The sequence below is a fragment of the Camelus dromedarius genome, chromosome 25, assembly GCF_036321535.1.
Source record: "Camelus dromedarius isolate mCamDro1 chromosome 25, mCamDro1.pat, whole genome shotgun sequence".
In the NCBI taxonomy this organism is placed as follows: Eukaryota; Metazoa; Chordata; class Mammalia; order Artiodactyla; family Camelidae; genus Camelus; species Camelus dromedarius.
The window spans coordinates 18,667,874-19,244,589 of NC_087460.1; the positions used below are offsets into that span (position 1 = coordinate 18,667,874).

The 576,716-nt window shown below is 40.7% G+C and overlaps 3 protein-coding genes and 2 non-coding genes across 9 annotated transcripts; 3 read left to right on the forward strand and 2 right to left on the reverse strand.

The window, feature by feature from the left end:
• Nucleotides 1-3,769: 3,769 nt before the first annotated feature.
• On the forward strand, nt 3,770-126,937 carry FAR2 (fatty acyl-CoA reductase 2). Of its 2 annotated transcripts, none has more exons than XM_031443864.2 (12): nt 3,770-3,951; nt 85,529-85,757; nt 99,264-99,439; nt 102,390-102,569; nt 112,179-112,356; nt 113,748-113,792; nt 115,618-115,736; nt 116,616-116,683; nt 118,802-118,973; nt 121,513-121,642; nt 124,225-124,352; nt 125,278-126,937. In XM_031443864.2, exons 2-12 carry the CDS (start codon nt 85,569-85,571, stop codon nt 125,438-125,440), a joined length of 1,548 nt encoding a protein of 515 aa, XP_031299724.1. In that variant the 5' UTR covers nt 3,770-3,951; nt 85,529-85,568; the 3' UTR covers nt 125,441-126,937. The 2 variants fall into 2 exon arrangements, with proteins under 2 accessions (XP_031299724.1, XP_010995910.1); XM_010997608.3 differs by lacking the exon at nt 3,770-3,951 and adding an exon at nt 4,231-4,589.
• Nucleotides 126,938-131,678: 4,741 nt separating this feature from the next.
• ERGIC2 (ERGIC and golgi 2) lies at nt 131,679-161,607 on the reverse strand. The gene is made up of 14 exons (XM_010997609.3): nt 161,494-161,607; nt 156,484-156,626; nt 154,786-154,894; nt 152,851-152,897; nt 151,542-151,612; nt 145,673-145,713; nt 142,818-142,919; nt 141,393-141,488; nt 139,472-139,527; nt 138,327-138,425; nt 135,268-135,365; nt 133,519-133,681; nt 132,360-132,442; nt 131,679-132,198 (listed from the first exon to the last, which is right to left on the reverse strand). Exons 2-14 carry the CDS (start codon nt 156,587-156,589, stop codon nt 132,136-132,138), a joined length of 1,134 nt encoding a protein of 377 aa, XP_010995911.1. The 5' UTR covers nt 156,590-156,626; nt 161,494-161,607; the 3' UTR covers nt 131,679-132,135.
• Nucleotides 161,608-219,900: 58,293 nt separating this feature from the next.
• TMTC1 (transmembrane O-mannosyltransferase targeting cadherins 1) lies at nt 219,901-458,930 on the reverse strand. Of its 4 annotated transcripts, none has more exons than XM_031443862.2 (20): nt 458,614-458,930; nt 438,395-438,572; nt 429,815-429,888; nt 427,192-427,368; nt 422,988-423,182; nt 351,154-351,235; nt 348,936-349,039; nt 336,824-337,013; nt 313,698-313,819; nt 298,922-299,089; nt 288,312-288,425; nt 272,659-272,802; nt 254,921-255,029; nt 238,972-239,074; nt 236,773-236,908; nt 235,822-235,966; nt 234,536-234,673; nt 233,058-233,180; nt 230,453-230,530; nt 219,901-225,828 (listed from the first exon to the last, which is right to left on the reverse strand). In XM_031443862.2, the coding sequence occupies exons 1-20, from the start codon at nt 458,913-458,915 to the stop codon at nt 225,688-225,690; spliced, it is 2,823 nt and encodes a 940-aa protein (XP_031299722.2). In that variant the 5' UTR covers nt 458,916-458,930; the 3' UTR covers nt 219,901-225,687. The 4 variants fall into 4 exon arrangements, with proteins under 4 accessions (XP_031299722.2, XP_064335233.1, XP_064335234.1 ...); XM_064479163.1 differs by having other exon boundaries at nt 422,913-423,182; XM_064479164.1 differs by lacking the exon at nt 422,988-423,182.
• Nucleotides 236,187-236,265, forward strand: TRNAP-AGG (transfer RNA proline (anticodon AGG)). The gene has a single exon. It is a non-coding gene; the product is annotated as a tRNA-Pro (tRNA).
• On the forward strand, nt 251,762-251,867 carry LOC116150416 (U6 spliceosomal RNA). Its single transcript, XR_004134176.1, has one exon. It is a non-coding gene; the product is annotated as a U6 spliceosomal RNA (small nuclear RNA).
• Nucleotides 458,931-576,716: the final 117,786 nt, after the last annotated feature.

Below are 576,716 nucleotides of genomic sequence, written 5' to 3' on the forward strand. Positions count from 1 at the left end.
AGAGAAGTTATACAACTTTTTTATCTCCATAGGGGAAAAGAAGACAAGGGAAAAAGTCTGTAAAAAATCCATATCTCGCTGCCTCATAAAATGGCCAGATAATGAAAAACACTTTTTCTTATGCCACAGAGACTCCTCAAGGGAGCAGGAGACACTCTGCTGCTGCTGCTGCTGCTGCTACTTACCATCGAAGTAAGTGGCCAAGATAAGCAGGATCCTGCGATTGGATGGTTGAGTTTAGATGCTCTGGATAATCCCGTCCCTCTGAAGGGGCAGGACTGTGCCTACGATAGGTTTCACTCTTGTGATGTTATGTGATGCAAATGAAGGCGCCAAATCATTTGATTTTGAGTTAATCCTAACTGGCCCTCACACAGTTGGGTTGTACTCAGAGACTTGAAGAGAGAAAGAAAGAGTTCCTTCTGCTGACTTTAAAGAAGCAAACACGCATGCTGTGAGAGTGCAGGTGGTCAGGACTGGAGGATGGGCTGTAGGAGCTGGAAGGAAACGCTAGCTGAGAGTAAGAATATGAGGCCTTCATTCCTACAGTTGCAAGGAACTAAATCCTGTTAAGAACCAACGAAGTTCAGAAGACCCTGAGCCACAGATGAGATCGAAGCCTGGGCTGACGGTGTGATTTCAGCCTTGTGAGACCCTGAGCAAAGAACCCAGTTATGTCATGTCCAGATGACTTACCTACAGAACTTTGATGATAATAAATAGGTATTGTTTTAAAACACTAAGATTAGAGTCACTGGTTATGCAGCAACAGAAAACTAATACAGTGACCTTAGACAAGACGTAAAGTCCAGTCCTCATCACTATAAAGTAAGAGGGTGGGCCCAGAGGACTAGCTTTCCAGTTCTAGAACACTATATTTTTATGATTCTCCTGTACATCAGAGTCAAACCTCTTTGTTTCCATGATAACTCTCAGTCAACAGAACTAGAGTTTATTTCAGGCACACTGGGCAATGACAACTCTCTTTTGGAACACTGGGCTTATTCACAATCTCCAAATTTAGGGTGTCATTAGAATGATCTGACATATCATATTATTTTAGGTCTTGCGTATTTTATAGGTATTTTGCATTTTAAATAAAAACCTCCAGGCAGATTGACAGAGAAACTTTTACTTTATATGGTCGAATAAAATGGTAAAAGTCATTGAGCAGGAGCGAAGGAGAGAAGACTTTGAAAGGAAAGGTCAGTTACTGTAATAATCTATTTTTCAGCATTGACCATGAGCAACCATGGCTTTAAGATACAACCCCAGAGATGGTCTCTAATCACACCAGCATGGAGCTGAATTTGGTTTTTTTCTTTCTTTTTATTGAAGTACAGTCAATTACAATGTATCAATTTCCACTACACAGCACAATGTCCCATCTTGCATATACATACATATATTCATTTTCATATTTTTTTCTTTAAAGGTTATTACATGATATTGAGCATAGTTCCCTGTGCTAAACAAAAGAAACTTTTTTTCAGGAGGACACAGAACAATAGAACCCCTTTCCCAGGCTCAGAACCCTTTGCAGATTTAGCAGCATTTGCACGTATTGGAGAGTTTAATTTGCAAGATGATAAAACCGTTAGCAAGTCTTCTGCCCATCCCATCAAAAGTGGATGAGCATTTTGAGATTTCTTGAAATGGTCTTGAACTATATCTCTCTTTTAAGAAAAAATTTAAAAAGTAAATACATAGAATTCTACCTCCGACAAATTACCGGCGTTGTCTTCCTCAGGTGGCTGTAATAAATTACTGGGTGGCTTACATGACAGGACTTGATTCTCTCACAGTCCTGGAGGCTGAAAGTCTGAACTCAAGGTGTGTGCGGGCCATGCCCCTGTCCTTTGGAGGCCCTAGGGCAGAATCCTTCTCCTTCTCTAGCTTCTGGTGGCCGTCTGCTTTCCTCGGCTTTCTTGGGTTTTTTGCCATATCGTTCCACTCTCTGTCTTGTCTTCAAATTGCTCTGCCCAGTATGTACATGTCTCACATCTCCCTCTGTCTTTCTCTTATAAAGGCACTTGCCACTGGATTAAGGGCCCAACTGGATAATCCAGGAAGATCTCCCCTGAAGATCTTTAACCTCACTGCACATACAGAAACCCTCTTACCCAAATCAGGTAACATTCATAGGTTCCAGGGATTTGCACCAGGACATTTTTGGGGAGCCACCATTCAACCCACTACACTGCCTCTTTTTTTGCTATTATATGTTCATGGGTTGATTTGTGCCTTTCATCACCCCAACCCCCCAAATTCACATGTTGAAGTATCTCAGAATGTGACCTTATTGGGAAATCGGGTTGTTGCAGAGGTAATAAGTTCAGATGAGGCCATTAGGGTGAGCGCCAGGCCAGTATGATAGGCGTCCTTATAAAGGGGGACCTTTGGACACAGATACACACACACACACACACACACACACACACACACGCACCATGTGAAGATGGAAGGTAATGATCAGGGGTAAACTTCTAGAAACCAAGAAAAGCCAAAAAATTGCCAGCAAACCACTGGAAGCTAGGTAGGGGGCATAAAACAGATTGTCCCTTGCAGCCTTCAGAAGAACCCTGGCAACACTTTGATCTGGAACTTCTGGCCTCCAGAACTACGAGATAATAAATTTCTGTTTAAGCTACCCAGTCTGTGTACTTTGATAAGGCAGTCCTGGCAAACAAACCCATTTTCAATATATAAATATCACTTTAAATGGTGCAAATAAAATTGTGATTTTGTAACCTATCATAATGTTGCATTGTATTTATCAATATTCTACTGAAAGCATTTTTTTAATTGTCTAGCTTATAAACAATGATGTAATAAACCCGTAACTTTGTCCATATGTCATTTCCCTTTTTGTGAATTATTTTCTTTGGATACATTCTAAGAAATGGGAATTCTATATCAGAAGATTCAGAACAATTGAAAAACGTGAGTGACTAAATATTTTAAGCCCTGTTGCCAGTTATTTTCCAAAGAGTTGTAACAACTTACCTTCTGTCTGCTGTGTAATGGGTGATTTCAACAGTTTCTCACCACACTGGACAGTATCATTTCAAGTGCTGTCATACGCGTTTTGAGAACACATACTCTCCAGTGCCGGGAGGGGTAATGAAGAGTGTATTTATTGGGTCCTAACTCTTTCTGTCTCTCTTGCTTTCAGGCAGTCACCAGAGAAAATTAGCCACAGTATCTTCAGGCTATATTTTGCTTAATACATTTAATTGAAGAGAGTGCAACAGATGAGAATTCAAGATGGGTGTGGACTTTTTTTTAAATGCAAGAAATTGTTCTTATTAACTCCAATCTCCACGAATTAAATTTTATTTATTTATTTGTATATCGATTGTTGTGATAAGGAGAACAAAGAGCAATATTCTTTTTTGACTTGTCTTAACATAGCATTTTTATGGGGAATTTACCGTCTACCTGTCCAAGGAATTAAGGTTGGGCGTTGGCCGTTTTTCAGCACTTCCTGGCTGAGGACTGTGCCAGCGCCACTCAAGTGACTGTCTGTCCCTCTGCAAGTCTTCCCTGAGGACAGATCCAGTTAATCCATTTAAAATGTAACAGTGACCAAAGCAATTCCGCCCCACCCCTACCCCCACCCCAAGCTACCAGGCTTATAAGCAAAATGTCTTAAAAAAAAAAAAAAGAAAGAAAAAGAAAAATCTGGAGAAGCGCTGCTGAGCAAAGCTGGCCGGCTGCTGTGTTTGCAGCCGCATCTCTGATCTTCTCTAGCCTCCTGTCCACCTATCCACTCCCACCTGCCCCCGACGCAGACAGAGCCGGATTTCTGCCCTCACCCCCTGGGCATGAATAAACGGCGCCTCCAGCCCCTCCTGGATTTTCAAAAGGACACTGCGCCGGTCGGTCATTGCGGGGCGCCTCCGCAGAGCCTGGAGCAGACACAGGAGCGTCCCTCCCCCTGGGTGCGCGGTACGGACGAGCTGAGCAAATTCGCGTTTTGGCTGCCTTTTCTGCTAGACTGGGTGGGGAATGGTGTGCCCTCCAGGCGTTCAGATTAGAACCTTTGACCCTCTGTGTCTCCCGAGCCCCCCTCCCACCGTCTCTCTCTCCCTCCTGTCTGTCTCTGTCTCTGTCCCTTCCTCGCCTCTCTCCCTCGCTCTTGCAAGGTGTGGGAGCGCTCCTTTTCCAGACCATAGCGGGGCGCCTTTCCAGCTCCCTGTCCCCTCACCCACCGATTTGAAAAAAAAAAAAAAAAAAAGCCCAACCCGGGAGTGACAGCGAGTGGATCTGCCGGGCGCTGAATGAATGGAAGCTGCGGGGCGGGCCTGCGCGCACGGCCGCCCTGCCCACGATGCGGTCGCCCCGCGGCCTGTAGGGCCGTCGCCTCCTGCGCCCCAGGCCGAGGCCGCGGCGGCCACGGCAAGATCGGAGGGAGGGTGGTTTCCTCCCGCCCCGCACCCAGTCTCCGAGCCGGATATACAGAGTGTCGCGTTTGGGAGCCGAAAGACCGGAGCAGCTTCCCGGAGGCAGGAGCGCTTCCCGGAGCCTCGGGAAGGGCCGGCATCGCGAGGACCACTAGTTGAGCCCGCCCCGCGCCGGAGGAGCAGGTACTGCGGGGTCGCAGCCCCGCCGCGAGGCCGAGGAGCCGGCCGGGGGCGCCGGGAGGCAGGGCTCGGCGGGGTCGCGGGCGGGGAGGGACCAGGAGAGGCGGCCCCGCGGGGCCCCGGGAAGGGCGGGCGCCGGGCGGGGGAGGACCGGCATTTCCCGCGGCTCCGCCTGGGGCTGCCCCCCGGGGCACCGGCGGGCGCGCTGGGGCGGGAAGGGCCCGCTCTGGGAAGGGCCCGACCCGGTTCACGTGGGGGCCGCGCCGCGGGCCCGATCGGGAGGGGCGCCGCCCGCCCGGGTGTCGCGGAGGCCTCCTCGCCCCCGCGCCCCCCGCCCCGGGGTGGGGGCTGTTTCTGGAGAGCGCGGGGCCACGTGGGGCGCGGCAGCCGCGCTCCCTGCGCGCAGGACTGGCGGGGTCCGCGCTCCCCGGCCCCCGGAGCGCGGCCTCGTCGCCCCTAGTCCCCCACCTCGCACCCCGGGATGCGCACCCCCGGACACTCCCACTCGGGGTCTCGCCGAGGACCCAGGCTGAAAGGGGCTGGGGCGGCTCGGGCGAGGTCTGTCCCCGCTGGAAGTTTTCCCCGTCTTCCCGCGGGGCCTGGGCATCGTGGAGGAAGCTGGGGAGCGGGTACCAGAAGATTCCAGGTGGAGTAGACGGCTTGCCCGAAGGCTGCAGGCACCCCTGGGGAGGAAGACTACCCGCGGGGCAAATTCCCTTCAGTTGAAAGAATTAATGATCAACTTCCTCCCAGAAACCACTGGAGAGCATCCCACTTGCCAGCCTCCTACCCTTTCACCTTGCGGGATGGATAGGATTATGAAGACGTATTCTTCCGATGGATGGGTTACCTGGTGTGAGCAACCAAGGTTCTCTCTGGATCTGCAAGAGCTTTGGCGGCTGGTTGAGTCCTGTAGGGTGCCCCCCCTGCACACACACATTGTGCCGTGAGCGGGGACAAGAGTGGGGACGGCAGAGTGACCAGGGACCCCGAATGAATCGTGCTTTTCTACTTTTTGGAGGTTGCATCAAGAGAAGTTTGACACTCTGTGCACGTGGAAATCTGAGCATTACCCTGTGGTTTCAATTATCCATCTCCCTGTCTCCTCCTTTATGTGAGTCGGAGATTTGGGCAAAGAGCATATTTTGTCTAAAGGGGCAGAGAGACTAAATAACATTTTAAGGCAGCCGCTCAAACTGCGGGAGCAGGCTTTTCAGCCAAATCCACGTTCAGGAATACTAGTGCGTGAGACTTCTAGGAGATCACCATGGGGTTTTAGGAGATGACCATGAGGCTTCGCTCCAGTGAAGATGCAGCATTCCATCGGTAGTATTTCTCAGGATGCAGAGCTTTGGATTTTACTCTTTTCCTGTTTCTGAGGGCGTCTCTTCTACACCTGCTTTACTAACAAATTCCTACCTTACACCTATTTCTGAGGGTTGGCTATTTTTATAATCATCTATTAATTTGATATAAATCACAATACATTGGGAAATCTTACAGTGATAGTTTCTCCTTTATATAAAACAGGGACTGTGACATCTACTTATAGAAGAGGGAGAAGCTTCCTTTAAGGGGGTGAAAATAAACAAAATAGCTCATATCTGGGTTTTGTGAAGAGGTTTGTGAAGAGCGTGGTCCTCTTAAACAGCTTACTCTTTGCTTCTTTATCTTCTAAAGATGCATACATGAGTGTCTTTCTTTCTGGCAACATCTGGGCAGCCTGAAGAATTCTTTGTTTCTGCATTAATTCTTGTGTATCCAGGAAAACTCATGCATTTACAAACGCAGTCTCCTGAAGGGACATGCATGTTGGCACCGGTCTGACACCGGTTGGTCTCTGTAAGAACATTTATTTCTCTTGAAGAGGCATCCTTCATGCTTTATTTTGTTAACAGGCCACTTTAAGGATCTGGTAAAAGCTATGGAATAGGATCGACAGACTTAGACACATTCACACAGCATTCTGCCTACAATTTCAGGAGCTCACAGCCTCCTTGGTACCCAAGCACCCAAATGCTGAGTGACCAGAGACCTCAGGCAGGGCCAGCTCACGGGGCCCTGTAGTCAGAAGGGCCTCTTGCTGGGCTTAATAGTCTGTTGTCACTGTCAGCTATCTAAGTAATTTTCAAAAAGGGTCTTCAGATTTTCATCTTACAGTAGACCCTACAAATTCCATAGCCAGCCCAGAGCCCAGGTTCACAGCCCTGTTTCATCACTTCCTGAATATAACATTGTCTCAGCAATCTACACTTCAGGTGGGTTCTCTGAGACATCAACTGAAAGTTAGCTGCTGCACACTTGTCGTTAAAGTCCCTCTATGCCCAGTTTCCTCACTGATAAAATAATGATAATGGACAATATCTACTATTCTGTTCATCTTAAAAGGCTGTTGTAAAGACACATAGGTAAAAAGAGCTAAGAACTGTAAAACTGTCAACCTGCCTAGAAGAGTTTCATACGAACAAAGATGATATCTTTACAGGCGTAACCTCTCCACTCCGTGTTTCAGAAGTAGCTTGAGGAAGGTTGGTTAAGTACATTAAAGGGGTTGCAGAACCTTGATAATCCTTATATTTTCATGGGAGAAAAAATAAAACAAAAATTAGCTAAGGTTTTTAGTATTTTCAAAGCGGAATTGATGGAACTTGGTGATAGATTGGCTGTGAAGGGCAGCTGAGGAAAGAAGATAAGAATAAATGCCTTCAGCAGACATAGCTGCATGTTTGTAATCCAAAACAATGGGTGCCCGATGCATAGGATTTAAAGTTGCCACGGGAGAGTTGAGAAATGATGTGAAAACTGATAACGTGCTATTTACAAACTGTACGTGCACTTCATAATTTTTGAAGAGGTTACCACCACCACAAATCTGACTCCTGTTTTTGTGACTTGAGCACATGGATGGAATATTGGGTAATCTCCTGAAATGACAAAAACCGCCAAAAGTCTGGTCCTCACCAAAGTGATTGCTCTGCATCACGACTCCCTCCCCTGCTTAAAAACCTCTCCATTCTTCCACCTCGTCTATATCCGTGTTTCCCAAAATGTCATCTGTGGATCATTAATTTCTTGGGATGTTAATAACAATTAAGTGAAGATGAAAAAGCTTCTCTGATCACTTAAGTTTGAGAAACACTTAACCTAGTTAAGCAGTTTTATGGTGGAAATCCTCAGAGGCTTTAATAATGCCCATTAAGGGTCATCAAGAAAGAAGAGAGATTCTGCGCCACGTTTCCTAAACTTAACTTGACCTTGAAATGCTTTTTTTGGCAGAACATCTAACAGAGCCAGCACTCAGCCTAACACGCTTTGGGAAATGCTGCCCTATATTAATAGGTTATACCTTTTAACATCCACAGCTCTCTATTAACTGTCGGCTTCTCTCATCTCTTCCATGCTACTTAGTTGGAAGAAAGCAGAAGACCGGAACTGAACTGACTCTGTTAATAAGCTCTAAGTGGATGATTAAAACAATTCTGCCATGTGGATAAGAGATAGATATTCACAAGCAAGATGTGCAGTCTGACCAAAAACAATTTTTTTTTCCTCCAAAATTTCTATTTCTGCTTTCCTGGCGAGGCTATGCAAGACCTCTTGGAGGTACGTTCTGTCAAGTCTAGACGTACCCGTGAGGGGGCTGAAGCAGAAACAGGGGAAGCTTTCACAGGGCCTCTCGTGTTCCACGGTAGATCTGGGGCTTACTTGATGTTTTGTGATATGTCCCGTGCAGGGCAATGCAAGGTGAAGACATAGGGCGTCTGTAGGAACAATGATTTTGCAACACACCTCGTATGTCTTTCCTGGGCCCCAGTACATTTGCATGGTGTGGGTGGGCTGGAGACAGAAATGCAATTTATGACCAAAGAGTAAGCAACAGAGCAGAACAGAAGCTCAGTTCACACGGCTCCGGGCTCTGGCCATGACTTCAGCCCCTCAGTGTGCCAGTTCAGTTCAGCAAACCACCGTCTGAGGGCCAAATCTGGCTCCTGCCTATCTGCGGATCTCTCTTGAACAAAGAATGGTGTTTATACTTTTCTAAGTGGTTGAGGGGGAAAAAAATCATAAGAAGAAGAATATTCTGTGGCACATGAAAATTCTATGAAATTCAAATTTCAGAATCCATAAATAAAGTGTTGTTGGACATCAGCCGGCATGGAGCACCTGTTCACGTCTGTGGCTGCTCTGGTGCTCCACACACGGTGGAGTTGTGATGTGCCCTCTGGCCCTTCACATGAAATGTTTGCCAGCCCCTGCTCTAGGCTTTTAAACTCACTGGCCATAGCTAATGGTAATAGATTTGTTTTAGAGCTCAGGGGGTAGTCTCAGTTCAGGCTGCTGTAACCACGTACCATAGACTGGGTGGCTTATAAACAACACAGATTTATTTCTTACAGTTCTGGAGGCTGGAAGTCCAAGGTGAAGGTTTACTAGCAGATTTGGTATCTGGTGAGACCCACTTCCCGGTTCTCAGATGGTCTTCCCATCATAACTTCACGTGGTGGAAGGAGCATGAATCCCATTCAGAAGGCTCTCCCCTCATGACCTAATCACTTTCCAGAGCTCCCACCTCCAAACACCATCACACTGGAGACTAGATTTCAACATATAAATATTGGAAGGACTCAGACATTCAGTCTGCTTCCAGGGTAGAAATGCAGATAGGTCTTCAGACCTGACTGTCGTTGGAGTCACGACAATGCCATTCACTGTCGATGACTAATGTAGCTAGTGTTGCACACTAATGTCAGGGGCAGAAGGTTGTCTGGAAGGTGAGAGCTTTTGAAAGTTACTCAAACATTTGAGCTCATATACAAAGGATGATAAACATACCCAGGGCCCAAGAGGTAGGCAGGATAATTAACCTGTTGAAGTCTGCTACCTCTAAGCATGGATTTCCTTCGAGTAGGTCACCTCTGATATTTATTTCAATAACGAAGCAAATCTACCTTTTATTAATGCATCCTTTTGGCGAAGAGTGATGATTAAAGGGTGCCATCTTAAGGTTGGGGTGACAAAGACCCTTTTCATCATCCCCACCCCACGCCTATTGAATCGGGATTTTGGGCACGAGAGTGCTCGACAACGTCACACACAGCCGGCCCAGCACAGGTGCAGACGTGAGGACAGCTGGTCCAGGTGCTTCCACGGGACTTAGAACCAGAAAACAGGATAAGGAGCCTTGTGCTTAGAACTCAGCTGCTGTCACAGAATCTTTCCAGAGCACGCTCTTCTCTGGGAATCAAGCAGTATGAGATATGGGGCTTCCAAGCCACGTTGGACTGGAAATCAGGGGACTTCCCATGGCTAATTCCAAGAACTGCCTTTAAAAGAAGAATTGGTTTCAGGTGAGATTCTCACTCAATAGCCATTTTTCCATTTTATTCAACATCTGTATCGAAGCAAATATATATGTGTGTGTGTGTTTGTGTGTATATGTACTTCTTTGTGTAACAAGCAATGTGACTAGTGAAAAAATTCATCTCCCTTTACTCGGCAGACACTAAGAATAGCATATGTTTACTGTTTTAATCATGGTTTATTTTAAAAGTCCTAAATAATTTTGTATCTTTAACCTTTGCGGTCCAGCAAAAGCACCTTCAGGCTGCTGTTGACAACAGATGTTCCCTATGGCTTTGGGACAGGCTATTACCGTGTTTTGAATGCACTTAACTTCCCAGGCTCCTCCCGAGACGCCCCCGAATGTTGAAGCGCACACTTGAGGGGCGGGCATGAGGGGAGGGAAGCTCTCCCTTGCCAACCTGTGTAGAAAAGGCAAACGCTCATCCACCCGCCTCAGCTGGGAGGGTCAGTAGCACTGGCTCGTGCATAACAGGATGCCCACAGGAGGCGGGCATATTATTTCCTCAGCCAAGAAATGAGAAAAGGCCCTTGTGAAAATGCTCCACATTTTAGATCCCTTTAGAAAAATGGTGCTTTATTTATCTCAGGCCAGTGAGAGGACACATTCCACAAAAGTCAGCACGAACTCTAGCTATTCTCGAGGGCAGGGTAGTTGGAAATCAGTCTGGTCCCAACATAGTTGAAAGCACTTCGTCACTTCCAGCAGAGTTAGATCTGTCAGTGCACAGCACTGCCAAGACCCTGGAGAATTCTGCCCAGAACTGGGAAAACGGAACCAAAGAAGCTCTGTCTAACAGCTCAGTGTATGTGCACATAGAAAGGATTTTTTATTATTATTTCCAACAAAGGACACTTAAAACTAAAAGGTGTGGCGTAGTGGCAGCAGAGTTTTATCCAGCAATGAAAGCATCTTTAGGGTGGATTGTATGCATCTAATAAAAATAGAGCTGTTTGTCTAGAACGTCAGAGAAATTGCCCGCTTAATTGCACATGAAACATAAATGCAAATAAGATACCCTGATATTCCTAAAATATCCCTGAAATCAATTCTGTGTCAGTCCGTGTGTTTTTATTTCTATTATGCTGTTAACTGTTGTCAAGTTCTGAACTGACTCATTTCCATCGTGTTTTGTGTACTCAGGATCTTTAGGATGTATCTGCCCCGAAGATAAACATCTGATCTGAAGGATAGACACTTACCCTCTTACCAAAAAGCTTTGAGAGCATGAAGGTCCACTTACAAAGCTATTCTCAAAGCTATTCTCAAAGTCTTTGATGGTTTGAAAGAGTTAATGTCTCTCACCCAAACGAGCAGTTCCTCCTTCCTCGGCAGCCTGTACTTGTCAAGATTCTCTCCTTAGAATTGTGACATTGCTTCTTCATTCTTTTCCTCTTACTATTTTGGTCCAATCCTGCCTGAAGCAATGGTTATGCAAGCGCCACCAAGTGCATTGCTGATCACAGGATTGCACTTTAGGTAAATTTAGGTCTCAGTTTCTTTTAGGACAGAGTGAAACTTTCTCAAATTAGGCATCCCTGCGCTTTTAGATATACTACAGGTGAGCACACACCACAGCATCTTACCTGCTGTACGTAGTGATGACTGCAGATAGCTTTGCGGTGACTGTGTTCACATTCTGAATTGTCGAATATCTGAGTACCTTATCTATATTTGATCTAATTCCCTCATTTTATAGAAAAGAAAAAGCTAGTAGCAAAGACATAAAGTGACTTGTCACACATCTTTATAATGGCTAAGTATAGGATAGTATCCAAATCTTAGGACTGCAAATCCTATGACCATTCATTCCATCCATCCATCCATCCATCCATTCTGTTAACTGAGCGTCTACCATGTATCAGACTGTGTGTTTAGCACTGCAAATGTAGTGGCGAGCAAGGTCTAGTACCTGCCCTTAAGTTTTAGTGCCCCGTGTTCATTGAGCAATTTTTAATCAGCTAAAACTTTGGAGTTTGTGAAATCTTTCAGCAAAGATCCTCGGTGTAAAAATATAAGATACTCATATATATATTTTTTAACTGAAATATAGTCAGCTTTTAATGTGTCTATTTCTGGTGTACAGCATAGTATTTCAGGCATACATATACATACATATATTTGTTTTTGTATTCTTTTTTATTAGAGATTACTACAAGATACTGAATATAGTTCCCTGTGCTGTACAGAAGAAACCTGTTTATCTATTTTATATATAGTAGTTAGTATTTGCAAATCTCCAACCCCCAATTTATCCCTTCCCACCTGCTTTCCCCTTTGGTAACCAGAAGGTTGTTTACTATGTCTGTGAGTCTGTTTCTGTTTTGTAAATAAGTTCGTTTGTCTTTTTTTTTTTTTTAAGATTCCATATATGAGTAATATCATATGATATTTTTCTTTCTCTTTCTGGCTTACGTCACTTAGAATGATGATCTCCAGGTCCATCCATGTTGCTGCAAATGGCATTATTTCTTTTTTATGGCTGAGTAGTATTCTACTGTATAAATATACCACTTCTTCTTTATCTAGTCATCTATCGATGGACATTTAGGTTGTTTCCATATCTTGGATATTGTATATAGTGCTGCTATGAACATTAGGGTGCATGTATCTTTTTGAATTAGAGTTCCCTCCAGATATATGCCCAGGAGTGGGATTGCTGGGTCATATGGTAACTCTATGTTCAGTCTTTTGAGGAATCTCCATACTGTTTTCCACAGTGGCTGCACCAAACTGCATTCCCACCAGCAGTGTAGGAGGGTTCCCTTTTCTCTGCAGCTTCTCCAGCATTTGTCATTTGTGGACTTTTGAATGATGGCCATTCTGACTGGTGTGAGGTGATGATACCTCATTGTGGTTTTGATTTGCATTTCTCTGATAGTGATATTGAGCATTTTTTCATGTGCCTGTTGGTCATTTGTATGTCTTCACTTGAGAATTTCTTGTTTAGGTCTTCTGCTCATTTTTAGATTGGGTTGCTTTTTTTAGTTATTAAGTTGTATGAGCTGTTTATGTATTCTGGAAATTAAGCCCTTGCGAGTCACATCATTTGCAAATATTTTCTCCCATTCTGTAGGTTGTCATTTTGTTTTGCTTATGATTTCCTTTGCTTTGCAAAAAGCTTATGAGTTTAATTAGGTCCCATTTGTTTATTTTTGCTTTTATTTCTTTTGGGTCAACTGCCCTGGGAGAACATTGCTAAGATTTATGTCATAAAATGTTTTGCTCTGTTTTCTTCTAGGAGGTTTATAGTGTCTTATCTTATATTTAAGTTTTTAAGTCATTTTGAGTTTATTTTTGTATATGGTGAGGTGTCCTAACTTCATTGATTTACATGTGGCTAAAATACTCATATATTTTTATTTCCCATTCTTCCCCTTCCTTCCTAACCAGCCCCAGGCAATGATTTAGCTTCCTGACACCAAGAAGGATGGATAGGAAATGGAGTTAAAAGGAATTAACGTCCACAGGGAAGATCATGAAAATCCTTCCCAAGGAAACAGTGTTCTCCTTTATTCACCACAAGAATAATTAGCCTGTGCCATTCTCCTTTTAGTAACTCACTCTTTCCCCAGACCTGTCTGTGGACTGGATTCAACCTTCAGACTTCCTCCTTTCGTTTTTGCCCTTAAAGATGGACACACAATTTCTTGGTGTTTTAAGTAATTAATTGCTAATCATTGTAGAAAAAAAAAAGGGAGGGGAAGAGCTAAAACCACCAATGTGGGAGTGGGAAAGTTACAGAGTTTCCAGAACGATACCTTTGAGTCTTGGCATAGGGCCATTAGTTAATTGCTGACTAACTGTGTGATAAGTGGAAACCCCATCGTCATCATCAGCCATCCATCTTTATTTCTACAAGCGAGATCAAAAACCAATCCTCTGTTTTAAAAATCCTCACCTGTACTCTTAAACCTGGATGAGTATGTGTAATTGTCTGGTGGGAGGATTTATAGATTTCAGCAGATTCTCAAAGAGGTCAGGACCAAAACAAGATGGGGAACCACTGCTTTAGAAACAATTGAGTGACCTTTTAACCTCCTTGAAGACCTCTGGACCCAGGAAAGATCCCTTCTAAGAATTCCCCACAGGGACCATAGAACTGTTTGGGATACCTAGGTTTTCCGATCTGTCTTCAGTGTGTCACATGACTCAGCACATCACATTGCTGCAAAACAGAGAAAGGATCTTATCATTACCCTGCCTAAACCCTTCCCCATCTTCCCCCTCCCTAGAGCAGCCTTGCTGAGTGTGTGAGATGCTAGTTAAAGTAGGTATTTTTGGATGGTTTCCCTAGTGCAAAAGAGCCTTTACCATCACCCTCCCTTCCTGCATGTCAGAAATCTGGATACTGGAAAAATCAAGGTGTCAGCACAGTTGTGGTTCCTTCCCAGGGCTGTAAGGGAAGCACCTGCCCTAGGCTTCTGTCGTAGATGGTCACCTTCCGCCTGTGTCTTTACATACCTTCCCTCTATGCATGTCCGTGTGTTCAAATTTCCTCTTTTATAAGGACACTTAGTCTTACTGGATTAGGGGCCCTACACCAGTATGGCTTCATCTTTTTTTTTTTAATTTCTCATTGTTTCCTTTTTTTTCTAACTGAAGTATAGTTGATTTACAATGTTGCGTTAGTTTCTGGTGTATAGCACAGGGATTCAGATATATATATATATATATATATATATATTTATACGTATTCTTTTTCATGTTCTTTTTCATTATAGGTGATTACCAGTTATTGAATATAGTTCCCTGTGCTACACTGTAGGACCTTGTTGTTTATCTATTATGTATATAATAGCTTGTATCTGCTGATCCCAAACTCAGTTTATGCTTCCCGCCCTTTCCCCTTTGGTAACCATAAGTTTGTTTCCTATATCTGTGAGTCTGTTTCTGTTTTGCAGATAAGTTTGTTTGTGTCATTTTTTTAGATTTCACATGTAAATGATATCATATTTATCTTTCTCTGTCTGACTTACTTCACTTGGTATAATAATCTCTAGGTCCATCCATGTTGCTGCAAATGGCATTATTTCATTATTTTTTATAGCTGAGTAGTATTCCATTGTGTGTGTATATGTATGTATATGTGTGTGTATGTGTGTATATATATATACACACAGCATCTTCTTTATAGAATCATCTGTTGATGGACATTTAGGTTGCTTCCATGTCTTGGCTATTATAAATAATGCTGCTATGAATATTGGGGTATGTGTGTCTTTTCAAGTTGGAGTTTTCTATGGATATATGCCCAGGAGTGGGATTCGTTTTTTTAAGGAATCTCCATACTGTTTTCCACAGGGGCTGCACCAATTTACATTCCCACTGATAGTGCAGGAGGGTTCCCTTTTTTCCACACCCTCTCCAGCATTTATCATTTGTGGACTTTCGAATGATGGCCATTCTGTCTGGTGTGAGATGATACCTCATTGTAGTTGTGATTTGCATTTCTCTGATAATTAGTGATATTTAACATCTTTTGATGTGCCTATTGGCCATTTGTATGTCTACTTTGGAGAAATGTCTATTCAGGTCTTCCGCCCATTTTTGGGTTGAGTTGTTTCTTGGTTTTTCTGAGTTGCATGAACTGTTTGTATATTCTAGAAGGTAAGCACTTGTCAGTTGCATCGTTTGGAAACATTTTCTTCCAGTCTTTTCATTGTTTATGGTTTCCTTTGCTGTGCAAATCTTATAAGTTTAATTAGGTCCCACTTGTTTATTTTTGTTTTTATTTCTATTGTTTGGTAGGCTCATATTTCCCTGATAAATGACAAGGAGAGTACCATTTGGGGTATTGGCCATTTGAATATCTTTTCTTGAGAAGTGCCCAAGTCTTTTCCCATTTGTCTATTGGGTTGTCTATTTTTTTCATAATGATTTGTTTATAAACTTTACATATTATGGATACAACTCCCTTATTGGATATATGTGTTTTGAATGTCTTCTCCCAAACTGTGGCTTGCCTTTTTATGCTCCTAACTTTTTCTTTTGATGAACATAAATTCATAATTTTAATGGAGTCCAATTTGTTAATATTATTCTTTTACAGTTAATGCTTTTTTGCCTACTTGCAGACCATTGAGATGTTCTCATACAAAAACTAGATTATTTGGCCTTTCGTACTAAAATCTGCCATCCATCTGTACTTAGTTTTTTACATGATGTGGAAAAGAAAAAATAAATTTCCATCTGGATGTCCAGTTGACCATTTATTAGGATTCTGTATATGATTTCAAATCAAAGGACACAGTAGCAGTCTGGATACCTCAGTCAGAACTAACGCATTTAGAACATATGTCCCCGTAATGACTTTTGAAACCCACTGTGACTAGGAACATTCTAGAGCCCTCAGTATTAGGTGTTAGGAAGTGTTAATACTTAATTAACCTTCTTGTATGATCCTAATTTCTGATCTAATGGATTAAGTGAAATAAAATAAAATTATTTTATTTTATCATATAAATATTTTATTGTACAAAATAATTTATTTTATTTCACACTCTAAAGTCAAAGTATAAAATTTAAAACAAATTTGGGCCCCAGGTATAGTGACTACAGATGAAGAAAATTGCTGTCTTAATAGTGTGATGAGTTCATGACTGAACATTTGGGGAAAAACAATCAAAAGGCTTATCTTTGGTTATTAAGGAAGAAAAGTGAAGGGTTTACCAATCTCCGTGGAACTTACTAAACGTCTCACTGGTTTCCCCAACGCAGTTCAAGATGGAATAAGGAGAAATTGAAGGCAGAAAGATTTAGGGGGGCCCTTCATTCTTTCATGCATTCAGTCAACAAACATTTTACTGATTACTGTCAAGTATTGTGTCCAGTCTTGTGAATATAAAGAGTAGTAAAACACTGAGATGTTTGTAATCCAGTGGACGAAACAGGTAAGTTGCCAATTCCGTATAAGGCGATGCTGGACGGGGACTCTGAGAGTTTGGCAGATACGACTTCCAGCAGATTGAGGGGAGAATTGGGAACTGCTTCCCAAAGGAATTAAGTCTGAGCTTTGCCCGGCAAAGGGCAAGGCAGGACAAAGGGCATACGGAGGGGTGACCGGGGGCAAGGCCTCTGGCGCTGGCCTATAAACTGTGTGACCTGACGTACATCACTTTAATTTTTCAGGGCATGAGTTTCGTATTTGTGAAATGGGGCTTATAATAGTAAATCTCATAGAGTCATGCTGATTCATTAGTTAATACACGGAAACCATGGGGTGATGGGCACAGTGCGTTGAGCTACTGTCACGTGCAAGGGTAAGAGAGCAACAGTCGGTCCGGAGGCTGGGGAGAAACTCAGAGGCATTAGGTGAGCACGCTGGTCCAGTGTGAGAAGGGCAGCCTGGAACTCAGGGGTGCGGACCCTCGTCCTGTTTCTGCTTCCTGCTTGCCCAGGGACTGTCTGCATCAGCAAAATGACAAGCTGATCCTTCAAGCCCCTTCCAGCACTCATGCCTCCTGACTCTGCCGCTCCTGCTGACAGAGACTTCATAAAGATCATTTGGAGTGTGATGGTGAAGAAATAAAGGAAGAAAGGAAATTCTGTTCGGAGATTTCCAGCTGAGTGAGTGGGAGAGCGCTGATTCATTGCGAAAGAAATAGACAAGTCGTGAGGAGACTGGTGTTTAGAGCCTGGGAATGACACGTCACAGGGTCATGGATAGAGCTTTTAGGTTGGAAGAAGCCATTCCTGCCATTTTAATTCAGTGTGGTAGAAAGGCACGCTGTGGTTAGATTTCAGTGGTTGACAATGATCCTGGAAAAAGCATCTCAATTTCTGGGGCCCAGACTTGACACTTCCAAGAAAGTTACTGAAGTGTGCCCCGCATCTAAATGGCACCATCTGTCAAATGCAGACAGAACGTAGGGGGAACCAGGCACAGGGGCCGTGGGCAGGGCGGACCGTTGAATGTTGGCAACTTCACATGGTAGCACATAGTGATAGACGCTTTCTCAGGGGTTGTCCTGGGAAAGAAATGAGTTCACATTTCCCTCAATCTAAGGACAGTGGTCGATGTGTAATAAGGTGCCATAAAAGTGTTTCCCTTCTAACAACCTATTAGGCTTGTTCAGAATTTATTGCACCAAGTTTAACGTGGCGGGAACAAGCAGGCATTGCAAACTGTCCCTGTTTACGTGCCTTCCATCTTTCCATTTCGGCAGGCATGACGCCTCGGTTAGGGGACTTAGTCTGCCAGGGGACATTGTGTTCCCCTCCCGTGTGACTCCCGCTGCCTTGGTTTTTTGCTTGTTTCCAGTACTTTCATCTAAGTAGGTATTGGTTTCTTCTCCAAAGGGAAACTGAAGATCAAAGTTGCTTGGTCGACACTAGCTTCCTCTTCCTCTTCTTTTATCCTCAGACCATGCCCACCCTCCCCAGCAGCCCTTGGCACCCGCATAGTTTATGTCTTCTCAGAGTGTGATGCGGGCACTGGACGTCCAGCATCTGAGGCCTCCCAGCATGACAGACCTCAGGCTGCAAAGGAGCAGGGACATCTAAGAGCCGTCCTGGGTGGAAGCCCAGAAGAGGAGGGAGCTGAGGGGACGAGGGAGGGAGCCCCAGCCAGTCCTCAGACACGGGACAGAGGCAGGAGCCACGCCCTGACTGCATGGCTTTTGACAAGCAGCAGTGTGTTTGTATGATAAGGAGTCAGTTGTGCACGAACCGAGACAGAGATGCTAGAGAAGTAGCAAAAAGAAGAGAAAAACTTTCTTTGTGAAAAGAAAGAGACAAGCATGTCTTTCTTGAGTCAAAGCAGTACTAACTACACATCCTCACAAAGCTGTTTACTGGTCCCTGCCCCGTGTCACCCACACGTTAACCATAATTCACACTCTTGGATGGAGACGTGTCCTCGTTTATGACCCATCTTTTTCCTTTCTTTTTGGTGTGTTTCGAAGAACAGAAATTCTGACTATTAATGTTGGCGAATTCCCCAAACGTTTTCTCTTTGTACTGAGATTTCTGTGTCTTGTTGAAAGAGATCCTCCCCAATCTGCTTTGCTCTTTAAGTAATTAGTTTGTGAACCTCTTCTTCTGTTAGTCTGTGGTTTCAGGTTCCAGGCTGCAATGGTCTATTTCCTCTGTTGGTGTCAACACAATGACACAGTTCACACAAAGGAAGGAAATACTTCAACGATGAGATGCAGGGTAATAAATCATGGCTAATTAAAATCACCCTAATTATTTACTGAATGTTTAACAAGTCAAGGTACTGTGCTCGGCACAGTACAAAACCTATACCCTGCCAATCCTGGGGACGGTGACATATCTTGCAGATGAGGAAACTGAGAGGAAAAAAGCTAAAAATACAGTCACTTGGCAAACGTTAACAAAAAACTATACTCATTAGTGAAGCATAGCTTCAGTTAAGACAGACACTTCTAACTCAAAACTCTATTTTGAGAGTCAGTCTAAAAAGCCTGTGGTATTGAAACACGCCCATGGTTTGGGTATAGTAGATACATTTGTATTGAGAATCGCATCCCATTTTCCTGAAAATCAATGAAAAAGGGTTCTATATTCCTTTTTGATGGACACTGTCTCAGGAACTGAATTGTGAGTTTGTCTTTGCTACCAGGAGACAGTCTGGAAAATAACTGTATCAACAGGTAAATATATGAAGCTTTGGAGAGAAAACTGACTGCTGAGGGTAGAGTCTCCTTGCAGATTCAGTGCCTTTGAGCTCCTGGAGTTCTAATGTTCTGATCTGCAGCTAACAAAAGTATGGAGCAGAGTCACCAGGTGCATGTGTGACCCAGATGTGATTAAATAAGGAAAGCAGGAAGCAAGTGAATACCTGGGGAAAAGCTTTTCCTCCCATTCCCTACGGGAGTTAGAAGACTTCACTTTCTTTTATCAAAAAAAAAAAAAAAATGGCCTTAGCCAAATCACTCACTGCCTCTGTTCTTACAGTTTTTTTTTTTAACTAAAGTTTATTACAAGATAATGAATATAGTTCTCTGTTCTATACAGAAGCAATTGTTCTTTTTTTAATTAAGGTATAGTCAGTTTGCAATGCTGTGTCAGTTTCTGGTGCACAGCACCATGCTTCAGTCATACATGAATATACATATATTCATTTTCATATTCTTTTTCACCGTGAGCTACTACAAGATATTGAATATATTTCCCTGTGCTATACAGTATAAACTTGTTTATCTATTTTATATATACCTGTCAGTATCTGCAAATCTCAAACTCTCAGTTTACCCCTTCCCACCCCTCTCCACCCTGGCAACCACAAGTCTGTATTCTATGTCTGTGAGTCTGTTTCTGTTTTATATATAAGTTCATTTGCCTTTTTTTTTAGATTCCACATATGAGTGATAGCATATGGTATTTTTCTTTCTCGTTCTGGCTTACTTCACTTAGAATGACATTCTCCAGGAGCATCCATGTTGCTGCAAATGGCGTTATGTTGTCATTTTATGGCTGAGTAGTATTCCATTGTATAAATACACCACATCTTTATCCAGTCATCTGTCCATGGACATTTAGGTTGTTTCCATGTCTTAGCTATTGTAAATAGTGCTGCTATGAACATTGCGGTGCAGGTGTCTTTTTGAATTAGAGTTCCTTCTGGATATATGCCCAGGAGTTGTATTGCTGGTCATATGGTTCTGTCCTTCAGTTTTCACATCTAAAGATAATAATATATACTCCTTACCTCCCAGGATTGTTGTGAGAAAATACTGAAATGTGCACATGAAATGCTTTAAGAATTGTTAAGATGAAATGCAAGATGTTGCAAGAGTTGCTAATGTTAACATTAAGTGGTATTGATAGCATATAAGACTTACGATTTTGTATGTGTGTGTATATTCCAGTATCCATGTCTGTATATAATTTTGTACACAAATGATAATTAATTCCATATAAATTATGTCTTGCAGTCCTTGGAAGACTTTTATATCCATTAATTCACATGAGCCTCCCCTGTGAGGTGGGCCAGTGTTAGGTTACCTTCCCATGCTGCTCGCGCACATCTCTGTTTCCTCCTTTGCAATTTCTGCAACTTCTGCCAGTCCTTGTCGCTGTTACCTTTCACCTCCAGATCATTCTCTGATAGCTGCTGTCAAATACGTAACTTGCATATGTCCATTCCTTTCCAGCTTCTGAGCATAGCCTAAAATTCAACATCCAGGTGGAGGAGCAGACAGCACCCTGTGCCCTTGACCCCACATCTTCATCAGCTTTCGTTTCAAGCACCCAAGTGCCCTGTTTTTAGAAACTGACTCCCATGGCTTTGACATTGCTCCAGACCACTATCTCTGGAATCTGTAAATCTAACAGTTCACACGCAGACAGTGACATCCTTGACTTCTCTCTCTCTCATCTTATTCCTCCCACCAAAGCTGCCGTTCCAGTTTGGCAGGACCTCCAGTCATTTGCCTCTTCTCCGACAACCCACAACACACACCCGCACGCATACACACTCCCCACCAAATGCACACTTTCTCATAGTCCATGAGCTGCCTCCTGGTCGTACGTCCTTCTCTGAGCACTTACGTCCACTACTTAACTCCTTTACCTATTTCCTCTACCCCCTGCCTTTTCCATTTGTTTCCCCTTAAATCCACTGTTCATACCCCCAAATCTGGGTCTTGCCAACAACCCACTTTTCCTGCTCCAACCGCAGGCGCTCAGGTGCTACTGGAGGAAACCAGGCAAGTGTCTGTATGAAGCAGGGGAGGCACAAAGCCTTCTTTAACCTCCACGGGTGCTCTGCTGCTCCAGCTTCTTTACTGGTTTCTGGTCCGTTTTCTTTCCCATCGAGACCTGTGGTCATGAGTAGTTATCTCCTTCCAGAAGCACCTTCCTTTACTTGCAGCCCTTTAATTGACAAAATACGATCTGGCCTTATACTCCTTAGAGAAAAAGTAAGTAACCGAAGATCTATCTCAGGTCCTGCTCCAACCTACAAATTTATCCACCTCCCCACTCACCTTTAGCTCTTTTCCTCCTTGTCTGAGGATGAAATGACTTCCTGTGTCCAGTGCTGGTCCCTCTATCTTCTCTACTAATTTTAGACCCTCTGAGCTTCTCGAGAACCTCATTTCCACTTATTTTCACTGCACTCTCTCTTCCTTTTCTAATTCCTCTCAGACTTTTTTTTTTTGAGTCATTTGATAGATTTTATGTTTTTAGAGCAGTTTCAGGTTCACAGCAGAATTGAGCAGAATATGCAGAGAATTCGCACACAGCCCTCCCCACCCACACATATGCACTCCCCTACCCTCAGCATCCCTCATCCGTGTGGCATTTTTGGTACAATTGATGAACCAACACGGACACAAAATTATCAACCGAAGTCCGTAGTTTACATTAGGGTTCACTCTTGATGTTGTACATTCTGTGGGCTTTGACAAATGCATAATGACATGTAGCTACCACTATAGTGTCCTACAGAATAATTTCATTGCCCTAAAAGTCCCTTGTGCTCCATCTGTTCATCCCTCCCTCCCTCTCCCTGAACCCCTACTCAGACTCTTCTTAGGCTCAGACATCCCATTTCATCAACAAATGAACTTCCGCGGCCGGTCCATTGCTTCGCATCCTCCCCTTCTCCCACTGCTGCCCATCTCCCTACTGCACTTTTCCTTCTGTGGTCGAACTTCTCCCAGAGGAAATTTACACCAGCTGTCCTAATTCAGTAATCTGCCCAGAGCTGTCGTACAAATACTGCCACCAAAAACAGTTCATGAGTTATTCCGACGTGCTTTATTCAGTCACTTTCCCCTTCCATGCTGACAGTTTACCTTGCTGAGTAAGAACGTTGGCTTGGAATGAGTACGTGAACATGGCTGCTGTTTCCACCCACGGCTAGAAATGGCATCGCAGCACTGACTGTGAAATAAGATAGTGATGCGAATTACGGGGGGAAAAGTTCCCCCAAGGTCAGTTACTGATACGAGATTCTTCGAGAAACGGTGCTTCAAAAATGAAACGTAGAGTCAAAATAAATGTGCATATGCTCAAGGATGAAACGTGTTTTACACTCAGGATCCCAGGAAGTGCCAGCGGCTGAGTTCTCGACGTGTCAGTCAAAAGTAAGCACAGACGTCAGGGGAAGCCTCGTCTTTATAGTTTATCCTGGCCTGACATCAGAGGCCAGCTGAGAGCTGCTGAGCTTCGGTTCTTCCTCCATCAAAGGAGAGAACGCAATGAGATGAACCCTGGCCTCCACGGACAGAAATGACTGAGATTCACGGCACCACGAGGGGACGTGGGGGACCTTTGACTGTCAGCAAGTGTCAGGTTACATGGATGCTCTTCCTGGCCAGCTCATTTCTGGGGGTGGAGAATGGCATGTTTGCTGATGGGCGAGGACGCCCCCAAGGGATGCTGATGTAATACATGTGGAGATGCTGCAAATCCCATTTCTAAAGACATGAAAGAAATGAATCGAAAGTAATTCAAACCATCAATAAGAATAGTAATAATTTAGTATTTTCATCTTACAAAAATGCTAGCGTGAACGTTGAAAACTAAAACAAAATACCAAAATTTAATATCATGGTGACCTCAGTTTAGGAAACTTTAAAGGATAGAAAATTTAAACCTTGCACTCCTTTAGTTTTTTAAAACTGTGTCCATGTGCTTAAAAGCAGTAAAAATAGATCTCTTTTCGTGATCTTCATTATCAGATTTACAGACTCGCAGACATAGAACACAAACTTGTGGTTTGCCGGGCGGGAGGGGGTGGGAAGGGACAGACGGGGAGTTCGAAATCTGTAGATACTGACAGGTATATATAGACTAGATAAACAAGATTATACTGTGTAGCACAGGGGAAATGTATACAAGATCTTGTGGTAGCTCATGGTGAAAAAGTATGCGACAATGAATATATGCATGTTCGTGCATGACTGAAAAATTGTGCTCTACACTGGAAATTGACACAGCATTGTAAACTGACTATAACTCAATAAAAATAAAATTTAAAAAAAATTAATTTTAAGCTCCCCAGATTGCTGTTTCCCCATATGAAAATCTCAGGAAAATGCTCAGCAACTTTATTAAAGTGAACGTTTAATTCCTGATACATAAAAGCTATTTGTTTGTCAACAGTTGCAAAAGGCAATCATTGCTATTAAATCCAGGGGTACCTTTGTTTCTCTTAGGTGGCTGGCTGACTGTGGTGTGCATCAGATCACGGCCACCGGCCTGCCACTAAGCTCCTTGATACCCAGTAATCGGAATTCCAACCAAGTTCGGAGGAGAAGAGCAAGATCAGAAAGGTGGTTTGCCAGTGGCAAAGATGACATTTTGAACATGTTTATTTAGTTTACATCATTTTCTTTAATGTAGGAGAAAGAAAGAGTAATTTCAGGAGGGAAAAAAAAAACCCCTATTTTTATTTCAAGAAAATGAAGTCTAGATGAAGCAGTTGGAAGGTCATCTCGAGAGAAATTAAATAAGAACTATAGCTAAAATGATCACTTTCATATTAATTGTGATAATTGAACATCTGAAATGTATAGCTGGTTATCACAAAGCTGAGGAAATGATGCTACAAATACAGGTATATATAAAATACAGGTCTGTTGCCCTAATTCAGTGTGTAATCACATAGGCTGTTTGATTCTGCCTTTGCCACTCTGTGTTCACGTGGGCTTTTCCCTAAGGCAACGCCATAGAAAATGGCAGAAGGGGGACTTTATGTAACTCAGCTGAATACTTTTTCCGAGAAAAAGCAGTCGGTTTGGCTGTGGAGGAGGCAGAAGCTGCAGCGTGTTCTTTAACACATTACCAGTGAATGTTTTGTGGCCATGCCGGCCTCCTCTCCATCATCGACTTGGTACACAGCGCTTACCTCACAGAGTGAAGCAACGGTCAGTCTTATCTAGAGTGAAGGGCTCCGGTGTACGGGTGAGGCATCAGTGGATGGAGTCAGAGCGTTCAGAGATGACGTTTGAGTGCCTTCATTGGACCCCCAGACATTCAGACGCTTGACTTACATCTCAGCAGTCTTCTTTTTCTTTTTTGACTTTTTTCAATGAGGGGAGGTAATTAGGTTTATTTATTTATTTAAATGGAAGTACTGGGGATTGAACCCAGGGCCTCATGCATGCTAGGCATGCACTCTACCACTGAGCTATACCCTCCCCTTATCTCATCAGTCTTATCTCAGTCTTTTGCGCAGTTGGATCTGGGGTAACAGTAACAATACAGGTGGAGACGTGCTGCACGAATTCCAAGTAATCTGCAGAGCAAATAACAGAGTGAGCTGTGGCTGTGGTCTTGATTAGAGATTCTTAAGGGAGGTTCTTTTCTGCTTCTGGCTATTTATGGTTTTATTGGAACATCTTATTGCACAAATGCTTCTGTGGGAAAACATGGATGGGAGGATGATGCCACTGAGAACTCGGCCAGGGAACCCTTTAACCATCCCGGTGGCATCTCTCCAGACAAAAACTGGAATATAACCAGATTTTCTGTGGCTAATCTAGGAAACGCTATCCTAGGGTTTTCTCCTACACTCAGATAAGTAATAAAATATTGGCAAATAATAAAAATGACTGAATTGAAAAAAAAACCATTGAAATGGTATTATGCTGACACAGTAGCTGAACTGTAACCAAATTCACACGTTCATCGACCCCAGAGCTAGACAAAAAAACCTCAAGAGGGCATTCGCTCTGGGCTCTAGAAGGTTTTATCCCCGCTTCATAACTGTGTCCCAGGATATCCCAAAGAACACTTGTAATCATTAACTTTATAATTAAATAGCAATTGTAACATAATTCAGAAAAAATTCAGCAGTCATATTTCTGTCCAGAAAGCCAATTGCCTTTATGAACAACAGCCATGCAAGAAAAAAAAAAAAGAAGAAAGAAGAAAGAAAAGTTGAGTTTTTCCATACTGCTGATATTAAAGAGATGGATGGCAATAGAAAAACAGTGGCTAATGTACATTTTGCCTCCAAAATTTCAAATGCAGTCAGTGACATCTCTGAGACTCATTGCTCAGAGTCTCTTATATGGATGCTCAACTAGTGGTTTTTAGTCAGTGTAATATTAATGGCCCTTAGAAACAGTGGTCTAAATGGATGCCTGTCTGTCATAATAATTACAACAATAAAAATAACTATTAAAAGAATTCTCAATAACATTGATTTCCATTACTGCCCCGCTTTTATGTTTTTAAAACTTACATTAAGTGATAAATTTTTTTTAACGTATCCCTGTAAAGTAAGTGTTTTTCTTAGGATAAAATGCCAGGGGAGCTTTGTTTTTCTAGCATGGTGAGGCCTGGGTTCTTTGATTTTGCTTTTGGGAATATAAGATATAAAAAAACTAGAGAAACTCTACTCTGGAAACTTACTGAAAAGGTATCTTTCTTTGCTGACAATGTATGGCTTGACCCCATCTGTCTCCTCTACTGCAATGACCTGTCATCTGAATCAATCAGTCTGTTGTAAACTACATTTGCTTCAGGCAGATACGGAGGTTTGTAGCAGGGAGCAGAGTTCATGGGAATGAAATGGGCCATTTTCCAAGTAAAATTTAAAACTTTGCTATGACTATTGCCAAGAAGAGAAAAGTGGGTGATGGAAAAAAATCGAAGTAGGTGGGCTAAGAAGTGTTAATATTAAAGATGTTTGTGTTTATCTCACATTTGCAATGGAAAATTCTCTTTGAGAGGAATTTGGGGCCTGTTGAGTAGTTTACAAGATCAGTCAAGAAAAACTAAACTCAGCCCCTTCAGAAGAACCAGACAGCAAAGACTTCCTTCAGAGGCTCAGTATTACCAGTGAAAAGGGCTGAGAGGTGCAGCTAATCTAAAGGCAAATCACTGTTGGTGAATTAATGTGATGCTAATGTGAAGCTGAAGATATTACTTTTCTTGATCAAAAAGAAAAAAAAAAAGGATATCACTTCCCAGTGCACATTTATTATAGCCTAAATGTTTCGCAGGGCAATCATGAGTAATGATCATGTTAAGAAGGCTTCTCTGTGACAGCCCAGGACCACCAACTCTAGACTAGATCGTAAAGACATTCAAGCCTGTTCAGAATGCCTCCGAGTTCTTATTTCCTTCCAGACGGGTTTCCAATGCCCTCTGGGTCAGGTGCCCCAAACTGCCTCTCCCAGTGAAGTCCTTAACCTCACATCCTTGATCTTGAGGAAATTCCTCCATCTGTATTTACCCATTCACTCCTGGTCCTACCAAATTAGTTTCTTTAACTAACTGGAGAGAAGCTGTGACCATCCGATGTGGGGACCACTTCCAGAGCACACAGGTGCCATTTCACCAGCATCTTCATTGTCTTCTGATAGTATTTCCAGGTCCCCAGGAGGACTAGGAGGGAGATACTTGGTGTGGGTAATGTTTCCTCTCTTCAAACCACGTGTGTTTTCCTAAGGTTATATGTATTACCCGATGAGTTTATCTATCTGTCCATCTGTCATCCATCTGTAAAAACCACTTACAAAATACAAAGAGCTGGAAATCTCTGGATTTCTCGTGCCTTAATCCTTCTGTCTGCAGAAAGGAATCACCTTGTGATGTATCTTCTACCTTTTCCTCATGGGAATGGGAAGGCATCTCCTTTTGTTGTCTTTTCTAAGCATATGTATTTTACATGATCAAAGTTAGATCTAGTTTTATTACCCTTAAATGTTCATTAATTCCTGTGTACTTATCTATAAAGTATGTCATTGCGTGTTTTCACTTGTCTCCATGACTGGTGTTTATACTGCCATCATGCTTAACATTTTTCAACCTTATCACATAACAATTGGCAAACATAGAGGGGTGGACTTTTATATTAGTTTTCCTGAAGGTGATGCACAAGCTAACCCACTTAAAGATTGAATTTTCCACAGTTAACAGCAATCACATTTTATTTGAAATGTGCCTTTTGCGGTGTAGCACATTTTCATGTTTCTCCAGAAGCCAGAAAGAAGAAGTAGGATTTTCACCCAGGAAACCCTCTAATTAGCATTTTACCTCGGTGGTTAATAGCACTCCAACTTAATTTATTATTTTCACTTATCAAGCACAAACATGTAGCATTCGTGTATTAAGTGGCTGTTTTAATTCCAAATGAAAGTTTCCTGAAACCCCTCAGATTTCCAGATTCTGGACCATATCATTATTTTATTAGAAAACCACAAAAAGAAACACACTGAAGACTATCTTAACTGCAAATATCGACACAAATTTGGAACTTTATAAAGGTGAGGGTTGTGTGCCATTGTGAATACGTTAAGGCCACTGAATGGTACACATTAAAAGTGATTCACTTGATGTTATGTGAATTTTACCTCAATAAAAAAAAAATCAACACAAAGAAAGTCTTTGAGAGGCTCATCTCACCCCTTTATAAAAGAACCTTACATAACTCTACTGGGAGCAGTGTCTATCCAGGCCACAGAAATCCTTTTGAACCTGCAGTTCTGGGAGAGATTAGGTCAGGCTTTAAATAAAGAAGGTGTAGGTAAGTTAAATTGTCACTGAATTCTTAAATACCACTTAAGTGTCCAAGAACTGTACTTTGTCCGTATCATTTGTTCTCACTGTAATAAATTGTGTGGCCTGACTCCCAGTATCCATTGTAAAGGTTGATCTGTTGTCTTTGTTCGTAAAGGTCCCTGGAGAGGAAGTTCTGTGTTTTGTTTTTTGGTTTTTTGGCTGATTGTTAATTTATCTAATCAGTACCCAGTTGATAGATACTTGGATTGTTTCCAGTGTTTCACTATTACAAAAAAGTTGAAATTAATAACATTGTACATATTTTATTTTATATGTGTTCAGGTATATTGGTAAACACCCAGAAGTTGGATTACAGGTTCCTTGGAAAATGTATTTTTTATTTCAGTAGATATTGTCAAATAGCCCTTCATCCGGATAGTATCAATTTGCATTTCCACTGGGAATGTGTAAGAGTGTCTTAATTTCCCTCAACCTTGGGTGGCTTTTTCTAATGTTTCCCTCTGACCCTCAGCGTTTGTGATGGTCACTGAAATCTTGCCTTAAGCTTTTAAAATTCATCTCTTTTAAATTCTCAACTGGGAACAGATAGCAACTGATCTGACTCCAGCAGACAGCACTTTAGAAACTTCCGTTTTGTTGCTGGTCTTCATTCTCCAAATTCCACAAACTTTTCTTCAGAGTTTTCTTTTTTTAAACAAATTTTAAACCATCTCTATTATTCACTTCTTGACTCTTTTCAGTATTTCCATTTAATACATCAGTTCATAGGTTCCAAACTAGATAATAATCTTTACCCAGATGTATGATGGAAAATGAGTTTTTCTTCCAGTATGCGACCCTTGTTCTCTCGACACATAATAATACCATCCAAACACTGTTGATGCAATGAATTAAAATGTGCATTCACATCCGTTCCTCATTTGTTCTCTGCCCTTTGCTCTTCACTTATAATAGTGATACTAATAATGTGTTACTGTGTTATATTCTGCATAAGGATTTGGTCTGAATTCAAAATCCTTAGTTATCACTGATGGCTCTTGTCTCCCTGAAATGTTTTTAATTCTATGTGTGTTTGCTGTTACAGTTCACTTTGGATACTTCATTCCGGCTCTCCTAACTCTTTTTGAATTCTAATGCTATTTCCAAAATATCCATTGACCTGAGTCCTAGCTAGGAAAGATGGTCCTCCAAGGTCTTACTCAGATGGAAATGGGTGTGTCGTTGTCTGTGCAGGGCTGTGAGCAATACTGGAAAGTAACAGAACAAAGCAGTGGGGTGGGCAACACAGGACGTAGATGAGGACAATTCAGGTGGTTTGCAAGCCAGGGGCCTCACCAGGGACGTGGTTGACAAAGAGACCGACCGTATGAAGAAACACGAGTAGAGAGTGAAAGTCAAGTACAGTTATTGCAACTCCCTCACTACTTGGGAGGAAAAACTCGGAGGCCTGGTGCCTTCATTTGCCGTTGCTGCCATAACAAAACCCCACAGACTGAATGGTGTAAATGATAGACATTTATTTTCTCAGTTCTGGAGGGTACGAGTCCAAGGTCAAGGTGTAGGCAGGTATGGTTTCTTCGGGGGCCTCTCCCCTTGGCTTGCAGATGGCTGCCTTCTAGCTGCCCTTACACGGTCTTTCCTCTGCGTGCACATCCCCGGTGTCTCTGTGTGTCCAAATGTCTTCCTCTTATAGGGACATGACAGATTAGACTCCAGCATGCTCATTTTATCTTCATCACCTCTGAAAGCTCCTGTCTCCAAATGCAACACAATTTCCAGTGTTTCCCTGAGAAATTAAGGCCCATTTGCATGTAGTGATTTAATATCACTTCTTACTGGATGCTTTCCCTTCCCAGATTCACATCCCAGCTCCTCAGGTGTTCCCTGCACCTCCCCAAACTTCCACTCAAATCCTTTTCTCAGGGTCAACTTCTGTGGGAACCCAAATTAGGACAGACACAAGGGGAGAGACATTAGAGCGCTGTAGAGTGACACAAGGCTGTGAGCCCAGCACCAGATGACTGGAATTCAAGTTCTGGCCTCATACCTTGGCCCTCCTGTCATCAGATTTTCAATCTCCTGATACTTCAGTTTTCCTCTTCTGTAAAATGGAGCAGATAACAGTGTCTGCTTTTTAGGAGGGCTCTTTCTGTTCCTCCATTAGGAAATGAATTAGGACTATCACCAAGCTATTTTTAAATATTATTATTACCCCCACAGTAACACATAATTCTCTGCCCTCAAAGAATTCTACTTAATTTGGACAATCAAATTTCAGGCTATGAATTCTTATACTGCATAAGGCAGCAGATGGTTAAAGTTTCATGTGAATGACCATCATAGCCACTACTGAAAATATTAAATAACACCAGAAACTAACTCAATCAAGAAAGCTATCCTGACCACAGGATCCACATCCTTCACTGGTATCTATTATTCATTTGTTATGAGGAGAGAAAGTTTGTATAAGACAGTGTTCCTGCCATCAGAGCTTACGATCCTGCTTGGAGCACAAGACATGTTACACGAATGAATGAAATTAAAAGCAGCAGGTGCTGAGTGCTAGGATGCTAGGTAAATAAACTTTATACAAACTTAGAAAACAATACAGAGTAAACACTAAGGATGGTTGTGTGTTCAGCCCTCAAGTAGGCTGTCATTAGACACAAGGTTGATATCATAATAAAAAATAATCTTCATAAAACCAAGACAAAATTATAAATCCAGCACCGAAAAGGATCTTATGAGCAGTCTCCTAGCCAATTGGTTTGCAACAGGCATGTCACCCCCACCTCACCCTGGAGGCATTTGGAAGCGTGAGAAGGAAGGTGTGGGCTGTCATGACTACAGATGGCAAAGCATTAGTGGGTGGGACCTAGACATGCTAGACGCACTGCAGGATGGGGGACACACTGCCCAACAGCCTAAAAAGAACTCTCCGGCCCCCATCCAACCCACCAACCTCCCAACCTTCCAACCTTCCCACCCTCTGTTACATAAGGAAAACTGATACTCATGCAGGATGCGAGAGTCCCCACACTCTCTGGGGTTTAAATCCGTATGGCAGACGATGCTATCCAGTACGAATATTGTTGAGCCACGTGTCATTTTAAATTTGCTAATAGTCACATGGAAATATTTTAAAACCAGTGAAATTAATTGAATAATATATTTTATTTAACCCAGAATATACAGAATATTATCATTTCAACATGTAATCAATATACAGTCATTAATAAGATATTTTATGGGTTTTTTCTGTACTAAGTCTTCCAAATCTGTTACCTGTGTATACTTAGCAGCACGTCATTGGCCATATTTCAGGTGAACGTAGGCACCTGGAGCTAGTGGCTCGCATACTGTGGCTCTAGGAGATTCTGTGTGTTTTTCCAAACCATCCTTGTCTTTCTTTACAAGACGCGTGTCATAAGCAACGGAGTCAATGACCTCGGTGACTCCACTTACTATTGCTGCCATTGTATCACAGAAGGAAATGAGATCCGTCTGACCAAATGTGTTTTTCAGAAAGCCAAAGCCATGGTGGTTATTCTTTTGTACCTTCTGAATTGATTTCTGGATGAGTCAGATTTTTTTTTTTAAGTTTGAAGCTAAATCGACCATTTTATTATTCCAGGCTTCACTTTTTTTTTTCTGAAAAATATGCAATCTTTTTGCCATTTCCCCTAATTGCTTTCATTATTCAGGATAGTACCTGAACACGAATTTCCTGGTTCTTGTCAGAATTTTATATAACTTGGTTCTTCTTATGGTTCTATTTTTTTAAATAGTAATTTGCCTATATTTCCCTTGCTGAAATTTCCATAAATATTCCCACGTTTATTCCAGCTAATACAACTATTTCATACCCATTTTTTTATCAGATCAATTTTGCATGTCACTAAATTCCTTCTGGCATTCTTACATGCTGTATTGAATATAACTCTTTTGTTCATTCTTCCTCATTTCTCTAGAACTGGTTATTAAGTGATAAACATTTTCCTTGGGGTATTGTATAATTATTTTTCATAAATATTTTATTTCTGCTTGGTCAATATTTTATTGTTAGTAAAAATACCCCTGAAGTAAGATATAAATATAGTTTTTTAATATTTGGATTTCAATCCAGGACATTTGAACTTTAAGCCTTTAAATGTAGCAAGACATAGGTTTTAAAATGTGTCACACTTAGATTATGAAAAAGAGGCAATCATATCAACTTTTCTGAAAAATTTTAAGGGATGATTTGTCTACATTTTAGTTGGAATTTGGTAACTTTATACCCTGAAAGTGGACATTTCTAGTCCACGCATATTTTTTTGTCCATTTCTCCTCAATCAAAATATAGAGAGAGTTGTATATTTCAGGCCACGGATCTATATGTCTGCTTTTATTTAAGCTTTTTGGTTGAATTTTCCAGATTGAACTATTTTAAGCTTTGTCTACCCAATGGTCTCAGTCACTACCATTCCGTGCACCTGCCATCGCGGCGTGAACACAGCCATGGTCAGTATGTAAAGGTATCACCTGCCTGACCTCAGCCTGTTTTTGTGCCACTGGGCTGTAGTTTTTTGGCCCTTGTTTTAGATATTCTAGGATCACTCACTTTATTTTTACTGTATGAACTGGCTATTCGATCTCCCATCGTGATTCTGGGGTAATGCTGAGTTGTTACACTAAGCTTTGAGTACAAAAAAGATGTTACCAAGTCCAGACTTGTTCTGCTCACCACACAACAGGTGTTGGGGCAAGGAATAACGACTTTATTCAGAAAGCCGGCAGACCAAGAAGATGGAGGACTAATGTCCTGGAGAACCATCTTCCCTAAGTCAGAATCAGGTTCCTTTCATACTAAAAAGGAGGAGGGGGTGTGGTTGGTTTTTGCAAACTTCTTGGTGTTGGAATCCTTTGTTCTTGCATCTGTCCACATGGGTCATGTCATAGTGTTCCTGTAAAACCTCTAACAAAACAAATGTTATTTTCTATTCTGCAACTTTTTATCTTTATATGAATGGAAAAGTGTAATACCCTTAAAGATCAGAGCCTTGAGAATGGGCTACCCTGTATATTTCAGGCTATAGACAACATTCTTTTACAATATGTGTGGAACCAGCATGAGGAAGCCCAGGAAACAGAGCACAGGGTTAGAGCCAAAGGAACAGATCTAATATGGAGTCAGGTTTGTTCTTCCCTATTACAAAGGCAGGTTCAGAGGCCACTAATTCTCATCTGACCATGAAATGATCCTTCTTGTCTTTCTTTTCCTGCTATGTGTATAATAAAAATCACTTATACCTCTGCTTTTGAAACAAAATTACTCCAATGTTTACATCATTGTTTTATTTTAATAGTTTCCATAAAACCACACCCTCAGCTTTGGGTCCATCACTTCCTGGCTTTTGGCAGTTAATTTTTACAGATTTCTCACTTTGAGTTCATTTGCTGCATGGTGGACACTCCAGAATTTTTTGACTTAACACCGTAAGAGCCTTCCAAAGAAGATTTATTATAAATGTCTCCCTATAAATGTGTAAGGATGAACTTATAATGCCATAGGCGTAAATGGACAATTGCAAAGTAAATGTGGCTGAAGCCATCACCACTGAAACAGGCCCAGAGCTGCCGCAGAAATGCTTTCTCTAGCTGCGGATACTGTGGGTCGTTACCCTCGAAGTGTGAAGTAGCCGAGTTACAATTGCTATGGGGACAGTAACTGAAACTGGACCTTTGATGCATTTATGTTTTCAACTTGAACGTTGTTATTAACAAGCTTTTGCATTTACCTTTTGTTTGTAAGTGGCTTTCTTTTAGGCTTTCAAGGGGATTAACTTTAAAAGGTCCTTTTGGGAGGGAACAAGCAGAAAGCTTGATTCTGTGCAGAATCTCATTCACTCCTAGGATCAGAGTTTACCTCTATAGAATCAGCGTGGCAATGCTTTTGTTTTTTTTTTTAATTGGAGTTCAGTCAATTACAATGTGTCAATTTCCGGTGTACAGCACAGTGACCCAGTCATGCATGTATACATATATTCATTTTCATATACTTTTTCATTAAAGGTTATTACAAGATACAGAACCTTGTTCCCTGTCCTATACAGAAGAAGTTTATTTTTTATCTATTTTTATGTATAGTAGTTAATATTTGCAAATCTTGAACTCCCAAATTTATCCCTTCCCACCCCCTTTCCCATCCTGTTACCACAAGATTGTTTATTATGTCTGCGAGTCTGTTTCTGTTTTTGTTTTTTGGTTTTTGTTTGTTTGTTTGTTTTTTGAGGATAGGCAATGAATTCCCATTTAGAGACCACTCCTTTAAAATAAATAGTGGACGCTTATTGATCGGAAAGTCAGTCACCTGGCAATTTCTGTTGGTTGATTAGAACTTTGACTGCACAGCTTCTAAGCAGGTCGATTTCCTGTGGCTTGTCTGAAATCAAGAGAAGTAAAGCAACGGCCACTGAGTAGCCATGAGTGAGAAATTCCCATCGTTAATTCTCTCACCTCCTCCATTACCTCAAATTCAAAAGTGGGCAAGTCAGCACACCCCCATAATTCCTGCCATTGCTTCATTATTGCACCTCTACAAATTAAATCAATTAAGCTATCCTTTATGATGATGGAAATTTGAGTATTCTGAGTAAATGTGAACCATCAGGCACGTGATGCCCCTCTAAGGCTTCTGGGTGCCAGAACCCAAAAGGACTTGCAGAGACTAACTGGGAAATGAAAGCAGTTGACATCAATGAAGCACCTCCTGTGCTGGGCGTGACAATGGACGCTTTATGTGTGTATTAAATCTCACCCAATCCTCACAGCGCTCTCCATGGGCCAGATGAGGTTAACGAAACTTCCCCAGCCACAGTGAGTAATTAGTGAGGTCACTATTTGAACCTAGTCCTGGATAGCTCCCAGAATCCCAGGATTCTTTAAAGACATCTATGCTTTTGCAGATTTCTAGTTCAGCAAATAATATTTGTTACATTTGTGTCAGATCGCTCCTCCAGGTTTCCATTAAACGTTGCATGTGTGCATGAAATAACAAACTCAACGTCCAAATTTACTTGAGGAGTGAGGTCCATTTATTGAGCATCAGATTTTATAACAGTGAAGCATAAGGGTCTGGTCAAAATGAAAAAAAAAATGAACGTGGAAATGTAAAGCAAGAGAGAGTTGAAATAAAGGCTTTGGTTCTTTAAGTGGCACTGTTCCCATTTGTACACATTCCTATAGGTTAGTGTGTGTACTGCAGATACCAAGAGGTTTTTTTTTTTTTTTAATAACAAAGGGGCTCAAATTCTGCTATTTCTAGTTATACAACTTTTCAATTTTATACTATTTTTAGTAGATACAGCAGGAAGTCAAAATCTGGCAGTACATTGCCTTTTAAAACACAGTCAATGTAATAGAGGCAGATTATTCTGGGTTGTAATACAAAGTTTAGCACATCTCGGCTCTTGCCTGCTCCATTTAACTACTGCCCCCTGCAGGCATTCAACTTTCCCTCCCACAAAACAGAACTGTTCCTTCAAATGAGGTGTGTAATATTTCTTAAAGGAATAAAATTGTGTTTCCATATGATAAGTAAAAGCCAAAAAAAAAAAGTGTGTTGTAGTGGTCCATTGGTGGAGTACCAAATTCTAAAGACTTATTTTCAATTTCTCAGTTTCTGGAATCGATTCATGGTGTCATGTTAACACTGATTAGATTCAATGGAATGGATTCCCAGTACATGAATTCACGAGAAATTGTTGTATGAACTAGAGTCCCAATTTATTAAGTTTCTATTGGATGAAGATTTCTTTTAAGGTACTAAGATTATTACGTCCTCATGCAAGGGACCATCCTTCCAGTATCTTGGTGACTGGGTATTATGGCCAGTCCACAAGGTTGGGATGGATTCCCACCCAAAATTTTTTTCAGATTTCAAAACTGATCATCACACACACACACACACACACACATACACAACACACCCCAAGAAGATATGAAAAGATTTATTATTCTTATAATGAAGCTTTCTGGGAAGAGCAGGACAGACCTCTCAAGCTGATCTGAAGTGTCTCGAAAGAACTGAGAAAGGAAGAAAGGTAACGGGCTTTGAGTTGTTATGGTGGTTAGGGGCTGGGACTGGAGCGACGGTTTTGGTGCATGATATGCACATGCACCTTGGCTTTCTTATCAGCCTGCCCAGATGTGAGACAGGAAGGGAAGAGGGAGGGGGAAGACATGAAAGATGGCTGTAGTCGAACACCAAACAATGGAGTCAGACTATTACATTGGGTCCTCAGGTTTGTAAGAAAAAGATTGTTTAGTTAACGTGGAATTCGTGCAACATGCAGTGAATACTTTTGAAATGTTTCCTACAAAATTTGGTAGTAAAGTCTGAGCAGAATCCTGTCTCACAATAGCATAAGCTCCCCTGGCTTTCAGAACATCAGGTTTTTATGTCTTTATCTTGTGATCACTTTTGGGGGGGGGAGAAATCTACAAATTCTTGCTCTTTACTTCTGCTCATGAGATTTTTTTCCCTGAAAACATTCTTTGATGTTAGAGGATTGGGTAAGTTTTCTGACTCAGTCTCTTGATTTTTAGCCTGAGAAGCAACATATCTTTTTTGGTGATTTCTTCAGATTAGTAACTCTCATCTGTTGTGGATATAATTAAACTATTTTAACTCATAGTGTTCTAAGGAAATTGTACTATTCATCTACAACCATTTTATGTTTTTTTTTTTCTAAACTAGATGGCAGTGCATCTTGCTTCTATTGTTTACAAAGTCTTATCTTTCATTCAGAACAATGACCTTATTCATCCATATCATCATTTAAAAGGAAAATAATATGGATATGTGGAATATTGGTCACAGCAGAGAAAATTCCTATAAAAGGACCATTTTGGGGTGTTTTTTTAACATTTTTTATTGATTTATAGTCATTTTACAATGTTGTGTCAAATCCCAGTGTAGAGCACAATTTTTCAGTTATACATGAACATATATATATTCATTGTCACATTTTTTTCTCTGTGAGTTACCATAAGATCTTGTATGTATTTCTCTGTGCTATGCAGTATAATCTTGTTTATCTGTTCTACAATTTTGAAGACTGGGATTTTAAAAGGACCGTTTAATGCATGAAGAATTCAGTAGTGAAGTTGAGATCAATTCTGAATGACTGTGGCCAACTGTTCTGTGTCTCTGTTGAAGAGAGATCAAAAGAATATATTCAAAGAGAAATAGAGAAGATTCAGGATACACTTGAGAAACATCTGCAAAAATGAGGATGATTTAGAGAAAACCCTCTTTGAACTTACTTACAAAACAGAGACAGATTCACAGACACAGGAAACAAACTTATGGTTACAGGGGAGGGGGAAGAGGCGGGAGGGATAAATTGGAAGTTTGGGATTTGTAGATACTAACTACTGTACATAAAATAGGTAACCAACAAGGTCCTCCTGTAGAGCACAGGGAACTATATTCAATACCTTGTAATGACCTACAATGAAAAAGAATGTGAAAAGGAATAAATATATATGTATAAATGAATCACTATGCTGTACACCAAAAATTAACACAACCCTGTAAATCAACTATACTTCACTTTAAGAAGTCAGAAACCATAAAATAGTTTATTTTTAAATGTGCTTAGAAGAAGAACAAAGTAATTTCTGTGCCTGCAATAGTCAGTGGTTCCTGATCTGCTCGGAGTCACCAATCTATGGAAGGATTGATGAACATGTGCGGTGGAGAGAAAATTCATGTGAAGCAACACTTGCACTTGACCTAAATGTGCATTGAGTTATTCAATACCAACTTTATACTGCATGGCGGATTAAAAAATCATTCCAAAGGGCAAGAACTTGTTTCATAAGCTACTTGGTCTTTTCTAGAGCAGTGTCTTCTTATTGGCTGGCTGTGTTAATTTAGTTTCCAATTTGTCTCTGAACCTGGCTTTGTGTTTTGTTATTCAACTATTACCCCATTTTGGGAACTGAAATATAAGATGCCCAATCTTGTATTTCCATGACTGTATTGAAGATAATAAGGACTCATAACCAGGTTTACAAGGATCAGGTGGACCAACCTCTGACTGAGTGGTTGCTATGTACCAGAAATAACACAAAGCACTAGCTCACTTAATCCCTCACAACTATATGATATGGGTATTAACCTGATGTCACTGATGTGTAAAATGAGGCTCAGAAGGTTTAATAATTTGCCGATGTATTTATTAGGTGCCTGGAGAGGAGAGGCTGTGGAGTTTTTAAAGAATTTTGGTGTAGAATATAACTTGTTGAATTTCTATAAATAATTTATCTGCGACAAAGATAGTTTACCCAGCTAAACCACAAAACCATCAACTCAGGTTACCCAGATTACATTTTATTAATAAAACAAGTAAAAACTAGTTTATCCATCTTCACACAGAACTGCAGGTGAAGCTGAAAAACAAGGCCTATTTTTAAAACAAAATGCATCAAATGTAAGGGTTTGGGGTTTATTGTCTAACTCACTAGGGTTGTCATATTTCTTCCTGTGCAAAGTCTGGATGTTAAAGCTTTGACATTCATACAGAATCATCGTTAATAATCCTGTTTATTTAAAAAATATTCATTTGCAAACACTTACAGTGGGTGACAGACTCCGTTATCTCAGGACCACATCCTGAATGTCTGATTCTCTAGAGGAAGATACAAATGAAACAAGACATGGTCTCAGTAAACTTTTAAGGCTAAAATTTGTTCAAATTAACTGCATTTTAAAATGTCTGTGTTTGAACCTATGAAATGCAGTCTCCAGCCTTATGGTTTAATTATACCCTAAACTAATGGTATGGAGAGTTGACCTCTAAAACTCTATGGTGTCCACTTAAGAAATGATATATTCCAGCATATGACTCTGTTAGTGACGGCATTTAAAGAAACAGATAAATCTCAGGTATTTGAATTCAAAACAAAATAAAATCTCAGAATTAATGCAAGACCATTTTTATAAGCGAAGAACTCATCTCCCTTGTTTGTACACATACAAAGTGACTGATATGGCTTAACGGTGACATTAAACGTGCTTCAGGTAAATGTGACATTGCTGCCTCTTTATAGCTGTGAACATCCGTGTACCTTCAAAATAACAAGCTTTTCTCTAAGACAAAAAAAGAATAGAGAGGAAAAAAGTACACTTGGAGAGTTTCCTTTTATGCTTGCTGTTTTGAAATTGCTCCGTGTAAAGGCAATTTGTATTCTCTCCCATTATTCTTTTATATTAAAATATCACAGCACCTTTTCTTTCCATTTTATCACCAATAGCCATGGCTTTGTCATAGAGCACAAAGGCTTTGAGTATTAATGCTTTGATGTAATTTGTCCCCTTTTGAAGATTAAAAAAAAGAAGCATAAACATGTTAAGTGTCTCTGAAACAATGATACAATCAACTCTGCACTTCCACCCACACGGTGAGAAAAAGCAGAATGATTTTGAAATCTAAAGATAAAGATAACGTCTTGTGTCACAGACACTGTTTTCTCTCCTGCCCTCCCTCCTCATGCTCCTCACCTTTCCTGATCTTTCAGAAGAATCTGAAGTTCATAATTTCTTCCCCTTCCTTTCTCTTTAACCTGTGCATTCACCCGTCTATTTGCCAAACATTTATTCTGAGTAGCAGGTGCTAGAGGTAGAAAGATGAAGTCATATGCCTGTTCTCAAGGTCTAAAGGGAAAGGCAGAGTTGGAAACTCTGGGAATGTCCCCTGGCAAATGCCACTGGAGATCTAGGAAGGGCCACCGACCCAGGCTGCAGGGCTGAGCTGCACTTGTTAAGAAAGCCAAATGTAACGTGTGTGACCAAAGGGTAGGGGCATGTGAGGCGAGGTAGAAGTTGGAAAAAGCATACAGGGACTGGCTCACCTATAATGCCTTGTTATACATCGTGCATTGGGAATTCAGACCTTATCATGAATCGCATTAACAAGATACAAAAATTGAAAAAGCTTCAGAGAGTAACATAATAATATTTGCAAAGATCCCAGTGGAAGCTGCGTGGAGGCAGCATGGACCAGACTGACAGCAAAGATGGCAGGCGATCAGAGGGGACCATTGAGGGATCCCAAGCATCTGTACGAAGGATGCAGCAGGGACATACATGCAGGGAAGAGGTTAACTGAGGCAGAATCTCCAGGGTTCATAGATCGATGCTACGTGGGGAGTGAGTGAGACAGAGCTAATTCTCACGTTCTGGCTTGCGCTACCAGGTGGTTGTTGGTAGTGTTAATCGGCACTGAAGATCAATTCATCATGTCGTGTTTTGGGTGCCACTCAAACTTCTGAGTAGAACTGTGTAAAATCCAATTAGATATGAGTCTAGGGCTTGGGAGGGAAATCTGGCTGTGGATGATGTAATGACGAGAGCCCTACTGGGGGTGGTTGAAGCTGGGTGTATGAATGAGCTCATCAGTATCTAAAAATGAAAACAATGAAGGGCCTAGTGTGGTGCCCAAGTGAAGCGCTGCTTTCCTGGGGGCCAGACTGAGAAGCTGCTAGGCCATACGGTGCCTTTGTGGGAATGAGAGGACACCTGCACTGCCATCAGGCACAACATCGTCCTGATGAATTTACAAAGGTTTGATGTCTACCGTGTGAATGGCTCCCCACCGAGCTGAGCACAGCCTCCCCTGATCATGTCTAGCGGCCAGAAGTGAAAAACCATATGATCCAGCAATCCCACTCCTGGGCTTATATCCGGAGGGAACTCCAATTCGAAAAGACACCTGCACCCCAGTGTTCACAGCCGCACTATTTACAGTAGCCGAGACTTGGAAACAATGTAAATGTCCATCAACAGATGACTGGATAAAGAAGCTGTGGTATTTATATAATAGAGTACTACCCAGCGATAAAAAATAGTAAAATAATGCCCTTTGCAGCAACATGGATGCACATGGAGATCATCATTCTAAGTGAAGTAAGCCAGAAGGAGAAAGAAAAATACCATGATATCACTTATGTGGAATCTAAAAAAAAAAGAAAAAAGAGGACATTAATGAATTCATCTACAAAACAAACAGACTTGCAGACATAGTAAACAATCTTATGGTTACCAGGTGAAACGGAGTGGGAAGAGATAACTTTGGGACTTTGAGATTTGCAAATGTCAAGCACTATATATAAAAATAGATTTTAAAAAACAAATTTCTTCTGTAGAGCACAGGGAACTATATTCAATATCTTGCAATCACCTTTAGTGAAAACGAATATGAAGATGAACATATGTATGTGTATGCATGACCGGGACATTGTGCTGCACACCAGAAACTGACACATTGTAACTGACTACATTTCAATTAAAAAAAAAAACCAGCTGGGAAGAAGACCGAGAGGCAGCTTCCAGGCAGATAGGAAGAAATCAAGTCCTGAGGTGCAAACAGCAAGAACACAGTTTCAAGGCAGAAGGACTGGCAACAGCACCCACCAGCTGTGACTCAGAAGTCAGGGAAATGTGGTCTGAAATTTTGGGTAAGAGCTGGTGGAGGTTAGCGAGGGCGGCCTCGGGGGCGTGGCTGGCTCTGCATTCTTCTCCGCCTGCTTTTGGATGTTCCCGCCCTCCTGCCTCTTGCAGGTGCTTTGACCCCTGCCCTGCTTCCACCCGCGCCCCCGCGTGGACACCCCACACATTGTCTTCCTGTCTTCACGCTTTCACTTTTGCTTTGAGAGCTGTCTCTCCTCCTCCTTTGGACCTTGATACATTTTCTTTTTCTTTTCTTTCTTTATTCTTTTTCTCCTTCCTTTTACCTTTCACAACCGCTGTCACCTCCACCTGCCCCAGCACACTCAGTTTCCCTTCAGGGCTTCAAAAAGCAGTATCAGCTTCAGTCGCAATTCTCATCGACATCTTCTGCCCTTGAATGTACTCGTGAGCAGAAAGGTGTACTTGAATACAGATGCCTTCTGAACAAAGGATAAAAGGGGTCTTCCTCATATTCACTATCATCTTTTTGGATAAAAAAACTTATCATCAGCCAGATTTTATTTTGTCTCTTTTCCTTTTTTAAAAAAAAAGTTTAAACAGTTTACAGTGTTGTGTCAATTTCTGGTGCACAGCAAAACGTTTCCGTCATACATATACATACGTATATTCCTCTTCATACTCTTTTTTATTGTCGGTTACTACAAGATATTGAATGTAGCTCTCTGCGCCATACAGTAGACACTTGTTGTTTCTCTGTTTTATATATAGTAGTGTGTATCTGCAAATCTCGAACTCCCAATTTATCCCTAGATAGTCATACCAAACCATCTGGCCTCTTAAAGTCAAATGAGATTTCTGCCTGCTTCATCCATATATAGGCTGGAGTGAGGGGCGTAAGCAGAAGTCAGGGAGTAAACTCATCAAGAAAAGAAGTCCACTTTCTAATGTCTGGCACAGGAATATTTAAGATGAATTGGTGAGTCATAAGTTACATGTATAATGATATCATTCATTTTTTTAAAATTGTAAATACTCACTTTGATATACCTCGGTCAGTTTGGAGCTCATTATTTCACTGGAACTGCATTGTCCAACATATCAGCCACTAGCCACACCTGGATATTTAAAATTAAAATTTAATTATTTATTAAAATTTAACTATTTATTCATTTAGTTCATTATGCTGTACACTTTAAACGTATTTAGTGCTGTATGTCAATTGTGTCTCAATAAAACAGAAAAGAAATAATTAATTAATTAAAAATAAATTAATTAAATTAAAATTTAGTTAATTAAAATTAAATTAAAAATGCAGTTCCCCAGTCACATTAACCACATCTTAAGTGCACAATAGCCACCCATGGCCAGTGGCTACCATATTAGGCAGCGTAGGTAAAGAACACATTTTTCATCATGGAAAGTTCTATGAGCACTGCTCTAGAATAGACTTGATTGTTTCTGTCAGTTCTCAAGTTTTGGTGATGACTATGAAAAAATAAGCGAGCCCCTCAGCAATAATACACCATTTATACTGTACTACATAGAAGATTTGGGGTTTCTTTGTGGTTTATTTGATATAATAATTTAAGAAAATAATTTGAGAAGGGGCACTTAATTTCCAATCAGCATCGTTAGTGTTTCAAATGTTTTATATTCACCATCTTAATTATCTCCAGTGAGCCTGTGTTAGCATCATCATTTCACAAATGATGGAAATAAGTTAAGAGAGGGCAAGTGGTGGAACCACAGTCCGCACTCAGGTCTGTCAGGTCCAAAGTTTACGATCGATGCTTCTAAAAATCACCACGTGGTTACATTTTCTTTTCTCCGAGTAAAATAAGGGTGGGCAGTGCGGTGTACTCAGAAGATCCTGGCAGAACCTTCTAGACCCTTCAGGAAACTATTTGTATTCACAAGTGAACATTTACTTATTTATCTGATGAATATGTAACATACTCATACTCTTTTAAGAACTTGAGAGTTTCGTTTATTTTCTTACCATCAGAAAACAAGTCCTGGTAGGAGCTGTCAGGAGCATTTAGCTGAGAGTGACCCCAGATCCATTCTAGGTGCGTCTTCATGGAAGAACCGAGAAGCACCAAAGAAATAAGTCTCCGTAATATGTTTCCAGAAGATGGATGCTCTTTTGCTTAAATTATGCATTAGATGCTAAGAATTCATGGAGACAAGATAATAAAAATGATTTTGTAATTCATTGTAAAGATAACTTTTCAAGAAAGAATGGAGACTTGATATTTAGTATTCTACAGAGAAGAGAAACACTTAACAAAATTTAATTTTGCGCAAGTTTTGGTTTAAAGCTGTGATCTCTGGTTTGTGCGACATTCTAACAAGCCAGAAATCTGCTCTTTAAATCACAGAAAAGTACATGAAAATATAGTAACTTTCCCACGCTGGGGCAATTGTCTTGCCTTTGTTATTTTTGCAGGAAAGCAATTTATGCTACATGTCTACCTTCCTTTACAAACAATTATGACCTAGGTGAGAAGTTTCCTTGGTTCTTAGGTTCCCATAGGAGAATCACCCAAGAGTGATGCTCCTCCTATGAACCCCATTCAGTGGGGAGGGTCTACATACTCATACTTGGGCCCCAAGAACATCTGTTAAGTCATGGCAATTGTATTAGCTTTATATGACCATCCATCTCCCATCCAGTTCCTATGGTATTGTTTTACCTTCATGAAAACTGTGGGTGTCAGTGCAGGAGTAAGTGTTGTAATTAGGTGGGGCTTTGATCGCCAGCACCTTACAAATTTCAGAAGATTCTGGGTTAGATAGGAAATATGTGAGAGGTCAACTATAATCTTTCAGTAGGATCAAAAGCAGTAAGGCCCAGCATGATTCCGTAATCAGTGACTTGACAAACAGCACAGTCAACTCACAGCAACTTGTTTCTTGGGCAGAGCAGCAAATGAGAAACAGATCTGCGTGTAAAAAAAAAAAAAGAAATGAATTTGTTCTCCACATGAAAGCAGATCTTTCACTTTTTTACCTAGTTTTTTTTCCCCCCCTTAAATATCTCCTCTTAGCCAGGACTAGGCTGGCACTGGAAAGACAATAAAGACATAGCCCCTGCCCTCATGAACCTGATAGTCTAATGGGATATCTGAAAAAAGTACATACGAAATGAAACAATTAAAAATTGTCATAAGTTTTATGAGGGACATTTACATGAATCTGAGAGGAGGAAAAATAAGACTCATTTACCATATATAGGTTATTCCAGAGGGCTTTTCTTAGCTTGTGGCATTTAATCTGACACCTAAAGGGTAAAGCAGGAACTAGCTTGGGGAAGTTTGTTCTCCACAGAAGGAGCAGCTTGTGCAAAGGCCCTGAGGTGACACTGCACAGCTACACAGCTGCCACAGGCTTTTACAAGGTCTTTTTTTCTCAACAGAATCACACCGATGATGCCTTTATAGTATTATAATAATTATAAATGTTTGTTCTATTGTTGCCTTCATGGATTAATTTGAGGCTCTCCATTGAATTATAGTTCTACAGTGAAACCTACCATCTGGAAGTATTCATTCTCTCAGGCTGTGACACTTACCCCATGTGTCTGTGATTGGGTGCGTTAGGAAAAGTTTATGCATTTTACTACCTTCAGGAAGTGTTGTTTGCTGGTCCCCTGCTAGACCTGAATCATGACACATATTTTCAGGGGTAGTGGACCAAGATCTGTCCCATAGGAATTAAAATTTATTTTTCTGGCCTCAGCAAAAGACAGGCCTGGTAATTTTCAGTATATTGATGAGTCATACAAACCTCATACAACCCTCTTACTCTACCTATTCTGCTGATCTGAAGGCAAACAAACAAACAAACAAACAAACCACTACTTCATAGTGTTTGTTGAATGACTAAATGAGAAAAAAAATGAATGAAATGTGGATACTAAAATCAATGCCATCTTTTAAACTCTTGCTATTTTGGTGGGCAGTTAGTGAAAGAACAGACAAATGGTCCGAAAGCTACAGAGCAGGCACAAAAGTAAATAAATAAAAGAGCTTAATGAAATGGAGAAAAAGCCCCGTATTATTCTTTAGATCTGAATGATATGATGGTCCTGGCCAAACGCAAAGGGTCTCACGCAGAAGGGAGAACACAAAGCCTGAGAGTCTCAGAGACCCATGAAATTCTCAGACATCCCGGCCTTTAGGGAACAGCGCCTTCACCGCGTAGCTGGACGTTAAAGGAGGCTGCAAGCGGAGAGTTGGGGTCCAGAGCTTACTGGCTTCTATTTTCATTTTTTTTAAACCTGTATTTTATTTTTTCTGACTTGTATCTACCAAATGCCCATTATGAAAAGCTTATTTCAAAAAAAAAATCAATTCCTTTTGCCTTTTTTTTTTTTTTTTTTTGGTAGGGGGAAGGTAATTGGGTTTATTTGTTAATTAAAAAAAAATTTTTTTACATGGAGGTACTGGGGATTGAACCCAGGACCTTGTGCATGCTAAGCACATGCTCCACCACTGAGCTACAAGCCCCTCCCCACCTTTTGCCTTGATTGGTGCCTAGGAATGGTGTCTTAATGATGGCATCTCCTGGAATGCAGTTTCTTAAACGGTGCATTCTTTAAATTTGCTCTTTGGTTCTTGGCATCACTGGGAAGTGTGGCCCATGAACGCACATTCTCACCCAGTGAGAACAGTCCAGCATCACCTGTTTGCCTGAATGTTTCCCAAGACCTGAGTGAGAATCACCAAAGGATCCAGAAGTCCTCACCCTTGCGCAGAACTGGCCCAAGGTGCTTTCTTTCATCGCATTTTGAGTCCTGGATCCCAGTGACTTTTCGAGCTTACCTGAACTCTTTCTGATTGTTGCAATGTTCCTGCAAAGTCGGATACTCAGAGAGCCAGACATTATATTCAAACAGTGACAACCAGGTTTACCTAACACAGATTCTTGCCTCATCAGAACTAAGACTGATGAAGAAACTGTGCTGAATTTCCTAAACCCTGGTTTGTATTCAAATTGGCACGAGGGCTCGGACCCCGGGAGCTGCACCGCACGGCACTGCGGGGTACACAGCTCTCCCACAAAGCTCGTCTTTGGCAGCATGGATTAAATAATGGTTTGGCTTTGCTTCAGTGCCTTTGACCCCTTTCTGGCGATCCACCTGTTTATTGACCCCTTTCTAAATGGAAAGCACCATGGGGTTCAGCTCTCATTGTTTCCACCGCTAATTGGGGGATTAAGACACACAGACCTTTAAGGAAGGAAAAAAAAAAAACCAGTGAAAGTGCTAAATAAGAATAAAAGAAGATCACAACATGAAATGACATAAGGCAACGCATCGTTAGGGGCAAAGGACTGAAACTGTTACTGCAGTGGGGTTGGTAGACGGGGAAGACATGCCTGGAATCCCAGAGAAGCCCGAGCAGGTGTCATGGGTGAAGTAGAATTTGATCCGGGTCTCAAATAGGCCAGTGGTTCTCAGTCTTTCCTGGACGTGAGGGCCACATGGGGAGGTTCTAAAGACAGCCCAGGAAAATACCCAGGATATGCATAAAAGAGGAGGAAGGGTGCCTTGGGAAGAAAAGACATTTCAAGAAACAAAGCTTGTTTGGTTGTGGTAAAAAGTTAGTGGAGGTGAAGAAAAAGAAGGTAGAAAAATTAGGTTTCATCCCATTTTTCAAGAGCCTTGGGTGCCAGGCCGAGGAATTTTAGAAACATACTTGGCTCAGGACTGTGAGTATATTTAACCACAACACCTGACTTTTACAGCTGGAGAAAGATGTTAGAACTCCTGTGTATCACATAACTCCTCACCTCCCACTTCCACTCCCTGCTTGGCTTAAGTTGGACAGAAATTAAGCGTAGATACGTGCTAATCTTTCACCAGTTTCTCGTTCTCTTGGATATAGGATACCAGCTGTTACTGTGGGGATGTGCTGATTCAAACAGAAGTACAGGTTTTCTTCTAGGAAGTTTATAGTGCCTGGTCTTACGTTTAACTCTTTAAGCCATTTTGAGTTTGTTTTTGTGTATGGTGTGATGGGGTATTCTAACTTCATTGATTTACGTGGGGCTGTCCAGCTTTCCCAACACTGCTTGCTAAAGAGACTGTCTTTTCTGTATTGTATACTCTTGCCTCCTTTGTCAAAGATTAATTGACCGTACTGTGTGGGTTTATTTCTGGCAAACATTCACTGACATAAATCTTAGCAACTTTCTCCTGGTCTACCCAGGCAACAGAAATAAAAGCAAAAATAAACAAATGGGACCTAATTAAACTTACAAGTTTTTGCATAGCAAAGGCAACTATAAACAAAACAAAACGCGGCCTACGGAATGGAAAAAAATATTTGCAAATAATGTGACTGACAAGGGCTTAATTTCAAGAATATACAAACAGCTCCTACAACTTAATAACAAAAAAACAAACAGCCCCATCCAAAAATGGGCAGAAGGCCTAAACAAGTAATTCTCCAATGAAGACATACAAATGGCCAACAGGCACATGATAAAATGCTCAGGATTGCTAATTATCAGAGAAATGCAAATGAGAACTACAATGAGGTATCACCTTACACCAGTCAGAACGGCCATCATTCAAAAACACCACAAATGACAAATGCTAGAGAGACTGTGGAGAAAAGGGAACCCTCCTGCACTGCTGGTGGGAATGTAGTTTGGTGCAGTCACTGTGGAAAACAGTATGGAAGTTCCTTTAAAAACTAAAAATAGACTTACCATATGATTCAGCAATCCCACTCCTGGGCATATATCCAGAGGGAACTCTAATTCAGAAAGACACATGCACTCCAATGTTCATAGCAGCACTATTTACAATAGTCAAGACTTGGAAGAAACCTAAATGTCCATAGACAGATTACTGGATAAAGAAGTTGTGGTATGCATATACAATGGAATACTACTCGGCCGTAAAAAAAAAAATAAAATAATGTCACTTGCTGCAACATGGATGGACCTGGAGATCATCACTCTAAGTGAAATAAGCCAGAAAGAGAAAGAAAAATACCATATGATATCACTTATATGTAGAATCTAAAAAAATAAAATAAAAGACACAAGTGAAGTTATTTACAGCACAGAAACAAACTCACAGACACAGAAAATAAACTTTGGTTACCAAAAGGGAAAGCAGGAAGGAGGGCAGGAAGGGATAAATTAGGATTGGGGGATTAATATATACACACTATTATATATAAAATAGATAAACAACAAGGTCTTACTGTATAGGACAGGGAGCTGTAATCAATATTTTACAATAACCATAATGGAAAAGAATCTGACAAAGAACATATTACCTCTCTATATAAAATTGAATCACTTTGCTGTACACCAGAAACAAATTTCAATATTGTAAGTCAACTATGCTCCAATAAAAAAAATTTTTTTAAAGATTCTTTGCACATAAAAAAAATCTGTTGGATCTTAAGATAAATTTTTCACCACTGCATGAATTTAGAAACATGAACGCAGCACATTAACCATAAATCTCTGATTATTCACGTAACTTAAAAGACTAATTTAAGTACGTTTGCGTTTTAGCATTAAAGATAATTGCCTTACAACTGACAAGAATCTTCTTATTTCCTGGATGAATAAGAGCTTTGAGCAGGTTTACAACCGGATGTAGGGAGAACACACACACACAGACACACACAGACACACACACACACAGAGACACACACACACACACACACACACACACACACACACATTGAAAGCAACTGAAGTCCACTTCCTGTGCTGCTTCCTCTTAACTGGAGTTTAAAGTTGGTAGGCGCTTGCGGTGACCTGCTCTGGATGCTTCGATTTCTGCCGTCTAGTCTCACTCGTCAGCTCATCACCGAATAGCCACAGGCTACCGGGCAGTCTTTTGCCCAAACCTCAGTGACGTGGGGATGTGAGCCCTGCTCCCTGGTCCCCTGAAACGGGAGAAATAGGCCCTATCAGTCAAAACGCATTTCCTCTGATTTTTTTTCAGACTTTCTTGACAGGATGTGGCATTTGACCCTAGAGTATCACTGTTATTTTTTCTCCTCTGCATTTACAATTCTTCTGTCCAATTTTCCTTAAAGTTTTTGTTAATTTTGTAAGAAGAGATGCAGTTGTCAGGTACTCAGGGAGGAGGAAGCATTTATGAAGAACTCTGGTCTTGGGGGAGGTGCTGGAGAGAAGCAGCAAAGACGAGCCTTGCTTGGCCATGGCAGCTCTGAACACACAGTCATAAAATCTGAGCCATTTAGAGAATAAATGAATCCTGCAGTGAGAGGTCCTTTAAATAGCTGCAGCGCGTGGTCCGAAAGGGAAGTGAGCATGCGCACTGGAGTGCTGAGCTGAAACATGGGGCGGGGCTCGTGAGTGAGATTTAATTTCCAAGCAGCGGGAGAGAAATGAGCAAACTCTTGGGAGAGCGTTAGGATGGCAAAATGTAACTTTGGTGCGACAAAATAAAAACGAATGAGGGAACAGCAGTCGGCTCTAGATGGATGAGTCTAGAGAAGACACGCAAAAGACTCTATAGAAGAGAACAAATCTAGCTAGAAGACAAGCTAAGAGGCGGTTGCAAAAATTCAGGCAGGAGGTAATTCGCACCTGAACAAAGGTCAAAGCCCTGCACAGGGAAATGGAGATCCAAGAGGAATTTCATTGGAAAAGCCCGAAGATCATATAATGCTTCAAATTTAAAAGGAATTTTAGAGATCATGTCGCTTGATAAATAACAAAATGATTTCCTCTGGTGTCAGTGTTTACAGCAAAGATTTTTATCTTCAGCAATGCTTTCTTTTTTAATATACTTTTTCATTAAATGTTATTACAAGATATTGAATATAGTTCCCTGTGCTATACAGAAGAGTTTTGGGGGTTTAATCTATTTTTTGTTACTTTTTTATTAATAGACTATTTTTTTAGAGCAGTTTCAGGTTCACAGCAGAATTGAGCAGAAAATACAGAGAGTTGACACATAGCCCTCCCCACCCACACGTATATACTCTCCTACCCTCAACATCCCTCATCCATGTGACATATTTGGTACAATCGACAAATCAACATGGATACATTATTATCAACCAAAGTTTAGTTTGCATTAGAGTTCTCTTGATGTTGTACATTCTATGGGCTTTGACAAACGCATAATGACATGTAGCCACCACTATAGTATCATACAGAATAATTTCATTGCCCTAAAAATCCCTTGTGCTCCATCTATTCATCCCACCCTCCCTCCCTCTCCCCAAACCCTTAGAAACCACGATCTTTTTATTGTTTCTGTAGCTGTGCCTTTTCCAAGATGTCATTTGGTCAGAATCGTACAGTTTGTAGCCTTTTCAGACTGGCTTCTTTCATTTAGTAATATGTCTTTTAAGTTTCTTCCATGTCTTTCATGGCTTGATAGCTCGTTTCTTTGTTTTTTTTTACTGCACATATATTTTAAAATTTACATATATGTACTGTTTGTTGTTTCTAAGGATGTTTAGAGCTTTAGCTTTTTAAACTTACATAGTTATCAAAGGAATAAAGCCAACCACAAAATAAGAATTAATTCAACAAGATACATACAGCTTGCTACTTATAATTTCCAAGATATGGAAATGCACATCAATCGTGGAGTAGATAATGAAGATACAGCTCATATGTATGGAATGGAATACAATTCACCCAAAGCCAAGCTCCTTCCACCACTTCAGGCCAATGGTGCACACAGTCAGGCAGAGCTTAGGCTGCGGGTGGCCCTCTCTGCCTTTGACGATGGTTTGGCCTTATTAGTTACATAAATAAAGCGTGGTAGAGTCAGAGTACATTGGCTGTGGAAACGAGAATGGCTGACTCTTCCACAGCTGCTTAGGCTTTTAATTAAATCTTCATTTTGTTGCCAGTTTGGCAGAGTGCTATGCTGGCTAACCCAAATTTGGATTTCTAAAATTTTGCTCTTGTAAAAGTGTAGGGAAAGTCATCCCCTACTTTTTCATCTCTGTTGCTTCTGCATGTACTTCTGTCCACATATGGAGCAGACTGGTCTTCATGGGTTTAATCTTTAGATCGAGGTCACTTCTTCCCATGGGTATTCATACATAACCCAGGTAAAAGGTTAGATAAGCTCCCCCCAGCCCCCTTTTTAAGACTTTTACAAAGTGCATGCATGTCTGTGTATTTGACTGATAACAACTCTGTTGTGTATGTCACAGCAAGATTAGGACAGCTACACATTGAGAAAATCATATTCAGAGCAATTAAGTGACATTGCCAGTGAGTGGCTGGCCCAGAAAGAGAAGCCAGTAGTCATCCCATCGTAAACAAGTGATTTTTTAATTTAACCAGGTCATGGTGAATCACTAGAGAACCAAAACCCGCATTATTTCTCTAACCATAGCTCTAGAAAATTACATTGCAAGAGATGGTGGTGTGTGAGTGTTATGAGTTGAACAATGTCCCCTCTCCAAAGTTCATACGCTGGAGTCCTAACAGTGTCTCAGACCATGACCATACTTGGAAATAAAGTCATTGCAGATATAGGCAGGTAAGACGAAGTCCTACTGAAGAAAGGCAGTCCCATAATCCAGTATGACTGGTGTCCTTATAAAATGAGGGAAATGTGGACCCAGAGACACACAGAGAGGAAACCATGTGAAGACTGGACCTACCTTGTCAGAATCCAAGAAACTACCAGAAGCCAGGAGAGAGGCCTGAATCGGATCCTTCTCTACCAACTCGGGGGGAGCATGGGCTTGTCAACACCGTGATGTTGGACTTTTGGCCCCCAGAACTGTGAGACAATACATTTCTGTCATTCCAAGCTACCCAGCTTGCAGTACTTTGTTACAGGAATCCTAGGAAGCTAATACAGTGAGGAATAGAACAATGAGTGTGCAGCAAGATAATATAAACTGTATTATAATGTGAATAAAGTATGTATTTTTAATAAGCAAACTTAAGGTCTTTCTCTGAATATTAATGCTGATTAAGATCATCCAGAAAATAAATCTTTTGCTAGAATCAAAGGCTTTGAAAAGGTAAAGAAACTCAATGTTGTCTTGGTATTTTCTAACTTGCATCATAGATTAATAGACATTCACGTTTGGAAGACATAATAAGGTAAGGGAGCTGAGCCATCCACTGGATAATTGAGTATCTTCAACAAGGTACCAGCAAGGTGGTTCTTAAGCCTTGGCTTGGATACATTTATGCCAACTCCTGAGGCAACCCACTTTGTCTTTAGCAGCTCTGATGATTAAAATGTGATTTCCTGTATTAAACTGAACTGTATCTATTTATAGCTTTCACCCATTTATTATAGTTCAATTTCTTAAAGCAAGAAAGAACACATTTAATTCCCTTTATACATGTCAGTCCTTTCGGTGTTTCACAGCTGTCATGTCCCTCCTAAGTCCTTTGTCCTCTCAACTAGCCCTTGAGTTCTTTTAACTATTACTCCTATGATGTAGTCTATGGTCAGCTCCATGCAGTGTATTCTAGATTATCTTGTCTCTTTTAGAGTGGAACATCCAAATCTTGGTTAATAGTGCAGATTAGAATAAAATTAAATATGCTATTATTCTAAATACTACCCTTCAGTAAATGTAACTTAAGATTAAATTGACTTTGGAGGGCAACACAATGTTAAGTAATATTGCACTAAAATTAACTAAACTTTCATAATCTTTTTTTTTTTTCCACTAGATAAACAGTATGATGCTAAGCTCTGGCTTAATCATCAAATACCATAAGTGGCCTGGCACTTAATAGTATCTGACAAGTCAGCTAATGAATGAATGAATCAATGAATGAACATATACAAGTACCAAACCATGCATTTCCTCTTAAACTTGCACTGGTTTTTGTTTTTGTTTTTGTTTTTGTTTGTTTGAAGGATTTTTGGGGTTTTTTTCTTTGTTTGTTTTTAATTCCAAGAAGAAAACTTTGCTTAGTGTTCTTTGTTTTGTTAAAGTCATCCAGAAAATTAATACCTTCTAGCCAATAGAGAATCCTACCATTCATCACGTATCTTCCAGACAGAAAAGATCGTCCTTGTGTTCACGTATTCTTTCTTCTGCACACTCAAATAGCACTGAGGAAAAGAGTCATTTTAAGACTTCGTTTACATCTGTCCTTCAGCTAAGACTTGCACTTTATTCCAGAAAAGGATGTAAATCCTCTGCCTTCTCCATCTGTAAACAGTACTAAACTATGTTGTGTATGTGTGTGTGCATTTAGTTGATTGTGTATACGTATTTACAGATGACTACATGATCTGGATTTTAACACGAATAAGAAGTGCTGGTAGTTATAGTTACAACATAGTGACTTATAAGATCAGTTTTGTTCCCCTATGGATGTAACAACCCCAAGCTGTAACTTTATATAAAGGAAGAAAGAGTGTAAATTGCATTCTATTTCCATTTTCCCAATGAATTATTCAGTCTTATAAAATAACTGAGTCTATCTCTTGTGCTAGATTTTCCTATACATTAAATGACAAAAATTCTTCTCTTTGATTTGCAGAGATGTTAAAGGGCTGATGAGGTATATTTATGAAGTATTAGATGAATTAAAGGAAGACTAACTGACAGCATCTTGATGGAGACATGAATACTCTGTATACCAAGAAAAATCAATATTTCAGATGTTTTTAAAAATAGTTTTTCACAGGAAATATTTTGAATAGCTTGAATTCTGTATTTTACATGCATTGGCTCTTTTAGTTGCTTTATTGTCAAATTAATTTAATTATAGTCATTTTATGATGAAATGTTTCATGCTAGTTTTTTTTTTTCTTTTTAAGTGAAACATGAATAAATATTCAGTTTTATATTTAAATGTCAATCAAAAATTCTAAAAGAGATGGTCCAGAAGGTTTTATTTTAGTGGCATATAATGAAATCAAATTAATCAGCTAAGGGGTACAGCTCATATAATGATAATAAACATTGTTTCAAGGTGTCTACATTTTGCCTTTGTTAGAAGAGCTACTAAACTTTACTGGTTAAAGAAAAATGCTGGTGTGATTTTTTTGTTGTTTTTAAATCTCCTTATGGAAAATTCAGACTTTGCATCAGGATATGACATTCTCTATAAATCACTCAAAGGACAGAAATGAAAAGTGACACATATATATCCATTTGGTGGCTACCTATTACTGCAACGTAAGGTGTATTTGGCTGTGTATTTCGGAATAATATGGGACTCCCTGCCCCAAACTATTTAACATGGTGCTTGTGGCCATGTGTTATTTTCAGGTAAAGTCAATTTCAAATATTCAATTTCATTATTTCTGTAAGTATGTTTTTATTTTATGAACCAGAATACAGGTCAGATATATATTTTCACTTAATGTGTTGGCCTTTTTTCATACTATTAATTATGCCCAGCCTTTTTTTCCCCCAGTTTTTCCAGTTATTTTAAGAAATAACTGACATATGTCACTGTATTAATTTAAGGCATAAAGCATGATGGTTTGATTTACACATATTGTGAAATGATTATCACAGTAGGTATTGCTAACATTCATCTTCTCATACAGATACATAAAAAGAAAAGAAAAAAGAAAAGAATAAAGGGAAAAAATTTTCTCCTTGTGATGAGAACTCTTAGGGTTTACTTTTTTAACAGCTTTCCTTTGTATCATATACCAGAGTTAGCTATAGTCATTATGGTGTACACTATGTCCCTAGTCCTTAATTATCTTGTAACTGGAAGTTTGTATCTTTTGACTACCTTCCTCCAAAGCCTCTCCCCACAACCCACCATGACTGGTAACCATAAGTCTGATCTCTTTTTCTGTGAGTTTGATTTTTTTACATTATTACTATTCCACACGTAAGTGAGGTCATACGGTATTTGTCTTTCTCTTTCTGACATACTTCACTTTAGCATAATGCCCTCAAGGTCCATCCAAGTTGTTGCACTGGCAAAATTTCGTTATTTTTTATGGCTGAATAATATTCCAATATATGTGTGTTCCACAATTTCTTTATCCATTCATCTGTCAATAGACACAGATTGTTTCCATGTCCTGGCTCTTGTAAATAATGCTGCTCTGAAGATGGGGGTGCAGTTATCTCTTCAAGTTAGTGTTTTCATTACCTTTGAATGTATTCCCAGAAGTGGAACTGCTGGGCATATGGTAGTTCTATTTTTATTTCTGAGACTCCTCTATACTGTTTTTCATAGTCCAGCCACTTCTTAACTAACTTCATAGTATTTCATCACATACTTAAACTAATTTCTTTACTCCTCTATTGTCAGATTTTTTTTTTTTACAGTTTTTCCTCCTATAATAAGCAATGCAGTGATAAGCAAGGACAACATTTTCTTAGCGGAAATAGAAAATTATAGAGCATGGGACCAGCCTTCATGTGTCTTGGGAAATGGAGAAAGAATAAAAAGCCTGAGTGATAATGAGGGAAGCCTTAGAGATATAATGAAAACAAAGTGGGCACCAGAAAGGGAGGGAAAATGTTAGAGATATAACTTACCTGCCATGACAAGCCCAGAACCATACTTCTATTTGCTACAAGGTACCGTTACGCTGATAGAAACCTGGAGTACTTATCAACAAGATTCCACTTGATCTAAGTAGAAAATGCATTTTAACTACAAATCTGTGGTTCATATATCCTCTGTTTGTATTAGTGATATTTGATTAACTGCTTTTTAACAATAGAGTAGTTAGAAATTCCCAAAGTATGTTTAGAAATCTTACTCTATTTATTGAAAATGCATACTCATCAAGATACTGCCAATAAAAATATATGACTCTGAACTTGAATCAATATAAGGCAAAGACTAAAAATCAGGTTTCTACTTCTACCTCTGCCCTAAAAACAAAACAAATGCATTTTCGTGAGGGGGAAAAACAATCACTTCAAACTCTAGTGCCTGATTTCCAGTCTTTCCCCCTGTACCCTACCTATTCCATTTACCTCTGATCCCCATTGTGTTTGTTAGTTCCTCACTATGACTGTGGCTTCTACTCCTAGTTTTGATTTTACTTCTCTGACTGCTCTTTCTCTGGCCCATTTTTTTGTCTTTTATATGTAGAATTACTCAGGTGCTATCTTCTCTTAAGTCTTCTTTACTGTCACTTGCAAAATTATCTGTTTATACTCTATTTAATACATAGATGATGCCCAGATGTGTGTCCAACCTTCATCTATTTTTCAGACCCCCAAGAAGGATGAATTTTTTAAAAACGACACCTAGAAAATTGCTGTAAAACAAAAATAAAGAGAAAAATGTTCCAAAGTAGTCGGGAGGGGGAAAAGTTATGTTCAGGAAAACCACAGAAAGAATAATTACTGACTCTTCAGAAGCAATGAATTTATATCCAATATAGGTACTACTGTTACCTACCTCATAGGGCTAATATAAGGATTAAATGGCTTAACACTATAAATCACTTCAAACAGTATCTGGCACATAGTATATTCTAAAGAAGTGCTTTTAATGCCTCCTTCACTGCTGGTGGGAATGTAGTTTGATGCAGCCATTATGGAAAATATTATGAAGAGTCCTTAAAAAACTGAAAATAGACTTCCCTATGATCTAGCAATCCCACTCCTGAGCACATATCCAGAGGAAATTCTAATTTAAAAAGACACACGTACCCCAATGTTCATAGCAACACTATATACAATAGCCAAGACATGGAAACAACCTAAATGTCCATCAACAGATGATTGGATAAAGAACATGTGGTATATTTACACAATGGAATACTACTCAGCCATAAAAAAGAATAAAACAATGCCATTTGCAGCAACATGGTTGGACCTGGAGATCATCGTAGTAAGTGAAGTGAGCCAGAAAGAGAAAGAAAAATACCATATGATATCACTCATATGTGGAATCTAAAAAAGGACACAAATGAACTTACAAAACAGAAACAGACTCACCGACATAGAAAACAAACTTACAATTACCAGGAGGAAAGGGGGTGGGGAGGGGTAACTTGGGAGTCTGGGGTTTGTAGATAATAACTACTGCATATAAAATAGATAAACAACAAGGTCATACTTTACAGAACAGGAAACTATATTCAATATCTTATAATAGCCTATAATGAATATGAAAAGGAATAAATATATATGTATGTATGACTGAATCACTATGCTGTGTACAAGAGATTAACACAACATTGTAAATTGACTATACTTCAGTAAAAAAAATATGACAATTGGGATTGTAAATTACTAACTACAGTCTCTCTTGGAAAAAACTCGCCTGAAGTAAATGGAACACCACCAAACACTATAACTTATGCAACATTTACTTTCTTCTTCATACTTTTCTATAATCATGAACTACTAATATTATTAAAACAGGATAATTTTGAGAGAAGATGTGTTCCACAAAATCAGGGGCTTTGTGTAGCTCACCGCACACTGCAGCACCCAGAACAGAAACCACATTGTCTATAAATTATCTCACACCAAGGATATGAGAAAAAAAATTTTTTTAATAGTTTATAATATATACACTTCAGCTATGTAGACAGGAAGGAAAAAGAGGGCAAATAAGTTTAGATCAACTTAAATCCTTAAAAGTTGAAATTGGGTTATTTGCATAAATATGAGTAATTCTGCAAATCCTTAACTCTGTTAGTGCAGATAGCAGCCCTTTCATTTTCAAAAGACCCCAGGGAGGCATGTAATAGCATTATTTGTTTCCCTGTCTCTTAGATGCTTTAGTGTTTCTTAGAATTGAGATGCAGAAAACTTATTTTCCCCTTTGGGGGTTGAAAAAATGAATGAAAAGAGAAGCATTCAAGCCAGATTTAGAAACCCAGAAGTCTGAAATGTTTAGGACCCAATTTTTTACTATGGAGCTTACTACTCATTACAAATCAAGAGAGTTTCAGAGCAAGAGGGGTGCTTAGAGATCACCGTCGCTGCACATTGCAGACCAGCCGACTGAGCTCAGTGAGGTTATGGTGCTAATTAGAAACAGAGCTGGGGCTAGAACCCAGGGCTTTTCTCTGACATCCAAGGTGAGTTTTAAATGGACTCTAGCCTTGGCAGTTTTTCTTTAAAGGCTTCCCTCACTCTCTCCCTTTCTCTATTAGATTTTCCTTGCTATGGATGTCAGATACAGAGTTAGATCAAGAGCAGTATTCGTTGGGGGAATCCAGTGGAAAGCTTAGTCCCGTTTCTTCCCATAAATTGAAAGCAACAGGAATCCTTTGGGTAAATTTCTTTGAGCATGTAGGAAAGATTTTTTAATTTGCAGTAACCCTAAAGGGAAGTAGAGTCTGTTCTCATAACTGAGTTGCTATATTTCTCTATGTAATGAGTGACTTTGACATTAGTGTAGAGACATCTACAACTTGAACTTGAACTCAAGGACATTTTACTATTTCTAAGTACTTCCTTCAGGAAAATGGTGATTTACTTCCTTAAAAAAGTTTAAAAATTCTTTATGACTTGTGTAAGTGCACATTTTTTTCTCCACGCATCAATATTTCCTCTCTTTAACCTCTTTCCTCTCTCCTAATTAAGATTTCTGGAGACAGACTGATATATTTTTGAAAACTAAATGACTTTTCAATTAGAAAAATGTGACTATCCTAAGCACTTTTACTTCTCTTCAAAATATATTTGAGCTGAGCTGAAATGTAACCACTCTAAAGACACCATCTATTTGTTTATTTTTTGGCTTTCCAATTTATCAAGTTGTTTTAGACACTGTTTCTTCTGCATGGTCTACCTTATGGCCAATTTTCTCCCTGTCTAGCCCTGCAGTCAAGCACTGTGCTCTACACCTAAGAAGGATCTGTCATTATTATTCTATCAATGTTTAGAAAATGGGTTTGTTTTAGGATCAACATGAGTAGTAACCTTTTATTTTAAATGGGGGGGGGGGGTACCTAGAGATGATACCCAGGAGAGTACTTTAAGTTTTCTCTGTTTTCATTTATGATCCACCTCTGTTCACCTTCATCACTCAACTGTCAAAAGAAAAATCTGTCTCTGAGCATCACAGATTCTTTTAATCTATTTGAACTTTACCCCATATGAAGAGACCTCATCAACATTCAACCACAGTGATATTCCATTGTTTCCGTTGTTAAAGCGAAATTACCTTGACACTTGTTAAAAATGGAAAGGATGACTTTATTCAAAACGATGGCAAAATAAGGCAGAGAGGTTGAAGCCAACTCCAGGTACAAACAGGGGCAAGTGGGACCTCATAGCGGGGGGAAAGGATGACAGAAGAGATGGCAAGTTACTAAGAGGCGCTTGTTTGGATATTAAGGTGGAGGAAGATGAGCTTGAATGGGTATCACAAGTGGGGACGATTCTCTTAAAATTAACTGGCTTAGCAGGATTTTTTTTTTTTTTTTTTTTTTTGCTGCAACTGGGTTCAGCAAGTCAAGCCCGGTCAGGAAGAGAGTCTTTGTCACCAGGACCTTTCTAAATTTGGTTTTACCCACTCCTAATGCCCAGTTTAGAATCCTGGAAGGACCGCCCTAGCTCTCTTACAACTCTGGGAAACAAGCCCCGTTATCACTCATAATGCTGTCGCAGATGATAGTAGCGCCACCAGTGTCTTCCTCCGCACAAAATCTGTTCGTAGACCTGCACGCACAGTGACAGCTTGTTCAAAGGGAACCCAGGAAATCTGATCAACCCCAGAGGATGAGAATATTTATAATATTTGTATTTTGCTGTTTGCCAGGCACTATCCTGGATCATTTACAAAAACATAGTCCCATAAATCCTCACTGGATCACCTTACATCCTCTGGGGTAAGTACCATTATTCTTTTCCCAGGATTACAGGCAGAGAAACTGAAGCACATAGACGTTACAAAACTTGTCCAGAGTTACCGAATCAAACCATGTCAGGGCTGTGATCGGGAGCTAAGCAACGTGGCTTTTGAGATGGCGCTCTCATGCGCTGCGCACTCCTGCTTCTGTACAGCCTCGTTTCCTCCCTTTCCCCAAACACAGAACTGGGAGCTGGGTGAAGGGGCAGCGGAAGGCTATATTTTTTGTGGAAGTTGTGTATTTTGGTGCATTCTTCACACTCAGAACCCTTTCCCTCTGCCACCTAGTTCACTGCTTCATACGGCAAGTCACCAGTAATTTCTTGTTGTTGAATAAAGGATGGTTGAATACACTGCTAGGTCATGTTTAGTTCCCGATCACCGATGAGATAACCAAATTATGTTTCTCAAACTCTGGCGAGTCAAGGGCTGCCTGGCAACATTTAGGACGAGAAGGCAATGTCTGTATTGCACAATAGACAGGTGATTGCCGTTGTCCACGGGAGGGCAGCCCACGGGGCCTTCCAGTGTCATCTTGGGATGGGCTGGACCTCAGGCACCTGTATGTAGTCATGCAATAAATCTTCCTTCCTGAGATTTTTAGATCTCCCCTGATGACAGGCTGCTGGTTCGTGGGATGCTGCGGGAGCCCCTCCCATTGCTTTTTAGGGCTGATTTAAATTCTTCTGCCACACTTCCCACTCGGCTCTTTATTCATACCTTCTTGTCCCAGAGAAACCTGAAGCCAGAGAAGTAAGACAAAAAGGTAAGGGAAAAACAAGAAATGAACAAAGCCCCAGAGGTTCCTAAAGTAATTAGTGGGAGTGACAAGCTAAATGAGTCCTGGGGTGAGAGACTGGTCTGTTTATTTCATTTTTACTTTTCCGTGATCTCCAACAGAGCTCATCAAAACTCATTTATCCTAAGAAATCAATGGCTGATCTCCTGTGAGGTAGAATCAATAAATCTACCATGTTCCACCTGGGTTCAAAATGAGTACTTGGTTCACCCTGGGCTGTGAAGCACAAGCCAAAGAATTGCGGTGACTTTTTTTAATGTTCGAATGAAGAAAATTGACTTTTCACTGTGACTGCGTGAGTGAAATGCTGGATTTTTGTGGAGGCAGGGAACAGGTGGGGTCGGGTGGGGTGGGGCTGGTTGTTGTCGGTCTCTGAAATTCAATTCTGCCCTCAGAATGTGCATGACCAAGTGTCACTTTGGCACATCTGGTGCCAGTTTAGCATCTAAGGGTTTTCATATGGGATTCAAACATAGATTGCAGCAGGAGGGGGCTTCCCTGGAGAGAACTCCAGGGGAGAATATGGTTGTTTCAGGTGCGTTTGATCTTTTTATTGAATTTGCCTGGGAAAATCAATTAAAAGACAGAATTTAATTTTCATGCTCAGAGCAGAGGCTATTCATTTCAGCTCATGCCTGACAACAGATTTGTGTGTGTGTGTTTTCATTAAATAAGCAATTCCAAGTGTTCAAAAGGCTGATTCTCTCTTGGGCATGGGGGGAATTTGAATGGGGACTTCATTCTACCAACATTTCACTAACTTCTCTGCTTCACCTGGCTTCTCTATGAGACATGTTCAAATCGTATACATACCAAAGTAATGATTTAACTATTAGAGACTAAAGCAGTGTTTGAAAAAAGATATTAATAGTGTATTTAAATTGCAAAGTGGAATTAGTATGATTGTAGAGACTAAGGGTCACCAACTGAACGCTTGATTGCCTCCTGTTCTTTGTTTGAAGCAACGGGATATAAAAGTAATGTTAGTTAACAAGTCGTTATGTAAATAAAAAGTTTCGGGCAAGTTGCCCTCTCAGAGACTCAGTTTTCTCCGCAGTCATAATCATGCCCGCCTCAAAGGATTGTGGTAAGATGTGAAACCCTTACCAGAAGGCTTGGCACAGAAAGTCTTGGCTGTTTTAATTGTTGTTTTTGTTCAAGTTTACGGCCGTAGGACAGCTCCAGTACATTACGCTTTGAAACAATTAGCATCAATTTTTATCCAATGGGAAACTGGATGGAGGGGCCCTTGGAAGGCTGTATAATAGCAGTGTCTGTGGGAACTCACACAGGACTCTGGCCTCTCTGGCCACCCAGTAAGACTAGAGGCAAAATGCTGACGTGGAGATTGTAAGCTAAACAGTGAGAATTAAGGAAGGCGATCACACTCTCGCTGGAGTGGAGCCTCCCACCACAGCCGTGCTCAATAGCCATCACATCAGTGCACCTCCAGGTACCTCAAGCCCTCACCGGAGTCAGCTCCAAAAATGATTACAGCCTCCTTCATCCCCAAACAGAATAACACGTGGAGGTGAAGATGCGCACTCTTTATGCTGGAGAATACTTAGCCACAAGCCCCTTCCTGGTGTCATGCTGAAGGAAACAGACTCTGGAGACAAGCCCTGGGCTCCACTGCCTGTCCTTTTTCTGCTCTAGGACTTTCACAGGTTACTTAAGCTCCATGGGCTGAGAGTCCTTGTTTGTCATCTCATGGAGTTATTGCAAGGATTATATGAAGAAACAATTGCATGTCACATGGGACATTGTCTGTTGCACAGTAAGTCAATAAATGTTAGTGATCTATTTATTTCCTTGCTTGGATGATCTTTGCACTGAGAAGTGTTAAAAGATAAACTAAGGCACGTTAAAACTTTTAAGAGTTTGAGCAAAAATCAATTTGATTCTGCTTATATCATTTATTATACAACTGTAAAGGAATTTTGAATGTATTTGAAGACGAGTTTGGCAGAGACAACTAGCAAAGATTGGTTCCTTCTTCCCCAGCAAGAGATTTATAATTGGGCACTTGGGAATTGGAGACTGCATTTCCCAGCCACCTTTGCAACTGGGTGAAGTCATGTAACTAAGTTTGCACCAATGGAATGTGATCAGAAGTGATGCTTGCTACTTATGTGCCTAGGCATTAAGATATTGTGCATGAAATCCTCCAGACTCTCTCCTCCCTGCAAGCTGGAATGCAAATGTGCCTGTGATTTAGTATCACGCAGGCAGGGCAAGACAATGCCCTAGGGAAAGGGTCATAAAACTAAAGAGCTGCCTGTTTTAATAAATAAAACTTTATTGGGACATTAAAAAAAAATCAATTAGAATCAGGCAGCACCGAAGTGTAAGTGATTAGAAGCCCTCACTGACTGGAGATGGGGAAAGTCTTTGATACAGAAGAGGCAGAAGCAAAGCCTGGAAATTATTTGATTTTTGGCTGTAGCTTAAGCAGCTGCATTATTTGAGAAAGACTTGTTGGCTGTTTGTGATTGGTTGTCTGAGGTTTTGGGGGTTTTTTGGTTTTTTTTTTTTTTAATTTTGAGGCATTGCAGGGTAAATTTTCGGTGTGCTTATGCAGGCTACTAAGCCATTAAAGCCACCTCTGTCTAAATGACCTCCTTGTTTAGTTTAACAGATACAGATATCATCCTGGTTTTATTAGATAGTCTCCTCCATGAGTTAAGTTGACTCAGAGTAAAGGAATTGGGAGAAAGAAGAATTAGATGTCCTGCTTCCAGAATCCACAGTCAAGCTTGTGAAGTTGCACCATTTATTAATTTAATAGCATAGGATCTGAGAATTGTCTCCAAGCTTTAAGCTGTTGCTCTTCTTACTTCTACTAGTGGGGGTTCGAAAAGTACTGGGAGAAGATCCTTGTTCCTGAACTATCTCTAAGGAGATAATTAGCAAAATTTCATATGCCAAGTTTGCTCTGGAAAAAGGTTTAAACTTGTTCAAACTGTTTTGGGGACTCAAACCTGTTTCTGATGGTTTCTTCTGAAATGAAATGCTAACCCATCCAAAATCATGTAGATTTAGAATTGTGGATAGACACATTTCCTGCCCATCTTGTCAGAGTTTGGATATGTATCTAATTTTCACACTTTTTCCATTCTGCTGTCGGAGAAGAGGTTCTTGCCTCACATAGGAAAGAATTCAAGAGCAAGACGTAGTAAAGTGAAAGCAAGTTTATTTAGAGAGACACACACACCATAGACAGAGTTGGGTTCATCCCACTCAGAAGGGAGAGTGGCTTAGGACATACAAATTCCATAGGCAGAATGTGGGCCATCTCAGAAGGTGAGAGGGAGAGAGACCAAGAGATGTGAGTGTTTAGTTTAATGTAAAAGCAGATACACACTCTATAGAGTGCGGGCATCTCAGAAGGCAAGAGAGAGAGTAACCATGAGGTCACGGAGTTGTTAATTTTACGGGCTCAGTAATTGCACATGCTAACAGGTAGGAGGATTATTCCAACTTCTTTGGGGAAGGGGCAGGGATTGCCAAGAATCAGGCCCCGCCCACTTTGGGACAGCCTAAGAGCTGTCATGGTGCCTGTGGGTGGGCCACGAGGCTCAAGGTCTACTGGAAGTCAAATCATCTGCCATCTTGGTTCTAACTAGTTTGTTCTGTCCTGAACTGCTGAGTCATTTCTTCAATGGTTGTGCCCTGCCCTCTTCCCTCCTGTCTCAATTCCACCTTGAAATCATTTTAGTACTAGACCCACTCTGGTTTGGAGCCAGTGTGTTATCTCTAAATTCCTCTAAACAGGTGTTTTGAATAATGATACAGAGCACTACTAAATTATTTTAGAGAAAAATGCCATCTGGGAAGATGGTAAAGATAACCTAGCAGAGAGCTATACAAAAGCATGATGAGGTGGTTTATTTGCAAGAATATAGAAGATACTTAATTTTGTTTTGACAACTTACCTTACTTACAGCTTTTCAAGATACAATTAGAAAATAAAATTTAAAGCAAACATCACTTTCTCCCTTCATAAGGAGATTATTTTTTCTATGTTGGTAAGCAACGTGATATCTCTTAAGAGATTGGAGATGCCCGGATTTCTGCAGAGCATTCTATGTGCTGTAATTGTTATAAATTCTATTTATAACATGTTTATAGTATGTATAATATAAAATGATTTTGGGTGTTTGTTAACAGATTTGGCCTCTTGGTTGCTGAGAGTTTTAAGGCATTTCGACTGGCAATATTAAAAATAAGTTATTAGGAAATTTTATGAGAAGAGGATCTGAAGAAAATAGAAACGTTATAATGAACATCTCTGAAATAAAACATTGTCAGTATAAATGGATAATGGTTTCTCTATTATCTCCAATACAGTGGTTTCTTATTATCTATTTAACTCCTGACAATTAACATGAATTCATCTTTCTCAGGGCTAATGAACAATGAATGGGTGATTTTAAGTTATAAGTTAGAAGCAGTAGAAATCCTTTCATAATTTTCTTCTCTATTGAGCAGATACCGTATGTATTTATAGCATTTGCCCCCAAGGCTTTCTGCACTGTCCTTTTTACCACTTCACCTTTTACTCAGAGATATTACAACCAATATATTACAACTGATTGTCTCCAGGCAGTTTTATCTGGGCAGGTAGCCTTATTAAGCAATTGATTTTTCAAAAACAGTATGAAATAAGAAATTTTAGTGTCGGCCAAGGAAATACATCTGAAAAAGCAGCATTCTCTTGACTCCAGGAAAAAAAAAAATGTCTTTTCTTAAGAATTTTTATGTTCCATTTAGTTTCCCAGGGCAATTAACAACTGTCTTGTTCTAGACTTAACAGTAGCATAGAATAATAGCCACGGACTACACATATTCCATTGGTATACTTCGCTAAGGTCAATAAAATTGGTCTTCAGTTTGTTTTCTTTTACAGAGTGGGTTTTTCAAACCTCATTACCTTTGCTAACCTAATCTGCATTCTCCTCAGCAAAATATTATAAAAGTTCTACATTTCACACTTCGATATTGGTTGTTTTGTTTCCAAATAAAATTAAAAAATAGGATTTTAAAATATTGGGGTGATGTCTCTTTTTTTTCTTCTAAGAGTGACACCCTCTCTTTTAGGATTACATTTACTTTGAAGGTTTAAATTTTAAACAGGTTATTATTTTAAAGTATTGGACTATCAAAAAAAAAGTTATTTGAGAAACTTGCTATAAAATTGATTATTTTTGTAGTGATTCATTCCAATTTCTTTCCATCATATTCTGGCCAAAAATCTTACTCTTCTCTGAAGTGTGGCTATCCCTGACTCCTGACTGATATCTGCAGTATCTTAGGGTGAAACTCATAAAGGAATGTCTTTATCTTGAGCAGAAGGAAAACACAGAGAGCATTATAAGGTTTTGGGGTTTTTTTCTTCATTTGCAGAAACTCAGCAACGTTCTTTCCGTACTTACTCAGTTTGGACATTCTTTGCAGGTCAACAATGGTTGTTTTAAAAAACATTTCCACCCATAATAGACTCTTACGCTAAAGCCTGCCTTCCCCGTGGAGTATGGCGTGCTGACCTTCCCTTTGTGGCTCACTTGTTGTGTGACAGTTGATACATCTTGGAGTTGTAGTTTTTCATTCTTCTAATTCTTCTGTTTTTTTAGTCTTCTAATATTCTGTTTTTTATTCTCTTAATTCTTCTGTTTTTAATTCTTCTAATAATGAGAAAGAGAATACAGTGTGAGATTCCTAAGAGGTCTCTGGTATATTTAAACAGTCTTATGAAAAACTCAGGTGTGATGCTTGGGAATCTGACTTTTAAACAAGTTCCACAGGTGGTCCAGATGGCCATCACTCTTCCAGCAATCTTACTTTAAATTCATGAGGTACCTGCTGACAGTTCATCTCTCAATGTAAAGAAAATACAATGAAAAGTAAAGTCGTCCTGAGCACCAAGAAGAAATTGGCTGGTGAAGCAAAGGTGTCAGAAGCTTTTAAAGAAAATATCCTATCCATTCCTTCCTTGATTCATTCATTCAAGATCTTTATTGAGTGCCTGTCAAGAGCTGGGCTCTGCACTAAGTTCCGAGGATACAGTGTTGAGCAGAAGCAGAGAGCATTTCTGCCCTCGGGAAGTTTAACATCTAGTAGGGGGAGTGATTTTAATCCATACATCATACAGATAAGTGTAAAATTACAACTATGATAAGTGCCAACAGGGAAAGGTTCATGGAAAGAACAAATTACAGATTAGACTGACTATGGAAGATCAGGGAAGTCTTCTCAGTGCAAGTGGGAATTGAAATGACATCTGAAGGATGAGCAGCCATTGGAGAAGTTTAAGCAGAGCAGTGATAGACCTGACTTGCCTTCCAGAAGGATCACGCAAGCTCATCTGTAGAGGATAGACTGTTAGTAGAATCAGGGTAAGGGCAGCAGGAACTACTGGGAGGTTCTTGTGTTAATGGTTTGAACCAGTTGGGTGCAAACAAAGGTGGTGAGAAGTGGTTAGAACCGGAATATCCTCTGTAGTTAGTAGGGCCATTGGGATTTGCTGAAGATTGGATATAGAGTGTGAGCAAAAAGACAGTCAAGGATGGCCTCAGCATCTTTGCACTGAGCAGCACAAAGAGTTGAGTTTTTACTGACTGAGATGGGGACGATTATGAGAGGAGCAGGTTGGTAAGATGCTTCAGGAGCTTGTTTTGAGGCATGTTAATTTAGGGGGCGCTCTTAGACCGTGCCAGGTCCTCTGGTGGGTGGGGCCTGCTGTTTGTAACTGACAGAAGACAGTGTGTCTGAGTGTGAAGGTCAGGGACATGTTGTCCCGTGTGCTGGAGAGGCAGGCTGAGGCCAACCCACGTCAGACCTTGAGGTTCACCTTGGAGATTTCAGCCTCAATCCTAAAAGCAATGGGAAGACATGGGGTATTTGGAGACATTGAAGGTATCAGGTTTTTATTTCCAAATGAACTGGCTGCAGTGTGGCAAAGAGTTGGAGTTGGAGATTGATGTGGGTAAGAGGATTGATATGAGTAAGAATGGATGCAGGAAAACTTACTGGTAAACACAATAGTCCCACAAAGATGTTGTGGTGGCTTTGGTTGTGTGGTGGTGGTAGACGTGGAAAGGCAGGCAACTGGACAGATTCAGAAGGCACCTGTCAGGACTGGGTAATGGGTGCATATGGAGGTGAGAGAGAAGAGTGTCACCCTATTCCACGGTCAGGACTGTGTTCAGCATTCTCTGAACTCCTAAATATTGTACGTCCAAATATTTTTTTGTAGGTCATGTCATCTGATTATTACTCTGCCTAGTTCACTGCTGTCCATCAACATCTTGTTTGTTCCTCAGTGCTCCTTCACAGCTTCGGCATCTGAGTCACCATCTTCCTCATCACTTCAAATTCTGCCACATCAGTGGAGATGACCTAATGAATACACCCAGTGCTCCTTGGCCTGATCAGTTCCAGTGGTCTTCAGGTTAACTCCTCATTGATAACCATCCCCATGACCACACCATGGACCTTGTCACCTAGAGCTGCTTCAACTCTGGAATCCTGAATTCCAAAATCTCACTCTCTGACAATAATCTGTCATTGAAAAGTTGGAGCCTTCGGTGTTATCATCACTATGCTTATTTCTTGACCTCGGTGAATGCTCTGATTCCCTCCATTTTCTCCCAATCTATCAGGTCTTCCTCCCCAGGCTTCATTTCCATCCCTAATCAGACTAGACTGTGTAATTTTTAACCATTCTCCTAAAGCATTTTCTTAAACCATACACTCAATTCTCTTGCTACCTTCCCTACTTTACCTCCCAAACCCAAATCCTGGAAGAACTCTAATGTCCAGCTTCTTTGCACCTGTTCGTGCAGCTGTGGAAAATTGCACATGTGTGCAGATTGATGCTAATTATTTCCTAATTTTGGCTAGACCCTTATTCTTATTCTCAGCAATACCTCTGCCTGTCCCGGTCATTGCCTCAAAATTCTTACAACAGCTCCTGCAGTTCTTCACCATCCTCTGTAAAGCCCTCCAGCCCATGGTTTTCCATGCCATTTTCAGCTTGTGACTTCCTCTTTCAAAAGAAAGCAGAAGCCTTAAGAAACGAATTCTGTCAATTTATCCCTTCGGGAGGATTCCTGAAATGCATTTATCAGCATTTACACCAAATTAGTACAAGTCTCTCCTCCTGCCAGAGGTTATCTGCATTTCTCTCTTCTCTTTTGGGGATTTCTCTGTCAATGTTCTATAGTATTTAGGCAGTAAGAGAGATGTTTACAGAGAAGCTGGGTTAGATTAATAGACTAGAACGAAAATACAGATCCTGAGTCAGGATGAAAGAATAAACAGTCGGAATTTTTAAAGTGCAAAGTAGAAGGTCTCATCATACTGTCACTGCAGTGCATGAGGGGAATGCAATTTTAGCAGCTTTATGTGTTGTGGAAATGCACCTTTACCCATTTCTCAGTATTTTTCCACAATTCATCCACTTGGAAATGGACTGTTACTGAGTCACTTCCTCTAGTAAGCCCTGAAGTATGTGGTCAGACAAGAGTATGCACACTGAGGAGCCCAGCAATGGTAAGGGAATAAATCTGTAGTCAATACACTGCTACTAACGGTTGAGCTTTTTCTCTTGGAATAAACCAGGAAGCCATGCCAGAGCCCTTGACTACACGGTACCCTTGCTGAGTGTGCCCTGGCCTGGGTACCAGTCAGTTCCTTCAGCACGACTGCCATCTGCAATGCACCGAGCAGCACGCTATCCCAGGGGCTGTGTCCAGAGCTGGGAGGAAGATGTGGTGGGCCACAGGAGCAAATAAGCCAAGAGTTATATTTTTTGTCAGGAGGCAAAGTGCTGCTAGTCAAATACCATGATGCTTCTCCAGTAATGTCAGTGACTTCTAGGGTGAGTGAGAAAAAAAAAAAAAAGGGCAATCTCCCCTTGTGGAATCAGTCAGCTGACTGGGAGACATGGCTAGTAGACCAGATGTCTTTTGCTATTAACGCTTTAATTGCAGACAGAATCACCCTTAACCTTTTGAAGTACCAAATTATGTCAAAATTTGAACCAAAAAAAGACAACCAGGGCATAATTAAGAAAAAGAGGGATGTTGGCTCCTTTGATAACTTTGGCCCTTAGTTTCTCGTTTGGGAAACAACAAATCAAAGATGCCCAAGCTATTGAAACAGGAAAACCAGAGCAACAGAATCTCAGCCGCATTAAACTGCTGATACATTGTTGTCTTTAGCTTTAACTAAGCTAGTCTGAGCTAGTTAGATTGGTCATGATGGAGTGAATATATTTCTAATACTTGCTAATGATTACCCCAATGTAAAATATGAAGAAACTCTTTTTCCTACCTTATTTTAATGCATTTGTGTAATAAGTTAAAGATAAGGACTTCCAGGCTCATCAATTTCTTGCAGCTTGGAAATACCTTAAAAAGTTCTAAACCAAAACTGGAAAGTATTATTAAATTCATCGTGAGCTGAGTGCAAAAATGGTTGGTATAAGGCTCTCAAATAATAGTTTAGTCCAGCAGTTCTCAAAATGTGGTCTGCAGACCTCTGGGGTCTCAGAGATACTTTCAGGGATCCACAGGGTTATTAAACATTTTAAGTAATCACTTGCCTTTTTTACTGTGTTAATGTTTGCAGTAATGAAAGTACAAATGCAGTGGGCGTAAAGCTCCCTCTTCACTTAATTAAGGGCCTTAATTAGCCCATTAAATCCTTTATTGCCATACGAGGTAACATCATCCCGGGAGTGAAGACCATCACCCGTTGCCTTATTCTATGGGCTAAAAGCAGATGACAAGTCCTGGGTGCATTCTCAAGGAGAGAGGATTATAAAGGGTGTGGGTCATTGGGGGTCATTTAGGATTCTGCCTACCATGGTGATAGAAACAAATAGACTTTACTGGAAGTAAGTGAGGTAGCCACACGAAGCAGTGGCTGAAAAGCCAGCCTTGGAAGCCCTTTTCCGTTTCCAAACAGCCATCAAAGGCTTGCTTTTTATGCCAAGAAGACAAACATTAATTGACTAGATTATCTGGTCGACATGGTCAACATGCCACCCCCAGATGAATCAACTCCATATTTTTTTTTAAATGTTGTATCCGTTCACTCAAACTTAAGAACCCTGCCCCTTGGCCACGTGGGGCTGAGTGTCTTGAGAGACAGCCCCACAAAGACAACCTACAGTGGAGACAGAGGTGCTGCCCCAAAAGAGGTTTTGAAGAGTAGAAGGAAAAGGGGATGCTGGGAGGGCAAAACACAAATGTCCACCAAAGCCATCATAATCAAAGATATTGTAACTTTTCAAAGAACAAAGGCAGAGAAATATTATCCTCCAAAAATATATACTTATGATAAAAAACTTGACAAATATTTTATACTTATGAGCTCAGCTTTTGAAATTCCTTCTGAATTTTTATTTATTTATTGAAGTACAGTCAACTACAATGTGTCAATCTCTGGTGTACAGCACAATGTCCCAGTCATGCATATATGTACATATGTTCATTTTCATATTTTTTCACTAAAGGTTATTCCAAGATATTAAACATAGTTCCCTGTGCTATACAGAAGAAACTTCTTCTGAATTTTATATATTCCCATGGACTTGTTTTTTTTTTAATGACACAAAGTATTTTTAATGTTATATTTTGAAAACATCATTCATTTTTTTTTTCCATGAAAGAGGGACAGATAGTTTTTTGTGGTTTTAAACATAAGGATTATTTAGGAATTATTTGCTCACTATATTAGTTCTTTTCAAACAGCGACTATCCGGTCAACTGGATCTTACTTCCAATATTACTTTGATCCTATATGTGAGATGGTATCTTCTGCCCCTGTTTTCTAGCCAGCATCTCTTCCATCGTTCCAAGAACATCCAAAATTGCTTTTCCTCTATCAAGACAAATGTTCGTATTTCTCTAACTTCAGCTTCGAACCAGGGCACCTCCCAGAATTCACCTTTACCACCACTTATACAAAGTAAACGTTCAGGTATTTTTACCCCAAGTGTCTGGCTGGAGTCACTCCTTTAATATGCAAATAACATAAGTTAGCCTCCCATCCTGGGCATTCTGGGAAATTTCCAGGGACTCCTGGCAGCCTTCTCTTGTGCCGATTACCTCTCATTCTGAATCCCTGCTTCCCCTGGATTCCTCATCCCTCTGCTGACTTGTTGATCACCTGTTGGGACTGCTCTGTCCAGAGCACTTCTGACGTCTCCCTTTACCAAGAGTACCGCTAACGTGAACCTATAGCAGACACTTCCTAAAGGCTTGGGGTAACACAGGGAGATGACAGCACAAAATGGGAATTTTTTAAAAATTTGACTTCCCTGCCTCATTATCCACAGCACAGATTTTTCTTTACATTCCTTCTTCCTCAGAGAGCACACACCATTGCACTCAGGCCCTCTCTGTCCCCTCTCACATTCTCTCTCTCTCTTTAGAGATACATTTCCTGACACGTACAGGGGTGAGATGTGATGGTTCTCATGACTGCACACGCCCAGCCTTCCCTGAACAAAAAGAAATGACCCCGATAACAGAATTTCTGCCTTTCTCCTAGCTCTGAACTACATTTCTCGTTGTACAATGTCATCGCTTCACATTTTATTAGCATTTTTTTTTCTTTACAAACTTTTATTGAGAAGAGACTGTATCTGTTACAAACGCTTCCCAGAACATCTGGGCAAACACCAATCCCAGATACAATTTTGTGGTGAGAGGAAGGGGGGAGATGACATCATTGAAAAGGATAATTAAACTGTGTAATTATTCACAGAGAGAAAGGTATACATTTTTTTTAAAGTGCTAGAATTTGCATTGCATTTTTAAAGGCCAGATTTGAAAATACCATTCTGAATTTGTCCTAAAGAAAGGTTAAGCTAAGCATGTGCTACTTAGATAAGAGGTATGTATCTGTGTGTAACACGTATAATGTATGGATATTTATGTATGTATGTTAACATGTGCTCAGATGCTTTTCTCCACTTCTCTGTCTTTTTTTGTCCTTAAGTAGTACTGTGACTTTTTTCTTTATATTTGACAGACACCTAAAAATACTTTCTCAAGAAAATAAAGGAAGGATTTCTGTAAAATCTTAGATTTATTTTACCTACATATTCTGCAAAGTGTGTTTTCTCTTTTGGGATATATTTTTACTCAGATTCCTTTCCTTTTCTTCAAGGAAAAAAAAAGTTTGTTCTCCCCTTCCTCTTGTCTCTCCAGTTCAATCTTTTTATTTTATTTTATTTTATTTTATTTCACATACTGAGGGCTTTTGTGCAGACTGCATTGCAATCCTGACAATGCTTCCACTAATATATTCTGAGCTACTTTTCTCAAAGAAGCATGAAATTAAAAATCCTTCCTTTCTTTCCCATGTGAATAATTGAAATAAAAAGCAAACGGTTGACTTTTTCTTGCTGCCATTTCCAACAGCGGGATTTGTGTTGCTCATTGTCTGTCCTGCCTTTCATTCATGAGGAGGTACCTCTGGTTCTCCAGGGAGGGGCTGATTCCTGGGAGAATTGCTGATGCCCCAGAGCATGCATCTGAGTGGTGAGGAAACCCCCCTTCCTCTCTCTCTCTCTCCTTTTTTTTAATTGAAGTATTGTCAGTTACAATCTGTCCATTTCTGGAGTACAGCATAATGGCCCAGTCATGCATATATATAATATAATATAATATAATATAATATAATATAATATAATATAATATCCTCATTTTCATTAAACATTATTACAAGATATTGAATATAAGTTCCCTGTGTTATACAGAAGAAATGTTGTTTTTTATCTATTTTTATACATAGTGGTTAACCTTTGCAAATCTCAAACTCCCAAATTTATCAGCGAGTGGAAGTGTCACTTTCACAGTGACAGTGAAAGAGAGCTGAGCCTGAATGCTGAGCATGGCCTTCGCCTCTGGGTATATTTTTGTACATCCGTTTCAATACAACACCTTTCATGTAACACACACAAAAAAAAAATCACACGGGTTTTGACACAAAACTTCAGGATTTCTGTGGACCTAGAGAGAGAAGTTCATGTGAGTTTTGAAGCCTTTCCCTTGGCACCTCTCCTTCATTTAGAACTGGAGGACCCAGATGACAAAGTGCAGTAACTAAATCAAAAAAACCTTTAAATGTTCTTTAAGATTTTGTTATCCTTAACCAACTCCCTTTTTTGACCTCTGAATATTATTATGCTAGTAAGTTTAGCCAGCCCTCTAAATTACTGAATATACACAGGCTGAAAATCTGCATCGTGGAGCCAGCATCTTATTTTTAAATGCTGGTAAAGTTACATAGAAGCCCACATTCAGTAAATGAAGTGCCCTGACTCAGTCATTGGTTGCAGCAGACTTGGGTAGCAATGTGGTCCCCTGAATCAGAGACAAACACAGAGAACCCTTCCCCTACGAACAGATCAAGTCTCTTCACCTGTGGGGCTCTAGACCTGTTCGTACATTCAAGTCGCAGTAAAGAAAAAATCTTATCTTTATTTATCTATGTTTAATGAAGGTACCAGGGATTGAACCCTGGACCTTGCTCATGCTAAGCATGTGCTGCACCGCAGAGCTATGCCCTCCCGTCCCTGGAGCCACTTCCTGTTAAGGAAAGATAAAAGTCCTCCCAAAGTCCAAATTAGGCTTCGCAGAGAACAGTGGAGGAAGAGCCTTTTCGTCTTTTCCACATTTGGGTGATGGGCTAACTCTGGGGAGGTAATGAGGTTTATTTATTTTTTAGTGGAGGGACTGGGGATTGAAGCCAGGACCTCCTGCATGCTGCACTCCACCACTGATTGAGTAACTTGATTGAACTGAATGGCCAGGTTTGAACCCAGCCACTTGTGTGGCCTCCTTCAGAAGTTTATCTCTGTCAATTCCCTTATCTGGAAAAGGATTGTAACAGTTCTGGCGAGATAAGTAAGACCAACCAAATGAGGATAAACAAGGACTATTTATTTGGCACGGGGAGCCCACGGCAAGGGAAGTCAGCCAGCCACTGGCACGTGCGTTTTGGCACAGACGCAGAAGCAGGCAAGCTCTATAGTGGGAAAGGGAAGGCTTCAGGTGCGCCCTGCCTGGGGGCTTTTAGTGGGGGTGGGAACCGTGGGCAGGCGAACTAGAATCGGGACATTCCGTGTGACTGGTGAGTGGTACATATTTGGCTTCCTCTGGTCAGTGCTAAGTTGGAAGACGGGACAAAAATTAGAGAAGCTGGAGTTGTTAACCAAGTCCTGGCTGTTTGGGGACAACTGTTACAGAAGGTGCTGCTTATCTTCCTACTTTGTCCCTCCAGGTAGCAATTTGATTTCCTGAAAATTTGATTTCTAGCCGGCTGCCTTCGCGGGTGGTTTATTACAGATAAGGAGTTGGGCCCCACGGGCAGGTTATCGCAGGCTGTGAGCCAGGGTTCCACTTCCACAGACACTCTGGCCATGGCCCAGCAGGACCTTTAGCCTCTCAGTTGCACCCGGGAATAGCGTTTGTCACAGTGCTGTCATGCAGCGGGTGGATGTGGGGGAAGCCAGACGATGCTGGTGTCACTAGGTCCTTCTCTGTGGAATGATGTCAGACTTGGAATGTTATATCACTTGTAGGCAAAACACCTGGACTCACCTTGGAGGGGGCCTGAATTGTACAATTCCCATTTATTTCATTTCTAGGAACTGTCCAAGCCCCAAAGAAACTCCAGGATCCTATTGGTCTCTAAATTCATCCTGAGTTTTGGGTGTCTTCTAGGGGTATCACTGATCTTAAAGCCACTGGCTGTGGTTAAAGCTTCTACTGTAAAAACTCTCACACGATGAGAGACAAAGCACCTAATCCTGAACAGGTGGGTGTCCTGTTCATCCTTGTATCCCCAGCATCCTACACAATGCCTGGCACACCGTATGCATGTCATCAGCAGTTGAATAAATGAATGTGTTTCCGTACTTAGATCAAGTAGCTGTTGTAAAGATAGTAGGTGTCGCCGTGTCTGCTATTTGCTATGTAATTTAGGTATTCCTGTATGTTCTTTTCTTTACCAGAGCTTCTAAACTCTGATTGAGTTAAAAAAAAATCAAATGTTTGATCACATAATTGATAAAGATAGACAAAATCAATAGTGACCATTTCGGTCACTCTCTTCCCCCAAAATGCTGAATTCTGGAAAGTGCCAGTGAACACGTTAAATGGACTTTTTAAAGCCCTCTTCATTGAGCAGGAAAGAAAGATGACTTGAGGTAGCTTCCTATTAGCGTCCATGTGAAATGGTGCCTAATTTGAACTCCAGTGCTAAACTGATACAAATGATTTCACAGAAATACGTTCCAAGCCAGGTAGCTCACACAGCCACCCAGGGACTGCGCGTCTCAACGTGATAGGCAGAGTGTCTTGCATTTTGTGTGGCGGAGCCGGAGGCCAGGGTTTCAGAGACAAGAACCTGGCTTAGCATCCAACCATGACTCGTGCGCACTTCCTCCTCCACACATCCGTTCATCCATCAATTTGTTCATTTATTCATCACTTAAATAACACTGACTGAGCATGTAGAGCTTAGCAGGCAGTGGAGATAAACAGAGAAGCCACTGTCCCTGCCCTCGCAGAGCTCAAGGGTGTGAAATGAAATCAATAATGAGCACAAATGCAGCAGAGACAAGATCTGACAGAATGTATTCATTCACTTACAATATCTGGAGCACAACATAAGGACTAAGCCCTCTGCCCTTCAAGAACTCCAACTCTCGTACAGCAGAAAACTCACGTGCACAGATATTCGAGAGAATGTGGTTAGTGAGTAAGAGAAAAGCCAGAATGCCCTTGCACTCTTTCCAACACCCATCCCTTCCATTCTGACCTCATTGACCCAACGGTAGAGTGCGCTAGGTTTTGTCCAAAGCTTTTTTGAAATGAAAGCTTCTCAGTAAAATTGTTCCGATTTTACAAATGAGGAAATAGCAATGGTGAAGTCTAAAAGTCACTTGCTTAAAAATCATGGCTGGTAAATAGCAAAGCTAAAATTCAAACCCAGACCTCCCCCACTTAGGCATTAGTACACCTCTAGTTATATTAATATTTTTCATGCATTGTCAGTGGACAGCCTCATCCAGTTCTACTGAATCAGAAGGGGATGAAGGGTGGAGAGAATGCGGCCAATCTGCAGTTTGAACAAGGAAACACCCCAGATGGATCTGATGTCCTCTACAGCGTGAGACCCACTGCTGCTTTGTCCCGGCTGAGTTCCTCCCTATCTCTCACCTGGACCACTGAAACAGACTCCGTTCTGTTGTGTTTCCCCTCCATTCTCAGCCCCTCCTGTTGATTATCAGGCCCTTGTTCAAAATCTTCAGTCCCTGCAAAGACCTAACTCTTCATTTGGGCATTGAAGTTTCTACCATCTGCTGTCATGTATTCTTTTGGCCAAGGATGCCTTGACATCTTTTTAGGAATTATCTCCTACAGCCATGCTAGTGTGCACTTAGAACACACATCAGACTTTCTCATATCCCTCTGCTTTACCGTCATCCCTACCTTAGATACCTTCTGAATTTCTGCTTCTCCCGTCATACTCCTTCTTCAAAAACCAGTTTCACAGTACAGGGGTGATTTACTCTTCCCCCTCAAAAGAAGTAAACACTCCTTCCTGTAGTCACCTTAATGTTTAATACTGTTGGATATGAAAAAATACATATTATTTTATATTATATATTGTATTTTTTAGATAGTATATTTATGCCAGACTTTGCCTTTTACCATCATGGTACATGGATCCTTTTCCTGATTGTGAGACAGGAGGGGAGGGGGCAGGACAAAGCCATTAAAAGAATGTCACAGCACTTGAGGACAGGTTAACTGGTTAGAACCAACTAAGTCCAAGATGGCGGAAGCTTGACTTCCAGTAGACTCTGAGCTTCTTTCTATGCTCACTGTAATATATGAGGATGCTAAATGGCACACCCACAGGAGCCGGGACAGTTCTGAGGCTGACTATAAAAGGTCAAAAAGTAGGCAGTGGCCCAATTCCTTAAAATCCCAGCCCTTACCCCAAAATAGCTGAAATAACCCATTGTTAGCATATGAAATTACCAAGCCCACAAGAACTAACAACCCTGCACCCCAGGGCCGCTTGCCTTTTGAGAGGCCCTGCATTCTGCCTATGAAATGTGTAAGTCCTAAGCCGCCTCTGTTGCCTTCTGAGATGGCCCACATCGCAGTGTCCCTCAGTAAACTTTCTTTCCCTTTACTATGACTTACTCTTGAATTCTTTCCTGCATGAAGCCAAGGACCCTCACTTGGAGGGGCACGAGCACCATCCCATGCTGATTGATATTTGACTGACCTCGAAGCAATAATTATGGTACCATGCCTTTTGATAGCACTTTGCCATTTAGCAAGACTGCATATTAATTATCCACACCTAACAGGGTGTAGCATGCAGTAGGCACTTAATACACCTATTTAATCAATTAATGATAAAGTGAGGGGTTTCGGTCATATCTTTTTTTTTCATTTCCATTAAATTTAGAGGCTTTGTTTTGTTTTGTTTTGTTTTTTTGAAGACTTACAAATGAACTAAAGCAGAAGCAAACTAGGAAGAATGTGTGGAGGTTTATTGCTAAATTTTGTTTTCTTAAGCCAGCCTGGACTATTCCTCCCCAGCTGGGACTATTTCCAAATTGGTTTCTCTTGACCATGGGGCATCGCTAATTCAATTAGGGAGACCTGCACCCAGCACCCCTGGGGGGTTAATATTCCTCCATCAAGAACTTAAAAGTTCTCCCAGAAAAACTTTATATAACAAACTCACAGTGAAAGGTACCCAAGTTCATTGCTGAATTGCCTAATTTGGAATATACTCAGGAAAGTACCGCAATAAAACAAGTTCTCGGGGGAAAACTTTTTTTCCCCCTAAGTAACTGAGAAACAGGTATGTGACTTATACAAAGCTTGTTAAGGCTTGGATTGATGAGATCTCTGTAGTTCATCATAAAAGACCTGTCCATATTTTCATAAAATGTGAAAACCCAGAACCAATAGCCTACTCTGTGCTGCAAAGATGGGAAAACGGGACAGACACCTTTGCTTCATTACAAAGGCTTACTCTGGAATTGGAAAGGTTGATGCGAATTATTGTCAAGAGTTATTTTACCCACTTATCCAAAATTGTGCATGTCTCTGTTCATGAGTTTGTGTGCACTTCGATCTGTTCAGGCTGCTGTAAGGATGTACCACGGACTGGGTGGCTCAAGCAGTAGACATTTATTTCTCACAGTTCTGGAGGCCAGAAGTCCATGATCAAGGTGCCAGTAAACTCAGCTTCTGATACGAGCTCTCTTCTTAGCTTGCAGACAGCTGCCTTCTCATTGTGTCCCTACATGGCCTTTCCTCGGTGCCTTTTGGAGTTCTGTTCCCTGTGTCTCCTCCTCTTCTTACTGGGACACCGGTCCTATTGGATTAGGGCCTCACCCTTACCTCATTTAACCTCAAATACCTTTCAAATGCTTTATCTCTTCATAGCATCACATGGGGTCACGGCTTCAGCACAGGAATTTGGAGGGGACACAACTCAGTCCAGAACATTGTATAATGTCCATTGTACCACACTTTTAAAAATAATGTAAATACATCCAAAACTAAGGAAGTTTGTTCTGCAAATGTCTTTATGTTTCTAGCACCCACAGAAAAACAAGAGACTATAAAAATACCAGCTTATATTACCTTCTAATAACTTCTTTTTTTAAGTATTTATTATTAAATGACCTTTTAAATCATGGAAGGGGGAATGGCAGACAGGAAGCAAAACTCTCTACCTTTCATGCCATCGCACTGTTATGCAATCACTGCCATTTATCTCATCCCCCTGCAGTCTTTCCAGGAGATTTGTGGTGGACATGATGATTTTACAAGTTTGTCTTCTTTTCTTCATTGAATTTTATTTTCTAAGTATATTTTCTTAATTCAGCACACTTATTGAAAGAATTTCAGTGTTCAATTTTGATGGAGCAGAACAACTTTCATTTACTGAGTTTTACAAAATAGTATTGATCCCTTTTCAATAGACCAGCCCCTATTATTGTGCCCACTGCCGATGAAAACCCCACTTGTCCACATGAGCTATCTCTCAACATTCTAAGTGAAGTAAGCCAGAAAGAGAAAGAAAAATACCATATGAGATCACTCATATGTGGAATCTTAAAAAAAAAAAATGAAGACAAATGAACTTAAATATAAAACAGAAACAGACTCACAGACATAGAATACAGACGTGCGGTTGCCAGCAGAGAGGAGGATGGGAACGGACAGACTGGGAGTTCGAAATCTGCAGATACTGACAGGCATATATAGAATAGATAAACAAGATTATACTGTGTACCACAGGGAAATATATACAGGATCTTGTGGTAGCTCACAGTGAAAAAGAATGTGGCAATGAATATACGTATGTTCATGTATGACTGAAAAATTGTGCTCTACACTGGAAATTGACACAACATTGTAAACTGACTAAAACTCAATAAAATAAAATTTTTAAAAAAGGCAACAGAATTGCTGATAGGTGAGATTGATTTGATTGTCTGCAGAATTATTAATATTCAGCAACCAATACTAAATTTCTTTTTCTCAGCTGATCTCATGCTGGTCTGATTGCCATTCTTTTTTAAATTTTCCCATATGGGTATTTTTTTCCCATTGACGTACAGTCAGTTACAATGTGTCCATTTCTGGTGTGCAGCACAGTGTCCTATACAGGTTTAGATGATGAAACTGAAAGGCTCAATCTATATGAAAAGTGGGGTTAATAGTCTAATTCATAGCAAAGAGACTGAAAGAAATTTGGTTAAATAAAACATGGGGAATCTCTGTCTGGAGAAATCTCCCTTCATCTCCACTTTGAATTCCATCAAGATTTGCACATATGTAATTTGCATGGGTAAACGTAATTAGTTAGGAATGATCCAATAAAGGTAAAATAGGATGTGGAAGTGAAGGGTATTTGTACTTAGCTTCACAAGCAGAAATTTAAGCTCTGAATCTTGACTTTTTAATAGGATGGGCTGGATATGATAAAATGAGAGTTTAATAAGGTCCTAAAACAGTGGTTCTCTGAAGAGGGAGGCGATTTTTCCCCAAGATCACGTTTAGCAAAGTCTAGAGACATTTTGGGTTGTCAGACCTGGTTGGGGGAAGAGAGAGATCTTATTGCTGTCTAGAGAGTGGGGGCCAGGGTGCTGTTAAACAGCCCCCACGACAGATACATCCATCCCAAACTGTTAATAATGCAAGACCAAGAAACCCGGACAAGAATAAGAGTCCAGAGAGGCAGAGCACCTCGTTTCTTTTAAAAAATATTTTTCTCTAAAGGACTATGGAATATGGATTGTCTCCTTTAAATGTTTGAATCTTAATTTTTTTTTAATTTTCCAGAAGAAACACTCAAAGAATAAGTAAAGTTCCCATATGCTTAAACCTAGGGGGAAAAAATGCCTAACTTAGCACAATTGTTAGGATTCAATATTTTAACACTTGTTCTAGAAATGAGAACAGCCTCATATTGCTGGCAAAAGGAGAGTAAAAACTCTCTGTTTCTACTCCTGAGCATGGAATACTGGTGATCGGAAGGAGGAAAAATGCTCCCGGATAGAAAGGAGGAATCTAAGTCTCATAAGGCCTGTTTATTACTAGTCCCAGGGCCTGGCATGTATAGACATTCATGAAAAATACATTGGCTGACTCTCACAAGTCCCACCTTTTTTTCACTCAGGCATCAGAGATTCTGCATTATACAGGAGGGTTCAGAGATTGTCAGAATGATTTCAGCTTCTCACAAACCACATCGTGAGCATGAGGGACAGGACACTGTCCTTTGCTGTCTGCACCAGTAATCTGAGAAGATGTGAAAGGCAGGCCGTGCTTCAGCAAGCTGCTCTGAACAGGTTCCTCCTTCTAGAGTTGCATCTCCTCCATGACCGAGTGTGAAATTATTTCAGTTTTTAAAACAATTTAGTTTTAGTGACTTGTATTAAGGGTTAACAATGCCTAGACTTTACAAAGCTGTAACACATGAAATTGGGTTCCGAGGGCCACCTTTTGTGTAGGAGTTTCTGGGTCCAGGAACCAACCGCATCTTGAGAGTGGATGCAAGAATTCGAGGAAACCTCTCTGCTGCTGCTTTGACCTGAGGATTAGGAATTCTCTTAGACATGTTTGAGAATCACTTGCCTTGATTTGAGTCCTGGCCACAACTCCCCTACCACCTGCTCTTAAAATCCATTGGTGAGTTCTAGGACATACTGGTTTATGGGTTTTTTTATTTTTTTATTTTTTATTGAAGTATAGTCAGTTACAACGTGTCAGCTTCGGATGCACAGCACAACGTCCCAGCCATATATGCTGGTTTATGTTTTGTTTCCCTCTGAGAGCATTCCGCACACCCTGCTGTGGCTTTTGCTGTGTCGGAGGAGTACTTGGACTTCTGGACAGAGCAGGCACATTCCATTCTCTGGGGACACATCAAGCTTTCCTTTGTCCCACAAGAAATAGGCTCTTTAGAGATATGTAACCTGTTCTAAATTTTTCATCACATGTTGCAAAACTGTCTGGACCAAAACTTCTTAACGGCACGTTTACATTTCTAGAAAATCCGACTCCACTAAAACATTGGACATCTTCAGAAAAAGACGTTGGGAAGTTACCCTTTCCAGACTCAGCTTCCCTTCTGTATTTTCCTGCCAACCACACCCACTTATGGTTAATACTATATTAAAGGAGTAGGTTCCAAAATATTTTATTTATAAAGGAATTGGCAAGATTTATCATCAAGCGGAGTTGCATTTGGGAGAAACACTTTATTTGGCTGGATGACTGTGTTATAAATCATCTCCTGCTTCCAAAAGAAGGTGTATAAAAATGCATGAAACAGAACATTTAAATACCAAAAGGAAAATCCAGAAACTGTTAAGATGAAAAATGTGGAGGGGGAGGATATAGTTCAGTGGTCAAGTGTGTGCTTAGCATGCACGAGGTCCTGGGTTCAATCCCCAGTACCCCGTTAAAAATAAACAAATGAAAATAAACCTAATTGCCTCCTTCCCCCCCACCCAAAAAAATAAAAATTTAAAAAAATTTAAATATGAAGGAACTTTTAATTAAAAAAAAAGAAAAATGTGGAACCAGTGATTATACTGATGGCCAATACTATAGGTAAATTATATTTTTAAGGGTTTTACATGTATTCACACGCATAATTCTTACACAGTGCTGTTAAGTGGATACTTTAGTTAACATCGCTTTACTGATGAACACATTGCAGCAGGAAGAGCATAGTTTGCCTGAGATCAGGTCCCCAATAAATGGCAGGACTGGGATTTGATTTCAGACAGTCTTGCTTAGAAACCTGTGTACCCAACCAGGATAACCATACTGCCTTCCAAACCGGGTGACACCACTTTTCCGGGCTTCAAGATAGGCGAGGCAAAAATATTCAACACGTTTCCCATGTGCTAAATTTTTGAGAAAAAATTCATCGGCTAGATTCTAAGATGAGCAACGTTATGTAACATGACAAAAAATATCTTTCATTGCTCTTTGACACAAGGTCCTAATGTGTCCTTCAAAATACTTTTTCTCACATCAACACTTAATAAAAGGGGCTTAAATAGGAACTCAGTTAATATCGCTCATGTGACTTGAAACCCACGCTTCCTAAAGTGAATGGCATTGATGATGGGGTGTGATTTTTGTCATTGATCCCTGCTGTGTTTTTCTTTGTAAGAGTCTATAATTAACTTGTCTATGTATTTACTTATCTTTGTATCACTGGCCTCCTCTGCTAGAGTGACAGCAAGGAGCCGTTTGCCTTACTCAACTGTTTATGTTCAGAATTTAGCATAGAGTCTGGCGTGGCAGGTGCACAAAAGTATTTGCTGAGTAAACCCATGAATGAATGAACCCTCCAAAGGCAAGCAGTTCTGCCCAAGAACATAGACTCAAGATGCTCAAAGTATAAATTATGACTTCCATTTATAAATTAGAAATTATAACTAATTTAGACATTCTGACTGTGAAAAGTCATTGCTCATTCAGGAGTCACTGGAGTTGACTGGAGTTAAAGCCACTACTTTCCATCAACAATCTTGAGCCCAGATGTAAAGACAAAAAACTTCATGTTGCATTTCTACAGCATCTGCTGCTTTTTCTTGGAAGCCACAGCATCGAAGTGCTGCCTGTGGCTTCCCACTACAGGTTTGCCCCTGGAAACGGGGACCATAAAAGCACTAGATGGCACCTGGTACTACGTCCAGGCTTACCGAAGCCTGTGATCTGCGGCCTCACTTGTCCAGCCTTCCCTGCCTTTTGCCTCTGGTAATGTTTCAACCTCACGAGCCAGCCACGTATGAAGGAAGGGATGGCACTCTCAACCCGTCTTCAGCTCAAGGAAGAGAAAGACACTGATTCAGAAGTGGCTGGCTAGGCCAGGGCCAGTTAGTTCAAGTGAAACCAAGTTATTTGCTCCAGTAATTTCTGTAAATAAAACTGCAGCTGAAATACTAATTACATCATCGTTTTAAAATTTGAGAGCTGTTCGAAGCTTTGATTTCACAGGTTTGGGCTCGTGTCATTTACCTTCTCATAACAGTGCGTTCTTTTCGCTTCCCCCATACAGCATCCTACACCACACCTCCGGCCTTTGCTTTGGCTCTTTGGGATCACCCTTACCCCAAAGCTTACCTTTTTTCAAGTTTTGCTGCCTACAGAGGCCTTCCTGAAATTCCCAGTTTCTGCTCTGCATCCCCTCCTCCATGTTTCCTTTGCCTTAGCATCACCATATTATACTTAATAGTCTCTAGATGTCTGTCTCCTCCATGAGACTGCAAGCAGTTCCTTGAGAGCAGGAACCACGTCTCACATTTCTTGCCCACTGTTCCTGGCATAAAGTCTGGCATGTAGAGTGAGCTCAATAAATACTGATTGAAATGAATTGTCTTGCCAATAAACCACGATGCCATCCCTCCGTCTGACCTTTCTCTGCATTCAAAACTCCTGGAGATTCCAGAAACCATTGAATATGAATGCATTTTAGAACTTCTGAGAACGTAATCTCTTGTTATTTCTCCTTCTTTTTAGGAACCTCTTCCCGGAGCTGTAAAAGACAAAAGGAGGAATCATGTCCATGATCTCAGCTTTCTACAACGGCAAGTCCATTCTCATTACTGGGGCCACAGGCTTCCTGGGCAAAGTGATGATGGAGAAGCTGCTTCGCACCAGCCCTGACCTGAAAGTCATTTACATCCTTGTGAGGCCCAAGGCTGGCCAGACACTGCAGCAGAGGGTCTTCCAGATCCTCAACAGCAAGGTACGCTCTATGGGAAGAGCCTGAGTGCAGGCGACACGCCACAGTGCTCCCATATGGCCCTAGGCTGCAGGTGGGGGCCAGGATATCTAGACAGATAGAGGAGAAGAGACAGAATGAGAGAGCAACCGCCTGCTCGCAGAAATCTGTAGTGTTTTCCCAAAAGAGGGGAATGAGAGCTTAGGTTCCGTCCAGGGCAGGTGAGCAGAGAATCTATATTCTGGAAATTAATGAGTAAGAGTCAAAATGCTAAAATTCCCACAGTGGACTCTTCAGGCTTGAAATCTATCACAGGTTCATCCAAACTCTTCCCTAAGAGGGGTGGGGGGGTATATGCTTAGCGTGCTCGAGGTCCTGGAAAAATCCCCAATACCACCATTAAAATAAATAAATAAACAGAAACCTAATTATCTCCCCCCAAAATTAAAAAAAAATCCCCCAACACTTCCTTAATTTTCTTCTATATTTAGGGTAGTTTTCCTCCAAATTTTTGGATAGCCTATTACATATTATATTATGTCATATCACCTTAGACAGATCTGGCAGATCTAAGTAGCCACGCAATACATCCAGTTGTCTATACTCTCCCACGTTACGTACTTTATCTATGGTAACTGGATATTTCTATTATCCCATTACGTTTCTTCTTTTTTTTTTTTTGCTTTTATTTTTATTTTTTTAGATACATTTATTTATTTATTAACTTTTTTTATTGAGTTATAGTCATTTTACAATGTTGTGTCAAATTTATCCCATTATATTTCCATTAGCCCATAATGTCGTCGTCTTTTTTTATTGAAGCATCATCAGTTACAATGTGTCCATTTCTGGTGTACAGCGTAATGTCCCAGTCATGCATATATATATATATATATTCGTTTTCATATTCTTTATCATTAAAGGTTTTTACAAGATATTGAATATCCCATAATGTCTTCTAAGGGAGAAACATTGAAAATGAAACATTATATGTGTGAATGAGCATTGGGGTACCACACCCTCTCACTCCCACCCACCAAATATGCATATCCTCTCATGTCTTAATTCATCAATTCCAAGGCAATATAGTCTTTGGTCTCACTTTATTCCTCTTAAGCTCCAGCTTGCAATGTTTAAAGTAGAAACAACAATGACCTCCCAGGATTGCCATGGGAATTAAGTTTAAAATGTACATGTCTGGTTTATAGTCCCCTTGTGGGATATACAAGATCACATAAGGTTGGCAAAAGGAAGATTTAAATAAGGCTTTTTTTTACAAAGTCTCCTTTCCAGGGTTTAGGAATGCTAACATCTAATGGAAGTGGGTATCTGATAGCTTGGCACATTATAGACTGGTTGATCCTGGCATCAGGATGAGATTTTGGTTATAAATCATCAGCAAGAGAATCACAAAAGCCTCTCCCGTATCTCATGGGCTAACTCAGCAGTGGGACACATAATACTAGCCAACAGTTACTGGTACTTAGTACATGACAGACACTATTTAAAGGGTTTTTCATGCCTTCCCTCATTGATTTTTGCAACAACACCGTGAAGTAAGAATTATTAATATCCAAATCTTACAGATGGGAAAAATGAGACCAGAAGCATTAGCTTCCCAAAGGTCACCCACCTAGTAAATGGCAGACTGTCAGACCCCACCCACCTCCCTAGTCTGGTTCCAAGGCAGGTGTGCTTATCTGTACCCTCTACTGTCTGCTTTGTAACTAATGGTTCTTAAGGGGAAAAAAAAAAAAGGCTAATGTGGGATAAAACCAAAATCTAGAAGAAACTGTCAGATCCCTCTTCAAGCCGCTTTGTGCAGTTATGCATCCCAAATGGGCTTGTTTACGTCACATAGCAGACATGCCTCTAGTCACAGGTCTCTGTTCACAGTCCCTCTTACGCCCTTCGGTGCTTCCACCGCCCCCTTTTTGAGTCATGGCTAGCAGGCTGTCGGGGTCTGTCTCACTGTTGTTCCTTCTATGGACTCCTCTTGCTCTCTTCACTGGCAGCGGTTCCCCTGCTTCTTCACCTTGCTTGTGTCCCTCTGGCTCTGTGATTTAGGAGTGTCAGTTACCTACTGTGGTCTTGAAGGGCTGCTCTTTTGTTTGGCTCATTTGTTTTTATTTAAAGTGGGGGCGTTCCTGTGGAGGCTGTGCGTCTGATAGTTTTGTTGTGAGGGCTGTTCTTAGCGTGGATGGTTGCCACATCTTCCTTCCATGTGTGTTGGCTGGTATCCCTTTGACTGGGGGTGTGGCTGATGTTGTGGTTGGTGTCATCAGAGCCTGCCCTGATGGTTGTTGAGTGGGGCCTCCTTTTTTGTTCTGTGCTTGTCACAGCCTTGACAGGGGCCGGGTCTGCTCCCCTGTTGCTGGAATAGAGGCTTCTAGACCCACTTCTGAGCTATGGTGTGTGGTGGGCAGGGCTGGGAAGGAGAGTCGCTGAGTGTACCTCCACTGGTGTCCGCTGGGAAGTGCCCTCTGCGGTGCTGTCTGTCACTTGTTAGGTGGGCTTACAAAGTACTTTTTGTTGACACTGCCTTCGCCCCCGCCTTAGCTGTGGGAATGTCAACCACCTGCTCTGGTGTGCCCCGGGTTCTGGGCCCCAGGGCGCACGAGCGCAGATCTGCCGAAGTCAGGCGTTAGGACCCAGCGCAGCGGCCCCACCGCTCTTCTCGGGAGAACACACGACCGTGGATGGCGCCAGCCGCGAGGGCAAGGCTGCGGTGCACCCACCACCCGCAGCGGTGCTTTGTAATGGGGGTCCCGGGCTGTTCTGTTGCTCACCCCCGCTCCCCCAGAGCTCACACCACCCTCCAGTCCCCCGAGGCTGCCTCTCGGCAGTGGGCCCCAGCCCTCTCCCCGGGCTCATCGCCGATCTCCAGCAGCCAGTCCGGGCTTGTCCCGGCCGGCTCGCACCTAGGGCTGGGGGTCGCAGGGACCCTCCGTGCCAGTTTCCCTCAGTTCCGTCTGCCAGGCAGCTGCCACTTTCTCCTCCGAGCTCGGAGGCTCCGCTTCTGTCTCCACCGACCCCCTGGCTGGAGAGGGGGCGTCCCAGCATGAAGGGGCCTTTCTTCCTTTGCCACTCCCTACCCGCAGGACGCGTCCCACGCTGATTTTTTCTTTCTTTCTTTCTTTCTTTCTTTCTTTCTTTCTTTCTTTCTTTCTTTCTTTCTTTCTTTCTTTCTTTCTTTCTTTCTTTCTTTCTTTCTTTCTTTCTTCCTTCCTTCCTTCCTTCCTTCCTTCCTTCCTTCCTTCCTTTCTTTCTTTCTTTCTTTCTTTCTTTCTTTCTTTCTTTCTTTCTTTCTTTCTTTCTTTCTTTCTTTCTTTCTTTCTTTCTTTTTCTCTTACTGGATTTTGTGAGAATCCTTCTATATTTTGAAGCAAGAGACACTCTGCCAGAGTGCAGTAGGTGTTCTGTGCGATTCAGTGGGTTTGCAGATGTAATTCTTGGTGGGTTTGAGGGCAAGGGCGAACTATGAGTCCTTCTACTTGACCATCTTGGCTCCCCCTCCCACCGCACTTTATTTTGACGTAGAATGATTTAAATGCAGCCACACCTTATTCCTAAGTAGGGTCTGGTAACGCTTTTAAGCAGTGCTTGTCTCCAGTGGGTACTTAACCCACTGTAAGTAATCCAGTAATTCTTAAAGCTGGATTCATGGCATCAGTATAGGAGGCTTGGAAACTTTAAACCATAATAAATAAAAATGTGACCAGTTTGCCTTTGAATCCTACTGTGTCCCCAGGAAGTGTGGTCAAGGGAACATCCGTTCTGTCCATCAGAATTCATTCCTCTGCTCTGTTCCTTTCCTTTCATGGTGTGGATGGCTACCACCTCTCTCTTCCTGTTTCCATGCCTTCAGAGGGAGACAACTAAATGGGAAATGCTTTGGAAAGAAGGTTATTTTTAATCCTTTGGCCACAGAGAACTGGGATTCAAGAATCAGAAGAGAGAGGATCAGTTTCGTTGCATATGGCTAAGATCCTGAAGTATTTCCAGAGCCCCTAAAGGAAGGCAGTGACAGAGGGAAGGTGTCTGAATTAATGGCAGATTCCTGAGGACTTCTCACAAAGTAAGATGGCACTCTAGGAAAACAACCAGAGACACACACGTTGTACAAACATGCTTGCTGTAGTGGTATTTATAGCAGCAAAAACCAGAACCAATCCAGATGTGCCACAGCAGGGGAATGAGTCAGTGTTCAATGATACAAACAAGTGTTGGACTGTTATGCAGGCGTTAACATTCATATTTTATAAAATATTTAATAGCAAGCATGAAAAGATACTTAAAATATAGTCATTACAAAAAAAAAAAAGATGCAAAATCAGACCTAGTATAATCTCAAGTAATGGCCCTGAATAAAAGCTGATGGGACCTTGGATTAATTTTGTTTTTTGACACTTCCAAGTGTTCAACTTATAATTATAAGTGAGGATGTTTACTTTTATGGTAAGGAAAGAGAAGCACCGGCTTCCACAGTGAAAAATAAGACAGTAATCTTTTTCCAGAAGGGTCTTCTAAATGCAGTTACAATGAAGATGTTTTCTTTCTATCGTGGGGAGAAAAAAAACCTCCACTTTTTAAAACAGTGAATCAGTAAGGCAGCAAACCGTCATGAATTTCCAAAATTATGTCATCAGATGTAAGTTCTGTTGGTTTTTCGTTCTGAAACTTTATCAAAATTTAATAGTTTGAGTTCTGTTTTATTAGAAATATGATTCTAAGTGTTTAACATTGTTTTTTAAGAAGATCTCCTAGTTTCTTTCAAAACTCTGAGAAGCCTCTAAGGAAAATAATCCAAATTTGCCTGTGCTGACATGTGAATGTGCTCACCACTGACCCACCCGCCAGTGCCCAAGAGCCCCAAGCTGCCTGCTTAGTCTCTTACCAAAAATGTGCTCATGTACGTATGAACCAACCAGCTTTCCAGAGAGCAAAAACAGTTGGGGATAAAGAAACTGGTATTTTACCTATTTTCCCATCTAGACTATGGCTTTGCTTAACAAGATATGGTTCTGCCCCCCTGTAACCAATAATTAGCTGCAATTAAATCATTCAGTTGTTGCAAATGAATCATTCAGCTGTGACGCTCAAAGCATTTTGAGGTTCTTTAGTGCCTCAAAGATGTGTTCCTTTTTACAACAATCATGTCCCATGTATACCCATTCAGAATCTTAAGTTGGTCATCACCTACTCTGAATAAATAACTCTTTAAGAAAACACCAAGAAGACAATGTCTATACCTGAAAATTAAAACCCCAAGTAGTTGACATTATATGAAGAGTGAGGTAGTTAGTGAAGAGTGAGTTCAGAATCTTAAAAAAAAATATTTCATTGAGAGAACACTGGAACTGGCTAGGCTTTTCCTATGAAGCTGCAGTAACGAGTCAGGAAAGGCAGAATTTACAGCAAGGTTGTGCTGGGTTTGGTATGCACCATCTGAGACCAGGCAAACTTCAAGGTTTCCAAGGAGGAGCTATCCTGTATGAAGTCAGCGGGAAGTGGCTTTATAAACAAAGGCGGCACTTGGCAGGTTGCACTGGATATTTCAAGTCAATTTCTCTGGAAAAAAAAATGTGACTTACTCAATAAGCCATCCGTTGCCCTTCAGCTAATCAGTTTTGAAATACCCTGGAGAGCACTGGGGGATGGGTTGCGCAGGGTCAGACTCGGGGCCCTCGGTTCACAGAACTGATTTAGGGTCAAGACAACAGAAGAGCGTAACATTTGGTGAAATAGCTTATTGAATCCTTTTGCGAAACTACTACAGTTTGGTAGTTTTTTAGAGGAAAAACAATGCATTTAAACAAATTAACCTCGAACCAAATAACACCTGCAAAGAACAGGCCGACACTCTGACATTGCTGAGTATTAAGAAGCACCCAACAGAAATGTTAGTCTCATTCTATGTAAAGGTTCCTTGTTAATTTTCATAGACTCTTTTATAAGGAAGAAAAGCATTTTCATGCTTGGTTCAGGCTACCCAGTGTAAAAGCTGCTTGTTCCCAACTTCCAAAACAATGAATCTGTGGTTGATTTTAATGACTCTGTTATATCTCTGTATAAGGCAAAGGCAGTTGGAAACAGATGCTTGCATTTTGCTTTCCCAAAGTCAGTTATGTCCCTTTACTATTTTTTATTTTTCCTAAGAAACGTGATCCCACAAAAAGCAAGAGGTTTCTATAAAGTGGGGACAACTGGAGGGAATATCGATGCGCCAGAAATTTAGGTTTCCCATGATTAACAAACACACACTTTTGAAAGAGTGTTAACTGGTCCTGAGTTTGACAGCTACTCAGATTAGTTGAATCACGTTAAGCCTCTGCCCTATGGGCCATTTCCTTTCTTTCAAGGGAAAAAGCCTTTTAAAATTGATTTTGTCCTGGGGATATACTGAAGGTTCTGGAAACAGAAGCAATTTATTTGTCAGCCTCTTATTTTCTTTTACAATACCAGCCACTAGTGAGTTCACTCACTGGCATGAGTTCAAGTATCTGACTGACTTCTTTCCTTCTTTTTAAATTTCTTTCAATCATGTCAAGTCTTTTTTTTTTAAAGCTTCACCTTGCCTGTACTGATTTCACTCAGGAAGTCACCAGTCCTCAGGACTCAATGTGACTTTGGAATAGATTCAGTTTTCAGACGTATCTGAATCACATGGTATATTCAGAAACCTTGGGATAGACAGGATTTCAAAATTGTAGAATGAACAAGATTACACTGTGTAGCACAGGGAAATATACACAAGATCTTATGGTAGCTCACAGAGAAAAAAATGTGACAATGAATATATATATGTTCATGTATAACTGAAAAATTGTGCTGTACACTGGAATTTGACACAACATTGTAAAATGATTATAAATCAATAAAAAATGTTAAAAAAAAAAAAAAAGAAACCTTGGGGTGACCCAACCCATATACACACACACACACACACACACACACACACACACACACACACGCACAGCAATCTGATTAGCAGCTTTTGAAAATGGAGTATTGCCATGAAAACAGAAAGGAAGTTTTCCTGTTATTAGAAACCTACTAGTTGGCAGCCACTAGCCACATCTAACTTTTATGACCCTATTTAATCTCACAAAACTCTGCAGTATGACTTATTGCTACTTTGCAGATGAGAAATTAATCCAAGAAAGCTGTCACCTATCCAAGGAAGTACCAAGGAGGTGACAAAGCAGAATTTAAATGCAGTTCTCTTATCTCTAAAGCCCGTGTTGAAACTGACACAACATTGTAAACTGACTATAACTCAATAAAGTAATTTTTTTTTTAAAAATTGAAATAAAATAAAGCCCATGTCTTCCCAACAGCATTGCGTTGCCACCCTTAGGAAATTGCCTCCTCTAACCAGGTGCTTATTCTCAAAGATCTCTGTGAAACTGGCCTTTGGCATGGGAACAAAGCACTGACAAGATGATGAACTGAACATTTATTTCTCAATAAAACTGGAAGAAAGAAAAGCAGAAAAAAATAATAGCAGACTATGTGCTGAATTATTAGTTCTCTGAGATTGTTGCTGGTGGATGTAACCAGTGTTCCAGGTTCTTGCCCCATCCCAGAAAGAATTCAGAAACAAGATGTAGAGGTTTAAAAAGTAAAGTGAGGATCTATTAAAGGATGGACGGTACACTCTCAAGGGGAGAGCGGGCAGGCTCAGGTGGGCGGCTGCCCTGAGTTTCTTTGTTTCTTCGGCAAGTTGGTTACACAGGGTGTAGAAATGAATGGGTGGAATATTCATTTGGGAGGGAAGGGTCTGGGGTCATATTTCCTGATTTTCATCCCAACTCCACCTTCCCAAAGGGAGGAGGGATTTTTGTCCTTATTTAGTCTGGATCAGAAGTGTCATGGCTTCAGTGCATGACGGGTACTTCTGATCTGCAAGGCTAATTTTATTGAAATGAGGGCATAATGAGCAAAAGGTTACATTCGGACACTGGAGATTCCTGCCTTTTCTCACCTTTCTTTGTTGGCCTCTGGGCCACTCATCACCCCCAAAGGTGTGACCACTTATCAGCCCAGAGATTCCTGCTTTTTTTCCTCTGCCTGGGGACCCCTGGTGCTTACATGATGTAGGGTTTCCTACATTTGGCCCATGGCCCTCCTTTCTGCCCAATTTCTGCCGTTTGGTCTGTCCCTCTCTCTCTGCTCATATCTAGCTCTCTGCCTGCTCAAACAAAATCACAGAATGAGATAGTTCTTTGACATTTGAGATAAATATGCAAATGAAGACACTGGGGCCTCAGGATGTGAGTAACTTGCTCCTATCACACGGCTAATAAATGGTAGAGCTAGGTTTGAAATCCTGGCCGTCCTGACTCCAGAGAGCCGGAGATCTTCCCGGTGCACCAATGTCCTCACCTTCAGTTTGTATCTGACTCACTAGAGAGCTTAGTACGGATGCCTAAGCTTCAACTCAGGACTGAGTCAGAATCTCCAGGGTCAGAACATCTGGGCTTTGGGTTTTTTTGTTTTTTTAAACAACTTCCCAAGCAACCCTACTATATGCCAAAGTTTGACAACCACAGTACTGCACCGTTACTGCCTATGGTCCCACAGAAGTGATCCTCACTAAAGCAGTAAAAACATCTAGGTTCATCCTTTCTATCTTATGGAAGTTATTAGTGAAATAGCAAAATCCTAACATTTTGTGAATTTTTGTGAATCCATTAGGTGCCATAGTTTTTTGCCTTAATTTAAATGCACTTGTTTAATTGTTCTCAGCTTAGATTGTATCCTTTCTTAATAAGTCTTTCTTGTTCAAGAGCTAACTTGCAGGATCCACAGATTTGCTGTTACTCGGCACTCTTAACATTTGATGAATGTTGCAGGCTCTCTTTTTTCACTGCGACACCAGATATGCCACAGCAATTGTCCTTTTGTTTAAGGGACCTAAATTTTTTTTTCACAAAATAAAAATATTAAGCAAATTTTGGTGCTTTATTGGGGCTAAATAATATGTTTGAACAGAGGGATTCAGTAAACTGAATAAAGATCAAAGACTCTCATGATTAGAACAGATATGATCACCTTCACAGTCTGTAGGAGGCAGTGACGGGACCTTCTGGATGCCTCTCATCATCCAGTCATGTGGGTGCGGGTGGATAGCAAGTGAGGTCATGTGGGTAACAAGCTGATTGTAGAAGTCCAAGTTCAGAGCCTCTCCTTTGTTTCAAAAACATTATATAAATATCATGCTCCCACCCCTTGCCTAATTCTTGCCTCTAATAAAGACACATCTTAGTCTCTGGCCACAGAAGACATACCCAAGGAGTTTATTGGATCCCCAAAGTTTCTTTTTCTGGTTTCCTTATTCTGTGAGCTTTCTTACTTAGGATCAAAGATTCTCCCTTGCTTCTGGGCTATAAGTAACTATTGCCATATATAGAATTGTGTCCATATTTAAGAACAAATTGAGATAGAGAGAAATACTTGCCTGTGTATTGTCAAATCAGTAGAAGACTCGTAAACCTTCCAAGAAAAATTAATTGCTTTGTTATCAGTTTGAAATGCTTAGATCACCTCCCAGCAGTTTGTCTTTCGGTGACCACAGAACACGGTTTCCTAAAATGGAAAACCAGCAGTCCCTCTGCTTGAGTGTTCAAGAAATGGCGAGTCGTTATTCAAAAATTAGTCTCCTAGTCCTAAGCCATTAAAAATTAGGAGATATACATGAAGAAGTATGATAAACTCTTAGAATCTGAAATAATTATATTAACTTTATTGGTGGACCTTCAACGAAATGTTTGAAACTATGTTTTTTTTAACTCATTTTTATTCTACCTGTTTTTTTCTTACCTTTAATTGATGTCTCATATTAGCAAAAACAAAACAAAACAAAAAACTTTCTGGTACCTATTGAGGATTCATTTGCATCATTTCATCTGGCCTTTAGTCTTATCTTTATTACAGAAGAAAAGGGTCCGCTCTGAGTCTTTCCAGTTCCCCTTGGCAGTTAAGATAGAGGACCCAAGGGAACACGTTGTGTCTTCTTTTAGCGTGAGTTACCTGTGTCTCTTATCCCACCAAAACAAGAGAGCTGGTTGCCAAACAATTCCAGGAAACAAGCTCCCACTAATAGCTCTATGACTGTTCTTACAATACCTAGTTTCAGTTTAACAAGCAAAGCTTGGGTCATTTCAATGAACTGGGTGTTGTCATGAATAAAGAGGTAAACAAGAACCAAGGAGTTTACAAACCAGAGAGGGAAATTTAAGTGCAGAATTTTAAAATGGCCATGAATTTTCAGAGTCAGTGTTGCTCTACGTGTGGGACCTGGACCATCAGACCTGTCTGGGGAGATGGTTAAAAAATATTACTCTTGGGTTGCATACCAGATTTACTGAGTCAGGATCTCTGAGGGTGGAGTGAGAACATCATTTCCAATTGGTCCCTAGATTTTTCTTATGCCTACACAGTTTGAAAACCACTGATGTCTTGGAACTCTCCTGGGCAGTTACAGAGGGAAATAAGTCATACACAATTGTCCATCAATTATTCGTGTGAACAGTCCAACTAGAGAAGTTCTCCTTTTGGGATGAGTTAAAATCAACTTTGGAACTTGATGTGAAATGCAACTCCCTGGGCATGCCCCAGTAATTCCTTCCTTGGTGAGTCTGGCATGAGGTCAAGGGATACGCATTTTAATATGCATCCTGGTGATTCCAATGCAATCCACTTGATGACACTTTGAAAAGCACTGACCTGCTCCCTGGCAGTTGGCTGCAATCTCTATCACTCTGTTTAGGATGTGGTAATATTTAAAGAGTATTATTTTGTAAGACACGACAGCCGTATGCTAAGATTCCAGGCAAGGTAAGTCGTGTTATTAGGCACGGCTAATATAGGAAAATGGGGCCCTTCATTGGCACTGTGGTTCGCACTGATGCAGCCAGCTCACTGATTTATTTTTGCTGATTGTAATCAATACCATCCAGGTCAGAAAACTTAAACTTTTTAAAAAATGTACTCTATTTCAGATAGGCCCTCTCATTTGAAAATACAAATCAATAAATAGAATGTAGATTGGGGCATTATCTCCTGAAATACAAATTATCTCCAAAAATAGTGATGCTGTAATTAGAGCATCTTGGTGCTGTTCAGCACTGCTAGGGGGTCTGAAAGCACAATGTGATATAACTATATCCTCTGCCTTTTAAAATCATAAAAACCAAAGGCAAACGAAAATCTGTGTATGGTGGTTTACCTCATATGTGAGGAAGGGTGGACACTGAAGTCATCTTCCTCTTCTTTCTCTCACGTAGCCAGAAGTCATCACAAGCCAGAGTCACAGGCTTCACAGAACTCTGAACAAATTTCTTATGTGTAAAATCTATCATGTAGGTTCAAAAAAAAAGCCTTCTACAAATTCAACTGTTAAAAGTAGGGGGAGGATAATTGTGTAAGTTTTACACAAATGTATCCAAAAATATCCAACTCATGTTTACTGTACAGTTAACATGAAATACAAAGGGAAACATTTGACTGTGAAAGCAAATGTCTCACATGCTTACACTCCATCCTGATTGAAGAGGTTTTAAATGTCTTTCTGGAAGAACCAGAATGACCTTTGCTGAGAATGTCCCTCAGATTCTTTATCAACCTTATGTCCATCCCTGATGTCAAAAAAGTATTGAGGATAGACCCAACTTTTGGATTATTTTCAGAATTATGGTAACACCCTACTAAAAAGGCTGACTTTACAGTGCAAGAAAATGGTAGTGTGGACACAGAACTCTATCATATCATCTTGCCAGGTCAGTACATGGATTTGATTTCCTTCCCTGGTCACCTTCATTAAACTCCCAGGATGGCCTCTGAACATGGTCTTGCCTGATACAAACAAGACATGATTCTCTGACTACCTGAGATCAACTGATTACCCAACAGAAAATCCTGGGGGGATCTCTAAGAGAAAGGAGAAGCCTGTTATTAAGGATCAAGGAATAGATGAAAACAGTCATTTGGGATCAAAGGGGAGAAGATTGGCTGTGGCTGTATTATTATTAAAACCTAATTATTAAAATCTAAGCAGACTAATTTTCTCTGCTTTTAATTTTTCTAAACATTTAGCCTTACTTTTCTTTTCCTCACTGTTAACATACCATCCCAGTACTGCTGTAAAATTTTATTTTATGAAAGTTGTTTGGAATCAAGATCATTTCATTAAAATCGTTATTTTCTGGGAAGATGGAAAACGCCAATTTAATCTGAGAGCATCTGCATGGAGGGGAAAACTCGAGACTCTGTTCCATCTGAATAATCATAATGAAAGTTAAAACTGCCAGTGCTCTCTCCTTGTCCCCTTATAAATAAATTAGAATACTTAAAAATCAATGAAAATCTCATTAAAAAGTAAGTGAGCTCATTCTCTTGCTAGGCAGTAACTTCCACTTACATGAGAATGAGATTATGTAAAATTTTTGTTTACCCATCACAAAGTTGCTTAAGTTGTTATTTCCTAATTGTGTTTGTGCTGCTAAAGACATCTTGTTAATCTGGACCAGCTAACCAGGTTGTTTTGAACGTGTGCTCGTAGGACCACCTTCATCAAGGCTGGTAATTTCGCTGGGAATTTGTAAAGGTTGTGTGAAGGCTGGTGATTTTGCTCTGAAAACAACATTTCCCAGCCAGAAATGGAAAGAGTCAGCACATATAAACACAAAGCTGCCTTGGAAGAGAGGTTGGGGCAGGATGTGGTTGACATACCATTACTCCTTCACCGCAGGAAAAGTTCTAGATACACCCCTTGCTGGTTATTGGAAATGACTTTTTCAAATGTTTATCAAATTAAGAGGAGCAGGGATTAAATTAAGCTGACTTTGAATGGCATAAAATAAAGCAAATGGCTCTTGAGTCGACACCTTTTTTGAGTCATAGTATTCTAACTATTACCGAGTCCAAACTCACTCTGCTTGCCTCATGACAGGCAATAAATTGGGAGACGAGGTGTTGAGGCAAGGAATAATGACTTTATTTGGAAAGCCAGCAGAGAAGATGAGAGACTAGTGTCCTAGAGAACTATGCTCCCCGAGTCAGAATTCAGGCCTCTTTTATACTAAAAAGAGGAGGGCGTGTGGTTGGTTGGTGCAAACTTCTTGGTGTCAGAATCCTTTGTTCTTGTAGCTGTCCATGTAGGTCAGGTCCTGAAGTTCCTGGGAACCTCAACAAGACAACTGTTATTTTCTCTTCTGCAACTTTTTATCTTTATATGAATGGGAAAGTGTTATATTGTTAAAGGTCAGAGCCTTGAGGATGGGCTCTCCTGTATATTTCAGGCTCTAGGCAACATTCTTTTACAAAATGTGTGGAACCAGCATGACTAGGGCCAGGAAACAGAGCACAGGATTAGAGCCAAAGAAGAGATCTAATATGGGGTCAGATTTGTTCTTCCCTATTATACAATTCAAACCAATTTTTGAGAATTATAATGAAACAAGTCAGTGAAATCAAGAACAATGTGGTGGTGATGACGATCTTTGATGATTTATACTTCTGTCTTAGCTGTTTGAAAAAGTCAAAGAAGTTTGTCCAAAAGTGCATGAGAAGATCAGAGCTATTTCTGCAGATCTCAATCAGCATGACTTGGCCATCAGCAAGGAGGACATGCAGGAGCTTCTTTCCCATACAAACATCATCTTCCACTGCGCTGCTACTGTGCGCTTTGACGACCACCTGAGGTACGTTCCCATTTCCCTCTCATGACTCATCATCATACATCTGTATGTGCATACATGTGTGTGTACGTTTCTTTATGGTTTCTGCTTAAAAAAGAGATGTTCTCAATGAAAAAATATATATATAAAGGGGTAAAAATTCTCCAAAATCTTACCATCCAGAGAAACCATTTAAGATTGTGAAGGACATCCATGTCAACTTTTCTTTATGCAGCCATAATAAAATAGATTTATGTTCAGTTTTACCAAAGACTGGCATCATATTGAGAATGGTGCTTTGTAGCCTGCTCAATTATATTTTGGATAGCTTCCATTGTCAGTTGATATTCCGTTATAATTTGTAATGACTACATGACATTCCATGGTACATGTATATAATATATTCAACCAGTTCTGTACTGATGGACATTTTTTGGATTATTTTAATTTTTCATTATTATAAACAACTCTGCAATGAACATCTCTGTGCATACATTTTTTAAAAAATACTTTGAGGGGCTTTCCTTTGGGTAAATTCCCAGAAGTGGAATTGTTAGACACATATCAGATGTGTCCAGGTTATGAACAGATTCTGTTTTGGCAAATAATGCTAAATTGCTTTCCCAGTAGGTGGTGTTAATTTACACTGTCCCTGTGCATATAAATGCTCATTTCTGACACCCACAACAGTACCGTGTTATAATTCTTTAATTCTTTTTATCATTGTCATTATGATCATGGAAACAGCATTGCATTATTTTGATTTCTATTTCTTTGATAATCAGGAAGGTTGAAGATGTCTTATTCTTTTGTGAATTGCTTATTCACGTTCTTCATCTATTTTCCTCTTGAACTATTTTTTTCCTGTCAGTTTTAAAACTTTTTGGAAGATTTTGCCTATAACTCATTGTCTTTTATCAGGCTCAAAGTACTTTAGCAACTTACCATTTGCCCTCAACTCTGTTTTTATTATCTTTGCAGTTTTTCACAGTTTCTTCTAGTATTTTTATTGTTTCATTTTTATGTTTAAATATTTGACCCATTTAAAATTTATTTAGCTATAAAGAGGAATAATCAGGAAAATTATGTTTAAAAAAAAGAGTGATACAGGTGTGAATGCAGAGTACTTCTTTTATTACCAACAGATGGTTATTTCTTAACAACATCTATTAAATGATTTATTTTCACTTCTTATTTGAAAGGAAGCTCTTATAATAAACTCCCTTTTTGAACTCTTTATTCCATCAATTAAATTTTCTCTCCAGTGCCACATATTTTAGTTACTGTGTTTCTTATTTGATTAGGCAAGTATACACATATCATTCTCTTTTTATAGAATTTTCTTGGCTATTCTGACCTCTTGATCAAACTTAGAATAAATTCACCAAGTTTCTTAAAGGGTTGGGAATTTGAGATTACCTTGAATATATAGATTGATTTAAAATTTAACATATTTAAAACATTGGTTCTTCCTATCCAAGAACAATATGTCTCTATGTAGGTTTTCTGTTATGACCCTTAATAAAGTTTTATCATTTTCTTTAGATAGAGTCTATTCATTTATTATTATTATTTTTTAATTGAGGTATAGTCAGTTTACAATGTTGTGTCAACTTCTGGTGTACAGCACTATGCTTCAGTCATACATGAATATACATATATTCATTTTCATATTCTTTTTCACTAAAAGCTACAAAATATTGAATATAGTTCAATGTGCTCTACAGTATAAACTTGTTTATCTATTTTATATATACCAGTCAGTATCTGCAAATCTCAAACTCCCAGTTTATCCCTTCCCACCTCCCTCCCCACTGGCAACCACAAGTCTGTTTTCTGTATTCATTTATAATTAGTTCGATATATCTTTTAAGTGTTCTCTTTTGAATATGTGCTTTTCTTCCATTGTGGTCTCTAATTTTTGTTCCTATAGAGGAAAGCAGGTGCTTTTTTTTTTTTATGTAACTTATAAATGGACAACTTACCGAATCATGTTATTGTCCATCATGTTTTTTTTTTTAGCTTCTTCTGTTTGGTCTCCAGGCATACAATTATATAATGACAATGGTTTTTATGTTTGTCTTTTCAATGTTTGTATCTATTATTTAATTTCATTTTCCTCTCTAATCACAAGGCTGGAACTTGAGAGCAATGGTAAGTAGGACTAGTGATCGGAGGCATTCTTCCTTGCCCTGACTTTAAAAGCACTGCTCCAAACTTTTCACCATGAAGCATGATGCAGGCTAGCAAATTGAAATACATATTTTTAAATCATTTTATTTGTCTTTAGGTGAATTTTCAAAACTCAAATTAGATACGGATATTGAATGTCATTTTTAAACTTTTCGAAATATATTTGGATGATTGTATGTTTCTCTCCTTTTGAGTTAAATTAATAGGTTCCCTGACATTACATGAAACATGTATTTCTAGAATGAACTACTTCATTGTCATCGCATGTCATATTTACATCGCTTTGTATTTAAATTAGCTAAAATTTGGGATCTTGAAATCAATTTTTATGCCTGACCTGTACCTTTGCAATAGAAACGTATTTTCTCATTCTGTGTCCACTGTTGCTCTCCTCCAGTTTATTTGGATTTTCCAACTTGAGTTAGATGCTTAATTTGTATATTTTTATTCTTTCAATGGCTGCTTAAGAAGCCCTTTTAAAAATTCAGAGGATTGTGATTTTTTTTTTCTCCTTCCAGTTAATTTAGAACTACATACCCTCTAAATGCAGTATGTGCAACACTTCAATGAATAGGATTTGTGTGCACGGAGTCCATCATCCACGTATAACATAGTCCATGTTATCACATCACTGTGGAGCCATGACTCCTGCTTTTCTCCCTGGTCCATCAATGCAGCCACAGAAATCAGGTGGAGATGCCAGTTACTGGAGCGAGTGCAGCCCCAGCGAGGTGGGACGTGAGTCGCCTCACTGTATTTCCTTCTGCTTAATCTTCTCCAGACATGCCGTGCAGCTCAACGTCACCGCTACCCAGCAGCTCTTGTCCATAGCCAGTCAGATGCCCAAGCTGGAAGCCTTCATACACATCTCCACTGCCTTTGCAAACTGTAACCTGAAGCACATTGATGAAGTCATCTATCCATGTGCTGTGGAGCCAAAAAAAATCATCGATTCCATGGAGTAAGTTGGGGAGTCAAAGAGGCAGGGGGTGGGCGAGAAGATAGTTGTTCTTTTTTGGTTCTTTTCAGCCATTCATTTATAAAGTAACAGAGTGAGACACCCTTGGAACAAAATGTTTCAAAGAGCTTCTAGCTTTAGCTCCCTGTTTGTGTCCTATATATGTCCAAGCCCTATATTTCCTTCCCTCCCCTGTGCGGAATACAGTGCCTGGTGCTGGGGCAGGCCGGGGTAGAAGCGCTGTATTAAGTAGTTTAGGATTGAATGAGGTCCTTAAGGATGCTTTCCGTGGAAGTGATTTCTCACTTCTCAATGAACTCAGCATCGCTACTTGATACGGGAAATAAATTATGTAGCATAAACGTTCAGAAGGAAGGTTTTGGAGTCAGACTGGCCAAGGTTCTGCAACTTACTGGCTGTGTGACCTTGAGCAAGTTGTTTGGCCTCTCTGAGCCTTAGTTCCTTCATTTGTAAAGTGGGGCTGATATTAGTGCCCATCCTTAGAGTCGCGGTGATGAAGTGAGTTGTATAAAGCAATTCTTGCAGCGCCAGGGAGTGTTTAATAGCAATAAATCAAAAGGTTAATAAAGAAGAACTAACAGAGAGGAGGAATTCCCCCCAAATCTGGCAGAAGGCATCAGTCTCTTGATCTGCTCAGCTGAGAGGCGCTTTCTTTACTGTCCTGCTAGGCTTAGCAATTTCCTCTTCTTGCCAATGGGAACGACTTTCCTCTTAGGACATGGTCCTGGTCTCAGAAGAAGTGTGTCTCTCTGCTCTCCCTCTTTGTTCTTCTGTTCCATTTACCAAGTTTATTTTAAAGACTCTGCATAGGAAGTATTCTAGCAGAAAAAAATAGAGTCTTTCACAGTGAATTTGTCAGATTTTAATTTCTTATAATACTCTATTTCTGTTTAAGATATACTCTTTGAAATGAAGCTTTGGCTAAATCAAGAGTTTTATTCCCTTCAGGGCAATCTTTTTACCTCACCCAGCTCTGAGAATAGATCTTTGGACCTGTCATTTAAAAATATCCAGGACAAAGAAAAATGAAAGTCATCTAAAGGAACTGGAGGTTGCTTAACATTGCTAATAAACACTGATTGGCTTAACTGGTGCAAAGGAACCTTCCAGAGTCTAGACTTTGTCAGGATAGTTGGAGAAAAGAGACTCTGATGCCAAAGTCAGAACAGGAAAGTCGGTCTAAAGCCTCGGTGAGTTTTCAGGAGGGAACTGATGTGTTTGCCATTTAGCCACCCTCTTACAGTATTGTCTCTTGGTAAATGTGTTTCCAGATGGGACAGCCCAGGAAAGGAGCAGACCCCCTTTGATTCCAGACCCTGCCTCTGGGATCCCAGACACTCACCCCAGTCTTGACCTCCTCACCCTGGCAGACCGTAGCACGACTGCAGGAGGGGAGGAGCCTCAGGGTTCCCCAGAGAGAAGTGGCAGGAGACGGGGATTCAGTTCACCCGGAGTAAGAGGCTTCTTCAGAGATTCTGTGCCATCTCCTCCCTCCCAGTTGGTGTCCAGACACTCAGAACCCCCAGATTTCAGAAAACGATAAGCCCACCTTCCAGAGAGGAGCTGATCTACGGTCAGGCATTCAGCACTTCCCCACTCCCCGCCGGTAAAGGCAGGCCATGGCTCCGTGATGGACAACCCAGCTGTAACTGACACTTGTGCCAGATGTCTGCCTGTCGTGTACTGTTCCCCAAAGAGGACAATTATTTAAAAACAGAGCCAAACAGAACTAGGGATAAAATTATATTTTGTCTCAACAGAATACATTTTGAATGCCGTTAAGGAACTGAGGTGTTTCTTAAAACAGGGAAAGTGTCATTATCACAATTTATTTACTCAAAATTTTCTGCCTGGGACCACCCGTCAGCCTCATGCCTCTCATCCTCCCCTTATATTTGCGCTGCAGTCACACGGAAGTACTTACTCCGCTCTCTCATACGTCTCCGCCTTTGCTTATGGTGGTTCTGTTTCTAGAGACTGTTTCCACCTCTGATTCCCTGGTGAGCTCCTACCTAGACATCAAAGCCCTCCCCTGGAAGCCCTCGGGCTCCCAGAGACCCCCGGGCTCATCTTCGTCATTGTGCTCAGCCCAGGTGATTCTAGACGTCTGGTTGTTTATCTACATCCTCCAGTGGGGAATAAGCTTCCCAGAGGAGCAGAATGTCTCTTGTTCCTTCTTGCTTCCCAGTGCCAGCACATAGTAGGGCTAAAGGTTTGCTGAATGAACAAAAAGTTTTTGATGGAACTGGATGATCATTGGTCATACTCCTCTGGCTGGGATTTTTATTGTTTTGTTTTGTTTTGTTTTTTTCTTTATTTAGGCAAAGCAAGAATAGATGACAGAATTCCACAGCAAGCTGATGCTGGGATGTGAAGCCTTATGTATAAGATACCAAAATGCCCACATCCTATCCCTGTTTCAGCTTGCTCTTTTCTTCTTCTTAAACTTCGAAGAAAACTTAGATGTTAAGTTTGCAATAATGCCTTGAGTAAATCCCAGCAGCCCTTCCTCAGCCAGGTCATCATTTATGACTTTTGCAACAACTCCTGTGTCAGGTGGAATTTTCTGAAGTTTTAGAATGACAGCATTCAAGTTATTCTGAACAGTTAACTCACCTAAATCCAGGTTTTAAGAAAATATTCTTCTCTGATTTCTTCTCTATTTTGTAATTGGCCTGTGGTTAAAATAAAATAACTTTCCAAGCTTTTAAGGTTTCTAGTTCCCTTGGAAAGTTTTCTTAACAGTCACCCATGTTAAGTTTTCTTAAGAGTCACCCACTCTAGCCACTGTCACTGTCCTTTGTACTGCAGTGGTCCTCTTTTTTTTTTTTTTTTTTAAAGGAACCGGAAGTTAGACAACCAGATCTTGAGGCTGTGTGCTGGCTTTGTGATCTCAAGAAAATCAGCTATGAAAAAGTAATGGATGTATTCATTAGCTAGATGGGGGAAATCCTTCCACAACGCATATGTGTATCAGATCATCACCGTATGCACTTTAAATATCTTGCCATTTTGTTTCTCAATTATACCTCAGTAAAGATGAAGAAAATCACTCATGAAAAAGGCCAGTGAACATTTCTTTTTCCAGAAAGCCAGTTTAATAGATACTCCAGCTCTGGAAAATAAAAGAGGATTTGCACTTTTTTTTGCCAGGAACTTCCCCAGTTGCACAGGCCCAGGTGATCCTGCTCAGTGTCGTTAACAAAGGGAACAGGGCCCAGGAACCAAAGTCAACACCTGCCCCCAGCTGCATCCTTCTCAGCCCACCCGGGTTCTGTGCATCCCACAGCCCACCCCCTCCCCTCCTCCAGCCCGTGTCCGCAAACCTAGAAGCACCCTGGTCCTGAACCATTCCCCAAAGATAAATTGTCTTAGTGCAAAAACTTTAGCGTGTTAGCATAAACACATTTTCATAATAACTTAAATCAGGGGTTCGTGCTTTTAACTGGTGTGACAAGTGTGCCCGTGAGTCAGTGTTAAGCAACTGACCCTCCTGCCTCTCACCCCTTCACTCATCTTCTGCCCCTCGGACCAACCCAGACATTTTATCGTGTCACCATGTCACCGCTCTTTCTCTCTGCCTTCATGCTTCTAGCTGCTACGTACTCGATATTTACCTTTAGAAACTCCTGTGTGTAAATGGATCAGGGGTGGCCGGTAAATTCCAGTTTTCCAGAGTGACAGCTCAAGTAGAATACTTATTTTTTAAAAATGTGTGTAGCTGACCAGCAATGGTAGATGCTGGCCAAGGGGACCCCTCTCAGGGGAGCCAGTGTAGAAGAAAAAGCTTCTGCACCTGTATAAAAACCGGAAATAACCAGAGTTAGGAAGTAGAGAAACAGAACCATAAACACTACTGCTTTACTTAGCATGCTGAAACCGATCTAGTAAATATGCGTTAAGAAGGGAAGGACGAGAATGACTCATCGCTGAGCAATCACTGAGCAGAGACACTGTCACAGACCTCGAATTCCTTAAATAACATTCTAGGGTGGATACTATTATCGCTACTGTACTGACAAAGGAACAGAAGCTCAAAAAGGCTGAGTAACTCTTCAGAAGCCTCTCAGCTAGTAAAGTCACACAGACAGTTTTTCCTCCATGGCCACGTCATTCTGGCCATGTGGTTAGAGACACACACTTGACAGTGTCAGAGATTAAATGGTGCTTTCTTAAGACAGAAATTGTGCTGCCAAGGAGCTCACCATCGGATGCAAATAGGACAGGGTAGGGTTATCTATGGGAGGTGGTGGAGGAAAGGGGACACACGGCGTCTGATGGAGCTGGAGGAGGCGGAGGGGCTCAGTTAAGGCAGGTGTGGGAGATAGACTTGGAAGAATGCGCACAGTAGGTCAGACGGGGACACACACTAGGCAGAGCTGGGGGAGGAGGGAACCCCGGGGCATGTTTGGGATGCAGCTGTAAGTCCCTTTTGGCAGCAGATCGGTTACATACAGGGAAGCTATTAGACCTTAAGCTGGCAGGCTTGGCTGGGGCCATGCTGTGGCCGTTTTGAGCACCATGCAGAGGACTGTGTTTAATTCTGTAGGCAGTGGGGATCCATTGAAGGAGGGCTGTGTGTTTGTGTATGTGTGTGTGGTTTGGGTTGTTTGTTTCATTTTAATCAAGCAAAGGCTTTGATGAAAGTGGACTTTAGCAGATTATTAAGTAAACTTTCTAGTGGGCAAAAGATATGACGGTCCAGGTGCCATGTTGAAATTTCAAGGTTAGAACTGAAGTGACTGAACACTGCAATAGGATACGGTTATTGACGTTTTCTTCCATGATAGATATTATGTCCACCAGGGCCAGGACAAGAACAAAGCCAGTGTTTGTGAAATCGGATCTGCTCAGAGAGACACTGTTTTATTCATGATTAAGAAACTGGTTCGGCACGTGTGGGAACAGTAGGTAGATGGGAAATCTCCGTACCTTATACTCATTTTGGCTGTGAACCTAAAACCGCTCTAAAAAATAAAGCCTATTAAAAAACAGTTCACATCTTCATATATTTTAAATTAATGAAGTCACATTTAATAATTTAATGGAGTTTAAATTTTTTTAGAAAAGAAAGTGGACTTCAGGAACATTAATATGGTCATGGCGGGGAGGTGGGTAGGTTAGCCAGAGGCATGGAGACCCGGCTACCCGAGGGGGAGAGGTGAGGAGGGCTGGACCTTCAGAGCGACGACAGGTGTACAAAACATCTGTATGTTTGGGGAGAGAAAAACCAACAGAATGGACGAGGCTACTGCGCTGCTTGTGGACCTGCAAGTAACTTACCAGCTATCAGATTAGAACGTGCGTAATTGTCACGGCTCACATTTCTAGAACCAGGGAGTTCATTCCATTTAAATTTCAGTTTTATTAAAAATTTTACTCCAAGAAGCAATGCCTTTGGGGAAGCCAATCCCAATTTATTCAAGTCTTAATGACTTAACTTTGTGGAGTGGAGTGATTTTTAAATTAGTGATTTCCCAACTTGACTGACCATACAAATCACCGGGGCTTATTTAAAAATCCAGATTATCAGACCATCCCCTAAAAGACTGATTCAGTGGCTGAACAGGCAAGTTTGGGAAATGGTGCCTTAAGGTGACTTGTCATTGAACAGCTTTCATTTGAAAGGGGGTTCATGCATATTCCAGTTATCAGCTTCCCACTGCCCTTACTTTTTGTTGTCTTGCAATTCCTGGATGCTTGAATGGAGTAAAACTTCCTGATAGATTTGTACCTGTTAAAAAAAAGTCAGACTTTAAGCTACTTGGCCACCAGAAGAAGACACAGCTGGTCTTCTTTGTGAAAAAGAGAAGGTGTTTCTTGATCAGACGCTGGTTGCAGTCAGTCGTGGCAGGTGAGCTGCGGGTGAGAGTGTGAGAAGCCGGAAAGACGAAAGCACGGCCCCGACAGTGGCCCTTCGGGAAATCCAAGAAGCGGTCAAATGTCAGAAAGTAGGTTTGCCTTCGTGCTGAAGAACATGTTGTTAACACTAAGGGTGTCTCTAGTCCAGGGGAAAAGAAGAAGCTAATTTTAGTGTTTGTGCTTTTATTGTCAGGATGGTATAGCATTAAGATGGCATCCAAGGAGCAGACAAAAAGTTGAAAATCCTGTGTACTTTTAATATGATCAGACTTTAATGCAAATCAGAGTAGGGTTAAATTGTTTCTTAAACAAACTGAATAATTTTATGGGTTTCTTTCAGTTTGGGCATTTTTGGCAGGTGGGGGAGGTAACTGGGTTTGTTTATTTATTTCACAGCGGTACTGGGGATTGAACCCAGGACCTTGTGTGTGCTAAGCATGCGCTCTACCACTGAGCTATACCCTCCCCTTGAAACTGAATAGTTTCAACATTGTCAGGCCACGGGGGCCAGAATAGGTGCTCAGCAAAAATCTGCAGGAAGTACAGAAGCCAAGTCACCACAAGCATTAGGCTCTGATACATGCTTCTCCCCAGTAGAAGGTTCAAATTTACTTTGAAGCCACTTACATTTATTCTCCAGCCATCTCTGCCAAATTGAAGTTGGTCAGCATGTCGCCTTCTAGCTTCTCAGCACTTTTCGCCACTGTCACCTGACACTTTACCCTCCCTTCTCTGCAAAGACGTCCCCTTTCTGATTTCCCCCGTCTCCTTACAACCCCACTGCCTTCTGAGTTCACCCATTGTCCATCTCAGCTTCCCAAACCCCACAGAACATATACTGGCCAATCAAGGCCATCTAATGGGTGAGCACACGTTTACTGCATAAGGTAGTGGGGCTCGTGGAGGCAGGAAGGCGATTGGACACAGAGATCAAAAACATAATCCCTGCTTTCCTGGGCTCATTGTAAAGTGGGGAGACAGACACACGAGCAAGAACATACTGCATGAGTGATATGGTGATGGCTGCAAATAATCAAGGAAATCACGATAATCCAGACAAGAGGAGTGTGAACGTTAGTCAGCATGAGGCAGGTGTCCAGCACTGACTCCCCAGAAAGTTCTTCCCGCTGTTCCGCTAGGCTTGCCCTGCTTCTTGCGTAAGAAAATTCGGAGGGAAAAAAAATATATATTTCTCTTGCTGTTTCATTCAACAAACACATAAATTATGGAATTATTAATGCTATGAGGAGGTGGATTACATTAGTTTCAAATGAAAAAGATGGAAATATTGAGGAGATTGTGCGCGCGTGTGTGTGTGTGTATATGAGACACAGACACGGTTTTCTAAAATCTTCAATCATGTTTTGCTTCTTTGGCAGCTACTGAAGTCGAAGCTTAGAATTTGGAACCTGTGGGTTCAGACCTCTCCTTGGGTACCCTGGGGAGCATTTGCTTAATTTCAGAAATGTACTTTGCCTTCTCTTGTGTCTGGTTTTTTACCATGCTAACTCATTTACTATTTTGAAAACAAACAGAAGCAGCAGATCAAACTTTGGTGAAGAAGAGCATGAACTGATCTTAGGTCCTGAAAAGGGCATCATGTAGCCAATGGGCGTGTTTATTTGTTACACTAATCTCTTTGCGCCCAGGAGGTAGCTGGATGAGATGTGGTCTGTTTGACTGTATTTGAAAAGGTATTTTAAAACCAGCTGTTACCTATGTAGTCATACGCTCCTTGGTGGTTCTACTAAAAATAAGCATGCCAGATTTGTTGGCTCATTTTGTTTCATCAAACAGTTTTAAGTGTAGTTGTGAACATTCCTATTTGTCCTCGTGGTAACCTGAGCATTTACAACAGATTTAATTATTACCATTTTTCACAAGTGAAAGTGGAGGAAACGAGACAATAATACAGACGGGGCTACGAACAGTGGAGGCAGGCCCTCTGTCTACACAACGCTACAATTTCTTTTGCTTCGTGTTCTTGGAATCCTATGAAACCAGTCTTTTCTGAGACAAGCTAATTCTCCAAACTTTGTGAAGCTTCCAGGTGTCACCCGTTCCGTGAACACCAGCATCAGTGACAGCAGGTGGCACCAGCTGTGTGCCATACAATTCGAGGGCATTGCTAGGTTCTGATGCTTCCTTAAAGTTTTCTTTACAGCCTTATTAAAAGTAGGCTGTATTTCTTCTGATCGGATTTTTGTAACCTGTATGGTTTTGCAGGTGAAAAAAAAATGGCCTGAGGTCCGTTTTCCCACTGCTGACCCACAAATAGGATGAAGTAAAGAACACCTGTATTACCTCGCACTCTCTCCCAACCCTCAAGTGACCACATCATTGAAATATCATCTGTTTTTCTAAGTATTTAGAGTTGTTTTTAATTCTAGGAACTTCTCAGCTTTTCCCTTTTCCATGTAAGTCAGAAAGCATTTGAGAATCTAGAAGACACTTCCACACTAGTGCAGCAAACATAATAGGCAGTGTTCATGTTCCACCCCAACTTCTAATGAGAGTTATTCTGATTGAGAGTTGTGTTTCTGAGTAAGTTTTGGCATTAAGCACATCTCGGAGTCACAACAGTTTGTCATGGGAGCAAATCAAAAACCGCTAAGAGGATTTTTCTGCAATCAAAATAGTATGATCGTGCTCAGTGCGATAAAAAAAATAGGAACAAATGTACCAAATACGTGGATTATAAAAATCACACTGACCCATTCAGGAAGCCTAATTTTTCAAAACTGTTTTATATCAAAAGTTCAACCAAATAGATCTACCAGCTAAGAGAAACATTAAATATTAAATCAACAGTAATTTGATTGCTCTCTTAGAGAAGGGCAGAAAGACTTTGGGGTTATCAACATGGTTCTGACATCTTTAAAAAAAAAAAAAAAGTTAGTCTGGTGCCATGGTAACTCAGTTACCTGTGACACAGCTCTTCTGGTAAGTAGAGGTGCTCAGTAATCACTCTACTAAATCTGCTTCAGGGTACCGTGTTCGCTCCACCTGACAGACTAGCCATAGTTATGAGAGCACTTCAGAACTCACTGGAACTCTCTGGAAGTCATCACCAAGTTGTTAGCTTAGACTCCAAACAGACCTTCAAAATACGGTTCATAGATTTGTTTTAGCAACAGACGGTCAGTCTGCAAAACGTAGTTGCTTTTCTTTGTTGAGGCATTGAATAGAATTTTAAAAATTCAAAGAGTAAGGTTTCGAGATTGATGCCGTAGGTTTTAACTGGACGACCCTGCATGGGTGGGGCCCCCGCGCAGCACCCCGGACACGAGCGCCTCTCAGCGCCACGCCCACCGCCCCTGCCACACTGCCGGGCGCACGCCTGGCGCCAAACTCGTCAATAACTAGTTCTGAATAGATGCGTTCAGGGAATCCCTGCGGACCCACTGGAGAGGAAACAGCTGAAGATGCAGGTTGATTATATGTCATAAAATAGCAGACGGCCTTTCTGTTGAATTTATCTAGGCAAGAGGCCGCAGGATTGACTAGGGAGGCTGGTCTTAGCGGTGGAGAGCAAAGATCTCATCTGTCATGTGTGCCTTGGCAAGGTACACCCCCCGCCCCGAGCCTTGGTGTCCAGTGGCAGTTCTGGATTCTGGAACTCAAGCCAGAAAGTGGAAGCCGTGTTGGGTTATTGGTGTCTCACGGTTTCTTTCTGGTCTGTTGTGTAACACACGCTGCTAGAATTCTTTTCCACTCTGATGCCTTCAGGTGGCTAGACGACGCTATTATTGACGAGATCACACCCAAGCTGATTGGGGACCGGCCCAACACCTACACCTACACCAAGGCCTTGGGAGAGATGGTGCTGCAGCAGGAGGGCGGGAACCTCAACATCGCCATCATCAGACCCTCCATCGTGGGAGCCACCTGGCAGGAGCCATTCCCAGTAAGCCCGCTCACCTGGATTCACGCTTTGCTCCCAAGCCATCGTCCTTCCAGCCCCACTACTCCCCGGGGTCCTTTTTCTCTTCTGTTCAGTATGTGTGGCCGAATGCAGCAAATCAAACATGAACCCATTATATTAGGACAACATTTTCACATGTGGTTCAGGATTTATTCAGTGCGGGGCTCCTCCAGGAGTTACCCTGACCGTCCTAGAGTGGCGTGGAAATCTTAAATTAGCTCATTAACTCTGGTCTCAAACTTCCCAAAGGAAATAGTTTTATGTCTTGGCCTCCCTACTATAGTTCAAATATACTGGAACGTTCTTAATGGCCAAATTGGGTTGTGTTACAACTGCCGAGTAAACAGGAGGACACAGACAGTCCTCCGTTTAGGAATGATCATTTTTCCCTCTGTATACAGCGGTGTCTTTTTGAAAGTCCTTTGAATTATACCATCTTCTTTAAAGCAATTCTGTGAAGATTTCAGGCCAGATGAATTTGAGCTCCGTTAGTTACTGACAGGCAGCCTTTGAGTTGTCTCGTCTGTGACACTGGGCTAATTGCACCCACCGTGGAGGGTCGATCAGAGGAGACTGTGTATGAGATGTGGGTATGCGGTGCCCGGTCCCTGGTTAAAGGCTCTTCAAATTTCTCTCCCATTTCACACACACATTTTGACTTACAGTGATAAAGAAACAGACATAATAAGGTCAACTGACTTGTTTATGGCTTAGGACACAAACTCAAAAAGACAGTTTTCTCTAGCTGCTCCTAAATAGAATCCTTCCTCTAACATGTAAGCAAGTTAATACAGATGTATAGATGGGTGGGTAGACGAAAGAAAGAAGAAGGAAGGGGAAGAAAGAAAAAAGGAAGGGAGGGAGGGAGGGAGGACGAAAAAGAAAGACAGAGAAAGAAAGGAAGAAAGAGAAAAGAAAGAGAGAGAGAAAGAATGGATGCTATGACTCTGACAATTTTGCAGAAATGGACGTTTCCCACATACTGTGTTTGAAATGTTCCCCTGGGAGTTAAGAGCAGGCCTGGGTGAGGAAAATGATGATTGCTAAACTGGTTAGCAGAATATGATATTAAGACAAGATCCAATTTAGCCCCGAAGATGTCATAAACAACTTGCAACCATCCCTGATTCCTGCTATGAAAAAGAAAAATGCTGGCAGAATTTTAACTCTTGTGCAAAGTGCAGAAAATATCCAGTGCTTTGTCACTGGTCTTTGCGATCTTAGAAATACTGGACCAGACAGTTTTATCGGATAGGGTCTGTGTGCTCTTGTTTGAAGTTTATTAAGAGTAGCCTACAGATGTTCCTAAGTCATTATGATTTTTCTGACATGTGGAACCAATAGAGATCTTTACTCCTTTCCTTTTTTTTTAGGGTTGGATTGATAGCATCAATGGACCTACTGGGCTCATTGTCGCGGTAGGTACACTGGCGTGGAAACAATTCCTCGGAATTTAGTGGAGGGCTAATAACAAAATGCGGGTGTTAGCTTCGCTGATGCAAAAACCGTGCTACTTTACTAACTACAATTGATGCAACTTATTTCAATTTTGCTGATTGGAAAGCAGAGGCAGGACGAAATTATCTTAGTTGCTTATGGGTATTATTTTCAGGAAAACAGAAGAACTGTGATATCATCAATTACTACCTAGGCGTTTTGTTTTTGGAAAGTCTTTTGAGCATCCAGGACCATGGCTGTATTTCCCCTCAGTTAACACAAGATGGGGCTGTTTGCTCCTTTTCGCCCTTTAAACGATAGCTTGAATGAGTGCAGCACGTTAGGGATGCAATCAAACTCGTATCTGCAAAGATGATTAAATTTCTGAACATGTGGATAGAAATTATATAAATACATAAAATATGTCAATAACTAGTTCTTAACAGATGCGAGAGAAGAGAACTACCAATTTGAACAAATTTTTCAGATATAAAAGCGGATGAGTCTAGGAAACACTTCAACAATAATCCGCTCACAGACCAGGAGGAACATCAGTCATTCCCCTGGGTCAGCAGCCCTCTGTGTGTGTTTCCCTGCGGTGGAGACCGATCCAGTGAGCGGCGGTGCTTTGCAGTTCACACTGAAGCATTTTAAGGCCAGACCCACATCTGTACGCTTTAGGACGATGAGCAAGAGTTCAATTCTTTAAATGAGTTTAAATCTTATTAGGAATCTTATGTTTCAGACTCTGCCTCTGTTCTCAGAACTGGATCCAACGTGAACTAAAATACAAATATAAGATAGTGAATTATGATTACTCATCAAAGACAGCGACAAGGGACCCCTGCTTTCTTTTATTTCTAGCAGTCCCTCTCTGTTCCTCACCTGCCTTCAATTCTTGCTGCTTAGTTGGGTGGGGTGAATATTTGGTAACTTAGAACATAACTATTTTAACATGATCCCAGAGTGAGTTTTATTACATTGTTTGCAAAGCTGCGTATTTATTCAAATGTTCTAAAATTTTCCAAACTGGTTTCTTGTGTCCAAAGGAAGAGAATCAGTTACAAGAAAACAGAAATTAGGAACATCAGAAAGTGCTAATTACTGAGAATTGACGTTGGAAACATGCAGGGTATAAATAATTACTTCATAACGTTAATAAACAGGACTTTTCATTTATTAACTGACTTATTTATTGACACGACATTTATTAACATGAATAATTCCCAATTCTTACATCTATATAATATCAGTGATCTATAACGTAAACAAAGATACTGAACAAAAAGTAAATAATGGTGGCTTTTCCCCCAAGTAATAAAAAAGTTTTCGCTAAATAGGAGAATTTTATTCACTTAAAAAAATGTTTCTTAAACTTTTAGTGTCTTGTAAGTTAGAATGCACTAGCAGAAAACAACATCATTTAAGAAATGGTAAATTAATGGGAAATTTGGGAAATGTTAATTCTTAAAATGTCCTATGAATTAATTTTTAAGATGTGAGAACCTATTCTTGGTGTGTATTAATTCACTAAATACATTAAACCTCTCATAAATTGGAGGGATTTCACTCCCAAAAGGAACCTGAGGCCCACTATGGTCCAGGGAAATGCTGGCACTCGAGATGAACTTGACGGTGGAGACTGGATAGGGGCTGAGAGCAGTCAGCCCCAGCGCAGTAACCTAGTAAGCAGGGCATCAGCGTTAGCTGCTCTTACTAACAGCATTAGTATTACCTGCCTGATACGTACTTTCCCCCTGTTACTTACGATCTGGTTCAGTATTTCATGGCCTGTTTCCTTTGCAGGCTGGGAAGGGGTTTCTTCGGTCCATAAGAGCAACTCCGATGGCTGTGGCAGATTTAATTCCAGTCGATCTCGTCATCAACCTCACCTTGGCTGTAGGATGGTACACGGCAGTTCACAGGTTTGGATGCTTAAGCTGGTTTTCGAAGATTGAATGATGAGGATGGCGAATATGTTAGGCACCTTTCCAAAATACAGACATTTTATTGTAGAAGACCCCAAATGTGGGAGGGTGCCTGTTTCAGCATCTCACATAGTCCCAGATACGCACTGAGTGGTCTTAGAAATAACACTTAGTACTTGGTTGATCATAAAATAATAAATTCTTTAAAGCATTTAACCACAAAATTCTTGATAACTGAAAAGCACTTTTTTCTATTCAGTAATCTAAAATGCAGCGTCCTTTTTTAAGGCAAATGAGGTAAAAGTGGGATGAAGCAACAGCATTTTTTTTTAACTCCTCAGTTCCTAATAAATAGTAAAAGTTCAGATCTCTGTGTTGGGGGTGGGGTGGGCTATTTTCTAGCACAAAGGGAAAATAATAAATTGTTTGTATATTTGGCTTTGTTAGTAAAAAGTAAGCAGAATTAATTTTTTCTTATTTGAAGTGAGACATTTAGACGTCTTCCAACTCAGCAGGGTTCAACTCGGATTTAGGAGAAAACATGGCCTATGCATTTGCCCCATAAAGTTGTCAAGAAGTTAGAAATTCAATCTGCTTTCTCATCGTCATGCTCCCTCCCTTTGCTCCATCAATACGTCAACCTGTTTGAGATCTTGTCCCCATACGCGTGCTCACACACACACCTGCACTTCTCCCGGTCGTCTTCCATTTTGATTATTAACCCAAGGAAGGAACCAAAGATGGAAGCATTGCATAGGTTGCCTAAGTCATAGGGATTCTTGGGGGAATAAAAAACAACCTTGTTTAAATGTTCTTCTCCCTCATCTGTATTTCATTAGCTCTCCATTTTGCTGAATTTATCTAACTATTTTCTAGACCTAAGTCAACGCTCATCTACCACTGTACGTCTGGAAACCTCAATCCCTGCCACTGGGGCAAAATGGGTAAGAGCTGCCTGCGGGATGGAGGGGCGTGCCTCCTAGGTCTGCCCGCTCGCGGTGAGCACCTGCCATGGGGGAAGTGGGACAGGTGTGTCGTGGAGCTCAGAGTCTAATGGGGGCAGAGGCAAAACACAGGTAATGAGACAAAACTCATTGCAAATGGTGAGTGTGTAAGAGTTAACTAGAATGTGCTGTGGTAAGTGAAAGAGAGGGGCCAGTGGGAAAATCTGCACGATTGTAAGCAATAGGAAGCCACTGGCTGAGAGATCTAAAAAATAAATAAAGCCCAGTGAAAGTCAGCAATTATGAGCAACGTCAGTGATAAAACACCCCCCCTGCTAAGCAACTGCTCTCAGGCAGACAAGCCCGCACCACCAGCTGCATGGCTGGGAATGTGAAATGATCAGTGGCCGAGCAGACTTAGAAGTGTCCAGTATTAGCTCATGTCATTGCATTGGTGATCATCTTTATTACCTGATGCAGTTAGCCACAAGTGTAACCTTGAAAGTATCTGGTTGAACTGAAGTAATTAATCCTGCATATAATAGAAAATTAGCTAACCAGACTTGTACTCTCCTTTGTTAATTTCAAAGTTGATTTTTTTTTTTTCTTTGTGAACATCTGAAGCTTTTAGATCATCGAGTTGTTCTTTGGCTATTATACGCTGAAAAAAAATCAAATTTGCTTAGTGTGTTAGAATCTGCTTTCCAAGTCAGAGCATTTTGCTGTTTTGCTCTGTTTGCAAAGTTACTACTTCAGTAAAAGTGAAATTATCTACTATCATCAGAGTCCCTTAGATCATATATCCAGTTATTTAGGTCATATAGCTAAATAATTCTAAGAATATTTGGAACCAAAAAGAAATCTCCTCTACCTCAATAACAAAATTAAGATAGCACTCATTAAAAGATGTGTTAATAGAAGCAAACAAGGACTTTTAAACTCTTAAATAAAGAGATCCTTTATGTAAATTCCATTTCTGAGATTCAAAATGGTCTTCTTCATGCTGAAAATATTCTACTACCTGTTTTATGGAATTATATACAATATCATAGTTGAAAGTTGTCTAGCATGCTTGCTTCAGTTTACATCTGAAGCCTGGAGAGAGTGCACCCTCCATTCAGCTCATAGGGGAAGCTGGATGGAGCTGCTGTCGAAGCAGAAGACAGGTGTCCTGAAGGTGCAGGGACCACCCCACTAGGGGTTCCTGAAGGTAAATATGACTCCATCCAGAAGGAAAAGACCCAATGAACGGGTGTTTCCTGAGAACCTTTTCTGTACAGGGTATACACTGTTCATACAGTTCCCAGGTAATTTTTAAGGAGGACAGTGATCATATTACGGTGATAACTGAAATCTTCATCATAATGGAATAATGAACTTAAGCATATTCTTTGTGAATTCTACATAAAGTAAAACCAAACTTGAATTCAAATGAATAGTTTGAAAAGAAGTATTGAATTAACAAATGTACATGAAAACCTTTAAACTAGGTTTTGTATAAGTAATGATATAAAAAGAAAAAAGATTTTAAAAAAAACAAAAAACTCTGGAGACAAGAGTAAGCAGTGGAGTCTGACATCCTCCCAGAGCAGGAGAAATAACACAGAAGTGAAGGACTGTGGTATTTAAAGTGTGTGACCTACAACCAAGGAATCCTGCTTTTATATTCTTTTACTTAAATATTTTCAAAAGTTTAAGTAAAATGTTCATTGTTCTGCAAGTAATGATCCAACCAAGGAAATAAGGCCTCCCCTAGGCTGTGTTCTGGGCTCTCAGAACAGACTAGATAACCTTGAAACTGAATGATGGATATTATTTTCTGAACAACACTTCACTGTATTGACTAAACCTATTTCTCCAAGAAGTCATTTTAGAGTAAAGGTTTCAGGAGAGGGACCCTATTCACATCATTTGATTTTGTAAGTGACCACTTGCACAGTAGAAAAATCTTAATATTGTTCTTGGAAATTGATTCTTGACTCTACACAGCAAATCCTCATTACTTATTGTTTTGACCCATTGCAAACGCCATCCACCAGAGTGGGTTTATATGCTCCTAGACTTAGGACTCTGAGGTTTTTTTTTTACCGCTCCCCCCACCCCCTCTCCCCTTCCCAGGATTCCAAGTCTTGGCAACCTTTGAAAAAATTCCATTTGAGAAAGCTTTTAGGAGGCCAAATGCTGACTTCACAACCAACAACATCACGACCCATTACTGGAATGCGGTCAGCCACCGGGTCCCAGCCATCATCTATGACGTCTATCTGCGGCTCACGGGAAGGAAGCCCAGGTGAGAAGCTGGGACAAGACTTTTAAGAGTGTCTCTGCATGGAAGTTGAGGGCCCCAGTCCTTAGCCCTCCCATCAGCTGGGGACCAAAGGTGACAACTGAATCCTATATATATATATGGCAACCAAAGCAGTGAGAAGCCCCAAAGGACCTTAAAACTCCATTGTCATAATAAAGGAAGTTAAACATTAAGAAACTTGCTTGATGAAAGTCAGCAAGTATTCATCCGCCTAAAAAGAAAAACACCTGAGATTCTGTGTCCGGCGGTTTCTAAATTGTTAGGTAATCTTCAAATGCATGACAGCGGTCACAGCCTCACTTACGCACACATGGGGTGACGCACGGTGACCACACTTTCATTCTCACAACAACCCAAGGAGGGCAGTCTCATCGGCCCAGTTATGCAGATGAGGAAACAGAAGCTGAGGGAAGAATTTTAAGTCGCCTCAGAGGAAGTGACGGAGAAAAGGTTTGGAGAAACAGGAACTAGATGTACTGCCACCTGGAGATGAGTGAGGAGGTCCGAGGGAACGAGGTGGAGGGAAGGTGTGCTGGTGAGGCGGCTCTGGATAGAGGGTAAAGTTCAGTAAGTTGTAAAGAGGAACACGGGAGGAAGGAGCCTGACAGAAATCTTAATGTATTTTGTTTGTTAAGAAATTAGATTGTCGTGTTTGTGGGGAATGGGTAGTTTTGCTTCATGGTAGGAAATTTAAGAATAATCTTTATGGTAGAAAATACTCGAATCCTTCTGGACCCTTTCCTTCCCCAAGTGTGTCTGTGTGTAATCTATGCATTTACAACCATCTATGGAAGTATGTATAGTTTTGCTTTGAGGCGTGTGTGCGTGTGTGTGTGTGTGTGTATGTATAAATCAATCCTACATATGTTCTAACTTTTTCACTTATGTTCCATGAGCATCTAAGTCATTCTGCTAGCCCTGTCTTTTTCCCCCGTTACAATGAGGCAACGAGTATCAGTGCACATGCTTTTTTCTAGTATGTGCCACTAGATCTGGGGAGGATGCTGAGGGGTGGGGTTGCTGGACTGGAAGGTACGTGGGTTTTGTGACCGCCACCAGGTTACCCTAAAGGACGGCTCTGTCAGTTTGCACTACCACAACAGCGTGTGAGAGTGCATGTCTGTTTTTCCCTCACCCTCATTAATACTTGGCAAAAACCAATCTTTTGCACTGTCGGACTGATGACAAGGAGTGGCAGCTCTTCGTCACTCTGTGTCCCATCCCCTTGGGTGCTGGAGGGGCTGGGCTTTCGTGGGCTTATTGGACGTTCAGGTTTTTTCTGCTGTGAGTTGCCTGCTTCTATTTCTCATCTATTTTTCTATTGGGTTGTACTTACTAATTTATGGAAACATGTGTCTGTAAATATATATAGTTCACATATTTTCTCCAAGTCAGTTTCTTATCTTGTAGCTTTGATTATGAAGCTTTTTTAATACAAGGGAAGCTACATATAATGGAGGTCGTAAGTGCATGGAGTTTGGAGTCAGACTTACAGATGTAAATCCTGGCGTTACCGATTTAGCCATGTGAGCCCTGGACGACTTAATCTCTCTAAGTCCTAACTTGTAATCATACCTATTTTATAGGGTTTTACATAAGAATATAATAATCACTATTATTACTAAAAAAGGTTTAAAATTTTACGTGATAAAATTGCATACAATAATTTGTTTTCTAAATTGTTGTAAAGTTGGGGAGTTTATACAGCAGAGTCCTGACCATGGGATTAGAAAATGTGGTCCATGTTAAGGAATGGGACACTGGGTGAGATTATAAAAGCAGAGGCCTTTTGAGGTCTGTCAAAATTGGATTGGAATTTTGACTTTGATCCTTAACTACAACATCACGGCCACTTAATCTTTCTTAGGTTTACTTTACCGATTCATAAAAATGCAGATAAATACCTAACAGGGATGTTGTGAGAACTAGTGCAGATAATATTTTTAAAAGCACCAACACTGTGCCTAACTGTGTAGATTATCAACAAAGGAGTTCTTTTCCCTCTAAATCTGCGCTGCAGTTAACAGCTGTTTTTGGTTGACCAGATGCTAACACAGTCACCACTTCTGTCCAAAAGTTATACACTGAGACCACAAATCAATCCATTTCAAAGGAAAAATTCCAAGCACATGCAATGAAGAAGAGAAATGAGCTTTCTTACTGTCCACCTCAGAATTCAGAGAATGAACAGTATGTCTTTAAGGGGTTGGCTATCTGGCTCGGCTTTTTAAACGTTTACAACTCTTGAGAAAGAGCTGGTAGGAAAGAGAAGGAGACGTTTGGTGGTATTAAAATGCCTGAAGGCACAGGTTCATCTACAGTCATCCCCTTCCCTTCATTCAATAGTTAGCATGGAAAGAAAGAAAAAAAAAAAAAGAGTTTAATGAGGGATTGGGAGAAAAAGGGGAGAAATAATCTTTATATGTTTTCAAAGACAACTTGTCCTTTATCTGGATAGAGCTGCGGGGAAGCGGCCATCTGTGGTGCACTGACATTTGCTCCTGTCTGATCTTTGCCTCAGGATGACCAAGGTCATGAATCGGCTTTTAAGAACCCTGTCTATGCTTGAGTATTTCATCAACCGGAGTTGGGAGTGGAGCACGTACAACACGGAGATGCTGATGTCCGAGCTGAGTCCTGAAGACCAGAGGGTGCGTCAGCCCTGCCTTACCCACGGGAAACCCTTACTCACCCAGAGTTACAACTGTCTGACCTAGAAAGCTGATGAGTAAAGGAAGTTTGCATACACATCTTTTTTCTTTTCTCTTTTTTGGCTAAGAAAATCCGGGATAGTTAAGAGCTCTAGGTTCCTCACCGCTGCTCTGCCGTCCTGTTTCACAGACTTCGTTTTAATCCTTTGTTCACCTTCGGCAGCTGTTACCTTTTCGACAAACCCTCACTACCTCTCTCTTTCCCCTAACCTCCAAAGCATGTATGACTTCAGTGAAAAATAGTAATTTTATTGCTCAGAAACTCTCTCATCCACTGTTGGAAATCGTTCTGCATCTCCAAAGCTACACACAGTTCCTTCTTCCGTTTTTAAAGCTAACCTCCGTGCCCCTGCGTTCCGGCCCAGCTGAGCCCTCCCTCCAGCAGCCGTGCCCTCTCCAACATTTTCAGCCTTCATCCTTATGATGATTTCTCTGGAACAGTGAAGATTTTTATTTCTCAAGCCAGGACTCCACCTGAATTGCTTGGTGTATCAGTGCCTTTTGTTTCTGTATATTAACCTTCCTCACAGGCACAAACGTCAAGTCTGGAATTCCTACGTGTTCTAAAATTCACAAATACAGAAACCTGTATTTTGTACGTGTCCCTAGCTGTGTTTCCTCGGGTCATCTGTTCCCTGAGTATATCCTCAGTTTTCAGTTAAGCTTTAAAAGTTTTCATTCTCTTGGTTGACACTTCCCACTAAAATTTTTTAAAAGAAAGAAAAATTTCTTGGTTTATTATGTACTTGCCAGCAAATAGAAGAAACCAAGTCATACTGAGAAGTAAATGTCAGATGGCTAGCTGGCCTCACCTGCTTGTTCCAACATTCCAGCCTCATAAAGCATGATTCAAATCCAAGTCCCAGAATTACTTCCCGCTGTGGAGCCAAAGGGTTATTTGCAGTCAGACGCCGTAAATGTTCTGTTAAATACACCAGTTGAGATTTAGTGATATTGTAACCGAAATCATTGCTGACCACCTCTAAACTTGACATGAAATAGAGCTGTTTTCAGAAATGTTTACATGCCTTGTATAGACAAAATTCTTCTAAGCACCTGTGTTTGAAATTCATGGATAATGATCAAACTAGCTTATTTAAAAAAAAACTCTCAAGTTATTATAAATTATTTTTTTAATTAGCTTCAAATTTTATGTAGGCTTATCTTTATTGCATTTTCTTCATGGAATTTACCTAAATAATTCAAAAGGTAAAAGCTTAGAGTTCCGTTTTTGACACTTTACAAGTACTTTAACCTAAAGTAACTAAACATTTTGTGAAAAAAAAAAAAAAAGATTCAAAGCTGTAGTGGTTTAACATATGCTTTCAAAATATATTAGCAAAGGTAATAGTCCTGAATACTTGGGTGTAATTGCTCAACTCTGGTGTGGCTCAGAATTCAGTTGAGATATGCAATATGGAATGAGGATTCCAAACTAGGGCTTCATTGAAATCTAACTTATAAATGTGAAATAGCATAAAAAGAAAAGCCTCTGTTTATATAGATGAATAAGTAACATTTAGTGATACTGTGGAAAATAAACATATCCAAACAAAGCAATACATAATTACTTTTGGAAAGCAATTCAGCTTTTGGACAAGCCTATGAATCTCTCTGGAACTTGTTAATCTCATCTACTTTCTTTGTTAGTAATCTAATTTATTTCACAAAGATTTGAGATAACTTGCAATAAATATATGTTATAAAAGAACAAAACAGAAATAACACATCAAACCAGGGGAAATATGTATTAAAACATGAAATCAAGAATAAGAATTAAAAAAAACAGAATATTTATTTGTAGTCTACAGGATCCCACCAAGTCACGGCAGGTAAGCAGATTCGTTCTTAAGATTTTTGGTGGCAAAGCAAAAAAGAAATAGAGTTTCATGGCATTCTTTAAGAGGAGAAAATATACAATTGTCCTAAAAGAAGCAAAGCTTTTCTTACCACTCTAAATGTTCCTTAAGGGCTTCGTTAAGTGGTACACGAAGAGACATAATGGATAACATCTCTAAAGAAAATACAGAATATAAAATCTGCTAAATTAGTCCTTAAGGCTTTGTTTCTCAAAGTTTACCTTAATAAGCATAATGAAGTAGTGACATTGCAGGGAAAAGTGCTAGGTTAAGGAGACAACACTGAAATTTAATGAAAAGGTAAAGATATATAATCTGTTTTGGTCCCTAACACTATTTTATCATTAGAAAAAATAATTAAGCCTCATATACTTGAAACGAAATTAGCTTTCACCAAACTAACACCAGTTCCTTTAAATTTCCAAGACTTCCTAAAGGTCAAATGTTTGTGCTTGATCCACGTTTAAACATTCTGATGTAAGTGGTAATCCAAATTGTCACTGCCTTTAAAATAACAGCTCAGATAATCTCCTCTGAAGGGGTGCAACCTAAATCTTCCAAACTGAGCATCACTCATTTATGTAAAAGAAATGTCATCAAATGGACGAAGTGATTGTCAGGCAGTGCGGTTCTGATAGTCTATACCCTCTCCTTGCCTTTCAGGTATTCAACTTCGATGTGCGCCAGCTGAACTGGTTGGAATACATTGAAAATTACGTTTTAGGAGTTAAGAAGTACTTACTGAAAGAGGATATGGCTGGGATCCCAGAAGCAAGGCAACACTTAAAAAGGTAAGTATATCAGTTAGCATATAATATATCAGTTAGCATTTATCGAGCACTTATGATGTGTATCTGATTCTATACCACATGTTAAATTTGAGTGGGGAGGGGAGGAATTAATATTTTTTGAGCCTTTATACTATGTCCTGTAATACACTGTTTTCATTTAGACTTCACCACACCCCTATGAGGCAGGTATTATTTTTGTTACCCCATTTTTATCAAAGAGCTATTTAGGTTCAAAGAAGGTGAGAGGCAGGTCACACATGCTAAGTACAGGAGCCAGATTTGGACCCAACTTTCTCCGTTTCTTTTACTACATCCTGTCGTAATGTGATCTAGAGACAGAAAACCCAACAGGCAGGAAACCTGATTGAACTATTTAACACGGGCAAATCAGTTAACCACTCTTTAAGTCCTTCAGCTGCCTGAAATCTTTCAATAATTAATCCCTAAGGGACAAAGAATTATAGCAGTCTGGGATAATTCTGGTAGAAGCAAAGGGGTTTTAAAGCAGAGATGATAAGGATGGAAAAGTAAATTGCAGAGAGAGAGAGGAACTTTGAATAGTAAGCTAAGAACTTCAGAACTTACCCTCCAGTGAACAAGAACCAGGGAAGACTTGTTATATACAGTAATATGATCAAAGTGTATTTAAGAAAGATTATGTTAGCTGTGTTTATAAGACAGGTTAAAGCAGAGAGGGATGAGAAAGAAACTAGTCAGGGGAATGTTGTAGAAATACGATTATTCAGAAGGAATGTGGTGGAAATGAAAAAATATTAAAATCAAAAGGCCATCAGGCTGTGCCACATACCCTGCGAGCACTTAACTGTTTGCTGGTCACAGCCAGAAAAAGATACATTTATGCTTCAAATAACATAGTTGCGTGTTTGGTACTATTTTGACTTTGGTTGTACATGTCTGTTCCCAGGCTCCGAAATATTCACTACCTCTTTAATACTGCCCTCTTTCTCATCGCCTGGCGCCTTCTCATTGCAAGATCTCAGGTGGCTCGGAATGTGTGGTTCTTCATCGTGAGCTTCTGTTACAAACTCCTCTCCTACTTTAGGGCATCCAGCAGACTCAAGGTGTAAGAACATTTGGCAACCTCCTTTTATACGGAACTTCACAGATACCTCCAAAACAGCAACTATGATTCTCAAGATTAGGAAGTAACAAATATGCCCAAACTCATTACCTGTCGAATGTGCTGTCACGTATTCATCCTTATTTCTTAACTACATATTTTTATTTCAGTGAGAGAAGGAAAGTCATATCCTAGTCTATAATCATACATGTTTTAGGGAAAAAAATTGTTTCCAGATTGTTTACTAACACTATTCTATGCCCTCGAACATAAAACACCGAAGTTCACCCATCTTCCTATATTTGGCTTTCTTCTCCATGTAAGAAGAAATTTCAGCTCAACAAACATGGCAGAACACATGGTAGAAACTGAAATATGCTCAAGAAAAGCAGTTCTAACCTTGGAACCATTCTAGTGCATCCAGTCTAAAGGTTTAAAATCAAGATAAGTAGAGGATGGAAGATCACAGCAAGCTCACGGATGCTGTAAGAGAAGCAGTTCTCCCCCGAAGTGCCTGCTTCCTTTTTGTGTTTTACCGTGGAGTTCTGGTTGAAGGCCGGGGGCATTTGAAAAGAGGGCTCACATTTAGCCTCTCCCTTAGCTATACCCGCCTCCCAGACATAAAAAGAACCAAGAGGTGTCACGGTGTCAATAATCATGGATCGAGTGAGGGCTCAAGCATATTTCACTGGGACTCAGTTTATTATGCTTTTAAACAAAAACGAATCTCGTAATTTTGACTTTGACAACTATTATTTCTAAGCCTTCTGAATCACCAATTTTCCTGAATCTTCTTAAGAGTTTCCCTCTTGTTCATTAAAGTCTCCAAATCCCTTATACTTAAGCTCATACTGCTCAGGCCTCAGTGAGTGACTCATGCGAGAGCAAGGTCCTGGGCTAGGAGCATATAAAAACCCAGTCTCTTGACCTCTGCCACCGAGGAAAGCAAGATGTCCAATGTATTTTAAGTGCCGGCCTTAGTCTCCCCGCATAGTGGGGAGACCGCTGTTTCACCAGGACTTGCCAGTGTCTCGAGCGCTCCAGCTGCAGGATGCTGCCCGTACGACGCGCCGCAGGAGAGGGCAGACTTCGTTCAGTGACTCTAAGCTTAGAGAGTAGGTGCTGTTTGCTTAAAAATATCTTACGCAAAATGCAAATGAATTAGTAAAAACTATTCTCAAATTCCTATGTTAGTAGCTGTTTAGCCCAACGGTCCTCATATTTGAGAGATCACTGCGTATTGATTTACAGCATTTCATGTTAAAAATATGGAATACGATTCAAATAGAATTATCTGGGGCCTAAGCAACTAAAAGTAATTACTAGAAAACTACACAAGCATAAAACGTTAACAATGGCCGTTACATTTACGCTCACTCTCTGGGATAACTGATTAATGCTGAGAAAGGCACATGAAGGCAGCGGAAGCATGCAGGGCTGCGCGGGCAGCTCTGGCCCAGTGCTGAGATTTTTCTGAATCCATAGAGGGTGTTTGGGGTTGGGGGGGGGGCTCTTCTGGGCAGTGTCTTTCTCGATCTCATCTAAGTTCTGGGAACTCCTTTCCAGGGCAGACAACCTAGCTCTGAAGCAAAGCACCTGGTGGGCTTCAGTTTGAGATGTCTGTGCAACACTTCTGAGTTACATTGATTAAGAGACAAACTGTAGATAGGATAAAAATGAAATCAAGATATACTTCAATGGCATTGGATAAAGCATAATAGTTCTAAGAATTGACTATCTTTTGATTATTGTATGTTTCACCAATTCAATAAATTTCACTGATCAAGGATTCACATTCTGACTTTTGATTAAATGAAAATCTGAATTAAAAAGTGGTTTCCTCTCTTCTAGCATTATCCCTTTAACTGCTGACCACTGCAGCAGATCGCCTTCCTCCCTAGAATATGGTACAATCTAAGGAAACCACCGGACGAATATACACACATTAACACAATGCTTCATTCTTCCTGACACCATTGACAGGCTGAAGCTCGCTCTGCCTGAGCCATTGGAGAAATGACACAAAGTTCTGGTGATGATTAAGCAGTAAAAGTAGGCATCTGCATGAAAGAAAATCCCTAGTTATTTTATATCAAGCCCAATTATCAGTTGAGTGCCTAATATATATAACCCAATGAGAAAGAACCTTCTACTTTTAGGGGGAAGGGGATAGTAAGTACAAAGAAAAGGTGTATTTAAAAAGTTTCGGTAATCCCTATATTTCTCACTGACAAGATAACCTGATACAGTAAAAAAAAAAAAAAAAAAAAAATCACAGAGTTGAAGATAGCCACCACCTGAGGCAATTAATACTAGAAAAAGTTGAGATGGAGAAGCACACAAATCAGAAAAAAATCTTACAATTTTATACTAACCTAACATCATCACCTCCAGTTAACACCTCGTTTAAGTAACTGACTTAGAATCTCAGGGTAAATAGACTGATCTGAGAAGGGACTAATAGGGTGTTATCTCACAGAGACCGTAACAATCAGAGTGGGTCAGCCTAAAGTTTCCAAAAATATCAATCATATTCAAAGTTCACATGAATCATATGCAAATTTCCACAGCTACCTATGTTCTGGGAATTAAGCAGATGCCTACAGTAAAAAGTAATGATGGTTCCATGTGCCCACATAGAGGAATGGGAAAATGCTCGATGCCTGGATTACCTTTTTAAAAATAGAACAAAACCAGAAATTGCTGGTTTTAAGATGTAACTGGCTTGAGAGACAGGAGCGCCCTGTGAGGTGTAGATACAACCACGGCAAAGGACACTTAACTGCAACTCAGTTTTAACAGCTATGAACAGCTCTTCTGACACACAGATAAACAATTTAGGTGTGTCCTACCTTATTTGAATGATCAGTTCCAACTTGAAACTGTAAATGAGTTGGAGAGACGTGAGGTTGGGCAACTTTCGCCAATTCTAGAAAAACACCTTAAAGAAATGAAAGGTATGTATAACACCAGAAATCACCAAACTGATTTGCCTAGCTGCTGGAAAACAAAATAGAATTCACAAAATACTTATTACATGATTACATGCTGTGTTGCTGAGGGGCTGCTTTAGTAGGTAGCTTTTATTAATGCATCCTTTCCCCCACATCTTCTCACTCTGAGTTTTACCTTAAAATTATTACCCAAATAGCAGAAATGAGTTACGATGTTTGCAAGTTTGTTAATCCAATTTCTTTTGATAAACATCCAATACAGCTTGGAGTTGCTAAAACAAAACTACTTAAATGTTTTGCTGATTATAATCTTATATTCAGTTGTTTATACAGGTTTATAAACTTGAGTCAACTGCTCAATTTTCATCACTCATTCATTCTTAACATGAAAAATATAAAATAAACCCAATCTCATAATTAAGCTCCATATGAAGCACATGGAAATGTAACAGTGATTAAGATTGCTGTAGTTTTCCTAAGAGGAAAAAGGAGCCTAAATAGGAGGAACTGAGGCTCATTTGGGGGTACATGACCGTAAAAGGACAAAGAAATTGTTGTATAATTGATTTTATTTAGAGTCCAAATGTTCAAAGTTGAGACACTAAATGAGTCTTTTGTGTTTTTTCTCTTAAAACAAACAAAAAACTACAAGAAAACCAAAAACTTCAAGGCAGTTTGTTTCCAACTGATTTCATCACTAAAATATTTCAAAAGGAGGGTGGAAACTATAATAAAGAAATAGTGCTTGGATATGAATCCAGGCTTCACACCATAAGGTGGTGACAAACGGTGACCTACTGGGTAGGGTGCTAAGGGTAACTCTTTGGCTTGAAGGTCTGCTAGAGCTCCAAACAGAAGCGGGAGAACTTAAGTACTAGGTTAAAGGGTATGATGACATTTTAAAGGTCCTAAGGCTCAGGTTTAAGTAATTTTTAAACAATCAAAAATATGCATCTTGAACTTAAGTTTAAGATTCAAAGTTTTAAATTCTGAAGCAAAGGAACTGCATGTAAATTTACTTTTTCATACATGAATTACTAACCCAAGACATAAAAAAGATAATGCATAATATATCTCTACTTATACCATTAAAAAAATTAGATCTTAGTCATTCCTTTATGAATTCCAAAGTTAAGTTTGTATTCAAGATTGTAAACTTTGCATTATTAAGTTATTTATTATAAAAATTCAGTGCTTTCTATCATAAAATGTATATGAGGAAAGTGTAATATTAATCATCCAAGTTGAGAATTAGAAATAATTTTGTCATTCTAATACTGAGTTAAGCTTTTCCCAAGAGGTAGTATGAAGTGTACAAATGCTGCAGCAGAGAATTATGCACCAAAACATTTCATCTCTTTTATAGGTCAATGTGTGCAAGTGCAATTTTAAAAAACCCAGTTCACATAATTGAGATCCCAACTTCTAAAATATTCAGGCTGGCATATGTACATACAGATATTATGAATGCCTTAACATGAAAAGGACTGAGTAATAAAGTTGGGTGTCCCACTGGAGGCACCCCCCAGGCACAAACCAAGGCTGCACACTAGATAGGTCTGTACAGTGTTCTCTACAAAGGAAAAGAAACACTCAAAAACTCCTAGTAAATCCTAATACACGAGTACACATCATCATCCATCATACAAAGGGCTAGTCAGAATCTCAACGTTCTGATTGCCGAAAATCTGACCCTGACTACTCGAGTAGTTTCAGGCGGAAACCCTTCTTATTTTAAAATGGAAATCAATGGCAAAGTAGGATTTTGCTTCAGAGAAGTTCCTTTTATAATCAGTTTTAATGGGGCAGATTAATTCCATAAAAATTTTAATATATTTGGAAAACATGGAAACAATTAAAAATTACACATAAGTACCAAAATAATTTTTAAATCCTTCTTAAAGATACTTAACTGTTATAACCCTAGTTAAAAAATAAATAATTCTAAATCAACATTGTTTTTCCTATTAAAAAAAACTGAAACTTGATTGAACTTTCTGACAAGCAGATTTACAGAGCCAACATTCAGTCTAAAATAGCTAAAATTCTAATTCTGTCTAGTTAAAATTCCTTTTCCTAGTCTAACTTCATTAAAAATGACATCTGAAGAAAAGAAATCAGAAATACAGAGAAGGCTTATTCATTAGTTGGAATTTTCTAGATTCAAAAATCTTTCAAAGCATGTTAATGGCTGTTAATGATAAACTGTTTGTTTTAAACAATGATGTTTCTGTTACTATCTGTGAAATACCATTCTACCTAAGCTTTACTGAAAAATAGTTTTATCGGTATTTCTTCTCTCCATTGCATTGTCTGCCCAGACTATTTTCAAGAAAACATTTTTTTTTTAACCTTTTAAAAGAAATCAATTTGAAAAACTCTAACTTGTGAGGTCTTATTCTCTAAAATCCATCATTTTTAATCCAGTCTTTTAGTTTTGGCCTTGTCACTTCCCTGGAATTTTGTTTTCCATTTCCCTGAATGATTTAAGCCATGAGGACTGCTTGATGAATCTTCTACTATCAGTAACTATTACAGAAGGAAGAGTAATGTTGGCACACGTATCCCAAACTTGGTCATAACGGCACCTGGGGGATATACCCCTCTCATTATTTTTAACCTTTTACAGTATGGAAACTTAAAAGCAACCCTTAAATAGTAAGAAAGCTAGACTAACACATTCTAATACAGAATCAACCACATTCAGCACAATCTGAATGCAAATACTTCTTTCATAATACAGTTTTACAGTTTAACGGACATTATTTAATATGATAATCTCAGATCTGACATTATCCTGTTTTAAATATTTGCCTCACGCTTCTATTTAAAGTTACCCCATTGCCCACTCACAACACAAAGTACTTTTCCTCTTAATATTTTACAAATTGATCATTTTCATCATTAGTGGATCTTTTTATCACTCACCCCCTGCTCCCAAAGTGTACCAGTAAGAATCAGATTAAGAAACTTAGCATCTTTCTAAAAAATGTGCTTGCTTCTCCCTGTGTAAGTGCCCACCATACAATTTGTGAATGACACCTGTTTACCTATTACAGCATCTGCGTATCTGCCCCCCCGTAAGAATCCCCCTTAGTCTTTCACAGTCCTGCCTGGAACAATCAGAAAAGTCAATAGCCAGAGAGTTTCAAGAAAAGCAGTTACCGTCTTAAAACCAAACGATTGGAATAAATGGTCCTGGCATTATGGCTTAACAGTAATATGGCTATAACACAGGGACCCCTCCCTCTTTTCCTTTATTAACAATGTGACTAGTTTTAAAGTCTAGACTAGTTTTCCATATGTTTTACATATTTTTATTCTGACATCGTATCTTTTAAAAACAAAGAGATGCAAACATTTGCACTTATCAATGCCTTTTTCTGCAGATGTGGTTTGACTTCTTTCCTTCAGGCTCTTTGTCATCAAGAAGCGAGGTCTGATTTCAGCACTGCCCACCTGCTATGACAGTGTCAGACGGGGGCCATCTTCGAAGCAATACTCCAGTTGGGCTTATTCAGTGATTAGATTAGCTGCATAATTTCTTCTAGGACATTTGTAACAGACACAACATATATAGGATTTCAGTTTGGGTTTGTTTTTCTTGTTTTTCTTTTTTTTTTTTTCTAGGTGTGATTCCTGTTTCTCAGTCATATTTTTTTTTCTTTGAATATATTGCACAATATTTTATTATTAAAAAAGGTTTCATGTCTCAGGCAAAAAGTTCTTCTCCTTCACTTGGGAGGTGCTAATGTGTATTGTTTTCTAAAAGAGGTAAGTGGTTGTCTGTGTGGCCGTCTTCAAAGGGGACCTAGGGAGGGGAAAAAGACCGAAGCATTAGTTTTACTTACACTATTTCCCCTAGACACAGCACTTTATTTTGGGCAATTTCTTTCTGGGCACCGAGAGCTACTGTTTAGAGTTAAGGATATTATGACTTAGAGATCAGCACATTTATACGATACCACTTACAGAATTGACGGGTTTGTAAGCTCCAAGTCTGAAACGACAGTAAATTATTTCAACTATAAATTTTCCAATTCCATGTAACATGCCTGTAATAAAAAAATAAGTTTAGAGTTTTTAATTAAATTCTGCTTTAATGAAATTACTTCCTAAGTTAATTATTCCTAAATTTGTACGTAAAAATAAAAAACTCAACTAATGATGTTGGAACAGACTGAGGAAACAGAGCAGTTTGCCTTATTCACTTCCACAGTTAAAAACATCACGACAGTTGAATTTTAAAATAGATTTCTTTTCAAAATCACAAGGCCACATCATTCGTGACCTTGACAAAGCAATCTTTACAAAGGTGCTTAATACATCTTATACTCACACAATTTTGAAAAATAAATAATATTAGCACCACAAATTTAAATGACCTTGAACAAAGCAGTGACAAAAACTTTCATAAGAAAAGCTATTCATTGCTTTAAAAAACATAACAAAGTATATAAACTAAGTAGTTTCAAGTAATACTGAATAGGAGTTAGGATAAAGAAGGAACTGTTTTCTTTTTTTATCTATTGCACTTAACTTTCAGATTTTCAAGATTATAATTCTGCAAGTTACCTCTGAGAATCCCATAATCTTAAGGCAAAAAGGCCAAAAATCATAAAAATATTGACTGAAAAATTTGGTTTCACATATTGCATAGTTCAACATACCGTAAGATAAAATTTTACATGCCATACAGTTAAAAATATCTTAAATGAAAAAGAAAACTTACATTTCAAAGTCTACTGTTTCTAGGCATTTTCTCATCTAATCCTACAACATACTTGCAAGTTAGATATTATTATTCCCATTTTTATAGAGAGAAAATAATTTCAGAAAACGTAGGTGACCTACACATGGCTACCACCATGTAACTGCACTTGGGCTCAATTCCAGGATCTCTCTAGCACACTAAGTAATCTCCCTAAATCATGAGTGCAGTGAACTTACTTACATTTAATGCTTCATCAACGTAATTTTTGAGGTTTGGAATTACATCTTAAAGAAAAAATTCTTTAAATATCAAAACACGAGAATGTGTATATTGCTTGCCCCTTTTACGTAAAAGCATCTTGATTTTAGTGCTAGCAACACTTTTAGAAATTAGACCAAAAAAGGAATGAATCCTAACCTGTTGTTGAAAAGATTCCTCCAACAATACCACAGAGTCTTACAAAAAACTGCCAGAATGGCATGTGCTCCTCGGTGACTGTCACCATAAGAGAACTGAGATCATATTTCATAAAAATCCCAGACACTCCATGGCTGCCTGCAGCATGGTTAATGACGCGTTCCTAAAGGCAGACAAAGAGATGGGGAAAGACGGCAGAAAAGAAAAACAGCAGCCCCGTCAGCAGGTGCACACAGTCCATACGAAGCCCCACACCTCCTGTGTGAGGGGGTACCCACATCTCCTCAGCAATTGTCCCACTGGACCAGGCTCTCCAGAGATAAGCAAATTATTCTGCACTCATTGTGTGCTTAGCTTTTAAAGCAATCAAAAGAACAGGCTCAATCTCTCCTATTTTCTCTACAAGGTTTCTACTGAGCTCAAGAATTTACAACTATATGGCACATTTTTCATTGACCAAGTAATAAAAACATGTTCCTATTTTGATATACTTTTTGTAATATTTCTTTGCCAAGAATTTACAAAATAATAATATTTACTTCCAGTCATTTAAATGATCAGACTATAAAATAAGTAATTTTACTTTCTGTGTTCATTTTAAACTATATGAGATACCATACAGGAATAAAATAGAATGCATTAATTTGAAAGATATAAATATTTGAGCTACTGGTTCAGTTTTTAAAGGAAATTTTTCTCTTGAAAGGAGTGTAACTAAAATTATAAACCTACCACAGTGTGCACACTGAGTGAGAAAGCACTACTGCATTCCATCCTGTTTACACTTCAAAAATCAAGTTTGAAACTTCCTAATAAATTTCTATTATAGCTTGAAATAACTATGCTCCCACAGCGCTTTGCTGTGACTTTGATGTCAGGCCCTACCTGGTTTTCCTAAGCGACAACTGAGCTGCAAGCTGCACTTTAAAACAATTTCACGTGGGCATTACAAAATCACTTTGTCTATTAGCACAACAGTGCCTTAATTGCATTGATCAGTGCATTGATCAAGTTTTCCAATAAAGTGACTTCATCTTAAAGTTCTGAAATGTCCAATATCACGTCAAAATTATAAACATATTGTCGCCACCTATATGAGTGGGTGCTGTTTCAGGGATCAGGGTGTCTACATAATGAAAGACTCACAATGACTCACTTTTGGTCCAGGACCAGTGAAGGTCAGCCTCATCCTTGTCATCATCCACTTTACCAACTCCAGTTATGCCCTTTTTTTTTTTTTTAAAGCGAAAGACAACTATTGTAGTTGCCCTATCAGCACAAACACACCCTGCAAAGGTCAAATGCTCTGGTATTATATATTTTTTACATTTACTTTTGTTATTTAAAATATATCCTGGACATAATTTCTCTCTCTTTTTTAAAGTTGCATGCTCCTCCATTGTGTGGATGCACCACTTGGGGTGTTTCTAGTCTTCTGCTATTACAAATAACACAGCGAATAGCCTCCTACACACACCATTTTTCCTTTCCCACGGGATCTTTGGATTCAACTTCCAGAAGTGGGGATTGCTGGGTCAAAAGGTAAATGTATTATCATTTACCCATGGGGATAATATCACCCATCACTGATATTTTATTGGCTTAAAATAAAACAGCAATGCATTTCAAAACTCCACAAATTTTAAATGGGGGAGGGCACTAACTGCAACTCTCCAACCTAATTTTGTAGCAGGACCATAATATAAAATGCTTTTTAAAAACTCATCTCACTGGTTGGATTCAACTTACCCTTTCTGTCACAGAAAACTGGTGGGTGTCTGCTGAAATTTTATACGTATTTAGTCTTGTTGGCACAACTGTAATAAAATACTGGAACATCTGGTTGTCTGGAATAAAAACAAAGTATAGTTTTTTCCATCAATCCAGTAGCAATGAAAGTACTTCCAAATATTATATCCCCCTTCTATTAAATACAACTAATCTGAAACTTAATGCTACTTAGGACTTAATGGCTAACAAAAAAAAATATTGTAAAAGAATCGATGAAAGCAGTATATTCACACTTGGTAAAATAAGTTCTTAGTAAGCATAAACTAGCCACACACACACACACACATACGTCTATTAAAAGATGTCAAAAAAGATGAGCTAGTGAATTAGATACCTTCTACAATCCTTTTATCAAATATGGAAAATAAAAGTAGCTTTTCTTTACAGCACAGAAACTAATAAAAATAAAGTTACAGTAGTATAACCACCACAAGACACATTTTCAGTTTCTACTAATATCTTAAATAAATCAAAATTAGGGGGAGGGTACAGCTCAAGTGGTAGAGCACCTGCTTAGAATGCATGAGGTCCTGGGTTCAATCTCCAGTAGTTCCTCTAAAAATAAATAAACCTAGTTACCTCCCCCCACCAAAATAAAATAATTAAATAATACAGTAATAAATAAAACATTAAAAAAGTTTTTTTTAATTGAATTGGCCATTGGATATACAAACCAAAATGTAGCCTTTGGATAAACACAAGGACTCGATACCACAGCAAGAATGTAACTAAAGAAACTATTCAGTGATGGCCTGGGGTTAGTATGAATCAAAAGGATCATAATTATATAGTCACTAGGCATTTCTAGGTTTAATACAAGTTATAAATACCATTATATCATTATTAATTAATTTTAAACAATTCACATAATATAAAACATGTTAATTCTCTAGGGCTATATTCTAGAAAATTTAGAATTAGGTCTATCTACCTATAGTTTCAGCTCGGTAAGTAAATACACTCTCAATACGTTTGACCTGAAAACAGACACAGTTCATATCACGTGGTAATGATTGTCTATGAAAACTTTGTACATGAATAAAATGCATCAGTCTCAAATGTATGGCTTGATACATTCTGACAAATGTTTTTACCCATATGATCACCACCACAATCAAAACATAAAATATTTTCATCATCTCAAAACGTTCCTTTGAACCCTTTTGCAGTAAATGCCCTCAATCTCTGGCCCTAGGATGAGCACTAATCTACCTTGCATTGTTCTAGACCAGTTTTGTCTATAATTTCATATAAATGGAGATGTACAGTATCTACTTTCGTGGGTCTAGCTTCTTTTGCTCAGCATGAATGAATTTTTTCCCCATCAATTCACTTTCTCTGTCTCTTATCTCAGTAATCCAGAACAGGACAGGGAAGGGTAAAACTGAAGACAGGAAGGAGAGGTAAGGGTAATGGTGTCTTCAACACTAATGTTAACTAAGTTTCTAACCAAATAAAGAAAGCCATTCACCGTTTCAACTTCACCATTTCCAATTTTACCTACTGCTTGTACCACTATAACTTTCAAAAACATGAATGTTTTTGGCCAGTTCTTCTATTATTAATTTCAACTTAAATCCTACATATTATCACAGATAATATTAGAGCGAAAGGGTGTCAGTTTTGTCCACCAATAATAAATGGCTTATCGATTGTGAACAGTCCTCAGTTTCATCCTTTGAGTTGTTCTTTGATATAAAGTGAACTGCTCAATGTGTGCTTATTTTTGAGGTGTTTTACAAATAACTTTATTATGCCATAAACAAAAATAGCAAGCTGAAAGCACTAGGAAAAAAGATGTTCAAGTATTAAGTATTTATGAAAAAAAGATGAAACTGAGAGTGGTAAGGCAATAACCAATCCTGTTGTACACACGGGGGAGATAATTAGACCTGAGGGAAAAAATGAAAGACAAAGGAAGTCTTGCCACACGAGGAATGAAGTGCCAATGCAATGCACAGTAACCAACGAGGGTCAAAGAAACGTGACAGGAAAAATTGGAAACCTTTTCAGCTACACCAGAGAACACCTGAAGAGCTGTCTGATCACGTAAAGGCCAGGCAGAGGGGGAAGTGCTGCTGCACGAGATTTTGTTGCAAGACACAAATTGTTCCATAGTTTACAGGTCTGTCCAGATCTGCACAGCATTAAAGATGCCACTGCTAAGTAAGTAATCCCCTCAAAACTCCCACGTCATGGAGGGGTAGTTTCTCAGCTCAACAGATTTGTAATTAATTGTTTTCCTTCTTGAAAAAGAGGCCCAGTAGAACATACATCAGGAAGAAGGGTATACTTGCTCTAAAGCTTTGAATAACCTGCTGACACTCATCTCGTGGCATTTTATAAAGTACCTTTAAACGCCTCTTAGTCTTTCTGAACTTAGGAGCAAGTAAACTTAAAGAGTCTTTGGAAAATTATTCTGTTCATACTTAGAACTGCTTTTTTTAAATAAAAATGTATAGTTCATTTCAGCATCTTGAAACAAAGTATTAACCAAAATGCTTTTCAATGAACATCTCATGTACTATTTAATGTATTTTGCTGTAGAAATGATCATATACTTAAAGACAAGATTATACCAAATAAAGCTTGTAACTCTCAGAATGCTTCCACTCACACACTTCCCGATTTGGTGCAGCGCTGAATGTGGAAAAGCAGTCACGCCCTCCTAGCACCTCGGCCTTTCACACACTCAGAGCTCTTACAGCCTATGCCTTTGCCTGCTTACTTCTGACAAATTTCTTATTCTGTTCCATTGTTCATTTTTTCACATTTATAATTTATCCACTACTAGGGCAAATTCTCTCCACGCACATCTCCACTTAGAGATTCCACCATTTAAACCACTTAAAGATTTATCTGTTTTTCCATTACAAGGTGGTTAGGAAGAGCATTATTTAAAATATATTAATATTAATGTATTATTAATAATTATTAATTATTAATAAATTTCATATTATATTAATATGAAAGCTATAAAGCCTACATGCAAATTCCAATAGTAATCAACTACTTACGATCTAATGCAATTTTTTCAGTTCCATCTAAAGGATTAATAATTCCTGGAACAGGCTCTCCAAAAGACAAATGATCTATTCTGTGAGAAAAGTTGTAAGCTAAGAGGCAAAAAATAAAACCAATTAAGTAGAGAAATTGCATTAGTCAAAACTACAAGTTACAGGTTAGTTCACATTCTTACCTTTCTCAAATGAAAATATCTAAAATCTGCTGGTATAACAATACAGTATTTAAAATCACATTATTTTTGAGAAACATGCCTATAAACATGTCAATTAAATGCATATGGGTATGTAAGTAAAATGCTAATCCCAAATTTCATAATTACATACAAATTAACATCTAAGAAATCCTGATAATATCTAATTTATATATATGTTATATACATTTTTATGTGTTATATAATTATGTAATTTTGTTATAATTACACAAGTTACATAATTTATGTTATATATATTTCTTATTATATACATATTTCTTATTATTATAAGATATATATATAAAATAAGATATAATACATTTATATCTACATATATAATAAGAAATCCTGATTACATCTAACCCCAATAACCAAAAAAATAAGTCTTTCCTGATCAAAATCATCAAATAGAAACAGGATTGTGCTGTTAGAAGAACTGGGATGATGTCCATGAAACTGATCAGACATATTCTTGATACACACCATTACTAAATGTGACCAAACTTATTTTTTATGGAATTTATTACTTGTTTCTGTTCTCTAAAGCAGACTTTAAAAACTCAGTTTTATGGTGATCATCACACAAAAGTAACCTGAATACTTTATGTATGTGTGTATAAATGTCCACATTTAAATTGATAAACTTCAAACATATACTCTTCATTATCTGTAAAAATTAGCAGAAATGTGTACAAAGTGGAGTACACCAAGGCTCTCCTCTCTAACCTCAGCACTTCTGAGCTGTGACTGAGTAGAAATGCAGGCAGCTTACAGGCAAGAGAAAATGGACTGGAGTCAATAAATCCAACCACTTATTTTCCCCTTTAGATATCTTCTTTCAAAACAGCTCACTCCCAAGCCCTACCTTGCACCCACACTAAAAATTTAAAATTACACTTCTTCAGCAAGGACATATTCATGGAAAAAATTTCAGAAACTGCTTACAGTCATGGTTGACAAGTGCTGCCAAGTGTGCATGACCTCGGGGATGTGGAATTGCCCTGAAAGGAGGAAAAAATGGATTAAACAAAAAACATTTAACTATATAACTAATTAAAATCAGAAAGGGAATCTTTTCTAAGTTTTACATAATTTTCTTAATATAAAATAATATAACAACATACTTGGCCTATGATTTAAGTAGGTAAGTCTACTCATCTTGGTAATGCAATAAACTGGAGGTTGGCAAATGTTTTCTGTAAAGAGCCAGACAGTAAATATTTTAGGTTTTGTGGGCCAAGATGCAAAACCGAAGATATTATGTAGTTACATAATAAGAGAGAAAGCAAATTTTCACAAACACATTAATGAAATTCAAAATGTAATAGTAAAACTTGAGTACTTTTTTGAATACAGATATTTTTGCTGGGAGACAGCACTTTGCTAAATTGGAGTTGAGGTGTCCTATTTTCAAAGTCCCAGAGACGATAAGGATAAGATACAAACCAAATGCTTTTCCATTTGGTCTCTCTTATTGATGGTATGAGTTATCATATAAAGAGATAAGTGCAATTAGGAACAAAGGCCAAAATACAGAAGTTCACACAGTATTTGTCAGTTTCTCTCTTTCAGTTAGTAAGGATATTGTTTGTATCCCAAGGTGCAATAAAATCTTCTAAGTTTCTTTGAGCCAACTATTACTTGCTGACTGATACCAAGAAATTCTAAGGTTCCCATCTACAGGTTCGGGAGGGAGAGAATGGGTCCTGGCAACAATAACAAAGTAACAAAACACAAATGTTAAGAAGAGTAGGACAACAAAGACAAAGCAAATGCTTGAACTGATCGCTGTCAGCACTGACATAATTTTGCACAGAAGCCTAATGCTGTCTCTCTATATTTTTTTAAATCTCCAGCCATTCTCTTTCCTGCTTTATGGCCTTTCCCTCAGCCTGGGTGCCATTCTCCCCCTTATACGAAAATTCCTAATCATCCACTAGTGTTCAAAGGTTTTCCTCAATAAAGCCTCCACTGACTTGCAGAGTAGGTCAGGTACCCTGTTACACAGTTTCTTATCAGCCATAGTTTTCCTTTATAGCTTCAACGCAACTGTAATTAAATAATGATGGGTGTAGTTCACTGTTTAAAGTTCAGATTCTCTCATGGAATGTCAGCAAAAACCCTTTCTCTTTCCTTTCTCTTCTTTTCACTGTTTCACCTTTAGTATATAGCATGGTATTTGCACAAAACAAGTACTCAAAGAAAGGCTTTTATAATGAAGGATTGTTCAGCTCTGCAACTCCAGCTGGAAGGAAAGGAGGGAGGGAGAGAAGCAGAGAAAGAGGGAAGAGACAACCGGGGAATCTGTTTATCCATTCAGAAATTCACCAAGGGTTTATGTTATGACAGTTTCTGTGCTGGGTTCTGCTCATGAAGGCAGGCGGTCTGAAATTTTTTCTTAACTTTTAACTTTCTCCCAGACACTAATTTCTAATTACATCAAAATATCTGTCTCCAGTTAGTTAGGGATTACAGTTTGATGAGGATCACCAACAGGAAAAATGAAACAGAAGCCTAATACTCCCCAACAAAATGAACACATTAATAAAATGTCTAGATAAGAACATGCCGGCTACTCCAACTTAGCAAGTTGACGGTTTTAATTCACAGTTACCTACAGCTCATACACTTTAACATACAAAATGTGACATGACTGTTCCTCTTTTGTTTTGAAGTTGTCATTTTTAAAGTTAGCAGTCTTCTCTACCCTGAGGTTGAAGGCTGAAACGTCAATCTAAAGACACCAAGAACACGTTTTAAGCAGCCCTTTGGTGGTGGGTTCTATAACATCTGGTTAGCAAAGAATTTACTTTTCACCAAACTGCCAACCTGTCTAAAGTATTTTCAGTAAGTGAAAAGAACATACTTGCCCACAGTTATGTGAAAATTCCCTGCTACTTTATTGACATATAGGTGACCGTGAATTCTGCACGCATCGGGCGGCTGTGATGAGTCATCTTCCCTGTTACAAGATAACGTCAGGATTACTTACAGCACATTCAATCGTCCCCATTTTGTGGTGAGAGAATTTTGCAGACAGGGAAAAAAAATCCCTAAAGATCAATTTTTAGGTAATATTCTAAATGTCAAAAGTAGAATAGCAGTTTTTTGAAGTCTATACATTTATTTTAAAAAAATCTATAAAATAGAAAAAATTAAATAATTATTATATAAATACTATATTTTATTTACACAAATCTAAAATTCTATGGTTCTTCAAATTTAACCAGAGGACTAAGTCTAAGGAGAGAAGAAAAATTAAAAGTAAATAACTATTAGCCCAACAAAGACATACTTCCATCATCTACCTCTGGCACTTTAAGGACAGGAAGGGATGGGAAAAAGAATGAGGTAAGGGAAGGGCATGCCATAATTTCAAATAGACAATGACATTTCCTTCCTAAACAAATGTAAAAATTCTGTGTAGTTTTAAACTTAAGTAATTATTTCCAAGATTATAGCATTTCCAAATATCAGCTCTTCAAATCTATAAAAGAGAAAAAACAGAAATAAAAATATAAAATCCCTAACCAAAGTTTATACACCTTCCTAATGATAAATATAATTAATTTATTCTTTTTTCATCTTTGTTTAAACTGCAGTATAGTTATTGTATAATATTACATACATTACAGGTGTACAATACAGTGATTCACAAGTTTTAAAGACCATAATCAATGTATAGTTATTGTAAAATATTGACTATATTCTCGTGTTGTATAATATATCCTTGTAGCTTTTTAAATTTTTTCAAATTTATTTTATTTTTTTACTTTGTAGCTTATTTAATACCTAATAGTTCATACCTCTTATTCCCTACCTCTATACTGCCCCCACTTCTTAGTTTTGATTTTTTTTTTCTGGCCTGAGGATTTTTTTTTTTTTCAAGTACAGTTGATTTGCGATGTTGCGTTAGTTTCTGGTGTACAGCATAGTGATTCAGTTATATGTATACATATATATATATTCTTTTTCACATTCTTTTTCATTATAGATTGTTATACATTACTGAACACAGTTCCCTGTGCTTAAAACCTAGTATAGTTTTATATGAAGGTACAGCATACACACATAAAAGAGAAAAATTAAGTGAAAATGTAGTAATACGATTTACGATAATCCAGATTAATATTACAGGCTATAAATTTAAGAGGAAAAAAAGACATCTTCATCATACAGAATGATTACATTTTCTCTAAGAAATGTGAGGTCCAGAGAATTAAACCAATACTAAAATTATGTCAAAGTAAGTTCTTAGTAAATAGTTGCATATTTAAAACACACGTCTCACCTTGGTGGAAGTGCTGTTGACGCACTTTTAAAAGCACTTTTAAATATCACATCTTGAAGTGAATGCTCTTCTTGCAGTCTACTCTGAATCAGCTGAAGCATCCTAAATAGAAAACAAGTAATAGTTTAGAAACAGTGAGACACACAGAGAAAGCCAGCACCATTTTAAAAATAACAGTGGGTAGCTGACTTAGCTAAGCCATACATTTATTATTACAGAACTTTATTCCAAAATAAAGTACTAAGTTTTCTTTCATCATTTCCTTGAAAGCAGGAAAAATGAGGCAGTGTGGCTAGAGGTCTAACAGCTAGGCTCCTTAAGCCTGTCTGATTCCACCAGCATTGGACATGCAACCAGGGTTGTCAAGAAGCAGCTTCTGCCCACCTGAGTATCTAGATTCATCATGCATGCATGCAGCAGTTACAAAATTCTTTATTTTTGTCAGACACTGGATAAAGTGTTACAGATACAGAATGAGACAAATAAGGGGCCACATGATATATTTGCTGGACTTAAAGTAGGAGATTACGCACCACCCACTAAGAACACTAGAAAGACAGGCCTATTTAAAACAAGTCATGTGCTCGCTTCAGCAGCTCATATACTAACATAATAAGTCATTTTTATACTGTGAATTTAGTAGAAATAAAAAGCAGTAATCACAAAGGCTTTGTCATGGTTTGAGATTTACTACTACAGGAAAGAGACGAATTGGAATCCTAAATATTTTAAGAAGTAGAACAATTGAAAGAAAATTTAAATATCTTTTAGCAAATTCCATAGGTAAAGAACATTCTGGTCTGCACATTATTCAGGTTGACAGGCCTGAGGCATTTCTAGTCCATTCAAGAATATTTGTTTAAAAGTAGAACATGATAATCTAGGAAGCTTCAAGAAGCCAGATCCCATCTTCAGATTTATATGTACAAAGATTTAAAATCTTTACATCTAATGCTGGCAGAAATCAAAAGCTTCATATTTTCGTGTGTATTTCCAGAGTTCAACTTTCAGTGCTGGGCAGTGGGAGAAGAGGTTGACGACACCAAAGTGTGTGTGTGTGTGTGTGTAACCTCTGCCTCAAATATACCAATAAATATCCAAGCTTATGTTCCATATATGAAAGTATGTAAAAACCACTATGATGGAAAAAGAGCTATCATTTTAATAGTAAAAACACAATCTCCTCTCGCACTTGTTACTCGTCTTGAACACTGACTAACATTCCAGATGAAAGAAGACTTCTCACTTTAATATTTCTGGCTTAAAGTAATGTATTCCATCCCTGGATGGGTGCCCACTAAAGGCTCAGAGACACCTAATATTCAGTTCTTTTGATCAACTACATTTACTTCAGCTTTAATTTTAAAATCTCCCCAAATGATGAAAGTGGAAATTGAAAGAGAAAAGCCTTTGAAATGTACTTATGGACTAGGGAGAAAAAAAAAAAAAAGGGGGAAAAAAATTTTTGTAATAATCTTTAAGTCAGGTAATGTCTATTTAAACATAAGACACAGCCTAGAAACCAAAGAGGAAGAAAACAGTGGGAGTGGGGTAACCATTTATAACAAAGAACTGACTTCTTTAATATACAAAGGATTCTTTTAAGTTATTAAGAAAAAACCCAACCACCAAGCAAAACAGGCACGCAGCATGAGCAAGCACCTTCACACACGAAAATACAAACAGAAAAAAAAAAATCTGCAGATACTCAATTGATTCGTAAAGAATGCTAACTAAAACAAGTGCAAATTAAATTGGCAAAAATAAAAAAAAAGTCTGGTTATACCTATTATTGGTGAGGCTGTATAGAAACAAGTATTCTCATATAGTTTTGGAGTATAAATGAAACTATTTTGGGAAGATATTTCACATTATCTATCAAAACAATTTTTCCAGTTTTCCTGAGATATAATTGGCATATAACATTGTACAAGGTTAAGGTATAGAACATATGATTTGATTGATGTATATAGTGTGCAATGATTGCCACAGTAAGTTCAGTTAACAACCACCGCCTCACAGTTAGACTTTTTTTCCTTGTGATGAGGACTTATCAAAATATTAAATATCCTCTAAAAGAGAAATTCCATTTCTAGAAACCATATATATATATATATATATATATACACACACACACACATATACATTCACACAAGTACATAAGGAATATATATATATTCACATAAGGAATTAGGTTCAAGAATTTTCACTGAGATTGTTTTTCATATTAGAATCCTACCAGCAATCTAAATGCCCACTGAGAAGGATCAATTAACCACATTATAGTTTCCCATAAAGTGCAGCACCATATGTACTTAAGAGGAAAAATTTCAAAATATAAGGTTAGGTTGGAACAAGCAAGTTATAAAACAAACGTATGGGATGATCCCCCCTGTATTAGGAAAAAAACAATACTGGCTAATACGGAAACCTACTGAAGATTATATACGAACAGAACACCTCTGGAAGGCTACACAAGAAATTTAACTCTGGTTATTACCACTAGTCAGTGGCACTAGGTTTAGAGAATGATGAGGAAGCTTTTACTTTTATTTTATATCCTTATATTCAAATTTGGTCATATGTTGCTTTTAAACTTTTTAAATAGTAATACAATTTTAAATGAAAACTAAAATGTATGTGATTTAAAGTACATTAGAGAAAAGATTATAGGACTTCCCTAAGATCTGATAAAATTTTTGAAAATGTAAAAATTATACACTATATTCTGCTGATACTTCATCCAAAGAAATGCCTGGAGAAATATGTCAATCTATGAAGGATTCACACTAGACAGAATTGACAAAGTGTGATCTAGATTTCATGCGGACTACAATACTTTGTTTACTCATTACCTTTGCCATTCTTTTTGCTGTGGTGAAAGATCAAATATTGCCTGAAATAAAGAAAAACATAATCACTAGCACTGTCGATTTCTTTTGGCTTTTATATCATCATTTTTAAAAATTTTCTTTGAGCAAGGAACAAATTTACAGTGCCATTAGAAACAAGCATTCAAAATTCACATTTCACCTTCCATAAGTCAAACTAAAAATTTAAATGAATGATATTTTTACTCAAAAGTAATATAAAAAATTTTTACTAATTGCAAATATTTTCCTGTTACCATTATCAACATTTATAGGGATAGACACAATGCAATCTAGTATACGTGCAAAATGGCATTTAAATGATGCCAGCACGAAACTAAAGTATTTATTTAAAAAAGAAATGAAAAGACATACGGCATAATATTCAAGCATCCAAAGCCCATATTCTTACCTGGAAAATATCATGATAAAACCAACAATGTTTGAAATAAGCTAAACAATGTCACTGTAATACCCAAATGTATTATTCAAGAAAAAAATTATTCAAAAGAATTTACCTAGGCACTATGTTCATCAACCTGCTTTACAGAATCAGAGGGAAGTACACAAGCTTCCCACGGCTTGTGGCAATATCCACAATTTAATTTTGTAGCAAAAAGTCCACTTTGACTTTTAAAAAGGCAATTCATAACAAAGCATATTGATTCTACTGTTTACCTTACCCCTATTATTAATGATGCCTCCATAACCATGCTGTAACCCACCACTGTCCCTGCAAATCCTTGCTCTTTAACCCCTCATTTCATCAAACGGTTCTACCTCTGTGTCTTTTTATTCCTTCCTTTCCTGTAATGGTGCCCCTAATGTCTGTCTAAACTCTGTGCAGCATTTGCTCCAGGGTAAATTGCTCCCATCTTTCTGATTACAATGAAATTACTCTGATTACTCGTCCTGCTGAATTTGTCTATATCATGCTTCCCAACTTTTTTCACATCACAGAACACAAAGAAAGTGCTAATGTCTATAAAACACACCATGCCAAACAGATGGGGCAAGTGCAACTGCTCCCCAGTTACCTTTTGAATAAAACTGTTGACAGTAGGGACTACATGATTCTTCCTTTGATTTCCCGAAACTACTTGATACAGCGCTTACCAGAGGGTGAAGGAACCACTGGTGGCTTACTTTGTGCGAGGTACTATGCCACTTAATCCATTCTCTCACTTAACCTTCATAACGACTTTGTGAGTTTGTCATTATTCTTTACTTTTTGTATATAAGGAAGGATTGCTAAAGGTTAAAAGTTTTTTTCAAAATCGCTGATAGTAAGGGTCAATATATAAACCCAGCTCTGTCAGAGTCCTCACTTTCCCATCCTTAAAAGTAGTTCTTTTCTTTAAATAAAGAAATAATAATGAAATATAATAGCAAATTGTAAAATAGTAAATATCATAGCATATCGTGTGATCATGGTTTGGGAACTAGTAAAGTTATTATAGTTATGTTTTTAATATTCAGACTGCATATTAAAATAATAAGTTAAAAATTCAAATAATTTTACATTAATAATAATTCTGATATTTGAATGTAAATTAGGACAAGGAAATGAATATTTACCAAAAACATTAAACATTAAAAAATTACTGACAAAAAGTATCAGATATTTTTAAGTTCCAAACTTTCTGACTAAGACATGACTTTTAGTTATACGACAGTTAAATTAAAATAAAACTGCCCTTTTCCACAAATGATTGAAACAGATGGCAGCAACTGTTTACAATGGAATAACCAACGATCTTGTCACAATTACATAATTCTAACATTCATCAGTGCCTAATACCTGCAAGGCATTACGCTTTACATTTCCTGAACTATAAAGAAGAAAAAACAAATCTAATGCTTCTCAGGAGCTTAAAAATCTAGCTAGAGAGACAAGCTATCCAGAAAAAATACATATTAAAAAAAAATCAGAGACTTAATAAATATGAAGAAAAGCAAGTGAGAGTGACAGACATCCAGAATATGGACAGAATGCTTGATAAACAGCATAAGTAACTTTTACAGGATAAGTTCAAGATGATTATCTCCTCTATTTCTCACAATGTCCAAAGAAACAGAAAAACGAGGACACAAACTGTATCATGATTTTAAATCATTTTCAATTAGCATCCACATGCTGGAAATTTTCAAGAACTTGTGCAAGACAGCATACAAGGGAGACTAAATTGAGAGGAGCCCAGCACAGCTTATATCATGGAACAGAAAAGTCCACGTAAGGAGCAAGTAAATCCCCGATTCAGAGTAACAGAGGAAACAGGTGATAAATGAGAACAGGACCCTCAAGGAAGAGTCTCCACCCTAAGAACACTTTCAGGAGTTCACTCAAGCGCCAGAGGCCACATCCCTCGGGGCGTTCCACAGCAGTGTCATTCCCAGCTTATATGTAGCCTGGACTAAATTCTAAATTAAGCAAAAATACTGCCACAACTGGCTGCTAATAAGAACAGCCACACCGGCTAAAGAAGAAAGGAATTACCCTGGCTAAATTTAACCTGTCAAAACAAATGCAGAAAAGGAAATTTGGGGTGCACTAGTGAACCACTCTGCCATCCTGAACCTAATGGGACTTCCTCCTTTCTTTTCAAAAGTATCTGAAGCTCTAATTTTACTTAGAAGAAACATAGTATATCTAAACAATATATCTTTCTTAGGTCTGAAAAAAAAAAAAAGAAAGAAGGGAGGAGGAGGCTGGGAACTGACATAACTCAACAGTCCATTTCAAGTCTCGATCACTTAATTGGCCATTTATTTCCCCGTCCTAAAGATGAACAAGAAAATACTATTAACAAAATGAAAAGACAACCTACAGAAAGGGAGAAAATATTTCCAAGTGATCTGACTGACAAGGGATGAATTTCCAAAATATACAAACATCTCATACAACTCAATATTAAAAAAAAAAAAAAAAACCACAAGCAACCCAGTCAAAATGGGCAGAAGCCCTAAACAGACATCTCTCCAAAGAAGACATCCGGATGGTCAACAGGCACATGAAAAGATGCTCAACATCGCAAATTGTTAGAGAAATGCAAATCAAAACTACAATGAGGTATCACCTCACACCAGTCAGAATGGCCATCACTCAAAAGTCCACAAACGATAAAAAGCTGGAGAGGGTGTGGAGAAAAAGGAACCCTCCTACACTGTTGGTGGGAATGTAAATTGGTGCAGCCACTATGGAAGACAGTATGGAGGTTCCTTAAAAAACTGAAAATAAACTTACCATATGATCTGGCAACCCCACTCCTGGGCATATTTTGAGAGAGAAACGTAATTTGAAAAGAAACATGTACCCCAGTGTTCACAGCAGCACTATTTACAATAGTCAAGATATGAAAACAGCCTAATTGTCCGACAGATGACTGGACAAAGAAGATGTGGTGTGTCTATATACACATACACAGAATGGACTACTACTCAGCCATACACAAGAATAAAATAAAATAACGCCATTTGCAGCAACATGGATGGACCTGGAGATCATCATTCTAAGTGAAGTGAGCCAGAAAAAGAAAGAAATGTGCCATATGATATCACTTATATGTGGAATCTAAAAAAAAAAAAAAAAAAAAAAAAGACACAAATGAAATTGTTTACATAATGAAACAGATTCACAGACATAGAGAACAAACTGATGGTTAGCAGGGAGTAAATGGGGGGCAGGGGAAGGGATAAATTGGGAGTTCAAAAATTGCACCTTTTGCGGAGTGATGGAAATGTTAGGTACCTTGATTGTGGTGGTGGTTTCACAGGTGTGTACATCTATCAAAATCCATCAAATTGTACAGCTGAAATATGTGTAGTTTACAGAAATCATACCACAATAAAGTTGTTTAAAAAAATTTTTTAAGAAAATAAATAGATGATAAAAAGATTCACTAATTTGAAAAAAGTGGTCAATCTAAGGTATGAAGGCTAACTTTATGATACCATTCCTAAAAATAAGAAGAAAAGTGAAGTTTTTTTACTTCTCAATGAGATTTAGTATCATGAAGACAGCAAAAAATGAGTGATCTGCAGTATATTAGAAATGGAAAATATAATCACTGAATTTTAAAGCATAATGAAGGCATTGAAAAAGAAAAGATTGATCCTGCTGGGTCAATGTAATTTCCCAGAACTCAGAGGAGAAGCTCAAAATGTGCATCTAATGCAAGAATTGATAAAGACATTAAGAACCACTCCATGAATCATGATAAACCACTATCATGATAAAAAATTTTTAAAAGCAGAGGTAAAAGCATTGCTCTTAACATCATTAAGGCAAAGAAATAAGCAAAAAAGGCTAAAAAGTTCAGATCATTAATACCACTAAGAACCAAAAACAACTAAAGAGGACCCACACTTAGATATATAGGATAAACGTTTGCAATTCAAAAGCAAAAGAAAAAAAGCCTGTGAGTAGACACATGTCACCTACAAAGGAAAAAAATTATGCCAGAAAGCAATAAAGGAATGTCACAAAGTTTTGAGTCCAAAACACCATAAATCAAGAATTCTATCCCCAGCCAACCTTACATGTATTAAGAACAGAACGGCACAGGCTGTCTGTCATGAACTATGACCTGCAAGTTCTGCTGATAAAAAGGTCACAAAAAGTCTTTCACAAAATGACAAACAGAAACAAAGAAAAAAAAGAATGGCAGAAAATAAAAGCAATGAAACATAAAGTTGAATAATTATTCTTAAAATAGTAATGACATGTAATGCAAATGTTAAAGTGTCTAATAACAGTCTAGATCTAAATTTCCAGATAATAATTTAGTATGCAATAACATGGTACCTGAATTTGTAAGTTACCTAACCGCATGACAACACTACTGTGATATCACTTTTCTGAGTGGGACTCCAGGAATTAAGAAGTGGAGAGGTTCAGAGTGGCAAGGACAAGTTACTTTTTCTTTAGATATTTCTATTTAAAAAGTATGCATCAAAAGACACAAATATATTTTGTTGCTGTAAGCTAAATATAATTTGGTAATCAAAACTGACCTAACAAATTCCTTTATTTCTCTCTACACATTCAGTTACCTCCTCCATCACCTTTAGTCTGCACCTCGCAACTTTGTTTAAAGAGGGTTCTCAAGTGTTACACAAAACAACTCAAGAATGCATGGGTAAACAGAAGCACAATGCCAGCAGGGCACGGGCAACTCTAAGTGGCTGGGAGTTCCATGCTTTGTTCTCTAAATCTTCTTTAGGACTAGGTTCTGATCATGTCCTATTATCACCTGCCCCTGTAATGTGATGGTGTTAATTGATAAATCAATTTTTCACACACAACTTGTGCTATGAAAACAGTAAGAGAAGGTCAGTATTTCACTAGCTCTGGGAAGTGGAGGTGTGGAAGAGAGTGGAAGAGAGAAAGAAGTAAAAGCATGTGAAATTTCCCCTCTTAGATATTGATAGTCATTCTTAATCACAAGAGAAATAGACCTCAAACATTTTGAAAAACTTCTATTTGGTAAAAGTAAAATACAAATAGGACACAGAATCCCCAAATCATTAGAAGAAGAAAATTTCATCACTATAGCATCTATATAAAAAAGGAAATTGTTAGGAAGAATTAAAACAACATATAAACCAAGTATAAGGTTATAAAGGCTTATGCAGAATGTTAACAGTGGTTATCTCAAGGCTTTGGTATTAGACAGAACTTTTTTCTCCCCCCTAAATGTTTGCAAAGAATATGAATTATTTTTGAATTAAGTAATTTTCTAAAAAAAAAACAAAACAACTAGCTGAGACAAAATTAAAAGCAAATACCAAAACTGTCTTCAAAAGAACAATTCCTCAAAGATACTACGAAAAGGAACACATGAATCAAACTTACTGGCTCATAAACTAGACCATCTGCAGACGCAACCATTGTTTCTGCTAAATCCAATACATCAGCTCCCACATCTGCATAAAAAAACAGAAGCTTTATCTTCTATTTTCAGAGCCAAACTGTATCTGATATAAACCAACAAATTAAGATGACCAGCAAAAAACTCACAAATATGTACAATCACTTTCCTATACTGCTTATTTGTTTGAAAGTTAAAACAGTAGCATTATATAGATTTGGTAGAGAATAATCCAAAAATTAGTACTGCTTTTTCTACTTCTTACTCAATAAAAAAGAGGACTCAGAATCTCTTGGTAAAAGCATAGACTTTACTGAAGAACTTCGCAAAAATTGACAAGAACCTAATCACAAGTACTAAATGGCTGCTGACCAAAATATTAATTACCAGAATTATTTTTAGAGATTAAAAGAAATCTTAAGGCAAAGCTACTGATGACTTAAAAAGTCAACAAGCTGGAAAAATTTATTTTGAAAAGGCTAAATGAAATTTCAATGGTATTCAAACATCTAAAATAAGGCAAAATACAATACATTCAGTATTAACACAAACTCATAGTTTAGATACAAAGTATTTTTCTCTTAAAACCACAAACCTAAGGAAAAATAAATAGAATGGGAGAAGAGATTTAAGGTTGTTTTTAGATGAAATCTCTTAAAAACTAATTTCCTTAATTGGATAAAACAATTTCATGCTTTAAAAAATTTTGCCTAATTTATTGAATTCTCGGTCTCTACTTTTCAAGCAGAAATTTAAGATACAATTTAAGATGAAAAGGCATCGTCATTTCTGAAAGCAATACTGATTCAAACATGATCTATCTGGCATCTTAACATTCTTCCACTTGTACCAGTATAACCAAGTGAAGCCAGTGAAGCAAACAGGAAAGGTTAACATCACTATTGCCTTAAAAGATTGTCTCTGTATTTTAATATGCAAAAGTAAAAGGGTAGTAAATGAAACAGGGTATGTTTGTGGAATGTGAGTATAAAAATTGGTACTCCAAATTAAAAAGTAGTTAAGGATATACCTAAACTAGAACGATTTATAAAAATTTCCTCCAATTTTCCTTTAATTATACTAATGTGAAAGTTAAATCTCTTTAAGGATAAGAAATTTAAAGAATATAAGCTGGGGAGAAAACCAACTTGCATTCTTAAATAACACTACAATAGTATTTTAAGATATCATAAAGGAAAAATAAAGTTAAAACAACCAGTGATTTTTAATTTTACTAGCAATTATTTAAGCCATAACCTATATATGCATCCATCAAGTGAAAGATGTACTTACACTGACACTTCATGGCAACAGTAATATCTATATTGATTCTCAATTTGCTAAAAGACAAAAAAGAAACATTAGTACCTACCAATTAACAAAACATGAGAAATATAAATCAATTGATCTACGAAAAACCTGGACTTCATACAGAATAAAATGTTAAGCAGAACTTGGATAACATTTCATATGGCCAAAACATAGCACTTTAAAGGTAAAAATTCTCTTTTGTAACTATTCCAAAAAGCCTTTCTGATTATACAAGTTTCTACAGTATTCTTTAATTTAATGTTAAATCTATAATTAATAATGCCAAGCAACTCAAAAAAACTTAATCTCTGTCTATATAAACCTTATATACACTATTCAATTAAAGAATGTAAAACTCTCAAAATCAAGAGTTAGGAATTGAAAGTTTTTCTCCCCTATTTATCAAATATCATACATCAGGCATTATGCCTAATATCCTATAAATACTATCATCTTTATCCTTTATCATGGACCTACAAAGCAGATAGCTTCAGTTCTGCAGATAAACCAGTGGTGTTGACGGCACTGTAAATGCCTGGCTTAAGACCACATAACCCCTGAAGTGGCATACTGGAAACTAGGTCTGTGTGACTCAAGATGAATGTAACCATATTACCAGAAAAAAAAAAAAAAAAGTGATTTTTAAAATGGCCTTTTTAAAAGGTTCAACTAATGCCTTATTTTCAAATGATTAGTTCAAGTCAAATTAATTTTCAAAAATCAGAATTAAGCACCATGAAGAACAGAATGAGTACAATCATTATCAGTCCTGGCCTGTGCTTCCTATCAAAACTTTTTTTTCACTCTAACAATTTTCATCTGGTTTCAGTAGGGAGTATAGAGTTTTAGAGCTTCATGGAGTCCTAAAGTTGTCTAGAATTCAAACTGCACTCCAAACAACCCTGAGGTTTTGGCTCAAAAGATGCTATGAGAATGAGGCCAAATAGACAGGCTTTTGGGATTCGTACACTTATGTGGTGAACAACATGGGACTTCATTAGGAAAGAATAAAAAATGTTTCGCTGGTACTTAAAAAAAAAGGGGGGGGGGGAGAAAGAAAAACAATGAATTCCTTAAAAACTAATGGCATCAAGAATAACACTGATGTTATAGATGAAGAAACTGAGGCCCAAAAGAAGTCAGTTGTATGACTTGCCCAAGGTTATGCAGCAACTTTTACAAATGTTGACTGATTTAATTCACATTGACCCGATGAGGAAAGTACTATAATTATTAACCTCACTTTACAGAAAAGGAAACTGAAGCGCATGCAAATGCAGACTGAGTAAGTTCCCTCAAGTCACACACCTAGTGAACGGCAGAGCCTAGCGAACGGCAGAGCCTAGTGAACGGCAGAGCTGGGATTGAAATTGAGAAGTGACTGTTTTCCACTATCTCGTGCAATCTTAGTATTATAAACCTGTTATCTACAATCAATTAAAAATCCATAAAATCCAAATAAATTAAAGTATATTTTGTCTCCTAATTAAGATACTAATATGTTCAAAGGTTTTAAAGTGATGTTGTTTACCTAAAAATTTAGATATGATTTACAAAAATCAAGTTATAAGTATGTAAATTTTAGATATTACAAAATCTAAAGAGTAAAGAGTTTGAAAATATTACACAATTTCCACCATTTCAACATCTAAAGAAAAACATGTTCTCCTAACCTTTTAAAACGTATTGAATCAGATTGAACATTTAAGCATATTCAGAAAATCTCTCTTTTAGGGTTTAACCAGTATTCAAATGATTCTAAAATGTTTCACTAATGCATAAAAATTAATGAGAATTTTTCAGGACTATTCCTTCTGAATTAAAATAAACCAAGTATAAAAGGTTAGACTTTTTTTTTAAGATATGCTATCTTTAGAATAATTCAAGTCTAAAGGCATTATTAAAAAAAATCATTACCTAGAAAAATCCTTGTCTACTTCATATTCATACTTCATCCATGTATCTTGATATACTGAAAATTCCATTATAGTTAATAAAGCCATAGTGGTAAATGCTATTAGAGAAACTGAGAAACCAACAGAAAAGAAAGAATTAAAACAAATTTTAAAACAACAGGAAATTATTTTAAGTGAGATTAAATGCCCTAATATGAGTGCCATGTGAATTAATACTGTAAAAGGTTTTTCTCAAGACACTCATTATAATTTTTCTAAAACAGCTCAAAAATGAAGATTTAATGAGCACAAACATGAACATAATCATTTGCAATATTGAGAAAGCATTTTATTTCTTCAATATTAATGATATCTCTCACTAAATAGATTTGCTAAAATTTTACAAAGACACAAAACTTTTACCTTCTTATATACAGCAGGGTCACAGACATGATAAATGATGAAAGCTTTAGTTTCACAATGCAAATTTGCTAATCCCCTCGTAATTAAAAATGTATCCATGCCTGTAGGCCAATTAAAAAAACAAATACAAGAAAAAACTAGCCTGACTTCTTAGATTGTGAGAAGTCGCAACAATCTGGGTGCCAGAAACTCAGCATCCCTAAATCTCTAGTGAAACTCTGCCTACTTTGAAATCTCCTAAATATTTCACTTCATTCATGAAAGCAAGTAAAAAATCTGACAGAAACGAAGAGACCATAAACTATGATGAAATCTACTTAGAGTGGACTGCGCAACAGAACTGGTGCTATTTTCATTAATAAACTTAATCACAGGGGATTAGAAATAGCAAGCAGTTTATTATACAGTTTATCAGATGGAATGTCAACCTTATGCGAAATATGTTACTTTATCATCTCTTCATGGGGAAAGAAGTAATAGTAAATACTGTGATAATTGCATGTCTTTCTTATATATTTCATTACTTATTTATTTTATTTAACAAATACTTCTATCTGTACCAGGTACTGCTCTAAGCATTTTATTAACTTATTTAATCGCGACTGCAACTCTGCTACATAAATACTGATATCATTCCCATTTTGTGGAAGAAGAAACTAAAGCACAGGCAGACTGAGTAACTTCCTCAAGGTCAAGTCGTTAGGAAGGGGCAGAGGTGGAATAAATATATCAGACAGTCTGATTCCAAAGTCGAAGCTCTTAGCTATTACCCCATGCTGCCTCTCTTCAGTAATGTGAAATTTTAACATTTTTATTATGATGTCTAAATTGATTTATTCTTAACCAACATGGACTGCGCCAGTTTCAACACCATTAAGTAACTTCCATTCTATTTATATATATAATAATCTTGTTAATATAATGGTACATAACTTAACAGCACCAAAGCAGTAAAATGAGGTTAATTTGTTCAGCAATGTTGGGTGTTTTTTTTTTTGTTTTTATCCTTTTTTTTTTTTTTTCTTATTGAGTTACAGTCATTTTACAATGTTGTGTGTTCAGCCATGTTTTAATAAATGCTATTAAATGCACAGACTGCACTGGATTGGATGCCAAAGAGAATATATATAAGAATAAAATTAAGGCAAAAAGTGTGATTTAAGGACAGACCAGCCACACAGTTACTGCACAGCTCACGGACGAGCGCTTCCCCGGGGCTACGTTTCCGTGTGTTGTTGATGGCTATCACGCAGAAGCTGTGCTTACTGAAGGCGTTCTGACTGGAACTGATGCTCACCTGTACCCCCGCTGGCTGAGGTCTCGACATAGCTGTCAGGAACCTTCGGAAAGGCGTCCAACTCTCTCACCAAACTTAAGGTTTTTTTCCGGTTCAGTCGCCTCATCTTCAGGAAAACCCCCCTCTTCTTTCATATAGTCATGCTGAGGAATAAAGACCAAGTAAGTGAAGCCTCTAAAAAGAGTAAAAGGTTTCTTTTACTTTTAGGTAACTCACAAATGTCCTTGGGACAACTTAACATCCTCATTCCTCTCTGAGAGAAAAAAAAAAAAAGCTAACACTTAACCACACCTCTCCTTTCTGCCCTCCCATCCTGACAAAAAGTCCTAATGCAAGGCAATTTACACACACAAACACATTAAGTAGCCAAAAAAAAAGTGAAAAAAAATTCAATCACATTTGTAATGCTTAAATATACAAATTAAAATAAGAAACAGTTTTTCTCCTATTAAATCAACAAAGCACATAAAAATAATACATCCCCTGTATTCCCGTTAATGGATGAAAATGGAGGTAAGACAGGCGTGTTTGTACACCGCTGCAAGAATATCAATGTTCACCACCCCTCCGCTGACTTAGTCCTTAAGGGAGCCCTTCATGACTTCAGCACCTGGATGGTTCATTACACGTCTCCTCTTCCCCGTTCCATCACCAGCCTTCGGCACTCACGATCCTGTGACACTCCCTCCCTGGCATCACGCACAGTGACACCACTGTCACCACGCAAGTGTAACAGACTTCTCCTCCATGACCTCCATCGTAACTTCAGACAAAGCCACACACGAACAAGGCCATGTTTTGGCTCCTCTTAATGTTCAAAACTGCTCCACCTCTAAAATCCAAAGCACTAATTTTCCCCTCTGAGCAGAACCAGTTACCCTCCAGCTCTTTCATTTCCTGACTGGGGAGAATCTGCTCTTCATTTGCCCTGAATTCCTCCTGTTATCACTTCCACTGCTCCCATTCCCACTCTGTTTGCCTCTCCATCTAGCTCGCTCAGCCGTTTTCAAAACTACATTTAGAAAGACCCTAGATCAGTGGTTTCCAGAATCACAGAACTGCCATTCTGTTCCAGAATTTTGTAGTCTGTACCTAAATGAAAAATACAATATAGAAATTCTTTAAGTGAAATTTATTCAGTTTAAAAAGCTCTCCTTTACTCTGAGATTATTTTTTGTGTCAAATTTTTTTTTCTTTCATGAAATGGTAAGCAAGTTTTTTGTTTGTTTTATTTTTAGATGTCCTTCTTTGGTAAAATTAAAAACTGAAATTCTACATGAGTCCTTAAATCCAGCCCCTTTTCCTGATTTTTTTCTATACATATTTTTGTCCTGGTCTACAAAATCTAAACATTTAGGTGCCATCGCACCAGATTCCTTTGCCCACAGGTTGGTGCTGCTTTTCATAGCTGGACAATCTCCAGGACCATATCTTCAATTTCTCTCCTACACTGTTATGTACAGTAAAAAATAAGACAAACTCCAGGAAGTCATCACTGACAACTGAGACTAAGACAATGCTTTGAACAACTACATAAGAAGTAAGAAAACACCTTTCCTGCTGGAACGCGGACACACATTATCAACATTCAATCTAAGTAATGCCATGCAGCCAACAGTCCATTTGCATCCATGTGAAAATAATGAGGCTATTGGATGCTTTGCCAAAATTAAAATACAGAATTCGTGACACTTTCACAGACTGCTCAGTTAAGTTTAATTACTTCTCCAAACAAAAATGGAGACACAATTTTTCTCCTATTGCCTACCTTTTTATGAGCTAACTTCTGTTTTTAATATATATTTGACAATATGAGAAATCCTTAATTGATTAATACATATGGCCATTGTTGTGGGTTGAACGGTGTATCTTCCAACAGGATACATTTAAGTCCTATCTCCTGGTATCTGTGAATGGGCCTTATGTGGAAATATTTGGGTGTTGAAAGATGTAATTAGTTAAGATGAGATCATCCTGGATTAGGGTGGCCCAAAGTCCAATGACTGGTGCTCCTATAAGAAGAATGGACACCCAGACACACAGGAGAGAGTGCCACATGAAGACAGAGATTAGAGTGATGTACCTACAAGCCAAGGAGTGCCAAGGATTGTCCCGGTGCTAAACGCGGGAAGGAAGGATTATTTCCTAGATCTGTCAGAGGGAGCACGGCCCTGCCCTTGTGTTGATTCCAGTCTGGGAGCCTCCAGAAATGTAACGCAAGGACTTTTCTTTTTCTTTTTTTTTAAGCATTCAGGTTATGGTAGTTTGTTGTGCAGCCCTATGCAACTAAAACAAGCCATTAATAAGAAATGGGAAAGGAGATGGAACAAATATTATCCAGACCATCACCAAACTTCAGAAACCAAAAGCAAAACTATGACAGAGCTGTAATTTTAAACATGATTATACTGCATTAGAATAACTTATAATAAAGTTTTTATGAAAGATTACTTAGTTTCATTCTACAAATGCTTAAAAAAAGTACTTAAATTTTTTACTTTAAAACTTTTTACGACAGTTAAATTTTTACTTTAGATTATGTTTTTAAAACTTTTTACACTAACAAATTCAAACAAATCTAATAATCTTCCAAGTGATGTAAAAAAAGGTTTACTTGGAAGGCAGATAAGATGGTACAAATGTGAGTTTTGTGATCAGAAAAACTTGGGGTACTATCGAGGCACTTATCAAGTGTGTGACAAATTTGAAAAGATCCTCAGTGTCTCAAATTTTTCTATTATAATTTTATTTTAAAAGGAGGGAGGGGGACATAATGGTTACCTCACAGTTTTCAATCAAGATAAAGATGAGTCATTTGATAAACGTCTGTTTATCTGCTCTAATTCTTAAAAGAAACTCAAAGATTTGTACGGTACTTGAGATTTACGCTGAAGTCTTTGAGGGAGGTGGGGGAGTACCTGAAATTAGTTAATAACACCAGGAATAGACTGAGGATTATACAAATTGATAGAATAAAAGCTAAGAGAAGAGACTGCAAACTGATGACAACACAACAATTTGGAAGTACCTAGTAGCAAGATGAAGCAAGGACAAATATCTTCCTCCTCAAAGAACGGCTTGACTATAGTAGCTACTCAATAAAAGCGTACAAAATCGAAGTAAAGAGGTATAAGCAAGGTGTGAGGGAAAAGGACACATGGAACATATTTACAACATAATTAATGTCCTCAAAAGCAAGGAGAATAGGTGAACAAGAGACTGAGGGCAGTAGGGCTGACCTAGGCTGCAATAAGACTGCATGGAGTAGTGGAAAGGAGGAATTTGTACCTTAGTAATTAAGAGAGAGTAACAGCTTGACAAAGCAATTGGAAGATGGAGTTCAGGGACATATTAACTTATAGAATGAAGAGTGTTTAATCAATTTTGAGACCAGAAAGAAATTACTTTTTAAAGTGTCTTCTTCAATCTATATTTTGACTAAGAAGGCAACATTTTGTGAGTAAATACAGAAGTTAGAAAGCAAAAAAAATTTAAATAACAAAAACACTTAACGAATGTAACTGTATGTCAGGCATTGTTCTAAGTACTTTGTATGTTTTAGTTCATTTGATCATCACCACCCACCTTATGAGTTAGGTATTATTATTTCCATTTCTTAGGCAAGGAAACTAAGGCACAAAGAGATTAATTTACCCATCATGACATTAAGAGGCAGAATCAGAATAAAAATTGGAAACTTGTTGAACAGGATTTGTAGCAGGCACAGACTGCATAAAATATAACTTCTATTAAAAATAAGTTTCACTATTTCTTCCAACTAAATCACTAACCCTCGAAGAAAATAAATGTATCTTTTTTCTAATTCTTTTTTTATGTTCTTCCAGATTAGTACTGATTTCCTTTGAGACTTTCTAGCTTAATATAGTTTTACGATTTGTACCCTCAAGCAGTTTTAACATTCGGTGTGTACTGAAGTTTATCATCAAAAAGAAAGAAATTCCGCCCTTCATCCTCTCCCCAAGAAAACCAGGGAATTTCTTTTTGTCCGTGTTTTTCCTCTAAGAGAGCTGGAAGAATTGCATCAATTTGGAGACATCAATTAATGAACTGAGTAAACAAGCATACGTCCTGAATTCTTCAATGAATAAACCTGATTCACCTCTTTCCAATGACAGTATACTCGAGTACAAAGTATCAGGCTAGACAATTACTTGAAATACTTAAGTACAACTTTAAACAAATGGATAAATCCCGACTTTAACTGTATCTTTATCTGTTTCTGAAAGCCAGTCTTGAAACATTTTAACAGATATTATGTAACTTTGCGTTAAATCCTAACTATAAAAGTTACTTGAATGTGTTTTCTCGAACAATGACCTACACAGATACCCACGGCTTTGTGGGTTTCTGCCACCAGTTGACACGTTACCTTACGAGGGCTGCTTAACCCTGGAGGGTTTCTGAAAAGTAGTGCCACTCGAACCTGTCTCTTCTATAGCATCTCGCCCTGCCCTGCCCCTTTCTCAATTTCCCAAGCGGCGTGCGGACCTCTCGAGGCGAGGCCAAGACCTCGGTCTTTCTTAGAAAGAGTGCAACTTGCTGCGAAGAATTTGGTATCTGTCTGAAAGGCGGGTTGGGAGCCAGGCACCGGGAAGCCCGGGACACGACCCGGCTGGCCCGTGATCACAACGCGGGACCCCTCGTGTGCGGACAGGAGGAGCCACGGGGGCAGCGGGCGCCGGGACTAGCGATGGGCCGGGGCCCGCAGCTACCAGGGTGGCGCCTGAACTCCTTCCAGTTGCAAGGCGCGCAGACACACTGGACCGGGGAAGGGGAGCTTCCCGGCGCAGCGCTGCCCAGGGTCCTGCCAGCACCGCCCCCGGGGAGGCAGGGACAGCGGCTCCCGGGCCGGCCCGCTCCCCGGTGCGGAGGAATTAAGACAGCAAGCCAACCCCACAACGGGCCCTCAGCCCCTAGTACCACCTTCACGCCCTGAACAGCCCTGGGACGACCGAGGGAACAGCGCCCGGCGGGGTTTCGGCATTTTACCTTGTGTTACGGTCCCAGCCGACCGCCATGTTTCACAGAAGCCCGGGTCGCCCGGGCTCCCGTTTACCCGGAAATATCGCGAGAACCAAGGCAACTACCACTGCTGAAAACGTCAGAAAGGAAGTGTGGAGTTCTCGCGATATTCCTTTCGCTGACAAAGCGCTTTGTGAGGCAACAGGCGTGGTCAAAAATCAAAGGGGCGTGGCTGAACCGAACCCAGGTTTAAACCTAGTTCAGTTGTGATCACGTGACCTATGAGGCGTTAACTTCTCCGGGAAGGGATGTGTTACCGACTCTCAGGGACCACAGAACGAATCTCAACCCTTCTTACGGTACTTCGTTACTAATAAGAGACGTGGGCGCAGGAATTATCATTTGCAATCTTAATCCGTATCATTCTTCCAAACTCTGCACTGAGTTTTGTGCCTTCTCTGTTTTTGCCTCCTTGTTTACTTCTGTCAAGAACATTTAAATTTTTCTTTCCAGACATTGGTAACGCTTTTAATTATTTAAAAAAATTTTTTTTTCTTATCTTCCAGATAGTAAACTCCTTAAGAAAGCACACCTGTCTTCCTCACCCTTATATCGCCAGGACCCTACTATGCCCTCAAATATTTGTTGAGAAAGAAAATTAGTACTTCGTTCACCTTTTCCCAACACTTCATATAACAAGAGGTAACAGAGGGAACTTTGGAAAGAAAGAGCTCAAGAGCAAGCCCACGTGTCACCAGATTTTCCAGTCAAACATTGAGATTTTAACTGTATGATTTATTGACCAGAAAAGTCTTCCAAAGGCACAATAATTACTAATTCTTTAAAGATAAGGACCTTCCCCACCCCCACCCCCAGTAAGCACTATTTTAAGTGCTTTACTTGCCTTATCTGATTTAATCCTTCCAACTGTGTAAGATAACAACATTATCTATAATTAAGGAAATTGAATCAAGAGGCAGTTAAATGATTTACCCAATCAGATAGCTGGGAGGGGCAGAGAAATCCTGACCACAAGACTAAACGGCCTTCCAAAGGAGCAGGTCGTAGTTTTGTTTAGTGAATTAACATTCATGAAAGTATGAAATTTCACTAAATTTAAACTATCCTAGAATATAAAGGTAGATAAAGAGTTTCCAGTGGTGCAATTTTATTTCCATTCTTTCATGTCAGAGTTAGTCCAAAAACTTTAAACCAACTCTAAATTGATTTAAAGTTTCTACCTACCTCCTTCACATATTTAAGGAGAAGCATAGTTTAATGGTTAAGATCCTAGGCGCTGGAGCTAGGATTTCTTGGGTTAAAATTCTAGTTCAACCACTTGCTAGCATGTGACCTTGGACCCATTATTTCATCTCTTTTGTCTTCTTTTCCTCATCTATAAAATGGCATGAAAATATCTCAGAGATTGTTATGAGGACTACGTGAGTTAATGTATATCTGAAATGCTTCTTTATCTTGGCCACAAAGGTACCATGAGCCCTTCCCTTGTTGTGGGTCTGATGTTGTATGAGCTCTTGCATGGCTGGGAGCTGGTTGTTGTTCACTTAGTTGCACCGGATCCCTGGTCTCCAGAGTGGTCCACTTTCAGGGTAGCAACTATCCCATATGAGCTGGATTTCCTAGTATACCAAAACTGACTAATTGGATCCTGCTTATTTAAATAACAGCTCACCATCTTCCAAGCTCCTAAATGAAGACTAAATTCATTTCCTCCTGAGGATTGAAACCTTGCTTAACTTTAAAGCAGGGCAAGTACCTAATCCTATGTTATTGGTGGTGTTATATCTAGAAAACAATTTGCTTCCAAAACAAAAAAAATCCATTGAATGAATTACTGCAACTGTGGGTAATGATTAGTCAAATCCATTTCACCTGTCTTCACAAATCAAAGTCATGTTAAGACTTGTATGGTTTCAAGTAGCACATAGCTGAAACAATAAGATGTTTGCCAGAGTTATTTTCCAGGAACTTGGAGTCAGTTGTGTATAGTTGGAGCTGAGCTGGTTAAGACTGGATGGGACCACCAACCCTTTAACTGGGCATGTGGAGTGCCTGCTTGGTGACCTATTGAACGTTCAGAGGCTTAGTTATGCCTGTGCAGAACCGCAATTACCTCACCTTTTTCCGATCACCTTTCTCCAGGCTCCCCCACTCCCACCCCTCAGACCACCCTGCTTCTTTATCCCATAAATACCCAGAACCCCTTGCCTTGCCTTCAGGGAGGTGGATTTGAAATTTGTCCTCCAGTCTCCCTGCTTTGCTGCCTTGACTAAACCCTGTCTTTGCTGCAAACCATGGCATCTCAGCATTTTGGCTTGCTGTGTGTCAGGTAAAACAAACCTGGTTTGGCAACACTGCCTGCAGGAGAGAAGCAGGAGGTAGGTTTTAGTTTGGGAATTAACTGTATTTTGTACAGATAATCAAAAGGTGTTTTCATGCTGTTTTTTTTTTTCTTCTCTACAGTTTGAGTAAAAGTTTTAGCAAGTGAGCAACTAACTCAAGATAAGTAAATTAATACTTTTGCTATATGAATGCCCCAGAAACACCTCAAATTTAATATACTCCAAGTGGATTTGATACCCCCAAATCTATTTCTTCTCCACTGTGTCTAGGAGAAGTAAACAGCACCACCAGCCTCAAATTCAATCAGGTTAGAGTCCCTTTGTGTCTCAGCAGCTACCAGTCCCAATGGCCAAACCATTTCTTTCATTAAGACAATTTCCAGTTTCATGCTGTACACTGGGTGTTCCTTTTCATTCTCTTAAACTACATGTGATTGTCAATGTTATATTCAAATTTTGTATTTACATTTTCAAACATTGTGCTTTCCACTCTTAAATCATTTTTTTTCATATGCCAAATTGGGACTTAAAAATCTTACATCATTTTTTTCACATGCCAACTTTAGATTTTGTACATCAGCTAATGGATACTTTTTTAAGTCTTTGCACACGGGGGCTATCTGCCATCTAATGCCCTCTCTCTCGGTAGAGTTACCACTAGTATCTGTAAAGCATTGTTTGTGCAATATTTCAATATGATGAATAAAGTATCAAAGGGACCACAGATCAGTCAACTGAACCTGTGACCTGGCCATTCTCGTAACAAATATTCACTGGGTGCCTTCTATGTGACAAGTGTTTACTAAGTATGGAATATGACCTAATGACAAGGCAGACGACCTTGCCCTCAGGGAATCTATACTACATCGGGGTAGACAGGCTCCAAACAAGTAAACCCCAAAACAAATATAAGGCTGTGATTGGTGCCATTTGTCTTAATAGTTATTAATAAAATACACTATTAACATAATCATTATTGACATACTGGTTATCTTAATAGTTACTAACAATGTAGACATTTTCAATATGTTTCACTATAGTCTCCAATAAATTTCAACCAAAAGCATTCAGCTGAAAAACGTATTTCAAACAATATTGTTCTCTACATTCATCACAGCATTTGAATCTGATGTTTTAATTTTTGTTGCCTTATATTCTTTCATCAATAGTCTCCATCCGTCTTTGCATCATAGATGTATTGTTTCATCTATTTGATTAGCATTTTTATACACTCAATATTTTAAAATAAATTGTAGCTCTTTTTACATTTCTTAAAACTTTTCAACTCTCTCCCAATTTCATGCTAACAGGGGGGTGAAATTGTTTATATAAGTGCCTGAGACATAATAAATACCTTAATGTAGTATATTAAGTTAAAAAGTGACAGCATATTAACTCACATGCTGTAGTCAAATTTTTATTTCAATATGACATAAATATGACATAAATAGATGCTCAGAAATGTTTACAAGTCTTATCACTTGTCAAACTCAGATGCCTTCAGAGATCAGGCAGACAGCATGCCTGTCTCATCCAAAAGCTTTCAAATTCAGACTTCTTTAAAACACAGTGCTGGCCTCTCAAGACACAAGTGTGGCCTCCCAGACCAACCAGCTGATACCCCCTGTAACAGTCACTACCTAATACTCACCTATGAATGTAAACATTTGTAAATTCATAAGCCCAGGAGAAACTTAGAGCAGAATATCTAAGCTCAAGGACACGTAGTACGTGTGTCACTTCATACCTGTGTGATTTTTATGTACATGACAAACTATCACAATTTCAAGGGGAAAAAGTAGATGATATGAGAGGAAAAAAAGCGTCAACTTTCAACTGAACCCAGAAAAAGGTATTTTTCCATTTTCTGATATGATTATCTAACAAACATTGGTGTTGAGCAAAAAAAGGTCAAATAATGTCACCCCATATGTGATATGTCCTTACAGGTGATTTTTCATATCATGTAAAAAATAGATAAGCAGCTAAATATATAAATAACACATGGTCAGAGTTCAGATGCTTTGACTAAAACCTATGAATAAATATATCCCTTACTATTACTGTTCAGCAGGACCTAACAACTCTTACATATTAACTTGTTTTTCTAAGTAAAGGATAGTTGAGCCAACAATAGTGAGGTCCCCCTCCTCTCTGGGTGTTAGAAGGAAAGAAACCGGTCAGACCTAAGTGCTCCCCCCTCCCCTGTCCTCCACACTTTCTCCTGATCCAGGCTTTGAGGGAGTAAATTTGGTCAGAAGTTGATTTTCCTCTAATGGAGGGTAGTTAGGCTGAGGGAACCTCATTAAAGATCCAGGTTCTTGACACGATTGAGGCTGCTCCTTTGGCATCACATCCACCCTGTAAGTGCGATGCTGTGTAGCACATCGATGCCCTTCGGCACTGCCATAGTCACAGAGATGGGGATTGCTGGGTCCAAGTTAGGAGAAGCCATTAACATCATGTCTATTCTAAGCCAAGTCCCCCCATAGGAACCCAGTAGCGTCTTCCACTTGGAGGCAAAAGGTGGAAAAATGAGGTTGAGGATTTAGTACTATTTCTTTTTTTATCTGTTTTGTCTGAGCAAATAGGCTCAATCCAGTTAAACTATATGATTGTCAGGCAAAACTTGAGAAGACTTAATTGTTATAAAATCTAAAAGGTGCTAGCAGAGGCCATAAAGGACATCTTCCCCCTTGCTCTCTCTTGGATCATCCTTTGGGAAAATGCAGCTGTTCTGAGCACCTTCAAGAAGCCCAATGGAGAGGCCCACATGGCAAACATCTGTATTGCTATAAATTTCCCTCTTAGCACTGCCTTCATTGTGCCCCATAAATTTTGTGTGGTCGTGTTTTCATTTTCATTTGTCTCAAGGTATTTTTTAATTTCCACTTTGATTTCATCATTGACCCACTGGTTTTTTAATAGCGTGTTGTTTGATCTCCATGCTTTCCTTTTTTTCTCCTTTGTTTCTCTGTAGTTGATTTCTAGTTTCATGGCATTGTGGTCAGTAAAGATGCTTGAGATAACTTCTACCTTCTTAAAATTGTTGAGGCTTCTTTTGTGCCCAAGTACATGATCAATCCTAGAAAATGTTCCATGTGCACTTGAAAAGAATATATATCCTTTTGGTAGGGGGGAGGGTGTAATGCTCTGAAAATATCCACCAAATCTAATTTTTCTATTGTATCATTTAATTTCTCTGTTGCCTTATTTTCTGCCTGGAAGATCTGTCTGGTGATGTTAATGTGGTGTTAAAATCTCCAACAGTGATTGTATTCCCATCAATTTCCCCCTTTATCTCTGTTAGTAATTGTTTATGTACTTAGGTGCTCCTATATTGGGTGTATATATATTAACAAGTGTAATATCCTCATCTTGTATTACTCCTTTAATAATTATAAAATGTCCTTCTTTATCTTTCTTTATGGCCTTTGTTTTAAAGTCTATTTTGTCTGAAATCAGTATTACTACACATGCTTTTTTGGCTTTTCCATTTGCATGGAATATCCTTTCCCATCCTTTCTCTCTCAATCTATATGTGTCCTTCTCCCTAAAGTGGGTCTCTTGTGTGCAGCATATTGAAGGTTCTTGCTTTATTATCCAGTCTGCCACTCTATGTCTTTTGACTGGAGCATGTCATCCATTAACATTTACAGTAATTAATGATAGACGTGTGTTTATTGCCATTTTGAACTTATCTTTGCAGTTGATTTGGTATTTCCTCTTTGTTCCTTTCTTCTTCCTTTTGTGTTTTGATAATTTTCCTTTGTATTATCTTGGATTTTATTGAGTTTTTGCGACTCCCTTGTAAGTTTTTGTCTTGTGGTTACCCTTCACGTGGTGAACATCTTTTTGCTTTAAATATTCCTGGCGAGAAGTGTACAGCCCCTCAGATTCTTGCCCCATTCTGTGAGACCTGTGTTTCTCTGGATACTTAGGTCGCTTTCTCGTCCCCAGTGCTCTTAAGCTTCACAGTGACATCTGTGATCTGGGTCCCTCTTCACTGTTGTGCTGGGCATCCAGTGGCTCCTTTCCACTTGGCAACTCATGCCCTTTGGTTCTAGGAAGTTTTCTTGTTTTGTGTTCTTGATTAATTTATCCACTTCCTTTTTCTCTGTTTTCTCATTCTGAAACTCCTATCACTGTTATGAGGTGTGCTGGACTATTAAAAATGATGATCAGAGGAACTGGGAAATGGACAGCAGTGAAGTAAAGAATTTTTTACTTTATACAACCACAGTATCATTTTTTAATTAGTACTATTTCTTTTGCATTCATTTCTTGAAAAGGCAGCTAAAGTAAAATTAAAAGCAATGCATAATAATTAGGGATGTGGGAGAGACTTCTGGTTGCCATGTAAATACCTTTCTCTCCTTCTTTAGTACCAGAATCCTGGACAATAAACCCGAGTGAAGAACTACCTTCCCAGGGTTGGCAGACAGGGTGGCCAGATATGGAAGTAAAAGTCATTGAGTAGGGCTTTTATGAGAGCCATTTGTCACCTTTTCTCCATGCCCTCCCTCTTGTTCCATCTTGGAATGTGAGTGTGATGGCCTGAGCCCTGCAGCAATTTTATGACTTGATTGAACTGAAACACTGAGTATAGTGGAGGAGGAAGACAGGGCAAGCCTCAGGCTCTCTTAACTCTGTAGAGCTGCCTACCAGCTGCCTGACTTCATTTAGATAAAAGAATAAAATCCTAATTCCTTCAAGCTCTCATACTAAAATCTTTTTAACCAGCAGCTGGCAAGTAATTCCTAATGGATTCAAGGAAATTTATGCTAATTTTAAGCTCTTTGAAAACAGACCCTCACTATTACATATAAGTCTTATTTTTACCTCTGTTCATGTTATTTTCATTCTCATATTCAAGTGAATGAAGCCAGCCCAATTCCAATGTCTCCATGCTTTTAGCTCCCCAGTCCAAACTCCACACTCCTGCCTGCATTATCTTCTGAAAACATCCATCAGCCATGTGCTCTGGCACTTAAGGTCTGTAATCAGAAAAAGTTGAAAAAATAGTGACATCAGGGAATGCAAGTGACAGTGACAATTTGTGCTTTCTAGGCAAAGGGAACTGCTGAAAAAGCAAGGGTTTAATGCTGCGAGTGAATGTGGAACTCCAATTGCCTGGGCAGAAGGACAGATTCTACTCTGAGGAGTTAGTGTTATTAAAAAGGACTTTAAGTATATTTATATTGTGTAGTATGTGATATACACAGAAGGATATGTATGTTATGGAGCAAGATAATAAACATCTATAAAACCACCATCCAACTTAACTAGAAAATTACTTATATCACCGAGACGACCTGTGTGCGTTCCTCCATCCTATCCCGCTACATCCCCACCGCTCTGAATGCTGGGTTTTCACTCTCTCGTATTTTTTCAAACATAAGGAAGTCTAAACAACAGAGTTTCATTCTGCTTGTTTCTGAGCTTGATATGGGACCTGATCTTCTGAAATTTGCTTCTTAAACTCAGCAGTGCTTCTGAGATTATCCTAAAAGAGCCTGTGGACTGTCTGATGTATTTTGCTGCTGTGTGATTGTCCTGCACTTTGATTATCCATGCTTCTGTAGTGGGCAGTGGGAGTTCCAGCTTTGGCTGATATTAACGTTTCTATAAATGGCCTTGTACACGTTCAGAGGTCATGGTTGCCTCACTTTCCTAGGACACTGTTCTCAAACCAAATATATATATACATATCCCCCCCAGGTCCCAGATGTTTATATTTAACTTGCAGCCATGGTTGAAGGCAACGCTGTAGGACATCTGTCTAGAGGTGGGGTTGCTGACTTAGAGGACACTGGCATCTTCAGTTTCATCCCGTATTGTCTGAGTTGCACCCCACCCCCCAGCAGTGAGGTGACTTACCCTCGCTCCACATTCTCATTATCTGTTTATATTGTCACGCTCTGCATTTTGCCAGTTTGGAGACCGTGAAATGGTGCTCTTTCTTGCTTTTATGTTCCTGCTACTGGCCAGTTTGTTTATCTCTGCAGCAGCACCGCCCTGTCTTAATCACTGTAACTTTAATTGCCACTGGTACCATTCTCCCACTCTATTCTGCCCCTTTACGAGTTTCTTAGATATTTTGGCCCCACCAGTTGTTTGTGTTGCTTGACACTGTTTGACAGTTTAGTTAAATTTTTTTTTCTCCATCTCTGTGGGGAATAGAAAAGTGAAATTGATAATGCTACTGATAATAAAGTTGAGACCAAGATGAAATCAGGTAAGTACCCAAAGCTGTTATCTTTGGTGAGAATTTGGTGAGAAACTCATTAGGCTTAAGTTGTTGACTGTTTATTAAATTGACAAAGAATCTGCATGAAAGGAGGGAACTCACATTATCAAAAACCATATGAAAAAGACAGGATGGAGGGTTAGAGGAAATGAAGTTAATGTAATTTGTGGCCTAAGAATGAACCAAAAAATGTTCCAGTGATCCAAATGACAGGAGAGAGTCAGAGCATGTGGAGTTGTTGAGTGGGAAAATAGCTTGATAAAAATTTCTTTAACATGAGATGTTGGTGCATAAAACAGAAAACAAAAATCAAGTCAACTAATACTTGAGCTTTAAAACTCAGCTCAAATATTACTTCTGCAAAACCTCCATCCTCCCTGCAGAAGTGCTGGTTGTCCGCTCCCAGGCTGCCAGCTCCCGTAGCTTGCTGAATGGTAGGTGTCTTTGTAAACCGTTCTTCTCCACTAGAATGAGATTCTAAAGATGAGGGAGACGTCCTCTCTCAAGGCACCTCTACTCGCCACACAGCAGGTGCTCAAGGACATTTTAAATTACATACATGAATGAAAACTTACGTTATGGGGTCTCTAATTTCTTTAAACTTGGCTATGTAACCCTTAGGTACTATATCAGTTTGCACAACTGATTGCAGTCTCACCCACATAGAGCTTGACCTTGAGATGAAAGAAAGAAGAGAATTCATGGGAAGAAGAAAAAGGCAAAGAAAGAAATAAAATGTACGTCCCTCCTGAGTTAAGCCGGCTTTCGGCTAGAGGAAGAGCAAGTAAAACAGTCTAACACAGTCCTATTCAATAAGAAAAGGTTAAATACAGAAGAATTTAAAAATTACTGCCAACTGATGCTGAAAACAGAGCACAGAATAGTCTCTGATCCTTGTAAGAAAATGAGGCAGCTTCCTGAGATGGTACCTGGGACCCTAACCCCATGTCCTTTGCTGACGGAGCCCTAAAAGCATCACCACCAGGTCACCATCCCAGGAGGTCAGAGATGGTGCCAGCACCGAAATGAACCACCTGCAGATCATGCCGTGAAGAAAAAGCCCCAGACAGGCCTGACACTGTAACACAGTCCACCTTCAACCCCCTTTAATGTTTGAAAAGATGAGAGAAATTCAACAAGAGGCAAAATAAAAATGGTGCAAAACAAATTAACATGCGAAGTGGAGAGTCCTTATTATGCATCTCGTCTTTCAATTTAGTGAGTCTCCATCAGGGACTGTAACTGAAATCAATGGAAGCAGTTTAGACCAATATCCACGTAAGAGGTTTTGAATAAATACCGGGATATTTATAAGCTTCCCCTTTGCAGCATTTGCAAACGAGAAGAGAGACAGAAAGAGAAAGAGAGAGCAGTGGGGACCAGGGGATGAGAGAAAGGGAGATCAGAGAAAGAAAGAAAATAATATTCTTTGCTTAGTTCTTTATGAGTTGCTCTTTGATTAGGTTACATTGTGCTTACATAAAAAGTTAAATTATCTTCCATTTTTGAATGCTGTAATCCGGGAAGCCAAATGATAAATTTTGGTGAAAAATAAGAAAAAAAATAGAAGCCTCAAGCTCTTACTCTGCGTACATATGTCTGTGATGGGCTTCGGCACTAAGTCTTCCCGCTCCGGGCTTTCCTTCGTTCCTTACTTCCTATTTGGCTACAGCTTAGAGAGATGAGGGCATTGGGCAGCTGAGGTTCAGATCAATGTTTTGTAAACAATTGAAATATCCTAAAAGTTTATCTAAAAATTAAAAAGTCAAGTGATCAGCCTGATAGATTAATTTCTTAAATGTCCATGACTCACTGAAATTGTGAAACTTACAGGGACCCTTCGTGTCTAACTGTGCTCAGGACACTGTTGTGTGTGTGAGTAAAATTGAGTTAAACAGACTGAGTAACATTTCTCTTCATACCTTCCAATGTTTACTAAATAAGAAAACATAGTAACAAATGCATATGATGGTGTTCAGATCTGACATAAACCTGGTACCCTAGATACAAATTCAATGACAATTTCAGATGGTAAGTTCCCAGGAGGCGTGAACCCACATTAATTTTCTGTGACCGATGTTTAATATTGAACGTGTCTACACACCAAACCCAAACCTTTCAGTGACAAAGGTTGGGGGAAATGACCTTGAGTTTTCAGCAATGACAAGACATATTTTTCAGGGAGACTGTTATGTATTTCCTTTCCCACTTACGAACACAATTCCACCATGCTGCTTTTTTTAATAATCATGCTTCTCCTCCAGTCACAGATGTGATCCAGTCTCTGGAGGCAGGAATTCTGGTGAAGACAGTTGGTGCTGTGGGATGGCACTTACTGCTGCCGGAGCTCATGATACCGTGAGCCTGTACTGCCTGTCCTGGGTGCACTGCAGTGGCCCCCCGGAATCTCCCTGCAACCAGCAAAGAGAGCAGCTCGTTCTCCTGGCTGCATGATTCCCAACTGACACTAACCCCAACCAGACGGTGGTCGGATTGTGCCCAAGTCCCTCTCTCATCTCTGATACCTGCTCACAACAACCTAGGAAACCAGGGCCACTGAGGTCACTGGCTGATGTTCCAGATCTCTGAATCACATCAAAATCTTTATTTTTCAAAGCGAAGGCTGAGAGATACCTTTAGTATAAATTCATTTTATGCTGACAACAGTCTGCGCCATGCAGAAGGTTCCAAGCATCTAATAAATCTAAAGAACGAAATGATGGTTTTGAGTTACATGAAAGCATCTTTATAGTTTCAGTGCTGCTGGAAGTAGGTACTTTGAGCCACTGAATTCAGCCATGAAGTCGTATCATGAGAAATCACTATTTTTTGTAGGTCAAAAACAGTTGAAAATCATTGTTTCACATAGTTCAACCTAACAAATGAGTGATTCCTTTTGAGAACTGAGTCTACTCAAATATCGAATTTGCAATCATAGCATATAAACTTAGCAATGTACTTACCCCCTCTCACTTTTCGTTTTAAAAATACCATACACTGACACCTCTTTATGGTCAGCAAGCTCCCATTCATGAGACACACTGAGAAGGAAACTCCTCAATGCAGTCCTTAGTTACCACACACGAGGGTGATCCTGCAGCTCCCCCAAAATATTGGCGTTTGTAATAGCCAGTCCCCAGTAGCTTCGACAGGATGTACCACTGATCAGTGGCACCTCTGCCTGATGCAGTTTTAAAAAAGTCATCTTCTAGTAGAAAAGGAATAAAAACATAGGAAAATGCTATCCCAGGATAAAACAAAAATAGCCCCATAGAGAGACAGACTCCAGGGGTTAAATCCCACCCATGCTCCCCTCTCAGCACTGTGGTGATGCTGTTAGATGATTTGTAAAAACCTAATATTATTACTCCACAGTGGCTTATACAACAGAAACAACAAAAAATACTTTATATGGGTTCTTTTGTCTTTAGCACAGTCCTCAGAAGATTGAAAAATAGTATCACTTTCTAAAAAAAGTTTACACTCAAGTCGGTTGTTGATAAAGCCAACAATATAATTCATTATTTTTACATGTTAAGTCTGTACTTTACTCCATTGATTTCATGGTGTTCTCATTCCTGCTAAACAGACTTTCTGTCTGGAAGTTGACAACTGAAATTGAATTCTCACTTACTCTTTAGTTTGTTGGATATTTGTAACTTGTTAACTCAGTTGCAGAATAGCGTGGAGGTGAGATCAGAGTCATGGATTTTATCTTTACATGGACGAGTTATTTTCACATAACCTTTCCATCCATTTACCTTTTCTACCAGCCTATGATTTCAGAAAGATGCCTCGCGGCTTTGGGAGTCAATTCATATATCTTCAAGTATGGGTTTTCATTATAGCAACATCTATATAATTGTGACAACAATCGTGTGTGTGAGTGTGTGCACTCACAGTGCAGCTGGGGAGTAAAGATGTGTGAGACCCACAGACATTTATTAGGTAATAAAATCACCAGCTATCCTCCAACACAAGATTTCACAAGTATTAATAAGCTAGAATCAACGAGCCTGTATTCACAAATATGACGTCCTGAAACCCAAGCAGTCTCCTTTGGATCCACTTTCATAATGGATATTTCCACTCTCATGATGGACTGGGAGTTCAAAATTTGTAGATGCTGACAGGTATATATAGAATAGATAAACAAGATTATACTGCATAGCACAGGGAAATATATGAAGATCTTGTGGTGGTTCATGGTGAAAAAGTATGCGACAATGAATATACATATGTTCATGTATAAATGAAAAATTGTGCTCTACACTGGAAACTGACACAACATTGTAAATTGACTGTAACTCAATAAAATAAAATTTTAAAAAATTATGGAACAATTGACAATGAATAAACAGTATACTCAGACTTCATATATATTTGTTTGGATTCTAACCTTAGAAGAGGTAGTAAATATATTCACTGTCTGGTTTCAGTTATTCTCCATCCAGCAGTCATACATTTGGAAAGTAAATTTATCATCTTTCCCTGGCAAACAGATTGGAGATGCCAACTCTCCTAACTAAAAGGATGAAAAAGAAAAAGGCAAACAGCAGGTAGTCTGTAGGATTCGTGCTACCATTATCCACATTTTTTGGTCTTCAGTGATGGCTCCAGAAATATCTCCTCTGATCTGACAGTACCCTTTCTAACCCTGTAACTTAGTAAGTCTCCCAGACAATTCCATCTATCAATTACTCAGAAGGGATCATCCCAATGTACATGCTACCACCTCGCTCCAGGTTATTTCCACTTTCTCTAGGGAAAACAGAAACACCCATCCTGACACTGCGATGTCAGGCACCTGGCTTCTCATCCAGAACCATTTTTTTTTTAAATGAAGCTGCCTTTTTTGTCCATTTGCCTTCAGGACATCATCTTGTTAAATCTGAGATGAGAATGGAGACGGATATAATTACCTCCTTTTCTCAACTCTATTACCTGAGAATGGGGAAAAAACACATGTGTATCAATTTAAACTTTTAAAGTATTTTACAGCTAATAAGTATTTTTATTTCTAATTCTATCTTTACAGGTGTATTATAAAATATATCGATACATCATACATTTAAATATTCTCATTTTTATCACCAAAATTTGTGTATATATAAATATTGTGGGTTTGTTTGTGTGTATATAGCTACACACACACACACACACACACACACACACACACACACACTGAATGCAGGCTGCTGTGTTTGTTTTCCCATTTTCCCATGCTGTTTTATTTCACTTTCATCCAGACTTTCACATACTTAAATGCTTCAGCATATCTGCTATCCTAGACCATTTATTTTAATGATTCATTCCTTATTTTTACTGTTATCTCTTAGTAAAATTACATAAAACTCTTTGTAACTTGTCTATTCTTTCCCTGCTCATCTCCCCACATATGTGCCAGCTGTTACCAAATCTCCTGTTATGCTGCCTTCACAGATAATCATTGCTCTGTCATAGCTCCTGCCTGATTTCCTTGAGCTAAAACGTTTTCCCTTGACCAACATAATTTTAAATCAGCCGTTTTTCTTATTCTGATATCCTTCATTTAATAAGTTAGGATCATATCATTTATATCATTGCATAAAGACCTACTACATTATTCTTTTCAACAGTACACAGTATTCAGATAATTTATTAAATCCTATCAGCAAACATTTAGACTTCTAATTTTTTTTCCTTTATAAGTTGCATCTAGTGTCCCAGATCACACATTTGGGCATTTGGGCCAGTATTCCTGGAAAATAGAGTTGCTGACCACAAGGTACACACTTTAAAAATTGACAAATATTGCCACATTATCTCATTTAGTGGGGGATGGGGAGGTACAGAGAGATGTACTGACTTGTAATCTACGCCCAGCTGCGTTTATGACTCAGAAATATGTCAAAAATTTTGAAAATAGTTATGCCCTAAATCTAGCATTTCTACTTCTAAGAAATTTACCTTACAGCACCACAGACATGGAAAAATGTATACGTAAGGATAGTCGATCCAACATTATTTAAATAAAAAAAGGAAATGACCTATTTTTATACGAATTGTGGGAAAGCTACCATGTAGCCATTAAGATTATATTTTAAAAGAATCTTTTAAAAGAATAGACAATTTCATTTATATAACGCTCTTGAATTGACAAAATTATAGAAACAATAAATAGATTTGCAGTTGACAGTGGGTGGGGAGGGTGGAGTGGGGAGAAGGGAGATGGGTGTGGCTTTAAAGGACAACAGTATGGATCCTTGTGATAGAAATGTCCTGTGTCTTGGCTGTATCGATGTCAAATCCTGCATGATGTTAGCCTTCGTAAAAACCAGGTAAAAAGTACTTTGATGTCACTATATTATTTCCTACGACTGCATGTGAATCTACAATGATCTCAGTATAAAAAGCTTAACTAAAAATGAATTTCAAAAGCAGGATAAGGAGGGGAAAAAATGCTGATATCAGATCTCTGCTTCTGAGATTATAATCAATTGATCCAAAACCGGCTACATTTTTTGATTGTTTGGTTTTATTTTTAAAGCAACTCAAAGGATGGTAAAGCAGAGGCAAAGTTAAGAAGCACTGTTTCACACGCTTTCGCTGCCTCTTGTCATAAAAGCGTAACAAGCAAGCGGGAGACTGAACCACGATTAGGGGTTTGTAGGCTGGATACACTGTAAAGACATAGAAAAGGAGGTGAGGCTTAGACAGAGAGGCAGGAGAGAGCTGGGAGCGCAGAAAAATTGGCCCAGAGTCCTGCGATGCCGTGGAAAGGCATGGGTGTGAGAGGGGGGACAAACTACAGGCTTTAATTTCAGTTCTCCCAAGGCACCTTCCTACCGACTCCTCCCCTGTGCTCAGTAGGTACATGGGCTACTGCCATTCCTTTTCTACAAATGACAAAACTGAGAAGTTACATAACCCACCCAAGATCACATGGTTACTTTGTGACAGAGCCAGGAGGAACAATCCCTTACTTTCACATGGCTTTGGCTTAAGTAAACATTTAGAAAACAAAACAAAACAAGATTTTAGTAAGTTGTGAAGAAAACTGAAAATCTGATGGTCAAACCCCTGTTTGTTCTAAGTATTTGGGATAACCTCATAGAACAGAGTCTCAGAAGAATATATAGGATCATATTTTTTTAAAAGCATAGTTCTTTGAAATCTTCTCTAGAGTTCCATCAATTAAATACACACAAAAGTAAAATGTTTATGCAGATACTTCAGCTTTTACAGAAAGTATCTTAGAATATAAGAAAATTTTAAAATAATTATTTAACTTCAAAAAATAATTATTTGACTTCATTTCTAAGCAAGAGGAAGATAAAAAATGATGTGGCAATCATTCAAAATATGGAAGAGTTCTCCATACTGACCTGGTTCAACAGGTTTTTCCAGATTCAGCAAGGGTAGATTATTATTAGGAGGGAAGTGTGTGAAGCCGGGGTGAGTGGACACAGCTTTCACTGGCATCAAATCACTGTTTCCTCTATTCTAGAGGTAACTCCTTCCTCTTACCAGGTTGTCTGCAACAGTTCTTGTCATAAGAAAAGGAAGTGGGGAAGTAGATACCACTTTTAATGATTCCATACTTTTTCAGAATTACTAAAAATATATTCTTCAATATTTCTAATCCACATTAAAACCTTTATTATCTCCAATTTTTAGAAAATGGGAATTTCTCATTAATTCAATCCTTGAGAAAAAAATGTTAAAGTATCTACTTTCTTGCCTTCATAACATCAAATGAAACGATTTAGTATTTCTTTGACAATTATGATTCACGATGCTTCAAGGTAATGAGTCTACATATTATAATGATACTCTACATTATATGATGTACTCATGTAATGGACACTGAAACTATTCTGAATGTTATGGTTACTCTACTCCTTAATAGAATGTTTTTGTCAAAGAAATGTCTAGGAACTACACACATCATATCTGGCATGTGCAGCGAAAATGCAGAATCCCAGCCATAACTCATCAAATCAAAATTCAGAGTTAAGATTCTAAGATTCCATTTATAGTGAACTCCCCAGGTAATTCTGAGCACTTGAAAGTCTGAAAACTGCCTTCATAAGAATGCCTTCTTGTGATTTATCTATATCAAAAGTACGAGTTTGAGGCCAGTAAAAAAAAAAGAAAGAAAGAAAAAGAAAATGAATTTTTGGTTCCTACTCACTGCATTATTTGAGCAGATGCCTTTAGTATAAAACCAATTTTAGAGACATTGAAAACATCATGTCTACTCATGTAGCCATGGGACATTGTGCAACAATGTCAACTGTCTCACTGCCCCAGGGAGATAATATTAAAAACGTCACTAAGACTTCTCTGAGGAAGGAGGTTTCGGATAGCTCTGTATCACACTGAGACCAAGATTCAGACAAAATCAAAGGAAAAAATGTCTTTTAAAGGATATTCTTTAAAATTCTTTGGGAGTGGGTATGATCATTACACAGTCAGTAGGGGAGAGCCAGGAGGAAAGGAATCCACGTTTGAGCAACCCTGGGGCTCTAGACGCTGTGTTAAGAGACTGGCGCGAAAATGTTGAGACATCATTACCTCCATCTTATGGATAGAGTGGGGGCGGGTGTTGTTAGTTACTTATTAACTAAATTACACCTAAAAGCAAGAAACCACTTTTAAAATTAAAAGCTATTAATAGTAAATGCATTAGTGAAGCATAGAAAGTTTCATCAACTTAATGTGTTCATTTATTTGCAAGATGGGGACTGTAACAGTGGGAGCTAATGCTTAATGTTTCTTGTGATGTGGGGAGAGCAGAAGGAGGGCACCCACCGTGGGCCCTCAGACAGCTCCTTGTCCCCCGCCACCCCCCACTCAGACACATTCCTGAAGTTACCGTGAGCCGCCGTCAGGACCCTCCGTCTCCCAATCAGAGCATCTCCACAGTAACGCTGTCCTTGGTGCTGCAGACTGACCAGCCAGGGCCACGACACCGCAGGGGTGGCCCGGCCACCGACCATCAGGGCACCCAAGCTCGGCAGAAACACGTTTGTATCTCTCTCAGACCCTTCCCGAAGAAATGGGTCCACAACTGGAATTCCACACTTGTCTTGGGTTGGCCGTCTCCCGGTCTTGTTTTCTACTGTTATCTCTTAGAAAAGGAGCAACAAAACATTAGGTAGCAATGCTTACGAAAGTCTATTAAAATCTCAGAATGGACGTGCTCATTTCTTTGTAGGTTCAAAACTAGGATTCTTAACAAGAGATGAGACTCTTCTTCCATTGCTTCTAAATGAGCAAAAATCAATAAAGTTAACTAGAGCATTCATATACGCATGTTTTAGACAAATCAGAACACAAATTGATTTTTTTAAAAAGAGATAAAAATGTGGCGCTTACATCATGACATTACTGGAGATTTTTCTTTCCAAGGCATTATTTGTGCTATCTCAGTATAATATATCTAGACATATCAAAATACTTTATGTATATGTATTTAAAATATTATATATATATATAAAAAGCAAGAGGAAAAGTTTTAGCAATGTGTTTACTCCATTCTCAAATTTAAAAAGAAATTAACCAGGAAAAAAAATGAGACTTATTTAAGCATTTCTTCAAATAAGAAGAAAACCGAGCTTCTCCATAGCCATACAATTTGGAAATGATAACATATGCTCATTTGCTAAATTCTTCACTTGAGTCTCCTTTTTTACACCCGAAATCTATTTAAAACAAAAAGTTTCTAGCATAGTGGATTTTCATTTGTTTATTCAACACTTATATCAAAACTCATTTCTACTTTCTCTTCAGACATACATAAAACATAGGTTACCTCTTCCTTTTACCTCCATATGCCAAAAAATATGCAAACTCTTCAAAATTTTAAGACTGTCCTAGATCTTAGGGGGAAAAAACCCACAAAAGTTATTTACTCAAACACGTTTGTAGTGCATTAAGGTTTACCGTATTACTGCATGCTTTTTATTGCATTTGTAATGTGGTAACTCAGACTTTGGGGCTGTTTGCCCACATATATAACAGTAATATTTTATTAGTATTCAATTTACTTTAAAAATACTTCTGAAAAAAGAAATGAGGCTATGTATTTTTACTCTGAAAATAAAGGGTTACTTTAGAGACATAGCAAATAGAAAGGCAAAAGCAATGGACACAGAAGATGGGTCAGATTACTGAACATCCCTTTAAAAATTAAAAATCACACCTATAGGATGGTGTGGTTCATTAGTCTACAGCTCAAATCAGGGACTCTTAGAAAGCCCATTCATTCCGCTGTCCAAAATAGTGACATCAAAAAGAACTTGGTGTTCACGTTGATTATTTGAATTCTTCCTACAATTACACTCCAGTCAAGAGACTCCCCTAATAACAGATTCATTAGGTTTTTTTCAGTCTTAAGTACAACTAACGAAATTCTAGCTGAAAAGTAGATGGCATAAGTAGAAAAAAAAATCATTACATTTGCTTCTGTTTTATGCAGAGAAGTCAATGTTCAGCTAACATACTCCTTATGAGGGCTCTTCATGGAGTTGGAGAGGTGGTTACTTAACAAAAAAGACATGTTAACAGAGACATGGAAACACACTGAACTCTACCCTCGTTTTAGCTTGAATGGCCCCATTGGATCTTTTAAATAGCAACTAACTTGTAGGTTTACCACTATTTCTTAAATAAAAGTCACACACACACAGACACATACACACCCTGATTAACTTTATTACCACACGTGATTCATCTGGACTACCAAAGACTCATGCCTCAGGGAACAGTCTGGAATGAAGTTACCCTGTTTTTAGTATTGAAGCAAGGTGACTACCATAAACCCTAAACCAATGGCCCCCAGGTTCTGTTTTAAGGCATATGTGGTACCTGCTTCAATAAATATTTTTAAACAAGTACTTACCATTGATAGGCAATTGGGTCCCAATATAGCTTTTCTGTGATTGCTTCTGAATCATATCTTCCAAAAATAAGTTTAAAACCTTTCTCCCACAGACTCGTCAGTCTTAAAAAAAGGAAATCTGGGGGGGGGGGGTGGCAGCGGGGATGGGTAGGAGACAGAGAAAAACATAGAGGCTAGAGGATTTCCAAGGTTATGTGTCAGTGAAGCAGCATAGCTCAGCCCTTACGGGCAGAGATTCTATGCCAAACTGCTGGTTGGGACTAATTCAGCCATTTATTAACTATGTGGCCCTGTGCAAGTTATTTAACCTCTCACTCTGGCTCAATTTCCTCATCTGTACAATGGGGATTTTAAAAAATACATGACATTACATGAATTGGTATTTATGAAATATTGTAAGTGCTTGTTAAATAAACAGAAAACCTCAGAAAGATTTTACAGCAAATTAGTGGACAGATGGTTTTTGAACACTTGGAGAAGGAAGCAGTGGTCACGAGCAACCAGCATGGGAACCTTAGCATGCCATATTCAATTAACCTAACTTAATTTTTGGAGAGATCTAATTAGATGGTGGCTAGGGGGAATGAGATAAACTTAATGCATCTTGATTTCAGTGAAGCACTTACTAAAGAACCTTATGATGTCCCTGTGAACAGATATAAATTGTAAGTGGATAATTACATGGCTAGGGAGTTTCACAGCTGATTAAACAACCATACAATGTTAACCTGAAGGGAAGGTCTTAATAGTATGGAAATGGTTCTATCCTTGGTTCTGCCAAGTACAGTATTTCCAATAATGCCTTAAATAGAAATCCAGATAACACACTTATGCAATGTGTAGGTTTAAGATGCATAGCTGGATGAGAAGTAAGGGACCAGGTTAAATACAGAACCTTAGAGATAACTAGTTCAATCTTTCATCAAACACCGAGCTTCTTCTAAAATAACCCTGGATGTATGATGCCTGGCTTTGAAGGTACTGGACATGGAACTTGTGAGCATTTTCTCTTTCTGAACAGTTCTAATAGCTAGACCTTTCTGCCTCATATTGAATCAGATGCATGAGTGTAATGACAGCCACGTGGTTAGTCCAGTGGCCAAGAATATAAGTGTTTGGACCAGAGTGCTTGGGTTTGAATCCCCCTTTCTCTACTTATCAGTTATGTCACTGGGGGCAAGTTTCCCCATATTTTTGTGACTTGGTTTCCTCATATTTAAAATGAAGGTAATGTAACCTACCTCTGTATGATTAAGATCAAGAATTACAGACTATGAATAATGAATAACACTCAATAGTTATAATAATAATTATTATGGTAACTATGGTAAACACTCAATAATTTAAACATTATTAGGCAGAAGAAGTTTCATACATGGCCTGGGAGCTTCTGTAAATATTTGAAAAAAAGAATTATGATCCTTCTGTCTTCTTTCTTCTCCAAGGTAAACATGCCCAGGTGTCCCACCCTTCAGCATCCTGGTCATTATGTTCTATGGATGTGTTCCAGTTTGTTAATATTCCTTAGAAGTGTTACTTGACCAAGAATGATATTTAGTAGCTAGTATGGCAGAGGCAACAACCAGAGCTTGGACACTGACCGTCAAGATCTGTGAGACTGAGCCAGGGAACACCAGCCAGCTCAGTGCCGACCCTAAATTTCACCAGACAAGGAAGCTTATTTCTTTTACCTTGACATTCTTTACCAACACTGCTCTGAAATTTTGCAATCACTTGATACTTCTAAGATTTTGACTTCAAACATCCCACTTTCTAAATCACTACTTCCTATCTATCCTAATCTGTAGCATTTCCTTGCTATAATTGTTTGATCTCTCCATGTCCTTCTAGCCATTAATCCTAGAAATTTTCTCCACCCATCGCCCTCTAAGAAAGTGAGAGATTTTGCTATAAAGGGAAGCAGAGAAATGGGGCCACAGCTAGATTTCTTGTTCTATTTTGTTTTGAATGACAGGTGACACTAGAATACGTTTGAAACTGATGAAAATGATAGAGACTGATGGTGTCAGAGAAAAGGTAACTTAAGTAGATTTAAGAGGAGCTGATAACTCTCAAATTTACATCTTAAGCCCAAACTTCAAGAGTTCTGCTTCTAGCTACCTACCAACTCAACCTAGATGTACGACAGCACTAAACATTTAACATGGGTCACACAGATCTCTCCCCACAGGTCGACTTCTCCCTCCAGTATTTGCCATCCCTGTAAATGTCACCACCTCCAAAAACCTCATACCATAGACTTAGGAGCCATCTTTTATCTGCAGAGTTAATTCCACATTCAGTCCATCAGGAAGGCTTATCAATGCCACCTCCAGGTCTGTCCACGTCACCTGCACTCCCTTGTTCCAAGGCAACATTATCTGTTATCTGAAACTGTACTAATAGAACATTCTGCAAAGATGGCGAGTTCAATATGAGTGATGCCCAGTATGGTGATAACTCACTACATGTAGCAATGGAGTACTTGAAATATGACTAACACTCCATTTTATTTCATTCTAACTAATTTAAATTTAAATAACAACATGGATTAGACAGTGTAGGCCTAGATTAACGCAGTGACCTCATAACTCACCCTGTCACCCTAATATCCACCCCCAGTATGGCAGCCATAGCAGCACTCAAATTACTCCCTTGTCAAAAACCTTTAGGGACCTCCCACTGGACTGGAATAGAATCCAAACTCATTACCATAACCTGAGCTGCACAGCTGGGCAAAGTCCCCATCTTCCTCCACCTCACCTCATTCCAGTCTGTCCTCACTCCATCTCTAGCCACTCTGACCTCTGACAGTCACCCAGGTTACCAAGCTCTTCCCACATTCAAAACCATCTTCTCACTTATTTTTCTCATCAAGTATTTACTAAGTGTTAGGTCATGCTCTGGACACTGGGGATGCAGCCAGGAATAAGAGGCTAAGGGCTGCTCCCAGGAGACCTTCATCCCATAAAGGAAGATAAGGTAACATTTGAACAGACACCTGCATGAACTGAGACAGTGCACCTTGAAGCCACCTTGGAGCAGAAGCGAGAATATGCTTGGTTAGTTAGAGGAAGAAGAAAGAAGCCAGTGTGCCTGGTTTGGGAGGAAGGAGAGGGCCGACGGGAGGAGATAAGGTTGGGCAGGTACTAGACAACTTTGCCCCTGCCATTCTTACCTTGCCTGGCTGCTTCCTTTCCATTCTTTGGATCTCCCTTCAAAGAGGCCTTCCGTGACCATCTTAACTAAAGCAGCTGTCTACCCATAATTATTCCATACTCTGAAATTTATTTCCTTCCAATTTCATTGATAATCAGTCATTATTTAATTATTATTTATTGTTAAATACTTTCTTTTTCTTATTTATTATCTATCTTCCCAAGAGAAGTTGGCAATGGTCATTTCTAAATTGTTCACCATTGTGTCTCCAAGGTACCAAACACATTAAGAAATACTCAATCATAGATGAATTTAACCTGTTAACTAATTTACTAGTTACTGATGTTTTACCTTCTTAGGGTAAATGGAAGAACGAAGACCAGATGAGCCTTTATTTTCCTCATTTATTTTCATTAAAATATTGTAAAAGCATTGCCATGAAAACAGCTTGGAAGCTGTATGCCACTCCATTTACATTGACATAAAAATTGAAAAACAAGCTAAAAACTGGTGAAATCTACTTAGGTGAACAAAAAGATTTAGTAAGAAGGGATAACTAAGACGCTATAGATAATGTGGTTCCATAAATGGGACAGCCCTTCTTACTGGCTGGGAGACTAGAAATGGGGCCCAGTGTTCAGTAACTCAAAAATGCTTATAGAAATTGCACATTTCATTGACCTAAAATTACATAGGTATATAAAACTACATGAAATAAAACTGTATAATCTAGCGCTATTGGTAGTTTCCCCTCTCTTTTACATAGAATTATGTAAGCTAATTCTAGAAATATGAGTTGCCTCATTTGTAACCTTTTGACACCCATGAAATTTTTGATTAATGAGAACTTTTCAAGGGGAATTATGTTGCCAGGTTGAAGAATACTAAAGAGTGAGAAAGGAAAAAAGCAGCCCTGACCGTCCAGAAGCTGGTCTGATGCTTACAGCTAGACCATGTTCTCCGGTTGAACATAAACACTCTCACGGGACATCAACATCAGAGAGGACACTTTGACTCTGAGATGAGACACAGACAAGGTCTTCTGTAGCCAGCAAAATACCAAACATCAACCTCTCTTGGCTAAAGTGAGGGCTTGCGATTTCTTTACCAATTATAGTCTGATCCAGACTCTACTCATCCATACTCAGGCCTCCCTATGACTGAGGTCCCCAGTCATAAAATTGCCCCACTTCCTGACCACTTCCTGCAAGCATCCTAGAGCAAAGTCCACTTCCTTAGACCTTCTCTGAAATTACCCGACCAAAACCCAAATCCTGTAATAGGCTCTTTCTGCCGCTCTCTTAATACCCCATGCTTTTCCACTACGTGTGTTTTCCCTCTCTGCAATGAGTAAAAATTCCAGCTTGTTCAACTACAGATGTGCCAAGGATATCCCGTTGCAAGGCATTCATGAGAGCTCGGGTTGCAGGCTCTGATGCTATAGACACGTCAAATTAATCTCACGGAGAACTAATAAGCTTGGAATTTCGTGCCCCCTCCACCTCCACACTCCAACTGCTTAAAAATCCTTGGCAGGAACTGAACTCACTGATGAGAAAAAGTTTAGGTAACTTTGGAATTTGGAATGCACGTTGGTGAATTTACTGGTGCAATAAATCCTAGACTATCACAGGAGTGGTCAAGGTCCCTGGAAAGAGACAGCATCAAAATTCTCCTCTTGCCTTTTGTGAAAGGTGGACTGTAATGGTGTCCTGACTGGCAGAACTGGTTGGAGACTGGAGAAGGTGATACAATCTTGAGCTACAAAATCAGTGGGAAAGTTTCCCTCTATGAGTCAGTCTCAGCGAAGGATATTACCTAACATGCAAGCATGGCAGACACCAGGTGGTCAATAAATCTCCAAAGGTCATTCAAGCTAATTGGCCTTTTCCTCTTTATAATTTACCTTGGGTCTAAAGAGAGCCACCTTTACCGTGAGATTGAAATGTGAGTAAACGAATTTTTGCAAAGTTACCTTAAAATGCAGTATAGGAAATAAAACCTCTTAATACACATGACCTGCTGAGAAAAACAAATTAGTGGGCTCCCCAGTGGTAAAATGAGACAGGAATCACTGGAATAGAATCAGTAAGAGATGGGATAACAGGTCAGGATCCAATGAGTGTGGTCTCATGCTCATCCCACTGTGTTCAATGATACGCCAGGATCCTGATGAGGGATCTGATGGAAAATCACTGACAACAAATGATATTGTTCCCAAGGCACATGCATGATTACATAAATGCTTATATAAATGCTACTCAATGTAGGACATTTAAGAAAGTTCCGTTTACCGAGTACTCTTGATTGCTGATTTGGTCCATCATAAATATCGAAGTAATCCCACTCACAGTGCCAAGAGTCTTTAATCATTGCCTTTATTTTACCTCCTGACGTAGAATAAAAAGTCCAAGTGCAATTCAGCACGTTAGAGCAAATGTTAGGGTAACTGGGGGATGTGATTTCAACAGAACTAAATGGAATCAAACCCAGTACTGAATATCCTTGAGGCAAAAAGAAAAAAAAATTATTTGACACAATAATCAAGGAGCTGTTACTTCCTTTTTTTTTTTTTTTTTTGATGGACAAGTAAATCTTTTTTTTTTTTGAAGTGTGCAACTCAGTAATTTTTAGTATATTCAAAGGTTGTGTAACCATCACCACAATCTAACTTTAGAACATTTTCATCGCTCATAAACGAAATCCCGTACTTACTAGCATTAACGCCTCAATTCCCTCTTTGCCCTCTTTACTAAGCAACTGCTAATGCACTTTCTGTCTCTATCAATATTCCCATCCTGGACATTTCACAGAAATGAAATCATACAATATGTGATTCTGTGACTGGCTTTTTTGACTCACTGTAGTATTTTTTCTTTTTTTTCCCCCAGTTTTACTAGGTAGAATTATTACAGTCCGACTGCACATACACATTATATTGCATGTAAATACACATATACAGTATACCGCATATTTTTTTAGTTTTCATATACGTACTAATTATTATTTCTAAGAACAGATTAGATCTTTAGCTTTTTAAGCTTACATAGTTATCAAAGGAATAAAGCCAACTGCAAAATAAGAATCAACAGAATGTGGTGATCCAGTCATAAATGACAGTCAGATGTGCTTACACGTATTCAAGAAATCAAAATAATAATTAGTTCATTTGTGAAGGAGCTAAGTTACTTCTTAAACCTGGTTTTAATGTCTACAAGCAGGTCATTAAAACCTAAACTGTACTGTGTTCTATTAAGTTCTATCACCGTTTTGTTGCTCCCATGGTCCCTTATGTATACTGACATAGGGCTTAAATGACTTTGTTTTGAAAAGCTGACCCCTTCCCACAGGAAGACAGACTAAAGTCCTTTGACTTAACTCACAAACTGTGAACCACTAAGTCATCCATATCTACATTTCAACGTAGTTTTGTTGCTCATTTTTAACACACAGTTTTATTGAACAGTCACAATCATGAGAAATAGATGTTATCACCTCCCGTCTAGAGATGAGTCAACCAATACTTGACATTTAGCAGATGTGCCTTGAGACTTTTAGGACTTCCCTAAATTTGCAAATACTGCAGTCATATTTCACTTCCCCCACAAATGCAGTAAAAGATGATTTCAGTGTCATGATATGAGTAGAGAACAGGGCAAGCAGGTTGCAATGTAGGTCTGGGTACTCATTAGACTACATCTCTGAGTAAGTAACACACTCCTAAAGTTCAGCCTCACATCGTGTACAATCCATATGACAGTCATTTATTTGGTAGAGAAATTTGAATCACCCTCAGACAGTGGAAACCAGGATACTAAGGTTCACAAGGGCCAGGGGCTCCCATACCAGAAAGAGAATTGAGAAATTCAGTGACATTTTGGGCTTACTCCAAATGCTCTAGGTACTACCCCACCTAAAATTAACGCCACTCAAAACTTGATTTACTTCATCAATAATCTTATCAATTTAGTTTCACTATACAATGGCCCAGCCAAAAAAAAAAAAAGAAAGAGAAATATATGTATAATATATATAACATATATAATGTATAATATAATATATGTATAATAAAATTTATATATGCAATTAATTGTAAATATAATCCAAAAGACATAAAATATATGAAAAGAATGCCAATGAATAATAGAATTAAAATAGCTAAGGGGATTACTATAAACAAAACAGATGCATTTCTCACCCATTAATCAGATAAAGCACTACCTTCTTACCGTCTACTCCCTAATCTGCCCCAGCTCTCCACTGCCCCGAACGAATGGTTGACACTAAGGAAATTAATACAAGTTCATATTTCACTGTAACACAAATAGAATAAGGACAGAACACTTGAAAGGTTTTGATGGAAGCCAGAGTATACTTCTTACTAGACACTTTTCAGCAGAAAGGATATTCTTCACTCTGCTTCCACAATATCAGGTAACTAACGCCAAGCCAGTGGATTCCTTACCTCTTTTACTGTCTCACCTTTATCATTAACGTTAATGTTTCCTCTCATGGAATCTAGATTCAGGGAATATTCAAGGCCAAGATATCCAATTTAATACTTTATATTTCTTTATTCTTTTGCCTAAGCAATACATGCACATTGTAGAAAATTTCAAAAATACAGAGTTCAAAGAAGAAAATTAAAAGTCTGCTGTAGCCCCATCCTATAAGTAACCAATACTAATATTTTAAATATATCCTGCCTTTTCCTATGCTGTAGTATATACATTTTCTTAAATTGTATTTCACTTTATACCATTGTAACCTTTTCCCCTCACTAATTTATTGTGACTATTTTTCCTTACTACGAAATATTGCACATATATTTTCATGGTTTTATTTCTTACTCGTATAGATACAATTTCTACTGATGTATTGTAATCTGGAAGCTCAAGAATATGACTAATGAGTCAGCTCTTTAACAAACCTCACACATGGGGTCAACCTATGACATTTCTGCTGTCACTGGGAAAATTTCTGCACCAGAGGTTTTCTATGTTTATCTGAAAAAAGAAATTGAATACATGTAAGAACAGTCTGCTGAGCTGGCTCCTACCCAATCTTTAGCTCTAAGCCAAAGGGATTTCCATAAGCAAAACAGATGCATTTCTTACCCATTTATTAGATAAGGAGCTACCTCCATACTCTCTACTCACTAATCTACCCCAGCTAGAATATCTTTTCCTTTACAACAAATTATTGAGCATCAACTATTTACTAGGCATGGTTGTAGGTTTTGGAGGTAACAGCAGTGGGCACGCTTGGTGTGGCCGAGGAACAAGAAGGCTGGCATGGCTGGTGTGGAGACGGCACTGGGGAAAATGGTAGGAGAAGTAGTCACGGAGGTAGCCAAGAGCCAGATCATGTAAAATCTTGTGGGCCACTGCAAAGACTTGTGCTGAGAGTGAGTTGGGAAAACATTGAAAGATTATAAGCAGAGAATGAACATGATCTGAATTATTCCTTTAAAAATAATTATTCTGGCTGTTACGAGTAAAACGGACTAAAAGGAAAGCTTGTATTAGGTTGTTATGGTGTAACTGTTGGGAAGTAGTTGAATTCTAGATCCGTTTTGCTGAAAGGCCCAGATACTAATTAAATACGGTGAGAGAGATGAGAAGAAAAGTCAAGGATGACCAAGATAATGGCTTGAGCAGTTGATCAGTAAAATGTCGTTGCTGTCTACTGAGATGGGAAGATCAGTGGAGACAGGGGTAGGAAACCAGGGTTGAGTTTTGGTCATATAAAGTTTGTGATGCTTACTGGATATCCAAGTTGAGAAGGAGGCAATTGGATGTCCAGGGCTGGAGTTCAAAACAAAAGTTGGGACTGGAAATATACTTTGGGAGTTATCTGTGTATAGATAGTATTTACACCTAGGGGTTGGGTAAGAGCTCTTAAGAGTAAGTAGAGGTTAAGAAGAAAAGAAAGTCAAGGGCTGACTGGGTCCTGGGACACCTCAACCTTTGGTGGTAGAGAAAATGAGGGGCAACCAGCTGGGAGACTCTGAAGGAGACCAGTGAAGAGAACCAAGAAACAGTGGTTTCCAGGAGGACGTGACAAACAAGATCCCAGAAGGAGGAAGAGCTCAGCTCTGCCAAACGCAGCTATTAGGACTGAGAAGTGACTACTGCATCTGGGCTTGTGGCGGCCATTGGCAGCTTTGGCAAAAACCATGTCTGGGGAGAAAGAAAGCTTTATGGGGAGTGGATTCAAGGAAAAAAAACGAGAGGGCAAAAGGGGAGACAGTGAGTAGAAATACATAATATGCAGTTTGACTATAAAAGAAAGAAATTAAAATTTTCCTTGAATTCCATCCCCATCCTTTACCAAACTAAGATCCCTCTTTCAAAACTTAATCCAGTTGTTTTTCACTCTATCTTTCTATATGGTTATTTGATTTGTAGACTGAAAGAGAAATGCACAACATAAAAGCTGTGAGTTTCAGTTTTATTCAGGATCTTACTGGGGACCACAGTCCAGGAGACGGCTGCTCAGTAGCTCTGAGGAAAATGTTCCAAAGAGGTCTTGGAGAAGCTAGTTTACAGGTGATTTTGGCAACAGAATATGTGCAATCAAGCATACATCTTGGTAAAAGATTAGTGCTACTCACAAAGAACAGATATCCCAAGTTAATGATTTTACTGAGTTTCAATGTAGGGGAAGATGCAAGAATCTGGGTTCATTAAAATTCTTCCTTGGGGTATACATCTAACTACCAAAGGGACCTGCTTGTCCAAAGCACAGAGCATCCTGATATGGCCTCGATTTGCTCTGTCTGAAGCATGCAGCGCACTGTCGTTCCGCCACTGCAGCAGGTTAATCCTGGCGGCAATGCTGTCTGTCCTTCCTTGTTTGTGATTATTGACTGTGTCCCCACTAGACTGTAAACTCTTCTAGGGCAGAGACCATCCTGTTCATTGCTGAATCTTCAGTGCTTTAAACATGGTCTGGCATAAGTTGAAAACCATTTGTTGATAGAACGATTAAAGCCTTAAATATGGGGTGTTACTCTATTTTGCTTCTATTAGCCCCTCAATGTCTACTTTGACTTACATAATTTGAACTCGATGCAAGTCTTCATTATCTCCATCCAGCAGTTCTCACGTTATCAGACAAGATGAAGTAAAATATTTTAATAGAAACACCTCTCCATCTGTATTTCAATTTACATTTTTAATAAGTATGAACTGACTCATCTCAAGGACTTAGAGCAATTCTAATAACTCTTCAGAATTAAGCAAATTGCAAACGTTTTCTCCATGATAGCCAATTTCCATAATTTGCATTAGTTCTCAATTATCATAATGCTACCAGTTCCTTCGCCCAAACTACAGGAACGTTGGGCAAAGTCTATTTTTCAATAGTCTGCTTACAACTAATGTATATGAGCTATCCATCAAACAAGTTAAAAAAAGAATTAGTTGCTCCTGATAGTCATACAGTAAGGAAACTATAAAGCAGAAAGACTACTAGCAACTTTTAGCCTAGGGATAAAAATTTTCTACTGTATCATTATAATATTACACGTATACAGAAAATAAGACAAAATTCTTAGGTGCTATAAGAAAAAAAAATGAAAAATCTGATCAATCTTATGTTTTATAGACGTTTAGCTTGAGGCTTCCACAAATGAAAGAAGTCACAACTTTAAATACTCTTCATCTTCTCTAACGCTGCCAAAAGAAATAAAGAATTCTAATCCATTTATTTGATTTCATATTTCCTAATAAAGCACAATCAAACAAAAACAGGAGCATAAACAAATATGAAAAAAGGTAACAGACTGACCAGAAATATGAAAAGAGTATCTCGAATAAAATTCTTCCACGGCCAAACTGACATTGTATGTGAAAACCAACATCATAAGAGGACTATGAGATTTTAATGAAGGCGAACCTCCTTCACATCGTTTTCCTAGCCGAAAAAAAAAAAAAAATCTTGCTATTCATCAAACCAAAGGTTATTGAGCAAAGAGGAAAAAATCCTATTTTTAATATAAATTTATACTGCATTGACTCCCAATAATATAAAAATGGAAAATTAAGCAAAATAAAACCCAATTAGAACAGATTCCTAAGTGTAAGCAGTTCTAAGGAAGTGGTTCCAAACCATCTAAGGACCCTACCCAGTTCTTACGATGTCTGAAATAACTTAGGTAGATCTGTTTAAAGCTATATATTACAAAAGAAGGTAACATGCTCTAGCAAGGTCATCAGGGAACTAAAAAAATGTTTTTGTCATCAAATTGAATAACCAAATACCAGGAGTATAGTTGAGGCTTAGCTACATACACCCTTTATTTATCCACAGCAGAGCCAAATGAGTAAAAGGCCGGTTATAGTAACTGGCATGGACGTCAAAACCACTAGCTGGTCTAAATGAAATTGTTTTGGATAGTCCTAGAGGTCTCCTGTGACTAGAATCCTAGTGTTAATTAGTAATGGTTTCACTCAACCTCCCATTTACCCGTGGGTTTCTAAAACATCCACCAGAAGATGATAGAGACCAGTCTTCAACGATGCTCTCTCTCCTGAGGCCAACTGCTGACAGCCAGACTGCTGTCATGAAGTTCTCCATAACTGCTACCCCAAGAACCTAGTTCAACTTCTAGAACAAAACATATTTCTTTCATCTTTTGCTTTTTATAGTTTTCTTTTAAGAGCAGAATGTTGAATCATTTACTGGAGAAATTTCGGAGAATTTAAGAAATAATTACTCATAATTGTGCAATCTAGAAATAGCCACATAAACATATTGGTTTATTTCCCTTTAGACCCTTATTTCAGTCATATGTAGCACTTTTTAAAAAAAAATTAAATTATACTATGTAATTTTTCAACCCAATCTTCTCGCTTAATAGTACCTGTAGGATTTTTCTGTCTTATAAAAAAGTTAGGTGAAAATATTTTATTTCGTGGCTGCATGACATTTTATATTATGGATTTACTATAGTTTTCTTAACCAATTTCCTACTTGGGTCCTTTTCTGGACCATTATCATAAATAACGCTTGCTGAATGAATAGCTTGTATATAAATGTAAAGTATATTTTTATAAGTATGGCTAAAAGTAGAAACATTGAATAAAAGGTGATAGATTTATACCCTTTGAAAAGCGTATATACCTCAACAACCACGTGAAAATGCCTGTTACACTGCATTTTACTTACTAAGTCTAATCATTCTTCAAAATATTTTTGTCAAGTAAGTAGGTAAAATTTTTTCTCACTTTTGTTTTAAAGAGGCTATGTATTTTTTCTCATATGTATTTATTTGTCTATAAATTGCTCCCTCAGATCACTCGCCCACTTTTTCTATTAAGGTATATCTAGGAAAATTCTGAATTATGTTTTTAAATTAACTGGTTAAACTCTTAAATATAGTACTGTTTACATTTTTTTTATATTAGGGAACCTCTTAATTCTAAAAGAATACACCTGTGTTTTACAATCGTTGCCAGAGTTAATTACTATAAGGTTGATGATTCAAGTCTGCTTTCTACGACAAACCATTTCTGAGGTTAACTGGTCATACACAGTATTTTCTGAAACAAATATTCTAACAAAGGTAATTTGCTATAACGCACATAGTTTCAAGTATGTTCATGGTTTCAAGTCAACAATCCTAGGAAATACTAAGTTTTTCACTATTTTAGGAAAACTGCCCTTTTTAGTAAACAGATGGTCAGAGGATCAACTTCACTGTGACAAAATAAGAGGAAATTCAATTTAGATTGAGCAGTAACTGATGTGTAAATATCCATTAACCTTTCCTATTTATCAAAAGAAGCTAAGGGTTAAGCCAGTACATTTTGCTCTCAGAATCACTTGAGTCAATAGTCTGTAATTCTTTTGGAAAGTGAACAAACAAATCAAAAGCTTTGGGGACCCCAGTTTTAACTTGAAATTGACTCAAAGGTAAGTCAAAGATATTTGGGCCTATACATTTTTTTTTTAACAGATTTGAGTTTTTCTAATACTGATTTGTAAACATCCCCTATGTTAATTATCTTAAACCTTTCTAAGAGTTGTCAAAAATCCTGTTTGTTGTTTCTGTTGAAAACTTTTTAGGTATATTTGAATTTATTGATAATTTCCTGTTGTCATCAATTGCTTTTACATGAGAAGGTCCTTTTCCATTCATAGTTAAGATAATTGCCTATTTTTTTTTAACATATATATATAAGCGTATTTGATTATATTAAAAATATTCATTCAATGATCTATTGACCTCAAAAATTGAGTTAACCCCTTGAGGCTGTGAGTCTTATTTGCAAAAATTGAAATAGAGTCATAAAAGTTTCTTCTTTTGGAAGGAGATAGGAAATAGTACATATGTTCTAAGAACTAATTGTGAGAACAACAAATAAATAGTTCATTAACATTATAAATTATAACTGACATAGCAAATGTACTCTTTCTCCCTTTTTCTTTATTTCTTTGTTTTTCCAAACTTTGCATACTCCGACACCCCACTGATGGAGAGGCCAAAGGGAAACAGTCTAATCATTTCTTCTAAGTCACACAATTCTAAGAATAGGAATTAAAATGCATATTTCTAATTTCTAACTCCTTTCCTGTGAATATTATTTTATCTAATTAATATTATACTCTCAGTTTTCCTGTGTTAACATTTGTCCAAGACTGCCTTATTCATCCTTTATTGCTAATATTTCTGGGCAAGTTTAATCTAGGTCTGGCTCAAGAAAGTAGCATATAGTTGGGTTTCATTTTAATTTAATCAGAGTGTTAGGTTAATCTCAATTACAAATATAAAAAAATATTAAGAGTAAGGCTATTTCAATATGCATGAGAAGAGACTAATTAATGTCATCCATAATTCACACTGAATATAAAACCATCTAAGAATATTTTATCTAAGAAAATCAAAGTAGATAAACAAGTTTCCTCTATCCAGCACAGAGAATTGTATTCAATATCTTGTAGTGACCTATAATGAAAAGAATATGAAAAGGAATATATATGTATACGTATGACTGAAACTTTATGCTGTACACCAGAAACTGACACAACTTTGTAAGCTGGCTATACGTCAATTAAAAAATTAAAATTAAAAATGGAAAAGAAAATCAATATCTTAGTTCTTCATGGGAAATCAGTTACCTATTAATTTTCTGCCTGATCTAAATCCATTGTAAACCCGCAGCTGACCTTGACAGGCCAAGGGCACTGGTTTCATCTGGACGTTGATCATATCAAGGCAAATGATGCGGTTTAAGGGGGCTAATAATCTCCAGTGGCAGCTGTGGCACAGATGAAAGAGAGTCAGAAACATTTCCAAATAGCACATATTGTTACTTGTTTTGTTCAGAAGTCAATGCATCACTCAGTGAGTCACTGTTACTGACTCCACCTGCTTCCTCGGTGCTTAGGTGACATAAAGACTTCTGCTTTAAACTACAACAACCGAAAATTCTCTATCATACTTCATTTGTCAAAAGTTTTAACTAAGATTGCCCATTATGGTGAAGGGTTGTCTATTCAGAATTAGCAATCTGTAAGAGTTAAAGAAGTATTCTTGTCTGAATTTGCTGCAAACTCCCCTAAAGGAGATAAATGTACTTAGGATTGATATAAATCTTTGCTATTCATTTCTCACTTTGAATTTGCTCTAATGTTTAACTCAGGAAAAGCCCTCTTTCCATTGTGGCATTTTAAGGACCATTTATTGAGTCCCTGTCATGTGCCAGAAGGTTTTCTATACATTATTTCAATCCCCAAAACTTTTTGGTAGAGATTTGACTTTCCAGTTTACCTAGCTAGCAGTTTCTTTTGTTGGGAAAGTACAATTTATCAACAGGAATCATCTTACTTTCAGTTTTCTTATATTAACAGCATCAAATCAGGGATCATCTCAAAGACTATTCTTTAAGGAAAGGAGGTGGAAAACGATGCCTTAAGCAAAAAACAAAAACAAAAACAAAAAAACACATGTTGCTGCTTGTCTAGTGATCAAGCGTTCACAAACTTCTTTCATAGCAAACCTTCCTCCCTCACCTCGTGGTGGTTCTGTGAAAAGATCCTGGGATTTATATGATTCCTGAAGGTTTGGTCAGACTGACATCCTCGCAAGTGGCTGCATGCTCTTGGTTTGAACTCTGAATAAATTTGATAGTTTTACTGCCTAGAAATAAAGAGGGAACAGGAATGAGAGCAAAGCTAATTTTAAGAGGCTTGTTGTATGCCTTTCCAGAGCAGAGCTGTCAGCCTTCCTCTCTAATTGTTTTAGAAAAAAGTTAACAGGAGGTGGTTAGTTTCACTGAAAAGTCTCTATCTGAAACAGTCAAAAGAGACAGAAAACCAGTCCCTTTCTCAGAACTGTCTTTAGCAAAGCCTGGGGTCCATGGAAGATAATGTGTTATAACTACAGATAATGCAGATTCCCTGCATAATTCCATCTGGAAGCAGCATTCTTAATATAGGTCTTTAGGAGAAGTTTTTATATGATATGCATGCTTTTCTTGATTACTCATTTAACTTTGCTCCAGCTCTATCTCTGTAATGCTTTTCAGTGCCAAAGAGAGAAAACCAGCTTTTGGTTTCCTATGCTCATCATGAGTCAAAAAGCCTTACTAATTACACGTTCTAAAATGCAATCTAGCAACTCTGGACTGCACAGAGTTTACATTATAATGCTAGCATCGAATATTTGTTTAATTTTCAAAATTCATTCTACCCTTTTATTGTCATTATTATATAACTATAAAGAATACTCTGATAGAGAATAAATTGTCCAGAGCTAATCAGCCAGCTAAGATTTAGAACCCCAATTCTTCAGTCCACAAAAATTTTGGCTACAGAAAAGGCTCACTGTGGTGTAGAATCACAATCACAATCAAAAATCTTATCCTGCAATCAGTGTATCTCACTTCTTTTTTTTTTCATGGAGGTGCTGGGGATTGAACTTAGGACCTCGTGCATGCTAGGCAGGCACTCTACCCCTGAACTATACCTCCCCTGCAATCAACATATCTCAGCCATGTCCATAAATCACAATCCTGAGTGATTTATAAGTCAATCAAGTTATTCACTGAATAGTTTTTCTCTTGGACCTGTCCAATCTCACATCACTTAAATAGATTTTTCTTTCAAACGTAAACTCATTCCCTACAGAAATGTACTTTCTTACAAAATGATGTATTTGTTTTGAAATATCCCTGAAAGGAAAACATTGATTTTTTACTTTATAAGTTTATTAAATGACCAAACATACCTTGGACTCTAAAGACAATGTGATTTATGCCAAAAACACCTTGAGGGAATGAAATGCCACCCTCACCAGTGGTCCAGAGCTCATGAACATCATTGGGTAAAGCCTTCTTCCACATGACTCACCTAGGTTAAAACAAATCAAATCTGACAAAAAATAAGAACATTTTTTAAACAGTGTCTCTAGTTGAAGCACAGCAATTACTTAAACCCATGTTTAGAATTATATTATAGCCATAATTCTAAAATGATTCAGAGGGCTGATTAAGAAGGTTGTGAGTTATTCTGAGAATTAAACTCACCTTCTATTAAGAAGAATTCAGCCAGAAGGAGAGAGAAATACCATATGATATCATTTATATGTGGAATCTAAATAAAAAAAAAAAGACACTCAAACTTATTTGCAAAACAGAAACAGATTCTCAGACATAGAGAACAAACTTGTGGTTACTGGTGGGGAGGGGACGGAAAGGGATAAATTGGGAGTTAGAGATTTGCACATACTAACTGATATATATAAAACAGATAAACAACAAGTTCATACTGTACAGCACAGGGAACTATATTCAATATTTTGTAGTAACTTATGGTGAAAAAGAATATGAAAATGAATATATGTATGTCCATGTATGACTGAAGCATTGTGCTGTGCACCAGAAATGGACACAACATTGTAGACTGGCTATACTTCAATAAAAATGTATATATACAATAAAAAAAGAATTCAGTATCAGTCTGTAACGTTTATTTAAAGGTCACCTGCTCAGAAAGACTTTTGCTGGTTACACTGCCTATAACTGTAGGGCATCTGCACCCAGATACTTCCTCATCCCCTCCCACCTCATTTTCCCTCAGCCCTCCTGTCTAACACACTTTGTACTTCATCATATTAGGTGTCCTCTCCCCACTAGAATATGAGGTTGGTGAGGGCGGGGATTTCTTGGTCCATTTTGTTCACTACTGGATGCTCACAACCAAGGAGGGTCAGTGGCTAGCCCATCAGTAGGTGCCCCACATCTGTCTGTAGGGAGGGAGGAAGGGAGAAAATGATACACAAGAAGGAAAAAACATTAGTTGGCAGAACATGTCAGTGGGAACGATGCTGAAAGACTATTTGAAGGGTGAGCGAACATTTATTTGTCGCACATTGAGATGAACGCAGCTCTTGAATGGTTGCTGGCTCCCGCAGGGAAAAACATAGCATTTTACAGTGTAGAAGAATACTGTCAAACCGGAATAAAAGGTAACGTTTCTATCCGACTCTTGTAGTTCCACCAGCTATCATCTGAAGGACAGAGCAATTCCATAAGTTTCAAGCTGGCAATTTCAAATCAAAGAAATGCTAGGTTGGAAAATGACAGGGGTTCCCCAGGAAATTCACAACAAAGTCATGGTTTTCAATAGATAACACTGATAAAAGCAAATTTCCCCAGAAATTACTTATTTTTATATGAGAACCTGGCATATGATAAAAATAGTGCTCTAAATTAGAGAGAAAATCATTTTTTTAAAAAAAGAAGCAGGCATAAGGCTACTTTACCATGTGAGAAAATACACATCAGCAGGATTAAGTTTTGTTTTTAATAAAAAAATTTCTGATCTCAGAATGAGAAATTAATTTTTAAAAATAAAAGCTATGAGAGGATATATATGATCGATGATTAAAGGTGTATATAAATAGACCTAAACCAATACATTGAAAAATGTTTACATCAACATGTAACACACAAAATTCAAAGGCAAATGAGCCCATGAATAAGTACTTGTACTTACAACAAAGGAAAAGTTGTTATTTATATATTTCTTATAAACAAATAAAAAGAATAATATTCAAACTTTAAAATCGATAGTAATGACAAGAAATAAATAGTGCAAATAGCTAACTAATATGTGAAAAAAATTATCCCATTAATGATAAAAAAGTAAAAGTGCCTATGGAACTGCCATGTTAGGTCATGGGCATGATGAAAATAGGCTGTTATGTGTTCTTTTTCTATTGAAGTAGAGTCAGTTACAACGTGTCAATCTCTGGTGTGCAGCACAATGACTCGGTCCTGCATATACATACATATATTCATTTTCATATTTTTTTTCATTAAAGGTTATTATAAGATATTGAACATAGTTCCCTGTGCTATACAGAAGATCCTTTTTAAAAATCTATTTTTATATATAGTGGCTAACATTTGTAAATCTCAAACTCCCAAATTTATCCCTTCCCACCCCCTTTCTCCAGTAACCACAAGACTGTTTTCTATGTCTGCAAGTCTCTTTCTGTTTTGTAGATGAGCTTCTAGTGTCCTTTTCTTTTTTTAGATTCCACATATAAGCGATATCACATGGCATTTTTCTCTCTCTTTCTGGCTTACTTCACTTAGAACGATGATCTCCAGGTCCATCCATGTTGCTGCAAATGGCATTATTTTATTCTTGTTTATGGCTGAGTAGTATTCCATTGTATAAATATATCACAACTACTTTATCCAGTCATCTGTCGATGGACATTTAGGTTGTTTCCATGTCTTGGCTGTTGTAAATAGTGCTGCTGTGAACACTGGGGTGCATGGATCTTTTCCTAATTCTGCCTTTTTGAAAGAATATGTTTTGCTTTATTTTAAAATTCAACAGCCTCCCCCTGCCTCAACCTCCTGCCTGATGTTTAACCAGCTTAACCCTTCCTCTATCATATATGTATTTCTGGCATTCTGGCATGTTTCCAGTATGTTTGAAGAAGTTGGGTTTTCTCATCTCTTTTTTTTTTTTCTGAATATACATACGGACAAACAAAACCACTCAACCTTCAATATGTGTTTTGTAGATTCAAAATTTGAAAATATGAAATGTGCCTAGAAAAATAGCATGCCTGTTACATGACTCAACCTTGGGTGGTATTATTACTAAGTCAAACTGTCCCTTTGATCATAAGCCGGCTGTGCAGAAAAGGCCCCCAGCACAATGGACACAAGCCCACCAGGATTACTGGACATCCTCTCACTGTGGCTTTCTTCATAGATAATCAGAACTGAATCTTGACACTTGTGAGACCCAGGGAATGACAGATACAACATTAAATTTTGCCATACTGCTTGGTGAAACTCTGAACACCCAAGCACATTCCAGTTTTCCTCTATAATCCAGTGGGTATCTTGGAGGTGAAAAAAAAAAACCTTCTGCATTCTAGCTCTATGTCAGAGTAACAGCCTACAATTCAGAACACACAGACACCAGGGACCAAATAAATAAGGCAAAGAAAAATGAGGGTCTGTTATATACTTGAATAATTTAGGCTTGAAAAAAAGAAAATTAAAACTTAATTACTCTAAGTTACAAGTGCTTGGGTAAAATAATCATTCCCTTTGACGTGTCCTATCATTCGGTACCAACGCAAACCCAATATAGAATTCTTCAGGCAATTATGGACATTTTGCGACACAGGAAGAGCCTGTCTAATTTATCCTTTATCATCAGTGCATATCACAGGGCCTAGCATATGGTAAATATTCAATAAACAAATGGTACCTACTATTTAAAAATCATTCAGTGCCTACTGAGAACTAGGCATTCTGAAAAAGAGTGTGAACAAATTAGGTGGTAATGGGGCCACAAAGGAAATACATATTAAAAGGAGATAAATACTCACAGAGAAAGGTGGAAAAGGAAGGCAGCTATTTGCGCACACGTGCATGTAACGCATATGCAGCTTCAGTCATATTTGAGCTCAGACATGAACACTTAAATGGAGCTGGATTTTCAAAAGCCTAAAGGGACAGCATTTCCTATCCCACTGACATCTGGGCTAAGATCCTGTATTAGGCAAGGATGTGGCAAGTTGGGAGGTCAGAAAGCAATCAACATGTCTTAAATATAGTGAGCGGGAGGAGAGAAATATGAAATCAATTGGAAAAGTCAGCAAGAGCAGGACACACATCACTCCGTGAAGACAGAGATCACTTCGTAAGTCACAGAACTTGGAATTTTTTACAAATCTAAAATTTGCTATGAGGAAAGAACCACGGGATTCTACACTGAAACTCCCTTGTCTTTGCGCTCCAGCTTTCTTGTCTTCACCTTCCTGGATGAGAAATTCCACCAGCAGATCGGGTACCTCTGAGGATACACAGGAGGGTAAAAATCAATTACCTGATGGAAAATATCAGAGTCCATTTTATCAAAGCAAGCTTCTGAAGTCACCCTTTCAGGAAGCCGGTATCCTTTGTAAAAGAAAGCTAGCCACACTCATTAGTCAGAATCTCAACCCCTATCTCCCTTTCCTCGTATCAGCTGTAAATCTGGTCACGCTGCCGCCAAAGTGACAGTTGGATGTAGCTGAAATAAGACTCGGAGCCCGCTGAGAATACAGTATTTGGGTCACTTCTGATAGGGACCTAATTCCCTCCCCAGTTCTTCGCTTTCTTGATAGATCAAAGTCTTCCCTTACTGTCAGATGCTGTTAAACAGGACACAGACGGCACAGCCATCTGTAACCATCCCTCAAAAGGAGCATGAACACATTAACTCAGAGTACTTTTCCGTGTGATTTATATAATGTATATATATAACACTTATGTCCTCCGGCAGACAGCGTGAGTGCCCTTCTCATACTCTGCAGACCTCCCAGTCCACCTCCCAGCTCTGTGCCCCCTCCTGTCTGCCCTGGGGCAGGCTGGAAAGTGGGAAGTGCTCCCTGTAGCCTTCCAGCTATGACTTTGGGGAAGTTCCGTCACCCCTTGGAGGAGATAAGTATCCTGGGGGAGGCGGGGAGGGATGGTGTGCCCGCGTGTGTGTTTTGCATCACTGCCAGAGTTTCGCTGTAGCAATCAGCTCAGTCCCTCCCTGTGGAAGCTGGCTTAGTAGCACACCCTTGATTGGCTGCCTTCCCTTCCCCAGACCACCTCCTCACATTCCTACCAGTGATGTCTGCTCTATCTAAGCAGACACCTGAATCCCCTTCTCAGGGTCTACTTCCAAAGAGTGCAAATTTTGATATGCAACATGAAAACAGAATTTGAGCAGTGCTTGGCACCATGAAAGGATTTGAGTACAATAAATTTATATTCATTGTTAAAAGTGGACCTCCTTCCTTCTCTCATGTGTTTACATGGAAGGACTTCTACCCAGATTAAAGCCCAGTTTTCTCCCCATAGATGTGACATCCATTGGTTTATGTCTCTTGATTGGATGTGGGGTAGGGGGAACGACCAAAAAGCTGCAAAAACGCAGGATTCACTCTTTCTTCCCTCTCCACTCTGGAACAATCAAATGATATACCAATTTTATGGAAACCCTTTTTGGTTGTGTATCTCTGAGTCACATTTCTCCACTGGCTTTGCGGATTCTAAAGCTGGTGTTTTACAATTCTTTTGCCCAAATCCTATCTCTTTCTTAGTGCATTCTGAACTTGCCAACAGCGTGCCTCCCCAGCTGCCACGTGACCACATCTGAACCACTCTGGTCCTCTATGATGGCACTGAAATTAAACGACTGTTCTGTGATTTGTTTTCCATTGCATGGAAAAACCATCTTTTCCAAAGTTCTCATTTTCTCATGATGATTTTATTTTAATCTGTGGAGTAAAATCGGCGATGAGTCTACAGGATGAGTCATAATTTAAAACAATAAAACTCTTTAAGTCAGAAGTAGGATACACTAATTCAGAATCCTTATTTGCTCGTTCCCCTTCTCCCAAAGCCTTAAGTATATCTGAACACATCTTCCCACGTGCAGGCCAGTTTAGTGGTGTTGCCCTCTCCAGCCTTTTCATGGGCTCCTCTATGTTCCCACTTGCTCTCTGGCTGACTCAGTGGCTGCTTCTGCCCATTATCTGCCATCTCAGCAAGTTTCGATTAAGTAATTCGCTCTTCCTACTGTCCTCTGGCCTTCGTGTAGGGGTGTGGTGTGATCTGCACACACGGGTCAAGATGGTTGTCTGTGGTTTGCAGAGTGGCTTCCTCCTGTCTAAGGAGACTCTCCAGCAGATGACAACTGTCTACATTCCTCGGCAAAATCGGAATCTTCTCACCTGCCTGAAATCCCTCCTGCCAGGCGCTGCAAAGCCAGGACAGATCACCTTCTCTGTGATCCCTCCCGGGTGGGCAGGATAGTAAGTGCGTCCCCAGGCCTCTCTTTCTAACACGGGCACTTGAATCTGCTGTCATCGACTTGCTAGGCCACCACCTGAGGAACAGATGCAGAAAGCGAGCTTGCTAATGAGATAAGCAACGAGTGATGCTAAGGAAATATACGGTAGGTTCAGACTTGCTCTGCACCAACGTAATTAGCCATCACCTGGCTCTGTCCGAGCTGTTGAGTCAGCTGACGTTGAATCCGAACCCAGCATCTTGTACAGGACATCGTCATTTCCAGAAATGACGTTAAGAAATTCAGTCAAGTTAAGAAAGTCCATTGGAAGGAGAACAAGACCAGAAACACTTTTTTCCTAGCTTAATTCTGATTTAAATTTTAGTGTTTCACATATCGCTAAAAAAAGAATTTGGCAAGAGAAATTTGGTAAGATATGAATTGGTATTATAAATATATGTGATTATATATTTATACACATACAGTTGACCCTTGAACAGCACGGGTTTAAACTGCACTGGTCCACTTACACTTGGACATTTTTCAATAGTAAATACTACAGTGCTACACGGTTCATGGTTGGATAAACCCACAGATGTGAGACCACAGATATGGAGGGCCAACCATGAATGAACACTTGAATTAACCCCCTCTGCCGTTGTTCAAAGGTCAATGGTAAATATTTTATCTCAGTATGTATAATATGTATTATAAATGCATGACTGCAATATGTTTATATGATTTCCTACTATAAACGAAAATCATATTTCTCTTTTTCCTTTATTATCACTGAGGCTTAATCTCAACTCTAATTGAAGACTACACAGATGATGGACACTAAAGAATTTCTTCTCCTATTTGCCCCTAAGGCAATATTAACATATATTCTGCATGACTTACTGTATCACTTTAGATTTATTACTAATTTAAAAAAAGAGAAGTTTAGCATTTTATTGCCCTATACTTTTTTGGAAAAAATTTAATAATTACATTTACGTAGTACTTTAATATTTATATTATTAGCTTGAAGTAAAAGCTTTATACTCACAACAACACTGTGAGGTGGAACTAAAAATAGACACACCATATGATCCAGCAATCCCACTCCTGGGCATATATCCAGAGGGACCTCTAATTTGAAAAGATACATGCACCTCAATGTTCATAGCAGCACTATATACAATAGCCAAGACATGGAAGCAACTTAAATGCCCACTGACAGATGACTGGATAAAGAAATTGTGGTATAGTTATACAATGGAATACTACTCAGCCATAAAAAAGAATAAAATAATGCTATTTGCAGCAACATGGATGAACCTGGAGATCATCATTCTAAGTGAAGTAAGCCAGAAAGAGAAAGAAAAATACCATATGATATCACTCATATGTGAATTTAAAGAAAAAAGAAGACACTAGTGAACTCATCTACAAAACAGAAACAGACTCAGAGACACAGTAAACAATCTTATAGTCACTGGGAGAAAGAGGGTAGGAGAGGATAAATCTGGGAGTTTGAGATTTGTAAATATTAACTATGATATATAAAATTAGATAAAAAAATTTCTTCTGTATAGCATCGGGAGCTATATTCAATATATTATAATAGCCTTCAGTGAAAAATAATATGAAAATGAATATATGTATGTATATGTATAACTGAAACGTTATGTTGTACACCAGAAATTGACATATTGTAACTGACTATAATTCAGTTAAAAAACAAACAAGCCAACATTGTGAGGTGGGCTGTCACACTCACATGAAAAAGCCAGAGCTCTGAAAATTTTATCTCACAGCACCTATGGGATGGAATTAGGGACCTAGCCTAGGTCCAACTCGAAATCTTATGTCTTTTTAATGTAGTAATATAATACATAAATAATTTAATATATTTGAAATCTTCTCTTCAAGCAAGGGTCATTCCCGTCAGTGCTGCTTATGACCATGTCTCAAAACTGAGAACTCATCTTCTCTCTGAGGTTGAAAGACTGAAGTTCCCCTTTATAAGACTGTAACTACCTCTTGGTTGTCTGGGGGTCACGGAGTTGGTGAAGGTTGAAGAACAGGCATGTTTACTCTAGGACTTTGAAGCCAGTCAGTCAATAAAAATGTACTGAGTCTATGCTAGGTAGACATTGACCCCTGCGGGTAGAGCAGTACATTAGGTAGAGTGCTGCCCTCAAGAGGCTCCCAGTCTACCGGGTGAGATGGAGAAAATGATGACATCAAATATGTCAAGTCCGTTTCTGTGCAATGAGGTGATAAAACCGGGTACTGCAGAGACGGGAGGAAGGACAGACAGCCCTGCTGCAAGGAAGGGTCTGAGAAGATGCCAGCTGAGAACAACACGAAGCGGAGGGGATGTGGGAAGACTGGAATGCGAGTGCTGGGTGGTGGGGCAAGGAAACAAAGTGCAGAGCTGCACAGAGAAAGAAGACAGAGTGCCTGGAGGTGAGCCAGCAAGGGCACAAAGGAAGAAATGAGGCTGGAGAGCGGCGGGGAGGCCCCGCGTAGTGCTTTCAGCCCCGGGCTAGGAGTTCAGATTTCATCCTGTGTGGAATAGGAAGCCACTCGAGGATTATCAGCTGAGCCACGTTGATTATAAATCCCAGTTTTAATATTGACTGGCCATGGACTCTTACGCAAACTGTTTAAATTTCAGAGTCATCACCTCCTCATTTGCAAAACGGGAGGATAAAACCTCCTCCTGTGTTGGCTGTGAGGATTTTAGAAGAGAACGATTTGGCTGCAGGAAGATGAGAACATGAACACTGTACACAAGGACAAATTCTCCTCTCCGTCAACTTCACAGACTTTAAATGACACAAACAGATGGAAAATATAAAAGAAACAGATCTGATAGAACGAAAAGAAGCAAAACATAACCATCAACTCATTCAGATCTTTGAGTATTTTACTATGGGTTTCAGAACTCCGCCATCCAGGCCAGGGGTCAGCAAGCCCCAGCCAGCAGGCCAACTCCATGCCAGCCCCTCCCGCCAGCCCCCAACCCGGTCCCTGAGCCTATTCATTACAACCCATGCATGGTCCGAGCATTTTTAAATGGTTGAAAAGAAAATCCAAAAAAATATATATTTTTTGTGACACAAGATTATGATATAAAATTTAAATTTCATGGTGAAGTTCTGTTGAAACACAGCCACATCCATTCTGTAACATACTGTCTCTGGCTGCTTTGAGCTACCATGGAATATTTGAATAACTATGACAGAAACCATATGGCTTGTAAGGCCTAAAAAACTTACAGCTGGCTCTTTAAAGATCTAACCTGCCTATGATTAAGCCACCCTGATGGAAAAATATGAAATAACTCATTCTCTAATTTGATGAGCTATGACAGCTGAATAGCACTTGGTCCCTATCTTTCAGAAGCAAGAAGGGCTAAAGCAGACACTGTTTGGTATCAGTTTCACGACGTATTCTCAAAACTGTCACCCTCAGGGATGCTTATGCAAAAGGAAAATGCTGACCTTCACTAATGCTTCCCCATCCAGCCGCAGCACGGATCTCAGAGGGAAACAGGATCTGTGTCCAGTGGGAGACACACTGTCCTCACCACTGAGCTGAACTCCAGAGCAGAGCTCAAGTTGTACTGGGGAGACGTCAGACTTGTAGCTCAGTCTGTCCAAGTCCTCATGCACCGCCATGTGTTTTGCCCTTCTCACCTGTATCATTGGCCAGCAACGGAATTACAAGGCAAAGTCAATGAGTCAAATGACTTCCTTGCATACTGGTCCTTAATCTCAAATCTCTACATGTCCACACATCCACAATGAAGATGACTTTGTACTAAATTTAAAAAGACAATCTCTGACCCAGGAATCCCGCTCCTGGGCTTATACTCAGAAGGAACCCTACTTCAGGATGACACCTGCACCCCAATGTTCATAGCAGCACTATTTACAGTAGCCAAGACATGGAAACAGCCTAAATGTCCATCAACAGATGACTGGATAAAGAAGATGTGGTATATGTATACAATGGAATACTACTCAGCCATAAAAACCAACAACATAACGCCATTTGCAGCAACATGGATGCCTCTGGAGAATGTCATTCTAAGTGAGGTAAGCCAGAAAGAGAAAGAAAAATACCATATGAGATCGCTCATATGTGGAATCTAAAAAACAAAAACAAAAACAAAAAACAAAAACAAAAAAACAAAGCATAAATACAAAACAGAAATAGACTCATAGACATAGAATATAAACTTGTGGTTGCCAAGGGAGCAGAGGGTGGGAAGGGATAGATGGGATTTCAAAATTGTAGAATAGATAAACAAGATTATACTGTACAGCACAGGGAAATATACACAGGATCTTATGGTAGCTCACAGAGAAAAAATGTGACAATGAATATATATATGTTCATGTATAACTGAAAAATCGTGCTCTACACTGGAATTTGACACAACATTGTAAAATGATTATAAATCAATAAAAAATGTTAAAAAATGATTACAAATCAATAAAAAATATTAAAAAATAAAAAAAAATAAAAAGACAATCTCCATTCATAATTTGCAGGAGTCCATGAATCACTTTCTGAGGGACTGGTGGTCCTGGAGAAAGCAGACCGTGTGGACCTGTGTGCATGGACCTGAATTTGCACTTCCTGATTCACCTCACCTGATTCTCAGATTAAAATGTGACCTCAAATTGTATCTTTAAATGTTGGTATAAATGACAAGTATAAAGGGGCACTAGGAGATTAATACCTAATTACACATTTTAGCTGAATGTATTCCCCGGCACGTGACGACTTGAGAGCACAGGGAGAATGACCTCTAAAGCATCTCTCACCTGCTTGGTTGATTCCTTCGGGATTCAGTCATGGTCTCCCACAACAATGGTCCAGAAGAGCGGATTATTTTTCCTGGAGAAAGAAGAACAACAAATGTTCAACATAAAAACACATTTTCCACCATTTGGTCTAACCCCATCTGGCCCTACCAACAGGCACTGTTCAGTTCGGCCAGGGGCCACCCACGACCCTGTCTGGTGCTTCTGTGTAACCAGGGAAGTCACACCATCTCCTGATCTAACCAAGGATGATTTTCCAGTTGAGTACCTTGCTCCCTTCGTTAGGCCATAAAATGTCTTTGGAGTCCTTATCAAGTATCACCAAAAGCTATTTTTAAGTTGAGAAGAAAAAAAGGAAAATTAGAGTTTATTTAAATTTCCTAGTGATATTAGGAATACATGGGGGAAAAGTTACATTCATAATGATGTAGCTTCAGGTCTATATTTTACTGCTGAAAGTAACCAAACTTTATATTACAGGAATATACCTCAAACTATCATCCTTTATCAAATAACCAGAATTGTTGAAACAGAGGTTAAAAAGAATTTATCAGTCCAAAAAGTAGGTGAGATTCACCTCTGGTGTTAGAGATCAGAGCACTGATTACCTTCAGAGGGGTGATGACTGGGAGAGGCACAAGGGGACTGCTGGGTGTTGGCAATATTTTGTGTCTTGATCTGGGTGCTGGTTACGTGGATGTTCACTTTGTGTAAATTCCCCTGTGTCTAATTTGCACGTTTGCCATATTTCAAAAAGATGTCTAAAAACTGAATCCATAGCCATTAATTTGTCACATCAACAGCTCCAGCTGAAAAAATACCTGCGGAAAGAGTCCCTCAGTTGCTGTCACTTCAGCGTGGAGATTAATTCTTTCATTTTTCAAAACTGTTTCTTCAGTAAAAGTAAACTTAGTGAAATTATTTTTCCATACACTTGATTCAAAGGAGAAGTTTTTTAATACATGTAGGCATCTTCTCTGTAATCATATCCACACTCATTTCAAACTGCATGATGAGTCTGACTTATTCATGCATTTCAGTATGCCTTTATTAAGGGAGCTAACTCAGGTAAAGTGCCTGGAGTATCTTACAGATGGTAATGACTCCATAAAGGCACCCATTATCATTGCTATTATCCGCCACGTACTCTAATGGAAGGATTCAACTTTATTTTCAAAGTCACCCTCTTAATCATTACTTGGTAGTAAAGAAACTTAATTCTGAAAGCTGTTACCAAGGCTGTTGCCCCAGAATCACACCCCTGCCCCTCCCCTGAATGGAAACCAACTGCTCTTATTTGAGTTTCAGGAGACAGCAGCAAAGAGAAAAACCAGAACTGCTTAGAGCCGACCAGGTCCAAGATGGCTGAAGACTTGCCTTCCTGTAGACCTAGAGCCTCACTATACGCTCACGGCAATATCTTAGCATGCTAGATACACACCCACCAGCGCCATGACAGTGGATAGTTGCCATGACAACAACCTGGAAAGCCCTTACAGGGACTGAAAATGAGTGTTGATCAGTTCTGGGTCCAAGCCATACCCTTGTTCTCAGATAAGTCACGAACATTCCTCCCATTCTTTCCAACTCCCTCCCTTTTACCTCCACCCTCCCATATATATGGTGTCTCTACCCAAACTGGGTTGAGAATTTGATTTGTGAACTTAGTTCCCACTTCTCCATTCTTTGGTCATTCAGTAAGTGCTGTTCCAGTCTCAGCATGAGGTTCATTATTGGCTGCTTGAATCCAAGCAGAAAAAGAACCTCCCTGGCAGGGACAAGGGGTCTTGGCTTCGGCTGGGACTCCCAGCATGGTGTCCAGGCAACCAATTCAGTAACAAAGTCATTCTACTCTTTTACATAGAGAATAATGTCCACAATGCAAAGAAACAATAAACATCATGGTCAAGTTGATAATGTAGCTCAAAATTTCTAGTGAAGAAATTGTACACAGTCATCAAATCTCCCTTTGTGTGGTAGAGAACACTGTAAGAAGCATATGGCAATGCAACATACATTATATAAGATTTTTCCCATAGTGGGGATAGTAGCTGACGATATCAACTGATTAATTTCTCTAGCCTTTCTTCCCACTTACGCATAACCAAATTTAATTTTTTATGCCCTTATGGTCTTATCCCCAACCCAACAATAGGACATGCATCACTTACTGCTATGGGAAAGGAAAGAACCACTGCGAAATTATAGAAAGTGGCTGAAATTGAAAAAAACTGCTGATTTAGGTTTGAGACGGAAAGATTCCAATGTATAACTGCCAAGTGAGTTCAGTCCCCTAAAATAAGTTAAAAATCCCACACAAGCATGAAGACCAGTGAGGAGTCAGCAAAAGGAGAACACACCAGGTTTTCTCTAAGTACAGAACAACATCCCCCAGGAAATTCTCGGACCCCACACCAGACTTAAAGAATCAGAAACCCCCCAGGCGATTCCGGTGTACGCTAAGGTATGAGAACTAGCACTGAGGGCAGCCAGCGCCGGGGAAGGTAACATATGGGTACAATGTTGCTGTCAGTTGTCTTTATTGTCTTTGGAGCAGCACCCAAAATTGTCAGCCAGCCTCGCACCTGGTGACCGTCAGCAAAATGATGTCTATCTCAGTTCCCAGATCTTGCACATTTCCCCCAGTGGCTTGTCCCACGTGGCAAACGTATGCATGTTTCCCTAATACTCTCTTCCGTAAACTCTCTCTTCTAAACCTACAAAACCACATAGTGTTTCCTTTAATTCATCCCATGCTCCTGCTTCAATAATTATATTTCGTTTTAACCTCTCCCATCCAATCTCACATGTCCAAAGTCTGCTCAGCTCTCAGGGACCAACTTCAAGTCCAGCTCTCCACAGACCTTCCCAGACACCTGACAAAAACAGCAGCTACCTTTTCTGAACCACCACAGCACATACCCTATTCCATGTCATTTCCTCCTCGGTGGCACATCTTTTATTTATTCACCTCACCAAGCTGCAAGAGACTGCTTTTACTTTATATTATGTCCAGTGTTTGGTATGATATCTCGTTTAATGATTGGGTTAAAGTATGATTATTAGGTAAAAAGCTCATTTAGTCAATATATGTTATAACCCTCAGCATAATAGCTTGACTAAAGCATTCTGTCAAATACTTGTGAAGAGATACTTGTCCTAATCATTGGAGGGTCCCTGCCAGCTCTAAAGACCCTCTGTTATCTGTAATACTTAATATTTCCGTTAATGGAAATGTTATCACTTATGCTTTTATATAGCTCACAAGAGCTTTTCAATAAAAGAAATTAAATGCCATGAAATTATCTATTGTCAGGAGAAAAAATAACATTATAAGACAATGTGAAGTTCAGTGCGTTCAGTTTAATATGTATAAATAAATATACATCAAAATGTTAGCAGCATTTACCTCTAGGTGGTAAGGCTTACATTTTCTTCCATTTGCCCACTCTTTACCAAATTTGACAAACACATACCTGCTTTTGTGATAAAAAAGGAAAAAAAAAACTGATATGGCCTTGAAAGGAAGTTTCTGGCAATTGTGAGACCAATTTTATTCAATATTGTTATCAAATTTGAGAAAGGAATAGATAAACCTCAGGAAATATGCTGGTCCTTGCTTCCACTCTTCCCACACATACCCTTGGCCCCTTCAAGGATGGCACAATTTGTAAGAAGAAATAATTTTCTTATGGGCAGAAATCTAATTTCAGAGCCTTGTGCACCTCTTTGGTTGTTTGAATATTCTAAAACGACAGATGAAAATAAATGTAACATACTTACCAATAAGCACTCCGTTGCTTGATTGTAAAGATACATAGTCATGGTCCCATTCAGCTTGATTTTCTATGGCTAAGCTTGTAAATTTTATTAGGATAATTTTATTTTCTGGTACCATTATTTTCCAGATACATAAGCTGCAAAGGAGAAAGTAGAGAAAATATAATAAACAGCAGAGTCAAGTGTGACCAAGAAGATTTACTATCTAAGCTTCAGCTCTTAACACAATAATAAGAATTTATAGGATATTAGAAGACAGACAACAAAGGAAATTATTTATGTGAGAATAATTGGTTTATGCTCAAATCGCTATCATTTATCCAGCAAGTAAAGGAATATTAATTAGTAGACTGGCCAGAAACCACCCTTTCATTTAGTTATAAAATGCTAGAATTTTGATCTAAAAATTTAAGAAGACTGAGAGTCATCTCTAAGTTATCAGTTTAGTTGAAAGTTCATAATATTTAACCAGAAGTTGAATTATGGATTAACCATGCCTCATCTGTTAACCCAAATCAGCCACATCCTCCAAGGCCAGCCTAAGTTACAGTCCCTGTGGTTTCCATGCTACCCAACTCCCAGTAAAGTCAGCTGTGACTTTTACTAACATCTTTAGAAACATGTCACAATATTTTGAAAGTAGTTTACATAATTTAACTCATAATCCTTTCCCTTAATTTTCCTACATGAATTCATATTTATGCCCAAGAAAAGAAAGCCCAGTGGGCTGTGCATCCTTGGTGTCCTCCATGTCTCACACTCACCTGAGTGCAAAGCAGTCTTCCCTGGAATCTAACATGGCAGAGCAAACTTCTTTCTAAAACTTAGTATCTTTTTTTTTAACCTTTTTTTATTGAGTTATAGTCATTTTACAATGTTGTGTCAATTTCCAGTGTAGACCACAATTTTTCAGTTATATGTGAACACACATATATTCATTGTCACATTTTTTTCTGTGAGTTACCATAAGATCTTGTGTATATTTCCCTGTGCTATACAGTATAATCTTGTGTATCTATTCTACATATGCCTGTCAGTATCTACAAATTTTGAACTCCCAGTCTGTCCCTTCCCACACGCCACCCCCTTGGCAACCACAAGTTTATATTCTATGTCTATGAGTCTATTTCTGATTTGTATTTATGTTTGTTTGTTTGTTTTTTTCGATTCCACATATGAGCGATCTCATATGGTATTTTTCTTTCTCTTTCTGGCTTACTTCACTTAGAATGACATTCTCCAGGAACATCCATGTTGTTGCAAAGGCATTATGTTGTCAGTTTTTATGGCTGAATAGTATTCCATCGTATAAATATACCACAGCTTCTTTATCTAGTCAAATTTTGATGGACATTTAGGCTGTCTCCATGTCTTGGCTATTGTAAATAGTGCTGCTATGAACATTGGGGTGCAGGTGTCTTTTTGAAGTAGGGTTCCTTCTGGATATATGCCCAGGAGCAGGATTCCTTCCTGGGTCCTATGGTAAGTCTATTCCTAGTCTTTTGAGGAATCTCCACACTGTTTTCCACAGTGGCTGCACCAAACTGAATTCCCACCAGTAGTGTAGGAAGGTTCCCCTTTCTCCACAGCCTCTCCAGCATTTGTCATTTGTGGACTTTTGAATGATGGCTATTCTGACTGGTATGAGGTGATACCTCATTGTAGTTTTGATTTGCGTTTCTCTGATAATTAGTGATACTGAGCATTTTTTCATGTGCTTATTGACCATTTGTATTTCTTTCTTGGAGAATTGCTTGTTTAAGTCTTCTGCCCAATTTTGGATTGGGTTGTTTGTTTTTTCTTATTAAGTCATATGAGCTGCATATATATTCTGGAGATCAAGCCTTTGTTGGTTTCATCGTTGGCAAAAATTTTCTCCCATTCGGTAGGTTGTCGTTTTGTTTTACTTATGGTTTCCTTTGCTGTGCAAAAGCTTGTAAGTTTAATTAGATCCCATTTGTTTATTCTTGCTTTTATTTCTATTGCTTGGGTAGACTGCCCTAGGAAAACATTTCTGAGATGTATGTCAGATACTGTTTTGCCTATATTTTCTTCTAGGAGGTTTATTGTATCTTGTCTTATATTTAAGTCTTTGACCCATTTTGAGTTTATTTTTGTATATGGTGTAAGGGAGTGTACTAGCTTCACTGATTTACATGCTGCTGTCCAGTTTTCCCGACACCTAAAAATCAGTATCTTTATCAACAACCTTAGACCTGTTAAGAGCCCCACTGCCCTCCAAGCAATAACGTCTCAGGATGGTAGGAGTTGGCCAACGCTTTTATGTCCAGGGTCCAAAACCAAATGGCAGTCATTCTTCTTAATACCTCCGCCTTAACCAGACTCTCCTTGCTTTCCTATTTTTTATTCAAGTCCATCATCCTGAACTACATGTAAAACTAGGCTGCTCAAAATATTATTAAAACCACTTTTAAGCATTTCAATTTAAAAAGCTATAACCTGCCCCAAATATTATGACACTCGCATTTCTAAGCGCAGAGCACTCCATTTCCATCCTCCTCCTTGGGACTCGTTACAGCCCTCTGAGGTAGGCAAGAGAGAAGTTACTCCTCCTTCTCCTAATAAGAAAACTGGCCTTGATATTAAGAGACTCGTCATATCTCATATGTAACAGGAAATACAGCGTAGGCTTTATGATTTCAAAGGCTACTGCTTTCTCCTATTTTCATATTATTCTCTGCCTCAAAATCTTTAATTCAAAGATGGAAAGTAGATTTCAAGTCACATGCCAACCTTGGTTTGCTGTTAGTGATCGCTGCATTAAGAGGATTCTGAGATCTAGTCAAACTGAGTCAGAGAAGGGTCCCAGAATTAATCATTGATTTATTCAATCAAATAGCTATTGAATATTTATTATATGCCAGGCACTGTTCTAGGCTCTAAAAGATGTAATGTCTCCCGTAGAAGGAGACCACCTGAATGCCATGTATCTGCCTTTTCTGAGCGTCCGGTTACCACCTACCAGAATAAAGACAACCCTGAAGGGACTGTGTAATTCCCTGCTCCTGCCTCACATTGTCTCTTTGTTCCTTACCACTGGCTAATTAACTCCATTGGGAATTTATCAGATCTTTCCATCATTCGAGTATGCTCAGCATGCTGGCGTCACTAAGTAGGCAAATTGTCACCATACCTTTTACACTTCTAACATACATGTCTTTTCCACGTTTGAACATTCTGGAATCAGAAGGATCTTACCATGGAATCTTACAATTCTGTTAGACCTGGATTGGAAGAGTTTTTCCAGAGAGGGCTCATGATAGCTTTGGCCAGTCATCTGAGGGTATTATCAACTGCATTCTGCTTAATTTTTCTGCTTGAGGTTTTGGACTATATTGGTGGTGGAAATTTTAGACTATACACATGCACGAGTATTAGTCTGTAATTCAAATTCTCAGGGATGATTTGTACCCATCCCTACACCCAGGGCCAAGGATGAGGCATGTAACTTTCCACATGGGCAGGCTTATGCCTTGTTCAGCCTTACGCTGAAGGGTTGGCCTTTGTTGTCCCACTTTTGTATGAAGATCTCCTAACCTTGGGTATTTTTGTTTTCTTCATTGGTGATAGTAAAGTTTAGTTGACTTCTAACTTTAGTCCCTCCAAGCTATTTAACTAAATCTTAACTATTTAATCTCAACTTCATTCTCCAAATATGAAGCAACTGAAATCTTATAATTACTAACACAGCATCTAGTGTAAACTCCTTCAAATTGCCTCTAGACTACCTTAACATTTTCTGTCCCAGAAAAGGAATTATTCTTCCTTCTTCCCAAAACTAAAAGTTCTTTATCTGTTGTGTTCTTGCGAAACTTCCTTGACCTATGTACGTATTTCTCTTGACTAATGACTCTCTCTCTTCTGTCCTTATGAACAGTTAAGCCCATCCTTCCAAAAAACAAACAAAAACGCATGTTTCTCTTGATCCTAGTGCCCTGTTACCCAAATCCTCTGTCCCGTCTTCCTCTTTCTCTTCACTACTCACCTGCCCTCCTCATCTCAAACAACACAGGTCAAAACCCCTCAACACAATCATAAGTCTCTCTTAAAACCCCAATTTTCAACTTGTTAGCAACTCCTGTGGCTCCCCTGGTAGACTTTCAGATAAACCAAGATGATTTCTTCCTCCTCTCAAGTCTCCTTTGGAACAAATACATTCCTAGTTCCCTCCATCTTATCTCCCGAGATGCTGTTTTGAGTTTCTCTTTATCTTGATCACTGTCCTTCAGGTAACTTCCAGCCTATTTGTCCCCCTCTAAAGGCTGTACCTAGAGACCTCCTGCCTGCACCCGAGCCCAGGACTCTAAGGAAACAGGACTCTCTCACTCCTGTTCTGGATGCTGTTCTTCTAAAAGTTTAAGCAAAGATGCTGAAGGCTTCACTGGTATATTATTACTAGGTTGACTCACAGAAAGTCGTCTTAGACTTTTAACAACAGAACTTTTAACAAGCCTTTTAAGTATGAGCTGCAATTAAGCTACATCATTTCCATCCTAAACTTATAATGAATAGTGACATTTATTTTACATTTATTTCATAAATTATAATCTCACCACCATTTTGGCTTCCCATTGCCCACGGCATAAAATCTAAGCTTCTTCACATGGAATTCAAGGTCGTCTATAATGAAAGGTTTTTCATCTTTATTGTCACTGTTACCCCAGTTCGTATTCACATTATTTTCCAGCTGCAGTGGGATACACATTGCCTGAACAGCCCTGAGATTCTCCACCTCCCTGACATTCCTTATACACAGTTCCCTCTGCCCGGCACGATGCAGGGAAAACAGAGTCACTCAGGCCCCCTCCCCGGGTGTCCCGCGCCCAGTGACTCAGCCCGTTACCCCGCATGTGCAGTACCCACGTGTGTTATTCAAGCATGACTTGCACCGCGCAAGCGCACTGGTTAGCTCCCATCATAGTTGGCTAGATGCCGGCTTTGTTTGCCTTGATATATAAGGCGGATGGGATTTTTTTTGCCACCACCTCCATTGTCTCCTGTGCACTCCTCTGCAGTAAAGGCATGTCAGGTACCCAGGGCTCCGACTGTTCTTTGTTCTGCCTGAATCCCGAGGGGACCTGCCAGGCCTTGCAATATACATGACCTGTAGGAATGTCTTCTGTACATTAGAGCTTCAGAAGACCTCATGAGCTATAGAATCATAGCTGTACCTCAATGTCTAGTTTCAATACCCCTCCTTCACTAAAGCGCTCCTACCCCCGCCCCCAACACAGTATACACACCCCACAAAGCCCTGCAGTGGGAATCAGTTCCTTCACTGTCAGCAGCACCAACACGCCTGGCTAGTGTGGAGTATAAAGCTTATCCCGTCTTGTTTTACAGTAGAGTTATTTTGTCCAGCTCTGGAAGTTTGCGCATTTTGAGTCCCTTCATCCATTTTGCCTCCGCCCCACCTCCCACCTCTGGCAAACACCAATGTGTCTTTATATCTATACACTTTCTTTTTTAATTCCCCATATAAGTGAGATCATTCAGTATTTGCCTTTCTTTGTCTGACTTCTTTCATTGAGCATAATGCCCTCAAGGTCTGTGCTACCCATGTGCTCACAAATGACAAGATGTCATTCTTTTTTTTTTTTTTATGATTGGAGAGTATTCATAATGCTCTTTACCTGAGTTCTTCAGATTGAACAATTATCCAATATTCTCAAATCATGAGTCCTACTGAAGTTGTTAAATTTATAGGATGTGAAACCAGTATGGTGTTTCCCATCTCTAACTAGGATTTCCTGGGTTATACTAAAACACCTTTGTACGATGGTACTGTAGTAAAAGCAAAAAAACATTAGCAGTGACTTGGCAAATCTCTATCATATATTCAGAAATTTAAGACTCCAGTGTCATTTTTTAATTGCTGGATGCTAAAAGAATGGGCAACTAGGGAATGAGAAGCTTAGGAAGATGACATCAAGGAAGTGTTATTTGAGTAAATTACTTGTCACATTCTGCTATCCATTTGCCTGTGGAATTAACGATTATTGCCTGATTTCACTGACATTTAAAAACATTGTAAACTGACTAAATTTCAATAAAAATACACACACACACACACACACACACACAAAGAGTGGAGAGGGGGAGGGTTTCAAGCTTGGGTGTCTAGGAGACACCAGGAGGGGCTTGGTAAGTAAGCCACTCTTCTCTGAAAATGACGCGCTACATCTGAGTGCCTGAGGACCCCTCCAGGTAGTGGCTGCCTGACTTACGGCCCTCACCACCCTCGTCTCCGAGTTTCACCTCCTCCGTAGTGATCTCACAAGGATTACCATAACCGTCCTTGGCCCCAGGGGCACACAACTCTCCAATAAAAGCCCAAACTGGCCATATAGACCCAAACTCCTCCTTCTTCTTGGCAAGAGGGAGAAGATTAAAACCACTACAAAGTCATCACAAAATAAGACAGAAGGGAAGGAAAAAACGAACATGCGCTGTGCAAGCATGGTGGGACCCACAATATTCAAGTTCATGGCTAACCAGAGCATGTCCCCTCGCAGTCTTGTGTACGTGGTACACCCACAGCTTTGTAGGGTCTTCAGTCCTTTGTTTCACACCCAGAAGTCTCCATGGGGTTGGGCACTGGCTCGTTTCCTGTTACAGCACAGCTCCCTTTATTTCCAGAGTTCAAACCCACAGCCGCAAGCGAGACCTGGTTCTTCTATACAGAGGATGGGTCCCTTCTAGGGACCTAACAAAATAATGCCTTTCCGTTAAATAGAAAAAGTGCCATTCAATACGAATTACGTACATCACAACAGCCAGGTCATTCATTTTAGATTGAAATTTGCAAGTGTAAGTTGAGTTTGTGGTGATGTTGAAGGGTCCAAATGGAAGTATTCTCTCATAAAAAACAAAACAAGAATTAATCACAGCACTTTAGAAAAGGAAAGGCTGTCAAGGAGAGCAAGTTGGATTATCCCACATTGGATTGGAAAAATCTGCCTTGAATTTGAACATATCCTCGTTAAGGTGGCGTAATAATGATCTGGTACTGGCGGCCTTCCAGGACTCTTGATGGAAGCCCCAACTCTAGGAATAGTTGTAAAATTTAAGGAGACTAACCCATGAGCAATGAACAAGTCATGGGTAAATAATGTTTTGTTTAAAAAATAAGTTTCTCCATCCCTGCTAAACCACTGGTCTGAACTCTAGAACCCTCTCCAAAGTCCCACAAGGTCTAAGAACCAGCAGTAAGGTGATTTTTGGGGAACTTAGAAGCAGCAATTTCATTTGAATATTTGTTGCGGAGACAGCTGCCACTAGGATGCCAGAGGACGTGAAGGATGTACATAGAAGGATGGGTGAAGACAATTTATTCCAGTAGTGTGGCCGTGAAGGATGTAGAGATGTGGTAGCAACTAGAGATGAAAAGGACTAAAGGAAGGTTTTCTTTTTTTCAAATGATCTGGATGGTGGCTCCCTGTATCTGTGTTTTAAAATAAGAGAATTGACAAGAGCCAGCAAAAGGCATAAGTGAAAGATGAAAAAGAAAGACGTTAAGGAATGGAATAACGGTGTGCTACCAGAAGCAAAATCCAGGGCCCAGGACTCTCTTCCATTGTAGCAACAGGAGCGAGGGGAGAATTGGGGGCAGGTTAAGTTTGTAGACAGAGTGCAGGATATTGAGGGAGGACTTGTTGGGTATGAAAAAGAGCAGACAGAGCACACAGAACAATGCAATGAATGAATGAGGGAATGAATGAATGAGGAAAGGAAGAAAAGGCGGTCTTTTTTATTTGTAAAGCAAGCACCTCCTGGTGACATGGATTTTGGTGGGTACCCATCACGGAGCCCTTGAGAGACTGAAACAAGACATACTTATTTTCATCATATTTTATATAAAATAGACATTTACATAAATTTTATTTTGGAAAGACCTGGGCAAAGGGTACATAATCAGACTGAAATGGGAGAAATACTTTATGGGAGATAAGAGTTCGAACTGGCACAGCAAAAGGAACAAAAACGTACATTTAGATACAATTGATCATAGTAAAGTGTTATGAACAAAGACCACGAGGCAAGAATTTCGTCTGAAAAAAAGGAGGCCTGGGCGAGTCACAACAAGTCAAAGGATCTCCACATTATAAGAGCAAGCCATGGCTTCTACAGATATTTGAATTCCTTAGGAGGAAGTTAAAAAAAATTTTTTTTCCCCAGAAGCGTAATGAAATCACTAATTTTATGTGTCCAGACTGCAAAGTAAGTGGTTACCTCTGGCATAGTCAAGCATTCGGGCAGCTCAGTCACTTTTAGGGTTGTTTGTGTACGTGTTTTGTCTTAAGGAGTTCTAAAACAAAGGGCAACACTTATCAGTTTTGTCTTCAGAAGCAGAGGGCTTTCTGTTTGGACACAGGAGACTCACGGAGCTCCGCAGAGCTAACCAGTCCTTTAATGGTTAAACGTGATGGAGACATTTGATAACTTGTCCGGAGTGAGGCGGCTCCTCGTGGCAGAACAGGGCTAGAACCCAGATCTCCTGATTCTTGGACTGGTTCGCCCCCTCCTATGGGCCAGCAAGACAACCCCAAAAGGACATTATGCACACTGGAAACTTCCAAAGGGGATACAAATATGCATGTGCACCACCGAGAATGGGATAAATCTCCCGGATTTCTGGACATACACACATCTTTTCAGTTTGGGGTATAAATGTTGATCTAAACTTAGAAACTGACAATGACCAGATCTTGTGGTGGGTGCTAATTTTACATGTTGCATGCCCTGAAGGTTTTAATTGCAAGGATCCTTTGGTGATAAAAGTGGAACATTTTTATATGAGCCAATTGATAGATGTTGATTCTGTTGTGACATTTGATTTTACTGCTATTAACCACAGCTTTGATTGAAGTTATTTTATTTCTTTGATTGAAGTTTTCTTTTCTTTAAATTATATGGCTACTAAAAAACAAAAATAAGGAAGGAAGTGCTATTTTTGGAGGAACTGTTCAACATACTCCACATCAAAAACTTCGAGAAAAATAAAAAAGTTATAATATTTCCCCATATTATTTTTGGCATTCTAATTTTTTTATCTTAATTACAACCTGAATACAGGATTCGTTGGGTATTTACTCTTTTAAAAATATTTTATTTATGTATTATTATATTATTGTATTGTTTTATTTTGGTGGGGTGGGGGGAGGTAATTAGGTTTATTTTTATTGGAGGAGGTGCTGGGGATTGAACCCAGGACCTCATGCATGCTGAGCTATACCCTCCCCCTCTTTTAAGGTGTCAAAAGATGTCATTTAGATTAAGTTTTGCTGCTATTGAGAGATACTAACATACAATTTAATCAAAGTAAACATGATCTGGAAATCAGAATAAAAATTAAAATAAACAAAACATAACTACATTTGCTTTGACTGTGTTACTAATATCCTATAGATTTATTGCTCTAAGCTGCAAATCCATCACAAGTCTTAGCAAAAGTGCTTTTTAACTGGTTCTAGTAAGTACAATTAAGGAATAATAACCAAAGCTGAAATGTGTGACCCAAAGAAAGAGACACACAGGTGTAGGCATAAACTCTATGTCATGGACCCTTTATGTGAGTTACAAAAATTAGTTTTATACACTGGGTACCTCGTCTGGTCCATGCAAATGGCAAGGCAATTCCTCCCTATCTGAGAACCAAGAATTCTATAAATATAAAGTCAAATTACAGTCCAATTGCCATAAATGCAGAACCACCTCACCCAACCCACCTGTTTGTCAATCTTAGCATGGCAGCCTCAACCAACAACTGTGCCATGAGTCATTCTTTAGAATTCTTTGGCTCATTTTAGTCTACATTTAAAAGTTAATATTGCAAAAGATCATACATGTTGACTTTTATAAAAGTCACAAATTCTTCTTAAAAGGTTTTAGCCTGCAGTGGTTCTCCAGCCTAGCTGCATGTTAGAACCATCACCCGGGTGGCCGGGTCCGAGGATTTTCAAAGGTGTGCAGGCTATCCTAAAGCCCGTCTAGGGGCAGAGAGAACCTGTGTGTGAGAGAAGAGATCTCAGCTAGTAGCTGAACGTGGCTCTTCAATCTGAGGAGCCTGGAAGGTTTCACAGAGACAAGAAGAAACCCACATTTGCTTTTTATCCCCCCTCCAATGACAGTTTTTAAGGTTACTTGGAATGGAATGGTTTGGATTTTCCCATTTACTCTTGCTGAAAAGCAGTTGCACAGCAGTATTTGCATAACCGCTGCAAAACCCAGCATCCGACGAGGTACCACGTGTTAGCGCGTCGGACCCTTCCTGCTGGGGGCAGCGAGGAACTGTGCGGAGCTGGAATCCAAGCACTGGCAATCCTCTTTGCTTTGTGACAGGCTTCAAAATAAACAGACCCAAAAGAATAGGTCTCAAGATCCCCTAAGATAAAATTTCTTTTCCTCCAGGGTATTTGAATCTTTGGTTTAGTTCACTTTTGCTACATCACTGAACCATGTTTCATGTATACTGTTAACAGACTGAAAACATCTGAATCACTTAAAAAATCCTGAATAATTCCTAAGGTTGAAATAAGCTTGTGAAGCCATTCTCATGGCTCCTAGGTCGAAGGACGGTGAGAGGACTGTCACTTATGGTGAATGTGAAGGCAGGGAGAACCGGTTCTAGGCAGGACAGTAGGACAGGTTAGACAGACAAGCAGTAGGTGGGGAATATCCGTGCGCAGGGAACTCTAAATGTAGCTGAGACAACATAGCAAATGCTGCTCGGAGTAACAGTCACAAATGAAAGTGATCATCAGCTCAAGGGTTCAGCCAGACTGAAGCAATGCCTGTCTCGTCCTCAGCCACCTTCCCACCTATCCAGGATCCAGTGCAAAATGGAATCGCAGGACCCCTTGTTCAAAAATTATGAAGAATTTCAAGCAGAACATTCAAACATAAGGTGCTTCTGAGTGCAGAACTCTGAGAGTCTGCATGAAAGCTCGCCCCTCAATCCCATCGCAGGGAGGGGCCACCGACTCATGTGCCAAGTGCGCTTTTGTTAAGGGGACCTGGCGGCATCTCCGTGGCTAGCCAGGGCACTCCGTTTTTGTTTTGATAAGGATGAATCCCCCATATTTCATGTTACAAGAACAAATAAAAACAGTTATAAAATACACTTAACATCTTTGAAAAATAATATGTGATTTATTTTCTTATAGGCACCATTCGACTAGGAAAACTACTTCATTGGTCACATCTCAGTGAGGGTATTAACTCAGACGAAAATATCTGATTGATCCAACAAACAGTGCTCGCTTTTAATGTTCAAAGAGATGCCAGTGTGTGCAGACAGAATGAGACAGAGTGACAGAGGGAGAGAGACAGAGAAACACCAAAAGAAGGCAGAAGTCTCCTGAAGGCCATGTGACGCTTCTCTCAGACAGTTTTAGGCTGTTAACAGCCATCTCGCATTTATTCCAACAAAGGTACTCTTACAGCTTTAGCAGCACTTCAATTAAGGCATTGTTTTCAAAATCGGGGGCTCAATCTTTCCCATTAACTTTCTAAGCATGCGTTTTCATTACAGATTATTCTAGAAAATTGTAATTCAAGTCCTTAGATCCTGCTTTTAGCTAGTGCTTCACATTTTCCTACTGGAAGGGGGGGATAGTCATTTTATAATAAACACTGCGGTACATTTCTTGACCTTAGGACTATAGAAGTGTCATTTGGGAGGGGGAGAAAAAGATTTTAAATAAAATTTTGGATAAATTTCTGACAGATTACATTAAAAGACCATTAGAAACAGATCATAGTGGTAAGATATACATTATTGGATTACTGACGCTCACAAACTGATGTAGGCTAATGCAAATTCTGTAATCCTCTGCATTTAAAATATTCCTGGCATCATCCATGTCCAAGGAAGGTTTTCTTCCTTTTATCTAGATTTACCTGGACAAAAAAATAAAGAGAGAGGCAGTGCTTTCTGATACCGAGGTTGAAAAGAAGCAGAAGGTTTTTTGCTTTGGCCTGAGCGTCACATACGCTTTAGGCTACATTTATAGGACAACTGACTTAACAGCACTGCCCGCAGTGGGTTGTGTTTTTTTTTTTTAAGTTTATGATGAAAACCAAATTAGGATCATGTGTTCCAATTTCTTCGATTCCAAAATATATTCTCGTCCCAACACTGAAGCTGGTTCCTAATTTCTTCAGGTTTTGCAAGTGAATAATCGATCCACGTTTTTTGAGGGGCTGTTAAAACTGAACTTTGTGATTTAGCTTTAAAATTGTTGTGTCATCAGTTGTGAATGCTGCTATTAAAAACCACTATGTACAGACGGAAAAAAAATGTGTGTATATATTAAATATTTTATAAGTTAGGAAATAAATAACACTAAGACAAATGTCAAATTGTAAGTTCAACTTTGCCAACCCTATCTTTTAAATATAAATATGTATCTTTTAAAATTATGAATTTAGACTTTTCCCCTAGATTTGTTGAGCATTCTCCATGAAATCTCCAAAATTACAGATACAGAACCAAGAATTCTGGGTTCTGTCACTCATGTTCGAAGCACAGAATTCTCATTAAGCCCAGACAGACAGATCAATAGAGCTTCCTTTCCATCTATTTAAAGTCTATGAAGATTTCTGTAATATACTATAAAGATTCCTTAATGGTTAAATATATTTTCAAAAAATAATCATCTCAGGACGTCTGAATGTTAAGATAATAAAGTAGAACATTTCTCTCAATTAATATCTTTAATATTTCTCACGTAGAATATACTATTTTTTTCTCCACCAAAATAACAATATATTTGGAAGCGGAAACATTTATGATTTTAAAAGCACTTATGAAATCTTAGAGCAGAACCACCACTCTGGTAATACTTGTAATAAAATTAAAATAATTTAAAACATTTCCATAAAGAATTAGGGGTACCAAGATCCTTGATTGCCCCCTTGGAATAAAAAGACCCATATACAATTCCAGAAGCTTCCTTTTTGATATATGAAGCAGTGGGAAAACAGCTCATTTCAGGGTGGAAGTTAATTTACTTCTCAATAGGGCTCTAGTGATGTCCTCAGAAGGATATTAGATAAAGCTCACTTAGCAATAGCCCTTTTCCCCCATATATTCCAGAAGATTTTACAAAAACTACGTGGTACTCATTTTTGGTTCTGGAGAATTAAATGAGCTCCCTCTTGGTACAATTTCCCAAATGGTTTATTCTAGAGGATTCATCCTCTTTGAAAGAGCTCATCTCATAAAGAAGAGAAGCTCTGACTTTGTAGCATTTCAAGCCCCTATTTCTGGGACGGAAATGTCTACGCTAAGCAACAGAATTAGACTTCCGGGTCGGAAAAGCAGGCAAACGTATGAAAGGAAATCTGGAATTAAAGGAAACAAAAACATCTGTAAAAGGTGCAGTCTGCCAGCCTTCCCTCTCAGGCCGCCCAGCCCAGGCTCGCTCTTTTTGTCTTTCATGGAAATGCAAGTCCCCAGCGCAGGGTTACCAGCAGGTGTCCCCAGACGTGCCCCCCTGAGCTCCGAGTGAGAGGCACGCTTCAGTGGTTGTCCCCCAAGGATGTGAAAGCCGAGGCTTCCGTCCCTTCCTCCTCTTCCAAAGGCACCGGCACTGTCCCTCGAGACTGTGTCAAATGCTGCTACGTTTGGTCCTTTTCTCGAACTTCTTGAAGCCTTTTTTCTAGCCGATCCAATTTGGCGAGGTTCTCCTGTAGCAGTTTGCTGTCTGGAACCAGCTGTAAGGCTGTCTCATAATAAGCTCTTGCAGACACATAGTTTCCCTGCCGAAAAAAAGAAAGAGAAGAATTATGTTCTGATCCAACAGAATGTTCTCTTGGAGAATGGGGAGACTAAAAAACAGAACTTCCGGCCCATTTTAACATTACTACCCTCACAAGGAGACCCTGTCTGTGCGTGTAATTTTATCCTCATCAGTTGGTGCTTTTGGAGAATCCATTTGTTTTAAGTACCAGACCAGATGGAGCATGTGAAGGATAAGAGTTATACCATACGGTTAAATGGCAGAAAAACAGATTTTTCAATTCTGCTAATATACGGTATGAAGCAATCATTCCAGAGTGTTCTCCCAGGGTTATTCCTTTGTAGTTAAGTGGAGCCATGGCAGTGGAAATTCATATTGAGAGGGAGGGGGAGGGGGTAGGATGGGGGGAGAGGGGTGTGTGTGTGTGTGTATGTGTGTGTGAGATATTTTTGAAATTGCAAGAGTAATGATTAAAAAGTAAATAGTTTAGTACAATAGCCAAGACATGGAAGCAACATAAATGTCTATCGACAGATGACTGGATAAAGAAGATGTGATTTTATGCACAGTGGAATATTACTCAGCCATAAAAAAGAATAAAATAAAGCCATCTGCAGCAACATGGATGATCTTGGAGATCATTATACTAAGCAAAGTAAGCCAGAAAGAGAAAGACAATACCATATGTTATCACTCACATGTGGAATCAAAAAAAAATGACACAAATGAACTTAATGACAAAACAGAAACCGACTCACAGACATAGAAAACAAACTTATGGTTGCCAGGGTTGGGGCAGGTGGAGATATAAAGTGGGAGTCCGGGATTTGTAGATACACACTACTATATATAAAATAGATCAACAACAGGGTCCTACTGTATAGCACAGGGAACTATATTCAATACCTTGTAATAGCCTAGAATGAAAAAAATATGAAAAGGAATACATATATGTATAACTGAATCACTATGCTGTATACCAGAAATTAACACAACATTATAAACTGACTATACTTCAATAAAAAGAGTAAATAGTTGAGTAATCCACTATACTTACATAGTGGTAGGAAGCATTTCAATCTTGAGCTTAAAACATAAAAGTAACTTTTGCCTAACACAGGCTTTAATGCAAACGTAAGTTTTTATAAAATGAAAAGAGTTGATAATAAATAATACGGAGTCAAATTTATCTGATACTCCAGGTGTGTGACAATATGTGTCTGCTGGATACTCTGAAGGCAGCAGGGAATGTATGTCACTCTGGACCTGCTAAGGACACCTGTCTCCACACTGTTGGCCGCCATCTGGTCTGTTCAATGTCTCCCAAACTGGCAACAATGTGTGCCTGGTCCCAGAGAGTCAGAATTCTTAACTTTTTCCAGCCTCTTTTCTGCCACTAAACATGTTCCTTCCCTATGGTCTACCCTCTTTCAGACCTCTGTCCAGAGAAGGAAGCTCGTTAGAGATCTCTCCATTCCAAAAAAAGATGAACTTCATTCTACTTTATTCTCCGTTACAGCTCCACGTGGATGAACGTTAGTCATTCTCTGAATTTTCAGCACAATTTAAAACAGTATCCCTAGGAGTGAAAGTGCTCTGTAGCAACAGCAACTGATATTTATCAAAAGCTTAACTCTCTTCCAAGCGAACTGACACGTGCCAAGACCTCGGGCACCACCGGATGTGCAGAGCGCACTCAATCTGATGGTCACTATCATTATTAAAAGACTGTTTAGGCTCCGTGTAAAATCTGTTTCTTACAGCATTCACTTGTCATTATTTGGAAAAGGAGAGTGAAATGGCAGGAGAGAACGTTGTACGCTGGGAATCCAGGCTTCAGCACGTGCACAAATGAAAATACTTCTGATTATTAACAGTGTTTCTGGTAAGAGGCTGAACAGAACTCTGGACAAATGAGAACCTGGATTTAGCAATGTTACTGCTTTTCTCTTCTGTCTTCCCACAAATTGCTCTTTTCTTGATGAAACTGGAAGCCTTATTTTTTTAAAAAAATATTTCTACCTGTTAATCCAGTGTCCCCAATTTCTAGATGCTAGATAGAGAATTTGAATTATCCAGTTTGTAGCAATGTGCTAGCTCCTATGACAGCACTGGTCCTATGTGGCTATTTACATTTAATTGTAATTCAGAATTCAGGTGCTCAGTTGCACCAACCACATTTCAAGTGCTCAATAGCCCCATGGAGCCAGTGTCTACGACCTTGGACAGAACAGACACAGAACATTTCCATCACGGCAGAAAGTTCTATCGGCCAGTTCCATTCTAGAAAAATGCATGAACGTCACAGGGCAGTATTGAAAACAGTACTAGGTGATATGGCTCAGGCGATGCAATTCTTTGATTATTAAGAATGTATTGCAGCTTTTTTTGGTCCAGCCATTGCATTTTATGTAAAACTTCATGAAAAAATAGTATCTTTTATCACCAAGTACTATGAGCAAGGGACACTCTCTTCTCCCCTCTCTTTATCTCCTTGCAAAGCCTTATCCCAACTCTCAACCTTCCCCGAGCCCTGAGCCCTTCCTGCACTTCACCCAGGCTCAGGCAAGGAGTGGGGTCTGGGAACGGGGTAACACCGCTTGATGCGCCCACATCCTGGCAATGCAAAAGACGCAGGAAGTGAACGGTTGCTCTAGAAGACCTCAGGATGCTATTCCTGCAGCCTAATGGTGACATCCAACTGACCACATCCAAGCCGTGCGCCTGGTCTATGTATGTTTATATCGGATTGCATCCTATGAATCTACTGATATTAGACATTTAAAAATTGCAAACAAGGCAATTTTATACTGTTCAACCTAACCCACCATGTCCACTGAGATGAAAAGAAGATAAACTCATTTTTAACCAGCATGCGTGTTACATTTTAGAGCAATACACTCAATAGATCCTTCCTCCATCTCCAGACACGTTTTCAGGGGAACACCTCTAAATCCAAGGCAATGAGTCCCCTTGTTAATCTGAAAAAGCAACATAAATCTACTGTTGTCTCTTTATTTCCAGAGCCTGTGGGATGAGTGTATTTATGGCATTTCTCTATTTAACAGTTGAACCCACTGCTTTAAATGCATGTGCACTCCATCTAAAAACATACTGAGTATATTATTTGAAAATATAACATATATTAAATTATTATGTTACTGCTTTTAAAAATAAGTTCATTCTATGTTTTCCGACTAGATACTGCTGGACACCGTGGGATGTCATTAAGATCAGAGCTCAGGCCAGAGATCTGGCCTTGACTGGATTCACCATCTCTGTTCCTCTGTTAGATCCAGGCTCATAGCTGCAGAGCAACTATCCCATTCTCCCCTCCCATCTATATAGTCATAGGTCACCTTTTCATTTTGTTGTGTTTCTGAGAGTGACCAGTTTCCACTTAATCGTAAACCCTATTAAGCCTTTGTTTAAGACCTAATCAGTACCTTGCTATTTCGTCACGGTAAAGGCTGATAGAAGCTAGAAAAAAAGTTACCTAAACAAGATCCTTTGAAAATGTGTCAGATCGCGGCATTTCTCCACTCAAAGTCCTCCAAGGACCCCAACCTATTTGGCATGAAAACCAAAAACCTTACCATCCCCTTCAAGGCCCTGCATCATCTGGCCATGGGACCTCTCTGACCCGGCTTCTTTCATTTATTTTCCCTTGCCTCCTCCCTTGTCTTTAAATACACCAGCCCGGTCATACCTCAGGGCCTTTGCACATGCACTTTCCCTATTCTGCCACATGGCTTGCTCCCTTCAGGTCTCTGCTGAAATCACATTTTTTCATCAAGGCCTTCCCTAACCACCTCAATTTAAAATTTTGGCCCTTACCCCTGGCACTCCCTATCTTGTTTCTCTCTTTCATTCTTCATAACACTTATCACCATCCGATACATTGCATGTGAATGTAGGCATGTGTGTATGTATGTGTTTATTTATTTATTGCCTGTTTTCGCCTCCTAGAATGTTAGCTCCATGGGGACGGGAATTTTTGTCTTATGTGTTCACTGCTGTATTCCCTGTACCTAGAAGAGGACCTGGTATGTAAGATGCTCTCTACACATGCCTGTCAAACAAATGGATGGATGAATGAATGACAGTGCATCTTTGTCATTACAGACAACAGCCCCCCAAAGGGCAACTTTCAATTACTCACTCAAAGGTAGCTTTTCCTTTCGAAAACAAACATGCACACACAACCGTGTTTTTCAGTAAAATATTAGGGACTAAAAGATACATTAGATGTAAGAAACAGGAACACTTTATCTTAACAGTGAGTTAAGCTGCAGGAAAACGAGCTACATTAGTGAATCCCTCACAAGACTCTGGTTCCCATAAGCAGATTTCCTCTGCTCCGTGATGATACTTAAGTACATGTGACTTTCTTTATGATAAAGAGAATCATGGAATCTAATTTATACAGATTTATTTTGAAAATGGCTTCACGACATTCACTATCTAAATAACACAAAATGAATATAAACTGTGCTGATTTCACTTCTGAACACCTCTGTTTCGGGTATTCAGGTAAGTCAGAGAGGGAATTCACAGCAGATGCTCAGTCTTTTAAGGGAGAAAAAGGCAGAGAGAAAAGGAAGGGGAGAATGAGCGCACACAGACGCGGATTCTTTTCTTACCTTGATGTGCTGAATCCCACCCATGTTCATCCAGGCCTGGGCTTGATCTGGGTTGAGTTCCACGGCCGCTCTGTAGCTCTAGACATACAAGAAATAGCTTCAGAAATTTCAAGTATCTCGGGAAACGAGAACCCATCTTTCACGCTACAGGATTGCGAAGACCATGCTCTTCGTATGTGAAAATTTCAACGGTGAACCAGCCCCTTCTAGTTCACAGGTGTTCCCTTCATGTCTATGATTTTTCAGAGTCCATGATTCTAAAGTGGAGGAACCTGAAGCGTGTAATTTCCCTGCAGAGCTAACCTCTGGGCTTCAAGAGACTGAGATGCCTGCCGGGAATCCACGTGGTTTCTATCAGAGCGCAGCGTTTCTCGCTGGCCTTGACCTGCAAGAAAATGGTGCTTTTCGATCTTTTTCGCTATAAATGGAGTTTGGAAGAAGAAAATGTTATAATCCTAGAATCCTAGCATAGTTTCCTACGCAGCTGAACCCTCTCAGGACACGACCGATCTGGTTATGCAGCTCACGCCTGAGTCCTTGGAACGACCGATGCTCAGCGTCTCCTTAAGGCCATCTCCTTTCATGGGAGACAGTGCTGGTCATTAGAAAGCCTTTCTTTTTCTCCTGTCTTATGAAAGGGCTTCACGTGTTTGAAGGGAGTTACCTATTTCTCAAATACTTTTTGTCTGAATAACGTATTCCATTAAACGTAACATCTGTGAGGCACATTTTTAATATTTTGCACCTTGCTTTGCAGCAGAGGCATGCTCACCGCTGAGTCTTGACTTGAGGAGTGGTTGCCACCTTCAGTAGAACTAAAGGCCAAGAGTATTGCCTTCAGTGACAAAGCTGGGGATCTGTGTGTACATTCTCACGTTCCTTGCTGTTTTTATCAGCAAGAATCCCCCTGAGCAGATCCACGAAGTAACTAGAATCTGCCCATCCCTCCTCAACTTCAGTTTTAGGAGAAAGAATCAAATGTTAAGAAACTGAATTCTTAAAAAGCTGCTAAAGTAAACTGAAGGGTCTGTCTCGTGGATTAATTTTTATCCACAGAGATGGGATGTCGTATGGAAGTCAAGAGCCCGGATTCAAATCATGCCCTGCCTCTCACCCTCTATGTGACCTTACGTGAGACACATAACCTCTGAGTTTCAGTTTATTCAACTGTAAAATGGAGACCATGCCTTTCTTACATGATTGTGTGAAGGTTAAATTACTTAATACATGTGAATCATACGCAAAAATGCGAACATATTACAGCTGCGACCAGCCAATGGCTCTGTTCCTACTTCTCACAAATCCAGCTACACTATAATGATTATTTGAGTCATTGGTCAAGCCACTAGAAAATACTTTTCTTTTTAAAATAATACATAAGATCAGATAGAGATGCCATATAAATATTCATAATTAAATATTAATTAATCATTAAACAGTCATGTTAACAAATACCTTAAGAATGACAGTATTGAAGGTGTTTACAAGGCAGAGAAAAATGCACAATTTTTGCTTCAAATATGCCACCATTTCTGTTTTAAGCATTCACATTCAATAATTTTTCCAAATATCTTTACATGTGTTTTCCAATAATATTTTAAAAGCCTTTTACTATTTATTTTCAAAAATAGCTATATCCTCTGAAATTTTACTTTTTCTCATGATATATTCCACACAATTTTATGCCTTCATTAATTCCAACTTGTGGCTTTACCCAGGAAAATGGATAGTATTTCTGTAACATTTCTATCTATGTTTGTAAATCTTTTTTATTTCAAATTGTGTTAAGTCAATTGTATTCCAAAGCTGTACACATGGAACACCTGTAGGAGGCAGCATACTATGTTTTAGAACACAGAAGGAAGCAGACCCTTTCCACGAGGAGAAGTCCAATTGAATAAGAGTGCTGAGCTGCCTCTGTGCACGTGCACAGAGGAGGGGGGGGAAGGTGGGGTGGGAGAAGAGCAGGGAGGTGGGGAGGGGAGAGGGAAGGAGGAGTGAGGGGAAGGGGGAGGGAGGGGACAGAGAGACACAATACAATGTAACATATGACACTTTCAAATGACTGGTAGAGACAGTGTTTTAGGAGTTATGAGGAAACAAGGTCACTGGGAGAAAGGAGGGTCCAGAAGGCTTCCTAAGGCAGGAGGACCAGGACACAGACCTGTGGCGGTGGATGGGTGGGAATCTGCAGAGGGTGGAGGGGGCGAGGTGGGGACAATGTTCCAGGATGTGTGGGATGCCGAAGCACCAGTCCAGCTGAAACAGGGTTACTGACGGTAAACAGAGAGACAAAAAGAAAGAGTGGGGAGGAAAGAGAGACAGAGGGAAGCTGGTTTGAGGACAAAATGTGGAAAGCTTCAAACATCAAGTTCAAGGTGATAATTCAGACAATAATGCAGAGATATTGTGGGACTCCTAATAGTCAAAACCCAGAGGCTCCATTATAAAAAAAATAAACTTACAACATCATGTCACTAATCAGAAAATTCACCCCACAAACGCGCCAATGATCGTAGGCTTTAATGTATATGCTTCATGAAAGACGGAGGGAGCAGTCATTTTAATCCAAGAACTTAATAATCCTTTTATGAAGTGTTTATACCTCAAAAGCTTTGTCAAGAAGGTTCTGCTCTCTGAGTTGGTTTCCTTTTGTGAAAAAAAGTTCCGATATAACTTTGGGGTCCTTTGGTTTCAGCTTGAGAGCCTTGTCTATAGCATCAAGGGCCTGTGTGGGTTGGAAATTGAGACAGAATGAACGGAGATTACACAAAGAAAAACTAACATAAGAGATGAAATGCATACTTTTTGTTCTTACGTATTAACTCGTGTGGTGACTGACAATCAAAACACATTCTTCATTCCTTCTCTTTAACATTCTCACTGGGAAATAACGTAGCCCTGCCAAAGTAATGGATCTACTGCCCAGGCTTCCTATTTATGTTAGTGACAATGAAATATTCCTGATCGTTGTACAGGAAAGTCACGTGATGCCACTGAAACAAGATCTGGGGTCGGAGATGTTTGGCCCTGACCATGTGTCCATCTGGACCACTCCTCTTAGGCCCCCGGTGCCCAGCACACACTGCCCCACCCCCTGCAGCCAGAGGTCCCTTCAAAGCACAAATCTGACAATGTTGCTTTTCTCCTGAAAACAGCAAAGCTTCTTCCAGGATAAGGAACAAAACCCTTGCCCTGGTCCCAAGCCTTGGGGTGGAGTCCCCAGTAAGCTCTGTGGCCACGTCTCCCACGTGCACCCTGCTCCCTCACACCCATCCCTCAGATGGGCCATTCGATGTTGACACAGGGCTTTTGCACGTGCTTTTTCTTGCCTGGAACGCTATTCACTGCCCCCTTTTGCTTAATACCTATTTGTCACGCAGCCCTCTCCTTCACATCACTCTGCAGGGAGCCTGCCCACCCAGACCGCTCAGGTCCCCTGATCATATGCTCGTTGGGCGCCACGCTGCTCTTTGTGACATCACTGGGCACAGCTATAATTCCACATTGGTTTTGTGATGACTTGTTTAATCTCTGTCTCCGCTTTGACTGTAAACCCCACAAGGACAAGGGCAGTGATTTTTTTTTGTTTTCTTCCATGACAGTTTATCCCCATTGCCCACCAGAGTGTCTGGCCTATAGCAGGCATTCAATAAATATTTTGTTGAATCAGTTCGTGAATTAACTGGTTACGTGACCTTTAAAATGGAGAGAAATAGTACATTTGCAACGCAGGGCCACTGACCTGCCTTACAGGGTTGTTATAAGGATTCCATAAAATATATTTGAAGGAGCACAGAAAATGGTGAAGCATACAGATGTTAGTCTTTATAGAGTTAGCTGGAAACAGATGGAGATAATAAAACATGAAATCTTCAGATCAAAGATGAGCCAAGAAAATACCACTTCCAGGGGACATCTGAGGAATCGAGCAGGTATGTGTGAAAAGCGCCCAGAAGGTACGCTACGCCACCTGACGACGTCCAAGACCGCTCAGCCCCGTGAGTGTGCAGATGGAGCGTCACTCAGGTGCACCCTGTTTTCTACCCGTGAATCCAAACAACTCGGACCCGAGTCCCCTACCTTCTCGTGCAGCTCCTGTTTGCTGTAGATGGCTGACAGCAGGCGATAGCATTCCAGGCACCCCGTCTCCTCTGACACGATGTGATTGGTCATTTTTTCAGCTTCTTTTGTCTGACCCATCACAGCCAAAACCTGAGCCTGCAAAAGCACACCGACCTTGGCTTAGAGGACACTTGGTTATGATTGTATCAGATCAAGCATTCAGGCTCCATTCCCGACAAAGGTGCCTAGCGTCTGTGCATGACTCACAGAGGGGGCTGACTCACCACAGTTTGTGGGCTTTCGTTTTTTGTTGTTTGCTTCTTTCTTTATTTAGGTGTGTGCATGCATTTGTGTATGAATGGCAGGACCATCCAATCTATCCAACGAAATGACTTGTGCCTTTTTTTTTTTATTATTGAAATACATAGTCAGTTACAATGTGTCAATTTCTGGTGTACAGAGTAATGTTTCAGTCATACATATCCACACAGATCCACTTCATATACTTTCTCATTATAGGTTACTACAAGATATTGAACACAGTTCCCTGTGTTACACAGAAGAAATCTGTCTTTTTCTCTATTTTTACATCATAGTTAATATTAGCAACTCTCAAGACGTGTGCCTTTTTTAAAAAGCTGACAAAGTATGTCAAAAGAGAAAAGTTTTCCTATGGTTTCAGCAGAACACTGTGTTTATAACAAGAGAATGAGTTTGTTTTACTGAAAACCAAAGGAAAGGGAAGAGTAATGATCCAAAACAATTGAAATAAAAAATATCGTTGATTTTAATTTTCCTGAATTTGGTAACTGTACTGTGGCTGTGTTAGAGAATGTCCTTGTTCTTAGGAACTATTTGCTGAAGTGTAGGAATAAAAGGTATGGAGATCTATAACCTTCACATGGCTCAGGAAAAAACAGGCATTAATAATATATATACATATATATATATATATGTACACACACACACACACGCCTATATGTACACATACACATACATACACGAGAGGGTGATAAATGCATCAAAGTGCTAAAAATTGATCACTCTGGGTGAAAGGGTATACGGGAGTTACTTTAAATTCCTGCAAATTTTTGTAAGTTTGAAATGATTTCAAAACAAAAGCTTCAAAGCATGTTTAGTGCACATGCCTTTGGTGAGTGGCTGTAATACTGGTTACAGGAATATTCCTTAAATGGATAAAGAATGGTTCTAGTTCCAGTTCCAAGGTTTCCTGTGTCGAGCCCCCTGCATCTCATGCTCTGCGTCTGTTCCCTGCTCCACTTCCTTCCTTTTGTCCCACTCACCAGTGCCAGGCGGAGTTCCCTCTGGGAAGGCTGGAGCGCTGTGGCTTCCCGGTAAACCTGCAAAGCTTCTTCGTATCTGCCGGTGTTGTAATACAGCGCCCCCAGAGGGGCCAGTATCTCAGCTCTGCGGGCCACCTGCAGGGCACTGAATTTCGAGAAAACAAATTGACACTTTTCATCAAACAGCTACATTTCCAAAGGCTGAAACTTAGACTTAGGGACCACTGCCCATGGTTTGAGACTCTGCTCCCACATGGTCTTTGTATTTTGTATCAAGAAGAATGTTAAAAAAAAAAAAAAAAGAGAGAGAGAGAGAGCGCGCAAGATCATGGTGCCAACCTCTGACAATAAGAATGTCTCTAGTGGGGGAAGAGCGTGTAGCTCAAGTGGTAGAGCACATGCTTAGGGTGCATGAGGTCCTGGGTTCAATCCCCAGCACCTCCTCTAAAAATAAACAAACCTAATTACCTCCCCCCTGGCCAAAATCAAATAATCAAATAATACAGTAATAAATAAACTTTTAAAAAGAACGCCTCTAGTGACCTCCAATGTAGAAACCGAGCCCCAAAGTTCTTTTCCATTAACGTTGCTAGGACTGTTTTGATGTGTACACAGTCTTTCATCTACATCCATGTTTGAAATGGCTATTTGTGGCTTGGATTGCAGTCCATCACTTCAGAAAACAATGGACTAAGTAAAATGGGAATTAAACTCCGACCTTGATTTAGCACCATGGTCTAACCAGCAGGCAAAGAAAGTCATTAACTGGGATACTGTTTATTCCCAAAGCACCATGCGTTGTGCTGTCCTCTTTGGAGATGAGCGTCTGTATTACCTGCATTGGCAAACGTTGCCGGTATTCTGAGAACATGTGTTCCAATGAACTACAAATTTGATGGGCAACAGCAGAGGTCTCTGAGTTGCTCACAAAGTGAAGAGAAGGAACTTTACCGTTTGTACCATTCTTCAGCCTCACTGTTGTCTCCCAGCGACCTGCAGAGTCTCCCCAGGTTCACCATGGCCACGTGGTGACTGGGGCTCAGCCTGATGGCCTGTTGGTAATGGGCCACTGCCTTCTCTGGGGCGCCTGCAACCAACGGTGGGTAAGAGCGGAACATGCTTTAATTATAAAATACAGACTCATTTCTCTTCTGATGTTCACCATTCTCTTTACAGTCATACCACCAATTATTCAGTTTGTAAATTAGCTCACATGTTGGCTTCTTTTCCTTGTCACTGTTTAAACTTTGGACCATTTTCACTATTCATTTTCACTTCTGAAGATATTAGTAACAAAAAAGCAATAAAAACTAAAGCCTGTTTCTTTTATTAAATGTATTATTTTAGTCAAAGTGTTTTTTCTGGCCATTGCTCTAGCTAATTTGATGTTTTGAGATGATCAGAGATTATATATATAAATATTGTTGCTTCTCACAGAAAAGATGGAATGGGCTATTATAGAAAGAAAACCGTTCCGAAGCAATTTCTAAGGGTCCGTCACAATTACTCTGCTGCAGTATAGTGACTGAGGCACTGCTTTAAACAAGCAGGGACCTGCTGTATCTTGAAAATCTCTTTTTAAGTCATACATTTTTGTTTAGATGGTATTTATCTAACAGGATTTAAAAACTAGTAACAATGCCACCTCGCATTTGTCCAGTGCACTGTATATTTTGAAACACTTTAATTAAACGCTCTCACATGAGTTTTGCAGGCACTTCTGGTACTATTAACTGCCTTTTGATAGCGCATAGCTGCCTCTTGGGATTTAAGAGATATTAAAAAAGACATTATCACTCTACGGATACAGGTACTAAAGTGCAAAGACATTAAGAAACTTGATAAAAGTCACAGGGCAGGTGAGAGTAAAAGCCTGAACTAGAATCAAGCCTCTCCAGTAGGATAACGTTCCCCAAAGAAGCTTCCTACTGTAGGTGGCTGAGCTGTGGGACAGTCTGAGATTCTCCAGGGAACGGGATGTTTATTACCTGCACAAACATTTTCTCAAGACTGCCTGCTTCGAATGCAGGTTTGACTAGGAGGGGCCAAAAGAGACTCCATGTATGTAGAAGGTCTATGAGTCACTGGCGACGGGGAGAACTTCACCAGAGTGAAAACACAAATACACTGGGAGTGGGGGGAAGCTGTGGTCAGTGAGATTCTTGGGGTTGGGGGTGGAAGTGGGATGGTTTGTTGCTGAAGCATAAGGAAGAGGGCTAGACCAGGCAGGCCAGCAGGTCTCTTCTGGTTTTTCAAGCTTTGTATCTAATTTATGATTATGCTGCGAATGAGCCAGCAGGTGGCGCTCTGAAACAGTTTCCATGCAAAAATCAGGGACGTTGCCTAAGGGAATCAAGATGTAAAAGTATGTTCTATAAAACAGAAGAGCTTCGAATATCCTAGAAAATTAAACCCCCTTCGAGCATTTCATATTGACAAAAGTCAGCAAAACTGAACTTCAGTGCAGGGCAGGCAGTCTAACAGTCGGTGAGAACAAATTGGTGTTTTTGTGTTAAATTCACATATCCCTTCATTCTTTGTAAGTATTCATCATATGCCAACGGTATGTGGGGCCAAATCATAAAGAACACAGAACCACTACCCAGTAAAGTTTTACATTAAATAAGATGAAGTAAGTGTATTTTATACAGCATCTGTCCTGTAGGAGTCCCCTCCAGCCGTTACAACAGTGCAGGTTCTGTGGTAGGTATCACACAAGGAACCACGAAACAATTCTGGAGAAATTTTAAAATCAGCTGTAGAACAGTATTTACCATCTGCCAGTAAATAGATCCAGAGGCAGGTTCTGCATTGTTGCAGAGAACAGTTTGCATCACAGATTTATAAACGTGCCCAAAGGCTATATTCAAAGACGCCTGCTAGTCATTAAGTGGTCAAGGCCACACCACCTGCCCCCCGGGGAGTTTTCCTTAGGGATATGATTACAAGACCTGGGCAGACTTTACTGAACTGAGCTTAAAGGTTTAGAGAAAGGACAACCCCAACAAGCAATGTGACCGTCAACGGTGTGGGCTGCCGGCCAAGCCCAGTGAGTTCTGCTTCTGGGGTGCTGTTTAGGTGGCTGCCATCTAGCTTGATAGACAGTAATATCTAATCTCAGCAGAATGGGTTCCCTCCAAGCTCACTCACCCGTGTCAACTAGGAAAACCCCATAGTTGTTGTGTAGGTCTGAGCTATCGGGACAGTTCTTTATTCCAGCCTGGTATATCTCCTCAGCTTCCTTAAATCTCTCCTTTAAAAGAGAACAAAGAAAAATACATCAGAAAAAAATTTTTAAAAAATCAACAGTCAACTGAACAACAGAAATGGGAAAAGCAGAAAATGATTTACTGAGCATCTTGCCAAGCACATGGCACCAAGATCAAACACTAGGTACTTTGAATTAAAATTAATGCCAACTGCTCGCCTACGTATGATTCATACCTGTGTTTAGTTCCTTCAGGGCAAACTAACTGATGTTTACCAAGAAGGGATGCCTGGGGGGAATCTGTCCTGTTGTTGGAAAAAGCCTCCGAATGGCTCTCTGAATGGGATGCCCACCACTCCAGTAAGTCTCTGGATGAAAACAGGTGATCCGTTTATAAAGGAAAGTCTTCCGAGGTGGCGAGCTCACTGGAGGGTGGGGAGGCCTGGGCTACGGCCTTACAGCTGCATTTGCATAACCAGCACTCTTGCCTGCTGGGCGTGGTCCATCTGGGGAGGTGTTCTGCAGGAAGTGGGAGGGGAGATTGATGCCGACTATACAAGGGCTTTGCCTTATCCTGTCTATACTTGGGGTATTTCTACAGCCCCCCTGTTTGCTACTTCCCTTATCAACCTGTGCCTTCCATCCCTGAGCTCTTCTCTCCAACAGGAATGTGTGTCCCTCAAAGGCACGTGGCCCACACCAACCCCATCAACTGCCGCAGCTTCAGAGGATCGCTTCCTAATTGCTTTGGTCTTCTACGCTGAAGATCCACGTGAACACACTTTAATAATTCTGAGTTAGCTGTTAGGCACATTTTCCACAACCACTTGAGAATGTCATGTCATGCTTTCTTTTACACTATAGATGGTAAAGCCTAATTAATGAAGCAAAGCTGTAACAGAGAAGAACAGATCTGACTCCGTATTAGATCCATTCCTTTGGCTTTAACCCTGTGCCCGGTTTTCTAGGCTGAGTCTTGCTGGCTCTGCGCCTTTTGTAAAAGAGTGTTGCCTTTAGCCTGAAATAGACAGGAGAGCCTGTTCTCAAGGCTCTGACCTTTAAGGATATTAACACTTTTGCGCTTAAATAAAGATAACAAGTTGCAGAATAGAAAATAACATTTGTTTTGTTGGAGGTTTTACAGGGGCACCATGATGTGACCCATTTGGACAGCTGCAAGAATAAAGGATTCCTACACCAAGAAGTTTGCAACAACAACCACACTCCCTCCCCTTTTTAATAGAAAAGGAGCCTGAATTCTGACTGGAGCAGGATGGTTCTCCAGGACATTAGTCCCCCATCTTCTCAGTCTGCTGGCTTTCCAAATAAAGTTGCTATTCTTTGCCCCAGCACCGCATCTCCCTGTTTATTGGCCTGTCGTGCGGCGAGCAGAATGAGTTAGAATTCGGTAACGAAGCCACCCAGGTCCTAACAATTACTCACAAGTAAACCATCTCCTAGTTTCCTGGCGCTGCCGTGAAGGTCAGGTGCAAGGCAATGATTCAGCATGAAGCACAGAACAGCTTTTCCTTTAATGTGCTCTGAACGTGGACATTTTCCATAACTGTATCAGAAGTCACCACTACTAAATATTCAACCAGACACATGACAAGAAAATGAACAGCATCATTATTCTCAGACATGACACCTTAAGCTTGTGAATAAAAATATTCTGCGTGCTGGGCAGTAAGTCGAAGCCTAAATCTGCTTTGACCCAGAAAGATGAAGACACTTGGCATTCTCTGGAATGAGCAATGCCATCTCTTCGAACCCACACATTTAAATACTATTTGGGGGACAAAGTGTGGTTTGAATTTGTCAAATTTCCCTTATTTGAATTACAAAACCACAGTCCAGCAAAAATGGAGATCTGGGTTTCTAATAACATGTGTTTTCTCATTGCCAAGCTTAACGAATTGTCAAACTCAAGAGCTAAAGACAAAAAAATCTCAAAATATCTTTCAATCTATCGAAGAGAAGAAAAGCTTTATAAAAATCTCACCCACTGAAGGTCTAGGAAATTGGTGAGTGTGTGTGTGCACGTATAAATGGAGACAGGCCAGACACAAATTACAAAACTCCAATCAAATGAGCAGTTAGAGAATACTATGGGGCACTTACCCATTTGCCATTCATTCAGCATGCGTTTCTGCAACGGCACACTGAGCAAGAACTGGGCTGACAGTGCTTGGTCACATGGATTGGGTTCTCAACTCCACCATTTACTGTCCCTGTGACCTTACTTCCCCTCTATGTCCCCAGGTGTAGAACAGGGACAGTGCCTATGTCAGAGGGTTGTTGTGAGGATGGAATGCATTAGAACACTTAGTATAATGCTTAGCAGATAGTCAGCAATGGGTCACATCAGCCTCTACCCTTATTACTGCTACTAGGAATAGTATTTCCTGAGCCCCTTTAGAAACAAAGATGGTATTAGCGTCAAACACTAACCCTGGTCAGGTGGTAACACAAGAAACTCAAGAGTTTCAGGAATTGATTACCTAGTCTGGGCTTAGCCAGGGTCTTTTTTCTCTGGTTGCTCTACTAAAATATTAAATGTTTATTAACCTCCATATCAGAAGGTGGTTAAGAAAAATTAAAAGGAAGAACATTCAAGTTAGCTGTGTTTTTTTTTTTTTTCATGTATAGGGTTAATTAAAGAGATTTGATGGGAAAGAAATTTGAAACTTGACTAAAATGCCGCTTGGACAGGCTTGTGGCCGCAGTAGCACGGCCAGGGCATCGGAGCTCCGGAGCTTACCTGTTTCATACACCACTCACATCGAGCTGTATTCCTCAGTTCATTTGTCTTTGAGCTCCTTGAATTGAGGCATTTTGTTTTATTCATCCCCTTGATTTGGCACCTGTCACCCAGAGGTACCCGCTAGTAGGGCCACCCACGTGCCAAGGACATGGTGGAGACAGAAGAGTGGATGAGACAATCCTGCCCCTGCCCCTCGACAACTGAGCGGGTTTCAGACAAGAAGGGGACACTGTAATGACAGTGTCATGGGAGAAGCACAAGGTACCTGGGAGGCAACCACGAGTGACGCCCAGATTGTGTTTGGATAGACAGATTCTCTACACCTGTCGCGATCCAAACGCCCAGGAACGCTGCTGCACACTGACTCCAGCAGCTGCGAATATGAAGACGTGCTTGAAAAAAATCTATGGCTACGTGAGATCTTAAAGACATCCTTATAACTAAACTGTGGGAGGGCTGAAAGTGTCTTTCCTGAAAGGAACAAAACTGATGTCCTCGCATTCCAACTTGCCAAAGTCAAATACAACGGTTTTCAAGCGCAGTTATTATTGTCTCTGATTTAATCTGACCTTCCCCCCACCCCCATTCTTGCTGCTCCACCTTTTTCATCTGAAACTGCTCTTGTATTTGGGTCTCTACTAGAAGTGCAATTCTCAAAGTCCAAAGAAGTAATGGGATTTAAAAGACCATCCACGTCAAGGGCGAGTAACCACATCCCCGTGCCCTCGGTAACCCCAAGGGCAGTCTCGAGACTCTGGCTCCATGAAAAATGCTTTCAATATCTGTCTTTCCTTTTCACTTGACTGTACATTTCAGAGAATGATTAACTCCACTTATTGAAAAGCAAAAGGAAACCATCACTGCGAGAGAAAAACACCTTCTCGGTGTTTACTTAAAATAAATTTCGCCTTCTCTGGAAGGCAATGCATTTACCTTAAAGAGGAGGATTCTTTCTCCCTCATGTTCGATTTCATTTACCTCCTCTGGCTAGACTTCCCGACCTAAGCTGATCATCCCCAGTCTCTACTGACTTGTGAGAGCCGGAGGAAATGAATACCAGCTATTGATAAGGCAACTTTAATGAAAAATGCCTGTGACCCAGAGAATGGCTCTGACAAACGACACTGTCACGAGAGCCCCCAACCCAACGGCTGCCTCAGCATGAAATCAGCCTTCAGGGCAGTGGAGAAAAATGGGTAGCATGCAGCCCCGGGCTCCTCTCCAAGGCTCAGAAGCATTTTCAGTGGGGTGGAAATAAGACAGGCCTTGAGGGAGAGAGAAAACGCAGTCAACATCTCCCCATTTTACATACTGCAATTACCGGCATGGCAGGCTTTTTCCCTCAAGGAACGGAAAGTGAAAAGCAGGTCTTCTGAAAAAGAACCTTTGACTGTAATTGACTCTCTCCAGGTGATACGCTTAGAAAAGATTTCTCATGGTTCAAGTTGCAGGAGGACAAAGGGACATGGACCTAGTGTAGCAATCCTCAGACTTCTCGGTTTTAGGGCACTTTCGCACTCTAGAAGTTACCCCAGAGAGCTTTGTTGATTTCATTTATTTTAATTAAATTGGAGGGACTGGGGATTGAACCCAGGACCTTGTGCATGCTAAGCACGTGCTCTGCCACTGAGCTGCACCTGCCCCCCGACCCATCCCACGAGCTTTGTTTATGCAGGCTACATCTATCAATATTTACAACGGGAAAGAAGCTAGGGAACTTCTATTAAATAAATGAATATTTATTATTTATTTAATAATAAATGGAAACAGAACACATTTATAGGAAAAATAACTATATTTTCCAAAGCAAAAAAAAAAAAAAACAAAACAGTGAAAATAGTGGTGTTATTTTCCACTTTTCTAAGCCTTTTAAATGTCTGGCTTGATAGAAGACAGCTGGGTTCTCATATTTACTTTTGTACTAATCTGTTTCTAAATTTTTTGTTCATTTCCTTTGAAGAGCACTTACAATGTGTCAGTGTCTGGTGTACAGCATAACGTCCCAGTCATGCATATGCATACGTATGTTCATTTTCATATTCTTTTTCACTAAAGGTTGTTACAAGATATTGAATATAGTTCCCTGTGCTATACAGAAGAAACTTGTTTTTTAAATCTATTTTTATATATGGTGGCTAACATTTGAAATCTCAAACTCCCAAATTTTGTTTCTGTATGCTTTTTAGTTGAAGTACACCAAGAAAACCTGGTCTCACACAGGCATTTAGTTGGAAAGGGGAGAAGATTTTAATAATTTATTCTCATGATTGTGAAGTACATCATATAGCCTCTAAAGAGAGTGAGATTAAAAAAATCTAATTACTCATTATTATTATAAAAACTGCACAGCTCATCTTGGATCTCAGGGGTCCCAGTCAACCCTCTGTGAACAGCTGGCTTAATGAGTGGCTTGTAACCACAGGCACTGAGCATATGGGGGTGAAGGGTGTGGTGTTCCAAACCAGGGACAGACCCATGGAGACGAGGGTGGACGTGCCAGTGCTCTGACGTCACGGCCACGCATCTGAACTGCTTTCTAGAAGTACTTCCACTCTGGCCAATGATAAGAGCACACAGTCATAAGATATCTCCCCATCAGCCAAATGACTTTACTTACTATCGCCAACCTGGGACGTGTAGGACCACTCGGTGTTTAGACTCATGTCAATGACTGCTCTAAGAAACTTCAAGACACAGCAGCTCGAAACATAAGCAGAGATGCCTGCATTCTCACCCTCTCCTTGGCTTTTACTTTCTTTGCAAAACAGTTCTTCCCCCATCAGTCAGCGACATGGACGTTTATGAGAAGCGTGCTGCCAATATTTGATGTCTAATTCTCTTCCTCATTCGACTGAAATGAATCAATTAACTTGGCATTCCTCCTCACCAAGGACATGTTCGGTATTTCTAATCCTGAATTTTCTCATCACCCAGCAGACTGTGGTCAATATCACCCTGTGACAACTTCAGTAACTAAGAGAGAATCACTTCAAACAGGAAATGCCAAGAATCATAAAATAAAAGCTAAAGAGAAAGGATGACAGGTGTAAGCGACCACGGGTGTGTAACACTGTCAGGAGACCAGGAGAGGAGGGGGAGGGGCTACATTTGCATAGAATTGTAGCTTTCTCCACCTCCAGAATTCTCCCTTGCCACGTCGTCCTCATTCTCTGCCCTTCCAGGCACACGGCTTCACACTGTTCCCTACTCCACAGCCCTCACACAGTCTAGCTCCTCTAGCCAGAAAGCTCTCCTAATCATGTTTACCGTGTCGATATCTACAAATTCTTCAGGTATCAGATTAAGTATCACTCTGTGGCCCCCATTTCCCATACCCCCCTTCCCACGTTAGGTTAGGTCCTGATAACATCCCCACTGGCACTTTCTCTTTGCACACTTGTCACACTTGTAGATACTGGGGAGAGGAGGGTCATTCTTTGCTTAGGGGTAGCCTTCCCTTCAAGATGCTAAGCTCCATGAGTTAAGGCTCCATATTTTGCTATTTCAACAATTTCTAATCCTTGGTCTTACCTAAGTGCTCGATAAATATGTGCTGAAGAATTAAATCAGTAAGTTACTGAGGTCGGGTTCAGTTCAAGGTAACCTGACCACCACGCAGTGGTACATACGTGGCTGAAATCTATCCAAAAGATGGCGTTTGTCAAAGGAGAGAAACTGACCTCTTCTACTCTTGGATCTGTGCTTCTAACTCATTTTATTGTTCCAATTTTCTTCTCATTCTTGTATCAGGTGAAGTCATATCCCACAATGCATAAAAGAAAAATATTTTATTTAAGTGTTATCAAATTAATTAACTGAGTTTTTCAAAAGGCTGTAAACCTGGGGCTAGCAATAACTCACAGTGGGTCAGACTCATAATGTTAACTCTATTTCCTTTACGGCTAGTGTAACGTGAGCTATGTAAACTACAGCAACTGTGGGCTGCTTAAAAATGATGGCGGGCTTGTAAATGTTTACAATCCTATCTGTGAAGCTGGAGTGCAGCCAGTTCTGCATGCTCACGGGGAGCCAGGGACCACCTAGACTTCGAATCAAAGAGTTCATTTTCTGATCTGTTTTCTTGACTTCGTGCTGCAGGAGGCACCAAGGGGCATCTTTCTTCTGGATCCTTTTATGTATCTAATTCCTATGACAGCTCATCTTCCTGGGTTTCCTCTGCCACTTTTCTAAGCCCTCTCCAACCTGGCCCCTTGTCCACCCAACCTCACTAACCACGGTCCATCACCACCGTCCCATCACGGGACCCCAGTGCCATGCAACGACAGAGCAGTGGGGGAGGGGTCAAGCTCCCAGGTCCTGACACCAGTTATCTGTATGACTTTGAGCAGCACTTAATTCTGTGCACCTCACATTTTTATCTACAAAGCAAGAAGGTGAAAAATTCATGAAGGTTCCCCCCCCCACACACTACTAGCCATTTTCCCCTCAGAGAAATTACCTACTTGTAATATGGATTCATTTATTTCAAGTCCTAAAACTCTTTCCAGCCCTGAACTCTCTCACTGCCATCTGTCCACATGCTATTTCCATTTAAATGCTCCACTCACATTCAAGACGTGAAGGCTGCACACTGCTGGTGGCAGAGCATACTGGTACCATTCTTTTAGAAAGCAACTCACCGATATATCTCAAAAGCCATGAAATAGGCTGATATTCTTTGCTATGGGAATTCTCCTTCTAGGAATCTATCGTTAGGAAGTGATTCAAAATACTGTTTTAAAAAAGCCAAAGATGGAAAAGTTCACTGCCCTCCTCAAAAGAGCCCAAATGACCAACAGTTGGGATATTATTATGTAAATTATAATTCATCATTTGCATAAAGCAGTAAGTAGCTATTAAAATGGTATTTATGAAGGCCATTTAGCATCATGAAAATTTGTATAATATTATATTTAACTTAATGGCAAGTAAAAAGAACAGGATATCAACTATATGTGAATGTTAAGCATGAAAACAGAAAACATTAGCTAGAAAAGATATCTGTACCCCCATGTTCACTGCAGCATTATTTGCAAAAGCCAAGACATGGAAACAACCTAAGTGTCCACTGATGAATGAATGAATAAAACGTGATATACACATATGCAAACATACACACACAAACACTCACACACAGAGTGGAGTATTATGCAGCCATTAAAAATGAAATCTTGCCATTTGCAACAACACAGATGGACCTTAAAGAGGTTATGCTAAGTGAAATAAGTCAGACAGGGGAAGACAAATACTGTATGATCTCACTTAAATCCACCCCCACCTTCGCCAAAAAACAAAAACAAAAACAAAAAACACCAAGATCATAGAGACAGAGAATACACTGACCAAGACAGTGGGTAGGGGGTGAGTAAAATCTGTGAAGGGGATCAAAAGATACAAACTTTCAGGTATAAGATAAATAAGTCTGGGGATGTTTTGTGTAGCACGGTGACTATAGGTAATAATATTGCATTTCATATGAGTGTAAATCTTAGAAGTTCTCATCATAAGAATTATAGCTCTGTATGGTGTTGGACTTATTGTGATAGTCATTCTGCAGTATATACAAATATCAAATCCTTATGTTGTATGCCTGAAACCAAGATAATGTTATATGTCAATTATACCTCAATTAAAAAAATTAAGTATATTAAAAAGACCTCAGGATATTTTTTAAAAAATGGTAACACTTGTTGTTTCCAGATATGATGGGTAAAAGACATATTTTATTTTCTTTTTTTAATTTTTCCATTCTCTCCATTATATGTTCATATTACTTGTGTAACTGAGAAGAAACGTCGCAGCTGATTTCGCTTCCTCTCGTCCTAAAATCTTTCCTCTCTTTCAGTCCTCACGTGCAGACAGTTCTTAAGTGCAGGAGGCCTCTTCTTCCACAGAAGAGTCTATCCATCCCACGCTGTCTGCCCGAAACAAGGCTCTCGACCACTCATGCCCCGAATGCATTTAGAAGCTTCCTCCAAAATACTCCCCGTATTTCCACAAGATTTTCTTCCTCACATGTTTTAAAACTCTTTCCCCAGACGCTTACCTTTGTCTCCCATTTTCTATCAATTTCAAACTTGTGCTCCACCGTGGCCCTCCATAGTCTCCACCAGGTAATGTGTTTTCGATTTATTGACCCACTTTTCAAATGTTCCCTTCTCCAATCCTCTACTGTGTCCAAACAGATTTACTTGCTACCTTCAAGTTGCAGCAGAGCAAGGAGCACAGTATTTGTTGCAGGCGAAGTCTAGCTAGGAAGGGTTACGACACTCCTGGTTTTACTGGTGGTGAGGCAGAGACATGCGCAGTCAGCAGTGCGCTGGCAGCAGGGGCAGGGCCGGTCGAACGGACCTTGCTTCCTTGTTTTGATAGACTCACAACCTTAGATCCGGGGAAGGATCTCAGCAGGTGTCTGACAAAGTGTCTCAGAACACCCTTGTAGACAAGACTGGGAGAGGTAAGTTAGATGATAATATAATTCACTCAGTTAATCAAAAGTTAAATAACTGTATGTAGAATCTTGGGTAAAATGGAGGCCAACCTCAAGAAAGATTCTGTAGTCACAATGCAGAGCTTCCCACCCGCGACTGTCCTTGCAACTTGAACATCAAAACATAAAGTAACTAGAAGCTATTCATATTCATCTGCCAATTGAAATATCTAGGAAAGGAAGCTGATACAACGAATGGTAGAAAAAAAGACTAAGAAATCTTAGAACACTTGAAATTTCAGGCTGATATAAAGAAGCTGAAATTAAACACAAAGATGAATCCTTTTTACCCAGGTTTATAAAACTTGCCTGCAAACTGGGTGAGACCTGGATGAAACAGCATTCACATTTTTTTAGGGATTTCGATCTGAGCCGAAGTGTCACGTGGATGCTAAGCAGGGAAAATCATTCATTTAAGGGTGTCATGTAATCGAAACACAGAGTCTCAAGCCAGGGAAGTATTTCTGTTCTACCTGAAGTTACTGAACTGCAATTCAAGAAGCCAGTTCCATTGGGAGCCATATTCTGTCATAGCCTATGAAAGCACATGACCAGAAGGAACGTACTTGGAAACCAGGGTAAATGAGAAGCAAGTTGAAGGAAACAAGTTTAGCGTAGAAAAGAGGTGTTTAGAAGAGTAACAAGAGAGTTGTGCTCAGACACTGTGCTCTAAAAGCTCTCTGTTGGGCCCGGTCCAGCGAGAGCGAATGACTGGACTGTTGATTTCAGCTCAGAATAGGAAAGCGTTTCCTAACGGTAGACTGGCCCACGACCACAGCAAGTGTGGGCCGTGCACAGATGGTGGCACTGGAAGATGACCCGCCAAGTGGACGGAGGGTTTCACAAGTATATTACAGACTAACCAAGGTTTGCAAACATTGCCTTCATACACTCGGGGTGTTTGAAATTCTGGAAAGCTGTTAAATAAGGTTGTGCCACCAAGAAATAAATTCATTTGATACTGAAGGATGTGAAGCTAGCTGGGTTTTTCTCTGACAGTCTCTCTGTGCCTTTCTTGTGCACTGGAAGCATTCTTTTATTAAAGAATTCAAAATGTTGAAAGTCAAAAGGGAAAGCGATCCTGAATGATGCCCAACAGCTGCATTCTCTCTCAGTGGTTAAAATCAATGCCCAAAGGGGCAGAAGAAAGAACCTTTCCTCTTTCAATTACATTCTTAGATTTCATAGTGTTTTCCATTAAAATATAGTCGAAAGACTGGCAAAAGTTGTGACCTTTGTATGTAGGAAAAGGTCACGGTTGTAGTCATCACTTGTTTTTCTTAAAAAGCGTTCATAACTTTGACTATGCGGCATGCGATAACTTTACATCAATTTGCCATTGTGTTTCTCAAAAATTAAATTTATCGTGTCATTGACTTTAAATAAGGCATCTGATATATCTTAAACTGGGGAAAAGTATACATGTGGCCCTTTTGAATCACATAGACTACATGTTTTATGGACATATATGTCTATAAAATTTGTTAATAGCAATAGAATGGACTACATAATAAATTTCAATCATCAAACATCTCCGACATTTAAAAAGAGTAACTTTTCATGAACTTGAAGTTCATCAATTTACAAAAGGAATACAATTTAAAATTTTTGGATTTTTATTAGGGTAAATTGCTTTTCATAATCTTAACATGTTAACACTTTATTTACATAGAAACGATAATTAAAGTGGAGTCAAGTTATTCATGAAAATATTCATTAGCGCTTGGTGTTAAAGAAGATAGTTTTAGATACTCTTAAAATGCTAGAGTCGTAAGATACAGTAAAGAGTGTTTAGAATATTTATCAATTTTCAGATTTGGAAACTGAGGCCCAGAGAGGCAAAGCACTCCTTACTCTAGTCTGTGCGGCTGGTTACTGTGAAGTAGGGTCTAGAACCAGGCTGCCCCATTCGTCGTCAGATGCCTTTAACAGCACAGCGGAAGGGAACTGATTCCCAAGGTAAATCACGTCCAGAGATGCTGTGCGAATGCCCGCCCACTTTACTTAGTGAAGTTCCCCTAAGGCCCTAGGGAAGGAGTAGACACGACAAAGACAACACAGCTTTTCTAAAGAAATAAACTTGAACAATTGTTTAAATAATAGTTCAGGATATTAATTCAAGAAATAAAAATATATCATTAGTTTGTGAGTTGATGTGTGTTCCCCCAAACGCCATAGGAGCTCCAAGGAAATCTAACACACTGTGAGATGGAGGGGGTAGATGCAAGGTGGGGGAGGAGGTGGAACCTGAACTGAATCTTGGAAAATGGGAAGGATTTAGAATGAGAGGAAGAAAAGGCAGCATTACAGGAAGACGGAACGGCGTGAACGCCTGCAGAGAGCTCCCCCAAAGCAACGCGCTGTGTCAAAACTGGGGTTGGGTAGGTGACACTGTCAATTACCTCCAGGCTAATTTTCATCAAGAAGAGCAATTAAATGCTTATTATCTGTCCCAGCAAGCTGTGAAAAAAAGACATGATTGGGAACTCTTTTTGTTTGTTTGGAAGTCTAACTTTCTTTTTTCTTTTTTTTTAATTGAAGTATAGTCAGTTACAATGTGTCAATTTCTGGTGTACAGCGTAATGATCCAGTCATGCATATATACATACACACACACACACACCCATATATACACATATATATATAACTTTTTAAAAAATTTATGGATGTATTTTTTTTAATTTTTTTATTTTGGCAGGGGGGTAGATATATATAAAACTCTTAATGCAATTCTGTATTTATTTATTTCCTTACTTATATCTTATTATTCCAGAGAGAAACTGAGGCAGCTTTCAAAAATATAGAACATAGATGGGGGAGGGCATAGCTCAGTGGTAGAGCGTGTGCTTAGCATGCATGAAGTCCTGGATTCAATCCCCAGCACCTCCATTTAAAGTAAATAAATAAACCTAATTATCTCCCCTCCAGAAAAAAAAATACAGAACATAATATGGAATAAAATCAATAATGAGGGAAAATTAATCACTAAGGAGGGAAAGCAGCACACACAGAAAAACAGACTATCTTGTCCGGGTGGTTTTTAGTCGGAGGTGGGGCCAAGGGGGACGGAACTGAGTTGACTTTTTTTTTTTAGCATTTGTAAGACTTTTCAATGCATTAGGTTAAAATGAAGCAAAAAAAAAAAAAAGTGTTATTCAGGAGAAGCCTTGCCATTTTAACACCGAGACATGAGAGAAATTTCTCCCTTGAGTCCTCCTACAGAAGCCACTGAAGGATGCAGTAGGTCTTGGCCTCACCCCTCCCCTGACCCTGTGGTCAGAAGGAGTAATTTCCCAGAGCTGTTCCTCACGCTGTCCCTCAGCGTCAGACAAGGACATCACACGGAGGCACAGTTCAGTTACGAAACAGCGTGGCTCACAGGCCCAGCCCTACTTTAAACATAAGAGTGAAATCTAGGACAGGTACTGGATTGGAGGGACTACACATTCTTCAGGTCACAGTGATTCACTTATTCACTCTGTACTTCAATCAACATAAATAAATAAATTGGAATCATAAAGAGAAGATTAGCCTGGCCCCTGCACAAGGATGACATGCAAATTTGTGAAGCATTCCATATTTTTAAACAATTTAAGTGTCCTTAAGCAGAAGAGTAGATAAAGATGTGCTATACACACACACACACACACACAATGAGATATTACTCAGCCATAAAAAATGAAATTCTGCCATTTGCAACAATATGGGTGGATCTGGAAGGTATTATGCTTAGTGAAATAAGCCAGAGAAAGACAAATACTCTATGTTATCACTTTTATGTGGAATTTAAAAAATAAAGGAAAGGAATGCATATAATAAAACAGAAACAGACTCACAGAGATAGAGAACAAACTGGTGGTTACCAGCGGGGAGAGGGAAGTGGGAAGGAGAAGACAGGGGTAGGGGATTAAGAAGTACAAACTACTATGTATACAATTGGTAAGCAATAAGGATATATTGTATGGCACAGAGAAATATAGCCATTATTTTGCAATAACTTTAAATGAAGCATAATCTATAAAAGTATTGAATCACTAAGTTATACACCTGTAATTAATATTGTAAATCAATTATATTTGAATTAAAAAATTTTTTTCCAATAAAAAATTGATTGATTGCATACACCGTGACAGACATGGAGAAAAGGCCATGAGTAAAACAGGCAGCTATTCTCATGGAGACTGGCTCATGGAAATAGTCTAGTGGTGGGAGAAAGATCCCAGATAGATACATGTATGTTAGATGGTGATAAATACTGTGGGAAGGAATAAGCTGGGCAAGATGACAGAGAACATGGTGGGCAGTTGGAGGTAGCTATTCCGAAAGGGTGATCACAGTCCACCCTCCGATATGGAAATATTTGGGCAGAAACCAGCATGATATGTGGAAGGGAACTCTAAGGTGTCTGGGAGAACAGTGTTCCAGGTGAGGGCACAGTAAGTGCAAAGGCCCTGAGACACAAGCATGTGTCATTTGTCTGAGTAGCTGCAAGACATCCAGCCAGGCAGAGGCTGGGAGAGGGTCTTCTTATGAAAATGAAGGAGCCAGGATGAGATAAGAAAAGGGAATAATGATGGAATCAATCTTTTCTTCAGAAATCTCCCATTGTGTCTGCTTCAATGCAAGCCAAACACAACCATCATCATTTTAGCTTAAACACTGTGCTGAAACATGCATTAAAATCACCCACTCCAGTGGGGAGGGTACGGCTCAGTGGTAGAGGGCATGCCTAGTATGCACGAGGTCCTGGGTTCAATCTCCAGTACTGCCATTAAAAATAAATAAACATATAAACTGAGTTACACCCCTCAAAAATTTTAAATAAAATCTTCTCTTAAAAGAAAAAATCACCCACTACAGAATGTAAATTGGTGCAGCCACTAAGGGAAACAGTACGGAGGCATCTCAAAAAACTAAAAATAGAAGTACCATGTGACCCAGCAATTCCATTCCTGGGTATAATATGCAAAAATAAACCCCCAAAAAACACTATTTGGAAAAGATACATGCACCCCAGTGTTTATAGCAGCATTACTTACAATAGCCAAGATATGAAAGCAATCTAAGTGTCCGTCAACAGATGAATGGATAAAGAAGATATGGTATATATACATATAGTGGAATATTACTTGGCCATAAAAAGGAAAATTTGCCTTTTGCAGCAATATGGATAAACTTGGAGGGTGTTATGCTAAGTGAATTAAGTCAGACAGAGAAAGAAAAATACCGTATCATATTACATATTTGTGTAATCTGAAAAATACAACAAACTAAGGAATATAATAAAACAGAAGCAGACTGACAGATATTGAGAACAAATTAGTAGGGAGGAGGAAAGGGGAGGGGGTTGGAGGTACACACTATGAGGTATCAACTAAGCTACAAGGATATATTGTACAACACAGAGAATATATCCAGTGTTTTATAATAGCTATAAATAGAGTGTGGTTAACTCTTAGATGAGATTTTCAAAGACAATTTTGCACATAACTTACAAAGGCAAATCTCTTTTCCCAGGCCAGAGCATGTGGCATGGGGCAAATTAGGGGGTGCAGAAAGAAGCAGTTTTAAAGCAGTTGTAAGAAGTGAAAAACCTGCCTGAAACTGATGTGAGAAAATAAATATCTGTTTAAACATGGAAAAAAAACTGAATAACTATACTGTATACCTGTAACTTATATAATATTGCACAGCAATTATCAATTAAAAAAATAAACACCCACCACAGACATGAGCTTTTGTCTAAAGCCCACCCATACTCTGTGAAGACTATCAGAGCAAGACAACCAGGCTTAACATTTCTGACACTTAAATACCCATAGAATGTCCTGATTTTGTTTCCTGGTAAAACCTCCAAAGTTTTTCAAATGCAAATTGCACTCCAATGTACCTGACGCGCAGCATCCAATCATTCATTACTTTGAGCCAGTGCTGCAGAGCATCTTTCAATGGTGTTGAGTTTGAGTTCGACTTTAAAGCCAATCCGGCAATCGTGTGATAGCAGAATCTACAGTCTATCGAGGGCACTTTTGTGTGTCAACAAAACTGTATCATCAATTTAGAGAAGATAGCTTCTGTTTTCCCCAGAGCAGGGGGCATGCTTCTCGGACACTGAAAAGTGGGATCAGATCATTCAGACACAGCGAAAAGCAGGAGGGGACTCAAAATACCCTACTGTTTAACGAGAAATGTTCTCTCTTAGGAGCCTGTCCTACAAGACTCTGTGATCTTCTAACAGGCATTAAGACATGAGGTCTATAAGATAGCTGGTAATTGGTTCCATATTGAGTTCAGAGATCTCAGTCCATCAGTAATTCCCCAGAAATATATGATAAGTAAATAGAAATAAAACCAGCAAATATCATGAATTGTTCTTGACAGATTTTTGACCCAAAGTGATAGGGAATGTATCAATGCCCTACAATTGACCATTCTATCTAAACGCCACCTACAGACACAGAACACACTACAGTGAGAAAGCTGGTTTGGTAATTTCTGTCAAGAAAACTGACATAGAGATTAGTTGTGCAATATGAACTCACAAATTAAATGATCAGTACAAAAATCTGTGTAATTTAATTTATACATTCAACAGCAAAATTAAAAAAAAAAAGTGAAACTGAACATAAACAATTACCTGCTCTGCCAATAATGAAGCTAAACTTGAATACGCATCTGCAAACTCGGGACCATATTTAATGGAATCCTTCAGTAAGGTGATCGCCTCTTCCTTTTTCTCCTGAGACCTAGAGATGGTAAGAGGGGAAAAAAAAGAACATCTTTTAATAAAACTTGATTTAAACCCTCTGATGAGACTTTAAAATCTCATTTCTTTCAGCAAAGATTAACTGATTCACTCTGGATTTTACTGCAAATGAATTGAACTCGACTTTCTCAAGGTGCTAACAAGTTTCTGTCTCTGAATTCTCCCTGGAAACAGACATTAAGCTGGAAATGATACTGATTTTCCTACCTTCCGTTTCCTGCTGTGCACTTTTTGAAAGTGTACAACCTTTGTTACCAGAAAGTTTGACCTTCAGGGGGAGCGGTTTTGGGTGCATGACCTGAGTGGCAGAGGATGGTTTCAGCTCCCAGAGAACCTGGGGGCTGGGCTCCTAACGAGGGCTGAGCCACCTACCAGAGACAAGCCAGCCCAAGCTGCCCACGCCAATCTTTGTTTTCATACCTAAGAGAGAGACACCTTTTATACATAATTTGTGAAATTAGAAGGTACTGTGACTGTTGGCTGGCCAAGAACGGTCCGCTATTTTATTGTCATGTTTTTACTGAAAATCGGGGCTGGTGGTCTTCATGTTAGTCTTCTCCCAGCGGTTACAGCTTTGATTCAAAGAGGACTCAAGACCCAAAAGTTATCACCATTATTCTGGGTGGAAGTTCTCTTTCTGTAAGCCGCTTGGGGAAACACTGAGTCATTAGCCTGATGTCAATATCTCTGAAGCCAAAAATACACACTGGCCATGATCAGCTTTGCCACCAATACAATTTCACAAACACTGACCACCTGCTAAATGCTAGACATTGTAATTGGCAAAAGAAGTGGAATGAAAAGCAGAACCCCTGGAATTACAGAGGGCACTCAGCCTAAGGGTCCCCAACTTTACCGGTTGCCCCTACTGAATTGTGTGCCCATGTTTTCACTATGCAGGGTCAACAGTAACACTGTAAAAAGATTCTCAGGTAGCTTGTACACACACTGAGGTTCCAGCAGCGCTGCTGCATGACTTATCAAAGGCAGCCAAGAGTAGCTCCTGCTACAAAACCCCTACGTAGGGCTTCAGTCTCTGTAGGATGAAGATTTATAGGGGAAAACGAGTAACTGACCCCACAAGTCTGACTTCCAAGAGCTAGAAGCAGCATGTTGCAAGGCAGTGTTACCCAGGAGACAGTCTCAGACCTTGGGGAAAAGATCATGTTTGCGGCATAGACATTGCATTTACTACTATTCAACTTAGCAAATATGCAAACATCATTGTGTATTATGTGTTAGAGCTATTTCCCAAGGGAGGCGGCTGTCCGGGCTATCCTCTCCTTATTGGGGTCTAGCGAACTCCTACTTGGGTCCTCCTGTGGTGCCCAGTCCCACCCTGGATATCAAGGTGTGACACCCGTGTCCCTAAGTGGACACTCTTTGGGATGTGGCTTCAAAGTTGTATGGTTATAAGAAATTTGCATCACAGAAATTTGCTGCTTTCTTGTTGACTCATTCATTTGGTTGACAAACATTTAAAGAGCTTCTGTAAGACTCTATGGGGGTCCACTATGTTTACAAACTCTTGGGTTTCTATTCTAAAATATACATCTAAGTAATTCTTCCATGGGCACATGTTTTTAAATGAAAACTTGTTTTTTAACCCTGGGAATTTGACTATTGATTTCATGAACTCAGAACTCTTCCTCCAAGGATTCTGTAACATTAATTTGGAAACTTTCCCAAAATCCAAAGGAAGATGCGGACTTAGGAAATAAAGGCAGAAAATTAAGTCCCTCGGGACATAATTTAGCTTGGCTATGCTTCAAAAATCAGCAGAGAAAAAGCCACAACAATTTGATGGTTAAAGATTTAACGATTTTCATTTGTTATGACTCACATCAGTCAGAACGACAACTTAACCTTTCGTATATGAACTCGGTGAGATTAATCACCACTTACTTCAGCCTATGAATCTAAATATTGGAGGTCGTCCATTAATATTCACGTGACACAATGGAAAAGCTAGCATCAAATTTATTCGCAGGGAACTCGAATCCTTTATGAAAGCATGTTCCTCTACCACGCCTCTACTGACCGATACACTTTTAGAAAGACATCCCATCATGTAATTTCATGTGGTGTGTAAGTATTACAAGATGCAAAGACTGAGGCAGGTGAGAATTCCCTCTTGGTTCTGTACTCCTGGGTGACTCTGCTTTTCCCTGGGAGCCTTTGGAAGTCATTAGACACCAGCAGGGGTCAGACACATGCCACCTTAACAGAGATTTTAAAATGTTTTTTTTTAAGAAAGCCCAAGAAATGGCCAAGTGGTAATTTTGTTGCTGTTGTTTATGGTTCTAAAAGGGAGATGAACAGTAGGGAAGATATATTTCCTCTGTCATCTCCTCTTTTGCTCACCCTTTGGTAGGAGTTAATGAAATAGGTGTGGTTTTGACATAATAACTTATAGCAAATAACTACCTGAATGGAACCTTCCTTGGTCATTTAGTAACACAATGCCCACATGAGAACTGAGGTTCATTTCAACCTGTTTCTGAATTCAGTAGCATGCTTTTCGTATCTACATCGTGGCCCAAGTTTCTTCACTAATTATCCCGTATTAAAAAGCAGAGGCAATATGCCTACCATTCTATTGGATTACTATACCCGGATCGCATCTGACTCAGCTTTGCTTGACAAGACCTTAGTTCAACCCTGTTTCTAGTTCCCTCTTTCTTCTCCTTCTACTATACATAGACAAGTAAAAGACATCCTTTCCAGAGCATTGCTTTCAACACACTTTCTTATATAAAAATCGTCATGAATGCCCTATTGCCTACAGATAGACTCTTAGTTTAAAACCCTTTACAATATGGTTCTGACCAATGTTCCAAGCATACCCAGGTACCCACCAGTCCAGCCAGACTGAGTGCCTTTTGGCATCTATTCTATGGAACCTAAGATATCACCTACCTCACTGTCTCTCTACCCTCTCTGTATGTTAAGATCACTTGGGGGTGCTTCTGAAAAGGCCTTAGAGTTCTGAAGTTGGGCTTCTTAACAAGGAAGCGCTCCGCAGGAATACGCCCACCAACCTGATGTGAGGATTAGGGATACAACCAACCTCCTTGGTTTATACTAGTGGAAACTGAGACGCAGGGGCCTCAGAGATTTGCCCTGGTCCCATGCAAAGAGGAAGCCTGCCTTCCAGGTCCTGCGCCCCTCAGCCTGGCATTCCCACCAAGCCATTTCCCAGACGGCTCTTCCCTGCCTCCCCACTCGGCCTCTGGGAGGCCTTCCCTGACTCGCCCAGCTCAGCACGGCCCCATTACCAGCACTCCTAAACACGTAACATAATCAGAAACCGTAGAGATGCCACCTTTCCTAAGTTTGGGGGCTGCTTTTTGAGTCCCTACTAAGAAGAAAGATGTAGGGGAATGGCTGTTAGAAGCCCTGTTCTGGCCTCCAAGGGTGCAGCTGCCCTGTGTTCCCCAGCTCCACAGTCTGAAGGGTAACTGGGCTGGACTGACTCTGTTTCCCCAGGGCCCTGGCCCAGCACCAGAAGGAGCCCCACTTCTGCCTCCAGCGGAGGGTGCGAGTCTGCCTGCCGGTGACCACGCCACACAGGCAAGGTTTAAAAGCTTCATATTTCACAGTGGCTGTTTGCTGACCACTTACTCTGTGCTAAAGACAGAGTCAGTGAATCCTTGGCATTATTTAATTCCCAATAAGCATTACGAATGACGCATAATTATCTACGTTTTAAAGATGGAGAAAACACTACTTGCAACCACCATCCCAGTAAAAAATCAAAAACGGAGATTTGGAGAGCTCACGTGGTTTGCCCCCAGCACACAGCTGCCGTAACACCGGGATTCAAATTTGGAACTTCAAAGTTAGCGCATTCCGTCAATGGGCCACAGCTGGCGTTTCTGCACCTGCCCTGTGAAACGTTACTCCCTCTGTCTGTGACCATCACTTGGTGGTAAGCTCCTTCATGGGCGGGGACCCACGTCTTATTAATCTTACTTCTTTTACCCTACAGACTAGCACAGTGATCTGCACAACAGAAGTTCAATAATTGCTAAGTTATTTTTAAAAACCATGGTTTTACTATTTTTCTTCATTCCTAGACCTTTGTCAATCTCCTTAAATAAGTTTTATAATCTCCTTAAATATGCTTTTTTTAAAAGAACAGAGGAGAATGATATAATTATCCATTTTTATCTTTTTCTACAGCTCTTTAAATATTACAGAAGTGATCCTAGGGAGAGAGAGGCAACCTCTCTAAGCCTTAGAGTCATGAGAAAGTTACAAGCGTAGGTCTCATTTATTGAGCATTTCTTATTTACCAGGCACGGCTAAGCAGTTTCTTTACCTTAACTCTGCACAGTAGCTAAAAGCATCCAGAATCCAGAGTGACTGGATCTGACTCTGCTGTTCACTAGCTGTGTTCCTTGGGGACATTACCTGACCTCCCTGTGTCTCTGGCACACAGTAGGTATGTTTTGGTTCATTAGCTCATTTAAGGTTTCTAAAATCACCCATTAAAACCTACAGCCCCTCCCCTTTAAAAATTAATTTCTAAAATCAAGGAGAATGTGGTGTTTTGGAAATTCCTTCCAAAGTAACGTACTTCCACGTGTCAAACTATTCGTCAGAAACTGAAGGTAGACATTTCAGTGATTCCTCCTGTGTCTAGTCTGATACCATAATGGGCTTTTAGAGTAATAATCAGCATTAAATACACAAATGAATAGCATTGCACTACATGTAAAATAACAGGAACAGAGGCCAAACCCCTGGAAACCTGAGTCTAAGGCAAGGTTGAGGGGACCTAAATGCAGACAGACAGCTCAACAACCACTCAGCTGACGTTGGAGCCGCACACAGGAGAGGGTCTTCATTCTGTAGGAGTGATCGCTGAAGGTGAATATTTAAGCAAGAAAGAATCGGGAGCAATTTTGAGCCGCTTTTATCAGCCAAGCCAGGAAATCTTCTTAGAAAACAAAGCTTTAAGCAGTTATTTCCATGTGAAAAGGAATAACAAGAGAGGCAGAAAATTTCAGACAGACATTACCAAATTCTTAATGATGGGAATTAGCCAGGCGCTCTGACAGTGCAGATCACCCCTGGGCCAGCATTAGACAGTATTCAAACCTCCTAATGCACCCATTTTGGCTCTAGAATCGGCACTTGAGGGAAATCGGATGCCTATTATCAGTGCCAGCCCCATCTATGTGGGAATACTCTGTCCGCCGTTTAGACGGAATTGACAAGTCAATTCAAAAGCGGGTAAGTCTGAAGACAACATTTTCCTCTGAATCCACCAAGCACGTTATACAGGTAGCCACGCCCACAGGTGGTTTTTCTGAATTCCATACAGAAAGTTTGAAGTAAGGATCTCACAACCGGTGAACAAATGGACCAAATGAAACCTCGGTGCATCCCCCGTCCCATCAGGCAGGGGCACGCCTCGTCACAGACAGGATCACCGAATCCTCCGGAAACGCATGTCACCCTAAGGACACTGAGAACAGTCAGAGCTTCTGTTAAGGGTTCAGCTGGCACTGATGGGAGCCCCGGGTGGGTGGGAGAAGCAGGGAGTAAAATTGCTCCCGGTTATACGAAGGAAAAATATTGGCAGTCATATCAGTCAACAAAGGATGCTGCAGCCATCAAGTCATCAGCCGTTACTGCCACCCCAGCAGTGAGTGGGGGGAACTCAGGATGCAGACAAGCAGGCAGCCCGGCCTCTGCCGCCACCCCCAGTGGTGCCTCCTGAGGGGACTCAGGATGGGAAAGAACAGGACACTGGCCCTAGAGAGCCAGGTGCACATCAAAGGAATGATTTCAATGAGCCCAGGCCTTTGCACCTTCCCCTACAACAAAAGTGTTTAATTCCTTAACCTGAGATACCCGGTTTTCTTTAACTAACAGTAACCTTTTGATGTTCTGACTACCTTTGCTGTAAAAACTCCTACATATCCTGGCTCCTCCGGTGCCTCGTTGGAGCCATCTGAGGGGCTGTCATCCCGGGCTCGAGTCCTCAGAAATGGCCACCAATAAAACCTAACTCTCACCTTGTAGGCTGTGCATTTCACTTCTGTGGACAGTGAGGTATGTTAATTGCCTCTGCATCTTCTGAGTGGCTTCATCTGCCAAAGAGTCATCAGCTGATGATGGATAAGCCTTCATGACCTAAAACATCTTGTTCTCAAATCTGAGTGTTTAAGAATCCTTCAGTGTTTGGTCACATGTAGGATCCAGACCTCACAAGGCTGAGCAGGTCTGGGGTAGGGCCCAGGAATCATTGTTCTGAATAAGCCCCTATAGTAACAGGTGATTCTGTCGAGGGTGGTCTTCAGCCTATGCTTTTAGAAACTCTGCCCTGGTTACTGTGTGGGGTTTGCCTGCTCTATTGGTCCTGGTATGAGGCTAAATGTAAAAGGAAGGGGAAAAGAGACTTTCTGGGACAATCGGGGCCAAAGAGAAAGGTCACAGTAGCTGGTTGATTTGCCTGGATGAGCGATACTCTGGATGCCAGGTGACGCAGGGAGGCTGGAAAGGGGAGGTGCATGGATGGGGGACACTGTAGTTGGAAGAGGCAGTTTTCTCTCTCGTAGAAGCTCTGTTGCAAAATGTCCTCTATTGTGCATCCAAGTCTTAGCTCCCGTGTCATCCACATAGGCTTCATAACAGAAATAAACAACTCCTAACATTCTGCGAGCAAAACTCCACTCCCTTAAGTCTCTCCCAGGAATTTCCAAAATTCCTGAGAAGGGGTTCCTGGGACCAATAACATCATCCTCACTGGTTTCATAAGAGAAACATTAAGTAGAAATTAGATCTTGTTCATAATGTGTGAATTTTGCCGTTAAACGTTTGCAGTTTCACAGGGAATTCTCCCTTTGGTTAGACAGCAGTGGGACTGTTTCTCTTGCGCGTTAAGTAACAGCATTTACATCATCTCACAGTCCTGGCTCGATCTCAGCGACGGATACTTAGCACATCTTCTTTTAGTAATTAAGGATCTGTTAAGTTTGTCAGTTTAGAAAACTTTTTGGATTCCGGTGTAAAGTCTCGTGACACATTCATTTAAACTGAAAGCAGATGCTTGCTTTGAGAAAGTATTGACATTTTGCGAGAATTTAGGAAATGCAGTAACAGAAATAAATGGATCTGGCAATGCCTTTGGCAGCAGTAAAATTTCCTATTAACCACGGCGTGAACTTGGAGAGCCGGGCAGCTCTCTTAACTACCATTCCTTTGCTGTTGTTGGATTCAGAAATGACCTCTCACAAAGGGAAAAGATTGTGATGTTTGGGGGGGCGATGGGGGTGGGAGGTGCTGATAGACCGATATCAGCTCTTGTGAAAAACTGAACTGTAAATGTTGCTGTGAAAGTCTCTAAGACAACCCTGTCAGAGCGCACGTTTTCTCTGTGGCTCTAGAAAACTGTCTTTCCTAGTAGAAGGGAAAGAAGAAAATTGGATCCGACTCTGTGCAGCCTCTTTTATGTGCAAGTTTACTGGCAAGAGAAATCTAGTTTATGGGGGCTTCCTTTGTTTTTCTGCTTGACCCTTTATGGAAGCCACATAAGAGATCTGTCCAGAGGACAGACTCATACATGCGGTGGTAAAGGATGGAATTTGTTTTCAATTCAAAACTGAGACAGGAGGGGAAGGGGCAGGGCACAACCATTAAAAGAATGGCAGAGCGATCAGCACCAAGATGGCGGAAGATTCAACCCCCCCCAGACCTTGAGCTTCAATGTCCCACTGTAACACGACAGCTAAGTGACACTCCCACGGGTGCCATGACAGTTTCAAGGCTTATCGTAAAATGTCAAAACGTGGGCGATGACCCACTTTCTGGGGATCTCAGCCCCTTCCCCAAAGTAGCTGGAATAATCCACATTCTGCCCATGGGACGTGTATCTCCTAGACTGCGGCCTTTCTCTGGCCTTCTGAGACCGCCTGCACTCTGTCTACGGAGGGTCTATCTCCCTGAATAAATCTACCTTCACTCTGCCACCACTCACTCTTGAATTCTTTCCTGCGTGAAGCCAAGGACCCTCATGTGGCAGGGCAAGTCCCAGGGACCTGGCCAAGACCTGGGATACGGCCATCCCCTTTTGCCCCGTTTTCCTGTATGAAAGCCATACTCACTATAGTCAGAATTATGAGAGCAGAGCACCTGCAGTTACCACCTCTCCTGGCAGTGGGTTTGCAGAACCAGGGTCAGGTCACTGCAGCCTCTCTGGGAGCAGTCGGGGCGTCCGCCCTGCATTGAGTCCCCTCCTTCTCTTTTGATCCTTTGGCTCTTGAGGTCTTTATCTGCTCAATGAGGTACTGCCTTGAACCCCAGAAGCAGGACGCTTGCCCCATGATCTTTGCTCCTGCGTGTAGCACCCAGTTCTGCACCCCAAGTGCATAGAGGTGGGCTGGGGGGGTGGGGTGGGAAATGGTCTCAAGCCAACATCTCTTCAAAGCACACAAAATATTTATGCTAAGCTCTTCCATGATTTGAAGGCAAGCATAGAAATGATGTCCCCGGGTTGGGACCTGGAAGAGAAGGCTGCTGACAATAGCCTGGTTTAGCCAAGATTCATTTGCCCCATAGATAAAGGGTCATTTTGATGATACCATTGAATGCACATCCCTGGTTTTAGGCTCAGACAAACTGCTGTCCCAGTCCTGGCTCTGCCCTTTCCAGCTGTATGACTTGGGTTAGATGGTCCCCCTCCAGGAGCCTCAGTGGCTGAATCTGTGAACTGGGCACATTAATCTCTACCTGGTTCCCTAAAATGAGACAATGCATGCAAGAAGAAACTTCCAATGACTACCTGCATTGCCAGGATTCTTTTAATTGAACTGTACCTTTTTTAAGTGATAAGTCAAGAGTTGTTCCAAGTCATCCCCTAGCACAGAAGCTTAAAGGGACTAGATAACAAATGAGGCCAGAAAGATTATGAGAGGTAAAGGAGTGAGAAAATGATTTTCAGGACAGAGGAGACCACTGCAAACTTCTATCCCTGACAAAGCAGTCTGGCCTGTTTACTTATCCTCTCAGAAGTATTTATGCAAGGAAAGAAAATGATGACCTTCCAAAGCTGTCAAGAGAACAGAAACAAAACCAGGCGTTCTAGAAGCTTGCTTCCTGGGCAAAACTGTCTTCTGGCCTCAGGAATGTTTACTGCAGCCATCACAGCACAAGAAAGGATTGAAAAAAGGGACCCTTCCTTCTTCCTCGTAAACCACATAATGGATTTAAAACAACCCACACATGCTCAATTTATTAGTAATCACAGCATGACTGAGAAGAACTTTGGTGGGGGAGAGATACTTAGAAAAATATTTTAATGATTAGCAATCTGTTTATATGCAAATAACTCCCAAATCTTGAGGAAGAAGGTAAACATTCTCATCATTTCCCAGATAATTCAGTTTTGCGCAGACATGGAATATAAGATGATAAAATGCAAAAAAAATGATATTTTGATTTCTTCTTTTTTTTTTTTTGGTCTTTTTGTTTGTTTTAGGGGGTATGGAATTAGGTTTATTTACTTTATTATTATTTTTTTAACGGAGGTGCCGGCGATTGAACTCAGGACCTCGTGCATGCTAAGAAACAGTACTGTGGATGAACGCGAAGAGCGGTCACTTTACAACCTTTGGGATAGTCTCTGAAATGTCGTTTGCATGGTTCCATCTCCCATACAGTGACAAGGGGTGGGTTTGGCTGGGTGTCTGGGTCTGCACCATGTCGGGGAGCAGAAGAAGATGCGGAAGGAAGTGGCAAGATTATGGGACGTCCTGAATGTTCACACATTTGTGATGGATTATCAGTGAATTTCTCAGGTGCTCCTCAATTTACAGGGAGGGTGGCAGAAGAGAAGATGTTGGGAATGGAAAGGAAAAGGTGACAAATGTGTTGTAATACAAGAAGCTAAACAAACAACTTCAAAAAAAGCAGCAGGTGGGCAACAGGGGCACAGCCCTCACCGCAGAGAAATCAAGGGAAGTAGGGGCGAGAGAACCTTTGGAATTCCCAGCTGCTGTTCAGCGAGCAGCCCCAGCAGGGGTGAATGAACAGGGGGGAGGGGGCAGGGGGGAGAAGTGCCAAATGCTAACCGGTCCTCCTGCCAATTGTGCAGAGAAAGGAAGGAGCAAGGAGAAGCACTTGAGGGAGTGGCTGAACTGAGATGTTCCCCAGGGGAACTGGGGGCCTCGTGCTGAAGTTTCTGGAATGGGAAGAGTCTGAAGACCTTAGAGAGAGCCCATGATGATGGGCGGGGGGAGGGGGAGAAAGGGAATCCAGAACACATGCGGATTTGACATTGAAGACTACTAATAGTGAAAATATAGAAAAAGACTGACAACACCAGATGTCAGTGAGGATGCTAAGCAAATGGACCTCTCCCCAACACGGATGGCGTGAAAAGTGGTACAGTTACTCTGGAGAACTGTTTATTTGTCAGTTCTTAGGACATGAAAGATATATCTACCCACAATTCTCTTCCCAGACATTTACCCAAGAGAAATAAACACACAAGGACTGGGACATGAATAGTCACAGCATGAGTATTCACAGTAACTCAGACCTGTAAACAAACCAAGTATCTGCCCGCAGGAAAACGTCTAAACAAATGACAGCACATGTATACAACGGAAAACTATTCGGCAATTAAAAACACATGTGATGTGTAACAACTCGGATAAGACTCAAAAAATCAAGCTAAGGGGAAAAACATCCAGATGCCAAAAAGTACGTATTAAACGTGTACCTTTCTGGGCAGTTTTGTGACAGGCTAAACCTAGTTTGTGGTGAAAAAAATTAGAACGGTGATTGCCTCGGGAGGGAGAAACTTACTGGAAAGACATGAGGGATCTTCTGGGGGTGACAGCAGTGTTCTATATGTTATCTTGGGAGTAATTAAAAGAGTATATAAAATTGTCAAAACTCATTGTACTGAACATTAAAGACTGTATTTTCTGCGTACTAGTTATGCCTCGATTTTAAAAAAACACACGTAAACACGGGTGTGACTAGTGGGCTTATTAAGCAGGGAAGACAGTTCTTCCCGCCCTGGGAGAGCAAAGTGTGCGTCTACAAACACGGGGGGAACGTTACGGTAGGAAGAAGGGAGGCTGAAAACATTCACTTGAATCACTTGACTATTCTTAGTAAAACTAAAGGTGTGTGCGCCTTCTGGGTGTGTGCACCAGCACCGAGAAGCAGAACAAAGAATACATATATTAGGAAAACAGGAAATTTTGGGGAGATATTATAAGACCATGAGGGATGAATTTCTAACAGCTGGAACCCCTGATCCTCTTTTTTTCCAGAATGCTGTCTTCAGGGGTGGTAAGGGTCCCATTCAACTCAGATGTATATGTTCTTACCTCCAATACCTGGTGAGTATACTGGATGAGGGTCTAGGACATACCAACAGAGGTGGAATCTGAGTCTTGGAGTGGGAGTGGTGCAGTAAAAATAATATCAGATTACATATAAAAATAAAATTAGATATTACAGTGGTTCGCAGTCTCCCAATACTCAACCCCATCTAATACATCTTATACTTGAGTATTTAATTGGGGGAGAAGGTGATTAGGAAAAAATGCTTAAAATAGCTCCTAGGGTGGGGAAGGGGTGATAATGAAAAAAGTTGAGAATTGTTGGTCTGGAGAAAGCAAATGGTAGGCACTGGGGGTACCCTGAGTTGGGGTAAATGGCAGTCAGGGTGTGAGTCTAAGCTGATGTTACACATGTTAATAAAATAGAACAGCTACATTAGAGATGCGATTATAAATTATAAACATAAAAGTCAGAGAGAACAGATGCCAACAGTGGTCAAGCGCAGGGCCGCCAGGAGTGAGGGAGTGCATGGAGAAAAACACCTGTCATGGAAGAAAGACGTGGCGATGTTCAGTCTTACAAGAAGAGACTCGTGAGCGCAAAGAAGAGCCAGGAGGTGGCAGGCTGTTATCCCACGACCCCTTCAAAGGGGCAGGAGGAGTGACAGAGAAGGGGAAGGGAAGGGTGGGAAGAAATAATACATTAAAGCCAAAGAGGAACGTTTCAGAGTTCAGGCACCACAGAATGAAAAAGGTGTGCGTAATTAAAAAGCCCACGGAGTGGCTGTGTCTGTGAATGGCCAACACAGAGCAAAAATGGCAGGCTCTGGAGTGAAGGCAGCAGAGGACCCAGCTGATGGATGTAACTGGATGGATTCACTAAAGGAGGCGGCACAGGCTGGTGAGCAAGGCAAAGTCATTGCCCTGATGCTGGAGTCCCTGAGGACGATGGGAGGATGTACAAACGCCTGTGACACGGCCGTGATGAGGATGGGGATGGTGTCCAGGAGCTGCTGGACTGGGCTTCAAAAGAGCTAGAGGCAGAGAGCTGGAGAGAGACAGGTGTGAGCTGCCTGAAGACGAGAGGGGAGAAACTGCCATGGGGTTAGACTCCAGACAAGGAAGGCTGGAGGTAACCTAGCGGGATGGGTCACAGTGGAGGTGGGGACGGGGAGCAGGCTCTCACCCCAAGGACGACGCACAACCTGCCCCCAGGAAGCTGACCTCTACTGCTGTGGGAAGGACCTCAACAAGTTTTCCTTTACCCAATGGACCGGCATTTTGGATTCTCTGGGGTTTCAGGTAAAAGGCAGACTGGGGAGAACTACTATCTGAGCGTATGAACTTCCTTTTTGTGAAATAAAAGGTGATGTGGCAAGTGCCAAATCTATAAGAAAATGTATCCAAAGTGTTTAAATTTATTTCAAAGCTAACGGTTACCTTCCTTTCCTCATCCTTTTATTCTTTAGAAATTCCATTTTCTAAAGGATCAGACTAAAGAAAATCAAATGTACACTGTTCTCAAATTCATCTTCTACATAATTCAATTATTGGACGTCCTTTTTCACTTTCTTCTGAGTTTTGATGATAAGAGTTACTGTTGACACCCATATAACACCCACATCCTATTAGGTGAACGGAAGGCAGTTTTGGCAACAGGAGAGACAGTGTGATTCTTTGAGAGGTTCGTTTCATATGCTGCTTCAGTAACGAGCATGAGAAACCATCTCACCCAGGCAGTCACCGGAGGATTTTCCCCTGCCCTGAATTAAAGGATTCTATTATGTTCTCTGGAGCCATCAGGGATTGCGCTCTTTTCATCCATAAAGTGTTTATGCTAATCTTGCCTATTTTCTTTCACATTTTAGGTTCCACGCAGAGCCAACAGTAATTAATATAAATTAAGAATGCTGGTGTGGAAAGCTGTTCCTTATCAATCTGTCACACTGCACAGAATGATAGGAGATTAGCTTCATTGGCCAGTGAAATGGTTGTGAAAGAGGTCAGATATATTTGGATGACAGTCAGGGGACTGTGCTGCTGTCAACAGGTCAAAAGCTGTCTGTCACACGACTCCAAGAATTCAGATGCAGTTTGTCCTCAGTGCTCAAAGATTTCTGGAACGCTCTGACAGAATCACATTGTATTTAGATGTGATTTAGAGCTTCTGTCCTGGACAAAGACTCATATATCTCTCAAAGTCAAGGTCATTAATAAAGGTCTGTGCTGTCCAACATGGCAGCTGTAACCACACGTGGCCACTGAGTACCTGAAATATGACCAGTCCGAGGTGTGCTGTTTGTGCAAAACATATACTGGATTTCAAAGATTAATTGAATGTATATACAAATTGAATTGAATGTATATATTCAAAAAGAATGTATACTATCCTGTAATATTTTTACATGTTCAGTTCACAGAGAACGATAATTCAATTTCTTGGAATAACAGAATGGAAAAAAAATCTGAAAAGATTATGTGTATACATATGTATGTGTCTAACTGAATCACTTTGCTGTACACCTGAAACTAACATTGCAAATCAACTACACTTTAATAAAAATTTTTTTAAAGAAAATTAAAAATAAAATTAATTTTGACTGTATTAATTACATGTTAAATAAGAATATCTTGGATATATTGGGATTAAATAAAATATATTACTGAAATTAATTTCACCCTTTTATGTTTTAAAATACGGCTACTTGAAAAATTTAAATTATAGATTCTGGCTTTCATTACATTTCTGCGGGGCAGGGCTGCTCTGGGCTGTATCTGAAGTTCTGAGGTGAGGCACAAGGAGGCAGTAAAGTGTGGTGATTAAGGGCAAGGGCCCCTGGTCAGAAAATTTGAGGTTCAATTCCCACAACTTCCATTTCCTCACAAAGGGACCTTGGCACCGAACTTATCTTCTCCAAATCTTAGTTTTCTCACTGATAAAACAGGACTAGCGATGGTGCCTTCCACTCAGGGATGATTAAATCTCAACTGCTCTTGTCTAAGGAGATAACTTGCGTTCTTAGAATGAGCATGAGGTTCTAGGTGACAAAAAAGGACACACTTTCTAAAAGTTAGCTGCCATATGAGAAATAGATTGAGTATAAATCTTAAATAGTAAAGTGGATCAAATAAAACATACTTAAAATATTCTTATCCTCTTTCTGCCTTTGACCCATTTCTACTGAGCAGCAGAAATACCAGAAGGAAAACTCCGAGTTATCTCAATGTGGATTAGCTCTGCTGTTTTCTGGGTCACCTCTCTCTGCTACGAAAAGACATCATGTAAACCAACTTTACTGTTTCCCTGTGAGAGACAGGAAGGTCCTTCCTCCCCAAAGGCAATCACATGCCACTGAGGAGCTAAACATTAAGTAATGTTTGAACTGGAGAGCTGTTTGGGCAGAATGGGTGATGGACGGTGAATAGGACAGGCCGGGCACTCAATCCTAGGTCAGCCACAGCCTGAGCCAAGGTCACATGAAATCTCCAAGCCTTGGTCTTCTCATCTGCAAAATGGGGATGAGAGTGATAATGAATGCCTCTCACAAAAGCTTATTTTAAAGAATATATTAAATGATGGATATAAAAATCCCTTATCTGTAAACCGGAAAATATTACGTACATATTAGCTACTGTCATGACTTCATTCTACTGGATCGTAAGACTAATCTTCACAGATGGAGCCACTTGGTTCTGGTGTAATGTGAACAAGCAGAAGGTAAAAAGGGTGACTTTGTACACCGTCCTTAACCTCTCAGGACTTGGCCCTCTGGGAGAGCTTTATTTATTTAAAAAAAAAAAGATACTCAGAAAACTATAAAGTCCTATACAAATGCAAAGCATTGTTGGCTTGGATAATCATAAAGAGTTGATTTTACTGAAAAAGAGAGAAAAATCTTAGCTGAGTATCTGGGAGTCCCTCCGACTTCTCTGGAGCCATCAGGCACTTGTGCACTTTTCATCCATAAAGCATTTATGCTAATCTTGTCTATTTTCTTTCACATTTTAGGTTCCACGCAGAGCCAACAGTAATTAATATAAATTAAGAATGCTGGCGTAGAAAGCTGTTCCTTATCAATCCGTCACACTGCACAGAATGATAGGAGATTAGCTCTAATGGCCAGTGAAATGGTTATGAAAGAGGTCAAAACTAGTCATCACTATGCTCCAAAAAACATTTCCTTGTCCTCTTTAACTCACAGACACTAACTCATGATAACAGGCAGTGGCAATAATATGTGAACTGAAGAAAGGAAGGTTGGACTGCGCATCTCTCGCTCAGGTCTGGGCAAGATGAAATTGAAAAGAACCTCTGCCATCACTTCCCAGTAGAGCCACGCTCAGCACAGTGCGATCACCACAACTGCAGGATATCATTCTTAACTAGAGCTGTCGTTTTCATATTCAGGACATCAAAGCTGGCTTCTTTGTCAAAAAAAAAAAAAAAATTACTCATCAGCATTATTCTTGAAATCAGTACTCTATAATCCAGGTATCCCAAAAGACAGTGGTTAAGATTTATGTAGCCACTAAGTTACTTGGGCTGTAAGTTGGACATACACAGATGCAACAACGATTTTTACAAATGAGTCCTTGGAACGTCACATAAATAAGTAAGAGCTCATAAAAATAGTAGAGTAAGATCAAAGCATCCTATTGGCCTGTCAACCGTCACCTACATTAGCTAGAATTGATTTTCCCCAACGTCTATGATTTGTTATGATTTTTTTAAAGGAACTTACTGGTACTAAAGTGGCTTTTCTGTCACGGTGTGTACTCCTTCATTCTCAGTTGTATTTTCATCATTCTCATTTTGTGTCAAATTTTAACGATAAATTATCTAGTTTGAAAAATTAAGTTCATTTCCCATTTTGGCTGATTGATACTTTTATTTCTTTCATTTTAATTGTACTTTCTTTGTATTTTTTTATTTTTGTGTAATATTCCCTTGATTTTGTATTCCAGCATATGGATGAAACCATTCCTTTTTTTTTTTTAAGTATAGTCAGTTACAACGTGTCGATTTCTGGTGTACAGCATAATGTTTCCTGGGTACAGCCATTCTTAAATAAGACTTCAGATCCCAGGATTGGCGCCTATCACTTTATACGATGTTACATTATTCTGTGGTTACTTTACAACAGTGCTTCTGTTCAAATAGGATGAAATAACAACGTGCGTCAGCACGCACCCTGGGAAAAAGGACGAGTATCTATACGCCTGCGTAAAATTCAAGTAAAGAGGACGGTGAAGATGCACCCCACGGAGAGGCTGAGGCAATGAAGCCAGACCCGTTAGGGAGAGGATAAAAGAACAAAGCAAACCATTTAGCCCTAAGGCACCAAATGAACGATCCAGAAGTTCAGAGTCACGGAAACCAATTCCGTTAAGCGTGTGGACTGTCAGTCACCTAACACGCACAGATAAGTACATCACTGCTCTCTGATTCTAAACATTTGCACCTTTTTATCCCCACTTCTGTTGTTTTCAACCTGTTTTCTCAAGTGTAGAAAGTTACATTCCACAGCCACCACCACTTCCACTATGATTATCGCCACTGCTACCATTACATGCACCGTCACCAACGTGCCTAGGCTTTATGTTAACAAAAACATAAGATGCGGAAGTACCCCTTTGTCTTCAAGGACACTAACTTGCACTATCAACCTTTTCCCAGGGCCGTGAGGGAAGAGCAAACACCACTGATTACGGCTGGGAGGGCTTCCTATGAGCAAGAGCTAAACCATGACTAATTCCAAGCAAGCCTCGCTTGGATTCTTACCGACAGCACAAACTGGGCACTGCCTTTGGGCTGCGCTTTCAGAGCGCACTGCTTTTCCTAGACCGGTACTACTTTCCAAGGAATATTCATGAAATACTTGGGAAATGCCTACTAAAAATGATGGACTTTGGGAAATGCTGTATTCCGCGGTCCCTTCTTGAATATTTACAGGGCATTTAGCATGTTAAAGACTCTTGCAATAAAGGAAATATCTTTCTTAACTCAGCATTTCCTAAGTTTATTTGACCATGTAACCCATCCCTGCTCCCTCCCCTCTGCAGACAACCTAGGGACATCTCCCAGGACGAACACTTCCAGAGAGACGCAGTGGGAAATACTCTTTTTGACTGATAAAGGGTAGAATTTATTCAGATGAATACTACATGCTTCCAAAGCCTGAAAACCCTAACTAGGCTGCCCAGGAAGAGGGGACAACAGCACGAGCAAATAAGTGCTGAGAAGGAAAGGAGTTCTAGAAACGACAGGGTCCCCTGAGCAAAGGCACTCGTTGCACTTACTTAAGGAGATTCCCGAGGTTGAAGAGAGCCCGGTTGTGCTGCGGGTTGAGCTGGAGAGCCCTCTGATAGTACATCTTTGCCTCTGCCGTGTCTCTGGTCAGCGTTCCAAGGTTGTTCAGGGCACTTGCGTGGCGTGGATACAACCTGAAAAATTAGAAATATTAAGCCATGATTGTTCAGAAACTTCTCAACTGCTCACAATTTGCTTGTTCGTCACCCTCCCCAGCCCCAGGTATGCCACAACCAAAAATGATGCACTGAATTCTTCCTTTCTTTTAATGATATGTGTTGGGCCAACGGACGTCCTTCGGAGTCCAAGGACCCCATTCCTGGGCTCTCGGCTGCCTGACGTTCTTTGCCGGGGGTGCTTCCCCTAGCAAATGAACAGCCCTGGGTAACGCCTAACCGCACACTAGCTCAGGCTGGCCTGTTTCAGCCCACCTTACTAGAGTCATAGACCCCACCGCCCTTCAGGGACCCCAAATGTCCTACCTCACCTACAACCAATCAGAAACCTGCACACAAGCTGATCAGGCACCTTGTGACCCGACCTTATAAAACATCCCAATAACCGGCCCTCAGGGCTCACACAGGGACCTCTCGTCAGTGCGGCCCGCCGTGCCTATGACAGTGTACCCCTAACAAACTCCTTTCTACTCTTATACTTAACCTCTGGTAAATTCTTTAACCAACCAGTGTGTCACTGGCTCACCGACCGGCCACCCCGTTGTGCCCTGCAACAGTGTGCCTCTGTCAGACCTTAATGGTCAACTGTGCAGCCGCAGACGTGAAAATACAGCAGAAAAGCAACACCTGGGGTATAAGTAAATAACCCCAGATGGTGCAGAAATAAACAGCATGCAAATCTACCGGGGTTAAAAAAATCTTAGTCCTTTGGAGCCTACAATTACTTTCAACTTCCCTCGACAGAAAATCCCCATTGCCTCAGGCGCTCAGGTTCCGGCACGGTGGACAGCTGGCCAGTGCCCACTATTTACACAAGGTGCTGGGACTTCCTTGGATGAGGGAATCACCACGGATATGTTTGGATCGGAGCATCCGTAGAACCACCGTTACTGAGAAGGTGCTACAAATGTCTCCCCATAGAAATAAACTTTCTCCTCTAAATGGCTCTCATCCTTGACTCCCTTTTCCCATTTTATCTTATTTCCCCCTCCTGTAACCTGGCACCACCTGGCCTGATAGAGTCTCAGAATGAAAATCCTGACAAACACTTAAAACTTTAAAAATGCAGGGGGGAGGGTATAGCTCAGTGGTAGAGTGTGTGCTTATCATGCATGAGGTCCTGGGTTCAAGTTCCTCCAGTGGGGCAAAGAAAAAAATATATATATATATAAATGCACAATGAAGTGAAAATAGAAACCCTAATGTTTAGAAGCAAATGTAAAGAAGGATGGTGTTTAAATCAGCAAACCAAATTTATGCCGATTCAGGAAAAGAATCAATTTCCCTCCTTAACTGGAGACCCTGAGGAAGGCAAATATGCACGGCGACATAATTCAGCTGTTCCTGCTGAAATCAGAGCGGGCATATTTAGCCTTCGAAGAGGTTCACGCTGTCTCCATCACCCAGCGGACTCTGAATAAGCCTTGGCTCTTAGGGAAAGATAATGCCCACGTGATAAAAGCAGGATCTGTATGTCAAGTCTCCTGACAATCACATGTCTTGCTTGTCCTCTCCCAGCCTGTTCTGTACCTTCTAAGAAGATCAATTTAATTTGGGGACAGAAGGGTTCCTATTAAAAGGCCAAGGAAGATAAGCTGCATAGCTTTTTTTTTTTTTTTTTTTTTGCTTTTTAAAAAATCTTTGCCTAACCCAGTTTCCTAAATTAATTTGACCCTGTAATCCTCCCTTCCCGACTCCTTACAGCACAGCTATGAACACCCCTCAGGATTTCCAGGAAGACGCTCTGGATAATGCTCCTCTTGACTGACAAGGGGTAGAACGTTCCATCCTCCCAAGGTCTGGGAGCCCTAATTATTCACAACGACTTTAGAGGGACTCGGAGAACGACATTAAGAGAGTAAGTTGGGAAAAAGCAAACACACCAGGCCAGCACACGCAATGTTGTTTGCTTCTGGTCTGGTCTCCTTTGGTTAGCAAAGGCAACCTGAGGCTCCCTGGTGCTGAAACAGGAGTGAAGGGCCAGGGCACAGACTCTAAAGGGAGGACACGGCAGCTGGGGACAGGGCAAGCTGGTCAGGACAAAGATGGCGGAAGACTTGACTTCCGGTGGACCTTGAGCCCATGGCCCAGCCACAGGCGCCATGACAGTTCCCAGGCTGACTATAAAAAGTCAAGAAGTGGGCAGTGGGGGGATTCCTGGAAATCCCTGCCCCTACCCCACAGCAGTTGGAATAACCCGCCTACTCATTAGCCTATGAAATTACCGAGCCCATAAAACCTAGTAAGTCCTCGCCTCCAGGTGGATCTCTCTCTTTTGCCTTCTGAGAAGCCCGCACCGCCTGTGGAGTGTGTATCTGCTTTTACCTTACATATATATCTTTCTCTTTTCTTTTTTTTTTTTTTGAGGGGAGAGGTAATTAGGTTTATTTATTTATTTATTTATTTTTGATGGCGATACTGGGGATTGAACCCAGGACCTCGTGCGTGCTAGGCGCACACACACTATCACTGAGCTGTACCCTCACTTTAAACACCCCTACACCTCTCCGTCTCTCTCCCTCTCACCTTTCTGAGAGGGCCTGTATTCTGCTTATGGAACGTGTATCTGCTAAGACGCTCTTTCTTCTGAGCGAGATGGACCCCACCCGGTGGAGTGTGTCTCTGGAGTTAAACTTGCTCTCGCTTTACTGTGCCTCGCTCTTGGATTCTTCCCTGCGTGAGGCAAGAACCTATTCTCCGACAACAGTACCAGTCCCCTAGCACCCAACCTCTCAGTTCCCAGGGGACAGCAAGTCCTCGGTGCTCTGAGATGCCACTACAGGGCATCAGAGCTAAGAGAGAATGCTCTGGTACCTGCCCACCCATCCCCGTGCCCAGAACAGTCTCCTGGGAAGCTGTGTCTGAGAATTACTTTGGGAATGGTTACAGAGAGCACATCACAGCTAGGGCTTAAATTCTTCCAAGGAAAAAATAATTTTTTGGATGTTGAGGAAAGCTCAGACTTCCAAAAGATTTAAGGGTGGTGGGGGAGTCCGGTGAACACGGTGAGAACTGTTCTCTTCGCTTCTTTGATAACAAACAGCAACAGAAAGCACCCTGGGGAACTCTACCTTCTCAGAGGAGGCAATTTCTTAACGCTTGGTCTTTTTCTTATTTCTTTAGGTTTTAGAGCCCTCAAAATAAACGTCCTCGGTGAATGCCCTCAGTCCGGGAAAGGATAGTCTCAAATTCAGTAAGAGCTTCTCCAGTGTGCTCCCTGCCACACAGCTGCCCTCTCCAGCTGGTTCTCAGCCCACCTTTTTTGATTTTATATTTCACAATCCCACTGCCATTTAAAGGAAAGGGCACGTACTTTCAAAGTTCACTGAGTATAAACACATCTCTCTCTCTTTTTTTCACATCGGAAGCAGAATACAAGAACTCTCCAAGACAGAACTATGCAGTGAGAAGGGAAGTAAAGAGAAATAAATACAAGCATTATGAAGAAAAAGGCCTTTAGCATGCCTCGTGCTCCAAGAACGTGTCTGCAGCTGCTTAGGGCAGGGCTTGGTGGCCAGCCACGGGCAGCAAAGGGGCTCCGTGCGAACAGAGTCCCAACCCGTCCAGGAAGGGGATTGCTGGCATCTACAGTGATTTACTGAATCCATTTCCACTCGCAGCCCTCCACTTGGAAAATGTGAGATATTGTTTATTCCTGGTAATAGTAAGGATCTGCTAGCAGGACCTTCTCTCTCTGGGTACCTGATTTGGTTCACCTAATCCAAGCAAGCATTGCATTATTTACGAAACAAAGCTGAATTCCACGAAAAGGATTCTTCAACCAGGTCAAGAAAATTTTCACTTTTTATTTTGAGTTTTACATAGATGTAGATATTTTCTTAAAACATGTACTCTTGTTTAGTGAAGATCTATGCAAGGACAAAACTTTTTTTTTTTTTTTTGCATGTTTCGTTTCTAAAATGAACTTGTGTTTGAATTAGTTTGGGTCTAACTCAATCCTGACGTCTCCAGGAGGGCAATTTTCTATTGGAAAGATGAATAATTTAAGAGAGGTCTACATTGCTACATCCATTGTCGGAAGAAATTAAGTCGGTCTTGACTTTGACTTCTACACGTAGGTTTTACAAAAGTTCTGTTCGTGACTATTCCCTTCCCCATCTAAACAACCTTGACAGACACTGCAATGAATTAGAGCAGAGCAGTGATTTTCCAGCCTGCTTTTTTAAGACCAACGTGAACAGTCCCTTGATTTTCTTGCTCACAGTCTTGTTCAACATTTCTATTGTATATAGAGGTTCTCTTGCTATTTCCTCCTCCTCCTTCTTCTTCCTCCTCTTCTTATTATTATCATTATTTTTATTTTAGTGAGTTCAACTTTTAAAATTTATTACCAAGAAAATGTGTTACATTGCTAAATAGTTCTGAGGTCTCAGGAAGTTGATTTTTTCCTCCTTAAAAAAAAAAATCTAGGTATAGAGGTACAATTCTATGAGCTGAAGAGGATTTTTTTTTTCCCAAGCACTGGATGGTCTACGTTCTTGATAAACACATTCATATGAGCATTTAGGGGGTTCTTCATTTTTATCTAGTGGCATTTCCTTAAGCAGAATGAATAACGTAGGTAGCTAAGGACATTATCATTCCACCCGCGTTCCCAGTCATCTTGTCTCTGAAGAATGAACACCAACAACACGCAACAGGAAGTCATCACTGCGAGGGAACAGTTGCCGACGTGAAAAACAGAAGCCAGGAGAAAAAAGAAAACGCGTCCAAAAATATGTAGGAGGTATTTAAGACACTTTACTTTTTGAGAGTGCGTTCTCATACGTGATCTCACTTAACCCTCTAATTCTTCAAGTAGAATTACTGTGCTATTTTACAGTTGAAGAAAGGGAGGGTGGAAGAAATAAAGTAAATAGTAAATTACTTTTTAAAAGAAATATCACAGAATCAGTTGGGTTCTCAAGTGTTAAAAGTCAGATGGTTCCTGTAAATCTATTTCTTTTCCCAAATAATCCATAAGTCATTCAACCTGCAGCAAATAAATATACTGCTGCAAATCAGAGCTACCATTTAGAGGAATTTCTCCTTCTATCCTTGGGCCAGTCCCTTCAGCTATGATCTTATGGGAATTACTTCTCAGTGACAGGGGTGAAATAAAGTCAATACTCAGGAAACTTGGCTACTGAGATCCTTACCCCTTGGGGAAATGTGTCTCCTGCCATATAGAGCACTCATGGTATTGAAGGGGAGCAGGACCCTGTGCCCCCTCCTCTGCCTCTTGTTTATAGAGAAGCTGACGTCCCCCAGGCCTCCATGAGTCCAGCTGTTGGTTAGGACAAGCCTGCAGGCGCTGGGGGATGGCAATGACTCTGACCTCCTATCTCAACAATTAGATGAGCGTATTCCTTCGTTTCCCTTTAAAACGTTCATGACTGAACAGAATCTTTGGAGATACTTTTTGGTGGGGCGATGCTGGGTCCACCAGATTGCAGGCATTCTGGTTAAAAGCAACTTTCCTTTTTGGTACCAAGGCCGTTGCCCCCAGGATCAGACCCCGGGCCACTCCCTCAAATAGAAACCAAGTACTCTTATCTAAACCTCCGGAGGCAGCTGCAGAGAAGAAACAAGAACTGGTTAGAACCAACTAAGCCCAAGATGGTGGAGGATGTGACTTCCAGGGGGCCCTGAGCCTCATTATACGCTCCCTGTGATGTATTAGCTGCTAAGTGACACACCCACCAGCGCCATGACAGTTGACGGTTGCCATGACAACGACTGGAAAAGTCCATACGAGGACTTGAACAAGGACTGATTGGCTCCATCACGCCCGGAAGGAGGACATGATGGTGGAAGCCTCCCGTAGAAGTCCACGCAGCCCGACCCGGGCGGGAGCTGTCCCTGCCGCCCGGCTTGGCTGACGGCTCCCCGCCGGGGCCCCTCTCCCTGCTCCCTGCTCAAGCGCTTTCCTTCCTTTTCCCCTTCTGAGCAATAAAGCAGCTGTTCACTTCATCCCTCTGCCTCTGCTCTGCAAATTCTTTCACAGTCGGTGGCAAGAACCCACACTTTGGTGGGCTTCCTAATTTAGGGGGTCCCTCCGTCCCCTAACAGTATCTCTGAAAGGCACAGTATTATGGAAAGCTGTTTGGAAACAACAACATTCAGTAAGTGTCTAAGGCACAGATACACGCTCTCTGGTCCACTGCTCTTAAACTTCAATCTCAACTAAAGATCCAGTGATGTAAGATGTATGTAACTAAAGTTTGGTTTTATATTCTATTCCAGTTATTTACTTTCAATTTTGTATAGTCTCTTCAAAAGTTAAGAATGCTGTTAATTTTTCATTGTTTGAATACCTTTCAAGACATTTCATTGTTCAAGTAACACTGTATCATGTGCTCCAGTTTGTAATTTCCTTTTGGAATATCCACACCCTGATTTATTTGTCTGATTTTCATTCCACATGTTAATTTATTTGAGGTTAAGTATGCTAAGGTCAAATTTTTATTTTCTCTTTCCTGCTTGGAAAAAAAAAAAAAGAATCCAAAAGAAAAACAGGACTGGGAAAAAAATTCTACCATAAGACCTAAATTTTACTGAACTAAAAAAACACTCTTAAGTAAACTTCATTACAAGAGCTGGCAGCATATTTTCAATCGTACTAGTTTCTGGCATTTCCCAAGTGCGTGGTTCCTTCATACTATAAAATAAGAAACATCATGTCATTAAATTGCACCAGAATGACATTGATTATTTACTGGTCTGCGTCTTTAATTGTTTGAAATTGCCATTAACACCAGCAGTGAGTCTTGTCACCTTGCTTTGGTGCTGTGTCCCCTCTCACCCATTACAGACAGTCCTGGGAAAAAAAACCTCAAGTGCAATTTAGGGAAATGGGACACACTCTTCAGCGCAGGGCCAACTGAGTCATCTGACCTCTCACAATGGGTGACCTCCAGGAGTGACCCAGAAGGGCTCCGCCCAGTTGATTTTTCAAGACCATTTGGAGTAAAAACCATGCTCTCTAATGCCCTCAGGAAATGACTCATTTTTAAATGGCTGAGTTTTCCTGATACCTGATAATTTTCCTCTGGATGTTGGGAATGAACTGAATTAAATACTTCTCTGCTCTTTTAAATAGAAAATAGTGAACATAATTTCACTTTTCTCAGTGTGTTGGGGTGACCATAACTAACTTTGGTTTTTGTAGCAGATGGATGGGAAATTACTTCGGTGGAGTGGAAAAAAAGACCTGCATTTGGAGTCAGAAGCCATGGATGACAGCTGCTGTGTGATTCTGAACTGTCTGTGCTTTAGTTGCAGCAATAAGGTCTGTAACATATTAACCCTCTGTGTGAGTAAATGGGATGCTGGGTGTAGCATGCCCACCACCACACCTGTTATGCTCCATCCATCTGATGCTGCAGGACTTTGGGTGGTTTTCCTTGACTCCCTCCACAGCCCTAATGAACCCATGCCTGGCTGAGGCTGCCAGCTCTCCTTTCACAAGTTTTTCTCATCCTCCAAAAAACCATCCTCCTCTGCTGTCGAAGGCCTTTGACTTGCTTCCATCAGTCAAAATAACATCCATTATTTCTTCATCACCAGCCCAGGGAACACTCATGTCATCTTGTTTCCATCTGTTCCCCCCGCCATCCATCGCAGGTTCTCAGATGTGAAGGACATTTGACCCTCTCCATTTTAAGAATGCAGTAACATTTTTTTGCCAAGCACTCACTCCAGCAAAACCTGTCAATCTTTCATCATCTGAAGCAAATGATCCCCAAAAGGCACAGAGCAATTTCTTCCAAGCCTTTCTCATACGCTCAACACCAAATGGAATTCCGGACACGTGCAATTTTAAAAGCCACATCCAAGGTTATAAGGAGATTCAAAGTCCTATGTGACAGATCAATGCACTCCTGGAATCCTTGTCATAATAACACTTCGCAGCATGAATAGCACTCTGGTTGTGGGATCGACTTAGGAAAAAAGAGTGGTGGGCAGGAAAAGCGCGTCCATGTGCCTGGTCAATAATTGCCACCCAAGGAGATCATATGGGGTGGGGAGGGAAAGGAGTGTGTATCCTGAAGATCCACCTTGGGAACCAGGGTCACCACTGGCATATGATGGGCAGGAGCTGGGGGTGTTAAACACGGGTAAGCATATTCGAGGGAGGTAAGTGCTGTGGAGAAAAATCAAGCAAAGCAGAGGAACAGAGTGTGCTGGGGTTGGCAAGGTGATCAGAGACAGTCCTGTGGACAAGTTGACCTTACGTGAGGAGTCCTGAAGGGAGGGAAGGAAGCAGCCATTTAGAAAGGAGGGAAGGTGTTCTGGGAAGAAGGAAGGACAAGTCCAGAGTCCCTGTAATAGGAATGGCGACTGGCATGTGCCTGGAGCCCCGCGTGGCTGGAGCTGAGGTCTGAGAGGTAGGGGACCAGGCAGAGACAGGAGGGAATGGGGCAGGGGACAGGCATTAAAAGAATGACAGATTAGCAGATACTAACTACTGTACATAAAATAGATAAACAACACGTTTCTACTGTACAGCACAGGAAACTATATTCAATATCCTGTAGTAACTTACAATGAAAAAGAATATGAAAACAAATATATGTATGTGTATGTATGACTGAACTATTATGCTGTCCACCAGAAGCTGACACATTGTAACTGACTATACTCCAATTAAAGAAGAAAAAAAAAGAATGACACAGCCATTGGCACCAAGATGGTGGGAGATTCAACTCCCTGTAGACCTCGACCTTCATTACCTGCTCACTGCGACGTTTCAGCATGGGAAGTGGCACTCCCACAGGCACATGACAGTTCCCAGGCTGACCAGGAAAGGCCAAAATGTCGATGGGGCCCAATTTCTGGGAATCCCTGCCCTTTCCCCAAAGTAGCTGGAATAACCTTCCCACTTGTTAAGAGCATGAAATAACCGAGCCCATAAAAACCAACAACTGCGCACGTCGTGGCCGCTCTGCCTCTGAGTGAGCCGGCCCGCACTCTGACTGTGGAGTGAGTATCTACTTCTACTTTAAAAGCACCCAACCCCGAGCCTTGTGGTCTCTCTGGGCTTCTGAGCCGGCCTGCACTCGGTCCATGGAGCGTGTGTGTCTCTGAATAAATCTACCTTCACTCTACCATTGCTCACCCTTGAATTCTTTCCTGCGCAAAGCTAACGACCCTCACCTGGCGGGGGCATGTTTCAGGGACTCGACCATGACCTGGGACCCAGTCATTCTCTCGTGCCCCATTTTTCCTGTATCAAGACAGCCCAGGGGCCCTGATTCTCACCCTGAGTGTGACAGATTCAAGCAGAACGTCCTGAGCACAGGACTGCTATGAATGGAGCTTCCCGGCGGCTGCTGCGTTGAGAGCAGACTGAAGGGGGGAGGGGAGAGGTAAAAGTGGGGCGACCAGGGCACGGTGCAGGGATCTAGGTGAGAGAGGATGGGCGGTGGGGGGGAGTGGTCAGATTTGGGATCTATTAGTAACATTCGCCAAGTGATCATGGCCAGGAATTTAGACACTGCTTTAAGCCTTGTATGTGATCTTCCAATATTCCAGCCCTAGGAGGTAGGTAACAGCACTGTTCTCATTTTAACAGGAAACCTAAATAATATTCTGTTAAAACGGTCATATTTACTTTTATAAGAAATCATGCACGTTAAGCCAGCATAGTGGATGCTGACTCCACCCAAATACCCTCAAGTCTCAGGCACTTGTTTACTCAGCGGGTTCTTCTCCGGGCATCACCTTACCTGAGGCTACTTCTTCCGCCTGGGACCACTGATTGGTTGATGGGGGGGGGTGCAAAGGTTCTGTCTGTTTCACGCAACTCTCAGGGGCCATCCCAGCTCTGAAGCTCCCTAAGGGCTCTTCTGAGACCCCAGGAATGCACCGCATCTCAACTTCTCCCTCTGCCCATCCTGCCTCCCCGTCTTCCTTGCCTGGTGCTCGAGAGAGCACTCCTTAAGCCAACTTCCTGCTCACTAACCCCTTCCTTGGATTCTGTTCCCTGGGGAACCACAGCGAGGTTCTGAATTGATTTCAAAAGTGGCTTAAGGCAAAAAAAAAAGAGAGAGAGAGCAAATGTTTTTCTACAAAAATGATAGAACTTTCATTTTGAAATTTATTCCATAAGTATGGCCAGAGTGTGACTAAAATTCTAGTTTCCTAAATGAAATAGTGTTTAATTTCTTGGACTTTATGAATGGAAACTGCTAGACTCAATTAATGCAAAACATACACGGTGAGAATATACTTTCACCAACAAATACAAACAAAAATAATTTCAATTGTGCTACTGGAAAACATATTTAGATATTTGTAAACGAAAACACCACACCAGCAGAAGAACCCATCTTCACTTGTTGAAGTTGGTTAACAAATGGTAATGGACTTTTCCATCTTTCCAGAAATACATGGCAGCTGGTATCTAAGGCCACCTGTCGCCATGAGAGTTATTTTAAATGTTCAATCAAAATAGCCTGGGTAAAGAAGGGCTTTTTGAACAGTCATTACATCCTGATTTAAAAATATGTTCAAATTCCACCAGTTTTATACACAACATTTTTCAAAGGCGTTATAATAAAGTAACCTTACTGATATGCTCAGGACATCAATGGATAATGACTGAATTAAACATAGATTTCTTTACACTCTCATGATACGGCTCTCTTCAGTAATCATTGTTTTATTACTTCCTTTTTTCCACATACATTTATTATAGTCTAATGGTGTCTCTGCAGACGTTCAGTTATCCACACAGGAGGGAGTAACAAAGAATGAGAGCAGTGGGCACCATGATCATGACAAGTCTCTATTTTATGCATTAAAAAATTCCAGTCAGAAAGATTTTAGCTTCTCCTTTCCCATGCGTTAGCCAGTTAAATAGCGATGGAGATTTCTTTTGTACAGAAGCGTTAAAAGCACATTCCTTTCCTTTTAGCTATGCCAGGAGAAAAGAGCCTGGTCTGGACTTCAACCCCCTATGAACACAGCTCTCTTTTCCTTCAGATTTTCTATTTAAAACGCCAACAACAGATACATTAGAAGAGGACAAGGCCCCTCTAAGGGTCCCCTGGCTGCCCCCAAACACCTGAGCATGGGAGGTGGGAAATCTTGAGACGATTTTCTGTGTATTTCATATTGAAACCATACCTGTGAAAACAGCTCTCTGGGCAACTGAGGATCACAGCCTTTTTTTTTTTTTTGTAAGGATGGAATCCTGCACGTGGCTGACGCATCAGCAAACCTCGGTGGGGGGTGGGGGGCTTGTAGTGGGCCGGAAGGAAGGGGGCATCTAAGTGAACAGTACTCAGTGGATCCTGGGGTAACTTCCTGCTGACAGTGGGGAGACCTTTTGGATCCACCTGAACAAAGTGAACTCTTTTCTCATTCCCAGGCTCAGGGTTCCTGTTGACCAGCTCATATTAACCAACCAGTAACTAAGTCATGCGTGGAATCTAAATGTTAAGATGTAAAACAATTTCCACGAGACTCTAACACCTACAGTGAAGACTTCTTTGAAAGTCTCTTAATTGTATCATCATTTTTCCAGATGTTCCCTAGTGTCTGTAAAACATACTGGTGGATTCCTGCCACTTAATAAACCTTCTCTATAAGCCTGGGCCCTTCTGCTCCGGTCAGCTGAGCTGCATGACTGCTCAGTCAGTTAGGTTTATGAACACATTTATTCCAGTTGTTTATTGCCATTGCACAATATGATGAAATATTTTGCAAACTGATAAAATATAAATATGAGAAAGAGAGTTGTAATTTCGATGAAGGCCAAGTAAATATTTTGGAAATACTCAAAAAAGGGAAGTTCCTCAAAAAATTGAATCTGATGTAAGATTCATTGTAGAAGACCAGAGGAGAAAAATCTCAACATTTTTATTCCACTTTAAAGGATCAAAACTGGTCACCACAGAAAAGAATTAGGGATGTGTGTTTTTGCAGATTCTAATCAGTAGGCTCTTACTCAAAGAAGAGGACTTGGTTTGACATTAGAAGGACTGGTGAATGGACGTACATGTGAAATTTTCGGGAAGAAAAAAAATTCAAGAGTGTGCCTAATTTGTTTCATGACTCTTCACTTTTCACTGACCTTTTAAGCTAATCAACAAGCCACTGGCCAAGCACACATTCAGTATCGTCTGCACCATGTTTGGGTGGGACCATGGTCTCTTCTTTTAGGCTTTATTGGAGGGGTCATTTCATGGGAGTTTTTGTACAGGAAGAGCCTAATGGCCGGGGGGGGGGTGTCTCTGGACTTCGACTCCCATCCTAGGAGGTGAAATGGTAGAAACCCTCCCCAAAGTAATTCAATAATCAGAAAGCTCTGGAGGCCCCTGGCAGGTCCCCCAGTGGTGTTCTGATTTTCCAGCATATGGAATCCCGAGCTTTGTAGCACCCCAAGAGGCATAAACACGAGAGGTGTCCCTCACAGCCAAGGAAAGCTGATACTCGAGTTAGTGGAGGGTTTAAGGAAGGGATTCTGACAACTTTCTTGGATGACTTGGGTGCTCATCAGAATCTATGCAGCATTTTCCAAGGGAGATCTCCCTTGCACTTCTCAAGTACCATAAACGAGGTGCCCAACATGAAGGAGAAGTCAGTGGTGCCTCCACATTTTACAAACACAGAATAAAGTTTAAAAGCAGCAAAATATTCATGTCATATATAATCACCAATTTAATATAGTGTTATTTTAAGACCCGTAAGCCAGCCAAAAAGACCCTGGTATAGACTCAACCCTAATGACTAATTTCACCACTGCCTTTGGGATCTAGACGAGAAGGAATCGCTGTTGGGACAGATTTCAGGTAATATCGCCTTTAATCCTAATCATTCTCTTTTGTTGTGCTGCGTGCAAATTTGGAAAAGGTCAGATACACCAAAGGTGTAGAGTAGAGCGGTTGGGAGGGGGCGGAATCCGTGTTCCAGCAACCTCCACAAAGAAAAATATTAAAAGATGGACAGTCTTCCAGTCACCTAGGCTAAATAACCATCGACATGATGAACGGTCCTAGTATTTTTCTTTTCTAACACAAAGAGTGACAATTTACTTAAATTAAAAAAAAAAAAAGCATCCATTGAAAATTCACCATACAAAAACCAGGATGCTTTAAATCATAAGCATGGTGGGCCTGGTGTGAGAGGGTAAAATACTTCACCAATTACTGTGCAGTATATTTGCAGCTTTAACTGTTTTCTCCCCACTTCTCCAGGGACATGTTTCTTCCAGAAAGACAGTTGCTGAAGCAAACATTTATTTTTATTGTTTACTGGGAAAGAAGTGGAAGCCCCAACCAGTGACTGTAATTCTGTAAAATCAGCTGCCAGAGAATTTTGCTTAATTTAGACCTCTGCCCCAAACTGGGTCTGCCGTACTTCTGCTTGAACTTGACAGAAAAGTCTGTTTTTCAGGCAAATGTTTTTGCCCTTTAAGAATGCCACCTAACATCATGAACCACTAATTAATTAGTAAAGCCAAAACACACTTTCGTTTGTTTGAATGTCCCTAGAAGGAATGTGTCTTTTGAAAAATGACATTTCCTCATTTCAAAAATAATACATGTTCACTGTGGAACATTTGGAGCACGAAAGAAAGTGGAAAGAAAAAAATTAAACCGTAATCCCACTCACCAGAGATAAGCTTTGTAAACATTTGGATAAACTAGCTGGCAGTGAAAAACTAGAATTCTTCATTCGATCTTAAAAAATGTCTTCTATTTCTTAATAAAAGTTCTTTTCCTCAGTGAAAACCTTTGTTACAGTTTTTCCTCTGGGACTTACATTTCTAGAAATCTTTGGAAACGGGAACTTGGTGCGAACAGTTTAAAACTTTTTCCCATATTGAATGTTAAATTATAGGTCCTAAAACCTAAAAAATTTTGACTGATGAACAATATACTTAGTAGAACACTGTTGAAAAGGATAACTTTTAATATTATATCTGTTACTTTAAGAATGACAATTTCAAACGAAGCCTTGTGATAAAAGAAAATTTCACATACTGACATTTAGTGGAGTCATTCTGGCTTATGCATGAGTTAACTTGATTTTTATGCTGACTGAAAACAGCCTGTTTGTGGCCTATCCAGCATACATTGTACATCTGCTTTAATTATTAAAACAAAAGGGCACAGTGACCAGAAGAATGTCCATGTTAAAGGCTAAATGCCTCTTTTCCCGGGACCCCAGTGCTGGTCGTCCCTTGATGATGAGACTCCCTTCCCAGGGGCCGAGGCCACGCTGACTCGCTGCGTATGTGCCGGTCTGCCCTTTTTTTGTGAAACCTTGAAGAAATGTATCCGTGACTCCTTTAATGTTCTTTGTTCTGACAAAATACAAAACTGTGCAGGAAGCCACGCTTCTCCGGAGCAGTGCCTCTGAGAAGCGGGCTTCCGGGCTGGTCCTCAGTTTGGCTCAAATAAAATTCTTGTCTATGCTTGTTACTGATTGTTCACTGATTATTTTCGTCGACATTTGAGACAACACTAGCAGGGCACTTCAGTGAAATGTGTGATTTGTTGGCTATGTATGTTTTAGAGCAGGTCCCAAAGTAGAACAGGATCAGGACATTCAACCAAACGTGGGCCACCCTGCAGGGGCAGGGGAACTTCTTCAAAAGACTTCTGTGAACCTCACGGTATTCAATAAAAGAGAGGATCTGCCCACAGTGGGAGATTCTGAGGCTGTGTTTAGTTGTCATGTCTCCGTACGTTCCAGGTTAAATTCATTTATTATCTGGGATCTTTGGAGGCAGATCATCCTGAAAGTCAGAGTTGAGTTTAAAAGAGTCCCTAAGAACAAGACAGACTGCTGCTGGTAACGCGGAGCTTAAATGTGAATTCTCCTTAAAAGTCATCTCTAAAGAGTGTTTGGTATGTTCTCTCCCAGTGGATGAGGACAAGGAGAGAGTCAGGGCTGTTCACATAAAAAAAAATTTTTTTTTTAATTTTTTAAAAATTAAAAAAATACACATTGTATACATATTTGCATATATCCGTATCTTATTACCATACTCCCAACATGGTAATCAAATGTGTTCTCATTTTCTTTCTGTTTAACACAATTATCAGAGTATTTTGTTCCTAGACTCAAATGTCTTTATATAAATCCATTTAGAGAGCGGGAAGCCTAGAGTGGGAAGAATTCAGGGGAGTAAATACCCTGAGAACTCCCAAGGACATTTTTGACAGCCAGCTCCTGTTTGCCTGTGTGATGTATTCAACTGTATCACTTCATTGCATAAGGTGTCGCAATGGAAATTTTTACAAGAAAACACCGAGCAAGGTAGGAAGCAAGGTAGACATACCAGACTGGAACCCCGAGCCAAAAGACTTGGAGATCAAGACCTACAGCTCCTCCCCCGAGACGTTCACTGTCAAGAGAAACTAACAACCCCCCACCCCCAGCACCGGGCGGGGTGAGTGAAGCAGACAAGGGCCTGGAAAGCGTGACTGGGGACACCCACCCCCACTTACCTGAGGGCCGTCCTGTAGTGGTAGATGGCTTCCCTGTCCCGACCCTGGTCCTTCAGGAAATTGGCGTAGTTGTAGTGGACCTTGGCATTGTGGGGCAGAGTTTGAACTCCAGACCTAAAAATGAATACACTTTTTTAAGAAATGAGCAGCAAAGGGCACTGTTGAGGAATGTTGTCAGTTTCGTCCGCGTTTTACCCCCAGGTTCGTGAACCTGTATCTGAATGTCCACTGCGGTCCTCAAAGCCAAGTGTTCCAAAATTCAAATCATGTGAGTTATTAAACACGCGTCTGTGGGAAACAATGGAGGCAACGCTCAGATGTGCATGAAAAACAAACACGCTAACTGCACACGAAGCAGAGGTGGCGGCAGGTGGTGAGAGATGATTCTTTGGGGAAAAACCCTGCATGCTCAGGTTAATTCAGTTTTTTCCTTCCTTCCTGCACTTGTAGCCTTCCACTTTTTTTTTTTTTTAATGTGAAACTGTCTACAAAAATAAATCATTACAAGAGGGATGATCGTAGACTGGCTTCCCTACTAAGGTTCATTGGAAATAAACATTTCCCGTGTACTAAGCCAGGTCTGATTTAAAAAAAAAATAAAGGCAGGTGTAATTATTCTACAAGCTACAGATAAGGAAAGAAGGTTTTGTTCAGTAAGGTTAAACTCGTTGCTTAAATGTTAAACTCGTTGCTTAAATGTTCAGTGTTAGTCTGCTCCGGTTGGCCAAACAAAACTCCTGGGGACTCCCTAGAGGGCGACGCTGAGGCTTCAGAGATGACACATGGAGGAGGAACCTGTCTGTTATCTGCACAGCCTCATAAACTCAAGTGCACAAGATCAGGCAGCTGGTAAGCGGCAGAGATGGGACTGTGACCCAAGGAGTATGCTCCTAGAGTCCCTGATCCCTCACCTGCAAGGAGGTGGTGGCAGGGGAATGATGAAAGTCGGTGGGTTTGGGGGCTATTTGGAAAGAAAACTCCTGGAATTCACATGGGTTAAATGCAGGAGGGGGACAAGTGATGAGACAGAGGAAAGAGGAAGGATGACAACCTAGTTTCTGGGCAATTTGTACTTGAAACACACTTCTTCCAGGTGACATATTATCATTTAATTTTTAATTCAAAGATTAAGACTACTAGGGGAATTCCATGTAAAGTGTTAAACCTGTTAAGGAAATACATCAGGGTATTGTACCTTTCAAAACAATAAAAAATTTTCAATTGAAGTATAGTTGATTTATAATGTTATATTAGTTTCTGGTGTACAGAATAGTGATTCAGTGATACACACATATATTCTTTTTCATTATAGATTATTATAAGCTGTTGAATATAGTTCTCTGTGTTATACAGTAGGACCTTGTTGTTTAGTCTGCATATAGTAGTTTGTATCTGCTAATCCCAAACTCCTAATTTATCCCTCCCCAACCCTTTCCCCTTTGGTAACCATTAGTTTTCCATACCTATGTGTCTGTTTCTGTTTTATAAATAAGTTCATTTGTGTAATTTTTTTAGGTTCCACATATAAGTGATAACATATATTTGTCTTTCTCTATCTGACTTACTTCACTTAGTATGGTGATCTCTAGGTCCACCCACATTGCTGCAAATGGCATTATTTCATTCTTTTTTATGGCTGAGTACTGTTCCATCACACACACACACACACACACACACACACACACACACACACACAGAGACACGTTCTTTATCCAATCATCTGTTAATGGACATTTAGGCTGTTTCCATGTCTTGGCTATTGCAAACAGTGCTGCTATGAACATGGGGGTACATGTATCTTTTCGAATTAGAGTTTTCTCAGATATATGCCCAGGAGTGGGATTGCTAGATCATAGGGTAAGTTTATTTTTACTTTTTAAAGGAATCTCCATACTGTTTTCCATAGTGGCTGCACCAAACTAGATTCCCACAGTGTAGGAGGGTTCCCTTTCCTCCACACCCTCTCCAGCATTTATCATTTGTGGACTTTTTAACGATGGCCATTCTGACCAGTTTGAGTAACACTTCGTTGTAACTTTGATTTGCATTTCTCTAATAATTAGTGATAATGAGCATCTTTTGATGTGCCTATTGGCCATTTGTATGACTTCATTGGAGAAATGTCCATTTAGGTCTGCTCATTTAAAAATTGTTCTTAAATTAAAAAAAATAAATTAAAAAGTGCAAAGGCAAGAAAAAAAAAAAAAAAAACTCCAAAAACCAGACAAACAAAAAAACCTAGTCCCTTAGGACCAGCAAAGACTGCCTCTCTTAAAATCTACTGGCGGGCGCCTGAGTACCTCTCCAGCGGAGAGAGCCGACAGGGAGTGTGAGAAGCTGAAGAGCCACCGAGGGCAACGTTGTCTGAGAGCAGCGGACTCCAGCTTGCACAGAGCTGCCTCAGTGATTCCAAACGCGCGGCAGCACCTAGGACGTTTCGTCGCGTGTCGAGCGTGGCTGGAAACAGATTAGCTGTCGATCTGTATCAAGAGCAGTTAGACCCCACGTTCTCTTCTCCACACTGCACATCCAGGTGACTTTTTCCACTAGCCTTTCCCCATCCCAGCAAAAGGCAGGAGGCTTACTCCCTCGAAAAGTTGAATCAGAGAGATCCTGCACTCAGGGACAAAAGGCACAGCTGAGGGGCCGGGGGAAGAGCTGTAACCTCCAAGGCAGATGAAGAGAAAATGCGCATTGTGAGCGATGGCATCCCTCTAACCCTGCTGGACCTGCGTACAGCTCTGAACATCGGCAGCCAGGACCGGACTCTCAGGGAGGAGGCAGGAGGAATCCTCTCACTGGAAACTGACCCAGGACAAAAGATTTGGGTGCTCCAGTGAACCCCTCCACCTCCTTCAATTATCCCACGGGAGGTGCACCAGCTGACACACAAAGCTAGAGTTTTAATACGATGTTTCATATGGACGTTCCCCAAAGTGAATTTAGCCATGTGGGCAGGATCAGAGTCAGAGTAACAGCAATGGCTTTAAAGCAATCCAGCTTCCACAGCGGAACATTTCTGATTTTTCGATCCAGAACTAAATAGTGCATGGTACAGGTGGATTTTAAAGATAACTTTGAAAAAAAAAAACCCAGATAACTTTGATTGCAGCATAGCTATAAGTGGCATATTTTTTGGAATTGATCCTTCCCTCTGTGTGATTAATACGGCTGCTCTAATACATTTCACCCGAGGAACAGACGGGCTGGTGGAAACACGTCCTTGCTGAGATGCATTGTTCAGTGAGGACAGGAGGAAGTTACGGGATTCCTAACAAGCCAGCAGCCATGGGTGGAGTCACTGAGATGCTAAGAACACACTGCGTTTCCCATTGTTGTTTCTGACCTTTTCATTCCCTCTGTGATGTGTTTCAGCTGCGTTTTTCCAGTCTCATTTAACAGTGAACAGTTGGTGGGAAAAAAAGGAAAATAAACAACTGGCCAAAGGCAAAACTTTCCATGTCACTCTAACTGGCCAGCTTGCTCTCCCTTCACCCCCTGGCCAGCCTCCTCAGTTTGCTTTCGGGACGCTCTGGCTTGGTGATCCCAACTGTCCTACTGAGAACATGCTGCTTTATTTACTCCACCAGGAAATGTAGCATTCATACATTACAGGGCTGCATCTCAAACTGTATTGATAACAACAGTGACTATGTAGTTACTTTTTAAATTGTGGTCTAGTCAGTTTACAATGCTGTGTCAATTTCTGTTGTGCAACATAATGCATCAGTCATACTTATAAATACATATATTCTTTTTCATTATAGGCTATTACAAGATATTGAATATAATTCCCTGTGCTATACAGTAGACACTTGTTTATCTATTTTATATATAGCAGTTAGTATCTGCAAATCTCGAGCTCCCAATGTTTCCCTTCCCACCCCCTTTCCCCTGGTAACAATAAGTTTGTTTTCTATGTCTGTGAGTCTGTTTCTGTTTTGTAAATAAGTTCATTCATTTTTTTTTTAGATTCCACATATATGAGTGATATCATATGCTATTTATGAATGAAGTCTCCCTTTCAACCCAGGATCTTAATTCACACACATATTTCTCTCTCACGCTCTCATTTGCAGGAGACTTGAAAAGTAACAGAGATATCTGTCAGGTATCTCCCCAAGCTGGCAGAACATCAGTTTCCTTTGTGGGCACGACTGGAACAATCAGCCAGGAGAACCATCCCCAAATTCCTGATCAGAAAACAAACATTTAGAAAGTGTTCGGCCTGAGGTTCAGAGGAAAGGAAAGCAAGAAGATTTGTGGTTCCCTTCAGTTGTGACCCTGTCTAACCTGAGGTTTCACAAGTCACACTCCGGAAGTGCTGAGCGAAGCATCCATTCCATCTCCTTCGTCCCTTCAGGAACCTATCGGAGGGGTAGTATTACTGTACCTCCCACCTTGTACGTGAGGACATTGATGCTCAGAGAGATTAAGGCCATTTTCTAAGGTTACAGTCTGAGTAAGTCCTTAAACAGAGATTTCAACCAAGGCCAGTGAATGGTCAGGATCATTCCTGAAGTTGGTTAACATTTGATAAACCAAAGAGGTACCACAAGATATTAGAAACATCAAAATTTCATTGTCACAATGTTTACATCACTGGCATACAAACAATGGCCTTGTGGACCACAGACACATCGACCTGTTTCCCTCTTTACCTAGACGGCTTCAACCTCCTTCCCGTGACAATGGTAGAGTTGAGTGGCTGCAAAAGAGAATGTGGGGCACACAGACATTTACAGTCTGGCCTTTGCAAAGGAGTCTGCCAAACCTTAACAAAGGTTTATGTTCTCTGCCCTGGGAGGTCTGCTTCTCTCTCTGGCCCAGTAATTCAGAGAGGAGGAAAGAGAAATGTGTTTGCTACAGAGGGGGGAAAGATCTGGGCCATAAATTCTCAAGTGGTGGTCCACAGATCACTTCAAGAGTTTGTGAGTGGGATTCAGAAAGACCCTAAACTGGATGCAAAAAGAAAAATATGCTGTCTTCATCTTTCCAGGTATTTTGAAGATCTGAGGGGGAGGGAGGGAAGATTTCATCAAATTGTGCTATTCTGGTACTATTTACGCCAAACCCGCATCCCAGTCTGGGCTGTCATCAGGCCCAGCTGGAGCTGTGCGGTTCCCTTCTCCTCAGGTTAGGTACCAGAATAGTCTCCTCAGGTTAGGTGCCAGAATAGTCTCTTGTTCTAAGAATCAGAGAAAATGTACCTTGCACCTATGATTCTGAACACCTCTCACTCTGTCTCTGTCTCTCTGTTTATACCAGGCTTAGCTTAAGTTAGAAAACATAAAGCAAAAAACGGGTGGTGAGGTGTATGTATTCTTTGGCTTTTACATCAGATTTGGGTTCAAATCCTGGCTCTTCCTTTTCACAACTATTTTGGCTTGGACAAACTATTCTCTCTGAGCCTCTGATGAGACAGAAGTGTGGGGTTTTTGTGCTTTTGTGTGTAAGTTTTTGTAATAGAAGCACAAAGCTGGGAGGGAGGCATCCGTCTGTAGCTCCTAAAAGTACATCACTCAGTGGGACCTTTTCCGTGAGAGGAGGCCTCAGCTGGAAACATCAGAACTTGACTGAAATTAGGGTTTTTCTCTAGCACCAAGGTCTGTCCTAAGATGTTCTGCAAGATTGTCCTCAGTGTTGCCAAGCAAAACCACTGCACATGATTAGAGAGGCCTCCATGGGACCCAATGTCCAAGGACGGTCTGTGGGGTTTTATTTGGAACAAAGGAGAAAACAGAAACAGGGCCTCTGCCAAGGACATCCTCCCATATCTCAGCTCAGGCTTACAAGAGAACAGTCCTTGAAAGCTTGGGTTGGTCTTAGCCAACTGCCTGCACTTACACGGAGTCCTGCTCCTTCCACCTGCTACATTATAGTGCGACATGTCCGTGTGTCTGACTCCCATCCGGACGTCTGGCTCCTGTACAATCTCCCCCTCAAATGTCCTCTCTCTCATATCCTAGAACACAGTGCAGAGCAATAATCTGAAAGCCTTACATAGTGTTTACCCTACTGCCCTCTGTACAGTTCACATGCTCTTTTTATTCTTCACATACACCCAGAAGATACATACTATTATTATTCTAAATTTTGAAATAAAGAAACTAAGGCATGGAGGGGCTGAGTAACTTCCCCACAGTCACACAGCTATTCAATAGTGGAACTTGGAGTAGAACCAGTGTTATAGAAACCTGATTCCCATCGAGAGACTAAGCAACTCTCAGAGGGTTGGAGAACTCAGGTTTATTATGCTGGCAGGCCCAGAGGACTTAACACTCCAAGCTCTGGACACCATCTGTAGGTTTCACAGGATTTTATAGAGTTTTAGGTTTCATATGCAAATGGAGTGTTAGAAATGGACCAATCAGGAGCAAGCTTTTGGGAACCAATGGAATTTTAGGGGTAAATGCAAATGACGTGTTAGAAACGGACCAATCAGGAGTGAGCTTTTGGGAACCAATGGAATTTTAGGGGTAAGTTTCATTTTCCTAGAAGCAAGCCATTTTACAGAAGCACAAAAGCAGGAAGGCAATGGCCCTGCCTGGGGGGTCTTGCTGGTCCCTTTGTGGGTTTTGCCCCTTCAAGAAAGCCTGCCTCCAGACCCCACACTCAACCACTGATTCCAGAGCCTCAGAGATTCTTGGTAAACGTTCAACTGATTTGAACATTACTCAGGACAGATGAATACATGTAAACATCTGGTCTCGAAGGAAAAAAACTCTTCTTAAAGTCTCAGATTTTTAAAAGTTTTCTCAGGACATAAATTATGATAGGTGAAGGTTTTACGAGACTGTCCCTAGCTCTGATTTGCACTTTACACAAAACTCCATTTGATCGCCAACGGCCTCCGAGGACGCAAAGCCTCTTTAAGCACGTATGTGGAATGGTTGTGTTTTAGCAATCAGCTGTTCACTTCCTACACGCGTCCATCTAAAAAAACCGGAAGCCTCTGGATGCAAGGTCAATGCACTTTTTGTTTTCCTGTTTTCCTTTTTTTAAAAATTGCTGGCATCAGCTGTACAGGGTTTGAACACTAACTTGTTATCCTTGACATAAACCGCTATCTGCAAAGCCCATCCCCAGACGTGCTCTGATTAAGCAGTAAGCATCATGAGAAGACACAACTGCTCTCAGTACCTTCATTCAAGGAAAGGGTTTAACACAGGGCAGAACCATTTTCAAGTTAGTGCTTTTGTTACCGAGTCCTAACTCGTTCTGCTCACCGCATAACAGGCCAATAAATCGGGAGACGAGGTGTTGGGGAAAGGAACAGCGACTTTATTTAGAAAGCCAGCAGACCGAGAGGACGTCAGACTAATATCTTGGAAAACCATCCTGCTCAAGTCAGAAAACAGGCTCCTTTTATACAAAAAAAAAAAAAAAAAAAAAAAAAAAGAAAGAAAGAAAGAAAGAAAGAAAAAAAAAAGGGACGGGGTGTGGTTCGTTGTTGCAAACTTCTTGCTGTAGGAATTCTTTGTTCTTGCAGCCGTCCATGTGGGTCAGGCGTGGTGTCCCTGTAAACCTCCAACAAAACAAAGGTTATTTTCTATTCTGCAACTTGTCTTTCTATAAATGTAGAAGTGTTAATATCCTTAAAGGTCAGAGCCTCCAGAAAAGGCTCTCCTGTTTACCAGACAGGCTAAAGGCAACATTCATTTACAAAAGGTGCAGAGCTAACAAGACTAAGCCTACAAGACAGGGCACATTGGTTAAAACTAAAGGAACAGATCCGATATGGAGTTAGATTTGTCCTCCTCTATTACAATTCACATAAAAGCACGTTATAACTATTGAAAGTGAAAGAAAAAAACGAATTAAGCCAACAGAGCCTAGGAGGAAGTTACACTACTGAACTTCCATGCCCCTGTGTTTACAAGATGACCGCAGCACTGGTCAGTAAGAGGAACAGTCCATTGTGGTCTGGGAGAACTGCATGGGGTGGGGGGAGGAGGGGGGTGGGTGGGTATGAGAGGGACGAAACAGAATCTGAAGTCTAAAAGTGAAAAAACCATAGAGAAAAGCCACACAAAAAAACCTTACAGGGCAACAGGTCCCTGTGCAATAGGGAAGAACAAATCTGACTCCATATTAAATCTGTTCCTTTAGCTCTAACCCTGTGCTCTGTTGTCCGTACTTAGCTATGCTGGTTCTGCACCTTTTATAAAAGACCGTTGCCTAGAGCCTGAAATGAACAGGAGAGCCTATTCTGAAGGCGCTGACCTTTGAGGGTATAACACTTTCCCATTCATATAGAGATAAAAAGTTGCAAAACAGAGAATAACATTTGTCTTGTTGGAGGTTTACAGGGGCACCATGACCTGATCTATGTGGACAGCTGCAAGAACAAAGGATTCCAACACCAAGAAGTTTGCAACAACCAACCACACCCCCACCCCCTCTCCTTTTCAGTATAAAAGAAGCCTGAATTCTGACTTGGGGAAGATGGTTCTCCAGGACATTAGTCCTCCATCTTCTTGGTCTGCCGGCTTTCCAAAGTTGCTATTCCTTGTCCCAACACCTTGTCTCCCGATTTACTGGCCTGTCGTGTGGAGTGCAGAACCACTGGAGTAATGATGCTGACAATGATGATGGTAATAGTAATCATAAATTAATAAAATTTGCATGCCAAAATATTTCTTTTATATTTTAGAAAAGTTAAATTGCCAAGTAGCAAAATCAGATATATTATTTTTAAATAGTAGAGGAGTTCAGTGAACATCTGTCTTATTTTTTGTTCATTCTTTCATTCACTTCTGCCAACCCGAGTCTGTGCCCTCGAACAGTGCCTGGGTGACGTCTCTGTCAAAGCCCCAGGCACTTTGCTGACCCCACCTCCCCCACGGAGGTCAGAGGACCATCTTTGGTGAGTTCTGCCATCTCATCTATCTTTTGGGGTAACACTGGGAGGTCAGGTGTGGCTGAGTCAGGGGAGCCTGGTGGTGACAGGAGACTTATGACCTAAGCTCAGGCTGTTAGAAGGCTTTATTTTCTCTGAACTGTGATGTGAAGATACAGAAAATTGAGGTAAGTTTTTCTTTCCATTTGTTCCTATACAGGTGATCAGCTTGTCTCAAGACAGACTATCCAGACACCTGTTTCCTGTCTGCTACACACCAGCTTCCTCACCTGCTCCCCAATTCTGTGTGCTCCCCTATGCCCTTCCAATATTTCCTCCCTTTAAAAGTGATTCCAACTCTATTTCAGTTGTTTGCCTCCAAAGAATAAGCTTTGGGTACCGGCTGGTCAGGGACCAAATAAAAACCACACTGACTGAACTGGCCCACTGAGTCATAAATGAAGATGGAAGCTGGAAGGGGATGAAGACTGAGGACCCCTGGGATACTGAGCAATACCACTGGTGTTAGGTATTTAGATAAGTGGGGGCACCAGGCAGACAGGTGGAGGAGAGGAAGGAGGGTCTGGAAGACGGTATTGTGCCCGCCTCCAGCATCAAGGGACTTGACTTCTATATGAGTGCCAGCAAGAAACCAGTTAGAACACAACAGCCACAACTGCCGGGAGCAGAAATGACTTAACCGGACATGACCCAATATTCATTGTATTCTAATTAACATTGGGGTTTAGCCATCCCCCCACCATGGGTTTTTTTCTGTGTGCACCATGGGTAAGGACGTGTGCAAAGAGGCCAAACATGACCAAGCACTCCAGGGACAAGAGCCATCAATCAATCAAAATGCCACCTCCAAGCGAGGGTATAAGAGAAAGGGCAGGCAAAACCTGCCACTTTCCCTCCCCTGGATCCGCCCACTTCCTGTTCTTGGGTGTGTCGTTTTCCTTTTTAAAATAAATCTTTAAAAATCTTTCACTACACAACGCACTGTCTCCCAACTGTAAACCTAGCTTTCGGTATTGATAAGAACTGGGGTCTTTACCTTTTGGGGTAACACTGGGGGGTCAGATGTGGCTGAGCCAGGGGAGCCCAGGTGAAGGTCGCCAGGGCTCTGGCAGGAATGAGACAGACTAAGTCCAGAAACACAGCATGGTGAGTGACAGTTCCTAAGGATGTTAATAGTCTCTGACAAGTTTAGGGCTATCAATTGACATTGTTTTATTCAGAAACAGCTTCTATGTCACATAAAAACCTACCAGGAGATGAAAAAGTCTTGCCTTTCTTTGTTCAGAATTAATGTTCAAAATAAAGCAACTAGATCACAACTTAATGGCGTGGAATATTCTACAGAAAAGACACTGCATTTCTCTTCCTTCTTCCCGTGTGCTTACCTTTCCCGTTCACTTGTCTGAACAATGAAATTAGATTTACTGTTTCATTTTGTTTATGGCTGATTTTACAGCCCAGCTCAACATTGAGATTGATCTCATCTTGTGCACACACCCCAAAACCTTCCCATGTACCTGATTTTCATAAATTCACTTAGAATGAGCTCCTGTAAAAGTTTATATAATACTATTTAAAAACCTAAGGTTAATTCCCCCAAATAAAATTACATTTTCCACTTAAAACTTTGCTAAAAAGTGTTTCCGGATTAGTAAATATCGCCAGACCCATGTTAACTCATTTGGATACAAATGCACAAGCAAAGAAATAAATGGGAAGAGATTCACTTTTGTCCACGTAGTCATACCTGAATAGGGACTCTCTCGACAGCCAGATTTCATTCTGTTTTACGGTTTTCCAAGAGAAAAGCAACAGCAGCAGCACGGTGGACACACTCAGGGCGGTGGCCCCACACCGGTTCAGCCACGTGCAGAGTTTGCTCAGTCCGTGCACGACGAGGATGCAGTAGCCCATGCTGGAAAACAGGGCGGAGAAGCAGGTGACTCTGGGTGCAGGGTGGCCCCTGAGCGTTCCATCCCATGCAACTAACTTTCAAACAGAGCTTGTCCTGTGACAGAAACAACAAACATAAGCTCCTGTCTGACACAGCGTTTCCGTGTTAGTGCTCGTGTGGGCTCCACCAGCACATCTGCTAATCCTCCCGCACGAGTGCAGAGAACAGGTCCACCTTGCAGGCTCAAACTGCCCTGGATTTCCGCAGCTGAGGCACTGTGAAAAGTCCCTCATGTATGTTCCTGGGTCCTGAAGGGACCCTCTGACCCAGGCTCCCTCACGTCCCTGACACTGCATGATCTCATCGGCACCATGTGTGGACCCTGTTCTGCAGCCGGTCCCATCACGGCTCTGTGGGAGACAGTCCCTGTATACCCAAGCAGGACCCTGTGGGGAATTCCAGGGACAGACCCCTCCCCCAGATCCTCTGTTGCAGCTCCTCTCTAAAGCACCCAGATGACAGTATCTCATGTGTATTTCCTGAGTTTTTCAGATGCTAAAAATCACCACCAAAGGGAAGAAATTAACTACTTGATGATCATAAGCAAATGGCCCCCAGACCTTCTGGAGCCTGGGGGTTGATAGTGTTGACCACTCTCTTATCTTCACATCAGCCAATCAGAGGACTGTGCACAGCTGATCATGTACCCTGTGAGCCCCCTACCCTGCCCCTCACCTGGCCTTTAGATGTGCTTTGCTGAAACCTTTCGGGGAATTCGGGGTTTTCTTGGGCATGAGCCACCCCATCCCCCTGGCTCAGCTCTGCATTAAACCTTTCTCTGCTCCAAACTCATGCTTCAGTTTGTTTGGCCTCATGGTGTGTCGGGCACATGAACTTGCCTTCAGTAACACCCCAGGGGACTATCAGGTCCTGGGAGATTCTGGTCACCAAAGGGCATTGGGCTTTGTCTCTGGAAATGTGCCTGCTGCCACAGTCCTTACGCTGAAGGGAAATCCACCGATAGGCCAGTTCCTGAGCCTCACAGCTTGGAGTGCACCATAGACAAGCTGCACTGATACGATTCTCGCACTGACTGGCCCAGTTTTCCCAACAGACACCAAGAATCCCTCATGTTATCTCAGTGGGTCTTTGGCACGATGAAACCACATCTCTCAAAGCCTTCAGCTTGGTGGATGGAACATGGTCCCTCACATCATCTATGAACCTGCATCTCTGGCTTGGTGGGTGGAATGTGGTACCTCACGTCATCTGTGAACCTGCAGAGATGCTTCTTGCCTGTTGACTGGCCTCAGAAAAACACAAACATTTCACTTGTACTCATTATTCCCATCTGAACTTTAGTCAAAACTCACTTCTTTCCAAAGACAGTAATACAAATTATTACAGTATATTTCAACAATGAAGCAAGCTTGCGTTAAGAAATCCTACACGAGTCTGACAGTAATGCCCTAAATGGCCATGAACTAATATCGTTCATTTACTTGTTCAATTATTTATTCATTCTCTCTCTAGTACATGACTGGTAGTACACTAGGCGCTAAAAATACAATTATGAATAAAACACAGGTTACGTACCTGCTGCGGTGACAGGCACAAGTACAAAACAATCATTCCTATCCCCGCAAAGCTCACACTGATGGGAAAAACAGCCAACGAGCAAGTGAAACCGAGTAGGTCACACAGAGTAAGACATGTCAGGTGGAGAAAAGTCAAGTGGGAAAGAGAAAGAGGGAGTCCAGGGCGGGGAGGGAGTGGTGGGTGGTCAAGGAAGCCTCCCTGAAAAGGTGACATGTGAACACCCTGCTGAAACACTGGGGGTGCGCCCTGCAGCCTCCCCCCGCCCACTGCCTCCGTCTCCCAGGCCAGCTCCCTTCTCGCCCTGGCTCCATAAAGCAACCCCACTGAGGACAAACACTGACCGAACACATTCTCTACACAAGCTTAGTTCATCCTCTCATCCGTGGCAGTCACCATGAGCAGCGTTTAACTCGCGAAGACACCAGAGAAGAGAAGTGAACTGATTTGCTGAATTAGGTCACACAGCCCGTGTGCAGCTGAGCATAGATAAAAACCCAGGAATTCTGGCTTCCAGAGCCCACATTCCATATGCTGTCCCGACATCGGGGGTTTTGCCTTGACAGGTTGATTCCTGTGTTCCTCACACCGCATTACCCAGCTTCCCCTACGGCCTTCCCAACCACGCCATTCATGAAATCTCAGTAGTCGTTTACTGCCTCCTTATGTAGGAAACAGAGCTGCCATCTGGCAGAGCAGTGGGGAAGGAACACACTGGGATTCCAACAACCCTAGGGCGATGGCCACAGAGTGGCATAAGACAATAACAACCAAAGGAATTGGCTGTTCTACACATTTATACATTTATTAGGCGCTTCCTATGTGTTAGGCACTATGCTATATATGGGCCTGTCCACAATACTTGTAGGGTCTGGAACATGGACAGTACTGGCTTTAAATATATTATCTAATTTAAAATTTAATCCTTAGCACTCCAATGTTCACAGCATCGCTATTTACAACAGCCAAGACACGGAAACAACCTAAATGTCCATCAACAGAGGACTGGATAAAGAAGTTGTGGTATATTTATACAATGGAATACTACTCAGCCTTGAAGTAGAATAAAATAATGTCATTTGCAGCAACATGGATGGACCTGGAGATTATCATCTTAAGTGAAGTAAGCCAGAAAGAGAAAGAAAAATATCATATGATATCACTCTTGTGTGGAATCCATACCTCCCCCCTACCAAAAAAAGATAAAAATGAACTTATTTATAAAACAGAAACAAACTCAAAGACATAGAAAACAAACTTATGGTTACTGGGGAGACAGAGGGTGGGAAGGGATAAATTGGGAGTTTGAGATTTGCAGATACTAACTACTACAAATAAAATAGATAAACAAGTTTCTACTGTACAGCACAGGAAACTATATTCAATATCTTGTAGTAACCTATAATGAAAAGGAATATGAAAACGAATATATGCACGTATATGTATGACTGAAGCATTGTGCTGTACACCAGAAATTGACACAACATTGAAACTAACTATACTTCAATTTAAAAAAATAAATAAAATACAATCAAATTTAATCTTCAATATCTTCCATTTCATAAATGAAATGGAAACGAAACAAAAGAGGGAGTAAAATAACTTTCCCACAGCTCCAAAAGCGAGGAATAGAGTCAGATCAGACCCATGGTCCTAACACTATAATCTAATGCAAGAGTCTGCGAACCTTTTCTGTAAGGGGCCAGACAGTAACCATTTCAGGCCATAAGGCCTCTGTCTTTCTTACTCAACTCTATCTTTGCAGCAGGACAGCAGCCTTCGACACTTATGTAAACGAACGGGCATGGCTATGTTCCAGTAAAATGTATTTATAAAAGCAGGCAGTGGGCCAGATTCCACTGACAGGCCACCGTTCCGGAGCCCTGTTGGAGCCAAAATGAAGACTGTTCCTTCCACTCAGCACAGGCATCAGGATCGAGTAACACAATCATTTTTTTTCTTTCAAAAGTCCTAGTACTGACATATGATTTAAAGAAATGTTATGCCATTTAAGATAATCTCCACTTAGGTTTGCAAATTTCTTAGCAAGTATCACATTCTTACAGACTTGAACACAACATCGCAGAGGTTAAGATGCTCCTCTATTATGACATTTCATCTTTCCACACCTGCTTTACTGCAGCTCTCAGCCAAGGGTGGGAAAAATCGCTCTCTCTCCATTGCTGGGGCAGGGCACGTCTTTATTTTCAAAGTGGAAAATCAAGCAAAGGAGAAACTACATTCTCTTCTGGACTCCCGGGAGATGAAGCCAGACTCCAGTTTGGTCTGGTTAATCTGGTTAAGGAAAGTCTGGGCTCTGACCAGAGACCTCCACACAGAGCACAAAGGAGTGAGTGCAAACCACGTACACTCCACATTATAACCGGGAGAACCAAGAACCAGTCACGCTGCTGAATGGCTGAGCTCAGTACCAAGACACACTTTCAAAATACGCTTGCAAACCACCGATGCTGTCTCAGAGGGAGTAACCCATCCCTCCCGCCAAGCACAGAGATGATCGCTCATTCACAGGCTGCAGTGTCTCCAATTGTGAATGTGATTTTATTGACAAGCTTCTCAGCACGCAGTCCTCATAATCACTAAAGAAATTTGCACCTCTCCCTTATACTTTAATGACGCACCTCCAAAGTGAACTTAATACTGATATGAATCAACAGTGTTTGTCCTTTCGAATTAGAAATGTTTAAACCTGCTGTTTGAGAACTTTGTGAGCAGTTAATCATCCCGTAAATAGTACACCTGTGCTTTCAGGAGAACCTTGGCAGAAGCTCTTAAGTGATAAAAGAATAACATGTTCCCTTCTCATTTACTTCAGCCTGGAAAGATGATAGTTTTCTATGGCGGGGCCAAGCATTGTGTGATGTTTGCTAGGGCTTCACTTTTTGTTTCATTATATTCAGAAAAAGAAAAAAAAAAAAACTTTTTGCTACTATGTAGAACTGAAATTCTACCTTTTAACTTAACAAGCTCAAAAAACCCACTGAGAGTATGTATAAATAGAATTAATGATCCAAGACAGACACAAGCTTCCTATTTTATTGCTCTAAAAAAATTTCCAAGTTTAGACACTTTAAATGAAACATATTCCTAATTAACTTCATTCTTATCTGCTGAATCCCCACCTAGCAAATTATCTGACCTTAAGATCTTATTCTGGTCTCATGGGGATGTTGACCCCAAATGATTCAACAATAAAGCCCTGGAACCCTGAGCCCAAAGCAGCAGCACAGGAATCGCCAGGAAGTCTCTGGTGGTGTAACAGAAAAGAACAAATCTGACTCCATATTAGATCTTTTTCTGTGGCTTCAACCCTGTTCCCTGTTTTCTAGGCTTAGTCTTGCTGGCTCTGCGCCTTTTGTAAAAGAGTGTTGCCTTTAGCCTGAAATAGACAGGAGAGCCTGTTCTCAAGGCTCTGACCTTTAAGGATATTAACACTTCTGCACTTATATAAAGATAAGTTGCAGAATGGAAAATAACATTCGTTGTGTTGGAGGTTTTACAGGGGCACCAGGATGTGACCCACGTGGACAGCTCCAAGAACAAAGGATCCCTACACCAAGAAGTTTGCACCAACCAACCACACCCCCTCCCCTTTTTAGTATAAAAGGAGCCTGTATTCTGACTTGGGGAAGATGGTCTTCCAGGACTTTAGTACCCCTTCCTCTCAGTTTGCCAGCTTTCCAAATAAAGTAATTATTCCTTGACCCAACACTTCATCTCCAGATTTGCTGGCCTGTCATGTGGCAAGCAAAACGAGTTTGGACTCGGTAACAGTCCCAATTCTCATGAAAACAAGACACTTGAGAGTGTGGAGGATATTTTAAGATGACTAACATTTGTATAAGAAGCCACCAGTTTGAGATGTATTTCCCAGCACCGAATCCAAGAGCAACGGCAAGAGACAGATTCACTAGCAACGACAAGGGGTCTTAATGAAGAGAGGCTGAGTTGGCAACACTAATTAAGTCCACTCACCCTCCATGCAAAGCCACAGCCAACTGTGCAGGACACTGGGTGCGTGACACCTACACTTTAGTTTCCCCTCCACTCCCAGCGGCACATTTCATAACCTCTTTCAGTGTTTTCAGTATGTTAGCCTGCTAAGCTAGGGTTGTTCCCTTTTTTAAAAAAAACAAATTGCGATATAAGTGATATATATTAGATTAGATTCAGGTGTACAATGTCATGATTTGATATTTCCATACATTGCCAGATGATCACCATAATACGTCTAGTTAACATCCATCCCCACACATAGTTACATTTTTTTATTTCTTGTGATGAGAACTTTAAAGATCTACTCTCTTAGCAACTTCCAAATATACAATATAGTCTTATTAAGTAAGTCACCACGCTGTACGTTACATCCTCAGGACTTAATAATCTTACAGCTGGAAGTTTGTGCCTTTTGGCTCTTTTCACTTTTGACCACCCCTCAGCCCCTGCCTCTGGCAACCCACTCATCTGTTCTCAGTATATATAAACTCAGATGTTTTTTGTTTGGTTGGTTGGTTGGTTTTAGGGTTGTTCACTTTTGAGCACATGAGGTTAGCAAAGAAACAAAGAGGTTTGCAGAACCAAAGGATGAGGAAGAAAATGGCGGGGAAAGGAGAGGTCTAGACAACAGTGCTCTGATCTCCTTTGACTCATTTCTACAGGGTAAACTGAAACAATGACTTGCAATTACGAGCATGGTTTATGATATTGTGCAAATATATTATTCCATTTGGTCTCATCTGTATCCAAATTCCACTCTCCAAATTTTACTTTCAAATCCCGGTTTCCAAGACATTCACTGTTCACTGTTTAGACATAAACAATCCTCTTTTATAACTAACAAGTTTCTGTGATATTAAGGCCATGATTCTGGTCTAGGAAGTAACTGTTCAAATTTATCCTCGCTTTGTCTCATGGGCTGAGCACAATTAAGTGAGCACAACTGGCCAATTCATCTTCAGCCCATGAGCACAATGACCTCCTCTCAAGCTCACACTCATTCTCCCCACTGCTCTGTTCTGTGTTATATTTGTCATCTACAATCTCTGGTGTTACAACACATTCAGTTGAGTCCCTCAGCAAAGTCCTCCTGCCTCCTTCCTGGTCATGACACTCACACAGCACTTCATCCCCATGATGTCTTGGTGACCGATCACCCATGTGATGTGGCTCGAGCTCTCCCGACCTGAACACTGCCCTGGAAAGTAGCTCTCAGTGGGCAAGGTCTAGCTCCTAGATCTCCCAAGCTTTTCTGAGTTCAGGTCTCAAGGGGCTGGATGAAACAGTTCATTCTTGCTCAGCAAAGGCAGAGAGACAAACTCATGGAAGTCAAATCTCCCCATCCTCACCCCGTGGTATTTTGAAGAACAGCTTTATTTCACTTTTGAACCCCAGTGTAGGGGGACAGAGGAACTCAACATGCAGGACTCAGTACCAGCCACCCCAGTGAGCAATCTTACCTGTGCTTTGCTATTAGACTTTGGTCTTATATTTAGATGTTAGGCTTTAGCACAATTCCCAAGTCTCTCCTTAACGACTTGACACGGATACGCGAACTTCTGACCTGTTCTCATGGGCTACACCACTGCCCCCTGAACAGGGGACCTGCCATTGCTACTGTTGCCCCACCCCAGGGGTTATGTAATAGGAAAGAACAAATCTGTCCTTTGGCTCTAACCTTGTGCTGTTTCCTGGGCTTCGTCCTGCTGGTTCTGCATCACCTAAAAGAATGTTGCCCACAGCCTGAAATACACAGGAGAGCCTATTCTCAAGGCGCTGCCCTTTAAGGGTGTAACACTTTCCCGTTCATATAAAGATACAAAGTTGCAGAATAGAAAATAACATTTGTCTTGTTGGAGGTTTGCAGGGACACCCTGACCTGACCTTCATGGAAAGCTGCCAGAACAAAGGATTCCAACATCAGGAAGTTTGCAACAGCCAACCACACCCCCTCCCCTTTTTAGTATAAAATGAGCCTGAATTCTGACTTGGGGAAGATGGTTCTTCAGGACATTAGTCTGCCATCTTTTTGGTCTGCCGGCTTCCTGAATAAAGTCATTAGTCCTTGCCCCAACACGTCATCTCCCGATTTATTGGCCTGTTGTGCGTCAAAGATTTTGGACTTGGTAACAGTTAGGGTCCTATTGCCTCCTGATACATGCTCCTTGCTGCTTACCCACATGAACTTGTAAGCAACACGTATTCTTGCTGCTTATGAGGACACCCCATCAGCTCACAGAGGAGGCCCTGCATCACTGCTGCTGGTGCCCACTGCCAGGCCCTTTGAAAAGCCTGTCCTCACGGCTGATGGACCTCCTCCTCTTCCTGCCTCCCCCCAGGGGACACGTCTCCCTTTCCCTACTTGGTCAGTCATCCATCACGCTGAAACTGAGCAGACACAGTGGTCCCATTCTAATGCAGGACAACTCTGTGTTTCAAATCTTAAGGGGAAAAGAAAATCATGCTTCCCACCAGGTTATTCTAAGTCACAACAGTTGAACTTTAGAGCGGAAAGAGACCTGAGAGATCTTGCAGTACAATGGGAACTGGAGTTTTAGATTTCCCAACCTAGTAAAACTTCCAAAAAGGGGGAGTTGGGTGGGGGAGGGAGAATGAATAGAAGGTCGTACCCCCTCCTACTCTCATCATCTCCTACAAGAAAGGGTCTTTTAATACCCATTATCTGTAACAATTTCATAATTTTTTTAAATGCATAGATTTTACTTCACGAAACCTATACGTTGTCTCTTTCTCCCCTACCCACCAAAATGGCCACAGACCAGGGACATCTCTGGCATGAAGATCCAAGCAACATTTGAGAACTACTTGGGAGGACCGACACAGGTTTTACTGATAGGAAAGTGGTTCCCCCAAGACGGCCAGGCAGTGCAGGACAGAGCAGACTGTGGTTGATTCCCTGGTCTGTCTTCCTTCTACTGGATTTGCTAAAGTAAGTTTTTGTTGATACCAAATTATTTGTCTGTTGATTTTAGTATTTGGCAAAACTCGGACTCACTCTCCAAGAATCATCACCATCTTCCAGCAGCTCTGAAGAGGTACATGCACACGTGGCTCCTCAGAAGGGGTCCCCAATGTCAGATAACAGTGTGACTTCGGAGGTGACATTTCTCATTTTGGATCTTGAGAAGTAAATACTGCAGTCTTGTTTCAATAGCAACCCGTGTAAGATTAAAAATTACATTTAGAATTAATAGGTATGATTGTTACCGAAGGCAAGTTCGTGTGCCCGACGCACCATGAGGCCAAACAAAGGGAAACATCGGCCCAAGAGGACGGAGTGGCTCCTGCCCAGGAAAACCCCGAACTCCCCAGTGGGTTTCAGCAAAGCACATCTAAAGGCCAGGTGAGGGTGGGGGGGTCGCAGGGTACGTGATCAGTTGTGCACAATCCTGATTGGTTGCTGTGGAGGAACAGGGTGGTCAACACCATCAACCCCTAGGCACCAGAAGGTCTGGGGGCCACATGCTCAAGATCATCAAGTAGCTAATTTCTTCCCTTTGTCTGTGATTTTTAGCATCTGAAAACCTCAGGAAATAGACATAAGATACTATTATCTGGGGACTTCAGAGGATATGGGGGAGGGTCTGACCCTGGAAGCCTCTAGAAGGTCCTGCTAGATTACATGATTTTAAGATATTTCTCAAAGTTGAAAATGAACAAGTCATCTTTTTTTTTTTTTTTTTCATTTTTTCCCCATATCTGATGTGTCCAGAAGCTTAGGAACTATCGAACACAAAGGGCATCTCTTTCTAAGAGGTGGGCAATTTAAAAACTTTCTTTCTCCCCTCAAACCCGTGTTATCTAACTTCTCCTTCTGCGGTCTCAGTTATTCTGGATCAGTTCTGTCCACAGTATTGTTTCTGCTCTCACTTCTTCCTGTCTGTTCCTCTCCCCTCTCCACTCATTCGTGTTTTCTTCAAGTAGCTTAGGGATTTGCCCTTTCGCACTGCTGTGAAGAAACCACCATTAATCTGGCATGGGAGTGGATGTCTGATTACGCACCATGACTTTACTTGAGAGCTCTCAACAGCTATTTCTGCTTCATCAATTCTGAGAAATGTTAGACCTCTGGAATATTCTAATGTGGTTTTTATAAAATCCAAACAAAAGGTAGCCATAAAATTCTATGCCTCTCGTGAGATAAGAATAAGATATCAAACCTTCCGTAAGAGAATGATTTCAGCCCCAAATTCTCCTGCCTGTTCAAAAGGGACATTGGCATTTATCACCAGAAGGAAAGAGTATTCCAATTTCTTTTGGTGGGAAAGCTCTGGCCTCATAGCCACGCGGTGCTCAATAGACAGCCCATTTCTGTCCCTTTTATCCACAGATTTCAAAGCGCAAGTGAGAGCGAGGTGAAATTTTGGGTCTTTTCTAAGTTGGGATGGAGAAAGAAAAGCCGCTACAGGATTTAGGCGGCTTGTTCACTGTTAGGCAGGAAGGCGGGGGATGAGAGAGCACTGTTGGTCTGACTCTTGCAAAATGGCCAAACCAGCCCCCCGGGGACCTCTGGGACTCGCCCAGGCGTCAGGGAGTGTGGACGTGACTTCGGTCCTACTCATGGATGGGACCCTAAGGCTGGGACGTGGCTCCTTAACTTGAAATATTTAATGAGTAGGAAGTTCACCTTCCTCAGAAGGATTAGCAATTGAGCTTTTCACCTCATTTTTTCTGTTGTTTGCTAAAGTTTTTGACATGACACAGAATTTCTGCATAAAGACGGTGATCTGTATTTTCAGGAAGGCCACGGGGCACGCTGTGTACATTTTTTCTCAAAGCACCTGGGTATGAATGCTGTGGAAAGGGGCTCTTTCTTGTCAAGGTCAATAATGGAAGGAGAGCCGTGCAGAGAAGATTCCTATGTGTGTGAAAGGCTTGGATACATTCTTCAGCATTGTCGAAGGCAGCATGCAGGCTGATCAAATGCACCATGCATCACCTGGTGCTCGGATGCCTGCAGCATCCGCAATACTCTGTGCAGCCCTGAGGAAGACTTCAGCCACTCCTCACCCAACTGTCTGCCATTCTCTACTGAGACCAGGCAGCCGGTCTCGTGGGAACAGCCTTTTCCGAGAAAGTCCCCATTTTCATGAAAACTGTCAACATTTATAAATTGGCTCTGATGAAGTCATTAGAAGCTCTCTAAAGCCAAGCACACAAGTTTCCCCATATAGGCTTTAATTTCTGACTCAGCTGCCCAATTTTAGGTGACAAGGACTCACTGCCGTATCGCAGCTGGTGGTGCAAGTTACAACGATGGCCTTGAAGGAAGACGGGGGTTCATGAGACAGGCAGCATCTCTCTCAAAAACTCCTGGGCTTCCTCCGCCCCACCCCACCCCCAACCCCCCAGATCTGACTTAAACTCTCCGGTCTAGTGATCTGCCCTCTTCATCAGCCTCCAGGACCATCTCTAAGGGACAGGAGACGCCCCAACATCCCTGTCACATGGCCTTGGCATCTGCTGGGACCACAGCTCCGGGCGGGGAGAGAGGCCTAGCTGGGCACAGAGATGATACGGATCTGAATCCAGGAGACGCTGGGCAGGAAAGAGAAACCCTCGGACGATGACCTGGCGTCAGCATGTCAACGCGCAGATGCAGGAACTTGGGGACAGAAAAGGACAGTCATCTTTTTTAATGAAGACTCATTTCCTGAAATTGATTCTGGATGACTCTGCACCATTTGCCAAAGGCAGCAAAATCCAATTAGGTTCCAAGAGGCAGGCACGTGCTCTTGGTAATACTGATAATTTCTTCGTATTTCAAACTTCTACTTTAATCCGAATCAGCTAATTCCTAGTTTAAAAGGGCAGGGGCACGACTCTGTCCGTCTCAGAAGAAAGAAGTGGAGTCAGAGAAGGTCTATTTAAGACACGGCAGCACAGGAGGAGCCAGGGCCGGCAGGATTCTGTGGGTGTTTGGAAGACACACCTCCCAGGGTGACAGAAACCCCTTACTGTCAGTAAGACAGCTCACAAATGGTGGATAACATTATGGGCTTCTATAATGTTTACCTAAGGGTCTCTTCCATGAGAATTAAATTTTAACCTCTAGTTTAAAACTCCAGCCCTTTACTTCCTCAAAAATTATTTTCTCAAATTTGTATTAGAAAAGTTTGCTGCTTGTGTACCTATTAGGCAGTTAGGTAAGTGGGGGCACCGGGCAGACAGGTGGAGGGGAGGGAGGAGGGTCCGGAAGATGGCGTTATGCCCGCCTCCAGCATAAAGGGGCTTGACTTTCTCTAAATGAGCGCCAGGAAGAAACCGGTTAGAACCTGACAGCCACAACTGCGAGGCAGTGACAAGGACCTAACCAGACGTGACCCAGTGCTCATTGTAATACGGTTAGCACTGTGGCTGAGGTTGCCCCCACCCTTCGCCACGGGTTTTTCTGTGTGCACTATGGGGAAGGACACGCGCAAAAGGGGACAAACATGACTAAGCATTCCAGGGGCAAGAGCCATCGATCAATCAGGAAATCACCTCTAAGCGAGGGTGTGTTAGAAAGGGGACAAGCAAAGACCGCTGCTTTTCCTCCCGGATCAGCCCGCCTCCCGTTCCTGGAGGTGTGCTTTCCCTTTGCTAATAAAACCTTTAAAATCTTTCACTACACAACGCTCCTGTCTCCCATCTGAATTCTTATCTTTCGGGTAAGACAAGAACTGGGGGCCTTTTCCCTTCCCCTTTTGAGGTAACACACCCAGAACCCCAACTCCGAAGGATTCAGACCTCAGGACTCTTGGAAATATCAAGCATTGATTTCCAAACGGAGTTGAGCTGGAAGGACCTTACCGGGTTCATCTTTTCTCCTTTTCCAGTTGAGAGGAACACCGAGATGCTACTCTCAGAGAAGCAGTGTCACCCGGAAGGTGGGAGACTCGTCAGCAGACAAGGATGGATATTCTAGAGTTCTGCCACTTCCTAGCTGTGTCACTTGGGCAAGTTACTTCCCAGAGCCCAGGTTTTATTTTTGTAAAATAGGGACAATGGGATCAGCTACCTTAGGAAGCTGGTATCAACAGTAATAATTCTTGATATTTACTGAACAGGTACAATTCAAAACACTTTATAGGCTTTTTTATATAATCATCTCATCTAATGCTCACAATATTTCATTGAATTGGGTGCGATAATCTTCATTCTACACAGGTGAGGAAACTGAGGCTCCGGGACATCACGCTCACACCCCAGGCTGGCTGCAGGAACGCGCTGGGACCCAGCACGTGCAGCCTAAATTCACTGATAAAATAACTAACATGCTTACTGCAGTCACCACATACAACAAAGGTTCACTGCAAGTGTCGATACAATTCATGTTTACTGAGTACGATGCTATTTTAAAGACTGTCTGGACCTGTTAGATGTTTACAGTGAAAGATGCTGTTCTACTTTTATTCGGCAGTTAAAAAACGCTTTGAGCGAAGACACTGAGATTCACCTATTTTTGTAGCCGCAGATTCTAATGGAGCCTGATGGGGACAGGGGCTCTGGGAGTATCTGTTACGTGAAGAATGAATACAAACTCCCCTTGGAATCATCAGTACCACCGACAAAACCTGACCAAACCCCTCTCAGCTGCTCTAAGCTAACACATCTAGAGCAGACACCGAAGTCCTCCTCTGCCCCTCATATTCCTTAGTCCTGGCAAGGCCTCGTAAGCCGTTATCTTTAGGCAATGCGGAACGCAAAGAATTTGAGTTGCATTTCTGTCCTTATCAAATAGTACTTAGAAATACTCTCCTTCCTAAATTGCACCGTGGACACATAAAATTAAGGGCCACCGTCCTCTTAAACCAAGTCAAAACAAGATGCTGCAAAGACTTAAGCTGTTAGGTGCTTAGTTTGAGGGCAACAAAGGTTATGAAATTCATTTCTTTTTTAAAAAAAAATTGGGGGGGTAATCATGTTTACTTATTTATTTTTAATGCAGGTACTGGGGTTGAACCCAGGACCTCGTACATGCTAAGCACGCACTCAACCACTAAGCTACACCCTCCCTGATCAAAATTCAATTCTAAATATATATAGTTTTAAACTTCTAACTCAACATCAGTAAATGAAATTAAATTTTATTAATTAATATTCCAATTAATTTTATTTAAATTAAATTTCAAACTAAATTTCTAACTCAATATGAATACATAAAAAATAATTCTTTCCTTATAATATTTTGGTTTATTGTGTTGATTTTATTGCCTTTTATGAAAGTTCATTCTTACACATAATTCATAAAAGTATTTAATTTTAGGAAGTTTAGTAAAATCCCTGTTTTAAAAATGAGACAACACATGTGCCCCCCCCCCCAAATTTCGTCCCTGCTCAAGGTCACACAATGGATAAATGGCAGAACAATTTCAGGGACATTTCCAGGCATCTGAAAAGAAACATGGCCTTGGAATGCTGACATTTGAATAAGACAAGAGATCAGACAAGCTTCAGCGCAGTTCAAATATTCAGAGCTAAGTGGCATTATGTAACCACACATGTCTGAATGCCCTTCATAATTTTTAACCTTTTTTTTTCCCTCTCAAGGACAAGTTTCCTTGAGATTGTTCCTGTTGTTAAATTAAAGAACCAAGAAAGACAGAAAGACAGAGAAAGAAGACGGAAGTTAATTAAAATCATGCTACTTAACATAGTTAATACTTTCATGCAAATCAACAAATATTTCTAGAAAGATACTATAATTCTGTTTAATAAACAGACACTTAGACAAAGAAGTCAGAGTCAATGATTGCCACTAAAATCCTGGATCTACTCAAGTCAGCATTTCACACGGAGTTCACCCAGAGGTGAGCGCTGTGAACTGGAGTGAACACTGACAAACCTGATCTCATCCAACCTCCTCCGGGGCTGCTTTTAAAGCTGAGGTAATAGACACCTTGACTCCACAAGGATCTAACTGTCATCCATACAGAGGGTGGTCTCTCTGGAGCCATCAGCGTTGGTGACAGAGCACAGGTCTCAGAAAAAGGAAGGCAGGAGCAGTAATTACCTAGGCATGTACAGGACTCTCTCGGCCACCACGAAACCCACCCTGAAGAAGAGGTTGCTGGCTGGGATGAACGGGAAAACCAGGAACAGCAAGCCGGCCAGAACTTCCCTGTGCTCCAGCCTCTGAAACACACAACAGTGGACGACAAATTAATCTGGCTTTCATCCCCACTTCAGGCAGTATTTCATCGTCTCTTTCATTTCCAAGTTCTCATTGAAGGAAAGAATAAATTAGACCAAGGCAAACCCTTTGATCAGTGTGCTGAACTCACTGCAGAAGACCCTCTGGCTCCTCAAACTATTCACACGTACCCCTGACACACATTTGCCACCCAGAAAAGCCTGCTATTTGCGTAACATGATGGTGACCACTGTTCCTAGTTCGGGGCCGGCCCTGCAGCAACCCTGCTTCTTGGTCGGGCTCCTTTCAGAACCACTGTCCCCCCAGGCAACCCACTCCAGGGAGCAGAGCAGCTGGGTAGGATCAAGCTCGCTAAGGCATCACGGAGAATTACTGTCCTCTCAGAAACAGAACAACACATTAAAAACAAAACAAACAAACAAAAAACAAAGGAAAAACAAAAACAAAGCCCACCAGGAGAGGCAAAGCTTAGCATGAAGGAATCTGGGGCACCAGTGAGGGAGACCATTTGAGCTGAGGAGTTTTTAGCATCTTTCAAATTAAGCCGCTAGGCAAGTATTTATTTCATGAAATTTTTTACAATCAAAATACATTACAATAATTCATTACATTGACAAAACACCTTTCTCTTATATTGTATATTAATTTGTAAAGATTTTTGTCACTTATAATTAACACAAAAATTTCTATTAATTACTAATAATATGCTGTAATGAGAACTGTGAAAAGTGCTCTGCATTTCCAAACAGACACACTGACTATTTAAAACAAATCTGAATGTACTGGCTTTTTCCTTTTTAAAAGAAGTTTAAGAAGAAAACCAAATAGAACTTTCCATACCACAGTTTCGTAGAAACATTTTAAACAGTCTATTACTTTTAATAATTGTAAAAGACTAAACAAAAGAATTTTAAAGACATAAATAAGAATCCCAAATACAAACTACTAATACTTTAAGCACACAAAGCAAAAGATTTTAAACATCTTTTCAGAAATCTGTCACCTGGATTTTATTAAAATCCTCGTTTTGTTGACTGAATATACTGAGAGCAAGTTCACATGAACAAATGTGACTTCGGCTATTGCCCTTACACAGTGAACGGTTCTGTAAGTAATTATCTCATTTTTTACCTAAAGTAACCACACTCTTTTAAAATGAAAAGATGAAAGAAAAAGGATAAAGAAGCTTTTATAACAAGGCTTCAACTCAAACAGATGCAATAATGTTGTATTTTCTATGACCCACTAAAATCGACGGGGAAAAAGCAGGTGAATAGGTAAAAAGATAACTGGAAGCTATCTTTGTGATTTAGATTATACTTTGAGTTTACAAAGCAACTTTCAGTTCAAGAACCTAAAGTTTATATAATTTTAAAAAGAATAAACTCCTTCAAAAGAATCCCGTGACATCAGGAGCAAGTACTTCTTGCTAAAATTAAATGAACGTCGTGTGGCGTGTTCCTCATGAACTCTGAGCGTGCTGAGTTTGGGCTGACGTTCTTTTACGGGTCCACTTTAATTTTGCAGAGATAGCTGAACGCTTCTTTCAACTATTTTCAAAAACTGAAACACTTCTTATGAAAGTATTCCTGTACCTTCCCATAGAAATTTCTAAAGAGAATTTAATACTATTAATCCTACAAAATTCAAACTGTTACCCACGTTCCTGGATCGTGTTTTGTCCAATGAACTGCCTCCCCGCCGCTCATCGCGGTTGTTCGAGAACAGCCCTCACTGCGGATCTGAAAGAGGCATCGCCTTCTCACTCCCGATTTCACTTTTTTTCCTGACCAAAGGACCCTTCCTCACTCCCATGTCATATATCTATGTCCTTTACCCAGCAGAACCCTGAGCGCTCTGGGAGCCAGGGGTCGGGAGAAGGCGGGGATCCAGGGACCACAGATGCCCACCCCGCGCGCCTCTCTCCGGGTTCCCGGGGCCCCTGCGCTGGGCGGGGTCCCCCAGGTGCTCACTGCTGCTGGAGATGGTACTGCGGCTCCAAGCACAATCTTTACTTCCTTTGTGGCCCTCATCCCGGTTCTGATGTTCTCATTACATACTCATCTGTGTGCTCCCCGTCTTTACTGTCTCCCCAGACTCTAAGCTCCACGAGCACAGGAGCTGGTCAGTTGTGTTCACCGGCTCGTGGCTTGTGCTCAGCTCAGTGCCTGGCACTTCGTGGGTGCTCAGAAATATTTGCTGAATAAATCAGTAAGTGAATAAATGTACCAGGCAAGAGAGAAAACTGGGTGTGAAAAGAGAAGATGGTAAGAGGGCTTCCTGGTGGAGGTGACAATCTGAGTTTGAAAATTGAATGAATGCTCACAAGGTAAATATGGCGGAGCTGGGGGAGGTAGGAGGTGGTTACCACTAGGTGCACTCCAGGGAGAAGACACAGAATGTAGAAAGCAGGTAATGACCCTGTCCATGTTGGCAGGTGACAAATCACAAGGGTCTTCCATGCCCCACGTGGAGCTGACCTTTACCTAGAGGTAACAGGGAGCTAGTAAACGGTGCCACATGCATAAAAGAAAAGCAAGTCAGTGTCCAGAAGTTGGTGTCCAGGTTCAAGGTGTGGCCCTGCCACCAACACATCTAGTCACTTACGGCAGACGTGTAGTTAGCGCTTCCGTGCCTCAGCCATAAAACGAGGTAAGTGGGGCTCAGTGAGGCTGGTTCATCACAAAGATTTCTTGATCAGCCCAAGTCCACAATATTGGAGTTGTGAGTTGCGAGCTTAGGGGCCACTACTCCGCACTGCTGCCAGGGGCTGACTTTTAGGGTGTTTTTCTTTGTTTTCGAAAACATTCAACTGAAGACAGTGGCACAGCACCCAAATTCAATGAAGTTTCATTACTTATCTTGAGAAAAATAATATTCATGAAAAAATTCTTTATTCTCAAATTAATTTGATGATAATCTTCCCTCTTTCCCATCCAGTCAAGAGAAAGAGAAAATATTCAAGAATGTATTTCTTTGGACTCCAAGCCGATCAGCCAAGCCAAAAGTTGTAAAGCCAGCGGAAAATAATGTCATGGACATGGCTGAATTTCCTAGCTTGAGAAAGACTTGGAGGAAATCCAATTTTGTGTTCTGTGGATCCCAGGTGTGACAAAGTTGGCTAAATAATTTACAGCTTATTTCAACCTAATAGATTCAGATGAAATATAAACAAAATATATGAATGGGTGGGGGGCAAAGAAAATGTGTGGCATCCTCCAGAGTACACAAAGTACATTCATTTCTAGGAGAAGCAGCAAATGGACATCTATTTATTCCAAATACACTAGGGGGTGAAAAGACATGAGAATTAAAACAGCGAATAACACAGCCACTAAGAATACATGTTATTTGTCTGATTAACTGTACAACTTCAGACAGATTAATTTACTGTTCTGAGTTTTAATCTGATGATCAATTAAACAACAGAAAGGTTACTGAACCCTGTTGTATCCGTAGGGAAAATGTGGGATAGATTCGCTCTGATAGGTGTTAGGTTTGATTTTTCATTTCTGGCTTGGGAGGATACAGAAAAACATTCCCCTGAGCTGCAAAGCAGTAAAAATCTCTTAACACACCTCTTAGGGTGCCCAGAGAATCACTCAGCCGCCATCAGCACAGTCGCACATCTGAGCAAGCCGCTAATGGAAAAGCAGCGAGTCTCTCAGAAACATAAATTACCTCAGAGGAACTCCAGCTCCAGAATCTGAGTCTAGCCTGGTAACTTCTGGTTTATCCCATGCCCTTCTTTTTTTCCCCCCTTTTTCTTTTTTTTTTTTTTTTTCGCAATTTCTCTGACTTTATTTATTTTTAAAATTGAAGTATGGTTGATTCAGGACATAGGGTTAATTTCTGGTTATCCCACACCCTTCTTACTTCCAGGTTCCTTCTCAAAGAACAAGTCACAGAGCAGGATGCGCACACAAGCACACAGATCCACAGACACACACATAGAGACACGCACACACACAGGCACGCACACCTGGCCAGCAGCGTGTGGGTGAGCGTTTATGAGGACAGGATGCCTCTCTGTCCCGTTCAGTGCTGACAGCATCCACCGCAGGCTGCTCCCTTCCAGAGCGGCAGAGAACTGGCCTCATTATAGTGACTATCATCGTCATTACTATGATCATATTTCCTCTCGCCTCTAGCAGGTTTCAGATCAATGATACGGCGCGCTTAGCGTGTTCGCACCGTTCTACTACGCGTAGCGCGGTTACATTTCAGTCCTAAGGGTTTGGCAGCTCTAGGCTCGAGCTGTCTGCATCTAATGCATCGATTTTCAGGGGAGCTGATGACAGTCAAGCTCCCTCTCCAGCCCGGGACGCCTGAGACCAAGCTGACATCTGGCACCACTGAATCCTTCCCAGGCCCTCTTGGCTCACCTTGTTGTGGGTCTGCTTCCTCCACTGGACTATGCCTTCCGTGGTGGGGGTCTCCATCTCATTTAAATTACCTAGTGACCTGGCACGTACATAACTGGCACTCAGCAAACGTGCGTTGTGACAGGAAAGACTAGCAACGGAAGCTGCACATCCATCACGGGTTCTCAAACGCTCCTCAAGCCATTTTAGTCTCTCCACTAAGGAAACCTTGTACTTCTTGTAACCCTCTGAAACACAGTATTTGCAGCATCATCTGGGGTGAAAAGTCCTCAGTCCTCAAGCATCCAAAGTATCTTATACGGATCTGACGGACACCACTGTGTACTTTTAATCAGGACACATGCACACCTTCTAAGCCTCTGATTCCTTTCTCTGCTACTTACTGCTCCTTGGTTCTGCAAGGTCACGTGACTCTTGTGCTCAGGAAAAGTGACATCTTTCACGTTACTGAAATTCAGTTTTACTTTTTTGAATACTGCAGTGTACAGAAATAGTCAATAACTTACTGCCATTATTATTATGGAAGTTCTTCTTAATTGAGGAAGACACGTTATTTAATCAATCGAGATCCCATTATCTGACGACACAGGACTGCCTCATCTCTTCCTTTTTTTTTTTAAGTGGAGATACTGGGGATTGAACCCAGGACCTCATGCAAGCCAAGCACGTGCTCTACCACTGAGCACCCTCCCCCTGCCTCGTTTCTTGTTCTGAATCCCAGTTATTGAGCTGGGGGTGCTGGGCAGTGAGCTCGGCTTACTTTTCCACCAAGTGACTCCCAAATCGCCACCCTATGGCAGACAATGCAAATTATAAATTTATGGTTTTAAAGGTTATACTCCATTTACAGTTATTATAAAACATTGGCTGTATTCCCTGTGTTGTACAACGCATCCTTGTAGCTTATCTTATACATAATAGTTTGCACTTCTTATGCCCCTCCCCTTATACTGCTCCTCCTCCTTCGCTCTCCCCACTGGTTCTGGTAATCATTATTTTATTTTTTTAGATTTCACATATAAGTGATATCATACAGTATTTGTCTTCTCTGACAACCACTTACTCTCGTAACAGCGGTTATATTAATATTTCTATCAGGTATTCACTCAGGAGGGTGCATTTGAAACATCAAAAGAGTGGTATTGCTCTAAGAGATATGTGTTCATACGTGTTGAGACCAAAGCTGGCTGGGTGGACTCAGGAGAAAGGAGGAGCTGGGTGGGGGGCTGGTCACAGAACCCCCATCGAATACCTCTGGCTTCAGGGGAGGCACTGTCCAGAGGAGGGACAATGGTACACTAGACCAGGATGCCAGCGAGAACCAGGGAGAGAAAATTGTCAGCAGAAGCTCACAGTCTTGTGCTTGGAGCCTGTCCAGGGCAGAGAGGGCAAAAGTCCATGGCTTAGAGGCCCAAGTCTTCCATCACAGGCACCGCATCTGGTTCTCGTGAGCCAAAGATGACACAGGGAAGGCCACAGACTAAAGTGACCTTAGGTGGGAAGGAGGCAGGAACAATTCACCATCTTCTTTCCCTCTGTAAGAATTTAATTAAGAACCAGGGTGGATTTAAGCATGCAGGTGAAGTCATGCCTGAATTTAGCTTTGATGAAGAGGAAGCAGGGGCAGAGGATAAACGAGATGCATTCTTATAAACAGTTCTGTTCCTATGGAAATATACATGCCTGGCAGAAGCACTTTTCTCCCTATGACTGCTCCTCAAATATTTCTAAGACATCCTTCTGCCAAAAGCTTCCGAAGCAGGATGCTACAGACTTATTTTTTCTTAAGAAAGAGACAAGAGTTTTACTTTTTCACACAGTGAGTCAGACTCACTAAGAAGTGTGATTCATTTATCCACTTGAGACTGTCACACAGAAGACAGTCCCTTCCCTCTGGGATCTAAAATGAAAAAGCAGGAACCACAAAAATCGCCCACAGTTTCACACAGTAATGATCCAAATATTTTAGAGCAGCATTTCTTACAGACAATAATCCATCCTACTTTATCAGACAAATTACAGAGAACTGTTTGGCTTACTTGAAATTTACAAGATATAAACGTGGTAAGAAATTTGGTAAGCTTCTCTCTTAAGACCTTAAAAAAAAGTGAGATGTACTTGTACAACGGAGCTTCTGAAGTAACTGCTGTTAAAGTGGATTTGATTCCTGTTATTCATCAATGTTCTCATCCAAAATCAAAATATCTCCTATAATCAAGATAGGTTACATCTCATTGCATAAGCCCCACTTCCCTGCTTCTGAAACACATGGTGATAAAAGCCTGATGGAACATTTTGTTTTATCAGAAGTTGTTAAAAGCTCTTTTTATAGGCAGCTGACATGATTAAAGAATGCTTTCCTCTCACTGTTAACTATGCATCTGAACACCTCTCCTACCACAGCCTAAAAAGACAAATTTAATGGACTAATGGATGGCAACAAATTTTTAAAATATGATAGCAATGGAATAGTTTTAAAATAGTATCAGAATCTTGGAGTTTTCCAAGTTCAGACATTCCACACCGATTACCATCGTTTCATCAGGGCAATCTCTAAAGCGTATATGAGAGAGGGGCAGCGTAACATGATCTATATGAGGCTTGACATGAAGATAAAAGTAAGAATTTGACCACTAATTAGGAGTCATTCTTTTTTTTCCCCTGGGAAATTCTTCCAAGGTAAAAGAAAAAAATCCTTTAGGCAGAAAAACAAAGGGTAAAATTGTTTCTCCAACACGCCTTGGCACTGAATTATTCCCCTAGTGAAGACATTGTCAGAACAGGCACCTCAATCTACAACGGGCAGACAACTAGAATTTCCTGGCCAAAGTCACCCACAACCAAAGGAGAGAATTTTCAAGGCAAAGCCAGGGAGGCTGATGGTGATAAATCTTCTTCCCAGTTAATCACTTTTTAATACCAAATGCCAAGGTACTGGTCACAAACTCACCAGGCCAATTTAGCCATCAAATGTTGCTGTCCTTCTGTAAATACTGCCAGCCTCCGGCAATCAGATACAAAAATGAAAGAAGGTTTACATGAAATTCTGCCAAAAGTGCAGCGGCTTATTAGCAAACAGTCACGCACTGGTTGATCATAAAAGCTCAAGAAAGTTTCTTCTCTGACCTCCAGGCCGGCTACAGGAGCCTTGCATGAAAGGAGCTATGTTCTGCCCCCAGGGAAGGACAGCTCACTTTCCACCCAGGTGAGGCACACAGTACACTGTCAAGCACCTTCTTTTTCAATCAACAGCTAAGCAGATAAAGATACAGTTTTTTTTTTTAAACTTCCTCCAGTTACAAGGAACACCACATGGGCAGAGACACACGTGATGTCACTTCGGTCTCACTTAATGTTCCGATGAATCAGCTATTTGAGACGATAACTCACATTCCCAAACTACGACATTTTACGGATGGCCATGCAGTGTCCTCTTTCCATCAGACACAGACACTGTATCAAACACCCACATCTGCACCTCTGACCACAGCCTCAATCTAATGAAAACCAAGGTTCCAGGAATCTGTTCCAAGGCCTGACCTTTCACTTGCTGTTGACTGCTGCAAACTCTGAAAGAAATGGTTTCAAAGGAATCCTTTTATCAGGCAGTACTGCTAAAGGGGTGATAATAAAAACTGTTCTGTTGATGCTCTGGTGGTGGCTATTGTTTTTATGGGTGCACACACAGCAGCAGGGAAGTGTTCAAGCAGTGCCCAAGGACGGGAGTGGAGGAGGATGAAGCTGGAGGTGGGGCAGGGCGCTGAGCACATGGGACTTTAGAGGACGCGGTAGCGACTTGGGATTCTAGTCTCGGTTTGCTGGGAAGTCATGAAAGGGTGTTAAATGAAAAGGTGCTATAAAATGGCTGCATTGGGTCCCCCACAAATTGGTATGTTGAAGCCCTAACTCCCAGTGCTCAGAATGTGACTGCATTTGGAGACAGAGTCTTTTAGAGATGATTAAGTTGAAAAGAGGCTGTGAGAGTGGGGCCTCCAATATGACTAGTGTCCTTACAAGAGGAAGTCTGGACACACAAAGAGAAACCAGAGACGCGTGTGTACAGAGGGAAGACCACATGAGGACACAGTGAGAAGGGGGCCGTCCGCAAGCCAAGGGGAGAGGCCTCCAAAGAAACCAGACTTGCTGACACCTTGATCACGAACTGTCTAGCCTCTGAAATGTGAGAAAATAAACTTGTTGTTTAAGACAAAAAAGAAAAAAAAGACCAATGCCCAAAAATGGACTCTCAAAATTCACTTAATCACCCACCCTGATATCTCTAAGTCCATACTTCCCAAAACAGGCTACCAGAACACTGGTCCTGAAAGAAGCCCCTAAAAAAGATCCCCAATTCAAATAAATCTGAGAAATGCCATTTACTATGCATCCCATTTGGAAACTCAAAAGGCTACTTAGAGCACCAGAAAGATTTTGTGACGTCCACCAGTAAAGAAAGATGTGTTTAACTTCTCTAAGCCCCGTGCTTCTGAAGTACAGAATCTTTATCTAGAGTACCCTTACTTAATGGCCAGTATGAGGCTAGAATGTATTTTGGGGATGCTGCTCAGGCAGGGTGAAGTTAAAAAGAAAAGTGTCCCCACCTTAGGAGTTTCTGTAATCTGTCACCCAAATCATCTCACTGTCTACTAAACAGAAGAATGACCTTGCATCTCATGTCTAGCCTTCATGCTACAGTGGAAACATTTTCCATCATTCTCCCTTTGTAGATGGAGGATAGCTGACCACCACTTTCCATGTAGAAAATCTCTATCCATTTAGTGAACTTTATCAAGCCATCCATCGGTATAGTCTTGGCTCCAGCCAGGAGGAGTCCCGAGAGCAGGAAGGTTTCTTGGCAGGGGAGAGGCGTATCTGTGTGCAGAAGGACACTTTGCTCAGAGCTGGGGAGATGGACTGAACGTGGAGGAAATAAAGCTCTTCAAGGCAGCTGCTGGGTTTTCTGCTACCTTTATTCTGCATACTCAGCATATTGCTTAGAACCAATGAATGATCAATAAATTAAGTATCTAATATTTTAACTTACCATTTCATTTCCTCTAGGCTTTTCCTCTCTAAATGCCCTATCCTGCACCCACGAATTTATTCTGCCTGTCTCTTAGGAACTCGTCGGCTTTTAAGACCAGTTTCCATTTCCAACATACGGCTATATACGTAGCCATTAACTGTGACTGGTCATGCTTCTCAGACCCCTAATCCCTGCCTGTGGGAGACACAGAAAGTACAGGAGCATCGTGGATACTATTGGACGTGGACGCTCCCCCTGACTCCTCTGCTTTGTGAAAGGATTCTTGACAACTTTCCCATCCTCAGCAGTGATTCTGCTGGTAAAACACCGTCACTGATTACTCATTCATTCAACTACTACACATCATTGCGTTCTCTTTCGAGTCTCCGTGGGCATTGTGCTTACAGGCAATCACTTAAAGGATTCAGCAGTCAATCACTTCCATCTCTTCTGTATTTTCCAGGCACTATTCTAGGCTCTTTGAAATACACCAGTTAGCAAAACAGGCAAGAAAGAAACCCCTGCCTTTCTAAAGAGGAGGAATAAAAGAGCCTGGCGGGGGGGGGATCTACAATATAAGGTGGGTGGATAAGAAGTCGGTTGCAATTCTAAACACAGGGGACAGGGAGAGGGTGGCAATTAAGCAAAGACTTGCAAGAGGTGAAGGAGGTGGTCACGCTATTTATTGCATGGTAAGAAATGAGTTCAAGAAGAAACAAGAGAAACAATGCAGTGGGGCCAGGGCCATCATAAAGGTTATGGATTTTACATTGCGAGAAATAAGGAGCCCCTGAGAGATTTTAAGCACAAGAAGGACAGGCTGTGATTTATATTTTTTAAAATTTATAAATTTAAAGAATTTAAAGAATCGTGGTGGTCACTGTTCTGACAATAGTCTGGACCGCTGGCACAAGGGTAGAAGTGGCAGGAATAATTAGGAGGCCATGGCAGTAACCTGGGGGAGAGATGGTGGCTTGGACAAGGATGACAGCAGTGAAGGTGGTGAGAAGTTGGCAGGTTCCAGATACACTCTGAAGCAATAGTTGACAGGATTTATTGATGGGTTGAATGTGATATGAGAGAGCAAGACAGAGAGGAAACAAGGAAACCCCAGGACTTTCAGCTTGGACAACTAGTCGAATGCACTGAGACGGAAAACACTGTTGGAGAAACAATGAAACGGTAACTTCAGGAGTTAAATTTCCTAATGCTGACTTGAGAAATCCCGTGGAAATGCAACAACCCCAGGTACCATGTATGTTGTTTCATTTATTGTTACTATATCTGGGGTGAGAAAAAAGATTGAAGACCTGATTGTCCGCGGTTTGATGTATAATAATATAAATAAAGAAACATTAAAGCTCATATTGCAAACTTGCTTTCTAATACTCTATGCTGTTGCTTTAAGGCAAAGCATGTAAAGGTTATGAATTTTAGGGTTTTTTCCGCCCAATGAGGAGGAGTGATTCTCCCCAGGCTGTGTGTCTCACATTTGGCATTTTTTCATTGGTTTCCTGGGTACTGTACTTAGAGCTAACAACCTAAGGAATCTGACAGTCCAGCACTGCAGTCCCCTTTGTCATTCCCGATGCAATGAGCAATTTGCAAGAGGTTTTCTGTTTACAGGAACTTGTTTTAGCTGCTTTTCCCTTTAGGAGCCCTAATTACATATTCCACAGTTTTCTTCTAACAAGAAGGAAAGGGTGTGTTCCTTTAAATAGAAATGTCGTGTTCTCAGTGGAGACAGTGAGTACAGAATGGCTCCAGGAGTCACAAAAATGTCTTTTGACCTTTTTAAGAGTTTAAAACGATCAGAAGCATTGGAAGGCTGAGTGGTGATGAGCCGCTTTTATGAGAGTATGAGTCATTAGGTTAAGAGAAATAAGGAAAAAAGTGTTAAAAAGTTAAGGTGATCACTCAGAAGGTGACAATTATTCTGAGTAAAAGCAAACAATAATATAGACTATAAAATCTTGCTGAGAATTATAAAGCACACAATCAAGAAAAAGACAGCTGTTAATGATGTCTGAGAACTCTTGTCCACTGTGTAACTGTCCAATTCTTCCATTAATAAATTCAGCGAGTCTTCCAACTAAGGCATAAACATCAGAGGGGTAGGGTAGGTAAGTCATTTTCTTATTAAAGAGTGTGACTTGTGAAAATAGAAATGCCCTGTGAAGGCAAAGAATAAAGCAAATTATTTAATGATGTGGAAAAATTCCTGCCAGGCCCAGATCAAAAGCCAGGGAGAGCATCCCAGATGCAGCGGAACTGTGTCCTCAGAGCAGCAGGAGAAGGGTTTGCAGGCGGTTCAGGTCCTGCACAAGGAAAAGTCACCGCCCAGGTGACGTATTAGTGATGGACGGAAGAGAATGACTTGGAAAGACGGCGCTCAAGGGCGTCTGATTTTCAGGTAGACACTGAATGAAAAGTTGTTTCCGACATCTATTTTGTTCCAACACCCAGCACGGAGGGGAATGGAGAAATCTGGCAATGACAGTAACAGGCTTTAAGAACAACAATGAAAGAAAATGCTTCCTTTCTTATATTTAATGTCTATTCTGCTAAACTTTCAAATGCCTTTAAACACATCTATAATATTTGTAATCTATAACATTTCTATGGTTTGGTTTCTAAGGTTTAGGTGATAATTCCAATGTTTGTTTATAAATAAGTCCCTGATAACCATTTTCTTTCTCTTGATAAATATTCATTTTAAAATTGAATAGTTTTGTGTTAGGGTTCTGCCCTTCTGTTAGATTTGACCACATCTACTCCCCAATTCTAAAATATGCTTAAGGACTGAAAACCTGAAAGCATGTACCACCACTAGCTCTTAGGTCAAGAATTTAACCTGTGTTCCCTAGGGTGGGAATAAGGGACGGGAGGAGCAGGGTCAGTCTTTAGTGGCATTATAAAGATTTGTGATGAGCTAAATTATGATTATAAATTGAAATATATAGAGTCGAAAAAAGCAGTCAACTGGGTTACGTTTTTTCAAGCCTGGTTACTCCTATGAAATGGAAACAGGGGCCCTTACTGTGCTCCTGACTTTGGGCTGTGACAGGTTCTCGATGGTGATGACGGTGACAATGATGATAATGATGACAAGGACTACAAAAAGAGCTGACAGGTCCTCAGTGCTTCCCACGTGCCAGCCCCTGTGCTGAGCGCCCAGTGAGGCTGGCCCTGGGTCAACCTCACAGGGACCCTGTACAGTGCAAGGGAACAAAGCTGGGCGAGGTGAGCTCACGGTGGTCAGTGGCACAGCCTGGCCTCAGACTCAGGTCAGCGCTCATCACTCCACTCTCCAGCCTCAGGACTCCGGATCTGGAACCTGGGGCAGTGCGCCTCCATGACGAGCTGTCTCCAACACAGAGGGGCCTGGCCCCCACGTGAGGCTGGTGGTCATGAATTTAAAGTAGACCACCAAATGCAAGTAGAGTGACAGAACGTAAGTCACAATCTCTATCACATACAGCAAAGCAGTGACATGACCTGGAGGTCGTCATTCTATGTGAAGTAAGCCAGAAAGAGCAAGAAAAATGCCATAAGATATCACTCATATGTGGAATCTAAAAAAAAAAGGAAAAGAAAGGAAAAAAAAGAGGACACTAATGAATTCATCTACAAAGCAGAAACAGACTCGCAGACATAGTAGACAATTTTATGGTTAGCAAGGGAAAGAGGGTGGGAAAGGATAAATATGGGAGTTTGAGATCTGCAAATGTTAACCACTATATATAAAAATAGATAGAAGACAAATTTCTTCTGTATAGCACAGGGAACTATACTGAATATCTTATAATAACTTTTAACATAAAAGAATGTGGAAACTAATATATGTATATATATGCATGACTGGGACATTGTGCCGCACACCAGAAACTGACACATTGTAACTGACTATGCTTCAATGAAAAAAAATTTTTTTAAGTACGTGGGAAGAGGCAGGAATAACAGACCTTTGAACGAGTTCCATTTTTAAATGCGGTGCAAATCCAACTTCTCTATTTTCCAACACTACATCTGATGAAGAAGCGGTAAGCTCATTTGCAGACTTTCATCAGAAAAATGATATTAACAGAAATCTCAGCTTTAGAGTGTGGCCAGAATTGACTACAGGTACTGACTTGGAAAACTGCAACCCAAGGAGCAGGACGATACCACCACGGGTAAAAAGTGGCAGGTGGAGAAGCCAGCTGACGGCAGTGAGAAGAGGCTGGATCAACTAGGCTGGTCGAAGTTGAGACAGAGAGACATCCCAGACAGCGGCTGCGCCCAGAGACTGGTGGTCACAGACAGATGGACCATCGCAAGGCATCCCAGGGCCTCCTCTGTCAGTGACGGCAGTGGTCCCAAAGCAGGGCAAGCTGGATGGGCCATAAACAGGCTGGAAAGATGGGACCTATAATCGTACGAGGAGAATTCTCATGAACTGAAGACAGAAAAGTGATGGAGAACATAAAGTTTTCCAAGAACGGGAACTGAAAAGAGAAATGTAGGCCAGAAGAGGGGGAAAAAAAAAATCAATACGGGCACAGAGCCATTTACCATTATATGCAATCTTCATTCCTCGAGTTCAATTTCATTTTACTGTTTGGTATATTAAAACATAATGCTTATTTTACCAGGTTTCATAAGGGCCATTCTGGAATTTAAAAGTTACTCCACAGTGGTCTAGGTGACACAATGAAATCTTCACCATTTGGCTAAGCGAAATGCAAAGTAATTTCCAGAAATCTGAAAGCATGTTCAATTCAGCTGTGTGAGTCTATGGTCGTGCAATGCTCTACACCAGGGGTCAGCCAATCCATACGACAGTGGAGAAAGTGACAGACTATAGTTGGGATGGACTGTGTGACAGAAACCTCAAATATTTACTATCTGTGTCTCTGAAAAAGAAAAAAAAAGAAAAAGAAAGAATATTTGCCATCTCCTGGTCTATCCCATGGTATCACGTTTATTCCTGTAAGCTGCTCCTGTCCCACATCCTTCGGGGAATGAGGTAAGAATGTCAATGAGCATTGAGGGGTGGGTGTTGAATGAAAGAGAGAGCTGAGGCTGACGGCCTCTGTCCATGAGATATCTGTCTGCTCTTTCATTGGGCGTGTTGACCGGGCTGCGACACTGACTGGCACAGAGGCTAATGGGGGGACGGCTGGGGGCAGGCATGAAGGCAGATCCCAGAGGTGAACACAGCCGCCTCCCGCAGTGAGGAGGTGCAGGACCCCCACCGCCATCCCAATCAAACTGTCACTGGGGGTCACCTCCCCTGGTCAGGCTGCAGGTTCAGCCCCACGCAGACCTGAGAGTTTGACCTGATCTCCAGGGCCCTGAGCGGTAGCCTACCATTTGTGTTGGTTTCAGGGAGTGAATGATGTGGGAGACACTGAACGGAAAAACCGGGACAAAGCTGTGACCCTTACTAAAAGTGAAGACGAAACAAAACAAACAAAAGCAACCCTTAAAGCCCCTCACCTTGGGGAGGGGACCACCACTGCTTAACGTCCCTTCTCAGAAGACATCTCATTGTCGAGGTCATTATTAGGAAAGCCGGGGCATCACTAAGCCCTCTCTTTTCCCCACAGCTTTTACTCTTACGAGTATGCCCCAATATTATAAAATATACAAAAATACTTCAATATCTCAAGATCCCCTGTGAGAATGTAATAAAAAATACCAAACAAATTCCCCTTAAATGCAGCTCGGGGATGCTTCCTCTGTAATGGAGGGAAATCACGTGAGAGGATGTGGGAAAAGAGCGACTACAAAGAGCAGGGCCAGGGGAGTTAATTCTTCCCAACAATCGAGTTAATCCACACTTTCTTGCCATATGTCGCTATTTATTGCAAGTCAATAGTCTGACACACAGTCTGCAAGAAAAACCCAAATACGTTTTCAGCCCATTGTTCTCCTGCTATACAGATGCTCACTATCCATAGAAGGGAATGGAATAACCAGCCATCACAGTTTAAATGGTCTTTATCTGTACTGAATGTCCATCCCAGCAGAGGGATGACCCCCCCACACACACACACACAGAGTGAGAGCCAATTAGTTCGCTTAAAAATTCATTGTTAAAAAGAATTCCATCCAGTAATGATTTTCTAGGCTGTTCTTTACAGTATGTAATAGAAGCTCAAATGTATTCCCTGTGAGTAAAGGGTGCGAACAGGAGAGGCACAGAATAAAGCAGATCCCACATTTAAATTCTCAAAGATGCAGGTGAGCTCTTTTATGATGAGGAATAAACTACTTCCTGACGTCTTAAAGATTCCTTATGCTGTGAAAGTAGGACTAATCAGAAACGGTCTCTAAATTAGGTCTGCGATCATTGCTAGAGAAAGAAAACCCTTGGATTCTGAGCCCGGATTCTCCCGCCCAACCCCGGGCAGGGGCTTGTCAAAAGCCGGACATCTGCTGCCTGAGCTGCTGACGTGGAGGGACCTCACCAGCTGGGTGTGGAAGTGGCCTGGAGGAGCCTGCGATCTGTGGCGGCATCTAACTTAACTTACTTGTATAAAACAGAATTGGTTTTTGTTTTCAACATGTATGAGGAAAAATGTTCAAAGGAGGCTTGCGGAGGGTAAGACTTGGGGAGTGGCTGGGGATTGAGAAATAACTACTGTTTTGTTCCTTACATGGATTAATTTGTAGCTTTGTAAAATTGAAGTATTTTCCAGAAAAATTCAATGAAGCATAAACACGATGGGAACAGGCGAGATCATGTCCCTCTTCTCCAGAGCCCTGGGTGGCGACGAGGCAGGATGGCAAAGAGGTTTTGGTAAATCGGAGGAGAAATCAAGATTTTAAGAATATACATCGCCCTCAAATTATGCCCTCCCCCAAAGCTGGCTAATATTAGCAAAAGGAAGATCTGTATGTCTTACAGATGCCCTGCTGACTCCAAGGCTGCCCTTTCCCTTCGGTCCTTACAACTCCTACCTTCTGCAAACACACACACAGAAACGTCTAAATTCTTTATAAAGGGCCTGAATTCTTTCCCCATCTTGTTCCCCTCCATGGCCTGGACTCATCAACAAGAAAATCAGACAAAACCATGTAACTGTCAACAGAGCCAGAGGCCCTGTGGGAAAAGCACAGCAGAAAAAAGGAAAGTCGGCAGAGACTTGAAAGACCGACGGTTCATCCTTTACACACACACAAGCGCGCGCACACACACGCACCCTCCATCATCTCTTTGACATCATTTCGTTTGGCTCCATCCCCGGCCTGCTCTGCTGCAGTCGTGTCAGTTTCCCTGCTGCTGTGAACGCTCCAGTATTTTCCTGCCCCAGGGCCTTGGCACTTGCCTTTTCCTTCTACTTGAAATACTCCTCCCCAAATAGCCACATGGCTCAATCCTTCACTTCCTTGATGTCTCTTTCAAATGTCATAGTATCTGTGAGGCCAGCCCTGACCTCCTCACAGTGCTTATCAGCACGCAGCATGCAACGACAAATCTAAAGGGTTTAAATGTAAGCTCTATGCAGGCAAGACTTTCACTGTGTTCCCTGCTGGAATCCTAGCAACAAGCAGACAATCAACATTAAGAGAATTAAAGAGGATGAAGTAATGAGGCTAAAGAAAACATACTCTCCCTGAATATAAGCCAGGGTGGCTTTTGTATGATGGAGAATCAAGCAAAGGTGAAATGAAAAGAAATATTTTCCGTGAGTCCCTGGACTCAATGTTTATGCTCGTTTGTCCAATCTTTTTTTTTTTTTTTTTTGTAATGTATTTTACAGCCTCACTATTTCAACATGGAAGGAACTATAGCCAGGGACTATAAAATAATTTCAATCCATCACATCGATGCAGTCCACATATCATTTTGAAATATTCTAGCGGGGGAGAGCTGCGTTGCTTTTGCTCACATCGCTACAAACATTTCACCTGCTGTTCCTTTATAGCACAGAAGACTGTCTGTAAAGCAGGACCTCTGTTTCCATAAAAGCTTAATTCTACTGCTTCCTGTCTTGGAGTCAGAGCCCTTAAGATTATGTCCTTAGTGACTAATCACACGGAATAAAGAGGATTATCCCCATTTTAAGAAGTTATTTCTAGCAGGAGAATCTGACTTTTTAAAACCTTCCGATGTGTAAGGAGCTCAGGAACCGAGGGGCAAGGCCACAGAAATGTGAGCTGGGTGCCAACCTCTGTCTCCAGACTCGGAGAGGAAAACACGCAGAAGAATGCAAGTTGCCTGCAAGAACTGCCAGAGGCTCTGGTATGTTTGCAAAGCATTTTCCAGATGAAAGCCAGCACAGAAGAGCTAAAGCTCTTACCATCGCCACAGCTGGGACGCTTTGCTAATGTTTCTCCTGATGGATTAAAAGTGATTTTGGAACAAGTTCCACGAAAGTAAAGGATTAACAGCCTTCCGAGGAGGATTCATTCATCACGTTATCAAAGACACTCTGGGGACGGCCAAAGCTCGCCTGCATGCGGGGACCTACTGTCATCAGGAAGGTCCTGCATGACCAAGGTGACAGCCTGCCGAGGCTCAGCACTCCCCTTCATTACTTGGGAGGAAGTCAAGAAAAGGCCTTGCTGACACAGCCAGGCCAGCGCCACTGCACCTGCTCCCGCAGGTCAGCAACAACACGGCAGGCACGTCAGACAGCGAGGAAAGGTCAGATTCTCACAAAACAAACCTCATGCTGACACCCAAACGTTTCACACTGGTGTTGAGGATGTGCTTTTTGTACAGGTTGAACATCCAGTTCACTGAAAAAAAGGTTCTGCATACCAAAATCTAACTAAACACAACTGCTAGCTTTTTATGGTTTTATTCACTTAGATAATGTATGTTGAGCAGCAAACTAGTGTTCAAAATTTAGACAGTAAATATTGGACATGCCAAGCACCTGATGCTGGAAATACGGCACTGAACAAAACAGAAAATAACCTCTCTCCTCATGGGGCTTACAGTCCAGTTGGAGGAAACAGACATAAAATTGTGTTTACATAAAATAACAAAATTATGTAGCATTTTAGAAACTGGAAGTATAGTGAAGATAAAGTTAAAAGGCGAAACGGAGGTAAGAAGTGAGCAGAGTATGTGATTTCATTTTAAATAGGAAAGTTACAGTAGGCCTTACCAAGAAGGGGAAATTTGAGCTCATATAAAAATTAACTGAAAATGATCAATAACCTAAATACCAGAGCTAAAACTATAAAACTCTTAGAAGAAAACAGAGTTGTAAATGTTTATGACCTCAAATGTGGCAATGAATTCTTAGATCTGACACCAAAAGCAATGAATAATAAAATAAATGAATAAAAGACTTCATTAAATTAAAAACTTTTTTTTTTGCATTAAAGAACATTATCAAGAATGTAAAGTGACAATCCAAAGAATGGGAGAAAACATTTCCAAATCATCTAGAGAACTTAATATCCTGAATATATAAAGAACTCTTAGAGCTCAACAACAAAAAGACAACCCAATTTAAAAATGACCCAAGGAATTGGAATAGACATTTCTCCAAAGACACACAGATGGCCAATAAGCACATGAAAAGATGTTCATCACTGGTCATTAAGAAAATGCAGCACCCCAGTGTTCATAGCAGCACTATTTACAATAGCCAAGACATGGAAGCAGCCTAAATGTCCATCAATGGATGACTGGATAAAGAAGATGGGGTATATTTATACGATGGAATACTACTCAGCCATAAAAACTGATAACATAATGCCATTTGCAGCAACATGGATGCTCCTGGAGAATGTCATTCTAAGTGAAGTAAGCCAGAAAGAGAAAGAAAAATACCATATGAGATTGCTTATATGTGGAATCTAAAAAAAAAAAAAAAAAAGCATAAATACAAAACAGAAATAGACTCATAGACATAGAATACAAACTTGTTGCTAAGGGGGCGGGGGGTAGGAAGGGATAGACTGGGATTTCAAAATTGTAGACAAGATAAACAAGATTATACTGTATAGCACAGGGAAATATACACAAGATCTTATGGTAGCTCACAGAGAAAAAAGGTGACAATGAATATATACATGTTCATGTATAACTGAAAAATTGTGCTCTACACTGGAATTTGACACAATATTGTAAAATGATTATAAATCAATAAAAAATTAAAAAAAAAAGAAAATGCAAATCAAAACCACAATGATATAACTCTTCACACCCACCAGGACAGCTTTAAACAAAATCAGAAAAACAAAATGTTGGCAAAGGTGTAGAGAAATAGGAAAGCTTGTACATTCCTGGTGGGAAAATAAAAGGGTGCATCCGCTGTGGAAAACAGTTCCTCAAAAAACTAAACAGGGGTTGGGGTGTAGCTCAGCGGTAGAGCACATGCTTAGCATGCACAGGGTCTCAGGTTCAATCCCCAGTACCTCCATTAAAAAAAATTACACAGAATTACCATGTGACCCAGCAATTTTACTCCTAGGTATATACCCAAGACAAATGAAAACATGTCCACACAGAAACTTGTACACCAATATGTACAGTAGCATTGTTCATAACAGTCAAAAGGTAAAAACAACCCTAGTGTCCATCAACAGGTGAATGGATAAACCAATTGTGAAACAAACATCCAATGGAATATCATTCAGCCATAAAAAAGGAACAGAGTATTGACCATGCTAAAACTTACTTTAAAAATACAATGCAAAATGAAGACATCAGACACAAAAGGTCTGTTGTGTAATTCCTTTTATATCACATCCCCAAAGGTTATCAGGGGATGGGGTGGGGAGAATTGGGAATCATCACTTAATGGGCATGGGGTGTTTTTAATGAGACGATGAAAAAGTTTTGACATAGAGCCAGTAAGTGCACAACATTGTGAACGCACTAAGTACCACTAAATTGTACACTTTAAAATGGTTAATTACATGTTATGCAAATTTCACCTTAAAAAATAATCAAAAAAATTTTTCATCAAATTTTCAGGATATTGTGTTTTATATTCAACTTGCAGTTTTGTATTCATTCTAGCCTCTAATCTATTTGTAACATTTTAATCTTTTTTACAATACAGTTTTATGGAGCTACAATTCACATGCAATAGAATTCACTCATTTTATATGTATATTTTGGTGAGTTTTGATAAATGTACGTAGTTTAGCAGCCCCAGACACAATCAAATTTTAGAAAGCATTTGACACCCTAAAAAGTTTAAGTCTTTTTACAGTCAATCCCCACCCCCAGGTTTTCTGTCATCATAATTTTGCCTTTTCAAGTCATACAAAATTCTAGAAAAGGTAGAATTATGACAGAAATTTCATGTGAATGGAATTATTCAGTATGTGGTCTTATGTGCCTGGCTTCCTTTGCTTAGCAAGTGTTTGGGGTTTCATTTATTTTGTTTTATGTATCAGTAAATTATTTGGTTCCCCTAATTTCTCAGTAATTTACCACATTAAGTTTACACATTTATATGGTGAGGTCACCAGATTATTTTTATTTTTCAGCTAACATAAATAAAGTTGCTATGAATATTTACTTACAAGGCTTTTTATATGGACCTAAGGTTCCATCTTTTTTCAGTAGATACTGAGGAGTGAAACTGCTTATTTTTTATGTTTGACTTTTTAACAAACTGCTGAATTTTTCCAAAGCGGCTGAGCCATTTTTCCTTCTCACCAGTAATGAGTAAGGGTTCCAGTTACACCACATTCTTGGTCAACACTTAGTACTGTGAACCTTCTTAATTACAGTCATCCTAGTGGGTGTATGGGGGTTCTCTTTGCAGCTTTAATCTGAATTTCCCTAATGACCTTGTATACCTTCTTTTGTATAATGTCTGTTTGAATCATTTGCCCATTTTTAATGAGTTGTCATATTATTATTGAATTCTAAGAGTTCTTTACATATCCTAGATACAAGGATATCTTTGCAGTTATATTTTTTGCAAATATTTCTCCTAATTTGTGGCTTGCCATTTGATTTAATTAACAGTATCTTTTAAGAAGCAAAGTTTTTAATCCTGTTGGTGTCCAATTTACCAACATTTTCTTTTATAATTTGCACATTATATATCCTAAGAAATCTTTGCTTAACCCAAGTTCACAAAGATTTTCTCCTATTTCCTTTTAGATTTTTTGATGTTATTTAATTCTTTTCTTTAGGACTATGATCCACTTAGAAATACTTTTTAAGTGTACAATGTGAGGTAAGGGTTCATGTTCGTATTTTTTTCCTTACAGATCATTTGTTATTTCAGTATCTTATAATTAAAAGACTATCTTTTCCCCGTGGAATTACCTTAGTAACTTTAGCAAAAATCCTTTAAATTTACCTTTGAAATCTGAATTCTATTCCATTTTCCACTGACTGTTTTTGCCCCTGACTTTGGGTCACACGCTCCTGTTTCTTTACACGTCCAGTAATCTGATTAAAAACCAGGCATTGTATGTCACACACTGAAGTGACTCTCTATGCTGTTTTGTTCTTCTGAAATTTGCTGGTTTACTGTTTTAATTTATGATAAACTTGCCTGGACTTCAACTGAAAAAAAAATCCATTTCTATGTAGAAAGCTGAAATTTTTGTTCACTGAAGTATGTTTATTTTGCTTGGACCTCTGAAGGAATCTCTTTTGTGCCTGCACAGTTTTGTTATCAGCCAATGACTTCAACAGAGGTGATACACAGACAACTCAAACCAGGAACGCTTCCAGCCGCTGCTGCACAACTTGCATACGAGTTGAAGAATTCACTCAATTTTGCGGAAATAAGTCAGTCTCCCCAGGCTTTCAATTTTGCTTGGGCTTTCCAGAGATGTAGTTCAGCAGTCATCCGTGAATGCCCAGAGGGTGTATTACCTCAGCCCTCCTCCAGCTCTCTCGTTTCCAAAACCTCCCCCTTAAATTTCTAGCTACTCCGCCAGGCTCCCAAACCGAATCAGCCACCTCTTGCCGGTAGCCCTGTGGGTTTTTGACACTAGATCCGGAGGGATGGGAATATCCTTAGGCAAGAAGCATCTTACCCCAGGTAGAAAGAGTTTTTTAAATAAGTAAATATTTTCTACTTCTTTGCTGTCTTTGATCATTTTTTAAATGGTTACATTTAGTAATTTTTCCATCTTCCAATATTTCTCCAAGTTTCCAATATTTAAAAAAATTTAATAAAGTTTTATACTATTTTTTTTTTGAAATGAGAATGAGAATCACTCAACCAACTCAGGCAGGGATTTGTTCATATAAGTAGAGTTTTCACCATATTTTAAGCACTTAGGAATATGTTATCATTATCTACTTTATCATTATATGAAATCAAACAAATGACTCCAAAAATTAGTCAACCACAGCATGAAAAACCTTCTTGTTCGCAAACACTAAGTTTCAGACCCAATTTCTGCAAAGGTGGTAGAAACAATAAAAGAAATCATACAATTAAGGTAGCCATGGTCTGTTAACCCCACTAAGGGCTTTAAAATACTTATTACCTTTCCAGAAAATTTTTAAATACACAAAGATTTTTAGGCAAAAGAGTAAATACAGTTTAGACCCACACTCCCTTGGGAAAAGAAAAAGCATGACTGAGTACAGAGCATCTCTGCAAACGCAGAGTTTATTTGAATGTTAGGAAAATTACCTTGAAGGCTGCTAAACAATGAAGGCTCAGTACGGCCATGACAACGGCCAGAAGGATGGTGGCTAAGTTCCGCATGTCCCATATGGTCTCTACCAGAGGAATACTGCCCACCTGCCAGTCATAGCACAGGGTGACAGGTGCAAGCAGAAGCCACACGTTGAAGGCCAAGAGGTAGGAATAGGTAAGGAATCTACAAAGAGAAGAAGAGTCACTGAAAACCAACTCAAGATCCATGACATTTTGCAAAACATTCATTCGCCACGTTTCTATTAAAGAGCATTTCTCTACTATCCAGCTTATAGAAAAGACGAGGTGAGATGAGAAGACATTCCTTCATTGAGTCATCTAATTGGTCATTTTGGAATATATGTAATAGGTTCCAGGCACTGTGGCAGGGGCTGGCCTTTCAATAATGAACAAGCCAAGACAGACTTTCCACGACTTGTATTTAAAATTATCCTGGAAATAAATGCATTGCTGCTGAGATCAACGGTATAAAATAAAAGTGTGATGACGTGCTGCGCTGCTGGGTATGACGCCCTAGGTTAAGAGACATTCGAACTGTCCCTTTTTAATAGTGTCCAGAATCCTGCAGTAGATAGGAACGTATTTAATCATTTTACAATAGATTGATGTGTATTGAATCGTATCAAAAAAAAATCAGAATATCTGTGGTAGGGAGATACAGTCTTTTTATTCACAAATCGAGGGGCCAGGCTTCAAGAGGAGGGAAATACAGCTGTCCTTGTATTAAGAACAGCTGAGGGGACCCAGGGAAGGAAAGTGATGACGAGGGGTGTCACTCCTGTTTCCTGGCTGTGTCAAGGCCCCCAGGTAACGCGGAAGGCATTCCAACTGAGCCCCTTCCTTCTGGCACAGAAGAAACTGAATTTATTTCAATCTGTTCAGTCAACACAAATTCGTTAAGTAGTGTTCTAGACCCTTGAGCACTGCCTGACTGTCAGCAGATAACAAACTCCATCCAAACCTCTGCACGAGCAGACAGCCAAAAGCCAGCCTGGCTTCCAGGAGCAGAAGGCCGAGTCCCTAGGAAGACCCTACCCTACTCCATTATAATGCCTGCCTGAGAAGGTCACCATCACCAGGAGAGTTTACTGTTTTTCTAGCTAATCCCTGACCAAAGGCCGCTCCCTCCCTTTCTTAAAGCATCTACTACAAAAGGCTTAAAGCGGAGTAGGCATCTCTTATAGCTCAGACATCTTCCTCAAGGACTTGAGAGCTACCCCTTTAGGATGTAATTATCAGGAAAGATGGGGTCTGTCTCCCAGGCTGGGGGAGGACAGAAGCCCCACTTTGATAACCGTCAGCCAGCAGATACAGCCATTCTAAATGCGCTTATATGACCAATCCTTTGCAATTATTTTTACTTCTCTGACTGCGGAGCCCCAGTGTGCCCCATCTCACGCTCCCTTTAAGATACCCAATCACCCTGGCGCAAATCAGAATGAAGCCGAGCACTTCCCCTTACGTCAGCAGTCACTGAGCAGAGTGTGTTCTCACCGCTTTAACTAGTGTCCAGCCGTGTTTCTCTTTGGGCTCTCTCTGGGACTAAACCAGAGAACTGGATCAATCCCTTATCCTCAGTAAAAATCCAAACAGCGAAAATAAGATACACAGAATTAAGGAGATGAGCCCAGGAGGGTACGGAATGTGACAGGAAGAGCTCCCTCACTGTCCGAGCCTTTTGGAGGGATTTTTGGGTTGGCAAAGGGGTTGGATCCGATCTTTTTTTTTTTAATTTTATTTTATTGAGTTATAGTTAGTTTACAATGTTGTGTCAATTTCCGGTGTAGAGCACAATTTTTCAGTTATACATGAACATACATATACTCATTGTCATTCTTTTTCACCATGAGCTACCACAGGATCTTATATGTATTTCCCTGTGCTACACAGTATAATCTTGTTTATCTGTTCTATATATGCCTGCCAGTATCTACAAATTTCAATTCGATAATTTTTAAGTGACTTTCCAATATTAAGAACCAATGGCGCCCTGAATTCCTCTCAATAAGTAGATACTGGTTTAGCCTCTTCCTTCCCTTCTGAGACCTTCCTATCTTACCCTCTTCGCTTTCCTCCTCCTTCTCCAAGGCTGGCAGTGGAAAATCGCTGACAGTGATCAGCGGAGGCTCAGCGACAGGGAGGATTCACTGCCTCGACTCTCAAACCCCAACAGAGAAGTGGACTGAAGGAGTGGAGACATTTCAATGGTGTTTCCCTGCATGTTCCTCCGTGAGGTTATTTTAAATAAGATGTTAATATATAGACAGTGCAGTATATACTGAAAGCTTGATAAAGTCCAAGCTTTGTGATTTAATAAAAGTGAAAGCAAGAACACTGGCCTTCCCCCTTTCAGGCTTGGGCCCGTGAAGCTGTCCCATGAGAATGCCAACCCCAGAGAAACACGATCGGGTCCCTTGCAGCTGCTTCTTTTCATAGAGCTTCTAAGCTGATGCGACCATTTCTCAGCTCAGTAAGGATTCTCCATGTCTTGGCTTTAAAGAATATGCAGCCATCAAACTTAGCAGGGAGGCCACACAGCTTTGTCACTCAAGTTACACCCCAGCTTGTAGAAGTGACTTTAACCCTCCTACACTGCTGGTGGGAATGCAGTTTGGTGCAGCCACTGTGGGAAACAGCATGGAGATTCCTCAAAAGACTAGGAATAGACTTACCGTATGACCCAGGAATCCCACTCCTGGGCATATATCCAGAAGGAACCCTACTTCAAAATGACACCTGCACCCCAATGTTCATAGCAGCACTATTTACAATAGCCAAGACGTGGAAACAACCTAAATGTCCATCGACAGATGACTGGATGAAAAAGCTGTGGTATATTTATACAATGGAATACTATTCAGCCATAAAACCGACAACATAACGCCATTTGCAGCAACATGGATGCTACTGGAGAATGTCATTCTAAGTGAAGTAAGCCAGAAAGAGAAAGAAAAATATCGTATGAGATCACTCATATGTGGAATCTTAAAAAAAAAGAAAAAGACAAATGAACATAAATACAAAACAGAAACAGACTCATAGACATAGAATACAAACTTGTGACTGCCAAGACGGAGGGGAGTGGGAAGCGACAGATTGGGAGTTCAAAATCTGTAGATACTGACAGGCATATGTAGAATAGATAAACAAGATTATACTGTATAGCACAGGGAAATGTATACAAGATCTTGTGGTATCTCATGGTGAAAAAGAGTGTAACAATGAATATATGTATGTTCATGTATAACTGAAAAAAATGTGCTCTACACTGGAAATTGACACAACATTGTAAACTGACTATAACTCAATAAAATTAAATTAAAAAAAAAGAAATGACTTTTAAAAAGATTATCTCTCCTTGATACAATAGATGTAGGCAATGATTCTAAATGGCTGCTGAAATTATTAGGTGAAAAGTTGACAGGGTACTTTGTAATGGATGGATCAGACTAAATCTGGTGCCTAGAACTTACTAGTCAGTCTTAACATCACAGAAAAGGAGACTAACAGCCAGGTGTCCCTCTTGATGGGTAAACATACCACCATCTATGAAGCGGTCTTGTCAAATAAAAAAGAAAATTAAACTTGAATCTAACCAAGTGCTTTATTACCAGTTTACATCAAACACAAAAAGCCCCGAACATGTTAAATAACACCACAGGGAGGCAATGTGCCAAATCCAGGATGTTACAAATTCCATACAGTTTCCTCAACAAATACATTGTAATGGGAGGGGAAAAACCCCAGGAGAGGGCACCTAGGAATGAAGAGACTTAAAAGATGTATCACCCAAAGTGCAGATTTTGTTTAGCTGCTAATTCAAACAAACTACTATTAAAAATAACTTCTTCTGAGACAGAAGAAATTGAAATGCTGGTTGGACATATGATATCAGAGAATCACTATTAATTTCTAAAGTGTGATAATGGTATTGTATCTAATGGTATCTATTCTTTAAGGGACTTTGTCTTTTAGAAATACAACCCAAAATATATGCATTTGAAATGAGATGCTGTCTTGGATTTGCTTCAATATGACGCACCGAGGAGCAAGGGGGAAAGAGTGGGCTGGGGTGTAAATGAAACAAGATTGTCCATGAGCTGTGATCGTGGAAACTGGATAGTGGGCGTGTGGAGGTTCTGTATGTCACTTTCTCCACTTCTGTACATATTTAACATCTTTCATAATAAACACTATTTTTAAGTAGTGGTAAAGGCAACAGAATGGCAACAGGAATGCTTCCTTGTCTCATGTCTGGTTGCAGCTTGACCACGGAAGAGCTGCAAACACTAAGCAGAAACTTTTAATGTTCTGTTCACATTTTGACCTTGCCCCGCAAGTTGTCCTCAGCCGCTTCCATAATCTAGACTTGCCATATCGCACTGACAAAAAGCACATATTAAGAATAACATTTTTTAAAAGTTACAATCTTAATGTTTCTGACCTATTTTTTAAATGCTCAGTTGTGACTTTTTACACAGAGCGTAACTGAAATTAGTTAAAAAAGAAAAGTAAACCACAGAACTAAAAGAACCTTCCCCTTCCTGTAACACCGAGAAGGTCAGAACTATTAACTTACCCCAAGACTATTAACTTTAAACCTCCTTTTTTAAAATTGAGGTAGAGTTGATTTATAATATTATATTAGTTTCACATGTACAACATAGTGACTCAACATTTTTATAGATTAAACCCCAATTAAAGTTATTATAAAATCTTGGTTATGTTCCGCGTGCTGTACAATATGTCCTTGTAGCTTACTTATTTTATACACAGCAGTTTGTACCTGTTAATCCCCTACCCCTATCTTGCCCCTCCCCACTTCCTTCTCCCCTCTGGTAAACACGAGTTCACTCTCTATAATGGTGAGTCTGTTTCTGTTTTGTTACATTCTTTTTAATATATGTATATTATCTCCAGAAACTCAGGGGTATCCACCTACCTTTTGCGCACACGAATTCAGATCAATTTTGCAAGTAAACTCTGTAAATACTATTTGAAATACTGAAACAGCATTGGAAAAAATTTTGCAAATTTAAGCATAGAAAAGCCACTTGGAATCATGCCAGACGCTAATTACATGTTAGGGGGCTGGCTGAGCTGGCTGTAATCAGCAACTGATGGGTTTCTTTTTAACTCATTGGCTATGAATTACATTTCAAACTAATCACCTTGTTTAGTTCTGCTAACATTTCAGAAATAAAGCAATCTGTTGAGCATCTCTGGCCTGCTGCGTTCTCTTTTTTAAAGCAGGAGCAAAAATAAAATGAATTATTTACCAATGTTTGACCACGAATTCTGCTAACAGGAGGAAAGCCACTAGAAAATCTTGCCAAAAAATTGGAATACAGAGCACAGAAAGCCAGGAATTCCACTTAAACAATTGAGTCATGTATTTTTATTGATAAGCCAGGAAAGAATGAAGAGCTTTCAGGATGAAACAGCCGAGGCTGGTGGGGAACCGGCATCAGATGCCAGTGAAACTTCAGAACTCATTAAATCTAAATTTTCATTTTTATCAAGAAAAAAAAACCAGAGTGCTTTAAGTGCAAAAATATACCTAGATTCTGTTCTTCGCCTTTGTAAAAACCTTTAGGAATAACACAAGCCTAACATATTGGCCCATCCTAGAAAGATGCTTACCACAGGTATACATGGGAAGATCACGCACTGTGAGTAGAAATGTCCAGCACTTGCTGGTGTCATATGAACGTGTTTCTGCTCAAAGGATCCTTCTTTTTCTTTCATCTGCAAAACCCTCCATCATCTTGCAAATACAGGACACTGGCTCCAATGTATACACATGGCGTCTACTCAGGAAGGGCACTGGCCAACACTGTCAGTACACCAGCCTCAGTGTAAACCATGTTACCTCCAAGCAATGCCCTGGCTCCTCCTCTGTCCACTGGCCTTTGGTGATCTGTCCTTCCTCTCCCTGGCTGTCCCCTATTTTCATCCTTCCAACTCCTGTATTCCACTGATGCTTCAAAAGGGTCTCCATGACCTCACTGTGCCCCGGCAACGACGACAGGCCTTTGTAGACATAACCCACTTACTGTCACCACCAGCACCCTCTCCTGCTTGTAACCTTGTCCAGGACTAGCCAAAGGAGGCTGTTTCCTGAACTAAGTTGTCAAGGGGCAGGAGACCCTCACATGAATTCAGTAAGTGTTGAATAACTACTCTGTGCACTTTTGTAGGTGCTGAAGGGTAATGAGGGGCAGCCCCCATCATCCACAGGGACGTTTCACAGCATCGGTGGTGAGAAGACGAGCACACATGACATGCTTGGGTAACAGTGAAACACAAACATCACATTTCAATGGTGCTCCAGTGCTTCATGAAAAATGGGGGATTAGGAAATGCCCTCCTACATGGAGATTCCGTAAAAAACTAAAAATAGACTTTACCATATATGATCCAGCAACCCCACTCCTGGGCATATATCCAGAGGAAACTCTAATTTAAAAAGATACATGCACCCCAATATTCATAGCAGCACTATTTACAATAGCCAAGACATGGAAGCAACCTAAATGTCCAACGACAGATGACTGGATAAAGAAGTTGTGGTGTATTTATACAGTGGAATACTACTCAGCCATAAAAAAGGATAAAATAAGGCCATTTGCAGCAACATGGATGAACCTGGAGAAAGTCATTCTAAGTGAAGTAAGCCAGAAAGAGAAAGAAAAACACCATATGATATCATTCATATGTGGAATCTAAAAAAAAAAGGAAAAAAAATTCAAACGAACTTATTTATAAAACAGAAGCAGCCTCACAGACATAGAAAACAAACTTACGGTTACCAAATGGGGAAGAGGGGTGGGAAGGGATAAATTGGGAGTTGGAGATTTGCAGATACTAACTAATATATATAAAATAGACAAACAAGTTCATATTGTATAGCACAGGGAAGTATATTTAATATCTTGTAGTAACTTATGCTGAAAAAGAACATGAAAATGAATATGTATGTTCATGTATGACTGAAGCACCATGCTGTACACCAGAAATTGACACAACACTGTAAACTGACTACACTTCAGTTAAAAAAAAATAGACTTCTTAGGAACCAAAACCAAGCAACTATAAGAAAGGCCAACTTCTCTTTGGACCACAGGCCTTCACGGCAGCCCTCCTCCTCCCAGGCTTTGCTCCATCTCCTCCATCTGCTCCTGGGTCTCACTCATGCTTCTCATAACTGAGGAGGGAACTAAGCCTCAGGGCTGCCCAGCCCCTCCTTTCCTGTTGCCTTCACACACCTGTTACTTCAGTCTTCTTGGCCAAGTGCCTCACTCTTAGGTTTTAAATTCCTGAGAGCAGTACCTGATGGGCTCACCTCATCTTTTGAAATCAACTCTCACAGGCTGCAGACTCCAATTTCTGATCCTTTAGGTCCCAGCAAAGATGTCACCTCCTCTGCCAAGCCCTCCCTGCCAAGCCCCCTCCCTAGGCTTGGGGCTTCCACGCTGCCCTACGACTACCTCTTAACGTGCCTGTCTTCCCGATAAGACAGAAGCTCCCCAGGGACAGGGCTGAGTCTTGCTTATAGTTATTTCCCCACACTCAGCTCTAAATAGATAAGTTTTAAGAAATTAACTTGATGTTAAAATAATGCCAAAAGTAAAAATAAAATAAAATAAAATAAAATAAAATAAAATAAAATAAAATAAAATAAAATAAAACAAAACAAAACAAAACAAAACAAAATAATGCTTAATAATTGGGAAATATTAGAATTTTATACTTTTATTTTGTCCTAAGGCCATAATTTTTACCCTAAAATAAAGTTTAACCATATGTTCTCCCAGCCTCATAAAAGAGACCTGTGAGGCTTCCAGTTGCCCAGGCTTAGTCTGCACTCGGGTAGCTCCCTCAGTGCCTGATGCCACGTGGCTTGTGCGACCCCACCGAGGAGTGAGGGGCGTCGGAGCAAAGGCACTCACTCCCCTCACATGTCACAGAGCATCACCATAAAGCTATGCCAGGCTTGCTTTTTCTCTTTTAAAAATTTTTTTTCCTTTATTTTTTATTGAAGTATAGTTAATTTACCATGTTCTGTTAGTTTCTGATGTACAGCAAAGCAATTCAGTTTTATATATATATATATATATATATATATATATATATATATATATAATTTTTCATATTCTGTTCCATTGTGGTTTATTATAAGATACTGAATATAGTTCCCTGTGCTGTACAGTAGGAACTTGTTGTTTATTTTATATATAGTAGTTTGTATCTGCTAATCCCAAACTCCTAATTTATCCCTCCCCACCCCCTTTCCCCTTTGGTAACCATCAGTTTGTTTTCTATGTCTGTGAATCTGTTTCTGTTTTGTAAATAAGTTAATTTGTATCGTATTTTAGATTCCGTGTATAAGTCATATCATGTGGTATTTGTCTTTGACTTACTTCACTCAGTATGATAATCTCTAGGTCTATCCACGTTGCTGCAAATGGCATAATTTCATCCTTTTTTATGGCTGAGTAGGATTCCATCACGTGTGTCTGTGTGTGCACACGTGCATGTGGTGTGTACCCCAACTTCTTTATCCATTTATCTGTCAACAGACATTGCTTCCATGCTTTGCTATTTTACATAGTGACGCTATGAACACTGGGGTGATTGTATCTTTTTGAATTAAAGTTTTCTCCAGATATATGCCCAGGAGTGGGATTGCTGGATCACACAGTGGTAACTCTATTTTTAGTTTCCTAAGGAACCTTCATACTATTTTCCCCAGTGGCTGCACCAATTTACATTCCCACCAGCAGTGTAGAAGGGTTCCCTTTTCTCCATGCCCTCTCCAGCATTTATTACTTGTAGACTTTTCAGTGATGGGCATTCTGACCAGTGTGAGGTGATAACTCACTGTAGTTTTGATTTGAATTTCTCTAATAATTAGAAATGTTGAGCATCTTTTCATGTGCTTATTGGCCACCTGTATGTCTTTCTTATTTTTCATTAAATTGCAATGAATACGGTTCAAATGAGAACTTTCACAAGAAGTCATTTAAACAAAGCAAAAAACCAAGTGACTCTTTAAAGTTATTAGAATGTTTTTAAAACTACATGTAATTAATGACTACAGCAATCATTAAAGGAAAACTAATTTGGAAACTCTCATCTGATAATAAAGTTATTGTATCTACTTTAAAAAGAAGATAATCCTTGCAAGATAGAAGCAAAGACTCTGAAAAACGTTGTTCAGAGTTTTACAAATCCAGTAAAGGGGGTGAAGCATTAAAGAGACAGACCAATGTATGTAACAGGGAAGGACAAATCTGACTCCATATTAGCTCTGTTCCTTTGACTCTTACCCTGTGCTCTGTTTCCTGGCCTTAGTCATGCTGATTCCACACATTTTGTAAAAGAAAGTTGCCTACAGCCTGAAATATACAGGACAGCCTATTCTCAAGGCTCTGACCTTTAAGGGTATGACAATTTTCCATTCATACAGAGATAAAAAGTTGCATAACACAGAACAAAATTTGTCTTATTGGAGGTTTATAGGAAATCATGACCTGATCCATGTGGACAGCTGCAAGAACAAAGGATTCCAACAAGAAGTTTGCAACAACCAACCACACTCCCTCCCCTTTTTAGTATAAAATGAGCCTGAATTCTGACGTAAGGAAGACATGAGTGCCATCTTCTTGGTCTGCTGGCTTTCCGAATAGTCATTAATCCTTGCCCCTACACCTCGTCTCGCAATTTATTGGCCTGTTGTGTGGCGAGCAGAACGAGTCTGGACTCAGTAACAATGCTGAATGACAAACTTGTGATTAATAAAGACAGACTCACAGAGCCAGCCCAATCATAGCTAAATTGCACTGCTGATGAGGTGGAAAGAAAAACCAACAGAATTGGAAACAGACTAAGGCAATTCAATTTACGAATCATCATACCAGAGGTCAAACAATTATGCAAGCAGAGTAGTGAAGTTACTCAGGAAAGGAATTAAAGACAATTTTCTGGATGCTCAGAAGAGTCAATGATACAGCAGCTATCTTAGAGGAATGTGAAAAGCCATTTATGGCAACTGTCACTGAAATGTCCCAGGGCATCTCTGTGTTTTAAATATGAAACACAAGAACAGAAAGATATGTGGTGTTTTTTTTTTTAAGAGGAAGAACATAAAGGAGTTAGGATGTTCTGTTCTATCACTTTATATTGATTGAATTAGCTGAGGACAGTCACGCAGATGGATTCACAGACAGAAAGTCCTGGATGACATGTGTATCAGTCCCCTCAGAAAAAGTATATAAATGCTTGGAAGTGAAAGGCAGAACCTGGCAAATGACTGGCCCAAGGTCCTAATTTTGCCAGAGGTTCCACCAAAGAAATTTTTTGGCCACCAGCAGGGATAAAAATACAACCTAACCCTGCTGGAAGCTAAGAGGGTGTGGACAGGAGGGCAGTGAGCCAGAGGCCAAAGGCATCTTGTCCTGACACCGAGGACTGTGGGGCAGGCTCGTGTTTGCTGATGACAGAGCTACGAGTGAAATGACTGGTTGTTGGGCAGAGAGCAATCTGTTTTTATTCTCGTCCGTCTGTCTCCTTTGACTGTGCAGCTTGGCTTTTGGAGATTGGGAAGCTCAGGGAACAGACTGTATCTAACCATGAAGATAAGGGGTGCTCAGCAGACAAGAAACCTTGGAGGGAAACCAACCAAAGGCTAAAGGAAACGGAGCCATTAAGCAAGAACAGCATCTGGCAAAGTTTTTTTCTCTTAAAGGCAGAAAATAGCTATTTAAGGAGCTACAGAACCTGAGACAATTTATCAACAAGCTAAAAATACCCAGACAAGGAGCCCTGGAGATGTTGAAAACCAGTGAGAGGAAGAAGAAACAAGTGAGAGAGACAAGTAGATTCCAGGATTAACAAAAAGCTGGGCTAGAGGTGTCAAGCTGAGTTAATGGACGAATTAAACAACGTTTTGAAAAATATATGACATAAATAACAAGGCTCCAGACTACCTCAGAGGGATAAGCCAGCATTAGATGCTGTGCCATATGATTTCTGAAGGCGTACTCAAGACTTTTTAATACAAATATATATTGCAAGTAATGAAAACAACTGTGACATAATACTAATTATAAAAATGGGTCAATCAAACTGGAAGGTATCCTTTTGAATGGGAAAGTCTTTAAAAAGGAAAAAAAAGACTAGGAACAAAATAGAAAAACAAAGAGTGCAAAGACAATAGAAATTTCTTAATTGAAACATATAAGATAAATGAATGAAAGAAAAGATCACTGCCTGGCTTATGAAAACAAAATCCAACAATCTCTTGTCCCTGAGATACAAGTAAGCCAAAATATAAACGTGCTATAGGTCAAGGTTCAAGATTTATTACGTTTTTGCAAACACAAAAACGTGGAGGTTTCTATTACAAAAATGTTAGATATTAAAAAGTATGTAAATCTATGAAAATTTAAGAACACTGCACCTTAGTGTGTAAACATTACAGTAATAACATACCTTGATGAAAAGTTACAAAAATTGTCAACTATAATTATATCTGAAAGCCTCAGAAGTACATCACAGCAGATTGAATAAATTAAGAATTAAAACCCTTCTCAATGGACAAGATCCATTCGTCAAAACACTTCTTGATCCACGATCTGATCTCTCAATCTCTTAAGGACAAATGGTAAGATATAATTGACCACAACATCTTAGCAAAAATTGTTGTTCATTTCTGTCTGCCACTTTCAACTGCCCCACTGATTTTAATCTTACAAATAGTTTTGATGCTCTCTGAACGCCTCTCAGTGTTCTGAAACACTTGCCAAACGGGCCACTCTGTAATTTATTACTGATAAGTGCTTATTAAATGCTTGTCACATAAACAAATATATACCAATGTGAGAACAACAGCCATAATGCTGACAAAACAGCACCACTTGTTGAAAAGAATTCCAAATGTCTAAACAGGACTTTCTTTTCTCCACACACCCTGAGCAGAATACAATCTTTCCTTAAAATGCAAAGCCAACATATCATTTAAGATTATCGAAAACAATCTAATGAATGCCAGGTAAGGTTAAAAAAATTCATTTCTACTGACCTTGTAAGAATGTAAGGCGAAAATGAGGCCGGATTATCCTGCTCTGAAAAGAGGGGCATAGACCCTCCCATGATCCACAGACGGAAGTACAAAACCACCACCACCTTGAGAAAAGAAGAAAGATTTGATAAGAAAACCATTGCTTACTGAGGGTAAGCGCCCCACCTTTCCGGAGGATACGTTCTGACACTTCACAAATGTTTTGCTCTACAAATATTCTTCTAGTGAGCCATTTCTATAAAATCCTGCCACTGAAAATTTTGTAGATAAGATGGATCGTTGGGTAGAGGGATGAGTAAACAATGCAAGTGATGAGGGAAAGGCAAGCACATTCTTAATAACAGCTGTCAGTTTCGGGCACTTACTAGCTGTTATCAACTCTTATCCACCAAAGGCTTTCCATCCATCTGAGGCCTCCCAACCCTAGAGGTAGGTGACGAAGCTGGAGCTTAGAGGCAATGTGCCCAGAATCTCACAGTTGGTAAACTGCAAGACCCAGGAGTCGAATTCATGTCAGTGGTCTCCAACGCTGCATTTCTTCACTATTCCACTCCCACAGCCCCGTAAAAGCTAGCGTAAATTATGACAGATGACATTTCTGTGTGCTGAACAAATACATCTGGAAATGCTCTAACCCCTGAATGCTCTGAAGCAGACCACTCATGAAGGGTTATCTCGACAGCCCCCAGGAACATCTTTTGTGTCACTCGGTCGAATTTCATCGCCATTCAGTGCTATCCTGTTGCAAATAATGCCTAGGCAGTAATTAAAAATCGTCTTAAAAAGAACACACACAAAGTAAATTTAAACTCTTAAGGATATTACAATGGAAATGTCAACTATAGCAGTGACAGAAAAGGTATCCTGACAGAATATAAATTCCCTAAACAAGCCACCCCAAAATACACCACTTTGGCTTGCATGTCGTTTTGAGCTGAAGGCAGTTAAGACCCAAGGGATTCAGGAAAAGCGTTTAACTCTTCCTTAGCCGCCTAAAGAAATGAACTGCCCTCTACCAGCAAGTATAGGACATCACAGAAATAATGGCAAGTCCCTGCATTCCCAAACACTAAGAAAATAAACCACTTCTGAAACAAGCGTTGAATCTTCCTAGTTTTATGCAAAGACACCAGGGCATTCTTTAGAGAAATCTTTTGCCCCTTCTGCTGAAATGGTCCAGTCAAAGCTCTCCACCTCATTCAAGTTTTGAACACTCCTCTTCTTGCATAAACACGTTTTAGGGTTGAGAAAAAAAATCACATTAATTGTAGTTCAAAAACATTTTCATAAGTTTCTTATCAAAACTGACTATAAATTTGGACAGAGAATTTAGAAGGAACACAACAGCATAAGAGACTGGTCTCCTAACCTCCTTGAATAGAAACATTCAACAGTATAAGAGGATGACTAATGTGAAAGTCATCAAATGTGGCCACCAAGAATTCTGACCCTCTTGGCACGTGGCTTCCGCTCTTCCTATCCAGAATGGAGTTGACCACCCTGCCTCCTAGATCTGAGTTGGTCTTGTGACTTGCATTGACCAACAGAATGTAGGAGAAGACATGCTGTGTCAGTTCTGGGCCCAACCCTTGAGAGGTCCTGCAACCTTTGGTTTGTTTTAGAATCCAGCTGTCATGTTGGAAAGAGGTCCTGCCTATCCCATTAGAGAGGGCAGCCCACGGGGGAGAGGCCCCAGAGGATGGGTGATCACAGAGAGGTGACCCAGCCCAGCTGACAGCTGTATGATCCTGCTTGAATAACCCTGGTCAGAAGTCACGATGAGCAGAAGAACCAGCCAGCGGGATGTCGCCCACACTAAAGCATTTAGGGCTGCTGTATGGTGTTACTGTTTTAAGCCACTACACTTTAGGGTGATTTGATAGGCAGCCACAGATAAATGACACAGCCAGGTTCGTGCTGCAGAGATAATTCAGCACCAGCACCTTGAAAGGGACTCATAAAATGTTATAGTTCATACTGTGGGCGTCATAGAGTTCACATAGCCCTGGAATGCTTTTACACACATCTTCCAAGGCTTCGTAATATTTATGGCATACAAACTCTTTGATCTTAAGATCATGTAAGAATCTATTGCTGATTCTATTAAATAATCCGGATCATGTCTCTGAGTCAAATTAAAGTTATCTAATCAAGTATTTCAAAAGCATATATATGTGTGTGTGTGTGTGTGTGTGTGTGTGTGTGTGTGTATACTTACATAACTTATGACCAAGATGGCCCTTTTTAAGAACGGCCTCATAGTAAGCAGGAAATTTCTATTGCTGCTTGCTGTCAGATACCTGGAACAGGAAAGAAAAAAAAAATCTTAAATAAGGATCAGAGTCCACCACACATATTTTCCTTTTAAGGTGAATAGGCTCCAGAACAAAAAAAAAAAAAAAAAAAAAAAGGCTGGAAAGGATTGAAGCTAAGAACGTGGCTTCTGGAGCCAGACCACTTGGGTTTCAGTCCTTCAGCTCTGCTGATACTGCCTGGAAGGTCTTGGTAAGTTTTTTTTAACCTCTTTGCACATCTGATTTTCTCACTTATAAAAGAGGGGATAATAGTGGTATCTACCTCACAGGAAGTCGTGAGGAATAAAATGGGATAATATATGGAACGGAACTAGCACAGTGAGCTATAAGGGTTACTCCCCCATCTGATTCCAAATAACCCAGGCATTCTGGCAACTATACAATTACACTGGTCACAGGGATGATATTAAACAAAATAAGAGGTTATTTGCCTACTTAATGTAATTTGATAGGTACAATATCTTCCACCCACAAAACATCTCACCACTTTAAAAAAGGATTCTAAGGGTATGTGAGGTTAAGTAACTTATCCAAGGTAACAAAGTAATTAAGCAGCGGTCAGACCAGAGCCCATCCATATGCAATCAATAATTTTCTCACCTGCCTATGACCTTTGGACCCAAACTAGGTTACAAGGATGTCACTTCTAGAGGGGCAAGAACTTGTGCGGACCCGACATCTGCCACAGCTCACTCACTTGTACAAAGTGGGAGCTCTGTATATCCACAAAAGACATGTGATTGGCTGGTTTTAATAAAGACGACGAAAGGGAAGCAAGAGGAAGCTGCCAACAAGCCCCAAGAAAACCTAAAGCAAGTCCTTTTCACCTGCATTCTATAAATGTAGATGTAAGTGTACAATTCTGTATTTCAAAGTACAAAGTGTAGGGGAAAAAAGTCAAATCAAACCACATAATCCAGCAGCAAGCATGTCCCACCTCATCCTTTTTTCCCTTTCCCCTGCCCTTTTTTCACTTTTTTCTTTTACTTTTTTGAGTCTAATTTTTTTCTTCAAAGGGTGCCTCCCCCTGAAGGGGCAAAACCCACAAAGGGACCAGCAAGACCTCCCAGGCAGGGCCATTGCCTTCCAGCTTTTGCGCTTCCGTAAAACAGCTTGCTTCTAGGGAAATGAAACTTACCCCTGAAATTCCATTGGCTCCCAAAAGCTCACTCCTGGTTGGTCCATTTCTAACACCTCATTTGCATATGGTGCAAATTTAATCAAAACCTAACACCCTATAAAAGCCTGTGTAAACCTACCGACGGGGTCCAGAGCTTGGAGTGTTAACTCCTCTGGGCACGCCGGCATAATAAACCTGAGTTCTCCAACCCCCCAAGTGCTGCTTGGTCTCTCGACAGGATTCAGATTTCTACAACACCCCAAACTCTCTTAAAATCTGCATTTAAATAAGGTATCTTCACACAGAAAGGATATTCTATAAGTGGAGCAAATGAGTTAAGCCCAAAAAACATACACAGAATCAGCTTTTAATAAACTCCAGACTGGATCCACACCCCCAAGCACTACATTAAAATCCATTCTTCTTCCATAGCTCTCAAAAGAGAGCCCGGCAGGGAGGAAGGTCAGGGATGCTGTCAGCTCTCACGTGGCAGGTGCATCGTTACAACCCCAAATGGGAGGGAGGGAGTCCACCGCTTCCTGAAACTGTGCATGACATTCTGCATACGTCTGCATCTGTGTATTTTCTTGGCTTTGCTCGTCAGTGTCCGTGAGGTCTGTGATTCCAGAAAGATGCAATCACTGCTATGGGCCTTTTCTCAGCTCTGCCTCTATGACTATCACTTTCTAGTCAACTGGACAAAGACCAACCCTGGATATTTCCACTACTCCTTTACAGGATATAGGGTAAGTGGCAGCAGGAAGGAAAAAGGAAGGGCAGTGTGGGAAGGGGAAGGGCCGGAGTTGCAACACATCTGAATACAAATGTACTTTTGGGGTTGGTCTGCTTTTAGAAGCTTCATTTCTCTTGTTTGTTTTAACAAAGTGGAAAAATTAGAAGTGGTTTCCTTTCTATAAAACAAACCACAGCGTTCCAGACTTTTTTCCCCCCCCCCAATGTTAAAATTAGGTAATTCAAATTTTGTTTCACTGGAAGCTCACTATGATGGTTATTTCAGTACAATATATTTATAAAGTGCCCCTTTGTTTAGAAATTGTTCTTCCATGAGAAATCCCATTTCCTCAGAAAGTTAAAGGTAGCAAATACTTTGCTCTTAAAAAAAAAAAAAAAGCATCCCAAAGCAAAGAAAGCCTAGAATGATAGAGAGCCGTGGCTGAAAAATGACCTCTTTTCAAGATTTCAATTTCTAGTTGTTGACCAATATTAAGTGAGAAAATATGCCAAAATGACACAACCCTCTTTTTCAGAAAACTCGAGGTCAGAGGCGGATTCCTCAGCGCTTACAAGGAGCTCTCCAAGTGCTGAATTATCTGCACCTCCGTTCCCCCTCCCACAAAAAAGCCAGACAGTGGAATTTTCCCTTAGTCCACGATGTCTGCAAAGTAGAACCAAACAACGACAAATAATAGCAACAATAATAAAAATAGCAAACAATGAATATGTGTCAGACACAAATCTAAATGACTGAAGTGTAGCCATCTCTTGACAACAATTTCTTGAGTAAGAACATTATAGCTCCTTTTTAATAGAGGAGGACATCAAAAAACTAGAAGTAATACATAACCATCGTGTCAGATTGTCTCAGCTACTCATTTCAACCACAAGCTAGTGTAGCCGAAAGTGCCTTATAAATACAAGGAACTATGCAAATGCCTTCACTGATCATTTCCAACTTCAGTCAAATTCTCCATGGTTTTCCCTGCAACGCCAGAGAGCATGCCAAACAACAAAACCAAATCACTGAGGAAACCACTAGAATGAGAAGCAAGGATCCAGGATTCAGTCCTTGTGCTTCTAACTAATTTGCCCGTGACCTGGTTCAAATCTACAGGAGCTTCATTTTCCCCCTGTATCAGTGATGGTTGGACTAAATGGATTCAGGGTCCCTTTCAGGTCTCAAGTATTGTGACCCTTGGATGTTCTCACCAACTGATGGCATCAAAGATGACAATGAAAGAAAAACACAGAAGAACCTACTGAAATTTTTAAAAAGGAGTGCCAAGTGATTACGGCAAAGCAAATACTGTTGACCCCTCACTTTTAAGAAGACCCTTGATAATTTGCTGTTGCATATGAAAAAAATATTTTAACATTAGTTTGGGATATCGGTATTATAAAATTCTGCATTTTTAAATAATTTCTGATTTTAGGCAAATAAAAGCAAAAAATCAAGATTATTCAAAGTAAATTTCCTACCCTATGCTCCTTTATACTCCCAGTTTTCTGACCCCCAATTTTCTAACCATTAGCATCTACCTCCTAAGTTGATCATTTTCAAATATTCAGAACTAAATGGGACTTCTTCCTGAAGTACCTTCCTCCATAGCTACTCAGTCCTCAGATTGCACTAAGAGGTCTGAGCTGAGACCAGGACAATCAGCCACCTGAAGTCACCAACCCAAAATCTTGAGGGCTAAGTGAATCCTTATTATTTTAAGTCACTCAACTTGTTAACACAGAATTATTGTGTTAATAGGTAATTGATACGTATAGCCAGATGATCAGTAAATGCTTCAGAACCAGATTGTAAAAATATTTATCTGCCTCCACATATTAACTCCTCAAACACAGACACACAACCACCACAAATAACAACTATGAAGCAGGTGATATGTCTATTCTCATTTTATTGATGGAGAAACTGAGGCAGAAAGAAGTGAATGCATTTGCCTAAGATCATAAAGCCAGTTATTAGCAGAACTGGGCCTTGAGCCTCTGCATCTGGTTCCCCAGCCCACGCTCTCAACACTGTACCATGCTTTCAGCTCTTTCCGCACAGCCCCAAGGAGGGGTGCACATAACAAAAGCACCAAAGGAGTTCAGAGAAGGAATACATCGACATGGGCTGGAAAAAGGAAGGGAAAGGCTGCAAGGAAGACATGAGACTTGACCTGGACCTGGTGGGACAAAGAAGATGGGAGAGCAGGGGAAGGCAGAAGGGACCTAGGGCAGAGGTGCCCCACAGCTGCCCGGGGACTGGAGCGAGCACAGCCTGCCCTAGGCAATGAGAGCTCCCTGCAAACAGCATAGCAACACCTACTCCCATACTTGGTATGTGCCTCCATGTTTCAAAGTCAGGTGTCTGAAATCTGAATAAAGAAGAGTTAAGTTGGTACTATAAAACCCTGACGGCTTGAACAGAAGTAGAACATCCCTAAATACGACTCATGTTGATTCCATCTGCCTTTTGCTCGACCACAGCTGGGCAAAGGGATCTCCCCCAGGCATCTCCCTTTCCCCTGAGCTTGCCCCAGTCCTTAGCTGGTGTCACCGTTGTCCTTAGGGCTCTGTAGGTACCTGGAGCAGGACTGCCTCTCCCCATGGTCCCAACCCTGACCTGCTCACCCAGGACACAGACTGGGCCACCGCTGCTGGTGGGAGGCTACCTTGTGTTGCCGGTCAGCATTCTTTCTTGGTCTCCCCCCTCCACTGTCGCATCCATGCAGAACGCAGGCCAGGCTGGCCCAGCCAGGGCTTTCTCTATCCTACTTTCATGCCTGTGACTTAGACTGCAGTCTGTGCTGCAGAGCCAGGCAGCTTAGATTCAGGGCAAGGAGAGGGGGAAGTCTCACTTAAACCTTCCCAAAGCCATTTTCTCCAATCCAGCTTTCAATCTAAGGCTTTCTAGACCCATCTTACAGCTTTCTCCCCGGCCCCATCCTAATACACATGCTCTGGAGAAACTCATAACAGACAGTAAACCCAGCAGCTCTCAGCACCCCTGGTTCTATGCACTAAGTTCGTGCAGAGGCCAGGGAGGACATCTGGCCGCCTAGGCTTCCCGCTGACCACGGCTCCTCCTGAAACACATCACCTCACTGCAGTGCTGCCTGGGCTGTGGCCAAAGTGTGCAGAAGAGTAAATGGCTTAAGAAAACACAGCACCACTCACAGGGATGTAAGCAACGTTGACACAGGACAAGAGAAACCCTTCCTTGGTCAAACCAGAGACAGCCCATTTCCCCGGCTCCAACCCCTAATGCTCTTTATATTTAAGGCAGGAGGACTGAGTGTGAGAGCTGCAAGGGCCAGAAACTGGGCGTCAGTCATGAAATAGCCATCATTATAATAGTGAAGGCAACTCAGCTGAAAATACTCAAACCCTATGGCATATTCTCCATGGCCACAAAAATAAACAAATAAATAAAATGATGAAGGCATTCCCCTAGGAGGATAGAAAAAGGGTTTCCTCTCTCTCAAGCTCTATCAGCTCCCTGCTTCCTGGAAGAGAACCAATGTTTTCCTATAAGACAAAGCTTTAATTTGGCTTTCAGCATCCTTCCTGTTCACTGGACTCCTTTCATTCAGCTTTGGCACTGAAGTCAGACATTCAAGTGCAGGTTATTCATCCACAAGAGAGCCAGCTGAGGAGTGGTACTGAGGGGACTGGAGGGGCTGAAATCCAGCCTGGGGTCCATCCAACAACCTGTGAGCCCCAGTGCTGGCTGCATCTGCCCCAAGGAAGGGGGCCTTCTCCTAATTCATCCCAAAGAGCAAAAGGTGCCCGGATGCCAACATCATCCCGGCTTTTCCTCCTTCATCTGAATCCCGCTACTGACCAGCAGCGTCTCCGATCTGCTGTTATTTAATACCCACTCGCCAGCTTCATTGTCCTAACGACTGCCAGAGCCACTTACTTGTTTAATCTAATGTTCCCATTTTCTCTGCAGCCAATTTCATTTTCTCACTGACACATTATCACAGTGTCGCTATATTTCCAGTCACCAAGCCACGTGCAAAGCAACTTAATGTTCAACTGAAGAACAGCCTTTGTTTCTCTTTTAACTCAGCTGAGTTTCCCTTGCAGATTCAGCCTGGTGCTTCTGCATGGTATGCATTTAATTCAAGGAAATGCATTTTTAAAACATCCTAATCACATAAGTCTTAACATTCCTTTTACAAACGCCACCGATACCAGGGCCCAATTGTTAGTTTAACGAGTGCATTTTCCCTGATCTAAGCTGAACGTAAGCCCCACTCAAAGTCCTCTGAGAACTGTCCACTCTAAAGATCCCCAGTCCTAGGGATTTCCATCCCTGAGGCTGGGCTGTCATCAAGGGTGGCCGATCAGTCCAGTCTTCCCAGTCCTGAGGAGCTGCTGGGACATGGGACTTTCAGTGCTCAAACTGGGGGCGTCCTGGGAAAATCTCCAGGAGAAAGCGTCACCCTGTAGGCCACCCTCCACCAGGCTGGGGGAGTACAGGAGAATAGAACGCTAGGGAGTGACTAAAACGTAAGGTCTGCAAAAATTTTTATCTCAAAGATAAAAATTATTTGTTTTTCTTGCTCTGGACACACACACACACACACACACACTCTTAATCCATGACTTGCTGTTCCTTATGAGTAAGAGTTTAATCAAAAGCAAGTGTTCCTCTGGTGGGAGATGTCTACTAATTGCCTGAGCTTGTCAATTCTGAAAATATGAGAACTAGAATTTTCTCACCCATACTTTCCAGCTGTCAGACAAATCTTCTTTTCTACTTGGATAAGCCACCATAAGGGATTCGTTACAGTATCATTTTGTTAAAATAACATAAAGGAGAGGAGGGCAGGAATAAACAATGATTTAACAACCACTCAGACTGCACAGAACCCTCATATGTGCAATCAGTGGAACTGCAACAATTGCATTTACTGGACTATAAAGCTGCCTGGTTGACTGGAACAGAGGCTGATATATTTGAAGTTAAATTCAGATCAAGTGGAGAGCACAATTTTTCAGTCATACGTGAACACACATGTATTCATTGTCACATTCTTTTCCACCATGAGCAACCACAGGATCTTGTATACATTTCCCTGTGCTATACAGTATAATCTTGTTTATCTTTTCTATATAAACCTGTCAGTATCTACACATTTGGAACTCCCAGTCTGTCCCTTATTTTAAAATACACCGCATCTATATATGGTACCTAAAATGATCCTTCTTAGCTGTAAACAAACACAAACATTCTAATAAAACTAGAGTTCCGAATCCTCATAGCCTGTCACTTTGATTACATTTATTTATACTCTGCTATAGGTAAATTCATATATTCATTTTTATTTTTAAATATTGGTAAAATTTAGTTTAAAAGTTTATTAAAGTTTTCCTGTCTTACATGCCCCTCTTCTTTTTACTATCTTTTCCTCATATGCAAGGTTTAATGACTACAGGACTATCCAAAATCATCCCCACTCTCTTCAAACATGAAGGTTCCAATTTCCTGAGCCCTCCCACTGTAAACACCATGTTAGCAGAGCTAAAAGCAGATCTGCCCACTGTTGGTTGATTTTCTACCCAATATAGAAGAAGTACATTATAAAAGTTAAGCAAATACTTCAGACTGACAGAAACAACAGACATTCATCATGAGGAAAAGAAACTCCAGAAGAATCTATTTTGATATGTCCTTTGCCCAAGGAGGAAGCCTGACCCCTGCCACAGTCAGTTAGCAATCAATTTCTAGGGGTCCCACCTGCATGTGACCTTCAAACTGAAGAAAGGCCATCTCCAGGAGGGAGAGACTGGGCAGGGCGCCTTCAAGATGTGAGGAGGTGGCAGCTGGTGCCAGCTCTATAAGGAAGGTGATTAAGAATCCTGCTTGATCACGATTTCCCTAACTAGCACTTCAGGAGAAACAGATAGAAGGTGGGGACCGACAGGTGGCCAATGAAGCATTTCCCCCGGACGTGCTGGAAGGAAGCCAGCAGCTGGGCCGCACCAGCGTGGGCAGCTGGGCAGTGAGTGACTCCCGGCAGAGCTGGCTGGTATGCCACCGCATGTGAAAAAGAAAAACACCTTGTCCTCATCTAAATATGATTTGGTTGAGGAACAAAAAATACAATTTCCACGCGGCCCTCAAGATGAGGTGCACACAAAGGTCCAAATCTGGTCCTTCTGCAGAAATAAGAGGCACAAACTGGGAACCACAGCCATCTGCCTAAAATTTTCAACTCTTCTCAGTCCTTAGGATTTTCACGGCTACTTTCAAGAAAGCAGTACGCATGTGTTAACTGGCCTCCAGTTTTGCTGTGTTCCTGTTTCTTGGGTAGGCAGTCTCAGGGATTTCAGCATCCAGGTTACCGCAAACAAAAGTAAAATCAAACCTGCAGCATGAATAAGCCTCTTCTTGTTTTGTGCCCTGTGATTTTGGTTTTTTGTGTTTACCGCATGTGAACAGTACCAATGAACCCATTCACTGTTACAGACTTACCCTGGAGTTACTCCCATACTTACAATGTGCCATGAAATACGCTCAGGACCACAGACAGTCCAAAGAGGGTATGTGAATTAATCCGTAGTGTGTGAACCATTTTCACTCAATAGGATGATTTCATTTTTTATTTGCCAAAGACAATTATTTCCATCACTACACTTAAATTTAATAAACCCGTTATTTCTGCAACACTCAGAAACGTCTACTAAACAACTTCAATTACTGGTTATACACGCAAAAATCAGAGACAAACAAAAATTGCTCTGGAGCAACCAAAACGAATGTTTCCAACTCACAACATTCCAGTTTTCATCCTTAAAGCAAAAGCAGACCATGCGGACAAGTATGCTGTGGCAGTGACTGGCTTGCTGGTTCCCAGACCCTGTTTTCTTCTCCTTCCTGAGAAGATATCTTCTCTGCTTCACTTCCAGTTAGAGATGACCACGTGATTAAGTTCTAGCCACAGAAAGGTGAGTGGAAGGGACAGGTACCACTTCCAGGCCTGGTTCATAGAATCTCCCTGCAACATTTGAACATCCATGCATTTTCCTCTTCCTGCTTGATGAAGACAAGTATGGGGACCTAAAGCCATTGTTAAGAGCCCCAGACAGAGGGAGCCTGGTTCCCTGAATCACAGTGTGGAGGTGAGCTGCCTTCCCACCAGGAACATTTATTTAAACTTCATGTGAACAAGAAAGAAACTTCTCTTGCATGTGAGCCACTGTTACCTTCATAGAGATGCCAACGGTAGTGAGAAGTGGCCTCTAAAAGCCAGGGGAGATCTACAAATTCAACTTCTGAAAACAAAGCTGAGACACTCGGGAGAATTTACATAAGAGCATTAGTGTCTCAATATTTATAAATACTAAATTAAAAAAATATATAATAGAATACAATGTTGGCATGGATTCCATGAGATAGACAAAACCATGGCCTTCTCCTGGGAGTGAAAGTTTATATAACCCTCTGCACTTTTTTCTGAATAGCCATTGGCATCATGCATCAAAACCTAAAAACACTTCCTCAAACTTTAGTAATCACAATCAAATCAGAAACACACGGAAAGCATTATGTCCATATTAGTGAAAAACCAGAAACAACCTAAATACCTAATTACAGAGGAATACTTAAATACATTTTAACATAACCATATAGGGGAATAACACCACTTAATCTTTTAAAATTATGTTTAAGAGAATATTGAAACACATGTGTAATTATTATATTATATAATTATTATATAGTCTTAAATAAAAGTAGAACATGACCAAGTAGCATTATATAATAAGAATCCAATTGTTAAAATGTATAGATATGTATATGTGTGTGTGTGTGTGTGTGTATATATATGCACAACAAAAGATGGTGAGCTGGTACTGCCTGCATGTTCGTAATCCCCCAAAATTCCTATGTTGAAATCTTTTTTTTTTTAACATTTTTTATTGATTTATAATCATTTTACAATATTGTATCAAATTCCAGTGTGGAGCACAACTTTTCAGTTATATATGAACATATATATATTCATTGTCACATTTTTTTCTCCGTGAGCTACCATAAGATCTTCCCTATGTTGATATCTTAATCTTCAGTGTATGGTTTTGGGAACTGAGGGTTTTAGAAGGTAATTAAATTAGGTCCTGAGAATACAGCCCTCATAATGGGATTAGTGGCCTCATAAGAAGAGACAGGAGAGCTGCTTCTCCGTCTGCTTTCTGTCTTGAGGACAGAACAGGGAGGTGACCATCTGCAAATCAGGAAGACAGCCCTCACCAAGAACTGGGTCTGCCAGCACCTTGATCTCGGCTTTCCCAGTTCCGAGAGCTGTAAGGAATAAATGTCTTTTGCTTAAGCCACCTGGGCCTCTGGCAGTTTGCTGTAACAGTCAAGCTGACCAAGGCCGTACCAAAACATTAATAGAAGTTAGCCTGGACACTGACACTGTGTATCTCTTTTAATTTTGTCTTCATAATTAAAATAGCGACAATACAAAATGCTGGGGAGGACCCAGAGAGACTGAATCTCTCCTCCACCGCTGGAGGGAGTATAAAGTGGCAGAGTCAGTCTGCAAAGCAGCTTGGCAGTTTCTTAAAAATCTAAACATACACCTACCTTGCAACCCACTAATGGCACTCCTGGGCATTTACGCCAGAGAAATGAAAGTTTACGTTGGCACGTGTGTCCTGTACATGGATGTTCATAGCCACTTTATATCTAACAGCCCAAAATTGGAAAAAAAAAAAAAAAGTCCCTCAAAAGGTGAATTTAAACAAACTCTTGTCCGTATGGTATATCCATCCTGAGTGACACCACACAGCAATGAAAAGGAACAAACCATTGATACACATACCAACTTGGAAGGATCTCAAACACATTAGGTGGAGAAAAAAAAATCTTAAAATACTCTGATTCTATTAATATAACGTTCCCAAAGTGGCAAAATTATAGAGATGGAAAACAGATTGGCAGGTGTCAGGGTTTAGGGTTGGTGGCAGGGTAGAGGGTGGGTGTGACCACAAGGGGCAGCAGCATCTTTGTGTTGACAGAATAATTCAGCAACTTGATTGTAATGATGCTTCTACAAATCTACAGATACGATAAAATGGCTTAGACCTATACACTCACCTTGTACCAAGGTCAATGTAAGATCATAATACAGTTATTTGCAGTGTGATCTCTGGGGGGAAGTGGGTGAGGGTGAAAGGGACCTCTCTGTACTATCTTTATATTTTCCTGAGAATTTCTTAAGCATTTTAAAATAAAAAGTTTTCAGACAATCAGTCTAATCCAGTTCTAAAGCCCATGTCTTTCCCCCACTATGTCCTGTTGCCTCAATGAAGAATATTAAGCTCAAGGCATGAACAGGTGTTAAAAGAATCATAGGTCCAGCCTCTGTGGTTATTTATTTTGAAAAGGTTACTAAAAGCTGGATTTGGTTTCTGTTGTCAGCAACTGAATTTTCAGGACTCCTGGCTTCCTTCCTTCAATGGACCGGATACGGGATTCAATCGCCCAGTTTACAACCGAGATTAGTGGGAACTCTGATGTTTAAGAAGTAAAGTCAAACTTATTTATATCACTCTTCCCAAAAGCATCCGGAAACTTCTTGGAAGGCCCACAGAATTAGAAGAGGGAAGATGTGGAAAATTGGGATAAACACTGTTATCGTAAACCAGAGAGATGTAATTTAAAGAAAAGCTTCGGACTCTGAACCTAAATTATACTCACCAAAACTCCACATAAACCTCAACAGCTAAACATGTCCATATATATATATATACATATATTTATATAAATCTCCTGTAGCCAATTGTGTGTAACATAAACAAACACTAAATCATGATCTCTCTTGCCAGGCTATTTCTGAAAACAACTGCTAAATGGACTGTACAGTCTTCTCTTTTAGGTAATTCAAGTTCATGGAAAGTAGAAAGTCCAACCAAAGACAGGAAATAAAAAGAATTTAACATGCCTGAAATAAGCAAACCTTGCAAATAGCCTCTACTAATTATTAAAGAATTGAGATTTTTTTACTAGAAGGGCAGCTTACAGGTAAACTGAAAATAACTTAGTTTTTATCATTTTAAATAGAGGGGGGAAAAAACCCAGCACTGGTGGGACAGAATGGTTAAAAATAAACACCCAGTAATGCTTTGGCAATTCTAGGTCTTTGATGGTTCCATATAAATTTTACTATGATTTGTTCTAGTTCTGTGAAATACGTCCTGGGTAATTTGATAGGGATTGCATTCAATCTGTAGATTGCCTTGGGCAGTATGACCATTTTAACAATATTGATTCTTCTAATCCAGGAGCATGGGATATCTTTCCATTTTTTAAAGTCTTCTTTAACTTCCTTCACAAACTTTTGATCAACTCACCTTTGACAAAGGAGGCAAGAATATACAATGGAATAAAGACAGTCTCTTCAGCAAATGGTGTTGGGAAAATTGGACAGCAGCATGTAAAGCAATGAAGCTACAGAACTCCCTTACACCATACACAAAAATCAACTCAAAATTGATCAAAGACTTAACATAAGACAAGATACAATAAACCTCCTAGAAGAAAATATAGGCAAAACATTATCTGACATACATCTCAAAAATGTTCTCCTAGAACAGTCTACTCAAGCAATAGAAATAAAAGCAAGAATAAACAAATGGGACCTAATGAAACTTACAAGTTTCTGCACAGCAAAGGAAACCACAAGCAAAACAAAACCACCACCTACGGAATGGGAGAAAATTTTTGCAAATGAAACCGACAAAGGCTTGATCTCCAGAATATATAAGCAGCTCATACGACTTAATAAGAAACAACCAAACAACCCAATCTAAAAATGGACAGAAGACCTAAACAAGCAATTCTCCAAGGAAGACATACAAGTGATTAATAGGCACATGAAAAAATACTCAATATCACTAATTATCAGAGAAATGTAAATCAAAACTACAATGAGGTATCACCTCACACCAGTCAGAATGGCCATCATTCAAAAGTCCACAAATGACAAATGCTGGAGAGGCTGTGGGGAAAAGGGAACCCTCCTACACTGCTGGTGGGAATGTAGTTTGGTGCAGCCACTGTGGAAAACAGTATGGAGAGTCCTCAAAAGACTAGGAATAGACTTACCATATGACTCAGGAATCCCACTGCTGGGCATATATCTAGAAGGAACCCTACTTAAAAATGACACCTGCACCCCAATGTTCATAGCAGCACTATTTACAATAGCCAAGACATGGAGACAGCCTAAATGTCCATCAATGGATGACTGGATAAAGAAGATATGGTATATTTCTACCATGGAATACTACTCAGACATAAAAACCAACAATATAACGCCATTTGCAGCAACATGGATGCTCCTGGAGAATGTCATTCTAAGTGAAGTAAGCCAGAAAGAGAAAGAAAAATACCATATGAGATTGCTTATATGTGGAATCTAAAAAAAAAAAAAGCATAAATACAAATCAGAAATAGACTCATAGACATAGAATACAAACTTGTTGCCAAGGGGGCAGGGGGTTGGGAAAAGACAGACTGGGATTTCAGAATTGTAGAATAGATAAACAAGATTATACTGTATAGCACAGGGAAATATATACAAGATCTTATGGTAGCTCATGGAGAAAAAAAGGCAACAATGAATATATATATATATATATATATATATGTATGTTCATGTATAACTGAAAAATTGTGCTCTACACTGGAATTTGACACAACATTGTAAAATGATTATAAATCAATAAAAAATGTTAAAAAAAATAAACACCCGCTCAGTTTTCCACTTTTATTCTTTTTCTGAGTGGAATATTGTGATTTCCAGAGTAGTTGTACTGCTACTGACTAGAGAAAAAGGTGGCTAAAAAGAAAATTTGAACCACAAATGTTTACGACCTCTTAAAAGTTTAAGCAAAATGAACAGTAAATAATTTCACCCAGATTCATATCAGAGGAAATAACATGTAGTTTATCTCGTTTGACTATACATATTGCATCCAAAGTTAACAATTATAACAAGATAAAGATGCCCAGCCTTTCTTTTTAGTCCTACATTAGTCCTAAACTGATTGGAACATAGTCACATCTGATTCATTTCCTAATGTTAAGAAATTCAAGACTAAGGGTACTGGGAAATGTTTTATTTGTTTAATTATTTTTTGACCTGGTTTCTCACTCTTCTGAAGACATGCTGATCAGACCTAGGAATGAATGGTGTATAACATCTCTGGTTCTAGAATCACATAGACTTGGATTTAATTATTGACTCTGCTGTTTCCTAGCTGTGAGCTGTTAAATTGCGAGGATTAAGGGAGAAAATACAGTGAGAGCCTTTAGCACAAAGCATGCCCTCCCCGCAGCCCGCACAGTCAGCAATCTCCATTATTTCTTCACACTGTTATTGCAAATGACTGGTTATAGTGAACATTAGAGAATTTTCCAACTCAATATTTACATAGAAATTGCGTTAACAAGTGCCTTGCTGTTCAGATACGCCATGCTATTTTTAATAAAACTCAAGGCTTTTTTTCCTTTTTGTTACAAAGAGAAACTAGTTTTTTAAAAGACTGATTGGACACAGGATGAAAAGATCATATCTTCCCAATACACATTTTTAGTTTTACAACTAAATTGTGTTCACAGATATCGTGAATAAAACTCAGTGCAACTCAAGGAAAGGATCTTCCTAACTAGGTATCAAGAACATCATTCTGCAGCAGCAAAATAAACCAACCAGGACCATACTGTTGGCACAAAGATTCAGAAAACCAATTCCCAGGCACAGGACACAACAGTTTACATTCCAAAATTTAAAACTGCCCTGTTTGTTTATTTATTAATTATTGAAGTATAGTCGATTTACAATATTGTGTTAAAGTGTACAGCAAGGTGACGCAGTTCTACATGTATATTCGTACATATCTATATTCTTTCTTCTATTCTTTTCCATTTTAGTTGATTACAAGATATTGAATATAGTTCCCTATGCTACACAGTAACTCTTTATTGTTCATCTATTTTATATATGGTAGCGTACATCTGTTAATCCCATATTCCCAATTTATCCCTCCCTCCTGCCCTTCCCCTTTGGTAACATAGTTTGTTTTCTATGTCTGTGAGTCTGTTTCTGTTTTGTAAATAAGTGTGCTTGCAGTATTTTTTAGATTCCACCTATAAATGTTATCATATAGTATTTGTCTTTCTTTGAGTTGCTTCACTTGGTATGATAATTTCTAGATCCATCCATGTTGCTGCAAATGACATTATTTCATTCTTTTTTATGGCTGAGTAATATTCCATTATATCTCATCTTCTTTACCCAGTCATCTGTTGATGGACATTTAGGTTGCTTCCATGCCTTGGTTATTGTAAATAGTACCCCTATGAACACTGGGGGTTCATGTATCTTTTTGAGTAACAGCTTTCATCCTTTCCAGATACATACACAGGAATGGGATTGCAGGATCATATGGCAACTCTGTTTTTAGTTTTTTAAGTAACCTCCATACTGTATTCCATAGTGGTTGCACCAATTTATATTCCCACCAACAGTGCAGGAGGGTTCCTTTTTCTCCACATTCTCTCCAGCACTTATTATTAGTAGACTTTTTGATGATGGTCATTCGACCGGTGTGAGGTGATATCTCAGTGTAGCTTTGATTTGTATTTCTCTAATAAGTAGTGATATTGAGCATCTTTTCATATAACTGTTTTCCATCTATATGTCTTCTATGTAAGTCTTCTGCCCATTTTTTGATTGGGTTGTTTGTTTTTTGATATTAAGTTGTATAAGCTATTTGTATATTTTGGAAATTAAGCTCTTATCATTTGCAAATATTTTCTCTCAGTCTGTTGGTTGTCTTTTCATTTTGTAAAACTGACTATTTTTATGTAGTTTTTCTTGGGTGCCTTCCTCTGTTCAAATGCAATGCTACAGTCTCCCTTGTTTCTCAATTTATTTTAAAAAGAAAAATTTTCCAGGAAGACATAATAACAAACTAATATTAAATGCAGTGCATGAAGATTCCTGTGCTTAAAGATTCACTTTCACTTTGCTACCTAAATTAATACTGGTTAAAAAAAAAAAAAGACAAAAAGTAAAGGAACAAAATCCCATTCTATATACCTCTGATTCTCAAGAACACTTTCACAAACCCGATCACTGATTTTTAAAAGTGCAATTTACTGTTTTAAGGAGCATTATTTCCTACTGAAAATATAACTGTCAACAAGAAAAGACAAAGAAGTCTGGTAGGAAATATAGCAAATAATATTATGTAGAAGCTTGGTAAATGAGTACAATTCTGTATTGAAAATTGTTTTTAACTGTCCCACTATATATGCTAACAAAATTAATGGACAGCCACAATATTATGGTTAAGATCAAGCAAATGCTAACTTTCTAAATCAGTCTCCTCCTTTGTAAGCAAAGTAGGTCACAGCACCTGTAGAAGATGAACAAACCATTCTTTCACTCCGTGTTTACTATGATTCAAAACTGTAGACTATGTTATATAGTAGAATTGGTTTCCTTTTTTTTTTTTAAACTGTTCCCTTTTCTCAGCCCCCAAAGCTCAATTATCCATTCATCACTCAACAGCTATTAAACTTTACTAAACTCAATCCACCATCTGCTCAAGTCACTAAACTAAAACTTCCACTAAAGTTCCCCAAACAATCGAAAACCCTAACCCACAAGGACACCTTCCCTGTACGTGACACTACACATCAGACCTTCCTTCTTAGAAATCTCTCTTCTCTTGGGGTCTTTGAAAACCTTGCCCTCCAAGTCCCCCTAAACATCCCCTCCATTTCTTCTGAAGCTCTTCTGGGGCTTTTCTCCTTCCACCCACCCCTAGTAACACCATTGCCACATTTCTTTCATTAACATATTTTCTTCTCTTATAAAGCACAATCACTAAATGATCTCATCCACCTGCAGGATTTTAGCTGTCACATGAACGCCAATGCCTCTGGTAAACTGGTTTCCGTGGGGACGAGGAGAAGTGGAGGGAAAGACTGGATTTGTATCATTTGCTGATGTATGTGGTGTAAATACTCCCTCCGTGGTTTATTTCAAGCCACCCACGTGATGGTACTAAAGACAGATTTGGGAAGAAATGTGCAAAAGTAGCTCTCCCTTCTCTGGCACACGTCTGCTCTGCAACCCGTATCTCCTGCCAGGCACCACCCCTCCCTGAGCTTCAGTTTCATACAGCAAACCATCTCTTCCTGGATCAGGCTCTTCACAATTTCAACTCATCTCTTTCCTCTCTGAAGATTCTCCTCTCAGATTCCCTGTTCCACCCACCTACAAGTCAGATAATCATCTCTGATTCCTCCTTGTTCATGACCCTCAGAATCCATTCCTGCTTTGACATTCATATTTCTATACAAATTAATTGAAATTTTTTCCTTTATTGTTGTATCACATGAAACAAATGGACATATTTTCATCAAATTTGGCAAATTTATGTGGCATGACCAGAATTAAAGTATGGCTTATAGCGTACTTTAATATAGATGTGTCTACTTTGTCATAAATAAATGAATGAATAAATGGAGGAGAACGTAAAACTCTTTTGAACAGTAGAAAGCCAACAAATAAAGGTATAAGGGATGACAGAATTAGAAAATCACCCTTTAGCAACCATAATAGTAGTAAGCGAATTAAGCAAAAAAACATTAGTAGGTTCTAAAACAAGTGGGTAAAAGCATATTTACAGTTTCAAGATATATCCCAATATATTTATTAATTACAAAGGGGAAACAGCAGGTTCATAGTAGAGGAACCTGGTAGAAACCACCTTAATTAAATGAGCAAAGTTAACATCATCAGTAATGAGACAAACTGACACCATGTGCCTCCTGACACAAAGCACTGAGAAGGACACCACATGATTTCCGCTGTATTCTTGTCAGTACCTAACCTGAATCTAACCATGAGAAGATAGCAGACAAACGCAGAGCGAGGAACATTTTACAAAAGGACTGGTCTTGTACTTATAAAAAGTCTCAATGTCGTGAAGAGGAAGAAAGACCGGCGAACGGTTCTAGATGAAAGGAGGCTAAGAGGCGTGGCAAGGGAATGCAACACAGGGCCTGGGACTTCTTTCTCGAAAGAAGACGTCATTAGGGCAATTGATAACGCTTGAGTTAGGTCTGTAGCTCAGAGAACAGTATATCTTTAAGTCACTGATTTCGATCATCGTGCGATGGTTTTGGGGAAGGAATATCCTTATGTATTAGTCAGCGAGGGATGCTGTAACAAAAAAGCCACAGACCGGGTGGTTTAAACCATAGAAATTGCTCTTCTCACAGTTCTGGAGGCTAGAAGTCCGAGATCAAGGTGCTAACAGGACTGGTGTCTAGTGAGACCTCTCTTCCTGGCTTGCAGACAGCTGCTCTCTCTCTCTCTCGCTCTCTCTCTCTCTCTCTCTCTCTCTCTCTGTGTGTGTGTGTGTGTGTGTGTGTGTGTGTGTCCTCTGTGTAGCTGGAGAGAGAATGAGTTCTCTGGCGTCTTTTCCTGTTCTTAGGACATCATTCCAGTAAGATTAAGGGCCCATCCTTATGGTCTCCTTTAACCTTAATTATATCCTTAAAGGTCTTATCTCCAAATATTATCACATTAGGGGTCAGGGCATCAACACTTGGATTTGGTGGGGGAGTGGGAGGAGGGTATGATTCAGTCCACAACACCTTGTTTTCAGGGAAGATACACAGAGATATCTAGTGTGTGTGTGTCAGGGGGTAATTTACAAAGCCTCAGAAAAAAATTAGATAGATATAAAGTGATAAAGTAAATGGAGTGAAATATTATTTATCTGAGGGATGTGGACGAAGTACATATGGAGTGCACTCTTCTTGAGTATTTTAAGTTTGTCAAAATAGAACAGTTTACAATCTGAGTTACAAAGCATATGTGCAGTGATCTATGAATGTCTTTGGACCTTCCAGAGAAAAACTGGAAAATCTCAAACTGTGGTTATAAGGAGACAATTGCCAACTAAGAAAACATGCCAGAAACAAAGAAGCTTTGGTTTCAAATATGAGCTCCTAGTCAAACACTTCATGACAGGCTTCCCCCGACTGCAGGTGCGGATTTGTGATGACGCTGCCTGTCGCTAGGGCAACTCCATCGGAAGTGCTCCGGAATGCATAGCAGCGGGGACTGGAATATTTACGGATGGTCAATAGCTTTTAAAAGCAACTCAGGTTTAACCAGCAAATCCACAGAGTTCTCAAATGTCTTCCCTTCTCTCTGCATAAACATCTCAAGACTAAGTAATGACCTATATCTTTATTTCTCAAATTAAATTAGAACAACTGGTGGCAAGTCCCATTTCACACTCTTGAAACTCCTTCCACCTTTCTGATTCTACCAAGAATTGTGGGTCTTTGGCAACCCCAAAAAGGAGGTTGCCAGACATCTGCTCCCCATTGGGGAAGAGTCCAGCCATATGCCAGTCCCCGGTGCCATCCTTGACACCATAGGCAGTCCGAGAGGTGCAAGTCCTCCACAGGGCAGGTATCCACGTCCCCACCCAGCCAGTGTGGGCCCTCAGTCAGGAAGCCTCAAGACCAGGCCTTCCCAAAGCCAAGAGCCACCAGTGATGGGTTAGAGACGCGACCCAGCGGTGCTCTGCATGTATTACCTCCTTTATCACCTGCTCATAACAACTCTTTGGGGTTAAGAGTCTTCTCATTTCATAGATGAGACAACTAAGACCCAATAACTTGACGAAGCTGCTAAGTAAAAAACCCAGGAAAGTAATAGTTCTATTTTATGACAAATTATACCCTTTCCTACAAATACCGATTCTCCCCATTTTTTTAGTAACAGACTAATTTTAGCTGGACTCACTGCTGAACAACTAAAAGATAAATATTTCCCATCCCGCCTTATGGCTATGTGTGGCATGTGACTGGTAAGACACGAGCACAAACATCAGGGGACCTACTGGGAAATCTTCATGAAGAGTGGAGAAGAACTCTATCTGCCTCCTACCTCAATCTTGTCTCCTTGAACTTGGATCTAACGGCCAGACTGCTAGCAACTATTTTAGATCACAAGCGTGAGCACATATCCTAGCAGTCAAAAAACAGAGAACCTGAGAAAACTTGGCAGAACAAAGAGAACCAGACAATTTTTTGGAGCTATGGTACCAATCATATGCTGCCTACTTCTGGGCTTAATTTAAATGTGATAAAAATAAGGTACTATCTTATTTAAACCACAATGTGTGCGTGTGTGTCTCAATATATAGAAGCTGAACGTCAACCAAATACACCCTTTTTTAGGAAAATATATATAACGTGGCTGGCTCTGGACCCTGAACTTCATTTCTACCCTGTCTAACTTTTATAACTTTTACAAAACACAGAGTTGAGACAACTAAGGCACAAAGATTTTTTAAGACTTCCCTGAATTCTGAAAACTTAAATTTATGATGCAAGTCTGGATGTTTTAAAATCAATGATAATTATCTTCCAGGATTGTTATAATGAATGAGCGAGGAAATGTACCCCCTCCTGTGTTCCCGTAACCTGTCCTCTCTCATCCGCTCTCTCCAGAAGCCAGTGGGTCACCAACAGCGTGCTCAGCTCAGCTGCCAAGGTAAGTGGCGCTGCCTGGCCTGAACTGTCACATCTCTGTCACACAGCAACAACCGTGTGTTCTTGAAAGTGTTGCTGATTACAACAGGACAGATCCTTGCGTGTTTAACCAAGTCTTTCACCTGAACAAGGCTGCATCTCCCAACAGCCATATCCACACCCACATACGTCGGCATTGGCCCTGTTTGATAATCAATAGATAATGGAATGAATGCACATCTTTTGAAACCAATCCCTCCCATGAGACAATTTGCTAAAGTGACGATCGTCACAAGGCATGCTGACTCAGCTCATCGCCTCTTAAGAGAATTTTTTGGTAATAGATGGCAAAAAGGGCTTCGTGCTAAATTCTAGTAGAGCGAGTAATGGACTCAGAGGAAGTAACTGATGCAATCAGTGCGTTCTTTGTTATAAACAGATTGCTTTTCTTACGAGACGAGAAGGAAGGAAAACGTGTTCGCATCTCAAAACAGGCTGAACCAAGCACCAGGCAATCTATGAGATAGGAATCTCAATTTATTTATAATCTCAATTACTAAGGCATATTGCTTTTGCATCTTATATATGAGGTGTGACAATAAAGTAATGAGACCAGTTTTTTTTTTAATTTGGTTCATAAACTGGAATTGATAGAAAGCCCAAAATAAGACTAAGGAATTGCAAAATGGATGAAATATATTTATAGTCAAGATCATTCATTTTCAAAATATGACACATTTATATATGTAAGTTCTGGTCTATTTACTAAAACTATAGTCAAACTATTTGATCTTCACAGCTCACATATATACACACATTAATTTGGTGATAAATGGAATTAAACACTGAATATGTCTGTTTTGCTTCTCTTTGAGTTTTTTAAGAAAATCTTTCAAATGTGAATATACATTTTATTCTACTACATTTTAAAAAAACAATAGAAAAAATCAATCAAACCAAAAGCTGGTTTTTTGAAAGAGTACATAAAATCAACAAACCTCTGGCCAAACTCACAAAGAAGAAAAAAGAGCACAAATAAGCAAAATAAGAAAGGAAAATGGAGAAACTACAACAAATAACATAGAAATACAGAATATCATACGAGAATATCATGAAAAACTATATGGAAGCAAAATGGATAACCTAGAGGAGATGGACAAGTTTCTGGAAACATACTGTCCACCAAGACTGAACCAAGAAGAAACTGACCACCTGAACAAACCGATCACTAGAAATGAAATCAAATTAGCAATAAAAAAAACCTTCCTACAAATAAAAGTCCAGGACTGGACAGCTTCACTGGGGAATTCTACCAAACATACAAAGAAGAACTCATACCAGTCCTCAAACTCTCCCATTTTGGAAAAATCTTTACTCTACCCTTTGAGACCAGGATTAAATAACTGGCTTGAGATGAAAACGCTAATGTTTTGGACTCTTTACCACAACTGTTCAACTGACCACCCCTCGAAGCCCAAACTGAGGAAACTATTTGCAATCATTCGGGTATCAGCATTCCCAGGGGAAATGCCTCAGCAGGTTTCATAAGACATTATGATTATGTGTTGTTATGTATTAACGCCTTCTGAGACCCAAAGTGAAACAAAACCCGACACCCCCCCAAATCAGGTCCTCGAGTCTGTGATGAAGGCAGCAGAAACAGAGAACGTACAAGAGTGAGTGGGCGGCACACATGCAAGGGTGTTAGTGGGAAGGAAGACATGAAATTCCAGATGATTCGGACCCAACACTATGAGGCTCGGATGGACACCAGTGACCACAGATGGCCTGACACCGTCCAGAAGGTGACAAGTCACTAAGGGAAAGGGCTTAACAGAAGACCTCAACAAATCAAAGAAAGAAACGATGAATAAATGAGAATGTGCTCTTTTTTGCAGAGACTAGACAAGTGTAATGGAAAATAACTCAAAAGTGCTCTTAGTTCATGAGTACATTTGGACTTAAATTAATGACACTGTCGTTATTCTAGACAGAGGATGTTCAAATCATTACCGATGATTCTAATGTACTCATTTTTTTTTAATTGGAGTGTAGTTGATTTACGATGTTATATAGTTCCAGGTGTATAGCAAAGCGATTCAGTTATATATTTTTTTCAGATTGTTTTCCATTATAGATTATTACAAAATATTGAATATAGTTCCCTGTGCTACACAGTAGGTCCTTGTTGTTTATCTATTTCATATACAGTAGTGTATATCCTACTCATGTGGTTTTTTATTTTCACTGATAGCATTATAATATGACTTGGCTTTCCAAACAACACAGTTTTTTCTTTTTAATAAGCTCTTCCTTCTCTCCCCTTTCCCATAATCATGCATCCACTTTACTACCATTTTTTTCCTTCACCATCCTTTTTAGTTCATTTTTAAATTCCTCCTATAACTTTTTCCTTTTCCTATTGTGTGTTCTGTGCCATTCTTGGTTAGGAAAAAAAAAAATGTATGATTGAGTCTTGAAGACCAACAACAGGAGTTAAAAGCCATAGTTAACCTGAAAAGCTTTAGGTACAGTCAACACTATCATTCATTAGTCAAAATAAGATACCATTTCACCCCTACTAGGACGGCCATAATCAAAAAGACAGACAATAAGGAATATTGGTAAAGATGTAGAGTAACTGACATCTTCTTACATTACTGGTGGGAAATGTAAACTGGTACAGTCAGTTTGTAAAACAGTTTGGAAAAAATGAAAACCTGAACTTACTATATAATCCAGCAATTCTCCTCCTAGGTATTTATCCACTCCTCCAAAAAATCAAAATCAAAATAAAAAACATACGTCCACACAAATATCCATGTGCAAATGTATAAGCATGATTATTCATAACGGCCCAAAATGAAACCATCCAAATGTCCACTAACTGATGAATGGATAAACAAGCCATTTATAAACAAAACACAACTGAATACTATTCAGCAATAAAAATTAATGAAATAATGATATATGCTATTACACGCATAAACCTCAAAAACATTATGCTAAGTTAAAGAAGTCTGATACAAAAGAATACTTGTTTTATTATTATATTTATAGAAAATGTCTAGAAAAGGTTAAATCTACAAAGGCAGAAAGATGAGTGGGTGCCTGGGGCTGGAATCAGGGATCAGAACTGACTGCAAACCAGCACAAGGGGTATTTTGGGGTGGCGGGACTGTTCTGCAACTGGATTGTAGTAATGTTCACACAACTCTACAAATTTGTTTAAAAGACAAATTGTATGCTTAAATAGGTGAATTCTACAGTGTATAAATTATGCCTCAATAGCACTTTAAAAATACCCTGAGTACATCATTTTTATATGGCAATGACAAATATTGCTATGACAAGTATCTTTTCAGTGAGCGCCATTGTAAAATTAGAGATCTGTTTTCATGAAAAAAAAACCAACAAAAAAAACCTGACAGCCTGAGTTGGAAAAGGTTTATGCCCAGGCAGACTTATGGCATGTTGGAGAGCATACTTGAGTTTCCTTATTATTTATAGAGCAGACTGAAATATCCCCGTCATGTAGTATATATACTCCAGCTTATAAATTCATCAAATTCAAGGCTTTAGGCTATTGACTACATCTTTTTAATATTTTAATAGATGTATTAAAAATACCTTATTTGACAAAAATGCTTTCATTTATAAATTAAGTATTGGTTGCAGATGACCTAAATTTGGCATTTTTCAGCAAAAAAAATGTTGTTATTCTTTCTGCGTTTTCACTGTTCATATATATCTACAAACCTCTGTAATAAATCTTTTCACGTTGTACTGTACCGGTCCACCCCACATCCGACTCACTCTACTGTGTAAGCTTCTTGCAGGCAGAAGCAGTATTCCCAATGGCTTGCATCACAACTGACACACCATTGCTACCCAGTGAATCTTCGTTAACCCTGTATGTAGGAGTCTCCTGTGACCGCTGCAACAAATCACCACGGACTTGCTGGCTTAAAGCCACAGATACTTACCCTGTCACATTTCTTGAGGCCAGGAGTCTGAAATAGGGGTGCTGGCAGGGCCACACTCTCTCTGGAGGCTCTTAGGGAGAATCCATCCTGTATCTTCCAACTTCTGGGAGCTGCCATCATTACCGGTCTTCTCTGGCTTCTGTCTACATCCCTCCAAGCTCTGTCACTCCAATCTTACGGTGCCTTCCCCTCGTCTGTCTCTTATGAGGACACTTATCACTGGATTGGGGGCCCACCTGGGTAATCCGAGATGGCCTCATCTCAAGATCTCTTAGTAACATTTGCAAAGACCCTTTTCACAAATAGAGTCCCATTCACAGCTCCCAGGGATGTGAATGAGGATACATTTTATAGGGAACCACCATTCTACTCATTCCACTACATAATCTAAAGATGAATTTTAAAGACTTTTGAAGAACTTTGACAATACTCACATTAAAATGAAGCAGCTTTGCCACCCTCCTGGCTAACTTTTGCCTGGGAAAACAGTACCCCCCACCTGTTTTTTCTTTTTTTTAACCTGTGTCTTCAACCTAAATTCTGGTAGTAGATTTTGTGATGGCATTTCCCCAGGAGGGAAAATATAAAGCGAGCTTTTCCGTGACTGAAATAAATCAAATTCACTGAAGCCTGAGCCAGCTGCATATTAGTCTGCCCTGTTTTGAGTTGCATTTTTTTTTTCATTTTTTCCCTTTTGATTAATAACAGTTATTATCCATGGTTTCTGTAACTTTCCAATAGTGTTTTTCCAAGGAGGCATATCTAAATACATCTTGGACTGAAATGAAGTATTTTAATTAACTGTGGAACAATATAAAAAGAAATCTGACTTTCTCTCGATGTTTTATCATAGCCTTCAGTATCAGAAGCGCCACTGTCTCAGTCTTTTACGTGAGCATTAGCTTGTGTTTGGGGAAAGGACGTGGCCAGTCACAAGCATCCAGATCCGAGTCACTGCCATTCACATGAGTACAGAGTCCCACTGCCTTGCAGGGGGAGGGTATAGCTCAGTGGTAGAGTGCGTGCCCACCAAGCACAAGGTCTTGGGTTCAATCCTCAGCACTGCCCTAAAAAATAAGTAACTAAATAAACCTGATTACTGCCCACTGCACACTGCCCACCCCCCACCAAAACCAAACAGTTCTGCTGCCTTGATGGGGAAGAGAACAAAAGGATAACATGTTACTAAATGTTTTTAAAAGGAGCCAACAGCTTTTTAAACCTAACTTCTGGATGTGACTAGAACTCAAAAATAGTCAACCCTGACTTACCCTACCTGTACATTAGGAAATATGCCAATATTGTAACACATTTCTAAACGTTTGCATCTAAACTTTTAAAGATAATTAGAAACGCCAAAGAAAATCAGAAGAAATGTTTTGGTCCGCACAGATCCGAGGCAACCCCGCCGACACCAGTGTTATTACTCTCTTTTCCCCCAGTTACACCACACTGCATCACTACTTCATGATCCTGAATCTTCCCATAAAACACATTTCTGCAAAAAAAAAAAAAACAAAACTGAAAGAAAAAGAAGTGGATATTAACTTTCTTTTAGAGCTTCTGCCTCAGTCTTTTTTTGCCAAAGATGAGCATGTGATCCCTTCCCAATTCAAACACTTTACAAATGTATTCAGCTGATTCCATTCAAATGATTCAAATATAACGCACATTGAGACAGAAGGTTAAAATAAATAAATGGGGGGGACAGTATAGTGCATGCTTAGCATGCATAAGTGCTGGGTTCAATCCCTGGTACCTCCTCTAAAAATAAATAAACCTAATTAATTCTCCCCACCCCACTGCCAAAATAAAAAAAATAATAAATAATACAATAATTAAATAACTAAAACATTTAAAAAAATAAATGAACCATCAGTGCTAAAATTTATAATTTTTGTTTGCCTGTTTACTTTTCTTATTAAAAAGGCTGAAAAGTTATTATGTTTTATCAACCTATAGCTTTAATTTTTAAAGATTAAAAAAATACATATCCTAGTGTTTCCCTAGGATCATTAACATGGCAGGTTAGATACTTCAGTTCTTCTGCGGTTGGGTAGGATGGTAAAAAGAGAAGAAGACCCTTAATATATGTGGATGGTATTTTGTGCAAACTAATATTACTTATTTTTAAGTGTTTAAATTTCCTTATTTCTAATTTTCATTAGAATAAACTTAAAGAACTTAAAACAGCTTTATTAATAACTGGCACAGAAGAAATCTTACTCGTTTAAAGTGAAATGAGAAGATGTGAAAAGATTTCTGAAAACCATGAAACTCTGCGGAAGTGCGCTTTAAGTTTTCTTAGAAATCACACACTTTCACCATAAAAAAATAGAACAAGAAGTTCCATGTAAGCAGGAGACTTCACCAACTTTGTTTACCAATTTATTTCCAGAACCATGAGCAATGCCTGGCAGGTGGTAGGTTCTCACCATGTATTTGTCAAATGGATGAAGGAAGAAATGGAAGAAACCAAGAACACAGTCGCGTGGTCCCCAGTCTGGGTACAGGTCCACCGCCTACTACGCACTGGGTGAGTTCCACTTCTTCCCCATCACTGAGCACTCGGCATGGCCCCCCCTAGGACAGGTCTTCTACCTTCCTGTGAACGCCTCTGTCCTGCCTCCCTGGGTTCTGCTGTAGGTAAGCCTCTCTCTCTCTGCCATGGCATCCTCCCACATCTCAGACAGTGTCTGAGGATGACGACAGTGATGGGGAACTGTAAACCTTTTCTAATATTTAAGGGGTACAGTGCCTACGCAGCCACCTTCACAAATAATCTGGCGTATGTGTCCCACAACGCCTCCAGAGACGGTCACAAGTAAAGTGTCCTCTTTCTTCTCATGTTTCTAAGTTGTAGAAGAACTTTGTGGGGCACTGGGGAGAGATGTTTGTTCTTCAGCCATTCCAGGGTCTCATTTGACTGCCCTCCCTTTACCCCCCAAACACAGTGACACTTCAGCACCCACACTCCTGCCTGAAACACAGAACTCATGTGAATCGGCACCATGCAGTCAAATCCAAATCAGCATCTCACAGTCTTGCCAGAGTACGGACAGATCATCATTATCAGGAAAATCTGAATATTCTCTGTTACTCATTCTTGGAGCCCGATGCCTCTCTGAAAGACCAAGAGAGAAACTGGGAAGGAAAGGGTTAAAAAAAAAACCCCTCTCACGGCTGGAACCAGCCTCCCCTCTCCAGCTGCGAATAATTAGGCTGCTCACCCTTCCCTCCAGGAAACTCCTGCTGCTTTATTAGGATGAATGGGAAACAGAATTTTGACTTTCTGATAGGTGGGATTATAAATCTACTGTCAACACTAGCCGGGGATCAGAGTTTACGCGAACAAGCTGGATGTTTTGATTCGGGACCGCACAAGACGTGCGTCTTAGGAATGCCTTATTGTGTTCCAAGGCAGAAGTGGGGGGAGATGGAGAAACCAGGCTTGCACTAAGAACGTACTTTCTTTAAATGGAGTCATGCAGAAGGGCAGGTAACAGCGGGGCAGAGCAAGGTCCCTACCTATTCATGTTGTGTCAGCCTGGAACTGCGCGCTCATACACAGTTCTGCCTTTTTCATGGTTATAGTCACGATTTCATGATTTTCTCTGAATTTCAGATCTAGTTTTTAAATAATCTCTGACATAAACATGAGTGATACAGCTCTAACAGGAAAGGTGACAGCAGCTTGCCGTGAGCTTTTCAAGGGAAAAGACATATCAAGAACCCAATTTAACTACAGATTGATTAATAAATTTTCCAATCTCTACTTCCGTGAGACAGGGTCCTTCTATTTTTTTAATATTTAGTAGTTTTTCTAATATGAGAATTGCCTGTGTACCTTTTTTTTTTTTTTTGGCTTCTAAGACCTCATCATCTGATGGCAGAAATCTCCAGAACACAGGACTGCGTTGTACACTGAACAATTTCTATTATTTATTTGTGTGCAACAAATTACTCCAAAACCTAGCAGTGTACAAGAAATAATTCTTATCTCACAGCTTCGGCGGGGCAGGAATCTGGATGTGGCACAGCTGGTGCCGGTGGTTCCAGGTCCCCCACGAGGGTGCAGTAAGGGAGTCAGGGTGCTGGCAGGGGCTGCAGTCCATCTGGAGGCTCAGTTTGGGGAGGCCTGCTTCTACCCTCACTCAGGTGCTTGTTGGCCAAATTCAGTTCCACATGGGCTGCTGGACTTGCGCCTCACTTCCTTGCTGGCTGAAGCTATTTATTTTTAAGTTAACAGTACAGAATAGAAGGCTCTCTTTCCATCAAAGTCCCCCCAACCCAAGCCTAGAATCATTAGGAACGGCGTCTCCAAAGAGCGGAAAAGCTCATACCAAGAATTCAACTGAAATCCAGGGTCTCCTGTCACACTGCCCTCCCTTCCTCACCCAGATAGCTGGCCCTGATTCTCAGCTCTGTGAGGGAGGCAGTGCAGGGGCTACTGGACAGATTAACTCCCCACAGAGTTGTTGCTCCTTACTTTGTGGGTCCTGAGAGATGCCCTGGGAACATGCCGGGGGCTGTCTTGCGGAGCCTGCTGCAGCCCACCCACACCCCTGCGGTGGGCAAGGGAAGGCCCCTCCCTGGGACCCCTTCTGCCCCAGCAATCATCATGCTCCTCATGAAGTCCCTCAGTCATGATGTAGCTTGGCTGACATACGCTGCTTCCTTTTCTAGAAAAAGGCGTGCTTAGCTACCGCGTGCAGTTTCCTTCAGAGTCTTGCCTGGTGCCATCTTCACTCCCCTTCCCCTCCATCCCCAGATCCCCAGTTCCCGGGTCCCCTATACACACACACATACAGCATCTTGCCTTCCTCTGCTCAGGCATCCTGTGCTACAAGGCCACGGTTCAGAGGCCACCATTACACCCAGAACTTCCCTTTTTCCTTTACAAAAACCCCTTCCCCAGTACAAACCACCAAGAGTTGCAAGCCCTCCCTCCCTCAAGCCCTGATTTTAAGAAAGAGGCACTGAAAGGCCACCCTGCAACTTGGAAACTCTGCACGTTACCCCTGGCTCGGCCCTGCACCACGTGGCCACCCCTCCGTGCGCGCTCCTTCTGTTCTTCAGCTGGGCCTGAGCTGTCGCCTCATTAACTCTCCTGCCCGCCACGTCCTCCTGCAGCCCCACCGCCCCTGACAAACCTTCCGTGCCTGCTGCCCACGCCCCCTCCCTATTTATCACCGCCCAGGGCACTGGAAAACTGAGCGGTTTCAGGCACGGTCCTCTCTCCCCATCGACTGCATTACAAGCTCACCAAGCTGGAGGGTCGCACCCTGTTTTTTGTTTCTATCCATCTCCACAGCCCACAGGACCGAGTCGAGCACTTAAATTCCGGGTGATTGCTTAATCACCACAGATACGAGGTGGACCCCGGTTCAGGCACTGGGCTCTCTGAAGTGACACAAAGATGTCTTCATTCAACGAGTGTTGCCCTGGAACCATTCATCTGCCCGCGTGTGCCCAGCACTGGGGGACACACCGCGGAGGAAAGCAGGCGTCAGCCCTGACTGCTGGTGGCTCTCCGTCTCCTGAGGGGCCACCGCATGAGTGCGTAACTACGAAATGTGGTAACAATTGAAACGGAAAGACACAGGATTGCATGATGCTCTGTGTCATGATCTGCAGTAAGGGGGCCCGGCCTTTGCTTTTGTGCAGTGCTTAGGCACTAAGGGCTCAGCAAATGAGTGGGTGAATGAACACAGTTAAGGGATGAGAAACCAGCACAAGAAAGGTACCAAAGCTTAAGGTACCTTATTTACTAAATAAATACATATGAAAAGCATAGAGAAAATCCAGTTAAAATGGACACTGAAAATCACAGGAACAAATAATTTCGCTTGAAGTTATGTCAGAGACCCCCCTGAATCCACCAGAAGCGCTCCCTAACCACGGAGCCCCTCTGACGATCTGAAAACGAACCAAAGTTTCACAGAGCTACAATGGGACTCTGTAAGCTTCTGGATCTAGTTAAGGACCCCTAATTTAATGACATTTTACCCATAATGCTGTGCGCTCAGGACAGGACCACATTGTACATTTCCAAGCAGACTTCACTGGACCCAGACTGGCAGGTCCTTTGGAAAACTTGGGTCAGCGGAATACATTGTAAAGACAAGAAACTTTCCATATTAGAGCGTACACACACACACACACACACACGTCTAGAGTTCATTTAAAAGAGCTTTAGTGCAATGCCTGGTGTGTTAAGAAAATAATGTAGGTAAGAAAGTGAAAAAGTATAAAGGGAGAATAGTGAAAACATTTCCACGTGAGACGCAGAGAAGGAAGAAGAGGATGAGACAATTCCATGTTCCACTTTTTAAAACAGGAGTACCTTCAATAGAAAAGTTGTGAACGAAAACTTTCAAGATTTTCAAAAGAAGAGGGAGAAAAAGATGTTAGAGAAATCCGAGAAAATCCACCCTTCCCGGAGGCTGCCCACCTGTCTCTACCTTTCTTTCCTTGGCAGGAATTCAATGCCAGCGGTGACGGGGTCAACCACAACTGGACCACACTGTGCCGGACGCCCACGTGCTTCCAAGATGTGTTTACACAGGTTACAATGCCGTTACCGTCACAAGCTTTCAAAAATACTCTTACTCATTTAAGTCCTGTTCTCTTCTGTACACTCTCTGTGAGACAGGCTGCTTGAGGCTGCTGTAGGCTAATGACAGTGGAGACAGAGGACACAGAAAAGCCAGAAGTGGGACCCAGGACGGAAGAGGAGTCTCCCTGCCGTCCCAGAGAGACAGCCTACAGCATGAGCACAAATACCTTGAAATGCTGCTAAGAGAAGAGCTGACCGAGGGGTCGGATCAGCCAAGGGGAGGCTGTCCTGATGCTGCTGCCCCTGTTACCCTCACAGGGAGAACGTGTCTCTCTCCACCTCGACTCAGACTAACAGAGTTCAGAGTCTATTTCTGTTTTCTCACTTGTTTCCCTCATATCCACTGAACGACGTCTTTAGTCAAGCAGCTGCCACACTGCCAGCCGGCTTCCAGGCTGAGCTACTCCAGACGCAGCCGGCGCCACCTCGCCGGGGTCTGCGGAGAAGCTTTAGACCCGTCAGGACACAGCGGCTGCCTTGTAAGTCATCTGGCCGCTGGCTCGTGCTCCCGCCACCTGCCGGTTAGAAGGCGGGCTGCTCTTTCCCCGCAGCCACTGGAACCGCACTCCTGTTCCAGGGGTGTCTCGGGAACCACGTGACCGAGAAACCAGGTGATGCTGACAGCCAGCGTTTGTCATCAGCCTGGACCTCATGTCTTTGGCAAAACACACCTGAATTCTTAGCCCATTCTCACAGGAAGAAATATAAAAGTTAAATATTTTACAAGGTAAGAAGGGGAAGTATTTACAAAGGAACTCATTTTACATAATGATTTGGAAAGGAATCCTATATAGGAATTTTTAACGGGTGTCTGTGAGTTCCTGTGCATTAGCACTGGCCTTTCCTTTCCCCTCTAACATGCCCATACTGTCCACATTACCCTCGATGTCCTAATGGCAAAAGTTAAGGACACTGAACCGAAACACTTGTCACTGGTTTAACTCAAGCTGTAAGTTACAAATGGCACTCTGTTTCCAACATTGCTACGATGACGTCAGGAGGATTGAATACTTGGAACAGTAGTGGGAGATATTCAGAAATTTGAGCCTCCAGGGCAGGGCCTTAAAAAGCTGTTGGAATTCTCTAAGTCCCTGGCAAACTTTCTCGAAGTGACTCTGCAAAGCAGCCCTGTTTCAGTCTGTGCACTGGTATCTGGGAGGCGCTTCATGGGAGCTCACTACTCTCCAGCAGAACTTGGTCTTCTCTTCAAACAAATCCCACGTGGAAGAGAACCCCCTAGTTACTCAGCCTGCCCATCTCAGAGCATTCGTCTCACATCAGACGGAACCACCGCCAGCACTGCTGTGGGGCGTGCAAGCCATTTTTATGTGAAGACATACATTAAAACACTCAGGTATTCAAACAGGTTAACATCTTCAAAAAAAAGTTTAATCCCAACACGTGCTGCCTTAGTGAGAATTATTCTCTTCCCAACCTATCACCTCCTTTTTATTAAAGCAGCAATTATCAAACAATTTTCTTGTCTAAGGACACCTTTCACTTAAAAATAACTGAAGAAACGAAAGAATTTTTGTCTTATATTTAAAAACTGAGAAAAAATTTAACTTTTCATCCTGAGAAATAACAATAAACCCATAACTTATTAACATATTTTATTTTAAAAATCTACATTTCTAAACCCCCCCAAATTGTGAAAAGAGTAGAATTCTTTTAAAAATATTTTGCACATCTCTTTAAATAGCTGCCTCAATAGTAGAGAATAGAAACTAAATTTCTGTATTTCCTTCCACATTCAGTCTGTTGCTATATGCTGTTCCAGTGGAACCGCAGGAAGACAACAGGTCCTTGCTCAGGTGGAGTTGGGGAAAGAGGGTATTTGCATAGATTTTTTTTTCAGGTAACTGTGAATATCTCCTGATACTACATCACTCAACAAGTGTTAGTTTCTTAGAGTTTCATTGCAATGGAGAATCCACCGGCCTGTCTTGAATTTTGAGTAAATCTTTTACCCATTGTGATGGTTAATTTTATGTGTCAACTTGGCTAGGCTATGATGTCAAGTTATTTGGCCAAACGCCAGTCTAGAGGTTGCTTTGAAGGTATTCTGTAGGTCTGGTTAATATTCAAATGAGTAAAGCAGATTGCCTTCCGTAACGTGGGTGGGCTTCATCCAATCAGTTGAAGACCTTCAGAAAAAAAGCCTGAGGTGCCCAGAGAAAAAAGGAATTCTGCTTCCAGGCTGCAGCATGAAAATTCTTCCTGAGTTTTCCAGCCCTATACTCAGAACTACATCAACTGTTGCCTGAATTTCCAGCCTGCCAGACTGCTTGCAGGCTTCAGACTTACCAGCCCCCACAAATGCATGAGCCAGTTCCTTAAAATACATCCCTCCCTTGCTCCCTCCCCCTTCCTATATGTTATATATATGTAGATAGATATCTCCTATTTGTTCAACTCTGGAGAACTCTAATACACCCATGCATGATTTTGTAATATCATGCGTTGTTCATCTGGAAAATTGTAGGTCACTCAACTACACAAATTTTCAAAATGTTTACACAGTATTTTGAAAACTCTATTTGCTAGTATCACGACCGATCTCACTGAAAGCCTTTTGGCATTAGAAAGTGTGTTAAGCTCACAATGTCAATTAAAAGTTTTCCAAAATTCTCATTTCTGCTGGAAAACTTGAATTTGAGCATTAATAATAAATACTGTCAGTTGTTTTCCTTGAAGAGTTGGTTTCATTTATCATTTCAGAGAAAATATCTATTAAAAACTAAAGTCTGAATGACCACAGTTTGTCAGTAAAGCTTTTTACTAAAATCAATGTTTCATTTTTGAAAAGTGGCTAGCAATGGCTTTCCACTCAAACAACCACACGATCCTTTTCAAGACATTGCTCTCTGGGGCACAGCGGGAGTGCCTCGTGCAGACTGCCAGCTTCATCACACAGAATATTAAAGACAGATATACTCAACTGTCGGGGTTTAATACAAAAATATTTTTACTGCTTCATCAAGAACATTCTTGACGGAAAATGGAATTTTCATTTTAAAGTGCAAGTGTGTGGCAGTAAGAACAATGACTACTAGCACAGTTTGGTGCCACTGTCTTGATTGGTGATAAGAGGCCAATTGTTTTGCTCGTCACAGCCTTTGCATTGTCAATGCAAATATCAATACAGTTTTTTAAAAAAAGGCAAATAATGTCTTTTATTAGTATGAGAAGGGCTTGGACCTCATCTGTGGGTCCGGGGCCTCGCGAGGATCTGCAGAGCACAGTTTAAGAACCACAGAACTGACGTGCCCTCTCCCAAGCTCACATACCAACAAGACCCAGAGAGGAAACTCAAGCTGGCAGATGCTGGGCACAGTAAGTGCCTGGTTCACACGCCTCACAGAACGGTGGTGTCCCCAGGAGCCATGCTCCCTAAACTGGGGTACACGGACCAGGGTGCACAAAGACTCCCCAAGACTGATTCTCTTCAGAAGGAGTCCAGTCCAGAGGCCACTTCTAGTCGTCCGTTTCCACTTGCATTTTCACATCAGTCCTAACTCCCTCTTTGTAAAAGAAATGATTACCTCTTCCCCATCCTGTTTTACAATACAGCACTGTCTGGGGGGGTGAATCCACTCAGGGCACCCCACTAAAGTGCACTTAGACATGTTGGTGTTGGCGCTGCAAAAGAAATGACTAAAAAGACTTGAGGAAAATCATTTTGCAAGTGAAGTGGCTTCCCATTGAATGCCTTCAGCAAAATTGAAGCAGGGCCTAATGGAGTCATTCACCGAAAGATCATTTCAAATGTTATTTGATAAAAGATCAGTAAGTGATTTTGGGGGCACACAGTCCAAAAGGAGCTCAAGGAATTAAGAAACTTTGTTCCACCAAGACTCATTTCATCATCTATTCATCTGTACAGAAAGTTTTCTCACTCTTTGCGTATAGATGAAAAATTGGGAAAACCATGATGCTGAACATGGGTTCTTTCTGACAATAAATAGTATTCACCATTTAATGCATAAACTAATTGTAAAAGAATTTTTAAATATACCTCCATCTCATTAAGAGATACATTTCCAACAACATTTTACTTTTCATTTTTAATAAGTATGAACATAGTAGTGAAGGAAACACTTTATAATATTTATTATGGGTTAGAAATTAATTTTGATTAGATTAAGTCAGTTATTTACACACTTAATTCTTATAAAATTTGTATTAGGTTAATGCTATGCTTAATCATTTTATAGATAAAGCAACTGAAGGTATAAAGCAACAAGAGTTAGGGCTAGAATTTAAACTCAGACTCCAGAGTGTGCTTTTAACTATTATACTATGCTACTTTGATACATTATGTTAAATATTTTGATAAACTGAATTATTAATACCTAATCTATAAGAAGTTTTAATACTTAGAGACTAAGGGTATGGAAAATTTTTAAATCATATTAATTTATTTGCAGATTTTTATTGCCAAGAAATATGATCCAGTGATTAATAAAAACATAAAGCTGTATTACATTCGAATGAGATCCTGTAAGTCAAATGGAATGGAAATATGAGTTCAGAGTGGAAAAGAATAATGCAAAATTCCAAGTGATAAAAGGGAAGCTTAATGATGGATTTTAAGTATGTGTGATGGTAGGTAACAGATCACTTTTAGCAGTCATATTCCATTGGACACATTTAAAACAGAGATATAACAATTTTATTTTAAACTGTCAACATATATAATCTACAGGAGATGACAGTTTTTGTAAGTGCTGAAACCTTAGGAAGAAAAATTGTAGATGCCAATCTAAATGTAGAGGGCGTCCATGGTGTTTCAAAATTAATTTAGAGAGGATGTGGATCAAAATGTTTAGAACACGGTCCTTGCCGAGGGGTAAGTTTCAAGAACCATCTCCTTGGCCTAAAGAATTTTGGTAGAATGGCTTGAAGCCCCCCATGTCTGAAATGAAAGGGCCTGTGTAACTCACCCAGGATGACTCAGCCTTACTAACCAACCCTGTCATTCACTGTTTACCAACTGTCATTCCACTGGAAATGTGACCAGTTTTATATCAGAACAAAATTCAACACGTCTGTATTCCTGAATAAAAACTCAATAAAGTTAACAGTCTCTAAGGGTTTGAAAAGAGTTGGCAATGATATTCTTTAGTTTAAATGCTTCGTATTAGATATGAAATAGTACTATCTTGTAACCCTCACTTTCAACCTGGCGGCATAGTCATTTGGTAATTATTACAGGATTTTAAAAGTTTTGTCATATTGGGATTTATAATTCCTTTCATAAGTGGAAGAATGTGCACTTCATTATAAACTAATGGTCCAATAATTACTCTTGCAGTGAGGCAACATGTATGTTCAACTTACAAGTGATTTATGATCAAGCAATGACAGGCACTTACCAAAAAGAAATACTGTAGGCAATGCAGATCACTTGCAATAAATTAAACCATTCAAACACTGTTTTCCTAGTTACTATGCATGTTCTAAGTTAAAATGTCAAAACAAGTACAGGAAAGTTCTGTTTCTAACGATCTTGGAGTACCCTGTATTTTGACCAACCCTCTCACTAAAAACAATTTTAAATTTTGTACTAAATGACAAAAATAGGTACTGAAGGCACTGGAGAGTGACCAAAAGCAGGCAAAAGTCAAAGGGGAATCAATATTCTGAAGAAGGGAACAGTCCTGCTTTTTATGTTGTATGTTTTTTCCTGTTTTTTAATGACTCTTCATCCAAGGAGGTGGGGGGCAAGTCAGCTCCACTTCGTAGAGCAATTAAAACTCTGATAGAAATTCCTAGTCCTACTAGGTTGAAAGCTGAAAGACAGAGTCCAGGACAACCATGGTAGCTGAAAAGTGACAGAAAAACCCACAAAGAAGAGAGCCACAGAAGACTATCCCAAATTCTACTTATAAACGGTGCCTAACCTCTTGCTATACCGAGTATACACATGCAAAACTCCCGACAGACCAATTAAGGCTATAAGATTGGAACAGAAATTTCAGCTGCCATCCCATACCAGAAGAAAGAGTTGAGAAATCTGAGGTTAGCCATGTTAATTGCTCCTTAAATGAAGGAAAAAAAAACCAAAAATGAAAAGAATCAGCACTCTTTAGAGGAATATAAAGGAATCCAGAATCTCTATAACATGCCATTAACAATATCTAGGATACCATCCAACATCACTAGGTATAAGAAAAACAGGAGAATGTGAGCCAAATTCAAGACAAAAGGCAATCTGTGGACACCCAGGTGTTATTAGGAGAGAAGAATTTTAAAGCAGTTATTATAACTATGCTAGGAAAATATGAATGAACAAATGGGAAATCTCAGCATGAATAGAAATTATATTCTATTTAGTAAAAATTACTAAATGTAAACTCTACAACAAAAAATATATATCTAAAGTAAAAGTCCACTGAATGAGCTGCACAGCATATTAAAGAGTTAGTAAAACTGAAGACAGATCAAAAGAATCACTCTAATCTAAAGAAGTAAGAATAAAATAAAGAAAAATGAACTGAATCTCAATGACAATATGGAACATCTGACATCCATGAAACTGAAGTTCCAGGGGAAGAGGAGAGAGAATAGAGTAGAAAAAAATTTAAAGAAATGATGGCCAACATATTCCCAAATTTTGTGAAAGGCATAAGTTCAAGATTTAAGGACTGCAACAAATCTGATATGGTACAAATGCAAAGAAAGTTACACCTGGAAGAAAATGACACATTAATACAGGGGAACAACAAGACAGTATCAGTGACCTGTTATTGAAAAGAAGGCACAACAGAAAGCAGTGGACTAATACCATGAAAATGCTGAAACAGAACAAGGACGCGGCACTCATTTAAGAGGAGCAAAGTCAGCCTCACAGACATAGAATGCAGACTTGTGGTTGCCGGGGGGGAGGGGGGTGGGCAGGGATAAACTGGGAGTTCAAGATATGCAGATACTGATAGGTATACATAAAACAGATAAACTAGTTCATACTGTATAGCACAGGGAACTGTATTCAATATCTTGTAGTAGCTTACAGTGAAAAAGAATATGAAAATGAATATATGTATGTTCACGTATGGCTGGGGCATCGTGCTATACACCAGAAATAGACACACTATTGTAAACTGACTATACTCAATAAAAAAAGACAGACAGACAGAAAGAGTCTAAACTTTAAAAAAATTTATTTTAAAAAGAGGAACAAAATCTAAGAAACTGAGAAGGACAACATGATTTCACGAAGAGATAAATCTCTCTCCCACAACATGGTAATAACACTGTAAGAGCAGTCACTTCCATCGCAGGAAACGGGTAGAAGAGAAACGAGACGACTCATTTCTCTCTGAAAGTCCTCCTGTGTCCTTCATGTTGTCTTCTGAATATCACTCAGCTATTCAAAAACATTAAACATTTTTAAAGCCTAAATAATTTTTTAAAAATCTATCTGCTGTAAAACCTATGTTCCTTTTAATTTGCTATTTCCTTCCTAATGATATGGTTCAGGGTTAATAAAATATACATTCATAAGCCTGGAAGAAATGAAAATGAGCGCCCAGGAGAGAAGTTAATGAAGTCAGTAAAACTGTGGAGAAGAAAACTAATGTGAGAAAAAACAAGACTGAGCTCCAGAACAGGGAGAGAGGTGCCTCCACCTGTTACACAAACATTACCTTCCTGGCTGGGGAGGGTATAGCTCAAGTGGTAGAATGCACACTTAGCGTGCACGAGGTGCTGGGTTCAGTCCCTGGGTTCAGTCCCCAGGAACTCCTCTAAAAATAAATAAATAAACCTAATTACCTCCTCCTCCCAAATAACCCATCTTCCTGTGAGTTTGCTTTTTCCAATCCTAACGAAGTGGCCCCAAACTAAAATACACCTTAAAAAAGCTAGAAGTGATGAAAAGAAGCACCCCACAGGCAGGCAGAGTCAGCAAAACGGGGGCAGGGGTAAAATAGGAGTAAACGCCAGGCTGAGCTTCATGACAGTGAGAGGTGGTCTGGAATTTGGGAGAAAAACCTCAATTTGCATTAAATTTTCAAAGTAACTTCCATTTCCAGGGTATATGACAGACTCAGAAAAAAATTATGACTTCATATTTAAAAGCCACAAGTTCATTCCCTGTACTATTTTGCAAGAGAAGCAGCTGAGCATAATGGTTGACAGCCCAGTTTTGAGCTGGCCTAAATCACAGTTCTGTTACTTATTAGCTGTGCAACCTTGGAAAAATGCCTCAGCTTCCTCATTTAGAAGGTGGGAGAAATAATAGCACCGACCTGATGTAGTTGTAAGGATCTAATGAGGTAGCACAGTGTACATTGCTTAGAGCAGTGCCTGACACGTAATAAACATTCAATAAATGTTTATATATGTTTATAAATGGTATGTAGTATTTTAATTAAGCATTACCAGTGTTAATATAAACCCTGCTGGTTAAAAACCAATTTTTCTTTGTGCAAAATATCTTCAATGATTTTTATTATTCATTTGTACTTTTTGCTGAAGTACAGTCAGTTTATAATGCATTAATTTCTGGTGTACAGCACAGTGATTCAGTTATACATTCAGTTTTATATATATATATATCCCTTTTCATATTCTTTTTCATTATAGGCCATTACATGGTATTGAATATAGTTCCCTGTGCTATTCAGTAGGACCTTGTTGTTTATCTCTTTTATGTGCAGTAGTATCTACAAATCCCGAACTCCCACTTTATCCCTCCACCTCTCCTTTCTCCCCTGGTTCATTTGTATTTGATTAAACTTCTAGAAATAAAAAATATAATAGAATACTGTACTGTATATTTAAAATTTGCAAAGAGGGTAAATCTTACATTATGTGTTCTAACCACACACAAAGAATGAATAATTATAATAAAGAGGCAAGAAGAAACTTTGGGAGGTGATGGATATGTTTATTGCCTTGATGATGATGATGATTTCATGGGTTTGAGGATAAGTAAATATTGAAATTGAGTTCTACATTAAATATGTACCACATTGTGTATGTCAATTATATCTCAATAAAAATTTTAAAGTATGTTATGAAATGTTAAACTCCATGGACAGTTTTACAAACACAACAAAGCAAAATGGCAAAAGAATTGGCAAAGCGGAATCAAATCTAATTTAATTATCTGGAATATAAAGAGACCAAAAAAAAATATGAAAGCAAAGTTAATAGAAATGGAGGAAAGAGAAAGTTTAATAACAGGAGATGGAAAGATAAGAAAAAATGAAGTAGAAGCAATATTTAAGTAGATAATGGCTACAAATTCATATACATATAAATATAGAAATATACAGATATATATATGTATATGTACATATATATAAATGTACAAACATACAGATTGGTGAAAAGCCAAATCCACAGATTCAGAATTTCTAACATATCCGAGCAGGGTAAGTAAAAACAGATCCACATCTCAACTACCAAGATGAAAATACAGACGACCAAAGAAAACATCTTAAAAGTAGTCAAAATGAAAACAAAGATTGTATCACCAAGGATTGATAGACTGACTACTGACCTCTTGAAACCAGCAAGGGAAGCCAGAAGTCAGAACATTATCTTCAGTCTGCTGAGAAAAAAATAACTCTCCATCCAGAAAGACAGATGTATAGATAAATACATACAAAATATCTTTCAAAAATTAATGTAAAATGAAGATAGTTTAAACACAGAAAACTAAAGGGGTATGTCAATATCAGACACTTACTTCAGGAAACCCTAAGAAATATTTTTCAGGTGGAAAAGTGATTACAGACAGGAGGACTGAAGTCAGTAAGAAATGACGTACTGATGACAAATACTAGAGGGGTGTGTATGTGTTGGGGGGGTGTTGTGTAGACAGACAGAGGGATTTATAAAAACAAGGAGGATGAAATAGAATACATGACAATAATAGGATATATGTCATGAGAGGGTGATCATATTTTTTGATTTACTGAATGACTTAAATACGGAACAGCAAAGGTTCATAAAATTAATGAAGAACTATAAAGAACTACAGAGCAGCTACTTTGGCAGATATCAGAATAATTTTCAGGCTACAATAAGAGTAGGTAGTATTTAACCACTATATATAAAAATAGATAAAAAACAAATTTTTTCTGTATAGCACAGGGAACTATAGTCAATATTTTATTATAACCTTTAATGAAAAAGAATATGAAAACAAATATATGTGTGTGTGTGTATAGATATATATATATACATATATATATGTGTATATATATATATATGCATGACTGGGACATTATATTGTATACCAGAAATTGACCCATTGTAACTGACTATACTTCAATAAAAAAAAAAAGAGCAGGTAGCATTGGCATTGGAAGGACAAAGGAATACAACAGAGAAATGAGAAACAGATATACATGTGTAGAAATTTGATTCATGACAGTACTGGCCCTGTATTTCAATGCGAAAGGGCTGGACTTTTCAACAAGTCATACTGAGATACTTGATTATTCGCATGAAAAACAAGAAAGGAAGGAAGACTTATATAGTGAAGACAATATAAAAGTCAAAACTATGTTTTAGAAATGGTTAGAAGGTAATATAAGAGAACGTATTCATGACCTCTGAACAGAGAAGAATTTCTTCTTTATTTCTTCAGAACAGAGAAAGTTTTGCATAAAAGGTGGGGGGCAAGAGTACAGCTCAAATGGTAGAGCGCATGCTTAGCATGCATGAGGTCCTGGGATCAATCCCCAGGACTTCCTCTAAAAAAATAAATAAATAACTGAATGTGCAAACCATCAAGGAAAAGATTGATAAATGTGACTCCATTAACATTAACCACCCTATAGAAAAAAAAATTGGCAAAAGACTTGAAAAGTACTTCATGGAAGAAAAGAATCAAGTAGCCAATAATAATCATATAAATATATGAATAGTCGGTCTCAGTAGCACTTAGCGTGAAAAATTAAAACACTGTGAGACAACATTTTACAACACATCAGTTTGGCAAAATGCTGAAGTCTGACAATATTAAGTGTTGGCAAGAACGTGGAGCATTCTGATTACAGACGCTTTGCTGAAGGTAGTATCTATTGTTACAATAAGTTTGAGGGGGAAATGGCCTAAGTAATAATGATGAAGATACGCATGCCCTACGCCCTGAAAAATGGCACCTGTAGGAATACAACCCGGGCAAATCCATTTATGCATGTACGCATTAGACGGGTAAGGAATGCTCACAAAAGCACTATTTGAAATAGAAAAAAACTGAGAATCCAAATTTCTCTCCATCCTATTCTGGATAAATAGGGACAGAGCCATGACACAGTACACAGAGCATTACACAGAACATTACACAGTTGTGGAGATGAACACAGCTACCAGTAATAACAAAGGTTAACTGCAGGAACAAACGTTGAGTGAAAAAAAGCAAGTTGTCAAATAATATATATTCGATGATGCAATTTACACAAATGTATTGTTTAGGGATGTAAACGAGATAAAGCCATAAAGAAAGGAGGAAATAAAGACAAAATTCAGGATAATGGTACCTTTGAGGAAGTTGGAAAGAGAATGGGTTAGAAGAAGAATGCCCAACTCACAGGAAGCAGTGTAGCATTCATTATTTATACGCTCTCCAAATTTCAATAAAATGTTTTGATCAAAATTCAACTTTTACAGTAAAATGAAAGCTCACATAAAAGTGAATCAACAAACACGAGCTAAAATGCCATACAGTTCACATTTTTTTATTACAAATGACAACCTAAAATTCATTGTAAAACTTGGCTGTATCTCTGCCAAGTTTTTAATGTAGTAATTTCTCGTTCTGACTGATCAGATCATGTAATAAAGGCAGAACTGAAAGACTACTAGTGAATAATTGTGTTTATAAAACACAGGACCCAGATAAGTGACAAAAGTACTATAAAATATATTATTTATGCCTGGTTCATAATTAATTATATATCCTAGAGAGACAAGGTGCTCTAGTGACAAAGGTTTTTTCACTTCAGGAAAGATATTTATTCAATCTGCTATTTCACAATAGTCTACCGTTCGCTGCAGCATTCAATCTTCCATAAACAGCATTTCAAAGTCATCACTGGAGCTGACTTACGGGGGGAGGGGGAAACGATGACATTTAGACCCTCAGTTGTTAAAATCCAATCTTCAAATTCCAAGCTTTAGTTTTTAATTCTGCCAATAATACTTCAAAGCAGCACGTCTGAAACCAAAGAACAAGCTGCCTGCTGGAAGTCAAAGAATTCCATTCTAGCCTCTCAACTTTTTTTAAGGTCTAAGCCTTTATAAACAGACCCACCTAGGCTCAGGATTCCACAGCTCGGCTAAGTTGGTTGCCAAGTATTCAGCCTGAGCGGAATTAAAAAACATACACCGTGTTCTGGTTCATCTAATACTGCTCTGGGAAAGAACAATGCCCTCCCAGGGAACACTGCCACCCACCCTGCAAGCCTGGGGGAGCGGCAGCCGGCACTGCAGATGCTGATCCAGAGATGCTAGGAAAGGAGAGGGGAGGGGGAACAGCCTGTCTCGTGAAAACATCCCAGATCCCCTTCCCCATCCCTGCCTGTTCAGGATCTCAAAGCAGCTCATCAGCTGTATTTAATATCTTTACTATAAGACACAGCATGAAATAACAAACGTGAAAGCTGCTCTTTATAAACACCACGGACATTTACACACAGTACTCACCCTCTTAGTAAATACCAGTGATTTGCTAAGTGACAGAGATTCCATGCCATCTCCCATTCTTAATATTAACCCAGAGAAGCTCTCCCTAGATTTTTAATAAAGCCCTCTTCTGCCTACACCTGATTCTTTAAGCTCAAGAGGAAATAAGGCAAGTGGCCAACAAGCATAGAAACGGAGGTGCAGACTGACTGTGTTTCCCCGGGAGGGCAGCCGGCCCCAGCCTCTCTTCAATTGTTTCTGGACTCCTTCCTGCCTTCTCTCTGTCTGACACCACCGCATCTCTTATTCCTTAACAACCCAAAGATCCCATCCCTGGGTAAGTGCTGGCCGTGCCAACAGGATGCTCTCAGACCACAACAGGAGTATTTACTGGGTGTCAACAGCACAAAACAAAAGCATTCCTGAGAACAGATCAGAAAAAAACCAGAAAGAGAAGTAAGGCAATATTCTCAACACAGAGATTATTCCACAGCCATAAAGACTTGTTTGTATTGATAAATTAAATGCACACATAATGGTTATCCCTTCCAAAGAGCTACATGACTTGTAAGTAGCACTAAATGGAGTTGAGAGATAATGAATCACGTAAACATGATAACCGGACAGCAAACATCCTCTTCCAACAACCTTCCAGAAGGCACTGCTAAGCACAGCAGGACAACACTGCTGCTCCAGCCTGATTAGTCTGAGAACATCACCAAATGCAATTAAATCACCCAAAATGTCAAAATACAGCGAGGAAAGCAGACACGTTAATTTACCTGCAGTAAATCATGCTGTAGCACCACATGAGGAAAGCAAAAGGAAGGGAAAGGAAAATCAGGCTCAGCATTGTGGTCCCAGAGTGATTTTCTGAAGCATGAAGTCTGTGATTTTGCATACTGTATATACAGCTGTGGATTACAGGGCAATGGGAACCCCAAATCATAGGCAGAAAGCTTGGGAACCTACGGAAACAAAACCCTGTGGTGAATGTTCAGCGGTGAGAAGCTTTACCACTTTCCGTTCGCAGGTGCTCGGGCCAGCAGGGGCATTCTCCAATTATTGCAAAAGGAAAAAGAATTGGACAATTATGAGTTTTAAGCAGAGCACTGACTCTGCTTAAAATTTAGGCCACACAGCGTAAAGTCTCTTCTAGGCACGTCCAATAGTGGAAACTCTTTTAAAAGAATTAGGAGCTTTATTAAAATGCTAGAGGTTTCTTTGCAAGAATATTGCAATTTGCAGCTCAAATTATAGGAGCAACAAAAATGGCACAATGTGTTACCTTGAGGATCAGGCTCTATTTTTAGATCCAACCCCCTAATCAGCTGTGACAGAAAGTGAGAATCCACGAGGCTGAAAGGAGCAGCGACAGACGCTGGGAGACCGACGGTTCAGTTCTGGAAGGAAACAGCTGATAACGGAGCAGCCCTTGTCTGGTCAGAAGCTCGAGCGTTGTCACCTGAACTCAGCCCGTGGGGAGGAGGCTGCCCACACCAGCTCCCCTCCAGGGCCTCCGGGACCATCAACACCAGGAGAGCCGCACCACGACAGCTGGAAGGAGCCTCCAGTCTGAAGTCAGGGGGTGGGGAGGGGGTCAAAGGCGTTGGCAAGCTTGGCTGGACTTAAAGTCGCCCCACCTGCTCTTGTCACACATCAGGAGCAGGAACAGCAGAGAGACTGATGGACTGACAGTCGTTCCCTGAGGACTTGGGCTCCACTTTCCTAACTGCAGGTCCTCAATCCCTCGCTGTGCAAAGTAGGTCAACAGTGTTGGGCAGAAATGCAGACTCTCAGGCCCCACGGCAGGATCTGTTGAAGGAGGAATTCTTCATAAAGATCCCCCAAGATTCCCGTGCACGTTCAGGTCTGAGAAGAAAGCGCTGCTCTAAACCACGCCGCGTAACTCTTCCGATCCGGAAAGCACGGCCCCTGCAGACAGGCTGCTTGGGTTCAAGCCGCACCTCCTTCGCTCACCGTCAGGGGGACCCTAGGTAAGTAAATTCCTTTAACTCTCAGTTTCCATCATCAGTAAAAATCATCACAATACCTATCTCATAGGGGTTTTGTGAGGTTTCACAACAATTTTAATTATTATTCTATGTTGGAATATCCACCTACTCCTCCATCTCCCTGGTGGCCTGGGAGCTCCTTAGTGGCAGGGAATTGCATTAGAAATGAAAGAGAGCCAAAGAACTGTATTCCACATCTCTTCCATTTGTCCCGCAGCCTTCTTTACCAGACGGCTGGCTGGCGTGGTCTGCATCAGTCAGCTCCCCACCCTCAAGTTCACGACGAAGAGCCCTGGACTCAGAGGAAAGTCTACTTATTGCCCAGACTCCCTCCCTGCTGGGCCACTGCAGGTGGGCTGGTGCCTGTCTCAAGGTGACCTTTCCTGCAGGACTCTTTCCAGGTTCTGAGTGATGATAACTACACCTCTGCTCTTACTGCTCAAACAGTCCCGTGGCAAATAATCCTCCTCGTGTTATCTGAATTTGAATATACCCTCTCTTTGCTGGTGGGACTCTAATACACCAAGTCTCCTCCCACTGACCCAATAAATGTGCCTGCATCTCAACTTGCCAGGCACCATGCCAGCTGTTGAAGACATGGAGATACAATAAAAATGACAATCCTATTTGGTGCAACCATTGTGGAAAACAGTATGGAGATTCCTCAAAAGACTAGGAACAGACTTACCATATGACCTAGGAATCCCACTCCTGGGCATATATCCAAAAGGAACCCTCATTCAAAAAGATACCTGCACCCCAATGTTCACAGCAGCACTATTTACAATAGCCAAGACATGGGAACAGCCTAAATGTCCATCAACAGATGACTGATAAAGAAGTAGTGGTATATTTATACAATGGAATACTATTCGACCATAAAAAATGACAACATAATGCCATAATGCAGTGACATCGATGTCCCTGGAGAATGTCATTCTAAGTGAAGTAAGCCAGAAAGAGAAAGAAAAATACCATATATCACTCATATGTGGTATCTTAAAAAAAAAAAAAGACGAACTTAAATATAAAATACAAACAGACTCACAGCTATAGAATACAAACTTGTGGTTGCCAGGAGGGAGCAGGGTGGGCAGGGAGAGACTGGGAGTTGGAGATTTGCAGATACTGACAGGTATATATAGAATAGATAAACAAGTTTCTACTGTAGAGCACAGGGAAATATATTCAAGATCTTGTAGTAGCTCATGGTGAAAAAGAATATGAAAATGAATATATGTATATTCACGTACGACTAAAAAACTGTGCTGCACACCAGAAATTGACACAAGATTGACACTGACTATAATTCAATAATAAAAAAAAAAAGACAGTCCTAGGGGAGAGGGTATGGTTCAGTGGTAGAGTGCACACTTAGCATGCACGAGGTCCTGGGTTCAATCCCCAGTACTTCCATTAAAAATAAAAATAATAATAATAACTATAAATAAATAAACCCAATTACCCACCCCCCCAACCAAACAGAGAAAAACCAACAACAAAAAAAAACAGTCCCTGCATTTCATGGAATTGATATTCTGGACCTCACGCTTTGTCTGGCACACCCTTCTAAATGGATAAATATAATTTCCTCTTCTTATGAAAACTTTTCTTTAATCCTGTATCAAAAGAGCTCACCACAAGGCAGGAGCTTACCACCAAGAACCTGCTGGTTCCATCAGGCAGATACGCCAGCAAGAACCCAGAGAGGGCGGAAGGCAGAGTAACCCACAAGTGAATCAAAGTCTCACCGAGGGCACAGCTGAAACCAGTGCTCTACGGATTTGGCTCCACATCTGCTTATATTCATTTAGTAAAATCAAAGGCTGTGAAAATATTTCACCTGGGAAAGTGAGATTTAAAAAATAAACACTGCAGGGAGGGTACAGCTCAAATGGCAGAGCACGTGCTTAGCATGCAAGAGGCCCTGGGTTCAATCCCCAGTGCCTCCATCAAAAAAATAAATAAAACCTAGTTACCTCCAACCCCCCACTCCCCCCACAAAAAACACTAAACCAATTTTTAAAAAGAGAACATAAAATAGGAATTAACAGAGGAAGGTGAGCTTTGCAGCTTCTCCCTCTGATCAAACCATTCAGGCAGCTTAACTCCCATCATCTGCCAAAGAAGCACCCCCCTGCACAAAGATCCTGGCTGGTGTTTTTGGTTTTTTTTTTTAATGTATTTCATGGAAAACAGCCACATTTCTTAGGAGGCAGATGGATTAAGCCAAATGCCTTATTAGTAATAGGTGTCATTTAAAATTCTGAGCTTGAGGCTTTGCAAAATCATCCTTCCACATCTGCTTGAAAGTTTCATTAAAATAACACCCACTCTTAGAGACCAGGAGCTGCTACGGATTCTTTCCTCCCACCTCCCCTCCCCTAAAACCGTCAGATTTGCTGCAAGCAAGCAGAGGCTCTTCACTCAGAACCATCTCTGAGAAGGGTCACGGGGACAACAGCACTGCCACCTGCCGCAGAGGCCCGTGGGGATTGGCACCAAGACGCTGTAATTATTCCCTGAGGACAGAAAAGCTTTTCGCCTGCCCCTCCCTTAGCCGTTCCCAAGGTGAATCAAGGCCAGTAAAGCGGTAATGATGGTTCTCAGGTTCTAAAATCTGAAAGGTCAACTTACTACTGATTCTCCTGGGATATAAAAAGGGGGAAGGACAATGAGAAATACCACTTAGTATCCGTTCAAAAATGAGGGAAGCTCTCACTTTGTTGGTATTTTGTTCGAATTTGTTAGTATTAAGCATGAGGCTTTTTATTCCCTGTTTTATGCAAAGGGTTTATGCAGGAAGTTCGGTAGGTCTTCCTGCAAGGACCATCTTATTAACACTAAATGAAAAAGGAGTGGATTCGACATAATCTTGAGGAAGGTCATGAATTAAAATTTGGAGGAAGGAGTTACTTGTGAGTAGTGAAGTCCAACTAATGAAAATTGATTTTCTGCAGTTTTCTGTCAGGGAACTCTAGCTCTAAGAGAGAATTTAACTCAACAAAGAAATGGTCTGAATAATGGTCTAAAAGTCTAGCGAAGTGGATTTTTTTAACAACATAATAGCAAAGCAGTGGAGAGTACAGTTTATATCCTTGGAACAAAAAAAAAGAAAGAAAAAGAAAAGAAAAAACTCTTTAGAAACTGCTCCTCTTGAAGCAAATACTGTAACAAAATATAAAGTGTCTGAATCTAATATTAATTTTATTTTCTCCTCTTATTTACTTGAAAGACAATAACTGAATAATATTAATATATAAAAAGTTCATGCTTTGAATCCATTAAAAACCCAAACAAAGGAAATGAGATCCTGTTGCACGGCTCTACAAATACATTCAGATTTTTCCAGTGACTTTCTTACTCCTTTTTGCTATACATTTAAACATTTTTGACACACAGTTAACTTAATACTTCTTCTAAACTGGAATATCAGTTCACATGTGGTTCCAGTATATTCTTTCTGTTACTATAGTTTTTTCTTTCTTTTTTTCTTTTTTGGCTGTTTCTTTCACTCACTCCTTTTTGTCTACAACATTCAAGGAACTTTATTCCAATTCCCATAAACTAGGATTGTACTGTGATTGTTTCGTTTGCTCGGAATGTTTTTTCTTTGTTAGTCAATTGAACAATAGTGACTCAATATGATCCATGTGGAGGGTATGGTGTTAAACACTGTCAGGATTTTTTTTTTAAGGTTTGCATGACAAAAGCTTTGAAATCTTCTTGAAAAGGGCATATATAACAAAGGTTATAAATACATAGTAGCAAGTGATAATGGCAAAGTCAGTAACGTATGCTCAGGACAGGGTATCCGAAGGCAGGAAGAAATTACTGGGTGAGCGGAAAAGGAGATGGCAAGAGGTGAATGGCGAGAGAGGAAAACGATGGCGACCAGAAACACAAGGTGTATGTCGGCAGAAATGAGGCGAGCCATTTGGCTGGGATAAACTTTCCAGTAGGAAAGAATCTGGAGATGAAGATAAACAGATGGGCTCGAAGCCAGCCTATGAACGCCAAGAGAAAGGCATTGTGGGAAACTCAGGGACTGCCTCCAAGGCCAAACAGATCTTGTTCTAAACCTGGTTCCGCTACCTACCACCCTGAGTTTCCACATCCATAAAATGTTGATAACCAACCGTCTCTAAAAGGTTCTCTAAGCAATAAATTCTAACACTCTTCTCACAGTGCTTAGCACATACCGAGAGATTTTTTGAAAAAAAATTAAGTCCGCTCCTATCATTAGCCCCACGGAGAGGTCCGGACTGTGTTGTGTCACTATTAAAGGGGCCTTGGTGTAGAGCGATGTGATGCGTCATTCACCTGGCAAACCACGCCCATTGTCCCCACCGGAGGGAGGCCCTTTAGGCAGCCTTCGTAGTGCCGTGTGAAGTCAATCCAACGACACAGATGTGGACTGACGTCCCACCCAGCCACATCGTTCCATTATACCCCAGGGCCTCCAGAGCCAGGCTCCCACCTCCGTCCCACCTGCCTCCAGCTGCAGGGTCCCAGGACGCTCCAACATCTGCTAACCTTGGCGCTGCAGGCAACATGGACAGGGGTCAGGAAAGAACCGGACCCAGATGCTGACACACGTGTTACTCCTCGCAAGCCGTGTTCCCCGAGCTCCACTTCCTCACGTGTAAAACACAGAGTAATAAAACTAACCTGGAAATGTTCTTACGAGGCTTAAAGGAGGTAAGTAAGGAAAAAGCCACTAGTATACCATTTACCACAGAACGCCAGGCACTGGTTATTATCCAATCAACCCTGAAAATGGCTCTGCGAGGTACAGGCTTGTTACTCATATTTTTCAGCTAACACTGAGGCTTAAAGAGATCGATCTGCCAAGTCACAGAGGGCACCAGTCTGACTCCAGACTAGCCCCACCCGCTCCTTCCCACGTTCTGAGAACCCCAAGAGGGTACTCACGCTGACCACTGTCCACTTCCCCAGACTCAGGACTGCCCTGACTTCACTGAACCACTGGTGAGAACGTCTGTGGCTGACATAAAAGCCACCGTCAGAGGGAAATCCTTAACATCCTCTAGGAAGTTGTTCACTTATTATCATGTTTTTAACATCCCTAATAGTCATTTTGATGGTATAGAGAGGTCTTAAGAGTTAAGCTAAGGTACCAGCTGTTACCTCACTCATGTCTCTTCTTCTTCCAGAATTAACGCACTTTGATAGCAATTTCCATCTTCTGAACACATTCTGCCTTGGCTGCAGCCTGACCAAACTTGCAATCAGTCTGGCTTTATGCCTCAGCATGAGCCTGAGTTTCTTACAAGCCACCTCTCCCTCCGCTCCTGGTCGGGCTCTCCGTCATCAGTTTCGGGGCCACCAACCTCTCTGTGCTCAACACATCGTGCGCTTTTCTTCCCCTGCTCTAATCCCGCTCCACTCACTCTATTGTTTTTCTTGAGAAGCTTTTCCCATTTCTTTGTTTTGACAACCCAAGACCATTTTTTTTCATGGCAGTTTCTACAGAACATGAATGCATATGAAGCTGTTGACTTATTTTTCTTTCAAGATATATACCCAACACTTTACCAGGGGAAAATAATTTGCTTCTGATATTACCTTTGTACCTTTGCAAAGATCCCCTGTTGCCTTTCACTCAGCCCAGGAACTGAATGTGCCCTAGAATACATGTTGGTGCATCTGCTGTCTCACTCAGCAGACAAAAGGCATCTATTTAAACGATGATTCATTCTTTCCTAATCCAGTTCTGCCTTTTGTCCTTTTACGTTTTCACCTGTCTCTTAAACTGTCAGAAGGAACAAGTGTGACGTCCCCAGGGATGATCTGTTCCTTCTGAACACCCGGGTGAGTTTAGCTCTCGCTAATAAGACCGCACACCTTTTCTAACTTGAAAAGCTGGCATGCTGATTTTCTCATAAGGATGAACCTCTGATCCCCTCCCACAGTGCCAGCCCTTCCCCTCCGTTTTCTCATATCGGGCACGCCCTCCCTTTGAGCTGCCACAATAAGCAGATGCATACCTGCGCCAAGATGCCAGAAGACTGTAAGTTACCTTGACAGTTCTACAAACCAAATGGAGAAATATATATATATATATATATATATATATATATATATATATATATATATATACACACTCTGAATCACATTATAGAGAAATCTGAGCAAAAGACTTTAAGAATATACAACATTTCTCATGCTTTTCATGTTGGACTGTCACTAGCAATTTTTCACAAAGCTCATTTTTTTCCAAAAAATAACAATTTTACTTTAATTTCAATAATTCGTAACTTGGAGTTTTTTATTTTCTTCTTTTGCTTTTTAGAACAGAAGCCGTTGTGGCAGATATTCCTAGGAGGCGTGAATCCCTCTGCCTCTAAATATCTGTTGGCACTTTAAACTGCACTGTGATTAAGGGGGTCACCTGGGACCCTGGGGCAATTCCAACTCTAAGTAAACAGGCAGAACATAATTTGGTACAGCTGTTCGTGTGAGCGCTGCTTCTCAACAGTATTTCACTTCCATCTTAAGAATTAGCCTATTCCATGCTAGTTAAAAGTATCTTAATTGTTAAAACAACCAATCAGATACCCACTGTGTTCTCACTAAACCCCAGAACTAAGCTGAGTCTGAACTGAACAAACAGAGGTAAAGCCCAGGACAGAAGGAAATACTGGCACCCACTCAGGGGGCTGGCTCCTCACGGTGCCATCAAGGCTTACAGCTCAGCGTTCTGCAAGGAGGCGCTACCCTTAATATGGACAACCTGATCACTTTTTGAAATTATAAGACTTCTCCCCAAAACCGGCTTTCTCTTTGCCCAGGAAAAAACTCAAAGAATTGGCTTTAAGAGCAAAGACTCAGGAGCCAGGCTGCAGGAGTATGATTTATTTCCAGGTTCCTCAATCATCGGCTGCGTTATGTGAGGTAAGTTACTCATCCTCGCTGTGTCTCCAAGATCACATTGGTAAAATGTGGATAATAATAGCACCAAATGGCACACAGAGCTGTGATGTGGATTAGGTGCGTTAACACACGTAAAGCTCTTAGAACAGTGTGTGAACACAGTAAATACTCAGCAAATATCAGCTATTACCACCAGTTATACTCAGTATACTCTGAAGGATTCGCAATTGGAATTCGGTATTATATCCAATAAGAGAACTGCTACCCCATCATTTAGCAGGTGTTCAATAAATAGTTGAGAAATTACACTCATTGAAGTGATGACATTTCACAAATCACTCTAGTATAAAAATTGATGGGCAAGGAAAAGGAGTTGGCTGCACTTGTAACTCAGTTGCAAAACCTCAAAAGGTGAGATGAGTACAGGCAGGAGTCACTCCCTGGGTGATTCCAGATCTTGCTCAGGCCTATTACAGACTATGGGTCCAGGAGAGCAAGACAAGGTCAAACCTGGAGGTTCTTATGGGTACACTTTCTTCCCAGCCACATGGATCTTCTAATTCATTTTCTATGTGGAAATTAACAGGATGACCAGATTAACCAGAGGCTGAAGTATAAGTTACATGGAGTAGATATGGCAATAAAAAACATCCTATATACAAGGCACAGGACATTCACTGCCCCTGAGAAGACAGCAAAGTCAATGAGACCAAAGGCAATGTTAAGTAGAGTTCAACTCTACCAATACTGCTCCATTCCTTAGGGAAGGCCAAAAAAGAACCAGAAAGAAATGTGACCAAACATAAGACAGATGTTTGTTATATTATTTTTTTTAACTTACATGAGTATTTTAAATTTCTTGGACCAACAAGAGGAAAAAAGAAAAGCAGCCTTTTACTTAAGTTGTCTTTCTTAAAAAATAAAAATTAAAAAAATGACCTAAAATAAAAAAAGATAACATGATGATTTACATAGGAAACCTGAAAGAACTGGCAAAAAAAACTCCTAGAACTAGTAAGCAATTATAGCAAGGTTGCAGGAAGGTAGTATATAAAAGTCAATTGCTTTCCTATGTCCCAGCAATGAACAGGTGGAATTTTAAGTTAAAAACACAATACCATTTAAATCAGCACCCCCCCAAAATGAAATACTTTGTCATAAATCTAACAAAATAGGTAAAAGAAGTGTATATAAAGAAAACTACAAAACTCTGAGGAGTGAATTTAAAGAACTAAGTAAATGGAGAGATAATCTATGTTAATAGATGGAAGATTCATTATTGTCAAGATTTCAGTTCTTCCCAACTTTTATCTATAGATTCAATGCAGTCCCAATCTAAATCCAAGCAGGTTGTTTTGGGGATACTGACAAACTGACTCTAAAGTTTATATGGAGAGTCAGAGGATCCAGATCAGCCAACACAATATTGAAGGAGAAGAATAAAGCTGGAGGACTGACACTGCCCGGCTTCAGGACTTACTATAAAGCTACAACAGTCAAGACAGTATGATATTGGTTTAAAAAAAAAAAAAAAAAACAGACAAATAGATCAATGGAACAGAATGGAGAGTTCAAAAACATATATATAGTCAACAGATCTTTGACAGAAGAGCAAAGGCAAAATAGTGGAATAAAGACAATCTTTTCAACAAACGGTACTGGAACAACTAGATAACCACATGCAGAATAAATGAATCCAGACACAGATCTTACACCCTTAACAGAAACTAACTCAAAGGGATCACAGACTTAAATGTAAAACACAACACCATAGAACTCCTAGAAGACAACATAGGGGAAAACCTGGATGTCCTTGGTGATAGTGATGACTTTTTAGATAAAATATCAAAGGCACAATTCACGAAAGAAATCACTGATAACCTGGACTTCATTAAAATTAAAAACTTCTGTCTTGTGAAAATAATGTCAAAAAATGAGAAAACAAGCCACAGACTGGAAGAGAGTATTTGCAAAAGACACATCTGATAAAGGACTGTTACCCAAAATACAAAAACAACTCCTAAAACTCAACAATTAGAAAACAATCCAAGTAAAAAAATGGCCAAAGACCTTAACAGACACCTCAGCAAAAAAAATAGACACAGATGGCAAATAAGCATATGAAAGGATGCTCCGCATCATATGTTTTCAGGGAAGTGAAAATAAAAACAGCAATGATAGCACCGCATACCTATCAGAATGGCCAAAATTCAAAACACTGACAGCAGCAAATGCTGATGAAGGATGTGGAACAACAGGAACTCTCGTTCATTACTAGTGGTAATGCAAAATGGTACGGCCACTTCGGAAAGCAGTTTGCTGATTTCTTATAAAGCTCAACACAATCTTAACATATGAACCATGAAATGCACTCCTTGACATTCACCCAAAGTACTTAAAAACTTACGTCCACAAAAACCTGCACACAGCTATTTATAGCAGCTTTATTCATAATTGCCAAAACTTGGAAGCAACCATGATGTCCTTCAGTAGGTGAATGGATAAATAAACTGTGGTACATCCAGACAATGAAATCTTAATCAGCACTAAAAAGAAATGAGCTATCAAATCATGAAAAAAATTTAAGGATCTCCCAGGGCAACAGATACAAAAGCAAAAATTAACCAATGGGACCTAATCAAACTTACAAGCTTTTGCACCACAAAGAAAAGCATAAACAAAACAAAAAGACAACCTACGGACTGGGAGAAAATATTTGCAAATGATGCAACTGACAAGGGCTTAATTTCCAGAATATACAAACAGCTCATACACCTCAATAACAAAAAACCAAATAAACCAATCAAAAAAATAGGAAGAATTGTTTACTATGTCTGTGAGTCTGTTTCTGTTTTATAGATGAGTTCACACATTGTAACTGACTATACTTCAATTAAAAAAAATAGGAAGAATATCTAAACAGACATCTCTCCAAAGAACACATACAGATGGCCAACAGGCACATGAAAAGATGCTCAATATCGCTAATCATTAGAGAAATGCAAATCAAAACTATCATGAGGTATCAACTCACACTGGTCAAAATGGCCATCATTAAAAAATCCACAAACAATAAATGCTGGAAAGGATGCGGAGAAAGAGGAACCCTCCTACACTGTTGGTGGGAATATAATTTGGTGCAGCCACTATAAAAAATGGTATGGAGAGTCCTTAACAAACTAAAAGTAGAGTTACCATCTAATCTAGCAATCCCACTCCTGGGCATATATCTGGAGAAAACGCTAATTCAAAAAGATCCATGCACCCCAATGTTCGTAGCAGCACTGTTTATAATAGCCAAGACACGGAAGCAACCTAAATGTCCATCGACAGATGACTGGATAAAGAAGATATGGTATGTATACATATATATGTATGTATACACACACCCACCCACACCACACACAATAGAATACAACCCAGCCATAAAAAAGAATGAAATGCCATTTGCAGCAACATGGATGGACCCAGAAATTATCATACTAAATGAAGTCAGAAAGAGAAAGACAAACACTGTATGATATCACTTACATGAGGAACCTAAAAAAAAAAAAAAAAAGATATAAATGAACTTATTTACAAAACAGAAATAGACTCACAGACATAGAAAACAAACTTTTGGTTACCAAAAGGGAAAGGGTAGGAGGAGGGATAAATTAGGAGTCTGGGATTAGCAGATACAAACTACTATACACAAAACAGATGAACAACAAGGTCCTAATGTATAGCACTGGGAACTACATTCAATATCCTATAATAATCTAAAATTTAAAAGAGTAAGAAAAAGAACCTTTATATGTATAACTGAATCACTCTGCCGTACACAGAATCTAACACAACAGTGTAAATCAACTATGCTGCAATAAATAAATTAATTCATTCATCAATAATAAAACCAAAAACAATAAATGGAGGAAACTTAAATGCATTTTACTAAGTGAAAGAAGCTAATCTGAAAAGGCTATACACTGCATGCTTCCAACTGTGTGACATTAGAAAAGGTAAAACTATGGGAAAACTAAAAGATAAATGATTGCCAGGGGCTGGGGAGGGGAGAGTGATGAACAGGTGGAGGACAGAGGATTTTTTAGGGCAGAGAATATACTCTGTGTGATACTATAACGATGGATACATGTCATCATACATTTATCAAACCCACAGGCTGTACAACACGAGGAATGAACCTGATGTCCTGTGGGCGATACAATGTGTCAGCGTAGGCTCATCCTTCCCAGCGGAAGTACCATTCCAGGGAGTTATGCTACAACGGGGGAGATTCTACGTGAGCGGAGGAAGGGGCTTATGTGATACATCTCCATATCGTCCTCTCAACTTCCCTGCTCCAAACTTTACTGCTGTTTAATAATGAAGAAACAATGGTGTGCCCAGAGGTTAGGTGTGCGGATCCTGGAGTCACACAGAGTGGGTTTACACCCCAGATTCTCATTAGGAGTAATATGAACTTGGATAACGTGACTGCTACATCCATAAAACAGGAATAATTAGTAACAATTATTATAAACGGCATGAACCTAAAACTGATCTAAATAAAGTTGAAAATTAAAAACAAAAAACAAAAAACTAATGACTGGCTAGTGTACCATCATGACCGTTTAATTTAAACTGCTTCGGCACGCCCACAGTGAATGCTTTCACAGATACACATTAACTTTGAAAAGCCCCAGTCAAAAGTCCATAATGCAATACTACCTCACTCACACACACACACACACACACACACACACAATCCTTTCAGAAACGTCATACATAGAGAACTTTGTTTCCCTGCAGAGCAACACAACCATCCAATGGCAAGCCCTGCAGATACAGTAACCGGGGCTAGGACAGCATCCACCACTGAGCTCCTAGCTCTCTGTCACGTTAGAGAGCTTTTGAAAAATGGCATTTAATGACTGCTTACAGATGAAATGTGACACTTCCCACCCAGTATTCCACTTTAAGGTGAATGATGTCATAGAGAACGCTGTGCCGCTAAACAGAGAAACCCCCCTTTATTCCCAGGGTGGTGACGACATGGCCAAGGGCCAAGCAGACCATCGGCAGGCAACATGTAGAACGGGATGAAGGCTCCAGGAGACGCAGAGAAAAGAGGAACAGAATCATGCTCCCAGGACACCTCTGCTGTCCCCACAGGAGTCCTTTCTAGCAGTTTCTCAGAAACCTTTGGAGGAAACGTTGTCAAGGGCTTGACTTCTACAGCCTGGGGCAGCCTTTATAATAGAATATAAAGGTGGAGGCAGAGTCAGCTCTAGACCTTCCACTTTCTGGCTGTTGTAATGCTGGGCAAATTATGCAAGTTGCCTCGAGCCTTGCCTGTCACAAACGAAAATGTGGTGGGAAGACCGACTTCCCGAGGATATGGTGATGGTTAAGTGAGTTAATGTTTAGCCCCTGGCTTGTAACAGGCATTCCATATTGGCTCCCTGTTCCTCTCATGGGAAAGAGGAAATGAATAATTACACCAAACTCTCAAGGCATTGAGACAGACAGCTTATCTCCCCCAGGCCCAACTGCAGAAAGACTGGGCATCTTACGTTCACGCACAGTCATAAGTGCAAGGGGGTGCTTGTGTCGCCCCAAGTCTTACGCTAAACTCTTTTCATACTTTGTGCCATTTATAACAATTGTTACTAATTATTCCTATTTTTTAGATATAGCAATCACTTCATCCAAGTTCATACTGCTACTAGATGAGACATCTGGGGTGTAAATCCACTTTGGGTGACTCCAGGATCCACCCACCTAACCTCTGACCACACATTGTTCCAACATTACTGAAGGCAAACAAGGAAGGAATCTCCAGAATCACTTTTGGAGAAAACTGAGTCAACAGAGGCCTTCAAGTTAGCACACTATTTTCCTTATGTGAAAATGAAGTCTGTTTCCTGTATTTCAGCTCTAAGACTACGAGTCTGATACCCAAACTCTGTCAGAATTTATCTCTGCCAAAGTGAAGTCCTGACAGCTAATGGCTGCAGTCTGATGTCGGGCCACACTCGCTACATCACTTCCAAAAACGCAGTCAACAGTAGGCTGCAGAGCCTCCAATCGATCAAGCCAGAAAAAGATATTTATTTTGCAGCTGCTCTTTGCCAAGTAGAAAAGCAATTATCTGTACCAACACAAAACACGACTGCTTGGACACAATACACGTAAGGAGAAATGACTTAAATCAGGAAATCAAAATTATAAACTCAGCATGTACCGAATGCATGATAGAAAGGGATTATCTCCTCCGTGAAGTTTCCATTAATTTCTGTCCTTTGGAGGAAAATCACGAATTGAAAAGGCAAAAATCAATTATGGTGTGGATAAACAGCAGTTTCTCTGTGTCATGGGCAACCGTACTCTCAAGTTTCCTGTCAATTTTTCTTAAATTTGAGAACTCTTCCAAAATTACAAAAATGTGTAGAAAAAAGTTTATATAAGACACAATCTTAAAGGACAAAGAGAAAACACTGAGCTTTCACCGACATGCAGGATTCGATCATGATAAAAAATCTCAGAACTTGATTTTTTTATTCTCAGGAATGTAATCATTAATATCAACTGGTTTGAATTTTTAAATCTTCACACTTTAATACTATGTGCCATCTGGCTTGATGATCAGATATTTTCCTACCTGTGAATCTAAAACAACACCACACCTGTGGCCCTTCTTTGCAGGAGTCAAGGTACTGTTAGAGCAGGCAGATAGCTAGATATGAGCAGAGAAAGGGGGACACAGACCAAATGGCAGGAATTGGGCAGAAACGAGGGGCACAAGGCCAAAGGCAGGAAACCACACATCCTGTAAGCAGCAGGGATCCCTGGGCAGAGAAAGAAAAGCAGGAACCTTGGGGCTGATAAGGGATCATGCCTTTTGGGATGACAAGTGGCCTGGAGAAGAACAAAGAAAGGTGAGAAAAGGCAGGAATTTCTAGTGTCTGAATGTAACATTTTGCTCATTGTGCCCTCATTTCAATAAAATTAGCCTTGCAGGTCAGAAGTCCCCATCATGCATGGACGCCATGACACCTCCGATCCAGACTAAATAAGGACAAAAATCCCTCCTCCCTTTGGGAAGGTGGAATTGGGATGATGATCAGGGAATATGACCCCAAACCCTTCCCTCCCCATGAATATTCCACCCATTCATTTCTACACCCTGTGTAACCAACTTGCCAAAGAAACTCAGAGCAGCCGCCCACCTGAGCCTGCCCGCTCTCCCCTGAGAGTGTACTGTCCATCCTTTAATAAATCTTCACTTTACCTTTTTTTAACCTCTAAGTCTTGTCTCTGAATTCTTTCTGGGACAGGACAAGAACCTGGAACACGGGTTGCATCTATCGACAACAGTGCCGCATCTCCCCCATGTTCCTCCACGACAGGGCTCCTGCCTACCTGCCTAGCCTCATCTCCCACCACTCACGTCCTGAGCCGTTGCAGCTGCACACACGCACACACACACACTTTGCAGGTCGTGCCTCTGTGTCCTCCTTTCTGCTGTGCTCTATGCTGGAAGACCGCCCTCCCTTTCTTTAGCTCATTGTGTCATCTGTTAAGACTCAGGGTGAGCCAAACTTCCCAGGCTGGCTCAGACATCCCGCCCTGTGTGTCCCATAACTCAGTGTGCGTACATCTAGCATTTACACTACCACCCTCAGCGAGATTATCTTCTTAATGTATGGCTTCCCCGCTGGGATGTAAACTTACCCATGCTGCGCCCATCAGAGTCTCTGTTTTTGAGAATCTGGAGTCAGAACACATGCACTCCCGTCTCTCTCTTACAGAGACCTGAGCCTCTCAGAGACTATCCGAAGCTAGGACTGAGACAGCCCGGCCCTGTCCTCATCAAACTAAGCCAAGTCAGTCTTTAAGAAGAGGAGGAAAGAAAAACAATACGGATTCTAAAAAAGCAAAAGAGAGGTGATGAAGCCCTAAAAAGCTAAAAAAAAAAAAAATGCTTTGAGTTTGCCCGTTCCTGTGTGCAGAAACCAGGTTCCATACCTCCATCGGTGTGCTGTTACCCTTCTGATAAATATCCCAACTTGCTTCAACAAGCTTTTAAAAAGTTGTGCTCTTTACAAGCAAATGACTAGGACATCTGTATATAATAAATGTTTAATAAGTGTTTATTTGTCAAATGAATCAACTCTCTGAAGCGTCAACAGGAACCAGTTTGCAAACGCACAGCGTGAACGACCTCTGTGATGGCTGAAGGCAAAAATCTGTCTAAAGCAAAAATTAATCCTTTTAATATTGATGTTTCATCACATTTAATATCGGTATCTTCAATACACCTGACTTACGTTCCAAAGACTCGGGCAGTCAAGAATGCAAAATGGAAAAGAAAAGAAAATAGCAAAAATGTACGTTGGTGAAATTTCTCCCGCTGTCTCTTTGGTCATTTATGAGGACGTCCAACCGTGGTACCCCACTTCAGGGTCAACCCCCAACTCCCACACAACTTCCAGCTACACACCACCACCCCCCCAGCAGAGCGCAGTAATTAAAAGAGAAAAGGAAAGGTACCGGCCGAGTTTCATGAAAGTTTGGCCCAACAGAGTATCAGATGCCATGAGGCCACCCCATCCTGTCTCCCTTGGCTCATTTCAGAGGTAAAAAAACAGCAAACATCCAGGGAAGTGAAACTGGCCCAGGGCCGGAGCAAGTTAGAATCCGAGTAGAACTCAGTCTCCTCCCACCCAGGCCACGACTCCTTTTACACCGCAGCACATTTCTTTACGTCCAGCACGACCTGGGAAATAGGTCTCTTCTCTTTTGAAAAAAGCAACCATCAGAAGTCTACAACGTTCAGATTTTTCACAAACAGCAAAGAGGAACAATGATGTGAGCTTCACTGTTCAAGACATCATGTTGCCTCAGTCATCACCTGTTACCCACACATGTATTTTCTGCTTAAAAATATCCGGCGATTGGTACCCAATCTCGACTTATCATCAAGGTTTACCTATTCATTGTGGCTATAAAGTTCGTGCCATACAGAAGAGAGGAACCGACCGTCTTGAGGATATATGTACAGTCTCTCACCAACTCTGCGTGAAAACAGAACGTGTACTTTTATCATTAAATAGACAACTTTTTAAACCAAAACTTTTTTTTTTCATCATAAATGCACTATGGATCATAAGTTCCTTCACAAAGTCACATTCCTCTCACAGTCACAAAGGAAAATTACTTAACAGAAACAAAGGTAAAGGACAAAAAGAATCTAAGAGGAAGAGTTAGCTGTCAGGAAATAAAATCTCTACCACTTGAAGACTGAAATGCATTGATTACCCATTAGGAGCTAAAGGCATGTCTAGCTCTTAACATAAGACACCAACATTAGTCCTTCCCCTCCGTCCAACTCTGGCCGGTTGTTTGCATTTAGTTGTTCATTTTTCTGAATTATGATATAATTAATTGCCTTCATCTCCCATACTTATGTTCCCTTTAAACACTTTACTGATACTTTTAGAGGTTAAATCGTTAAGAGCAAATCTTTAATGCCAGGATCCTTATGGAGACTGCTGCTTTGGGTGATTTCAAAATCAATATGCATTTTCTAGATTATATATAAAGTAGTAAAGATCAGGGTTTGAATAATGTGAACAGCATTAAAAATTCATAAATCTACAACATGAAACAATCTTCCTACATGGTTATAAAGGTCACCAATCTAAAAAACTGGCAAATTGTCTTTATTATTTGATTTTCAACCTCACAATTTGCTTATTATTAAAGTGATGTTTTCTTCAGTAGTAATTCAAAACACATCAAAAATGTTTAATGAAAAAAAGCCTACTGTCAGTCTCAGAAACCAAGAATAACTAAGCATATAACTTATAATAACGAGCACGGTATCCATCTGTTAAGAAGTGTTAACACGGGCATTCTGTTTTCCTGCTAAACTTTGATGAACTTTTCACATCACTGCTACGAGGGTATTTTTATAATTATTTTCCTCTAAAATACTGCAAGTTCATAAAAAGAAAACTAAATATAAACAAATCAAGTCGAGGTTGTACCACTTTCATAAATACAGCAAGGAAAAGGTGACCGCTGTAAAAAGATCTCTAAGTGGCAATTCTTCCGCACTGGCTTTGACATGATACAAGCACGAAGCATGGCGGTGGGGAAAGCTTAGTCGGAGTCCTACCACGTGCGAAAAGCCACAACCAAAAGCCATGCTAGGCCCTTCTCATGGATTCACTCATCTGTGCCTCACAGTAACCTCACAGAGCACCTCTTCTGTATTTTTTCAGGCATTCACGTGTTTAACGTTCTGTCACATTTAATCTACAAAACATAGTACCAGTTCAAAACGTGTGGCAGACAATTTTCAGAGCAACAAACTGGACATCCCACCAAATTATCTGAAACCTTCATGATCTATTGCCCGGTATAGAATAATGTTCCCGTGAAAGAATTATTTATGTCTACCCTGAGTGTTTACAATGTTAAGAGGAACTGGTACTGCTTTTAGTACAATCACTCCACCACCTCTCAGCAGGCTACATTCAACAGGATAAATTCTTTTCAAAATGTAGCTGGATGACAGTAGCATTAACTGAAAGAGTGAAGAAATTGGAAGCAAACTCCCTAACAGCACCCTAGGAGCCCTCCCTGTGTTCTGCAAAAGAAAGGAGAGGTGTCTGGTGTCCTCGAAGTCACCCAGGTTCTAGGCCACACAGGACAGAGGTGGAGTGTCCATATGGTGACGGATGAGCTATTGGAAAACCCTGAGGCCTGGCATCCTCTTCTAAGAGCCTACTGTGACAGTGACAAACTTGCGTGCCCACCAGAAGTGCCTAGGTTCTGAGTTTTCTCTTTCAGCATATGTCCCCATGCATCCTTTCGGAAAGCCGACACCTAAGCTGCTCTACACAGAGAAAGGAAGGACGGATCATCCACTGAGTGGAATTCACAGGGGATCAAAGATGGCCAAGAATTGGTACCCAATCAAGATTAAGCTGGATGAACCAGGAGCTGTCAGCACTTAATGAACTCTACCAACTGCTTTCCATAGATTAAAAGGAGATTTACCTCCTTAGCATGTGATTTATTTAGAAGCAGCTTTCAGTGCTAAGTTCCCAATGAAGCCAAGGAACACGTCATGCGTAAGATCCACTTTAGTGTTGACTTCAGTTCAAGAAGCAAAGCAGATTTCAATAAACTTTCCAGAGAAACCCACCAAAATAATTCCTGCTTTACCATATACTCTGGGTCTGGTTCAGAAGGAATCACGTCGCTCTCAACTAATGGTTACGAAATAGTCAGAGAAAAAAACTCTCTTCTAATTCTCTATCCATAGACATCCTCCTACCTTTCGGTAAATTCTATATATTTGAGAAAAGCTCCTGTGAGGAACTTGGGAGCCCCGTGTGGGTAAATCAACCCATTAAAGGCACATTAATTGCACTATCTCAATAAACACAGTTCATAATTACAAAGCCTGGTAACTAACATTAACTGGCAGGGGTTTGTTTTTTTTTTTGAAAATCACTTTTCAATTTATTTTTTCACGTTTTTAAAAATAAATCTCCCATAATTTCCATCATTCCTGTAGCAAAACACCAGCGTTTGTTCACCCTTCTCAGTACAATGTGTCCTTCTCTATAGGAAAAGAGCCTGTGGCAGCCACTCACCTCCCTGGTCCAGTCACTAAGGATGTGTGCAGTCCGGCGACACCAGGAGGTCCTACAGGGTCTTAGCAAGACTACGGGCCGTTCACCATATGAAAAAGAAATTGGCAAGCCATGAAAATGCTCCGGGTGTGGATGGGACAAAAGTAAGGAGAGGATGTCATTTGGACATTGTGTCGAAATGAATGGATCATGGGTGTAAACAGTTATAAAGCTGTTTAATAATAATTTTACCAATAAACACACCTGTTGGTTTGGCCAGTCTTTATAAAACACAGCCTGAGAGTTACTGCTTTCTTGGGTCCACCACCATCATGTGCCAAACAAGTCACCAAGTCACAGTGACCTGGCTGCAGGTGTCCCAGAACGACATCTAAAGATGGAAGTAGTTCTACTATTGCAGAAGAGAGGGAATTCCACAGCGAAATGTGGCCCAGCTCCTCTTTAAACAAAGCAAAGGAAGTGAGGAAAACTGATCAGCAGCAATGAAGGAATTTGCAAAGTCTCTTTATTTTTTTAAAGTGAAAGTGATTTGTTCAGGGAGATACATGCTCCATAGACAGAGCGCGGGGTCATCTCAGAAGGCAAGAGAGGTGGCCCCAAGGGTGGGGGTGGTTAGTTTTTATGGGCTGGGGAATTTCATATGCGAACGAGTGGGAGGATTATTCCAGCTGTTTTGGGGAAGGGGCAGTGACTTCCAGGAATTGGGTACCCACCCACTTTTTGGCCTTTTCTGGTCAGCCTGGGAACTGTCATGGTGCCTGGGGGTGTGTCATTTAGCAGTTAATGTATTACAATGAATGTATAATGAGGCTCAAGGTCTACTGGGAGTTGAATCTTCCACCATCTTGGGCCGACTTGGTTCTAACCAGTTTATGTCCAATCCTCAATGGCTATGTCATTCTTTTCATGGTTGTGCCCTGCCCCCTTCCCTCCTGTCTCAAAATTATAGGTGGACAGTAAGCCAGGTAGAGTGTCATCCATAGAATGGAGGCAAAATAAGAGCATATATTCATGCTAGAAAAGGGGAGGAAGAGAGGATGGAAAGGAGAGAGGCTGGACTAGAATAGGAGTTCTTATTTGAGAGTAGAGAAGATTATCTCTGTAGTTTCATAGATACATGGCTACACCCCAAAGACAGCCCTGTCCACTCTGTGTGCCAACAACAGATCGCTTTAGGGCAATGTTTGTTCATGGGGAGCCCGACAGAGCATCGTGTCTCTGTCTCTAGGTGTGTTTGTTGTGCTCACTGGTTTCCAGGAGTTCACTGAACATGATTAATCTTATCACATCCCAGAACTGTGACAGCCGTGTGAACGTTCAGAATGCTAGTGTCACATGACCACAGTTAAACAGAAATGGAGACTTCAAAAAATGGAAAACGAGGAGAAAAATGATGTATGATACACATATCTAGGTGATAAATGTGACTGGTTACAAAATTCCTCTCTCTGGGATTTCTTCCTGAGGATTGAGGTTGGAAACAAGGGTTTTCTGCTCAAACCAATGAAGGCTTAAAAGAATAAAATACACTCTGAGTCTAATGCTTCATGGGCTCACACACAGGAAACAGAAAGTGTACTCCAGACCTCTCAATTCAAGGATATTTTTGCAAAGTCTCTTCAAAATAAGATCTTAGTTAATATCTACTTCCATAAGGTGGTCTGTGTTCTTAACGTGGATTCATGTAATGAGGTTTACATTTGCATTAAGAGATTTTTATAGTAGGGGAAAGGATTTATTAATGCGAATCCCCAGACGTCACTTTAAACTGCTGGAGGTATTTTCTGTGTAGCCCTATTAGTTAACACCACCCTCTCTCATTTGGTCACCCCATTTTTTTAAAGCAGTAGCTGAATGAGATTGAAAACGGCTCATCTGAGATCAGTCAACCAGAAACGTATGTCAAACGGTGGGGGGGAATCCCAATGATTCACCAGTAATACAAGCTTTCAACACAGATTTTTTTTTCTGTCACCTGAAAAACCTCATTTCACTGGCTGACTAAGTTTCTCAAAGCTGACATGAGGCTGTGAATAATAATCTGGGACACATTTGTCCTACTCACAGGATCATACGTGTGGAATGAAAGCTCCAAATCTTACCTCAGGAGTTTAATCCACACAGCATTTCTTACTTTAGGGGAAAGGAGTACAATGCAAAGTCTGCGTTAAAATGACACTGAAAGACCAGTTACCCACTCTACCAGGGAAGGTCAAAATATTTCTATGTCTCCCTAAGTCCCCTGAATTTAATTACCTTGCAATTTCACTCTCATGCCAACCTGCTCTCTAGTCCTAAACTTGTCTTAGTTTCTTGATTTGCATGCCTCTGTACAAGGTATACAAGAAAAACTTTTAAGACACGCTGAAGTGTGAAAAATCTAACCACGGTCTTACCCACAAAAGCAGAAAATGAGCCCATTTTAGATAAAAACACCATGATCACCATCCAGCTAAGTTCTATGAGGGCAGGGCTTTGTTGACCTCACTGCCAAATATTCCTGGCGCCTAAAATGCTGCCTGGCACATAGAAGGTTTCCAGTAAATACTGACAGTTGAATGAATGAATGAATGAATGAATGATTCATGACAGATGCTGTAAAGTAGCAGACAAAGAGGAAATTAGCAGGAATTTACTGAGCCAGGAACTGCCTTCAACACCTACCATAATCACTGTCATTTAACTACGAAATCAATCAAGTCCATCCATGAAACATGACTACATACAGGTACGAGTTAGGAGTGTAAGATTCACGTAGAATTCACTGAGCTTTCCAGTGTGAAAGGGGAAAGCGTGCCCATGTGTGACGAAGAGGATGGGGGAAGGAAGGTTTACACACAAAACAGCTCTCATTTCCCATGGAACAATTAAGTAAAAGGTCATATCAACTGAATTTTCAACTGACTCCAGAGCGTAGACCCTAAGGCTTAGGTTCACTGCGCTTGCTACTTATTAGCCAATCACTGAGTCACACAGAGAAACAGCTTAACTACATCAATGACTTGCAGTAGGATTTCTTCCTGGGTTGGAATGTCCCCCTGTAATAGATAACTTCTGAAAACATTTTGCCTGATGTGGCATTAAGACACCTGTTTGACAGTCTAATGCCACGCATGCAACGCAAATACACACTAGCAGGTAGTCTCAAAGTTCAGTCAAAAGAATCCCACACAAACCCATTCTTTGCCTGCAAACTACAGGTTCACCAGCTTCACGATGCATCCTGGTGTTTCGAAACCTCCACAAGAATAATACTCATAACACTAAGCTACTACTAATGCGCTCTACTGACTGCTGGTCACGGTGTGCCAGGCACCACTTCACACGCTTAGGACACGCACTATGGCTTGCAGTCCTGACAAGCAATGCTAGAGTCAGGTCCTACTGTTAGGTCCCCCTTTTGGAGATGAGAAAACTGAGGCTCGCGGAGGTAAAATCACTTGTCCAGGATCCAGTAAGTGAAGGAGCCATCATTCACTGTCCGCAGAGATCTTAAGAACTAAGACGGTATCGCCTCTTTGAACTTTCATTTTCTTTACCTGATCACCTTCTGACAACAGTACAAGCAGAGCTTTTACAAATAATTTTAATGCTAATCAAATTTATAGTCAAATACATGACACCTTTCCTTTCCAAAAAAAGGACACTCTGTGACAACTTTCGTTTCCAAGGAAGGATGATGGTCCTTCTTGCCCGCAAGCATGTTAACTTAGTAAGACTCTGACCCAGTTCCAGTTGTGCTGTGGACTGCTCTCCAGGCATCATTCTTTCTAAAACAGGATGGTGCTCAGGGTTTAAAAAAAAAAAAAGCATATCATCTATTTCAATGTATTAGCACCAACACCCTATATCGAAGCAAGTCAGGAGGTGCCTCCTTTGTCGACCCAAGGAGAGCTGCAAGAATATTCCTACCTCTGAAAGTTCAGCAGGGAAGCCAGCTCCACTGAGCATGACACAGGGGTCCTGCCTCCTCCCTAAAGCCAAGTCCTCACCCAGGACTCTCCACTTCAGAGCAAAGAAAACTGGCAAAGGCTTAGGAGTCAAACAGCTTGAGTTCCAATCAACCTTACCCCTTGCTAACTATGCAAATGTGGACCAGACGGTTTAACCTCTAAGATCTTCCATTTCCTCCTGATAATGGGAATTCTAAGATTTCCCCAAAAGGAATATTGTGACAGTTGCATGGGATAACATGTAGGAAGTGCTGGCCCACTTCCTGGTACACAGGAGATGGATAACAGACATAAAGTCTTCCCTCCTGAACGGTCTTCTGCGCCGGCGTGCAGGAGCTGACTCACACTGGCTTCCAAGAGATGACTACTCAATTTTCAGGAATCTTACTGGCCAGTTATTAAAAACACCCATCATTGAAAATTACATTATATATAAACTCAAATCATGCTAAAAACAAAGGTAATATGAGCATATATCCAGAAGGAACCCTACTTCAAAAAGACACCTGCACCCCAATGTTCATAGCAGCACTATTTACAATAGCCAAGACATGGAAACAGCCTAAATGTCCATCAACAGATGACTGGATAAAGAAGATGTGGTATATTTATACAATGGAATACTACTCAGCCATGAAAAATGACAACATAATGCCATTTGCCATTGGATGTCCCTAAAGAATGTCATTCTAAGTGAAGTAAGCCAGAAAGAGAAAGAAAAATACCATATGAGATTGCTCATTTGTGGAAACTAAAGAAAAGAAAAAAATAGAAAAAGACAAATGAACATAAATATATACCAGAAATAGACTCACAGACATAGAATACAAACTTGTGGTTGCCAGCAGAGAGAGGGGTGGGAAGGGACAGACTGGGAGTTCGAAATTTCTAGATACTGACAGGCGTATGTAGAATAGATAAACAAGATTATACTGTATAGCACAGGGAAATAGATACAAGATCTTGTGGTGGCTCACAGTGAAAAAGAATGCGACAATGAATATATGCGTGTTCATGTATAACTGAAAAGTTGAGATCTACACTGGAAATTGATACAACATTGTAAACTGACTATAACTCAATAAAAAAATGAAAAAAAAAACAAAGGCCATAAATAATCAAAGTTCATCATTTCCTAATTAGTTTCTTTCATTTTACTGCTCTCTCTCTCTGCTCTTGAGATCAGTCATGTCTATTGTCTACAAGGCAGTGGAAATGCCACCTGATGGTGGACTAGGGCACACCTCCAACTCCACGTTCAGTGATGTCACATTTGTGGCTGGAAACCAGCCATGGCAGGAGCATTCACAAGGAAACTGGACAACACAACAAATCAGAGTTTACTGTCTTTGGAGGGCCAGTCACTCAGCATTCACCAGCACATCACTGGCATTCATATTTCATCTTCTTTCTGCCCCAGCATCCTCCATCTCTACTCTCTACAAGTTATCTACATAGATACACACCCGCATTAAACTTAAAACAAAAATGAAAACAAAAACCCAACACCCCTCCAGTTAGCATCCTTTTCCCCATTTCTTCATTGCCAAATTTACTGAAAATGTTCTATGTATGTTTAAGTCCAACAATTTCTTACCATTCACTCACTAATTCACTCATTTCACAAATATCTGAGCAACTTCTATTAGCCAGACATCATGAAAGGAACTGGGGACCCAAATATGACCAAACCCAACACGTTCCCTGCCCTGACGGAACTCTGGCATGTTGCGGTCTGACTCGTGCCTCCTTGAAATTCTCTAACACCCTATTAATTCTTCTTTATTCTCCTCCTTTGCCTTCCTTAAAAAAATTCACAATTTCCTCAAATGTTCTGTCTTCTTTTCCTTCATGGCCTGCACCGAAAAAAGTCAAGATTTCCTCCAGGTTTTGACTGTTTATGTCTCTTCTTTCTTGCTCGGGAATTTCATGCATTACTGTGGTTTTATCCTTTCCCAAACCTCAGAAAACTGATTTTTCCTCTAGCCTTTCCATCGCAGCAAACTGACACCGCCAGCCACTCAACTGTTGAAGCCAGAAACCCAAAAATCCTTGTTTCCTGCCTTGCCCTCACCCCTTCACCCCAGAGTCAGCAAGTCCTCTTAGATCTGCATCCAAAACTTATCCCAAATGCACCGTATCCCTGCATCCCAGTCTCTGTCACCACCCTCGGCCAAGACCATTTCTTTTTCCGTCAGTCTGTACAAAAGTCTCCTAACCCTCGTCTCCGCTCTACTCTCGCCCCCTAACCACGCACTACAAGAAGCCAGAGTGAACTTTCAAATATAAACATTCTCTCCACATTAAACAAACAAAACAACAGTAAGAAAACCCTCCAAAATCTTCCCCATTCCACGCAGAACAAAATCCACTCTTGCTTCCACGGCCAACATGCCCTTCGTTACCTGGGCCTGCCCACCCCTGACCTCACTCCGTCCAACCCCCACGCGCTCGTTACCCCAGGTCTGGAGCCCTCTGCCCACATCTTAGCAGGGCTAGCCCCCTCCGCTCATCCACGGGGATTCAGGAGGCCTTCCCTGACCAACCGATGGGAATGCACCCCAGCCAGGCCCAACCACCACTCCCCGTCACACTGTTCATCCCTTGTTGGTTATTTAGCGTCTGTCCTCCTTGACTGGAAGGGAAGCCGCACAGGAGCAAGGACCTTGACCTCTTATTCACCAGGACACCCCCGGATGCCTGGAACCAGGCCAGGCACGTGGTGGATAATAGATATTTGTCGATGAATGAATCCATGGAGCAAGATGCAAAAGACAGAAAAAGGCACAAATAATTGGAAATAAAGACCCTGAAAAGAGGGGGTTGTCTGGGACTGCCCAGAAGAATGAGAATAGCAATCTGATACTTAATTGCTAATAGTACGAATCAAATTTCCATCTTTATTACTCTGACTTGCCCATGGCGGGAACTATTTTAGCGGCCGGTAATTCAGTCAGCGCCTGTGCTGATAAGTCTATGTTCATTTTCATGTCTAGGTCAGAAGATTAAAAAAAAAAGAAAGAAAATCCCAGGCTTTAAAGATTTTCCGGCATCCTCAAAATCATTTCTGAGAGGCAGCGTCCCCTGGGCCCCCCTCGGTATTTGTGCTGTAATAAATACCCATCACAGACCCAGAGCAGGGCGGACAGGGCGGGGCGAGGCAGAGGGGCCTGTGCCCCGGTGCCCGAGGGGAGCCGCGAGATGTTTGTGCTTCTTAATTGAAGCTTCGCAGCCTCACCCCCTGCTTCCAAGTCACAGCGGACAGCAGGCCTTCTACTTGGCTTCCTCCAGCTACTCCCTTCTTATCTGATCTAATATAGGGAGGGGCGGCGGGGAGGGAGGAGCAGGGAGGGAAGGAGGGAGGTGGGAGGAAAGGAGGAGGAAGGAGGGAAACCAGGGACCGAGGGAGATCACAAAGAGCCACCGACTCAGGGCTTCACCTCTGCAGCCTTCCCCGGGCAGCAGGGGACGCTCGCTGGTGGAAACACGCAGAGTCAACGAGCCCAGCCCAGTACCTCATCAAGGACCTCACAGCTCGAGGCGACACCGGGAATCCGCTGCTCTTGGGTTCGGGGGGCGATGGAGCGTGGCAGCCGCCCCAGGCTCCTCTGTGCGGGGGCCGCTGGGGCTTCCCGTTCTCCCGGGGAGGGTGCGCGGGCTGGGCGCTCCCGGGCGGCTGCGGGCTGCGCGCGCCGAGGACCCCATTGCTCCTGACGGGGCGGGAATGGAGGGGAAACAGAGGCAAGCAGAACGTCAAGGCTTGCAACAAGGAAGCGCAGTCCCCTGTCCCATCCCCAAGCCCTGCTGCCTAGAAGCAACCGTGCACAAGTCCTTTAGCTTTTCAGTTTCTGGTATTTATCACAGTATTTATAAAATAACATAAAATTGTCGTGTTATTTCTTTTTTTCAATTTTATAATTGTCTTACTGACTTCCTACTATAGAAGACTAGGACTTAGTCCTTCTTACATGGTCACCAACACACACACACACAGTCTTCACTCTTCATCTTCCAAATATATTTCTCTCATAATAACTATAATTTGAATTCTCGCAACTCGTCACGGTGATAGTCAAGATTTACATTATTACGTTCTTGAAAATGTTGCTCATAAACCATCTGCCCAATGTATCCTCCCATTTTTCTTTCACGAATCCTCTGAGATATAAGTCATAACCACTCGCTGGGCAAAAATTAAAAAGTCTGATACTACCAAGTGATGGTGAGAATGGGGAACGTGGGGGCCTCTCATCCGCTGCCACAGTCATTTCAAGAGCTATGTCTTGGCCTCAGCACAGGGAACACGTGTCCACCTGTGGTCCTCACTTCAGCAGCCTAACTTCTGTGGTTATGCCTTACAGAAACCCACAGGTGTGTGCTCACAAAAAGTTACTGCAGCATAGTGAAAATAACTTAAATTCCAAATCCAGAAGAACGGACGGATGGTGATCATTAAGTCCTACATGACAGTTACAGTGAATGAGTTATAGCTGTATCCTCATTCATGAATCTTAAAAGTTCAATGCTAAATGAAAAGAAAAGAAAGCAATGCCATTTACATAAAGTTTGCAAAGACACAGACAATGCTGTCTGATATTCACTAGTATATACTTATTAAGTAAAAACATACAAACCATCATAGAAATGAAAAGTGCCAGATTCAGGACCGTGGTTATTTCTAGAGAGAGAGGGTAGGGACCAGGGTCAAGGATTGTTATTCTCTGCATGTTGGAAACTATATCCTAATTTTAAAAAAAGAAAAAAATTTAACTTTCATGAGCTGAGCTTTCACTGAAAATGTTTCTTCTTAAAGGTGATGTCAAATAAAAGAAATCCCACTCTTTTCATGTGCCCCAGTCTTGAAATTCAGGAATAAAGTACTCTTCATGTAGGAAAGGGCTTCTGAAACTTGTTTGTTGTTTCTTTCCTGCTGCCTGAATCACACAAGAAGAGATCTTAAGAACAACCTAGTGCCAAGATGTTGATTCTAAATTAGCAGATAAGAATTTGTGCAAACTGTGTGTGTATACATTATTCTAGGAAAAGGGGACAAGATTCTATGAGATTCTCAAAGAGGTCAGGACCCCCAATACAGGCAGATCCTCTGAGCCGGTCTCCTGATACAAAGGGGAGCCCAGGCCCTGAGCTGCAGCTGCCCTGGGAGGTCCCCGGTCCCTGTCCTGTACGCTGTCCGTGGAGGCCAGGGTTCTCAGGGTAACCTTGTGGTTTGAAGTCACACAGACGGAAGTCCAAATTGGGTTCGGGTGCCTCTGGAGGAGTTACTTTCTGTGCCTGTATTTTCTCCTCTAAAACAAGGGTAACAGTTGTTGTGAGCATTAAGTGACTTCATACCTGTAAACAGCATGGCCCAGTGCCTGGCACACCGCCTGCTCCCAAGAGACACTAAGTGTGATCAGGGCCACATCTCCCTGTTCCCGGCTCTCCGTTTCTTCCTGTCACTTCACAGCTGGACTCAGTGACTCACGTAATTACTTATGTGATGTCTGTCTCCCCCAGGACTGTTCATTAAGGGAAGGAATCTTATCTGCGCTATTCTTGGCCAGACACAGAATGAGAACGTGTTAAATGGATGGATAAAAGGATGAAGGAAAGAATGAGTGCCTCTGCTTATACAGAGTTACTGGTGGTTGTGAGAGCTAAAAGTTACTAAAAAAACAAAACGAAAGCACAGACTATGAGGCATGCAACTTCTAAGCTATGTATCAGCAGTAATCTTTCTATAGAACTTCTAGCTGTTTGGTAGGATGATGGTCAAGAACAGTTATTAAAGGAATAAAAGAAACAACTGTTTCCTTTGACAAAGCCCAGCTCAACAGCGACCAGATGGAGAAGCAAGGAGCGAAGGCACCCCCGGGCTGGAGAGTCCCACGACCAGAGGAGAGATGATCAGTGATGAGGGTGGACGAAGGAATGCTGCCTACCATTTCAGTAAACACAGAATGTTGCCTGCCCTTCCCGTAAACAACGAATGTCGTCCACCATCAAGCCATCACCACTGTAGCCAGCCTCAAAGGTGCACCTGAGGGGAAGTGGGATGGAGGCCCTAGATGGCTGAAATGCAAATCAACGGAGTAATTTCAACGAGCGCAGACTCTTATATCTTCCCATATACAGAAAAGCACTAAAATCATTAACTTGAAATGTCTGCTTGTTTGTAATGAGCAATAACCTTTTGAATTTCGACTACATTTTTTTCTGTTTGTTTTTTTGTTTGTTTTCTCAGCGAAAACTCAGTTCCTGGTGCCTCCCTGACCTCTTGGGAACAGGCCCCCTCAGAGCTATCTGAGAGGCTTCCTTCCCATGCTTTTGTCCTCAGTCATGTCTCCAAATAAAACCTAATTCTCAAAGTTCAAGTTGTGTAGGGTTTTTGGTTTTTTTTTTTTTTCAGTTGACATAAGGTTAAAATATTGCTTGACTGGACCAAAGGGGAGGGTCTGCAGTCACTTGTCACATCCTCTGTTGTCAGTAAAGCAAAGCAGAAGGAAGTTGGGAGGCAGATACCGAGCGGATGCAAAGAGCAAGAGGGAAGCTGGAGGGCCGATAGGCTGCTCTCTCAGCAGTAAGGTCAGCGGCGCAATTACTCCCATCGGTTGAGAGGACACAGGGGAAAGGCATTCTCCTAGAAGCCCAGGGGAGGTCCTTTGGCTCACAGCTTTCTTGGCTTGAGCTTGGGTCAAAATGATAACCGGGCTCTTGCCTTTTCCACGCCTCTGAGATTTACAGAGTCAACTGAGCGCTGACGTCTATTTAAATTATCTCCAAGTACTCCCAGGCAGGAAGGTGATCAGAATTTAATGAATCATCTCAGCTTGTTGCCCCTCAAAAGCGCTGCTCTTATCTCTCTACCCAGAAGTAGAAAGAGGCAGGGAATGGGATAAAAAGGCAGGATTTTTTAAAAGATACAATTTTTCATCAGACAAGGCAGGAGAATAAATCGGCTACATTTTTCAAAAGTTCAAATGTAAGGGCCTTATAATGACTGAAAAATGGGGTCTGCATGTCAAATTGTTAGTAATTACGGATTGGATAGAGGGAGAAAATTACAGTATGTGCTTGAACTTTTAATTCACCTTCATCTTTCTTAGCATCTATAACCCATGGGATAAAATGAATATGCCTTAATTTTTTTAATGAAAATAGGCTATTAAATAAACTTGTTCTTTAACTGGAAGACGACGTGCATTCCAGTCTAAACCTCACCTGTATGTGGAATTCCAAAAGGCCCCTTCCAAGACTCAGGTAAAAGCCTGAGTAATCTCCAGAGTAAGTAAACAGATTCCAATTTAGTGGTGTTCTGTGATGGATAACACTCACTGGAATGCAGAGATTCAAGGCGAGCTGTTAACAAACTGTTATCATTTGCAACCACTCCTCCGTGTGAACCAAGATTTCTCAGTAGTAAGCAACCGAAACAGTCTAGCAATACAAACTTGCAATTAGCAGAGATACCTTTCAATTACAAGTCTGGGGCTCACAAAAACTTTATAGTCCTCTCTGATTTTCCTAAGAGAGTAAAGAGTTTGAACACATAGAAAGCATTTATCTTTAGGAAATAAGCCTTGTTATTTTATGGTCTAAGGTGAAATACAACAAAATGTTATACTTCCAATTTTTTTAACGGGAGTTTGAGAATTACTGATTTAAGTCCTTCCTCTGTACACATGCCCTGCTTGATAGCAACACTTTAAAGTGACTTACGATTTGTCGTGATTGTGGGACAGGGAAAAGAGATCGTAAACCAAGCACACTCCAAACACCGTGATGCCCGTCTCTTTTACCAGCATCGCGCAAGTCCCCAGAAACAAACTGAGCAGCAGGAAGAAGGGGGAAGCCGTGGGAGGGACGCGCTCCCCAGCACAGCACTGGTCCACACTCCTGAAAAATAGGGCCGAGATTCTTTTACTCTTAAAAAGAAATGTGAGTCGTTAAGAAATACCACCTTTTCAAGATAAGATCTAACATCAATGTCATGGTAGTCTAAGTAGGTGAGCAAAGATTTTTCTTCAAGAATGTTCAGCAAAGAATTGTTTTAAATTGCAAAGACGGAAAAAAGTAACAATACTGAATTTGAGACTTAAATTAAGGCATATATAAATTCTGGTAAATTATGTCCTTCAGCAAATGAACACCAAAAAACGAACACCATTTAAAATTCTACCATCGAGATATATTTAAGTGACATGGAAAGATGTTCAAGCAAATATATTTTAAGAGAATAATACAGGTTACTAAGCCATAGGCATGAATGCCGGAGCCAGGCTCCCTGGGTTCAAATCACAGCTCTGCAGGTGAGTAAGAGAATAACACGGGGCGGTCAGTGGCCTCTCTGGGCCTCCCTTACGTGGGAGATGGGATCGCAGTGTTGCAGGGAACAGTCAATAAATGACTCACCACATGTCAAGTGTTCATCATGACAATTTTTTTTTTTTTTTTTTTTAGTGAAAGTGTTTCATACGCTTCTGTACAAAGAAATCAGCAGATGTATGTACAAAGCCACAAGCATCCTTCCCCTCTGTGATGCAAACACAGATGTTCTGGTCTTTTCCTTTTCTTCTGGCTAATCTGTATTTTAAAATTTGTTTCCTATGAGGCTGTTATTAGGTAAAGCCTTTTTTCCCTCAGCATAGTTTCCAGCAGGGATTTCCTAAAACCCTCCAGTGGCTGTAAAGTCCTTTCTCACCTTACAAAGCAGAATCGGCCCCACACCAGGAAGCCACACTGCTCCTTCAGCAGGGGCCTTCCACACCTGTTTTTGGCTCCTACTCCTTTGAAGGCCAGCACACCCACAGTTGTGACATCTCACCCTGATTGTTACATCCTGGAACAAACCTGAATTACACACCAGATTTGTAGCAGGCATGCTTTTTTTCTCTGAAGCTGGTTGATGGCTTAAATTACTCCCAGTGAGAATGGCCTGCACCACAGAAACTCGTAACACTGTGTGGCTCATTAATCCACAGACACGGATGCGCTGCCGGCCCACTCATGTTCCCAAAAACATTAACTCACAGAAAAAATTCAGACTCAATTATTAACCTCCTTCTAACACCGGAGTAAACAGGAAACGACTGCTGAATTGGGGCTTATATTTTTTTAAGATTTTTACAACATCGCACTTTATGTAACCAGCAATGCAGCGGGAGGCTGCGAAGCCAGGACCAGGAGACTGGTGCCGTCCTAAGGAGAGGCCATGCTCTTTAAGCCAAAACTTCATAAAGCATAATTCATTCATTCTTGATCCAAGGTCTGAGATGGTTGACATCAAGGCTTCTCAATTTCAGCTCTACTGGTGTTTCAGGAAGATGATTCTTTGTTATGTTAGGGCTGTCCTGTACACTGCAGGATCCTTGGCCTCCACTCACCAAATGCCAGTTGCTCCTTTCCAGTTGTGACAAGCAAAAATATCTCCAGACATTGCCAAATGTCCCCTGGGGCGAGGTGGGCAAATTTTCCGCATGCTGAGAATCACTGGTTTAGAACAGGGCTCTTCAGAGTCACTGGGCTTTGTAAGCTCGTGGGCCGATGAACTGACCCAAAGATCAAGGTTCACAGATCCTCAGCCAGGCAGCCCTCCGTGAAGTAGGGCAGCGTGGTTTACTGGCCCGCTTTTCTGGGGCACGCTCTGAGTCATCTGCCTCCACTCACGTTCTTTTTAACCTCTCCCCTCCATTCCCTGCGTGGATACATCACAACTCAGGTGAGACTCCGATCACATTGGGAGGAAAGGAGCAATATAATGGGAAACTGTTTTATAGCTTTTCAGTCTCCCAAAGCAAGGAGCTTCTGCATTTTGATAAAAGAATGTGTAAACTGGAAACACAGCTGAGAATACTGCGCTCCATTCAGGCCTATTATTTTAGGCTCTGAGCTACTTTAATGGGGATGATAAAAAGGGCAAAAAATATGTAGGACCAAAATGAAAAAAATAAATCAAACAAGTCACAGTTAAATACAAGAGAGGACTATACCCAGTATATTCTGGCTCAGAGCTAAGATTTCAAATTCCATTCTCGGTAAGAACCTACAAATAGGGGGACATCAAGAAGGAAGAGCTTGTCTTCCCAGCACTGGGAAAGCAGTCCTTCTGAAAGGCTATGGCAGGCTTCCGGATGTGGCTGCAAGAGCCTTCGGTGAGGGGAGGGCTGCAGATCCCAGGTCTCCAGGAAGCGTGCTGAGCATCTCAGTGCCGAGAAACCTCCCTCCTCTCTCAGGCAGAAGCTCAGAGTCTACACACACACACACACACACACACACACAGCACAAATTCCCAGGGAACAGCACGGCTGTAATCACAGAGAAGGGTGTTCTTTGCCACACGTACCTATTGTAGGAGAGAAAGGCGAGCAGAAACAGCAGGCATGCTAGCACGTCAGCTCTGCCCACAATTCCAGCCACCTAGAAAGTTTGGGGGAAAAAAAAAATCTCAGAACACTACTTTAAGAAAATTATTACAGAAATGTATTTGTTTTGATGAATGAAAGGAATGATAAATTAGAAAACATACTGTTCTTCAAATTCTGATATCTGATGAACCACCTCTGGTTGTCCAATGCATTTAACAGTAAGTTTATAGAAGGAGGAAAAGAAAAAGGAAGGGGCCAGATTTCCACGCTTAACTTCATTTTGAACCTTTCTTCTGTAGATGGTCAGTTCACAGCAACACAGTGCATGCCTTCATTGGTTTTCTCAAAAATGTTTTTTGAGCAATGAGTGAGTGCTAGACTGTGCTAATGGAACAGAGGATGTTTCCAGAATACTAGGAAAGACTACCACGGAATGGAGTGAGTGTGAACTCATGATGGCTCTAGGTGAGCGTGCGTGCGTGCATGTGTGTGTGTGTGCTTCTTAGCTCTGTCACTGAAAGGGGTCTGAAAGCAAGATACGCCAGTAGCAAAGAGCCATCCTGGCTCCTGGCACTAACCAGAGGCCGCAGCTCCACTACAGAGAGCACGGGCTCCTTAGAGAAGTGGCTGATTCCAGGGCTGAGCTCGGGCGATGTAAGAGGTGCCTGGGTATCTTCTCAAGGTAGGAAGTAAGGAAGGGATCAAAAAATACCAGGTACATGTGAAAAAACACAGAAGCCAATGACAACGGGCTCCCATTGACCAAATATGAGACAATTTGAATATCATACTAAATAAGGACAGTAATTAATTATAAGCCATTGAGAAAACAGACATCCATGAGTGCATACCAATGATAAACACACAGACAGATGGATGGTTGGATGGACGGATGGATGAATACATATATAATAACTACATATATACATGCAGAAAGCAAGTGAACAGGAAAGAATGGAGAGCTCTTCTTTACAATGAAAAGCCAGTTGATAAATGTAGAGGGTGCAGTACAGCTGAAAAATAGCCATTTTGCTTCCAGAAAGAGTAAAAAGACTGGATCCAACAGGAAACATCACAAAATATCAACTGACGCTAAATCTAAAATGTGAAAGTCTGATGGAGCACGGAGGATCTGCAAGGCTTCAAAGCATTTCCTCCCAATGACTTACGAACTGGAAAAATAAAAAGAATAATTATACTATGGAGAAAGTGTATTACATTGCATTACACCTTGACTGAGTAATCGACCGGGACCTCACCAATGCAGGGCACGAGAACGTGGCATGCCTCTGCAGGTGACACCCTGAGAAGGCACAACAGCACTTAGGTGGCATTCCAGCCAGGGGTCCATAACCTGAAACAATCCTGAGAAAACACCAGACAAACCCAGGATGAGGAATGCTCTATTTAAATAAATAAATTAATATTTTAGATTAAAAGTATAAAATATAATAATTCTGTATTAGTTTATAACATTACAATTTTATTATGTTTTAATATCTTCTCATTTATATATTATAATCAATTGCATTACATCTCATAACTATCATAATAAACACTGCATATAACATACTTTCATATATTATAGGTATGATATATTTTACTCATATTATATATGTATATCTTATGCATTTATATTATTTTATATGATATTCTATATTTAGATATTCTTATATTATGTATTCTTATATTACACATTTAATATATTATGTTATTTTTATGTTATAAAATTTCAATATAATATACATGTAAATCATGAATTATAGATTATATAATATATATTTATTATATACTCATAATTATGTAGCATAGCATACATTATGATATTATAATAAATACATTAATAAAACTTTGTATTATACACATCCTAATATACATTTTAAATTATATTTGAAGATATAAATAATGTAACAGAAAGACAATGAAGCCTGGTGACTGTTCCAAACTTAAGATGAAAGGGGACTAAAGAGAAACATGACTAATGGCCTTGGTTTTAGAAAATATATAACTAAATTATTAAGGTATAAAGGGGCATGAATTATGCAACTTAACTCTCAAATGCTTCAGAAAACAAATATTTTTACATATTGAGGGAGAAAGAGAGAAAGGAAGATAAAACAAAATGTGGCAAAATGTTACAAACTGGTGACTCTGAATAAAAAGTATATGTTCATTATATTTTTTAAGTTTGAAAATGCTTTTTAACGTGTTACTTCAGAAAGAGACTGAAATGGAAGAGGGTTGGAGGACAGAAGGCTATTTTTTAATCTGTATTATTTCATTATTCAAAATGTGCGTGCATTTCTCTTAACTTCGTGAAATACAAGAAATAAAAACTATAGAGGAAAAAAATGGGGTATGGTTCAATAAGTGCTTCAAAGACAAGGTCACGTATGAGGAAGAGTTCACAAGGGAAGTGAACAGGCTTGACATTTCAGGCACAAAAAACAGCCTTACCCAAATCATAAGGGACCTGAAGTCCACAGTGTGTTGGAGAATCAATCAACAATTAATAACAGAAAATAGTTTTCTGGGAAATAAGTCTATAAATATCCTCATACGATGAGCACACTTCGCAGTCATAAAGGAGAGGCAAAGACACACGCATGGAGCCAGACCATCCAAGGTTTAAACAGACTCACTGTTGCTGAGTGAGACTCAACTTCGTTATCTTTAATTTCTGAGACTTGGTTTTGTCTGTAAGGTGAGCATCATGCCCCCACCTCATGTCACTGTTGTAACCAGTGGGACGATTTACATACAGTGCCCACTCAACGTCACTGTCCTTCCTTCTTCCTTTTCCCCGCAGAGAAAGGGGTGGGACCCTTAGCACCAAGACAAGTTCTCCTATGTGACTGAAGGAAACCATCTTTTTACTTTAACATTTACATGTGTGATATTTTATGTTAACTTTATTAGATAGTCCAATATATCAATTAGTTAAAAACCTCAATAAAAAGTAATTCAATTATATACCTGCATATGGATTGAGAACAATTCACATATTGAGAAAAATTCTACTCTAATCTACACCACGAGAAACCTGGACACGGCCGGAGAATTTCACTGGCAGTTCAGGACTGAAAGCTCTTAATGTGGCTGCTCAGACAACACGTTGTTCATTGATCCGTTCATCTATAAGGAACTTGAGTGCCAAATCAGGAAGACTGCGTGACTCAAGGGAGGCAGGCAATGACAATGCGGTTTCAGCTCAGTGTCAAGGCTCAACTCAGACCCACCATCTTTAAAGCTACAACTGCACACAGCTCACTTGAGAAGCCCAGGCCGGCTCAGTCTACACCACCACCATTTTGAGCACTGAGCTCAACAGCACCTGTAAGGCCTCTGGAAGGTTAAACAGAGAGCCCAGCTGGCCAACAACAACGTCTTGGGATAAGGCCAAGAGTCTGGGTCCCGAGGGACACCCATCACAGCACAACCGACGTGGCCAGCTCGGACAACAGCAAGACTTGCAAGCTGATACTGGGCGTAGCGAGCAATGGAATGAGGCAATCAACACAGGCTAGCCAAGCATCACCAATGCATTAAAGGAGTCTGAAGGCCTGCTTCCCGGATGGTGGCCAGTCAGTGCAGCTGGGAATCAGCAGCAGAGCGTGTGCCCGCTGGACGCGCCCAGGTATGAGGAACGGAGTGTCCCCCAGAGCGGAAGCTCAGAGCGGGCACAGAAACGTCAGTGCTCACACGGATAGGCTCTGCAGCCAGCTCCAAGCCACCAAGCATTCACTGACCATCTACTCTGTACCCTGCTAAGCTGGGGTTTCTGGGACAAAGATGTTAGTGTCTTAACAACAAGGGGCTTGTCATCAACTACCCTATGTCCAGACCAGCCATATTCGCTGTGACTCAGTTTGTCAATATCATCATGTACAGTTATTGCATGTTTTACTCCAGTCAACATCTTCCAACTGCCTCTTATTTGCCAGGTATTATGCCAGCTGAAAGGATAAAATCTGCCTCAAGGAGTTAACATCTGGTGGGGAGTCCAAAGATACAAGGAAAGTGCGGGTATCATAAAAGACGTGAAATCACTGTCATGAGAAGACTGAAGGGTTAATCTGGACTGTAGGATCTGGGAAGCCTTCATGGGAAGACTGGCCGTATACACTGAGACCTAAATGATGGGCAAGGAGGAAGACCTCAGGGAACTCAGGACAGGAGGATGTGTATCCTGGGCCAGAGAGGAAGTGCAGAAGCGTTACAGACAGAGACAAGAGAGGTGTGAAAGCATGCGGGATGTTTCTGGAAGGGAAGGCATAAAGTGATGAGCGCATGGAGCAAATGAGGAGGGGGCGGGAGTGGGCAACAGGACCAAAGAAGGACTGTGAAGTTGGGGCCTGATTCCCTGACAATGTAGGCTGAACCGAACAAAAGGACTTGCTCAAGGCTACAGACAGATGGACCATGTGTATTTCTGCCCTCAAGTCACACGTTTCCATCATCGAACCGGTAGCTGTAACCTGGGACCTGCATTCCTTTAACAAATAATCAAACATTTGGAAAAAACACCAGTGAACATAAATGAGTAGAATTCAAATACTGTTAACATTCAGATCGCCCAGCAAGCTTAACAGAATCACAAGTGGAAATTGCTAATTAAGGATTTAATTTGCTCCCAAAACTTGTTATTTCTTGGAATACCGCTCACAGGATTTGTATAAAGTGTACTATATGTATAAAGTTATTAATTATTTTATCTGCAAGGATGAGTTCTTTTCATGTCAGACAGGGCCAAGAACATACACTTAACTCATAGCAAGAGTCGAAAGCCAGACTGGCTGATTAGATCCTGACGTGTCCTCGCCCATGTGCTCCTGGCCCAGGTGTGGAAACATTGACCTTCACCTTCAACTCCATGTGTCAGCATTTCCTGCTCTTGCTTTTGACTTGACAGAAGTGCATTCCTTCAAACCAGTAATGTCTCCACAATGATTGTTAAGTTTTCATTCTCATGGGAGAATAATAACGATTTTCCCCACTTTCCCGATTTCTCTACTGATTTTTCTCATGATTCAGGATTCAGGAAAACATATCAATTTCCCAAGAAATATACTGTCAGGAAACCCTTCCAAAAGCATCACAAGGCCTCCAAGGAGGAAAGCGCTGAGTCTGCCTTATTCATTGCTACAGTCCCATGCTGACTGACTGTCTGATAGTCACTCAAACATCTGTTGAAAAATTAAGTAAATAAATGAGTTTGTTCCTCCCTTCTTAAATTGGAAATAATTTTTCCCTCTGCTGGAATTCTTGCCTTATTACAATGTATTGCTTTGTCTTGTACGTTTTTATGTGTATGTTCTCTGACTTTTCCAAGAGCTTGTGAACAAATCATGAGGAGGGACGTGGCTGTCCACCCATATACCCCTTTGGCACTTTGAAGAGGGGTCTGCCCCAAGCAAGTTCTCATTAACTCTTTGCTCATTATACAGTTAAGAAAGCAAATCCTTAACCGTATTAACATGTTTTGAAATTTTAAATCCTCCATCCTTCCAGCCATAATTTCTGGCCTCATTTTTGTTCTTGTTTAACAAAGGGGAGATACACCCCCACTAACTCCCTCTTTTGCCACATTACGGACTATTTTACTTTTTTAAAATAATTTATCACTATGTCTTCTATAATGCACATTTCTTTTTCCTATTTCTCTGTCCTCCACCTTAGAAACCTGAACTAATCTCTATAATCAGATAATGGTCTCCTGATTTTACTTTCCAGTATAGATTATCATATTGGTCAGATTTCTTCGCCTTCTTCTTACACACCCCCATCTCCTTGTGAATGCAAACAGTTTCTCTAACACTCTTCCGTAAACAAATGTCCAGCTCTCAGACTCCTTTGCCTTTGTCATTGGGTTACCATTGATTTTTTTTTCCCCTGATCAGTACAAAAGCTTGTTGAAACCCTCTCTTAAAGGTCATTTTCACTAACAGGATTTTCTTTTTTTCTTAGAATTCAACCTAACTCTATTAGCTTATGATCACATTGTCCAAGGTTACCTGTATTTCATGCTCTGCCTCTCTGCAAGCATGGAATTAGGACCATTACTACCCTATTCATTTGTTCTTTCCCACAGAAATTTTCCCCAAGACACTGTGAGCATGGATTTTCAACTCTACTTAAGAAATTACGTATTGTCTATGGGCTTAGATTAAAATATTGTCACTGACTCAGCGTCATACATTCTATGCGGCTGGGAGTGGTAATTCATGACCATTTCCCTTCACGTGACATCCAACAACAACACTGGAAACTTGTGTATCTCTCTCATCATTTAAAACTCAGATCTAAAACGTTTCTTCATAACTCTAAATACCTCAAATGATCTAACTTCCCACGAATTTTTAAAATGGCCGTTTAAAAATAGGACCACAGTGTTACTGTTTTAAATCTACCAAATGAATCTGAAACATACCACAGCAATTTGAAACTTACCATCTTCCATTCATACAAATATGAACAGATTTTTCTTTAAATTTCTCTAAGTTTTCTTTAAATTTCACACCCTTTCCCCTTGAACTCTTATTTCTATTTTATTTCCCCTTCAGCATTTTGTCTTAATGAATTACATAGTTAAGCTTTAAAATAATCCATCATCCTCTCTCTGTAATAAAAAATACATATACAGTTAAATTTATTTTTAAAATTTCCTGTGATCATAAGCACCTAAGAGCTACATTTTCAATTTTGCATTATTGTTCCAATTAGTATTAATATGCAATTGTTCAATACATCATAAATAAGAAAAATGATGAGTCATTTATTAAATATAAAAATACACCTCAATAATACAGGTGTAGCAGACTTCCCGTCAGTAAGTTCGGTTACCTATGACTAAAGATTACTTTCTGTTAGAAGAAGAGAGCATGCAGCATGAATCCTATCCCTGGCTTTTGAATTTATAGACTGTTCACAAAAGTAAGTGGAGACAGAGGAAGCCATGCTCTAGCGGTGACTTAATTCCTTGAACCCTCAAGTTACGTGCAAAAGTCACAGTGATCTATCATCTTGCATAATGTTTAATGATCCACCAGCTGACAACTCTATCAGGTTGTCCTCTAATCTGGCTGGAAGCAAATAACTGAAGCCTACCAATCGTTAGTTACCTGTCATTAAAGTCGTTTGCTTTCACAGTTTCTCAGAGGTACAGCAGCAAGGCCTAACCAAGACTTTTCCCAAAGGACTATTACTTACACTTCAGCATCTTCCACTTACAGGCACCTTCTTCTGTCTCAAATACTCAGAAAGGGCTGAGAAAATTACCTTTAACAATGTAATTTTTTTAATGATTTTTTTTTAATCACTCACTCGAAATGCCCTTGTGTCCAAACCTTGGGCTTACAGAGCTAGAATTTTGTTTGTGGAAAATACCCACCACAGAGCCTGACCAGTTGTCATCATCAAACCAACTGGCCCAATCAGACTTCTCGGGGCAAACCCAATGAACGCACTGATATGCACCCCCATGACAGCCATGTCACAGGCCACCAGCCCCTACTTCTAAGGCCCTGCGGCACCCTTCACAGAAATATGTAGAGACAGAGAAAGACAGGAAGCCCTACTTTGGGTTTCTGATACCTTTAATTAGAGGAGGCTTGGCTGACACCAATGTATCAAATTATTTCACTGTAAGGTGCCTGTTTGGGCTCCTGCGGTATGGTAAGATTCTGATGTATGCAAGACATTCCATTTTTTTTTTTTTTTAAATAAGAAAACGGTGACTGAAAGGGGAAGAGGGAGGGGAGAATGAACGTGACACCCTTCCCCCAGGTGTGATCTCAAACCTGGATGTAAACTGTTGGAAAGTGTCCATGTGCAAGCTGAGGTTCTGGAAACATTAACTGTGATACCCAGGTGCCCCTTGCAAAGTCTTCATCAACCCTTAGCAATACACATAAAATAAACCACCTGTGGTTACTGAGATGTGAAGCAAAGTGGCTTGATGAGGCCATATTTTAGGTCTATATTTTAAATAAGACCACAGATCTAAACTATCGATATTTTCTCAATAAATATCTCATCATTCACCAAATAACTACAATTCCTACTAAATAACTTGGAAAACTATTGGTAAGTCCCCTAAGTGTGTCAGTCTAACTTTTTAATGGTCTTCCCCCCCCCCCCAGCACTTACAGCTCTGCATCATGAGCATTATAAATAGAAGGCAGAGTGGGAAAAGCTTAAAAAAACGCAGAGCAGGAACAGTGACTCAGCATGATAAGCATCTCAAACTGCCCCTTGCTGTTTAAAGCACATTAGGACTTAAATTTTCTGCAAATAAAGAACGGTGGCCATTTATTACTACCTGTAATAACAGTGGTTATTTAGAAAAGCAGTTAAATCCTGGAGGTACAGGAAAGCCATTTGAACATTCAAAAAAAAAAGCTGTCACGCAGAATGACTTATATATAAAGATAAACACTTTCAGAGAGCTTTAAATTCACATGGTTTCCAAAGAGGAAAAAGATCAGTTTAGCAGGGATTTTTCTTTTGGGGGGGGGGGGCGCGGCATCATTATTTCATCGCGTTCCAGCGATACTCACTGCCTCGGTGTGAATGGGATGCACAGCAAAAAGCAACGCCGTAACAAAAGCGAGCCCACGATTCTTGAAGACAGTTTTGTCACAGGTGTACATCAGCACGAGGGTCACGAGGCAGTGTAAGATGACATTCACTGCGTGGAAGTAGAATGGGTTCATGCCCGTCAGAAATATGTTTAGCCTGCAAAAAGCAAACAAAACCTGAATTAGCTACAAACAGAATGAATATAAGCCACACGGCCAGCAGAGGGAATCCCTCACTTTGAAAGATAAGCTATTCGATTAATTATTTTAAATGACTCCTCATATCAGGTTACTCTATATATTTGAGTAAAATTTTTTTCCTATCTAAAAATTTTGCTCTCTACAGAAATCACGGCAAAGGCGATTCAGTGTTACTTCAGGGATCTCCGTGGTCTCGCCGGGAAGGCGGGCAGACAGGCACGGAACCCCTTTCAACCTCGCTCGCTGGCTGATGCCAACACCCGCCCTCCTCAGGCCCCGCAAGGAGCCCTGCTTCACTGCCGCCTCCTCGTGAGCAGCCGGGCGCTCAGAGACAAGTCCACAGCGCTGTGGGCCAGAGGTGCGGCCACCGTTGAGACAGGAGGGAAGGGCGCAGGGCACAGCCATTCAAGGAACGACACAGCAGTTAACACCAAGATGGTGGGAGATTCAACTCCCACAAGACCTTGAGGCCCAAGATGGTGGGAGATTTGACTTCAGCAGACCTTGAGCTTCATTATATGCTCATTGTAACATACTAGCATGGGGAGTGGCACTCCCACAGGGGCCACGACAGTTCCTAGGCTGACCATGAAAGGTCAAAAAGTGGGCAGTGGCTCACTTCCTGGGCATCTCAGCCCCTTCCTCAAAGTAGTCGGAATAATCTTCCCACTTGTTAGCACAGGAAGTTACCGAGCTCCTAAGAACTAACCACCCCACACCTCGTTCTGGCTCTCCCTTCTGGGTGAGAGGGACCACATCCTGTCTACAGAGCGTGTAACTACTTTTACTTTCAACTGAGCACCTGAGCACCCAAACCGCACACCTCGTGGCCTTTCTCTCGCCTTCTGAAACAGCCTGCACTCTATGCGTATGTATCTCTCTGAATAAATCTACCTTTCCTCAACTGTGGCTCGCTCTTGTATTCTTTCCTGAATGAAGCCAAGGACCCACTTGGCAGGGTGAGTCCCAGGGACCTGGGACCCGGCCATCATCTCACCCCACGTTTTTTTCCTATATCAACCAGAGATGAGAAAGAGACCACGGGACTGGGACTGTGGTCAAGGTTGGGACAACCAGACATGACCAGTGTTCTCTCACCCATGGTGCCACCAGGAAACAAATTTCCAGATTATGCACAAGGAATCATCGTTAATTATCACCCCACAAGGGGTCTCCAGGGCACCTACACGATATTACTGGCTGCAGCTGAAATTAAAAGGATGAGCAGAAGTGCAGCATTTCAGAATTTGTATTAAGTGTTTTCTTTGTTTTCTCACATAAATTCCCATAAACCTCAGAATCTAAATTCTAGAATTATAATGAAGAAACTAAAAAAAGAACCACAAAGAGAAGGGAAATTTATTGTTCAACGTCTTCAAAAACACCTTCCTGAGATTAAAAAAAAAAAAACGCAGAACAGAATTAACTACTATATATAAATTAGATTTAAAAAACCCAAATTTCTTCTGCACAGCACAGGGAACTATATTCAATATCTTGTAGTAACCTTTAATGAAAAATATGAACACGAATATATGCATGTATATCTATGACTGAAACATTATGCTGTACGCCAGAAATTGACACAACACTGTAAAGCTACTATACTTCAATAAAAAGAAAAAAAAAGACAAATGAACTTATATGTAAAACAGAATCAGACTCACAGACACAGAATACAAACTTATGGTTACCAGCGGGGAAGGGAGTGGGAAGGGATAAACTGGGAGTTTGAGATTTGCAGATACTGATTGGTATATATAAAATAGATACACAAGTTTATACTGTACAGCAGAGGGAAATATAGTCAATATCTTGCAGTAGCTTATGGTGAAAAAGAATGTGAAAATGACTATACGTATATTCATGTATGACCGAAGCTTGTGCTGCACACCAGAAATTGACACAGCATTGTAAACTGACAATATACCTCAATTAAAAAAAGAAGAAAAAAATGCAGAACAGAGAGACTTCCGTAGGTTGCCTTTAATTTAATAACAGGACATAATGTCCTCAATTGAGTCTATAGGGTGACTAGAGAAAAAATTCAATGGTATAGGGTGTGATTCTTTGGGGGGGACAAACACACCCTAAGTGATTCTGCCAATAGTTGTGAATATACTGCAGCCCGTTTAACCAAAACACTAAACCCACGGCTTTACCCTCATGCCCTTGATCTGTTTCTCTTATAGAAACACCTCCTCTTTGTCAAAAACACTTGAGAACCTCAAAGTCAACTTTAGCGATGGCATATGCATATTCCAAATGCTTGATTCATTCACAGCTTTAACCTACAGAATTTTAAACATGTCCAGCTTTATCTGGACACGTGGATCTAAATGCCACAGTTACCAATCAACTCCATTTTCATTCCCACTGAAGAAATCACAGTCTTAACGGAGCCTAAAAAAAAGAAAAATGAATTCTGTGTGGAATCCAACTCCAGGGCATCCAATGCAAGATCTGAGACAGCTGTATTGGAGCCTGATGTGGAATACCCCATCCAGCGGGAAAGAGGGACGGGCAGTGACCTAGGGGACTGGAGGTCCAGCCAAAGCCCGGAGAACAGTGTCCCTCCCATGCCAGTACAAGAAGACCCACATACGGCGAGAAAGAGGCTGGAAATCAGAAAGCTCAGGCTGGCGGAGTGTGACAGGGACAAGACCAAGTCCCCATCCCCAGAGAACTTGGGTGCAGCTCCCTGGGAGCCCAGCCCCTGAGGGTGAATTTACACTGCTTCCCCCATCATCAGGTTGGGTCTTCCAGACCTACCGAGCCATTCATTTAGAATTCATTCACACCCTTCTCCAGGGGAGAAGACTGGCAGTCTCTCAGCTGACAGGTGGGTGTCCAAGCTGTAAGGTCTCTAGGTTGTCAATAGGTATCAAAGGCTTTAACAACTACACACCCTCTGGCCAAAAACTCCACTTCTATGAATTTTCCACAAGGAAACAACCAGAAAAGTGTTCAAAGATATACACACTTACATACACACATATGATACTGTGATATAATAAAAATATATATATTTTTGCTTTCATCCTGACTCCTGGCTAGAGATCCTAAAACCTTTATAATTTCCTAAGCAATGGAAGTGCTAAGAGCATCTTTTGTTTTAGCGTTTGGTCTCTGCCCCCAAGTTCCTGGCACAGAGCTCCTAAGTTCCTTACAGTTTCCTAAATGATAAACGTACAAGGAGCACCTTTTGATCTAACGCTGGTTCCTGACAGGAACTCCCCGCACGGTGGGCATGTGTTTGGTTCTAATGAGGTGACTCGCACCAGGCTCCTGGGCAGCTTCTAGCCGTGATTGGGAACCTGGAACCTTCAGCCTCACCCTCCACCCTCGGGGAGAAGACAGGTGGGATACTGAGTTAATAACTGATCACGCCTATGTGATGAAGCTTCCATAAAAATCCCTGAACTGTGTGGGGTCTGGAGAGCTTCCAGGCTGGTGAACACATCAGTGTGCCAGGAGGGTGGTGCATCCCAACTCCACGAGGACAGGTGCTCCGGAACTCAGGACCCACCAGACCTTGCCCTGTGCATCTCCCCATCTGGCTGTTTATCTGTACCCTTTACCATACCCTTCATTACATGATAAATCAGGAAATATAAGTGTTTCCCTGAGTTCTGTGAGTCATGATAGCAAATTCTCAAACCTGAGGAGGGGTCGTGGGAACCCCCGACGGGTAGCCCAGTCAGACATAAACCTGGGTAACCTCGGGACCTAACACTTGTACTTGTCTGAAGTGGGGGCAGTCTTGCAGAACTGAGCCCTTAGCCTGGGGGTCTGATGCTAACTCCAGGCAGACGGTGTCAGAACTGAATTGAATTCGAGGACACCCAGCAGGAGTGGGAGTAAACCCACACCTCTGGTGTCACAAGTATCTTGAAGACACGGGAATTTTCTTACCAATGTACAAAGATGTATCTCACTGTGTTAATTATAAAAACGGTAATAAAGAGAAGGCAAGACATCAGATAAGACGAAACTCTTAGGTATCTGACTCTTCCCACACATATTATACTTTAGTTCTTAACTCCGGATATAATCATTACCAATGACTAATATTTGTAATTATTCATCACAAATAATAGCATTGACCCAAAAACGTCCAGATGTTATCCATGTAGATTATTTCTGGAAATTGGTTGGGATACAGTGCTTGGTGTTTTAAGTGAATTCAGCTAGATCCCAAAATATAAAAATAAGTTGCTGGATGGGGAACCACTGGAGTGATAAGGAAACAGAGTGAAAGCCTCTGACATGGCACCTGAAACTGGTGAATCCAAACCTGGAGAAATCACCAAAACTCTAGAGTTAGGAGAGTGCTCCAAATGTCTAAAAAGATGGAGAATGAACTCTCCAAACTACAGACAAGTGAGCTGAAGACGAAATGATGACAAAATCTTAGAACGCATTCTATTTGTGAGCACCGCGAAAAAGAACCTCTGATTCTGAGAGCCAGTGTGGGTTCACAAAAAGGGAGCTTAACTGATGAAGCTGACACTTTAATAGGAGAGGGAATGTGACAGACACGTCACATCTGTATTTTAACAAAGGCATTTGTCAGAATCTCTCAGGCTCTCCTTGCATACAATGTGGAATGAGAGAGATGTGAGCAAACATGAGGAGTGGTGAATAATACATCAATGTCTCCTTGATGGAGACCTCCAGTAATACCAGGATACCAGGATTCTGATATGATCTCTGGTGTGTCCAATATTTTTATCAAAGACTTAAATCAGCCCACTGTGTAATCAAACCTGCAGAAGGCCTCAATCTGAGAAGGAGAGTTGCTGTGCTAAGAGACAGACTGAGCTTTACAAAGTTTAAATGCCTGAAATTGTTAGTTAATCCTAACACATCAGACAGAATATGGGTAAGAGTAAAAGCCGGCATTTGGACGCAAAAGAGAAGGAAATACTTGCAATCCACATCAAAACTCTACACATGGCATTCTCCAAGGGCTGTTAGCTTACCCCAAACTCAAGGCAGTTACGGTGTCCTGGCTACCAAAACAAGCCAAACCACACAGTCTGGGAACTGCACAGCTCAAACTGATTTTTCATTTCAGTTCACTCCAACAGGTATTTATGGAGCACTTACTAGATGCCAGGTACAATGCAGGGCCCAGAGATACAAAAAGAAGACGTGGTATCTGCTACCGAAGAGTTAACAGCACAGTAGGAGGAAGAGAGGCACTTAGGCAGATAATCAGTAGCCGGTGAGAGAATTCTAGCAGTGGGAGAGCCTACCAGGTACAGAGATAAGGAAGAGGGAGGCATTCTGCATGAGGTAGGAGAGGGAAGGCGGGTGGTACCCAACGTGGGGAAGCAGCCCCTCAGGGTGCTTCCTAAAGGCTGGGGCACCTCCACAGGGGAGCTACAGGATGATGAGGGGAGGGGGTCTCACAGTGATGTCTCAGGAAGGTAGGTTTGAGGAAATGGGGGACACTCAGCCTGGGGATGACACCAAGTTCTCCAGGGGAAAGGATCATTGCATATTTATGCCCAGTGTCTAGCACAATGCCTGGTGCACGGTTGTCACACAATAAATGGACGAATGGATGAATGAATAAAATACTGAAGCAATGCACTTACTCTAAATAGCTCCTAGAGGAAAAACTAAGACCCAATGACAATTTTGCAAACAGACTCTCCAAGGGTCTGGCATAGCCTGCAAATTGCTTTGTTTCATCGGCATACCTTTTATTTCTTTTTATAATTTACCAATATTTTTAGAACGGGTGATTTCATACAAAAATGTCCAGCTTCTCTTGAAATATTGAAGCCCTGGCAGCTCTGGGCCTCCGTGGCTGTGTGGAAATATCTGGGTACCGTTCAGATGGCACAGGAACTCACAACTTGCCACAGTGCCTGCCAACCACTAGAAGACAGATTTCAGCTCAAAGGAAGATGGAATATTTAAAACTAGAATTGGTGTTGGGATAACCAGAAACGCCCACTCAGAAGCGTGATCTCAGCCTGCGTTAAGTACCATCTGGAAAGAACAGCCTCGTCTCCACGTCGTCTTGAACGTACCTCCATTATAGTGTCCCTTATAGTGTGGACAAAAAATGCTGCCTGGCATTTCAGCAAACAGCGAATGTTGCCCATCATGAAGCCACTGGCCATTGCAGCCTCCCCCGACTGTGCACCTGGAGGGGAGCTCTGGATGGGGAAGAAGAGGACACTGGCCTGAGATGGGTAATGTGCACATCAAAGGAGTAATTTCAATGAGACCAGCCTCTTACATCTTCCCGTACAGAAAAGCACTAAAATCATTAACTTGAGAGGTCTGTTTATTACGATAAGCAGTTATCTTTTGACATTTGACTACTTTTTTTTTTTTCAGCAAAAACTCCTTTATATCCTGGCTCCTCCCTTACCTCTTTGGAACAGTCCCTCAGAGCGATCTGAGAGGCTGCCTTCCGGGGCTACAGTTCTCTGTAAGGTCCTCAGATAAGACATAACTCACTACTTTTAGTGTGGTTTTTTTTTTTTCAGTTGACAAGAGCACTTAATTTTTTAAAACCCTTTTACTATATTTCTCAAAAGTTATGAGCATGTCTTCATACACTGCAAGAAATTAATTTTTCATCATTGTATCCATCTCACTTAGCACACAATTGATTCTAAATCAAAGTTCCCTGGACCAACAGATAAACTTACATTAACCTGGAAGTTGGAAAAGATCATCTTTCCCTTTCAACTCAAAGAATCCTAAATTTTATTCGACTTAGCCTTCACTTCTCATTTAAAGCTAGGCTAAGCACTAGGAAATAAAACATTTTTACTTTTTTTTTCCTGAAATAATCCTAATAGTCACGTCTGACTAATTAGAAAAGCCTTCCAGACTTTGACAAATAGGAATGCAAACAGCTCCTTTCCCATCTAAACTCCTTTGCCTCCTGGTAAAACTGCCCAGAAAGATGGGGCCATACTGAGCTCACCGCAACCGGATGGCACCAGTTCCCAGGAAAGGTCACAGGTCAGACAGTTGGCACCAAGCAGTGACAGGAGGAGGGGCAGGGAGGGGAGAAGAAAGAATCACGGCTGCCACCTCTGATCAGCTTCTCACTCTCAAAACTCAAACGCAGGCTGTGTCTCTGGAAGAGCTGTCTCCGGAATATACCGGGGTCCTTCCTCGAGGGGACCCCAACTCCACTTGCGTCTAACAGTTTTACCGCAATGAGCGAACAGAGGTCTGGTGACTGCGTGAGAGGTCATGACTCTCCCATCGTGGTGACTCCAGCCTGGATTTTGGCCCTGAACCGGGGACTTCCCGGCCATACAGATCAAGCAACATTTAAGGGCTTCTCAGCCTTGCAGGTGCTCCCTCACTAATGTGGCTCCCAATGTCTCGGTGGGAAGAAAAGCACGTGGCCCTCTCAGGGGAGGGAGGGGTGTGCGGGCTTCCCACAGTCCTACCTCAACGAGCCTTTGAGTCCCTTTCTCTGTTATGCCGGGGAGAGTCCGGCATCTCAACTTTACTCAACAGAAGCTCCCATTGAGTCCCAGTGGCTCCCAGGATATTGAACGACCTAGTCACAACCGCCTGTTCCCCAATCCCACCCCAAGATCTTCTAAGCCAGTAGGTCTGAAATGGGGCCCAGAGGTCTGCCCCAAGCAACCCGGTGAGTCAAGGCAGGTGATGCCAAGAGCAATGATACTCAGGTCTCCAAGCTTAAGGGAGGGCGCCTATGGTTACCATGCTTACCAGAAATACCCAGTTTTCTCAGTAACACAAACACATTCTTTTCCAGTAGGAACTATAAACCAGGGAAAAGAAAAAAAAGTGAAATGTCCGTCTTATCTTCTGTTTCTGTTGTCTCCAGTGATGGGCTCCCTGATGCGTTTCCTGGTGACTTTCCAGAACCCAACACTAAGCGTACGGTCTATTCTCCTGTCTTCCTTGACTGCTGTCATTTTTCTTCTCGTCTCTTGCCTTCTGCGGCTCTCAGATGCTTGTAAGTGGTTTCCACAGTCATCTTAGATCATTCACCCAATAAACAACAGCACCTGGTTCTTCTCATGTTTCCTCCAAGGTGAATCCCTCTGGCCCTTGAATCGCTTTGGTGGCTCCTCTGCGTCCCCTCCAGTACCAGGAATAAATCAGCAAATCATCACCACTTCAGGTCTCTGAAGAACCAAAGGACGTGATTCGCAGGCACCAGTGCAGACAACAGAGCAGACGCCCTGAGGCAAAAGCAAAATGCATCCCCACCTGGCTCCGAGGAAGCTGCAGGGAGGGGACAGGCTAAAGGCAGCTGGTCAGGAGGAGCCACGCCCCACGCAAGAAGCAGTTACAGTCACTCTTGTCACAGAAGTGGCCAGAGCAGCGACTGCGTCAAAGAAAGGATGAGGCAACCGAGGGCAGGAAGGTCAGTGACCACATCGAGAAGGAAGCAGGCCCCAGAAGAAAAATCTTCAACAAGTCGGCCGGCAAATGATAAGAATGAACAGATCAACAGCAAAGAGAGTTAGTTACAGCTATAACTGAGCTGTCAATTTCTAGCAACTGTCTTTTCTCTGAAAGGGATGGATGTTTGGACGCAAGGCAATTCTGACACTGAATACCTGACCAAGCCCTGCAGGAGACTCCCCTCACCTCCTTCACCAGCCTCCAGCTCAATGGTCTCCGGGCCACCTGCACTTGTGACCAACTGGCCACAAAGTCGGGGGTTCCCACCACTCCCTCAGGGTCAATAACTTGCAAGAACGACTTGCAGAATTCAGGAAAGCATGGTACTTACGATTATAATTTTATTTAAAAAGATATGACTCGAAACTTGTCAAAAGAAAAGGCCCACGGGCCCAGGTCTGAAAGGGTCCTAAACATGACCCTTCTGCGTCTTCAGGACACATCACCCTCTGGGCACACTGACGTATGATTACCGACCAGGGGAGCACAACCAAGCTTCAGTGTCCAGTTTAGCTGGGGTTTCACTACATTAGCTAATTGAGCCCATCACTGTCCATCTCCACCGCCTTCCTTTCCAAGGCAGGTTGGAAGGTAGGGCCTTCCTAGATATTGGAACTGCAGATCCAACCCAAACCGGCTCCATCCTGTTTCTAACAAGATACTGAGTTGTTTTTCAGGTACGACACAGCAAAACCACAAGTCATGCAGAGGAGGCATGTGCAGAGGAGAAAAGTTTGACCTCAAGTAACACCCAAAACCAGTTTCTTTTACCCCAACATGGAACTAAAGGACAGGGAACACGACTGAAACCTGAATGCCTGACTCCTTTCAGAAGCAAAGCGTCTCTTATCCAGGAAGACCCAGTGCTGAAACTCCTTCACCACACTTCAGCATAAACGGCCAAGTTCAAAGCCCTCCGACCAGAACCTGCCCGCCAGCACTTTCCCACTGACTCGTAAAGGCTTGACCAAACCCCAGATCCTGGCGACAGATCTGAACCCTGCCTCCTATCCTCTTGCTGGTCGACCTCGCAAGTCCTCTTCTCAGAAGCCAGTGTCATAGTATTGTGACCAGCGAGTCCTTGCTTGGTAACAATATTACCCGGCTCAAAGTCTCAACTCCTTAATCATACGAGTGGTCTTTCCAGCAGGGCCAGCCCCATTCTGAAACTCTCTGGAGACCCACCATGAGTCACCTCGTCCTCAGCATAAACTCAGGTGTGGTCCTGGAGCCCACCATGAACAAGAGTCACTCCCAGCACTCGGGAAATTCTGAGAAGCTCCCTCCCAGGGACCTGGGACAAAGACCAGGCAAATTCTTCACTGTACAACACTTAGGGAGAGGAAGTCACAGTGACCATCGCTCCTTTCAGAAAGTGTTTTCAGGTCCTGATAATCCATTTAGTCCACCCAGAAATGATATTTCATGTTTACTTCATTGACTGGGGGGAAGAAAAATGACCATTCCTTACAGACAGCAAGACACTGTATAGAGGAACCTCAGTCCCCTGAGAGCAGGGCGGGGAGAGAACCCCACGTGATTGTGGGGTTTGTCTCAGAAGGGACAACTGCTGCATCCAGCCTTAAAGTTTATAGCAAGCAGCCACCAACCACTACGCGTCAGTACGCGACGGATGACCCAGAAGTGCTAAAGATCTCATTCTCTCCAGCGTCACATTCTCAGCAGGTTACAACAGAGCCACAGCAACAGAGCCTTCCCGGGTCAAGGCTGCCCCTGCACCTCCCAGTAACCTCTCTGTGCGCCCAGCAAGCTCCTTGTCTGTCTCCACTTTTCTCTTGGACGGAGGAAGACAAAAGGTAAATAAGCCAAGAAATAAGTCCAGGAGACTTCTTCCTCTATGTTATAAGGGTGTGGCCCTACCTACATAGTTACCTGAAAAAGTCGGGCATTCCCAAACATGATGGATTCATTCTTTCTTTTTTTTTCTTTTTTCTTTTTTTTGGAGGGAGGAGGTAATTAGGTTTATTTATTTATTTTAACGGAGGTACTGGGGATTGAACTGAGGACCTCATGCATGCTAAGCAGGCACTCTACCACTGAGCTCTACCCTCCCCCGATTCATTCCTTCTTTAGATAGTAATTCACCAAGCCCCTACGCTGCATGCCAGGCACTGTTCTAGGTGCTAAAGATACACCGGATGGAGCTCACACAGGAGTGAGAAGCGACAAAAAGCAACAATAAATACATGAAGGCAGATGGCAACCAAGGCTACTAAGGCAAAGAGGGAAAGAGAGTGTGAGAGTAAGGATGTAACGTGGAGAGCACCTGCGATTTTAGACCAGGTGGCCAGGGGAGGCTGCTGTGAGGAAGTGACATCTGAGCAGAGACTGAAGGTGGGGAGAGAGGAAGCAATGCCCGGGGTCTGGGGGAAGAGCATCCAGGAAGAAGAGGCAAGTTCAGAGGCACGCGGTGGCAGCAGATTTGGCCTGTACAGGGATGCAGATTCTAGAATGCAGACCTGAATAGAATGAGGTGGAGATGGACAGACTAGAGGTCAGGGAGGTGGCTGGGGCAGATCAAACATGGCCTCCTAGAACAGAAACCATCTCTCATTATTTGGAAAAGGACCGAGGCCATCACTGTGGCATGATCAAGCATTTCTCATCCCCTTTTACAAGTGAGTTAATTACATATTCAAAGTTAAGAAAAATATAAATGTAGCTCCAAAGAAAGATAGAAAAGATACTGTTGATTTTTAAAAGACTGCTTCCAAAAATGTTTCCCAAACCTTCAGAGGTCTGGGGAACTCACCTATAAAAACTCTCATGATTTAGATTCGTTTCATTTTCCATCCTCCTACACCACCAGACTGTAGTCTGAAGTTGATCTTATGGTATATTTATACAATGGAATACTACTCAGTGATAAAAAAAAAGAATAAAACAATACCATTTTCAGCAACATGGATGGACCTGGAGATCATCATTCTAAGAGAAGGAAGCCAGAAAGAGAAAGAAAAATACCATATGATATCACTCATATCTAAATCTAAAATCTAAAGATCTAAAAAAATCTTTTAAAAAAAGAAAGAAAAAAAGAGGACACTAATGAACTCATCTACAAAACAGAAACAGACTTGTAAACATAGTAAACAATTTTATCATTCCTGGGGGAAAGGGAGTGGGAAGGGATAAATTTGGGAGTTTAAGATTCGCAAAGGTTAACCACTATATATAAAAATAGACAAAAAAACAAATTTCTTCCATATAGCACAGGGAACTGTATTCATTATCTTATAATAACCTTTAATGAAAAAGAATATGAAGATGATACATGTATGTGTGTGTGTGTATGTATATCTATATATATATATATATATGCACATGACTGAGACATTACGCTGTACTCCAGAAACTGACACATTGTAACTGACTATACTTCAATTTTAAAAAAAAAGTCGATCTTACGTCTAAAGACATCCCAACAGGCAAGGATTCTCCTCCTGGGGTTTCTAAGATAACCTTAGTTTGGCATGAAATTTTCATAGGCCGTTTTTTGTTTTTTTTTTTTTTTTTTTTCATTTTTCTCTATAAAATCTTTATTGCCTCCAATCTCTTTTCCTTAGCTACATCCATCACTGAACATCCATACAATCAAGCCAAACATCCTAAACAATCTTCACTTGTCTTCCATCACAGACTTAGTAAACAAAATTATCAGTCGTGTAGCAACAGACTATCTCAAAATGGATTCCCACAGAGGTCAAATCAAAAGGAACAGAACCAAAAGGAATGTGCCACCATTTCTTTTAGGTTTTGGACACAGAGGCTAGAGCTGATTTTTCATGGCTGGCATATCATGCAAAAGATGCAAACTGCTGCAAAAAAATTCTTAAGAGCCAAACATTAAAATGCTGCAAATCCTTGCAGCTGCACGTATTAAGATACTCTATTTTTTAACTCTGACATTTTAAACCACCCATTTTCACTCTTATGGTTTCTACTACCATCAGAAGCCTTCGATAAACTAAAGCTTTATAGCAAACAAGTACAATAATATGATCTAAGAGCCTAAATATGGAGAGAGAATTAAGGCCCTTTCATTTGCCTTAGTTTCTCCCTTTTGAAAATAATTGTTATTTATATATTTTAAGAGGAACTGGGGCTTGAACCCAGGACCTTGACTATGCTAGGCATGTGCTCTTCCACTGAGCTATACCCTCCCCCTAGACTCCCCATCTTTAACATGGGAAAACCATTGGCTCTTTCCTTTCGAAGGAAGCTTCTCCTTGCTTCTTGATACAGAATGGCGCTAACAATCCAAGAGGAAGGGGACAAGGAGGAAATAAAATTAAAAAGCTAAGCACTTTTTAAATCCGTCAGGGCCATTTTTCAAGCTGGGGGTGGTGAGCATAAAGGGGGTTGATCCTGTGTCAATTCAGTGTCTACAAAGTGACTTAATGTGTTTCTCTCAATTCTAGGGTGAAAACAGGTCATGGCCCGTGAAGGATAAAGAAGCAACATAAAAAAAAAAAAAAAAAAAAGATTGCCGCTGCAGATTAAGTTTTCACAGCTGTTTTGATCCTGCTCTGCAAGAGTCCAAAAATATTCCTGTGTGCCCTTGGAAATGAGCTTCTGAAACGACTGAATTAGAAGATTATTGACTAGAGGCAGAAATTCATTAGAATTCTAAACTACTTCAAGCAACACAAAGAAACGATCGTTTGTATCAGTTAAAGTTTGACCAGAGAAGCGGAGCCACCAGGAATGATCCAGCAAATGCAGTATCCAGAAGGTACGATAGAGATTCGACCTTTCACAATCCTGGGAACTGGTTAAGTAGCCTGAGCAAGGCTGCTGCTACTGTGTCTGTCTCAGACGTCGAAAGCCAGCAGGGCAGGCAGCCGAGAAGGAAGGAGGGGCTTGACGTGGGGGACAGGAAGCAGGGGCTGGAACCCCCCAAGGATGCGCTAGAATACACCTCTGCTTCTTGCAGCCTCTAAGGCTCACTTTAATGATGGCAGTGGCTCGCAAACAGGTCAGCGGTCTTCTCCACGCACACCTGCACCGTGATTCCACGGAGCTGAAGGAGATCTGGAGCAATCTGGAGGAGCTGCAGAATTCGCCGCTGGTGCACCCCGGCAGCAGGTGAGTCAGCAAGTCCGGGACAGCCAGGAGGAGGTGAGACGGCACCAAAACCGACGCCCGCCTTCCGAGAGGGCACAGGGTCACTTCACTTTCACTTTCCAAACCTCCAAGAAATTTCTCCCGTCCAACTCTAACCCCGCGCAATACAGGAAAGGGATTCCCTAGACGCAGGTCTGGTTTAGCTAAACTGACGCAGCACAAAAGCCAGCGCATCCTGGTGAGCTGCCCTCATCTTCCATCGTGCTCTGCCCCCGACCCCCCGACCCTGGTAAAAGTAGACACTCTGATCATCCTCTGCCTCATTTCAACCTCTGCCCATTTCTTGTGCGAGAAAAACTGCGATTAGTGTCTTTCTACACAAGCAAGCACCTTTATAGTAACGAGCATCACATACCTTAATTAATTTATTTATCGTTTATTTCCAAGGGAGTTTCTAGCTGTCAGTATGTGTGACCATTTATTTATTAATCAAAGATAATAAACTACTTTTAATAAAAAATCAGTTTGAGTTTTGCACTGGGAAAGACCCTGTGAAGAGGATGAAAAGAGGATGAAAATAAAGTGGAAGGAAATATGTATCAACGACATATGTGGCAAAGGATTTTGATCTCGAATATATGAAGAAATTGTAAAACTCAATGTTAAGAAAAGACCCACTTAGTAGTAACTTATGTTTAAAAAGAACATAAAAATGAATATATGTATGTTCCTATATAACTGAAGTGTTGTGCTGGACACCAGAAATGGACACATTATAAACTGACTATACGTCAATAAAAATATTTTTTTTTTAAAAATCCACTTAGAAAATTGACAGATAATGTGAAGAGAAATTTTAACAAAGAGGGTATACAGAAGGCAGATAGACACATGAAAAGATACTTAACACCATCGGCCGTTAGGGAAATGCCCATTAAATCCACAATGAGATGTCACTACACACCCACTGGAAAGGGTACAATGAAAACCAGCGACAATACCGAATCTGGTAAGGAAGCAGACTGGATTACACACATGCTGCTAATGGGATGGGATGGAATACAGTTTGTCAGTTTCTTAAAAAACTAACATGCAACTACCATATGATCCAGCACATGTACTCCTGAGTGCTTGTACTCCCAGAGAAATAAAAACTTATGTTCTCATCAAAAACTGTAAATGAATGTTTGTAGCAGCTTTAATTGTCACAGCCCAAAACTGGGAACAACCCAGATGTCCTTTACCACATGAATGATCAAACAGTGGCACACCCATGCAGTGGAATATTACTCAGCAATAAAAAGGAACAAACCATTGAACCATGCAACAATCTGAATAAACTTCAGAGAATTATTTTGAGTGCAGAAATATCTCAAAGGTTACATAGTACATGGTTCCAAAGAAAACATTCTTGAAAGGACAAAATTATAGAGATGGAGAACATATGTTAGTGGTTGTAATGGATTAGATGTCTATAGCCATGATCAGAAAACATGAAGGATGTGTGCAATAGAACTGTTTTATATCTTAATTGTGATGGTAGGCTCAAAAATCAACATGTGATAAAACAGCAAAGACTATACATTTAACAAAAATAAAAATAAAAGAGTATATGTGAAACCGGTGACATCTGAATGAAATCAGTGATTGTATCAATGGCAACTTCCTGGCTGTGACTGTGTTCCACAGTTATGCTTGAGGTTACCACTGGGGAAATGGATAAAAGCCATGAGGGATCTCTTTATCATTACTTACAATTGCGTGGGAATGGACAATTATCTCAAAATTAAAAGCATCTTTCTTAAAAATGAGTTTACAAAGCCAGATGAAAATACTACAAGAAAAATTTGGGCCAATTTCCCTGTTAACATAGATGCAAAAATCCAGAACGAAACACTAGCAAACCAAGTTCAACAGCACATTAAAAAAAAAAAAAAAACATACACCATGAACAAGTGAGCTTTATCACTGGATGCAAAGATGATTCAACATACACATATCAGTTAATGAGAAATACCACATTAACAAAATGAGTAAAAATCAATAAAAATCACATGATCATCATAAAGAATAGATGCAGAAAAAACATGTGACAAAATGCAACACCCCTTCATGGTGAAAAGAAAATCTCTCAACAAACTAGGTTTATAAGGAATTTATCTCAACATAATAAAGGGACATTTATGAACAGCCCACCACTAACATCACACTTAACAGTGAAAAACTGACAGCTTTCCTCCAAGATCAGGAACAAGACCACTCTTGTCACTTAATAGAAGTGCTATTCAGCATAGAAATGGAAGTCCCAGGCAGAAAATTAGGCAAGAAAAAGAAATAAGAGGCATCTAAATCAGAAAGGAAGAAGTAAAATCGTCTCTGTTTATAGATGACATGATCTTATATGTAGGAAACCCTAAAGACGCCACCAAAAAATTATCAGAACAAATATACGAATTCAGTAAAGTTGCAGAATACAAAAATCAACACACAAAAATCAGCCGCATTTCTACACACTAATAATGAACTATCCAAAATTAAGAAAACAATCCCATTTACTACAACATCAAAAAGAATAAAATACTTAGGAATAAACTTAACCAAAGAGATGAAAAACTTATATACCTAAAACTACAACGCACTGATGAAAGCAATTAGGACACAAATAAGTGGAAAGACATCCCATGTTCATGAATGAGAAGACTTAACGCTGTTAAAATGTCCACCCAAAGCCATCTACAGATTCAATGTCATCTCCATCAAAATCCCAAGGTATTTTTTACAGAAAAAGAAAAACAAATCCTAAATTTCATATTGAACCACAAAATATCCTGAATATAGAAAGCAATCTTGAGCTAGAAGAACAAAGCTGGAGGCATCATACTTCCTGATTTCAAAACATATTCCAATGTTACAGTAATTAAAACAGTATGGCACTGGCATAAAAACAGACATAGACCAACGGGAAAGAATGGAGAAATTAACATATATATATATACACATATATATATAATATATATACATACGTATATAATATATATACATACACACACACATACACACACACACACACACACATACAGTCAAATGGTCTTTGACAAGGGTTCCAAGAATACACAATGGGGAAAGGATAGTCTCTCAATAAATGATACTGGGAAAACTGGTTATTCCACAAGCAAAAGAATGAAGTTGGGCCCTTATCTTACAACATACACAAAAATCAACTCAAAAATGTATTAAGAATTAAAATATGAGACTGGAAACTGTAAAGCTCCTAGAAAAAAACTATAGGGGAAAAACTTTGTTATATCAAGTTTGGCAATGGTTTCTTAGATGTGATGCTGAAAGCACAGTCGATGAAACAGAAATAAGACAAGTGGGACTATATTAAACTGCAAAGCCTTGCACAGCAGGTGTGAGAGGGAAAAGGCAACACACAGAATAAGAGGAGATATTTGTAAGCCAAATATCTGATATGTTAGTGATATCTAAAATATGTAAGGGACCCCTACCACTTAAAGCAGAGGAAATCAAATAACCTGATTTCAAAATGGGCAAAAAGCATGAAGAGACATTTCTCCAAAGAAGACACACAAATTGCCGACAGGTATATGGAAAGATGTTTAACATCATTAATCATGAAAACCTAATCATGCAAATCATGAAAACCTAATCATGCAAATCATTCAGTAATCAAGCAAATCAAAACCACAGTGAGATATCACCTCACTCCTTTATGAAAATTGCCAAGGATATGAAGAATCTGGAACCCTTGTATACTATTGCTAAGAGAATAAAATGGTGCAGCCACCATGGAAAACAAGATAGAGGTTCCTCAAAAAATTAAAAATACAATCACCAGATGATCCAGTGATCCTACTTCTGGGTATAAACCCGAAAGAATGGAAATCAGGATGTTGAAAAGATATCTGCATTTCCATGTTCGTTGCAGCATTATTCACACAGTAACCAAGTTATAAAAGCAATCTAAGTGTCCACTGTCAGATGAATGGATAAAGAAAAATGGCAGATACACACGATGTAATATTATTCAGCCTTAGAAAGAAGGAAATCTGCAATGTGCAACAACGTAGAAGAACTTGGAGGGGGTTATGCTACGTGCAGTACACTGGTTGCAGAATATGAGGTATCTAAAATAGTCAAACTCATAAAACCAGACAGTAAAAAGGTGGTTGCCAAGGACAGTGAGGGGAGCACCAAGGGTTGCTGTTACAACCCGTAACTGACAGCACTGTATTGTGCACCTAAAAATGTGTTAAGATGATAGATCTCATGTTAGATGTTCTTACAAAAATATAAATGAATAAATAAAACGGCTTTAAATTCTCAAAAGTTTTGCTCAGCCAAGCTTGAGATACAGTTAAGATCGTCTGCACGTTATTTCAAAGGCCACTTTTTTTTTCACCAATTACCTAAAATAAAAATCATAAAGACACCACCCATGTAAAGTGCCTAAGCCAGTGCTTGGTTCACACTGAATAGTTAATACATGCGATTTTCTGTCCTTCCTGGCAACCATCTTCAGAGCACTGTGGCTCTAACATCTTTAACATCATCCGTGATACATGTCCACTATTCCACTAGAAGATACAGCTTTGCCTTAGGTGACTGTGATAAGAAAGCCTCCCCGTCTTACTGAAATCAACACCTGTGAATACAGAAAGATTAGTTAAATTTCTCCTTCTGAAGAGGCACTGTTCCTTTCCAGTTAGTGCTCTGTTGCACTCTAGTCGTGCAACTCAATCTTCTCAAAAAAAAAAAAAGTGTATCTGACACAGTCAGTAAGATCCACTCTACAAAGAGCAATGCATCTTAGCAACCAGGCTGCTTTTTACAATCAGTATCTCAAGTAAAGAGTTGCCCCCTGCCCCCTCAATTTTCCTTCTCCTTTGCCCCTCTTCTGGCCAATGTCTACTCCTTTCCTCCCTTCTCCCTTCTATCCCTGCCACCTCCTACATGACTAAAAAATTCTTTTTTGGAAAGTCAAGAAATGACACTATTCCTCACCCTCCACCAAGTGGGAACAGGCACTTGACCTTTTTATAGGGAAAACGCTCAGACCAGGGACCTAGGCTGCCTCCATGGCTGTCCTGAGTCCAGCACACTTCAATCAACAAGACTCACTGTAATACATGAAAAAGTGGTCAATCTAGAAGTTTAAACACGAATATTGTGCCATCTAAGGAGATTTTACAAAACATTTAGAAAGCTTAACGTTCTAAGCAACTTTGTGGCTGAGGTTATTATTCAGCTGAAAAACAAAACCACTTTCTAACAGGATAAATGTTTATAAAATACTCTCTTCGGAGTCAGATGTGCAATTTCCTCATCCTTCTTAAAGCATTCAACTCTCAGTGCAAGAATTAAGTCAAAACCCACGAATTGTTGCCAACTGCTCTGGTTTCCTTTTCCAAGTCATCAGCCACCTGTCAAGCGACCTTGGTCTCCTAGGCTGGGCAAGCATTTCAGGCTGCCTTCCCTGTGTCGAATGATCGTTACCATAAAGACAGGCTCATGTTACACCCGTTGGAAAGGGTTTAAAATGCTGATGAAACTGAACCAATGTTATTTCAACAGTTTTGTCCGGCACATTATAAGCTTAACTGCTGAGCCAAATTATAAAGGCCGATTTCCTCCCTGAAATCGGCCTTCCTCCCCATCCACCTGAAACCAGCCCTCTCTGAAATTCAAGAAAATGCTCCACCCCGCAAAAAACTAGCGTTCTCACGATTCCCTTTACACCTTCCTCACACTTAAAATGCTGACTCATGACTCTGAGGTTGCAAAAAAAAACTATTTCGACGGGGACCCCAGGGTCCCCAGAGGATCCCACGCTTTTCTGCCTGCTTTTGCTGGGCACCTTTTAAAGTCTAGATCTCGAGCCCTTTCGGCAGTTTTGAGGGGCTCCAGGAGCAGCCAAGGCTGCAGGTCGGGAGCGATTCTCTGCTCTCGGTCCTGCTCGCTGCTCCCGCAAACCCACGCAGCGCTGGCAGCTCACGGCTCCTAGGGGGCTGATACACCCCTCATCTGCATGGCTGCCCAACAGCCGCCGAATAGTTCCTAACTTGGAAGCTTCAGCATCACAGCCCCCCGTCCGGAGCTCGTTGGGCCAGCGCTGGTCTCACTCGGCCACGGTCCGGCAGGGCTGGGGTGTGCAGAGGCCGCTCGGGCAGCGCCCTCCCAGCCCTGGCCCGAGAGACCAGCCCGCCGAGAGCGCAGACTCCCGGGAAACTCTATCCAACTCCCAGCCCGCGCCTCCCCAACCGCCCCTGGAGCCCCGAGAAGCGGGGCCGAGGACCACGGAGCAGACAGGCGTGGGCAGCCCGGAGAGGAGGGGGCCGTGGAGGGAAGGGGCAGCAAGAGAAGAAACGGCCCCCAAGCCAGTCCCGCAACTTCTCCGGGTCTGGGTCACCGCGGGAGGAGAAACCGCGGCGGTGGCGAGCGCGGGCTGAGGGACTCACTTGAAGGTGAGGACGCACAGCGGCCGGTAGGACTTGTGGCTGGTGTTCTCGGCCATGCCTTTGCCCCAGAAGTCGTTGGAGAAGATGCCCCAGTGCAGCGGGGCGCCGGGCCGCACGTCGGGGTTGTTCACGATCGCCCACACGTCGTCGTGCACGAACTCGCCCCGCAGGGAGCGGCCGTAGCACAGGCAGCTCGCCCCGGCCAGCAGCGCCGCGGCCCCGGCCGGCGCGAGTCCGCAGCCCCGCCGCCGGGAGGGCGCGCGGTCCCCGCCGCCGCCTCGGGCGCAGCCTGTCACCACCATCGTGCCGCCGCCGCCGCCGCCGCCGCTGCCCTGGCCTCTCCCGGGCGTCTGGCATCCTCCCCGGCCGGGGCCCCGGCGGCGCGCGGCGGCTGCCCGGAGGTGGGCTCGGGCATGGTCGGCGGAGGCTGCGCCCGCCGCCGGCGCTCCGCGCTCCGCCGCCGCCTGCGCCGCGGAGTTGGCCCAGCTGCAGATAAACAGCAGTCCCCCCGCCTCCCCGGGCCATCGCCACCTCCTCCGCCCCACTGCGCATGCCCCGCTCGCGCTCGCCGCCACCCCCCGCCCCCACTCCCCGGACCCGCGCCGCCTTCTCCTCGCTCCCCGCACCCTCCGTCCGCGCCCCGGCTGCTCTGCGCTCAGCCCGCGGGCGCCGCGGCCCCGGGAGGCCACTATCCGCGCGCAGGTGGCGCGGGGTCGCGGGGCGGGGCTGCGCGGAGCGGCGGGGAAGGGGCACCCGGGGTCCCGCCTGCTGTGCCCAAGATGCTCTCAGACCCCCAGATACCACCAGCGGGGCCGGGGGTGCTCCCTGGCGGGCACCTCCCGGCGCTGAGCCAGGACCGGCTAAGCAGGTGCGCAGCCTGAACCCCCGCCCGCCCTCCGGGAGCGAGACGTGGCTGCCGCTGCCGGGAAGTCCCCGGGCTTTCCAGCACCCCGGACGACGGCGGCGGCGGCGCCCGGGGCCACGCTCTCCCTTCGGGCTCCGCGCTCGCGTCCCGTCGCCGCCTCCGCAGTCCCCTTCCCGGGCTTGTGTCCCCACCGCCCCGCGTCCCACGGTTGCGCCCTTGGGGGCAAGGGATCGCGGAGAAGTGGAGCTGCCGAAGCACCTCTCCGAAAGCCGAGAGAGGGTCCCCCTACCTGGGGGCTTCCTGGCCGCCCCGCCCGCGGTTGGTTCAGAGGCGCCACCGGCTGTTTTCCTTTCCCGCCCATTGCTCTGCTCGCCCTTAGAGAAAGTCTCAGAATCAATTTTTGGTTTGGGTCTGGGAGCCGAATTGGCTTCTGAAGCATTTCTCCTCGTTTTGTTTTTTTACTAAGGCTCTTACAACAATCCGGGAGATGCCAAGCTAATTACTTTTTCTTCCCATCTCAGTGAATCACTTGGGTCTGATTATTTCCTAGGCTGTGAGTGTGTTTGAACTCTTCCTGTTAAATCAATGCCATTTAAAACAAAAACAAAAAAACAAATTGCTTTAAGCCCCTGACTTTGCTCCCCAATTTTCCCGTTTTTCTGAAAGGATGTTTTCTTTTTAAAAATACTAGATATAATATGTAAATAAGCTAAATATATCGGAGTGATGATGGCTAGTAGAATTTCTCCAGGTTTGAAAAAATCCATGAACTTTTTCAGGGCCGTTGTAAATTTCTATTGCTGTCTGTTATTGAAGTTACCTGGAATTTGACACATCCAGATAGAAAAACTTAAAATATAGAATTCCCCATTTTATTCCCATCCTTCCAAAGTCCTCAAAAGTTTCAATGATCTTTTTTTTAAAAAAAAAGTAGATAAAAAAGGCAGAAATTACTCCCGTACTTTTTGTGTGACCATACCAATTTTTATTTTTACGATACCAATTTATTTTTTTACAAATTTAAGATATATCGAAGCAGTTAAAAACTTAAATAATTAAGACCAACATATTCCAAGTCAGGATGCCTTTTATCCATTTCATTTCGGTTTTGGTGACTTGAAAATTAGTGCCTGAGAAATGTGTTCATCCTTACATCAAAACTTTTTGACCCTTGGTATAGTTAATAGCCAGACCCCACACACACCTGTGTCCACCCACAGACTGTACTGCAGCCTTTCTTCTTTGCCTACCCATTAATTTAATTAAAACATTTGAAGGTAAATTTTGTGCTACACTGTGCTAAGCACTGGTTTGGATGACCAAAGCTGCTCAAATTGTGTGTGCGTGTGTGTTTGTGTAAAGTTAACACCATAAAAGTCTAACTCCTTTAGTTAACTGCTGATTGGGATAGTGGATTTGTCCTTGCTGAAACGATTACAGGTGTAACAGGCCAATGTTTTAGTCACCTGTAACTAATAGAGGTTTTCTTGAAATAATATCTTATTGCCAAAGAGCAGCTCTAATCATAGACTTTTATAGAGAGGAGATCTTTTCTCCCTTAAGTTACCCTTGTAGGAGGCACAGCTTGCCACCCCATTTTATCTGAGTTGTTCTCTTTTTTAGAAGAAAATACTTGCCAGAGTTCTTTGTGACCCTGGAGAGAAATGAGGAAGGACTTAGCTGGACTCCAAAATGGCAGTGAAAGGGGAAAAAGATGAAGGAAGACTCTAAGTGGGAGCCCAGGCTTCTGAGAACAGAGTTTCATCAAGCTTTCCTCTAGGCTGACCGGCATCTCTGTTCCATTTAATTCAGATGATGAATTTGGGATTAATTTATTTTAAAATAATGAGGGGGAGAGTATAGCCCAAGTGGTAGAGGTCCTGGCTTCACTCCCCAGTACCTCCTCTAAAAATAAACCTAATTACCAACCCCTCCCACCCACCCCCAAAAACAAATAAAATAATGAGATGGCTCAAGTCTTCTTAAGGAGAAACGAGGAAGTAAATACTTTTTAAAAGTAAACAATTCCTTGGCAGTAAACAATTCCTTGGCAGCCCCATCATTTCCTGATTCAATACTCTTCTGTGTCCCAGAAAAATAGTGTAGAAGTGTTGATGTTAGAGAGAGAAGGTTTACACTGATACACCAGCTCATCGTCCCTGAGGCCCAAAACAAACTAGATTTAATTCTTGTTACTTAGTCTCAGATTGTTTTTAAAGGGTTTATAATCAGAGCAATACTATCTTCTAAGACACCTTCTGTCCTGTCAGAGCAATTTCAAACGTAAATTATTACAGAAGAGCCTCTCGGAGGCACATACAGATTAAGTCACTCATGAAAATTAAAGTGGAACATAGTTCTGAATTAAATTAGGATACAACTTTAACAAGCCAAGGGCAAGTAGTTATTTTAATAAAACAAATTTCAGCTTTCTGCCCACTGTGCAGTTTCAGCCTAATACACCTTGTTCAGGTGCCCGTATGTCAAGAAACTGTCAACTGAATTAAAAACGGAATACGGGGGAGCTGCGAGCTTTAGTTCTGAGGACTTTACTGAGAACTATAGCCCGAAAGACAGCCTGTATCTTACAGTTCTGAGGGATTACTCCCAAGAGCTGGGGGCAAGTCAGTATATACGTGATTTTAGCAAAGGAACACATCAAAAATCACACATCTTTGTAGAAGTTTACTGCTGGTCATGAGGAAGAGTTATCTCAGTTAATGATTTTAGTGTTTTCCTAACTATGGGAAGATGTCAGAATCTTGGTTCATCGGTTTTTCTCCTGAAAATATGTAACTACCTTAGGGCCCGTTCTGCCAGTTTTCCCAGAGCGCAGAGTGCCTCTTCCTGTTCTTTCAAGGAGTGTTGTAGGTCAGAGACTGCAGTGGCTAGTGACTTGATTTTTTGTAAAACTGGATGGTGGGCAATGTTCTTTAGCTGGCAGGACAAATGCAAAGTTACAAGGCAGACATTCAGGAAAAGAGCAGAGAACATAATTTATATTAAAAAATACATTTTTGTTGTCTGGTTACTTAATACTACCTGTTCTTGAGAGAAACACAGAAAAAATGGACCCCCAAAAAGGAAATTAAGCAATTCTTACCCTCCCACCCCTGTGGTAGGACAGGCAACCTCAGCTCTAAGAAGCTGACCCAGCACCTGGCAGGGCAAATGTGGGACAGTCTGGGGTGCCACGTGATCGGAGGAGTGGCTGTGCCCAGACCTGGGTTCAGACTGGTGGCAACAGCCCCAGGAGGGAGGATGGGCCCCTGTGGAGGTAAAGGGGCTTCTCCTTCCATCCCCAGACACATCTCTGTGGCATCTGCACAGAATTAAAGCTAAAGAATATCAAAAATTATCTGTGTTCTTGCAATTTTGGGCTCTCGGCAATACATTTTGTCAAGAAATTACCACACCAAAAAGGCATGCACAATAAAGCCTGTGAGGTACTTACTAGACTTTAGAGCTTAGAATCCCTAGTTTTGAAAACCGCCACAACATTGCAAAGTAAAAATCCATAGTCTTAGCAATAGAAATTAAATTTAAGATTATATATGTTATTGTATATAACAGAAAAACTATATTTTCATATGAATGAAAAATTAATTACGTACATTTTTATTTTATATTTTAATCATATACAAATCAGAAAGCCACTTTTTATTGAAGTATAGTTGATTTACAATGTTGTGTTAGTCTCAGGTGTACAGCAAAGTGATTCAGTAACACATATACATCTATATATATTCTTTTTCAGATTCTTTCCCATTATAGATTATTACAAGATATTGAATATAGTTCCCTGTGCTATATAGTAGGTCCTTGTGGTTTATCTATTTTATATATGGTAGTGTGTATTTGTTCATCCCAAACTCTTAATTTATCCTTCCTGCAACCCCTTTCCCCTTTGGTAACCATAGTTTGTTTTCTATGTTTGTGAGTCTGTTTCTGGTTTGTAAATAACTTCATTTGTATCTTTTTTTTAGATTACATGTATAAATAATATCATATGATATTTGTCTTTGTCTGACTTAATATGATCATCTCTAGTTGCATCCATGTTGCTGCAAGTGGCATTTTTCATTCTTTTTTAGGGCCAAGTAATATTCCATTATATATATATATATCTCCCATATCTTCTTATCCAGTCATCTGTCGATGGACATTTAGGTTGCTTCCATGTCTTGGCTATTGTAAATAGTGCTGTTATGAACATTGGTGTGCATGTATCCTTTTGAATTAGAATTTCCTCTGGGTATATGCCCAGGAGTAGAATTGCTGGATCATATGGTGAGTATATTTTTAGTGTTTTAAGGAACCTCCATACTGTCCTCCATAGTGGCTGCAATAATTTACATTCCCACCAACAGTGTTGGAGGGTTCCTTTTAGTTTCTTGTACAACCTGCCCAATTTATAGGAAGTGTTAGAGGAAACACTAAAATGCCACTGTACAAATTTACATTTAAAATTAAATTTGGACTTAAATTGATTTGTAGGAAGAGTTAAATTTTTTTAGAAAAATTATTCTGTCCGCATTTATCAGTTCCAGAATACTATATTTTGAAATAATTTATCCAAAATGTATTCCAATGTTGTCACAGCCTATAAAATATTCTTAACAGCTCTAGTAACAGTTGGATCAACAGAAAGAGGCTTCTCAAAATTAAAGAGTATCCAAAAAAGTCTTGATTCGTGGCATTTGCTGAATTTCATGGTGTAAATATTCCAGCTATGGTCATGCTACCAATGTGACATCACTGAACACAGAGATGGAAAGAGATGCATACTAACATTACATTCTACAGAATTTTCACCATACGGATACAGTCAATGTGGATGAGCTCAAGAGCATATTAATAGTAAAGTAATTAGAAAATGACTGTTTTTGAACATTTTTGTGTGTGTGTTTCCTCCAATTTGTGTAAGTTTATGTAACTAAACTTTTTGGAATGGCTATGTTTAACAACAAACTTATAAAATTCCTAAATACTCAACAGTCATTTCTTGTGAGCTAGTACGAGCTGACTTGGGCATACCATCAGATGAAATGAGACTGGTCACTACTGGTATCATAATTTTAAATTTCAGTGGGAAGTGTGGGCAGGGTCAGGGAGGTAAGTGTGGGCAGGGTCACCATACGTGGGTAGTGAGGAATTAACCTTACCTAAAGAGAGGTCTGGCCTTTACTCTGGGCGATTAGGAGATAATTTTTAGGCCCTGGACTGTTCTGCCTGACAGGAGGGTCTGCTGGGAGCTTTGGACAGCAGTCTAACAATGCAGTTTATGATGGGAGCTTTGGGTCACACAGTACCAGTTCTGATCTCCGGGGGAACCGGAACTAAAGATATTAGCCTGACCTCTGGACGGGGCTGACATGTAAAGATCAGCCATGCAGGTGAGGCAGGCTGGGACCTGGGACCCTTTTCTGCAGTGCTTGCACCTTGACAAATGTCTCCTCCAGCAACAGAATACAAAGAAACTATAAGGGGCTAAAAGTGCCTACGTGCAGAGGCAGTTGGGGCAAATTAGGAATGGCAAGATACAAAAAGACCAAAAACCTGACTGCCGCTTGTAAAGTGTGAGGGGCAAAAGCCTTGCTTGAATTTCTCACCTGGCTTCTTGTCAATTTTGATTGATTACAGAGTCCAAGAACCAAGGTCAATAGCACAGGCAGCATGTGATGAGCCCCAGTAAGAACTCTGGGTACCAAAGGCTCGAGTGAGCTTCCCTGGTTGGCAGTTCTCCACGCACATCCTCACGCAGTAACGCCAGGAGAGTGGCGGGTCCTGACTTCATGGGGAAGAGAACACAGGATCTCTGTTCTGTGCCTCTCCTGGACTCTGCTCCATGCACTTCTTTCCTTGCTGATCTTATAACTGTGTGAGTATTAACAGTTTTCAGTGGGTTCTGTGACCCCTGTCTAGCACATTATCAAAACTAAGGTGGTTTGAGGAACCCCTCAAACTTGCAGTTAGTATCAGAAGTGAGGGCACTCTTGTGAAAATTTTACCCAAGTGCTCCCTAACACTATTTTTTACTATAAAATTTTTCTATAATACAAATTTTTTTCTTTTAAAAAATGTAATAGCTACCACCCAAGACGAATAGAAGAAACAATGGGCACCTCCAAAGCTGTCATTTTAAACTCACTTCTTTTTCCCCATTTAAAATCTTCAAAGGCTATAAATATAAAACCAAACCAAACCAAAAGAAAGAAGGAGCAAAGGAAGGAAGGAAGGAAGAAAATGAATGAATGAATGAATGAATGAATGAATGAATAAAGAAATCCATAAAAACCTAGAGCCACTGCATAAATGCTGCTGGTGAGTTAACTTCAGGAACTCACATGTGATTGCCGGTTCGTAGCTAATCAGGCTCAAAACTAATGAGCATTTTCCAAAAAAGAGAACAAATAATGAGGAGCATCTGAGAGTTGGTTGACCTATATGAAATATTTATTAGTCCTTATTAAGTGTTTTATGTTCTATACAATATAGTAATGCTTTGTTTTAATGTGATGATATCATATTTATTTCTGATTTATCAAGTTATAAAAATTATTTTGCTAAGAAATTCCCCACCCCCTCACAGATGGTCCTCAGGCCCATTTCCCCTGGATATTTAGAAGATTCGAGGACATCTAAAATTAGTAGGCTCAGGGCACAAGGGACTTAATAAAATACCTGCAAAAGCCAATGGCTTTGCTTGCGTCCTATGTTATTAAAGAAGTTGGACAACCTACCAAGCCAGTTTTTCTTTGCCAAGAAGCAAAGATTATCTGTTGAGATAAACAATTTCCCTTGAGAAGTAACAACCTCCCATCTTTTCTCACTCTGCTGCTAAGTCTTGTTTCTCGGCCTGTTTTCCCACATGTGAATTAATACAGAGGGACACGAGTGAATCTTTCTAGGCTCCCTGACAGCTTGCAAAAAAATGAAAAATGTCCCTTGGATTTCATTGTTGGCCACGTTTCTATAAATGAGGTAACCAGGGATTTTTCTTCCTTGCGGAAATAAGAGCCACTGGAAGCCGACCACCACTTCTGACTCCAGCCCAGCTTCCAGGAATCTTGATCATTTCAATAAAGGTGAAAGAAAACCTTTTCCTAACAAAAACAGAAAGACTGTATCACGGCAAGAGCAGCACCAAAGGAAATGCTAACGGGTTGTTTTTGAATAATTTGAAGTCTTCCTGGTACGTCCTGGGTTAGTGCTGAGTGTTATGGCCTTTCCCGTTAGCCAGAAGACAAAGCAGAAGATTCTCACTTCGCAGACTGTTTCACACACTCTGTCACTTTCATTTCCCACTGAAATGGGATCAGTGACTTCGTTCTTTCCCTCTTATGTAGCTGGAGGGGTTAGGAGAGCATGTTATCCACTTGACAAACATTTTTTAAGAAAATGAGAATTACACCTATTATCTAAGAACCGGAGTGCTTGGTAATCCTGAATTACTGACTGATTTGTATATACGGAAACATCCAAATGGAAACGTCCAGTCTTTTTCCTTCATACTTGGCCCCAAATTCAGATGGCAGTTACTGAGAGGTGGTGTCGCCAGTGACAGGGCTGCCAAACTCAGGAAACTCGCCATAAACCCTCCTCCTTTCTACGCTCATGAAAATCGTGACTAATCAGTCATGACAGTTTCGCACATTAACTTCAGTTGTGATCTTAGAATCCTCAACACAACCTCTAGGCTGTCGCTCTGTTCATAGGGTGGCCTGTGTGTTGAAACTCCTCTATTACCCCTGAGCCAATGGACTATGGCTGCTGGGAGGCATGGAAACTGAAACAATAATGCTTTCCATAAAAATAAAAGTTTGGCATGACAAAGTGTTTTCATATTTACATATAAATATGAATATATGAATATGTTTTATGTATATAAATCTCATACATGAAGTAAATGTGTATATATATATACAATTTTTTTAGCTTTAGATGTTATAACTTCCATTTGAATAAATATATTTCTGCTAAATTTTTAAGTAGGCCTAAGAAGATTACACCTGTTGTATTTTGGGGTGTTTTTTAGGAGATTCCCATAAGAATTTTCACTATTCTGAATAAGTGAAACAAAAATTAATTAATTAATCAAAATATTTATTTTACCAAATAAGTGAAACTTACCACACAAGAATTTTAAGTTGCCATGTTAGAGTATTTCTATGAATAAGGTACCTAGAAAATGTGAAAAATTCATGAAAAAATGCTATTTAGGGCCATTTATAAAGGAAGTCAATAATTTAGGCACAAAAAGTGCCTAGGGGCTGCTGCAGTTTTAGCTATAATTTGTCATCACTAAATCTAATCCAGAGTTTTACTGTCTGCCCCTAAATTGAAAATTATGAATAAAGGAGGATTCCGTTTCATCTGTGTTCTCTAGAAGGAGCAGAATTTTGATGCTCCAGTGGCTCACCCTTGTTCCTAAACTAATCACTAGATTTTGCTTTGAATGGTTTGGAGTTGAGAACACGCACAGAGAACTGGGCGCTTCTCTGTGCACTGGTCTGAGCACCAGCGCACAGGGTTCTGTCTTCCTAGCCTGTGAAAGTGCCTTAGAGGGCGACTTTGAAGACCGAATGAACTCAAGTCAGGAGCTTTGTCTGTTGCCTGACGTAGCAGCACAGAGTAAGTGTGCTCAGTAGAAGTCGGCTGTGGTGAAAGATTATGATAATGATGGTGGTGATTTTTTTCTCTCAGTAATTTCTTGCTGTTTCTATTTTTCTCCATTATGGAAAAATAGAAAAATCTGCTATCAAGCAACTATTAGATATTTGCTTCCCAATTCCTGATTATGTGTTGATTCGTTCATTCATCATTCATTCATTCTGAGACGGTGGCTATCAGCCTACCTTGGATTTACTCTGGACAACCACAGTAAACCGTGCTCACCACTGCTTCCCAGCACTATGGGATCAAGGTTATAAACCTTTCAGTTCCTGGTGCCAGAGAATATCTCTCTCACCAGTGAGTCATCCAGCTGTTCTGTTTTTTGTAATTTGACTGCCAGGGTGAAAATGCTTCTCACGGAAATTTTAATCATGTTTCTTTCCAAAAGTTTAATTTTTAACATCATCTGACATAAATTTTTAACAATTACTTCATAGGAAAATTTTTTATTACCCCATGGTTACAAAGGAATTACCAGCAAAGTCATTTGGCTATTTTATTCCTAACATTTTCCCTTTCTTCAGTCTGTTTAAAACATGTTTTTAAATCCTTGTGAAGCTGAGTTTATATTGAAAATGAACTAGCGAAAAAAAAAAAAAAAAAAAAAAAGCCAGAGAGGTATTGAAAAGACCTGTTTTTCCCCAGGATATTCTTTTCCTTGGATTTGCAGGGAAATCTTGGGTTTCTTTCCTTTAAAGTGGCACGTCTGGAACTTAAGCTCCTTTGCTGTACTTGCTATAACCCTGCAGCAGGAGACAGTGAACTGCTCTTCTGGTGCTAACCCTGGGGAAAGTAGGAGCGTCATGGGTGTAAAAACTGCTAGACTTCTCCCTAACATAGAGGACTAGATGATTCCAGTCAACCCTCCTTCCGAGGATACACAGGAAATCAGATTAAACTGCACTTGCCTCCTAACAGCAGACTCTTAACGGTAGAGCAGTGCCAGTCCAGGAGAAGACAAAGCGTGAGCCCCGCTCTTGGGGGTCTTCTTGCCCCAGGCAGGAGTGAGAGGCGGGCCCCGCGTTGACACCCTGCAGGGGGCAGGAGGGAGTCCAGGTTCCACCACGAACAGGTGCACGGGTGACCCCCGCTGTGAGCCCTTAGACATGAGAGCCACTGGAAGCCGACCACCACGTCTGACTCCAGCCCAGCTTCCAGGAATCTTGATCATTTCAAGAAAGGCGAAAGAAAAACGTTTCCTAGCAAAAACAGAAAGACTGTGTCACGGCAAGAGCGGCACCAAAGGAAGTGCTAACGGCTGGTCTTTCTGCAGAATGAAAGTGATTCCCGATGAAAGAACAGTGATAGAGGAAGAAAACGAGAGCAGTCTGAATGGCAAATGCGCTAATATGTGACTAAATCGAGTTGAAAATTGCCTGCTTACAAATCTTTACAGATGGAAAGTAGATTGCGGGTTGCCAGGGGCTGGGGAGCGGGGTGATGGGAAACGCCTGCTCATGAGCACAGGATTTCTTTTTAGAGTCACGAGAATGTTCTAGAGTTATATTATGATGATGCCTGCACAATTCTGGGGGGTACACTAAAATCCACCAAATTCTGTACTTTGAAAGGGTGAATTTTGTGGTATGTGTTCTCTTTCAGTGAAACTTTAAAAAAAAAAAAGACAAAAAGTATGACATCAATAGCATGTAAATTAAGAGGAGGTGCTTCTGAGATCATGGAATTGTCTGGAAAGAGGGCAAATGAAGAATTAGTCACTGGGCTTTGCAATGATGTTTTACGCTCATTCTATAGAAGTGTCATGTCATATCACACACACACACGATACACACATTTTTAAAAAAAAAAGAATAAAAGGCAGCTAAGAGCAAAGGGGTTAATGCTAACAAATGGTCCAGTTTTCCAGTCAGTTCCTTCTTAAAGAGCCCCTAACAAAGTAGTGATGTGGTTCCCTGGCAGACAGAGTAGAAAGATAAAACGTTTATGCTTTCTGTGAAGTCTGAATAAACTTAGGAAACACAAGAGATACCGATCACCTCAGACAATGAAAAAATATGCTGTAAATACCACAACTGACTTATAGTAGGAAGGCGAGGACTTCACAAATATTTTACTGTTTTGTAAATACTTCACTGTTGTAAACCATTTTCACTGGCTGTAAATTACTGAAAGCAGGACCAGCACTGTTCTGTCTGCCCCTGGAGCTTAGCAAATTGCCTGCACACGGTGTCAAATATTTGTTAATTGATAGGACGGATAAATGTTTGAATGCATTCCTAAGTGGATAGAAGACAGGATTTCCGGAAGCTATGTGTTTAGGATTTCCTGGAGTCAGAAGGGAAATTTACTTTTTCCTTCTTTTATTACAATGTGTAAGTATTTTCAAAGCTTAAAAATTAGAAAGTGACACATTTATAGAATTTTATAAATTTCTGAGTGAAATTGAGTAAGTTCACGCTCTGGAAGGAGGCAACAGTCATCACTAGATTCAGGGTTCACTTTCTACATTGTTACTTCCACTGAGTGATGTGAATCCTGACTTCTGATTTAGAACCACTGTTACCTGCTTTTTGGAAGGAGTCTCCCAAGGTCGGTGCTCATCTTGCAGACAGCCTTGCCTAAAACTACTGCACATCTCCTCAAAGCTCCAGAGAATGGATGTTCACAGTGTCTCACTTGAAAGCTTCTCTTCCCTAAGCTTTTCTTTTATCTAAAATTAATCAATATACAATTTAAGATCATTTCTCTTTACTATTCAAGCATGAAAAGTGAACAATTCATAATATACATCTTTTATTGTTTTCCTAGCTATTGTTAAATGGTTCTCTTCTTATGTAACGATGTTGCTTGAATGTCAAAATGAACTCGATCCTTGTAAAATTCGATTTTTCTAAGCTGTCAGCGCAGCTTCAGCTGGAGGACTGAACTCAGAGGAAGATTTTCAGTATCTAAATTCTATCTCAGAAGAAACTAGCTCAGAGGATGCCAGTTCTCACCACAGGGCTTGGCAAGAAAGGCATCCAGGCCTGGTTGGGTCAGTGGTGGGAGCAGCCACGAGGCGGGGTCTGCAGCGGAGAGCGGAATAGAGGAATTGAAACAGGGAATGGGTCCACAGCCAGGGTTCACAGGAGGAAATGCCAGTGGTTATTTCAACACAAGAGCCAGAAAATCAGAGTCCTGGAATGAAACGAAGTCTTGGAATAGAAGGGGAGTTGGGTGTTTGTGCAGAAAGACAAAAGCAGAGGGGACCCTCGTACCTGCCACCAGGATACACCCCACCTCCCTGGGGCCGTGCTGAGACCAGCCCTCACTGACCTGCCGGCTCCTTGCAGGGACTCCGGTCCTGGGGCAGCTAAAAGCTGCCCAGTGGCTTCTGATAAGCAATAAGGCACAGTTCAGAGATGCACCAGGAAGTTGTTCTGAACAAGAAAGTCTGCACCAGAAATAAGAGTCATAAAAGTAAGATTTCACGCCACTGCAGAATTTGGAATCAGATGGTTAGTATTAAAAGAAATTAAGCAAAAGTGCCTAATTTTATCATTCTTGTGACTAGGAAAGCAACATCAGCATATCATCAATGGAAAATTTAGCTTTAGAGACTTAATCACTAGCGTGATGAGAGAAGGGGTTTGGAAAGACATAATAAGAGTTCATTAGAAAAGAGTAATGTTGTCCTGTTAGCTTAAAAATTGTTACTGTATTTTGCTCTGATTTGTTTATTATAGGATGATGTGTGAATTAATATTACTTTTAAAATGTTTTATGTAAAAAATGCTGATATTGTGTATTTCTAGAGCCAAGATCTGAAAGGCTTACATCCAGAGATGATATTTAAAACTCCATCTTTAATAAGTGACTCGTGAGGCATGCGCATTGGCCAACACTGATCAGCCAGAACGGAACCCAGGCTTGGATCTGGAGCTGCCTTCTGGAAGCCCTCCTCTGTGCTGGGCTTACTGTTAGGGAGTTAGGAGAGGAGGTCCCAGGGAGGCGCCAGGCTGAGGCAGCAGAGGGGTGCAACTGACCATACCTTAGGGAAATATTTAAATATTTTAGCAGCCTGTTTTACAGGGCACCCTGATAGCATCAGCTCTGGTTACAGCTTGCATGGGAACCCTGACCAGCGGTCTGAAAGCACATGGTCAAAGACGTGGCTCTGTAGCCGGACTGTGGGGGACTGAACCCCAGACCTGCTGTGTATTAGCCGCGTGACTCTGAGCAGGGTTATATAATCTGTAAAAAGCATTGAGGTGGGGATTATTGGAGTTAATTCCTGTAAAGTGCTTAGAAGAATGTCTGGCACATAGTAAGGGCTCAATGTACCCAATACTATCTATTGATTGCAGTTATCCAGAACACTGTGCAGACCAGGAAAAAATGATTGTATCAGTGCACCCCACGGGCTGGGGGAGGGTAGTGGCAATAGTAGGCGCCGTGGGTTTGCCAGCTCTGTTCTGGCCCAGCCCTAGCCTACCCGACCACAGTCTTACCAACAGCATCAGTATGTCAATGACAAACAAAAGGGAGGGCTCTCGCAAGTCCCTCTAGTTAAGTCCCGACCAAAAACCAGTGAGGTGAACACCAATCACTATTATTCAATACTGGTCATGACAACTGACAACTTTAAGGTTTTGTTAGGCCAGCGTCTCTTAACAAACTTTGCTTTGGGCCACTGTCCGGAAACCATGCAAGTTCTGTTTTTCTTTCTAACCCATCTTTGCATTCCTGAGAGTTAATTTGAGAAGTGAAATTTCTATTCCATCTACTGGAGGCCGACAGTGGTCAGGTCTGAAGTTGGAGATGGCTGAAGACTGGGGGCCCGAGACAAGAGGTGAAGAGGCAGCACCTGCGACTCACCTCTGTCAGCAGTAATGGGGTTGTTAGAGCAGGCAGAGAGCTACGCATGAGCAGAGAAAGGGGGACGCAGGCCAAATGGCGGGAACTGGGCAGAAAGGAGGGGCATGGGCCAAATGCAGGAAACCGTACATCATGTAAACAGGGGCTCCTGGGCAGAGAGAGAAAAGCAGGAACCTCTGGGCAGATAAGCGATCACACATTGTGGGGTGACAAGTGTCCTGGAGGCTGACAAATAAAGGTGGGAAAAGACAGGAATCTCCAGTGTCCAAATGCAACCTTTTGCTCATTATGTCCTCATTACAATAAAATCAGCCTTGCAGATGAGAGTACCCATCATGCACCGATGCCCTGACCCTTCTGATTCATACTAAAAAGGACAAAAATCCCTCCTCCCTTTGGGAAGGTGGAGTTGGGATGAAAATCAGGGAATACCACCCCAAACCCTTCCCTCCCCAGTGAATATTCCGCCCATTCATTTTTACAGCCTAGTAACCAACTTGCCCTAGAAACTCGGGGCAGCCGCCCACCTGAGCCTGCCTGCTCTCCCCTTGAGAGTGTACTGTCCATCCCTTAATAAACCCCCACTTCACTTTCCTGGTTGCCACATCTCATCCCTGAATTCTTTCTGCAATGGGACAAGAACCTAGTCACCCCCAACCGGATCATCTCGCAGCCAAGCAGGAGCCTGTGGGGCCTTCCCAGAGCAGACCCCTCCCCCTCATGTCCTCTGCCTGCCTCTTGGCTGTAGAAAATCTTTCGTCTCCAAGGCTTCCCTGAGCTCCAAAGAGCACATTGAACCAGAGAAGTGAGAAAATGCAGAAAGAAAGGCAAACTGTCAAGCAAGACAAAATAATAATTGTTTAGCCATTAAACAAAGTCAGGGACCTGCAGTCCCTCCCCAAGGGCTATAAATGATTTTCTGAGCCATGTCCTTTGAGCTGTTTTGCAGGTACTGAAACCCCCTTCAGGAGGAAGAAGTTAGCTGTGCGCTGCCCACCAGCATGCAGACCCCAGACAGGTTGGAACCGGAAGGTTGATGATGCTGACTCCTGATGACGTCACCGCCAACCAATCAGAAGAACTGATTCCATGAACTGACCGCCCCACAACTCCCTCCCTCACCTCGTCCTTAAAAACCTTCCCCTGAAAGCCCTCGGGGAGTTCGGGCCTTTTAAGCACCAGCTGCCCTGGACTCCTTGCTTGGCGCCGTGTAATAAACACTCCACGTTCCTTCACCACCGCCCGGTGCCAGTAGACCGGCCTTACTGCATGAGGGCCAGCGGACCTGTTGGGTTTGGTAACAAGCTCATAACATATTAACATCTCCCAGACCAAATATCTTCACCTGATCTGTATTCTCACTGTGACCTAGATTCTGTGCGTACCTTACAAAATGAAGGGATTCCACTCAAGATAATTTGGAATGCAAGTGGCCACTTTGGCAAACTTTGAATATAATTAAAATTGTTCATCTTAGAGAGAGATTAAAAAAGCAAGATAATTTTTAATATTCACTGCTTTGTTTTTTTTCTAGTGGTAAAAGCTTCTAACCAAAATTCTGACTTCATTATCACCTCATGAAAGGATTTTTGGTCCAAAGCTAATGAAAAACGTGGAAAAACTTAAGACCTTTTGGTTCCACTAAAACCTTGTCATTTCCTACGCCACACCCTAACTCTTCTTCCTTTGAATATTGACCCCAGCTATCAACTCCTTCTATTTCTCACACCTTCCAGATGCTCTTCTTTTCCCCTAAAGCCTTCTGTCCTAACACATCCTTCTGCTCTGTTTCCATTCCCAAAGTACAAGTTCTTCTAAAAATAAGTCCACCAAAATAGGATGAGGACTAGGTAGATTTTAAGCAAAGGGCTTTCCCCAGGTCCCAAGTGAAAAGAAAACAATTTACCAAGATTTTATTCTACTGAAAGCTAAGGATTCCAGCCTCCCTGAACTAAATCAACTGGAACACATTAGTAGGGTCTTGAGATGCTAACGTCTGTCTCAAATGTTGAGTGGAAGCCTCGGAAAAGGGTCTAGCTCCTCCCGATTCCTTCCAACAGAACAGGGGCAACAGAAAACAGATGTGGATAAGGCTTATTTACCGGTGCCATGCGTGTTGCATTTCCAGTAAAGACTGAGTTGATTATTAATCTAGTTTATAAGCAAAGAAAGGGTAACTGCATGGGAGATTTTGAAAATCATCTTTTCACTTCCTTTTGACAACATTCTGGATAGATCCACAGACAGTTGCTTCTGCTACATTACCCTCATTTTTGTGCATGGCCTCCAGCTAGAAACAGAGAATTTTGTGTGTAAGTAAGGGCTAGAGTTGGAAAATGCTTCCTTAATACACCCAGCAGATTTGGACAAACTTTTTGAGATATTCTTAGAATAAAAGCAAAATGAGGTAATGGCTTTGTAAATTCAGTAACGCAGCACCTGACTTTATTATTTTTTTTTTCTTAAGCTTAGAAGAACTATCTTTAACTATTAAGGGCAAGCTCACTTTTTTTTTTCTAAGTTCTACACTGCTAATAAACCCAGCTACTATGTTCATCCTCAAAATCAAACAAAGACCCCAATGGTAGACATCCCTAACTGCTCTCAAGCACTCCTGACTCTCAAATTATTTTTTTCTAATTTTTTAAAACTTTTTTTAAATTGAAGTATAGTCAGTTTACAATGTGTCAATTTCTGGTGTACAGCACAATGCTTCAGTCATACATGAATATACATATATTCATTTTCACATTCTTTTTCCCCTTAAGCTATCAAATATAGTTCCCTGTGCTATACAGTATAAGCTTGTTTATCTATTTTATATATGCCCTGACTCCCATATTATTAACCCTCTGCTCCAAACACATAAATACTGACTCCAAACAGAAAAATACTACAAAAATAATTGCAGTACTGTTTCTGGATGTAGGGATCACACAGAAGTAAGGAACAAATATTGAGACTATCTTTTCTTGGCTTGTTTTTCTCAGCGAGTGTTCCACCTTTACCAAGAACGTTGTTCACCCCAAGGGACGCCTGGCAAATTTGTATTGTCTTAAATAACACTGCAGCCTCACAATGTCCCTAGACCCACAGAGTGCTGTTCTTAAGTGGACATTAAGTCTTTAATATTTACACACAAATCTGGCTTATGACTAAGGGGTAATTGTTGGAGACTTTTACATATTCCAGATCCCTTTGCCTACTGTGGACCATATCTCATTGAAATGTGTACCTAGTAACTGACAAAATGAACAATGAACTCTACTCTGGAGATCTACCAATTTTTCATGCACAATTCTACAGTGGGGGTGGGGATAACACAATTAGAAAAATTGTCAGAACTGTATTATTTAACTTGGCCAAAGTTGTAAAAGATACTTTGCAGCTAAACACATAGTATTAGACAATCTAATTACTTTTTTTTGACTTCCTATTAGCTAATCTAGACCGTGTCTGTGCCATTGCTAAGAATTTGTAATGCACTGGTCAGGTAGGACAATCCACCTCTAAACTAAAGGAGATGATGTTTGGGTCTCCAAGGTGAGATCCAGTTGGACAGTGGGAGAAGTGATCTTGGCTTGGGTTCATGAGTTTGGGATGATGTCGTCAAAGCATTCTGCAAAGGCTGGTCATCCTCCTGCTCACATTCTTCATGTATTATGTATCTGGCAACTGTCTAGCGTAGAGCCCCGGGGTTTTAAGTGCTGCCATGCAGTTATCATCATTTGACAAAAGGATCAACAAGGCCAGATTCTGTTCTGTTGCCAAACTCTCATCCTGAGGTGCAGAATCATCTAGAGATTCTGACAGTCATCCACATCTGGAGTGAGATGGCTTTTGTGGCCAACCTCTGGACTAGTCAGAGAATGGCTAAAAAGGGGGGTCTCAGAACTGCAGCACCGTCTCTATTAGTTAAGCAATTGCAATCTCAGGAGGTCGTGTGACACACATAACACTTCCTTCTTCACTCAGAACCTCACCCTGCTGCATTCATCCTTGCCTTAAGAAATCACCCAGAATGAAGACTCAGCCTGTTTCTGCTATCCTGCCCTAAAACTTCTCAGCTAAACCCATAAATAAATTAAGCCCTAAGTTAGTAGATAGAAAGAAATAATAAAGATAATAGAAGAAATCAATGAACTAGATTGAAATAAATCAAATTAATTGAATGAATATGTAATTGAAAACATTTCCATAAAGAAAACTCTAGGCCCAGAGGATTTTACTAGTGAACGCTATTAAATACTTATGGAATGCATCATAGCAACACTGTAAAAAAAAAAAAAAAACAACTTACAGAAAGTAGAAGAGGAAGAAACACTTCTCAGCTTTTTTGTTTAAGGCCAGAATTATGCTATCACCAAAACCAGACAAAATATTACATCAAAACTAGAAACCAAAATCCCACATGTACACAGATGCAAAAATACCAAATAAAAATATTTTAAATCAGTTTTATCTATATAAAAGAAAGTAAAATATAACGATCATGTAATGTTCATTCCAGAATGCAAGGTGGACTTAACATTAGAAATCATTCAATTAATGTAATTCACTAGATTAAAAAGAAAAAAGTAAAAAATATGATCATCACAAAGATAAGAAATTCCCAGTGAACTAGGAATAGGACACTGCCTCAACTTGATAATGTGTGCCTGTATAAAACTATGACTAAGATTATTTTTGATGATTAATGATTAACCATTTTGTTCCTAAGGTCCAGCGGAATTCACGGATGCTGTCTCTCGCAGCATCTGTTTAACTTCATCGCCTTTTCTAGTGCAACAAGGCAGCAAAGAAAAGTGACACAAACATGCATTGGAAAGCAAGAAGCAAAAGAGTCTTGATTAGCAGATTACATGGTTTTGTATACACAAACTCATTAGGGACTTAGAATAAGCTACTAGAAACAATAAGTGAATTTAGCAAGATCACTTTATGCAAAGCCAAATTTTTGAAAATTACTTCTAAATACTGGTGACAAAAATTAGGAAAGTAAATTAAGCAGGAAAATAACAGTTTCAGTGATAACAGGAAACATGAAATAGGGAAAAATTTAACAAAATACGTTCCAGATCTGTAAAAACAAGCAATAAAACAGACCCAGAAAATATTGATGAGACGAATTAAAGACCTAAAGAAATGAAAATATATGTCATGTTCATGGAGTGGTAGGTTCAATATGGCTAAGATGCTAATTCTTCACAAATTAATCAATAGATTCAAAATAATTCCAATCTAACTACCAGGAGATGTTTTTTTGGAGGGAGGGGTAGGGTTTGACAAACTGATTCCAAAATTTACATGGAAATATAAAGCACTTAAAAAAACCAAACAATTTTGTAAAAGATGAACAAAGTTTAGGAATTCTACTATCTGAATTCAGGACTTATGATAAAGGAAGTTAAAAAGAGGCAGTGTTGTATTGGCCTATAGATAAATATGTAGATCAAAGGGACAAAATAGAGCCCAGAAATAGACTCACACACAGATGGTCAACTGATCTCTGACAAAAGCGCTAAAATAATTTAATGAGAAAAGATAGTCTTCTCAACAAGTGATGCTGGAAGAATGTGATATCCATAGGGAAGAAAAATGAATGTCAGCTTTTACTGTACACCGTAGAAAAAAATCAATTTCAAATAGATCATAGACCTAAACATGAAGCAAAAATTTTCAAAGTCTAGAAGAAAACAAAAGAGAAAATCTCTGTGAACTTGGGTTATATAAAGATTTCTTAGAACACACACACACACAAATGAATCATAAGAGAAAAAAAATTGATACATTAGACTTCATCAAAATTAAGAATGCCTGCTCTTTCAAAGACACCATTTAAAAAATGACCCACTTACAACTGTAAGAAAACATTTTCAATACACATATTGACTAAGTACTCCTTTATAAAATATGTGAGGAAGTTATAATAACAAGACAATCAATCCAATTAAAAGTAGGAAAAATTTTAGCACACTTCACAAAAGAAAGTGCTGTGAATGGCCAAAAAGCACAAGGAAATGTCCTTAAAATCACCAAGTCATTAGAAAATGCAAATTAAAACCACAATAAGATACCACAATACAGTCACTAGAAACCAGAAAGCCTACAATTAAAAAGAGTTATATCAACTGTAGCAAGAATATAGAGCACGTGAAACTTTCAGACACTGCTGATGGGAATGGAAAATACTACAATTTTGGAACATAGTACAAACAATTTTGGAAAATAGTTTGACAGTTTCTCATGAAAAATATGACTGAGAAATTCCTAAGTATTTACCCAACTGACATAAAATACACATTCACATAAAGATTTGTGCACAAATATTCAGAGCGGCTTTGTAATAGACCCAAATTGGAGGCGATCCAAATGTCTATCAGCAAGTTAGTGGGTAAACAAATTGCGATATATTCATGCAATTCAGTAACATTCAACAATAAAAAGGAATGAAATACTGATGAATGCAACAGTGTAGATAAATATCAAACATTTTATTCTGGTTGAAAAAGCTAGACACAAAATTACATACTTTATTACTCAATTTATATAAAATTTTAGAAATGACAAACCCACTCTATAGTGGTCGAGAAGTAAATCAGTGGTTGCCCAGGGGAAGGCGTGGGAAGTAGGGATTTAATTGGAAAGGGTCGTAAAGAAATGTTTAGCGTAATGAAAATGTGTTGTATCTTGATTGCTGTGGTAGTTCCATTGTTGTGTACATTTGTCTGTGAACCCTATTCTTAAAATGGATACACTTTATTGTATGTAACGTATTTCAATAAAGTTAGTTTTAAAAATAATTAGTTATTTGGCTGAACCTTATGAAAATTCCAGATGGTCAGCCAATTTTGACCTATAAAAATGTCAACTTTACAGATGATAGTCTAATTTATGAATGAAGACATTATCTAGAATTAATTCAAATTGAATTTTTAAAGAATTTTTTTTACCATAAGTAATATTTGTGTCATAATAGGGAGACTTTTTAAAAATGACAAATATGTGGACCTTTCCTTTAAGAATCATTACTAGAGGCCTGCAATTTTTGATGATGAATTGGAACTGATAAGAAAAAAAATCATTGAATTCTATTTTTATTTAAGTTTTAGGATCTCTCATCCCTAGTTACTTCTGACAGACTTTAATCAAGAGTGCCATAGCCCTGCTCACTACAATTTTACTCAACAACATAATTCACTTAAGAATATGTCAGAAGATGCTTTAAAAATAATGCTGCAAGTCAAAAATATTTTTTTATTTTCTTCTTAATAGAAAACTAGAAATACTAATTTCTTTGGATGAAGACAATCTTCAGAAAACTTCTTAGGAATTATAAAAAGCATTTGAAAATCAAATTCAAGATACCTTTGTTGACAGCAGATGAAACAATGTCACTTGCCTAATTTGAAACCAAATTTTCAGACACAATTACAACACTGTAGTCGATTTTAAATATCAGCATGAATTTCTTGCTTTTCATATTGTTTTGTCATTTTGTGTTCGTATTTCTACTGTTTTTACTTTTTTTTTTAACTGTAATCAAGACATCCTTCTGGGATAAATCTATTATTACATTATTACAAAAGAATAAAGAATTCAGAGCAACAAATTGATGTGACAGCATAGAAAATGGTGACTACACAGTCAGCCTTTGCTCTTTTTTTCAATTCCTTCTTAATATTTTCCTTGCTGACACCCAAGTACTTAGATCAATTGTCAAGGAATGGTTACTTTCCAAAGGGCAAGCCAGAGCATTTGATAAACCAGAAGTATTTCAGGTGAAATCAGTTTCTCGGTAGGATTGCCAGATAAAATACCATACGGCCAGTTAAATTCGTATTTCAGGTAAAATTTTTTACTGTAAGTATATCTCATGCTGTATCTGTTTACTAAAAAAGTATGTGTCATTTATCTGAAAATCAAAATTATCTGGGTGTTCTGTAATTTTATCTGCTTTATCTGTCAATTCTCTCTCTTGCTCTTGTAATGATTACTTAACTTAGTGAAATAATAGTTCAAAATCCGTCAGGAATTTTGTAAAATATGCTTAACATATTCCTAAATTAAAAATGGGTTGAACCAGCTAGCAAGTTTCTTTTCTTATCTTTCAGTTACATTGTTACGTTGTTTTCTGGATAACAAATGTGACTCAATTGTTGTATGGATAAAAAGTAAGTAATTAAGTAATAAAACTCATTTGTATATGGAGAAATATCTAATACCCCATTACTTCAGTAAGGACCGTAATGATTCTGGACTGCAGATTGTCCAGCTTCCAGAGGGAAAAGAATGGATTCTCCGAGAAAGGTTGACAGTAACTACCTTTTAATTTCCTTTGGAAATTTCCCCACGCGTTTGGCTCTGACGATACCCTGTTTGTTTCTGTTGCAATAGAGTTCCATGTTATTTTTATCTGGAAGAAGAAACTGGAAGGTAACATTCAGGCATGAAGATTCGGTGTTTACCTGGACTATGTCATTAACAATTCCAACTTGTCCAGTGCTTTCCATGTTTCTCGAAGGTCATCACCCTGTAAAAGCTGATGGATGGGCTAACAGATCCACCCGGGCTTTGGTTGGTGTAATGTGAGCTCAGTGCCTGGAAACAATAAAACAGTAATTTTCTGAGAGATTTACCTGCAAAAGAGCCAGGGACATAAAAGCCTTTTTCAGTTTCCCACCCAAAGCCTCTTCTTTGCTCTCAGTCTGGGAGGCATTTGGCGGGGATGGGACTGTATCCTGTCAGGTTAATTGAGGGTGACATTAAATGTAATCCCGGCAGCAGCCACAATAATGGCTCCAAGGGAAAGACCACTGGAGCGGGGCTCAGAGAGCTGGGCTCTGGTGTGGATGGAGTGGAGGCTTCGCATCAGGAACGACAGAAGCAAAGGCAGCAAGGGTGGGAAGTGTCAGATCTTTTCTCTTGAAAGCTGGACGGGGTCATCCAGCCATGACTGGACAAGCAATGTTTCTGGCTCCAGTAATGGCTACAAACCAGGAGAAGCCTCCTCCCCAGTTAAGTCCATCACAGCCAGGCCAGACAGTCTGAAGTTCATGTTGGGTGCCATCCACACCACTGCATTCTCAGAGGGCTGTGTCCTGAAACTGGGTCTCTTAGTGTTACAAGACAGGAAGGACTCTGCATCCTGGACTCGGCGTCCTATGGAGAGATTCACGCTGAGGAAATCCAGACCACAGTGATGAGAGGGGCTGCCAGTGAGATTTGAGTTCCCCAAGGCAGTTTTTGACGGTAGTGGATTAACATTTGTCCTGAAGAAGCCTCCATTCTGGGTCCCCCACCCCAATCCACAGTCCGTCAGATACTGTCTGATTTTTAAATGAATCAAATTATGACAATGCTGCCTACCATTGCTAGTTCTTCTTTGTTAACTGAACAATCACATAATGGTTTATACTTCCAGGTTTCAGCCAGTCATCTGTAACTGTTCCAAATGCTAAATAACCATAAATTTAAATAAGGTCTCTGGATGATGGCTTACAAAACTGATGCTGGGAAAGTCTCTTGTAATGGGTTTTTTGACTCTCACGAGGAAGCAACCTATATTTTCATGGTTTAAAAACCTCATTATGAGGTTAAGTTATACGATGATAGAGAAATTTGCTGTGTCTTATTACCCTACAGGGGACGGAGATATTATTAAAGATGGAAAAAGGATTATTAATCCAGGAGGCCTGAGCTCCCGCAACCTCTGGGCACACTTGGGAGCCTATGTTAAGCTCACACTCAAGATGGTGAAGATTCAAAGGGAAGCGAGGGAGGAGCCCAACCAGATCTGAGTTGAGAACCGGGTTCTCCTGAGACGGGAAGAAACAGATGATGGAATTCAGGCCTTTTAAAATCGTAGGCTTTCACTGATGGACACTTACATTCTTCAATCCCACATGTTAATTCAGAAGGTCACAGGGCAGTGAAGGGGTGCGCGTGGATGCCAGGGAAATGAACGCCATGTGCTGCCGTCTTGTTGGCCTTAAGCAGCAGATGCCACGGGCAGAAGGACTGCGATTAGAACACACGCCCATCTGAGGATGGAGGGATGGGCCAGGGATGAAGACAGCAATTCCTGATCCAAACTGCAACATTATCCAGGCTTCCATTCTGATGTTGGACCCACACCTCTGGTCTTGGCCAGGTCATGGCCCTCAAAGGAACAGTGTTGGCCACTGTCGTCTTTGCCTTGTTGAAAGCAGCGCTAGGAAGCCCACCTGGAGCCATCTGTTCCAGCCAGGACTAGAAGGCAGAGGACAGGCTGGCCAACGGGCAGCAGCAGAGTGGACTTCAGAAGCTGGCGCTCCCAGCCAGGAGCTGTGGGAAGTCCGTGAACACCGGCCAAATATCCTGCGGTCTTTCCAGAGAGAGGCTCCTGTCTAGTCTTCTTCCTGGCATCACCTCCAGGCCTCTGCTGGAACTGGTGCTTTCTGGACTGACTGGTCCCATTAAATGAGCTTCAGGTGGTGATATTCTGTTTAACTTATGAGCAAGCATTTCCCTAAGATGCATCCCCTTTTACCAACATCACGCATTTCTTTGCTTTCTTGCATTCAATCAATCATTCCACTTCAACTGCAGCTTTCATTAATGAGCCATTGACTTCTTCTTCCAGACCGTTGGTGAAGATGTCAGATTCTGACTGGACCTAATACCATTTCCCACGGCTCCACGCTGGCTTCCGAGAGCTCCCTGGGGAGACATTCATCACTCTCATACATGTGTCTTCATTATTCCAAACCAATTTTAACCTATTTTGCAAGAAGCACTTAGGATGTTGTAAAAAGCAACGCTTTCCCAAGGAACCCCTGGTTTTCTTAGGATCAGAACAGATGGCCACATAATAACAGCACAATATTCACAGCCAGGAAATCTCGGCCCCCGCTAATCAGATAATGCAGGCTCATTTATCCACTTACTTTTGTCTTTGGAAGAACAGAAGGATTATATCCTTCTGCTATAATCCTCTATGCTTTTTATGCCTTTCCAGCATCACACTTTTCTATTGATTTACCTTTTCAATTTGACAGAAGCTTTTTAAATTTCAGTTCATCTTCTTGGTTACTATGAAGGTGATTTATGCAAATCACTGTGTTCCTGGGGGGCTGTGAAGCTCGCATCCTTCCATCTGTGGCTAAAATTTAAGTTTCGAGAAGACGGTTTCCTCAGTGGCTGGGAGAGCAGGCATTGTTTCCTGGGGTTTCCTGACCTTTCTTTACCCTCTCCCAGTGTTAATCACGTTCTAATGATGTGAACAGACTCAGAGAAAGTGATCCAGTCAATGAGGTCAGTTTGTCTTTATTTTTATCCCCAGATGCCTGGGATTCAACTTCAACACCGACTTTTTTTTTTTTTTTTTTTTTTTTTTGCCTTGGAATTTCCTTATGAAATTCAGGAGAAGAAAAACCTTTTTCTTTCCTTTATTACAAGGAGAATATAAAATTGTATCTACTATCACTATAACCTGCAAAAAGTGTTTAAGGAGACACACTGAAAAGAAAACCATAGAATGAAAATGAAACTGAATGAAATAGAAAAATACGCATGTATGTAAAAGCGTTGACTTTTACATAGCTTAGGTTCAGATCCTGTGTGGGTATTACTGAGTGTATGGTTTTTATTTGCTTACGTATGTGTCTAAGTTTTCTAGAACATTATGTTATAACAGTAAACACACAATTATGAAAACAGACACAAACACATTTTATTTGTGTTTAAAATTTGTTAACTCTTTGGAAAATGATATTAGGTTGTCTCTAATCATGATAAAATTAGAAAAAAGTATATATATATAAAATAAATGCGGTCTAGATGATTAAAAGAAAGAAAGGTCTGGTTTGTTGGAGTGGCAAAACTGAAGGTACATTTTTCTTTATTTTATTATAATTTCGTTTCATTGGATTGGTATAGTATAATCTTCAGTGTATAGTCAGGTAATAACAAGTGTTTTTTCAAAGCTGTGAAGAAGAGCAATGTTCAAAACCTCTGGGGAAAGATTTCTTTCTGTCTGGAGTTCAAGTTGAAAATGGATCTCCCATTAGCCCAGCGATGTGGCGTTTCCTGAGCAGCACCATTGAGCATTTTCAGGTAACAGGCTCTCTGATGTTACTGCTGAATCGCTTCGTGCCAAACAGTATGTGGGCTGTGTCGTGTAACTCAAAAGTTATTCTGGAAGGTCGGATGCCAGTGGATCTTTGGTTGCACTTCCAAGTTCTAGCGAGGATTAGTTGCCTTTGTATTGCAATATTGTATAGCACAGCACAGCACCACAGGACAAATACGCAGTGTCAGAGAGCGCTGACTTTTACATAGCTTAGGTTCAAATCCTGGTCTGGTCCTGCCACATGTCAGCTGTATGACCTTGGGAATATTTATGTAATCTCTTCGAGTCCTAGTTTCTCCATATGAAAATGTGATAATAAACCTACAATTTTGAGAATTACGAGAGTGTATTAGGATTCTTCAAAGAAGCAGTAATATAAATACACAATACATATCTAGAGATAGGAATTATATATATATATATATATAAATATTTTACATGTAAATTATATATTTAATCACATATATTATATAAAAATATATATAAATATTAAAAATATATTTTATATATATACACAAAGAGAGGGAGAGTCCCAAATCTGAACGGGCAGGCTAGCAGGCTGGAGATCTGGAGAAGAGTTGCAGTTCATTGAAACGGAGATCGAATCAACTGCCTGGATGTTTCCTTTTAGAAAGGTCTTCCTCTTCCCGTTGAGGAATGTTATAAGTCAAGCTTCCTGTCTTGTAACACAGAAAATAATACGGCCTGTCCTGCTTTCCAAAGGAGTTGTCACTGTTGTTACCAAAGGCAAGGTTGTGCGCCCCCTGCACCATGAGGCCTGAAACATCGGAGTTTGGAGCAGAGGAAGGCTTATTGCAGGGCCGGGCAAGGAGAACGGGGTGGCTTGTGCCCAAGAAAACCTCGAACTCCTCAAAGCATTTCAGCAAAGCATATTAAAGGACCAGGGTATGTGATCAGCTGTGCACAATTCTCTGACTGGTTGATGTTGTGATAACAGGATGGCCAACACTATCGACCCCTAGGCACCAGAAGGTCTGGGGCCACATGCTCTCGCTCATTAAGTAGTTAATTTCTTCCCTTTAGTAGTGGATTTAAGCATCTGAAAAACTCAGGAAATAGACCTGAGATAGTATTATCTGGGTGCTTCAGAAAGGAGCTCCAGCAGAAGATATGGGGGAGGGGTCTGATCCTGGAAGGCCTCACAGGGTCCTGCTTGGTTACATTGTCGCAGACAGCAAGATATGTAAAAACACACTGAAAAATGGAATGGTGTAAGTGGAGGCATTGTTTTTAGTATTAACAAGAAGAGAAGAGAGACAGGGTAAGGAAATGGGAAAGGTAAGGGGTTCAGAATTAGTCTGGAGGCTGGATAGCAACTCTGCCTCTCTGTACTGGGGTGACTGTGAAAAATTCTCTTGACCTCTTTGAGCAAAAACCGTCGTGTTTTCTATACTGAAGTTTCAGGTGTGCACTTGAGATGCACGTTTGTACGCGGGAATGTGAAAGGGCGGGAGGGCTGGAATGGCTGCATTAATAGTATATTGAATGCAAGCATACTGTCTAACACAGGAATCACCAAAAAAAGACATTTTCATTTTTCAGGACCAAGAATAAAATACTTTTGTGGAAGGGAGTTACAATGAACCAGGGAAAGTGGCGGGGGGTGGGGGGGGGTAGGAAATGAAGGTGAAAACCTGGGAGGGGCTGAGTTTAGACCAGCACTGAAGGGGACGGAGGTTTCAGGTGGCCAGCTCAAATCCACAGTGTCAGCTCCTCACATCTCAGTAGGAGGCAGATCTCAGAGCCGATCTAAACCACATTAGTCGCAAGCATGATAGTCTTTCTCAAACAAATTTCAGGAGGAAAACAAAACAGAACAGAGGTAAATTTTTAATGACTCTTGAGACGCACTCTGGGAGCAAAGAGAAGACATGGTTGAGTCTAAACAACACACAGGCGTACTTCTTGGGTGCCTGTTATTAACTGTTGTGTCTTGGTCTCAAACCCACCCGTCCGTAGTCAGTCAGCCTTGTGATGCTGGGTCTGGGGACTCTGCAAACCACTCCTCTGTTCTGCCTGCTTACCCTTGGTTAGGCTCTATTTGCCAGTAGGGGGCACCAGAGGGAGACTGGAAGGTTGATGAGGAAGAAAGGATTGCTCCTTTCTGTTTGCTTCCTGTGGGCTTCCTGATTGTTTTCTTGTTCCTGTGAGTATCACCCTCCAAATGCTTCTTCACCTTAGTGGTGGCAGTTGCTTCTTGGAAGTCTGTAACACTTGCAGATCCAGATTCAAAACCCCCTTGGAGACACCTGCGCCAGTCAGTCAGCACCCACCCTCCTTGCAGCTCTGGGCCCCGGAGGGCTTCTCTGAGCTCGCAGATCCTAGACCCAACTGGGCATGCTCACTCCTGCCACTTCTCTTCAACACCCCCCTGGAGGTCTTGGCCATTGCAATAGGCAAAATATAGAAAAGAAATAAAATACAAAAGCAAAATGATCAGGAAGAGAGAAATAAAACTCTCTCTTTGAAGATAATGTAATCGTTTCTACAGAAATTCTTAAGAATCTGTACAACTACTGGAACTAATAAATGAACTTGTCAAAGTCACAGGATAAAGGTTAGTATACTGAAATCAGTTATAGTTAAATACTATAGCAAACAGCATGAAAAATAAATTTAAAGCTTCCGTATACTATAGAATCGAACCCCACAAAGCCCTGAGGAGTTATGATTCTGTGTAGAGGGTTTAGTACAGACTTGGCTCCGTTGACAGTAAGAGAGTCTGTATCTCAGCCAGAACACACGGATGGTCTAGGAATCACTGGGTTGAAGTGGGAATAGCTCCTCTCATCATCACACCAAATAACCCACTTTGCAGAGTTCTGAGATGCAAATTTGCAATTTTAAGTTCTGTGGTTTGGAGGTCTTGGTTTCCAAGAGAGAAATCCTTAGAACAACGGCTCCATGGAACTGGGGTTTGGAGCTGCTGTTGGATCATCATGAGCTCCTCTTACCACTAAACCAGCAGGCAAAGAAAGGGGGTGCTCTACTAGGTGGTCAATCCTCATTACCAAGAGGATGTTCAATTGATGCCAGAAAATGTAAACAGAGAGGACCATTTCTGGAACCCAGGGGGAATTCTCTGTGATGACCCTTAGTCATCCATCATTCCGTATAGTAAAAGTCAATGAAAACCACATCAAGCAATAAAGGAAAGGGCCACAGAAGAGTCAGACTTTTAGGTAAAGAACCCTAGCTGGTTGAGGTCCTGCCTGATGGAGAAGGAAACATGGACTATGAAATGGACAAAGGAAGTCTCATACATCAGCCACAGCCTGTGGTGAGTTAAGGAAGTGAGCACTGTAGCAGCTGTAGTTTTTCTCTATTTGCTGTTGTTGTTCTGTGTGTGTATATTAACTATTTTATCCTTCTCTGCCTTTCCTTTCCTTATTATTTAATATGTTTTATTGAAGTTTAAATTTATGATTTAGTATTTAGGGAACAGAATATATAGATGGGACTGGGGTTGAAGGTGAGCTGTAATTAACATACTCCAGAGATGACTAAAAATTATTTACAGCCTGGATTTTACCCCCCCCCCCAGTTGTGTGCAGGATGAAACCACTGGGTATCTATTTGTATTTGTTTTTATCTTATCTTTTTAAATGTCTGTTTCGTACATATACTATGTATTCATAAAACAGCACACATAATTTATAAATAGATACATTGACACACATTGGGGTGCATGCAAAAAAATCATGATAAGGATGACTTAAAAAGTGTGGCGATCACGAGGTTAGAGCAGAGCTGTTTACAGATTACAAACACAGTGAACACAGTGTTGCTCCCTACTTAGTTCCGCAAATAGGGATACTTTGTCCCAAAGGCACAGGTCACGCTCACTCATCTATTCAGCGTCATCTTACACTTGACAGCAGCTCAGAAGTGGAAGTGCCTTAGTAGAACACGTGCTTCCTGCTGAAACAGTGAGTCCCCATCGTTGGTGTTGGATCCGAAGGCCAGTGCTTCTATATCTTGAATAAATGGGTCTACTGAGGTCACTGGCCTTAGCTGGGCAGCTCCTAGAGGGCGATCCTCTAGTCTGGTAGGTAACTCTGACTCCCACATCCTACCTAGCAGAAATGTCTACAGGTGACACTTCAGGGCTGCACCAGTAGAGTGAGGATGAACGTTCACAGATGTCCCGCAGAACTACACAATCATATTCTGTCTCTTCGATCAAACCAGGAGATTGCAAATTACTTACATTTTTGTGTATTCTTGGAATGGTGCAGCACTCTTAGGGGGGAAAAAAAGGTTTCATTAACTTGAAACATTTTTCTGTATTTCTTCTGTTCCGTCATCCATTCAGTTTCTCCATCCATGTCCTCACTCGGCGTACATGCGTTTACTGAGCATCTGTTGAATGAACAGGCAAAGCTTATAGAGGAAGAGAATGTCAAAGTCCTCACTTTCTTAACTAACCTATCAATGAGGGAATTGAACTAGAGGGGCCTCTAAAATTCTCTAGCCGACTTAGAGGTCTGGGTCAGGTGTCCATACAAGGCGTCCTAAATTGCCTTCAGATCAATCAAGTTAAGGTAAACTCCTAAGTTACAAAAACAGTAGATTCCCATCCCCTCAGCCCAATTCCTCCTTCTTGCCCAGCTCTCCTTTTGAAAATGTTACTGGATTCAGATACTGAAATATTGTTTCCAGAGCTGACCGCCAGCTGCCCAGCACAATGTACCTGAGAGTGAGGGACCCTCTTTCTTCCTTTCTTTCTTTCTATCTTTCTTTCTATCTTTCTTTCTATCTTTCTTTCTTCCTTCCTTCCTTCCTTCCTTCCTTCCTTCCTTCCTTCCTTCCTTCCTTTCTTTCCTTCTTTCTTTCTTTCTTTCTTTCTTTCTTTCTTTCTTTCTTTCTTTCTTTCTTTCTTTCTTTCTTTCTTTCTTTCTCTCTCTCTCTCTTTCTCTCTTTCTCTTTTAATTCAAATAAACTCTTTTTAAACTTACAATGTTGTATTAGTTTCTAGTGGACAGCACAGTGATTCAGTTATACATATAAATGTGTACATACTCTTTTTCATTAAAGATGACTGCAAGACATTGAATACAGTTCCCTGTGCTAGACAAGTAAGACATTGTTTATCTATTCTGTATATAGTAGTTTGTATCAACCAATCCCAGACTCCTAATTTATACCCCTCTTCTCCTCTTTCCCCCACTGGTAACCATAAGTTTGCTCTCTATGTCAATGGATCTCTTTCTGCTTTGTAAATTAGTTCGTTTGTGTCATTTTTTTAGATTCCACATGTAAGTGATATCATATGATGTTAGTCTCTCTCTTACTTACTTCATTTATTACGATCATTTTTAGGTCCATGCATGTTGCTACAAATGATATTATCCATTCCTTTTTATGGCTGAATAGTGTTCCATTGTATATATATTTTTTTCTTTACCCATTCATCTGTCAATGGACATTTAGGTTGCTTCCATGTTTTATTCCTATAGACAAAAATTTTCTCCCTTAAAAATAATTGCATTGTTGGCAGACTGCAATGTTTAAAGGCCTTGCTCAGTAGGGAAGTGGTTAGGGGAAAATTTACTTCATTTCTGGGTGACTTGGATGATAGAGATTGGAAAATTTGGAGGAAACACAAAAAATATTTTAGGGGACCCAAAATAATACAGCAGCTTTCCTTGTTGATAAGAAGAGGTGCATTCACCCAAGTGACTGCCAGCACAAACACATCCATCCAGAGTTATACACCCTAACATTTATCTTAATAGTTAGACAGCGATCTTACATCCAAGAAGCCACTCAGGACTGGGACACTTCCCAAGTCTTTTATATAAATCTCACTCGCTAAGACTCCTTCTGTTTCACATTGCTGAAATAAAAAATGCCACTCTATCTTTGTCATATATCCATTATTTTAATTAGTTTTCAGTCTCCTGGCCCACCAGTTCCAATGTTCCTCCTGATCTCCCAGCCAGATATAAAACCTCCTAAAATCTATTCATCTAGTATTCCCACTGACCCCAGTGACTAATCACTGAAATGGGCTCGTGGGTTAATCGGTACCTCCTTAAACCATTACTCCCTGAAACACTGTCATTATCTGTGTGGAGTCCTCGTCTGTGGGTGTCTGTAGAAAGGATATGCAGTTTCTCCCCTTAAACCAAGAGTCAGGAAAGAAAGATTTAAGAGAAAAGGCCATGGATCACAAGGCAAAGCTATCCACATTGTGGAGTAAATTTCACAACCATTTTTTCTTAAAGAGGAAGTTTGTTTCCTTTGACATTTGAAAAGAAGAAGAGTATGGGTAGGATAAGATTTTAATGGATATTTATGGTTTATAATGAAAATGAATTGTGTCATATTTAGACACTTCATCCCCTCTAAACCCGCAGAGTGAGAACATTCTTTTAAACAGGATGGAAAATAAACAGTTGTCTGAGCACTGCCATCTGGGCAGGCTCTGGCGATCACTTTCAAACTCCTCCAACATCCTCTCAAAGACACTTTAAATGCATTCAGATGCTTCTGAGTAAGAGCTGTGGGAGTTTAAAGGCTTTCAGCAGTTCTTCCTCTCAGTCAGCAAGAATTTTCTACTCAAGATCTCCAATTCCTTTAGTGCTTTGCAAACACTGTGAGCAGAAACACATCACCACGACCCCCAGCAAGCTGCTCTCGGCAAACTTCAGCCAGCACTGAGCTGTGTGCTCACTGTGAGCACATCTTGAAGGGAGGGTCAGAGATGGTCTTGATGGGGGCTGCTGGAGGTGGGCAGGAGTGGTTCTGGCTTCCGTCACTGACTCAGAGAGTTTAAAGATTGGTTATGGAGATCTTAGCTGAACAGGAGAGCAGACGATCAGCTTAACAGAGAGCTTTTAGCAATTAGAGATCCATAAGAGCAACAGCAAGTCCACAAAACCAATGACTGAAATTCACTGGGGGATGCCCTGATGTAAAACACCACGGAAGTTCTGAAGAATTAGGTCCTTTCCTACACAGCTGGTAGAAGAGTAACTTGGGAACAACTATTCTGATAAAATGTATCAAAAATTTCATTGTGCGTATCATTTGACTAAATAATTTCTCTTCTAAGAGTTTATTCTAAGAGTGTAATCAGAAAAATACACAGAGATATAGGTATAGAAACGTTTGTCATGGTGTTGTCATTAGAAGCAAACTGGATGCTTACATGAGGTGGTACTTTATTAAATAAATTATGGTACCTGTTTGCCGGGGATTACCTGACCTAAAGGCGGATGAGGTACTGACCTGGAACAAGAGGTTCATGATACATTTTTAGGTGATTAAGGTGTAATTATATATATGGCATGACTCCATTTTTTGAGTGAATGGATAAATAGTTAAATGAGCTCTTCTTGGCTTCTCCACTCCAGGTACCAAATTCTCCCTGAGTCACAGTTCCACAGGCGAGGTAGGGTCAGCAGGGTATATCTATATCAACTTGACATCTATTCAACTATCTATCTGTCTGTCTGTCCATCTGCCATCCATCTGTTAGGTAGTTAGCTAAGTGGGGCCACCAGGCAGACAGGTGGAGGAGAGAAAGGAGGGTCTGGAAGGACTTAACCAAAGATGACCAGCATGACTAAGCATTTCAGAGACAAGAGCTGTCAGTCAATCAAAGACCAACTCTAAGCAAAGGTGTAAGAGAAAGGGGGGACAAGGACCACTGCTTCTCCGCCCTTGGCTCAGCCCACCTCCCATTCTCAGAGGTGTACTTTTCCTTTCCTAAATAAATCTTTAAAAATCCTTCACTACACAATGCACTCCATCTCCCGTCTGTAAACTAGGGTCTTGACAGGGGAACTGGGGTCTTGACCTTTTGGGGTAACATGTCTACTATAAATAAGGGGAATTGTTACAGGGAATTGGTTTGTGCAATTCTGGGGGTTGCTTAAGCTGTCTCTGCAAGGCTGGATGCCTGTGGCTGGTGCTGGAGCTTGAAGTTCACAGGACGGACAGTCAGGAAGGGATGCTCACAGGCAGGCTGGAAGCCCTCAAGGATGAGCTGAAGCCTGTCTGTTCTTGGCGCATCTCCTTAGTGATGGGGGTATCCTGCAGAAAGTGGGGTTTTTTTTGTGATAGACATGAACACAAACTCCTTCAGGAAAACTGAAGGAGGATTCAGGGGAAGATAGAGCCTCTGCCGGCCCAGGAGTGACCTCACCTGAATAAAGGGAGTCAGCAGATCAGCAGCAATGTGCGTCAACTGCAAAGAGCTGCTGCTTCCCTTCTGCCTGCTAAAAATTTTGCAAGAGTCTCCCTTGTGACCTTCCTTGTCCAGGACTACACAAGCAGAATGCTTCCATATGTGTTTCATGCTAGCCAAGTTGAAGGCGACGCATCGCAAAGCTAGCACAGAGGCCAAGTGGGGATGTGTCTCAGGGTGAGAACCCAAGGGCCGCCTGAACACTGACCCCTGATTCAGGTCAAGCACACTTGTTCACGCAGCTCTGGGTAGGCAAGAATTGCCTACATAGTGTAAATGGTTTTTTCTCTGCCCATGACAGGATTGAGCATTCAGAAGTTAAAAACATCTGCAATGCTTGATAATGTTGCTGAAGGCAAGTTCATGTGTCCAACACACAGTGAGGCCAAACAAACCAAAACACTGGAGTTTTGAGCAGAGAAAGGTTTATTGCAGGGCCAAGCAAGGAGGACCAGGTGGCTTGTGCTCAGGAAAACCCTGAACTCCCTGAAAGATTTCAGCAAAGCATATGTAAAGGCCAGGTGAGGGAGGGAGGGGGTCGCGGGGTATGTGATCAGCTCCTGCACAATTCCCTGATTGGTTGATGTCAAGGGAACAGGGTGGTCAACACTACCAATCCCTGGGCACCAGAAGTCTCGGGGTCATGTGCTCATGATCATCAAGTAGTAAATTTCTTCCCTTTGGTGGTGGTTTTCAGCATCTAAAAAACTCAGGAAAGACACAGGAGGTACAATTGTCTGGGTACTTCGGAGAGGAGCTACGGCAGAGGATCTGGGCCTGTCTCATGAAGGCCCCACAGGGTCCTGTTCGGGAGCAGTAAGACCCCACTACTTTTGACAGTGACTTAATACAAATCACAATAAAATCATGTGTCATTGTCCTAATTGCTTTACATGTATTTATTTATTTTTATATCAAATTTATATTAAAGATAAACTGAAACACAGAGTGGCTAAGTAACTGATCAGACAGCAGATGTTAAGGGACTGAGTCATGCTTTTAACCTGAGCGCTCTGGATCTAAACCCTGTGTGCTTAATCGTTACGCTGCCCTGTTTCTCCTGGGCAGCTGCCTAGCTGCAAATTGATGCCTGTCATGAAAACCCTGAAACACTGCAAAACCCTTAGACATCTAAACAGAGTTTACTTATCCAGAACAAAGTTGTGTTACAGCATAATTTTCAAGATGGCCGCATCATCATTCTCACGCAAATGCAAAATGATCCCCTGTTAAACATTTTATCCAACTTCTTGATAAATGAGGAAACCAGTAAGGTATCAAAACTGAGTCAAATGCGAAACTGATTTACAGATATTTATATTCCATCCTGGATAAAATTCACTTGCATCGCTAAGAACAGCAATCTTTTGCTTTGCTACGGACAAGAAATACTTGCATTATCGCCAGATTTCCATACGAGTTAAAAGTCTATAACTACAGATTTGTGAATAGCCTGTTCAGAGACAATCAAAGGTCCACACCCCCTAGAATCAGACAGCCCCTGGGAAGTCTGTTAGTCAACCCCACATTCCCCTCACGGACAACTCAGTAATCTTTCTTGCCCATTTCCAAGGCTTTGACAACTTTTCTGGCAAACGAAATAAAACTTCTCCACTGAATTAAACCGAGCTATTCACAAAACATTCTAGTTACTCCAAATTGTATTTGAATTCTCAAATTTTCTAAGGCTCCTACCTGCCCTAAAATTCTATAATTCTAAGTAAATGAATATTCCCTGAGGTAAGTGTTATCAGAACAGGATGACAGTAATTCTATTTTCCTGTTTTAGGTGGTATTATAATTTTGAGGGTGGTAGAGGAATTTCTTAACAACAGAGTTGTATCAGGCTAAATTGTTAAACATAGCTCAGGAAAAGAAAGAGAAGAATAATGAATTAAAAAACTGGGAAACTGAGAATAAGAAAGAAAGATGGGTGAGGGGGTAAAAACAGATATAGAAATAATATTTTAAAAGTTATGTAGTAACTGTGGTCTAGAGGTGTTCCAAGAAGACATTGTGATTATACTTATTTCCTTCCCAAGAGTTTCAAAACCATCAATTCAGTGTTACTGAGGCCTAAGTAACTGAGCCGGTGAGGTTCACCTCCTGGTCTGGGGTCAGTGGGGGAGTCGACATTCTAAGACCCCAATTGGGCCACGTATGAGGGATGTGTTGTGTGATTGCAAAAGGCAAAGAAGAACCTGTTATGTTTGAAAAACAAAAGTTCCAAAAGGAAGAACCCCTCCAACTGGGTTCCTTCTGAAACTTCCCCTTCCCCTTCTTCTTCTCCTTCTCCTCCTCCTCCTTCTTCTTCTTCAATATTTTACCATGTGAGTGGATTTTACTGGCTTCAAAGCAGTACAAAACAGAAACAGACTGGCAGACACGGTAGACAATCCTATGGTTACATTCTGAAATTTCTGAAAGGACGCTCCTGACAGGTTGGGAGAAACTGAACAGTTAACGCCGTGGAGAGCAGCCCCACCCCACCGCAGTGGGCCACGGGCGTCAGTGTTAGGTGATGACGCTGGCTTCACAGGGGACTTTGTGGACCCAGGAGACCAGGAGCCTGATTCTCCATCAGAGCCCCAGTGAGCAGGAGCGGCCCCTTAGGAAATACTGGGCTGAGTGCCCTGAGGACCTTACCCACATGGTCACAGCCCTAGAGCAACCCAGGGAATAGCTCAATGCTGAGAGTTTTGGACAATTATTTTAAGAAGACTTTGAACTCCTAGGAAGATTGTCATTAAAGTACGATCGTTTAGGGTGCTTTAGTCTCTCTCATTATATGATGAGCAGGAATTGAAAATGGTCTGGCCGCTAGATCCACTTAACCTAATTTGTAGCGCAGAGCCTCAGATTGCATTGCCGCATTACCACTGGGCAGTAGATCTGTGCCGGGCTTCTGGCTGAGCCCCAGGCCAACCACCGGAAGATGGGGCCACACCCTCAAGTTGCTTTATTTTATGTTTTACGAATACAAATTAATATAAATTTAGCTGAAGGCATAAAAAGCAATGTGTTCAGGATGTTGCGGTTAAGCAGGAAAGACACGCCTGGAGAGTTAGCAGCAGTAACACAGAGACTAACACTGGTGGTGTTCTTACTATGGGCCAAACACTGGGCTTAGCACTTTAAAGCATGTCTCATTTAAGCCTTAAACCTATTCTGTGATGCAGGCTGTGTTGGTAGGCTCGCTTTATAGATGAAGAAACTGAGTGTGGAGGGTTAAATCTTCTCCACCATAGATTACGCAGAATGGTGGATCACATACCTAGTAGCCATTTTTTAAAGTGGAACTTCAAGATAAAAGTTTCAGGAGGCAGCTACTGAATGGAAAGTCACATTCAGTAGGAATAGGGGATACACACCCTCTAAACGGATCACAAAATGGATTGTTTCACTCCATCTCCACTATCAAGACCCTGCTTCAAGCCATCATCACCTCCTGCCAGGGCTCCTGCACTGACCCCCAACAGACAACCCCGTGGGGTCCCATGCCTCACCCACCCCAAGGCAATTTTCACTCCGCAGCCAGCGTGGTCCTTCCAAAAGATGTGTCTGGTGTCGCCAATCCCTTGATAAATATTTGCTAAATGAATCCATGAAAAGTGCACTGGATCCCATCTGTTAGAGCAGGCAGAGAGCTAGATGTGAGCAGAGAAAGGGGGACGCAGGCCAAATGGCAGGAGCTGGGCAGAAAGCAGGGGCACGGGCCAAATGCAGGAAACCCTACATCATGAAAACAACAGGGGCTTCTGGGCAGAGGGAAAAAAAACAAGACTGCAACCTCTGGGGTGATAAGCAGTTACACATTTTGGGGTGATGAGTGGCTTGGAGGCTGACAAAGAAAGGTGGGAAAAGGCAGGAATCTCCAGTGCCCAAAAGTAAACTTTTGCTCATTTCACCCTCATTTCAGTAAAATTAGCCTTGCAGATTGGAGGTACCCATCACGCACTGATGCCATGACACCTCCAATCCAGGCTAAATAAGGACAAAAATCCCTGCTCCCTTTGGGGAGGTGGAGTTGGGATGTAAATCAGGGAAAACGACCCCAAACCCTCCTTCCGCACATTCATGTTTACACTCATGTAACCAACTTGCCAAAGAAACTCAAGGCAGCTGCTCACCTGAGCCTGCCCGCTCTCCCTTAGAGGGCATCCCATCTCTCCCTTAATAAATCCCCATTTTGCTTTTTTAACCTCCACAGTTCCGTCTTTGAATTCTTTCTGAGACGAGAAAAGAACTTAGTCACCTCCAGCAACACATCCACATCAGAGAACTGACTGTTAGCAAAAAGAAGAGGGATGAAAGAGAGAGAGAATGAGCAGTGCAGGCTGAGCCAGGAAATGACATGACAAAAACTGTCTGAGGAAAAAATAATTCCAGAAGTTTCGTGTAGAACACACTGGCAAAGAGGCGGAAGGGAGGGGAGGTGGCTGCCTTCCGTGGTGGAGCTGATGCGCGTGGCCAGGGCTGTGCAGTTTGACAAGGAGTCTCAAGCCAGAAACATTCTCAGGGAGCTAATCCAGGGGCTTGGGGAAGGGCTGAACGACAGGAAACTAGAAATAGAATGATCAGCCATGATTCCACGAGTCTTAGGAACCATCGCTGAGGGAAGACCAAAGAAAATGGTGCATTATTTCCTTGGCACCTTAACTATCAGGGATTTCAAAGGAAAGCAAGCCCCAATCTTATCAAGCTCTTTTACATTCACGATGTTTCTAAGATAACCCAAACTGTTATCTAGAAACCCTTTCCAGCAATTTTAAAGATAAAATTTCTAGAGCTCACTGATGATGAAAATCTTTGAAGAATCCATTTATTCTGTTTAATTATTTAAGTCATCTCCAGGTTTTATCTATCACTTCATATTTATATATTACTTCAGGGTAATCTTAGCTTTTACTGAATCCTCATAATATAGTATTTAATTATGCCAATATGAATGATCACTTTACCTCAACTTTAAAACTGCTGAATTTTTTAAGAAGTTTTGAAGTTGTGCTTCCAATTTACAAAGCATATTCTTTTAATTCCCAACTTGCTGGGGCCAGAAAGGAAATGTGTAATGTTTTGTTCACCATGGCTATCTGTTTTCCATCGGGAGCTGACTCAGAAAAACAAGTATTACTTGATTCTCACATCTGACTAGGCAAATTGACACTTTCCAATATGGATTATATTTGGTCCAGCGAGTTTTGTTTCAATTCCTTTTCCACAATGTCTAGTTTTACAATATGATTAATGACTGAACTTACCCATCTTTTCCAACGTTGCCTTGGGAATTTGTGGTATTAGGTTTATTATTGACTCTAAGGGCAAAACAAAAATGAAATCTTCAATGTAAATATTGCTGTTAAAAATGAGACATTCATCATTAACTCTATTTTAATCAATTTTTGATAATGATACATAGAACAGTTCTATACGGTACACACACACTTTTTACCAGTACTTTTGAGATAAAAATATTGCTTGTGAAAAGTATCATATTAACTTTATGAATTAAACCTCTTTCTAGGTTAAAGACACCAGAATGACAGAACATGATCATCTTTCTGAATTGTAATATCAGTTCTCAGAGGGACCACTCTTAACATGAGAGTAATATTCACAGAGAAAAATATTAACTATATCTTCAATCTTAGAATAGTGAACATGGACAGCAAGTTGTTTCAAATGATCAACCTGAGAAAACCACACATTTCCCCTTTGACTTTTCTTACAATCCACTGCAGTTTTCTTTGACTCTTAAAGCATGATTGCTTGTGGAAATTTCTGACTTACCAAAGTTAGCATTATTCAAAAACCCCTTCTTGCTTTTCAGAACTTCAGACCTGAACAATGGGGCTACCTTTCCATCCCAAAGTGAGGAATCCATTTCTTTCTGGTTTTGGGGATATCTGAAAATGGCAGTTTAATCCAGATTCTTTACAAACTCAGTGGGCTTTGGGGAGAGGGGTCAAAAGCAGGCATTGATATCCATCAGGACTAAATTCTAATCCTGGCTCAGTAACTCGTTGGCTCAGCTCGGCTCACTCTCTCCCTCCAACACTGAGATCAAATACACAGAACTTTTTTCACCTCCCTTAATCAACCAGATCCTTTCTCCCTTCCAAGCTTGCAGACATGTGTTTCAATGTGTTTGCATGGAATACTCTTTCTGTCCCCTTTTAGCTGAGCTAATCCCACTTGTCCTTCAAGTCTCAGTTTAAAGGTTACACATTCCTTCAGCAAGTCTTTTTCTGCCCAACAGGTTAGATTTCCCCTGATACATATTCCTATGGCTCCCTGGAACATATATGTTCCCGGTGCAATATGTACTGTAATTCATTTCTTTAATGTCTTCATTCTGAGATAGGAGGGAAGGGGGAAGGGCACAACTGTTAAAAGAATGTGGAGGGAGGGGCACGGCCCTTGAGAAAAATAGAATAGAACAAAAACTGGCTGGAGCCAACAAAAACCAAGATGGCAGCAAGCATGGTCTGAGTCATTGACCTTTAGCTCATTATACCTTTATTAGAATACTCAATAAACACTCTCCCTTGTGACATAACAGTTCCTGGGCTGACCATAAAAGGCCAAAAATTGGGCATTGGCACAACTCTTAGAAATCCCTGCCCCTTAACAAGAATGTTCTTCCCATTCGTTATCATATGAAATTACTCAGCCCATAAAAACTAACAACCCCATACCCTGGGGCCGCTCTCGCCTTCTGAGATGGACCGCATTCTGTCTATGGAGTGTGCATCTCCCTGAATAAACCCACTGTCACTTTCCCTCAGCTCGCTCTTGGATTCTTTCCTGTTTGAAGCTAAGGACCATCGTTTGGCGGCCCACCCCCGGGACTTGGACGAGTGCTTCTTGGGATGTGATATTTCCCTCTCCTGCATCAATGCCCTTTGAGATTGGAAGCATTGCAAGGGTAGGGGGTGTCTAGCCTTGGGGGCCTCATACAGTGCCGGGTAGGTGTGGGGGCTTAATATATCTCTTCTGAGTAAGTGGCTTCTGTGTCATCGAAACCTAGTCACTCACCGCTTTGAGACTTCGTGTGGGCTAGTCCAAGAGCTAAAAGAGATAATGTACATCGGGTGTATAGCTCCAAAAATTACACGCTTTAATAAACGGAGGCTGTCCTTATCAGAGTAGTTCACACTCTTGGGGTCATGGTGTGAAAGATAATAGCAAGTCTAAGAAATTGCTGGCACCAAACAAAGGCCACCTCAGAATGCCCTTGCTCAGAGTCTTAAGTGCACATTTTTCCAGGCAATTCTCTGTTGCCATGGCAACCAATGAAAACAAGTGTTGCTGCCCCATCATTTTTAGGAACACTTTCTAATGTTGTCTTTAATGTAGAACCTCACTTTTCAGTTAAAAAATATTAAGAAACCCAAACCTAAGCGTAAAGCCAAAGGCTTAGTATTGTGGCGATGCATTTTCTTGTCACGTACCCCCGCCCACGGGGAAGGGAAGTGTCTAAAAGACAGCGACTGTATCTTGTATTGACAGACGCCTAGTCCAGACCTTTCCATTTAGCAAAGACTCAACATATTTTTGCTAAATAAAATTATCAAAATAATTTTGGCTTCCTAAAATAAACCTTCAGATTTTACCTGAAATTTAGGGTGGTATTCCCAGGTATCTACTGAGCATCTCCATTCAGATGCTCTGTCACCTCCTAGAATTCATCATGTCAAAAATGAAGTGTGTTATCCCCATCAACCCATGCAAGACTGGCTCCCCTCTGTACCATCCAACCCATTCCCATGGTAGCATGGTCATTAGAGAAATCTTGTACTTATTTTTGAGTTTTCCTTTGCTGAAATAATAGAACTTCTATATACAACCTGTCCCAAATTCATAATTGTTTCAGGGCCTCATCTCAGGGCTCAATTGCTAACTTTCCAGATAAACATTTCCAGGATGGATCTCCTCACCATTGCAACTGTAATTCTTCTTCATCTTAAATTTATTTATGTGTCTCTCTCTTGCTCAAGAACCTACATGGCTCCCTATTCACTAATACATTCAGAACAGTCTCCTCTGCCTGTTTCTTGGGGTTCCCATAGTCTGCCTCCCATAGTTTCTTCATCTCTATTCACTATTGCCTCCATGATTGCTTTCCCAACCTCTCACATAAACACATAAGCTTTGCTCATTTCTGTAATGCCTTCTCCCCTACTCCTTAATCAAGCAAATCTTACTTAAACTATTCTTGGAGGCCCAATTAAAGTTCTATCTGTTTCTTGATCTTGTAAGTCCCACATCGTTCTTTCTTTCTCTGAACGTGCATTGCAGTTTTAGCCATCATCTTATAATTTAGCAATTAGTTGTTGTTTGGTTTTTCTATATTCTTCCATTCCACACTTACCAATCCACATATACACATGACACCAGGCTAGACACTAGATGACTGTAGATGAGTAAGATCAATGAGACAAAGATCCTGCTCTTGAGAAAGGCTGGCATGGACATACGCTATGCTATCAATCTAGAATAATGTCCTCTGCCTACACACTCCTTCTGGAAAATGTGCCTTTATCTATTGGACAGATCACATGCAGGTGCCATTTTCTTACGGAACCTGCTCTCTCGAAGGCACTAATTACCTCTGGGGGATGTGGCAGATCCAAGCTGGGACAGTCACAGTAAGTAAACTTTAATCTTCAGCAACAGCTAATTGGAACCAGGTGGAAACCCTGCTCAAGTTGGATCAGCTGGAGTCCTCCATGGCTGTTTTGAATCTGACCACAGAGCACAAGTTTCGGTCCATTCTGACTGTGATGTTGTGGGGGACCGTGTGCCACAAGCCATCAGCAGCCACGTTCCCCGATGATGGAGAATGCAGACTGATCGAAAGCTGCTGTTTGCATGGATGTGTCCCAAGACCAACTGCAGCTCTTGGAACAAAGCATTCAATAAATGTTGAGTGGATGATGCCTGCCGGTTACTTAGTGTCCACTGTGTGCAGAGCACATCAGGCATTGTGATAAGGAAACAGAAGAAACAGGATGGGGATTAACATACAGAAACATATTGGATAATCATGTAGCGACTGGTTTCTCCATTTTCTGCTGAAGAAACAGTCTCAGACAATTAAATAGCTTGTTCAAATTTAACACAGATGGTAAGTGGCAGAGCACGGAGCCCAGACTCACATTCAGGTCTGTCTGTCTCCTCAGTCCATGCTTTTCCACTACCCCATGGTTCCTGTCTTCTTGAAGCTTACAAATTTGTTGGGAAGAGGGAACATACAAACATTAATTAATGCGAGAATTGGGTATGCCCCTGGGATGCTCACTGATCAGAGAGATGCTGTTTAAGTCTAGGGTAACTGGGATGGAAAGTCAGCATGTCCCAGGACCTACCACAATTGAAGGCTGTAACCTGATCAGATTTGGGGTTAGATGATTGGTTTTGGCAGTGCTAATTAATAAGGCCTGCCAAAAATATAATTGTAAACAGAAACAGCATCTGACTATAATATGTAAAGAAAGCAATGTAACATATTCCAGCGTTCATTCAGACTTTGGCTGTTTCTGTGACAACCAGAAAAGTGATAATAAAGAAGTGCTCCTTATAGCTGGGATTTCTGGCAGAACTGTCACCTCCTTTCTTTCTGGAACACATTATATTGTTTGTCTCGTGGGGTCTGTTCTTATTTCATTACCAACCTTTGCAGTTAGCGTGTGTGTGTGTCTAATTCTGTTCTCATTTACAAATTCAATTCAATGTATGTTTAAATGATTTTCAGGCTTTCTGTTTTCTGCTGTGGCTTAAGCCACCACAAGTGAGAAAAGAGGATGGGTAGTGGCTTGAAAAGACTCAGTGTCAGAGGAGAAACAATTGCTTTAATTGTGGTGTTTGTGTCAGTCAGGGTTCTTTGGTTGTAAGCAACAGGACCAACTCTGACTATGATGCAGGAAAGAAATATTTCAGTAGGACAGTGGGCAGCTCTGGGGATAACCAGAGAGGGTAGAGAGGGAGCCTCAAGAAGGGCTGGGAGCCAGGACAACCGCAGGAGTCTATCAGAGCAATGACTAAACCTCACGTGTTTTTGTTTGGTTAGTTGTTTTTCTACCTTTGCTGCACTGCGTTCAAGACTCAAAATCCCAGGAAAAAGAATCAGACCATCCTGTATGAGCCACTCTTCTACCCCTGGCTAGGTGAGGTCTGGTTCCTATGTACGCAGCAGTTTTGTTTTTTTGCTTTTCCTTGTTCTTTTCTATAATAAATGCTCATAACTGACAGCCTGACCAGATCTCTCTTCCTAGCAATCTGGGAGAACACACCTTAAGAATAAGGCATGAAATCTGCCCAGGTGAGACATTAAATGAGAGACGTCTGGATCAGACCACAAACAGTGGTCTTTCCCTTAAAAATGTATTATATTTCCCCCAATAACTCCCTCTCTGGTGGCCTGACTCTGTGACCTGAAAGAGAATTCCTACATGACCACATAGCAGCGCCACGCCTGCTTACGCACTTGAATTTTAGGGAGAAAACTCTGCGATGCTGTGAACAGAATTAGAACAGAGGGAAGCTAATGGCATAAAAGAAGGTGAGGGGTGTGTATGTGTAGAAAAAAAAATAAAGGTGCATTTAGGACCAAAGGAACTTACACTTTTTGCGTGCCTCTGTGTTCTTAGGTAGGTTTTGTTTTGTTTTTTTTTTTAAAGGTAGATTCTAAAGCCTTTTATCCACCACCAAAGCCTTGGAAGGAAAATGATGGGTCTGGAATGAGGCCAGTAGAATTTGCAACCCCACCTTCTTAAGCCAAAACAACCCTGACAGGCATGAGATTGCCATTTATGAGTCTGAAAGTCCTAAAAGGATGTACTGAGTATACAGGCAAAAATGCCACCCACAGAGCGGATTCTTTTCCATGTCTGAGTTGAGGCTGAGAAGCTCTGGAGTAAGAAAGCCAGTCTTTTTGGTTTTCTTACTTTCACCAGGCAAGTCATATTTAACATTTGGCCAGAGTTCAATAACTACCCTTTTTTATACAGCAGTTTTTAATCTTTTTTGAGTCCTGGGGCCTTTTGAATATTTTATAAAAACTACTGACCCTCTCCTCTGAAAAATGAACATACACACACCATTTTGCATAAAATTTCAAGGAGCTTATCATGTCCCGGAACCACCATGGACCCAAATGAACAAAACTCTAGGATATGAAAGGTCAGGTGTATGCCAAGGGTTAGTCAACATGCTGACTCATTCCACTTCTCTGACCCTTTCATTTTTTCTTTAATTTCCTAATGTTTCTTATAAGCATTTATGGCTCTTTGCATAATTTGTGCATTTAGAGAGGTTTTCTGAAAGGACAGCTCTGGAAATGCCTGTCTAGAAATGACTGCCAGGATGCTCCTGGAGAGGAGGGGGAGGGGAACGCTGGCTGGGAATGGAGTTCACACTGCCTCTCATATTTTTCTTTCTTCCATCCTAGCATGGAGGCTGCCTCAATCTAGTTTTTCCTCTTGGCTTCATTTTAATAAAAATGTTAAAGTGTAGATATTTGAGATGATCGATTTCAAAACTTCTCAAACTTTTTTGCATCAGAAGCATGTGGAAGGCATGCGCAAACAGATTTTCAAACTCTATCCCCACAACTTCTGATTCAGTAAGTGTGGGGTGTGGCCCAAGGGTCTGTATTTACAACAAGCTCTCGGGTGGTCCTGATGCTGCAAGTCCTGGTGTTGGTAACGAGGTAAGTGAGGGCACCAGGCAGACAGGTGGAGGGGAGGGAGGGTGGTCCAGAAGATGGCGTTATGCCCACCTCCAGCATAAAGGGGCTTTACTTCCTCAAAACAAGTGCCAGGAAGAAACCGGTTAGAACCCAACAGGGGAAACTGCATGGTAGCGACAAGGACCTAACCAGACATGACCCAGTGCTCACTGTAATATAATTAGCATTGCGGTATAGGGTCCCCACCATGGGTTTTTCTGCACGTGTTATGGGTAAAGACTTGCACAAAGGGCCAAACATGACTAAGCACGCCAGGGGCGACAGCCATCAACCAATCACGAGGCCACCTCTAAGTGAGGGTAAAAGAGGAGGGACAAACGAAGGTCACTACCATCCTCCCCTGGATCTGCCCGCCTCCCATTCTTGGAGATGTACTTTCCCTTTGCTAAATAAACCCTTTAAAATCTTTTGCTGTTAGGTCCTGGGTTCAATCCCCAATACCTCCTCTAAAAATAAATAAACCTAGTTACCTCCCCACTGCCAAAATAAAAAGAATTAGCTAATACAATGATAAATAAATAAAAATTTTATAATCTTTTGCTATACAATGCACTGTCTCCTGTCTGAATTCTTATCTTTTGGGTAAGACAAGAACTGGGGTCTTTTCCCTTCTCCCTTTGGGGTAACACTAGGGCTACATCAGAGAGGCACTGGTTTCATCTGTTTAAAGATGTGGGGCTGAGACCAGCTCAGATCACCGCTGTCTTTCTTCATTTCTACCCTGAAGACGGGCAGGTCCACTTAACGTGTGGTGCCCACTCACAAAACTCTTAGCAGCAGTGAATGAGAGGAGGCTGGCAAACACACGTCAAGCCCATTCCTGCCCCAGGAGCCTGTACTTGCTGCTCCTCTAGCCAAAAAAATTGCCTCGCTCTCATCATCACGTGACTTTCCGGCTCACTTCATTCAGATCTCTACCTTTCTTGACCAGCTATTCCTGATAAAATTGGTCCCATCACCCTCTGTTTCCTTGCATCATATTAATTTTATTTCCAGGATTCACCTTGGGCTGAGTCACATGCTCACTGGGGGACTTAGGGGGAGGAGGGGAAGACAGGAGGCCAGGGGAGTCGGCAGGATCTAGACGCCGATGGGGTCTTACGGGGTCTAACGATGACCTTAGAGGTGGGCACGGGGAGTCACTGAAGACTCTGAGAGGGGACAGCACAGCAAAGCCACAGATGTCTGCAGGTGGGGGAAGGAAATGGGGGGGGCCCACAGGGTTTGGGTGAAGTCAGGAGAAGGAAGGATAGAGATGCTGTCTATGGGGAGCTCTAGTCTGAAATAAAGAGAAGCTGTGTTGGGATAAAAAATTTCAGGCCAACTTCTAAGTTTCATCTGCATACTCCAACGTCTGTCTGGAAAGGACTAGCCCAGTGGGACTTTTTATGTTGGCATGGAGGCTGTGATTAGGGGAAAATTCCTTAGGGCAGACAGTTACATCAGCATATTTTTCTAATTTATATTTTAAATAGTACAAGTGTTCCCAGAGGCTTGGTGACAGACCCAGCTTCTTTACACATATTAAAGCCAAACAGTCTGCACACAACTGCCAGCAGGCTGAAGACTCCCACCCTCTTCCAGATTTAACCAATTTTTCAAAGCAATCACATTTGGAAACGTGAAACTTGCAGCTCATCAATCTAAGGAAAAATGGAGTTTATTCCAAAAACATTGCAAAAGATCCGCCCCACCCCACCCCCCGTAACATCCCCCAAGCCTTGTTTCTTTAGCATTGCAGTCTAAGAGATCTGTTCACATCACCAAGGATGTGGAGGAGAACACAAAGCAGGGCAAGGAGCAGGCAGATGACAGGGGTCGGGGGAGTGCAGGATAATGGAGGGAGGGAGTGGGGTCTGCAGTCAGAGGCACGGGGCAAACCCCAGCCCCAATCCCATCCCCTCCCAAAGGTGCGCACGCACACACACGCACACACACACACGCATGCACGCACACACGCGCGCACATACACACGCACGCACATATACATACATACACATCACACAACCACATGTATATATACACATATAGACACAAACATGTACACACACTAACACATATATTTATTTCTGTATCTTTCTAAATGTAAGTATATTAAAAGCCATAAGCTCACATGCTGAACATTTGTAATTCTGTGGTTCTAATCCTACACCAGAGGGTCTTACATTTTTAAGTGCCACTCCTTTCTCTGACTGAGCAAACCTGGCTCTCCTTAACCACAATATCGTTACTTATTTTTTTGGTCCTTACAGCCTCATTTTCAGTTTCTGAACTGCTGAGCCACACTCCCTTGAGAAGCCATTTTACCAACACAAGCACAATATTTGTGTACAGTTCCAGTTTTGTTGTTGTTGTTGTTGTTCGCGGCTTTACAGTAAACAGTCAAAATGTTACTGAACCAAACTTGGGTCCGCTGGCCCTCACGCAGTGAAGCCAGTCTACTGGCACCGGGCGGTGGTGAAGGAACGTGGAGTGTTTATAACAAGGTGCCAAGCAAGGAGTCCAGGGCAGCTGGTGCTTAAAAGGCCCGAACTCCCCGAAGGCTTTCAGGGGGAGGTTTTTAAAGACAGAGTGATGGAGAGAGGCTGTGGGCGTGTGTGATCAGCTTGTGGACATTCTTCTGACTGGTTGGTGATGATGTCGTCAGGCGTCAGCGTCATCAACCTTCTGGTTCCAGCCCGTCTGGGGTCTACGTGCTTGTGGGCAGCACACAGTTAACTTCTTCCACCTGGTCAGGGTTTCAGTAACAACAGCTCAAAGGACTCAAAGGACAGGGCTCAGAAAATCATTTATAGCCCTTGGGGAGGAACTAAAGGTCCTTGACTTTGTTTAATGGCTAAACTATTATTATTTTGTCTTGCTTGAAGGTTTGCCTTTCTTTCTGCATTTTCTCACTTCTCTGATTAAATGTACTCTTTGGAACTTGGGGAAGCCTAGGAGACGAAAGATTTTCCACAGCCAAGAGGCAGGCAGAGGACATGGGTCCAGGAAGGTCCCCATAGGGTTCTGCGTGGTTACAAAAATACTGTTTTCCAAAGTCACTTGGGTTAGTATGCTTCCCTATCCCCTTTAGTGCAATGATGTTATTCATTTGTAATACAGTTAAGTTTGACTTTCTCACTGTTTGTATTCCATTTGAGTTCCCCTATATCGTCTTTGACTTTTAATTACTTGTGTATTCATTGAGTATGTGAAACACGGACATGGGTCTAGGGGTCAGAGCTACATGGAAAGTTATAATCAGCAAGCTCTCCCCCCCCCCCCATTGTTCCCATTCCTCCAGCTTTTCCACCCCATTGTGTCCTGTTCCCTGTAGGTAATCCCATTAGTTTTCAGTTCACTGCCTGTGTGTCTGTTATATATATGAGCAATTACATGTACAATTTCTCATATCCCTTTTTTCTTACTGAAAAGCAGCATACTTGGACGTACTATTTGTATTTCGTTCGATTGAATTTTGACAAGCAGCCAGGGTAATTCAGCAGGAAGAAGTGGTCCCTTGGACAAACGGTGCAAGAACAACTAAGTATCCATTATGAAAATAAAAAGGAACCTTGCCCTTTACCAAACCAGACCATTACGTTGTACCAGGCATTCAGATCAGCTTAGAAGGAATCATGGCTCTAAGTATAAAAATGAAAACTATGAAACTTCTAAGAAGAAGGCCTATGAGAAAATATATTTGACCTCATAGTACACAAGAATTTCTTACATAGGCCACAAAATTTTTGTCATTTTAAGCTGCTGAGGTTGAGTTCCTTTGTTACAGCAGCGATAAGAAGCTAATACAGAGGGCATCGCAAACAAACAAGTAAAAAATTGCCAGAAGATTCTAAAGAAGCTACCGTTCTTATTCATGTTTTATCACTTCTGGGATTTGAGAGAAGCCAATGGCTTACAATCTTTTCCTCAGTAAAGTTCAGAACCAATTGCAAGTTAGTCTTGGGCTTAGGCAGACGGAAACTAAAAATGAAAGATGACGCTATTAATGGAATATATTACTTGTGAAGTAGATGCTAGAGAACAGGGCTTGGATCTGCTAGTCAAGCGGACTTGCTAATGCTCCCTGCTCTCTTTCTGAACCCTTGGAAGAGCCCACCCAACGCAAATTTTCTGCCCTTAAAGGCAGAGGACAGTGTGGAAGAAGAGAAAGTCAGAGAGATGGGGCAAAGGAGTCAGAGAGGTCGGAAACAAGAGAAAGATTCAACGTGCTGCCTCTGAGATTCAGGGACTTCTTGCAAGGACCAGTGAGAGGTCTCCAGAAGCTGAGAGTGGCCCTCGCTTTGTAGCTCTGAGGACAAGTCAACAACTGGCCAATGGAAAACTCGGTAAAACCTCCGATGAGCGATCACTGCTTAGACGTTTATGGGCAATGAAATTAAACACAACTTGGGAAGGGTTTTATTAGCGACTAGAGAAGAAAGTGAAAAAATTAGTATCATATGTATGAAAATAGAAGTGGCTTCGGGATGGAAAATACTGGGTGATCTTTTCAACTCTGCTACTTGCTCCGGCTGTGAGACCATGAGGACATCTTCTCTCTGAGTCAACATCTTAAAGTGGGAATTACTCTGTAGCTTAAGCTCAGGATTTATGCACTGATCTAATGCAATAATGTGAAAATGCTTGAAAAATTGGAGAATGCTATTTAAAGTTATCATTTTCATTAATATTATTCAAGATCATATCCTACCATTATTAAGCCCCTGCCGCATGATGTAGGTGCTTTTAGACACATCTCAGCTCTTCACTGATATTTGAGTGTCATTTATCATATCTGGAGAGCAATTTTCTAAATGGGAGATGCTTTCTCCTTTCCCTGGTCACTGGCCATGGCATGTCTACAGAGAACTCTATTTCAAATGCACAGCAGATGTGAATAGTGACTAAGAAGATGAATGCATCTTAAGAAGGAAAATATTGTCACATCCAAGGCCAAAATGAAATGCAGCAAAAAACAAACAAACAAACAAAAAAACCCAGAATAGCTGTCTTCTACCTGCGAATTTGTTGCAAACACATTACTAAGCCTGTAAGGGTTCGCTTGCAAGTCTTGTTTTTCAAGCTCTGGCGAACACTGTGAGTTTTACACAAGGATTAGCAGTTACTCGTATGCCAACTTTGAGTGCAAAATTGAGATCCAGAGAAGTAGAGCTCAGTACAACCTAAATCTTTTTTTTTTTTTTTTAATCAAGGGTACAGAAAAGAGATCCTGCTCATAATTATCAAGGACCATAATGAAAGGAGCACACTAAAGTTTAGAACTAGAATTTCAAGTTACACAAATGTTTACCTGGTCACCTTAGCTTCCTTCTCAGCAAGCTGACCTTGAGTCTGGGAAGTTGGAAGGAGAAGACATGAGTACACAAATGTAAGATGGGTAGGTGCCTGGGTCCCAGGGACAAGCAGCTGAGTAAGGGAGCACCCTCAAGTTCAAGAACAAAAATAAAATCACAGAGTACACAGCCTTCCAGTCCCCCTGGTCATGACGGACCCCTTCTAGAACACTCTGTGTGATTCTTGCCTTCATAAATAAGGAGAGATTTTGGAAAGATGATTAGAGTGTTGAGAATTAAAATTATGAGAGAAAGATTAAAAGGAGTCTTGGGATTCTGTCTGACATGGAGAGTGGTGGAAGAGAGTGGAAAATTGATATCCGTCATGTGAATAAAGAGCTCTTGCCCCATGAACAGCGCCTGGAGGAGGGGTTCATAGGAAAATACTAAAAGGGAATGGTTTACATTAAAAACAAAACAAAACAAAACACAGTTCAACTAAGTATGGAATAAGGAAGGATGTAAATCTGATGCAGGAAGCGACAAACATTTATCGAGGGTCTAGAATGTGACAGAACCTTTGACTTGTCCCTTCAAGGTGCTTACCACCTGTCCAGGGAGGTGGTGAGTGCAGTGTGGTCAGTGCTGGGGGTGGACTGAGCACCCTGCCATGGGAAGAAAAGGGAACCTAACCCAGGAAAGGTGCTCTTCTGAACCATGTGTGAGACAGGGAAAGGCAATCCAGGCAGAGGGAACAGTGTGAAGGCTTGAGACGACATGATGTGTTTGTAGAACTGAAAAAACAGGTCAGAAATGCAGACAGGTAGCATACAAGACAGGGTGGAGTTAAAGGAGTTCAATTTATCAGGTGCTGATCTGCATGACCTGGGCTACGTGCCTTCATATGTTATCTTGGTTAATCCTATAATAATCCTTGTGGGATAATTTCGTTAGTCAAGGAAATTAACTCAACCTTAATATATAAACCCTGGACTCTCAGTGGCTTAGCACGATGAGCATCTATTTTCCATCTCATAAGGTTCACTGAGGGCCAGGCAGCCTCTCTATCTCGACTAGTCATGACGTCTGGAACATGTGGCCCCCTGGGCCACCGCAGCAGAGGAAAAGAAAGAGAAGGGCAGTGCTCTGGTTCCTAACTGCTCACGGTCACGTCTACTCACAGTCAATGGGCCAGAAACAGTCACAAATCCCCAGCCTCACTGCACGAGAGGCTGGGAAAAGCAGGGAAGCAGGGATCTCTGGTGGCCACTAACGGTCCCTGCTCTGGGCAAGGACCTGTATTCGCTATTTGTCACTGCATAACAGCATTACCACAAACCTGGTGGCTTCAAAGAAGCCACATTTATTATCTCACTTTCTAGGGGTCAGGAGTCCAGGCACGGCTTAGCTGCATCCTCTGCTTCAGTCTTGAAGGCTGCGATCCACATGTTGGCCAAGTCTGGGTGCTCGTCTGTGGCTTGATTAGGGGAGGATGTCTCCAAGCTCATATGGTTGTTGGCAGAATTCTGTTCCTGGCGGGCTGTCTGACTGAGGTCCTTGGTCTCTCGCTGGCTGTTCAACTGGAGGCCACCCTTAGCTTATTGCCAGGTGGGCCTTCCCAGCGTGGCAGCTTCCCTCTTCACAGTGAGCAAGGGTTAGACTCTCCCAGCAAGGCTGGTGTTGTGATCTCATCTAGTATAATCAGGGAAGTGGCATCTTGTCACCTTTACAACATTCCGTTGTTTGCAAGCATTGCAGGTCCCACCTACGTCCAAGGGGAGAGGATTACACAAGGGTGGGAGTACCAGGAGGTGGGCACAATTGGGAGCCATCTTAGCCCTATTTCTCAGAAAAGGGAATCGGGCCACAGGGTGGCTAAATGATTTGTCTAAGTCCTCAGTAGTCAGTAGCAGAGCTGGAATTCTGGTCCATTTGATTCCAAAACCCATAATTTGAACCATTACCCTCTGCTACCAGATTATGAAGAGCTTTCTGTTGGGAGAAGAAGGTTGGGTTTTATATCCTGTAGATAATGGAAAGCGACAGGATGAGAATTTCACTTCAGATAGATCAGTTGACTACTGGGTTAGATTTGAGAAGGTAAGACTAACGCCAAGCGGCAACTTAGGAGAGTCTTACAAAGCGCTTAGATCAGAGATGATGAGGGCTTCAAATGGGACAGTGGTCAAGGGATGGAGAAGAGGGGGTGTATCTGAGAAGCACTGGGGATGTTCTCAACATGGTGCTCAGGTCCTGACGACTGGGAGGGAGGCGCCTGGACCCGGCTGACAGGGAAAGGAAGAGAACAGTGATGGGGGAGGGGATGGTAATGGCTCCAGGTGGGCAGGGGATTTTCATTACAGTGGACCTTCCAATGCTTTCAACAGTAATCCTACGAGGTGGGCTCCGGTGTCATCCCTATTTTCAGGGGCAGAAAGTGAAGGATGAAGGAGTAAAGTAAATGGCCCCAGGTCACACAGCTGACAAAGGTTGCGTCCTGGATTCAGGCCAGACAACCTGAGTCCAGAGCTGACTTTCCCAGCTACCACCCAACTTGGCTTCGAGAGCTGATCTCAGCTCAGAACTCATGACTCTTGACTCCTCGGTCCCAGATTTATTTCGGAGAATCAGAAAATTGTTTAGCTTAGAGAGAAATCTGGCTGATCCACTCCTGTAATTCACTCACTCATACACTTACTTATTCCCCAATACTTACCGAGCTCCTGCTGTGCATCAGGCATGGTACCTACCATTTATGTTCCTCTCAGTCCAGGATTAAAGTGCATCATTAGTGCCATGTTGAGAGGTAGTATTGTCCCCAGTTTATAAAGAAAAAGCCATTCCAGCATCTCCCACAGTGCTGGGTGTAGAGGGAATCCGTCATCCAGTCTAGCTGTATTTACTTGACTTGAACACATTTATGACAAAATTGGTTGAGTTGAAGAATGGGATGAGCACAGGTCCCCAGCCCAAGAGCCCTGTTCCCTTAGCAATTTCTTTAATTCTAAATACTTCTATTTGAGCACCACCTATGAAGAAGCTACAAAATTTATTCAAATAGAACAACAACAACAAAAAAAAGATGGTTCAGCAGATTCTGGTCCAAGAAAATTTACATTTTACCACCCATCAAATCACAGAGGGACAGCTGCCAGGCCTTGATAGATTTTTAGTTCAACCAAATTAGTTTCTCTTCTCTCTGCTTGCCAAGCACAAGGCAGGCTCTCTTTGCCCCAATGAAAACTTAATCGTCACAGGCATCAGCCAACTCCCCGAAGATTCCCAGGAATCACTGTGATCTCAGCAACTCCTGTTCCCTGCAAACGTTTCCGGGCTGACGCTGTGAGAACACCTTGTTATCATCACTCCCTCTGGGTCTCTTCAGCACCTCTGGGGCCACACATAAAGCACCCTTCAATCACTGAGACACAAGGCTTTCAAGGACAAGGACAGGTGGCTCAATTCTATCATATCATTACTAGAGCCCGAGCCCCCGGAAGAACGTAATACATACTCGTAATTTGCCTAGTCCTCATCCAATTTTTTAAAGTTTTTTTTTTTAACATTTTTTATTGATTTATAATCATTTTACAATGTTGTGTCAAATTCTAGTGTTCAGCACAACTTTTCAGTCATACATGGACATATACACACTCATTGTCACATTTTTCCCCCGTGATTCCCTGTGCTGTACAGTATAATCTTGTTTGTCTATTCTACAATTTTGAAATCCCAGTCTATCACATCCAATTATTAATTTTACATGGGATTGGATTCAAATGACAATGTGAGTGACTGTTCCCAGCTTCCTTCTCTGCCAAATAAATTAGTCCCTGTGTTTGCTACTGCTCATTTCCTCCCCTCCGCCTCCCCCGGAGAAGGATTCACTGATTGGTTCTATGTTTGCTGTGAACCAGAACCAGGACAACGGGCTGAGGGATACATAACTATCCCACTGCTATGAAAGAGTAGTGGAAGGGAATGTGGCGCTTGCTTTCCTGGTGGCCCTCGAGTGAGGGGAGCTGGCACTGTGAGAGGGTGGGGGGATGTGACGGTGATGGGGGGCTTGGGCTAGAAGGTGGGGCGGGTGAGACAGAGGGATGACCAGGAAGGATCGTGGAGGATGAAGGCAAGAAGGCAGGTGATAGGCACTGGGGGACGTGGGGTGTGAAATCAGATGAGAGGAAGGGAATTCCAGCAAGAGTTACCTTTGAGCTCCACCTTCTTCAAGAAATATGAATGAAGGATTGAATTCCTGTTGGATTTTCCTTCTTCAGATGTGGTGCCCTTCCTGAATAACCCCTGTTGCTCCTGGTTAGAAGCTGGTGATATGTACACCAGGCATGTATTAAACTTACCTGGCGAGCCCACACAGTATCACACAGGACAGGGGATAAGAGTAAGTGGCAGTATTAGCTGACACTTATTAAGACGTCTGATTTATTTAGGTGTTCAGGTGAGGCTTGAAATTAGCAATATCTGTACATGATATTTACATTTACAAAATAATTTTTGTGATAATTTGTAGATGATATTCACAATTACAAAATTGTTTCCAAGCAATCTTTTTGTGCTCCAGGCACCTCTCCATTAGAACAAGGGAGTTTGTTGCAATGATGTAACACTCGTGTGGGGCCAGCTTGGGTATGAGGGAGGATTTGAACCCAGGCACAGAGTTAGTTACAAAGACTAGTTAATAAATCTACTTTTTCTTTATTTTCTTCTTTTGCACAGAAGCTGGTAATCTAGGAGTTTGTATATGAATATTTTTTGTACTTGGTTTACTTGGGTTGGTATGATACATTATATTTAAGTTCCTTGACCACTGTGGATCCCCCTAATGGGTATGAATGACTGAAGCTTTGTAAATTAAGGGACGTTTGTGTGAAGAAAGTTATTTGATGGGGTCCAGAAAGGTTGTTCATTATTTTAAATGATTTAAAGGGAAGCTATGTAGCACTGGTCATATGTAGATTTTAGACACAGGAATCTGACAGTGGCTGTCACCTGGTTAAGTAGCAGAGGCAGAAATACAACCCACGTCTTGGGAACATCAAAGCTTGTCCCCCTTTCTGCTTTCTCATGGTCTCCATGGTCTGGCAGGAAAAATGGGACACTCAGCAGAAGTCCTGATACAGAGGGCTAATTTCTGATGGACAAGGTGAGGTTTTAAAGATCACGGGAAAGAGAGGTGCTCAAGGTACCCTCGTGATGAGGGTTGAGATGCCAGGGCATGCGGTCACCTCCTTCATGGCTATACTGTCACTCTTGGTCACAAGCATCCCAGCACTTGGCTGGATAGCAGGCCTCATGGAGGAAGAACAGAATCTCCAGAAGGTTTGGGTTGTGCCTGGCATCCCTGGGCGCTCCGGGAATTCCTTCTTCATGCGGAAAAGGATCTGACTGAGTCAGCCTGTCTCTATTCCACATGGAGTTTTCTGTGGGGCAGAATCTGGCCAAAGCCCAGTGGAAGTTTCTGGCCTCCGTCAGGTCCAGGCTACCCCCAGGGCGATGCTAGTTTAAGCCACAGTCCCGGGTCAGTCAGTGGTGCCCAGGGCAGCAGGTGCCTTTGGTTCAGGCTGCAGTAACGGGGTACCAAGAACCCCAGAGCTGTTTTCTACAGAAGAGGGCTTGGCGAGGCCATGCAGATGGCCTCACAGACTTTCCTCCAGGGGCCGGACCCATGAGGTGCAGAGAGGGAAAGAGTGTGACCCAGAGACTGATGAGCGCCCGGATCCCTACCATCGGGCTCTACAAAATACTAAACTTGTCAGCCTGAGCGCTTACCCAAGTTCAGCAGAAACTCGCTGTCTCACGCTCTCTTATACTTCTGCCTTCTAAACCGCGCTTGATTTTAGTCTTTATTTCTGTTCTCTGCCCCTCTCTTTTGCAACTCACAATGTACTGTTGCAGATCCCATCAAATAAAGGAAGAGAGATATTTACATTGCTTGTCAATGACTCTGCATGCAATTGAAAAGCAGCACACATAAGTGTGTGACTTACCACGGAGTGACAAATGTCCGTGAAAAAAAGAAAAAGCTTAGAAGTGTCCCCCTATTTGTCTCTCCAGTGTGTTATTTTATTTCTTAATTTTAGGTTGATGGGAGAAAACATGAAGCAGTGTGGTCTGTATCTCAAAATTTGGTTGCTTTAACAAAAAGACAGTTTAAAAAAATTAATACAGTACAAACAAATGAACAGTGACTAGAACATCCATGGTAATTTAATATAATTCAATTCAATTAAATATCATTGTGGGAAAGAGGGATTAAAGGCTTGACAGCTGTTGTTTAAGTGTAGCAATTAATGTAGTTGAACTTAGGAATCTACAAACTACTCCATTACATCTCACTAAATCAAAGGATCTAAAAAGCAGTGGTTGAGTCCTTACTGGATTAACAGAGGACTGTTGACGTTCCATCACTTACATCGTCGTCTTAATCCCTGTGATAACGTCAAGCATGACAGCGTTTGCAAAGCAGGACAAGATCCCGGGGCTGGGGCGGTCCCTTCCAGCCGCGACTTCCTGCCGTCACACTGACCCCCACTCACGGTGGTCCCTGGAATGTGTGACTAGGGCATCTGGCCGGGGAGGTCAGAGTTATCGGGGGCCAGACCCAGAGGCGGGAAGTGAGCAGACAGCCACTGAATTGTGATTTCAGGGATTCTGGAAAGAGCCTCTTTTTATTTATTTATTTATTTTACTTTTTTGTTAAAGCATAGTCAGTTTGCCATGCTGTGTCAATTTCTGGGGCACAGCACCGTGCTTCAGCCATACATGAATTTACACATACTCATTCTCCTATTCTTTTTCACCGTGAGCTACTACAAGATATTGAATATATTTCCCTGTGCTCTACAGCATAAACTTGTGTATCTACTTTATATATACCTGTCAGTATCTGCAAATCTCGAACGCCCAGTTTATCCCTGCCCACCCCTGCCTCCCTGGCAACCGCGAGTCTGTTTTCTATGCCTGTGAGGCTGCTTCTGTTTGGAAAGAGCCTTTTGATCAAGATAATACCCTCTGCCCTCTGTCAGGATTACGGCCCTTTAACCTTAAGGGTTTCCCAGACTTTCCAACATTTCTCTTGCCAAAGAGACTGGCTGGTTCTTTCTTCAAGGCATAAGACTTGCAGTTCTGACTGCTGTCAGGAGATAGACGGTGACTGAATTAAGCGTATGCTTTCAGTAGATGGTAAACATATAACTGAGTAGCACAGCGATTTCAGCGTGGGCAACCCCGAGGTGTGATGAAGGCAGCAATCCGTGTGGTTAACCGCTTCCCACCATCTGACTTGTAAAAAGAAGACATTCTGGCGAAATGCAAGAGCCACTTCATTCAGCAAGATTTAAATGAATAACGTAGTACCTCTTAACATGAAAATGCCTTATGAAGAGTTAAGATGAAAATTTTTCTTAAGATTGCACAGCTCTGAAACTATATTTCTGAACACACTTCTACGTAAGTGCTTTTTGTCTAAGGGGGATTTTTTTTTTTTTCCTGGCTGCACTGAGACTCAGAATCCAGTCCCCCCTAGCACTTTTCTTCTCCTTCCATTCCTTCTTACAGGCTCAAAGGCAAAGTTCCACAGTTATTTCCTTCCTTCTCTGCTCTTTTGATTTTTCATGCCATGATTAATTGAAAAAAAAATCACCAAGAAATCATGAAAATCGTGTACAAAATTTGGTCCTGTGACAGTGTTTGCCAATGACATTTGCCAATGATATGAATATTGGGGACTAATATTCCGTGCATCCACGTCCACTCTGTTCCTGCCGCACCAGCCTGCTCCCAAGCCCTCGAGAAAACAGTTGACCGAGGTGAACACAAGTCAGTCACGATGTCTGCCCCCAACCTCAGGCCAAACTTGTTTTTCACATCTTTCTTTGAAAGAATCGAAAACAGATCCTGGAGAGAATATCACGGCTGTTTTTTTCTTTTTTAACTACAGTTGTAGGATTTCTGGTAGGGACGTGGTGTCAGCTTAATTCTAAACCTCGCTTCAATTCCTCTTGGAAACTAAATAGAGAAACAGAGAATTTTTTGAGAAGTCACAAAACCTGTTTGGAGTGAAGCCAGAAGACAGAGAAAACCTGTTCACTCCATTTGCACGTGAAAACTGCCAAGAACACCGAGGTCAGGAGAACCCCGCAGGGAGCCGGGTGGGAAACCCTCCAGGAAGGACAAATGGTACCCAGGGCTTAGGGGTGGCACATCTCAGAAGCCTCCAGACAACTGTTCCCTCGGCAGCGGCATGTCGCACCCTCCCAGGGAGCTGCTGCAGGTAGCGGTTAGATCCAGGAGGTGAGAGGAAAGGACGAGTCGGAAGGCGTGGAAGCCTCCGAGGGGCTTCCGTAGCTGGCACATTTCAGAAAGCGTCAACAAAACAGACACTGAAACACGTGGGGACCACCTGGGGTGGTGGAAGGCAGATCCTGTCTCCTGGCTGCAGTAACTGGTGAAGGAACACAGGGGAGTCCAGAGCTGGCTGGAGACACCGCCTTGAACCAGGAGAGGTTCAGAGAGGCCCAGAAGTAGCAGCTACCCAACAGCAGCATGCTGAAAGGAGATGCTGCTCACGGCACACAGAGGAGGGGGCGCTCTTGAGTAAGGGGGGGGGCCTTACTCCTCCTTGTCTGCTGCTCCACCTCCAGCCTCTTACTGGTTCAGGACAATGCAACAACTAAAAAAAAAAAAGAAAAAAACTTAAAAGGAAGTGTATAGTAGTCATCCAAAAATACTCTAAGAATATATATGGGAAAGAACAGCAAGACATTTCTACAGACAGGGAGAAGTTTTTAGGGAAAATTGCCATAGAGCAGGCAAAACTTATAACCAAACAATCTATCATTAATTTGAATAAATGCCATGAATCCCAAATATGAAAGTCAAGATTGGATAAACTCAGGGAAGAGAGGAACGAACAGACAACAGAAGATGATGGGAGAAATCAGGAAAGAAAGCAAGACAAAAAAGTTAGTAATAACCTATAATGAAAAAGAATATATATGTGTGTGTGTGTGTGTGTGTGTATGACTGAATCACCATGCTGTACACCAGAAACTAACACGACATTGTGATTCAACTCTCCTTCAATTAGAGAAAAATTTATGGAAATAAAAAATACATCAGGAAGGGCACAAGGGAGATTGGGCAAAGGTGAAGGGCACAGGGGATAGAAATGGGGAAAACGAACAAAATCAAAGGAAAATAAAGAGCTAAAATTAGCAGCAAGTCACATCTAGAGAACTGAAGAAAAGCGAAGCACAGCCCACGCGCCTACGGGAGCTCCTGAGAAGAAGCCCAGAGACAGCGACAGAATCAATATTTTAACACATAGTTAAAAAAAAAAAAATCAGGGCGCACTGGGCAGCAGAGAGCTGACCCTGAACCATGAACACTAGGTCACACTTTGGGGAAACTGTTGTCTAAAGACACAGAGCAAGGCACGCTGGGAATCCTTTAGAGATGTAGGGGAATCCTTGCCTTTTGGGAAGCCAGGCATTAGGATGAACTCAGTTTTCTTTTTTACCATTTTTGTTTTTGAGTTATAGTCATTTCACAATGTTGTGTCAAATTCCAGCGTAGAGCACAATATTTCAGTTATACATGTACACACATATATTCATTGTCACATTTTTTTTTCGCTGTGAGCCACCACAAGATCTTGTATCTATTTCCCTGTGCTACACAGTATAATCTTGTTCATCTATTCTGCATATGCCTGTCAATATCTACAAATTTTGAACTCCTAGTCTGTCCCTTCCCACCCACCTCCCCCTTGGCAACCACAAGTTTGTGTTCTATGTCTATGAGTCTGTTTCTGTTTTGTATTTATGTTCTTTTTTTTTTTTCTTTTTAGAGTCCACATATGAGCGATCTCATATGGTATTTTTCTTTCTCTTTCTGGCTTACTTCACTTAGAATGACACTCTCCAGGGACATCCAGGTTGCTGCAAATGGCGTTATGTTGTCATTTTTATGGCTGAATAGTATTCCATTGTATAAATATACCATATCTTCTTTATCCAGTCATCTAAGGATGAACTCAGTTTTAAGGGAAATAAAAGCTGGATGGCTTCGGACTTCTGTTACAGAAACCTTCAGCAGCAAAAGACAGTGAAGGAGCATCTACAGTAAACTCAAGAGAAGAAAGTGAGCCAGGAAGTCTAACTCAACCAAGCCTTTCTTCAAGTAAAAAGGGGAACACTTTTATTTTACTTTGAGGTCATCTTTAAGGACTCTGATTAGTCAGAGTTCTTTTACAGTCTCATCCAAGTTCAACACATTGTGTTACGTATGTATGCATGTATATATATGTATGTTGTATATATATGTATGTATTATAAATGTATGATGCATGTGTGTTTCTATGTAGGTAGGTTGGTATTATTTATGTAATAACATAATAAATGAAATGAACCCAGCTGTAAGAACTAGAACATCATATGTAACTTATGCCTACCTATAGATTTTTCCATCATGAGATATCTCTGCCTCTCTAGACCAGCGGTAAGAAGTATCCTAAATCGTCTGTGTGTGTGTGTGTATTTCTAAAACATTGGTTTTATTTCTTTTAACTTTGTGTGAAAGGTATTTTGCTGTATGTGATCGTCTAAGACTTCAGATTGAATACCCCATGAATTATAAGGGGCATGTTTACTCTATGTATCATTTTATTAGTCAGGCAGAAATCACACCAGATATTTGACAAGAGAAATTTGATCTAAAGCACTGGTGTCGGGTATAAAGTTGTTTTCCACTGAAAGTGAAATGAGAACTCTGCGGTATCACGGAGGTAGAAGCCAGGGGAAGAGCTGCCATCCCCTATGGCTGAGAAAACAAAGGAAACTAAGGGACAAACCTAGAAGAAGGGTCATCTGGGCCTGAAAAGGAGACGTGTGAGGTGGAAGCATTGCTGGGGCGATGCAGGTGTCCCTGAGCCCAGCAGAGGGGCCCCCTGGGGCTCTGAGCCAGGTCTCTGAGGAGGGGTGGCTGCCTCTGCTGAGGTGATGTCACCAGACTGTTGCTGCAGGTGATGAGAAAACTACAAGCCGGATTCAGCTGCTGTTACAGGGGTGAATTACCTCTGCTGCTGTGAAGACAGTTTGCTGAGGATGAGGAAGCCAACAGGAGGAGGGAGCCCCGTCTTCCTCCTCCATCACTGAAGCCCCCTCTGGTGCCCCCCTACTGACAAAGGAAACAGGAAGCCAACAGGAGGAGGGAGCCCCGTCTTCCTGCTCCATCACTGAAGCCCCCTCTGGTGCCCCCTACTGACAAAGCTTTCCATGGAGACCCCTGGCCGAGCACAGTGTGCTCTTTCTTAGTGCCTACATCACGAAGCTGATTGTAGAAGACTGAATTTGGAGCCGAGGGACAATATCATAATAGCTGACACAACCACTAATAAAAAAGAAATTCTACCAAGTAAGCTAAGATTTCTGAGATGTCATAAGAAGAATTGCACATGTTAGAAAAGATGAAATATGGTACATCGCTGATTAATTCATATTATTGGATTTTGCTGTAGATAATTCATTTTGACTGCTGTCTAATAGTTCGCAATGGGAATATACTGTAATTTATCTGTTATTTTGTTGGAATGCTGTTGGATTGTTTCCAGGTTTTGCTGCAGCAGGAATCCTATTATGAATATTTTTCTGCATGTCTTCTAATGTCTTTGTCAAGATTTCTATTGGATATGAATGTTGGTGTGGAATTGCTGGCTCTTAGAGTTTGTAAATGTGCAGTCTTAAAATATGTTGCCAAACTATTTTCCATAGTGGTTGTAATAATTTACACTGTAGCTTGCAATCGACAGATCCTGTTGTGAGATATTCTCTCCAGCATTTGTTATTATCAGATAGCTTGAACATGTAAGAACTCAGGGAATATTGTTCATATGAACATGATATTTGGTGGAAAAATGACTCTTTCAAAGGAAACTAAAAGAAGACACACTTCGGCCAATGAACAGATGATTGGGGAAATTTTGGCAAAGGACTAGTGGTGAGGAATATGTGCATATGTGTGTATGACTGGGATGTTGTGCTGTGCACTGGAAATTGATGCATTGTAACTGACGATACTTCAATTAAAAAAAAGGACTGGTGGTGAGAACTCCAGTTTCATATACCTGATTTATCTACATGGTGTCTTCCTTTGGATGGCTAATAGACACCTGCAACTATTCCCACCAAACTCATTCTTCTGAGTGTCTTCCCCATCTTAGTTAATGCCAACTTCATCTTTGTAGTTGCTAAGACAAAATACCTTGAATCTTCTTTTTTTCTCACATTCCTTATGCAAATTATCAGCAAAACCTTTCGGATCTACCTTCAAAATGAGTCAAGAATTCCATCACTTCTCATGATCTCTACACTACTACTGCCCTGGTCCAAGCCACCATGACTTTCCTTCTGGTTCATGATGACAGCCTCCCACCCATTCTCCCCGACTCCATCTTTGTCCTCCTTCGGTCTTTTTCTCCATCTAGCAGCCTCAGTGATCCTTTCATTATGTAAGCCAGGCCACGTTTCTTCTCTGCACAAAATCCTCTGATGGAGCCCTTGCTAATTTAGAGTAAATATGAAAATCCTTATAATCTCAAAGTGCATCCTTCCAATCTCCTACAGGGTCCTGTGTGAGCTGCTCTCCTTCGACTCTCAACCTCATCTGCGACCACTTCCCCCCTTTCTCATTCCATTTCAGCCATGTGGCCTCCTCCCTATTTCTCAAATAAGCTGGGTGTGCTCCAGTCATATTTAAATGTCACTTTCTCAAGAGCTTTCCCGCCTACCTTGATTAAAATGGCACACAGCCCCCCCACTCAGTGGCATTCCCTATTCACTTTTCCATGTTTTAGTGTCCTTTAAAACACTTATTATCCTGTAATATACAAATACTGTATTTCCTCACACTGAAGAAAGCGTCACTTACAAGAAACACTGTAATGTTATGTACCACTAGGAGATTAATTAAATTAAAAATTACTGCCAATAAGACAGACAAGCTGCTTTTTTTATTACTTCAAAATTATTTTACACCCACTGACACTGAAGTAGCTGTTTTAGACTTATCTACACAGTGGTGTTATTATATATCACTGCTCTGCAAACCAAACAGGAAATTATTTCTTAACTGTTAAAACACAAAATAAAATTGTATTGTAAATAAGCAAAATACAGTGTTTAAGATATTCTTAAACCCTCATCATATTCAGAGTTCAACTGCTCTGGATGATGGAAGTCAGACCCACTGACAGGATATCTCTCCAGCCATCACTGTATCTTGTGGCACCAGGAGTTCCGGTGCTGCACCATTTCCCAAGGTGCTTCTGCTGGTGTCTCCAGGATTCTGTCCCCAAATGCTGTCTTCACTATTTTTGAGGCACGAAACAAGAGCCGTAGTAACAGCTGCATCTTGATTGACACCAGGCCAACAGCAATTGTAAGATGCAAGTCTTTGAGATATGAAATGGTACAAAAATATGTACCTTAGTTTAAAATAATTTAAATATGGTATTTTAGTTGTTTATTGCTTATCTCCTTATACGAGAAGGTAAGCTTGAAAGGAGCAGGATTTTTTCGTCTGTCTTGTTTCCTGCTGTAGTCCCAGGGCTTGGTACAATCCCTATTCTGCTATACTAAGAATGATTAAATCAGAATCATAAATCATGCTTTTTAGACTCCACCTACCCTCAGTGAGATTACTGTGAATTAATCCTCCTGCCCTGAGTTACTCTTTGTTTTTTTAAAACTGGCAACAATTTAAGACTCTTTCTTTAGATCTCTATGGAGTTCTGATTCTGAATGAAACATTTTCCACTTATGCCTTTGATAATTTCTAACAGGAGTAGGAAAAGTTGTAGTAAAGCAATCGGATGGACGACTGTATGGCACTCTGAGGTTGTACACCTTTGATGACATTCTTTCTGAGAACACACCACTGCTTAACAAAGGGATCAGAAACATTTATAAATAGAAACTGTCGTTCATCAGAGCTGTGAAAAAGGAGAAGTGTTGCTCAGATGAATCACTGGAAATTTTCTCGTGCCAAAATGAACCAAACCAAACTCACCCGGTGTATGTGCTCTGATTTTACCTTGTCAAATGAGCACTTAGTCCAAGGGCACCTATTCCTCAAAGAGGAGAGGGAGACAATTTCCAGCCCAATTCCTTTGCTTGGTCACTTTGACATCCACACGCTCAGTCAGTGTTTATTGAGAACCCATAGGTTCCTGATGCATAAGAATCTTTGGAGTAAAGGAAAGAGCTCAGATAGAACCAGCAGGCTTAGAGAGAAGATCATTCCAAATGCATTATTTAAGTCCCCTCTACAGTGGTCCCTCGGGATCTGCAGGGGATTGATTCAAGGAGCTCCCTTGGATACCAAAATCCGTGAATGCTTGAGTCCCTCATATAAAATGATGTAGCACACTCGGCCCTCGGTATCTCTGGTTCTGCATCTGTGATGGTGACTAAAAAAATGCACAACCTGAGAGTTGTGAGTTATGTTTTATTCAGCAGACCTTCTGAGGACTCAAACTCAGGGAAGGAAGATCGCTCTCAGATGGCTCTAAGAGACTAATTCCAGAGAAGCAGGGGAGGAACCAGGATATACAGGAGTTTTGCCACAAAGAAGGGGTACTTAGAACATCAAAGGATTACTACTAATTAAAGAAAACCAGGTATCTCGAGTTAAGAAATTTAGCACTTTTCTAAGTATGGGAAGGTGCAAATGTCTGGGCTCATTGAAACCATTCCTTTGATAGGCACCTGGCTCTCTAGGGCCAGTGTCCTGTTCTTTCATATCTTGAGTCCCCTCAGGTGGCATCGTTGGGGGTGGCAGCAGAGGCCAGGCTGCCTGCTTGTGGTCATCCTGAGTTCCCTCAGCTCACTGTCATGGGGTGGGGTGGGGGTAGCAGCTGATGACCTGATCACAGTGAGATCAGGGGCCCAGTGTGCTGAGACCAGCTTCTTCTTCCATAGATGGTACAAAGGACCTAATCTAGTACAAAAGAAAGCTTAATTCTGAACTTAAAATGCAAAAGTCTTCATTTTCTAGTGTAATTATACAATTACGGTAACTTCACTTTTCTTTTTTAACTAATTAAGCTTTAAATCTGTTTGGGGGGCAATTAGATCATTGCCTTTAACCTGATTTGCAGTCTACCTAAAACTTGAAACTGCACATTCTGTTAGTTTCTGCTGTATCGGTGAGTAAAGAGGAGAGTGAGCTAAAGAAATAAAAGCATTTTGACTTACTACTTTTAAAGATGTTACCCTCAGTGCTTCCTGTCATCTGAAATAGTTAAATTAATATTAAAAAAAAGAAAAAGAAACCCTGCAGCAGTTCTAACATGCTCATCAGGTACAAAACTCTGCCCTACGTTTACCCTCCAGGTGCTTTTCATCTTCAAAAAGTGTCTGGTGCACAAGAAATGCATGATGAAGTCAATTACATTTTTATGCCCTTCAGGGAAATAGAAATGATCACTTTCTTGGCTGTGTTCTGTAGTTCCTGAGAAATGTAAACAGAGAATTGAAGATTCAGAAATCAGCCAGTACTGACTAACTACTAGCCCAGCCCATTGCTAAATATTGGAGTAGAGGGTGGAGTGGGGAGAGAGTTTATACACACACACACACACACACACACACACACACACACATATATATAATGACATATATGTATAATTGTTAGAGCAGGCAGAGAGCTAGATATGAGCAGAGAAAGGGGGGCACAGACCAAATGGCAGGGATTGGGCAGAAAGAAGGGGCACAAGCCAAATGCAGGAAAACATGCATCATGGAAGCACCAGGGGTCCCTGGGCAGAGAGAGAAAAGCAGGAAACTTTGGGCTGATAAGGGGCCACACCTTTTGGCCTGGAGACCAACAAAGAAAGGTCAGAAAAGGCAGGCGTTTCCAGTGTCTGAATGTAACATTTTGCTCATTGTGCCCTCATTTCTATAAAATTAGCCTTGCAGGTCAGAAGTCCCCATCATGCACGGACGCCATGACACCTCCAATCCAGACTAAATAGGGACAAAAATCCCTCCTTCCTTTGGGAAGGGGGAGTTGGGATGATAATCAGGAAATACGACCCCAAGCCCTTCCCTCCCCAGTGAATATTCCGCCCATTCATTTCTACACCCTGTGTAACCAACTTACCAAAGAAACTCAGAGCAGCCGCCCACCTGAGCCTGCCCGCTCTCCCCTTGAGAGTGTACTGTCCATCCTTTAATAAATCCTCACTTTACTTTTTTTAACCTCTATGTCTTGTGCCTGAATTCTTTCTGGGTTGGGACAAGAACCCGGAACACTGGTTGCGCCCACTGACAACATAATCTGCAAGGTGCTTTACCGTTTAATTCCCAGCATCAGTACCATTTTCCAATGCCTGTACATCCAATGTGATACCTGATTATATAGCATAGCATGCCTGACTTTAAAGCCAAAAACAAGCCGAACTTTCTTGTTACCAGAGTAGAATTTCTAATGCACGCAGGAGTAGATGACTGCATTTTCTCTAGCTCACACTCATTCACGCAGCCCACACACTTTATTTCACCTACGCTGAAACCTCACCAGGAAGAGCTGTTAAGAATTAAGTGGAGCTGCAGGTAATTCCCAGGGTTTTCAATCTGCATTCCTGCTGTGCTGTTTGGGGATTCTGTTCCGCACTTTACCGTACCTTCTGTTGTTCACAAGACCTTCACTTGACCTTCAGCAGAGCATCCTCCGGGGAGATGGTGGTGGCTTGGAGTCACAGTCACAGTGATCTGGAGGATGACTTGGCCCCTAAGGTACTGACCACAGCCCTGCAAGCTGTGCCCCAGGGTGGCTAAGCCACCTGCGCAGGACAGGTACGGCCCTGTCCCAGAGGCAGGTAAGTGATTTTACACACAATTTATGTGGAAAGATGGGAAAGATCTAATATCACGTTTTTATTGGAAGGAGCTGATTCTGTCTCCCACTGTTGGCTCAGAGCAGCCTGGAAGTTACCCAAGGCTTCAAAGTTACTGCTTTCTCAGTCAAGAGGTCCCCCTGTTGGTGCCAGAGGGGGCCATCGTCCAGGGAGTAATGTCTTTACAGGCATTGATCGCTCTGCTATTACCTGAACTGAGTAAACGCTGCATGCCCACCTACCTGGTGCCGGGCACTGTCTTTGGCACATAGGTTGGAGGTGAGGGGTGAAGCCCTCTGATCTGCAGATGGTGTGTAATCCGTGCTTACCATTCAGTCAGCAAGCACTTACCGAGCTCTGGCTGTGTACAGAGCACTTCCCTACATGTTTATAGTAAGTTACCCATCAATTCTCACAACAATCCCATGCGGTGGGTATTTAGCGTCTTATTATTATGATGACATCCATTTCCCCCATGAGACTATTTGGATACATAGGAGTTAAGTGATTCTTCTGGGGTCATATAACCAGCCTTCAGACTCCAGCTTCAATGACTTCCATCACCCCATATCTGCTTATTCTGCTCGGTTATGAAGAAATCTCCCTCTTTCTCTATGACCTTGCTGCTCCAAGTGTACTCTGTGGACCCCATCGCAGCATTGCCCTAGAGCTTGCTAGAAATGCAGAATCTTGGGCCCCACCCAGACCTACTGAACCAGACCCTGCATCCTAACAGGACCCCAGACAGTCTGTCTACGCACTGAGATCTGAGCAGCACTGCCCCAGGAACCACCGAGGCGGCGAAGAGCAGCTCCTGCTACAGAACCCCTCTGGCTCCAGTCTCTGCAGGATGAAGTTCTGCAGAGGGAAAACTAATGTGGCTCCATAAATTCTGGTTGGTGAGAGCCACACAGCTTATAACCAGGCAATTTCGCCTAGAAGGCAGTTTCCCATCACAGACATTGAAAAAAGAAAAGTAGTTCCCAAACAGACCTTATATTCATGATTCAGTTTAGCAAGTTCATCACTGTCTGTGTTTTGCCAGGCCCTGTGCGAGGGGCAGGTCTCAGTGATTCCCCTGGGGAGTGGCTGACTGTGCTCCCTGCCTTTGTGATTCAGCCAATTCCTGGTTTTAAAGCCGCATGTTTATAATAAAATTGCATCTGTACTTCTCTTAATGTTGCTTTCTTGTCGAGTCATTCATTCAGTCAACAAATATTTAAAGAGTATGCATGAAGTACCGTAGGAGTCCACTACGTTTACATACTCAGCTTTTACATTGAAGTATCATCTGAAGTAATTATTCAATTATTCAAAATTCATTTTTTAAAATAAAGTTTTGTTATCACTTTTAAAGTACTGGTAAATTTATCATGAATTTTATGGCTAATAGATGTCTTCCAATTTAAGTATTTAAAAACTTTTTACCAATATTTTCCTTGGAAATCTGTCCCAAGGCGGAGCAGACGTAGAAAACAAAAGCTGAAAATTCCTAGGATTTACTGTCTAATATAACGTGTGTGCTTTTCAAAATCAACAGAAAAAAAAAAAAAAAAAAAAGGAAAGACAGCCATTTGATAGTATTGTTTTAACAGTGCTTAATTTATTTGATTTTTATCCTAGGACTGACCTTTTACATAATAACTCTATTAGAGGACCAGGCAGTAAACACAGATCATGAATTTAAATATTTCAGGTCTCCCTTTCACATTCATTTTCCAAATCATAAAATGTTATCAAAGTCATGCACTGGGGACTGCTTTTTCACAGGAAGCTCTACATCTAATAGTCCCCTGAGGGCCTGACCCAACCACAAAGAAAAGCAGCAATGACTCATCACGTAACTTAATTTGGTATATGGGTTAGTCAGAGTTGTCCAGAGAAACAAACCAAAGAAGCCTGTATATATGCATAAAGGAAGAGAATTGGCTCACTTGATTATAAGGCTGCCAAGTCCAAAATCTGCAGAGTATTTGGGCTTACTATTTCTAGTCAGCCTTCTACTGAAGATGCTAGCCAGAGCAATTAGTCAAGAAAATGAAACAAAACACATTTCCTATACTAAACTGACATAATTTTGTACATCGAAAATCTTAAGGAATACAGTAAAAAAAAAAAAAAACAATCCTATTAGAACTAATAAGTGAGTTCAGCAAGTTTGGAGGCTACCAAAGTGAAAATACAGAAATCAATTGTATTCCTACACAGTTGCAATGGGCAAACCTGAAAATGACATTAAGGAAACAATACCACTTAAAATGGCATGAAGAAGAATACAAGGAATAAATACAACAAAAGAAGTGCTAAACTTATGCTCTGACAATTCCAAAACATTGTTGAAACAGTTATAGAAAACCTAAATAAATGAATAGATATTCCATGTTCATGGATCAGAGGACTCAGTTTTGTTAAGATGAGAGTACTCTCCAAACTGATCTACAGTTAGTGCAGACCCTATCAAAATTTCAGCTGAATTCTTTGCAGAGAATGACAAACTGATCTTAAAATTCATGCAAAAATTCAGGAGACACAAAGTAGCCAAAATAATCATGAACAGGAAGAACAAAGCTGAAGAACTCAGACTTCCCAATTTCAAAACTTAGTTCAAAGCAATAGTAATCATTCTGGTGTGGTACGGGCAAAATGATAACTGTATGGATCAATGGAATAGAATAAACCTGGGAAGCTGGAAATAAACCTTCATGTTAATTGATTTTCCACAGGTGCCAAGACAAGTAAATGGGGAAAGACCCATCTTTTCAGCAAATGGTGTTTGAACGACTGGAAAGCCACACTCAGAGGAATGAAGTTGGATACTTACCTCACACCATATATACAAATTAACTCGTAATGGATCAAAGACTTAAATGTAAAAGCTAACACAACAGATGGTCTCCAACTCACGATGATTCGACTTAATGGTTTTTTTTTTTTTATTTTACAAGGATGAGAAAGTGATACACATTCAGTTGAAACATACTTTGAAGTTTGAATTTGGATCTCTTCTTGAGCTTGTGATAAGTGATGCAATGCTCTCCTGTGATGCTGTGCAGGACAGCGTGGCGTAGCTCCCAGTCAGCCACAGATCGCAAGGGTAAACAACTCACGTGCTTACAACCATTCTGTACCCAGCCAGCCATTCTGTTTTCACCCTCAGTACAGAATTCAATACGTTTTGTGAGATTTTTTTTAACAATTTATTATTAAATAGGCTTTGTGTTAGAATACTTCACACAACTGTAGGCTGATGTAAGGGTTGTGAGCAACTTTAAGGTAGGCTAGGCTAAGCTATAATGTTTGGTAGGTTATGTGTATTAAATGCATTTTCAACTTATGATATTTTCAACTTACAATGGATTTATTGGGACATAACCTCATCATAAATCAAGGAAGATCTGTACAAAACTCTAAAGAAATCATAGGTATACATTTTTATAATCTTGGATGTGGCAATGGTTTCTTAGTTATGACACCAAAAGCATAAGTACCAAAGAAAACATGGGTAAACTGGACTTCATCAAAATTAAAACTTTTATGCTTTAAAGAATAACTTGTTAAGAAAGTAAAAGGCAACTAAGATTATGAAAGAATATTTTTGTAATACATACATCTGACAAGGGACTTGTATCTGGCATATATAAAGATCTCTCACAGCTCAGTGAAAAAAGACAAAGAACCCAATTAAAAATGGGCAAGGGATCCGAACAGCTATTTTTCCAAAAAAGATATACAAATGGCCAATAAGCCCATGAAAGGATGCCCAACATCATTAGTCAACAAGGAAATGCAAATCAAAACCCTAAGAAGATACCAGTTCATACCCACTAGGATGCTTACACTGAAAAAGTCAGACACCTCACCTCAAGTTGAGATTTTCCCACCCTCTGCCCCCTTGGCAACCACAAGTTTGTATTCTATGTCTATGTGTCTGTTTCTGTTTTATATTTATGCTTTGTTTGTTTATTTGTTTGTTTTAGATTCCACATATGAGCGATCTCAAATGGTATTTTTATTCCTTGTTCTGGCTTACTTCACTTAGAATGACATTCTCCAGGAGCATCCATGTTGCTGCAAATGGCGTTATGTTGTCGGTTTTTATGGCTGAGTAGTATTCCATTGTAGAAATATACCACCTCTTCTTTATCCAGTCATCTGTTGATGGACATTTAGGCTGTTTCCATGTCTTGGCTATTGTAAATAGTGCTGCTATGAACATTGGGGTGCAGGTGTCATTTTGAAGTAGGGTTCCTTCTGGATATAAGCCCAGCAGTGGGATTCCTGGGTCATACAGTAAGTCTATTCCTAGTCTTTTGAGGAATCATCATACTGTTTTCCACAGTGGCTGCACCAAACTGCATTGCCACCAGCGGTGTAGGAGGGTTCCCTTTTCTCCGTAGCCTCTCCAGCATTTGTCATTTGTGGATTTCTGAATGATGGCCATTCTGACTGGTGTGAGGTGATACCTCATTGTAGTTTTGATTTGCATTTCTCTGACAATTAGTGATATTTAGCATTTTTTCACGTGCCTTTTGATCATTTGTATGTCTTCCTTGGAGAATTGCTTGTTTAGGTCTTTTGCCCATTTTTGGATTGGGTTGTTTGATTGTTTCTTATTAAGTCATATGAGCTGCTTATATATTCTGGAGATCAAGCCTTTGTCAGTTTCATTTGCAAAAATTTTCTCCCATTCCGTGGGTTGTCGTTTTGTTTTACTTATGGTAAAAGTAGGCTGGGAAGGGATAGACGGGATTTCAAAATTGTAGAATAGATAAACAAGATTATACTGTATAGCACAGGGAAATACACACAAGGTCTTACGGTAGCTCACAGAGAAAAAAATGACAATGTATATATATATATGTTCAAGTATAACTGAAAAATTGTGCTCTACACTGGAATTTGACACAACATTGTAAAATGATTATAAATCAATAAAAAATGTTAAAAAAAAAAGTTGAGATTTTAATGCACTTCTCTCAACAGCTGATAGAGCAAACACCAACACACACACACAGTCAGGAAGAATATAACTAATCAAAGTAACACGTTAACAGATTTACCAAGCTGACATTTCAGAACACAGTTACCAACAATGACAGAAAACAGTCTCTTCAATTACACAATAGAACATTTGCTAAAACTGTCCATGTGCCAGACCACATTGCAAGCATCAACAAATTTTGAAAGAGTGACATCATTTAGTTTTTCTTCTGACAACAATGGAATTAAGGTAATTATCATTAACTGGAGATCTCATAACTAGAAATCGCCAACTAATGAGAAATTCAGCATACACGTCTAAACTTCACAACCGATTCAGATAAGAATCTCACTGGGAATTAGCCAATGTTTTGTAATAAATAAAATAATTTGTAGAAATAACAATTGACGTATTAACACTATTAAAGTGCAGCTAAAGGAGAACTTAGAGGGAATTTTAGCTTGAAACGCACATGCTAGAAACGAAGAAAGACCGAAAATTGGTGATTTTAATTTTCATCGCAGGAAAATAAAAAAGGTACAGCAAATCAAGTCCAAAGAAAGTTGACAGAAGGAAAGAATTAAAAATGCCTGCATCCTAAAAATGTCGTAAGTATTAAAATAGAATGAACATAAAAGGTCTGGCTCAGATGTCAGAACCGTAGTTGAGGTACTCAAAGCATTCGCTGTATATTGTTAGCTCGGGGCAAGAAAAACCAGAATATTCATCCCGTTTCTCTTCACAGCCAGCATTTGCATTCGGCAGTGTCTGTCTTTATTGTGACAGCCTCCTCCTTTTTTGGGGGGGGGGATCATCTAATGAAGCTTCTGGTGGAAATTTTAGGTGAGAACTGGTGGAGAGGAGGGAGGAGCAGGCAGAGCTAACGTTTACTGCGTGGTCCCATGTGCCCGACGCTCTGCTAAGCACACTGCTCCTATGTGTTCATGCCACCCTTACAGGAACCCGGAGAGGTAGAGGTTAATGTGCACATTTAACAGATTCAGCCACTGAGGCTCCTGGAGGGGGGCCGTGTAATCCGAGTCATACAGCTGGTGAGGGCAGAGCTGGGACTGAGACAGCAATCCGCCTGAGCCAAAACCAGGGGCGTGGATTCAGTGGCATCATGAAAACACTTATCTACGGGGTAAGTGAATCCTGGCTAAACCAGGCTATTCTCAGCCGCCTTCTCTTCCAGGTTCCAACCTGGGGGCATTGTTTCTATGCTTTTCTTCAAATTATGGAAGAGCTTAGCATAAATATTTTGTGTGCTTTGAAGAGACGCTGGCTTGGGACTCGTTCGCCGTTCCCAGCCCACCTCCACCCACTCGGGGTGCAGAACTGGGTGCTACACGCAGGGGCAAAGTCATCACGGGGCAAGCATCCTGCTGCCGGGGTTCAGGGCAGCGACCTCACTGAGCAGATAAAGACCTTAAGAGCCAAAGAAACAAAAGAGGGGGAGGGGAGTCAGGACCGTCCATCATTCTGTCCCTCAGCTTTCAGCGGGGAGACAGGTGTAAAGGCCACCCACACCACACGGGGCGGGCGCCCCGACTGCTCCCGCAGTGGCTGCAGTCACCTGGTTCTGCACACCCCTGGGGGTTGGTGGGGGGCAGTGTGCAGGTGGTCTGCTATCCATGCTAACTGCGGTGAGTGTGGTTTCTGGGTCTTCACCACCACATAATATGAATCTGTCCTCAAGGCGGTTCTGTAAAGAGTCAAGCAAAAAAAGAAAAAAAAAAAAGGGTAAATGCATATAAACGAGATGCTGTATTTCTACTGCATCGCCCAGAAATGCACTCAGTAAACTTGAATCTGAAGGAAGCTACACAAAATATGATCCAATTTTCCTCTTTCTGATTGAGAGAATATATTCAAAATGCGTGGTAGAGTCATAGAAAAATGGATGCTTCGGAAAGATCTTCTTTGTCAGACTATTCAGAATTTAATTCTCAAGATTTGGTATTTTAGAAAAGTGGTAATGTCTAATTCTATATATACTTTGCCTGTCAGAGAAAAGAAAACAGTAATCTTTTTCAATTGAGAGAGATGTTGTTTTGAGATCCAACAGAAACAATAACAAAAATCAACCGGGACATAGTAATTAAGGGAATTCCCAGCACAACAGGATGGCTGCGGCTAAGTGAATCACCAAAGCCCTTTATTTCTGCTACTGGCATTTCTTAAATCTTCCCCAAATGTCAATAACTCTACAAAACAAGCAACTGCTTTCACTTTAAATAAATGTGTCAAAAACCTTAGACAGAAAGCGAAAAAGCTGATCTAAATTGATTAACAGGTCCTTAATTACTGACAAACAAATGTGATAAAGTTTTATTTGCTTTTGTTAAACTTCTTGTCTTTACGGTAGAGCCAGTAATTGATGCAAATGGTTTTTTCCAACACGTAGGAAAGAAGCGTCACTGTTGGGACAAAGTCAAAATTCCCTCCGAAGCATGAATATTCACTGGAAAGTTCAGATGGACATTAAATCCTCCTAAAGCTTGAAAATCTGAATCATTCTGCTGTAGGAAGAGGCTGTGGCACCGTAACTGAGACAGTATTTAAATTACAATGCCCTTTGATCTTCCATTTCCTGAACGATATTTCCATCATATGAAAAAGAATGTGAAAATGAATATATGTATGTCTATGCATGACTGGGACATTGTGCTGCACACCAGGAACTGACACATTGTAACTGACTGTACTTCAATAAAAACAAACAAACAAACAAACAAACAAACACAATGGCCTGGTTTTGCTATGGATCTAGCTGGGGAGCCCTCTCATGGTACCCCGTTTTCTCTAAGGTGCTCATGGTTGTTCAGGGCACCTGCATGGTGGAGACATACCCTGCAAAAGAAATAGGTTAAGTCATTTGATTGCACAGAAGGCTCTAAGGCAGGTACAGTTCAGTTGTTCTTCTGTTCCCAGATACTCCGCTATCAAAAGTCAAACACTGGTAAATTTTCCCTCAGAAACCATCGACACAGAGTATTAAAACAAATAACCATTTGCATGATTTGGAACTACTAGGCAAAAGCTACCAGAATTAAGTAAAATTTAGCTCACTTGGGGCTAAAATTACTTTCAAGTCCTTAACATTAGAAAGTCCCCCTTGCCTCAGATTCTGAGTTTCTGGCATGGCGGGGCAGCTGGCCGCCAGCTCAGACAATGCTCTTTGTTTGCACAAAATGGAGGAAATTCCTTCCTTGGGTAGAGGATCAACATTACCGAGAAAAGAAAGTGACCAAAATGTCTGCCAAAACGTTTCTTTCTCTCGATTTCCTCCTGTTTTGTTTTATTTCCCTCTTCTCCTGCCGGTAGACGCTATCTGGCATGATATATTTCTTAGCATTGAAATCCTGGCAAAACACTATTAAAATATTTAAGCAATGCACAGCTATGTGGAGACAATATAAAACCAAAAAATAAAAACGAAAACAAAAACCAGGCCAACATTCCCAAAGTTCAGAAGCGGCTGCAAAGGAGGACCGGTCACAGTAAGTCAGTGAAGCAAGTTTGCACCAATTAAAGAAGCAGGGGAATGAGCTCACTTCCTTAACTCAAAACTATAAAGGAGCCAAATCAGCACTGCCACCTGACTTAGCTGTTTTAGCCACATTTCAAGTTGACATATTTGGCATTTAATGGGTTCCCTCCATCTCTGTCACTCAGGGAACTAGAAATAAGCTTACGGGGCTCACTTTTAATGCAGACAAGCCAAGACAGACAAAGCCCAAGTAATAAAAACAGGATCAGTGCTTGTCAAGTCTGCAGACAATTACATGCCAGGCCTGTTCCCTGCACTGCCCCGTCTAAGAAGATCAGTTTAATAAGGAGCAGAAGAAGTTTTTATTGAAAGGCCAAGGAAGACAAGTTGCGTTAGCTTAAGAGGCCCACACAGGGCTTAGGAAGCTGTTCTGAGGGACGTTCGACAGGCAGCTGGACAAAGAACACACACTGAGTCTCAGAGGCCCCATGGCTTCTCTCTGGGCGTCTCTGACTGGCAAAGACATTTCAAGTGGCTTATCCCCCCAGCCACACTGTAGGCAGTAACGAGGGGACAGCTGAGAGGCAGCTGCTGGGTATCAGAGCTATGGCTGCAGCACAAGTACCCTTGTGCTAACCCACTCCAGCCTCGCCCCAGAAACTTCCCTGGACAGCTGGGGCCTAAGGATCACTTCCCTGCATCTTGGAAGTGGTTATAATAAAACATCACGATCAGGACTATAATTCAAAAGTTTATTCTTTCTTCCTATCTAGTTATCTATTATCTATTTTTCTGTCTATCAATGTATCTATCTATTATCTATCTCTTTCTATTATCTATCTAACTATTACCTATCTATCTTTCTATCTATTATCTATCTTTCTATCAATATATCTATCTATAATCTATCTACCTATTATCTATCTATGATCTGTCTATAATCTATCTACCTACCTATTATCTATTATCTATCTATCTATCTATCTATTATCTATCTTTCTATCAATCAGTCTATTATCTATTGTCTATAATCTATCTACCTATCTACCTATTATCTACCTATTTATCTATCTATCTATCTATCTACCTATCATCTATCTTTCTATCAATCTATCTACCTACCTATCTATTATCTATCTATATTCTATCTACCTATCTATCTATTACCTATCTATTTATCTCTCTCTCTCTCTCTCTCTCCATCATCTACCTCCCTATCTAGGCTAGGCTCTCTGACCACCAGCAGGCTTAAGCAACGCCCGGTGAACACAGCGAGGCAGTCCCCTCACTCCCAAGCTGACAGCAGCCACAGAAGGATGCCTGGGATGCTTTTCCTCCCTTCATCACAAAAGCAGTTTCTGAAAGCCCGACGCTTTCCTCGGGAGAAAGAAACAAATACAAACTCTGAGAGCACAGAAGGCTTTTCATGTATCCTGTGCACAAGGAGGAGACTGCACCGGTGGATTCATGAATTTACATGGAGAGGACCTCAAGATGGCCGCCGTCCAAGGAGAGACTTTGTTTCAATAAATAGCCTCAAACTGTCAAAGAATGGGATTGCTAGTATTTGCAAAAATGGACTGATTCTATTACCAAGCATAGCTCTCCATATGGATAATGTGCAGATATATATATATATATATAGTTTCTGGTAATTATAAATGTCTGGAAGCAATGATTTCTCTTACCAGGTATCTGATTAAGTAAAAATCCCTTTGGGATTCATCTATTCATGTGCAAGTATTGCATTAGTTATGAAACAAAGCTCAATTTCATTAAGGAATTCTCAACCATCAGGTCAAGAAAAGTATCCCATTTTATTTTGATTTTCTATGATGTTTCCTTAAAACATATACATATATATAGATTCTTTTTAATTTACCACAGACTCAAGCAGAAACAAAACCCACGTCTGTCTTTCGCTTTTAAATACATGTTAGAGCTGGATTAGGCCTTGAAGTTTCCAAGAAGAGTCAAGTAGGGGTACTTTCTTTTGGAAAGATGAATAATTCAAGAGATGTCTGTTTGAATAAGTTTAAGCTCATCTTGGTTTTGACTTCTAAGGGTGGGTCATACAAAAATTCTTATTGCTAATTATTCTCTCTCACATCTCAAAAAAACAGAGTCTCACTGATATTACTCGACAAAAGCTTCACCAAACTGGAGCAAACCGGTGATTTTCAGCCGCTCTTTGGAAGACCAGCGTGAAGCGTCGCCATGTTTTCCTTCTTACAGTCTCACTCAGCATTTGTTTTGTTTATGGGGACTCTTGCTAGTGTTTTTTTCATTTTCTTCTGTGAATTGAATTTTAAAAATTCATCATACGGTGCTATGTTTGGTGTTTTAAATAGTTCTGAGGTGGGAAACGTTAATTTTTATTCTAAAAAAAAATAACCACAGAAATATAGTTTATTGTGCTGAAGGGAAAGGAAGAATTTAGTCCTCATGGAAATAATCAGTCACTGAGAATTTTAATCTTTTGAATTAAAACATTAGAAAACTTAAGTGTATAATAGACAGAGAAACTGATCATTAAAGGGAGCGTTCATTTCTTAAACAGCATTTCCTGAAACACAACCAGTAAAACTGGGAGGCAAAGACGTGTTCACTCCCTTCCACGCTTACTGTTGAGTCTGTGACACGTGGCTCAGTCTCTGGGAGGGAGGTTGTGTCTAAGGGAAGAAACGCAAGACAAGAACAACAAAAAAGCAATTTTAAATAACCTACGTTAGTAGGACTGGTGCTTCATACTTGCACTGTTTTCCATCCAATAGATTACATAATCTTCACAATTCTGTAAGGTAAAATGTAACTGTCCCTACTTTACCACTGAGGAAACCACAGCTGAAGAAATTAAGTAAATGGATTATTAAAATATATATAAATAATTATTACTTCAATTATATTATTAAGAACTGATGTTCTTAAAAGAAAATGCAAGAAGGCTGATGTCTCCTGTTAATCTTTGAATTTTCAAAAAAAGGACAATTCAGTTAAACTTTCAGGGATAACAGCTCATTAAGGAAACAGTAAACATGTTGTTGCGAATTAGATCTACCAGCTCGTCTGTTGGGATAATTACTTCATTTTGTTTCATTGGCCAATCTATTCAGCTTTTAAAGACACGTTCTCAAACACAGAAGTCAAATAAACTCAATTTTCAGAAAATTGGCCTACCGAGGTTTTTTTTTTTTAAGTAAAAAGTTTGTTTCCTATTATATGAACGTTACATTTCTGAAAAGTATGACACTATGGAAAATCACTTAAAATAGATGACATTCAGACAGTGTATAAAACTTAGTTTCCTAAGTACCAGATAAAAATTTACATTCAAATATAACATGCATTCAGCGCTACTATTCTTAACTTCAACCAAAGGTCCACAAGCTAAAGTTGGAAAAGCAATAAAATAGGACTGTGATGCAGACAATGAACAAAGATTACTTAGCGGTGAAATTTATATGATTAAATTTTAATTTTACATTTTATTTCAGTCATTTACTTTAGATTTTTTTATCCTCTGTTCAAAATTCAAAGATTCTAGCCATTTTTTTTCCTGTTTTAGTAATTTTCTTACTGTAGCATACGTACTTTGCAATTCCCTTTCTGAGTCTATGGACCATTATCATTTGTCTGACTGCCATTCTTACACATTAATTTCTTTGGAATTAACTGTATGTAAGGTACGGTATTTTCTGTTCCTTTTGTTTTTAAAGAAATCGAAGGAAAAAGATGACTGGAGATTCATAAACCTGACCTTTACAGGACTGAATAAACGCCCAGCGCAGCTCTGTCTCACCCATGTTAGTATGTGCCATTTGATAGGTGCCTATATCTTTCCTTGTCTCCGGGAAACATTTGATCTGTGACCTTACTCTCTTAATTCCTGCCATAACATTTGAATTATCATGCCGATAAATTGCCATTGATAAACACAGCTGACCCTGCTGGCTTGCTTCTTTCACCGTTTGGAATTCCCATGAGCCGTTCAAATAGCCACCGTCAGCTGCAATTGCACTTCCGGTCCACAATGGATACACCTGCAGATACTGTCAGCTGATTTAGGAAGATGTGACATATTCTCAGATGAGGAGGCTGCTAAGAAGCCTGACCTCACACAAGCAGAGATGACTTCTGGGAATGACCCAGAAGGACCCTGCCCCGTTTATCTTCCAGGACAACTTACAGTATGACCACACTATCTATTTCCCCAGGAGACGAGTCTTGATAAATAACTGAATTGGCTGAGAGCCTTTAAGTACCAGTGGGTAGGGATTTTATTGAATGAAATGCTTTCTAAATTGTGTTATTACACTTCTCTGCCTTTCAAAGTAGATGATGGTGACCGTAATTCAACCTTTTCTTTGTGGCTTGGGGTGAGGGCAATGAGCCTCAGTTAAGACCAGGTGATGGGAGACTGCTTTGGTGAAATGGTAAGACGGAAATTGGGTTTGGATTCTTAAGCCCTAAGTGACCTGTCTGACTATACGCTTTATAGCTGCGTGATTTGGGATTTATGACTGTGATATAGACTCTTTCCCTGAAAAGTAGGGCCAACGATATCTCTTTGGGCTGCTATGTGAGCAAATAGAATGATTGATTACACATTTACAGTGTGTGCATTGCATGTGGTTGTTACATTCTGAACTTACCCCTGGGGGAGGACCCTCGGCTCTGTCACCTGGACAAAGGCAGGACCTCTGGCCGGGGGTCCTCCACGGCCCCGGTGAGCCCGGGCCAGCCTGACGCTCCCAGCTCCGCTCTTCTCACAGCCTCTATTCATTTTCCCCCAAACCATTTTCTTCACTGCTGTCAACAGCCTTCAACTTGCTATCAGTCAAGCTACCATCCATTATTTCCCCAGCACTAACCCAGCGACACCTGAGACAACTTTCTCTTACACTGAGTACTTTTTGGACGTGAAGGATGTGACCGCCTCTCTATCTCAAGACAGTAAGAAAGTGCACGTCAAGAGCTCGCTCCAAAGTTTGGCATCTTTCATTATCCAGAGCAGATGATCTAGCAGACACCTGAGCGGTTTTCCTTGAAGCTTCTCTGAAATGCCAGCATCAGGTGGAATTCCAGTCCTGCTCAATCTAAACGTCTATATCGCAGGTTGCAATAACACCCAGCGTTCCGTGAGGTGCCTCCGTGACGACCGAGGTGCTCGTGGAATCCCTGTTGTAACACCGCATAGCATGGCTAGCTCTCCGGTTGGTGGACAGTCTCAGGGAAGAGACAAAGCACAGCCACAGACGCCTTCTTCTGAGTCCAGGCGTCATAAAGGCAACATGTGCTAATAATTAGCTGATTCTATGACAGTTTAATGCCCTCATCTATTTCTAGTGAAGACCTACATTTTTTTCCTTTGAACATCAGACTTCTGATTTCTAGTAGAGCAGCTGACATCTATACAATCTGATAGTTTCAATGAGGGGCCTAATTCTTTTTGATTCTCCAAAAATTCCCACTCTATCACCCAGTGTACAATCTTAGCTCAGAGATTCCCAGCCCAAGGCAGGCTGTCTCCATAAAAAGCATCTAAAAATGGGGGAGGGGGAGGGTGTAGCTCCGTGGTAGAGTGTGTGCTTAGCATGCACCTGGTCCTAGGTGCAATCCCCAGTACCTCCAAAAAAAAAAAAAGAAAAAGAAAATGAAAGAAATGAGTGGAGGCATTTCTGGTTTTCCAGTGATTGGAGGCATGACTAGAACAGAGTGGACAGGAACCCATGCTACTAGCCATCCTGCAGTGCTTAGGACAGGAGCCCGGCTCTGAGCAGAGGACTGACTTGAACAGTCTCACCAAATAAATGGTTGTTCCACCCAAAATGCCAACAGGCCTCTCACTGGGAAACTCTGCTGAACATCACCAAGTTGTCCTCTGTCCTAAGGGCCCTGTGGCCCTTATGCACTCACACTCACTCAGTCTTTCTTCCAACAAACAATTAATAAGCACCCACGAATGGCCGGCCCTCTGCTAAGCGCAGAGGACACAGCAGGAAAAAGAATGTAGTCCTTGCCCTTAAGAAGCCCCCACGGTGGGAGAAAAACAAGAAAACCAGGTTACCAAGGTGGACTGCCACGGAAAGGTGGATGCCACAGGGAAAAGAAGTGGGGGGGAGTGTGGACAAGTAGCTGGAGGGGAGAAACGGGTGCAGGGAGGTGTGTGTATTTGTTCATTTAAAGATGGGAGAAACTTGAGAGCATTTAAATACTAGTGGGAAGGAGCCATTAGGTTTTAAAGAAAGGAGGATAACTGTTATGTGAGGTCCCTGAGAACCCAGACCTTGGAATCCCAGCACAGGAGGCGGGAGGGACAGAGAGAAATGAAGGCGGGTGTCTTTATGGATTTGCCATGGAGGGATCCGAAGATCTCCTACAAAGACTTTGATTCCCTGACACCCAGTTACATACTTTTTATTTCAGACAATTCACATGTTACAAAATCAAAACAGTACGAGTGATGTGTGTGCACATGCAACACACACTGTTCCCCAAACACTGATGTGTGTCTGATGCTGTCCTGTGTGCTGAGGTGTAAACAAAGGTGTCCGCTCTCCTAGAAAGACAATTAACAGAACAAAGAGTAAATCCATCAGAGGGTGATGAGGGCCAGGGAGGAAAACAAGTCAGGGAGGAGGGAGAGGAAGTGCCAAGGACGGGGTGTTGTGATTTCAAATAGGGTGGTCAGGGAGGGCCTCATGGAGAAGGTGACAGAGGACCTGAAGGAAGTGGGGAGGTGAGCCATGTGGATACAAGGGGAAAAGCACTCTGGGCAGTGGGAACAGCAAGTGCAAATCCCAGATGCTGGGCGGTGTCTGTGGAGCCGGATGAAGCTGAGCTGAGGGAGCAGGAGCGAGCAGTGGACAATGGGGACAGAGGGACGGGCTGGACTGTGTGCACCTGCGGACCTTGTGAGGGCGTCGGCTTTCACTCTGGACGAGGTGGGGCTGGTGCCGGGCCCTGAGCAGAGGAGTGACTTTAACCCCTTGGTGTAGTAGGGACCATACACAAACCCCCAAGGCTGCCCAGGTGAGAAATGATGGAGCAGAGACAAAAGTGGAGGCAGGAAGACCGGTGGAAGCTTTGCAGTGATCCAGGCTGGGGGTCACGGGGGCTCCAGGGGAGAGGAGTGGGGAGCAGCAGGGGGCAGACACATGGCTGGATTCTGGAAATGGTAATAACTAACGCTTGCACAAAGTTTACTAGTGCCTGCGGCTCTTCCAAGAGCTACCCATGAATTAGCTCATTTAATTCTCACAATGACCTATGTGAGGGAGGTACCTCTACTAACTGCATTTTACCAGGCTTAAGAATATCCTGCCCAACCTGCCATATTGACTCACAGAGCAGAATGTGAATTAAGCTATTTCTGAAGTGTAACATACTATGAAGCCAAAACCAAAACAGAACCCTTTCTGAATGAAAAAAAAATCGAGCTTTGATACTTTGAAATTTAGTTTGTAAGTATGATCACTATGAATGAAAACTCTGGTACATTTTAAAAATTAAATAAAATCTAATTTCTTCTATTTAACGAACATCCATTTGATACTTTGCCAGACTTAATTAACACAGTACATATAGTGAGAATGTAATTGTATTACCAAAAAGAGACAAATAACTTCAAGTTTCTAATCGTGATATCAAAAGGATACGGTGCAGGCTTTATAATAAAGGACCCAAATAGGAACATCGCTTCAGTGGAGGAAACTCTCTGCTTGTTAAACCCAGGTACCAAATGGCATCAGTATTTTAATTCTTCCAGAAATACATGGCAGCTGGTATCGAAGGCCACCTGTAGCTATGAGGGAGCTATTTTAAATGTTCTTTTTAATTAGCAATGTAAAGGAGTGTGTTTTGTAATCTTCAATAAGTTATATTTTTTTATTTTTAATTTTATTGACTATACTTTTCAGTTGGAATTGTAATAAAAATTAATCTTATTAAATTATATCACAAGATATCATTGAACAGTAGGGTAATTTATCATTAAGATTAGGGTCTTTTGGTGGATTTCATTATATTACAAAGAGTAGTGTTTCTTCAATATTCATTTATACGTTACTTTGTGTACTCAACGTTCATTTATCAGTGGACTTTCCGTGCAGGAGGGATGACATAGTAATATGTTAGTGGACACCAGACCAAGTGTTTCCCTTATGTGTTGAATGGATTTTAATCAAAACTCTTTGAATCCTTTCCTTTCTCCTGTGTTAACAAATAAAAACTTGAGTGAGGGCTCCATTTGGGCAGAAGCACAATCCTTCCTTTAATTTGCCAATAGAAACTCAAGGACTTCAAACTCTTTGAGCACATTTTTCAGATGGTTGTTTCTACTCAAATTGCCCAGTCATTTCCAAAAGTCCTATGACTGTGTAAGTACATTTGAGTTTCCTTCAGGACGTGGCAACGTACCTTGTTTGTCCAAAACAGCAGGGAGGAAAGAAATCTTATTTGATTTATACATTTCTATCCTGATACCAGTACTTTGGCAGAAGAAAATGGTTTTCAAGTTTAACCGAAGGTCACAGCCCTTTTGTTGGGCTGGAATCCCGCACGTGGCTGGTACCCAGACCCCTGGGACACATGAGCATCCATTGTAATGAAATGATGGAAACACCCCTCAGGATAACTGGTATTTACTGCTGTAGAGTGGCTCCAGATGGATACTACCTTTCAGTATTAACATTAATTTCTTGGGCTGACAGAATATGGCAAAAGCAACGCTGCCCAACTGGGCTGTGGCCTTCAGGGGCCTCAAACCTTTTGCTCCCTGGCTGTCACGGGGCGCCACACATCCCAAGCCAGCCTCCTCATGACCTGCAAGCCATGTAAAGAGAGAGACTCTGGAAGATAAAAGACCAGTTTGAAGAAAGAGAGACCAAACCAGCAGCCATTTGCTCCAGCCATCACATAGGAGATGCCAAACGTACGCCTAAGTCCATCTTGGATGCCCAGACCCGGCCACAGCACCAGCTGACCGCAGACACATGCATTTGCCCAGCTGATGCCGCGTGGAGCAGAGACAAGCTGCCCAGCTGAGCCCAGATTCTTTGCAGAATTTTGAGCAAATAAATGATTGTTGTTATTTTACGGCACTGATTTTGGGAGGGAGTTTGCTACACGATAATATGTAACTGTCACAAAATTGAACAAAACTCTGGAAGCTGATGGCTGGTTCCCTGGTGCTACTCTGATGTCCAGAAATCCATAATGACAAGCTTTAATGCACCATCTATAGGAAGGAAGGAAGGAAGGAAGGAAGAAAGAAAGAAAGGGAAAGAAAGAAAAAAGAAAGAAAGAGGAAAAAAAAGTTGCCTCACACTAAAAAAGAAAGCATTTTCTGCTTTCTCTCCAGTGCACATTAAAAAAAAAAGACAATTTATTTCAAAATGACCAACATCATTTGAATATTTGCAGCAGGGGGCTTCACACCAAAATGCTAAATGTTTGTGAAGCAGAATGTGTTTTCAGCCTGGTATGAGAAGATAAAATATTTCAAAAATAACTGTGCAGTATATTTGTAGCTTTATTTTGTTTTCATTTCTCCAGAGACACGTTTCTTCCAGAAGCACAGTTGATAAAACATGATTTATTTTTATAATTTTATCAGAGAGAAGCTGAAAATAACTAACCAACTTCAATAATCCTGTAAAATTCATTGCCAGTGATTTTTGTTCATTGTACATGCTTATTCTGAGGTTTGCTTTAAGGACTGCCTTATTTTTTTGTTTGAACCTAACAGAAAAATAAGCCTTTAGAATAAAAAGAAATTACTGAAACATTTCTTTCCATCCTGTAGTTTTCAGATAAACTTAGAACTTTTTCTTCCTTTTAGACTAAATATTAGTTGTTAAGGTCACCATCACCTAATAATCTGTGTTCTTTTAGTTTAAAATGACATTTTCTAATAGCCAAAGTAATGGCATTCATTATAGAACATTTGGCAAATAAGAAAATCTTAAAAAGAAAATAAAAGTCAGGAATAATTTCATGACCCAGAGTTAATCACTGTGAATTTTGGTAAATGGTCCCTCAGCGGAGGAATATGAACATTCAAGAGATCTTAAGCATATCTTCCATTCTTGAATAAAACAAAACTTTGATCTGATTTTCCCTCTGTAATTTGTATTTCTTATAATCTTTGAGGAATTTTTTGATGGATGCTGTTTTAAATTATTTGCCAGGCTGAATATCAAGCTAGTGATGAAGAATGCCCTGTGTGGAATATGGCAAAAAAGGATAATTCTTTATACACTCATGGAATCACAACACAGTTGAGACATAAAACATTTCCATCAGCCTTGTAATTCCTTTGTGCCTTTTTTGCCTCCAACCTCCTTTGCTCATCCGTGGCAACAGGCAACAATTGATCTGCTTTCTATCACTGTAGCTTTGTCTTTTCTAGAGTTTCATATACATGGAATCAGACAGTATACGATCTTTTGTGTCTGTCTTCTTTCACTTAACATCTTGGTTTTGGGATTCATCCATATCGTTGCATGTAGCAGTACAATGTTACTTTCATTATTAAGTAGTAGTCCATTACACAGTTAGATGATGATTTGTTTATTCACCAGTTGATGGACATTTAGGTTGTTCCCAGTTTGGGGCCATTATATTTAAAGCTACTTTGAACATTTGTGTAAAAAATTTCTGTCCGAAGTTATGTTTTCATTCTCTTGGGTAAACAAATACTTAAGAGCAGGATTGCTGGGTGAAAATACTGGGTAAATATATGTTTGACTAGATTAAAAGCTGCCAAAGTGTTTTCTAAAGGGATGCAAACCATTTACATTCTCATCAGAAATGCATTTGTTAGAATTCTTCCCCCAAATTTTAGCCATTCTGGTCGGTGTACAGTGCTATATCTTTAGGGTTTTAATTTGAATTCCCCTGACAACTAGTGATGTTGAAAATTACTCATGGGCTTACTGGTCATCGATACCTCTTCTCTGATTAATTTTTATGTATGGTGTGAAGTTAAGGATTCAGGTCCATTGTTTGCATATGGGTATCCAATTTACCAGTGCCCTTTACCAAAAAGCTGAACTTTTCCATCATTAGGATACTCTGGAACTTTATCAGAAATCAATTGACCTTATATATTTGGATCTCTCTCCAGACTCTTTGTTCTGTTTCATTAATCTATTTGTCCGTGATTAAAGCAATATCACACTGTACTGATTAGCGGGACTTCATTTGAAGTCTTTAAACGAGGTAGTATAATTCTTCCAATTTCATTCCTGTTTTTCAAAATGATTTTGTCTGCTCTAGATTCTTTGCATTTCTACATAGGTTTTATATTCACCTTGTAAATGTCTTCAGCAAAACCTGCTAAGATTTTTATTGTGATTGCATTAAATTCCTAAGTCAATTTGGGAATTTATGACATCTTAATAAAATTGATTCTTCTTCAGTGAATATGTTACACTGTTCCATTTCCTTAGGTTTATTTTAATTTTTCTCAGCAATGTTTTATAGATTTTAGGGGACAAGTTTTGCATATAGTTTATTAAATTTATCCTAATTATTTTTGGTGCTGTTGTAAAGGTTATTTTCAATTGCAAATATTTAATTAATTTCCAACTTCCTTAATTTCCAAATATTTGTTACAGTAACATTGATTTTTGCACACTGACCTTGTGTCCCATTACCTTGCTAAACTTACTTTTTAGTTCTAGTAACTTTGTGCATACATTTCTTAGGGTTTTGTGCATAGACAGTCACCATTTCTGCCTTTCTAATACATATGCATGTAATTTCTTTTTCTTGCCTTATTGCACTGGGTAAGAACTCCAGTAAAATGTTGAGCTGCAAAATAAAGGAGTCATGGGTCCATGCAATGTTGTAAAATAGTCTAATCAATGCAGACTCCCAGAAGTTGTCCACAGCTATAAAATCAGGTAATTCCTGGATACCAACACTCCACTGAAAGGATAGCCAACATTTAAAAGATGAAAGAAAAATTAAGCGGAGGCTAAGAGGAACTTGAAGTACTGATGTCAGTGTGCCTGAATGACCTTGGTTAATGGAGAGTCTGAGGGAACCAGGCCCTTGGAGTCCATGAGACTGTGCTGAGTGGGGGCCTAGGGGACGATGGTGACTGAGCCGTTTTGGATGGTCTGCTCCTTCCAGCCACTGTTAAGCTGCTTCCCCGCTGCCCTCCTAAAGGCTCCATCCGTAAAGTCCCAACAGTCATTGACTGCCTCTTGTAATTAATCGAGCTGGCATCTGATGTAAGCGGTGCAGGAAGGAGCTGGTTTCCCACCCGTTTCAGAGAAATGACTCCATGCCACGCACAGCAGAAGACACCGTGATGATGACAATGACGATGATGGTGGCTTGTGCTTCTTGAGTTCTTACGTTGGGTCCATCACCGCCTGAACACGTTCTCACTCCCCACATCTGGGGGGTCCAGGGTGATAGTACAAATAGAGGTCATATGCCCTATGTTTGCATATTTTAAAAAGTATTAACCAAGCTAAACACTTAAGTTCTATTTGAGAAATATTTCTTCATAGCAACCTGGGGGGCGAGGTGGGGCATAAGGCTCAGGCTTATTCACTTGCAAATGAAGAAACGGAGACTTGGAGGGTTCTGTAGCTTGCCCACTCGTGATAGGATGCAGTCGGGGCCGTCCTTCCTCCAGAGCCTGTTCCTCGCACCGTTCAGTGACTGGGAGACGTCTGTATGAAATAAAACTGAGATCACTTTTGCAAAACCATTGCCACGAGGTATGGTTTAAAGAAGCTATAATTCATCTAAAATAATCACTACTCAAGTTTGAAAATATCTTGACAGGTGTCACATTGCTTAAAATCCTAATACAAGTATTACCACGATTAAGGTGCTTCTCCAACAGGAAAGATCTTTCAGTGTCTGGCTTAATCCAAACCTCTTCAGTCCAAGGTATCCAGAGAAGGACTCTCTCTCCACTTCCAGGAGCAGGGCAAGACTTCCTCTTGAAAATGCAAATCCAAGTGAATAAGAAACAATGTGCTTTTCTGGCCTCTTGGGAGACGAAATCAGAGTTCAGCTGGTCCTGATTGTGAGGAAAACTCTGGGCTCTGGCCAGAGATTGCTATCCAGAGCACAGAGGAGCCAGCAAGCCACTGACATGCGAGAACTGAAAGATAAACTCTGGTTGCAAATGTTTGGTTTTGCTCCGTAGTCAGAATACACATTTAAGATGCATTTTCGAAGCACATTGAGAAAGACCACCACAGTCTCAAAGAATGCAGCTTGTCCCTGGAACATAAAGGTGACCAGCTGTTCGCAGGCTAATGGTACCTCCAATTTTGAACATGATTTTATTGACAGGCCATTGAGAATTCAGCACTTAAAATAAACAAAGACACAGTGTTTCTCTCATTTGTACCTTATGGTGCGTATCCAAAGGGGATTTATCAGGACAGGCAAATTACCAATATTTGTCTGTTCAAGTTAGAATAAAACAAATCTTTTAGCTAAACTCTAAAACCTGTCATTTTAGAACTTTGTGAGCATTTAATTTCTGTGTAAATTGCACAGATGCCCTTTTATTAATCACCCCAGAATCTTCTGAGTGATAAAAGAACAATACTTTCCATTCTAACTTACATAAACCACTTTCTAATTTGGGGTCAAGCATTTTATCATTTTTTACGGTCTTGCTGTGGTTTCACTTTTCAAATTAATTACATGCTGCTAAAAAGATCCTTTTTTCTACCACAGAGTACTGAAATCCTACCTTTTGGCACGTTAATAAGTTCACAATCTGCTGCGAGTGCCTGTAAATAACATTAACGATCTGAGACAGATACAGTTTTACCATCTTATCGTTTAAAAAAAAAATCACAGCAACTTGTCTAGATTGAAGGACACTAAAAAGACTCCACATGCATGCACAATACTTGATGCTATACTGGGTCCTGTAGCAGAGGGGGAAATGCTATAAAGGACATTACTGGATCAGTTGACAAAATTGGAGTGCAGGTGGCATGTTAAATTACCATGTGTGTGTGTGTGTGTGTGTGTGTGTGTGTGTGTGTGTGTAGAAAGACAGAGCATGTAAATAACAAAGAAAATAGAATAGTTAAGCATTATTAGCAAGAGGCGAATCTGGATATGGGGATATGGGCTTCCTTTGTTCTTATTTTTGCAACTTTTTGGTAAATTGGAGATTATTTTCTAATAAAAAGTTTTTTAAATGACATATTACAAAAAAAAAAAAAAGCCCCTGTAGACCGTTTTTCCCCCTGTAACATTCTTTCATGCATTATTCACAAGCTTAGCAATGTACTCTAAATAAATATTTAATATCTACTTTCCTTGCCTTGCTATAATCTTATTGGTTCCAGCTGAGTCTGGGGAAGTCTGGCTGAGTCACTATGGCAGCTGGCAACAGAGCGGGAGAGCCAAGGAGAAGGTGTGTCTGAAACGATAGAGGCCAGGCGGTGGCCTCCCCGATCCCGGGCCGGCTCCCCCGGCCGGAAGCCCCCCTGCACTGAGAGGGCGCCGAGTGGGAGCTCTCAGTCTGTCCTCCGGGAGAGATGTGCAAACACGTAAACATCTTCTAGGAGAAAGATGGGTATTTTAATAATTTCTTATCAAATGTAAGCAATTGACTTCCACTTCTGGGAAAAATGGGATATGCATACTTTTCCCTATTTTGCCTGCTAAGTGAAACTAAAATCCCTGGGCTTCGTAAATAAAACAAACAAGATTCCGGAAGGTGGGAAGAAGAAGGCAGACCATCTAGGGACTTCAGGACCCAAGGGTGGCACCGTGGAAAGTTCCCTGGCTCTGGCTTTGATCCCAGATTTAGGAAGGGGGGAGACCGCAACTCGGAAGTGCCAACAGGTGCAGACGCAAACCGCCCAACAGAACAAGCTCTTTCTGGCCAAGGGACCAGCCTGGCAAGACAGGAGACTATGAGACAATTGTTCCACTCCAGCCAGAAACCCCAGACAGAAACTGTCCCCCCATCGTCACCCACACCAGGGAATGCCAACAGGGGAGCTAGACTTCCACCCTCGCCCGGCTGTAACGAGGTACCTCACGGAGGAGGCCTGGCACCAGTGCCTCCCGACCACATCCTGGCGCCGCTGCCAGGCCCTTACAGAGCAGGTCCTCACGGCAGAGGCACGTCCTTCTTTTCCTGCCTCCCCCAGGGGATGCTTCAGATTCCAGATCCAGGCCTTTCCCTTTATGGTCCATCCTGATCACTCTCACCAACCATAGGCAGAGACGTAAGCAAAAATAAATAAATAAATAAAAGAAATATATAAAAGTTTAAGGGGATGCCCTCCCCCCTACACACACACACACATTCTCTACAACATTATTTTGAATCACACACACACACACACACACACACACACACTGAACTGGAGATGGTAGGGACCCTAGAAATTAAGCAGAACGGTGGTTCCCACATTTTCAGATCTTCCAAGTGACTAGAATATAGAAAAAAGGAGGGACAAGAAGGGAGAACTTGCTTTGCCCTAAGGGACATCTGCTCTTATGATTATTTAATAAGAGAAAGGACGTTTTAACAACAGTAATAGAGAATAAACCAGCTCAGTTTTTAAATGACATAAATCAGCTTTATTTTTTAAAAAAACTCACTGTGTTGTCTTTTTCTTCTTTATTTAAAATTGAAATATAGCTGACATACCATATTATGTTAGTTTCAGGTGTACCACACAGTGATTTGACATTTGAAAACGTTATGAAATGATGACAAGCCTAGTAATCATTCGCCCCCATCCTTCTTTTTTTGGTCTAATTTGGTCTCATACTCACAGGCCAAACAGTATTTGGGGATCACCGAGTAGGCCCAAGGCTCTAGTTTTACAGATAAGAGAATGACTGATGTACCCAAGGTGACTAGCCAATCAATGGCATATTGGAGCGTAACGATTTCTGGTTCAATGTTCTTTTCACTGCACTTGTTAAATGTCTGATCACGTTAAATATCAACAACTACATTTAATCTCAATTAACCTTATTTCTCTTCCAGAATCCCTGCAACGCTGAGAATCAGATGCGTTCATATCCACAGCTGTCTCGCCAGAAGGGATCTCGCACATCAGAAATCAAATTAGTGTCACTTCGATAGCAACACCCCTGGTTCTGTATTCCAAGAGGTAAATTCTGTGGCATCGTTTTAGTGGAGATTCTTATTTGATAAAAATTTGCTTTTTCAATTGATTGCCATGATTTGAAGATCTTATCGAAACCAAAAAAGAATACAGGCCACTGTTTCTAAATTTTTCCAAGTCTCATGCATGCATGAGCTCGGGGACCGAGCAGTCCAACAGCATCTCTTGGTAAGTTTAGAGCTATTTTTGATTTTCCTCTCTTTCCCTATCGACATTATCCAATTTCTACTCCCATAATCTGGGTTATTCTTGATCAGTTCTGTCCCAAGATAGGAATTCAGCTTTTCTCATTCCAGTCTATTTTTCTACACTCTTCTCATTCATGGTTTCCTAAAGTGGTTTAGGAATTTGCTTTTTGGCCCTAACATGAATAAATCACCCTCTGTCTGGCATGTGAGTGAATATCTGATCACATTCTATGACATTATTCTGAGAGCTCTCATCAGTTACTTCTGTTTCCATTAATCGTAAAAAAAATTTAGACATTTGATCCATTCCACTGTGGTTTTATAAAACATTTTTAAAAGGATCATAAATATATGTTACTCTTAGGAAAAGAATATGCGATCAAAAGTTTTGGAAAGAATAATTCAAACCACAAAGACTCTTGCCTTTTCAAATCCCTGCTCTTTTTTTTTTTTTTTCTGCCTTTTTTTCCCCCATCACGAACTACTTTCCTGGTTCCAGAAACTCTCGATGAGAAAATTGAGTTTGTTCACTTGCCAATACTTGTTGCACAAGACCAGGCCACTTGAGATTTGATGGCAGAATTCTTGGAAGTACTGAGTTTTGATCATTTAACAGAATTAGAATAACTGAAATATTTTACTAAATATTTTATCCTTTTTAACTAGTAGACAGAAATAGACTTTAGATGGTAAGAAATCTGGTATTAAACATTCCAACTCTGCTGCTTGAGACCTGGGTGACTGGGCAAATTACTCTCTTATTCAGAGTGACACTCTTCGCTCGTCTGTTACCTGTCCGACAGAGCTAATGGGACAACAGTCACCATAAACAGTTAACATCTAGTAAACATTTACTATTCCAAATACTGTTACATATTTTACATGATTATCTCACTTAACTCTCAAAACACTTCAGTACAGTGAGGCTTGAGGTCATCACATCTAGGGTTTAAGCTGGAATTCAAATCTCTGTCGAAGCCACACTGAAAAGGGTGACTTAAAATGAGATTTGCATCAGGCAGTGAATATAAAATGCATAGCGTATCTGACATCTTACAAGGACTCAGTAGGACTTTGCTATTTTTTTGGTTAAAATCAAAAGAACGTTTCAATTACTATGAAAGAGAATTAATATGATAACATTTTAAGGGATATTGCAGCTTATAGGATGTTCTGATTAAGCCTGGACACTGATGGACACTAGATAATCCTTGAGGACACACATGGAATATTTACTTTTTTTGTTGTTGTTGCTCATATTCTAATACTAAGCCCTCACTTTAGAGTAGGTGGTCTAGAAACATCGGTCAAATTAAAAGCTGTTTGGAATGATCATGAATATTTAGTGAAGTCCATATTTAATCTATCACAGAAATCTAAACCCCCAAAGAAGACCTCGGCATTGACAGCTGGTCTACCACAGGGGTCTCTCTCTCTCTCTCTCTCTCTCTCTCTCTCTCTCTCTCTCTCTCTCTCTCTCTCTCTCTCTCTCTCTCTCTCTCTCTCTCTCTCCCTCTCTCTCTCTGCCTCCTTTGGCCTGCCTGTAATAACAGTCTGTCCCTCACTATAGCTTCATAAGACCCATTCAAGATGCAAAGCACTTTGCCCTATTTTTCCCTTTATCAAATAGTATTTATTAAGTAACTGCCTGATTCTCAAATTATAATGAAGTCATGTAAAGCTAAAGGATGATTGTTTTCTTAATCAAGTCCAAATAAGACCCTGAAGTGTCTCAAGAGAACTTGAATTTTTGGTTTTGGGGAAATAGAAGATTTTGAAATGCATTTCTAAGGAAAATGCATGGTTTTGATCATTTCTAATCAAAAAAGAAAAAATATTATTTCTTCATACTATTTTGCTTTATTACATCCCTTTCCAGTAAATGTCATTATTATATCTTTTTCATAAAGTAAAAAAAATTATACATTGTTTAGTGAAATGCCTCCATTCTACAAATGAGGTACAAACAATTTTTTTTGTCATGCTTATAGTCATACAGCTGATTACTGGCAGAATCAAGACTCTCTCCTGTCTTAGGGATTTTTCAGGCATCTGAAAAGAAACACAACTTTAGAATGACACAGGTCAAGGGGAGGGTATAGCTTAAGTGGTAGAGCACATGCTTAGCATGCATGAAGTCCTGGGTTCAATCCCCAGTGCCTTCTCCAAAGAGAAATAAACCTAATTACCTCCCCTCTATGCCAAAAAAAAAAAGAATAATGCAGGTCGGATAAGACAAAAGACGAGCTTCAGAACAGTTCAAATACCCAAAAACTATTATCTAATTATCTAATCACATTATCTGAATGTCATCTAATCACAAATATCTGAATACTGTTAAAAAATTTAAACTTCATATTATTTTTCTCAAGGTCAAAGTCTCGAGATTTTTCTTATCTTTAAATTTTTAAGAGGAAAAGTTTCATTAAAACTAAGCTACTCAATTAAACACAATTAATTAATTATTTTATGCAAATCAACACATTTCTAGACAATTACTTTAATTATATTCCAGGAAATGTAGGTGTTTGGTCAAAGGCTGAACTAAATTGTTGTTGCTAAAAACCTACATGTACTCAAATCACTATTTCAAGCTTCCTGTAAATCTAAAATCTTTCAATTGTACATAAAGAATTAAAAACTAAAGTGGATGGGCCTGAATTTAATCTTGTGCAATAGTTTGGGAGGTTGTTTTTAAAGCTGTTGTAATGAAAACCTTAGATCCACGTGGATCTAATTTTTATTGCACAAGTTCTTCTCTCTGGACAAATAGTTGTTGGTGATGGAGGGCAGGGCTCATTAAAAAAGAAACCAAATACAGTAATCACTTCGGCATGTTAAGAACTTTCTTGGCCACCACAAAACCCACCCTGAAGAAGAGGTTGCTGGCTGGAATGAATAGAAAAACTGGAAATAACAAGTCAATTAAAATGTCTTTATGCTCCAGTGTAGCAGGTTGTTATTTCTCAGTACGGCCAAAGCAGTATTTCTGGTTCCACGTGTTCCTTCTTGAACTTGAGCAGGGCTTTGTGGCTGCTGGGATGAATGGATTGTGGCAGAAATGATCCTTCATACTTTCTCAGGCTAGGTCATGAAGGGATATGCCTGACTCCTTGTCTCAGACGCTCACCTCAGAACCCAGCCACGATGTGCGAGGCCACAGGAAGGGGCCACCTGTAGGTGACACGGGTGACAGTTCCAGCTGAGCCCTCAGCTGACAGCCAGCATCATCTGCTGACACCTGAGTGAAGGAGACTTCAGATAATTCAGCCCCAGCCTTCAAGCTTCCTGGCTGACACCAAGTGGCACAGAGATGAACCAGCCCCACTGAGCCCAGCCCAACTCGCAGATTCGTGAGCAAAGCAAATGTCATTCACTGTGAGCCACTGCCTTTGTGGTCTGCTACTCACCAATGGACAGCCAGAGCACCCGGTTTCTGAAGGGCACAATCATAAAGCACAAATGAATTTTCATTGACTTCTTTTCTATTCGCTTTTAACCATCTCCCTCATTTTTAAATTCTCATTGAAGGAATGAATAGATTAGACCAGTGTAAACATTTTTTAGATCAGTGTGCTGAATTTAACAGAGAAAACCCACAGGTGAGAACTTGGCACATCAAAACATTCACATGTTGTACCTCCGACGCAACTGCCCTCCAGAAACATCTGATACTTTTATGGTTTAGTCACTGGGCTGGGCCAAGCAAAACCCTAATCAGAGGACAGCCCTCGGCAGGTCCTGATCTTTGCTTTCCGCCTCTTTGAGCATTGTCCCCCAGGTACCTAGTCCTCCCCAGCAACAAAGCAGCTGGAAAAGCTTTTAAGTTTAATAAGGTCCCATTTGCTTCTTTTTGCTTTTATTTCTATTACTCTAGGAGATGGATTGAGAAAAATATTGCTGTGATTAATGTCAAAGAATGTTCTGTTTATGTTTTTCTCTAGAGGGTTGGGGAGGGGGAAGGATATATTAGGAGTTTTGGATTAACATATATACATTACTATATATAAAATATATAAACAACGAAGATCTACTGTATAACACAGGGAACTATATTCAATACCTTGTAATAACCTATAATGGAAAAGAATATGAAAAATAATATATATGTATATGTATAATTGAGTCACTTTGCTGTACACTTGAAACTAACACAAGATTGTAAATCAACTATACTTCAATAAAAATGGATAAATAAAAAAATATTAAAGCAAAAAAAAAAAGTATCTGGAAAAGTCCATCACACAGATACCAATGACTTTTAAATTGTTGTCTTCTCAGAAACAAGATGAATTATTGTGGGGGAACACAAAGAGAAACAAAGCTGAATATAAAGGGAATTAATTTTAAAAATGTTTACTGAAGTATAGTCAGTTACAGTGTGTCAATTTCTGGTGTACAGCGTAATGTTTCAGTCTCATATATACATACAAATATTTATTTTCATATTGTTCTTCATTATAGGTTACTACAAGATATTGAATATCGTCCCCTGTGCCATACAGAAGAAACTTGTTTTCATCTATTTTATATGTAGTCCTTAATATTTGCAAATCTCGAACTCCCAGTTTATCCCTTCCCATCCCCTTCCCCCTGTAACCATAAGTTTGTTTACTATGTCTGTGAGTCTGTCTCTGCTTTGTAGGGAAGTTGGGAATTAATGGTAGTGTTTTGGGTGCCCGGATAGGAGAATGACCTGGAGAGTTTTCTTGGCACTTTTCAAATTCTATCAGAACAAGAAGCATTCTAGGCAGAAGGTCCCAAAAGTACAAAGACAGGAAGATGGAATTGCCACTGTGTGTTTACGAGCCATTCTGTATTTCTCTAGTATACAGTGACCCAGGGGACTGGCAGGAAATCAGACTAGACGGGGGCAGGAGACTGAAAATGAGGGTGTCACATGCCCTGCTCGGCAGTCAGCCCTCACCCAGGAGCCACTGGAAGCTATGGAAGAGTCCCACGAGTGCGGGAGGGAAACGCCCGCATCAGGAGTCGGCAGGCTGGGAATCGACTCGTGTCTCTTTCTATTTTAGTGCCTGATAGGGCTCAGTGGGGCTGAGTGATTGCCAAGATTCTCCGGCTCTGAAAGTCCACATGATCTGAGTCCTGTTACCCTGATCACGGGGCCATATTGTGGGGTGAGGAAGGCGGAGATTCCACAGCATAAGCTGTGAGCTATGGGGGCACCGCGCTCCATACCTTCCAGCAGGTTGGTGCTTTTCTTTACTTTTAGAATATTCTATTCAAGACCTTGACAAAATACCCACACTCCATGGGGTTAATTTTGAAAACAATAATATTCACCAATGCTTCTTTAACTTCAGATTCTACTGTTCATAGCACTGTCTTCCCTCCTTCCTCCCCAATCAGCCAAGTTGGGTTTAAAATATTTAAGATGGTATTTCTTTAAATTGCACATGCATCTGCCAAGTAGAGGAACTTAGGCAAAAATATGTCACTGAGATAAGTCTGAGCTCCTAAAGACAAGACAGACTGGGAAAGGAGCCCAGTTTTGAAACTGGGGATCAAAAATTGGCTAAACTTTTTTATAGTTTATTGGACAAAATTGTCTTAAAATTATAGCTTATTTCAGCCAAATAAATTCAGATGAAATTCAAACACAATGCAAAGGACTGTAAAGGAGGCGTTTGTGGCATTTTCCAAAATAAACACTGCTTTGTTTCTATGAAAAGAGACCGCTGGAAAGGTCCACATTCCTAATTACACAAGAAACAGAAGACATGAGAATTAAGACAGCTGATAGCACAGTCATCGATGACTCACAGTATTTCTGCCTCTGATTTAGTAACGTGGCTTTAGACTTTCTATACTTTAATCTGTCATATAGTATAAGTAAAAAAAAAAAAAAAATGTGGTAGTTACAGACCTATCCTACCTCCTAGCAAACCTGTGAAAACTGTTGGTGGGTCATTAACAGATTCCCTGCAGCAGACATTGCTGATTTTGAATTTCGTCTTCTGACTTGGGTGGGTCTTTGTGAGTTGCAAGGAGGTAAATATCTTTTCTCTACGCTCTTGTTAGAGTCTCTGAGGTGATCGAATGTCAGTCCAGAAAGCGGCGAAGGGATAAATATGGCAGTCTGAGATTTATAAATGTTAGCCACTGTATATAAAAATAGATTTAAATCAAGTTTCTGCTGTACAGCACAGGGAACTATGTTCAATATCTTGTAATAACCTTTAATGAAAAAGAATATGAAAATGAATATATGTATGTATGTGCATGACTGGGACACTGTGCTGTGCACCAGAAATTGACACATTGTAACTGACTGTACCTCAACTGAAAAAAACAGGAAGAACGTGGCTTGGATGACATTGGTGCAGCCACGCATCTGGCTGAGCAGCTAACAGAACAGCAGAGGCCTGGCTCAGTGCTGTAAATTGCTCAGAGGAGATCCAACCTGGGGCTCACTTGTAACCTGGAAGTTTGGCTTCCAGAGCACAGGGTACACACACACACACACAAGCAGTCAGGCAGCCTCGTAGACACATACATCTGTCCATACGTGTGCACAGAGACACACAGAGATACTCACATAATCCTCCACCCACACCCACAAACCAGACAGACACACCCACCCACATATGTACCTGAAGACACACAAATACACAGACGCACACACACCCCTCACATACACCTCCACAAAGACAGAGATGGACACGCACAGATCTGCACAGACACCCACACGACACATTCTCTCCAGACACTTCTGTGGCCGGCAGCGTGGGGCCTCCTGCCCGCCCAGCGTAGACGGCCTCCCCAGCAGACTGTTGATTATGATGATCATTTCTAATGTGAACGCTCTAACTCTAAACAGGATCCTGATGGGTTTGGGGCATGTGGGTGTTTCTCTGAGCTCTATGTACAGCAGTTATATTTCAATCCGAAAGATCTGTTTGGCAGCCCGAAGCCCTTCCTGTCTGCATCTAATTTAGAAAACTTCGGGGAAGCTGATAACAGGCCAGCTCCCCATTGCAGCCCCGGATTAAGACACTTGCCAAGCTGACAACTGGCAGGGCTGCCTCTCTGCGTAGACTCCCTGCTGCTTTCACATCAAAGGCCACGGATTCTGAAAATTCATAGACACAGCCATCCAGAAAAGGCCTGCCCAACAGGTGTGAGGCAAACCAGGACGCAGCTAAGTCTTCAATTCCCGGGCCCCAGCATCCCCCTTTGAAGCTTCCTCTCCTCCTAGACTAAAGATACTGTTTCTCTCCTCTGTGCTTTCAGTTACAATCCAGAGAAATTGGGGAGATACAGATCTAAATGCACCTGTGTTTTCTATCAGTGTGTTTGTGTTCTTAAGCTGTTGCAAGACAGTTCATGAGTTACAATGTGTCCATTTCTGGTGTACAGCATAATGTCCCAGTCATGCATACACATACATATATTCATTTTCATATTCTTTTCCATTAAAAGTTATTACAAGATATTCCTCTTTTCTTCTATTTTAGGCAATGCTGAGATTACAAAAGACAGAATAGAAAATCTAGTAATAAAAGCAAGAATTCTGCTTTGAAAAAAAAAACAGTGCTTTGGAGTAAATGAGTCCTGGGCATTTTAGATCTCCTGGTCATCCTTGAAGACTTGGAGTCTCTTCTTTAAGAAATCTTTCTTGACTACTCTCTACACACACCACCCTCTCCACCGTCCAGGTTAGGTGTCCCATTCCTGGATACATTCAGCATCCTCTACCATCGTCTACTGTTGCCCTTAACTCATTGTTTGGTATCTGTTTATGTGGCTGTTTTTCCCATTACACTTGAGGGATATGCACAATGCATTTAAATCTGTCATCTCAGCACTAGGCACATACAAAATAGGTACTTGATAAAAATATGATGTGTTAGGAGAAATTCACAATTAGGTCTGCACATGTATCACTGGGATTTGCAGGTACTCGTGTGGCTGTATGAGACTTCCTTACAAAGGTAATCTCTGATAACCCACATACACCACAGTAGAAGGGACATGAAGTCGAGGCGGCAAGTTCTCAGGCCTTGAGCACACAAGAGTGTCTCAGATGATCTGACAGATTTGATATTTGCAGGAGATTTTTTTCATCAGGATACAATGTCTGCTGTCTGAAATTCTCTGATTACATTCATTACTCTTTGTTACTCTTTGTTCTTTAATGACCATAATAATTTTCTTGCTTGGAGTTAGCAATATTTCAGAGACATTTATTGTTTTTATCATTAAAAGAATTTTTAAGTAGAGAATGCTAAGTGTTTTTAATCAGTTGAAACCCAGATACATCATCTGATTGCGCAGTTCTTTTCTGACATTCCTGAGAAATATGTTGAAATTCCAGGTACCTAAGATGGGGGGCTGGGCTGTCAGATAGGCATTCACTAGATACACACCTCCCATGTGGAAATCTTGAAACTGACAATCCAGATTCATGCCAGGTACAAAAAAAAAAAAAAAAATACTCACTTCATTCTCATAGTAATGTGATGGAGGTAAGTATTATTATCTTCATTCAAAATTGTTTTATATCCTAGACCTTTGGGTCCCTCGCAAATAATTTTAATAACACATGTCAAGCCAGCAAATGTGAAGACTCACAGGTCTGACAATGACAAAGCTCAGGAGCCACTGTGTGCAGTGGAGAAAAGACAGTCTTTTCAATAAGTGGTGCTGGGAAAACTAGACAGCTATGTGTAAAAGAATGAAATCAGAACATTCTCAAGCACCATATACAAAAATGAACTCAAAATGGACTAAAGACCTAGATATAAGGCCAGAAACTCTAAAACTCCTAGAGGAAAACATGGGCAGAGCCCTCTGACATAAATCACAGCAATGTTTTTTGAGTCTTTCTCCCAAAGTAAAAGAAAGAAAAGAGAAAATAAACAAATGGGACCTAATTAAATGTAAAGCTTTTGCACAGCAAAGGAAACCACTGACCAAAAAAACCAAACCAAACCAAAACAAACAAAAAAACAAACAAAAAACAACAAACAAAAACAACCTACTGAATGGGAGAAAATATTTGCAAATGATATGACCAATAAGAGATTAATATCTAACATATATAAACAGCTCATACAACTCAACATTGAACACACAAACAACCTAATTAAAAAATGGGCAGCATGGAGTAGACATTTTTTCAAAGAGGAAGTGCAGATGGTCAATGGGCACATGAAAAGATAGTCAACATTGCTAATCGTCAGGGAAATGCAAATCAAAACCACAATGAGATATCACCTCAAACCTGTCAAAATGGCTGTCATCAAAAAGAATGCAAATAATAAACGTTGGCGAGGATGTGGAGAAAAGGGAATCCTTCCCACCGCTGGTGGGAATGTAAATTGGTGCAGTCACTGTGGAAAACAGTATGGAGGTTTGTCAAACTATCATATGACCCAGCAATTCCACTCCTCAGTATATATACAAAAAAAAAAAAACAAAAAACAAACCCCAAAACACTAATTCAAAAAGATACCTGCCCCCCAATGTGCATAGCAGCATTATCTACAATTGCCAAGACATGGAAGCAACATAAGTGTCCATGAACAGATGAATGGATAAAGAAGAGGTGAGGTATATATACAATGGAATACTACTCAGTCATAAAAAAGAATGAAATTTTGCCATTTGCAGCAACATGGATGGACTTGGAGGGCATTATGCTAAGTCCAATAAGTCAGACAGAGAAAGGCAAATGTTATATGATATCACTTATATGTGGAATCTAAAAACTTCTCACTAACGAGTATAACAAAAAAAGAAGCAGACTCACCGATATATATATAGAGAACAAACTAATGGGAGGAAGGAAGAGGGAGGGGCAATATCTGGGTACGGGAGTGAGTGTAACTATTGGGTGTAAGATGGGCTACAGGGATGATTGTACAACATGGGGAATATAGTATTTTGTAATAACTGTAAGTGGAATGTAACCTTTAAAAATTATATAAAAATTACAATGAAAAAGAACATAATGAAAACAAATATATGTATGTATATGTATGACTGGAACATTGTGCTCTACACCAGAAATTGACACAATATTGTAAACGGGCTATTTCGATTTTTTTAAAAAATGGAAAAAATGTTATCTGGGCAGAAAAAAACTGTATAAAATGTTCATAAATTTCAGAAAGAAAAAAAAAAAAAAAGAATTTTCTGTAACACAGTAGAAAATTTGCCATTGACCACAGAAAAAGAAATGGGGAATTCTCAGTGGAGTAGATCAGAGGGCCAGGTTTATTTAAAACATCACAGGACTTTGAGTCCAAGAAAATCCTTGTACTTAATATTACCAGTGGTGAAGCTAATTAGGATTACAATCAGCTCTTACAATTTCACAACATACAAATTTTACAATTTGGCCTTTTCAAAGGCCAACTTCCTCTGCAAGGGACGCTACCACATGCAGTGACAACCAGGGAGCTGAAAGCAGAGGGAAGTTCAGAGGGTTCCCGTACTATTTTACCTTGGGACTTGAGTTCTGAACTGGATCTTCTGCCTTGCCCTTCTGGTTTTGTTTTCTGTTGTTTTTAATCACTAGTCTTAAACTACTCACAAACTAGGCCATGAGTTAAAAAACTCCTAATCGCATAAAAAAATACGCTCAGTGCATTTTATTGTGTGTGAATTATACCTCAATTAAAAACAGAACAACTCTCTATCTCACAAGAACACAAATTTACTTTCCTGGGTTAAGTGGGGTGCGGCACAGCAGCTCTAAAAATTTTTGTTTGCTACAAGCATGAATGAACACATCTAGGAACAGTTTTTTTTTTACTATGAATAAGAATGAACCAGCTTTATTTGGAAATGTGGGATATCTTCTGCTTATATGTTTTCAGATATTCAAAGGAAAACAAGTCAAAGTCTTTTTCAAAAAAATCACTTCTCTAGAAGGAGCAAGATGGGAAAAGCACAGGGGTTAGTGCTGACGCCCCCCTCACGGTGTGAAGTAAGTAATTGACAGAGAGGAAGAAGGTTTTAGTGAATTACAAACATAAATAAGTCTTTGCCCAGTTGGACAGAAACCATTACAGAGCTTTACGGAGATCGAGAAGCTTCTGATACACATGAACTTTCTTCAGCATCTACGGTTATGACCAGAAATGCGGAAGGAATGTACATGTGTGTGTTTAAGAGTAAAGTGGAGAAAGGTGATGGGAGGAAGGGGTTAACCTAGATGACCCACAGGATCCCTTCCAAATTATAAATTCTATATGTGCTGTGAGAGGCAGACTTGTCAAAGGAAAACCAAACAGACAAAAAGGCAAAACATCTACTAAGCTGCAAATGATGGAGAAAATGTTATCTGGGAAGAAAACAAAAATTGTGTAAAAATTTTTTTAATTCCAGAAAGAAAGAAAGAAAGAAAGAAAGAAAGAAAGAAAGGAAGGAAGGAAGGAAGGAAGGAAGGAAGGAAGGAAGGAAGGAAGGAAGGAAGAAAGAAAGAAAGAAAGAAAGAAAGAAAGAAAGAAAGAAAGAAAGAAAGAAAGAAAGAAAGAAAGAAAGAAAGAAGGAAAGAAAGAAAGAAAAAAGAATTTTCTGTAACACAGTACTTTCACTGTTGACCACAGAAAGTGAAATGGGGAATTCTCAGTGCAGTAAATCAGTAAAAAATTATCATGTCTCAAGTGTAAACTATGTGCCAGGTGAACCCTCATAACCACCTTCCCAGGTAAGTACAATTATTCCTCTAATAAAGATGAAGAAATTACTGCTCAAAGACATTTAATAACTTAGTTAAGTCCATCCAAACAGTGAGCAGCAAGGCCGGGTTTCAATTAGACATTTGGCTGACTCCAAAGCCTGTCCTCTTCCCATAGCTTATGTGGCATCAGACCCCAAAGCCATTCTCAAATCTGGGAAGAAATTCCAGCCTGCCCACAGCTGGACCACCAGCAGATGAGTTACAGTGATTGGAGGCTGCCAGGTAAGACGGCACTGGTGTTGGAGGAGCATCTCCACTCTTTGGGTCTCTAACGTGGGGCATCGCTGCTTCACTTTGCCAGTTGAATGTGGACACGGCTCTTCTATAATCTAGAGAATGTGAGATGGTTATATCTATCTACCAGTTAGTCTATCCCATTATTTTATTTGGACCACCTATGTGAACACTCAGCATCCAGAAGAATAGACACATGCTGTGCACTGGCCAAAATATGTTACTTTAGGAGGAAGAAATTACATACTAACATCCTTGTCTCCCTGTTCATTTTAACATAAGCATTCAAACGCTCTGTTGAAGTTACCCTTCTCAGTAAGAAAAGCCAGAGGAGGCTGGAGAAGACACACACTCCGGGGACCACGGAGGGCCCATGAACAAACAGCACGGTTGGAAATCTGCCAGGTGGGTCAAAGGTCTTCTTAAACTGTAAGTCTGCATACTCTCTTCCTTGTCTTCACAACCACAAGGTTGCTCTTTGATAGGCAGTTCTTTACTCCGTAACATTTTCTATTAACTTCCCACTCATGTAATCTCGTCATGGCCTCTCAAACTTGTGTTTACTCCAGGAGATTATGGTTTTCACGGAAGTAATATAATATTTGCTACAGGCTTCTGACTTTGCTCAAATTAAGTAGTACACAAACTCACAAGCCTTGTGGGAATTACGCCATTATTACATAGAACATTCATTCATTCATTCATCCACTCAACAAACATTTTCCATCCCTCCAGTCTGCGCAAGTCCCTGTCTTGGCATCAGGGATGCAGCAGAGAATAAAGCGAAGTCTACAGACTTCACATGCTAATGGAGATTGGAACAACCGAGAAATTAATGCATGCAGAATAAAATGTCAGGTAGTTGTAAGCTCTAAGGAGAAATAACAATTAAGGAAGGAAAGGCTATGCAGACGGTAGTTGGGGAAGGCTGCTTTGAGAAGAGGCACTTGAATATAAACCTAAATCAAAATGCAGGAATAAACTCTACAATTATTGGGGGAAGAGCAACCCAGGCAGAGGGACCAGCGACTGCAAAGGCTTTTTGTGAAAAGACTTTTTGGCTGACTCCCTCCCATGACTACAGTAAGTAAAATCGCTTATTAGAGCTCAGATCCAAAGTCAACACGAAGCCTCATTTTTCCCACAGTAGATATATATACACACACACACACAGAGACACAGAGAAACACATATATTTATAACGGTGTTGAGTTTGAGGTACTACAACACAAGGCAGTGGTTCTCAGAGAAACAGAAAAAGATTTAGTATAAGGAACTGGCTAAAGCAGTTACGGGGCTGGCAAGTCTAAACCCTCGGAGTGCATTGGCAGGCTGGAGACCCAGGAGAGCCCGTGGTGTAGATGAAGTCCAAGGGCAGTCTGCTGCAGAATTCCTTCTTGCTTGGGGAGGCGGGGCTTTCTGTCGATTCAGGCCTTTCCACCCACATTATGGAGATAATCTGCTTTACTTCAAGTTCACCAGTTTAAATGTTAATCTCATCCCAAAACATTCTCCAAGGTAATAAAGTTAAGTAGCATGAGCAGAATGGTTCTTAAGGCATCAGGAAGCTGGCGTGGGAAGACGGGGTGAGCTGAAACCAGGCAGATGTGGGTAGAGATATGCACTGAACTACCAGCTTTCACTTGGGTGAGGATGGCTGGGTTGTCAGTACCGCTTTCGGAGTATTCAGTGCTGGGTGTTCACTCCAGTGGGTAGAGCTGGACAATCGAAGCAGTGCCCTAAGAGAGATGTGTTCACATGGCAGGACCAAAGCCGTTGAGTAAACTAAGGGTCCAACAGGAGACTGAGTGAAGTACCAGGATGCCCATCAGACCCACCTGGCTTCGGGGAAGGCTGTGGCATGGGGATAAGCACCAGGCAGGGCCCTGGACAGGGTGACCCATGAGAACCAAGGGGAGAAAGCCTGAGTAAAACCTCATTCCAGTCTTCAGAGCCAGTCCAGAGCTGAGAAGGGAGAGGCAGGTGTGTGCAATGATTCAAGGGCTTCTTGGATGAACAGCCTTGCACCTCATTGACCGCACCTCAGTCCTGGCTGGAGATGAGCCTGGCTCAGGTAAGGTCTGGGCCGTGGCATCCTAGGCCCAGAACACTCACACTTGAAAGTGGAGCCATCGGTGATGTTAACTTTGACGCAGTGAAGAAAACAGAGGTAGAGAAAATGAGAAGGTGGCTAACACATGTCTGTGTACCTTAGATGCATAGATTAATAGTCTTGTTTCTATGGAAATGTATCTACCTCTTCTACCAATGCTTAGCACCACTTTAGGAAAACATTTGTCAACCGAGATCTCCTGAGTCATCCTCACTCAAGGAATGACTACTCGTTCATCTGTCACTGAATTTCGACAGGTAGGAAATAGCTCTTCCATTCTATCATCTAAAATAAACACAGAGAGGAGCCAAACTAGTGAAGATCCAAATAATTTAGAGCAACATTCCTGAAGGCAGGTAAGAATTCACTGCGCTTTATCAAACAAACTTGCCGTGAAATTCTTGGCTGACTTGAAGTCCACCTTATATGAAAGGAGTGATAAATTCAGGAAGCACCCGTCTTAGCAGCTGCAAAAGATGTGAGTGATTTATTTGCACAGCAGAGCTTTGGGGGAGCGACTACTAATAGTGTGGCTGATTCCTGTTGTCACTCAACGTATTCATTCAAAAGTAAAATATCTTCTAAATCAAACTAGTGTATCTCTTTGGACAAGATCCACTTTCCTACTTTCAAGCTCATGGTGATAAAGCATGATGGATTATTTAGCTTCTTAAAAGGTAGTTAAGAAGCTACTTTTAGAGAAAACTTACTTGATTGAATAGCTCCCTTTCTCCACTTTTAACTGTGCAAAAGTCTACCTTCCTTAGCTTAAAAGGGAAATATTAGTGGGCAAATAAAATGCAGTAGAAGTGCTGTGTCTTAAAATTGTTCAAACATCTGTTTTTTTTTTTTAAATTCAAACCCCTATTTGCACTGTTTCATGGTATGGAGAATGCATTCTTACAAGGACTGTTTTCCATCAAATGGCATCAACTTACATCTCTTCAGTGTTACATAAAAGAGGAAGTTTGTATGATTGATATAATGCTTAAAATTACATTAAAGATATGAGTGAAAACTCAACACATTAATTATTAACTGAGAGTTATTTCTTCCCTGAAAGATTCCTTTAAGAATTTTGAGTGTCCCACAAGGGGAGGGGGGAGTAAAGTTGTTTTTCCTACAACTCTTGGCGTTCAATTATTCCTACATGAAGACATTTTCATAATGAGCACCTAAACCTGTAAGGAGCTGAAGACCAGACTTCAGTGATCAAAGCCACTTACATAAAAGACAGACTGCAGCTGACTGGACTGGAGAGGAAACCCCAGCGTCCCTCCCCATGGATTGCCTTTTCATATTGAATTCTACAGTCCTCCCGCTGTGAACTAAGAGAAGCCAACGTGGCCATCTAAAAATAGCCATAGCCTTTACAAAACCCCCAGTGATAAGAACCAGATGGGATGGAATCATGAAACAAGTGTTAGACAAGACTCTGGTGACATACAAACATTTCTTTCCTTGCGCTATAATTAACATATAACACTGTATGTTTAAGGTGTGCAGCATGTTGGTTTGACACATTTATACATTGCAATATGGTTACTGCAGTAGCATTAACTAATACCTTTATCATGTCACGTTTATCATTTCTTTTTGTGTTGAGAACAGTTAAGATTTAGTCTATTAGCAACATTGAACTTTATAATACAGTGTTGTTGACTATACTCACTTTGTTGTGCATTAGAGCTCCTGAACTTAGTTGTCTACTAGTTGTAAGTTTGTATCCCTAAGCAACGTTTTCCCAATTCTTCCACCTTCCAGCCCCAGGTCACCACCATTCTCTCTGTTTTTACATGTTCAGTGTTTTTTTTAGATTCCAGATATGTGATATCAGCCAATATTTGCCCTCTGTCTGACTTAGCTTGCTTAGCATAATGCCTCCAAGGGCCATCCTTGTCGCAAATGGCGGGATTTCCTTCCTTCTCACGGCTGAATACTATCCCATTATATGTACAGCACTTTTTTCTCCATTCATCTGAAGGACACTTAGCTTGTCTCCCTACGGGGCTGTTGTGAATAATGTTACCATGGACATGTGTGTGCAGATACCTCCTTGAAATGCTGATTTCACTTCCTTTGGGTATATACCCAGGAGTGAGATTGGTGGATTACACTGTAGTTCGATTTTTAATTTTTTGAGCAACCAGCGTATCCTTTTCCATCGTTATTGTACCAATTTACATTCCCACCAGCAGGGCATAAGGGTTCCTGCTTCTTTACATTTTCAGTAACATTTGTTATCTCTTGTCCTTTTGATAAAAGCCAGTCTAGCAGGTGTGAGGTGATATCTCATTGTGGTTTTGATTTGTGGAATGTAAACATTTATGAGCAAGTAGAGACAAAGACTTTACATCACCTGCTCTTGGAAGCTCAGGAAATCCCTCTCTGTTTTCAGGCTCTCTCACGAGAACCTTGCAGGACAGATTCACCCTGAGGCAGTTGATCAATACTCAGAGGCAGGATCAGCTCACCTTCTAGTCAAGACAATGGACAGAGCCTCTTCTGCAAAGACCTACCGCCAAACAAAGCTGGGGCTCCAGCTCCGTTAGACCGCTGGGCTTACCAGAGTTAGACTTGAGACTTGTTGTTTTTAAGAGTAGGAATGTGGCAAGTGAGACATTTTTTAAGCATTGCACAGAAGCTCACTTAATTTACCGCCTTCAAATACATAGCTCAATATATCTCCAAAAAATTAATGCAAAATATCAATCCTTTTTTTAAAAAAGCCCCTAAAATAGTTCATATTATCAAAGAAATTTTAGAAATACATTTTACTATACACATCCCTACCCTCCTCCAGATGCTCACCAAACATAAAGCAGAGTAAAATCCTATGAAAATCTTCATTAAAGGAGTTTAACTTTGTTAACCCTACTGTTTCTGAAATTTATTTGATAACAGAATCCTTATTTTGAGTACCGTTCCTTAACAGTCCATAAAATACTAGAACATACTTTGAAAAATGTTGACATAAACTATTCCAGACAGAATGAGGTTAAAAAGAAGTTTCCACAGTAGGAGATTTTATAACATCTCAAGAAGTTGTCTCAGTACTGAGCAAACAGAAATCCTTCAGTAACTGAGATGAATCCTTCATGCTACATTTTAAACATTTTCTGCTGGTGTGTACTCAGCAGAGAAGAAAAACAGCTGGCCACCATTTTCCATGTAAGAAATCATAATTCACTCAGAGACCTTTATTGGGACATCCATCTAACCTTTGCCACAACAGAAGGAAAAAGTACAATGATTAAATCTTAGATATTCATCTTCCATAAGTGTTCATTATCTCTGTGGCTCTACTTGAAATTATCTACTTTTCCCATTACCTTTTTTTAAAAAAAAAATTTGCAACCTATAGGTTTACTGATCACCCACCATTCTTTTTCTTAATTCAAAAATATTTTATTGAAATATACTTAGTTTACAATGTTGTGTCAATTTCTGGTGTACAGCATTGTGTTTTAGACATACTTATAATATGTATATTCCTTTTTATATTCTTTTTCATAGGTTATAAGATATTGAACATAGTTCCCTGTCTATACAGTAGAAACCTGTTTATCTATTTTATATATAGTTGTTAGTATCTGCAAATTTCGAATTCCCGATTTATCCCTTCCCACCCCCCTTTCTGCCCCTGGTAACAGTAAGTTTATTTTCTATGTCTGTGAGTCTGTTTCTGTTTGTATCCATTACCTTTTTAAGTTAGAAAAATCATATAGTTACTCTATAAGAAATATGACCTATATTTTGTACCGTGGTGTTTACAGATTACTGGGAAGTTGAGTATCTTATGTGAGAGTTGAGTTCAAAAGTTAGCAAATGAAGCCAAATTATATAAAGTCAAAATAACTCTTAAATCCAGTTAGAAAGGCTTGATGGTGAAAGGCACTTGCCATCTCTAAAGATGCCCAGAGAGGTGGGTTGCTGTCCAGATCTGGGATAGATGACTGTACCAAACAAACTGGTTGGCTTCTTCCCAGAGGCCATGTTGCATGAAAAATGCACATCTTTAAACATCAGAATTCTGCTCACACCATGAGACGTCACAGGAACTGGAAGTGAGGCTGACTGAGAGGACAAATCCAGATCTCTCATCTGCTTTTTCTCTCCTGAGACTATGCTTAATGAGGACAATAGTGAGAAATTTTCCCCACACCATTTTTTCCCTCTTTTTCTCCTTCTCTATCTATTCTTGCTTCTGATCTTAAAAAACTGATTAAGTGTAGTTGAATTTGTGTAAATGTACCTATGATTCCAATAACTATATATATATATATATTAAATGTTTTGATTATCATTGTAAATTCTTAAAAATCTCTTCAGTATCTTCTAAGTACAAGGGAAGAACGATCATTATTTGTATTTAGTTTTCTTTTGTTTTAGTAAACATTCAACTGCAAAGTATTATACGCAGAGAGTGGGGGAAACTGTTGGGCAAAAAGCTGAATGTGACCCAAGTCCTGGCCTCGGAATTTGTATTTGATGGAAAAAAACATAAAGAAGACTAAAATCCAAAAAGGTCTGCACTGGGTATCATAATGGTATAAAAAGGGAAATTTATTCTTCTTAAGTCATGGAAGAATGCTGCCCTGAGATGTGGCCTTTGAATTAGGCCTTGTACAAGGAGTAAGATTTTTCTAAAGACAGATAGGAGGGGTGTGTGTGTGTGTGTGTGTGTGTGTGTGTGTGTGTGTGTGTGTGTTCATGTGTATAAATGTATTTGTACGTATGGTGAGGGAGGAGTTTTATACCAATGCAACAAGAGAAAAGACAAACAGACCTGAAATGAAGTCAGTGAGAGGAAGAGACCACAACCTGGAACTTTGCTCCTTATGTTACCGGAAGTTTGGACAAACGAGGGGAGCAGGAAGGGTGGTGGGACCCAGATTGTGAAGGGCCTTGAATGCTCTGCCGGGCAATGTGGACTTAACAGAGAACAAAGAGACCATGATAATTTCTTGGCCGGGGAGTGGCCTGTCTCCATCCTATCCTTGGCGGAATGAATGGAATGCAAGTAGGGGAAGTCAAGCTCCTCAAGGCAACTCTTTGGTCATATTCCATCTTTATTCACCACTGTCAGCAAAATATCTAATAATTTTGTCTTGTATTTTACCATTGTGATTTTTTTGCAGAGGCATTGCCCTGTATATATACACATATCTATTTCTCTTGCTCCTGTTAAAGCTGTTCTGCTTCACTTGAATACTTTGCCAGTTTCACATTAATTTTTCATTTCCATCAGGTTCTCCCGGTGAGGATCCCCATATGGCTCAGTACACAGAGCAATATACGTAGCTGCTAAGTGTGACTAGTCATGCCTCTCAGACCCCTGGCCTCAGCCTGGGAGACACAGAGCACTAAAGACAGACGGATGGTGAAGGAAACAACCCACAACACCCTTCCACTTCAGTTCTTTTGTGCGAATCCTCCTAAAAGCATTTCCTCCTCAGCAGTGGTGCTCCTAGTAATACTGCAAGACTATTGATCATTCATTTTTCCAGCTAGTCTACATCCAATACCAAATAAATGCAAGGTTCTAGTCTAGATTCTCAGGGCAACATCAGTGAGCCAAAGAGAAAAAAAAATTACATGTCGACATTCTAGTTGTGAAGGAAGATGGTCAGGGAAACAGGTACTAAGCAATAAATATAATAAGCAAATTATGTACCATGTTGGAAGGTGACAAGTGCTATACAAAAATAGAAGTTGAACAGATAAAGGATGTCTGGAAGACAGCATGGACATGGAGTTGCAATTAAAGGTGATGGTCAACCTGTTCAACAACATTAATTATAATGAATATGAAAATGAAAAGCACAATGATAAAAAAAAAATGGAAAGCTATCCCATGCTCCTGGATTGGAAGAATCAACATTGTTAAAATGGTTACACTGCCCAAGGCAATCTACAGATTTAATGCGATCCCTATCAAATTACCCAGGACATATTTCACAGAACTAGAACAAATCATACTAAAATTTATATGGAAACACAAAAAGACCTAGAATTCCCAAAGTATTACTGAAGGAAAAAAAAGAGGCTGAAGGAATAACTCTCCCAGACTTCAGACAATACTATAGAGCTACAGTCATCCAGACATCATGGTTTTGGTACAAAAACAGACATATAGACCAATGGAACAGAATAGAGAGCCCAGACATGAACCCACAAACTTTTGGTCAACTAATCTTTGACAAAGGGGGCAAGAATATACAATGGAATAAAGACAGTCTCTTCAGCAAATGGTGTTGGGAAAACTGGACAGCAGCATGTAAATCAATGAAGCTAGAACACTTCCTTACATCGTACACAAAAATAAACTCAAAATGGATCAAAGACTTAAACATAAGACAAGATACAATAAACCTCCTAGAAGAAAATACAGGCAAAACATTATCTGACATACATCTCAAAAATGTTCTCCTAGGGCAGTCTTCCCAAGCAATAGAAATAAAAGCAAGAATAAACAAATGGGACCTAATTAAATTTACCAGCTTCTGCACAGCAAAGGAAACCACAAGCAAAACAAAACAACAACCTACAGAATGGGAGAACATTTTTGCAATGAAACCAACAAAGGCTTGAACTCCAGAATATATAAGCAGCTCATACGACTTAATAAGAAAGAAACAAACAACCCCATCCAAAAATAGGCAGAAGACCTAAACAAGCAATTCTCCAAGGAAGACATACAAATGATCAATAGGCACATGAAAAAATGCTCAATATCACTAATTATCAGAGAAATGCAAATCAAAACTATGATGAGGTATCACCTCATACTAGTCAGAATGGCCATCATTCAAAAGTCCACAAGTGACAAATGCTGGAGAGGCTGTGGGGAAAAGGGAACCCTCCTTCACTGCTGGTGGGAATGCAGTTTGGTACAGACACTGTGGAAAACAGTACAGAGATTCCTCAAAAGACTAGGAATAGACTTAACATAGGACCCAGGAATCCTACTCCTGGGCATATATCCAGAAGGAACCCTACTTCAAAAAGACACTTGCACCCCAATGTTCATAGCAGCACTATTTACAATAGCCAAGACATGGAGACAGCCTAAATGTCCATCAACAGATGACTGGATAAAGAAGATGTGGTATATTTATACAGTGGAATAGTAATCAGCCATAAAAAAGATAAAATAACGCCATTTGCAGCAACATGGATGTCCCTGGAGAATGTCATTCTAAGCGAAGCAAGCCAGAAAGAGAAAGAAAAATACCATATGAGATCGCTCATATGTGGAATCTAAAAAAAAAAAAAAGGAACATAAATACAAAACAGAAACAGACACATAGACATAGAATACAAACTTGTGGTTGCCAAGGGCGGGAGCGGGAAGGGATAGACTGGGAGTTTAAAATTTGTAGATACTGACAGGCATATATAGAATAGATTAACAAGATTATACTGTGTATCACAGGGAAATATATACAAGATCTTGTGGTAGCTCATAGCGAAAACAAATGTGACAATGAATATATGTATGTTCATGTATAACTGAAAAATTGTGCTCTACACTGGAATTTAACACAACATTGTAAAATGACTATAACTCAATAAAAAAAGTTTTTAAAAAAAGTCAATCTGTAAGCAATTGACATTGCTGTTGGAGAGTGTACATGTAAAACTACAGTGTAAAAAAACAAAATAACACAGTAGAAAAAAAATAAAAGCACAATGAGATACCATTTCACACAAGCTAAACTGGCTAAAATAAAAATGACTGATAAGAGCAAATATTGACTAGAAAACTGAAACTCTCATATGCTGCTGTGGAAATGGAAAAGATATCAACCATTTCAGAAACCTGTCTCAGGCAATGCTAGTGACTGGAGTTAGAGTGGCAGTGGTAGAGGTTGAAAGATGGAATGCATTTTAAGGAAAGAGCCAACAGGATTTATGATGGATTAAATGTATTATGTAAAAGATTGAGGAAACTATGGCAAGCCAGGATTCTGGTCTGAAAAACTGGAACAAGGGGCTTGGTGATTACTAGATGGGGAAGAATTCAGGAAGTACGGGTTCTGGTGGTGGGAATTTGAAGTTCAGTTCTGGACATATGACATTTGAGATGCATATATTATATTTAATAGGAGATATAACTTAGATGACTGTATATGTGAGGAGTTTGGAGAAGTCCAAGTGGAAGACGTAAATGTTGAGGTTGACACTATACAGCTTGTATTTAAAGCCAAGAGACTAGATGAGATCGTCACAGAGACAGAAATGGAGAAGATAATTCAGAGGCTATAAGAAGTCCATGGATCAGCGCTGGAGTGTTATATTCAGAAGTAAGGGAAAGGAGGAGGTGACTGAGAAAACATGTCCAGTGAGGCGAAAGGAAACCTACACGAAAGTGAAGACCAGTGAAGGAAATGCTTCAAGCAAGAAGGGCAAATGGACTGAGCTGAATGAGCTGGAGGGTCAAGGTGAGACTGAGAACTGACTACTGGATCTGAAAATGAGATCCTTGGTCACCTCAGTGTTGTCCTCACAGAATTGTGAAAATGGAAGCCTGCCTGGAGAGTGTTTAAGAAAGAAAAGAAAGGCATAAAGGCAATGTGTCTACACAGTTTTCCTGTAAAAGGACAATTGGGGAACAAGGTGGTATTTGAAGAAAATTATGAGGTCAAGGGAGGGTTTTTACAAATATAAGATATCGCAGCATGTTTGATTCAGTAAAGAAAAGTGATGATGCTTGGCAGTTGAGTGAGAGTGAGAGGGGATGGGTTCTAGAGCACAAGAGGGAAGTGAAAGTAAGTGGTCCAGATGCAGGTGAGCTGGGACACATGATCGTGAGAGTTTGTGAATGTCCTATTCTGATTGTTTATATTTTTTAGTGAAACTGAAAGCAATATCATCAGCTAAGAGTAATACATGCTGGAGATTACAGGAGAGAAGAGAAGGTGCGAAATGTTTGTCTAAGAATAAGGGAGAGTGAACCAGGGAAATGGAGCAGAATATCATGGTGGTACCAAAGTCTTTGATGGTGAGTTTTAATTGAAACTACCAGCAGCACTGTATGCAATAGCCAGGACATGGAAGCAACCTAAATGTCCATTGACGGATGACTGAATAAAGAAGTTGTGGCATATTTATACAGTGGAATACTACTCAGCCATACAAAAGAATAAAATAATGCCATTTTTAGCAACATGGATGGACCCAGAGATCGTCGTTCTAAGTGAAGTAAGCCAGAAAGAGAAAGAAAAATAGCATATCATATCACTTATATGTGGAATCTAAAAAAAAAAAGAGGACACTAATAAACTCATCTATAAAACAAAAACAGACTTGCAGACATAGTAAACAATCTTATGGTTCCCAGGGGAAACGGGATGGGAAGGGATAAATTAGGAGTCTGAGATTTGCAAATCATAACCACTATATAAAAATAGATAAAAAACAAAATTCTTCTGTATAGCAGAGGGAACTATATTCAATATCTTATAATAACTTTTAATGAAAGAGAACATAAAAAAGAGTGTATGTATGTATATGCATAACTGGGACATTTTGCTGTACACCAGAAATTGACACAATGTAACTGACTGTAATTCAATATGAATAAATAAATAAATATTTTTTAAAAATTGAAACTACCGAAGTAAAAGATAATGACTCGCCATAAGTGACAATTTGCATCACATAGCAAACCAATGACCTAAGCACTATCTGGATGATGGAGTGGTGTTAAATCTTTAAACATGTTCTATTTTAAGGTAAGGTGCAAATCCATGTTCTATATTTTCCAACACTGCGTCAAACTCTGAAGATAAATGATTTAAGACAGTATCATGGATTATGGAGTACGCCATAACTACTGAATAGGAGAATGTGTCAATAAAGCAGCAGAAAGTTGTCACGTAAGTGATAGGTTGGCAGCTTGAGAAGCCAAGTGAATCTGCGCCAGGTGGGGAAACCATCAGTGAGCTGGTTAAGCATAAAACCGAGACACCTCATTGAAGCCTCTTCTGGACACACAGTAGTAATGGCCATGCCCATGGCAATGGTGGTCATGGATGAAAGGGCAACATATGGTCATGACCTTCTATATGATTGCTGCTCAGAACACCCTGACGTTGGGGGTACGTGGTCTGGAAACGCTAGTTTTATAATAGCATGGAAATAACTTTTTAAAGACTTGTAAATAGCAGGAAAATGACTTTTGCTAACTGATGTCACAGGATTAAAAGTGTGCTTCTTGGATAGTGAGGGAGCAGTGAGCAATGTAGGCTAGAAGAGGAAACAGCAACAACTTTGTCCTCTAACCATCACTACAGAATGTGTGTTCATCCTCATTCCCTAGGTAGGACATTTTTTTTTGCTCAAAATATAATATGTATTCCATCAAGTTTCATGATGAATTTCTCTAGAATTTAAAAGAAGTATTTCAAAGTAACATATGTGCCATAAAAAGTGGCAAACCTTTTATATACTTGATCTAGACGCCAGGTGACTTTCTGGCAACACTAAGCATGACCAGTTCCATTCCATATATCTTTGTTCCTACATTCATATTATTCTGTAGGCCTTTCTCTAACCTGCTCCAAGTTCATTTTGCAATGAGGTGAGAATAT

What these genes read in the sequence shown, in the direction of transcription:
- FAR2 (XM_031443864.2), top strand. Translation starts at nt 85,569, where the DNA reads ATGTCCATGATCTCAGCTTTCTACAACGGCAAGTCCATTCTCATTACT. An exon ending in CCTGGCAGGAGCCATTCCCA is followed by an intron (nt 112,357 to 113,747) that starts GTAAGCCCGCTC and finishes CTTTTTTTTTAG; the next exon opens with GGTTGGATTGATAGCATCAA. An exon ending in TGGTACACGGCAGTTCACAG is followed by an intron (nt 115,737 to 116,615) that starts GTTTGGATGCTT and finishes ACTATTTTCTAG; the next exon opens with ACCTAAGTCAACGCTCATCT.
- ERGIC2 (XM_010997609.3), bottom strand. Translation starts at nt 156,589, where the DNA reads ATGAGGCGACTGAACCGGAAAAAAACCTTAAGTTTGGTGAGAGAGTTG. An exon ending in TGTTGCCATGAAGTGTCAGT is followed by an intron (nt 151,613 to 152,850) that starts GTAAGTACATCT and finishes TTTTTTATGCAG; the next exon opens with ATGTGGGAGCTGATGTATTG. An exon ending in AGTTTTCTGTGACAGAAAGG is followed by an intron (nt 133,682 to 135,267) that starts GTAAGTTGAATC and finishes GTCTGCCTTTAG; the next exon opens with GAACGCGTCATTAACCATGC.
- TMTC1 (XM_064479163.1), bottom strand. Translation starts at nt 458,915, where the DNA reads ATGGTGGTGACAGGCTGCGCCCGAGGCGGCGGCGGGGACCGCGCGCCC. An exon ending in GCTGAAGAATGGTACAAACG is followed by an intron (nt 235,967 to 236,772) that starts GTAAAGTTCCTT and finishes CTCGAAATTCAG; the next exon opens with TGCCCTGCAGGTGGCCCGCA. An exon ending in GTGGGATTCAGCACATCAAG is followed by an intron (nt 225,829 to 230,452) that starts GTAAGAAAAGAA and finishes TTTTTTCGGCAG; the next exon opens with GGAAACTATGTGTCTGCAAG.